Source organism: Diceros bicornis, chromosome 36 (assembly GCF_020826845.1).
Source record: "Diceros bicornis minor isolate mBicDic1 chromosome 36, mDicBic1.mat.cur, whole genome shotgun sequence".
Lineage (NCBI taxonomy): Eukaryota > Metazoa > Chordata > Mammalia > Perissodactyla > Rhinocerotidae > Diceros > Diceros bicornis.
Window position 1 is genome coordinate 20,480,949 of NC_080775.1, and position 564,205 is coordinate 21,045,153.

Sequence of the window (564,205 nt, forward strand, 5' to 3'; positions counted from 1 at the left end):
AATTTTTTTTAACTGGAAATTTGACCCAGACATAAAATTAAAGTTGAAAGCTTATTAAGGATTTGCTCTTCCCCTTCTCTGCCCCCATACCTTCAACTGTTGTTTCTACCATGATCTGAAATATGCATTCTTGGATGTCATAGCTGTCTGTCTAGTCCAATTTGTGTAGCTTAACTAGAAGAAAAGAAGCTTCTCTTTATAGTCCATCAAGCACATAATCAAATTAACTTTAGAAATTTCATGTAGAAAACAGTGGTTACTTACATCAGAGTTCATAGATACATGTCACCTAGAAACACTTGAAGAGATTTGTCTCCTCTGACAATCACCAGGTTTAGCTAAAGGAAACAAAGAGAGGTGCTTTTTTGTGTTTTTCAAAGCGACAATAGTTGATTTTTTTACCTACACTAAAAGTCAGGAGATAAGACGGTGTCTATAAAATGCATTAGGCATAAGCTCAGATTGAGTGGTGTTTATAAACCAATCCATTTCAAAAAGACCAAAAATGAAAGATTTTTAGAACTAGAAGGGATAATCTAGCCTCATCCCTTTTGTTTTATGAATGAAACCACTGAGGGCTAAAAAAATTAGAGAGAGAACATCTGCTTCTAGTTCATAGGATAAACTCAATGGACCCAGTAGTCAACAGCCTCTCCTTCTACCTCCTTCAACTTGTGAAGCTCTTGTGACCAGAATCACCCAATGAAGAGCCAAAGCAGCAGCTACATGCCACACCAGAATGAAAATTTTCCACTAGTTTCTTCACTCAGTGTCCAATGAGTTTCTGTATTATGCTGCTCTCTTAAGAAGGAAAAGTATTTGTTTTTCATCAAATAATATCATAAAATATCCTGCTTTGTAAATGAGCAATACTGTGGCAGATAGAGATTTTTAAATCACCAACAGAGGTTGCTTCTTTGGCGATCTGAGCTGGTCAGAGAATTCTCATATCCTGTGGTCTGATGGTAATCGCTTCTCATAACAACAGGGATTGAATAGCAGTTTGGAAGGAAGAATCAGAAAGCCAGATGAATGCTGTTTTTTTAAAAAACAGAGAAAATGGTCAAGTGCTTTCTTATTTTTGAGACACATCAACTGAATATATATCTTATATTTATTATATAGTTAAATAGCCACTGTAATTTTCATGTCTTTTGGTAATTTATTTTCTTTTGCTTTATAAGTTAGGTTTAACAACACAGCCACTTAAATGAATATCTTGTGACTTTCCCGTTTAAGTGTTTGCCAGATCTAGGTTATTTAGAAATATGAGGTTTCCTAACAAGGGAGAGAGATTGAAATTGGCTCTTCTTTCCAATAAACTCACTTGAACGTGAATGGAATCTTGGAAATCAGTACTTTAGATGGGGAAATACTTTCTCGCTGGTATGACTTCCTAGTCACAATTATTGAAGGATGAATACTTCTTATTTCCATTTAAATGACTTTTCATTTGGAATGGAATAGGAAATGGAGGAGTAAAAAATGAACTTCAGCTTGTCTCATGCAAAAAATGAATATAAAAATACAATACATTCAGGGATCCAATGACCACTGGCATTTGAAATTACGTCAATGAAATGAAGAAAACGTTGTGAGTCCCTCAAATTGTCAAGGCCCAGCTGAAAATGTAATAGTGCAAAAAACAGAAGTAGGATGGAAGATGCGGGGTGTATTACGTTCCTGATAGACAGTGTTAAGAGCTGATGCCCAGTTCTGGCCACCATCTTCTTGGGTTTTTACCTCATTTTTTTTAAGTTATAAAAAAAAGACAGGGCTATTGATATAAAAGCAAAGGACAACTATAAGGAGAAACCAAAAAAACCTGAAATTTGTAGCCTCTAAAAGACAGTTCAGGGGAAATGTAATTTTTGTATATAAAGTCTTAACCAGCCTAGATAATGCCAAAGACAGTTACTATTTCTTCAAAAAACAGATAAGAAAGCTCCAAGCACAATTGCAAAATAAAGAAAGATAAATTTGAAACAGATGTCATAAAATCACTCCCCACTCTTCCTTTTTTTCAATTCTAGAAAAATCATGAGCTTGTGTATACAATAGCTTACAGGAAAAGATAGCAAAACATAAACACTGGGAGATCTTTCCAGAAACAATTACAGTAACCAGAGTCCCGAGGGAACCGAAATATTAAGAGAAGATAAACCTTAATGGACTGAATAGCCTTCAATTTTTCCCTGAGATTTTTATTTTCCCAAACTTTAAAGGAAGTACAGTAAAAAACGATAAATTAGAAGGGCCCAGGCAGCTAAAATCGTTGCGTTTTTTTTCCCTATAATCTTGATTCCTACAGCAGAATCAAAGTTCAGATCTATATATTTTTTAAATATTTGAAAGGGTCGGGTAGTTTCTTTTTCTTCATGAAAATCCAATGCCCTCAGCTCTTGCCCTAAGTTTCATTCAGCTGCTCGTAATAACTTTTTAGTATTGATTCCATAGTTTAAGATATCTGGGACGTTTGCAGAAAAAAATCAGTAAAAAAAATCAGAGGGCACATCCTCAGTATGAACCAAGGAAGAGAGAGTGTTTATGCCAAAATGTACCATCCTTGCATCAAATTTCCAAATAGCGTGTTTTGACATCAATATTTTGCTTCTGAAGTTTTGATTCAGGCAAAGATTTACTAGGTTAGATTTCATTTCCCATGTGGGAACTCTCTTAGCTAAAAAGATCTTTCTCTTCATTTTGGTAGAGTTGTTTGGTAAAGTTTAAATTACAAAATTATACTTAATGACTGAATAGAGGAATGAATAGATTGGCAATAAATCAAATAAGATAAGGGCAGAATCTAGGCTGCAGAAAAATAGGTGTTCATTATAAACTTTTTTTCAATTTTACTGTATATTTAAAAGTTTTATAATTAAATGTTGGGAGAAAAAAATCACAGTTAAAAAAGGAATGACCTTTCTGAACTCCACTACCAACAAAAAGGGTTTATTTCACCAGCTGCAAGTCAAACCAAACAGCAGAGAACTTTCGAGTGAGTCTGTGATGGGTGATTAGCTCACAACATGAAGGGGTATAAGGCCCAGAGAGTTGGATCCAAACTGAAGAGGCATTTGACAGATATTCCAGGTCAACAGAAAGACCTAATGTGTGTGAGGATTGAATATTATTCATTCAAAAATACGTATCTGCAAAGCCTGTCTGCTGGACACAGATTAGGCCCTCAGAAGACCTCAGGATATCTAAGGCAGAGAGAAAGCAGACAGGTCTAGCCAAATAAGGACCACGGGAGTCTGGGACTTCCCTCATTTCCCCCGGCATCTCTGTCCCAAAACATGGTTCTCTTCTCTCTTCACCCACGATTGGTAATGTCTCTATCAATCGAAGCATCTATCAATTGAAGCATCCGGCAAGCACCACAGTTTTCAGCAGGCCACAGGAAAAGGCCCAAGGCCCGTGGGAGCCCGGGTGGGGAGGGCAGATGCAGGTAGGGAGCAGCAGGGCCTTCCGTGGGTTCAGGTGCACAGACAGCCTGAAGCCCACGTGGGCCAGGAGAAGCAGCACAGGCAAACAATCTTGTGCCTTCTGATCCTAGGACTGGCCTTCGGCCTCAGATTTTTCATTTAACCATCTGGGGGAGGTGAGAGCTTTTAGGTATGTTTTTCAGATAGAGGAAGGCTAAGTCCCATAGTCGGCAATGGTTCCAGATTACCATGGAGCAACAGTTCTCAGCGGTTTTGACCTCAGGAACCCTTTACACTTTTAAATATTATTGAGAACCTCCAAAGTACTTTTGTTTATGAGGGACACCTATCAATACTTACAACATTAGAAATTAAAGGGGAGAATTTTTTAAGTGTTTATTTATTTTTAAAATTGCAATAATGAATTTACTACATGTTCATGTAAACAACGTTTTTACATGACATGTAGTCTCCGGATAACTCTACTGCTATTCACTCTTGAAAGAAAGAGCATAAAAAAAAGAAAGGGAATATCTTAGTATAGTTATGAAAATAGTTTTGACCTCATAATTCCCCTGGGAGGGTCTTGGCACTCCCCCTCCAAGTGGTCCCTGGAACGCACTCTGTGGGCCACTGCCATGGAGGCAATGGCTAAGACTTTGAGGGTTCTTGACACTACCTTCCATTGTAGAAGTTGCCTCCAGATTGGTAATGGTAGTATACACACACACAAAAACACTTTGTAGTAATAATGAGCTTCAAGCAGAGGTGAGTGACCTACTCACTCTTTGTACACTCTACCAAAATGGCGAAGATAACTTTGAAATAGTAGGCAAGTCATTCTCCAGATTTGAATTCTTCAAAAAGTTTTGCTTTCTTCCCCTTCTGAGCCTTTAAATCAGATTTTTAACAATTTAGTAGCTTGGAAATACGGTTACAAATGATTGCCTCATGCCCCAAATCCCATGATGTGGACAAGTAAATTAATTAAACTCAACACAAGTCATCAGGGCCTGGAAGACTGGTCTTCACTATCTGATAGATATCTAGGCATGTCCTGCCTCTCTGCCCAGGTCTCACTGAACCCACACTAACACCTCAGGAGTATCAGGAGCCAGGCTACTGTTCTGCTGCTCATGCCGTCCATGTAGCAAACTCTGACTCATTCTAAAGGCCCACCAAGGGGCTGGCCCCATGGTGTAGCAGTCAAGTGCACCTGCTCCGCTGCTGGCGGCCCGGGTTCGGATCCCGGGTGCGCACCGACGCACCGCTTGTCAGGCCATGCTGTGGCGGCGTCCCACATAAAGTGGAGGAAGATGGGCACGGATGTTAGCTCAGGGCCAGTCTTCCTCAGCAAAAACAGGAGGATTTGGCATGGATGTTGTTCAGGGCTGATCTTCCTCACACACACACGAAAAAGAAAGAACAAACTGAGCCATTGGGAGGAAGTAAATCTCCCCGGATCCCATACAACTAATTGGCCTAGACAAGAAAAATACAAAGGTCATCTTTGATCATCATCACCCACAACCCAATTAATTGTCTCCTATGCATCTGTATGCAAAGTAGACAACATTCTTGACTCAATAAGTCAAATGGATTTGTCTTTCATGTTAAAACTAGAAGGTCATTTATTTCTGTTACATTTTTTTGTGTGCGCCATTAAAACAATGCAGAGTCCTATAACAATGAACACAAGTGGTGTTTAAATCTAAACAGCAAGTTGTTCAAGGGTAAAGCCTGTGTGTTACATTTCTTTGGCATTTCCTCTGTGAATTTACATAGTGCTCTCTCGATTTAGTGACTCCTTAAGAGTTGAAGAATCACTCTATGTTTTTTCTCCTCTTCATAATTAACTAATTTCAGCACTAATTTTTTCATTCATTCATTCAGCCAACAAATATTTATTAGACATCAATCACATATGTTAGATGTTGGGGACACATGGCCTCCATGTGTCTTTCATACAAGGTTATTCATACCCGAGGAGAGTTCCAGAAACCTGTGTGATCCTAATAACACTGCTGTACCTCCTAAACCCCAATCCCCAAAGCCTTGCCACCACCATCTCCTAAAAGACCATCAGGAAGGGCCTCACCCTGTTTACCTCACTCATGCAGAGGCCCACTTCCCTCCATACAACTCTATCCCTTACAAGCTGCCATGCCTCCTCATCTCCTGAAACCTTTCCCCAGGCTCTCTGTAACTCGCAGCAAAACCAGCTAAATCTTCAGCTCTGCTTGGAACATTCCTTTCAACCTTTGGTCTGAAACTTGGTCCAGTGGGAACCACCGAACAATGCTCCCCGGAGCACTCCTAAGCAGAGACAGATTTCCCTTCCACACTGTCAAATCTCTCAGCATGGAGGTGAGGTGGGTGTCCTCCTTGCTCATCAGTGCTGTTTCCAGACTTTCGTCCCTCTATCCTCTCCAAAACCCAAAAGCTTTGAAGCTCGTGTCATGGTAGCATCAACAAATATTTCTTGAGTGTGTACAATGTGTTGGACACAGTCCTGGGCATTCGTGACTTAGCAGTAAGCTGGAGTAGAATGGTTCTGCTGCTTTGGGGCTTATAGTCTATTACAGGGGAAACATTCTTTGCATGTAGTAGGTATTCAATCAATGAACAAATGATTGGGTATGTCTCTAATATTCTGGACCCATTGTTTCCTTTTTATCAACTTTATTAAGGTATCACTTATATATAATCAAATGCCACTAATATATAATCAAATGCATAGATTTTAAGTATACACTTGGATGCATTTTGACAAATGTATATCCCTGCTTAAATAACCCCGCATCAAGATATAGAACATTTCCATCTTCCTAAAATTCCTTCATGACGCTTGCCAGTCAATAACCCTAAACTTAGATGATAATGGAGCTGATTTCTATCATCATAGCTGATGTTCAGTACGTACTCTTTTGTATCTGAACTTAGATGATAATGGAGCTGATTTCTATCATCATAGCTGATGTTCAGTACGTATTCTTTTGTATCTGAATTTTTTTTCCACTCAGCCTGGTGTTTTGGATCCATGCATGTTATTATGTGTATCGATAGGTTATCCCTTTCTATTGCTGAGTAGTATTCATCTGTTAATGGACATTTAGGTTGTTTCTGGTTTGAGGTTATTAAGAATAAAGCAGAAATGAACTTTCTTATAAAAGTCTTTTTCTGCAAATATATTTTCATTTCTCTTGGGAAATTATCCAGGAGGAGAATGTTTATTTAACTTTATCAGAAACAATCAAACTGTTTCCAAAGTGGTTGTACCATTTTAGAATCCCCAAGCAATGAAGGAGAATTCCAGTCAATTTAATACTGTTGGTTATTTTAATTACTGCAAATCTAGTGAACGTGAAGTGGTATCTCCTTGTGGATTTAATTTGCATTTCCCTGATGAGTAACGATGCTGATCATCTTTTCACATGCTTATTGGCCATCTGTAGATCTTATGTGTTAAGTGTCTATTCAAGTCTATTGCCTATTTTTAATTGGGTTGTTTGTCTTTATATTATTGAGATGCAAGAGCTATGTAACATCTATCTATCTATCATCTATCTATGTATCTATCTATCTATCCATCTAACATCTATATATCTAATGAGCTCCGGTTCCTTTTTGTTATAAAATGGAATTCAGAAATCCCAAAAATTAGATTTCTGAAACCTAGGGATTTTTATTGCTACTGAAGCAACACATTCATACATCCATAGATATAAATGTATATTTCTGTACCTACTTATCTATATATAAATAAAAAACCCTGAGTTCTCACTGATAGCTCCAATTCCAATTAAACACTACAGGGTTTTTCTAGACTTTCCCCTTTTCACATATGTACCTTTTTTTCTAACACTAAGAAATTTGGTTTGTCAATCTGTCTTCAAATAAGATACTAATTTATCAACAATGTAAGAATATCACTACATTAAAATTCCATTTCCTCCTTTCCTGTCCTGAATGCAAATGTCACACATTGTACTTCTCCATATATGTTATAGTCCCTACAAAACCTTTTAATTATTTTTACTTTAAACAATAGTCTTCAAAATATATACTAAAGATACATTTTTAGAAAATATCTTTTATATTTACCACATATTCACTCCTTCTGGTGCTCTTCATTCCTTTCTGCAGACCCAGCTTACAACTAGTGTCATTTCTCTTTATTGTGAAGAAATTTCTTTAGCATTTCTTATAATTTGAGAGGGCAGCAACGAATTTGTTCTGCTTTATTTCTTTAAAAATATCTTTCTTGTGCCTTTACTTTTGAGAGGTATTTTTCTGGATGTAAAATTCTAATTCGATCATCATTTTTCCCTCCATCAAAGATGTGGCTTTATTGTTTTCTGGTCTCCATTGTTTACAAGAAAAAGTCAGCCATCATTCTTAGTGTGTCCTTTTTATGAGGAGAGAATCTGCTTTTAAGTATTTTTTCATTATCTTTGGTTTTCGGAAGTTTGGCTCTGGCGTGTGGGTGTGTTTCTAGGTGTGTCTTGGTCTTCTGGTATGTTTAGGTATGTTTCACATCATAATCATCCTGCTTGGAGTTCACTTAGCTTATTGTATCATTGGGTTGTTATTTTTGATCAAATTTGGAAATTTCTAAGTCAGTATTTGTTCAAATATTCTTCTGCCCATTCTCTTTCTCCACTTTTCCGTCAACTCTAATTACACATGCTTGAATGTTTCATATTGTCCCACAGGCCATTGAGGTTTTTTTCATATTTTTCCATCATTTTTCCTCTGTGTATTGGATGGGTGACTTTTGTTGACTTGTTTACAAATTCACGTCTCCTTTCTTCTGTTGTGTCCGATCTGCTGTTACGCCTGTCCAGTGAATTCTTTAACTTTCTTTTTGGTTTCCATTTGGTTCTTATTTACAGTTTCTGTATCCCTCCTGGAGTTTACTATACTTCACTCATTACATCCATCTTTTTCTATAATTTTAAATATTTATCACAGTTATTTTAAATTCCTTGTCCGCTAATTCGGTATCTGGATTGTCTGTGACTCTACTCCTATTGAATGATTTTTCTTTTGACTATGAGTCACTTCTCCTGCTTTATTAGAAGACTTTTTTTTTAGTCATATACAAGACTTCATGTCTAAAAGATTACTGGGGATAAAATTTGGGTCTGGAATGTGGTTTTATTCTTACTAGCAGGGCCTCTGAATAGGAATACCAGGAATCTAAGAAGAGCTCTCTTTGTCTTTTAGACTACCCCTCAAACTCCTGCCCCATCACAGGGTTGATATCTTTGATCTTATCACAGGTTGAATTGAGTGGGGATTTGGTTGTAGCTTTTCTTAGACTCAGACCACATTTACCTTCAAACACTTTGAAGAGGATTTCAGGCCACTTCCTCTAGTAGGGTCCTAGGACCAAACACTGCAGGACTTGAATATTTCAAATGTGCAAGATCTTTGGTGTGCTAGACCTTGAGGCTGTGAAATTGTAAGATTATAAGACTGTAAAACTCCAGGACCACTTAACAACTCAAGGCTGTGAGAAAGCAGACCAGGAAGATAAGGAATCACAAGTGTTCAAGACCAAGAGATTTTGAAACTGTGAAAATATGAGATCTTGGGATTGTCTTCCATTGTTTAAATACATTTTTTTTATTTATTTATTTTTGTGAGGAAAGTTAGTCCTGAGCTAACATCCGATGCCAATCCTCCTCTTTTTGCTGAGGAAGATTGGCCCTGGGCTAACATCCGTGTCCATCTGCCTCTACTTTATACGTGATGCCGCCGCATCACAACTTGATAAGCAGGGCATATGTCCGCGCCCAGGATCTGAACCTGTGAACCCCGGGCCACGGTAGCGGGAGCGCTCGAACTTAACCACTACGCCGCCGGGCCAGCCCCTTAATACACTTTATTTTTTAATATTTTATGTTCACAAAAACGTTGACAGAAGGCATACAGATTTCCCATATACCCCCTGTCCACTCCACCACAAACAGCCTCCCCCACTATCAATATCCCCCACAGAGTGGTACATTTGTTACAATTGATGAACCTACATTGACACATCATAATCATCCAAAATCCATAGTTTATATTAGGGTTCACTCTTGATGTATGTTCTATAGGTTTGGACACACGTATAATAACCTCTGTCCACCTTTATAGTATCATACAGAGTAGTTTCACTGCCCTAAAAATCCTCTGTGCTCCCTCTATTCATCCCTCCCTCACCCCTCACCCCTGCAATCACTGATCTTCTTACTGTCTCCATAGATTTTTTCCTACCACTTTTCAGCCATTCTCCCACCACCACTTACTCAGAAAAAAATCTTACGTAAAAAAATTGCTTAATGTAGGGGATCATCTTGGAGAGTTTGGAGCTCTCCAATTCCAAAATCCAAATCCAACTCACCATTGTACAGGTTTGTCAAAAGTCTGGTTGCTTTTCCCTAATCTGAATAAAGATAGTCCTTTTCTGGCAGGCCCTCTCCTCTACCCAACCTGCTCCAATCTCAGAAACTGGTTCCCTATATGCAAGTGTCCTCTGTCTCTTGCTCATCTAGGAAAATCTCATCTTTGGGAAATTTAGTTCTTTTAGACTTATTTGAGTCTGTAGCTTATCCATGGCTAAAAAAAAATATGTTTTGTTTTGTTTGTTTATCTAAAAATTTCTTGTTTCAACAGGAATAAAATGCACATACTCCTACATTTTAACCAGAAGTGGAAACCTATACTTCTTAAAGATAGATTAAAATTCAATGTAGGAAAGATGGTGTACAATTTTCTCCTTGTAGTCATAAAATGACCAACTGTATTTCAGTAACAACCACCATTTCCTCAAACGGAGAAAAATGACATGTGGTACTGTTTCATGAAAAATAAAAAGTAATAAATGCTGCCTTGCATTCTAGTAATTGAAAAATAGCTTCATTGCTACTGCTGACATTGGGAATTCCATATCATCTGTCTAAAGTAGAGACCTTCATTGTTATGTATTAAAATAGCATTTACTCTAAATGGAGTTTGTTATAGGTAGTAACTGTTTGTAACCAAACTTTCATAAAGATTTTTGGTCAGTAAACTGAAAATAACCACAGACATACAACGAATGCGATAGGTCTAAAGCTTTATGATCCGTCTTGGTCAAAGTTCTCCTTCCTTAGCTTACATTAGCATCATGGATTTTAATATAAATGCAGTACTGTTATCAGTCTATCAATATGTTTTACGAATAGTTCTGAATACTTTATGGTTTAGAAATAATCATCCAAGAGAGTGTCTTCTGTAGTAATTTACCATGGCTACAACTTGGCTCCCCCAAGCTGGATAGAACTACAAAAGAACTGGTTTCCTCTGTGTATCAGAGCACTAGATTGGGACATACAAACACTTTAAAGCATCGTGAGTCTGAGAGTCTGCTCTCTTGCCCTGGAGTGTCTAGGGCCAATCAATTATGTAGTCTCACTCAGCAAGGAAAAATGAAGTTTTTTTATCATTATTATAGATGAAGACTTCTTTCCATGGCACTTATGTGTACTTTATGAATTATTCTCATAATTATTTTTGTGAATTTGTTCAAGGAAAGTTCTAGTCTTATTGGGAAGCAAATTTTATGAATTCTAGGGATATTGATCTAGGAAATAATGGCAGGCAGAACTACCACTCCCAAGATGTCATCTTTTTAGATGGAAATTCTTAGTCTATGATCCAGAAAGAAAAAACAAATTGTAAAAAAAAAAAAAAAAATCTCTTAGCTTTTGTTGCTTATCAAACTGGAGTCTTTAAATTTTATTTCAGCACCCTGGCATGGCAGCTACTGGATGGGCAATATTGACACCAATACCCTAGATGAGGAATCCCTGAATTTGGAAATTGATATCATTCCCCTTAGTTTCCTTGACCACACTCTTCATCCCTCTTTATACCGCTTAGTAACAGAGGCATAGTATGAATATAGATGAATCAATCTGGATTTTTTCCTAAACAAAGCTCAACATAAATCTAAATAAAGGTCATTGCCCAGCAAGGTGTCATCACAGGAGGCTTTGCTTCTGCTGTTCAAAGATTTTTGAAATTTCTCATTGGGAACGGCTTTTAAAGCCTTCGTGCCACATTCTTTTCAACGACAGCAGTAGTGGAGGACAATTTTTCATGAGTGGTGGATCTGATTTTTGAGAACCTATCTAGCAGAAAAATGTCATTTGTTTAGGAAAATGCCTTGATAGAGCACTTGTAGGTGGAAAGAAGTTCTGCACGGCGTGGCCTGCAGCAGTGGAGTTGCACAACGTAATGGAATCTACAGTAAAATCTACCTTACCACGAGCAATGCACTTGGCTATTTTGTATTTAATTCTATTTCATTTTCTTCAAATGCTTGTTTCAACTTATGGAATGGATTTCTTAGCCCACTGTTTGGTCACAACCTGCAACTTGAAAAGTACTAGTCTGGAAAGAACAGGTAAAACACAGAGAAAGCTAATCTACTCTGAATAAAAAATTAACAGGAATCTGGAGATGAAAAGCAGAGAGTGAGGAAAATGAGGGAAAAGAGAGGTAAAGACTGAGGAACATGATAAGAGGTTGGAAGCTGGAGAAACTGGCCAGGGAGAAATTCTCAGTGACAAAACGCAAGAAGACTTCTAAGATGAAGATTAATAGTCTGTCCTAAAGTGTCTAGGGATAGCAATGTAAAATAAATAACCACCCCCATTGCTACAAAACATCATTAAAATTGTGCTGCATTTTATAGTTTTGTATTTGCTGCATTTTGGAGAGATGAATATGAGTGTCATGTGTGTATAAGGCAAAACAAATAGAGCATGAAAACTGTGGCAAGATCACTCTCAGAGACTGAAATTGTTCAATGAAGTAAAGCACAGAGCCCATATAGACCATGTAAAACATCTTCCTCCCTCTTTTAGCCCTCCTTCCCACAAAAAAATTCAGAGATATTTCAAGAACACTGGATGTCTTAGGACTTGTGGAGTGGAGATGGTCTGTTTTATTTGAGTCTCGAAGGCCAGGATGACTGCAGATAGTATCTAGGTTGCAGACCCACAATCTTATCCAGAGCCAAGTCAAGTGATTGAGGTAAGTTACCAAGCTGGGTATTTCCGTTTGCAGGAAAATGTTTCATAGGGAGCACGCTGTCTGTTGAGCTCTGTTACAGTGAAAGCATCAAATACAGAGATCTAGGTCACTCTCTTCGCTTTGTATAGACCTTCTTAAATACTTCAGAACCTGATGCCCAGTCTGCCCTTGTGAAGACAAATTCTTGCAGAGCAAAGTCTTTGTGCTCAAAAAAACAAATCAACTTCATCTTAACTTGTTTTAAAATATGTACTTTCTTACGTGTCAGATGTTTGGCTTTGATATTTGGTTTCTTGATCATAGTAGAAAGAAACTGTTCTATTCAATATTTATTCTTGCTTTCTTTGGCCCTGTGCTAGTTTAACCCATCCAGACATCAAGTTCCTAAATCAATCTTCACCAAAGTGAGCCAGAGAGCAGTGGGCTTTGATCTACCAGCTGGTCTCATCTGAAACTACTCTCATTGCTAATAAATCCAGTATCCAGGAAGGCTGGGGTGAGCCCAGGTCATCTGCCTCCTCATTGCACGTTGGCCATCAGGCCACCTTTGCTCTTCGTCCAAGTCCATCTGACAAGGGTTCTGCCTCAATTCTTACGGGACCTTATGCCAAACTCCAATCAGCTGGAGGTTGACCCTATTCAGTGGCCTCTGAGAGGGCCTCTCACTTGTGCTCAGGCCGGAATTCTAACATATTACATGGCTCCCTCCCCACACACATACACTGATTGACACTCTTCCCAAGACCCTTGAGCATGAGCTACCATGTTCCACGCCAGGATCAGATCTTCTTAGAGACCAGCATTGATCCAGATCAAATCTAGACATCATTCTTTTGCCTCCCCCCGATTCCAGATCGTCCCTGGCCGGGCCAGGTGACTTGCCTCAGTGTGTCTAATTTCACCTCACCTTCCTCCTCTTTCTCACTCTCTAGAGCGGAGGCCTCGTGCAACCTGTCCAGTGCCTGAACTCACCCAACAGAGACAGTCAACATTAGGCCATTTCACCCTGCTTTTTGGAAAGAACATAACAAGTATTAGACCCTTTCTGTTTCTCTCCCAAGATAGGGTAGTATCTTCATAGATGCACTTTTCATGTTCATACTTTTCTTTCAGAACAACTCTATTTGCTTTCCTGAGTCTTCAACAACTTGAAGACTGTCTATTGGAGAAACCCAAACCTCTGACTTCTGGAGAGCTGCTTCCTGCTTCACCATAGATGCCCTCCCTCCACCCATGAAAGCCCACACTCATCCCCAGCTCCCATTCTTCCCCTGGCTTTGTGAATGCTCCCCCTACCTTGTCACAGCTGCTACTCAAAGATATTTTAAGCACTTTAATGTACGTTCTTTGCTCTAAAGAATAGTTATTTATTTTTATATTTATTTTTATGCCAACATGAAATAACATATATAAAGAAACATAGCATAAGGTGACCAATACCACAAATCAAAGCCAGTGCTGCTTATCCATGATATGACTCACACCCCTCTGGTAGTAGGAGTCCATTACATCTTTCTCTAGTCATACCTAGATGTCTTTTTTAAATTCAAATATATTTCAATTAATTTTGAGCTAATGAATTTAGTATCCTTTAATACTCTTAGAGACTATTGGTCATGCTTTGGAATAATACTATACAATAGGACATGACAATTGTTTCTCAACCATGTTACCAACTCACAGAGACCCAGGTCCACGTGTTGATAGAGTAAATGCTTCAGAATCACCGATCTTTCTGTATTTCAGACCCCACAGCTGAGCTGGCATTCAAGGTACCCTTTTTCTTCACAGAAGTTCCTCACCAATTATTTAATGAGACAATAATTCTATTTTTACTTGAATTCAGGGTTGTAAATTCTAATTTTTAAATTCAGTAAGGAAAAGGAATATCATCGATATTTTAAAATTTTTTCTCTAAATGGAGAAGAAAGTTAAACAGCATATGTGATGTTAAAACATATGTTTCTCTCAAAAATTCCTTACAAAATTAAAGAGGCACGTTACTGTCGATCTCACTTTAATTTTCTTCCCAAACAGCATAATAGTTCTCAAATATATTTTTGTTGGGGCTCCTGCTGTTCGAATGTGCTGAGTCTGTACTCAATGCTCCAGATTTGTTTGGGTGGCAGCAATAGAAGTAAGTGCAAAGAATCATTCAAGAAGCAACAAGGAGCAGAATCTTTTTTGCTAGTGTTGACTGTAATTCATCCATCAAAGCTGCTTTACTTTCCGAATATCTGTGCTATCGACTTTGTCATAAGAAAATTAGCCTAAGTCATTTTAAAAATTATTTCTGAATTTCAAGAGTGGGTGACAGAATTTGATATGAATGTGAGTTGACTTTTGGGAATTCTGCAGGATTTTAAATGCATCATGAGTTGAGAGTCTATTTGTCCCGCCCACTTTCCTCTTTAAGGAAATTTTGCAGCTCAGGAAAGCCTCTCCTAAAAGAACAAGGAGTAGAGACACCAGCACAAGTAAGAGAATCTGCCTCCTCTGCTCTCTCGCCCCCTAAAGGGGTCTCGGTGAGGATGTCTTCGTTGCTGCCAGGACAAAGAAAGGTAGGTGGAGCAAAGGAGTGAATGCTCCTTCCTCTAGTCAAATAAAATATAGCAAGATGCAGTTAAAACTACTATATGGAGAGATGTTCCAAATATTATGGCTGACTGCTCAGGAAGTCCCCACAAGGTGACATTTACTTTGATGAATTCACTACACCCCAAGCTCTGGTCTCAGGCTGGCAGATTAAGAAAACTGCTTTTACTGAGTACATTGGAAGTAGCTCTGTCACCCTTCAGAGGCAAACTTGCCTTAATCAAGTTCATGCAGACTGAATGCCTGTTTATTATCATATAATGAGAAGCAAGCATATGGGAAGCCAACTTATTAGAGGGTTTCATGGAGAGCCTGGAAGCAGAACACAGGAGTGAGGTGATCTTCAAAATGAATCTCCCAGCGAAAGGGGCATCAAGCCCTCTCACCAGCCACAGGAATAGCTCTGCTAATGAAACCTTAATGTCGATTTATTGTACTGAGGTCTCCTCCTCCCTGGATGGTATGTGGATGTCACAGCATTGATATGGGGGGAGCTTTCTTTCGTCTCAGCTTTCAATATTGACTGACTTCTTTGGCTCATATGTTTATGGATAATATCTTGGTTTCCATGCGTTCACAACAACAGCAAGTAAGCCCAACTCCTGTGTTCAATTCCCAAGTCCTTGAGACGGTTGAATATATACCCTGTGTATGCATGGGGCTTACTTGCTGTGGTTCCTATATACTTACAGCAGCAATTATGTCAGTTAATAAATCTGATACTTAATGAGCACCTATGATGTGCCTGCAACTCCATTAGGCAGGATGATGTGTACAGGAGAGGTAGCAGATGTACTCCAGCCCCCAAATACTTTTGTCTGTCTGTGGAGAGCAAACTACCACATGTAAAAAAATTTAAACCATACATGGTAGTATAAAACCAAAAACACAATAGGAGTTTTAAATATGGAGGAGTCACTATTGAGTTAAAATAGGAATGGCTTTCTGGAGAAAGTAGGACAAAGCTAGATTTTGAAGGGTAAGTGGAAGAAAGAAATAGGAAGTGATTTTCTAGTCTGGAAAAGGAGCATAAACACAGGAAATAATATGGAAATTAGTACAAAAATCTGGAAAATATTGAAACATAGTAGGTACTCAAAAATATATATTGAATAAATGAATGTAGTTAAGGGCACATAGTTGGACCATCATGAGAAATAAGATTTATTTAATATAGGAAAGAGTAGACTAAGTCTTGAAAGCCAGGGGGAGTAATATAGACTTGCTATCTTATTAGATGCACGAAAAACAGTAGAGAGTCACCTAGAATAATTACTTTTTTTCTTTTCCAATTAAAAGGCAAGCATTTTTATTGTGGCATAATTCCATCTACAGAAGTTCTACTCAAAACTCACAGTGTTCAACATGAAATTTCCAGACAAATTACATGGAATGATCCAAGTAAATAGTTTTATATAATAACCATTCACCCACTGCATTCTCTACAATTCTTTTTAAATTCAAAAGTCTTCCAACTTTAAAATCAGTGGGGGGGAGACCCATTTATTCTCATTTTTTCTTTCTTTTCCTCTCTTTCTACATTTCTCATTCATTTACCCATTCGACAAATATTTAGTGTTTATTATTCATCAGGCATGTGCCAAGAATAGAGTATGTGCTGATAAAGAAAATCGACACAATGCCCACCTAGTGGAGAAATTAGAGAGGAAGAGGAAAGTAAATAAGGAATACTCAACAGCAAAACCGTATGGCTGGTGAGAAAGAAAAGAACAAGAGGAGGTGGTCGAGGACCGCAGGAGGGAAAACACTCAGACACAGTGGCCTGAGGAGGCTTCCTTGAAGGGGAGACATTGAAGTCAAGACGTGCTTGATGCGAAGGAGCCAGCTGTGTGCACGTGTGTGTCTGTGTGTGTATGTCTGTGTGTGTGTGAGTGTGTGCCTGTGTGTGTATGCATGTGTGTGTCTGTGTGTGTGTGCGTGTGTGTGTGTGTGTGCGCGTGTGCCTATGTGTGTCTGTGTGTGTATGCATGTGTGTGTCTGTGTGTGTGTGCGCATGTGCCTATGTGTGTCTGTGTGTGTATGCATGTGTGTGTCTGTGTGCGTGTGCCTGTGTGTGTATGTGAGTGTGTGAGTGCTGGCAGGAAGTGGTGGTGGGAGCCTCGTATTCCAGGAAGAAGGAGCAGTATGTGGGAAGGGCTTAAGACAGGGAAGTCCTCAGCCTGTGTGGAGACTTGGAAAGGAGAGCAGTGTGCCTGGAGTGTTTGGGTGGGAGGACAGGGAGGGCGAGGGAGTAGAGGAGCTTGGTGTAGCACTCAAAGTGCTGCTCGTGGAGCACTTCACAGGCTGAGTTAGGGTTTAGTCAAAGGGTAAGCAGGACCATGACAGATTTATGCTGTCAAAGATTACCCCGGCTTCCAGGTGGAGACTAGGTTTGAAGGATGGAAAGTAGACGCATAGCAGCAGCAGGTAGGGGTCGTGTATTAGGCCAGGTGAGAGCCGATGGTGGTTGAGCCTGGGAGGAATAGTTAGAGAGAAGTGGGTGGATTTCAGACATATTTCAGAGGTAGAAAAGACAAGACTTATTGATGGACTGGAGGTCAGGAGGGAGGGAAAGGAGAAAACAAGAATGTCTCCTTATTTCTTTCCCCACTTCCTTCCTATATATATATTTCAGTCTGTTAATGAAGTTTTTTATAGTACATAATTCATGGTGCCATCTTCCTGCCTTAGATTAAAGAAGGGTTTAAAAGCAGTAAACCCCAAACAAATGAGCATTCTGATTTTAAACAGTGCTATAAATAAGAAGTAGAAATATCCGAAATACAATTCTCAAATGACACTTTTAATAGTAAGAAAGAAAAGCAGGAGAATAGCATGCCATACCTTTGTCATCAAACAAGAAACATCATTCATTATGAATCTGCTAGAGAGACCACAATTAAAGTTACAACCTTTATCTACTGGTGTTTTAATTAATGTGAGAGGGATTGAATCTATGAACCAATGTAATGTTATGGAAAGTCCCCACACACACCTCCTATAAAGTAGAAGTTTAGTCACTATATCCCATCATGGCAACTGTTTGACATATGAAGCCAAGGAAATGGGAGAGAGAGCACGTGTCACTGAGGGCAGCAGCCATATGACAGCACAAGAAGTCCTGGCCCAGACAATGTCCCACACCAAATTCAACATCCAAATAAAGGCCTTCTCCATCTCCAAGCTCTGGGGAATGGTACAAAGTGATTATAAGAAAGCCCCACCTTTGAATACCCAGACTGGTTTAATAATAGAAATGGATCAGAATTTCAAAAATGCTTTCCCAAAACCACCTTTAGAATCAGGCTTTTCCCCCTTGTCGATTGTAGCAAGTTGAAAAATTAAGTCTGTAGTTTCCTTCATCTCTTGAGTCCTCACCTTAACGCAGTCAATACCAGAAGGGCTTGTTCAATTTCAAGTCTGATTATTAAGTTAGAAGTGACTTAAAAGAAATAATTGTGTACAGATTTGTTCCTTTCAAGCACTAGAACACAGAGACCTACAACCTCTTGGATTCTAAATCATAATTGTGGCCAGAATAGGTGCTGATCCAAGCACAAACATCCTTCTCATGCTTTGCAGTTCTGAATTAGAAGTTAGTCTGCACTAACGCCATTCAGTTTATGAAAGTTAGTAACACAAGTAAAACTCCTATTTTTATTGTTTTGTGTTGCTCTTCTCTCATTTTTAGCTACCACTGTGAGGTTGGTTGTCTTTAGACAGTCCCTTAGTTCTGCAGCAAATATATCGGAAAGATCTATCTTTTATTCAGGAACTATATTTGTCTGGGAGAAGAATGTCAGATATTCAGAATGAATGGCATATCTAGGCCATGTCTACATAAAGCAAACAGAGAAAACGGTACTTTTGTCCCAGTGATGACAGGAGCTGTATCTTGGTCTGACTTCTGGTTTAAACTAGCTCCACATCCAGGCATAGAGCAGGAAAAGGACTGTTAGGGATTGAATTTTGTCCCCCCCAAAATTCATATGTGGAAGTCCTAACCTCCAGTACCTCAGAAGTGACCTTATTTGGGAAAAGGGTCATTGCAGATTTAATTAGCTAAGATTAGGTCAAAATGGAGTAGGATGGCCCCTCATCCAATGTAACTGCTGTTCTTATAAAGACACGCACACAGGGAGAAAGCCATGTGAAGATAGGAGTTATGCTGCCACAAGCCAAGGAACTACCAGAAGCTAGGAAGGCAGCCTGGAACAGATCCTCCCTAGAATCTCCAGAGGGAGTGTGTGGTACTTAGTCACAGTAGCCCTAAGAAACTAATACAAGGACCTTGCAAGTATCCCACAACACTTACCTTCCTTATGAACTGCTATGTTCATTAAAAGATCCCTTTCTTTCAACACTATATGTTTTTCTTACTCAGCAAAACTTTACCCAACTCAGAAGTACCTCTTTGCCTAGCCAAGCCTTCTCCATCCTGGGTGCATGTTAGAAATTCCCAGGTGATTGCTAGGTTCAGCCTGGGTAGAAATCACTGCATATCTTGCCATAGGCCTGAATATTCAGCTGCAGACCATGTAGGCAGAGCTCAGGTGGGAGATCATACCTGGGCAAAGCCATTGATACAGACGGACCAGAATTCCATATAGAAAGAGGGATGAAATTAATGCAATAACTTGGATGAAGCTTCTGTGGTAGGATTTCCAGATTAACCTAAATTATGTTCGCTTTAGGATTCAGGAATGGTGAATTGGTGGGGCAGGATTTTCAGATCGTTTACAAGATGAACCAAGGCATTTCCTGAGGCTAGTGCGGAGAAGGGAGAATCAGATTGGGAGGGGGTTATTGAAAGGGAGAACTGTTCTGAGCACAGTAGAAGTTCTATTATATAGACAGCCTTTTGTTCCTCCCCCATGGATTCATGGGCAAAGTATAAAACACAGGAATAAAAATTAAAGGGTCTGTAGCCTTGAGAGTTCAAGACCCAGCAGTCAAGAACGAGAGTCCTCACTCCCCGAGGAAGACAGCACTCCTGACAATGGACATGGTGAGCCTCATCAAAGGCATCTGGGAGCTGCCTCTGCAGCAGCCACAGTCAGCAACACCATCAGGAATGATGAGCAAATCCCGCAATGAGGGGCAAACCATTATGCCACAGGGCCAGAAGAATTGTGTTCAGAGCAGGTATGAAACATCTTCTAGGAACTACTTCTCTGGAGGAACTTAAGGAGGGGCTATGAGCAGAGCCAGTGGAAGAGGAGCCAGGAAATACACTTATTTGTGATTCTTCTTGTCATCCTGACTTTATTCCACAGAAAGAGGGGCCTGAGAAGAAGGGTCACAGCTTTCTTCTTCACTGTAACTGACATTAATGGAGAAACATATATGAGCACAGTGTCCGTCACAATAAACTCAAATCGAATTGGGAGCACTCATGAGAACTCTGATTATCTGGAACACTTTAACTAGTGAGTTCACACCATTATTATTTAAAAATCAATTTCATGAATGAGTGCCTATTTGCTAACACTCTCACCTTACCAAAGGGAAGGAAAGATATGAATATATGATTCATATGCTTCAAGAGTCCTTAAAACTCAGTTCAAATGACTGCAGAAAAGACTGGCATCGAGGAGGAGAGGTGTAAACGGAAAAGAAAGGGCAGCTCTGAGGGAAAAGATGGTGCAATGCCATAACCCAACATGGAGTAAAACCAGTAAAAAAACCAAACAGCCATTTCAAAAAGGTCTAAAAGCCATTTGATAGACTTCCAACTTCCCTACCTTAGAAAGCAATTTGCCTTTCTAATAAGCAGTACCCTAGTTATGACTCTGGGACAATTGGATCTCACAGAAAGTAGCTCAAGATCACATAAGTTATTTGAAAAACTACGAAACGTCATTAAAACTCTTCAATTTCATCTGGTCCCTTACTTCCATCAAAACACTAAGCTTGTGATTCCATGGAACCTCACTAAACCCAAAGCTCTAAGAGCATGACAAGAGCGTTGAATAGCCCTCCTCCTAAGTGAAGGAATCTCCTTCATTAGCACCAAGGACTCTGACTTTTTCCTCATATTTCCCATCATAAATTCTGTCAACCTGTTTCACAGACACCCTACTTATGAGGCCCAATGTTGAACTGCTGGGTTAAGGTCTTCTGATTGAAAAATGGGTGTATGTTTCTTGCTTCCGACACATTGGGTTTGGACTAGACTCCACGTCTGACTGGGCTTTTACAGCTGCCTAAGGGTGTGGGACCCCGTAAGGGCCCATGGGACTGAGAAGGAAGGAGAAGGGAATGCTGCTCAAAGCGTGTTGGGTTGTTCCCAGCTGCACGTGTGGTGTGGGTGGAAAGGGGAACATGTTGAACAGGAAAGTATAGACATACTTGAAGCATCACTCTACAGAGAATGAGCAGAACCCTTGGGGTTACATTAAGATCAAAACTTTACAACAACAAATCACAATATCAATCCATGAGAAGGAATACAGAGAAGGAATGTGTTGACAAATTAACAGTATGTTCAGTGTTCCTTAATCTCAAAAAAAAAAGAAAAAGAAAAAAGCCCTTATTATGTCGTCTTCTCTCTACCAGCCTAGAAGCTTTGTGTCACACTTTACTTTCTGTAGTTGGTATTATTAAAACATAGACACACAAAAAACTTCAACTACAAAAACCACCTCCCCTGCGCCAACATTTTCCTCTCTGTTGACATTCTCTCTCATACATTTAGAGAGGAAAACAGTAGCCATTTCTGGGGATGTGATGTTGCTCTCTTAAAGTGGGTGTGAAATGAGGGAATGTCGTTAAGTGTCCTCACACAGAGAGGATGGTATAGTGTTGCACGGGACATGACATAAAATGACTTCCTGCACCACAGACAACATTTACAGCTTGATCTCAAAGTACAAGTTACTCTTCCCAACAAAAGAAGAAAAATAAAGAACACGGCTCCCATCACTGCTAAGTGGGTGGGTCAAAGCTGCCTTTGAGCAAGAGACCCAGATAAGCAGAGAAGAGCTGGGATACCAGCCTATCGGGGCAACATCATTTCTGGGGTGATAAATAACAGTAGTGGGTGTTTCTGCAGAATGCTGCATGGAGAATAAACCACTTGGAAAGCAATTGATAAGACTCTGTATTTATGGTGAACTTCAAGTTTTGGGGGGGCTTTTGCATAAGTACAAACTAAAGCTTCTGAATTTTTTTCAAAAACTTAAAAATAGTTATTTTTATATCTCTATGTACATCAGTCAGTTTCAACACAGAATGACACAAGATGAGTCTGGGGCAGGACTCTCCAAACAGAATCAGCAGAACAGTTATCATATAAGATGAAATCAGAGAGTTCCCCAGTCCTACTTGGCTGACGATGTCATCAATTTCAATTGAAGAATTAAAAGTTTAGAAGTTTATAGCAGAACATTATTACGTACTATGTCTGGTTCACAGCACAATTGTACTTCAGTTAACTTTGTGGTGAACTATTGTTCTCATTCCATAAGTTTAATTCTGTTTCAAATGAATTTACTGGAAACCTTTTATGGACCAGGAACTGTGCTAGATAGGCCCTAGAGATACAAAAAGCATGAGTTCCATCATTCTCAAAATCCTTTTATCTTTTTACAATTCCTAGTTACATGCCCCTCCGAATATTGCCATAACAAGCCAGGTGGAGCCCAAAGGACCAGTCACAATTCCAGTGGCCGGAGAGAGTGTACAGAATAGGTCAGCATCTCAGCTGAAGAATTCTACCTTAAAGCTTTTATCCAACTGGGGATGCCATGTATTAAAAATGCATTCACTTTTTTCCTAATCAGATATTTCCATGAACTACTTTTCTGATTGTTTTTAGAACTATTTGGTAACCATAGAATCCACTAAAATTGAATTTTAAAAGTTCAAAGGAACTTTTGAAACTGGCCACCTAAAGTACATTTTGGATCCTCTAAAATTTCAAGGTGGATATTTTTTAATTTTACTCCTTAATGCATACTTCTCTACTAAAAATGGAGCAGCTGTGGTTGAACTAATGTTTAAGTGATCTGATGACCTGGAAATCTGGGGATTTCTAACACCTTGCTTTCATCTCTGGGTAAAACTATGGGCTTTCATTAAAATGAAAATCAAACTTAAATTGCTTGGACACTCTCAAGCTGTGAACGTCAACCATATGTGGAAACCTGGGCAAGTTCTGAGTCTGTGGGAATTTGTGAGTGGGAGGAGGAAATGGACGATCAGATGACTGGACAGATGTTCAAAGTGATCCTGGCATGGCAAGACAAGCTGCATCCATTTCAGCTCCCTTGGAGGCAAACAGAAAGAACAAATAGAAGCCTGGAGATAAAGCAAAGAAAGCAAATTGCAGGCTGGTTGATAAAGCGACTTAAACACACAAGATTCAATTAGTAGCAAACACATTTTCTTAGGAACAAAAACATTCACTGAAAAGGAAAGTAAAATTATGGTGTTGGTACTTAGTACATGTGTAACAACCACAAAGGGTTTGAACACAGGGCAGTTTCTCAAATCTATGCATTGTAGCTGACATAAAAACAAAAGGCTAAGACTCAATCCACATCAAAGTAGCCTTTCCTCTGTCTTTGGTCTCCAAAGAAATGTTGTGGGTAACGTTTTCTTCTGCTTTCAATGGCTCATAAGTGCCTAGGTAGGAATTGATCTATGAAAAGAAGCTGAGGTAGGCTGCATGGAAACCTAAGAAGAAAGTGAAAGAAAATCTTAAAAAATCTTTGTTATATGTTACTCTGTAAGGGATCTTGTTCACTGAGTTTTCTTACTCTAGGCATCAGAGTCATGACAGTATAAGACCAGTACAGTGCACAATGGATCCAACTGGATAGAAATGTGGCCTCCATGACATTACTGTAATATCATTAAATGACTCACCCCAGTACCAACTGATTAGAACCATTTCACACCTGTCTTCTTGGGGTCCTCACTTATAGCTCTTCAAAACCAATCAACTTCTAACTTTTCTGAGTTACATAGTGATAGATATTGATACATGGGAAGTGTTGCTTAAGCTGACCTCACCCCTTATCAGGCAGTGATGAGGATAAGTTGAAGATGTACTTTCCCAAGCAATGTGATTTCCTTCTTTACACAAGATATCTTGCTCTAAGATCTCCCTTCACTTGGCAGAACACCTCCCTTTGCTTTCACTTGAGTCTACTTCCAAAAAATATGTTTTGCCAGTATAAATGCTCTCAGGCTCAATTTCTGCAATAAAGAAATACAGGCTGAATTAATTAGGTTCTCTCGTCTCCCTGCTCCCCAAGGTGGGTCCTTGTCTGTTTCTCATTTTCCTAACTAAGCTGTTATAGATTCTTCAATAAGTTAGAGAGTCTCTACTGCTTTTAATTGACCTAAGTGTATTTCACATTAAAAATAAATAAATAAAATGAACATTTATGTTCACACAAAAGCCTGCACACGAGTATTTATAGAAGTTTTATTCATAATTGTCAAAAACTAGGACTGTCTCAAATGTCCTTCACCTGCTGAGTGGGTAAACAAATGGTGTGGTACATACATACAATGGGATACTATTCAGCAGTAACCTTTTTATCTCTACTGAACTCTGTGAAAACACAGACGAGCCTCAAATGCTTTATGCTAAATGAAAGAAGTCAGTCTCAAAAGGCTATACACCATATGATTCAATTTACATGACATTCTGGAAAATGCAAAATTATAGGGACAGAAAACAAATCAGTGATTGCCAGAGGCTGGGGAAATGTTGACTACAAAGGAACAAAGGAGCTCGAGAGAATTTGAGGGACAACGGAACTGTTCTTTGATTGTGTTGATTACACATCTGTATGTGTTTGTCAAAGGGTGAGATTAAACTGTATGTAAATCATACCTTAATAAAAAATGAAAAAAAATAGATTAATAACTGAATTCTATTTGAAATCAGAAATTTAAAATAATGATTGGGGCACATGGGAGCTGAAGAAAAATATGATTCATTCCAAGTCTGACCTTACCTCTGGTTGATGGCATCTAAGACTCCAGACTCAAGGGCATGAATCATGTGCTCAAGAGGTCATAAGAAAAATTAAAAGAAAAATTAGAAGAATAAAGTCAATACAATTTCTGCCACCCTCAATGTTTGCTTCCCATCGGTGCTTACTCCTAGCTTGTCATCTTAAGATAGAACTTAAGGGCAGGTAAATCTAAACTTACGAAGGGACCATTCTCCAAAGGCCCCTTCCAAGGGCAGTTGTAAATGGAAGGTATGGTGCCATAAAAAGTGTTACACTGGCAGGTGGGTTTCTAGGCCTTCAAAATCTTCCTACCTACAATGCAGGTCAATGAGGGAACTCTTGGTTCCAGTCAGAATATGGAAATAAGTGACCACAAGGCATATGCAGAAGGGAGTGGTGGGTCTGGATTGACTCATCTTTCCCTAGTTGCAGGGCTAGTCCTAGACAAACTTGAGAATAGATGACTTGAGTCTTTGTCCTGCTGTCCTTTCCATAACTCTCCTTGTCCTAGGAGACTACAGTCATGCACTGCATAATGACATTTCAGTCGACAATGGACCACATATACGACAGTGTGTCCCATAAGATTAGTACCATACAGCCTAGGTGTGTGGTAGGCTCTGCCATCTAGGTTTGTGTAAGTACTGTAGGGGAGGAAGAAATTTTCCTCTACGCTTCTAGGTTCTTCTGGCTTGTCTAAGAATTAAACTGACATGAGACAGATTAACAGGAGAAAACAAACAAAAGTTTAATAACATATATACATGAAAGAAATCCAGGAAAACCAAGTAACTCACCAAAATGGCTGAAGCTCTCACCTTAAAAACCATCATCAGCTAAAGACAAAAGAAGATGTTGAGGGTGGGGAGAGTCAGGGACTTCAAAGGGAAGGAGGGCCATTCATAGGTAGGTGAAAAGGAGCAAACGTTCGGAAAATAAGTGTTTAGCCACACAGAAACAGAATAACACAGAGGGGGACCCAACAAACCAGCTTTTCTAGGTTCCTCCCTGTCTACCACCTAGTTCACCTAGTCATGCTAAAGTCATAGCTCACTTCCTGAGACAGTGAGCTTTATTTGAATTCCGTTAGGCAGTTAAGGGAGAGGTAACAAGAAAAACTGTCTGAGTCTTTTGTTTCTTAAAAATAATCAGCCTAAAATAATCCTCATGTTAAAGAGACACATTTTGGGGTGGCAAATTTTGTTCCCCCTTCAGTACACTCTATAATGTTCACACAGTGATGAAGTCACCTACTGACAAATTTCTCATAACGGGTCCCCGTTGTTAAGTGACGCGTGGCTGTATCATCTTTAAGAGATCTCAGTCCTTAACAGAGGGGGCATGCTCAGGTCTGCCCTCCCCACCAACTCTATCAGCTGGGTTTTAGGAGAGAAATAACTTCATAAAATTGCTTCACATTCCAGTATACAGAACAAAAAGAATCTTTTGATTCTTCCAGCAGATTTACAATTAAAAAGAAATGCATCTCTGAGTCAGAAGGAAAACTGGTCATTTATTTAGCTTAACACAGCTTATTTTAAATAAATAAATTTCAGCCTAAGATAAAGTTTCTTGCCCAAGACAAGAATCTTTTTTAGCCCAAGTAAATCACAAATTTATGACAAAGTAAAAAAAGAAAGAAAGTAAAAGTAGCAAGGGTTTTGTGTTCAGTGTATATAAATGTAAAACAAAGTTAATGTTTTGGACTGAATTAATTCCTGTTGTCTCAAGTTGTATCACTTTTGTAATTTTTCTATCTTTGTTCTCCATCCCTACAATCTCTACATAAACAAGTGGGAGGGTTTACATGTGAAAATTCTCAACACTTGCAAATGAATCCATGAGTTAAAAATCAAGCTTTTCTTTTTATTTCAAATCAGTATAAACCTGTAGTAATCCTATCACACAATTTTCCCAAACTTCAATCATTCGGGCACTACCTTCACAATTTTTGCCATATCTGAGACCACTGTCCTAATATGTCCTTGATATTTTTCTTTAGCTGAAATTACAATAAGAGGAAACTTTATGTCACTACTTAAAATCAAAAATAAAAAATTACTAATTAAAGTAAATATATCATTCTTAAGATAAAACCTAAAGAAGTGAAAATCGGCCCTGTTGGTAGTCAGACGAGGATGTTCTTAATAGAACATCAACAATATTTCTAATGGAACCTATGCAAAGCCACAGAGCAGCTGCTAAATGACCAACAATTTTTCTTTTAAATGTGGGTGCTTTCTTACAATTAATATTCCCAGCTTCTCCTCATTCCTCCCATCCTCTGAGCAAAAATCACTGAGATACCCATTTGCAAAGCTGATAGCAACAATCCAGAATGGAGCTCAGCTCCCTTAATCCCTGTATTAGCTTCCTGGGGCTGCTGTAACCAAGTACCACAAACTGGGTGGCTTAAAACAACAGAAATTTATTCTCTCACAGTTCTGGAGGCTGCAAGGCATACCAAGGTCATGCTCTTCCTTGCCTCTTCTCTCTTCTGGTGTTTGCTGGCAATTCTTGGCATTCCTTGCTTGTAGATGCTTCACTTCAGCTACATGACCATCTTCTCCCTGTGTGTCTTCACATCTTCCCTTTGTACATGTCTCTTGCTGTGTCCAAATTTCCCTTTTTATAAGGACACCAGTCATATTGGATTAGGATTCACCCTAATGACCTCATTTTAACTTGATTAACTCTGTAGAGACCCTATTTCCAGATAAAGTCACATTCTGAGGCACTAGGGGTTGGCATTTCAACATATCTTTTTGAGGAGGACAGCGTTCAACCCATAACAACTTCCTCTTAGAATCCTTCAGCTCAAGCCCAAATTCTATAGGAGGTGGCTCCCAACTCCCTCTTAGCAGGATGCTCCACAGTTTCTCTGTGCACTTTCTCTTCCACAGCAAGTTGGATAATCTTAACTTTGACTTCAGATGTGTTCATGGTGGTCTTTAACAGCTGGACCTCAAAAGTTCTAATATCATTTTAGATTTTCTTATCACCATGGTATATGTACCTTGCTTTGCTAACTCCACTCTAACACGCCCAGTCTAAGCTCAGTACTAACCAAATACTTATGCTGGGTGGCATAAGATGATGGTTAGAGCTTACAACCAACCACAAAAACCACCTAACCAGCATTCAATTGGAAGCGCCTCTGTTTATTAGCCATAAATTACTAATTCTTTCTAAACCCCAGTCATCTTAATCTGTAAAATAAGAGTATAATAGTACTTACTTCATTTGTAGTGAAGATTAAATGAAATAATGCATATGAAGTACTGACTCAGCACAGCCCGGGAACATGCTAATTATTCAATTAATGTTGCCAATAATGATGATGATTGATAGTGATGTCAGTTACTAAATTAAAATTGTTGGAAGAATATCAGAAATATGAATTTCTCAAACTTCACAGGATCCATAGCACCATCCATGATGGTGCTAGACTGGTCCTTAGAGATCTTTGTCCAACCTTGTCATCTGTTGGAGGAAGAAGCTGAGCGCCAGATGGATGGGTGTCGTATGAGACCACTTTGAACTGTGTGTGGTTCTCCTTGTCAATAGAACCCCAAATCAAAGACTTTTGCTGAACTCTTAGATTAGACACAATTTTATATAAGTCCTCTTTCCTGAAAACAAAGCATAGGCTAATGAATTGTTTCCTATCTGGTTCTAGTTTTCTATCAATTCCCTTCACACGTCAATGTTAAATCCTTAGTAAGAGGATTTAATCATACGGAGGGTGGAAACAGAAAATGCGGTGACAATCCTGCTCATATGAAGCATTATAAAGTTGTTTTTAGAAGTGAATTACATTAAAATACCACTTATTTTCATTCCGCCACCTGGCCAAGTAAATAAACGAAATTAAGTTTTAGAACTAACTTCATAAATCCTAGAACACAGAGTTTTTCTAGTTTTCTAAATTTAAACACATTCCAAAAATCCAAAAGGAACTAGTAGAAATGAATAGCCTCAAGAAAATAGGAAATTAAAAATTATAAAATATATCTATCTCTTTAAATTTTATTAACTTTCTATACTTAAAGTAACCTTTTATAAAGGGTAACGTGTGACGTAATTCTTAGTGTTCCCTTTTTCCCCCTGGCCCAGGGAAGTCGGAATTGAGCCCAGCACTAAATTCAATGCAAAGATTGAGCAACATCGTGGCCTTGGGGCTCTGGTATGATATTTTATGTTTACCTTTCTTCTCTCCTCCCTCCGGCCTCCTTTCTGACCACGTTCCTCTCTATGACTTTTCATCCCATACTCTCTCATTTATTCTCATACATATTGAGTCTCGACTTGAGGACTAGGTGTTGGCGGAGTGCAAGTGGAAAGCTGATATGGGCTGACTTATGTCCCCCCAAAATTCATATATCAAAGTCCTAACCCCCAGTGCCTCAGAATGTGACCCTATCTGGAGATACGGCCTTGGTAATTAAGGTAAAATAGGGTCATTCTGCTGAGCCCTAATCCAATATGACTGGTGTCCTTATAAGAAGAGGAGGTAGGACACAGACGGAAGGATGACCATATGGGAACATAGAGAGAAGATGGCCATCTATAAGCCAAAGAGAGAGATCTCAGAAGAAACCAAACCTGCCAACACCTTGATCTTGAACTTGTAGTCTCCAGAATTGTAAGAAAGTAAATTTCTGTGTTTAAGCCACCCACTTTGTGGTATTTTGTTATGGCAGCCACAGCAGGGGGATACAAAGGCACAATTCCTATATCAAAGGGCTCACAATTGAGAGGGAAGGGCAGGTAGGAAACAGAAAATTACAGTGTGGTAAATGTTCTGACACAAGGAAGTATGAGGGAGATTGAGGGTGGCAGACATCAGAGAAGGTTTCCTGGGGGAGAAGGAGCTACCTGGCATTCCAGACCAACGGAACCGCAGATGCTGAGACAAAGATACTTTTAAACACACAGGACACATGAGAAAGTGCACAGTTTGCTAAAGCTAAAGTGTGGTAGAAGCGGGCAGGGGAAAGTAAGGGAAGAGGTTGGAGACATAAGAAAAGGCCAGATCAGAAGAGGCCTGACTTGCCATGCTGAGGGGGTTAGCCTTGCTCCAGAGGGCAAAGGGCAACCACTGAAGAATTTAAGCAGGAGACAGAGAGAGCCAAAAGATCACTACAGAAGGTTTATAGAGAATGGATGAAGGTGAAGTGATCCTGAAGACAAAATGACCTGTTAAGGGGCCATTAAACCAATCTAGAGGTGAAATAGTGAGGATCTGAATGAAGGCACTGGCACTATAGAAGGACAAGATTCATTGACCAATTGGATGGTGTCAGTGAGGAAGAAGGAGATGCCTGTGATGGTCTCCAGGTTTATGGCTTGGGTGATTGGGCACCACTGGCTGAGAAGAGGAATGGTTTGGGAGGTGAGCGATGTTTCAGTTATATATACCAAAGCAGAGTGAGGTACAGGCAAGCCAATGAAGTGGATGGTTGGAGAAATAGGTCTCGAGTTCAGAATGAACCTTGAAGATATTGTGCTAAGTGTGCTAAGCCAGACACAAAAGGCCACTGTCTTAGTGCATACAGCCTGCTATAACGGAAATACCATAAACAGGGTGGCTTATCAACAACAAACATTTATTTCTCACAATTCTGGAGCCTGGGAAGTCCAAGATCAAGGCACGGGCAGATTCAGTGAGAGCCCACGTCACGCCAGTCTTTTTGCTGTAACCTCACATGGCAGCAGGGACAAGATAACTCTGTGGAGTTCCTTTCATAAGACACTAATCCCATTCATGAGGGATCTACTCTCATAACCTGATTACCTTCTGAAGGCTCCACCTCCTCATACCATCACCTTAAGTGTTAGCTTTCATCATATGAATTCTGAGGGGACACAAACATTCAGATCATAGCAGCCACACACTGCATGATTCCATTTATATAAAATGTCCAGAACAGGCAAATCTACAGAGACAGAAAGGAGATTAGTGGTTGCCAAGGACTTGGGGAGAAGGAATTGAGGAGTGACTGCTAACGGGTACAGGGTTTCTTTTTAGGGTGATGAAAATGTTCTGAAATTAGACAGTGGTGATGGTTACACAACTTTGTAAACATACTAAAACCACTGAATTATACACTTTGAAGTGTACAATTTATGTTTGTAAATTTATATACAGTTTATGATGTGTGAATTGTATCTCAATAAAAAATTGGGGACAGCAAAAAATCAGTCATAACATATAAGTGATTGTTGAAGTTACAGACTTGGATGAGTTTTCCCAGGGAGAGTAGGAAAAGAGAAGTCATAAATTTTGCTTTTAGTGTAAAACTCTTAAGTCTTCTTTGAAAGTGGCCAAAATATAAACAAGCAAATAAATAAGGTTGAGGCTCCCCTTAACTTTTGGAGAAGCTGAACTCTTTCAAAATATCTGTTAACCCTTTCATAATTTACTATAACAACCTTGGATAAAATGTGAGTGACAGTAGCACATGAAACCAAGGCTTGCAGTGTCCAGCCCCTGACTGGCCAGTGAGATTTGCCCCAATACTTGTTGATATGTGCTGTTCGGCACATGGAAAATGTCCATCTGTCAGTGGCAGATTGAAACTTAGTCTATATTCTAATTTTAATATAATAGTTTATTCATTTAATCATTGGTCAGTGTCTCCACTAGGGACTGTTAGCACCTCAAAACAGTGATGGTTGAGTATTCTTTGTTGTTTCAAATTAGCTTCTAGATAAATGTTGGCTGTGCAAGGAAAGACAGTAGATGTTGGCAAATTACACAGATATAGAAACTGTAGAGGTAGACTTCTTAACTTCTTTAAGGCTGTGATTCTATTTAGTGAATGCTTGTTAAGTACAATATGCCTTAAAACAGTAAATTTTGCCCACCTTCTACCCCACGACATTTGACAACGTCTGGAGACATTTTTGATTGTCAAGACTTCACAGGGGGCTGGGATATTTCCTATTCCATCTAGTGGTAGAGGCTAGGGATGCTGATAAACATCCCATAATGCCCAGGAGAGCCCCCCACAATAAAAAATTATCCAGCCCAATATGACAGTATTGCCCAGGTTGAGAGACTCTGCCATAAAGTACTGTCGATATACAATGGCTATAACATTAACAGGAGACCATCTATGTTCCAGTATCGTATATGAGTCAACCTGGTATAACAATTTGCTGTAATGAGATCAGATTGGGGAAGGACTTATGCAAACTCTTACCAATTTTTTCTAAACTTGTGCGTTAAAAAGCTGTGCATTCATTTTAAATAGCCCAAATGGTATTACATAACACAAGTATTACATCATTTGGTACTTCTTCTCTTTGCTGTTTCTCTTCCCTTATCTCCATCCATATCACAGGCTGCAAAACAATGAGGAAGCCATAACACACAAGAAAGCATCATCTTCATCACAGATCTACCTAGAACTTCAACCTGGGCAGACCAATTTGCACTGAGCAAACAGAAAGAATGTTGATTTTGGTTTTTTCTCCACTTGTTTAAATTAGTGAATGAAGAAGCTAGTAAAACAAGTTTATAGCCTCGTCAAAGTTTGGCACTTCTTTGAAAGTTTAACTTCATTATGTGGGTTTAATATAAACATGAAATCAGCTTAATTAATCTTGACCATCAGAGCTACAAAAATCCTTCCCAGCAGGATTTCCCATAAACCCTGGGGCATACGCAAGGCTATTTTAACCACTTAACTACCTTCCTCCTGAACCAGGACCCCATGACTTTCTAGTCATTTCCTCCTTCCTCATAAAGAAGAGGAAAATGAGCGTTGCGGACAATGAGTGAGTATAAATGGACAGATGACAGAAATGTGCCGTTTCATGTTCTACAAAGATAATTCATCCCTCAAAGTTTCAGGTCCTTTGGAATGGAGCAGTCCATCTGCTTTCCAGCCTTAGGGCCCAAGAGGATTTGAAAATATTTCTCCTCCAATTTTCTGTCAACTGAGATAAGCCAGGGTGTGAATGTTGACAGTTTGGAGAACAAAAACAAAGCATTTTCCCCTGAAGGAGCCACATTTCTGAGCCTCTCTTCCTCTCTTGAAGCCATTTGGCTGGAGTCAGCTAGCCTTTAGGAAATAGTGACAGGACTACCCAGGGTTCAGATTTTTTCAAAGAAGAAAGACAGGGTAGGTATATGGGTTTTAGGCTCCAATTTTTAATCACTCTGTTTTTATTTTTGATTTATCCTTGTGCCAGGTGACCACTGTCTACTCAACACACTGTGTTTTAAATAATAGAACAAAGAATAGATGATTCTATTCACAACTGACCATCAGTACCCAAAGAAACTGGAAGCCAACTGCTTAACACAAAGAAAAAGAAGTTACTTGATAAATAAGCTTAAAGGTAAATCCAAAACCCCCATGTCAGTCTGTTAAAATGAAACAAATGAGGGGCCAGCCCAGTGGCACAAGCAGTTAAGTGCGCACGTTCCGCTGCGGCGGCCCGGGGTTCGCCGGTTCGGATCCCGGGTGCGCACCGATGCACCACTTGTTAAGCCGTGCTGTGGCGGCGTCCCATATAAAGTGGAGGAAGATGGGCATGGATGTTAGCCCAGGGCCAGTCTTCCTCAGCAAAAAAGAGGAGGATTGGCATTGGATGTTAGCTCAGGGCTGGTCCTCCTCACAAAAAAAAAAAAAAAAAAATGAAACAAATGAATAAGTATCTTTAGATGAGAAAAAACTTCTAAAATGTTCATTATTTCATTTATTCATCAATCTAAAACAATCCTAGGAAGTGTGCTGTGTGCAAAATGTTTTCATAAACTCAGTAGTGAACACAAAGATGAAACAAATACAGGCTCAGTCCATGAGGAAGAAGGAGTCTAGTTAGGAAAATATATAACTATGTAATTATCATGTAAGGTAGAGAATGATGATAAGTAATAAAATCTTTCAACTACTCTCGTAACTTGCAGAATGAAGTCTAAACTCCATAGCTTATTAGACAAAATCTTTTATGATCTGGCTCCTGGCTACCTTCCCTGCCTTATTTCCTTACTTCTCTGTATACTCTGTTTATTTCCACCAAAATGAACTATTACCACCAGGTTTTGCACATAACTTTTCCCTTTAGCTGGAATATGCTTCCCATAGTCCTTTGCATCTAATCAACCCTTTGTCTTCAAAATTCAACCCAAACATCACTCTTCTAGGAAACTTTCCATGAAGACTCTCTTCTATACTACCCTTAAGGATAGGTTCTTTGTCATGGCACTCACCATACCACCCAATAAACACCACTGTATTTGCCTTTCCAGCAAAGTCCTTTGAGTGCCTAACATAGACCCTGAGCAGTGAAAGAACTTGGAAAATAAGGAGATTAAGAGAGATTTCATATACCATTTAAGTTGTACCTAAAAGAAGGCAGGGTTCGGACATTCACAAAAGGGTGTTCTGCATTGATGGGTGAAATGAGGGTAAAAGCAAAGTTATGTCAAGACAGATGCAAAGCAGAGGAGATCCCACATTCACAGAGCTTCGACTAGGTGCAAAGAGTATACAAGTTGCTTTATTTATGCCATTTAATCTTCACAGCAGCAAATAGCAAATACTATGTCTGGGGCATAGTACTCATCTAATGGAATAATGAGAGTGTAGGTGGGAAAGGTAAATTGGGGCCATACTCTGAAAAGGTGGTTCTAACCAGGAACATTACCCACCCTTGGGAAACATTTGGAAATATCTGGTTGTCAGAGTGACAGAAAGACTATGCATGCTAAACATCCTTCAGTGTACAGGGCAATCCCACACAATGAAGGATTATCTGGTTGAAATGTCATTATAGACCAACTGAACATCCTCAGAAGTCTTAAAAGTCAGGCTAAAGAGAGAATATTATTTGGTCACTGATGGGGAGTGACTGAGAGCTTTATGATAGGCACAACATAGATGGAAAATAAGGCTTTCACCTCTTATACTTGTCCAAGAAGTTCTGGTCACATCCCAGTGGTAACTCAAGTAGGAACGGCCGAGAAAACAGAATTACTCACTTATTCTTCTCAAGTATGGGTGGAGATCAAAGCATCCTGACCAAGAACTCATTTGGAAGTTCGCACCATGATATCTACCCTGCCCAGATGTCTTGTGAGAACAAATGGAAGCACTACAGGAATAGTTCTTGAACTTCCTCAAGCTTTTCAGAAAGATTAAGCTTGATTTTGAAAGGAAAAAACATTGTTTTACTCTGAGTTGCAATTGAAATCGAAAGACACTTTTATTGCTTTTGGAAAAGACTTCAAATGAGCGACTTTTCAAAAAGAATGCACCATTAAACAGATGTTAGAAGTCAAATCCGGTTCCAGAGGTGTTACAACAATGATGCTTTAATCTTGCCATTGGTCCTGAGTGGCCCTGCCAGGAGATAGGGTCACTAGTCTTTAAGTGCAAAACACAATAACATCCCAGGCCTCTGCTCTAAGAAGAGCCACACCTAAGTGTTGTTTCTGAAGTAATTATAGGCTACATTTGGTAGGAGGTACACTCCTGAGTGCCTCAGGTCTGGACAATTAATAGTGAACATTTCAAAAGTAATGGCTCTGTTCTTCTAACTTATGACTCCACAAATGGAGCTAAACATGGAATCAGGAGGATAATTTAGTAATTTGACCATTTTGGTGGACAAATTTATACCTCTGAGTGGCCCTGATGGCCCATTTACAAAGATGCTGCGAGGTAATAGAAACCTCACACATCTGCACACTAAAGATATAAAATATCCCACCTGGGGAAAAGCAAATGGCAGGCACTACATTCCAGAATTTTACACCACAGACTAGAGTTTGCATTTTACGTTTGCCCAAATGATGAGATTCTGCTTTCAGCTCTTTTCCTTAGTTCTTCGCATCACTTGTGGCTACATATTTAGTTACCTGGATTTGCAAAGGCACTCTGAAATAAAAATTGTAAATGTCCTTCTGTCCCCACCTGAAGCCCGGTAACAACAGCTGGCCCAACCAGCTGCAAAATATCGTGTGCTAATGACTTGAGTTAGAGTGAACTGAGAAAGGATTATAGATGTGAATTGCTGTAGTTAAAAAGTCAGATTTCCTTTTTTATGCTTCTTTTTTTAAAGTCTCTCCCTCTATTTGCAGATGCTAATAATGCTGAATTTGTGGAATTCTCAGCATGAGGCTCTAAGGTGTCCCTTCTTCATTCAGAAGTGCAGAATCAGAGAGTGGCAAGAAGGGGAAATGGAGAATGGTTTAATTGGATTACTTAGTTAAATTAAGGTTAAGGTTGACAGAAAAACCCATTTACATTTGAATTTCAGATACACAAAGAATAATGTTTTAGTATAAAGTGTGTCTCGTGCAATGTTTGTCCAAGTATTGCGTGGAACATACACTCAAAACCCATCTGTTGTATATCTGAAATTCAGATTTAACTGGCTGCCCTGTATCTTTGCTAAATCTCGCAACCCTAATTAAGATGAAAAATCGATGAGCAGAGATATCTATTCAATTCTCAAATTTCAGTGTGTTGAAAGGGAGCAGTGACGCCATTATTAAAGACAACAAGGGCATAAGGGTTTTAAACTTACATTGAGATTTGCAGTTAATTTGGGTATTTATACTTGAACATGGGTTTGCTCTGATGATCTAGGAATTCATATCACTGAAAACTGTGAGGCCACTGAAGGAACTGAACGTTATCAATGTCTCCTCCAGCCTCTGCTCCCTTCCCCATCCAATTATCCCCACAACAAGTACAGGCTCCTTCTCAAACTAATAGAAAGCAGAAACCAAAACAGGAAGATGCCTGCTCACCAGCCTTTCCAGAATTTACAACTGAATAAAGTTGTTTTTTTTTTTTAAATTTTATTCATTCATTTATTTTCCTCCCAAAGCCCCAGTAGATAGTTGCATGTCATAGCTGCACATCCTTCTAGTTGCTGTACGTGGGACGCGGCCTCAGCATGGCCGGAGAAGCGGTGCGTCTGTGCGCGCCCGGGATCCGAACCCGGGCCGCCAGCAGCAGAGCGCGCGCACTTAACTGCTAAGACACGGGGTCAGCCCTGAATTAAGTTTTAAACAGGAGTCTTTCCTTACTACAGTCTACACTCAAAATCTTATAAAAGTAGATAAGTAGATGGTATAGAGTTTGCCTTCAACCAGGACACAGTGCAACAAGTCAGCATGAATAGGGAAGAAAAATAATAATAAATGATATGCTATGGTTACATTGAAATTTCAATATCTTGTGAAAATGAAGTGTTAGCTTTGGTCTCCAGTGACATACCAATTAGCTACGTACTGCTAAAAAGAACATAGGTAAAAATTCCATCACCTACCGGAAACCCAAAGTGTCTCCTATCTTGTTATGTGCTAGTTGGGTCATGAAGAGAAGCACAAGACAGCATGTGTGAAAATCAGCAAGCGTTATTAAACCTCCCCTGAAAATCCTGAAGACAGACACCACTATTGAGACAACAGTATCTTCATAAAACAAAGATCAGCGACACCGAGGAAAATCGTACTGCAGCAAATTCTGCCTCTCAGGACTGGGAAACCCTCAGCATGTGAAATGAAAAATGACGTAAATTGTTTATTTCTATTTATTTCTATTTCTAACTTACATCCAAGCCAAACAAACATAATGGGATAGACGAGGCAGTGTAAACAGTGTTTACCGGCCGTGTCTCCTCAAGATGTTGTGGAAACAAGCTACAGCTGTGGCATTTGAGGCCCCATCCTGCAGCCTGGAGATTTCAAAGCAAAGTTATTTGATGTACGAATAACTTTCTTCTGGATTCAAAGAGTTTTTGTGAAGAAGTTCTAGAGAAGCCACACTTCTGGAAATGATGGAAGGTCAGAAATGAGCCTATAGAGTAAGTGATATTACCTGAGGACACTAATATACAAAAAAGATTGAGGGATAAGCACACGACCTCAAAACCTTGATTGTCACATTATTTGGCAGAAATGTGGCTGAGAAAACATTATGGTTTCAAAAATCACACAACCAGAGTAGGAGTGAAAGTGAAATTCTAATTACTCAAATATAGACCTCAGTTCAATCCAGTTCATTTGAACAAGCATTTAGTAAGGCCTAGATGAGTAAATTAGTGTAGCAATTACTACAGATTCTTAACTGAGCTGCAGCACAAAATATAAAGGATTCCTCCCTTTTTTTTTACCTGTTTCCTTTTGAGAAAGCAAAAATATTGCCATCTTTGGGCTTTAAACCTGAATTTAAAATGGATTGAGAAAGACTCCAGTCAGAAAGGGTCAACCTGTGAATTAGATGTAGAAGAGTTGGCTCATCTTGCCTTTGATCTGGGAAACGAAGGATGAATCAGTCCTCAAAATTAAACCTCAGGATTTGTCAGCAGGAGAATTTTGTTAATCTTCAATGTCCTCCTGGCACATAGGGCAAAATGGAAATCCTAAGATAAAGCAATTTAAAAGTGTGACCCTCACAATTAAAAAAAACAAACTTTATGTAGAATCCACAACTGTGTAAGAAATTATTGAAACTTACAAATGTTGGTTATTAGGACTGTGATAAGGCCCTGCTACCTAAAAAATAGCTCCTGAGTAGTCTAACATAGCATATAAAATAGACTCTTCTGTATTGAAACAATAAGAGTTCCTGATGAAGGGTAAAACTTTTATTTAGGAGAACCATTAATTAATTATACCCACTAACACCTCAGTGCCCCACTGACAAGTGATGGAACAGGGTTTTCACAGGGAACCATAGCACAAGCGTGTGTAGACCAGAGGAGGCATTGAGACATCAGGGAAAGCAAGAGGAGGGAGCTTGTAAGTAGTGGAGGGAGACCAGAGAGAAGAGGAAAGACATTCAACTGCAGATGGAAAGGCCTCAATTAACTAACTTTGTGCCAAATGGATCCTAGATGCACTGGAGACCTGAGGTGTGCTTTCCAAATCTCAGCTTGTGCGCGACAGTATATCCTCACCTGTGAGTCTAAGGAAAGAAAACTGGGGGACCCCGCAGGCAAGGAAAGTAAGTGGCAGCTACCAAATGAGAACAGAGTGGGTGGTAAAATATAACAGCAATGTGGAGAAGAGCTACAATTCAGTACTGCTGTGCCATTTGTGGGTAATATGATTCCCTGACACATGTGGCAATAAGAACTTTAGAGATTCCAACATCATTTTCCTTCTCCCAAGATACTGCTGCATTGAGATATAGAGACCCATCCAGACGTCCTTATTTACCACTTCAATAAATATTCATGAAGCACTTTACTGTAATCCTTTCAGGCTCCCACACCGTGGGGATGGTACAATTAAACTATCTTGCAGCTCTCTTTCCGCAGAAGATGTTGTAACGTACATCTGTTCACACTCTGCATGTTTTTAGTTGAATTTCCTTACCCGGAATGTTTATAGCTTGGCTCTAAAAGGAAATGCCACCTCCCCCTTGAGCTCAGGATTCAATACTGAGTGATGAAAGAAACGTAGCTTCATGCAGAAAACTTATCAACAAGCCGCTGCCTCTGAGAATCTGACTGTTCATTTTCCCTGCCTATCCTATTGTCTATGATGGGGTATTGCCTAATTGACTTTCCTCCTGGTAGCTACAAAAATGAACTTTTAATCAAATACAAGTCTATACAGTCATTTAACTTATATTTACCAAGCCACAGAATGATATTAGACAGGCATCTACAAGGGGTAATATCTTGGCAAGAACTTGATGTCATAAAGAATTTTGCTTCCATCAATAAGATTTTCAACAGCAAGGATATGCAACTGCTATATGTTCTAAACCTACAATTCAGTTGCTTCCTTATCTGTTTCTTTTTTTTCTGCTCTCTGAATCAGTCTTCTCAGCACTCAGTACTTTTTCTGACATCTAGTTTTTCATTCACATTGGCATGGTTTTGTTTAGTTGATTTGCTTGGGAATGGGGAGTCTCTTTCTTTCTCTCTCCCCCCTCTCTCTTTAGAATTGCTTTCAGGCACTACATTGACTCTCCTCTGAGTTTATGGATTTCAGGGTGTGTATTCACGATTGCCCATTGTATCTGGCACCTACTTCTTCTCAGTCCATAAATAGGATTTTCTCTCCAGTGCAATCTGTGTTTTGCCTGCCCCTGTTTCAGCTAACACTGTGTCAGCTCAGTACTGCAGACAATGAAATACAAGTAAATGATTTCCACTCGGAACTGGGTGCCTTTAAGTTGGGACCCTTCACATTCATTTGTGTTCCATTTTGATGCTTCCAGGTAGTTCAGCAAAGAAGTATTAGCTGCCATTGTTATTTCACTCGATTCTTACCTTATGAAGATTCCCGCAATGAAGATTCCCGCAAAAAAGGCAAAAAAATAAATTAAAATAAAATTCTTACTTCCCAGCCAGCAGATGAGTAAAATCAGAAAATGATGGCTTTTCTTCCTTTTTTTCTTTCAATTATTTTCTGGCATTTTTCACTTTTCATCGTGTAGTGGCTTCTTGTTTTCCCTGTACCATCTCCACTTCCATCCACCCCAACCTCCAGCTGTCTACTTTTGAAGGTTCAGATAAACAAATTCACACTTCTGTGACCTGAGATTAAGGTGTCTTCTCTCTTTGAGGACTTTGTCTTAATAAGAAATACTTCTTGCTGCAAAGGAATGAATCTCTAATGGAAGAATTTCAAGTATTCCTGAAAAGTAGAAAGATATTTGAGAGCAGAGGGAAGTTTTCTGGTGCGTTTCAAATTACGCCAGATTTAATACTTTTTTGATTTATACTCTACCTTCTTTAAAGAATGGATTTGAGTTACCTTATAAAAATACTCAATGTAACAAAAAATTAACAGATGATAAAATTAGGAGTGAGGGTAGAAATAATAAGAGAAGGTAAGATAAGTCAGGGATCATGTCAGCACAGAAAATATACATACCATAACAACTTGAATGATTGCTAGAAATGGCCCTCAAATTTATCTCCGAGCATCCTAGAGACGAAAGCAAAGAGAAAAATGTAACTAGTCACAAATTCACAGGATTTATAAGATTGAAAACACTGTTCAGAAGAAATTACACTCAGTAGTAACCAGCTACCTCCTGTGTAAGGTTAGTCTTATGTAGAATTCATAAAATGAAACTCTTGGGGCTGGCCCCGTGGTGTAGTGGTTAAGTGCACGCGCTCTGCTGTTGGCGGCCGGGGTTCAGATCCTGGGTGCGCACCAACACACAGCTTGTCAGGCCATGCTGTGGCAGCGTCCCATGTAAAGTGGAGGAAGATAGGCACGAATGTTAGCTCAGGGCCAGTCTTCCTCAGCAAAAAGAGGAGGATTGGCATGGATGTTAGCTCAGGGCTTCCTCACAAAAAAAAAAAAAGAAAAAAGAAATAAATAAAATGAAACTCTTAAGTCCACACAAAGAGTTGTAGAATATCCTTAGCAGCTGTTCACAATAACCCCAAAATGGGAAACAGCCCATTGAATGAATAAACAATAATGGTATTACATTCAATGAAATACTATTCAGCAATAAAATGGAGTGAAATTCAGATAAACACGATAGCATGGGTGAATTTTAAAATCATCACACTGAGTAAAAGAAGACAAGCACAAAAGCATACATATAGCATGATTCCTTTTATATAAAATGCTTAAAAACTGAAAACTGATCCGTAGTGACAGAAAACAGATTAGTGGCTGCCTGGAGATGGGGGTGGAGGAGGGGTGGACTGCAGAGGATCATGAGGAAATTTGTGAGGGTGTTAGAAATCTTCTGCATCTTGATTGTGGCAGTGGTTTCCAGAGTGTATACATCTATCAGGACTCATTAACTTGTACACCTTAAAAGTTTTATTAAAAAAATTTTTATCAACTTTATTTCTAATAGCCCAAAACTGGATACAACCCAAATTTGCATTAGCAGGTGAATGAATAAACAAGTTGTGACATATCCATACACTGGAATACTACTCCGCAATAAAAACTAATGAACTAGTGATACACACAACAATGTGGATGAATCTCAAACTAATTATGCTAAGTAAAATTCTGAAAAAAGAAAATTAATCTATAGTGATAGAAAGCATATCAATGGCTACCTGATAACAGAGGTGGGAAGGGGGAAAAGGAGGGATCACAAAGGGGCAGGAGAAAACTTGGGGGGATTTTGGATATGTTCATTATCTTGATTGTGGCGATGGTTTCATGGGTATAGACATACACCAAAATGTACCAAATTGTGCACTTTAAATATATGCAGTTTCTTGTATGTCAACTATACCTCAATAAACCTATTTAAAAATAAATGCAGAGGGCCGGCCCCGTGGCTTAGTGGTTAAGTGCGCGCGCTCTGCTACTGGCAGCCCGGGTTTGGATCCCGGGCGCGCACCGACGCACCGCTTCTCCGGCCATGCTGAGGCCGCGTCCCACATACAGCAACTAGAAGGATGTGCAGCTATGACATACAACTATCTACTGGGGCTTTGGGGGGAAAATAAATAAATAAATAAATAAAATCTTTAAAAAGTAAAGAAAATAAATAAATGTATTTCTTCAAATTTTTTCAAGATAAGACGTCAAATAATTTGCCTCTATTTCTGACAAACAAATTTTTTGTCATTATGAAACATCTCGCTGAATTTCTGACAATACACATTGTCTTGAAGTCTATTTTGCTTGACATTAATTTAGTCACACCAACTTTCTTAGGCTTACTCTTTTTATGGTATATATTTTCCCATCATTTTACTTTCTTTTTTTTTTTTTGAGGGAGATTGGCCCTGTACTAACATCTGTTGCCAATCTTTCTCTGTTTCTTTTTTCTCCCCAAAGCCTCAGTACATAGTTGTGTATCATAGTTATAGAGTTGTAGCTCTTCTATGTGGGATGCCACCTCAGCATGGCTTGATGAGCAGTTATGTCCATGCCCAGGATCCGAACTGCCGAACCCCAGCCACCAAAGTGGAATGCATGATCTTAACTGCTATGCCACCAGGTCAGCGCCCATCATTTTACTTTCAACTGATCTGCATCTGTATTTAAAGCAAATCTCATATAAACAGTATATGGCTGGATCTTGCTTTTCACCTAGTCTCACAATTTCTCCCTAATAACTGTAGGGTTTAATCTATTTACATTTAATGTAATTACTGATATGGTTGGGTTTAAGTCTACCATATTAGTATTTTTTTCTATTTGCCTCATCTTTTTTTCCCCCTCTATCTTTTTCTGCTTCATATTAGGTTACTTTTTAGTAATCCATTTGAAATTATCTATTGACTTTTGAGCTATACAACTTCATGTCATTTTTAATAATTCCATTTGGGATTATGATATGCATGCTTAACTTAGCACAGTCTACTTAAAGTTAATATTGTGCCATTTAATGTAACATATAAGAATCTTAAAACAGTACAATTCCATTTGCCCCCTCATCATTTGCTAGTTTTGTCATACATTTTCCATGGTGCACTGGAGCTAGTTTACACTGGCTCATAAAAGGTGACTGTTAAATTTTCAGAAATTTTGTAATCTGATTGAAATAACACTGGTAGCTTAAAATTGGTCATAGTGAGAGTATATACACCAAGAAAATTGACAAGGGCTATAAATCAGGATCCCCCCCATTCAACAGCACATCCCTATATATGTTACTTTCACTTACAAATCCCACAGAACAATGTAATTATTTTTGCTTTTTTTTTTTTAAGAAATTAGGAAAAGTAAAAAGCATCCTTGTTGGTTAATATATTATGGTCATCTTTTCCTTTAAGTCCTTGAACATATTTGTAATAGCAGTTTTAAAGTCTTTGTATGCTAATTACAATATGTAGTTCATCTCAGAGTCTATTTAATTGACTTCTTTTTTCTTGATTATAAGTCACATTTTCCTGCTTCTTTAACTGTCTTGCAATTTGTGAATATATGTTAGACTTTATGGATGATAAATACATTGAAGAAAGTAGATTATGTTGTCTTCCTTTAAGTGATATTGAATTTTATTCTGGCAGGCAGTTAATTACTGGCTGATATTTTCAATCCAGTCAAGTTTCATTTTATTCTTTGTTGAGACAGGTCTATTTCAGTCTTGTTCTTCATCCTGAGGAATGGCCCCTATTCTAGAGGGTGATCCTTACTCTAAAGGCATGAGCAAAATAATTTAATAGTCACTTGATCTAAATGAAAAGTTGCATTTCTCAAAGAGACATGTAAACATATCTTCTGCAGTGCATGTGATAACTTATGATCTATGGCATATTCTCAAAATAACTACTAATTTTTAAATAGATAATGATGCTTCTTTAGCAGACTTCTCTCTCCTGGTTTTCAAGTGGTCACTGATACCACTATCATCTGCTTAGTAGATCAGAAATGTAAGTTACACACTCATCATCAACTTTCCTGAGGAAATTAAAACTTAGTATTTAATTTTTCAGTAAACATTCATTTCTTTTTTTAAAGTCATTGCTATGGATGGTTCACCCCTTTCTCTGGGCAAAAAATTTTTTCAATTACCAAACAATAAAAGAAATAATTGGTTGCAGATTTATACTATAGAATGGATGATAGTTACTGTACTAACAGCATTCAGAGCGCTCTCTAAATTCTCTGTGGTAGGAAAACTCAGCCTCTAGTTCCTACACAAATTTCACATATATATACAACCTATAATTTTCCATTTCCCACTGACTTCACTTACCAGCAGCCTGATGATTTTATGTATATTGAAGGTTATAGCAAGGCTATAGCACGACTAGCCAATACACCAAGTGGCAGTGGATAAGCAGCATCAAATACTTCTCTTATCATTATCTGAAACAGGAAGGAGTTAGTTACTCTTTGCTATTTGTGTCCAAGAGCACTTGGCTTTATCATGGGATGCCCTGAAAACTATCCTTAAAGGGAATTATTAGTTATCTTGGGTCTAGAAAGGCTCACAAAAAAAGAGATAGATTATTGCTGGTGATCTTTCATATTTCTTTCACATTTAACCATGTTTTCAGGGAGAACTCTTCACCAATGCCTTTGACATAATGTAGGACACGACCATAGCAGAAGATGGAAGAATTAAATGAAGGTCTATCAACCTCCAGCCTTATTTTAAATGCAACTATTAATAGTAAGATTAATAATAATAACTAAAAACCATATCAATGAAACTATTATTTTAAAAAAAAAACTACGTTTAAGAGAATTTGGACAACACCTGGATGGATCCCAGGGCAGCTGCTGTAATCCAGGATTGACTGTGCCCGGCAAACTAGGATATATAGGTCACCCTGCTAGATAAGCCATTTAAAGAACAGTGAAGTTGTTAAAAACAAAGAACAAGAAGACAATGACGAGTTTTACAGAAGAAATGATATATCCAAGGCAACTTGGAAAAGTGAAACTGCTGCTGGGCACTAAAAGATGCTGTTTCTGTTCTGGTTTGGCCCATAACAGTGTGCCTTTGTTTCTTCCTACCCTTTTTCAACAATGGTTTGTGCTTACTCCACTGCCAAAGGGGTCATCCCCTTTGAGCTAGATATTATATAAAATCCCCCTAGATCTCACATATTGTGGTCTCTTTCCAGGCTCTTTTAACCTAATACATTAAAAAATCTGAAGTATTTCGGTGTTTTATAACAGTTTCAAAGCTAATTAACATTTTCCATCATCATTCTATTTTTATGTTAATAGTTCATCACATACAATATACTGAAATATTGCATAATTCAAGTGCCACGTAACAATCTTCATTAGTGACTTAGATTTTCTTTTCTTGTTTTTCTTTTTTTGTGAGGAAGATCAGCCCTGAGCTAACATCCATGCCAATCCTCCTCTTTTTGCTGAGGAAGACCAGACCTGAGCTAACATCTATTGCCAATCCTCCTCCTTTTTTTCCCTTTTTCTCCCCAAAGCCCCAGTAGATAGTTGTATGTCATAGTTGCACATCCTTCTAGTTGCTGTATGTGGGACACTGCCTCAGCATGGTCAGACAAGTGGTGCGTGGGTGCGTGCCCAGGATCCAAACCCGGGCCACCAGTAGCGGAACGCGCGCACTTAACCGCTAAGCCACGGGGCCTGCCCCCCAGGTTTTATTTTCAACTGTGAATTTTAAACATAATTGCTCTGTGTGAAAAGAAGCAATATTCATTTTTTCTTTGCATGATGCTTGTCATTCCCAAAGCTATTTCTAATGAAAGCAACTCTCCTGTTTCTGAAAAAACACAGTAGTTGCCTTCTTCACCCCTTTCTCTCTACTTTCAGCTTACTCAGCATTTACAACTCACACTAATTAATTTGTATGTCTCTCATTAAATGTCTACTGATAGGAGGCAGCAGTTAAGTGCTGAGAAACTCATCAAGCAAGGTCACCTACTTTAGTATAATGAATCCACCAGGAGTATAGCCATTTCCTGATCTGTGGACTCCTAAGATGACAGCTACCACTCTTGGATCCACAATGAGGACTGGCCACTGAACTCGACCTTGTGGGTAGCTCTGACTCCTGGCCTGGCTGCTAACCCAAGGGCAGTGCTTACATCCTTGGAGTTAGAGATGTGGGAATGAGGTCCGTAGGGAGGAGAGATATATCAGTTCTTAAACTGTGGGTTTCAGGACTGTAACTACCACCCCAGAGCACAAGTGTAAAAGTAGTAGCTGCTACTTCAAGCTCTTGTTCTGTGTCTGGACAGCATCTGCTTGACCCAACCCCACCCTGGGTAGGCATATGCTTTCGTATGGACTTTCGTATGGACCCATAGTCACAAAGGCCTAAAAGATATCAGGAAAATATAAATCAACTGATCTCCTTTCTGCAAGGTTAAATGCAAGCTGAAAACAGTCATGGATTTCACCTTCAAGGTCAGAAAGTCTTAGGGCTCCATTTCCAGATTCCAGCCGCAGTCACGTCCCAGGGCTGGGAATGAAACAAGAACCCCGAGAGCAGTGTCTCCCTAACTGAACACTATGAGTTGTTAGTGGGTCATGAGTAACCCACGGGGTTTGATCAGCAAATTTTTTAATGAAACAGAAAAGAATTGAAAATATCAGAAAAATATGGCTGTATTAAGTGTGAGTATTGTTTCTTGAAACACTTATTTAAGCTGTGTATGTGTGTGTCATGGGTTGTGACGTAAAATATAAATTTTTTTACACTGAGTCTAAATCAAAACAAGTTGGAAAGCCACTGCCTTGAGTAACTCAAGATATTCAATGAGGAGAAAGCAAATTTAATTGAAGGCCTGGGTGGGAAAAAGAAAGAAGACTTATGCTATCGGGAGTAATAGAACGAATGGCAGAAAATGTAAATTGCAAAGGACAAACGTTGGCTCAGCCAATGGAAGAACAATTCCTTTCCAGTAATGAACCATCCAGCCTCATGAGGAAATGGGATTGTATTTAAGATGTAGCCCGATGGTCACCCACATGAGCTATGGATGCAGTGATTACTGCATTTAGTGAGTAGCAGCTCTGGATGATTTTCATCCACTTCTTTGGATGTCTTTATTTTTCTACAGTGATCCCAAACCTCCAAATTGCTCTTTCTGCTATTGAACTCAGTTTTTAAGCTATTATGAGCGTTTAAAAAACTGTTTTTGTAACTTGGCCCTTTTTCTGCCCTTTCATACAATGCCCCTATTTTAAAATAGCACTTTTAGGGTTTGGGACTGAGAAATTTCAAAACGGTAAAAAGCAATTGCTTTAGTTGAAAAGTAGTCCAGGTTATGTTCCATTTTATTTTCCTTTCTGTTATGCTCCAAAAAAAATAAATAAATAAACCATGTATTACAAAATATGGAAGAACAAATAAAATAATACCAGTTGCATTGGGAACACTTTGAAATCAGCAGTTATAAAAACAGCCTTATTTTCCACTGAAGGTGACAGCATTATTGTAAAATGAGAAACTTTATAAAAGTGGTCAGTGTTCGTATGCTCGTGTTTCTCAATCAGGAAGGCATATAAATTCAGGACAGGATGTTATGTTGGACAAAGGTGCCATAAAATAAAATAGTATGAGTATTTTTGTGGTTTTTTATTTCTAATCTCAAAATTCAACATGCTGAATTTATAGATTCTCAGATACAGGCCTGGACCCTAGTACCTGGTTATAAAAGTTTAAGCATTTTAGGTACAAAAAAACCTTCAATGCGTAGGATCAAATGCCACCTGGGGTTTTACAAAGACGGTTTTGGCAAAGAAAATTTACAAGCAGAAATCACTCAAACTTCACCACATGGTTCCACAGTTGAGGAGGGTTACAGAAGGATGGCATGGCTTGCCAAAGAGGATACAGACTTGGGACACCAATCTTCCATTCTATCTTCTATTCTCTTTCTTCCATTCTATTTAAGCTAATGGTCCCTAATTGCCAAGAGGAATCAAATAATTCATAATCCACAGAGAACCGTATGCTACATTGGCCTTCAGGGTTCTGCACGGGTGAATGTGAAGCAGATGGAAACAAGAAGTGAGTTACCGAGGCAAATTGGCAAGTCACCCCAACATGACAAGCCGTGGAAGACATTCGTATGATAACAAGCTTTAAAAGGTCAAAATTCATTTTACATTAAATCAATTCAAAAATTCAAGTGAAGTAAGCTATGCTGATTAACTCAACCTCATTAAGCATGCAAAACAGACATTCTTTTATATGCATAATCACAGGGGTCAGAGTATCCACGAAATTACTTCACAAACATAGAAACTATACGTATTTTTGGTATGGAAGCCCAAGTTGCTCACCTAGTCCAGCTTTTCATCAGCAATAAAATTTCCATTATAGCTTAAAAAAAATTAGGTCACATAATGAGTAATATATGTGAGATCTAGAACATTCTCAGTTTCTTTTTACATTCTCAGTAATGTAGCTGCCTATGCTCTTATTACATAGAAGAAAAAGACAGAGTTGGCACAATGGCCAGTGTTCCAGGATGGCTAGATTTTAAAAGCCCTACTAATTAACTTCGGCTATTTATACCCTGGGAATATGGCGTCAACCACTTGTCATTGGCAAACAGGTTCAAGAGCTTTCACAGCCTCAGAGACAACAGCTCCTTCCTTCACAGAATCTCATTATCCCAATGACTTTATAAAACATACTCCCATCTATGACCTTGGCCTCTGCCATCCATAGGAAAGGTATTGTGTTAGTTTAGCAGGATTTTCTTTTCATACGTTCCACTTTTTTTCCCCACTCATTAAAACCTCTGCTAATATGGAAGCGTATTACTTTTCTCTGATGTCTGTCTCTGCAGTCATCATTCCTTTGATTGCATACTTCTCATTTGCAGCTTCTTTTTCATACTCCCTAAACTTCTAGTAGCTTTTCATAAAAATTCCTTTTTATTTCCTTTAAATCCCACAGTCTGCTTTTCACACCATGGGTACTTTCTACCCCAGTTGCTCCCTAACTAATGAACCTTTTCAGTCCCACCACTCCCTAATCTCTTAGCCCTCAGTAGGGTTTTCAGAAGTTCAGACTGAAGCAATATAAGCCACTCCACTTTACTTTTCTGTTTAGAGGGAGGAAGTCTGCTGTGTTTAATTATACGGTCTCTTAGGATGCTCCCAAGTTTCTACTGCACTCATGAATTTTAACTCTTCTTTCTAGCACGCCAAGCTGACTCAGTTTCTAAATTCACTTCCAAAAGAACTACTACTAAGTATAACATTCTTATTCTGCTGCCATCTATAAAGGCATGTTTATGGAGCAGCTTATGGGCTCTTGGTTTTGTTTTGTTTTTTTTTCTATTTCTTATAGTGATAATGAAGCTTTTCTGATTTTATATCTCAAATCACTATTCTTGACCTGAGATGATAAATTGTCTTCTAAGATGGACCTAATTAACCCTAAGTGGTATGTTTCCACTTAGGACAGGATGCATTCTACACCAGCAGGAGGGGAACACAAGTGAAGGTCAAATCCCCGTTCAGCTGTGCTCCAACCTGCTGTTGGAAAGAATCAGCCACACCTGGAGGCCCTCACCTGAGGAGCTTTCTGAGGACTGATTCTGATTGCAGGGTTTTCCGGGCAGTACACGTGGTAGGAAGAGAGCAGGTCCTGGAGTTAGGTGCTTGCAAATTTGCAGCCCAGCTCCACTTCTTTTTTTTTTTTTCTTATAATTTTATTTATTTCCCCCAAAGCCCCAGTAGATAGTTGTATGTCATAGCTGCACATCCTTCTAGTTGCTGTATGTGGGATGCGGCCTCAGCATGGCGGGAGAAGCAGTGCGTCCGTGCACACCCAGGATCTGAACCCCGGACGCCAGCACCGGAGCACGCACACTTAACCACTAAGCCACGGGGCCAGCCCCCAGCTCCACTTCTTACTAACGTGAGAACTTAGGCAGAATACCTTTTCAGATCCTTGACTGCCTCCTAGGGCTGTGGTGAGGAAGAAAAGACATTATGCGTATAACACAGAAAATGTTAACTATTATTATCTTTATCAATAGGACTTCAGCAAAGTGTTAATTGCTTCTCATTCATTTATTTAAAGATCTCGACTTTTTACAGCATATTTGGGGTTAGAATAACTTCCTCCGCAGTTAGAATAATTTCCTTGAGTTTTCCTGCAGATCAATCTCTAGAGGACCTTTATATTTCAGATACTACTGTGAAATGAACCACTTCAAGAAAGGAAAACAATTCAAGACTAAAAGGCGAAAAAATAATCCTTGATACCCAGATAATATGTTTCTCCAGAACGGAGATTTTCCTTCATTTTTCTTTTCCATCAATTCAATCATTAGTTATTGTGGGCAGTGCCACGCTACTTTCTTTGGAAAATCAAGAGAAGAGATACCCTGGTCTCTGACCCACAGAGGTTACAAGGTGACTCATGAAACCAGACTCATGCCCTTGAGTGGTGTCAGTGTAGGATGGAATATAATTAAGTGCCAGCAGATGTGAGCTGGAAATGAAGAGGCCATAGTTTTGTGCTCTGAACATAGCTGATACTCAGCCAATTCATATTAAATAATACCAGTAATAATTTATAACCAATAACATCAAAAAGTGTATGCCTGCATCCCAAGATAATAATTTTCAGAATATAAAAGTTGCCTGTCCTTGCCACCAATACCAAGAGGGTCTATAAAAGTTGGCTTCTTGTTTTTATTTTAATTAACAAATAAAACAAAATAAAGGAAACAAAAATTCAAAAAAAAAACTAATCACAGGAGAGTTGCACAGAGAGCTAGAGCAAGATGAAGGAGTGAGGGTCATTGAGCCTCCTGAGCCTCAGCAATTGCAGCAACTTATACATATTTGAGATCCTGTGATACTCTGACTCTGTGTTCCCATGAAACAATCTTATCAGCAAGGTTACCTCTGAGCCTATCTCCAGTGTTCACCTCCACAAAGGCACTTTCTTTCCCTAGATTCTTGTCATTGTTCCTGTCAACTGCTGATGAGAGATCAACAGCCCAAACATAACCTGCAGCCCCTCTACCTGGAGCAGAGAACCAACGGGGAGGCTAAGAGAACATAATCTTTCCTTCTGGATAAGTATCTCTCCTTTGTTACTTTATCCTCCTGTCTATGAACTCCTGTGGCTTGAAAAAGAAACCCTCTTAAAAATCTTTATATGAAAAGAAGCCAAGAGAATATTACCATTCACCAACCTGAAGCAATATTCAGTTATTATAGTACAAAGACAGAGAAAATCTGTGTTGGGGAGAAATTTCATTATCCTACCGGATATTAAAATCCTGATATCAAGGTTGTCAACATTGTGATAACAAATACAGCCCTAAAAGTGATTGCTTCTTGGAATGTATCTTTAAAGATCCTTTATAATTCAGTAATATCTCTACTACTCTAGCTGCTAATGTTGATTAGCAGTCAACTACATTAATCAACTGTGCACAATGAATGAAAAACTCGGGGAAAGAGAAACACAAAACTGAAGAGAAGCCAGAAGAAACTTGTGCAGGATAGTTTCTACCAAGGGAAAAATCACTTTGCTTTTCTTCAACTTCCGGTTTCTCTGTAATAATAATAACCAAAAGGAAGGTGCAATTTCAATAGAGTAGAGAAGAGGAAAAGATAGAGAATACACTAGAAACTTACTATCATACTGAACTCGACTTCTACATTCTAACTTTCAAAATAAAATAAAACCAAAGGTTTTAAAGAGATCTTCTGGCACCTTTAGTAAGAAATTTCCTTATGATAAGATTCAAAGCTGTTAGGCAGAACTTTCTTAGAAGATTCCTGTACGCATTTCCCATGCTACAAGACTGAAAGCCAGTATTATTGAAACCTGTAGGCCAAGATGCACAATGGTATGTAATGCTCCCCCAGGTTTGGGAGATGGACCTGTGTATGCAACACTCAAGCAAATAACTCAAGAGAAAGATCTAAAATCGCTCTGTTCTATTTATGCAAAAGGGCCAAGTGTGTCCCCTGGACTATCTCTTTCTAGAATGGTCTCTACCTTACCTTGCTTTGGACACGCTGGCTGCCAGATAGCACTTTAGCAATCCCAGGATAGGGACTGTGGAAAATTCAGAAGATTATAATGGCTTGGTCACCCAGTAGCCTCAGTTCTAATCCCACATTACAACCCCAGACCAAGAATGGAAAATTTCAAGTCACCAAATCAATGACAATTGACTCATCTGAACTCAAGGATGGTTAGAGTTCGAGCATCACTTGTGTAAGGATTCCTATCACCAGGCCCCATTGTTTATGTTCCTGTCTAGAAACAACTCTTGGGATTTCCAGATGACCACCTGTGTCCATCTGGGTCATGGGAATGCTACTTTAAAAAAGCAACTACAGGACGTTTCCATTCAAAAAAATTAACAACAGAGTAAGAGGGCCTAGTTGAGAAGAACTGATGCAACACTATAAGAAAGCATACAATTAACCTTCATTTTTCAAGATATCCATATATGCACATATAATCGATCCAGCCTGCTGTGGTGTGGGAGCCAGGGAGTAGAATATTTGCCATTTCTCCTCTTCCTTGTCTTTAATCTTAACTCTTAGGGATTCCTCTGTTCTCTTCCGACCTTCAGATCCCAGCGGCTATTTTGGAATTTTCTAATCCTTTAGTCCAATTATCTCTCCAGACTCTATGCTCAGCAATTTGGACAAGCTGTTTCTCTTTTCTCTGTGTTTTGAAAGTGAAGTTAATAGCTTCTGTAAAAAATGGTTAAAAGGAAGTCTCTTTCCTTAGAAACAACAGGTTACTCATTTACATTTTTTCCTTTTTTTAAAATAACACTTCCACACTCCCCACACATACACACAGCTATGATGCAAGGGAAAGTTGAACATTCATAAAATAAAAAGATGAAGATGCTAGCAAAGTGTTAAATAAGAAGCCTTTGTCTTTTCATCATAAAATTTCGGCTGAAGTCCGAGAGCTGGGAATACAAAGAGTTAGGTATGCACATATTCTAAAGAAAGAGAATGATCAATACAGAACATATTAAGAGGTGATTAAAAAGAGAAAAAGACAGGTGATCTTAGTTCCCATACCTGCTCCTCAAGACAAGCAAGGAAGGCTTCCAGAGAACTACTCAGAGACTGTAGGGATGCTTTCCGGGATGGAGCATCTTCTGGTTAGGTGCTTGCTAAGCTGCACAAATACATGAGTCCCTATCTATTAATGGGCCCAGAAGAGTATGGAGACAGATATCTTGAAAGGACATGATATGTGTCCCCTTGAGCTTAAGCAACACAGAGACTGGTACCTGACACTTACTTGGAGAAAGTCTGAAGATGAGAAACTTGCTAAAATTGTCCTGATAGCAAAGTAAGTTGAGAAGCTATAGTGAAAGCAAAATGCCTTTCCACATACAAATTTACTGATGGAAAAGAGTAGATGCCACAGAAGTTAGCTGGGCTTGATTTATCTTGAAAGGGACACTGTCTAAAAGGTCTGCCAAGGAGTTAGGTGACCCCAGCAGAAAGATACTGTGAGAGGTGAGCCTCAGAAGAGTAAGTAATAAGACAGTCAGAGTGTGACAGAAAATTCCAGGTCAGAAGTCCCCAGTGGGAGGATTTCTGATGAAATCTGTATTAGTTGTTAGTCATCTATTGCTATGCAAAATCAGGACCACAAACTTTCATAACAGCACACCTTTGTTATCTCACAGTTTCTGTGGGTTAGGAGTCCAGCTTAGCTGGGTCCTCTGCAAGGCTGCAATTGAGGTGTTGGTTGGGGTTGTGGTCTCATCTGAGGGTTGACTGGGAAGAACCCACTTTCAATCTTATGTGATTGTGGGTAGCATTCAAGTCCTTGTCAGTGTGATGTTGGGGCCTCGAGTTTCCTGCTGGCTGTTAGCTGGAGGCTGCTCTCAGCTCTTCGCCACACAGCCCTCTCCACAGACAGGTCATAACATAGTAACTACTTTCAAAGCCTGCAGGGGAGATAGAGTCTTCTCATAAGAGAAAAAATCTTGCCATGAGAGAAAAAGCCAGCCCTAGGCTGTTTACCATGACCAAGGGCGTTTGAGAACCAAGGGAGAGCTGCAGACAACACCAGCCATCCTAGAGTTCAGCGCTCTTTATCTCTCCCATCCTTCTTCCCTTTCATCCAATCCTGGAGGAGCAGGACCAGCAGAATGCAGGACAGGAAATGAAAGACCCAGGAGCAACAGTTGAAATGTCTAATCACAGTCTCTTCTAGGCTTCTAATCCTACATCAGACCGGGAGCTGAGAGGGAGGGGAAGAGCTTCAAGGTAAATGGGAGATTAATTTTTTTTCTATTATAGCTAAATAAACTTTTAAAAATCAGAACATAAGACTACATGAACACATGGAAGGGACTGAAAACTCTATGAGATCATCAAAGACATCATCCTGGGAATATCAATAAGAAAAAAATTAATTTATTCTATAGCTTTACTTCTATTAAGTCCAGTTTGTTCATTAAACTATTTTTCACGAGCTTATTCAGGAGGCTTCAAGAATCAGTGAGAAATACAGATGTGCATGGTGCTCGCTTAATAAGGATAAAGGAAAAGGAAGAAGAGAAGAGGCTGAAGTAGAAGAATGAGGAGGAGGAAGAGGAAGAGGCCAAGGAGGAGAGAAGAAAGGAAAGAGAGAGAAGGAGGGAGGAAGGAAGGGAAGGGGAAAAAAGGAAAAGGAAGAGATTAACCCAGAGGAGACTGGTTTTTATGACACATCTTGGAGCAAGTGAAAGACCAGTGAAAAATAGGCTGCTTACTGATTTGTACCCAAACACGTCTACTTTGTTCATAAAACAGGTTACAACTGCCTTCCAAGTGTTGATATTTCAGTAGAAAGCAAAATTAATTCTATTAGATCATTGAATTATTCTCTGCTTTCTTGGATTACATTTGTTTCTAATTTAAAATGCTATTCAAAAGCCAATCAGGTAATGAATCAGTAGCAGTGTTTGTTTGAAAGATACACTATCATTCTTTTTCAATTTACATGTAAAAATTTATTTTAAATTTTATTTACATAATTTAGTTTTATTAACCAAAGGGGAAAATAATCAAAAGTACCCAAAGTCTTAAAATGACTTCTGCTTATCTCTTATTACCAATAGGCCTAGTTTCCAGCGGTGATTTTTTGTTTTTTTAACTCTCTAGGCTATTTCTTCTGTTGGTAACCTCTATTTTCTAAATATCATGCTTTATTTTTGCATCTTAATTTTTTAAATGTTAGACTTTATTAATTTGCCATTGTGATAAAGATTTCTCTTTTTTACACTACTAACACACCGTCCTTCACCCATATTTCTATTATATCACTATTTTAAGTTAAATAAATCATTATTTGCTATTGATTTATGTAAATAAATATGCATGTAATGTTTTTTCCTATTAACACTAAGTATAAATCCATGATAACATTTTACTTTCTTCTTTTTATTTTTCCTAGAGTTTATAGTTGCCTTTCTTTTTAAAAATTGTTAAGTCTAATTATTCTTCATATTTTTTTCCAAATAATCTGTTGGGTACTCTCATAAACAACACACTCTTTCCCCAAAATCTGCCTTCTCTTTGGAGAACATCTCTGGAGTTGTCCATTCTCTTGATCCAAACTGAACTAGTTCTTTCCTAGGTTTGCTGCACCCTTTTATTTTGGGACATTTCCTTGCTGATCCCTTAGCTTGGATCCACTGTTTCCATAAGCCTGTGTCTTCCTCTATTTTGGTTTATTTTCTTGTTTTCATGAAGCACATCTTCAGCTTCCTTTAAAAGATGCATGGGAGGAAGAAATTTCTAACTTTCTGCTCCATCATTTGCAGATGAAAATTAATTTTATGGAACAAGGTAACAAAGACTTTTAAGTGTATTTAAAATACTCAAAGAGATACATAAAGTTTCTTAATGATGACTGGCCTATTAAACAAACTTTGGGAACACCTTGCCTATGGATTTTTTTTGTATGATAATAAATGTCTTCATTGATTGAGCCAGGTTTTTGTTACTTATAACCAAAAAGATTCCTAACTTCTACATATCTCAGAAAGTGTCAAGACGATCTAGGTGAACAAGGCCAGAGAGGAACCAATCTGTAGCCCAGTAGTAATAAATTTTGCTCTAAGTAATAATTTATACCACAGAAATTACATTGTAATAAAATAAAATTAATTTAGAAAAATAAAAAGATTATGAAAGTAAAATATATAATCAAAACACAAAGTAGGCATTTAAAAGTACATTTATAAAGGAGTCATTCTTAAAGACGAACTCATAGTGGAAATTGCCAAATATTTAGCAGTGAATGACATTTAAATACATAGCAAAACTGGTGGGATTCAGCTAAAATGGTACATATTGATAAGTTTATAGTACTAAGTTCAGCTATTAAAAAATAAGAAAGCCTTGACTTCAAGATGCTAGAAAAATAACAAACAAGTAGAACTAAAGAAAGTAGAAGGAAAAAAATATTAAAGACAAGAACAGATGTTAGTGAAATGAAAAACAAAGACAGAGTATCAAAAAATTTAAAATCTGGGGGCCAGCCCAGTGGCGCAAGCGGTTAAGTGCGCGCACTCCGCTGCAGCGGCCCGGGGTTCGCAGGTTCGGATCCCGGGCATGCACGGACACACCACTTGTTAAGCCATGCTGTGGCGGCATCCCATATAAAGTAGAGGAACATGGTCACAGATGTTAGCTCAGGGCCAATCTTCCTCAAGAAAAAAGGGGAAGATGGGCATCAGATGTTAGCTCAGGGCTAGTCCTCCTCACAAAAAAATAAAAAAAAAATTAAAATCTGATTCTTAAAAAAAATTACTTAACAAATACCTCCTGCCACACTGACAGAGAAAAAAGAGAAAGGGCAGAAATAAACATTATTAGCAACAAAAATGAGCATCAAACATAGATAAAAATAAGAGCTAAAAATCAAAAGAGGACATTATGGAAAATTTTATGCAAAGTAATTTTAAGACTTTAATGAGAATAAAAACGTTTAGAATCCTATATGTCTTTCAATTCTCAAGAAGAAATAGAAAACCTCAATAATCCAACAATAAATATTAAAGAAATTTAATGTTAAAACTACAACTGGAAAAAAGTCATAAACCAGTTTTACAGTCAAACTCCACTGTATGTGTAAGGAACAGATAATTCCTATCTTCCAAACTAGGTCAGAAAATAGATAAAGCTCTTACCTGGCATCAATCTTTACTAATTTCAAACATTAAGCAATTTGGAGGCACAGGAGAAGCAGAGAAGGGTCTTGGACCTCCTGTGTTTCACCCTAGAGCCTTCTTGCCCAGACCAACTTCTCTACCCACAGAAATAATGAGGCCTCTGTAAGGTACACACATTATTACTGCACCCAGAAGGGAGCATTTAGGTCATGGAACATCTCCATTTATACCCCAGATAGTTCTATAGTTTATGTACATTCCCTATGCCTCACAAATCCAGAGAAGCTAGGTTTATTTATCATAAGTGATCTGAAACCAGAGACATCCTGCTAAGAGCATTCTGAAAATAAGGATGCTCCTCTTGGCAAATATCATTAGTCTCTTTACCAGGACATCCAGTTATTAACATGTTTACAAAGATTTTTAAGGATCTAGTCACCTCTCTTTTTTCCCTGAGAGAAGGAATGACAGTGCAGTTGCTTTAACTCCTTCCTCCTCACTTCCCATACTGATCCTATGAGGCTGATACATGCTTGATGCTCTGAACAAAGGCCATACAAGAAAAGGAAAAATTGAGATCAAACTCATTTATAAACACAAGTACAAAAATCCTAAATGAAATGCTACCAACATATCTTTTTAAAAGGTAGCAAAACAAATTTGGATTTATCTCAGGAATTCAAGATAATTCTATGTTAACAAGTCCCATTTAAAAATTAAAGGGAAAAGTATGTTATCTCAGATTCAGAAAAAGCACTTAATGAAAATCAACACACGTTGAGCATGTAGCCAATAAAACGTTAGTAACAAAATATATTTTAGAATTCCTAACACATTGTTCCTTATACATGTGTTATAAGTATTTTTACTTCAATATTTATTAAAATAATTTTTAAAACTCCTAAAACCTATAAGAAAAGAAAAGAAAATTGATAAAATTGCAAAAGATGTGAACAGTCAATTTACAGAAGAAATTTGAGTGGCCAAAAAAAATTGAAAGATGCTCAATCACATTAATAAGGGAAATGCAAATTAAAACAACAATGAAATACTTATGATTGTCAAATATAGAAAAAAAATCTGGCGGCTGGCCCAGTGGTGTAGTGGTTAAGTTTGTGCACTCTGCTTCAGAGGCCCTGAGTTTGCAGGTTCTGGTCCTGGGCGTGGACCCATGTACCGCTTGTCAAGCCATGCTGTGGCAGGTGTCCCACATATAAAGTAAAGGAAGATGGACACGGTTATTAGCCCAGAGCTAATCTTCCTCACGAAAAAATTAATTAATTAATTTAAAAAAAAAGCAATCTGATCATATTGGCCATGTTTAGTAGAATTGAAGATGTGCATGCCTTTGAAGCAGCAATTCCTCCTTCTAGATCATACCCTAAGGAAATGCTTTCACATCCGCACAAGGAGACCTGTACAAGAATATTCATTGCAGCATTGGTGGTAATATTTAAAAATTTGGAGAATTAGGAGAAAATAAACAATTTGTGGCATATCCAAAATGAACTAATTACATATACGTCGTCTAAATGGATTAAAAAAAATATGCTGAATGAGAAAAAGTAAGTAGCAAAAGGACAGTGGCTGCATAGTACTGTTTATATAAAATGTGAAAACATGCAAGATGATATTTTTATTGTTTATTGATAGATGCACATTTATTAACGGTACAAAAAGATGCACAACACAAAATCCAGGAGAGTAGTTACCTCCAAGAGGGAGAAAGGAATAAAAATGAGATCAGAAAGAGCTTCTACACTATTCCTAATATATATTTCCTAAAAATATCTAAACAAACATGACAAAATGGTTATAGTTGATAAAGCTGGTTTGTGGTTAGGCTGGTGGTCATTTTATTATTCGTCATTCTTTCTATTGATTTTAAGGAAATATTGAAAGACTGATCGGCAGCCCTGTGTCTGCACACAGAGCTTGCTAGTTGCTGGATTCACTGAAGGGCAAGGGGACCAGGAGTCCCTGATGCTCCGGGACGTCCAGATGCCAAAATGAGGAGGGCTTGTCTCTGGCAACTTTTAGTCTGTCCTCCGGCCTAGGAGCAGATGCCTGGTTGTTGAGAAGCTGCAGGTGAAAGGAGAAAGAGAACTGGGGAGCTGTACACCCCTGCGCCATATGTGGTCTCTCTGAACCTGCTATGTCTGGGGCACTGTGGGACAAATTGGAATCTTCTAGTCCATCTCCTCACCGCACCCATGCCCTGCTGCAGTGACTCTGACTGTGCTCTACCAGTCACACTCCCCCATCTGCTTTCCTTCCAAGTGGCTCAGACTCAGACTCTCCAGTTCACTTTGTCTCTGTACGCATATTCCCTTTCAGTCCTTTTACTATCATTTTAATGGGGTCTTCAGAAAGAGAAAAGATAATGTATACGATAATCTGACATTCTTAACCTGAATGGATAATGAATCTGTATGAAGAGAAAAGCTAGAAAGAGAGGGGGGTTGTGATGGACTGAATGTTTGTGTCCCCACAAAATGTATATGTTGAAACGCTAATCCCCAGTGTAATGGTATATGGATACGGGCCTTTGGGAGATAACTAGGTCATAGGGTGCTCTTATTAGAAGAGACGCTAAAGAGTTGGCTTCCTCTCTCTGCTCTCCACCATGAGAGGACACGAGGAGAAGGCGGCCATGTGCAAACCAGGAAGCTGTCCCTTACCAGTCACAGATCTGCCAGCACATTATCTTGGACTTTCCAGCCTCTGGAACTGTAAGAAATCAATCCTTGTTGTTTAAGCTACTCAGGCTATGGTATTTTGTCATAGTAGCCTGAGCAGACTAAGACAGGGGTAGTGGAATAACTCATTTACATCTCCTGGGTCAATTGGACATATTTTCATGGTTTAGCATGCAAAAACTAGCTGATATAATCCAATAACACAAAACCAATCTGGCAAAGAGGAAGGAGAAATTTTCTTTGGAAATGTGTACAAGTAATTTCCTGGACAATTCCTGCCCTTAGTCCATTAGGCCCCAGTGTTTTTAATCTTGTGTTCCAAGGACAAATATCCTGCTTGGGAACAAAGTGGCCCATGTCGCAACTGCCCCAGTTAGTTAAATTTCCAGTCAACAGAGGATCTCTTCATGAATCACAGTGTACCACAGATGGAGACCTAATGATTAGTGTATATTTTATACACAAAATATTTTTAACACCAAAGGAATGTTTCAGCAGCAAAAATAATACCAAACAGAGAGTTTCTAATTATAAAAACCTATAAAAATTATTCAAACAAATTTAAAAATAATCCAACGAGACTTTCAAAAATAAATGCATTTACCCTTGAGTTTCTAATCTAATATATAAATGCACCCGCTAGAAGTGAAACATTTAAGAAGAAAAATATAAAAACGTATAAAGATCATAGGTAGTAGCTTAGGCATGATAAATAACCTAAGATTTTTTTCTTTTGCATTTTGTGAAATATTGATAGCTGGGGAAAGAATTTTCCATGAACTGCTCTAAGTGTAGAAAGCCAGATTCTTTCAGCCCCATATGAACTCCGAGAGAACTTCTTCACACTATTTGGACCCCTAGACTGGAAAACTGAGTTCATTTAGTATCAGCTGTCACATTGCTCACGGAGAAAATATTTTGGTTTTTACAGGTTTGGCATCCAAAATATGAAATGGTTGGTTTTCAGTGACGTCCGTCTCCTCTGCCCATCTCTCCCATACACACAAATAAGCAGTTCATTATCATAGAAAGAGCTTGTGTGTGTGTGTGTGTGTGTGTGTGTGTGTGTGTATTTTCAGTGCACGAGGCAGAAGGAGCCAAACCTTTCAAATGTTTCAATTGTTCAATCATCTGGAAAAAAACAAAAGAAGTAATTTACATTTTCGGTTTAAATAATGCAAACCCTCTCATCAGAAGATGACAAATGGTTTATGAACATTGTCTCTAACAAACACTACAAAATCACTCCCTGTTTGAGAATAAAAATGCATGCCGTACACAGGTCAATAGCCTTTCCTGCATCAGCAAAAAGGGAGCTGAGCTGATTTCCACAACACAGTCTCTGTCTCTCCTGACAGTGACTGGGTAACAGCCATGTGCTGATGGTGTGAATTTTGCTGATAGTTCTCCCCCACAAATTGCAAAGCCTCATACTGCCAGAGACAGATTTGATTTCACATTATTTATGCTCAGTAGATACCTTTATTTTAATCTTGAGGATTCTTTATGACCTTCCAGCATACGTCCATCCATCACTACAGCCTCTCAGATATCACAGGACCTCTGCTGAAGGGTATGCTTTTGAAGAATTAACTTGCTCAATCTTTCAACATTTTCTAAGCCTGTTATCTTGCATTCTAATGCCAATGAACATAAGCCACATCCAGACTGATGTGAGGTATGCTTTCATTAACAGGTCTGTCCATGTCCCTCAACACCTCCCACACCGGGACTTCTCCTGTCATTCATCATAACAGCAGTGGAGGTCGAGCTGACAATCTCTCCTTGTCTGTTAACCCCACCCTTACCAACCCACAGTCTTCCCTACCATCCTCCATGTTCAGGATCAAGATAGAGAACTGAGGAGACTAAGGGAATTACACCTCGTTATTTTGGAGGGCCTGGAATCTACATTGAATGGTACTTCAATGTTGGAGCAGGCAAGAAGTGAGACCCTTAATCCTTGTGTATTACTCAGGGCTCTCGTTAGAAACAGATTCAAATATATATATAGATATATATAGATACATATATATATATATATATATACACATAGAGAGAGAGAGAGAGATTATAAAGAATTAGATCATGTGATTACAGAGGCTGAGATGTTCCAAGATCTGCAGTCAGCAGGCTGGAGAGCCGATGGTATAAATTCTAGTCCAAAAGCCAGCAGGCTCCAGACCCAAGAAGAGCCCAAGAAGAGTTGAAATCTGAAGGCAGGAAAAATACTGATACTCCAGCCAAAGCATTCAGGCAGGAGGAGTTCCCTCTTTCTCCAGGGAGGATCAGGCTGTTTGTTCTAGTCAGATCTTCAATTGATTGGATGAGGCCCACCCACATTAGAGAAGGCAATCTGCTTTACTCAGTTTACCAATTCAAATGTTAATCTCATCTAAAAACCACTCGGACACACCCAGAATAATGTTTGACCAAATATCTGGGCACCCTGTGGCCCAGTAAAGTTGACATAAAATTAACCATCACATCTTAGTTTATAATCTCAGCTGTAAACTAGAATCACTTGAGAGCTTTTAAAACCTTGATGTCAAATCTGTACCCCAGACCAATCAAATCAGAATCTCTGGAATGTGAACCAGACATAAGTATTTTTAATGAATATCCAGGCAATTGCAATATAAGTCTGATGTTGAGAACTACTACCCAAGAGATCACCTAAATGGAATTATCCTTTTCTCTATGTAATATATCATTTGCACCTGAGCAGGAACGCAATTCAGATGTGAGCCATGTGAGGAAACAGGTTCTGTGTGGAGCTTCTGTTTTGGCTGTAAATTGCAGATAGCAGGAGAGACGTTCAGCTTGCAGAAGTTCAAGCAGTTGACACGTGGAGTTCCCAAAGAGAAGCATATATTGCTGGCAACAGCAGGGGTTGCAATAGATTCGAGTTAATGATAGTGATGCCTCTTGGTTAACGGTTACCTCAATAGGCCAAAATTCTTCAGCATTGTTTGAGAGTTTAGCCTTAATCTGCTTCTCCAGCTATCCCAATGATTAGGGGAGCTAACTAATACCCTTAAATAAAGCCTCTTTCTGTATGCAGCCTAGTGTCATTACCTATCCGTCTCTATGAATCCCAAGCTGGGATAAATGCCCCTCCTCAGTGCTCCTGATATATCTTCCTTTCCATGCCTCTAACATATCAATCCTCAAATGCATTACATTAAAGGTATATGGCTGTAAAGCTGTTTCTCCTACTAAAGTATAAGTTGATCCATCCACAGCAGGGACCAGGTCGTATTCATTTTGGAGCCCCCACTACCTAGCCCAGTGCCTGGTTTGCATAATGACCCCCCTCATCAAGCGTTTTTTCTGAATAGAACTGAATATTCCTCTCTTACAGCTCTTATCACAGTCGTCTCTTACACGGGTCTCTACTGGTACATTGTAAGCTCCCTGAGGATTAAGGCAATTTCTGTTTCATCACTGTATCCCCACCACAAATCCTACAATTGTATAGAATTAAAGACAATCATTGTGTAAGTGAAAACCCAGCTGAAGCGCAATTTTGAAGTTCCATCACAGAGAAGGCAATAACAAATTAAGAAGAGAAAATTCTCTTATGGCAAAGTTTTCCAGAACAAATAAGTGTAGTGTTTCAGTTTTGAATCAGGGTCTCCTTTCAATAGATGAGGCATGGGGTACTTGGCTAATCACACACTCTGTAAAATATGGGGAAGTAGCCAGACCATGGCACAGGCCATGGGAAAAGCATGGAGCACAGAGACATGGAATGGTGTACTTTCTTACTCATGAAGTAGAGATGTGGCAGATTGTATTTTCCAAAGATGTCTTCTCTCATTGTGACTTTGACAGCTCTTTCCATTGACAGGTGGGGTCTATGTTGTCTCCCCTTGAATCTGGAAAGGCTTGTGACAAGTGCTGAAGTGACACAATGTGACCTCAGAGGTCAGATCATAAAAGATGGTACAGCTTCTGCCTGGTTCTCCTGGGCTACTTGCTGTTGGAACCCAGGCACCATGCTGTGAGGAAGATCAACAGCCACATGGAGAATCCATGTCTAGGTGTTCTGATCAATAGCCCCAGTTGAGATCCCAGCTGACAGCAACGTCAACTGCCAGTGATGTGAGTAAATGAGCCTTAAGATACCTCCAGTTCCCCAGCCATTGAATCTTCTCAAGTGAATAAAGTTCCTGATATTGTGGAACAGAGATCTTTCCCATAGGACCTTTCCAAACACCAAACCACCAGAATATATTAGCATAATAAAATGGTTGCTTTATGTCTCCAAGTTTTCAGGTAATTTGTTACACAACAATAGTAACTGGAACAGGAGGCCAGGAAATAATTTTCTTCATTAATTCTCATCCATAGGAGTCTGTCATTGTTGTCATTATTCTCAAAATTACTATTAAGATACTTTCATTGGGAGGAAAACTCTAAACAACATGCTATGTAGCATGTTTCTGAAGAGGTCATGACTATGAAATCCATTGACAAGAGTGTGACTTCAACATATTGATGCTACAACAATGGATCAACATAGAAATTAAACTGGATGCTTTCAATTAAAAATTCAAAACCACACACTCTTAGCAAGGAATCCCTAAAATGAATTAGTGAAGCTAATGTTTGTTGACCCATCAGAACATTTTTTGTTGGTGCCATTATTTAATTAATTACCATAGAATTGGAAACAAAGAAAGCAGCCCCAAAAAATCAACATCCTTAGTTTCTGTGAAGTACAATATTTTATAGCAAATTTAACTTTATTTGCCCTAAAACGTTTTCTCTTTTATATTTCATTCCACCCTCAAAATAAGAATACCTTGACCAGCACAGGAACAGCTTGGTTAAAAGTTCATAGATGTCACTTTGGTTTTCCAGCTCAGCGCAAAATCACATATTCAGAAAATGAACCGATGATTCTCCAGCTTAGTTCACTGTAAATTTATTGAGCACTTGCTAAGAAGACAGTAGCAGGATGGCTTCATTTCCTCTGGCTGTGTTCACTTCTCCACAGTTAGCTTAACACAGTCAATTTTCTGATGGGAATGGGAGGTGAAAGAGAAGTCCACTGAAATGAATGGAATGATACGGTCCCTGGCACCTTCTTCTAGCTGGATGCCCTCCACCCAGGACAAATGATGCAGCTTTTTAGAATAAACTGGCTCACTCAGTTAAATAGACTTTTGGGCCAATGGTTTCTCCAAGACTCCTAATTGTTTCCCTGAACTGATGGAACTGACTGGCTATTATGGTATTACACAAATCCATTACTCTCCATACCTATCATGCCATAAGATAAATGGTTTCAATTTAATTTATACAGCCTTCTCAAGCTGATAGAAAGAAGGGCATCACAGTTCTTAAAACTGTCTATGCCAAGAATCATAAATGAATTTTTCAATATCATTTTTTCCTGGCAAAAAAAAATCACAATGTGCTAGAAAGATCACTAGATGAGAGAGTTAAGATACCGTTCAAGTCATGCCATTGTCACCACCGAGCCTATGACCTCAGGGAAGGCCTCCTCTTCCTCATTTTTGATATGAATCTACAATTCTAAGATACTTAACGGTGCCACTTTGGCTAAATCAATGTGCTATTGCCTAAGCTTTAGCAAATATTAGAAATATCAAGTTACATTTGAAATTTTTTGTTGTAAGAATCTGAGTCACAGGATTTTAATTTCCGACCCAAGTAACAGAATGTCTGGGCTAAACAAATGTGCTTTTAGACTTTCCAGCTCCCGGAGAAGCTGCTTCCATTTGGTAAATCACACACTGGTGAGCTAATTAAAAATCCTGAGCTAGTTTTAGCTTTACTATTACAACTACTGATCCTCATGGCTTTTTAGTTGCTGTGGTTCTTTATTGCTTTGGGTTACATTTCTTGGCCTTTGTGATTTGGTTTGAAAGAATAAAAGAGAAAATAAACTAATATTTATCAAATGAATAACGTTTGCTGAGCACTAATCTGTTTCCAGAGAGAAAAAAAGTTATTGTAAGTTTTCAAAATAACTCTGGGACCAGTGATCATTTTCCCAAGGTCATCCAGATCATAAGTAGTAGAAATGCATCCTGAACCTAGGTCTCTCTGGCCACAGAGTTCATTTCCCACTTTGTGATGCAAAATGACATTGGTAAAATATTAAAACAAACGTTGACCTTAATATGGTTTCTTTTCTTCAAAATATCTCACCAACAAGCTTATTTCTGGAGCCCTAAATTTCATATTGTTGACATGATTGATTGACTCTATCAACTCACTGATATGATTCATTGATACCCATTAAAATAATAATTGCTATAGGAGAACATAGTAAGCAGCTAATTATTCCCACTTTGCTTTCATCTTTCTGTGCATTTTATCAAGCCTTTTCCAATATACATTTTAATAAATATATATTGAAAAGGTCTGATAACAGCTCTTTACCAGGTGATGAGGGCACACAGTGTTCCTGGATTGGAAGAACTCATGGTCTAAGGGGTGCTAATAGAAATATAAATCTTTGCTCTGCAACTGTTCACAATCCAAGGTCTATAATAGAAGAATATAGCAAGTGATGTAGGGATACAGGAAAGAGTCAAAAGAGGTTTCAATTAAATAATGACAGAGGCCATTGGAGGACTGGAATGAATGTTGTCAGTTTCCTCATGAAGAGAAGAAATATTCAAAAGAAAATGTATTAGTCAGGGTCACAGTAGAAAGAAAATTGGCCCCCTCAAATTGGTTATTTTGAGGAGAAGATAACCAAGGGAGGACTTACAAAGTGTGGGCAGCTGTAGGGACCCATAAATGCAGGGCCCCAGGACTAGTTGCATTACCACCCTCGACAGCAAGGAGTGAAGGGAAAGAGTAGTATTGCACACACAGACAGAGAGGGCCACCTGACAGGAACCATGCCCCCAGTCTAGGCATGCAGCCCACTATTGGTGACTGTGCTTGGAGGGAGGCGTGAGAATAAATACCTCAGCCTCACTCTCCTCCCTTCTTCCCATCTCCTGCTGGTGGTCTCCACTGACCAGACCCAACCAGAAGCCAAAGGTCAAAAGAACCAGTTGATGCAGTTTGAACAATCCAGCCTCCTAGTACAGAAAAGAGAGTAGAAAATGAATCTGGATGGGCAAATAGAAAGTATTCAGACAGGGGAGTCAGAACGTAATTTGTAAACATCCTGCATAGTGAGGAAATGGGATAGAACCTTAGGTAGCTAAGTTTTGCCCCGAACCCTAGCTTTAGACTGTTTAGAGTCACGTGTTGATTTAAAAAACAATGAACAAGGATATGCCCCTTTTGATTGTATGCTTGAAGCTGATAGGCCTATCTGCATAGCTCATGGACTTCATCTTTTTGAGGAAACAATGTAGGGGAAATAATGACCCACTTCTATTTGGAGAAAGAACAATAATATATTTTAAAGCCCTTTATCGAATGGAAAAGAGAACAATTCATCAGAAAGCTATGTTCCCACCATCTACATACACATAGATAGAATGGCTGCCAACCAAATTACCAGGGCTGAAAAGAATTTGTGCAATCAATGCATTTTTTGAAAGCTGAAAATACACTGTCTCCCGAAACTAAAAATAACAATTGAGTAAAAACTTAAAGCAGAGAATCAGACGTTAGAGATTGTACCAGGTTCAGATGATGTCAGATTTAAAGATTTTATTGTTTCATGGAATGAATGAGAATCCACCAGTTTTATAACACAGTCCGAAGCTTTTACACAATGTTTCATTTCTTGAGGGGTCTTTTTGTTTGTTATTTTTTCTTTTCCATATTAGAGTACTCGCAGAAATTTGATGATTTAAGAAATCACTAGAATTCTATTTACAAAATTTGAGATGTGTAATTCCAAGACAACAGGCAGGCAGCGCTCCTTCCTATTTAGGGCCACCTGCGTTGAAAAACACGTCTCCTGACCAACGACCAGTACTATTCTGGGACCTTAATTGCCTTGTAAACTGGGCTCAACTAATTTCAGAAGATGGAGTCAGAATTCATTTTTTTCATAGTGGCTTGATTAGTCACACTGCAATGAGTTTAGCCCCAAGTGACCTCCAAGAAGGTAGATTAAACCATCCCCCCGACTCCCAAACTCATCTGTGTCAAGAATCCCCCCTAGTCAAGTATGAGTCAGATGAGCACCCGGAAGAGTTCAACCAATGTCTTGGACGAGCTGGTCTCAGTTACGCACAAGCAGGAAGCAACTTGATTTCTCTCCTTCACTCTCTTTAAGCTGCTCTGGTGGATCTCCCTTCCCCACTCTAATATGGGAAGAACCCATAGTCTTTTCTAGGCACTCAGGGTACTAATAAATAAATATTAATAAATAACTCATAATCAGGCGTTACAATTTCCATTTGTCATTCCATCTATAGCTTCTCCCCTTCCCCACAGCTCAGAGTTTATCCATATTCAAAAACCTGGAGTAGGAATTTTTTTCTCCTTCTTCTGTCTTCCCCAACTAGGAGCTGCTTGTGGCTCCTCTTGGGTTGGGGCTAGAGGAGTCAAGATAGGTAGGGGGACAAAGGTCTTACTGAGTGGTGCTGTAGTGGCCAGGTGTTGGTGTCCTCTGCATGGAAGAGGCTGGAAAGGCAGCTCTTCTCCCACATGACTGGAGGTAGCCGTGGGACTGTGACTCTCTTAGACACTTATTAGCAAGCCCTGCCAATGGAAGTACCAAACTGGTCTTTAGTATGTGTTATCCTCAGCTAAAAATCCAGGGCCAGAAAATATTCTTTTATGTCATGAAAACTGCTTCTGTGCTGGGAAAAAAAAAAATTGAAGCTGTAAGGTGACAGGATATAATGACAGTAGCCTTGTGCTTAGCATCAGAACACCTGGACTCCTTCCCTGGAATAGTTACTGGCTGCATTCGCCTGACCAAGTCAATTAACTTATCTGGGCCTTAGCTGCTTCCTTTATATTCTGTACTTGGTTAGATAATGAGATCTCAAAGTTCTTTTCCATGTCTAGTATATTATTTCCCCATGAAATTGTTGCTGCAAATATTATATAGTCCCAAAATATTAGAAATCTTCCAAACCAGGCAATAGGAGAGTTCCACCAAGTATCTCTCTGCCATTGCAGCACCCATGTCCAGGCGGCTGTAGGACATGAACCCATCAAGCCCAAGAATCTAGAATTCTTGCTATTTTCTAAAATCTGTCTGCCTACCCCATCCTGCCCTGCCTTCACAAACATCCTTTATCGTCCTATTTTCTTTTCCCATGCCCTGCCATATATACATGAGTTTCTAACTGATACTTTTTAGAAAGCCTTTTTAAAAGGTATCCAAACCGGATTCAGAAAATAAAAATCTCCCATAGACTCAGGCTGTCAGAAAATATAAAGCTTTGCAATGCTCAGACACCAGTGTTTTCTGACCTGAAACTGTCAGTCAATCTTTTTCCATCCGCCTCAATACTCAATTCAACCTTTATCCAATTGTAATTTATTAATTGTCAAAATAGGAGAAACTGACAGTTTGTTGAAAGATATTGTTTTTAATTGCTAATTTAAGGAATTTCATGAAAGAAGCAAAGAACTCAAAAAAGAAAACGAAAAAAGATACCTATTAATGGCATTAAGAAAGTGCTGGGAAAAGATAACTCTTCAGAGATAAGATTCTCACTTTTAGGGCTTTTGATTAAATCAAACTATAGCTCATGTGGCCAACTAGGTGTGTACCATTCTGTGAGAACACCTATTGTTAAATCTCAATACTCCTTTTAATAAAATAGATACTAGAAACATATTAGAAAAATTACCTAGCCACACAATTTCAGTCTACATTTTATGCAACTAAGACTAAAGACAATTGTACCAAGGAAGCAAGTGGGCAGTAGAAACCACTCCAAATCATGAAATTAAGAGTCTTGACTCATCTGTGTGACTTTGAGAAATTTATTTAACTTCTCTGGGCCACAATTGCCACCTTTTTCAATTTTCTCATCAATTTATCCAGTTGTTCCAGCACCTTTCCCTATTGAAGTGCATTGACACCTTTGTCAAAATTAACGGAGCATATTAGTGTAGGACTATTTCTAGACTCTGTTCTATTCCATTATCTATATGATGCTGTTATCATAATGTCTTCATCACCATAATTTTAGTCTTGGAATCAAGTAGTCTAACTTCTCCAACTTCATTGTTTTGCAAGATTGTTTTGACTCTTCTAGGTCCTTTGCATTTCCATATAAATTTTAGAATAAACTTGTCCATTTTGCCCTCAAAATGCTGTATTTGGATTGCGTTTCATCTATTGATGAATTTAGGGAGAATTGATGCCTTAACAATATTGAGTTTCCCAATCCATGGACAGCAATATTTCATAGCTTTCAGCAAAGCAATGTTGCACGTCTTTTATCAAATTTATCCCTAAGAATTTTAAGATGCATGCTATTGCAAATGACTTTTACAATTTTGTTTTTCAATTGTTTGTTACTATTTATAGAAATATATTTAATTTTTTTAGATTGACTTTGTATCCTGAGAATTTGCTAATTTTAGTTATTTTGCATCTTCCTGAGGGTTTTCAACACACATAAACATGTCATCTGCAAATAAAAGCAGTTTCATTTCTCCTTTCTAATATTTATGCCTTTTATTTCTTTTTCTTGCTTTATTGCACTATGACCTTCAATACAATGTAGACTAGAAGAGGTGAGAGCAGGCACCATCTTTGTCCTGTTCCAGATGTTAGAAGAAAGTATTAAATTTCCCCTTTAAATTCTTTATAGGTGCCCTTTTCCAGATTGAGAACATTTCCTTCTATTTCTAGTTGGCTGAAAGTTTTTAACTATAAATAGGTTTTGAATTTTTCAAATGCTTTTTCTAAATCTATTTGAAATAATCATATGATTTTTTTTCTTTATTCTGTTAATTCTTGGTTATGATGCATACTTGTTTTCTAGAGTTGCCATAACAAAGTACCACAAACTCGGTGGCTCAAACAACAGAAATTTATTTCCTCACATTTCTGGAGACTAACAGGCCAAGATCAAAGTGTTGGCAGTGTGATTTCTTCTGAGGGCTATGAGGGAAAGATCTGTTCCAGGTCTCTCTCCTTGGCTTGTAAATGGCCATCTTCTCCCCATGTCATCACATGGTCTTCCCTCTGTGTATGTCTGTGTCCAAATTTTGTCTTCTTATCAGGACACCAGTCATACTGGATTAGGGCCCACCCTAATGACCTCACTGTAACTTTTTTTTTTTAATTTTTTTGTTTATTGCAGTAACATTGGTTTATAACATTGTAAAAATTTCAGGTGTACATCATTGTACTTCCATTTCTGCATAGATTACATCATGTTCACCACCAAAATACTAATTACAACCCATCACCACACACATGTACCGAATTATCCCTTTCACCCTCCTCCCTCCCCCCTTCCCCTCTGGTAACCACCAATCCAATCTCTGTCCCTATGTGTTTGTTTATTGTTGTTATTATCTACTACTTAATGAAGGAAATCATACGGTATTTGACCTCCTCCCTCTGACTTATTTCACTTTGCATAAAAATATGGAACGCTTCACGAATTTGCGTGTCATCCTTGCGCAGGGGCCATGCTAATCTTCTCTGTATTGTTCCAATTTTAGTATATGTGCTGCCGAAGCGAGCACACCTCACTGTAACTTAATTACCACTTTAAAGACCCTCTCTCCAAGTACAGTCACATTCTGAGGTACTAGGGGTTAGGGCTTCAACATATGAATTTCAGAGGGACACAACTCAGCCCATAAACATGATGAATTATGCTTTTATATGTTACTGGATTCTATTTGTTAACATTTTGTTAAGAATTTTTGCATTTGTATTCATGAGGAATATTGGTCTATAATTTTAATCTCTTGATCTCTTCATTAGGTGGTCATTCTTTCAATTCAACATTCAATGATAATACAATGCTGAGAAGAACAGCGCTATGAAATCTTCACTTTGCCTAAGTTAACTACCAGGAGAGAAGTTTAATATGCAAAATGGGTGACCAAGTCAGCTGCACTATTGCATATGGAACTATCACGTTTTACTCAGCAAACAGTCATTACTAACCACTGTGTGCCAGGATCTGAGATTCAAAAGCAAAGAAGACAAATCCTTTGTCCTCAAAGTGCTCACAACGTAACACAGAAAATTACAGACACAAGATGGTATCCAACCAAAATAGTGAAGTAGAAGACACAATTGGGAACCAGTTCAGGCTCCAGAAATATGAGGATAAAGGTATTAATCTGATTATAAATAAGAAAGTAGAAGTGGAGGAGAAATCTTGAGGCTCCAAAAGTCAGAGCCAACTGAAGGGAGCAGACACAATGATGACACAAATGTAGGAGCTTTGCAGCCTTGCTCCCCGTGGTTGCACACCTCCATGTCCATGCGTTTCCCCCATTTGGAATGTCCTCCTGACCTCCATGTATCCAAATTCACCCATTCTCCAAACTATGCCTCCTTCTTTACGAAGGTCCCACTACATTCGCCAAGAGGAAGTAATTGCCCCACACTTCTCATTACCTATCTTTTATTATGTGCTTGTGGTCTCATCACTACTAGAAATAAATTCTTTGAGAGAAAAATCTCTGTGCAATTTATCTATATGTGTTTCTCAGAATCTAGAACATAGTGGAAGCATAATAAATGTTTAGCAAAAGCAAATTTTTCACCTCCTTACCTGCAGTTTACATACATATCTGTCCTACATGAGCATGATCCTCAACTCCTGCAATCTATCAATTCAACAGTTTTCATTTTGCTATAAGCCTCAAAATCTCAGGATGGGAAAACCCAATCTTGATAGAAAAAATATAACTTCTCTTACTAAACTATATGAATCTCTTCAAATTTCTAAATCTCCTTTTGACTAGATTATACAACCCACAATCTAGACATTTAACTCAATTCCTAGTTGTTGTGCCAACAACACATTTGCAAAACTACTTTTTTCTTAAAATTTAATATAATCCAATGTTTAGTTGTGATATCTATATATAGGTAATTCCATATTTTATTATGGTCAGAAGCACCTACCCTTTGATTTATTACCTTAAGGTACTAGATAATCAAATTGCCTGGAGTTAACAGTATTTCAAAGTACTGTACAGTCCTGAAACTCTGTAAGCGAACAAGATGTCTGGTAATGCAAACCATGCTCCAGGAAATAGCCGCTTAATGTATGGCATCTGTCTGCCAAGCGTGAAATGGCAGTAATGGGTTATCTGGAATGGAAATAGATTTTCAAATCTCAATGTACCATTCTACGAGGTAGGTGTCTGGTTTACTGTGTCTTCCTTTAAATGTGATTACTTTGAGAACACAGCTGAAGAAAACTCAAAGTAATTCCATTTTGGAATGGAGTTTTAGCCAGTGAACTTGATTTGGTATCAAGAGTCATTATCCAGAGACTGGCTCCTGGGTGATCTTTCTCTGTTCACTAGACTATCGTGTTTTAAGTGACTGACTTAATATGCCATAGTGTCTGTCTTGTCTGCCCTAGACTCCTGTGGTCTGGAAGGGTAATTGTATCTTCCAAATGTCTGTAATCCATAGTTAGGAAGATTCAGGGTTAGGGTGGCCTAATCTGTATAAATAGCTGCAGTGGTAGTTACAGAACATTTGGTTCTCTTACTGGCTTCATCACTAACCAACTATCTCATCTCAGGACGAATACGTAAAATCTCTATTAAACTGTTTCCATTCTAGAGGAATTCCCATACTATAAACACCTCCTAAAGAGGTGTAGAGGTGTTTACAGTATACCATACTAGCCAGATGTATTTGACCAGAGATGTTTTTTCATGAAATATTGCTTGAGATGATAACAATTCCTTGGGATACAGGTTTGGGAAACAGTGACCTACCCAGATGCCACCAACAATGGGCCTGACTCATCAGTTACAAATATATTATAATTTTAATATTCATAGAACAAGGTTGGATCCTGAAGGGCTCAGGTACCAGAACTTCAAGGGCCTGACTGCTGATTTTTTAATTTATAGAGCAAATGGCCAATTCTGTGAATGCCAACCTATCCAGAAAGTTAGAAATGGGTTACCATGAGGAAAAGCAAGCAGGAGAAAGAATAGAGGGATTTTGTCAAATCCTAGTTGAATGAAAGATAACATGGCCATTGACATAGAAGATGATAAAAGAGAAGAAAGACCTTGCCAGGATTTAGACAAGCAAAACTTTTTCTGTCCTCCTTGGGCAAGCCCCATAGAGGACAAAGCCCAATGCTATACTTCTTTGGGGAAGCAGAATGACACAGTGGATGAAACAAGGACTTCAGGTTCAGACAGACCTGGGTCAATGTGGAGCTCTGGCACTTGGTCTAGCTGTGTGACGGAGGAATGTTTGTACGTCAGGGAAGGCCTCAAGGCCAAAGTGTCACCTAAAGCAAGACCTAAGGGAGTCATACAAGTTAGCCAAGAGAAGAAAGAAGTGGAGTTCTAGGCAAAAGAACGATAAAATTGAAAGCCTGAAGGCAAGAAAGACTATGGCAGGTTTGAGACACTGGAGTGGCTTAGTACAACAGGAGGACAGAGCTGAGGGAGGAGAGTGGGAACAAATGCGGCTGGAGAGGTAAACCAATCATGACAGGCCCTAAGAAGATTGGCCTCCAACAGAATAGGTGCCAGCAGAGGGAAATGCCATAACCAAGATGCGGTAAGAGAAGGAAACGACTAGGTTCTCTATGTGGATCGTTAGATGCAGGCAAAGGAAAGGGACAAGTCAAGAATGGTGTCCAGTTTTCTGGATTAGGAAGTTGGGTGAATGGAAGCAAAAGCTGGAACGTAGACCATGGGTCCAGGAGGTGAAGTTGTAATCAAAGTCCAATATCACTATCAGATTCCAAAGCAACAGCTGCTCGTGGCAATGGTAGCAGACAGAATTACAAATAAACAAACCAGTCTTTTTGGGCCACATGAAAACACCAGCAGCTCATCAATAACTTTAAATAAGAAGAAAAATGTGTGCCACAGCGCTGGATTGAGGGTCATTCAAATTAAATCATCTAGATGAGGTCAGGTTGGAATCCTTCTAAAAGACACCAGTTCAGCCCAGGCATCTAGAAAATATTTGTGGCATTATGGAATATTTTAGAAGCCAAATGTCTGCTTTGCACAAGAAAGTTCAGCTTTACCAGCCAGAGTGTTGCAATACCCAGAGGGTGGAAGTCACTGAAGGTAAAAGAAAAATTTCAGGCACCGCTTGTTAAGCTTAGTAATAAATGGTCCAATGAAGGGCATGGAGACTTGCAAACTAGAACATTGTAGCGTGCTGGTGGTGACTACAGTTTCCACAGGGTGCTGGTTTTAAGGAGAAATAGAGTTTCTTAAGGTCTTTGTTTATTTATTTTTTTAAGTGGCTATTTAAATTTTGAGGTTGACCTTAGAAGGCCCTCTGCCTTCCTGTGCAGAAATCTTGGCTTATGTGTTTGAGGGAGGGAGTACCATGGAAACGTTAGAAAGAACGTGAAGCTGGCTCACTTCCCACCACTTTACTTTGCATGACCGTTTTGTGACAAGATAGAATCAGGTTGGATATAGGCGTTGCAGCCTTATTCCCTAAACTGTATGGTTTCTCTCTTGTCCTTTCCCAATATTCTACTGTATGTTTTGGCTTTTGATGTCCTCGAAGTTCAGTTACATTTCTTATTTCTCTCACTCAAGGACCTAAGATGCCACCAGGAGTTGTTAAATGTGGGCTTCTTTTATCACCATCCCTTATCATCAAGCCACATTCAGGCATCGCTCTTGTGCTGGTTCTGCATCCTCTCCTCTCCACAGCTGCCAACCAAATTACCTCCAGCTACAGTCACATCAAATTACACAAGCTAAATAGAATGAAGACAAGTCAGTCCCTAGTTGGAGCATCTTCAGGGAAGATGCGCGGCTGTATTTAGTGGCCATTATTAGGCAGCAAGTTCCACTGAAAGAAACATTCCTTATGTATCATGTTTAGCAAGTTACTGGAAAACACGCGTATAGATTACACTGCTTTTTGAAAAAATTAAATGTGACAGCCTAATTGAAATGCAATGTTTACTAACAATAATATTTAGAGCTCCATACACTTTTATCCAGTGATTTTAGAGGTTTCTGTCCCTCACCACCCACTCCCACTTTTATCCAGTGATTTTAGAGGTTTCTGTCCCTCACCACCCACTCCCACATGAGAGTTGTCTCTACTGCAGCTAATAATCAGACTCACAAAAAAGATGCTAATTGTAGGATATGAGGACATGTAGTTATTTCTAATGCCTCAGCAGTAAACCTCCATGAAACAATCAACTCTTCAGTAATTCTTGTTCCCTGAAAAACATAAAGCTGGCAATAAATCTATAAACCGAGGCCAGATCTGCATGAGTAAAATGAAGCAGAGAATTAAGGTAATTATCTAAGTAATTTATCATGAGCCCGGGGTAGGTAGCTGAACTATTAAAATGAATATTTCAGGGGGAAAATGCATTTTTGGTATAAAGCCTTTGAAGACTCTCTCTTGGCTCATTGCACATAGAACAGGAGAATCATTATAATGATGAAGTCTATGTGTATACAGAAGGTACCCCCTGCTGGAGCTTTGCATTGAAAATGTAATCCTGTTAAGAAATGTTACTGTGGTTTAGAATTTGGGGCATTTGGCTCAAAAAACAAAACAAACCAAAAACAAAAAAAAACCGAGCAGGACCAAACAATGATTCAGTCACTTGGGATTCAGTCCTATCCACCATTCTTTTCTGGGTTCCACAGTGTAGAGGCTCAAAGAACCTTCTACTTGTAACTTCCTTCCGTGCAGTCATCTCTAGGTGAGCCCAAGGTCAACACTTAACCCGAAGGCGGGCGACAGAGGGAATTGTGACAGTTTCTCCAGATGGGATGTTCCTCCACTTCCTTCAGCGCTCAGTAAATCTCAGAAGGAAGGTTTTCACTGATCTAACTTTGTCTCACTCTGTTCCTGTATTCCTGTCACACAAGAGCCTTGGTTTCACGTTCTCTGAACTGGCCAGGAGGAGGCAGGACAGGGAAACAGCCTGTCTTTCCAAGCAGGGGATCTTTAGATCTTTGCACCTGAAAATGTGGCTCATGGACCAGCAGCTCCAGCATCACCTGGAAGCTTATTAGAAATACTGAGTCTCAGGCCCCACCCAGCCCCGCTGATTCTGAATCTGAACCAGCCCCCCAGGATATTAATGTTCGCTGATCTTGATGACACTGTGGGTCTAGAAGAGCAAGAGGGAAAATTTGAGGGAAGTAGCAAAGGTAGAAGAAAAGACAGAAAGATCACCGAGGGCTGCAGAGTCCAGAGATTAGAGGTCTGAGAAAAAGCAAAAGCAATGCGAACAAACCAAGTTATTGAATTATGACCCCAGGGCCTTGGGCTCGCTGTCTGTTGCTTCCAGCTAAGTGTCAGCATTTGGGGATCGCAGGTGTTAATTATGGCCACAAAGTGCTCAGAGGCCAGACTGTAAATCATCATCTTAAGAGGAATTCCTGCATCCCTGTTAAAGCCTTCCTTCTCCACAGGCAAGTGATGTATATAGAGGACGGCCAGGCCCTTGATATTTATTAGGAGCCAGGGGAGGTGGGCTGGGGGCAAGTTGAGAGATGAGAATGCTTCACTTTTAAAATTTTCCTCACCTGAGTTGAGCACGATGCAAATATGATGTTTCCACAGTCCACATGGTGTTAGCATTTATTTGGGCATGTTATTGCTGCCATTAATCTCATTATTTTATTGACTGATTTTGCAGAGCTTGCATCCTCAGGCCTTGTTTTGAAGGAGAAAGCTCGCTTCAGGATGAATGTGGCTGAAACCAATTTCCTCTTGTTTTGTCCTCAGAAAAGACAGCGAGCAGCTGGCCAGCTGCTTCCACGTATCCTTAAAGAGCGTGGCTGAGTCACACGAATGCCCTCATTTCCACGTGCAAGAACGCCAGGCCCACTCCCCTTTCTCAGCAATGTCGACAACGGGCATTTATTGAGCGCCAGCTATGTGTGAAGAGCTGTGCTGTTGTCTCTTAATTCCATAATAGAACCAAGTTCCCATTGGGTTCTAGTCTCAGCTCCAAATAGTCCTCCATTTAACTCCTCTTTTCCTTAGTTTACCCACCCATAAAAAGGTAACAAGACCACCTGCCCTGCTGCACACAAGGGTTGTTTTAACCATCACAGGAGAGCCTCCATGTGGAAGCAGGATACCGATGGAAGGGCTATCACTCCTGTGGAACTTTCTTTTTCATCTGGAACTTCTTCATGCCCTCCCCCAAAATTCCCACGCAGGAAGCAGAAGCAGTGCAGTTACCTGGGCCGAGAAGCAAGAGGTCTGATTCAGGAGCTCTTCCTGCTGCATTTGGCCAACCAGACTAATGCAGGCCCTGCCGAGCTACTGCCACCAACGGCTAATTCTCCCCCGGCCTTCTCCACTTGTTTACACAGAGCCAGCCCTCCCACATCAGGCAGCACAGGCCCTGGCTTTCCTAAATGAATTACACTCTCTTGCTCCTTATTAAACTTGTCAAACTTTATATTTAATTCCAATCCTGTCCTTCACGCTATTAGCCACACATGCCCCAATTGGAGCTGTCAGCAAGTCATCCCCAGAGCCCTATGGGGTCACACTGCCCAAACACCATCATATACTTCCTTTCTCCACCAACAGCGAGGGGGTTTAATTTGTTTGAACGTCAAATGTCTTGGTGGAGTCGGACTGCACTTTAACTTGACTAATCAATATCTGAAATGCTCTAGGATGAAATTTGAGATTCCAGATAACCAATCTGATGACGTAAGAGTCAGATTCAATATAAAGTTTATGAAATAACACCTCCCTCTCCATTGGGCTCTATGCCGGGTATATCACCTATATTATATTACTTAGTCCTTACAGTAGCTTTGTGAGATAAATATTAATGTCCCAACTCTACCTTTAAGGAAACACAGGCTCAGAAGCTAAATGACTTGGCCAGAGTCATGGAGTGACTTGCAAAAACTGAAGTTCAAATCCAGACTCTCAATTCCAAGTCCAGATGTCTGCCCACCACGCCACATATACCATCAAGAGCAATGTGGAAGAAGAATTTGCAGCACTGTTTGTGGAAAGCCTTACCTTTATTATATCCAGCTTTGTATAAGCGTCTTGAGATGCTTGAAGGGGAATGTCACTTGCCTGATTTAGCTGAATATCTATTTTCCTGTCACTACTTACTTCATAAGTGTACAAAACACATGAAGTACGGACTGGAACGCTTTATAGTGCTCATTTCAGATGACTGAGTGTTATTTCATGTTTGGCAGCGATTAGTTCATTTTGTCAGCCTGAAAGAATTTTTGGCCAACAGGTTTTGTTCAGATTCACAGTTGTTAGCTATTAGAGATGTCTGAAAAAACATTCAGATCGGGCTGGTTGAAATATTTAACTGACGGCTAGAGTCAACTGAAATTCGACTCTTCATTCTACAGTGCCACTGGTGTCCAAAAGTGAAGGAGAATTTAATTTTCTCTCAGGGCATAGATTTCTGGATACGAATTTAACCTTTCTGGTCTAAAGATGAGTTATGTGGATTATACCGTTCTGCAGGTGTAGACTATCCATCCTGTTGATGGATTTATCCTTTACAAGACAAAGCTGAATGAGTTGAATTATTTAGAAATTGCGTTCAACTACTGGCAACAAAGACCAGAAATAACAATGACTTCTTTTATTTCTTTTTAGCATAAAAGAAAGCTGGAGGCAGGCAGTTTAGGGTTTGTGTAGCAGTTCTACCATGTCATCGACAACGCAGGGTCTTTCCATCTTTCCACCAACCTTTGCAGATGGCTTCCATTTTAATACGGTTCTTGGTCCTTGCTGGCTGCTGGGGTTCCAGCCAATATTTCTACATTCCAAGGAAGCAGGAAGAAGGAACAAGAGCAAAAGAGGACCTAGCAGCTGTCTATCACCTCCTTAAGAAGACTTCCCAGACCATCTATACAAAGCTTCCTTGTTTCAAGAGAAGCCAAGATTATATTTTTTAGTTTCCAGCCTGTAAAAAGCTGGGAAGTTTCTTACTCAAGAAGAAAGAGTGAATGGATACTAAAATAGTCAAATAAAAGTCTCTGCCAGTTACCAAGAGATAAAAGACTGCCTATCCATTTAGAGTCTTCTTGGGTGGATTACAATCATCAATTCATAAGCTTTTAGAGCTAAAAAGGATGAAATGTCAACTAGTCCAATATCTGCCTTTTAAAGTTGAAGAAATCGAGAGGTAGAAAAGCCATTGGCATTGGCCAAGACAGCAAAGGCAGTGAGCATTAGAGCTTGGACTAGAAGTGGGGCCTCAGTAATTCCAACCTAAAGTGGTTTTGACCACGCCACGCTTCCGTACAGAGCTGGACTTTACAACCTCTTTTGTTGTTTAGGGTGTCTAGACGTAATTCCTTCCTGCCCTTCTTGTTGAGAAACAAGGCAGAGAAGTCGAGCAGATGGAGATCAAATGCCGGCTCTATTACTGATAAAGGTGGTTGGGCAGTGTGCTTATAGAGCAGTAACTAAACGGGCTTCCCTTTGCTCTTCCTTCTGGCACACTTACCCACTGTCTTCATCAGCTCAGGCTGCTATAACAGAACACCACCCACTGGGTTGCTTAAACAACAAACATTTCTCACAGTTTCGGAGGCCAGAAGTCTGAGAGCAGGGTGCCAGCAGAGTCGGGGTCTTGGTGACGGCCCTCTTCCTCATTACATCTTTTGTGGCCTTTCCTTGGTTGCGTGCACACAGAGAGAAAACTCATGGTTCTTCCTCTTTTTATAAGAGCATTAATCCCACCTTGGGGGCTCCACTTTCATGACCTAATTGAACCCTAATTACCTCCCAAAGGCCTCACCTCCAAATTCTATCACATCGGGGATTCGGATTTCAACACATGAATTTGAGAGGGACAGAAACACTCGGTCCACAGCACCTACCCAGTCACGAGCAGCACTACCTGCCCTAGGGCCTACCACAAGGCAGCCTCCTGGGGGTGGGGGCAGGGAGAGGGTTCGGATGGGCACACCAGAATTCACGCCCCTGCAGGAAGACTGACTCAGAAAAAAAGGGCCAGACTGAGCATGTTCTGTTCCTTCTCCCAGTGAGAGAAGTCTCTCTTCTACCCTGCAGGGCACAAGAGGAGGCAAGGAAAGACCAGAGATGGTCCTCTTATGGGTTTCTCCAAATGGAACTTTCTTCACAAGAGACCAGAGAATAAGGGTATCCCCTCAACATCTACAATATGTTTATTTGTATCCTTCATGTTTCCTTCCATGATATTCTACACAGCTACCCCAGTGTGCCCTTGCTGACTTACTATGAGACTTACTGCGAGGTTGGGTATGAAACAGTCTGGAAAATAAGGCACAAAAAGGTTAGGGGACTTGCTCAAAGTCACACAGCAATTTGGGGACAAAGCTGAAAACAGGGCCCATTTTCTGGGAACTTTCTCTACACTTGGCTGCTTGTCTGTAGAACTTCCTGGTCTGACCAAGCAATTGTATACTAACCAGCCATAGACCACCTGGAGCACTCAGACTAGCTCTTGGGACTTTTGCTGATAAGCGTCCCTAGCAGTGAGAAAGTCTTTGAGGGTAACGGATACTCAAGCCTTACGAAACTGGTTGGTGGGCTGGAGAATTAACTCAACTGGTCAAGAAACATTTTTAATCACCTTCTGGGTGTCAGGCTAGTACTGGCATAAAGTGGTGAAAACATTCTAGCTGAAAGCTGTCATAACCTAGTCGAGGGACAGACGAGAAGACACACAAAAGGCTCGAGTGACAAGTGCAAGGACGGACATGTGCAAGGGTGCTGAATAGGGGAGGAAACAGGCTTTCTGAGCAGAAAGCACACAGAGGTGGAAGACCATGTCTCCTTCTAATAATTGCAAGTCACTTAGAATGGCTGGATCACAAGATATAAGTGAGTGTTTGGGAGGAATGGAAGGAAAAGAACTTTCCTAAAGACACAGGGCAGGTTGATGTTGCACCTATTTAGGCAAACGATGAAGGGCCCCTCGAGGTGATGAGGTCATCACAGGGGTCCCCAGGGGCATCTGTCACTTGAATAAGAATAAACCTACAAGCCAGCCATTGGAAAATTATTCTTTTGAATCTCATTTCAACTATTCCAATTCTTGTGGTAAAGTATTACTGCCAACATCAACATAGACCCATTGATATGCTTGACTCCCAACCAAATAGTTTCCTTTTACATGGACATGGATATGCACCTAGGAATGTGGCTTATGTGCTCCCTTCAGATGGACTCTTCTATTTGTGCTTTCAACATTCTCACTTCCACTTGGTAGCTCTGACTCCTTTCTGAAGGAGGCCGGGTGCAGTTGGAAGTGAATTCGAATAGACATGGCACATTCGAGAGTGGGCCATGGAACAGGCTGAACTGGAATCAGTGTGGCTTCATTCTTAGTCTCTACTCCACATTTAAAGTCCTCAAAATAATTTCCTACATTTCAAAATTTTAAGCCACTAATTGTTTTTTAAAAATTGTATTGCACAGAACCTCACGAAGAAGCAGATACCTGCCCTGCTGCACCTATGCCTCCCTCTTCCCCCTGATTCTCCTCGGCAGCCCAAGATGCCTTCACAGACCTCCACGACCCCCTGGAAGACACAGTGAAAACCGCTGATCTCAGCGCTGGTTTGAGAGTCCTGCAGTTCCCACAGAGGGCAGGGCCTCTCTACACAGTGGTCCTCTTGGCAACTCTCTCCACACCCAGTCTGTGGGTGTGCAGACGATTCCCTCCCAAATCCTCTAAGTACGTTGGTAAAAGCACCACCTCTGGCCTCCAGCAGTGCTGTGGACCATCCAGTTCCAATCGCATCAGAATAGAGGGAACTACAGGAGATTCCCCTCGTTCGCCTGAGATTCCCAATCCCTAGTCAAAGGCACACTTATTTTAAAAATAGCAAATGCAACATAACTTCTGTAACTGACTGTTCCCTGTATAAAGTGGTTTCCAGGCCTGCTTGCTACCTTGAGCTTTTTCTCCTGGATATATCCCAGTTTGGCAGAGTCTAAGAAAAACAAAAATTTAAGAATAGAATTTAATTCTCCATTACTGGAGGGCAGAATTATAAGGGCTTTTTTTGTTGGTGGGAGAGGCATGGAAGACAAAACACTTGGTGATGGCTTACGATGTCCTGGGCATTTCACGTATATTATTACATCTTCTAATCTTTATGTAACAGGTAGGACAAGGCCACACCACCAATAAGAGAGAAAGTCTTTCTCTGTTGATTTCTCTCTCTTGTAAGAAAATAGACAAACAACAACAAAACAGAAAAACGATATTCAGGCTTGGGTGTCTTCTTGGGTTCCTTAGGGATCAAGCCCCTTCCAACTCACAATTCTGCCATCCCTAGCGGGTAGCCCTCGACTTCGTGATCTGAGAAAGCGCTTCATTCCAAGTGGCAATGTTGAAGACAAGAAGAAAAGAGAGATGGGCAAAGAGAAGGCTCTAGATCTCTCTTAAGGAAGGTTCTTAGACACTGTCACACAACTCCTCTCTGCTATCCCATTGGCCAGAACTTTGTCACATGACCATACCTAACTGCAAAGAGCCCAGGAAATTTATTCTTTGTTTGATGGTCATTGGCTCAGCCAAAATTTATTTTACTCTGGAAAAAGTAGAGAATAGATATTTAGGGACAATCAGCAGTGTCTACCATACCTTAAAACAACTCCATGAAGCAGGTATTATTAAATTCATGCAACAAATGGGGAAACTGAGGCTCAAAATGTTTAACTTACCTGAGGTCACACATCTACAATGTGCTATACCACTACCTAAACTGGAAATTTTTATACTAAGACTGTTTTATTTCCTTTATATGTCCCTAAAATAAGAGTAGAATGATATTTATATAAAAAATTGTCAAATTTTCCAGCAGTTGTATCATATCCTTGGTTTTCAGTATGCTTATGGTGAACTAAAGCGTCACCTTCTCTCACATTTCCCTTGCCACTGACCTCTGCCTAGGATCAACCACATCACCTGATTATTGCCATTGCCTACTAATCAGATTCCCCACTCTTCTCTTGTCTGTCTCAAATTTATTCTCCACACAATCGATATATAGGTATTACACAATTCCTATCAAAAGCCCAGCAAGATTATTCTGGAGATATAGACGATATTTTTCTAAAATATATATGGAAAGGTGAGGGAACTAGAATAGCTAAAACAATTTTGAAAAATAAGAATAAAGTGGGAGGAATCCATCTATCCAATTTCAAAATGTATTATATACTTACAGTAATCAAGACTGTGTGGTATTAGTGAAAGGATAGACACATAGATAAATAGAACAAAATAAAGAACCCATAAATAGACCCACACAAATATGCCCAGCTAGTTTTTGACAAAGGTGCAAAAGCAATGTAATTGAGGAAGGAGAGCCTCTTCAACAAATGAAGAAACTGGATATCCATAAGAAAATTAGAAACCTGGACCTAAACCTCACACCTTATAACAAAACTCAGATCAAAATGGACCATGGACTTAAATGTAAAATATAAAACCTAAAACATTTAGGAAAAAACATAGGCGAAAATCTTCAAGATCTAAGGCTAGGTAGAGTTTTTAGACTGGACACCAAAAGCACAATCCATAAAATAAAAAATCGATAAATTGGACTCAAAATCAAAAACTTCTTGTTCTATGAAAGACCTTTTAAGAGGATCAAAAAGAAAAGCTATCAACTTGGAGAAAATATTTGTGAACCACGTATCTGACAAAGGACTAGTATCTAGAATAAATGTGTTTTTTAAAACTCTCAAAACACAACAGTGAAAAAACAAACAATCCAATCAGAAAATGAGCAAAAGCATGCACAAACATTTCACAAAAGAAGATAAAAAATGGCAGATAAGCACATGAAACCATGTTCAACATCATTAGTCCTCAGGAAAATGCAAATTTAAACTACAATGAGATATCACTAGACCCCTATCAGAATGGTTAAAATTTAAAAAAAGAAAATAATGACAACATCAAATGCTGGTGACAATGCAAAGAAACTATATCATTTAGACATTGCTGGTGGGAATGCAAAATGTTACAGCCATTCTGGAAAACAGTTTGGCAGTATCCTAAAAACTAATCCTGCAACTATCATATGATTCAGCAATTGCATTCTTGGGCATTTATCCCAGAGAATGAAAACTTACATTTGTACAAAAACCTATACACAAATGTTTATAGCAGATTTATTTCTAATAGCCAAAACCTGGAAACAACCTAGATGTCCCTCAATAGATGAATGGTTAAACAAACTGTGGTACACCCATACTATAGAATACTACTCCGCAATAAAAAGAATGAACTATTGATACATACAACTAGTTGAATGAATCTCTAGAGAATTATGCTGAGTGACAAAGCCAATTGCGAAAGATTACATACTGTATGATTCCACTTATATCTCACTTTTGAAATTATAAAATTATAGAAATGGAGAACAGATGAGTAGTTGTGAGGGCTTAAGGACGGAGAAGAAAGGAGGGCAGAAGATAAGTGGGTATGGTTGTGAAAGGCAACATGAGGAATCCTTGTGGCAAAATGGAATACTCTGTATCAATGTCAATATTCTAGCTGGTTTATTTTACCATAGTTTTGCAAGATGTTCCCACTGGGAGAAACTGAGTCAAGGGCATATAGGATCTCACTGTATTATTTCTTACAAATAAATGTGAATCTCCAATTACCTCAAAATTAAATGTTTAATAAAAAATAATTTTAAATAAAGTTTACACCCAATCAATAGGTCTTTTTCCGTGTGGGTTTTTCCATGGTAATATACCTAGCAATCCTTCCTTATTCCAACATCATCAAATATCCATCTATATTTTCTCCCTTTTGATAGTCTAAACTTTTACATTTTGTTTTGACATTTATTTTGGTGTATGCTATAAAAAAAGGCTCTAATTTGATCTTTTTCAAGTAGGAGATATTTTTCAAAACTATTTTTTTTATTAATCTATCCATTCTTCACCTGGTTTACGATGTTTCCTTTATCATACACTAACTTCCAAAATACACTATGGACAGTTTTCTTAATCATTCTGTTTATTTTTCTAGATGCACTCAAAATCTTTTTGTCAAGTTCAAAAAAGAAATTCTTCATGATTTTGTTTAGGATCTAGTAAACATAATTAATTATGGAAGAATTAACATATTTACAATGGTTAATCTTCCCTTTCAGGAATGGGGTTCTCCATTTATTCACACTCTTTTATATCGCTCAGCAAAGTTTTATAATTTTCTTCTTATAGGTCCATTTATTTCTTGCTAGAACTATTCCTAGGTTCTGCTGCTCTTGTGACTGGAGTCTTTGTTCCCATGCAGAGGGCAGTAGATGACCAGTTCCCTAGTTTGTGTAGAATTCACGTTTCTAAACCAGAGACTAAACAGTGGAGGAGGAAAGAGGGGTCTTTCTACCTACAATTCGGCAATCATTTATAGATTACTGATTGTCATTTTCACCAGTCTTGAACTTGGTAAAAATTCCCCCTGATACTGGCACTAACGTGGTGGGCAGTCCTCACTTCAATTTTCCCCTTTCCTGTGTTTTCATACGTACTCAAGAATTTGCAAGAAGCAACATGGGCACTCACCAAATGTCATTGCCTACTGAATTTCTTCCCTTCTGAGCACAGAGTTTTCAAACAAGCCCCAGTCATCCAAGAGTACTTTCATACTACGTGAATTTTGCCGTACTATCCACACTGATATCTTGACCGATTTTGCCAAATGTTTTCCTAAAACCAAGAAACACCAGATCTATATCACTTCCCCGATCTCTAGCTCAGTAAAATGCTTTCCCAAAACGGGATGAGACTAGTCTGGCATGATTTCTCCCTGGTGACTCCATGTCTTCCAGCCGTCAACACATTCCTTTCACAGTGCTCATCAGACATCTGTTTAAAACTCATTCTACAACTTGACCAAACTTTGACCAAAGTTATTAGTCTGTAGTTTTTGGAATCCACTCCTTTTCAAAACTTGGTACATTTACTTGTCATCAATTTTCTGGTTCCTTTCTTCTTGTATATGATTTTTTAAAGATTACCAGTGGTGACTCCCTGATTACATACTTAAATTCCTCCAGCACCCTGGGAGGAAACTTGGCTGCACCTGAAGACATGAACTCATGACATGAATTAAGGCTTGCTCTCCATTACCAGTCGTTTGGGGCTGCAATTCCTTCATTATATACATTTTTCTACTCTGTTAGAGTTCAGAGACTCTCCAGAGAGCCAGCAGCTGTGGGGATGTTCTTGTCCTTACCAGAAAATTATAAGCCAGCACAGACAGCCAAGTGCTTCCTGATGTGTGATCAACAACATCCAAAGACACGGAGGCAGGGTTTACTCTCTGCTCAGGATAGTTTTCCTGGTTTGTTAAGTTCAGTGCATTGTCACCTGCCTACTCCCTCTCAGTGAGCACCCCCATGCACCATGCCCATTTTGATTAGCCTGCCATTTTGAACATTTAGCTTGAACGTCTGGACTTATACCTTGTCCCCGAATGCTTGAAGTGGAACTGACATTAAGACCTTAGGGCATTACACCCCTGTGCTGTTGTTTCTGGATGAATGGTCCCACAGCCAGTTCTGGAGTCTCTATGCTACCGCACCTTCCAGCCTGCCCTGCCCTTGCTGCCAGTATTGGTTCCATTGCACTTTCTCACCATAAAGTGACACATGCTGCACACTAGTGTCTTGGGTTTCTTCTCCCAGGTTCCACTGGTATCATTACAAATTTCTCAAACCAGCATGCTCTGCAGCACAAACTACTGACCCCATGGCCAAAGTACCCGCTCTCGGGGGACATACTGTGTCCCATGACCAACGCGCTTACGCTATACCCCACCCCATCCTACTCCCTCCCTGATCGATTCAGTTCTTGTCAGAAGACCCTGTATGGCTTCTTTGTACCCACCGTGAACCAGACCTTGCCACAAGTAGATAATTAATAAACGTTTATTGAAATGATTTAAGTAACAATGATCTATCCACATTCACTTTGGGAAGGCTCTGTAAGTTTGGTAGCTGTGCATTTTCACAAAGCAGATGTATCCTTCCAAAACCTCACGTCATCTTTGCTGAAGCACAGGATATCCGTTACAGTTCCATTCCTGATCTGTGCTGAGACACAGCCCCCTCTCCCACTGTCGCCGTGCAACTGCACAAGCCCCTGAAGCTGGATGTAATTCAGGCTGGAACATTCTAGGCATCCTCAGGATCCCTTGGTTCAGAGTACATTATCTTAGTGTCCAGACCTGTCTGACCCACCAGGGCAGGACCTGCTCATAGAGGCCACACCACTGCTCTGGCAGGAGACTCCAGGTATCGTGCAACATGTTTACCTGCTATGGGTTCGAAGGATGACAACCGAAAGTGCCAGAAGCAAGCCAACTTCTAGGATACATGTGAAAACACAGGAGCTGAGACATTCCTGCCCAACCCCACAGGATTGCTAAACTCTGATACACAGGACACATATTTCATTCCAACATACGTGTTTCTCATGGGGACCAGAATATGCCTTACTTCATGAGCCCCTCTATCCATTCCCCACCCCCCCTCAGGTAAGTCAAATTATCCTCAAAACATCACCAAGAAGTTCTATGTAAATGTAGGAACTATGGCTAATCAGTAGGATGTTAATTGTATTATTATTCGTCAACCTTTATTTGCCGATAAGGATTTGAGCAGTATAAAAAATGAACTTGTTTCTAAATAAAATAATTTCATTATATCTATATAATAAGTTAATGAAAGACAATTTTGTATCATACTGATTATTCACATATTTAATTTTAGCCTAATATATTGTAGCAAAAGTTATTCAGAAATAGCACACAGCTGCCCTCTTGTGTCACTTTCATATAATTAAATCTATTAGGGTTTAACTACCAGTGATTCAATTAGCTATGCATTTTTAAAGGTCACAATGTACCACTACTCTTCTACTTCTGAAATTAATTTCCTAAGTGGTAATTTACAAAGCACAGTAAGTAAAAATATTCCAGATCTCTCTATCAATTTAAGCAGAACTTACTGGCATAAACATCTAAATATTTAAAAGGTAATACAATTTACTCTGTCTAGGTCTTCTCCTAACCCAAATACCCAGAAGTCTTAACATGCTTTTGTATCATCTTGTTATACTCAATTAGTGCTCAATTAATATTTAATCTGTTCTTATTGGGTGTGTGGATTTGCACTAATCTTTCACTACTGGCCACTCAATGGCTCCATAGAAGATGAAATGGAAGCGAGTTCTCTTTTTTTTTTTTTTTTTTTGTGAGGAGATCAGCCCTGTGCTAACATCCGCCAATCCTCCTCTTTTTTTGCTGAGGAAGACGGCCCTGGGCTAAAATCCGTGCCCATCTTCCTCCACTTTATATGGGACGCCGCCACAGCATGGCTTGCCAAGCAGTGCGTCGGTGCACGCCCGGGATCCGAACCAGCGAACCCCGGGCCACCGCAGCGGAGCGCGCGCACCCAACCGCTTGCGCCACCGGGCCGGCCCCCGAGTTCTCTTTTATAATAACTGAGAAGGGCATCCCCCAGAGAGGACCACTATGGTCTCTGTGGCCATTTATTAAGTACCTACTGTGATCCAAGTCCTGTGCTAAGGTCTTTACAAACAGAATATACAGAATACACATAAAAGGGAAACCTTATCTCCATTGAACAGATAAAGAAACCCAGGCACAGGAGCCAGGTAACACCTTCCAAGAAGCTAAAGGTGGTGTTGTTCTTCAGACAGTAACTCTGCCAACCAAGACCTGACTGCTATTTCTTCAGCATCCCTCTACCATCGTAAGCCATCTCCACGAGTTCATGGTCAGCCAGCCATCCAGCATCCCGGAAACAATCTGATTATGGTGAGAGGAAGCTTAGACAATGAAGATAAGTTTATTATCAGTGTTGACACAAATGGATGTTCTGTTTCTCTATTAAGTTTTTGTGTTTTTTTATTAAGTACTGTATAGTTCTAGCTCTGTGTAGTATTTCTCTGTATTAGAGAAGGGTGGATATAAAAACTTGAAAACAAGCCATATAGTTTTGGGGAAATTAGGAACTGTACTTTTGCACTGGTCAACAATGGTTGGTGGCAACACACAAGAACCAGGTAGAGAGAAGACACAGTAGTGACATAAGAGGACCAACCAGTTACGCAGTCTCAGGGCCTCAACTTTCGGGATGTGGAGCTTCCGGAAAAACTTATTACAAAAAGATAGGAATAAGATGTAATAAGGAAAATATAAGCTGAGGTGCAATATCTTGTGACCATAACCAGGTATGCGTGGAGGTGGAAAGTGGAGGTTCTGGGAGGCCTTGGAGGTGGGGAAAGAGTGAAGGATGCTGGACAAGGAGGAGACTGCATCTTCATACTGTATTAATATACAAACCCAACTCCTCCAGGACAGCAAGTGGGGGGCTCCCTCTAGAGTAGGTATAAAATGAATTGATCCTGCTGCACCAACTCCAACCTGACAGAGAGAAGAGAGATGTCTGCAGGTGGGGTGTCTGGGAAGCCATCCTTCTGTGTAGTTTAGTGACAGTGATTTGCGGTGTGTAGCAGTGCATTGATTGGCTCAAGATCACCGCCAAAGGTTGGAGTCAGAGGAGGAGAGACCCAGGGCAGAGCCGAGCTTCCTGCGGCAGTGAGGTGCAACAGGAAAACCAGGAGAGTTGAAATCCTAAGCCCTGGGCTCTGGCGGGACATCCTACCTCTGTAACTAACTTGTTGTGTGACTCTGAGCTGATTGCCTCAGCTTTATGATTCCTAGTTTCTTCATCGTTCAAAAGATTCCTTGGGCACCCAGACAGTCCCTCTGTTCTTAAAGCTCTCTAAACTCAATCCCTTCCAAGCTACACTTGATTGTGTCTGGCTGCCCACAAGTACTGATTTTTTCATTCTTGTTATGGGCTGAATTGTGTACCCCACAAATTCATACACAAAAGTCCCAACCCCCAGTACCTGAGAATGTGACTGTATTTGGAGACAGGGTCTTTAAAGAGGTAATTGAGTTAAAATGAGGTGATGAGGATGGGCCCTAATTCAATACAACTGGTGTCCTTAGAAGAAGAGGATATTTGGGCACAAACAGGTACAGAGGGAAGATCATGTGAAGACACAGCGGGATGATGGTCATCTATGAGCCAAGGAGAGAAGCCTCAGAAGAAACCAGTACTGCTCACACCTGGATCTTGGACTTCTAAGCCTCCAGAACTGTGAGAAAACAAATTTCTGTTGTTTAAGCCCCCCAGTCTGTGGTACTTTGTTATAGCACACCTAGAAAACTAATACAATTCTGTACTATTTTCCTAGTAATACATCCTCTTTTATACTTGGGTCCCTCTCTGCATTTCCCTTTCTATTTATACTTCCTCTCATTCAGCAGTCTTCACTAATGGGCACAGTCTCTGTCTCCACTACAGCCTTCCCCCTCTCTCCTGCAAAATTCTCTCTCTCTCTCTGTTAGGTTTTAACACACGGCAATTGTATATGTAAAAATGATGGCATTAACATGCACCAGACATAAAGCAGTTTCTATAACTAAAAGGGGTACTCAGGAAAATTAAAACAAACCATAGCATTCAGTGTCAGGAACAGCTTGATGAAACAGACACACAAACTCTTGATGGGAGTATAAATTAGTAGAAACTTTCTGGAGGGTAATTTGGCCATAGACGTCAAAAGTTCAAAAAAAATCATATCTAAATGCTGAATATCCCCGGCAAAAAAATGGAAGCCCAGGAAGTTAGGGGAGAAAAATGAACTGCAAATGATCAATAAGCATGTGAAGAAAATGTTCAACCTGACCAGCAACCACAGAAATAAAAGAAAACAATGTACTAATCGCAGGTATATATCTAAATTGGTAAATCTTGCTGAGTGACAAATTAACAATATTTATTAAAAGCCTTAAAATTTTATGTTCCTTTTGTCCCAGCAATTCCCCTGAGAGGAATTTAACTTAAGGAAATAATAATGGAAATAACAGTATAAAAATATTGACTGCAAGAGAAACAATATAAATGTCCAATAAGAGGGTTAAAAAATAATAATTTATCAATATGATGGAATATTTTCAAAAAATGATTTAACGATAAATCTTCATTATACAACATTAAACAGGGAAAAGGTACATGAAATTGTCTACAAAACCATTATTGTTAAAATATATGCATATGTATCAATAAACACTCTGCAAGGATACACATCAACACCAATAATTTCTGAGAGTGAGTTGAGAAGTCATTTTTTCTTCTCTAGACTCTTCTGAATGTTTTATAGCTAGTTATACCTTTTAAAGTAGAGAACAAACTCATTCTTTAAAAAACAGGAAACAGAAGTGATGGAACGGAAAGGAAAGAAAAGGAAGGAGAAAACAGGACTGCACACAATTAGGAAGGGGGTGATTTGTCACAACAGGCCACAGACGCATCTTACAGGTCCTAGTCTGAACCCTGCTGGTATCACAAGTGGGCATGCCTTAGGTGTTTAAAAAATGCGTGTGGAAATGACATTTAAAAACAAACTGGGTAGGGGCTGCCCAGGTGGCAGAGCGGTTAAGTGCGCGCACTCCCCTGCGGCGGCCCGGGGTTCACAGGTTCAGATCCTGGCGCGCACCGATGCACCGCTTGTCAAGCCATGCTGTGGCGGCATCTCATATAAAGTAGAGGAAGATGGGCATGGATGTTAGCCCAGGGCCAATCTTCCTCAGCAAAAAAGAGGATGTTTGGCATCAGATGTTAGCTCAGGGCTGATCTTCCTCACAAAAAAATGAATAAATAAATAAAATAAAAAATAAAAACAAACTGGGTAGAAGTCCTAAGGTAGTCTAACTACCCAAAGGAAAGGAGCTTTGAGTTTGGACCAGATGGCAGCTTAATTCGCCCTACGAAAGTCTTCTTGGGAGAAGAAAAGCCAGGACGTGGAACAGGAGACATAGTCTGACTTCCTGTCAGTGCTCTGAAGACCCCCTTCTCCTTTTATCTTCAGTTGCAGAGTCTTCAAGAAATGAGATACTGACTTCCCAACCTGTGATAGCAGAGTCTGGACACCATCAGTACTTCTGCTCCTCCCGAGTGTCCTTGCTATGGGTTGGGTGATCAAAGTCAGGCCGCCACCTGGCAGCACGTTCCTCTTTGCTCACAGCTGTGCAGCAGAGCGGTTATGGGGACATTAAAGGTTTAACGAAAAGGGCAACTGTGGATACGCGCTCATTCTCCTTCCCGTTTTAAATAGATTGAGCATCCATCAAGAAAAGGCGTGGGTGATGGGAGAGGCGCAGTCACAGAAGACAGAGGAGCTGGGATTTACCCACCCTGCAAATTCCGTGCCATCTGATTATGACAAAGTTGCCGATTTTCTCAGGCCCTGGTTTTCTAATCTATAAAATGAGACAATCATGCCATGTCTTCCTGAAGGTGAGGAGTGGTTAGACTAAAGGTTTCTGCTCCCCTGAAAATCTGTAAGTCTGCAGAGAATGTGCATGGAAGTCAGACATGTTCTGAGTTGAAACTTATCCACCTTAGAAACGTGAGATGGCCCAAATTCAACAGAACGCAGAATCTCTACTCAGCCCCCCTCAGATTAACATAACTCTCTCAGACTTTACAGAAAAAAGTCCATACAAAGACTGGGACATCACACAATCCCAAATTCAAAGAATGTATCTCAACTTGCACTCATATGAAGTCAATTTTCACCATTTTCCAGATGCTTTCTAAATCTAGCTTTCCAAAAAAAAGGGCTAATTCTACACAATTGAGCATTATTTTGTGGACATCGCTAAACTGCAAAGACATGAAAAGATAAACAAAGTCAACACAGAGAGGTTCTACTTCCTGAAACTGAAATAATTTTGAAAGATCCAATTCCACTTGAAGCTAAAACTTTGAGTTTTGCATCCAGGTGAGACACTACGAGCTTCAGGGCTGTCCTTGCCTCGACTATTTCCTCCCTTCCCCTCCCTGCCAGCGATGCTACAGCTTCACAGGTGTTCACTCACCTGACACGGTCATCCTTGGCACTAGGACCTCCTTCTGCTGATAACTCCCGTCCACCCCAATCAATCATAATCTAGATCTTTGATCTGTGCACAAATAAAATTAAATTGAATCCATCAAGTTCTTAAGGGTTTTATATTATAAAACTACCATTTTAGGGTCTCAGTCACGATCACGTAACTTATATCAAGACGGGAAGCCCCATTCAGAGTTCTGAAAATGTTTCAATGTCCTTCAAACACAAAACTTTTCAATGACGCTAAGACGCTGGCAGAATATAATTATTGTTCTCATATCATACACATTTTTTGCCTGCTTTGAAAATAAATCATCATCAGAGCCATCCTCTCCCCTGCTCCCACATCTTTCTAGGACATAAATCACAGAAAATGGAAAAATCCCTGTGTCTGTCCTTGTTTTTCCAGCTGGAGGATGGCCGCAGGCGGAGATGAGCCACATGGCCCGGACCACTCAAGCTCAGACATGCCTAGAAAGAGCCTTCGCAGGAGGGGCCACAAAACAAGTTTGTCCCAAAGGGTTTTCAGGCATCTCTTCTTTCAATCCCACTAAAATTAATGTAAACCAGTGAGAATATTGTTTGTAAACAAAAGATACTACGTGTTGTTACAACACAAATATGACACTATGGGGGGATCATCAGAGTTACTATTTTTGAAAAAAAACCAACTAAAAAGATGCAGAGTTCAGAAATCACTTTTTGTGGCACCGTCTTCAAAGTCAAAACATTTTTTTCTAAAAGAAAGATGTACACGTAGCCAGGAAATGTTTGTAAATATCAATGAGTGTTCCCACAACAACCATTTTATTAGGCATCTATTAGGGGAAAAAAATACATTCAAAATATCATCAATCATTAATTTAAATGGAGCAAGGGTACCCAAAATAGTGTGCAAACATGCTATCAGACTTTTAAAGGAGGCAGATGTTCAAAGTTCTTGCTAGAATTCTATAAATAAAGCTATGCTTGACCTCAGAGCTAGGACTTACTATAAATAATTTCCAACAACTCTCTTGCATTGCGAGTAATTTTTCCCTGTGTTGCCCAGTTAATGTAGCAAATCTAACTTGCATCACGTCTTAGATGGGAATGACAACTCTCAAATCTGTGAAATCTGAAACGGGAGAGACAGCATTTTAATCAGTGGTTCTGCCGCAGGCTGTATGACAATAAACTCCAGCAAGCACACACTTTCCAAAAATATTCAGGGAGGAAGTAGGGACACAGGAAAGACTACGTAATAACCAATTATCCAAAAGAGGAAGTGCAGTATTCCACATCTGCAAAACTTTGTGTACATAATTAACTCTTGGCAACCTGCTGAATTTTTAATACATACATTTTAGTACATACACCTAAACTCATGCACGTGCATACCCTGATTTTTATCCACAAAGAATTTATTAAAAATATGAAAACCTGCCATTGCCACTTAAATTAAAATTTGGGAGCAGACTAGAGTATTCCTATTACCAGCTGCCGGTGACTCAATTTTCCCAGGCGTCGAAAGCTTAGATGGACAGAAGCGGCTCTCAATGCAGCTTTCAGTGCTCAGTTCACATAGCAGCTCCTCAAAGACGACTTCCACAGCCTCCTCCCATATCCAGAGTTCACCTCTTCCCAGCTACAAGAAGTCTGGGTGCACGAGGCTTCCCTTTCACAATCTCTCTTAAATTGCAATTAAGCAATTAGTTGTATAAGTATATAAAAGTATATTCAAGTGTATAATTGTATATCCTTAGTGGTTTCATATCAGTCTCCCCTGACCAGTATGTAAGCTCTATGAGGAAAGTTCCAGTCTTCCATTCCTTGAATCATGTAAACACTGAATACATACATGTTGAATAGATGAATTACAGTTAACTGCTTCATCCACCTTAATCAAGAGCTATTGCCGAGTAAGCCTGGAAGAATTAAGTATTTCTGAAAACTCTGCAGAAACAGTTTAGCTTTCATCCTTGGAACATCAGCGCCAGAACACTCTCTAAGGTGGCCCAGTCATGCCCTTGTTCTTTGCCAAACATTTAGAAATCAATGAGAACATTCCTCTAAACCCCAATCCTTTCTTTGTGCTAGCCAACTGGTTGAAGTTAAATTCACTTGCTATTAATTATGAATGCCCTTCATAGGGCCCAGGGAAACAACTTCTAACTAAAGTGATTTTCAGTAGGAGATAGAAAGTATAATAGAACATAGACTAAAAGAAAACAAAAGAAAATTACCTAAAACAACCTTGGAACATTTGAACTGTAATAATGTAATGAGCATTTCGATCACATTTGCTACTTAGTGTTTTGTTTGGAGGACCTCTTGCAAATCTTTCCATCATCCATGAAATTTGTTCCTTGTCAGGATAATGGGAGGTGGTTTCACAGTGGCAGAAGGACAGAGCCTGGCACACCTGGGACAAAGTGTGGCCACTCTCTCAGCAGCAGGGGCTGGGGCTCCCTAATCCCGGGGACCACTATTAACAAGAATCCATTTCTTCCTGTCTCTCAATGGCTCATGCCACTACTGACCATCTATTCCAACCATGTACTTAACGTTTTATTTCAGGCTACTCTCTTTTCCCCATCTCATGGCTTTTTTATTCATCCTTTCTGCTTACTCACAGCTTACACTTACTCCTGACTTCCTTCTTGCTCTACAGCTTTCAGCTTTCAATAATACAATCAGTTAACCAACTTGCTCTATACTGTGAATTCAGGCTCTTCACGGAGATTGGACAGCTTCAATCACCATCCTTCCTGTTGGGCAAAGTTCTTGAGCGGCCCCCGTCAAGGGCCGGGGCAGCCTATAGATCGGTCACCTTGATCCAGTCAGCTGTGACCACAGTGGTGAGACCCTGTGAGATAACACAAGTTAATTCGGGCCCCATGGCCTTGGATAGCAACCTTCTGGAAAAAGGCAGTAGGTATGGCTATCCTGGGTCAAGAACCAGAAACTAATTCGTTTAAAGAACAATCAAAGAACTAAATTTGGGATGCAGAAAAGTTCCTTATTTTCTCAAGTGGAATAACAGGAGTTCAGACTTTGTTCACTTCTCTATTTCAGTCTACTACTCCCTTTCATGTTTGCTACTCAAAAAAAAATTTTTAAAAAGTGAATGGGGCAAAGATCAAAATGCCGTGGTATAAACACAAAACTAGTAACTGGGTCCTTTGTTCTAACACTGACTTTTCACCCTTTAAATCCATTTTCTCATTCTATTTTTTATCAGAACTCTGCTGCTCCCAAATATAAATATAACAGACAAAGGCCTGAGAATTTTGCTTAGAACTGCAGAAAGCAGTTGAAGTTCACTCTTGGACCATATCCAGTTTTCTGCCATCACAAAACTCTTATTCAATCCCTCTGTGTAGGAGAAAGAAAAGAACAAAACTTTCCTTTTATCTACTTTTTAATTTATTATGTCTGAGTATTTTTGTAAAAAGTTATTTTGGTAGACTTCAGGAGGTCATATATGTCTCAGTTACCTATAAAAACTAACTTCACAAATTTTTAAGTTAAAATTATAAGCATAGTATTTTCTAAACCTAAATTATTTTAGTTCAGAAAAAAAATCTTGCCAAATTATTTATTTCTCTGTGGCTTGGGTTCCAAAGAGTAAATTTATTATCACAGAGGGAAAATATCTTGGAGGGAGAAAAAGATAGTAAATTCTTCAAACAAATAAATGAGCTGTTTTGTAATTGGAAATATCATCAGTATGTTTGATGATTAATATCATACTAATACTCATTTCATACTTTTGGAATATGAAAAACAGAAAATTCAAGATAAGGAAGAAGTGTTTATTCTATGAGCAAGAATACTAAATGTGTCATCTGCAAAGATGATTAGTTTACAATTAGGAGAGCTTATGCGCCATCAAACAGGAACCTTTACAAAATAATACAATAAGGCCAAGATCCTAGTCTCAATAGATTTATATAAGGGTAAAAATAGGGACTAAGTCACTTTTTCCTACTAGGAAAATTATGAAAAAAGCAATTATGTTGTATGATAAATGAGCCATTCTTAGCGTGTACTCAATTTGTGCATTTTCTATTCTTTGCTCCAAGCTGTTTCTTTCATCTTACGAATACAAGAAAATTAAAATTGTACTATTGAGGACAGATGAGGAATTTAATCTTGAAAGAAGTGAACTACAATGATGTATTATCGTAGTACTTTGATATAAAATCAGAAAGATACTGAGCTTGAAAAGGCATAATATTGTTAGCACTTAAAACTAACTGGGGAGGTTACTGGGGAGGAAGACACATTTTGATTGACTCACCAATGTAAGTGCATGGAAGCCAGCACACACCTTCAAAGCTATTTGATGTAAGTTGTCACGATAAATCTAATACCCGGGATATTATCAATGACCCACGCTCCAAGAAACCAAGGTGAGAACCAAGAAGAGAACCATTTTGTTATATCCTGCATTTATTTAAGCAAACCGAATGTGTAGAGATAGGAAATTAAAGCATTATAATGTTTTACAAATACAGAAAGAAGACACGGAATAATAATACCCTGAAGAGAGTGCATCTGAGAACGCAGTTCTATCATAGGAGAACACTTGCAGTGACCACATTGAAGCCATGGCCGGCGTATCCATCTGTCATTCTTGTCCTGACATCGTTCAAGTAGTTTTAATAGATAAATCAGCGATTTTCTCTTAAACGAATAATAATATTAATGATTACGGTAGGCTTGAAGGGTTTGTGAGTGACTATACTATACATACATGATGCTAGGCTTAATGTGTTATTTCAATGCCGCTGTACATTATGCAGGGGGAAATAATGTCTTATTACACAATTACTGTGACATCCACTAAAATGTGAACTAGTTTGCATAGGTTAGTCCTTTGGGCAGCACGATGTTGCTCTAGTCCACCAAGGCTTAAAGATTCACAGTGTAGAGGAAAAAAACATGAATTAAAGCATTTCTACTAAAATATATTTTAATAGCTGGTGTTAACAATTTGCATAACAAAAGCCAAATTATACTAATAACATTGTATCATTCTGTAAGCCCTTTCATTTCAAAAACACTCAGTGTTTTCTTCAAAACTGTATGCTCTCAAAGTGAGTACAATCTTGCAAATTAATCATCAATCACAATTCTATAAATTTTGAAGCAAACAGAAGCCAAACTGCACAATGATTCAATTTTGCGTTTTTATCACAGGTCAAAGACCAACAGTTCCATACCATGCCTGTAACATCCTTGGTGCTGCTTCTAAAAGCTCAGCCATTCACTGTGTGGATACTGAAGAATGGGACTACGATACAGTTTTCTCTTTTCCTTTGAAGCAAATCATTCTTAATGGCAACTGGATTACAAAGACGTATACACTATGCAAACTGGATACCATATATCAAACACAAAAAGCATATGGAATTCCCATGAAGTGATATGGACAATTGCGGAGGAAATTTACCCTGGGGATCCCTTCCAGGCTTGTGGATTCCAGTAGTCTAAGCATCATGGAACAATGGCCACAGAAGAATGTCTTGATTTTTTTGATCATCAATAGTTAACAGTTAGTTGCCTGGAAAGGCCCTTAATGGGCATGGATTATTTCAGAAAGAGACTTTCATTTTAGCATTCTTAGTTTACATAGCTTCTTACTTAACTAAACCTTTCTCAGCTCCATGTCACACTACCCAAAACAACCACACTCTAGCCACTTCTAGATTATCAGAAGCAAATAGCTAAGGTATCATGAATTTATGAAGTGAAATTCATCTTGTGTAATGAATTCAGCCTCATAAGATAATTCTTCTATTTTCCAATTGGTATTTTGAATCTCAAACCTAAAGTTAATGTTTATGCATCTGACCTCTATATAAATCCACCAAGAACCTTTCAGAAATAGATAGAAGAAGTCAGGTATTTTCTAAAGTTCTAAACCTTTAGAGGTAAAATACAAGCAGCTATCACCTTTCATATCTGTCAGGAGCATCTCACTTCCCCACCACAAAAATACCAATCATGTATAATAAAATATTACTATAGAATAGGCAGAAGCTTGCTCGCTTGGTTTTCCTTCCAAGACCATAATGGATAAACAGGGTAATCAAAAAGGCACCTATTTTTTTATATATCTATGTTATAATTTTGGTATAAACTATTTCCACTTTATATAGGGATGTGTTATTATATAGGGATGTGTTATTAAAGGATCACACACATTATCTTTTCATTTAAAACATTCCACTGGAGATGGATGAACCTGAAAAAGAGATGGGCCTCTTGAACTTCCACTATCTGTTTTAGAAAAGTCTGCTCCCCAGCTCCCAGAGGGTCATCCAACTCAACATGGAGAGGATAAAGGAAGAAAGACTGTGGTAAAATTGGCAGAACGGCATCTTCATCATCTTCAAGCAATGAACCTAGTGGCCAGAGAGAGGCTGGTCTAATCTCATGCATATTCATACAAGGTGCTTGTGGAAATTGTGCTTGCAAATTCCTGTGCAGTCTCTGCAGGTGGGGGGAGGCCTGAGAAGGCGAGGGTCTGCATGGACACCTGACAACCAGAGACATATTTCAAACTGGGCTACACCTCGGATGAGTAAACAATAACAAGAAGACAGGAAGAATTCGTTTTGCCACAGGTTAGAAATAGAAAGCTTTTCCAGAGAACAAGAATTAGTAAAAAACGTTTCCTACAAAAACTGACAACAAAAGCAATATATTCTGTTGCTATGCTTTTCTCAAGAGAGATGTGATCCACATCCAGTTTTGTTTTTGGAACCTTTTAAAAGCATAGCAAACTGCTCTTTGTGCTTTTATCAGGCTTGAGAACACATTGAATTTAGAAAGTCAGGTGCATGCTCTCTGTGCTTGGCCAGTCTTCTTTAACTTGATTTTTAAAAGACTTGTTTTTAAACCCTTCTTCAGCTGTCGCGTGAGATGCATCTCAGCGTTACTCATGAGATGCCTGTTACCAAATTGAAGGAGGAAAAGTTGTGGGGAAAGGGGAAAAGTTGTTCAAGAATGTAGTTTTGAAAAACGATGCTGTAAAAACAGCACTGTGGTATCTTACATATCTGTTTCCTACATTTCTGCTGAGATGCTTAATATCCTGACAGGCTTTAGTAACAACGACAACACTATCAAGTTATAGCGTCAGGATATCTTGTTCTCCCTCAGTCTTGATTGTAAAACAACTGCCCTCTAGTTAAATGCTGATCGGATCTTAATTCGTAAAGGCTGGAAGCAGAAACATCTTGCTATGCAAACATTCTGTGAAGCTTAAAAGTTTAAGAGAATTATTCCCCAAATAAGTATTGACTTTTACATTCAATGAATCTGATTTTGAAATCAGTGGATGAAAAACACAATGCAAAATCAAGGTGCTACTTTACGGTAACTTTCCTGATTATAATCATTTCAAGTCAATTTCCTTTGAGCTTCCTATAAATGTGCTATTTATCAAAAATTGTACCTGTCCTACATTTTGTCTGCAAATTGAATCAACAACTACTCTTTTATAATCACAAAAAGTGGTCTGTCTGGGTGAAACATAAATATTTACTTAACAATATAATAAAATTGAGCAAGCTTATTGCCCTCAGTTTTAATGCACAAAAATTTTTGCAAGAATATTGCAAGTTCAGCTTCTTGTCTTTGTAGGTTTGTGTACAAGACATCAAAACAGATATGGGGTTTAATCAATTTAATAACAACTGGTCATTTCAACGATAGAAAATCAGTCAAGCTAGTTATTATGAGTCATCTGTAAAACCCCATCAAAAAAATCTCTAGTTATTTGCCTGAATTTTTCTTTTTATTTTATGTCAGTGTCATGTAGATGCAGCTTGAGTGTAATTTTAAAGCCTATTTACTCTTTTAGCCAGATAAGATGAAACTACAGATTTTCAAAAGTCTGTGCTAACTTTTCAAAGGTGTCAATGAATTCACATTTGCATTCGGACTAAGAAACATTTCAATGAAAGATATTTGATAGGATATGTTGTTAATTTCTTTGAATATATCATATCAAGTAGATATTCCTAGGACCCACACATTTTATTACATTGTTGTAACTTTGCTTTCTCTGTTTCATCACAACTATGGAGTCAGACCCTACATGAATGCTACCCTGTTGCAGGTCCCAGTAAATGGCACAATCAGAAAAACACAGAGTTGCTGATGGACGTTAATCTCTCAGGTGATCTTGACTGTGGACTCTAGGTGAAATTATGACCCGCCAGCAAAGGCCGCAGTCATGGCTGTGAATCCAGCAAGACACTGCAAGGTCACTCATTGAAAAATCAAAATGTGACAACAATCTCTTTTTTAGTGAACAACCTGTACCTAAACTCTCTGATGACATTCCTATCTCACCCCCTGAATGTGATTTAGAAAATAAAAATCGGAAAGTGGAAAGGAAATCTCTTCATTAACCAGTTTCAGTGGCTAAATTTCCATTCCAGAATTTGAAAACTATTTTTCAAAAGAAGAAACCAGATCATCTCTCTCTTTGTGGAGCTGGTAACTTCTTGTCTGCTGGTTTTTTCCAGCACACTTCATATTCCACGTTGTCACTGGCTCCTGTGAATTTTTCTTAACTTTTAAATCAACAGCGGCATTAAGTTAATGAAAGCTGTTCAATAAACACCTAAATCACTTATTGACTAGAGTATACGTCTATTTCCTAAGGTGTAAATCCTTCAGAACTAGAGTGCAATGCAGCAAGAGAATCTCAAGCAACTGTTCAAAATATGTTTTTCTGATGAGCTGGCAACTAGAGGAAAGGGCTTTAAATATCAGCCACACTTTTTGCTTTAATTACAGGAATGGGCAGTGCAGCTGCCTACACTACAGAAGCTTGAACCTACATGACATGCAACAGGGTAAAGGTTATTGGGAAATACTATAGATGACCTTAAGATTTGCCCTTTGCAGAGTAGCTATGAAGTTATTTGGTCCTGACATTCTGTGCAGCCAAGCACATACTTGGGTCCACAGAATGCAAATGGAGAGTAGGGTATGCCTTGGTACAAATGAGAAATAAATAGACCCAAGTCGGCCGAGGGAACGAGGAAATTTCTTTGTTCGGTAGAAGTTTCTAGGTCCCTAAGGCCAGTCAATATAATTTTAACCACACTGTCATTCTGCCACTGCTTACATCTATTGTATTAGGCAATTTTCACTTGAATTGGAAATTGCCTGATGACTCAGAAGCTAAATGGTTTTGAATTATTGGCTGTGTTACTGAATTAAGAGAATTGGCTTCTGGTGATTCCAAAGTGACAGCTAAGAAGTTTCATATACTTGTTACATTTAAGGGACAATCAACACCTCTAGCAAAGTCTACAAAAATACATTTCCCAGAAGGGTTCAGTAGCCAATCAAAGGAAACCATTCGCACAATTAGCAGCACCAGGTCTCCAGACCTAATTATTTTGTTTACAGGAATTACTGAAAATGCTGCTGTTTTCAGCCCAGAAGTCATTCCTTCTTCCTGGTACCTGTGTGTCTAATTGTCAAAGGAAGGATAGATTATTGTAAAATAACTGCCAAGTTGTCTTAAAAGTATCTCCTATCTTTTAAAAAGATTAGGTTTAGTACACATTAGAAGAAAGCTCGAAGGGCAAGGAGAAATAATTAATTAACAAACTCAATGTAATTCGCGGGGAGCATCCCGGTTTTCCCAGTTCTCTGCACGGTGCCGTACATCCAGCCGTCGTCGATGGGCTGCACGTTGACAATGTAGTCGCCATCCCGAAAGGAGACTTCGTCTTCATCCTGGGCACTGTAATCATACATGGCTCGGTAGGTCCTCTGAGAAAGGAAAGAAGGGATTACATGATGAATACTGAAATAGTCACAGCCACAAATGCCCATCAACAAACATACGCATAAAGTGACTATCAGGAATGTTTCCAAGATCTGCAAACCAGAGCCTAGTGTCCTAATTGAGTTCATCTCGAGTTTACTAGTCTAGCAAAAAGTGCAATATTTGGGGGCCAGAATGGGGATAGAGAAAGCCACCAAATACAATAGCTAGCCTGTCAAAAAGTAAGCTTGAAGTAGTTAAGTCAACTCTCCCCAGCTTCAGATAACGCCAGAGACCTTAGGTTACACAGATTCTCCCCTATTCCTCACTCTTTAGTGAACAAGACCTGCCACAGTAGCAGACAGGTCCAAGTCACCACCAAGTCACTGCCACTGGTCCCCTGGCAGAGGCAATGAACTTTTCTTAAACAGGTACTAAGAATTTCTGTTTCCTCTTAAAAATATATAAAACAAATAAAAGAAAAAATCCATAGTATACTGATTTTATAGGTTTTTGTATCACAGCGGTAGAAATTTAGCATATCAATGTTCTGAATATTGAGGTACATATAACTAAATCTTTGTCATAATGAGGAAATTGTTTGCTACCTGACTTCAAACTATAGTACAAAGTTACAGTAATTGAAACAGTATGGTATTGGCATAAAAATAGACAAATTAATGGAACAGAATAGAGGGAGCAGAAATAAACCCACACACACGCAGTCAATTAATTTACGACAATGGAGACAAGAATATAACATACAATGGGGAAAGGACAGTCTCTTCAATAAATGGTGCTGGGAAAACTGGACAGCCACATGCAAAAGAATGAAATTGGACCACTATATTACACTATACACAAAAATTAACTCAAAATGGATTAAAGGCTTGAACGTTAAGACCGGAAATCATAAAACTCCTAGAGGAAAACATAGGCAGTTAACTCCTTGACATTGGTCTTGGCGATGATTTTTTGGATTTGACACCAAAAGCAAAGGCAACAAAAGCAAAAACAAACAAGGGAACTCAATCAAATGCTCAATCAAAAAGCTTCTGTACAGCAAAGGTAATCATCAACAAAACGAAAAGGCAACCTACCGAAGGGGGAGAAAACATTTGCAAATCATATATTTGATAAGGGGTTAATATCCAAAATATAAATTGAGTTTTATTATATTTATTTTCATTTAAGGCCAAGAGTTTCGCTAATATTAACATCAGAAAATCTCAAAATCAAGTGAATTCATAAACTGAGGAAGCTGGCTGAAAGACAAAGAACTTTGGAGTAATTAAATATAACTTCCAAACTGCTTAGAACGGCCACCTGTTTCTAAGTGCTCAGTCAAAGGCCAAGGGACTGTGGCAGGAGCTTGGGGAAGCAACTTTGGCACAAGATGTCACATGTGACTAGATGACTTGGAACGCTGCTTCCAAACTTTACATTTAATGAATTAATTAGTACTCCAAGATTTCCAACAGGAGGATTCAAAGACATATGCTGCCCGTGTCATTTAGGTTTTAGTTGCCATTTTGATTAATGTCAAGATTAACCAGTTAATATGACCAAATATTTGTGTTTTTCAGACCTGAATGAGACCAAAATTGGCTAATACCAATCAGGAAGTAACAATTAGGATATCGAACTAGTAGACTCTTTGTATGTTTTATCGTTTACATGTTTTCACGTCACACCTTCCCTTCTCAACGGTTTACCTCTATACGTCTTTCACTTCCTTCGAAAAGGTTGTAAAAAGAGCAGCATATCATTTATTCTTTATATGAAAGTATACAACGTTCAATTCAACTCTATCCCACACGTATTGATATCTCGGAGATGAAATGGAACACTTCAAATTGACACTTACTAGATTTGGTGAATGCTGCATTGACCTCATGGACGACAGGCTGGCTGGGTGCATGTACCCATAGCCTTGGGAATGGCTTTGCTGGTAGGCGCCAGGCAGAACAGGGGCTGCGGATTGAACACACACACACACACACACAGATTCCTTAAAACAAGTCTCAAAATACCCCTCCCAAGCCCTCAAGTGACTTCATGCTCTGCTAGAATCTTCTGAAACAAAACGCCATTTTTAGTGTCACGTGAAATTTGGGTAGTGATATTATAAGCAACCTCTAGATTAGCATAAATTTCAGTAATTAAGGACATCTGTAGAGAATCAGTTTAACATGCAGTTAAAATATATTAGAAATATTGGTACTATTCTATTGCAGATGCTTTGTTAAAACAACACAAATACAAAATGAAAATTTTTCATAATCCTTTAATAAAATCATGTTTTTACTTGGCCATGTGATCCTCTAAGGCATTTTCTAAAATACAAATAAGAATTTAAAAGGATTTAATTGGATTGTCAAACCAATGATAGAGTATAAATGTTTTCACTGTATACTTCTCATATGACAGGATGCTCTCAATATTTCAAGACATACAGCTGAATGTAACCTTTACAAAGATGGTATACACAGCATATGTGTAGCAACATATGTTTGTCTGGCAGTTAATAATAAGCCTATACCCTTAAAAGAAAACTTTACTTAGAATATTTTAATTCTCCATTTTATTTTGGCTGTAAGTCAAGACTCAATAAGCTGAATATGTTACAAAAGCCTGAGAAACCCAACCACTTAAACAATTTCATAAATATTATCCTTCTACATCAAAAAAAAAAATAGTATCAAAGCAGTATCCACTCATTTTGTGCTATTCTCACCACTGATTATGACATTCAAAGGACATAGTTCCTGTTCTGAAGAATATTGAATTCTAGAGAAATCAGCACAGAAGCTAGATAAAAACCCCACAGTCAGTAGACATATGCTTGAGTGTGTGTTTCTCTGAAGCATGTTTAAGTATTTGTAACCAGAAGCATGAGCTATAAATGAGGGTCTTTTAGTAGCATACCCTTCATTATGTTTTGAATAATTATATGATACATTAGTAAAACTTGTATGATATATGTGCTATAAAAATAGCATAATAGGTTGCCATTTTTGCTCAATCAGGTTGAGCATATAAAGTAATTATCATGGGGTGATTTATCCAGGAAAGATTTTTATAATAAAAAAATAAAGCAGATGTAATTCTTGGGTATTATGAATAATTAAGTGGCACATTCACTCTAATGATATATGAGAACATCAAACGTTAAAGAAGTTTAATCATCAGAAAATTATTAAATCATTAACGCGTTCTCCAGATGACAATGATATTAGGTTGAATGGGTTTTTTTTAATAGTTTTTGAATTAATTCATATTACAATGTTGTTACAAGTTGTGTTTATTTTTTGTCTAGACATGGATGGCACTGAAGAGAAACTGAGAAGATCTTTACTTGGATTGAAGTACACTACAAAGTTATTAAAACATTAAACACCCAACACTTCAGAAAATAGCACTTTTTAAAATAATTAACTCAATTTAAATATTTAGTGTCAAGAGGTGGCAAGGATATCGTCAAAATTTACTCATGAAGGAAAAAAAATGAAATCCCCATAAATATCTAGGCCCACTTAATTAGCTGAGTAAAAGAGCCTTTTCCATGTGTTGGAAGCCGGAATCATTGACCATTCATTTATTCCCTTCCTTGACTCTCAGTAAATATTTATTAAGTGAGTTCATGTGTGCACAGGGCTTACTACATTGCCTGTCACTTAGTAAGGCTCCATAAATGTGAATAATTATCAGTGTCCACTATGTTCAAGGCATGCCAGGCATACAAGGAGTGACAACAACAATTGCCCCCTTAGAGCAGTGATGGTCCTGGATATCTGCCTTTGTCCAACTGAAAAAATGGCTCTGGATACCTAGGGCCTTTCCAGTTAAATATATTAGTCAATGACTCTGTAGGGGAGGAAGAACTATTCCTTTACCCTTCTAGTTCCTTCAGGCTGGTCTAAGAATTAAATTGACATGAGACAGAATAACAGAAGAAAATCAAAGTTAAATAACATGTATACATGGGAGAAACCCAGGATGTCTGAGTAACTCACCAAAATGGTGGAAGCCACCACCTTAAATGCCATCTTCAGCTAAGGATAAAGGAGGATGTTGGGGGTAGTGGTCTGAGACTTCAAAGAGGAGAAAGACTATTTACATGGAGAAGCAAATGTTTGATAAACAAATGTTGACCATGCCTTGCAAAGACAATGAGGGATGGAGAGGACTTTGACTGAAAGGCTCTTGTTAGGTTCCTCCCTGTCTACCACACCTAGTCTATATCATACTATAGTTATTTATGGTATTAGCTCCTTCCTGGGACAGGCCTTCTGTCTTCTATTCTTTTAGGCAGTTAGGGGTAAGGTCAAAGTTTCTTTCAGAGCCTTTTGTTCTTAAAAATAATCAAGCCAAAGAGATACACTTTGAGGTGACAAATTCTGATCCCCTACAACTCCAACTGCAAACCCCAGATTGGCTCTCCTAAGCTAGTTTTTATCCATTTAAACAAGTCATTTCTTCATTAATTATTATTTTAATCTATTTGTAAATACTAAAGATTAAGTAAATAACCCTACAAACTTAAAAGAAAAAATTAAACTTTTAATCCTTTGTTATACTATTTTACTATGACCTTTAAATTTTGATGTACAGAGTTAAGCACAACCATCTTAAAATATTTGGGGAAAAAACTAACAGGAAAGAACAACAATGAAAAAAATTTTAAATATGCTATCTCATAAGCCGTATTACGTTTATGTTTACGTGGTTTGTACATCATAATGCCAGTTTAGTGCCCAACAGTACTGACAATTCAAGAATGTTGTTTAACAGTGTTCTTGAACTTTGGCTTTTAAAAATCAAGTATATTTATGCCTACTCAAACGCTCAAATCTGACCTTCAAAGGGAACCTGTAGCTATTGTCAAATACAGCAGGAAAAGAAAGTAATGTATTTGTCCTAAATATGCGTGGGTTTGAGAGAGCAGGAGAGAGAGTTTAGAATGAGAAACCTTGGAGTAAATATAATCTATTTCGTCCTTATGATTTCTCTTCATGGCTTTATTGATTACTTCCACTTCCCTCTCTGCCTGCATTACTTAATGCAAGTTCCTTTGGGGTTATCAAACCTTGTTATCTACTTTATACCTGGTACAATAAACAGAGGTTTAAGGAAGCTCCTATTAAAGCTACAAAACAACATAACTGCAAGCCCAGAGGAATCAACTCACTAAAAGCAAATGCCAATTTAAAAAGAGGCACAGACATCACTTTTTTATTGTTTTGCTACACGAATGCATTTTATGAAACACATGTAAAACAAGCAAGAAGAAATTTAAAGCAAAGGCTTTGGAAATTGGGTTTATTAAGAATTCGGTTGTAAGATAGTTATTCCGTGTGAATTTGAGATTTATTCCATGAAAATATGGAATTCAAAGGGTTTTGCAAAAGCAAGGTGTTAGGCTAATTTTGCAACAAACAAGGACTTTTTATGAGAGAGTAAAACACACAGTGCCCTCTTTATTAAACTAGTGGTCAGGTCCCACCAGCACTGGTACAGATGGATGATGATAAAAGTACGATGGTCTCCCAACCCAAGAGTCTTGAGTTTGAGGGTTTTTTATTTCAATAACACAAAAGTCATAAAACAATAGCTTTCGTTACCCTAAGACAATACCAAAACACAGAGTGTGACTCAACTTTCATTTCACATTGGTAAGATTATTGACCAGAGATCTGGAAACTGACTAAAGCTCTCAGGCGTTCAGGATCTATTCGGAATGTCCTATAGTATTTATAAAACCAAAATATCCATTTGCACACAATAAATTTCTTCCACAAACAGCTAATACGAATATTTTCTATTTAATGTTTATTCTTACGATGGAAGGAGATAAAACTAAGATGAAGAAGTAAGCAGACATGAAGATCACAAAACAGAATATGAAAATAGAGGAAGAAAAATTTTTAGGAGGCTTCACAAATCTGAAATTGGAAAAATGAGGAATACAATGCAAACATACACAGATTAAATGAACCCCAAAAAATGCACCCACAGTGATAGAAGAAGTCCACTTTGGGGATGCACCCAGAGGTGAAAGAAGAGGGGTATTATGTAAGTGTCCTCGGTGCACATGGTGCTTTATATGTTGTCTTTTAGTTATCAGAACAACTGTCTAAAATAGATATCACTCACACTTTACAGAATAAAAATACAGAGGCTGAGAGATTAATCAGGAAGGCGGCAGAACAATTATCTCTGCATAGTGACACCCCAATAAAGGTCTCCAGTCATTAAAGATGCAATGGAGGTTTTGAAAGCCTCCCAATGACTACAGAGTTACAGTAGCTAGCCAAACTCCAAATACAAATGGTATAAACAAAAGCAGTCCCTTATTGATGCTTTAGCCCATTCAGGCTGCTATAACAAAACACCATAGACTGGATGACTTAAACAATAAACATTTATTTCTCACAGTTATGGAAACCGGGAAGTCCAAGATAAAGGGTTCGGCAGATTCAATGCTGTTGAGGTCCCACTTCCTGGTTCAAATCACTGTGTCCTTACATGTAGGAAGGGGTGAGGGAGCTCTCTGGGGCCTCTTTTATAAAGGCGCTAAATCTCATTCATGAGGGTGAAACCGGTACAGCGTTAGCCATTGATGATTGGGTAGCTAGCAACTAGAGGTTTTTTTTTCCTTTTTTTGCAATTACCGATTATAGCTTTTTTAGTTGTTTACCTGCCCATTGTTAACTATGCTGTTTAGGCAATATGCTATCTGACTCCCACTAGGTCCCTAAAGATAACATCTCCCTGGCACCTGGGTCACCACGGTAATGGGTGTTTGAGCTGTTTTTCAGGAATTAGGACCCCCTTGTCCAGTTCAGGCCAGTTTAGACCAGCAACCCACCAACTGGGCCTGCACCAATGCCTGATAAGTGACCTTTTGACGTGAAGAGGCTAAAAACTCCACCCTCAGATCATGCTAACGCCACCATTTTGTGAACACGCGTCCTATGAAGAGGCATGAAGTTTGACTACGCTTGTGCAGATCAGTTACCTCACCTCTCCTCACCTCCAATCATCTATCTCCACACTTCAGCCCACCTTGCCCCATAAACATCCCATTTTCAGGGAGGCAGATGTGAGACTCATTCTACCACTTCGCTTTGCTGCCTTGTGGTTAAAACCCTCTTTCTGCTGCAATCTCATCATCTGGGTGTTTGGCTCTCTGGGTGATGGGAAAAACGAACTAGTTCAGCAACAAGGGCTCCACTCTAATGACCTAACACCTCCCAAAGGCCACATCTCCTAACACCATCACATTAGGGGTTAGGATTTCAACATAGGAATTTGGGGGGAACACACAAGCATTCACTCTGTAGCAATTGGCTAGCTATAGACATAACATGAACAGACAAAATAATTTTGGGGTTTTTCTTATAGGCTTATTTTTTTGAAAATCGCCCTTCAGAAGTTTTCCAATAATAAATATAGACTGCAATGAAATTACTGTCATATTTTCTAACACTTGACACAGTTTTATCAGCTATTGCATGTCAAAGAACTTAATGAGGTTTTTTTTTTTTAGGACAAAGAATTTCTGTTTAGACAGTCACAGGAGGATTGCTAACTGAATACAGATATAAAAAAGAGTATGAAGACATGGCTAGTTTTGCACAAAATATTAAATAATGAATGGATCCTAACTAGATCTCATCTAGATCTCTAGATCTCAAGGTGGTGGAGTAATTGGTAATAAAATAGGCCCATGATGTGGACCATTTTGCTCAAATAGTGTTTGCACGAGCCATCAAGAGTTCCATGTCAGAGCCTCAGGTCCTCATGGCATCTGATTCTCTCCACAAGCCGTTAAGTGGCTACTAAATCCACAACATTTATGCCTAATCCAGCAACAAGATGCTACTTTTTAATCTGAGAGAATTCCTAGCACAATGGAACATTCTTTTCCTTCCCTGCAGAAAACAGAAACAAGCCAGATTGCCTCTAGGTTTTAGTTTGTTGGTTTTTAGTGATAAGCTGTGAAAAGACAATTGCCTAAGAAACAGGCTTGCTACATAATAAACTATGAATAACAGACTTTAACATAAAAATGAAATGATCTACAACTGAGTTAAAACTACCAAGTTTTAAAGACATGCATAATCATCACTGTGATACAAAGTAAGTGCTCAAACTCTGGCAATCATATGTAAAAATAAAAGCAATCACTACTATTTTCACTATGTTAAATTTTCAGCTCAGGCAGGGGCAATGAACTGTGGGAAGGAAAGGAAAAAAGAGACAGAGGAGGAATCAGCAGTGGGCTTCCTGGCTGCATATTAAATTCACCTGGGATCTTTTAAAACCACACCATGTCCAGGTCCTCCAGACCAATTAAATCAGAATCTCTGGGGTGGGAGGAGGAGGGATTGGACTGGTGTTTTATTTTTTAAATCTTCCAAGTGATTCAAACAGACAGTCATGGTGAAGAACCACTGAGCTGCTGTTGGCTCCCTTCTCCCCCAGCTGACACAAATTTAGGAGCACATGTGACCCTATTTAGTGCTATTCCCCAATTCCCTATCTCCTCCTGCAATGGACTGAATGTTTGTGTCTCCCCAAAATTCATATGGTGAAATCCTAGCCCCCAATGTGATGGTATTTGGAGGGGCCTTTGTGAAGTGATTAAGTCACAAGGGTGAAGCCCTCATGAATGGGATTAGTGCCCTTACGAGAAGAGCCCAGAGAGCTATTTAGCTGTCTTTCCATCATGTGAGGACATAAAGAGAAGATGGCAGTCTGCAACTGGGAAGAGGTCACCAGACTCAACCATGTTGGCACCCTGATCTCAGACTTCCAGCCTCCAGAAGTGTGAGGAATAAATGTCTGTTGTTTACAAGCCACCCATCCAGTTTAGGTTATTGTGTTACAGCGGTCAGAACAGCCCGCCCGCATGACTTGTTTCTATATATATATATATTTTGTGTGTGTGTGTGAGGAAGATCAGCCCTGAGCTAACATCCATGCTAATCCTCCTCTTTATTTGCTGAGGAAGACTGGCTCTGAGCTAACATCTATTGCCAATCCTCCTCCTTTTTTCCCCCCCTCCAAAGCCCCAATAGATAGTTGTATGTCATAGCTGCACATCCTTCCAGTTGCTGTATGTGGGACGCAGCCTCAGCATGGCTGGAGAAGCGGTGTGTTGGTGCGCGCCCGGGATCCGAACCCGGGCTACCAGTAGCGGAGCGCGCGCACTTAACCGCTGAGCCACGGGGCCGGCCCGACTTGTTTCTAATATTTGTGGAGGCAAATGTTTAAATCTGCAACTCAAGAAACAACCGGGGCTTCTGGGAAGAAATCTGAGTCATGAGGAAGCTCACTGGAGAACAATACAGAGCTAATATGCAACACTCCTGGTGAGGTAAGCACCACGAGGCACCACCAAGGGGGAGCAGACTAATGGAAGCCCACCTCACTTCCTGGGGGCTGACCAGAGCAGGACCTAGTCACCAGCTGAGAGGAAAGGGGGACTGTGCAGCCAAAAATGTCTTCGCAAATCAAAAACTTCTCTCTTAAGCCAATACTAGGTTCCTAACAATTTTCTTCTTCTAGACTCCCATACCATCTTTGTTTTAATTTTCTGGCCTTAGATAAACTATATTACTATAAGGTGTTGGAAACTTCTTTTAAGAAAATAAAACACACATGAAAATATTTAAGCAACTAGATATGTGGCCCTGTGAAACTTAATGGGAAAAGAGGTAACATAGGATTCTGCTTCCTGAGGAATATAAAACACGAATACAATAAAATTTGAATAATATAAATGAAATGCTTTTGACTAGGGGACCAACTCAGTTTGCTCAGGACTTTCCCAGTTTTAGCCCTGAAAGTTTCTGCTTCCCAGGAACCCCCTTAGTCTCAGGCAAATTGGGATGGTCGGTCCCCTCACTTACAACATGCCAAGCCCTGTGCTTATCATGTCACATGCATTAGCTGATGTAATAGTCACCATTTTACAGAGTGTAAATGCCCACTGTTACAGATGGAGAATCTGAAGGTTAGTGAGATTAAGTAATGTGGTCAAAAACATCAGAGCGACGTGGGAGCTACTATTTAAATGTCAAGGGCTGGCCCCGTGGCTTAGCGGTTAAGTGCCCGCGCTCCGCTGCTGGCGGCCCGGGTTCGGATCTCTGGTGCGCACAGACGCACCGCTTCTCCGGCCATGCTGAGACCGCGTCCCACATACAGGAACTAGAAGGATGTGCAACTATGACATACAACTATCTAGCGGGGCTTTGGGGGGAAAAGAAATGAAGGAGGAGGATTGGCAATAGATGTTAGCTCAGAGCCGGTCTTCCTCAGCAAAAAGAGGAGGATTAGCATGGATGTCAGCTCAGGGCTGATCTTCCTCACAAAAAAAAAAAAAATAAGTAAATGTCAACAGTCTGACTCTAGAACCCAAACTCTTGACTATCCCACACCAAAATGATATGGAACAAATGACAAGAGCATCTAAGATAAATTTACAAGTGAGCATTGTGAATTCAGGTACGTGAAGGAGCACTATGGTCTAGAGAGCAGAGAAGCTTCTAGAAGTTGTGAGGACTTAATCTGAGGTCGGCAGAGTTGGCAGTCCACCATTCATTCCTGCCTCCCTGTCCTGGTGCAGACAGGAGAGGAAGGGAAGGTAAAAGAAAAAGGGGTTTAACGCTTGGAAGACACGCGAGTCAGGATTGTCATGCTCACAGAGGTGACTCTGGTTGTCACTGACTTTTCTGTGGTAAACTTTGGGTATAAACCCCACAAGAAGTTTATGTGAATGTGCTGGCTGAGGTGTGCTAGAACATCTCTGGAAGATTTATAGTGACAATAATTCATTCACTTTTGGAAAAGCAAGCTCAAATCACACAGTAGCATCACTTCTGAAGCAACGGCTTTCAGATTTCTTTTAAGGGTCATTTTGGTATTTGATAAGTCTCTGGAGCGTGTGTGTGTGTGTGTGTGTGTGTGTGTGTGCGTGTGTGTAATCTTGGTTTCTTCTTCCCATTGCCAATAGTATCCTATTTTACCCAGGGCAATTGTCATTCAGTCACCTTATCCTGTATGAATAATTTCAAGTCTATGTTCAAATCACATCTCCTAATATGACTTCAACCACTTTCCCACTGAGCAGCGAAGACTCCCATCATGATGCCACCTAACACTGCCAGAAAAATGTTACTCCCCCAAGTCAGTATTAGCATAGTGACAAGCTCTACTCCCACACACATGCTAAGAATTTAGTTGAAAACACAATTATTTAACTATATTCTTCCCTAAACTTAAATAGACTTATAATGCTGCTTTAATCAGATATAAGTTGAATATTTAAAGATTCCTAATTACCTGTTAACTGCATAGGAAAACATATATAGATTATGTACTTTTTAGAGCTATGCATACATGCATTACATCTGATCACTTCATTTATATATTCAGCTTAGTCATCACAAGTAAGAGCTTCTAAAATACTGATTGGGGACTCTGCAATTTCTAAATATTGAAAAACACCACAAAATTAGTTATATTTTAAATTATCTGCCAGTTAAACTTAATTAGGCTCGAAAGCTCAAAAAAGCAGTATGTTTTTATTTCAAAGCTAACTGGTTTTTCTCTAGGAAAAAATAAATCTGTGAATGTTTTCTGACAGAACTGAGCTAAGACATAATATGGCTTGACTAGAACTAGAGAGCTTTAGATTTAAGAATATCTGCTTTTTTTCTCCAGAATAATCTAGCTAATTTACTCCTATATTTAGATTTGAATTTCAACTTGCATTTTTTTTCCTCAGATTTGCTTCTAATTTTTAGCTATGTAAGCCAGGATAAACTCCCCAACTTTTAACTGTAACCCAAACCACAAATATAAGCGGGACTGTGTCTGATGGAAAAGGAAATAATTTCTGCCCCAAATTATAGAGGCTTTAATAATATTCTCATGGCACAAAATCCATACAGTACATATGTGTGTCCACATGCACACAGGCATGCCATGCTCCAAAACAAAATAAAGGAATGTACAGAATGGATATATATGTAGTTTCCTGACCAAATAATTTAAGAACTAAATAAAATGAGAACTAAATAATTTGGGTCAGTTCTTTGATAAGACAAAAGCAATAAAGAACTTAAGGATACAGGTAGACGGGGATGCTGCTTCCATTTAGGTAAACCATATCACCAGCTTTTGGACACTAATTATGCCAGGACTGAAAAGTCAGCTCATAGCAAATCCCAGTTTTCCTCAGTGATACTATTGCCAATATTGTGTGGATCCATCTTACATAGGAAGATTCATTATTCAGGCACAATGAAAGCAATTCTCACTATGCCATTGCAGAGGCTATTCTGCAAATACTTATTGGATAACTATATATAATATTTTTAAAGACTTAAAACTGGACTATGCATTTGGCGTACTCTTGCACTAAACAATTCAAATACTGACTCTTAGAGAATATCATCAACCCACAAGGAGTTCCCAAACACAGTTTTACATTAGACACCCTTAGGGACAAGCCACACTAAATATCATATATAGACATATCTCAGTATTGGTTACATTTCTGAATGAGTGGGTATATTTTTGTTAGCCAAAAGACGTACATGAAACAGACTCAATGTGTCCCTGACATGATGTGAAGATAAAGAAATGGGGAAAAATGAATGTAAAGGATTGTCTGGGCCTCCCAGAGCTCAAGCTCTAAGTTCAAGATGAGTGGCTGGGGCTGGAGAAATAGGCAGGTATGAAGAGTCACCGTCAGGTAGGGACGTGAGCAACAGGTCATTGTGATCAAAGACACACGAGTATAAGGACATTTAGATGGGATCTAGGAAAGAGCTTGACAGACAGGGTAGTAAACACCAAGTTCAGTACACATGGGTCAGGTACGCGATGTGAGATAAAGACCAAAAACCAGAATGTCTGAAAAATGTGGCATGGACAGATCGGGCATATTCTGGGGGGAATATCAGGCAATAAGGAGTAGGGAATCTGGCCCCAAGAAAGGCAGCACATGACAACGAGCCTGGGCAGCAGGAGATAATGAACAAACAAAATGCAAAAACTCAACACATCACCCAGCTGTATCAGCCCATGGAAATTGTAAGCAGTTCCTGTAGAGTCAGGATCCAGTCTCCATGATCTACTAGCCTGGGGCTTGGGGCGGTAGGATGGGAGTCACCTGGATGAAATAGGAAGTTGGGGGAGAGCAAGGAAATTCTTGTCTCCAAAGATAACATTACGACTTTACTGTTTGATATATAAGACAGATATGTAAATATGTATGTATACGCAGTCTATTATCCAACTTGGACATCAATTTTGATCCATACAAACCAAAAATTACTATTTCCATTCTCACTGCAAATGCTCAACAATACGAAAAACAAGAATACCTGTTCTCTCCTTTACACGTACACCACGTTACAATTTATAAAGCTCGTCCAGTTTTCTCCTTTGATGCATATGCTATAGCCACATTTATAGCCTTCCTGATGATCAAATCTTCTCTTTTTCCCAATCAACTCAGCTTCACAGGAAATATATTTTTAATGTTTTATTGTTTGCTACTTTAAGTGTCAGATGTTTCTCCTTCATACACATATGGAACTCTTTGATTTAATTTTGGCAAATCAATGAAAGACACATGTGCTTCTTGGAACAAGTGCTATTCATTAGTATTTGATCCATTCCCCAACTTCACACTCAGAAAAGGAAACTTATGACGTTTCTTTCATTCTAAGTCTATTGATACTAGGAATATGAGTTTCTCTAAGGACTCCAAATTCAATCAGGATCCTGAACCTGTATCTTGGGGGAGCAATAGAACTAACTAAAAGTTTCTAACAATTCACAGTATGTGTTTTTTTATAGGCTAGATGGCTAAATATAATCATGTAACATTCTACTAATTAGATTTTACATTATAATAGAATCATTCACTTCTCTATAAATTAATTTCACCACATTTAGTATTTCAATCATCAACTCTTTAAATCTTCCTAAACTTAAATGAAAATACTAAAACATCACTTTTTTGACAGATAATAGCAAACTTCTCAAATTCAGACTAGAAATAACACTCAAATACCGAGGAAAAGAACACAACCGAGATTCTCCTGTTGAATGTATTTTCTTTACAGAAGTCAAGCTAGGAAGGATTTGGCTATTTCCGTGGGGCTGTGGATTGCCAATCAGTAATCAGAAAACTGAAGTAGTGGCTAATATAGAAATACTGGTAAGTTTATTCTAAATGAAGACAAAGAGTTCAAAATCAGGAGTGTATTTCCTAGTAGGTTGTTCTGGTTATCTAATTTTAAAACTATGCTTATCACTAAAAGCCAATAACACTGAACTTGGGGCAAAATGCCATCTATAAATCATAAAACATATATCCTCAACGGGAAAAGAGAATCAACATAAAAAGTAATGTGGGCAAAGGACTGTGACTTTATGGATTCTATTCATATCAAAAGAGATTTTGAAACACTGCTAGCTGGATACATATCCATCACTTTCAAAATATATTAATAGTTTATTATTGTGCCTGCGTTTAATATTTCTGTTCTCAACTTAACGGTAAATTTAACTTTTAATGGTGGGTATTGACCTTAGGAACTTTAACATCCTAGTGGTCTTTGCTGAACTGAGAAGTGATGCCTTGTTCTTGCATTTTCTCTCCTCCCATTCACCATCTACCCGCTGAGCACTCCCAGTGCTCTGCTAGGTACTGGAAGGAGAGCTAAATGCCACATTCATTCTCTGTCTCCACGGAGTCCACCATCTAACAATAAACTAAAATACACTGAGATAGAAGCCATAGAAGGGATGAATTTCAGAATTCTGATAGGCACTTCTACTTCATCAAGTCCCTACTGAGGACAGATGTCATAAGTAAAGTAAACACAACGCTGAGCTGAGAAGTATTGATATGAGAACAGACGTGTTAATGTAGAAATAATTTACTGATTTCTTGGTTATAAAAGGACATTAGCTGACTCAGACTTTGTAATAAACATAGGTTATGATGTTACAGTCCAGCGATACACCTTATATTACTGCTTTTTAAAAAAATTATAAGGATTATTATTGTACAATTACTCTCAAGTCAATTTAGCTTTAAGTAGACACTAATAAATTAAAGACTAATGCCAAGTTTTAGTGATTTAATACACGTAGCAAAGCTGTTTCTTTACATTTCAGATCAAATTTAATTTCAATATATTTATATAGTCAACAATGTTTATTGAGTGTCTACTATAACACAGGTACTGTTCTACGTGCTACTTAACAGAATAGAGAACAAAGCACACAGAAAGATTCTGTTCTAATAGAGTTTATATTCTGGGGAGACATAGACACTATACAAATAAACTAACGAATACATAATAAAATGTCAGGTAGTAAAAAGAGTTATGAATATATACCCAGAAGTAAGATTGCTGGATCATATTGTAATTCTATTTTTAATTTTTTGAGGAACCTCTATACTGTTTTCCATAATGGCTACACCACTCTACGACTTCCACTAACATGTATAAGGGTTCCAATTTCTCCACATCCTCACCAACACTTGTTATCTTTTTTTTTGCTTTTGTTTTTGCTTTGATAATAGCCATCCTAACAGATGTGAGGTGATATCTCATTGTGGTTTTGATCTGCATTTCCTTGACCTTGAAGAGGTGTCTGTGGCCCCTTGTTCGTTGTGGCACTATTCACGATAGCCATTCATCGACAGGTGAATGGATAAAGAAAATGTGTTATATACATACAATGGAATATCATTCAGCCATAAAAAAGAAGGAAATCCTACTATTTGCGACAACATGGTTGAACCTAGAGGGCTTTATGCTAAGTGAAATAAGCTAGTCACAGAAGGGCAAATAATGTATGATTCCACTTATACAAGGCATCTAAAATAGTCAAGTTCATAGAGCAGAGAACAGAATGGTGGTTGCCAGGGGAGAGGGAAATGGGGAGTTATTGCTCAACGGGTATAAAGTTTCAGTTTTGCAAGATGAATGAGTTCTAGAGATCTGCTGTACAACATAGTACCTGTAGTCAACAATATATTGTGCTCTTTAAAATATGTTAAGAGGATAATTCCCATCTTAAGTGTTTTTACCAAACACAAACAAAACAAAACACAAAAACACAAGGAAATTAAAAATTAAAATTGTAAAAGCTCAAGGTGGGAGAACACCTGGTGTGCTAAAATAGCGAGGACATCTGTGTGGCTGGAGCAAGGAGGCTGATAGAAGATGAAATCAGAGACATGATCGAGGACCAGACAATGCAACGCTTTGTAGACAGTAGACCTTGGTTTTTAGTCTAAGTGTGATCGGAAGCCACTGGAGTTTGGGCAAGGATATAATGAGATCAGGTGCAGGTTTTTAAAGGATCACTGGCAGCTGGGTGGAGGCCAGACCGAAGGGGGCAAGAATGGAATTACAAAGACCAGGAACCTTTTTCTGCAATCTCAAGGAGATACAAAGGAGATTAGCTCAGGGTGCAGTAGAAATGGTGAGAAGTGGCCGGATTTGGGACAGATATATTTTGATGATAGAGCTAACAGGCATACAGAAGGACTAGATGTGAAGCGTGAGAGGAAGAAAGGTGATAAGGACGATGTTATGGTTTTTGCCTGAGTATTAGGGTGAATGAATGATCATCTCATCAGCTGAGATGGTGAACAAAGAGAAGAACAAGTGTGTGTGTGTTTGTTTGGTGGGGGAAGAAAGGAAATTAGATTTTGCCTTCCGACATAAGATTTGAGATGCCTATTAAACATCTAACAGTTGGCTATTTTGTCTGGAGTCTGGGAGTCATTAGAGTTGGTATTTCTGCTCTTCTACATTAATGACAAATGTCAACAATAAGAGAAGTTGTGGTGTTTGAAATAAAGGTCCACAATGCTGTCTCTACACCGTCAGCCCCTCTAGAGGACTTCTAAGAAGGCCTTCTGGTCGTTTGATGCCCAAGTAGTCAATTCTCTTGGTGAGAATCTAAATCATCCAGTGCAGACTGGATTCTCAGACAAGCTCCCTGAGTGGATTAAACCTCCAAGGCAGAGATTCAGTTACCTGATAGTCTAGGTAACTGGTTCTCTAAATAGCCTCTAACGCTCCTGCAGGATAAAGCCCAAGGCAAGTGCCCTGAAATTATGTTCAGTTGAACCCTGTCTCTGAAAGACTGTGGCGCAGCACTGTCCTCACTCTGGTACTGGACTTCCTCTTCTTCAGCCCGTCTCCTAGACACACACGGCCCCCTGGCTCCAGATGTGCCAAAACACACCAAGTTTCCAACGGGCTCTATGTTCTCTCATATGCTACTTTACTGCCTAAAACACTCCTTTCCCATTTCTCTGCCCGGCTAATTCTAACGTTATGCATTACTCCATCATAATGCCTTCCTGAGTACAGTTGGTTTATGTATCCGGTTCACCCACTAGAATCTGAGTTCTTTGAAGACAATAACTGTACATTTTATATTTATGTTCCCAGCATCTCACACATATGGGAGATACTAGATAAATGTATGGTGAATGAACAGACGGAGTTATGGGTGCCTATAAAACATCAGGGCAATTGGCTACTTAATTGGTGCACTGCCCTCTTGGTATGCCTACAGACAAGATACTGAAAGTTCCAGAATGTTCTAAAGCATCTCTTGCAACCTAACCTCTTTTGAGAACATATTACATGGGATGGAGTGCTATAAGCACAGCCTAGCTGGGGTGGTCACAGAATTCAGAAACTGGTTTTCCCTCAGCGAAGGCAGGACTAGGTCATCTGAATAAGATTCTTTCACAGCAAAACGGAAAGTTCACGAGGTTGGAACCCTGAGGATTTCTCTTTTGAAAAGTGCATCTGCTTTTTTCCTTCGCCATCACACTCCCATGTCCTGTATGCTCCAGAGGAAAACAGAAATACATAAAATACTTGAAGCAAAACTGAACACAAGTTCAAACTGAGAAGGGTAAACACTGAGATGGCAAAAGCATAATAATACTAGCAATGCAGACGCTGTAAGTCAAGGAAAAGCAAAGAAATACAAAGTAAAACCAGCAGGAAAATATATGTTGCAGGCAAGTGAACAAAAAACAAACACAAAGATCAAAGAAAACCTCGCAGTGAAATAAGCAGAAACCATCAGGACTATTTCCACTCAAGGAAGTGTGTCAAATGAAAATAAATTAACCTAATCTAATACCAAAAGGCAATAAAGATAATTTCAAATAATACTATTCAAGAATCAAAACAAAATTAGATGAAGTTTAAATAAAAGCCTCCTTTATTGAATCAAAGTAACACAGTAGAGATGTAAAATGAAAACCCTTTGGTAACTTAATACCTTGGAAAGCACACTGAAAAGTAAAGAAAGACCAGAATAATCACATAAGAAAATGAAAATATTCCGCAATCAAAGCAAGATGGGAAAATATCATGAAAAACACACAACTAAAACAACGATAAAAACTTAAAGGAGAAGGCTTCTATGTTAATGCTCATGAAAACCAAATGTGAATGAGGAAAACATTGTACTTTTGCCTCAAGGAAATGAGCTGATTATCTAACCCTTTGTCCTAACAATCAGAATTTCCTCTGATTCAGAAGGACCCAAAAACTACAACTCTCATAACTGCCCAGCCACTTAATTCACAAAGTAAAACAGATCACCTTCAGGACATAAATACATTCTCATACAGAGAAGGAAGAGAAAGAAAAAAAATAGAGTCTATTGAAATTTATGGCCCTTGGCTTAGGAAATGTAAAATATCTCAGAAAGCTCCTTGTTCTACCTCCTTCTTGTTGCAGACGTGGAATCTGAGCCCATTAAAGCCAGATGACCTGCCAAGAACCCAGACTAGGTAGTGAGAGAGCTGAAGCAAAGTTCACCATCTCGTCCTGTTGCACAGCACCCTGTCCAGCGCGCTGCCACATCGCCACATACGCCACCTCAATAGCAGGGAGACAACCCAATATGAAAGACACCTCTCGGGGAGAGAACACATTTCATCATATAAAAGCCTAATCTAAATTTAAAGGAATCAACAAAATCTGGAAGAAAAAATGGCATTTCTAAACATACATGAACATTTTCTTTTTTCTTCATCTAACGCGAACAAGTATTGTTCTAAAATTCTTTTCAGTGTCTAGAATGGTATTTAAACAAATGCATATGATTAACTGTTACTGCTAAAGACACCAAGGGTTTTCATCAAACAGCTGTCATCACCATAAAAGTTCCCCTCTTCCATGGAGTCAGTCAGCACCTCCTTACTGGGGCCCACATAGTACACATTTCAAAGGGGCCCCTAAACTTCAAAGCAACCGAAAAGGCATGGATATCACTGCTTCCCTTCCCTCCCAGCAAAAAACAAAAAAACCCTGGGAATGTTTCCACTTTAGGTTTTATTTTCAGCTATGCTTTAATGTCATTGAAACATATCAAAACAAAAATGGAAGAATTTCCTTGAAAGCCTTCCACAGTAGAATCTTATATTAAAAAAAAAATTACACTTACATGTATTTATATACGTGGGTCTAGTTTTTAAAATATTAATCTGGCCATTTCATTCATTCACCAGTATTTGCAGAGTGCTTATTCTAAGAGCTGGAGATAGAGTGGTAACAAACAGCCTATATCCCTGTTCTTGGGGGGCTTCCATGATAGGGAGGCAGAGACAGACAAGCAAATAAATAAATATATAATAGCGCAGTGGTATTAAGAGTGGTGGTGTTGAGAGCTGATGAACCAAAAAAAAAAGCAGAGTAAAAAGGACAGAAAGTACTGGAAGGTGCTATTTTATCTCTGGTGGTTGGAGAGGGTCTCTCTGAGAAAGTGACATCCGAGCAGAAACATGACGAAAAATGTGGCTAAGAAAGCAAATATCTGGGCAAGGTGGGAGGGGGCGCACTCCAGGCAGGAGGAACAGTAAGCACAAAGGCCCAGGGTGGGGGCTTTCTTGGAAGCTTTGTGTAAAGCAGGGAGACCAGGACGGCCGGAGTGGACGAGTGTATGGAGAACGGCAGCAAATGAGTTCAGGGCAGGGCGGCAGCCGGGGCCCAGATCGGATGAGGACCTTAGAGGTGATGGTGAGGATTTGGGATATATTCAGAATGAAACGGTAGCAGAAGAGTGACAGGATCTGATTATGTTTCAAAAAGATCCTTCTGGCTGCCCGATGGAGAACAGACCAAGGCAGAGGGTTGGCGATGCGGAGTGGCAAGAGCAGTCAGGAAGCTTCTGCACTGAGCTCAGGGAGAGAAGGCGGCAGTGGTGACGAGCAGTGAGGGCAGAGGTGGGCACAAGCAGTCAGATTCTGGGTATATTTTTCCTGGCACAGCTGATAAGATTCGTTAACGCACTGGATGTGGGGTGCGAGTAAAGGACAAGCATGCAGGATGACTCCCAAGGGTTTGACTTCAGACCCTAGAAAGTTGCCAACTGCCACGTAGCAAGTGGGAAGCCCGAAAGCCTGGCAGAATTGGGGGGCGAGGGGCGTGGGGAGTGGGGAGATGGTTTGAGGAATATCAGGTCTGATACATCACTAATCATTTGAATACAGACATAAGGTGCCAACTGATAGAATGTGCCTTGCTTCACTTAAAATAAATGAAATTAGAATACTCCCAAGTATCCTAAAATCTTTTCAGATATCTTGTGGGTATACCATCCCTTGTGTTTGTGATAAAACTTACTGGTACATCTTTACTTTTGCTTCACACTTCAATATCTATTTTCCAAATTAGGAAATGTCACTAAAGACAGGGCATCTTGGCCTCGTAACAGGAAACTGAGAATGACAGAAGTTTATAAATGCCTCCAAAGAGTCAGCTTTTCTTACAAGGCATTATCTGAGTTACCGAGACCCCTCCCTTCCCGCCAAAAATCTCCCACCACCTTCCACGCAGTCTGAAATTCTCCATTGTAAATAGTGTAATTATTCCCTCTTAACCATGTGTTACTCTTACTCCAATTCTAATAGAAATGCAAGTGTATATATATATATATATACACACACACACACTTTCTTTCAATGGAGATATTTTCTCATTCAATTTGGCATAGTATAGGGTCCTCTTGTTAGAAATAATTAGAAAACAGAAGGAGCTGTGGCTTGAGAAGAGGAAAAAGAGCTGAACCAACAGCAGAGGGTTTTTACAATGCAGCCTTGGAGGAGAGAATGGAATTGGAGACAAGCAAACCTGGACTTCATCTGTTGGTGCAGAGGGAGCCGAGAAATCTTCAGGAGGGGTCTCCGAATTCTCCTTCTCTGCAGAGATTCATCCAAGACCTTATCATCAACACAGAGGATGACTTCCACATTCATCTCCACTGCAGCCTTCCCCTCTGAACTCTAACTGCCTATTTGATGCCTCCATTTGAATGTCTCATTGACACACCATTTCAGTGCTCTGTTCTATCAGAAACATTTTTTCTCCCAAAGCTCCTTTGGCCTAGTTAACTAGTATTTAACATTAACATCTCAGCTCAAATCTTCCTTCCCTGACATCAAGGCCAGATGGAATTCCCCTGTTATACATCTTGTTGCCCCATGCCCTCCCTTCACAGCACTTACTCTGTTCGTAATTATAAATTACTTGGGTAAGTATCTGCTTCATGTCAGGGTCCCCTCAGACTCTAAGCCCTTGGAGCAGATGCATGTCTCTTTGGCTCACTGCTATATGCACTGCCAGATCCGAGCTCTTGGCTGGTGTACAAAGAACAATCAATAAACATTTGGTGAATAAATGAATGAACACTGTGTTGGTGTGTACAGACACGAAGTAAAAAGGTCACTGCTGAAGCAAAGACTCTAAGGTACACTGCATTTGGGAGAGACACCAACTCCAACGCTGGACTGAGGAAAGTTAAATAAGGTTGATCGAAATTTATTTTTGTATTTGTTTTGGGTTTTATTTATCTCACTAAGCATCAACATTATTGTGTACCTTGAGAACCACAGGGGACACTGAATGGAGAAATCAATAACGCCAAATCCAAAATAAAAAAATCTCAAGAAGTTACTGAACGCTTTGTTAGAGAACCAGACACAGAAAGGGGAGTTCCCTCATGTCTATCTTACCTACAAGAGAACAAAATTAGTTGGCAAACATTTCACTAGAACCACAGAGAAAGGAGATCTTTAAAAACTATCTACCAGGGTGGGATCTAAAAAAAAACAAAAACATCAAACTCACAGAAACAGAGAGTAGAAAAGTGGTTACCAGGGGCTGGGGAAGGATATGGATAGGGAAAGGTTGGTAAAAGGGTACAAACTTTCAGTTATAAGATGAATAAGGTCTGAGGATCTAATGTATAACATGGTGACTATGGTTGACAACACTGTATTGTAGAATTGAAATTTCCAAAGAGAGTAGAACTTAAATGTTCTTACCAAAAGAAAGATAAATATGCAAGGTGAAGGTGTAACCATGGGCCCTCCAGAACCAGTTCAACTGACCCCATCTTATCAACAGAGTAACTAAGAGTGGTTTTCCAGGAACTGAGAAAGGACCCCTTGTCCAGTACAGGCCGGTTGAGACCACCAACCCATCAACCGGGCCTGTGCAAATGACCAGTAAGTGACCCTTTTGACATCAAGGGGCTGAAAACTCCACCCTGAGATCATGCCAACACCAATATTTGGAGAACACGCATCCTATGAAGAGCCGGAAGCTTGACTAGGCTTGCACAGATCATCAATTACCTCACTTTTCCTTACCTCCAATCATCCATCTCTGCACTTCAGACCACCCTGCCCTTTATCCCATAAATTTTGCCCCAAGCCCTGGATGGGGGAGACAGATTTGAGAGTGTTGCCTCCTGTCTCCTTGCAGATCAATCTTGCAATAAAGCTTTCTTCTTTTCTCAAAAGCTGATGCCGTAATAACTGGCTCTTTATGAGCATCAGGCAAGAGAACCCCAACTTTGTGCAGTCACAATGGATGTGTTCATTAACTAGATGGGTTAGTTAGTTCATGAACTAACTAATCCTTTTACAACGTATATGTTCATTACCTAACTAAACCTTTCACAATGTATACGTATATCAAATCATCACAAGGCACACTTTAAATATCTTACAATTTTATATGTCAATTATACCTCAATAAAGCTATAATTAAAAAAAAAACAACTTTCTACCAAGTTAGGCCAGTCTGAATATATAATCTAAGATGTATAGAATATAAGTGATTTTATTCTCACAAGCATTTTATTTTAATGAATGTAAAAAACAATTATACAATTACAAGAGCTTTCATAGTTTTATCAGGTCCTTAGTCACATTACTTTTTCCACCGAGATGTTAGGTTGCTCAACATCAAAATTTCCTACCTTAGGGATTTCAGCAATACGACCTTTGTGGTTGAAAAGGAAATTCAGTATTGCTTTTGTTCTTACATGCTTCAGTCTTCTGCCCTCTCCACTGCACTGAAATGCAATTGTAGTGGCAGGGGCGGAGGTGGCGGGGGCTGCACCTTACTCTTAACCTTTCATAACAGCTTTATCAGCAAGATTAGTTTAACATCCAAAACAATCTCAACTAAAAGTTCTAGACCTAATCCATCAGCTTGGATGTAGAAAAAAGGAGAAGGTAGAGGAAAAGGATGGTTATATAAAATACAAAGATGATGATTAACAATCAACAGTATTTTCCATTTTTTAAAAAAAAATCTCACATTACAAGGATCAAACCCAATTTCTTTTTGGCAAGATCTAACTTGGTCTGCAAATGTATATCAATATCTAAATACACACAAATTCAGGGCAACCTCTTAGCCACTCAAATGTAACTGTAAGACTGATTTTCCTTAATGGAAGTCAGACACAAACCCCACAGAACTCAGGTTTCCACTCTAGCTGCATATATCCGTCACACACAACTCCTGTGGAAACAGATCACGCAGCAGATCCCAAGACCTTTTTGTCATTAAAGATCCCATTTGCAGTGAAACAAGTGAAGTAAGATGGGAAAACAAACATGCAAAAATGCAAATTAGTAGTTTAAGAAAAAAAGACTCAACTTTCTAAACATAATGTAAAATTTTCAAATACACCAGGCTAAATGTTTGTGCAAAGGTGGAGAATGGGTTAAAGACACGCTTGTGATACATTTTTAAAAAATGACTTTGCTTTGAGAGTGGTTCGTGTTGGATACCTCCTTCATCAGACGGTCTTGTTGCCTCACTGCAGCAGGAAAAGCTAGGGTAAATCTCGGATATTTCTGATTTGTCATCTCCCAGACCTGTACCAAAAGTACTGCTCGAATGAGATCGAGACCGGTGTCTCCTATAGTGACTCGCCTTTTCTAGATCGGAGGGAAAATATTTATACTTGTGACTAAGTGACTTGAAGAACAGAAGAAACAAAAAATTACTTAAAAGTTTAACAAGAAAGAAAAATAATCCCTATTCAATAATAATACACAAGCTCAGCTATTATAAATTCACCTATTGCCAAACTTCTGCATACATTGCATCCACTATATAAATGACTTAAAAATCATTTATACTCATTTTTTTAATCTAGATTTTAAAGGAGAGATGGAGGATGGGAAATTGACAAGAACTAAGAAAACATTGGCAAAGTAATAAATTTCTACCAAACATAACATCTGGTTATAAATAATTGTTTTCAAGTATCGCCAAGCATATAGTATCTGTTGCCTTTTCTTTATTTTTAGAAAATTAAATGACACGGTTTGGCTGATTATGTGGATCAAATTGACTATAAAAGTATTAGAATCCCTACTTTGCCTGGGGCATTCAATTTTATTAATGTCAACAATTACATCGAGAGTTGAAAGCAGGGAGCAGAGCCAGACCTAAATGATATATCCACTTACATTGTTTAAAATAATTGCACAACTGTCCAAGCTCCAGTTTGCTAAACACAGTCTGAAAGGCTGAAATGTCAACTCATGCCATCACTACACCCAAATGCCCAAACCCTTCTGTTTTTGCTTTTAATTATAAACATTCAGTCTAAGTTAAAAATCAAATAAACTTCCTATGTAAACTATAAATTTTGCCTTACATAAAAACTCAGAGAGGGGCCGGCCCGGTGGCGCAAGCGGTTAAGTGCGCGCGCTCCGCTGCAGCGGCCCGGGGTTCGCTGGTTCGGATCCCGGGCGCGCACCGACGCACTGCTTGGTAAGCCATGCTGTGGCGGCGTCCCATATAAAGTGGAGGAAGATAGGCACCGATGTTAGCCCAGGGCCGTCTTCCTCAGCAAAAAAAAAGGAGGAGGATTGGCGGATGTTAGCTCAGGGCTGATCTCCTCACAAAAAAAAAAAAAAAAAAAAAAAAAAAAAAAAACTCAGAGAAATTTTAAGGATACTTGGAAGTCTATTTATTTTAAGACATTTAGATGCTCTATAGAAAACCTCTCCACTATTTTATATATAATTCTTTAAATCTACCTTTAAAATGTTGGAACCGTGTTTCTCACGAAACAAATCTTTATGTCTTAGCACTTTAGTGCAATCCAACTAACTGCATTTTTAAGCCCAGAAAACCTATAAAATCATATTCACTAATATAAAGCAGATAAGTAAGCTCTAGATGCCTTTTTTAAAATGAATCTAGAACAAACTAATCTGGGCTATATTAAAAAGCCCTTTTGCAACTTTTGTTTTCATAAATGATTAATGGTATTCTAAAGCAACATAGCACTTTTTTTGGTTTTTTGAATCCTCAACTTTAAAACTGACATTACACTGTTGGCACAATGAACCTGTACAGCTCAGAGTAGCTTCACTTTCAGGACAAAACCACATAAATGGAGAGAAACTCAAAACGTAAGCAATACCAGAGAGCATATGCAGACTTCTAGACTGAATATTGTCTTCCAGGGGATCAATGTCGAAGATGGAGCCAGGATCTGTGCGCCAAACTTTGAGGTCTTTTACCAAAAGGAAGAAATCAACAAATAAAGAATGAATTTTTTAAACAGTCAGCACCGAAGAGAGTCAGCGAAAGTCTAGAAAAGGACATACGTAAAAAGCAAACATTTAAGAAGCCAACCCACTGTGCTACAGACCTCAAAGAAGAACGAGGGGATCTTAACGTTCACAAGGATTTGTTAAGAAAACTTTATGATCACATTTAGGTGGCCTGGTTTACGCTTCATTGACCTTCCACGTGGCCTGTGACTCCTCACCCACCACACGTGCACACCAGACAACTCCCCGCACCCCTGAACCGCGATCACTCGTGCTCTCCACACGCTGAAACGGGGAAAATGTTTGCTTAAAACTCCTCATTAAGGACACGTGGGTAATTCATAGGAAACGACTGAGAGGTTTTTGTCTGAGAAAACAAAGCAAAGCAAACAAAAACTTCTCTCCCTATAACAGAAACAAATGTTTGAAATGTAGGCAAGTGGCAAACCCAGTTCTCATTCTGAGCCAGGAGATGCAAGCTAACCCACATAAGACACGTTTTTTTAGAAAAGAGCAATAAGGCAAGGCACCGAGCAAGGAATGAGGAGGGATGGAAAGAGGAACAAGGAGCAGCTTCCTACTCTCAGTGGACCACAGATGGGTCCAGTAAATGGACCACAGATGAGTCAGTAATCAGACTGTGCAAGCCAATTGATTCTCTTATTTTAGCTGGAGGCAAAATCCAAATCTAATAACTTTCGGGTTCATTAGTCTCTCCAACTAATGGTTATCAGGTCCTAAAATGATCTATATAGTGCTGTACCAACAAAAGGAAAACAAAAACCTACTTGCAGACATGTGGTAGAAACGGAGCTTGAGTAAAAGCAATTAATTAGTAAACTGGAACCAGAGATCTGCTGTCTGTTTTTAATTAATATATGTAGCGCTTACCATACGCCAGCAGACTCTCAGTTATGATACAACTCATTTAAGCTTCATAATATATAAAAGTAGGTACTATAGTATCCCTATTTTATAGATGAGGAAACTGAGGCTGAAAGAGATTGAGTTAGTTTGGCCAAGGTTACACAACTAGTAAGTAGCAGAGCCTATAACCAAAACAGAAGCAGTAGAAATTGGCTTAGTCTGAATTACTCAGAAATTCTCTAAACCAGTATTTGCACGCCTGGCACAGAAGTTTAATGCTTGTTGAATGTACTTCATTTTGTGGTTGCATAGGCAAGTCCTCAACGAAAAACAGTTTCCCCCAATAAGAAGAGACAAACTGACTTCTGGATGGCCCAGGAAGTGAATAATTTAGAGTTATATATCTTATATTTTTTAAAAAATAATAATTTCTATCTCAAAGGTAATGAGTACTGAATTGTGAGAGCTCCAAGTCTAGACAATCTCACAGTTTCTAGCAAGGATCTCACCATCATTCCTGGCCCCTGATTTGGGTAGGACCCTGGGGCAAGCTATGCAGACTTCAGCATTTGCACCCTCGTGGGATGAATCAGACCTTCTGCACTAGCCCTTATGAGATGTTAATACACAGCAATGAAACTCTCTAATTCTGTGTAACTTGAGTTGAAGACATCACACACAACTCATCCATCCAACTTAATGTGATCCTTTTAAGCAATCAACTTGGGAAGATCAGCAAAGCTATCAACTACCTGCAAATATGTCTGGAATCGCTCTTTGGAAAATACTTCCGGAGTCACTTTAGTAATCATCCAAGTAACTTAGTGCCATGACTTCAGTACCCTTGTTTCACACTAAGACATTACCCTGTCAAAGATACACTTTCCTCCCCAACTCACCTCTAAATGGCCTTTCGCTACTTCCAAAAAACAAGCTTTTACCTTTGAAGATGAAGATAATCTAACACTGAGATTACTGAGAGGCATGTTACCAAAAATATGATTTGAGCTATATAATTGGACTAGCTACAAAAATTCAGAGGCTAACTACTCTGAAGAAGACAATAGTCATTTAGAAGTATGGTTTGTTGATATATACTGAAAAATCAATAACTTTCCTTTCTAGCCCCACCTTAAACTTTGCTATGATCTTGCTGTCTCAGCCACCATTCAACACTATGTTCCTAGGATTTCTTCTGACTCACTAGAAGGAACAGGAGGAAGAGAACGTTCCTCCCTCTCTGATTTATGGCATTTTCAGACAGCTCTTGATTATTCCAGTTCAGAAATAATAGTCAAAAAAATATAAGCTATTCACATCATAGAATATCATAGAATCTCTCTGGCATGTTTATGTGTGATAAAAGGACCTAACTGGGATTATTTCTGTTATTTCTGTCACCCATGCAGACGATATCTGCAGTACAATATATTGATCAAGTATACAAACTAAAGGAAACAAAATAATTGTCCAACCATTGTTATCACCTGTGTCTGATATTTGGGCTGCTTCTTTAACAAGTAGGAACATTCTTAAGACCAGAAAATTATTAAAGACAGACATTCTCTGTAGACATTCCAATAATAGAAAAGATTTGCAACAATACCTTGCAAACGCCATGAAGCCCATTCAACATGGTGCAAACAATGACACTGGCTGTGGTCCATTTTCAACTGGGCACCACGTCCAATATTTGAGGAGTCCGATGAATAAGGAGGCTAATTCTAAAGCTATGGCAAGCATGATCTTTTTGACTGTGCAGACCTGCTGAGAAGGACCATCAGCTTACCAACAATGATCCCAGGTCTCCTGTCCATCTCCACGATGTGAGGATGGACACCTTTATAGGCTGCATCACTGACAATCTGGGTGTTCTTCCTCACTCGCTCTGTCACAGGGTCATCCACGACAGGAGTAAAGCCTCTTCCCTTGGTCTTTTCAAAATCTTCATGATATTTTACCTGAAAAAAAAGGAAAAACAATATTAACCCAAACTGAAATGGTCTGATTGTTACGTAGCTCACAAAGTTTTGATATAATGACAGCTGTCACTGTGCCAGCTGGATCTAGATTATTTTCTACTTATATGCATCTTTTCCAATTATTCCAAAAATAATGTCTGAAACTTCAGCTTCCTAGCATCAGAAATCAAGTGCTGATATTTTCACAATGTTTTTCGTCATTACGGTTAGCAGCTCTCTTAAATTTTACATAAACCTGTATATCAGTAAGAAGTTTTAAAAGATATATTTTTTTAATCCTGGTTACTTCCTCAAATGTACTAACAGCTACAAATTAATTTCCTATTTCTTAACCTTTACTATGCAATGAAATGATAAGCAATTTCTACACAATTATTCAAGAAAACGGTATTATTTAAAATTAGATTGAGAGTTACAAATAATTATATATACAATTTTTTGTATATAATTACAAAAACTTGCATATACTTTAAAACATACACTTTCAGTGCTCTGAAATTGGATTAGGGTGATGATTGTACAACTCTATAAATTACATCAGAAACTACTGAATTGTACACTCTAAATGGTATTTCAACTTTATGGTATATAAATTATATCTCATGAAACTGTTTTAAAAAACATACTTTTTAAATATTCTTTGTAACATGCAAACACACCAAGCTCCACCTTAAAATTAATTGAAAAGAAGTCCAGGCAAATGTCTTTCACAAAATGCATTTATAGTAGTCACGTTAGAAATAAAATCACGCCCAAAAAAACCATTGAGAAAAATTACTTTATTAGACTAAATGTTTCCATTACATTTCAGTGTGATTACAAAGTCCCCCCAAAAGGATGGCCCATCGCATCTCCATGCTTTGTTAGTCATCCAGATTAATGGTGAACTAACGCCGTCGGTATACCGCATGATGCCATTCCTTAGTATGTTTTAGTCATGAGAATGATCTGGTTGTACCCTACCATTGAAATATGATTTTGTGCTTCTTTGACATGTCTCAGAGCAGGTGTATCTAAAATCAGACTTGGTCTACCTTTCATCTGTTTATGGTCCTGGGTATATTTTACCTGCAAAGTAAACAGAACATACTTATAATAAGACAATTATAATAAAAACCATTACATAGCTTTTTCAAGTTTCCCAAATGAATGAAACACATACAACATATTCTGAATTATGTCCCGGGTAACTTGTTCAGTAAATTGTGTTTAGTTCTACAATAACAATCTAAAATTTTACTGTCAAAGGTCTCCTTTAAAGGCTATAGCAAAAATGACCTAAATGTATCATCTGAAAGTGTGTGAGTGACCAAAATCCACTAACGATATAGGCAGTAAAACTGGTTATCATACTTAAATTAAACAAGGAAAGTCCAAAATTAAATGGAACCTATATTTATTTTTCTATTTCTACATTTCTCCATTTGCCACCATAACACTGTTGAAGAATGCATACCAAACTTCCCTCTATTTCCTTCTATTTTCCCCCTCCATAGAAGATAAGAAACAACGGGGCTGGTTCCTTTTAAGCAGCCACAGCTTAAAGGTAATTTATGTTGACTACAGTCAGCATCTCTGGACAGAAATGCCAATAGAGATGTATCAACGGTAAAACCTAAATGCCAATCCCCAGGCATACAGCTCTTCTTGACAGCTGCCCATCAGCACACTATTTGTGAAGCCGATTACAAGATTAGGATAGCAATCATTGCAGACCTAAGGGCATATGTGCAGTTCAGAACTGAAGCCCTGATATTCACTAAGAGAAAGCATACTATCCAAATAAGACACTGATGTGCACCCTGGGATGTTAATGAGAAAATGATTTCTATATTAAATGTATTAAAAGATTTTTTTCCTCTAAGTCCTTACTTTGGAGTAATGACTCATTTCTTATTTTGTTTTGCAGAGAACATTTAACAATCCACATTCAATGGAATCCATCTGTAAAATGACAACTATTTAACTTACGCATCAAAGACTTTACCACTTTCAAAGACACTGGCTAAAATAACATGAATCATTGTTTAAATGAACATAATATAGTTTAAAAGTAAACTTTAAATGTAACTGTCAGTCACATCTGGAAATATCAATGAAGGGTTGCAGGATAATGTAAATTTATACAGTGGCAGCTTTTGGAAGTCATCTGAAATGACATGTGTATTTACTGCATAGATCACAAATGTTTCTTGAAAATAGATTTTATTTTCACAAGAAAAAACAGGACTGCAAGTAAATAATAAGGGACACATCCTCTGTGAGAGCCCAAAATGGATAAAACCACTTGCCGAACTAATATTTTCTTGATTCTTCTTTACTCTTTCCATTTCAGGAGTTACACTTAAAGCCGTGGCTCTTCCCAGCTGACCTTTATAATAAACCTATCATTTCAGAGAACAAAAAATAGAGTATTGTGAATCAATTCAACCAAATAAGAATCACAAAATATTTACTTTAAGGAGCTAGCTAAGGAAAGGACACTATGAAAAAAGAGGATGCTATCAGAGGTCTAGTCTTCTGTAAAATGCTTGCCTCTTAAATCAATCTGTTCTATTTTTTTTTTTTGAGGAAGATTGGCCCTGCACTAACATCTGTTGCCAATCTTCCTCTTTTTTTTCCTTTTTCTCTCCAAAGCCTCAGTATATAGTTGTGTAGCATAGTTGTAGAGTTGTAGTTCTTCTATATGGGATGCCGCCTCAGCATGGCTTGATGAGCCATGAGTAGGTCCACAGCCAGGATCCGAACTGGCAAACCCCGGGCCGCTGAAGCAGAATACATGAACTTAACCGCTATGCCACCAGGCCGGCCCCTCAATCTATTCTAATACATCCCATAGCAGGGATTATGTGTCCAAATCACTGTGAATAGACTCAAATATATGGGCCTATCCTCAGTAAAGCTGTAATGAGCATTTCATCACAAAGGAATATGATAAGAAATGTCTTCATGGATATCACTTAAAGGTACTCCTACCCATATAGAATTGTACTATACTCTTGTAGTTTCTTAATAATTAACCATGCAGAACTTTTGAAAGGATGCCTAAATAGGTGACCATAGTCATCCACAAAAAGGCCGGTGTGCTTCCCACTACTACGTTCCTCCTTCTCAGTAACCATGTTCCTTTTTCAGAGTAATGGAGTCACATCAAGTGTGATGCTAAATATAGTGGGGGAAAAGATGAGCATCTACTTCTCCAAAATATAGTTATTAGGAAAAGTGCCAAACAATAACTGCCTTTGCTTTATAATCTGGTCAAACGACTTTAAAGTTTTGAAGAATAAAAGATTTCATTGAACCAAACAGATGTCCAAATTTCCTCTTCCTAAGAACCCAATCTGTATGTTAATGACTTTGAAAAAGGATTCTCTGGGTGAACTACATCCGCAGATTACATAAACAGAAGGGAATTAGAGCAGCCGGGAGATGGTGTCTGAGTAAAAACTGACAACCCCTTACCAAATGCCCCTAAAATGGGCCTGTCCCACGTGACCTATTCGGCTATGCACACTTTATAATTTCTCCCTAGACAGTGTCCAAAAATAAAGTACTAATAGCTGGGAGAGGATTGGACAGGCTAAAAAACAAGAAATATACAGGCAGGAAAGGGAGTGGGAAAGCTTATTTGAAGAGCCAAGATGCCAGAAGCTACAGCTATGTCCCTCTGGGGAACCAAAGCAACTAACAGCCTGAAGACAAGATAAGAGGGACACACAATAACCTGCGGCAAAATAGTACTGGCTGTCACCTAGGGACCCTGGAGCAGGGAACACCTGGCTGTACCCATAATACCTAAGACCCTGAAACCTTTCAAATAAATTGGTGGTCAATTCAGAGCAGAATATCAACTCAAGGTCATGAAAATTTTGTAGACACGGAAAAAGTTACTAAGGAGGTCACACATTGCTGATGTTCTTCTGGTTCTCTTTAACTCTCTTCAGCTCTGGTGGATCAGAAATTGGGGTTGCCTGTTTCATCTCTCCTTTGTATTTTACCTGTGGAGGATAAATAAGAATTTTAATAGAAAGCAGAATGGTCTCCACCCAAACACCAGAGAGGTTGAGCCTCAAAATTAACCCTATCTTTTTACACCTTTTTTTCCACAGTGGATATGCGTCCACCTTCTGGTTCACATTTACACCTGGATTCTGATTCATCCAACTTAGCCAGACAAAGCGTTGGTTGTGCTTCTTAAAAATGATTTTTTAATAAGTCCTTTGCTGTGCAATACCAAAACTAACTGCAAATTCCATGACTAAAAGTAATGGAAATGTAAGGGAGAAACATTGGAACGAACTCCTTACAGAGAACTATAGCGAGGTCGCCATGGCAGCCTGGAAGGCCACTGACTCTCTTTCTGACCCTGGGCTTCTACCTTCAAAAAAAGCTCAAGATCCCTCATTTCCACCACCCTCCAGGGACAAAGCAATGTTCAGCCTGACTTTCTTCTTCACCTGGAAGAACCCACTCTTAATTTTAAAGTCTTTCAAAATTACCTGTTTTGGAAGAAGAAGGCTATTGTTTATATTGGTAAAAGTTCCATAAAAGGGTCAAAAAATGGGAAAAATGACCATTGTGGGGGACCTTTGAAAGAGATTTCTGAATTCGGGGGGCCTGGGTTCAAATCCCAGCTCTGTCCTTACAAACCGTGGGTGCCCAGCATGTCCTTTGACCTCCCCAAGACTCAGTGTCCCAGACCTACAAACCAGAGAAATGAATCGTGCTGACCTCACGGGTCCACATAAAGCATTTGGCACCATAGTAGAGGTGCCTCATGATTGTTAACTATCATTGCTTTCTTAGCTTCAGATAATTGAATGATTGAATAATGTCTTCTGTTTTATTTATAAGGTTTCCTACTCTGACATTATGTCTTTAAACTCCAGTCAAGCCAGGTCTTCTTTTGCCCTATTCCAATAGATATTTTTTTTCTCTGATTGACAACAGACCCACTACTCTCCAGGTCCTTACCTAGATGTAGTTGTAGAGATTTAGCACCTAAACTATGAGGTCCATGAGAATAGGAACTGGGTCTTCTCCATCTTGGCGTACCAGTGACCAGGATAATACCCGGCTCAATGAAGATTACTTGAATAAACAAACATGGCTAAATTATAGCAACACAGTCCCAAATTTCCTGGGCTCACAGGGGAGGGTCACAGTTCATGGCCTTCACTATGTGAAAAGGAACATCCAAATATGTAGCAGGTTTCAAGCTTTTCAGAGAGTATTGCGAAGAACAAAAACATGCAATATTTGATAAAATATAAGAGAACACTGAAACCACTTGCCGTACTCAGCTGCTCCTGGTTTCTCCTCACTCTCTCTATCTCTGGTGTTACGCTTAGTGGGGTTGCCCTGGGGCACTGCTCTTTATACTGGAGCTGGGGACAAAGTGCAAGACAGTGTGGGGTTATGGGAAGGAAATGTGCACCAATACACCGGAACAGATGAAAAGAAATGCCATATGGCTACAGAGCATTCATTAGTTAAAATCTTCACTAGGCTCTGATAATGAAATATGCATTGCTAATAGACTTCATCATATTGATCCCAGACTAAGCTTTTTCTGGTCCAAATGTTTTGAATTCATCTTTAGTTATTATTCTTCAAATTGTCTCATTTATTGGTGGCCTCTCTGAGTTCGATCTTATCAGTAATAATAGATGATCGTTTCCGTGAATTCATTTTTTTAAAGAACTAAAGCAACATTTATCAGATTACCATTTTATATTTAAAAAGAATAATTCTGCACTCATCATTAGAAAGGAAGGCCCCACCAGTCCTATGCTTACACCTCAGTGACAAACTGACACCATATAAAGAAACTCTGAACCTCGTAGTTTCCTTCTTGACAAAGGTCCAATATTGGAAGCCTGCTCTCTGACCTAACAGTATGGAAATTTCCTGCATAGAGGTGCCCCTACTCAGCTGGGGGGATAAGACCCCATTGTTTGTGGTCAGCTTTCCCAGCAATTCCACAACACCCCAGGAAACAAATGAGCATCCGACACAGAGAAACAGGATGGCATGTCCGCCAAATGAATTTTGACAGGCAAAAGTAAAACTAGAGGTTAAAATCCCATTGTAAGGAACACCACAGGAACAGTTAATGATTTTTCAGAGTTTAAATTTAGCGTTAAGGAAGTTTTTGGCAAGAAATCATAAGGCCTACAGGGCTGGCAGATAAAATGGACTTGAGATGCCCACTCTCAGCAGTGAACGTCCAAGTGTAGAGAAGTTTGATAAGCCTGGAAGATAAAGACAAAAGGACAGGCCGCTTCGGTGTGACCTCTTTCCACGATGTGCGAGTTTCTCTGTGCCGTGGTAAACAGTTTGAGAGTTTGAGCAGATTCTTGTGTCTGGGATAACTGTCTCAGTTAAAGTGAGGAAAGGTCCAGTGTAATCTCTCCTGATGGCAGGACACAAGGAAATGTTACTCTGGGTAGAGCTCAGAGGGGAAGAATTTCTTGAACAGCATTATTGATGGAGAGAAACCGTTGTAGCTGATTTCTAGTGGATGTAAGTTTGGGGACATAAATTTGATATGGAGACTCCTCTTGTCTTGCATCCATCCATTCACAGACATGCTAAGTGCTTTACAGGCAATATCTCACTTAATATTCTAGTCCCTGTTTTATAGATGAGGAAACCGAGGCTTGGAGATGTTGGTGGCTCATGAAGATTATACAGCAAGTAAGATCTGGAACTAGGATCAAACCAATAGTCCAGGGTCCATGTTCTTCCCCACTACTCCAGTGTTGCCTAAATTTCTACCAGTTGCTTACCACTTCCCATATGTCATGCCAGATACCACCTGTGCTGTGATTTACAGTATTTTTTCATTAAATTAACTTGCTATTATTTTCAAATAAAGTTATTTTAAGGGAGTGTTACGTTTCTACAATAAATTGAAAACTAGTAACCCTTCTTTTAAAGAAAGGTACACATTAAAACAATTGAATCACTAAGGCAAGGCCTGATCATTGGTAAGCCTCTTAACGTAATCTTGGATATCATGCTGGTATACGAACCACACTTTAGGGACACTGTGGGACTCCCAACTGCCTCCTCATGACCTGAAGAACAATTTCTCTCTCCACCAGGATCTCCTGCCACCTTTCACGCCAAGAACTCATCACACTAAACTTTCCCCTTCTCGAACAGGCCTTGGATCCTGAACACATTCAGTTTGATCTGCCAAGAAGGCCGCTCCTTACAAAATCCACCCCAGATCTAACTCGATTCTTTAAGATCTAACTCAAAAGTTACTCTTTCTCTGAGGGTTTTCCCCTCTCTCACTGACATAGCCTTCCTTCTTGAACTTCCACGGCACTTTGCAAGAGGAATTATTATTCATTATTAAATGAGATACTACATGTAAAGTACTCAAAAAGCATAGTAAACACGCAACGAATATTAATTATTGTTCTAGCACTTCAAAACAATGCATGATCATTATTTATTCCTAGGTCTGTTTCTCCTAGAGACTTGGAAAACACTCACAGCCCCTAACCTTAGAGTGTATCTCATTCATCTTTGAATTCCTCCAAGAACAAGAGCAGCGTAGGCATTCAAAAACATGTTCTTTAATAAACAAATGTACACACTAAGTGTACTGCTCGCCCAACATAAAGATGTGTGAGACCTTATCTCTGCCTTTCAGGAGCTGGCACTCCTAACGGTATCCATTGTAATGGGATTTCTTTCACCTGTTCAAGCTCCATGCCCTCATTTATATTGCCATCTAATAAAATAGAAAACAATACTTAAAGAAATATGATCACACATTGCTGATGTTCTTCTGGTTTTCTTTAATTCTCTTTAGCTCTGGAGGATCAGAAATGGCTGTTGCACATTTCATCTCTTCTTTGTATTTCACCTGCATAATTTATAAAAAAGTAATGTGAGTTTTATTCGACACAAGGCTTAAAAAATAGTTAAGAATTCTTCATTTGTTAACTATTGCATAATTGAATTTTTAAATTCCAACATTAATTTTTCCTTCAATGGGAACACAAATTTTTATTTTATCTGATGCTTTCAGGATTCCTTCATCCTAAAGTGCAAATAAACCCATATCTCTTCACCTATCCATCATTGAAGGAGTTTTTTAATTAAAAGAAGCAAATGTTGCTTATGAAAATAAATTTTATCATTAGGAAAATAAATTCTGTGCATTAGGATGCACAAAAACATCCTGGAAATTATCTTTAATAATATAATATGTAATTTATTACTTTCTATCTGAAAAGCAGTTTCTATTTATTAATATGTTAATTAAAATCTACCATGTGTTTAAAGGCAAAAGTCCAAGTGAGTTAGCTACAGAGTCTTGAAACACTGCTTCTCTGACTGACAGCACACAAATAATCCAGAATAAGGAAAAAAATTAAGTGGCCACAATAAAAGAAGAAAAAGGGGGAGGTGGAGGGAAATGTACCAAAAGCAGAGGCCACTGTGTCTTGAACACCACAGAAGGGCCAGTAGCAGAAAGTCAGGAAGTATCTTCTTTCCACACAATCACTCTATGTAAAAGTCCGTCTATATCCTGGCATCCACTTCATTCAAAAGCTCCTCTTTCAAATCTATTTAGAGGAAGATCAACCCAACAATAGGAATGCCAGCACTCAGTTAGGCAGGGGACAAGAAACAGCTCTTTAAACTTATGAAATGTGGGCCAGCCCTGGTGGCCTAGTGGTTATTTGGCACGCTCCACTTCAGCAGCCCGGGTTCAGTTCCAGGGTGTGGACCTACATTGATCGTCTGTCAGTGGCCATGCTGTGGTGGCAGCTCATGTCAAAAAGAGGAAGACTGGCAGTAGATGTTAGCTCAGGGCAAATATTCCTCAGCAAAAACAAATAAAAATAAATAAACTTATGAAATGTTTAGCGATGCCACTGAATCAGGTGGTATTTTAATACGTCTAAAATTCATTGAAGATTGGATTCCAGAAAAAGGACACACATATATATTCATATGAATGGAAACACAGGCTAGACTTAAGGGGCACATGTAGAAATTTAGCAAAGACTTAAATCTGTACAAAACACGTTTTAGAAATTACTTGGTAATGTTTAAAATGATTAAGGCTAAATCTATGCTGACAGTCATTAAGAAAAAGTTCCTAAATATCTCAGAGATCATCCATGTCTTAGTATTTGTGGATTTCATATGAGTAACAATGCCAACATCAGAGCAGATCCCAAACAGTTAAATTGAGAGTACACTGTGAGAGGCTACCTCTAAATAAGATTCAAAAATAGTTCTGAGAGCAAGCTAATAGCTAAAAGGCTTGTACTCTGGAGGTGGAAAATGTCGAGATCTTTAAATGTTAGAGAATCATATCTCGGTTTGACAGATCTAGCTAATCTTGAAAGGGCAACTTTCCATTTGAATACTAAGCAGGAGTTTATGGCCCAGCCTCATAGAGATACAGAACTATGCATTTATTGTTTGCGAGAAGAGGCAGTAGGATGCTGGGAGAAGAAATGATATACTGTACTACTTGGTGTGATTTTCCTCGGATGAGAAGCTAAACATGATTAAAGAGGAACATTTTTGTTTTTCATATAACTCTAAACTAATCAAAATGGCACAGTCATTTCACTGCATGCAATAGAATTGCACACTACAGAACATTTATAACATTATATCCCAGTACATTGATGGGTACATTTCAAATATTATCATTTGAAAGTGAAGGAAATAAACATTTTACACTTCTCTGCCAAACTAATTTCTCTACCAGACCCGAGTATTGCCTGACACAAGCTCCCACCATGGTGGATCAGAACACGTTTATACACTCTCATCATAAGGTCCTTCTCCTTATGCTTCCTTTAGGAGATAGCTTCATTCATGCTACAGAGACTTTATTGTACTGGTATTACGCAGATTATGCATAAATTCATTTTGAAATATGTTTTACTGCAGCATTACCTTATCTCTCCTACTATTTCTCCACAAATGCCAGCACACACTTATATTCTAGCATGCCATGGACTACCAGAGTTCCTGACAGATGAGACTAGTCAAGGCAGTTCAACTTGGATTACTTAAAGAAAGGCTCTGCCTCCAAGGGTAAAGGAGAAGAGAAAGGTTGGGGAAGGGGATTTAAGGAAAGAACCCTTTTGATTTCCTCCACAAGAAATTAAATATACTAAATTTACATGGAAGAATACCTATTGGTAAGAATAGCAATTATCCATTGTCAGCATCGAGCATTGAATGGAGAAGGGTTTACCCATAACATTAAGCACCTCCTCTACCCTTCCCCCGAGCTCAAAGGGAACTGGAGGCTAAGTTATTTTATGAATTATAGTGAAGGTGTATGTTTTTCTTTGTTGGAAGCTGGAAGAAGTAGAAGGGAAACGGGGCCTTTGAAATCTTCTCTTAAGCCACCAAATAACTGTCCTAGGGCCTTTAATCATTCCATCAGGGTAAAATTTCTTTCCTCCAAGTCGTGGAGAGGTACTGAAACTTATCCTTTCTCTGAAAAATTTAATACAGTTAAAATTCTGTTCAAAAGCATGAAACCTAATCCCAGATTTCATTACTGTACTATTAAAGTGATCTATCTCTTATGCACTATGATATGTCAAGATAAAACAGTGCTTTATGTTCAAGGGGAACACAGCTACAGTTTTCCCTCTGAAAGTTAGACCTTTGATATTTGATGAAATAGCATTTCAACAAAGTAAAGAATAAAAGAAAAAGGCAGCCAGTTTAGTAAAGACCCAAAACTGTTTACCTAGCTTACGTTTGCTTTTGGAACGGATAATTAACGCTAAAGAGAACTCACTGAACTAATATTCTGCTGATTTTTCTTCACTCGTTCAATCTCTGGAGTATCTTTTACTGCTATACCAGCTCCAACTTCTTTTTTATAAAATACCTTTATTATGAGAGAGGAAAAGAATAAGTATAAGCTTATTAGAATTCAAGTCCTAGATCCGATTCATATACAGAGAGACAATTTTCCAGGTTTTAAAGTAATGTGAACACACCTTCTATTTATGAGTACGAACATTATATTAATCAATTAAATAATCCATGACGAGAATAAATGTCCAATTGTGGCTTCATATACCATAATCTTACAAGGAACCCTCTAACCCCTGTTCTAGGGCATGCATGATACCTTAGGTAGCTGCAGGTTATTTGCTCTAAGAATATAAATCAGCAAACGAGTTTCCTTCTTCAAATATAAATATATGTCAAATGTGTATTTGAGAAAAATCAAAGTGCGTATGATAAAAGCTCACTAAGCAGTTATCATTTAATTCAAAAACAGCATGAAATTTTAAGCAAGTGCTGTTCTCCAAACACAAAGATGCTCTTGTTCTCTTCAAAGAAAATATTAGCTCTATCATCAACATCAACAGTAATTCAGTCTACTTTCCTTTTCTTCCACTTATTCATTAACCTTTCCCCGTCTCTCCACCCCGACCAACAGCCACCCCTTTCAAACACAAAACAAACAAAAAACAGAGTGCTCTAAAGAAAAATAGAATAATTATAGAAAAATAGAATAGAATAATTATATATATAGAATATAGAATAGAAAAATAGAATAATTATAAGAAAGGCATCCCTCTCTTGATGTTTGGTAATCCAGTGGGCCCTAGTGGGGGTTGGGAGAATACCATATGAGAGATGTTTTCCTCCAAGACCTAGAAATCTGGAGTACCATGAAATCACAGGAGATAAGGGCCAAAACAGCCTTTTTCTCTGATCCTCCTTTCCAGCAAGACTTTTCCATTTCTTAGCACAGCCAGACATGAAGACCTAGAGGTACCTGACCCGCACACCCTGAGGGTTAGAGCTTGCCAATTTATTAGAAAGTAGAAAATATTCCAGAAGTCTCAGACTTAATATAATTGATATTTTGACGAGATCTTTGCTTAACTACTAAGTGAGCTAATTCTACTTTAAAATATTGGCTGCATGGTCAATTTTTAATTTTAGAATTTAAGTTCATATATCCGTTAAGCACAGACCCAACCTCTTAATCAACACTTCCTATTCCTCAAAATAAAAATACAAAAGTTTAGGAACTGATTATAAACTAGTGAATTCCTAGACATATTATCAGTGCAAATAATCAATGACTATGAAGGAAATCACTTCACATGAATATTTTCATCTTCAAAGTAAAATCTGTGTGGACAATCAAGACCTTGTTCCTGAGTAAAATTTTAAAATTCACTTAAAAATAACTGTAGCTTGTGCCAAAGAAGAAAACCTGAATTTGTAACTCTAAAACAATCATGCTAAATTAGAACTTGTAAGAACATTTGGTACTCTTCTTAAAGAAATAAAGATAATACATTTGATAGGAAATTCAAGCAATGCAGCAAAAGTCCAGACAATGAGGAAAAAAGGCCCTCCTTTGCAAAGTAAAATTTCAAGATGGCAACTGAAGAGAAATAATGGCTACTCACCGCACTGACGTTTTGTTGAGTTGTCTTAATTCTCTGAATTTCAGGAGAATCTGCCACAGGAGAATAGTTAGAAAGCATCTTCTCTGCTTCATCTTTATACTTTTTCTAAAAACATGAACAGCTATTATAGATCTGAAACTCTGCACGTGCGTGCACAAACATCCATATGTATGAGAGAGACAGAGACAGAGAAAAATGATACTACTCCTTCGAACCCTACTATACCACACGGCTGTAAATTATGTCTTCTGATTCCAAGCAGTTGTTGATGCAACAGCAAAAATAAAGGTAGTAGGCACAGAAAGCAAACAGTCCAGGGGAGCAGCCTCACCTCCGCTCCGGCAATGGTTCCCACCCCAGTCCATTCAAAGCTCCTGAGAGCTTGAGCTCTATCCACTTCTAAGTTAAAGACCACTCTTTCAGGAGCAGCCCCAGTCTCTGCTCAAAGTAGCCCCACAGCTCCTGCAAGTTACCTGGCTCTCTATACCTACTTGTTTTCATGCTTCTGGATTTATGCTTTGCCTCCTACTTCAGATAAAGATACATTTACTTAAAGGAAAAGTGCTAATATTTTTGTAGTTGAGATATAATTCTCAATTTTCTCTCTACTAAATGTACTACAAGCTCTGATACAACCTGGGCAATACCTTCCACTAGTATCCGTATTTACATAGTGCTTACTGTGTAACAGGTATTGTTCTGAATACTTAACACACATTAACTCATTTAATCAATCTCACAGCAGACACTATTATTTTATCCACTCTTACAGATGGGGAAACTGAGGCATTTGCAAGAAAGTGTCAGAGCTAGGATTTAAACCCAGGCACTCCAGGTCCAAAGTCAATGAAGTTTACCATATGGCATACTGCTGTTTGTTAGAAAAGGTAATTATTGTTCATGTTGAAATGCACCACAGCATGATTACATCCTCTTAAGTATTCCATTGTATCCACAATAACTAAAATTCCTTAAAATCAGATGCATCCTCATGTCACACTCAAAAAATCAACACTGTTAAGTTAAAGCAGGAATTCTGACAGCTCAGGCATCGCTTCCTATCTGAAGTCTTCACTCTTGATACCTTTACTTTCTGGTAATACAGATCATAATTTGTAATACTATATTTGCATCATTATTTATTAGGTTAGCCTGTAACTCCCCAAGGGCAAAACCATGTCTAATTTTGCATGTAAATGGGTGATCAGGAAGCATTTGCTGAATGAATGAATGAGCTTGGCATTCTTGACACAGTAACTCTTCTCCACTGACTCAAGTGGCCACTTGCCTAGTGTATGTATTTATCTATGGTTTTAGTTCAGCTGATATAGTTAGCCAACTTCTCCAAGTTCATGTGCCATCATGAAACACTGAGGACAGATGAACATGCACTTAGGACCATCCCAACTGCTGTCACCCGAGGAGCCTGAGAAGCAGACAACTCCTTTGACATCTGACTCTGCCATCTTGATAACCCCATTTTGAACCAGCAAATGTTTAGACTCCTTGCTTATATTTTAACTAGAATTTTAACAAATTTAGCCAAATTTTGTTAAAAATTACTTTCAGCAAAAACTCCATTAATCAAATTTAATTCCTTGGTCAGTTTTCTACAAAATTTTAATTTTTTTCATTCCCCTTCAATATTTTCTTCCATTGGGATTCATTCTTTTCCTTGTAAATTTTATAGCAAAGATAATATTCACTAATGAATATTTTTACCCAAGTCAAATTTTATCAATAACTTCTTCTATTAAATATTTTCTTTTGTGGTCATTATTTCCCTCATATCCAGTTGTTCTAGAGGACATGAGACAGGTTCACTTGGCAAATTAAATTTTACCAAGAAAACCTAGTTCTTCTCAATTTTTAGTTAATATTCAGTTTCACCTTACACCTCGTGCAGTTTTATTCACTCAGTTTTAATTGGGGCTGATTATTTTAATAATAATATTCAGTATAAATTGGGTAAAAGACAACTCGTGTGTAATCTTTTTTCTGTAGTGTGAGCACTGGAGCCAAGTGTGCAATAGAGTCAAAAAAAAAAAAGGTCAAAATGTCCTTGGACTCAAACCAGAGGGCCCCAACAGGGCAGAATGGACACTCAATAATGTCTGTTGAATCGAATCTACAGCAGTTGCCCCTTTCATTAGTGAGGTTAATCAAGTTTGGCCAGAGGTTCCTTTATCATAGCGTGCACTGACTCTGAATACAGTGCCCTCAAAAGGATATCAATCGTAGAGACACACAAAGCACATGGTGATTGGATATCAGAATACATCACTCTGAGCATCTTCATTCTCTACCTACCTGGCTGTAGATTTCAGATGCCCTCTTGGCTCGAAGCATATCTGGGATATCCATGCTCACCTGCATGCCTTTCCCTTTAATTTCATTTTCTAAGTCCTTCTTATATTCTTTCTAAAAGAACAGAAGATAATCTTTGGAGCTTTGCTTAACCTTCCATAGCAATGTAGATATTTGCGTGTTTGAATCTCAACACCACACATGTGGAAATACCATTGATATTCTTTCTAGATACAATTGAATGTGTTTGTTTTAAACTTTGTACTCCGTTAGTTTCTTACCTGGCTGGCCATTTCGGATGCTTTCTTAGCTCTCTGGATATCCGGAGTGTCTGTGCTCACCTGCATGCCTTTCCCCTTAATTTCAGTCTCCAGATCTCTTTTATAGTCTTTCTATAGAAAATAAAACATGCAATTAGGGCTCTAAAATAATATGAAAAAACTGGGTTGAAAAACCTCATGACATTTTTGACACCAGGATCATGGCTTTTGGAAATAAGTTGGATCTTTCTTTCTTTTATTTCTATAGAACTAGAGTTTTAACTTGTGGTCGGAACATGCCTTAGAGTGACTTATTCACAAGAAATCAGGAGACTTCTTCTACTAACCTGACTTAAGAAAGAAAACAGAGTTAGCCAAGGGGAAATTTTTTATATTTCAGTACAATAAAATTGTTAAATTATCGGTTAATATATAACTCAGTTGATAAATATCAATCAAATGGAATTGTAAAATTGTTGCTTTTCGTTCTGTAGTGAATAACTGCTGGCTGCTTCCCTGGAATCTGACCACTCTTTTCCCTTCATTCACTGCCTGGTTTGCCACTGGGCAATTCACTGCCCTCCTTCTAAACCACTCAGCTCGGGTGAGACCGGCCCAGGGTCCGTGGCTCTGTTGGACTTAAATAAATCATTATGCTCATCCCTGGCCCTTCATGACTGCTTGAGGGATAGGTACATTTCTTTTTCCACACAAGATGTCAAAAGACTTTCTCTTTCCTTCTGGACATGAATGGGAAAGGATGTAGCCCTGGGAGCTGCTAGATGCCTCTTTGCAAACAGAAGAAAGCCTGCCTGAGAACTGAAAGTTAGAAACTGAAACTGAATCGCGTTGTTTGAGTCCAAGATTGAGCCATGTCTAAGAACTCCTCTACTGTTCGGGATAAGAACAAATTATCTGCTTTTTTTAAGTCAGCTTGACTTGTATTATCCATCACTTACAAAATAGTCCTAATTACACAGACACAAATGTCTTAAGAGACTCATGCCACATTTTAAAACCAATTATAAAATTCAGCAAGATGCACACCAAAAGTTGTACACTATTCTGCATATATTATTCTTCAATGAAAAATTTTATTGAAAGAAAAAAAATTATTGACTATATCAAGTTAAATTTCTTCTAAAACAGCTATTTTCTATTATGTTGGCATACTCGAGATTTGTAGATTCCCTGTTTTAAGGTAAATGCTGGCTTGCTCATTTGTGATATTCTAAATTGAGAGAAGTTGTAAACAAAAATCTCAATCCCAGAAAAATATTATGTATTTTTCCCTCTTCTACTCATAAACCAACCTATTTTCACTGACTTAGAGTCTCAGTTTCACTTTTCTGAATGAAAGTTCAAGTAATAATGTTTAACTTTCAAAATAATAATATTCAATTATTACTACGTCTGCAAAAAGCTCAGTTTTTAGTAATCCTCTTTAGGAGCCCCAAACAAAACCCTTCACTTGAAGGACAATATATGTAGAAACTGAGGCACTGATCACAGACAGCCACCAAGGTCCCATGGTAGAAATATGTCATTTAATTTTCCAACACGAACTTTCAAATCTAAAGGTGTTGTAAAGCACATAAACACACCTCACAGGACACTAGTTGCATCAGTTAATATTGATGCATAATAAAATACCCTAAAACTTCGAAGGCTTAAAACAACATGATGACATCTACATTTCAAGAGGGCAAGGCCCAATGCACACATCCTTTCAGAGCCTCTGCCTGAGCCATGTTTGCTAATGTTCTATTGGCTGAAGAAAGTCACATGGTCAAGCCTAGAGGTACTGGAAGGTTTGACTCTTGGGGGTCACTGGTGTAACAATATACTACATTACTCTTACTTGAAAAATTAAACTTTGAACTATGGTAAAGTCCCAGACTCTGGGTGAATAGGATTTGAGAGCGTGTCAATTGGGCAAAATGTGACATGGCTATGATTATATGCAAATGACACCTTTTGACTGCAAAGACAATGGCATCGCCAAAATTGGTTTGGGCTACAAGTAACCACAGTACAGCTGAATCCTCCAGGCCTGTCTTTCCCTCGGTTCTTAATAACTAAATTTGCCCCATTTTCCTACTATACAACCCAAGGAACACAAAGAAATCTAAATCAGCATATCGTTGAGTAAACTAATCTATTAACATACTAAGGAAAGACATGACATTCAAACTTTTCATAAAAGGAATATGTCTTAGAAGCCTGCTCTTAAGTAAAAGTGTGAAGTATAAAATTTCTGTTCTTCCCACATTCTTTTCTCCAGCAAAAGGATACTTTCTTTTGGCTTCAACTCTCAGGCCCATGAAGATGATTTCGAAAACTCTTCTCCAGCCACAAATCCCTCCTCATCCCTAACCCCATACTTCAGTCCAGTGCTTTGAACTAATACTGGATGTCACCCCTTCCTCATAACAAGAAAAATTTCAGGGCCGGCCCCATGGCTTAGCGGTTGGGTGCGCGCGCTCTGCTACTGGCGGCCAGGGTTCGGATCCCGGGCGCGCACAGATGCACCGCTTCTCCGGCCATGCTGAGGCCGCATCCCACATACAGCAGCTAGAAGGATGGGCAGCTATGACATACTATCTACTGGGGCTTTGGGGGGAAAATAAATAAATAAATAAATAAATAAATAAATAAATAATCTAAAAAAAAAAAGAAAAGAAAAAGAAAAATTTCAGAGAATTATAAGCAATGATTTGATAGTTACTGGGTAGTTAGTTACTCAGAAGTCCAAGGAGACCACCATAAGAAAGTACTATTTAATCTAAGAAATGAATAACAAGAAAGAACCAACCATGCAAAGATCAGGGGAAGGACTTTCAGGACGACAACAGAGCTGTACAGAGACCCTAAAACCTGTGGAGGCGCAGACTGGCAGCCTGCGAGGCTGGAGCATAAGGAACAAGGGAAGAAGGATACGGGATGAGGATAGGCAGGCTGGGGCTCATGGAGGGGGCCTTTGCAGGAGTATGGACATGACTGGAAACCACTGAAGACTTTTAAGTGGGAGGATTAACATAAGTGAATTCTTCAAGGATTGCTCTGGCTGCTAGGCAGAGAATGGATACTAAGGGGGCGATAATAGAAGCAGAATTCTGGTTAGGAAGCTAGTGCAATGATCCAGGTGATAAAGATGGTAATTTGGACTAGGGTGGGGAGAAGTAGATGGATTTAGGAGACCATTAAGGGAGTGGAGTCAATAAAACTTGCTGACATGAGGAATCAAAGTGACTTTTGGGATTTCATTGATGCCATTTGCTGAGAAGGGGGTGGAAGAGAGAAGTACATCCTGGGAAAAAGTAAAGGTTCTTGTTTCAGAATGTAATGTTGAGATCCTTGTTATAACAAGGACAAAATGACACATTGTATGTGTCATTTACATGTGGCAATGCTTCTGAGACATCAGGCTGCACATCCATGTTACAGAACACTTAATTTTTTAGAAGAATGAGGTAGAATTATATGAAGGAAGATGGAAAAGAGTCCATAATATTAAGTGAAAAAAAGGCAGCACAGAACAAAGTACATGGTATCTAAGTTTTCATGAGTCTGTGTGTACACAAATGTATGTTTATCTATCTATACATAAATATAGATCTGGAAGGCTCTACAACAATTTTATAACAATGGCTAGCTCTCAGGAGGAGAACAGAATTAGGGGCCAAGTGAAAGGAGGTTTTCCAGTACCTGTTCAGGATGCATTCTGCCCACGTGCTGCCATTTTAAATGGAACCCCTATTGGTTAAGAATTCTATGCCATCCCCAGTTTCTTTGTCTTAACCAAAATGGCCATCCCATTCTCCTAGCCAGTAACCAAACCTGGGGATGTAGGCAGATCCCAACACAGCCCTAACTCTCCCGACAATTAATCGGCTACCTCTCTTCTTCCAGATTTCCTGGGGGGGACTCAATCCTGAGCCAGCTCTTCCTAATTCAAGGGTCACAATATAGCTCTCAGAGTAGCCCCACTGAAGCCTCCCCCTCAGTCAGCCTTGAGATAAGTAAGCAGCACCCCTTAACCTGCACCCCAACTTTCTCTTTACATATGCTTCTTATAAAATCATCTCTTCCCAAACGCCCTCCACTCCAGTGACCCTTTTTTTTTCTCAAAATTGTTGGGGGAGTTCAAGAGGTGTGGAACTGGTTCCAGGGTATTTCCTTTGAAAAATATCCATGCGGTCTGACCCTACAACTTTGTTATCTGATATCTATCATATCATAGCTTCTAAGCCAAAACTTTTGAATTAACATCCTGTCGTTACATGTATTACATGAAGAAGAAAATGGTATTAGATGAAGGAATGTGGTCATTTAGGATATATAATACTTCAACCCCAAATGCTGACTCTAGAAATTTCAGGCATGGTGATGAGATCAATAGAAGATATTTTGAGAACATGTAACCAAATCACACAGAAATGGCTATCAATGTCATGTTAGAGTCTCAATATGTGATTTTCAAGTTCTGCTCAGAAAGTTGGAAATACAGACATGCCAAGCAGCACATGATTTAAAGAAAAAATAGTATGAAAACACTGACCATAGCCTAGATTAATATGAAATTTATTGTATTACAGGATAAGGTAAGATGGTAGGGGTGTGTGTGTGTGTGTGTGTGTGTGTGTGTGTGTGTATGTGCGTGTTCTTTTAAAATGCCTTTCCTCAAGTTTTTTTGATATATTTAAAGGATATGAGCAAGGCAGAAACTGTAAATTTTCAAATAAGCATGATGATTTGGAATGATTTCCATTCCAAACTATTAAACCAGTCACAGAAAACTTGGAGAAATTCCATGTACTAATCAAGTTGTTAATATGATTTGTTAAGTTCCAAAATACAAGTTTAAGGTCTGCCTCACTCACTCTACTAACCTCACTAGCCATCTCTGAAGCTTTTATGGCATGTTGTATCCCAAGGGTGTCAGCGCCAACTTGCATTCCTTTCCCTTTAATTTGTGACTCCAGGTCTTTCTTGTATTCTTTCTGTAAAAAAGCAACATTTTACAACATTCAGACACCCTCAGGGGACAAACATAGACCAATGATACCAAAAAATGTTTAAATATACCTATTTCAAAAAGAAGAAGAAAGCACAGCTTACTTTGCACTATGAATGATCTGATTGAATCTCACTGGATCACCTTCTATCCCATGCCCACACCTCACCCAATCATTGTGTGATGTCAAGAGAGCTTAACGTGCTGATGACAGTATCATTCTCATGGTCACCCATTTGTTGAGTTAACTTCCCACGTAGTTTAACAGTATTTTAAGTAGAAAATATTCTAAATTGTTATGTGTTTTTAAAAAAATTGACATTCATCTTTGGCCATATCCATGTTCTTTAAATAAGTTAAAGGATATATTAAAAAGCATTTTAGTGGAATTAAAAATACATGTGGGGAATAAGGAGGGGATGGAAATCAACCCATCCAAAGTGTATGGATTGAGAGGAGTCAGAGGTAATTCCCAATTGTTTTGGGAGCTTGAGGATAGGGAGGCAGATTTAAATGAGTTGATGTTGTAGAAAGAAGACTGAGTTTGAGGCCAGAGTGCTCAATAGCTGTGTGACACTGGGAAAGTTTCTTAACATTTCTGGTTGACTCATCTGCAAAATGGGGATAATAATTCCTCCACGCAGGATCCCTGTGAGGATCAATGAGACAGCATATGGCCTAGTGCCCAGCACAGAGTGGGTGTTCAATAACTGATAGCTTTTTTGGTCTTTTACTCCTATACCCATATCCTAAGACCTGATTTATTGCTGCTTCTGCCACCATCTTGCCATTTAACTGCATCTGGCTGGACTCTGCCACTGAGAGTGTAAAACAATTTTTCCAAGTATTACTGACAAGTGATTACAAGATCTACCTCTGAACGTGGTCTGGACATGTCACCATAACAGAAGAATTTGTGGAAGATTACTAATGTAGGAATATGTAATGACAATATTAGCCAAAGACATGCCAGTGGACATCTGTTGTCTTTGCCTGGCCAGCATCCATTCCTCCCTCTTCTGGCAAAAAGCTCCATGATTTTCTTTGGCAGAATTGCCTCTGACCCCTCTTGACCCATGTACTTTGGACAGGTTGAGAACCATATGAGGTCACCAGCACATTACACTGCCCCGACATTACACAATAATTGGGTCAGGTGTGGGCACAGGATAGGTGATCCAAGGAGATCCAATCCTTGAACCCTAACCGTAACTGTAAGAAAACAGATGCTCACTTCCCACTGGGATTACTGGCCACAGACATGAGTTATCCTGCTGTTAAGAAGGGCCATGACATAGAGACAGCCTCCCAAGAGTGAAGCAATAGAGAAGATAACAGAACTGAGAGATGAAGGAAGAGAGATATCAACTGAATTTCAACCTGTAGTAAACCTGATCTTTGGACTTCTCTATTCATAAACCAATACGTCTCCTTTGCTGTTTAATCCAGGTTGAGTTGGGTTTCTATCATACGCAACCTGACAAATAGGGTTGTCATCATCATCGCCACAGTTTATTAACATATGGGGAAAAAGCTTTAGATGTTTTCACTGCTAAATTCAGCTAGATTCTCTTCAAAGCACTATGCATTATCTGATACCAAAGTAATGACATTAACACAAGGATTAAAGGACTGAAAGAACTTCAGAGGCACTTCATTTCTTCTTATAAATTTCATGTAACGTGAGCAATGACCACTTTCATTTTATAAAGAGGTTTATGTAGACTCATGCAGCAGCCCAGGCAAGGACTGGGAGAGTCGAGCGGGTTGTGAGCAGGAGAGCACGTGAACTTTTAAACTGCAGTTACCGACAGACCGTGATAACGCGCCTTCCTAATCTTCTGCCTTTTACTTGCTTAAAAGATCAGTTATATCTCATAAAATTATTTTGGTTTATTATATAGATTTTCCTCTAAAATGGGGAAATGGACATGTTTCTCATACCACATAGAAAGGAGATGGTGAGCATGATTTTTTTTTTTTAATTCATTGATTGGGAGAAGACAAGAGCCGCTTACAATCATCTTACATATAAAAGTTGTGGAACACATATATATATAATCTTTGAGAAGGATTTATAGATAAGGAAATCAGCTTAAAATCCACACATTCTCAGTTGTTAAATAAATATACTCACCTCACTAGCCATTTCAGATGCTCGTTTTGCTCTTTGAATATCAAGAACTTCTGAATTAAGTTCCATTCCTTTCCCTTTTATTTCATTTTCCAAATCTTTTTTATATTCCTTCTATGAGAGAAGAATATTACAGTTTGAAATTTACTAGGAAGCCCTTCAACTGATATACTGTTTTACATATTTTCTAGAGACCACAGAAAGGAGAAAATATTTCTAGAAAGGAATGAATCACTCTCCTAAGCATTCATGTTCCTTATTTCCTACAGAGACTTCATTTTCTCTTGTAATCACGTTTAGAGGGACGTCCAATATTATCAGTCATCTCCTTTTCATCCTTTCTTCCAATATTTTTTGGAACCATATTGGTATCATATTTTAAAAAGATGTCTTCCTTTAAATGTTCAGGAAGATCTTAGAAATACATGCTTCTTATTAATTATTTGAAGTATTACTTTGAAAACTGTCTATAAAATATGAATCACCAAAAGAACACAGTTGAAAAAGAAGGAAAAATTATAAAATCAAAAGGATTGATGTAGCCAAAGTTAAAATCATTTTATTCAAAGATTAATAAAACCAAAATAATTTCCTACAGATTGACAATATATAGTTTTAATTTCACCTATGTTAATAGCATATATTAAGTAGATCCAAATGTCTTTACTAATACTTATATATAACTTGGAGGGTTTTTTGTGCTAATGAATTTTTTGTTTTCTTACTAATTGCATTATGAAAACAATGCATATCTTAATCCAATTCAACTAAGTGCATTTATGACTAACTTACCAGATGGAAGATGAGATTTCCTTTAATGATAAGAAATCATGTTCCAGTTAATTCTAGGGTTCATTTCATGTTACTTTTCTCTTTGTCCAGTATAATCAAATTAGCTGGATCTCTGCTTAACTAATAGCCTACAAGACATTGTAATGACCTGCATGTAATTTTGGAAAGAGCTCTGGCGTCAAATGGCCGGGAAGTCACAGTTCTGTCACTTATTGGGTCATGTGACTTTCAAGAGAACTTTAAGTAACTAATCCTTGATTTCTACACAGGCAAAATGAAAATAAAAATACTTGTTCTCCCAATGTCAAAGGGCAATGAGGGGAATCAAATGAAATTCAGTATAAAATGATACGTTGAACACTTTAAATGGCAATATAAATGTAAAAACCATAAAGTAAAGAATGCAAAGACAAGTTAAAGCTAAAGGTTTACACTCAGAAAGGCAAGTTACAATGTCATCAAGTCACTAGGAGTCCTTTTTTAAAATCAGACATCTCTATAACTTAATTAAAAGATTTTAAATCATAGTCTTTTGGGCCTTTTTCCTATCCTGATGCATACATTCTGAATCATTAAGTCAAATAAGATTCATTCAAAAAGAATATTAAAAAAAGGCCATCCATGTATATTAAAGTCATTTATGGATCCCAAAATAGACCTCACATTGTCATTTGTATGTAAATGATGAAAAGATTCCCCTTTAAAAAGTTCACATAAATAGTGCATATTTTTAAATGGAAGACAATAATAGTAGAAAGTTGCCATTTGATTAATCTTCAACTTCAAAATATTTTATAGGTACTAGAAGTGAGAAAAGACAGGGTAGCAAGAGAACTCTTCTATAAATTACATACCTATTTCAGCCCAATTTACAACTGTCAATCACATTACATTGCTAAAAGCAGTTAAATGGTAAAGGCCGACTGACATTTGGTTATTAAAGAAGTTCATGGCCATGCATGTCTATGCAGGTAATTATACTCTAACTTATTTCACTGGTTTAAGACTTCTCTTTCAGGAATAGCTAGTTTCTTCAGTTCAAAATACAGTATGAAATGGAGTTCCCTAGTGCCCTCCTTTAATGTAAAGCGAATCTACTTAAACAGAGAGTTGGAAGAGCTCCAAGTTACTTTGCAGCCATTAAAAACAAAAACGAAAACAAAAAAACTTTTAAAGGGATGGACTGTGAGTGTGATATTTTTAATTGTTAGATTTGAGGACCTTAATGTTCAACGTGTGAGCCCAAATGCACCACTAAGTTTGGGGGGCAAATTCCGCTGAGAATAAAATGACAAATGGACATGAGTTCCTATGTTCTATATGCTAAATATGTTATTTTTTCCCTACTTAGAACACAAACCACTTATAAACAATGTACCATTTATCCAGACCTTCACACATGAGAACCTCATTTTTGATATAAAATGTCATGAGAATACTGCAGGGAAGTGACAGAAAAGGTGGTTCTAAAATGCATTTTTACAATAACTAAATTTGAAAGAATCAAGCTTGCCTTACCCATACTCAGAATATGTTTTAAAAAAAAACTAACTGCCATAAAGCCATAAAACTACTTATAGAGCTTCTGAGCTGCAATCCAAACATAAAATCAGAATATTTTTCAAGTTTGTCCAGGAAATTTGAGTAATTTCTTCCTTCAACTTTAAATGGAAATGTTAACACACATCTTCCTGTTTTTAATGAACATTAAAAACTCTATTAGTAAAAGTCAAAGTGAGGGAAAGAGTAGTGCATTAATATCTCAAACAGTGAATTAGTCGAGAATTATGTAAATATTTCCTGGGTTATTTCTCTAGTTTTCTTTTGCAATATTTAATAGTAAATAGCAGGATCATACCTCCTTCAGAAGGTTGGTGATGTATTTTACATGTAAAAATTCTGGAGTCTTGTCTAAATCCAGTGATGACCTTCCTTTAATCTCCTTCTCAAAATCCTCTCTGTAAACTTTCTGTTAAATAAGACCACATAATTTTAAATTTAAAAAATATCAGTGATTGTTGAAAAGATATTAGAACAAGAGTTCCCAGAACAAAACCGAAGTTTTTCTTACATAATTCTGCCACCTCAGAGTCTTCTTATCAACAGGAAAATAACTCCAACTTTATCATAAATTTTAGAATTCTACCAAACAAACGCAGAACCATCAAGTACCAACTCCCTCTGGAAAAGTATTCTGAGTAAGGCTGCTTAACATTGCATAATTTGTTATTGTTTGACATCAGCCCAATGCGGAGGAGAACCAATAAAGTTGGCTATATTTGATTGGATCACCTAACTGGTTCACTCAAAAAGAAAAGGATCCATCCACTGGAAGAAAATCTGGAGGCATGGAAGCCCATTCAAACCAAAGTAGCATTAATGTTCATGTCGTCATCATCCCTCTCACTGTCAGTCATTGTGAAGTCAGGAAAGACTATTTCTAAAATGTGATGGAGGCTGGTGGGGAAGATTTTCCTTTAATGATGTTGCCATTGAGAATATTTCTCTACCACCTATGGTGTCAGATGTGAATCAAGTTACACAGTGAGGAGAATCTCATCTTGAGCTGATAAATTGTTCTTTAGGTAAGTGTTCACAACAAGAAACAAAAAAAGATGCTGACAGTGATTGTGGAGGGCCTAAATCTATACCCCCACCTGCCCTTTTGACACTGACACCCTTCAGCTATGATTCTCTAAAGTCTACCATTCGAACTAGGCATTTGAAAATCAATGGAAACCCATGCTTTATGAGTATAAAGACAGTCTCTCTAAATAACAAAAATATTCACCCATGCGAAATATTTACCAAACAAGGGCCTACATTTTACCAGCTAAATATTTTATTCAACTTGCATCACAAAGATGATAAAAGTAAATAAATTCTGCATGAGATTGTTATTGATGCAAAATGAGAAGCTATTTTCTAGGTTTATTATGTACTTATTACAGCGATAGGTAATTATACAAAGAAATTCTATTTAAAAAGTGAAATATAAATATGTGTGTATTTATTTATTTCAGATATTTCACTTCAAAAAGCCCTTCTCCTCTGAAAAGATTATTTTACTGAAGTGAGTCATTAAGGAAGGTTGATCATGACTAGAACTGGCCAATATATAAGCAGAGGGAAAAAAATCCTTCAGTACGCTTTTTGTTAGGAGAGCTATATTTGTGAAACAGAAGACAAAGAACTTTTCAAGGCCAGATTTAAAGATTTCTTCTAGAAAACACACTAATTAAACCTACACCTAATATTAGAAGAAAGTGAGAGAAGCATAATTATAGGCTGTAACAAAAACATCAGTGGCTCTTCTTGAGATCATAAACACTTAGCTTTACCTATAACCTTAGGAGGCTCCTTAAGAAGCTCACAGTCAAGCTTACCTCTTAGGAATAAAAACTATCTCTAAGCCAGGCGGTTCTCTTTGTGTCTACTTCATTGGTCCTATATTTAAAGACATCCTTCACATCAAACTTGGTCTAAGATATTCTATCTTCCTAGCCTTTAGAGAATAAATTTGGTCCAAAGATATTTTCTATTGGAAGATTTCTCTCTTCTCAAGCCCTGCTGAGAAGAAACAATTGCTGAGCCTAAAAATCTAATAGCCAATGGCTATAATTAAAGGGAAAACACATCTCAGCCTCTGCAAAGGATAATTCCCCCTAGTGACAATACCAGAAATCAGAATAGCAAAAATTGAAAGCCAATTTTAACAAAATGCCTACACAGCCCCCAAGGTAAGTTAATTCCACAACATGTAATAAACGTATAACTAAGTTAAACGTTAAAACTGTTTACATCTGACGTCACAACAGCCAACCAAAAGCAAGTAATTAGCTCATTTGACCGATTTGGTTTATAGCTGCATCATTTTATTTTTCTTTTGTACTGTGTAGTCACAGCAACGGTAAAAGCAAAGTGCTAGTTATCAGACTTCCAGAATCTGTACAAGGAAACATATCAACATAGAAACAATAGCACTTTTTCAGTGCTGAGGGTCCCCTTAAAGTCCCTGTCATCTGTAGAGTGAAATTTATTCTCAGGCAATCTTTTCACTTTTGAGGGTTATCCACAATGGAAAAAAAAATCAACTGAGAGTTTCATGTAAATAACGACAATTTGGTCTACTTTGCCCACTGAATCTTTGAGAAGCAGATATCCACATGTTTTAGGGATTTTTTTTTTTATCCATCTGGTTTTTACAATTTTAAGTTAGGGGAATATTAGTTTCTTTCAATGACCCAAGGTTTCTCAAAGTTTGGTTGTTGGTCCACCTACATCAGAAGCTCCAGGGACAGTCTTAAAATATGATTCCCAGGTCCCACTGCAAGACATATGGAAGCACACTCTGAGGTGGCAGCGTAGGGATGCGCATTCCCAACACGCTTCCCTGAGACTTATCCACAGGGGAGCTTGAGTGCTACAGCCATAGGGAGAAAGAGAAGAGGGGAACATGATATTCAGAAGAGAAAGTACAGAGAGGATGAAAGAGAAGGAAAACAGAGGAGGAACACTACCCTCTGTGAATAAGACCAGGAGAGTGTAGCACAAACACCAAAATAACAACAGCCTGGGGCTGAGAGGAAGAACACTGACATAGCCCAGTTTGGAAGGTGCTGGTCTTCTCAATAAGGGAAAGGGCATGGCTATCAATGAGAGCTAGGGGACCAGGAGCGAGAGCTGTCCAGTGCGACTTACACATAACTCCGGCTCCGGAGGCTCAAGCCGGGTGGTTTCGTTCCATCTCCCCCACTTGGCAACAGCACAGGCAGGGAGAACCTCCTAACCTCCTCCATCCTAAGAGAGGGACCCTCAGACGCCATTTCACAGGTGGGTCTGAAGCTCAAGTGAATGGAAAAGCACAGCTCAGGCAGGAAGAGAATGGACTGGAAAAACCAGAGTCCAGGAATTTGATGGTCATCTTCATGCAGAGAGCACACTTGGGAGGAGTCAGAGAATAAGTTTGGTGAAGAAAAGAGAGACTATGATGAGAGATGAGGATCTAAAATCTCAGATCACAAAATACCATCATTTCTAACACAGAAACACGTTATTAGAATATATTAATCATGAGTTATAAATTCTAGGATTTATTGGTGAGAGGAAAGTAAATGAACTGATGTAGAAAAATCTCAAGGAACCATGAGACCAGAACGACACAAGGGTTCTCAGCATGGATGTTCCTGAGACTGAGGATCAAAGATGGAGGGAAGAGGAAAAGGGGCATGGAGGGCATGGAGAAGATGAGCATAAACCTGAAATGCTGGTATTATCCTCTTGATGTTGTTTTCAGAAAAGTAAAGTGATTTTTGATCTCTGTGTTTCTTAGTGCAAGAGAACCCACAAAGTGAAAGCACCACGACAGCGAAGGTACAAATCTTTCTCTGGTCTGTGGGTCAGTGACATCAGCCACATTATTCCTCTAAAACAAGGGGGAATTCATAGGAAAGCTACCAAAATGTCCCCACTGCAATGGAAGACAAGAAGGCAAGGTGAAGGATATGTACAATACTTTACATACTGTTCTTGAAATGCAGAAAAGGTGTTGGGACTGAATGTTTGTGGCCCCCTAAAGTTCATATGTTGCAATCCCACCCCCCAATGTGGTGGTATGAGGAGGTGGGGCTTTTGGGAAGTGAATAGGATTAGATGAGGTCACCAGAGTGGAGACCTCATGATGGGATTAGCGCCCTTATAAGAGCCATGAGAGAGCTTCCTTCTCCTCTCTGCCCTCAGCCAAGGGAGGACACAATAAGAAGGCAGCAGCCTGCACCCCAGAAGAGGGCTCTCACCAGAACCCAACCATGTTGGCACCCACATCTCAGAATTCCAGACTCCAGAACTGTGAGAAATAAATTTCTGTTGTTTAAGCCACTGAGTCTGTGGTACTTTGTTATAGCAGCCCAAACTGACTAAGACAGAAGATATTCCAGTAGAAGTTACCCCATTAAATGTACATTTTTGTAAGGCTTCTGAATTTTGACCAAATTTACCTGCTCTGTCAATTCAGTTAAAACAAACAGCTAATTTAGTCAAAATATTCACCTGACCATTCTTGATCAAATTCCCCTTTATTGGCTTAAGAAGATATGAGACATGAAAGATGTATTATTTTCGGCTCTCTTACTTGAAGAAGAAATTAAACAATTTTGACTACTTAGCAAGCCACAGTAATGTCTGAGTGTTCTTTCCTTGAGAAGAGGAATTATAACATTTCAACAAATAGCACATACAATGTTCACAAAATTCCTACAAGAGTTTTATTGTCTGGAAGTTATCATTTCCCCCTATTTTGACATTGCTATTGGAGAACAGAAAAGATCTTGCCCATTGAGCATGTCTGGAATGGAGCACTGGGCTTGGAATCAGCTGTTACTTCTGCCCATTATTTCTGTCCCTTTGAAGGGGCATGGACAGAAGGAATAACTTTGAAGGAATAACTTGGTTGTACCCACAGAATTTGGACGTTGATTGCAGACAAAAATCTTCTGTGTCTGGTGTCTGGTTCCCAAAAACGTAGGGGAAAAAAAAACCCCAACAACAACAGAAAAAAATCTCACTGGGACAGAGCAAAACCAGTGTGAGAGAGATCTGAATGTGACTTAGCATTATCTTAAGTAGAGAAGAAAGTGAATAAGCAGAAAAAATTCTTAACTGATCTCTTCTCTTGTTATTTTTTTGTGTGTGTGTGAGTAAGATCGGCCCTGAGCTAACATCTGCCAATCCTCCTCTTTTTTTTTTTTTGCTGAGGAAGACTGGCCCTGGGCTAACATCCGTGCCCATCTTCCTGTACTTTATATGGGACACCGCCACAGCTTGACTTAACAAGCGGTGCGTCGGTACGCGCCTGGGATCCGAACCGGCGAACCCCTGGCCTCCGAAGCAGAGCGCGTGCACTTGACCGCTTGCGCCACCGGGCCGGCCCCACTTCTCTTGATATTTTAAAACTTTCATGTCACTGTTTATTGGGGGCAGTGGTGGGAGGGGAGGAGTCCATTAAACAATCAACAGAGAAAAGAAAATCATTCATGACTTTGACCAGGTCCTAAAACGTTGGCATTTGGTGGATTTTAGGTAAAACAATTAATTTTGTGGATGCCTTATCAATCTTGGGATAATACTTACCTAGCATCATTACCTTGAGAGGATTAAACAAGCCGACATATATAAAGCACTAGCATATTACTTAGTACAGAGTACTTAGTAAATGTTAGTTCTACTGTCGTTGAAAAATAAAAGGGAAATAAAGCACCTGGCTCGTCATTTTCTTCAGGCTTTTCTCCCACTCATCACAGTTTTACATGACACAACGTGAAAGCATCAGTGTTATCGTCGGAAGGTGAGAGCTGAGAGGGAGGTTTAGAGCTTACCTGGCCTTATATCCACATTGGCCAAACGGAAAAAACTAAGCGCCAGAAAGTCCCAGTGACCCAGACAAGATGACTCGAACTAGAATGTGGATTCCCGGGGTCTTCCCACGCAGCGTGCTTGCTTCCAGACCCACTAAACATTCCGAATCACTTTACTGTTTCCTTTCAAATGATAAACCACCAAATATGCGTTAAACAGTTAATAACAAATCAAAGAGACTCACCTCACTCTGCATCTTCTGAGCCTCCTTTGAAGCTTGATATGACGGTGTCTCAACAAATTCAAGCATGCATTTCCCCTTATTTTTCTCATATTCTTCTTTGTACTTAACCTTCATTGAAAAAAGTATAAAAGGCACATAAAGCTTACAAGCCCTTACACAAATAGAGCAAAGTAAAATAAATATGTCCAAAATTAATCATCCTATCTTCTGGCCATTTCAGTTAATCACTGGGTTCTCTGTGGTTAATGACATAAATGAAAGTAAACAGGTAACATATAAAATTTTTTAAAGAATAAAAATAATTTAGAACTACTAAATAATGTAGTTCTAGGACTTGTATCAAGTATTTAAATAGCAGAGATATATAGATATATATCATATACGTGCGGTTATATATGAATACACACATAGCATACACACATATGTAGGTATGTAGAGAGAGAAAAGAGAGAAAGAGAGATCCCTGTGACAGCTTTGAGTGTCTATCAGTAAGTAATGAACAAGAAGGAAAACACAGGTGCGATTTTCTATCTTTCTGTCAAAGCGAGGGCTCTGGGATTCCTGAATTTTTCCACAGACATTGAGTAAAACACTCACAGAACTTTCATGTGTCTTCTCTCAGTTTCACTACGCATTATTTAATAATATCATATCATGAATTATTTATTTCAAGTCCAATCCTCATCTTATTTCAGTTTATAAAATGATCAATATTTTCTATCTCCTAATAACAAAAACTAAAATTATATGTTAGTAGTCAGAGCGGTCGGCTTTTTTAGCAGTATATCTTTTTAAATTAAATTCATGGAAAAGTTTCGGTCATGATTCATTTCATTCAGAAATGTATTTTCATTAAAATTCTTATGCTCAATAATTTTTTATGAAATTAAGTTGTATAATAACTTTAAAGATAGATGCAAAAGAAATTTTTCAATACTTAGAATTTGTGGTGGCAAACAATATAACAATTTTTAAATTTCTACTTTTTGTTTCAGAGAAGTGCGATGGAGTAATGAATGAAAGTGAAGTAGAATAACATACTACATTAGGACAAAATTTTCTAGGAAAATGAAATTCAAAGAATTTCAAAAAAACAAAGATTCAAAGAGAAAAAAAAATGTACACTTCCAAACCTTAAAGGAGAGCTGGTTTGTATATTTTTTAAATAAATAAAAGCGAGTATCAAATCATTATGGAATTTATGTTCCACAGGATACATTTAAAAGAGTGATGCAAAACTTTATCTTAATAAATGTTGGAAATGACATCTTTTTCAACTATTGAAAATCAGAATAAAAAAATAGATATCAACTTTAAAGTGTTGAAGGAAGAAGGCTTTTTTTAAAATTTTTCTCAAGGAGTACATAGAATTTCATAAAGGAAACATTAATCTAGAATACACTGGTAAGATAATTTTCCCTTTTAAATAACACTTATAATTGAACTGAGACATTATAACAAACTTTGCACCTGGAAAATTAATGACACATCGCACGTGCACTATAAAAACTGAAATCATCAAGAGATTTGATCATCATTTAATTAATTTGTATATCATAAGTTTTAAATTGTGTAAAGTTAACTGTTATGTTAGGAAACGCCTTTATATTGAAACATGGTTCAAGCTTCCCCAACCCAATAAATATAGAGAGAACAGTGTTTGAGCTTTTCCGAAACAACATCCACTTTCTCAGGATGTATGTTCGTTTCAGGAGGCGCACGCTCTCGGTGGACGAGCGCTTCCAGGGTCCAGCCAGGGAGGGCGCCTACCTGACTCTGGAGCGTGGCGTTGCCTTTATGGTGCAGGTGTTCCGCAGCGTCCGCGTCAAAATGATACATTCCTTTGTTTTCCTCAAACAGTTTTCTATACTCTCGCTAAAACAGAGACCATGAAAAATAAATTTAGAATCAAAGAGGCTGATGAGAGCAACTAATACTTAGGAATGCAAACTGAAACATACAAGCCAACGAGAGCTGCAAAGCTATCAAGTGCCCATCTGCAGCGGGCTGGTCGTGTAGATTTCTGACACTGAAATAAACCGACGCTGCAAGCTAGACCAGCTCTAGGTGCTCAATGTGAACAGCATATGAAACACTCAAGAGAAGCAGAGGACAATTAGCTGTCAACACAGTGTAAAAGATACTCAGGACACTGGGGAGTGGACGCAGAAAAGCCTGTGACAAGACGCGTAGGCATAAAAAAGGGGATTTCTCCTGTCCTTATGCTAGAACAGGAATGTGTTTAGCAGCGTCTATAAGAAGAGAAGGAAAGAAAAGAAGAAAAACAGGAAAGGAAAGCTGGAGGCAGGAAAGAAAACAAGCTGTATACAAGGGCCCAGCCAGGAGGAAGACTGGGGGTCATAAGGAAAATGAGAGAGGGAAATAATTCAATTAATTCTCCTAAAAGGAGAGGGCAGGAGGTGACTGGAAGAGAAATTGAGGAATCTGGGTACAGTCAGTTGAGTTTTTTTGTGTGTGTGTGTGAGGAGATCAGCCCTGAGCTAACATCCGCCAATCCTCCTCTTTTTTTTGCTGAGGAAGACGGCCCTGGGCTAACATCGGTGCCCATCTTCCTCCACTTTATATGGGACGCCGCCACAGCATGGCTTACCAAGCAGTGCCTCGGTGCGTGCCCGAGATCTGAACCAGCGAACCCCGGGCCGCCGCAGCGGAGCGCGCGCACTTAACCACTTGCGCCACCGGGCCGGCCCCGTCAGTTGAGTTTTTAAGGTGAAGAAATTGGATTAAGACTACTATTTAGACACACAGACAAAAAGGTGAAGTTGGGAGAGACCAGAATGGATAAGGATGCCAAATTTGGCAACTGTAGGGCTCTAAATACAACAGCAGCAATAAGACAAAAACTGCTTCATGACTTCTGTCACTGGAGATTGGACACTTAGTTATTTTGCCCTATTTGGAACAGACTTCTAGAGGTAAATGGTAACTCCCCAAGACTCAAGGCCACAGAGACTTAAGCTGAAGTTGGTTGTGCATTCGGTAACAAGGGTGTCAATAAAAACAGTAATTCTGGTTAGAGTGGAGGGAGAAGTAAGCAGCATCTGAGAGGGAGCTGGAAAGAGCTGGCCATACGACACTGACATTTGGGTCTTAGCAGATGCTCCAGCCATCTGAGAGTCAAACAGGAATAAGGCCCAGTGCCAGGATGGGAGGGATGGGAGGATGCACATGGTAACTCCTGTTCCATGGGACACAGTAATGGTCCCCAGAGGTGCTTTCAGTCGATTAGAGAGCTAAAATATGTGTCCCCCAAAACTCTAACCAGAATACAGTGAGGGAGAAGAGCAGCCACAGGAAGCTCATGAAAATGTTCACATAGGACATTTTGACCAAAGAACACAAAAAGTTCTACATTTTGGCTCCTCTGCTAATTTACAAAAAAAAAAAAAAGATAATATCGAAGGATAACAATATACTTAGAGACTTTACACTTTGACCAGAAGTTATTTTATAATATATATTTATAAAATAATCATGAATTCAATGTAACAAGCTAGGATATATTCCATTACTGAGTTAAAATCCAGAACTAACAAAGCCTAGGATATTATGTCTGGAATAATGAACATGTACTGAGAAAAGGTCATTAAATGTTGTACCCACCACAATGATCCGTTTTAGTTACAGAGAATTTCAGAAACTCCTATCTTAAAAAAATCAAAAAACTCTATCTGAATCAAGATCTGCAAAAGAATTTTCAATACTTGCTTTTCCTTATATTATAGTCTCTGTTGCCTCCTAGTGGGAGTTACACAGAGTAACACACAATTTATGGTTTTAATTTACGCAGTGATAAAAGAAACAAAGCTACCAAAGCTCTGTTTTCCAGGGGAAAATCTTCCCTCAAAAATTTAATTAGTATATGGCTGTGCAAACTCATCGGGCACTAATTTCACTCTACACACTGCATGTTAAAATTTTTAAATTATGATTTATACCAGACATTTAGAATTTAGAGGTCTTTAAAAACAGCCATTTATAACAAACTGAGAACTAATTTTGGCAGAATGTCTGTTTATTACACATTCTCTTATTCAATCTTTCAATAGAATTAAGTTGCCTTTATAAATCAACAAAATTCCAATTCTGTTTACATTAAAATTTAAAAGGTGGCAATTCTGATGTACAATAAATTTGAGCAAATGTATTATTGTACAACTTGGATAAATAGATACTTCAGAGTAACACATTTTTTGAGTCTTAAACGTTCTCTCCCATGAAGTAATCATTCAGCCACTATTTTTCTATGGGAGAAAAAAATCTATAATCTAGGCAAAAGCACCGCCTGAATGAAGGCTTAAACTTTATACATTGTATATAAAATAAATGTAATAGATGACTTTGTTGGTTTTCTCTGTTGAAGAGATGATAGAAACAATTTATATTAAACTATGATTTTTTTCACCATTATTATAAAATAAAGGTCAATATCTTGAAAAGAAATATTGCCTATGAGTGGCATGCATTCTTCTAGCTACCAGATTCTTAAATTACCACCAAGATACATTTATTGGCTTATTTACACAAGAATCCTCATGTTCCTAGGAAATTTAACCCAAGTATAGAGGAGGAATAGTCATGGGCAAATGTCACTGCAATGATCAAAAATGTCACTGCAATGATCAAAATTGGATGCCAAAGACTGAATGTGAAGAAAGCAGCAGGCTCAGGGAATAGAAACATATTGATTTTTAGAAGCATGCCTATGAGTTGTGGAGGAAAACGTGAAACAGAAACAGAGCTGCTCAAGGAACAGAGGAATGTGTGCAGAGGTAAAGGGATGAGCATTGAAACGGCAGGACAGCATGAATTAACTGTTCTGGAACTGAGTCTAATTTTGTGCCACTAGTCCTCTAACCTTCATTCCCTACTCCACAGATGGGAAAGAATGACAGACTGCTTTTCCTCCAGGGACCAGTGATAAAAATTAATTAATAAATTAATTTAAAAAATCCCTGCGAGTATGAATCATTTACGTGCATAATACACTGCAAGAAGGAAGACAGTGGAAAAAGAGGATTACAAAATAACCAACAGAAGTTTCAACAGATCAAAGCCAAGTGTAGACATTTTTAAATCTGAACTGAAGCTGTATCTCATTATTTAATAGTTTGGGGGCCAGGTTTTGGCTATACATTTTTTTAATCCATGACTGTGGGCACATCTCATGAAGGCAACCATTTTCACTTTTTCACATTCCTTGCCCAACATACTTTTCCATCTGATCTGTGCCTGGCACAAAGTGGATAGTCAATAAATTTGGATAATTTCAAGTAATTATTAATATAGGCATAGAAATAACCTGAGGTCAAGTTAGAGTTCATCATCACCGTGGGGCAACATGAGATGTAGGAAATGGAGGCACAGGGGAGCTGGTGATCAGTTATGAGAGCCAGCAAAGTCAGGGTCCAGATGTACTGAGTGTTTGAAATAGCATCCAGAGGTGAGTTCTGATGGAATGACCACTTGGCAGTGTACACAAATATTCTCATCAGCACATGAAGAAATCACCCTCCCCTCCTAGTTGCAGTGAAGAAAACATGGAAACCTTCACAAGACTAAAAGTATAGTGTCCATGTAAACACCTTTAGGATTTATTGCCAGAGAAAATACAATTTAGACTAAGACAATTTTTTATGCTACTGAGGCCTGTTAAATACCAGACCAGCTGCTCTGGCCTGCATAAAATAAAAGATCCCTGACTTAAGAGCCTGACCTTCAAGTGGCTTCAATAGACTATAGACGAAGAAAGGGGAAGAAAAAGGCAGAAAGAACGCTTGCACAAATCCTTTGAAGTGTAGTTGTTCAACAAGAAAGTCTATATGCGAGAGATATTAAAGAGCTAGCAAGAACCCCTTGGTAAAGCGACAGCTTTGGTGGGAATTAAGCAAGCAGACAACTACCTTTCAATGAGTTAGTTATTAAGGGAGGAGTGACAATCAGGCACGCTTAAGGAAGCAGGTGTGTCCAAGAGCACAGCAGCCATACTGGCTCCATGGGGCCACACAACATCTACAGTTGCCATCAAACATGGCACTTACTCCGCTGAGCATTTTGCTGGCTTTCAAAGCATGGTCTAAAAACAAGTCTGGGAGATCTGAAACTGGATCATGCATAGTTTGAATGTCTTTCTTATACTTCACCTATGAAAACAACATGGAACAAAATACCATCTAGGAGAAGAAAATATTATGCTTTTGCATTATGGCCATTATTACGTTTAACACATCATAAAGTCCTCTTTAGTGGCAAATTGTCAGACAAATTTGCGAGTAGCCACTAGATGGTGCTCGTCTACCTCTGAATGAGTAAAAAAAGTGATTGCCAGGGATTTGAAAATATTTTGATAATTCCTTTTACTGTTTATATATTCAGAAAGGGTGATGTTAACAGAATCAAGTAATTTTAACAGAAATGCTGCTTTCAAAAAATAAAGAGAAGAACAACTTTATTATTTAGAAATTACTACCATATTTCAATTATGCTTTTTGGTGGTTTTAGAGCTTTGGGTGTTTTTCATCCTATTGCCATATAGACCTTTTTATTTTTTTTGCCAATTGCTTTGGAAATATAATGATATTAGTAATAATAATAATAAAATTTTAATAATAGAAAACATCGAGGACTTACCGTGTGCCAAACACTTTTCTAAACACTTTATCTGTATTGAGTATTTAATCTCCACAACAACCCTAGTAGGTAGGTACTTTAAGTATCCTCATTTTACAAATGAGGAAACTGAGGCACAGAGAGATGAAGGTGTAATATTAAGAGGTGGAGCAGGATCCAAATTCAGGCAATCTGATTCTAAACCTTGAGAGGTTTCAGCACTATGCTCCACGTTCCTTTAAGTATATTCCAAGTCTATTTGCTTTGCATTTTTATAGACAAAAAAATAATCGAATAAGAAAAAGAAATTATTCTGATATTCCCAATGGTCCTAAAAGACAGAAACACCCATTTCAATTGCTGGTGACAAACAAAAGTTGGTTAACAAATAACAATACCTTCTAAACATTAATGAAAGTCAGATATACTAGGTCCCAAGGATATGACAGGAGTTGAAAGGTTGAAATGATCTAATAAAGCAACAGGTCAACCATAGTTAATCTTAATATTTGAAAAGGAACTCTCTAGACGCTTCAACTATAGAAAAATGATTGATTTTTTTTCCATATTTCTGGGTTTTGGTGTGTTTTTTTTGCTGAGGAAGATTTGCCCTGAGCTAACATCTGTGCCAGTCTTCCCCTACTTTTTGTATGTGGGTCACCACCACAGCGTGGCTGACAAGTGGTGTAGGTCTGCGCCAGGGATCTGAACCCACGAACCCAGACCACCAAAGCAGAGTGTGCCGAACTTAACCACTATGCCATGGGGCCAGCCCCCCATATCTCTGTTTTTATACTCTGCCTAATTCTAATAAAAATTTAAGGCATGTTGTCTTGTAAATTGAAGCATGATTATTTTTAAAGACATGATATGAAAACAAATCTTATGAAGAAGTATTTCACGGCAATCACATAAGGGATAAGAATAAGAACCTGTGAGCCATTACAAGTACAATTTCTGACAATTTCTTTATGATAAACTACCACGTAAGGGTAGTATGTTACAATAAGCCCAATTTTGTGGGTATAATTACATGAAATAACTATTGTTATAACTACTAATTTATGATACTACATGCTACTTTTCTGCAAATCTCTGTAATCTATTTCTACTCTTGATCAGATAAATGGTTTTATTAGCAATACTATTCTTCCTTATTAACTAATTAGTAATCAGTAACGATTAATAGTAAATTACAATAAAACATTTTTCTCAAAAAAGCTTCAGGAAAATATGCTTCGGTTGTTTTGAACTAAAATTACTTGGAAATTACACAATCTTAATTAAGTAGTAGTAATTACAACACGGCCGATTTTGAGAAAATAAGAATCAAAAATATAGAAAATAATTTTCTATAGATTATGTCATAAAGCACAAAGTAACTTACATTACTCGCCAGTGCATTGGCAAGCTGACTTTGCCTAAAAGAAGCACTTTCAAGGGGATTGTAATGATGTTTCTTATCCTTCATTTCATTATCAAATTTTTCTTTGTATTTAATCTGCCATAAAAGAAAAAAACAGGATAAATTAAATAGCACATTTCCCTTTAAGCTTTCAAAATAACATATTTGACTTTTAATTAGATCAACATAAGCTACCTTAAAAACAAATGGTAGCAAAATTTAAATTCCTGGTATTTTTCCCCATATAAAGCTTAATTAGGCATAAAAATTTTTTATAAAAAAACAACCTAGACTTGAACATTGATCATAAATGCAATTAGGCATGAACTCAAATCCTATTAACAAGAATTATGTGCTAAAATCTCAGGATTTTTAAATGTCAGTTTCCATTTCTGCCTTCCTATAATCTATGATCAATTAGAAATTGAGACCACAAAGGAATTAAAGTCTACCACATTTAGAAAATGGATCCTAAGCCCCAAACTCGAACATGAATTTTCCTGAGGGAATTATTCCACATACAGAACATGGTTTGTACCATGGTTTTTCTCATCATTTCCCATTTGTTCAAAAATTCATTTTTAGGGATTACATTTTCTGAAATGTCCTGGGTCTATTTAATGTTATTTTTTTCCTCTGCTTTAACTCAGCAGCTGTATTCAGTAGTAAAACTCTAATATTGACTCTGAATTATTTTTCTCTCTTTTGAAGTAGTCTTAGGACAACCAGAGAAAGGATTATCAACTTACCGTATAGAACTATATTTTTCTCCATGGATAGAAATATATGTGAATGTATGTTATGTTAACTAATTGGAATATAGATACAAGATCTTTACCCAAAAACAAACAAAAAAAACTAGCTACTCTCATCTCACACCCCCTTTGAGTCCTGTAACCAGGAAAGGATGTACAGATCTCAAAAGCAGAAGTAAACTGTTTTGTTCTCTTATAGTGTTTTTATTACCATTCTTACAATATTTTGTTTTCTTACAACACTCTCATAATGCACCTTTATTCATACATCTTAAAGCTCTGCCATGAATAAGTTTTTACTAAAAAGCAGTTTGGGGATGGCTCACATTATCTAAATTTTAATCAAGTATGTATTGGGTGATGGTCTCCCCCAGGGACACATGTCTGATACCTATGGGAGAGAGCTAGTGAAAATCTTGGTGGAAATGTAGCATTTGGAAAATATCTCAAGAGAGTTTACAGGAAATATTTTCTGTTGTGTTTCCATTTGCCAATAATAACTTTCCGATATTCACGTTGCTTTATAAATTCAAGCAAAATCTCATTTATTCTAATTAATTGGAAAGGCCTCTCTAAAACAAGAAAAACTCTGATTTTTTAAAAAATTATTTTATGTCTACATATCAGAGACAATATCACCAACGGAATAAATTTAGAGCTCCTTCACTACTTTCCACAGTGACTGGCACCAAAGCAGGGGTTTTCCTTACCTGCTTCTCCTCTAAACACAATTCCACCCCACTTTGCACCCTCTACACCCCTCTGCTAGGGCACTTTTCAGGATATTTTAATCTGTGCTTTTGTCTCTCTCTAGGTTTTTGGTGCCTAAAGGGTATTCACTCGACAATGATAGTAGAGTCTCTTAACTGACTTCCACTTGAATGGCACTCCTGACTCAGCCAGATTCGCCAACACTCCCCACTTCACTGAGTAAAACATTCTGACTGATGGCCACGGTGCCCTGAATACTCAGCTGGTAGTTATTTAACTAATCAACTGATCCTGCTATGTAATATGGGTTTGTATGAAGTTTTCTTTCAGTTGTTCCAATTCTCCAACCTCAGGCACCATAAGCGTCTTAGTGACGTATTAGCTAAATGGCAAAAATAGGTTCTATCATCTTTGAACACAGAGAGCCCCTCATCCTATCTTTGCCCACCCTGTAGTTCCCAGCACAATTTCACTAAGAGCAGAGGCAACATGTAGGGGGGTGATGCTTGGAAATTAACCTGACACATCCTCATCTGTTATTAACCTGGCATTTGATCTTCCCAAAGAAAGGCGTATTTCTGAAAAGCAATGATCAATCAACATTGCAATGGTTCCTTCCTTCCTCTATTCATTAAATACTGAGCCTGTGTTGAGTTCCTACCTGACGTTGGGAATGCTGACATGACCAAGACACACTCTGTCAGGAGTGGAGTCAGTAATCTCTCCCAAAAGCAAATCTGATTGAATCACACTCACACTTAAAAGTGGTTGAAGAGTATGTCCTGCCCTTACGGCCCCATTAGGTATGTTGTCAACTTGTCAAAAGTCAACTGAGCTTGCCTCCAACCCTGTTTATGCTAGTTGTACTTATTATAATTACATAATTTAATTTAATACTGGGGACACTGACAAATTTACTGTAAAAAGAGAGTTATTATTTCTATGAAAACTATGTTTTTTCTATGAGACTTAATGAACGTAATTTCCTAAAAATAAATTGTTATCAAATTAAGGGTAGTCAAGACAACCAGAAAAGTTGTAGGGGGGAGAATGTAAATAATCTAGAAGATTCTATAACTCATATAAATTAGTAATATATCTTTAAGCAAAATGTCTTTCAAAATGCAAATCATAGACAATGCATTATAAGTATGGTCTGCAAGAAAAACAACACAAAACTCCAAACCAAATATTCATTTGCAAAAAAAAAGACTTGTCACTACATCAAAAGGTTGGTGAATATCACATTGATTGATTGGTACATATTGAACCATCCTTGCATCCCTGGAATAAATCCCATTTGATCATGGTGTATGATTCTTTTAATGCATTGTTGTATTCGATTTGCTAATATTATGTTGAGGATTTCTGCACCTATGTTCATCAGTGATACTGGCCTGTAATTAAATGTACACATATGTGTTTTGTGTTAAAATAAAATGTTAAAGTATGTGTATGACTTTCACGATTCCTCCTTTAACCAATTTTTTAATTTAACTGACTGACTACAGATCTGAATAAAAGGCTTCCACTATACATATATTACAATATATATTAATATATATATGCATGCAGGTATGCCTATGTGCGTGTGTTTATACACGTGCCCACTAAGTCCCCATTCCTGAGTTAGGCACAGGGGACATACAGGTAAAAAACAAACTCCATCAGATCTAGGTGTTACTGATGATAGTTAAGCATAGAGACAAATTTTGGAATAGCGAGCTGGCTGTAACAACTGAAGGGCATTGAGGCCACTGGAGCCATGTTTTGTGGCAGATCCTCTTCAAGTCTGGGGAACTAAGACAATGCTATTTAAGTTGAGGCATGAAGGGAGTGTGCTTAGCAAGCAGAAGTGGGGAGGAAGAGATGAGTGGTGGAGGTGGTAATAAAAAGTACACCCCCAGAGGAAACAGCATGTGGAAGGCCAGAGAGAGGCACAAACAGCGTGTTCAAGGAATTTAAGAAAACGAGAGTGGCCAGAGAACGGAGACTGAGGGAGAGACTGGACAGCTGGGAACAGTCAGGTCCTGCTGAACCTTCTAGCTCTGTCAGGAATCTTGGTCTTCATCCTAAGCGAATAAGAAGTCATTTTAACCATGTCTGCAACTTGAGCAGATTTGCTTTTGGGAGAGATTACCGACTCCAGTCTTGACAGAGTGTGTCTTGGTCATGTCAGCATTCCCCTCCTCAGGTAGGAACTCTTCCTACCTCATAGCAGGAACTCAACACAGGCTCACTGTTTAATGAGTAGAGGAAGGAAAGAACCATTACAATGTTGATTGGTCATTGCTTTGCAGAAATATACCTTTCCTTGGGAAGAGCAAATGTCAGGTTAATAACAGATGAGAATGTTTCAGGTTAATTTCCAAGTATCATCCCTCTACGTACACGTTGCCTCTGCTCTTAGTGAAACTGTGCTGGGAACTACAGGTGCACAAAGACAGGACGATGGGCTCTCTGTGCTCAGAGATGATAGAACCTATTTTTTCCATTTAGCTAATACATAACTAAGACACTCATGGTGCCTGAAGCTGGAGAATATGAACAACAGAAGGAAACTTGATGCAAGCCAGCATCGCATAGCTGGACTAATTGGTTAAATTTAAATAATTCAATACAAGCAGCACCCTGGATTTTTTCACCTGCTGTTTTAAAAGACAAATTTATAGTAATACTAACCTATTATTAAAGGTGAGTTTTCCCTGGATATACTAGATTAGACTATTTTCTAAGTTTTGGACATATATGAATTATCTGTGTATATCTGCTGTCCCACAATGGACCGATTTTTACTCTTTTTTGTATCCCTAGTGTCTGGCATTGTGCTTTGATTGGATTTGGCACTTAATATATATTTATTAAAGAAATATACAAATTAACGGTGAAAATGCTAAACAAACAACTCTCTTTTAGGACTCATAGAATGAGTCAAACCCTGAGATAGGTGTTTGAACTATAATACTTCTCTAATTCCCCAAGACCACTCACACACACACAAACACACACCACAGTCATTGTTAAATTGATTTGAACTATACCCTATTAGCAAGAAAAAAATGTAAAAGGAAATGAAAAACAACAGAAATAAAAATAATATATTGCATCTGTATTGCACTTTATAGCTCCTATCAGACTTTCATTCATTCATTCATTCAGTAAATATTTATTTAATGCACACTCTGTGTCAGTTACTGTGCTGAAGAGTGCTGTACTGAAAAGAATTAGGAATCAGGTGGTAACTGTGTTCAAATACTTGAAAAAAACAGAAAAATAGCATGTGTTCTACTGCGAAAGGTAAAGTTAGTATTGATGGGTAGAAGTAGTAGCCGACAAGATTTCTGCTGATTGTAATGTAAATTTTCTATCAATAGAACCATCTTCTGCTTTCCTACTCAGACTACTGCCCCCTACCTCTGCCAGTGTTCACCTCAAGAATTTCTACAAATCCTACAGGTATTAGCCTAAATGTAACTTCTTTCGGAAAGCCTATGTGACCTCCCAAACTAGAATATTTACTACTGATGTATTTTTGAAGGCCCCCAAATTTACCCAGTCACACTTACCCCACCTCGCTGTAACTATGTGCAAAATTGTCTGTGCTGTGGGTCTTCCCCATTAGACTGTAAGCTTGGGGAAGGCAGGGGCTGTATCTGTTCTGTTCACCCTTGAAAATCGAATCCCAAGCACAGTGTCTAGAATGTAATACCTGGTTCAGTAACTGTTTCGTTTGAACGAATAAGGGGATGGATAACACTGAGAAGGGATTCTTTCACTGAAAGGCAGGGCCAGTTCCATGGTGTCTTCAAATTTTGCCAAAGCCTTGTAATAAATTTGGATGAGAACTTTACTTTTGAAGATTTCTACCACTGTTATGCATTGAGCTCTATACCTTTAAATGTGAATTTTAAAATGCTTTCTAACCTTTCCAGGTTATTTCTGTAGAGATTAATTATTTAAAGTATATCTGTCATTCATATTCTGATAAGGAATGTAATAATAAGCAAAGTGTTGTAAAATTTATCTTATTCTAACCTTCAGTACTTTGTGTGATTTGATTCAAAGACGCCTAAGGAACAAAAATACAAGAGTTTCTCTCATTAATTAACCACTAAGTAAAATAACTGCATTATACAAAAAATACGTTTACCAAACGCTGACACCCAATAGTTTCTAACCTCTTGCAGTAAGGTCTACATGTAAATGAACTGAGAAAATAGCCAATGGTTTCAATGGGTCCCACTGCTCACCTTCTGACCGGTTCACTCACTAACCACACATACACACCCAACGTTCTATCTTATTTTCAACTCACACTTCACACATCTGAATGTCTACCTCTTCATGCACACTCACATCTCGTGAGGTAATGCTTTCCCTTGACTATAACTGGTAACTCAACCATGGAACAAACATATCTCCCTTCCAGTTTTAAGACCATTTGAGAAAGGGAGAAATAGGTGTGGGGTGACTTTGCTACGGTTTTAAGATAAAATGTTACCCCTATGCCTAAATCAATTACTTTGGAAACAAATGAAAAGTTACTTATGCCTATGACTAATTTATTTACATTATGAATATCATATCTAACGGTCCTGATGTCCACCAACTTTTTTTTTTTTTTTTTTTTTGTGAGGAGATCAGCCCTGTGCTAACATCCGCCAACCCTCCTCTTTTTTTTTTGGCTGAGGAAGACGGCCCTGGGCTAACATCTGTGCCCATCTTCCTCCACTTTATATGGGACGCCGCCACAGCATGGCTTGCCAAGCAGTGCGTCGGTGCGCGCCCGGGATCCGAACCGGCAAACCCCGGGCCGCCGCAGCGGAGCGCGCGCACTTAACCGCTTGCGCCACCGGGCCGGCCCCCACCAACTTTTTTTTGAAATAATAGGTATATAGGATCAAACTCCTAAAAGTTTTATAAGGAATTTTAACAGACTTAGCAGGACTTTCAGAGGCCCACACTTGGAGAAAACACTGGATCTCTTAAACTACAATGATATAACAAACTCGTCTCTTAAAACTGCATCTGGACAGGGCAGTGTTTCAACGGTCTGGTGCCTGACTTCTAAACCTAGTAGTTCAAAGCTTTCACCATGAGGGGTGCTGTTCATCACCTATGGACCTTATTCACAAAGAGCCAGAAAAGGCAGAAAAAAACAGACCCTGATGAAAGCCTTTCATCATAGCCATAGAAACAAATGTTAGGAAAGAAACAGAAAATGTGATAAGCATACCTTAATTATTAGTGAAAATGAAAAGTAAACAAACAACATAACGCCACATACCTACAGCCATCAATCCCTCCAGTTTTGGATGAAATTGAACTAAAAGCTATTGAGGAAGATGGTACAACCAGATTTTTATGTAGAACGTGGTATAAAATCAGTAATATTTTCAAGTCTGAATTTTACACAAAATAATATCTCTGCTCTTATTTTCATAGCAAAATAATATCTTACTGACTTTGGACCAGTGTGAATGATCTAGAGAACTTTATTTAATCAGTGTCTATATATATTTCTTGAAAGCCTAAAATGTGACATTCTATAATGGTTTAAATGCATATAAACCCTGTGCCCATTCAGTCTGCTGTGTGGGAAGAGAAATAGATATTTAAAGCACACACATATACAGATATATGACTATTACAAATTGTGTTAAGAACTATAAAGAAGAACAGAGAATAAAGGGGAGAAGAGTATTCCGTTGTGTATATATACCACATCTTCTTTATCCATTCGTCCCTTGATGGGCACCTGAAATTTTTACAATGTTATAAACCAATGTTACTGCAATAAACAAAAAATTTTTTAAAAAATTAATTAATTAATTAATTAAAAAAAAATAAAAAATAAAGGGGAGAAGAGAGAGACAATTTAAATTAGCAAGTCAAGGATGTGACATTTAAGCTAGTACTTGGTGTAAGGAGGTTGGTGGGGAGAGTGCTTTCCAGGAAGGGAGAATTGGAGATTAATTATCCAATTAATATGCCTTACAATTTACAGATAATACTTATTATCAAATTTTAACAGTAATCTAAAATGTATTTTTTAGGTTTAAAACCCATGCTTATCAATATATCAAATGCAATTTTAGAACAAATACTAATTACTATAAATACAAAAGTTTTCCTTGATATAATAAAACTAAAAGAATTCCATTCATCACATACACAAATTCCAAGTAATAAATTAAGATAATATATGAATATATTAGCAAGTTAACCACGCTTAGAAGACTTTTTTAAGTGGATGACTTCGTTCCCGCACTTATATGTGAGACACTTGTAAATACATCAATTTTCTTTATCTTCGCACATGAGATTTCACTTTTATTTTTTACTGATTTTCTTTTAATTACCTGACCATAATTTTACGTGCATCTTAAGTTTAAAAAAGGGAAACTTTACAACTATGGGAGCAAAGCTACCATACCAGTTAACATAGGACCGGTTTGTGTTTCCATTACCTTTTCTGGGTTGAATCCCACAGAACTCAATTTACAGGTAAAATAGGAGAATTCTGCCCACTCACTTTTTGTTCTCATCTTTTCATCAGGCATGTCTTATCACTAAATACCATGAGCACTTCCTCGTCATCACCTTCTCCCTCACAATGCTTCTGGAGCTATCTTGCTCTTTCCTTCCTGCATCCTGCCCCCAGTTTCCCTGTTTCTTGCATTCCTACATCATTTTCCTTCTATGTATCTATTTGCCTTTGAGTGCTCCTGTGTTTACAGTCTGTCATTAGTTTAGGAGCAAGAGGATACACGATCTTCCAAGTTGTCAGTGAAAATCAGAAACTACATTTTTCGCCCTTGTTTCTAGTTAAGACACCTGAAAATACAAATGGAATGTACCAAGTTCATTCCAAAAGTCCTATATATTCATCTGCCCAGTTTTCCCCTTTTCTCATGAGTTTATATACCATGAGATCAGTAAGAATGTCATGAAAAAATAAAGATGATAGACATAATGCGACTTGCAAATTATAATCTGCTTAAGTATCTGATCATTCAATTGCTAAATGATTTGAGATTTTTTTTTTTAATCTGCCTAAAAACCCAGTAGCAGCCCTGGTGGTCTTGTGGTTAAGAATCAGCATTCCCACCACCATGGCCCGGTTCATTTCAGGTGAGGGAACCCCACCACCTGTCTGTCAGTTGTCATACTACGGTGGCTGTGTGTGGCTGGGATGCTGAAAGCTCTGCCACGGGTATTTCAAATACCAGCAGGGTCACCCAGAGGGGACACATTTCAGCAGAGCTTTCAGACTAAGACAGACTAGGAAGAAGGACCTGGCCACCCACTTCTGAAAAAACTGGCCACGAAAACCCTATCAATAGCAGCGGAGCATTGTCTGATACAGAGCTGGAAGGTGAGGGATGGCACAAAAAGACTGGGCGGGGTTCTGTCTGCTCTCCACAGGGCACTAGGAGTTGGAATTGACTGGACAGCACTCACCACCACCACCACCACAACAATAACAACCCAGGTAGGATCAAATGGTAGGATTTTGGGTGACTGAATTTGAAATGTGAAAATAAAGCTCAAATATTGAAACTTTCTTCTAAGGACTCTCAAATAAAATCATAAAGGAATGAATTTAAGACCAGAATCTAAGGGCCAGTGTTACTATCCCTGCTTCATGCTGTGCGTGAATTCATGTCAAAATGTAGAGTGGAAAACTATTCTGAATATCCACAGTAATTCATTTAATTCTCACAACATCCCAAAGAAGTAGGTATTGCTGTCATCCCATTTTAGAGATGAGGAAACTATAGATGGAGAAATTAAGTAATTTGTCCAAGGTCACTCAACCATCAAGAGGCAGGACCAGGAGTTTAACTCAGGCAGTCCTGCTCCAGAGCCCATTTTCCTAACCTCTCAACCAAATCGTACTGCTTTTCTAGAATCTGCTGCTTCTCCTACACAACTGACAGGAAATCTTCGCCTCCAAAAAAGGCTGACATCATAAGTCAGGTAGCTATGTTGGAAATCTAAAGATACCAGAAGTGTTGCCAAGGGTGTGCCAATATTCCCTGCCTCTTCCACAAGTGTTATTTGACATGAGAACAGCTTGGAGTCACAGCACTTCTCAGCCCATTGATGAGAATGTCACCCAGATGTGTCCCTAATCCCTTAGTGCATCAGTAGCCTCCTGAGTTACAAAGTGGTTTTATAAGTGAAAGTGCCTTATAAACTGTAAAACAATTAACATGAGGCATTCTTACATTCAGCATCTCTCATTTCCCCCTCTCTCTGACTCAATTTAACCCCCATGGCCAGCAAGTCTTTTCAGGTTCTGAGCACTCTGTGTGGACCATGACAGTAACATCCCAGCTGGCCTCTGGGACTTCCACCTCTTGTGAGGCCAGCCTTCCTGCGCAGTATTGTCCTTAAACAGCATTTTCTTCACAATGTTTCTTCCTTAAACAGCATTTTCTTCACAGTGCTTCTCAGCTCAAAATTTTCCATGATAACTCATTTCTTACCTGAAAGTAGAGGCTGCTTGAGAGGCTACAGGTAAAATGGTGGTCTTTTCCTGAATTCAACTCTAAAATGTTATTACATTCCAAAATCATTTTTCCTTTTTTATCTTTTCTTTTCTAGAACACATTATTCCTACTCTGCTCTGTAAGTATGGCCTATAGTCCAAATGAATACAACACTGACCCATTTATCATCACACGGCATCTAAACTCCTTCCAAATTCCCGTGCATGTTTATGACCCACATCTCTGGGAGCCTCTGCCGTCAGAGGTCTCTCCTCTGTCCTGTACGTTTGAAACCTTTATCTGGGGCCTTCCGCTGAGCAGAGCTTTCTCTCCCTTTATATTCAGCTTAGTTCAAATCTACCTCCTACACAAAACCTTTCTAACTACACAACCCTCGCTAATATCCTTCTCCTCCGCTCTCACAGAATGTGATGTGTGTAAATGCTTTCTTGGCGTTTCCTTTTCTACTAATAAATTTGAGCATCTTTTAAAATGGTTATTGGCTATTATATCTGCTCTTCTGTGAATTGTCCCTTCACCCTCTTTTGCTCATTTTTCTACTGGGCTGTTAGTCTTTCTCTTTTCAATATGAAAGAACTTTTGTATATTCTAGATGTTAAAATGTTCTCACCATATGCATTACAAATATTTTTCCAAATACCTGAAGACCACTGTTCTCCTTTTTATATTTTAAAAAGCTATTCTCAGACACTTCCTTCTCCATATAAACTCTAACTTATTTAATTGACTCAAATATTTAATTTTATTTAACATTTTTTAAAGCCTGTTTGGATTCTAATGGAATTGCAAAGAATTTTTTAAATTAATTTTGGAAGAATCAACATTTTTATGAGGTTGAGTATTGAGATTCCTAAGCCAAGAGCATAGAAGCATTTGTTCAGATATTATTTTATGTTCTTCAGTGAGATTTTATAGTTTTCCTCATTTACATCCCTCCATTTTGAAATGTAATTCAATTAAGACTTTTGCAACTTGAGGAATGGATATTTTCAAAGCTGAAAACCCTATAAATGTATAAAAATTACTGTTTGATATCATTATTATTGACTTTGCAAATGTTATCTTTTTCCATTGAAAGAGTTTTTAATTTTTATATAGTCAAGTATGTCAAACTATTCTTTTATAGTTTCTGGATCTCTGGTTTTGTTAAAGAACAACTGCTATCCCTATGTAGTATATACAGTGTCCCAGATTGTCTTTTAAGATTTTTAAATTATTTTATTATTTACATTCACATATTTAACCCATCTGGAATTCATTTTGTATATGGTTTAAGACTCAGGTCCAATTGTATTTTTACCCTGATGGATGGCCAGTTATGTCAGCACCATTTATTAACTAATCCAACTTTTTCCCACTGACTTAAACCAACACTTTTATCATATATTAAATTCTTATACATATTGGAATCTATTTCAGGATTCCCTATGCTATCCTTCTGATTATTTTATCTCTTACTATACCAATCCCATATTGATTTAATTCCAGTGGTTTTATATTATGTTATGGTAACTCGTACCTTAAGTTCTCCTTCACTCGTCTTCACTTTCACACTTTTAAAGGCTATTCTCAGCATTTCCTTTCCATTCAAACTCTAAGATCATTTACTCACACGTTAAAAAAAAACTCTACCGGATTCTAATTGAAATTGCATGACATTTATATATTAATTTTGGGAGAACTGAAATTTTTATCTGTTGAGACTTTCAGCCAAAAACATGGCATGTCTTTTTCAGATCTTTTTATCTTCTTCAAGAAAATTTCAAAGTTTTCTTCATTTACATCACCTCTTTTTTATTTTGTGATTAAACTAAAGCATTTAGAGAAAATTGATATTTTTATTACTAAGGTAAAAATTGTGTATGTGTGTGTGTATAGATAGATAGAAATCTAATTATTGATCCAATCTAATCTAATTGATATGACTATTGCTGAATTCTAGAAATCCTAGGAAATGTGACAACATGGCTAAACCCACTGAAAAAGGTTAGGATTTGAGCCATGAGAAAAGAAAACTTTGTTTTGTGCTTAAAATTGAACTTATTTTATCTGTTACTGAAATTTATAATTATTGCAATCCTATATGAAATGGTTTCAGAAACATTATCTCTGCATATTCTTGCAATTAAAGATATTATCTAAAATGAAATATTTTCCTGTGCTGCTAGAAACAAAATCTCTGAATAAAATCATTGTGGAATCATTGCTAGAGTCTTACCTGACTAGAAAGTTTAGACGCTTCCACAGCATGTTCAAAATCTGGTCTTCCAATTACAGCAGGCTCCTTATTCATTACTCCTTGCCCTTTCTTATAGTCTGCCTAAAATGAATAAATAACACAATGTTAAATACTTCTACTATCCAATGAAGAATTACATTGACATTAGCCAAAATAAAATATAATAGACCCTCAGTCCATAAAAAATATTCCTTATAATTCGCCAAATACTAAAATGCTGACTGCTAAAGCAGGAATTGATTTAATAATGTGATTATTTAAATAAACTCAACTTTTTTGTAGTAAAATAATTACTAATTTGAGTCTATGTATCCAGTCATCACCATCATTGTGTTTACATATAAACACTGAAAAAACAATAGAAGAAATTTCTGGATAATTGAGACTGCATTCTGTATACAGATGGCTTTAAGGCTTTGTTTAGTCTTAGGAACTGAACCAAACCATTGGTTAACATGAAGTTGAATTTAGTAAACAGTTATTGATTTTTAAGGTGAGTACAGCTATGTTATTCAAATATTGGATTCAAGTTAAGTTATCATTTTAATCAAGGTTTCAGGCATGTTTAAGTAAAACGATATTAACCAAGGAGGATGTCTTACAGAAGACAAGAAACAGCCATGATGTGAGGAAATGTACAAGGGTAAATGTTGGCAGAAGAGAATCTGCATAATTAACAGCAACAAGATGGGAACAAGGCCAAGTGAAGTTCTTTGGCTCAGGGTAAAATGAGAGATAATATGGGACCAAGATGACTGACAACCTTGACTTTCAGGCTGAGACATTTGAACGTTATCTTGTACCCACATAGTACTTATTTCTCTAACAGTATAACACTAGCCATAGTCAAGTCGACTTGGACAGTTTCTACATATACCTGAATAATTTAAATAGTCAAATGAATAATCCAGATAAAAAAACTGAGACGTCATTAATTCAGATTGATTACTTTCATTCATTGAATTAACAATCCAACTACCAAAGCCATGCTTTGTCTTCTGCAAAAATAAGAAATCATTTCTGCTCAAGATAAGAAAAGAGATTACATTGCTTATGATCTTGGAGATCTGCATTGCCATCTTGATGTCTGGTCTGTCGAGCCCCGCACTATACATGTGGCTGTCCTGCATATCTTTTCTATAAGAAATCTGATCAAAGAGATAGTTTTGATTGAAAAAAAAGAAATTAGTAATTTCATATAGCTACTAGCCTTAATGTCCATACCATTATTTATCCTTGCCATAATCATGTAGAGAGCCCACTGATCATAAGTTTTTTTTAATGCACAACATTTATTTGGATAGATATATTCTCTTTTTACTATACCTATGCCTCAATAACATTATTGCATATGAACTGAATTGATACAACATAAGGAATATGAGACCAACACCTCCGCACAAAACCAATCTTAAAGGATTTTACATATACCACCCTCATAAGCACATTGCTGTGTGTAGGTGTGTGTATGTATATTCACAAACAGAATATCCTCATCAGGGGCTTTAACTTGCCCAGAGCACAGTCTCGACCCCTAGTGGACACAGGATGAGCTCCAGCATACAAATAGAGAAAAATCACTTCCAGAGAGAAGGGTGTGTGAGCTCAGAAACTCTCTTAGCTTTCACCCTCCCAACCACACCCTTCTCTCCCTTTACTGACCCCTGTCTGGGAGGCCTAGTCATGGGTACTGATAGTTTTATTATCTAGTAAATAGCACTGCAACAACTTGATCCTCCCAAAATAAAAGCAATGACATTAAGGAATACTCTTCCTCTGAATGCATGTTAGACACAATCAAACCAAAGTGTGGAAAATAGAGATTTAAAGAGGAAAAGAAAAAAAAATATATATATATATAATTATATATATATATATAAAATTATATATATATAATTTTATATATATATATAAAATTATATATATATATATAATTGGGGTCCACCCCATCCCTCTTTTATAGAATTTCAGTAAATGAGGCCCAAGAATCTGCATTTTGTTGAATTCCCCAGTTGACTGTGATGAATCAGTGTTGTAGATAATATCAATTGTATCTTGTTATTTTCCTTTCAACCTTGCAGAATCAGAAAACATTTGTACTTTCTTAGGTCTTTCAAATATGTATATAGATATAGTCAAATGTACTTTAGATGACAGTGGTCATTTAGATTAACTCAACTGACAAATGGGAGGAGATGGAAGCAAATTGGTATAATGTCCAACAGTCAACGTTTCATCGTCTGTCCACTTCTCTATTTCTTGAGAGCATGAGCTGAAGGAATATTTAGCTATTTGCTAGATGCAATTCTATTTGGCAATATCACCAAGGCTGGTCAATTTGTCCACTACATGATATCTATTAAAGCTATAATGCAAAGGGTACAGTAATGGTCTTTTTTAAAACCCATCTTCACATTTTTCAAGGCATAGAAATATAGAGCACAGAAATGTACAACTGAACATCTATACAAAATGCACAATTAATTACATTTTGTACAAAACAAGTATTTCTAGTGTTGCCCCCAAAGTTTCTGCACTAGCATCATCTGGGGCACTTATTTAAAATTTAGATTTCTGAGGTCCCTCCCCAACCCTCTGTAACATAATTTCAGTAAATGAGGCCCAAGCATCTTCATTTTAGTGAATTCCCCAGTTGACTGCTATGAATAAGTGTTTTAGATAATATCAGTTGTATCTTGTTATTTTCCTTTCAAGTTTGCAGAGTTAAAAAACATCTGTACTTTCTTACTTTCAAAAATAATATCAAAGGTAAGAAATGATAACCCATTAATACTTCTATAGGCTCTCTATACATTATATTATTTTATTTCAATAAAACATTTATATACATTTCTATTTATTCTTTTAAGAGCTTGCATGTGCCTCACCACCAAGATTTTTTTTTTTTCTGGTGAGGGAGACTGGCCCTGAGCTAACATCTGTTGCCAATCTTCCTCTTTTTGCTTGAGGAAGATTGGCCCTAAGCTAACATTTGTGCCAGTCTTTCCTCTATTTTGTACGTGGGTCACTGCCATAGCATGGCTTGATGAGTGGTGTGGGTCTGCATCCAGGATCCAAACCTGCAAACCTGGGCTGCCGAAGCAGAGCACGTGAACTTAACCACTACGTCACCGGGCCAGCCTCCACCAAGACTATTTTTTAAAGTATGCTTATAATTGTAAATCAGTCTGGCAAGTGAACACAGCTTAAATACAATTAGCATAAGTTCAGCAAGAACATCTGTTTTCTTCAATATTTCTATTTTCATAGGCTTTACCTTAACAAGTAATTTTAGGTAGGTTTTGCACACACAGGTAGCAAAAAATACCATAAAAATAAGATGAAAACTGAGTTATTTTGTTGGGTGAATTTTATATCATTAGGGACTTAAGCCAATTTCATTGGTTTCAAAAAGCAACACACTCATCCACAAACGATGGCCAATCAACCTCAGCCTACACGGAGTTAAACACAAGCTGTGTAAACAAAAACCGACTCTCAGGTGAAAACAAACCCAAATTATTACCCCACTACAAGACTGTTTCTAAGTTACTACATTCATATGAAAACCATAGGGGGGAAATGTCTTTTTGTTTAGAAAAGAATGAGGGTAAAAATGGAAACCCACACTTTCTGAAAAGAGCTGCAACCTTTCAGAAATCTAGGCTTTACATGGGTTACCTAATTATATGCTGTTCAGCCTAATGACTGTGTGGAGAGAGGTGAACAGCACAAAGGCGGCAGGAGCCGGACTCTGAATAGGGCCCCATCATCCACGTAAATTGCAAATTAGAGGCCGGCATATGCAACTCAAAACAAATATTAAGATTGACATGAGCTGCCAATTCAAACAAGCAGACACCACAGAGCCACACGGGAGAAAAACACTGGGAGTGTGGTCACTAGTCAGCTCTTCCAGAATATCACCGCTCGGGAATATTCCACAGGGACGGGGGCTTACACTGAGGGGCACTGAGATTTTCACTATCTGCAGGGATGTCTGATGGTAGGTGGTATGGCAACGTGGTTGCCTGAGTGGACTATTCATCTTCCTCTACCTCACCTGTTACTTAGCTCTGAGGGAAGCTCAGCTGACATTTCTATGTATTTGCTCCATTCTGCAGCCCATCGGAACCAAGGAAGAATAAAAATGTTACGCAGCAGGCGAGGTTTGTCAGCAGAAGATTAAAGACTATATATACACTTTTTTCTATTTCCTGAATAAATTCAAACCCTAAATGCTAACTGTAGGATTTATATCCATTAAACCAAGTTCCCTTTACAACTCTCCTATTTCAATTTTTTTCTGAATTTTCAACTACTTATTCTCACTTATGAGAGAATAGAATTATTAGAATGATTATTATTGTAATAATTAATATTAGAATAATTATCATTATCATAATTAATATTAGAATAATTATTAGAATAATTCTAGTAAGTTCCACAAAGGAAACAAATAGAATTTTAATGGGCATTGCACTAAACCTACAAAATGATTTAGGGAAAAATGATATCTCAACAATATTTCAGTCTATTCCAGGAGAAGAAGGTGTATTTCTCCAATTCTTTAAATCTTTTATTATACCTTTCAATGAAGTTTCATCATTTTCTTCTATAGGTCCTGGATGGGTCAATATAATAATTATCATATGATTATCATTTTTCTACATTTATCTTGCACCCAAGACAAACAGCTTTATCTTTTTAATGGTATATAACAGCACATAATCTTATCTACAAAGAACGATTGTGGTTTCTTTCTCATGAACACCCAAAATTATTACTTTACCAGGTTTGATGTCTTCTTCCTGTCTTTTTTCCAATGAATTTATTTCCTTGCCCTTTTCTGCATATCTGGGTCATTTTCCTAAATTACTCCTTTGTAGTGGACATGTGTTAATTTTTTCTTATCTGTCTAGTATTTTTTATTTGGAAACTGCCTCTCTCTCACTCGTGTGACTTGGTGGGGCTCTCAAATGCAGCCTACCTTCCTTGTGACAGGAGTGGCCACACAACAGGCTGTCCAGTCAGATACCCCATCCCTTTGGAAACCGTGATTAAGAAGAGGGCAGGCACATAACCCAAGTAGGGCCAGAGTCATCTGAAGGATCCGAGGCTGGGGGAGAAAGAGCTGCTGTACTTTCCTCTGGGATCAACTGCTGTGAGGATGATTTAATTTTGGAAACATCAGCTATCATTCTCAGACCACCTAGACAGGGTCTGTCTGCAAGAGAAATCCTATGGAAACAAGCAGGGACAAAGAGATGGGGAGAGAGGAAGAGTCCCGGCGACACTGTGGAGACTCTAGACCCAGCTACACCTGAAGGTAGTTTGAACTTCCCAAGTAGGCAAAGCAATAAATTCTCATTTTTTTACTTGAGCTAACGTGAGATGGATTTCTGTCACTAAATCTAGAAACTCCTGACTAACACTTTCTCCATTTCACATGTTTTTCTGCAGTGTCAAATCTGTTCTTTGCTGCCTCCAACAAAGATTTTAATTCCACCAAATCTGTCACTGAATTTCTTCCTTATCTCACCATGTTCAACTTTGCCCCTCAGTTTGTATTTTTATCTCGTTTTATCTTGTAATCTCAGCTTTTCCTTTCCTTATATCTTTCTTTATATCCCCTTCTGTTTCATAAGGCCACATCTTTTGCATGTTTTTTACATTCGTGCAGAGTGTCCAGTGTGCCAGGCACTGTTCTGAACACTTTACATGAGTTAATTTATTCAATCCTCACCGCACCCCTGTTGGGCTGAATTGTCTGTACTCAACCGGGCTCTATCAACACTCCCTCCCAAGGCTGGAACAAGTTATCCAGAATCCCCTTGCTGTATCATTCTGGGTTAGACTTGGCCAATAAGAGTCTCATATTAGATTTTGAAAATGACACTGAAATGGATGCCTTTATTCTCCATGTACAGCCAGACACGTACATGTCAGACAAAGGATTCCCAGGGACTCTGCAGCAAGCTTTTCATATCCAGACAACAGTGACTTGAGACTCCTCAGTAGTTGAATTAATAAACCAGAGAGAAGCAAAACCTTCAGCAAGACTGTCTTCACAGTGAAATTCAAGCACTTGGAGCTGCGAAAGTGAGAGCTGAGGGATGGCAGCCAGGATGAAAAGCCACAGAGAGACACCTGCGGGGGCTGAGGGCAGAGCCAGCAGACAGACTTCAAGAAATCAAATCCAACTGGCCCAGGACCATTCATTCCCTTTGCTGCTCTGGTGAAGGTTAACGTGATTCTTGGCGAGAAGAAACTAGATGGGATATATATCTTTTAAGTTTGTGGAGCAGAAGTGAGCAGCGTAGCCTGTATTTAGTTATAATCTGGAAACATCAGTTGAGTCCTTCTCAAGAAATCATTTTCTCATTATCATAAACTTTCACACTAAGAAGCCCTCCAAGTATCATCAAATAGGCACATGGACTGGAAATTCTATCTCAGTGAGGCTTATTTCTGTCTGGGCATGCTGTACGTAAAAAAACTACGACATTATTAAATTGTAATATTTTTAGAATTGAATGTAAACCTTTTAAATATAAGTAAAGGCAGGATCTGCTATCTATCAGAAGACAGAAAAGTTTTCCGTCTTCTAAAAGATGGAGGAAAACATGAAGCCGTGTCTAGAACAGTTGATCATTCATTATTATTATGGTCCTTGTTTATACAGCATTTTATAGTTGATAAAAGGTTTCTTATTCATGATTTAATTTTATCACCACCACAATCTTGTGAAGCAGGCCGAATAAGTATTACTAACTATTCTGTCTTAGAGATGAGTGAAATACTAATATATCAAATTTAATGCTAAATCCTAAAGCACTGTTATTGTAAGTCCCTTCGGGGAACCACAGTTATAAATGTTTTTCCAGTATCATTTTACTGATTTATTTTTAAGCTTTTTTACTTTCTGATGAAACAGAAATTCTGTCTACTGATAAGTTTTTATTAATGTTAAGAAAGTACATATATCATTTTTGAAAAGAACATTAAGTCTCTGGCATCCCCTGCCAAATACTTCTTTCTAATACACACTGAATTGATTACCAATATGGCATTTTGGAAAAGTTTACCATTCCAATTTCATCACAAGTCTATACAGGCCACATTACTTATAAAACTTAAAATGGCAGCTTAAAATTTGTTTGACTTATTTCAGAACCATTGGACTTCATGTCTAATAAGATTGATGAGAACTCTAAATATTACTGGGGTTTTCATTACAAACCCATCTTTAGGGGAAAGTAACAAGACAGAATATCTCCCATTTCCCTAATTACATTAGAAAAATATGGCAGGGGTACATCCCTTAAGATACAGAAGGATCTAGATTGGCTGTTTTCAATCATATTTTGATTATAGTATCAACAAGATAGGGAGTTATATGGCTTCAGGAAACTTTTGAATATGCTCTTCTGAACTAAATGCTTCTTAATATAAATTTCATATTGATTTGGCCTTTTTATAAATCTAACCTCTTTTAATTGTTTCGAATTAACTATGAAATCACCCTAAACTCTTAAATTACCCTTTAAAACTGGAGGAGGACCAAATAGGACTAATATTTTATGGAGTGGCTCTTCCTCAGATCCCTTCACATATCTTATCTTATTTAACACTTGTGAGAGCCCTATGAGGTAAATATTGTTTTTATGGATGAGAAAATGCGAGATCTGGAGATATTAAATAACTTGCCCAAGGTCATCCACACTACACATGGCAAAGAAAGCATTTTAATCCCGGTCTGACTTCAAATTTCTTTTCTATTATATGCCACAGTAGAGGATATTCTGAGAAATAACTTTTTTTCACTGTTTTGTGATCATTGAATGTTGGGGTGACAGAAGAGACTACTGCCCTCAGAATACTCGTCCCCTTGGAACTCTCACTTATTCAGAAGTGAAAATTCAGTTGGCCAGTCACAAAAAACCCTCTCTCCCACCCTCTTCTGCTTATTCACATCTCTAAAGATATATGGAATAGAATGGTTCTGGAAAAAAAAGAATCACTCCCTTTGGCTCATTGATGAATATTCTAATAAAAGAGTTGAGTAGAAAGAAGGCAGAAATTAAAAGGTTTAAACTGTAACTGCCCCAGTTTCTTGGTTCTCTAAAAGATATCAGAAAGCTGATTTGATTTTGGTGGAAACATAAAAAGGTAAGCAAAGATGCTGACTTGCACTGCTTCTAGGTAAATCAGATGTACATGTGATGACACATTTTATTTTAACTTAAATTAAGTCATTTCTAGGTATAGTGCAAAGTGACATTCCACATTACGAAAGGGTAATTCTATTAGTAAATTCTCTGCAAATGAGTCTCAATGGACTGAAGTTTATGGAAAAAAGGGTTTTGTCTTTGATGGAGATGCTGTAGCCTCACCTGCTGAACCAAGAGATGGATTTTCTTTCCTTGTGGCTTTCAAGACCTACGTTTAAATTTCATATTGTAGGGACAACAAATGTATTATTCTAAGTTCCCTGACTCCAGAGGAACAGCAACTACTTCACAGGTAGAATACAAATATCATTCTCACTTTAAATCTGGGTAAATAGTCTTAAACACTTTCTAAATCCTATTATATGTACAAACTTTGCATGTAAAGGTTGAACCGAGAAGGCAGAGGAGTGTAAGTAAATACATCCTTCTCCCATAAGTACACAGTATTCAACGGAGGAGAAAAGGGCTTTATACTTTATTCCCTCAATCCCTCAGTCACAGACCTTTTAAAAGAAAGGCAGAGTTAAAATAATAACCCCAGTTCTATGATAAGAAACTTCTGTATTTGAATTTCATTGAATTATAGAGTTAGAAAGGGCCTCCCAAGGATCCGTTGTATGCCAGCCCCCTCCTCAGACCACCACTACCATCTTCTGCAGTGCACTGAATCTGTTGATCTGAATTCTGATGATAACCTATCTTGCGTCTCATTTTTAAAATTTCACTTAAAATCTTGACCAATATCCAGTGACCTTTAAGAGGGAGGCAGTGGGGCATAATAGAACAACTGGACTTGAGAGTTTGATTCTTCAGTCTCATTTTCCTTATCTACAAAATAGGAATCAGTATGGGGATTTTGTGAGAACTGGAAATGATCAAAGTCTTGGCACAGTTCCTGGTTCCTGGTACACGGCAGTGCTCGCTAAGTGGTGGTTATTATGATGATTATAGTCATTCTGTAAGCAAACTGTTCTTATAAAAAGCATCCCCTTAAAATGACCTTGCTAGTAATTACAGACATGTAGCTTCTTCATCCCTTATCAATCTTAAACCATCTTAGAAAAGTGCTTTGGTATTGGCATATGTTTATACATTTGGATTAAAATGTAAAACCTCACTTAGATTTTACTAAGCATTGACCTATTGCAATTTAATATCAGATAACTGTTGCCATCCTGCAAAGAGAGACACTGAACAGCTGGGGCTCTGGGGGCACAGAGTCAGCAAAGCATCATCAGTAAGACAACTAAGTCAAGGGACAGACCCTGTGTGAGATGACAGGGAGGTTTCAGGTACTTTTCAAAGAAAGGAAGTTTCTTGAGCTAACTGGGACAGACACTTTATCTTAACTGATTCTAACCCATAAAGAACTTGACAATCAGTTTCCATATTCCTTCTAGAGAGCAGAGAATTCATGATGGGGAGATAAAAAAGCTCTCCCTGACATTTCAGGAAGAAATGATTCTTCTAGGCTACCAGGATAGTGGTGTTAATTGAGCAAACATCTGAAAGCTTTGATGTACCTGCTAACTTATAACTAAAGAAGAAATTCGTTTTCTACAGGCTAACTTCCTCCCACTTGGCTTCTGCTTCTAAACCAGCCATTAGGGATCCATTGCTTTCCTATTCCCCATGAGTCTTAAGTTTGACACTTTGTCCTGTACAAGCATTTCAAAAGAAAGTGTAGCGGGGTACAATCTCGCTAGTGTTTGTGAATGATTCTTCCCTGGGCCATTGATTTCCAATGCTCTTTCAACCGCTTCTTCTGCAATTCTAGACTGAAAATCACATGCTCTTCACGATCAAGTCAGGGAAGCTCTAGGAAATGCTAATAACCCAATAGGTCCAAAGGATCCATATGTGTCTTGCTCAAAGCAGAATTTCGAATGTCTGCAAGTGCCTGACATTTCAAAGGCATTCCACAAGGTTCTAGTGACTGTTGATAGAATAGTTCAGATGTACTTCTGACTGAACACTGACAGATAAAAATCAAAGAAATTCTAAAGTCCTTTTTGAACAGGAGAGGTGTAATATTTAAATTTCAACAAGATATCCATTAGCCTTGATGTGGGTTAACCACAATTTTCCAGAAAATCATGAGGAATGGCTTCCTTACATTACTCTGGTGTTTATTGACCTCCATGGCATGTTTGACCTCAGGGGGCTCCTTCATATGGGCATAATCAGAGATTCCTTTGGCAGCATCATGTTTCTGCTTGTAGGCAATCTTAAAAAAACACACACACAAATTATTGTTAGTTTCATTTAGAGGTGTATTAAATTCTTACCCACTAAATTTCAGTGTTTCGCTAGGATTTTATATATTTGAATATCACCACTGATGCTCGAATTTGCTTACGCCTCTAGAAGAAAATAATACACACAATGCTTAAACGTTAGTGCTTCAATTTAGACTCCTAATTCTAGCTCTTTGTTGTTTATTTCAAAAGTCCTTCACCACACGCTGAAATCACTTCTGGTATTCATTTAGCCTAAATCTCAGCTACAGTTTTGGGAAATCTTCCACATCCACGAGCTTTTAGGGTCATAAATGTTCAAGGTTTAAATCTTGGGAGAGCAACTGATAAAGTGAGGGAAATGACTGGATATTTAAAAGACAATTGTTCATTTTTTAATTACGTATGATTTTAGGTAGGCACAGCTATAATATAAACCTGATTAAATGCCCTAACATTTTGAAGAAAATATAACATGCAGGCAAAATTCTCAAATATGTCAAGCCCTGTCCTCTGTTAGAGAAATGAGCATCATACCAATGCCATCCATTACCACAGTGTTAAATTGGTTCCATACTGAGATGGAGAGAAGGCAGTAGAATGAGTACCTCAGAAGTGGAAGCAACCAAATTCAATAATAGAGCTAGAATTTAAATAAGATCCAGAGCCAGCAAACAAATTATCCTCTTACTCTCAGTCTATGCCATTATCCTATTTACTCCCTTCACAATTTTTGGACAATTATTTATTTTCTGTCTGCCTTTACTAGAACATAACTCTAGTTCACTGAGTGTTTGGAACTCAGAATAGTGCCCAGCATAAAGTAAGCAGCAATAAATATTTGCTCAATGAGTGAACAAATAAATGACTGAATAACTGAATGAATGAGAATAAAACAGGAATCAATGAATGAATGATTTTTAAATTAATTTCAAATATATACTAAAAGTTTAATAACAATAAGATATTAAATGGAGTTAGAATTACTTGGCACAAGAGAATAAAGGCAACTTAAAAACAAAAACTAAAATGGTGTTCACCAAGAACAAAATAAGATCTAATTTTCAATGACAAAGAATACAGTTAAACTTAAGGAAAACTTTTTACCAATATGAGCTCCTAGAAAGCTATGTCTGTATCTTAGACATCTTTTAATATCCTGTGCCTATCATAGTGAATGACACAGAGTAGAAATGCAATAAATGTTTAGTGAATAAATGAATAAATGAGTTTATTCAACATTCTCATGAACTTGAATTCCTCATAGGCTTTTTTTTTTTTTTTTTTTTCTCATAGGCTTTAATAAACAGAATTAACCACCATGGGAGTGCAAACTGGTGCAGCCACTATGGAAAACAGTATGGAGATTCCTCAAAAAATTAAGGATAGAACTACCATATGATCCAGCTATTCCACTGCTGGGTATTTATCCAAAGAACTTGAAAACACCAGTGCATAAAGATACATGCACCCCTGTGTTCATTGCAGCATTATTCACAACAGCTAAGACTTGGAAGCAACCTAAGTGCCCATCAAGGGATGAATGGATAAAGAAGATGTGGTATGTATACACGATGGAATACTACTCAGCCATAAGAAACGATGAAATCCAGCCATTTGTGACAACATGGATGGACACTGAGGGTATCATGCAAAGTGAAATAAGTCAGAGGGAGAAGGTCAAATACCGTATGATTTCCCTCATTAAGTAGTAGATAATAACAACAAACAAACACATAGAGACAGAGATTGGATTGGTGGTTACCAGAGGAGAAGGGGGGAGGGAGGAGGGCGAAAGGGATAATTTGGCACAAGTGTGTGGTGATGGGTTGCAGTTAGTATTTGGGTGGTGAACATGATGTAATCTATGCAGAAATAGAAGTATAATGATGTACACCTGAAATTTATACAATGTTATAAACCAATGTTACTGGAATAAACAAAAAATTAAAAAAAAAAAGAATTAACCACCATTTAACTTAGATAATATACTTGTTTAAAGGATTAAAGTGATAATTACAAAACTAATTTTTAAAAATCAAATCTTAGCATTAAAAAAAAAAGCCATCTAGTACAACTATCAATGTTTAAATCCCTTCTCTGGCTCCCCCACCGAGTTTTTCTTGAAAACTTGTACTGAAAAAGAACTCAACCTGGGACATCAGTCTCTAAATTTCGAAAGCTCTAATACAAAGTTCCTCCCTTAATGAAACCCAGTCTGTCTCTCCATAGGTGTATTGATCTCACCATGAGAGAAGAGTCTAGTTCACAAGACAGAACTTCAAACACGGGAACACAGCTGTCAATGACTTCCATTCCTCCAGACTGTCTGCACAGATTAAGGTGCTGAACCCCTGTACACCCTACATGCTCTCCTCAGAGCGAATTCCAATTTATCCATCTCTTTCTTAAGATGCCCACAATGTCCCAGATATGATCTGACCTATCCTAATTAGCATTGTTCAATTTAACCCAGGTTATCATCTCTCATATGCTATATGCTATTAATGCATCCATAGATCACATTTTCCTTTTGATGGCTGTGTTGAGATTTCTTTCAACTACATAATACCCTTAAATCTTGTTCAGTCCTGCTCAGCCCTGTTCCCACGTCCAATCCTGTGTATCTGGTTGAGTATGAGGACTCACATGCAGCACCTCATGTTATGCCAGGGATAATTCATCTTGTTTGAGTCTGTCCATCGATTTAATCCATCAGGATATTTAATTCTGATTAATATATCTTTAAATTTCACCAATTAATTATGTTAAACAAGAAACCCATTAAGAATTTCCATTCAGGTTGACAAAGTCCGTTATCTCAGTTACATTACATTCTATACTATAACTTTGGGGGTAGGTTAGGAGGAGTTTCAATGGGTGGCCAAGTCTATTAAGCCAAGAAAAAACTTCTATGAGAGTTGTTCCTTCTTCTTAAATAAAAAGAGCTGGCATATGCCTATTTCCTTTTTGCTGGATGCCTGGTTTATTTTGCATTTTAGACTGACTGTCATACTTGTGATTTTACAAATGTAACCAATGCAGCTGAACACTTTACGGGTTATAAAAATGGTGAGTCATCAAAAACAATTTTAAAAAGCACTCTTTCTTAAAAAGTCTATGTAATTTTCTACTTGCTGCATTAAAACAGTCATTTCATTTATAGCTGCTACTAAGTACCACTTTAGAATTAAGATTACATCAAATTGGAGGCAGCTGAACTTTAATTTATCATATTAATTTTCATCCTTAAAATAGCTAATGGAAAATTATGTCAAGCTAATAAATTTTCTGATAAATTTGATTTCTTAGGATTTGTCACTATTCTGTGGCATTTTCCTAGATTAATACTGTTTTCTTCATACCTTGAGAATTAAGGTTGCTATGGTACTGGACACCTAACTAGTGGAGGACACTTGCAATAGTCTCATATACTTTATATATAAATATGCTTATATAAGTAACATATACATTTATCTTATATATTTGATCTTGTATATTTTTATATCTCATATATACATACATAAGATGTACATATATTTCTAACTTACAGTATATTTTACAACTGCTATATAGGTAAATGTACTTTTAATCTCATAGCACAGACACCTCTGAAGCTCCTGAAACAGGCCACTGTGGCCACTACAGATTAAAACACAGGCTGTCATAAATCTCCTTGGTTCAGATGCCTGCGTACCCTGTATCACTTCTGTGATAAGGGACTATTTAACCTCTGCCTGAAACAGCCCTGGTGAGAAGGATCCAACCTTAGTGGCAAAACTTCCAGAAGCTTTCTTTGTGATCTTTGTTTATAAATTTTTAATGGGAATATCTAATAAAATGGCCTACTAAAATCTCAACATCTCTGTCTCTTTTTTTACAGGCATTTCTTCTGATCAGTCATTTTCTATAAGGAATATTAACCTTGCTAATTTCATCTTATCACTCTAGGTTGAATGTAAGCATCTGAGAACGTATGCAAACTGATTCTAAGATAATAATTTGTTCCAATGTCAAAAGTTTAGGAGATTTTTCATTAGAACTCAGAAGGCCATTAAATTTCCAAATTTGTCTAATACTCTAATTTAGGTTACCATAAATCTGATACAATGTGGACACAGTAAAGGGTTCGTCCTTTCATTATCACAGACACTGTCAAATAGTTCTACTTTCTTGCCTATCTTATTACCAGGTAAGCTCTGAGAATTGCAATTTTTTTTTTTTTTTTTGCTGAGGAAGATTCGCCCTGAGCTAACATCTGTTGCCAATCTCCCTCTTTGTGCTTGAGAAAGAGTCACCCTGAGCTAACATCTGTACCAGTCTTCCTCTATTTTGTACGTGGGTCGCCGCCACAGCATAGACACCAATGAGTGGTGTAGGTCTGTGCCCGGGATCTGAACTCAGGCCGCCAAAGCAGAGGGCACCGAACTTAACGACTAGGCCACGGGGCCAGCCCCTGAGAATTGCAATTTTAACTATAATAAAATTGATTTATGTAAATCTAAAGAAATGTTATTATAATTACATAAATCTTTGAAATAGCTACCTTATTCAGAATCCAGGTTTTTCCTTTCTAACAAGTTCAATGACTAGTTACACAGGGCAGCACTGCTCCTTGAGAGCACATCCATATCTTTCCAGGGTGCATATTCTACTGTGAGATAATACATGGTAACATTGTAAGTAATAACTTATTCTGGAAAAACAAAGGTAGATTCCAAAATATACAATATGGATTATTTTTCATGTTAAGTTTTATTTTGCACGTATTTGTGAACTATAGACCTGTTTACCCCACAAAAATGTGGGAAAAGTTGTACATTTCCAAAGCAATGAGGATGCAAATATCTGAAAATGTTACCTTCCCAAGTAAATACAAAAATAAGAATAGACTGTTTCTCTTCTTTCTTTATTTCATAATTATTGCTTGTCACATATCAAGTGTTGTGTTGTAATTATTTGCTTTATAAAGTAGTCCATATCATCAGCAAGTGGCTAGGTGACCAGATGTTGGCAGGGGAAAAAAGGGCATATTAATTATGGTCAGCCAGGCAGAATCCTGACATCATATATTTTTAGCCTCATGTTGCACAACTGAGATTAGCTTACTGCCAAGTTGGGTACACAGTGGACCTTTAAATTTGTGATAATGAAGTACTTAAAGATGTTCTGCAAAGGATAACTATATTCAGTATTTTTCAAGAGTAATCTATTTTCAGGCTATTTTAAAATTATGTAGGTATCCTCTACTTAAAAGTAAAAACATTCTGGAGAAATAAGTAACTTGTTTAATAAGAAAAAGAAGGGCAGAAACGGTAAGAAAGAGGTGGTACAGTGTGGTTAAGAACCCAGACTCTGGAGCCTGTCTATCCACATTCACGTGCTGGCTCTGCCATTTATTGGCTGTGTGACCTTGGACAAGTTACTTAACCTCTCTGTGCTTTGGTTTTCACACCTCCAAAATGAGGATACTTCATGGAGTTGTGAGGATTAAATGATATAAATATATGTAAAATGCATAGAACAGTATCTGACACATAGTAAGCATTTCTATGTGTTGATTATTATTATTAACCTAAAATGTAGCATGAAAAATATAAACTACATAAAAAGAAATATATCCTTAGAAAATCAACAAATTGAACAAAAATCCATTTTACAAATATTTTTTAAGATTTTTATTCAATTTCTTTAAATTAAAAAAGAACAGTTCATATTACAAGTATTTACAGAGGACTCCCTGTGTGCCAGGGACTGTTCTAAGCACGGAGGTAGGGCAGGCAACAAGACAGATGAGGTCTCTGCTCTTTTAGGGAGCCCAGTAACAGATTAACAAAGTAACCAAAAAAATCAGATTGTGCTATGAGAAAACAAAAAAACAAGTTGAGTTAGAAAGAGGTGAAATATTCTATTTGGAATTTCTGTTTTAGAACTACAACAGACTAAATGCATTAAGAATTCCTTACGTGTTGATGTACTATTAAGGGACAACTACTCCTAAACTCTTGTGGATTCAAAATGAGTTTACATGATGACAGTCCTTAAGTTCATCTGCAACTTGCAATCACTAAAATAGCCATTTCCACCTCATAGAGGCTCTTGTTGGTAGCCTGAGATATTCTAAGTGAAAACCCAATCCACGGAGAAGAAATCCAGGAACCTCTTGTCTCACTGATGGAGCACAGATTTGTGGATCCTGAATTTAACCATTAACTCTTTACGTGACTTTTTTTTTTTTTTTTTTTTTTGTGAGGAGATCAGCCCTGAGCTAACATCCGCCAATCCTCCTCTTTTTTTTGCTGAGGAAGACGGCCCTGGGCTAACATCGGTGCCTATCTTCCTCCACTTTATATGGGACGCCGCCACAGCATGGCTTACCAAGCAGTACTTCGGTGCGCGCCCGGGATCCGAACCAGCGAACCCCGGGCCGCCGCAGCGGAGCGCGCGCACTTAACCGCTTGCGCCACCGGGCCAGCCCCACGTGACTTTTTTTTTATTGAGGTATAATTAACATACAGTATTATATTAGTTTCAGGCATACAACATAGTGATTCAACGTTTGTATACATTGTGAAATGATCGCCACAGTAAGTGTAGTTACCATGTGTCACCTTACAAAGTTTATACAATATTGTTGACTGTATTCCCCATGCTGTACTTTACATCCCCATGACTTCTTTATTTTACAACTGGAAGTTCGTACATCTTAACGTCCTTCACTTATTTCGCCTCTTCCTCTCTGGTAACCACCAATCTGTTCTCTGTGTCTATGAGTCTGGATTTTGTTTTGTTTGTTTGGTTTGGTTTGTTTTTTAGATTCCACATATAAGTGAAATCATATAGTATTTGTCTTTCAATGTCTGGCTTATTTCACTTAGCATAATACCCTCAAGCTCCCTCCATGTTGTCACAGACGGCAAGATTTCATTCTTTTTTATGGCTGAGTAGTATTCCATTGTATATATACATACCACATCTTCTTTATCCCTTCATCCATCGATGGACACTTAGGTGGTTTAAACAATCTTTATGTGACTTTTAATAAGCTACTGGAATGTTCTCCACTTAGAGATCACATGCTAAATGGGAGACTAGCTTAATATTTGCTATAAGATTTTAATCTAAGTAAACTGTCTAAATGAGATTAAAATTTGCTCTGTTAATAGCGGTGAATGGGACTAGGAAAAACAGCATCATGTGACTAACATAAACTCGCACGTCCTTTTCTGCAATTCCACAGTGATTACCGATAGCATATGAATCAGTTGCTTTCATCTTTCATTTAATATCTAAGATGAACGACTTTTTTAAATGTTACATAATTTATATTAGATTATATGTTTTATCTACATAATTATATAATAACTTAGGAACACCACACCTTACTCTGAAGCTTCGTAACTTCTCCTGCAAAGACACTGTCAATTGTGGCTGGCATCTGCTTATAAAGAGAATTGGAAAGGTCCGCCTTAATGGTGCCCTTGTATTTCACCTAGGAGGAGAAAAGAAAATAAAAAAATAAATAAACATTTCTTTTTTTTTTACTGTGAATATTGAAAGAGAATTTAAAAAAAAAAAACTTTCTTCAGAAACAGAATTAATTAAAAAATCGGAAGATCATTGAAATTGCAGATACTGGACCTGACGAATATATTTCTTTAGAGATAAATAAATCCAATTTACCATGGAAAAAGTATTAAATGAGGCACAGAAGAAAATAATGACTATTTTTCTATTTAAACCCACGTACATTTCTCAAAGTGCTCTATTTGTATGTACTGACAATTTCATATGTTTGATCAGGGACGAAAAACCTAAGAACAATGAGACATTCCAGAAAAATACAAGTGGTTAAAATCTACTGTCTAGAACCTGAATGCAAAAGACAGCATTCCCCTGTTCAAGTCTTGTTAACCTCCAACTACGATGGGTGGTAAGGGTGCTTTTTTGCTGTTTCTGCACCTTCCCACCATTCTGCACTGTCTCTAAGCCATCTTAATCATTAGTCATCAAGAGAAACACTCATTCCCCATTTCCTTTTGGGAAAATCAGGTTCAAAGTAACACAACAGATTGCTCGCTTCCATTTTTTTGTTCTGCACTTAACTCCTTCAGGAAAGAGAACCAATTAATAATTACGAATACCAAGAATGTCTCTGCAGAGGAGAAATAACAGCTCACACAAATAACAAAACTGTGTTTTTCCACACTCTGTCAACAAGTCCCTGATACTACTCCCTCTCGGAGCTAGATTTGAGTATTAATTTACTGAGCAAATATCCTGTGTAAGCCTCGTGTTCCCACAACTCTTTAAATTTTGGTACTTCATAAAAGAAACTTTACCAATTTTCCTCAAAATGCTTTCATGTTAGCAGAAATAATCCTGAGAATATCACGTTGATCTTTTTCCAACACAACTTACAAAACACTAGAGGTCAGTCATTTACAACACTATTTTATTCATTCTGTCTTCAAGTTTATCTCTTCTGAGTGATATATTCACAGACTACAGCAGTGCCTCATAACAGAAATCATTGTTAACATCGTACTTCTTAATGCAACACGAACTGTGGTTCCAAACGCTCTCAGAAAGAGACTGCATGATTTTTCAGCTGGAAAACGAACGTAGTGCATTTCTCACTCTGTGGTTTCAGAGTAGGCATCTCTGTTAAACGGATCCTACTCAAAAATAGTTTAAATTGATTTAAAATTATTTACTAAAGATACCACTTTTAAGGGAATCAGCTGGTAAATTTTACTTATTTTCAACATGATATTCAATAATTTATGTCTAATAAGTCTGTTAGGAAATAAAATAATGGAATTTCTAAAACAAACTATTTTGCCAGTACTTTTCACTTATTGGAAAAAAATCCCTTTTCAAGAGTAATTCTATATAAATAAGAAAGGGCTGGAATTAAAATATAGACATATCTAATAAAATATATCAACCATAGATAGTAAAATATATCAATTTACAACAGTTAATTGACATAGTGCATATTACATAATTATATAGATATCACCAATATTCAGTGGTGCTTTCAAAAATACTATTCTCTAAATTTAATTCACAGACGTCTATCTACATAAATAGAAAAAGAAAATGCAAGCCATTTTGCAAGTTTTGATACCTTACCTCAGAAATATAAGCGCCAATATTTTTTACATGGTTTAGCATAGGGGTGTCAGTCACAAATGTACACTTGTCCTTAGACTTTTTATACTCTTGTTTATAATGGATCTAAAAGAGAATATTTACATAAAAAGAGAAAGAAGAAAAACAATTTTAATGCTCCTTTTTTGCACAAAAGAAATAATGTGACAAAGTCCGTTTAATACTGAAATGTGGAATGATGCTCAAAACGAGCTGGATCAAATAAACCGATATCCAGCACAGAATTGCAAAAGTAGTGGGCATATTACGGAAAGAGTATAAGCCAGGGTCACCAAGGACCGTGTGTGCTGACCCACGGTGACTGTGGGTCCTGCCCAGCTTGCTCAACATAATTATTAAACATTCTCCATTTCCCTTCAACAAGTGTCCTGGTTTATTGTTCCTTTTAAGCCACTGACCTTAACAGTTAAGCCTATGGTCAGACAGAAATATAGCTGCCTACCTCTAGGTTTAAAACAAGTGGTCATCAGGACAGATGTAACCAATTAAGAACTAGAGGCAGAAATTAAACAAATGGAGATTACTATTAGCATCATACCTATACATGTTGGATTACAGGAAGGGGCTTAAATTGTGGCCCCAATGGGCTTCCTGTTACTAATTAATTCCACTCAGACCAAATTTATCCAACTTACGAGCACCCATTGGCTTGGCCATCTTCCTCCTCTCCCCCAACAAGAGCAGAACCCACCCAGAAAGCTTGCCACATGGTGGAGATCATTCCAGAATGCCCCCTTGCTGTGGGTAGGCAGATGACCAAGACAAAGTCCAAAGAGGCTCAGCTGAGCATGCTTACTTCTTCTCTCGAACTCACTAGCAAAATGAGTCACTCCTTTCCCCTCGGGGAGATGCCAGAATTGTTACTCCCGGAGAAGACCCGTCTGGACACATGAGCCAAAAGGAAGTCAGGAACTATGGAGAAGGACTTAAAATATAATCCCACTGTCACGCCAGTGGCCCCCAGTCTAAAAACTGCGGAGGCAAAACTTCTGACTAGTTGAGAGGATGAAGGTAATTTGCTAAAAGTTATATCACCCTGTAATAAAGCCAGGCTTATCTACCCAAGACTGTAAACACTTAGGCTGAAGAAAATGTCCCAGTTCAGATGATAAATTACATGGTCTCCCTAATTAAAACCTAAAAGTGAAGTTTAATGTATATACTACCTGGTTCTTAAAGGACATGACTAATATTGATGTTACATGCTAACATCACACATTTTACCATTTGCAAACCCCATTAGAGGGGCAGTATTTGACCTAAGGTATAACCAGACACACAGTAAGTTATTTCTAAATACCATATTTCACTGCTGTGACTCTTAGATAGTAGGTGCCTACACATTAAACACTTGCTTTATTCATGAAATCAACATTAGAACATATTTATCTTATCTGAGCACTAAATTACTTTTTTTCTTCTCAGAGATTAGCCGTAATTTTAGGTCTCTGCAAATCACCTTCCTCAGTCGCTAGTAATTAAACTGTTAATGGCAGTATGATAAATAGAGGGCTATTTTGATCATAAGGAGAAAAAAAAAAAAGTATCTCCGTTATATAATTAAGTGTGAGAGAAAATAACTTATCATTAGGCTTAAGTCTAGCTCATTATTTGTATCTTCTGCCACCATCTTTCCCCTGTCACATTCACGTTCTTCGCTGCAGTGGTATGCGCCATGACTACAGGCCTCCTGATAAGCTCTGACCTGAGCAGAATGTTCGGGACAGGAACACAGGATAAGGGTGAAGTATTTACTTCCTTCGCTATGCAGGCAAATAGTTCAGTCTTAAGTGTGGTCTCCACTCTTTTCCTCAGTCTTCAGTTAAAAGATACACACACACACGCACACGTATTATTTCCTTATTGTCACTCACACTGTATTTCTCCTGAATTTTATAACGTGAGTGACAATAAGCAAATGATCTCAAGTTTTATATAAAGATTGCCATGCATTAGTAGCCTTCCTATGGCAGGATAACAGGAAAAGACAGATGAAAGGGAACTGCGCTGACGACTGACACAAAATCTTAGGTAAAATAAAAATCCCTCAGTAGACAGCCATTTCCTAATACAACCATGTATATTTCCCATCACAAGCACGGCCCCATCTATTGGACAGACTGCCTATCCAAACCGCTTCGTTCCTAATAACAGAACCCAAATGTATTTACGAGAGTAGCCAGGCCCTACCCCAGCCCCAGGGGACACATTGCTCTAAACCCAGGCACGATTTTCTCATTCCCCTGAGCTAGTGATTGGCCTGGAGAGGCCACGGGCCCAGTTCTGGCCATGAGACATTTGTGGAAGTCTTCTCAGCAGTGTTACTGGCGTCTCTGGTATAAAGGAGAGACTTTGCTGGCACAGCCCTTTGACCTTTGCCCTTCCACCTTTTGCCTTCCCCACTCACTGGGATGCAGCAGCAATGATGTCATCATAAGACAATAAGCCACCATACTAATGACGGCAGAGCAGAAGGAAAGGAGCCTGAGAGACTGCTAACATCCACTGAACCAAGACTGAACCCTCGACCTCCAGGTTTCATATGTGAAAAGAATAAATATCTATTTGTTAAGCTTCTGTGCTAGGGTTTTCCTGTTACTTGCGCCCATCTGCACTCATAACCAATATACCGGCCAAGTTATTTTCTAATTGGAAAAAACAAGGGCAAAGTTGATGACTCAGTGATCATGAAGATACCCCAAATATTTACTTTCTGCTTTGACCTCATCCATTAATCCTGCCACGTCTCAACCACAATTAGAGTTAAATTAGTTCACTGGTGCTTTCTCCTCTTTGCCTGGCTTCTTTCACTTAGCATGAGATTAGCTAATGGCTAAAATGGGATGACAGATGTAGAAATGTGTGAGGATATTTCCTTTAACAAGCATTCTTAACCAAAAGTATCTAGAAAGTCTTTTCACAAATGAAGCCATATTGGCTAAATGCAGCAAACTCTGGAGGAAAGAACTGTGGTTCCATCCCTGCCTGTGAACTGGGGCACTCACAGCCAAGCTGCTCTCCCAGGTTTCCTAACACAGTTGGAGCTTTCTCTGAAGAGGTAACCACGGAATCTAATGTTTTCAGCACTGGAAGGATTTACTCACAACAAACAATGTTCATTTGCCCGGAAAATGTTCTTTCTGCTGCCAGGTAAATGAACACCCTAAAACGGTTTGAGCCAAAACACTGAGTCAGAGGCTTCCTGAAGATGTGGCCAAACTTGCTCTGCAGAGACTCTTGATGCCTAATTCACAAAAAACATACAAAACATCCCCCTTTAAACCTAATATTTTTTATGACCACCTGACAAAAGGCTCTCAGATCTGTGATTCTGACTGCTCAATAGAGTCAATAGGTTTGATTTATCCAAGGAATTGATTAGATAGTTGACAAACAGGATGAAAGAACCGAGAGAGGATATCTGGGGAACTAAAGTGTTACATGCTTCACGGAAAAATCAGAGAGGCTGCCTCAAGGGACCAGGTGTCTTTCAAGATTGAGAACTGAGTTATGCAGAAAGAAACCTCACACTATGGGCAGGGCAAGTGCAAAGCAGAAACTAGATGGGGCAAAAAAAATTGAAAAATGCCTCGTACTGATCCCCAAATTGAAGCCACCTGACCTGAAACAGCTATTTCTTTCCATGGAGAAATCTAAACAGTGCGGGCATTCCTGGAGTTATCTCCAGACCAATCTTACTTAACATTTTCATAAATGATCTGGTAAGGGTGTGATACAGCAGGGTCTGCAGGTCTGTTGGTGACCCCAAGCTCTCCAGGAGAATGAAATGGCAAACTGAGAGAGATGAATGAACTGGGGAAGCTGTCAAAGGGCCATGTGAGAAGGTAGAAAACTACAGATCACATTCCTCACTAGCAAGGTGAAAATCGTTCAAACTACTATTAACAGATGATAGGCCCGAAGCCATCAGCTGCAAGTCAGAAATTAGGACTGAAAATGGCTGAGGACAATGTCCTACAGGGGTTGATCTAACAGCTTTCTGCAGCCTCCAAGTCCAAGAAACTAAATATCATCACAAAGGGTGCAGGAAGCAATGGGCAACATTACCCCGCCCTACTCATAATCACAAGCCATGCACATCTGGACTGCTGTGCACGGTGCTGGTTATTACACCCAATAAAGACATGAAAGCTAGAAAGAGGTCCAAAGAGGGATAGTTAGAATGACGAAGGGGATGTAGAAAGACTGCTCCATGAAGAAAAACCCATCAAACCACCCTTCGCGTCTAAAAACTGGAGCAGAGTGGAGTGGCTACCAGCCAGGCTCTGGACTTAGCTGGACCTAAGCCTCAATCTTGTTCCCGCCCCTCACCAGACAGGCGGCCTTGGGCAAGCTACTCAACCTTGAGTTTCACCACCTTTGAACTGAGGCTCAAAGAACCGATGGCATCGGCACAGAATCCATAATATATATGGAGTGCCTAGCACACAGCAGGAGAGGAAGAACATGATGGTAGCCAAGGCTTGGGAGTCAGACAGACCTTGTTTCAAATCCGAGGTCTCTAGATTACTAGCTGCGTGATTTGATCAACAGAATGTGAGGCTGCTTCTTAAAGCTTCAAGATGTAGGACTCTGCAAAGCAGACAAACAATACCCCAAATGTACTTCGTGACACAGGCTGCAAACAGATTTCCTTCAAACAAACAAAACGCCTCAGGTAAACACATGGGTCCCCTTTTGGGATATAATGGATGATAAAACAAAATGAAGAGACTTGAAGGTTTGTGTTTAAATTTAAGTCTGAGATCAGGGGAAAGACCAGTGCACTGAATTAAATGTGGGACACAATAGATGGGCACCATCATAGGTATAATGTAGTCTTGATTGGAACTGCATCTAACTTAGTGCAGTGATACGTCCCCTGTTTTATACCTGTTTTAGCTCCGTGATTGATACAACTTCAAATACACATCTTAGACAACCATCTAGTCGTGCAGACAATATAATAGACATATGAACTACAAATTCAAGTTCTTCTGCTCCATGCAAAAACATTGATGACACTGAGAATAAATCAGCAAGGTATTACTTAATACTTTTTAACTAAACTTCTAAAAACTTGAAATTTGATTTAGTCTAATACACAAAGTCCTTCCAGAAAGGGTAAGTTAAAATTTGTTTTTAAAATGATAGTACAAACTCTGCATTTTTTTGTTAGAAACACAAAAAGTAATTGTTCAGACTATTTATCGGTAAATATAAAAATTCTAAAAATTAAACCAGTATCTTCAGAAAGACAGAATTCCATTTGGAAATAAAATGTGAACTTGTACATACATATAAATAAATTAGGCCACAGAAATATGATTTAAATATTTAAGTAGTACAGACATTCTGTCACGCAACATAAATTTATAATAAACATTGTTTAATTACTCCCACTTGTTTGATTTCACCTACATGGGCGCCAAATAACATGGCTCCGGCTTTTGCAACATAGTAAAGGCCATCACCCTCACCACAAGGCTGGTTTTATAGTCACTGAGAAACAATGTTACCAAAACAACACCAACAAAATCACCTACTAACTAAAGTCGCTACTTTAGTTCTAATGATTTATATGACATAATTTAGCTCAGCCACAACTACACTTCGGTGAAATATAACAACGCTGGAGGAGGTACTATCTCTAGAGTTATGAAACTTAAGGTTTTCAACGGTATCATTACTATTACTAATACTAGTGTAATAAATAATACTAAAGCTAAGATACATTTTGCGTGGAAATCACAGTGAGAGGTAACACAGCACAGCGGCTAAGAGAGAGGGCCTTGTGTTCAAGCCCTGCCCCCCACTGCTTAACTGTGTGACCCAGGCAAGTTACTTAACCTCTCTGAGCCTTCATTTCTTCACCTCTAAAAGGGGAAAAACAATAGAATCTACCTCATAAGCTGCAATGCCTGGCAGACAGTACTCAATAAATCTTAACTGTGGCTGATATTATTGTTGTTGTTGTCATTTTATTATTATTACCACAGTTTATGAAGAACTTTCACATGCAGTAGCTTATGACATGAAGCAACTGCACAAAGAAATACTTCATTTAAAATTTAATTACATCACATGTCAAATACACGGGAAAGGGTATGATTCCCACCATCCTTTGGCTCTTTCCAACAAACCAGAGGGCAACAGAGAGTCATACATAAAACGTGATTGGATGGATATAAAAGTCATGTACAGATGTAGGGGTTAATAACAGCTAGCACTTCTTGAGTACTCACAATGTTCCAGACAGTTTACTAAACATTTCAGATGTGTTACCATCACTTAATGTTACTATTATAAACGCTGCCCTTGAGGAATGGAGTCTCGCCAGTTACAAAACCTGCCCACGGTTACTACAAAGTTGACTCAGGCAGGTGGACTTCAGAGAACATGCCAGCACGCTACCCTGCTGCCCAGGACTGACTTCCTTTGAAAACAAACATTTTTAAAATACTCTAATCACTTTGTTTATTACCAACAACGGAAACAACCAGTACCATGCTCGCCTCTCTAAATGGCAGGCACATACCCACTTCTCGTGAGCCATCTTTCCCCTGGACCAGCAATTCTCTTGCAACTGTTTTAATGAGGATCATCTACATTCTCATTCCTACTGAGGAATACTTTTCATTGTGCTTCTACAATTCTAGTTTACATATTTACTATAAATATATACATATATATGAGTTAAATAATTCTATCATTGTAGAACTCCCTTGAAATATAATATAGACTGATCTTGGTTACTGAAAAAAGTCACAACAAAAATGTTCCTTTTCACTAATATCATCATCATCTCATTCAGGGTCTTAACATGCAGTTCAGTAACCCATGAATCCTCAATCGTAAATAAATGTTAGATGCATATAGATATAAGCATTTTCCTGGTTTGGAAAACTGTTGCTTTCATCAGATTCCTCAAAATGTTTCCAAAATGTTAAAAAAAAAAAAAATCATTCATTTAAAGATCCCCCCCCAAACAAATTCTATCATTATATAAATTTTAAAAGGCTTTGGGGTTTTCAAACAAACTTGCTCTGAAATTCAATGTTTTATGATTTCATGCCAGAGTGACAGTGGACTCCACAAGGGACAGGATTCTGGATTAAGAACATGGAGAACTGCTCCCACAGAAATTCTCTGCATGGGTGACCTTGAGGAAATCACCTGCCATGTCTGGACTTAGCTCCATGATCTGGAAAATAATTATATTTGACTAGGTGATTTCAGGGTTTTCTCCCCAGCTCTGTGATTCTACAACATAACAGTGCCACACACACTACGCAAAATAAGGCAAACATTACTTAAGCCACTTACATCACTAATGAGTTGGGTGCATTTTTTGGCCAATTTCATCCTCAGGTCGTCAATAACAGGCTTAAAGAATACCTGCCCGGAAAAAAAGGAAACACTGTTCTAATCATCAACTTAAAGCAACACATACTGTTCCTCAGCAGGTGCCTTCCCACTCACCTCATCTTCTTCATTTTCTTCTTCCCCTGTTTTTTCCTCTTCAGTTTCATCTTTTACATCCTCGAATACAGGGACCTTCATTTTTACTCTTTATATGTATATATATATATTTGTGTGTGTATATATATATATATATATTTTTTTTTTTTTAATTCACCAGTGTAGCACCTTTCTATGTACTACAGCACCCTGAGATCTCAGAGTCTCTGGTGTTCTGGCAAGAATGACCTTGCCCAGGCCTCCTCCCCATTTAGCTCACACTTCACTCTCCTTATCACAACTGTGTGTGAGTGGATGGAACAGGATCGCAGAGTTCGGCCAGAGCTAGCCTCCCAAGTGGAAATAACATTCTAACAGGCAAATTTTAATTTTACGAACTTTGAAAGTCAACATTCTTTAAATTGGTTAAGAAATCCCAAAGAGACTATTTATTTATACTTCATTAATTCAATTCATTCATAAAATAGCTTGAAAGAGACTTAAAGATTCTGGGAACACTACTCCGCTGTAACACTCAAGAGAGCAGAGTCCACAGCCTGTTATCTCAAAGATTCCTCAACTCCATCTAAATAAAGCTTTCGCTGGAATGTCAGACATACCTCTTCTGATTTGGTATAGTGAATCTGGATCATTCAAACTCATTTCATTAACCTAAATTAAATTTTTATGAGACATACATATACTTTTCACATTCTAAAAAATACTCATATTAGCTGATTAAACGCTAGTAATTTATTAAGAAAAGCCCTTTGAACCACTTCAAAGAATCTATTCTGAGATAATCATGACTGTTAATCTTATATTGCTATTGTATTATTTTAATTGTAAACATCATTAAACATGAGAAGTTGCAGTTAACACAGGTTGATATATCACTTAAGAATTCTAGAAACATCATTTCAAAAAAATAATAATTATCCTCTTTCAATTCTGCGCATTGTGCCAATTTTTACAAATTCACTAGTTATTTGCATATTCCTCAATATGTACTACACATTTGGAAAAGTTTAGAAGAATTAACTATAACAATATGTATAATGCAGCATGTGTCATTGGTTATACAATTAAAATACATTTCATAAAACAAGTCCTTCAATTTCAATTTAGGCAATCCTAAGATGCTATGCAACTCATAATTTATCAATTTGGTTATTTAAATCCAAGGGTAAACTAATATTTATAAAGCCATAGCTTTATAAATAAAAAAAAAATACCCTATAGTGAATAATGAAACTAATTATATAAAATATAACTTTGTTCAAAATAAATACATCATTCTAAGTACTCAAGTATAATGCCGTTTTCTCTTAATATCATATCTAGTTTTAAATTTATTTTTTTAATTGTCTTGGCCTTGCCTAAACTAAAGAATCTGACAAGAAAAAAATTCTACACAGTTATCATGTATAGATTATTTCTCAAATTGTGTTCCATGAGGCTGAAGTTCCACAGAATATTCTGGAGGGGAAAACGGGGTTTCTTAAACAAATAGGAGTGGGGAAACCTGTATACTTATCTCTGCTCCAGCCACTTAGAGATCCACATGGCATAATGACACATTGAAGTTCTGAGAAAACCCACAACCAAGAAAACTATTTAAATTTGCTTAACCCAGCATTTCCCAAGCATGAAATCCTAGATTAGATATCTAATCTAACCTATCTATCTACCCATCAATTTTTTAATATGTGATACTCCAGAAAACTAACATTCTTCTGTGAAATATTACTTAGGGAAACACTGTTCTATTCTGAAAAAGTACTGTATTCGAGAAGAATTGTTGGTCTTTTTCATGAAATGATTTTTGATACAGGCTAACTTAATGGTATCCCATATCCTGCTTACCAGCAAAATGCCAAAAAGAAATGCCCCAGGGGTGCTGAATTTGGAAATCTTCACTTAAAAATAACAGCCATGTCATGTCCAGGGTAGAGAATTCTACAAGGAAATTCTCTGTACATTACATTTGTTCCATAAAGGAGCAGAATGTGTGGGAGCTGATTGTTTCTCTCAAGTCCTCTGCCTAAAGATTCTTCTAATATTCTATAGAAGATCCATTACATTATCTTTATTTAGAAATAGGGAAGAGCAAATTTCTATAAGCTTTTCTTGCAAACCTCTAGAAGCATAGCGAGAAAATCTTGCCAAAGCTGCCCAGATGCACATCTTGGCTAGTGCTGGAGGTGACAATACTTGTGTTGCTCATGGTGATATCTATTTCCCATGGTGAATTACCTTCATCAAACTTCAACGGCTGCTATTTTTTCATTTCCCATCATGTAATAAGTTCTTATTGACTTTCCACTGTGCTGAAAGAAAACAATCTGTTGAGATCATGCACAAAAGTTTTGAAAGCAAAACCAAACACCATATGCAATGTGAACCTAGATTTTCCATTTGAGATTTTAGAAGAATTTTTAAGCTGAGGGGATCCTTAAGAAATCAATCCTACAAAAGCCCTCTCTTTTACAGAGGACAAAATTAAGGTCAAGAGAAATTAATTATTTGTCTCATTCACAAAGTTATTCAATGGAGCACTAGGACCAGAACTTAACCAAAGCCTTAAGTTCATTCATTCAAATAAGTGTTGTTATGCAAGGCACTGTGCTTGGTGTCAGAGAAGCAATGGCGAGTAAAATATCCTTTGTGCTAAGTAGGAAATAAAAAATCCATCATTCAAGACTTGCTGGGTGACCTCCTTAATGGCCTGTTTGGCAAGCTAGACACATTATGACTTTTGATTGAATGCATCTTTTTTCTTTTCACTATAAGTATAATATAAAATTCATGTAAAGTTTTCTCTAAAACATTTTAAGCCCTGCACTTTATCACTGCAAAGCTCTCTTGTCAATAGCTCCAAAATGTGATTTGGGGAATAAGAAGGAAGTGTTCTTCATGGATAGCTATCGTGTTTCAAAATTCCCTATCATCCTGTTTGTTTAAAAAAAAAATCAAGTTAAATGTTATATTTTAATATATTTTTCTCCTTGGGGAGACCCAAAAGGGAATATCTGTATAGCTGCTAATCCCTTTTACTTATTGAGCATTTCACATTTATGCTGTCTACTTTTTGCTGTAGTGCTCTACCCATGTTCTGATACAGAATGAGACCAACATGGGGATCACATTACTTTTGACTAGACTCCCTACTTCCAGGTCTGGCTCTCCCACATCCTCTAGGACAAATTATTTAATCCCTCTCAGTCTCTAATTCCCCATAGTTAAACAGATAAACTGAATCGTCAGAAGTTAATAAAAGGAGAGCACTTTAAACATAGGAAAGCCCGTTACAAACACGAGATTTTCAACTATCCAATAAAGGTACACATTTCCAGGAAAAGCACTGGATATAAAAGATCTTCTCCTTTGAAAGGGTAAGATTGCACACCATCAATATCTTTTTAAAGGCCAGAAGGACCTCATACAGCATAATAGCCTAAAGACAAGTGCTAACTTGTGTATTTGTAATATAGAAATCTTCAGTCTCTTTATAGTTAGATATTTATGTGTAAATAAATGTATTCCCATAGCAACTGCTGAGTCATGTGGGTAATTCAGGTCTCCGGGGAACACAGGCCCTGGCCAAGGAAATGAGTCTATAGCACCATCATGAGTCACACGGTGCTTGACTGTCTTCGGTGTTCTTAAGGTCACACACGACAAGAATCTCTTGGGTTTTGACAAATGTTTCATACTTATTTCACTTTTTTTTTTTTGGGTGAGGAAAATCAGCCCTGAGCTAACATCCATTTGCCACTCTTCCTCTTTTTGCTGAGGAAGATTAACCCTGAGTTAACATCTGTGCCCATCTTCCTCTATTTTGTATATGGGATGCTGTCACAGCACGGCCTGATGAACGGTGCATAGGTCCACACCCAGGATCCAAACCTGCGAACCCCAGAGCTCATGAAATTAACCACTATGCCACCAGGCCGGCCCCCTTTCTTTCCTTTAGAGTGACAGAACATGTGCTTTTCCCCAACATGGTCAGGAGCGACTTGCAAATAAAAATCCATAATAAACAATTGAAATAGATTGAGACTCAGTTCTGAGTTGAAGAAAACTTAGAGATAAACGAATGTTTTCCACTTTAAAAAGTAATTTAACATTTCTTATTATAAAATATCCCCCCTAAACGGTTAGATGACAAAGGAATTCATTCATCTGACTTGTTTGCCTGCCTTGGCAGTCTTTTCACATATAGTTTTTAGTTGCCTAGGTTTTTTTTTGATGACAATCTCCCAGAAAGTTCTTGCTTCTCAGTTGAATCTCTGATTATTTTACTTTTGCCTCATATAGTTCCTCATCGTCTGGCGTCTGTCCAAAAGAGAACTTGACTAATAGATGAAGGGGAGAAATCACTTCTCAAAACAAGAAATGTAAGCTCTCTAGGGTAATTTGTCTTCTTTATAAAAAAGAAGAGTTCTGCTTAATATTAGCTCAATCTATTTTTACAATTTACATTCATTAAGCCTATCTTCTCCTTTTTAATGGCTATTTCATTACTGACTGTTAATTAGAAATCAGAAGAACACAAAGCAACCTGAATAATTGTCATCATTACCAATTACGCCGTTAAAATAAGATTTAATAGAGTGTTTTTCCGTATTCATATTCCTATTTTCACAAATATAGATGCTACTCACACATGAGAGCCACATATCTAGACTGGTATTAGAGGAAAAGAACAAGAAACTGCAAATAATTTTTTTTTTTTTTTTTTTTTTTGTGAGGAGATCAGCCCTGAGCTAACATCCGCCAATCCTCCTCCTTTTTTGCTGAGGAAGACGGCCCTGGGCTAACATCGGTGCCCATCTTCCTCCACTTTATATGGGACGCCGCCACAGCATGGCTTACCAAGCAGTGCGTCGGTGCGCGCCCGGGATCCGAACCAGCGAACCCCGGGCCGCCGCAGCGGAGCGCGCGCACTTAACCGCTTGCGCCACCGGGCCGGCCCCGCAAATAATTTTTAACACAACAATTTCCAGGTTGGGATACCAAAATTAAAAATATCTACTCTTCTAAATATATTGACAGGAAAAGAAAAAGTATTCTTATTTAGAGTCTACATTATACATAAGCAGCCAGGGAACTGAAAGACTTTGGTTTAATTTGAGATTACTTGAGACATTAGTTCAGTTAAATAACAATGAAGCTAATACCTTAATCATTTCCCCAATCCTTCCCCCTGAGAGAAGCCCAAGATTTGAATGGTCTCTGTGTGGCTTGTAACCAGAATCAAAGGGTCACGGATGATCAAACAGCTTGGCTATCCCAAAAAGCATCCCTTACTTTTGTGTGAGATGTGTCAGGAAAAATTGTGAAAGACTTTGAAACTGGCAAAAAAAAAATTACCTCATGTCTTATCTAGTGTTATCTTCTGGCTAATTTGGCCTTTCACTGTCTTTGAACTACTTTAGGACTCCATAAACTGCTGAAAACTGATAACAATGCTAATGACTCTTTACCCATACACATGCAAATTAATTGTGTCCTGGGGAAAAGCAATTGATTATTGCCTTGTTGATAGACTCTTTTTGCATCTATTTGTAAATTCATTTCAGCATTCCTTATTACTTATTTATGTGTAGTTCTTCAAATTCACCTTTGAACAAATTATAACATCTTACTGGTGCCCTCATTAATTACCGAGTTAAAATCTTTGAAATGTGTTCATTTTACGTTTTACGAGAGTCATGATTTCACCATTTTTAAAAACATTCTTTAACAGATGTAAATGATTTAATTATCTTCATTGCTTTCTCATTCAGCAAAAATAGAGAGAGAGAAGGCATTATTGGATAAAGCCCTATTCTTTCAATTGCGAAATATAGCTGTAACAATTTTTGGCATTTATTGAAATTAGCTTTTTGTTTTGTTTTGTTTTCGGGTCCAATCTCGCTTAACTATTGGCAAATGCCACATGTGTGCTTGTATATATGTACATTCACACACAAAACACACACACACAGCACACACATGCACTCAAGCAGAGTTAATTCACCACAGCTGCCAGTTCCCTCCTGAAAAGCTTACCAGGCTTCAATAAATGCAAAGACTTAATCACTTCTCACATCTGGAAAAACTTGAATATGAGAGTGGATTTATTGAAGAAGCTCTTTGCTTGGCTGTCAACCCCACATCAAGAGCCAGGGAGAGAGCGGGCTTGATCACTGTTGGCAGTTCCTTAACCCTTCAGAGATGGATGTTCTACCAATGAATTCATAACGTGTCCTGCCTCACATGATTTACGAATTTTATGAAAACGCAGCAAAGTAAATAATTTCCAAGTCATTTATGGAGAAAAGCTGTTTTTGTCATGTTTCCAGGGGAAAAATCATATACTAAAAAGTGCAAATAATGAGGAAATCCTTACATTCAAGGAAAAAAAGGAAAGGCTTCGGGGTTGTAGAGCATATTGAAAACAGCCGTTAGAACAATAACTTACGTAAACATGCAAAACTAGACAATTCAACCCTTTTTGGAGGAAGCGTAATAATGTTTCTAAAAGGGAAGTAGGGGAGTTACATGAGTTCATAGCAAGAAGATTTAGCAGAAACCAAGGAAGGGGCAGATCTCCCCCCCGCAACCCCAACCCCGAGAGGACATTTAAGTTGGAATTAGGCAAAGTGATGGGGTACAGGGAAGGCATCCAAAGAGCATTTGCAAAGACCCAGAAATAAGAGTTGGAGGAACCAAAAGTTCAGTGTCACTGGAGAACACAATGGAGAGAGATGAGAGCAGCCAAGCAGTGAAGGAGTATCCAGCCACCGTGACCTCAAGGAGAGATTGATGAAGTAAACGTATGGAAATCACTTATCCTAACACAAAAGCTTAAACCAGTTTGAACCATGAACCCTTTACAAATAACACATTTCCTGGTCAATTAACTGTGGAAACAGCAACCTGACACCTACTCTACTGTCTTCCTATACCTTGAATTTAATTACCCCTTCATTTTATCACTAATCAATTGAAATACTCCTTGTATATCTGGACTTTATGAAAATTCATAGTGAAGAAATTATTCCCAGGTTTATTAGTCTAATGAAAAATATTCAAGGCAAATACATTTGTATTATATATAGCGTGAAATAAATGGAATTTATGTTAAATCTGTTTATGATATAAATTTCACACTTCTACATTTCTACAACTACAATTTTATTATTGAAATGCACCTATTTTTTCCTACTCTTTCCGAGTAATTAATATCAAAGTTTCTACTTGAACCTTAAGCATCCAATTACCAAACCTATGTTCACTAAGAATTTCTTCTATCCTGAAATCATGATTTCATCATAGTTTAAACCAGGAAAAACAACACAACTGATGCTCACAAATTCGGAACTTCTGAAGCACTAATTCCTGAGTCTTATTCCAATTGTTTCCATGGAGTTTCTTCATGTGTAACTCAAAATATAAGATAATATCAAAATAAGATCATAATTAAGGTAAAAGTGTCATTGAAACAGCTACATAGTGATTCATAAATAAATGAAAAGCAATAAGATATATTGGAGTATACAAGGAAGCCATTTGGTTTAAAACTAACTTGATCTGACCTTGTTTTGGCAAAAGGGCCTGATATGGCCTGTTGAGCATGCATTGTACATCTGCTTTAAACCTTTACAACATCCCAAAGCCAAGAATGATGACCTTAAAGATAGGGATGTAGCTTCTCCCCCATATCAGCATTTCTTTAAGGATAAGCATCTCTTCCTGGAAACTAACGATTAATCTCGGACCTGCTGTGCTCACCTTGTGACCACTGACCTGCTGTGCTAGCTAAGCATCTTGTGACATAGTAAAAGGGACATTCCTGTGATATGTGACGTATGCTGTTTGTTCCAAGACGGTATATAACCACTCTGTACACCCTGCTTCTTTGGTGGGCTTCCTTCCTCACAAAGGACACACCCTGGGCTATAGTCCTCAGACCTGGCTCATAATAAACTCACCCCAAATTTTGATTTAGAGATTGATTATGGATTATTTGCGTTGACATGAAATTTTAAAATAATTGATGCCCTTTGAATAATGAGAACCAGTTTAACATATATTGGCAATTTCTCTGAGGACTTTATCTTCTTCATTATTTAATGTATGTGTGTGTCTGTCTTCATTCATTCATTTCACAAATATTTCTTGCATGCATTCTATGGGCCAGGTGTTACTTTAACCTCTTCAGATAATCAGTGAACAAAACCAACAAAAATCCCTACTCATCTCTCCTATTTCAATCATATATTCATTCACCAAATATTTATTGAGCATCTACTTTATGCCACGTACTGTACTAAGCTTTGCATCTCCAGTATATTTCAGATACTGAACATACATGTTATAGTCAATATTCACTAGGATATTCAGTTAAAAATACGTATTTTCTTAGACTATGATAAAATTTGTTGCACTTTTAAAAGCTGTATTTTCAAGAAAAGTAGCAGCATGTTTTAAAGAATTTTTATCAATGTTCAACTAATTTTGCAGATATCAATTTTCTATCCTATTTTATATGATGTTTATATCTATAGATGGCTTTCTCCATCCTTTTGTTTCCTCAAATTGTGTAAGCAAAATTTTCATTCATAATCCCAATATACTTGGCACATTTTTGATTTGCTCATAAAGTGACACCCCTCAGGCAATGTTTATCTATGATGTTTTAACTATTTCAGAAATCATTATCTGGAGCAGCTCTGTCCAGTAGAAATATAATAATGAGCCACATACGTAATTTTAAATATTTTAGTTGCCACAATAAAAAAAGGGGGCCGGCCCAGCAGTATAGCGGTTAAGTTCGCACGCTCCACTTTGGCGGCCTGGGGTTCACTGGTTCAGATCCTGGGCACGGACATACACACCGCTCATCAAGCCATGCTGAGGCGGCATCCCACATAGAAGAACTAGAAGGACGTACAACTAGGATATGCAACTGTGTACCGGGGCTTTGGGGAGAAAAAAGGAAAAAATAAAAGGAAGAAGATTGGCAACAGATCTTAGCTCAGGGTCAATCTTCCTCAAAAAAAAACAGAAAAAGATTAAATTGATTTTAATAATATATTTTACTTAGCTCAATATATCCAGAGCATTATCATTTCAAAATGCAATCAACACAAAAAGTATTGAGATATTTTACAATTTTTTATACTAAGTCTTTGAAATTCACTGTGTTTCAATTTTACACTTACAGCACATCTCAATTCGGACGCGTCATATTGGATAGCGGCTACCGTATTGGACAGCGTGGCTGTAGAGTAATGCTATAAGACTGGAAATCATTAGCTATTTTTCATTTTGATCATATATACGTTAAATGTGAAAAATATATATTTAAAATTAATTCTTAATCTTAAGATGAGAATTTCAGAATCTTAATAAGCAAGCAATAAAAACTGTACTCTATTTTAGTTTCCAGACCTATCTAAATCAGAGTCTTCTGTACAGGAATGTATTTTATTAAAAGTTTAAATTGTTATTATAAATAATGAATCAACTCTTTATATTATGTTTTAATTAACTTCACCAAAGGTGTATAGCACAAAGGTGCTATCTTGTTTCATTAATGAAAATGACACATTTCAAGTCCCAGCACAGGTTTCAGGATATTCACTCTTTAATTATCTATCTAAGAAATAGATAATTATAAGTGAATAATAATCACTCTTTATTTCTCTATCTAAATAGCAAAAAGTCCAAATAGCAAAATATCCTCCATTGATATTCCCATTTTTAACTCATATAACCCAATTTAAAACACACTAGCAATTTGCTGATCAATTTGGCTAGGCAAATTCTTTTTGAAACCATGTTTTAAAGCAATGTCACAGTGAAGTGTATGAAATTTTAATAAAGAGGTTCATGGATCATTTGAAGAACATAAATGTTTTACTGAAATGAGATTCTTCTATTAAAAACTTTAAATTTTCGGGGGCCGGCCCGGTGGCGCAAGCGGTTAAGTGCGCACGCTCCGCTGCGGCGGCCCGGGGTTCGCTGGTTCGGATCCCGGGCGCGCACCGACACATTGCTTGGTAAGCCATGCTGTGGCGGCGTCCCATATAAAGTGGAGGAAGATAGGCACAGATGTTAGCCCAGGGCCGTCTTCCTCAGCAAAAAAAGAGGAGGATTGGCGGATGTTAGCTCAGGGCTGATCTCCTCACAAAAAAAAAAAAACTTTAAATTTTCAAATACTCAACAGAAAAGACCTGAGCAACGAGGGGTAACACAGTATCTCTTATTTCTGTTCCACAGAGGATGTAGCTTCTTTCTTTGATGGAGCTAGTAAAATAGGTATTTTTAAACTGCTGGGATCTTTAATAATATCCAACTGCAATAAAGTACTTTGAATCTAAAAATACTGTTGACGTAAAATGATATCCAAAATCTTAAATTTTATTCGTATTATCCCTTGTCCAAGCTCTGCCGAAAATTTTGGAGAAAGATGAACCCTATATAAAAATGGAGGAGGCAGTCAAGAACTCTTAGAAGCCCCCTCTCCTGCCCTCTACCAGGTGCTGCAAGAGGGCACAAAAGGGTGATCACTGTATGCCAGGCTTTACATATAAAATGCCATTTAATCCTCACAACATCCATTTCACAGATGAGACGCTGGGACTTATACTGATAATTCGCCCAAGTTCTCACAGTAAGAGATTCAAACCCAGGTGTGTACTGCTTCAATTTGTGTAAAATCTACTACAGGATAGAGCAGTAGTCCATAAACTGACTTTTACTTCTTTCTGATAATGATATTATTATTTTCTATTACCTTTTCCAATTTCCAACATCAAAGGAATTGTCCATACTGATGGTTATTTCAAGGAAGAGTAGTTGTGGTATGGAGACAATTTGGTTCCTATGATCAGCAAAAACAAGACTCCCCAGGAGTCAGAAGCAGTGTAAAAGCAGGTAATAATGAAAGCATTATGAGCATCCTTGACCTGCCAGAAACCTAATTTGAGAAGCTTTCCTGCTTTTCATTCATTAATGGTACATTTATAAGCAGTAGTGAGCTGGCAACTATTTAACAACCATCTCTTCCAGGGAAAGAATGGAAGGGAGGAAGAGAGGAAGGGAGGAAGGGAGGGAGGGAGGGAGGAGGGAGAGAGGAGCACAATTGGCTCAGGTGAGCTGATATGAGCTGGCTTCACGAAGCACCGTAAGTAACAACAACGAAAGCCTACATCTCACAGTAAATGGACCAAAGGTTGCCAGTCAACCTAAGAGACAATCTTCCAAAATTTTAAAATAGGTATTTCAAGGTATACCATTATGCCCTTTTCTGTTCCTTACCTGTATGTTGATAAAATCATTCTAAAGAATAAGATATCAAATTTATCTGAGCAGCACTTCTTCTCTACTGATCACCAAATACTGAGATCATAAAGTTTGTGTTGGTGGTACTCTGAAAGGCGATGCAGATGCATATAAGATATTGCGCACACAAATGAAGAAAGGAATGGAAAATAATTTAAGAGGCAGATTTTACTGTACCCAAATAGAGCCTACCCTTTCTACATAGCTGCCCTGACATCCAAAAAGATCTGGTGAGTTTTCTTTTAATGAGATTCAATACATAACAATGTGGAATATAGTAAGTATTCACCGAAAACAGTGTGATAGTGGTCACTTTTATAGTATGCATTCTCTGATTCACACAAAACTGATGGAGATAATTTACCAAACAACTGAAGAATTTTCTAGATGTAGACTATAATATTAGGAAAATTTCATCCCCAAATATAAGAGCAATAATAATTGTATAAAAGAAATACTGGTCTCATATGCACCCTGAGCTGAAAATGAGAATTTCATTTAACAATATGGATAATTTTTTAAATGCATGTGCTCCAGCCAATTCTTACAAATCTAACCATTTTCAACGCACAGAATAGCTACTTTTAAGGTTTTCTATGAAAAACTCTCCAAAAAAATAAACTTCTTAAAAAGCCATCCCGCCATCCCACTCAGAGGGTCTTTTTTATGTCAAAACTTTTACTTAAGCATAAAGTTTTTTGAAAAGGAAGTAATTTTGCTGACACACGTTAATGAACTATCAAGGACGTATTTTTTCAAGATTTTAATTAAGCTTTGATACTAGACCACTATTATCACAATCCTATGACATATTTTTTCCTACAGAAATATCACTACATGCGCATTTGATCAAGGCTGTTCTTCGTTCCTTATTTTAAGATTTAAAATCACTATATATTTTATTTCCTTGACAATCCTTTATGATATTTTCATTACCTTCTCTTGTACAAATAGTCATAAGTTACAGATAAATTTGGAATTTAATTTAATCATGTTAAAGAGCTAAATTATATAATCCCATCTTAAAGCATTCATATGCATGGGTTTTTTTAAACTAATTAATAGCTTTATATTTTCTTAACAAACCTTACAAAATCTTCTTTAGAGACTACCTGATTGCCAATTAAGTGTGGCCAACTCAAAATACAAAAATTCCTGTAAAGGGGTAAATTATCTGTATCATAAAATCCAACCTTCTGGGAGAGAGTTGCAGAAGAGTTTATTATAAAGAAAATTATACATAGTTTTATGCTTTAACTAGTTCTTTATTTATCTTTTCTTTATACTTTAAGTTCAGTATTTTATTAACTTTTTTTACTTTTCCAAAACACAGCAATGGTGAATGTCCTGTTTAAACAAACTATCTTTGTTTAAATATACAAAGGTTAAATGTTTATGATATAAGAACTAAATATTTTTCAAAACATCATGAAAAAATGTATCTTTTAAAGTATATCACAGGCTATTATCATGGTTGTATTTCAGAGAAAGGACCAGTGATTGCATTTGGGGCCATGATTTGACAAAGATTATAGCTGACTCATGAACCATGTTATAATGGGGCTTCTGCTCAAGTTCTTTATGTTATTAGAAAAACAGAACACATGCATGAGATTATATTCCACATCGAACTAATAGCAGAACTTTATTCTACTTCTCAGCCTGGCAAAAACACTGCAACTGACCAGGCAAGAATGACTAAGGACAGAAGAGATTTGAAGCCCACTAGATCTTTCCTGAGTGAACCACAGTCACAGAGCCACTAACTGGAAAAGGGCCAGCACTGCAAACACCACATCTGGTGTGCAGAGTGAGCAGAGCACCACCCAAGGAGTGCCAAGATCCGAGTTTGAAACTCCTCTCTGCTACTGACCTGCTATGTGCTGGCAGGTGGGTCATTTGAGATCTTTGGTCCTTTACTTTCTCATCTGTAAAAAATCAGGCCAGCCTTTCTAGTTCTAAGATTGTATGATTATCTGATTACCAAATTTATCGGCTTATCACCATGGTACGAAGAGTTCAAAGACAGAACATTATCTATCAACAAATTTTTTTATCAAATCACTTTTTTTTTTTTTTTAGTCGAAGACAAATAGAAGTAACCTGTGTTGAATAATAGACATTGTGGTAAGTCCTTTACCTATCTTATGGCATATTCACAAACTCTCTGAAAAGTAAACACTGTCAGGATCCCCAAACTGAAGCTCAAAAAGGTATCATAATTTGCTTAAAAGTAACATCAACAGGGCTGGAACCAAGATCTTCCATATGTTTATGTACTGCCTCACCATATATACCCACTGTGTGCATCCAACACTATGATGTTATACAGCTAACATCTACTTTTAAAAACCACCTTTGTATTTGACTACAGGTCAGAACCTAGCCAGGTATGACTGAATGGTTAATAAAGTACAGGATATTTATAAACCTGTTCCCATATACATCAAAATTATAAAGACACAGCCTCTAAACAACTACAAGGACATTTTCATAGGCTAGTCTAAAATCGAGAGTATTTAACTCAAGGTACATATACATAAGAAAGTATAAGTGGATTCCATATGCACATAAAACAGGGAAGCATTCCCAAGGCATGGGAATCGTCAGCGATGTAGCTATGCCGAGTATATTCATGGCTATGTGTTCCAAAATTGATATAAACACAATCAGTGGGAAATTAAATTCTGATAGAGCTAAGAGTATGGCTTTGAAAAGCTTTTAGGCATTTATCTCTACAATGATCTCATGGGGAGTTCCAGCTTGCTTTTCAAGCAACAACACTCACTGTCCAAAGCTCTAAAAAGCAGATATTTATCATAGTATTCAATCTGTTGCAAGAATTTCTTGGCAGTTTGACTCAATATAAAAAATAAAGTTTTCATGTCATCACAAATGGGGAAAGAAATTGTTATCTTAAGCACTACCTTTCCTTATCCCTCAATTTAATTAACATTCTCTTTCAAGTTATAATAATAATTTTTATTATTCCTCACACTAATCACATTTTAGTTGCTCTGAAAATATGAATGTAAATGTGAAAAAAATAAAAATCACTTTTTATTTTTTTATTTTTTTGTGTGTGTGTGAGGAGATCAGCCCTGTGCTAACATCTGCCAATCCTCCTCTTTTTTTGCTGAGGAAGACTGGCCCTGGGCTAACACCCGTGCCCACCTTCCTCTACTTCACATGGGACGCCGCCACAGCATGGCTTGACAAGCAGTGCGTTGGTGTGCGCCCGGGATCTGAACCGGCGAACCCCAGGCCTCCGCAGCGGAGTGCACACACTTAACCACTTGTGCCACCAGGCCAGCTCCCCAAAAATCACTCTTTAAAAACAAACTAGATAACCAACATAAATTTATTTTATATTAGTTCTGTTTTATATTTTCTGCTGTATTATCATCTCCCAAAGGAAAGCTTGGAGACTGTGGCTTACAAGAAGAGTAAATCAATGGCATTGATACGTTTGAATTACAAATGTATAATGCTCATGTGTATATTATTTTCAAATAATTCAGTATTTGATTCAAAATATCAATATTTGAACCATTATGTATAAATCACTATGTTAGGCATTGCAAGAAATACAAAACAATAAAATCTAGCCTTTCATACTCAAGGAGCTTATAATCTATGAGTAAAGACAAAGCAATTAGATAATATACTAAAGTTATCAGAGAATTACAGTGTGCTGTGAGGGTCCAGAGGATGGAGGAAATCATAAATATCAGGGAGACTCTAAAGTTTCATGAACATTGCCTTTGATCTGCACATTATGATGAGTCAGTGTTTCATAAGTGAGAAAAGGGACGTTGGAATATACAGCACAAAGACAACAGAAGGGACATTCTACGGCCCCCATGAGAAATAAGTTCATGGGGAAAATGAGGAGTAAGGAATACATGAAAGGCAGAATGGAGACAGCTTCAAACATCAAGCCAACAATTTACATATAATTCAATCAAAAATGTTGCCTCATAAAGTTTTAAGCAGGAGAGTGACATATAAATCTAATATAGAAAGACGAATCTAGTTGCAATGTAGGTAGCAAGCTAAAATGGAAGGAAACAGGACATCAGAAGACTTCAGGCAAGAAATAAAGACCTTTACCACGGTCATGAAAGTTCTTAAATCTTCAAACTTAAAGATTTGGGAGACACTAAAGATGTGGGCTAAGCAATAGACAAGAAGTGAAGAAAAAGAGAAGAAAGGTCATTCTTAGGTATTTTAAGTTGTTTGGAAAGAGAGAGAAATGGGCTCAGGCACAGGCATGTTGAATCTGAGATGGAATTCTTTAGGTAGAGTATCAGCCACCAGTTAGATATGTACAGTGGTCAGATTAGGGTACTGACTCAGCTCAGGGAAAGGGGTCCAAGTTCAGAGAGCCACAGGCAAATCGTGGAGAAAGTAGAGAGAGAACAATTTTCAAAGGCATCTCCTAAAGAAAAGCAATTCATCCCCCAAAGACACCAGTGATCATTCATGCTGTACACAGGAAAAGGTACGCTCCTGAAACAAGGTCTCCCATGAGACAAAGAAAAATTCCCTCTATTCTGGTTTTCTTAATAATTCTCAAAAACTAGACTGCTTTATTTTAATGGAATGTTTCATTAAAAATATTTATTGAGGCAACAATTCATTATATGAATTAGGAACTTGGGATACAAAAAAATTTATTATCTGCCCTAAGGGGCTTTTAAAACCTTTTATATATTCTTGTCTGGTTATAAAAATGATAAAGGTTCAGAGTTTACCAGAAATCGTAAAAAGCAAAAAACCCAAGTTTGAAACACTGTATCAAGAATTGTTGAATTTTGTCAAGTGCTTTTTCAGCATCAGACAGCTTTTTTTATTTGACTTTTTGATCAATAACAACAGCATATTAGTTTTATTGTATTGATAGGTTTCCTAATATTGAACCATCCTTGCATTCTTGGGTTAAATTCAACTTGTTGTTGGCAGATTATTCTTTGAATGAACATGATTTTATAGTATTTGTATATATAATAATATGTAGGTGATAATGTATATTTATGTTCATGACTAGAGCCCTTTATGTTCATGAACTGGAGTTTACTTTTGAGGCTGTTACCTTTTTTGTGCTCTATGCCAATTTACGTACCTTTGAAATGGCTGTTCCCTGAAAATAGGACAGACTTATTGATAAGCTATAGCAGATATGTCAATAAATTTACCTGTGTGGACCATGCTCAGGTCCCAGGCTCTTATGAGCAGACTGTGAATCACATGACCTGACCATCCAGCTACAGCTCATTAGACCTGGAGCAGACACTGCACTTGGGGAGAGGAAGTGCCCTGGCCATTCAGTGACCAATAAGAAGGTGTTGCATGAGTTTGAACCAAGAGACATTTAGCTGTAGAAAATCAGATGGTGGTAAGTGCTAGAGCTATAAGGCCACATTGACTCAGGCGAGTGGCTATTTTTCAATAATATGCTGATAAGCAGGCCCAGAAATTGTGTATTCAGATAAAGCAGAGACAAAGAATCATACAAACCCTAAAGACATAGTGAAAGATATTTGCTTTCTAATAACTTCATAGTTCCCGGGAAGTCCAGCCATACTTGTTAGAACCATTTTCTAGGAGATTACCCTACATGCTTCCTATAAATCCCTTTTTTCTTTCGCCCTTCCTTGTAATCAAACATCCCTAAGACAATACTGTAGACAAGAGCCTTTTATAAAGCTAATTATGTATTTCATAATATTGTTCAGTGTTTTTGTTCGTTATTGCTTTGATCATCTTTTCTAATTTCTCCAGTGTCAATTTTGGTAGTCTACATATTTCTTTAAAAAATCCATTTCATTTATGTTTTCCAGATTTATTAACATAATATCCTCTTGTGGCCTTTGAAATTAATGATAATCTAATCTATCGTTACACTATTTCACCGAAAAATACTTTTTAGACATTTAAATATACAAGGCGCCAGGCTTTGAAATTTTTAAGGCTGATGTTCTAAATCAGATTTGCAAGCTAACAGAACATATTTATATCCAGATAGTAAATGAACACTCTTTTGGAAACATAATTGTTAAAACTCATCTCCAAATGTTATCATCACCTTCTCACTTAGTTATACAGCATAGTAAGACGTAAAAGATTGTCTTTCTGTGATAAATCTTTATTAACTAAGTCATCACTCATTTCAGAAATAGCTAGCCTTTTATTTCCTAGGTGAGAAGTGAAACAAAATGAATTCTAAGATGATTAACCAGTTATATAGTTTGACTAGATGTTAGATGAGTACAGATTGCTAAATGTCAGAATTCTAGAACCGTAGGCGAGAACTGCTGCTTACGGAGTTCCCAACTTCTTCGTCTGCACAACGCTGACATATAACTATATCAGAGCAACTACAAAAGGGGGAATACAAAAGGGGGAAAGGTGGAAACAGAAGCAAATCATCAATTTAAAATATCAAAAATTTGAAATGTAGGATTATCTAGAGTTCTATTATGAAATCTTTCTTGGGTAGCTTTAACTTGCAAATACAATTTAACTTTCAAATACTCCCTTGATTAAAAGCTTTTAACTTTGTTTAGGTATAAAACGTGTCCCTGACTGAAGCTCCTCAAGGCAACAAACTGTTTTATAGGCCACCACTAGAGTGATGGATCTGTGATATTTGAAGCAGGATATACTCATCCTGCACTGCATTGACATGCAAGAAGTCACTAGAATGTCTATCAACACTTTTTTACTCTTAAAATTTAAGAAAGAAAACTTTACTACTTCACGGATCTACAGAAGCACATGTATGTAATGTATCAGTAAATATAAAATATACTGGGAAATGAGCTCAGACTTTTATTTACCAATAGGGACCACGTGGTGAAAAAGACAAGTTTTCAGTGCACTAAATTATAACTCTCTTCATGACAGGGACCACACCTGGTTTAGCCTACTATTCCACCTGTACCTATCACAGAGCTGATAAGAGTACAAACTCTTCACAAAGTTAAAAATCAGCTCATGAATCCAAAGTCTACCATCTTAATTCTCTCCCAGCACACAGACACACACAAAATTACACTTAAAACTCTGTCAGCAAAACTCTGTCCTCTATAATAGTCCCTAATATTGTAATTTCACATGTCTGATACATTTCATTCATTTCTCTCTTCGAAATGTCCTGTTCACTATTTCTCTGAGGGAACACATCTGTAATGGCAATAAAGTTTTCATCTTTCTTACTGATACATCTATTGGCATCAAAACTGAAGTAAAGGGTGGAATGTGCATTGCTGAGCTTGGCTGCAATTTGAGGCAGTTCAGGAAATGTCAATTTTATTTACTTCTGATTGCACATAAAGCTTCAAACTATTCACACTTCAGCCACACATCACTATGCTTCTCATCCCCAACCGGGAATTTAGGACAATATGGATCTGGGAAATGCTTGCAAAAATCAAGATAGTTATGCAAATTTTGATATAAACAAAGTTGCAGGGAGGATGTTTAGCCAATAAAAGAAAATCACCTTTCTGAACATCATGTAAAATGCTTGAGCAGCAACCATGACGATAAAATCAACGTGTTTTTCTGTCTTACCCTGGCCTTCTCCGTAATTATTCTATTTTATTTTCAGGATACCTCTTTGTGTAGATGCCAAGATCATATGAATAATATTTGAAGAAAAAATATTTTTAACTCCCTCTTCTTCCAATCTGGTATAAGCAATTTAACTGTGTGAAAAGAAAGGTGACATTATAAATGAAATTTAATATGATCATTGAGGAAACAAGGAAGAACATTTCTGTTAAAATATTAATAAAATAATAGGATCCAAAATGAGACACATAGGACACAGTAAGTGTAGTGGTTAAAACATAGGTGCTAGAGTAAACACACGAATTAGAATCCAAGTTCCATTGTTTATCAGCTCTGTGAGACTGGGCAAGTCACTTAACTTTTCAGAGCCAAGCACTCCTCATCAGTAATCGTGAAATAATAAATACTGCATCCCTAGATGTGTTTTGTGATGATTAAATAAGATAATGTACTTAGAGCACTTTAATTGGTGCACTTAACTAAGTTCTTAATAAATGCTTAATATTATTGCCATTCTCTCAAAATTTCCAGTTAATGACCATAATAAACCAAAAGATCATGCATAAAAAAATTCCAGGGCCCAGCCCAGTGGCACAAGCGGTTAAGTGCGCGGGCTCTGCTGTGGCAGCCCCCAGGGTTCGCTGGTTCGGATCCCAGGCGTGCACTGATGCACCACTTGTCAAGCCATGCTGTGGTGACGTCCCATATAATGTAGAGGAAGATGGGCACAGATGTTAGCCCAGTGCCAATCTTCCTCAGCAAAAAGAGGAGGATTGGCATCAGATGTTAGCTCAGGGCTGAAATTCCTCACAAAAAAAAAAAAAAAAAATTCCAGAAAGAATTGACCAAAATATTAACATATTTTGGGGAGTCAGTAGTAGGGTTCTTTTCCAAATGTTCTAAAATGCATATGTTATAATTAAAAATAAATAAACTAAATGATGTATTATTTTAAATATTCAAAACTAAGAAAATGTTTTGTGGCAAGAGAAGGCATCCAACCTGGGTCTAGATGTTTGCTAGGAGAATAGTCACCCATATTTTCTGAGAAAATCTTATCTTTAAGAGAAAATCATGCAATGTATTGGTCGAGATCATGAGCTCCAGTCCCACTGCTAACTATCTGGGTGACCGTGGAGGAGTTTGTACAACCTCTGTAAGGCCCACTTCTCTTCTTTGCAAAATGGAATAATAGAAGTAGCTGATTCACAGGATATCTCTAAAAATGCTTCCATTTCAAACTTCATGTTTTTATAAACACAGGAATTGTATCACCATGACTTTTGTTGAAAAATATTTTTTAACACATATTATAAAGCCTCTATTATTAGAACTGTGTGCTATTGGACCATTGATAGATAGAATGGGATAAACCATCCAGCAATAGACTCAAGTGCATATGATAAAGGGCATTCCAGCCAATGGCGAAAAGGGAGACACCTTTAATAAATAATGTTAGAACAACATGGGAAAAACATAATTGGAGCCACTCCTCATACCTCACACCAAGATAAATTTCAAATGAGATCTAAAAGTAAAATTGGAAACCATGGAAGAAAACAGGGAGAAATTATAACTTGGGAGTGGGAAACCATTCCTAACACAAAATCCAAAATCAATGGGAAAAGAACGACTAAGTAAAAATAAATTTGACTACATAAAAATGAACAATAATCTAAAACGTACATAAAACACAGTAAGCAAAATAAAGATAGTACGGGGAGAAATTGCAACCTATCATGAAGGAATAATAGCCCTAATACATAAGGAACTTCTAAAAACTGAGAAGGAAAAGATCAACAACCCAATAAGCACAAAAGATGAACACACAGTTGACAGAAAAAAAGAAATACAGATGGTCCTCAGCATAAGAAAAGGTGCTCAATTTCACTAATGATGTGATACGCAAATTAAAAAACATGAGATTCCATTTTTTACCTTTCAAAGTAGCAAAAACTCCAAAAGCTTACAACATACTCTGTTGGTGAGACTGTGGAGAAATGATACCTCCCACATGTTACTATTGGGAACACAATATTGTTCAACCCCAATGGAGGTGAATTTGGCAATATCTAGCAAAATTACACATGCATTTACTCTTTGATCCATCAGTTCCCCTTATAAAAATCAATTCCCAAAAGTCCTGGTAAAAAATATGAGATTATATATGTACAAGACAATTCATTACAACACTAATAATAGCAAAAGACTGGAAATAACCCAAATGTCCAACAACAAGGGACTGGTTAAATAAACTATAGTCCAGCCACACAATGGAGCTGTCAGTTCCACAAGGCAGATCTCCATATACTGTTATGGAGTGATTTCCAGGATACATCAATAAAGAAAAAAAGCAAAGTACAGAAGAGTGCGTACTGAATGTTACCATTTGGGTGAGAAAGGGAAGAACATACGCTATACATACACATCAACTTACATATTCAAAAAGAAATGAAGGAAGGATGAACAAAAACTAATAAAAAGGAAAAAACAAAATACTTTTTATCAACAAAGGGACAAAACAGGAAGGAAGAAATGGAGAGAAAAGTGAGATCTCTCCCAATGTTCTTCATTTCATAGTTTTGATTTTGGAAAATCATGTAAACATTTTATATAATTAAAAAATATAAGTAACTCAAAAAGACAAAAATAACACAACCTCCAAAATCAAACTGAAATAAATGGACCTAACTGTACATCAAATTAAGTAGCATAACCACACAAAAAAGAATTCTTTCTACTATTTCAATATGCTGCATTCAGCATATTTAGTACTAATAAGGTTATTTAAATACTATATTTTTCTCTTTCTAAAAAAATATGTGTTTACTACCTCTGTCCACTGAAAATGTCTAGAAGTAATGACAACCCAATAAAAAGGAGTAATCAAAATATTAGAAAAACTGTTTCATTCTATGTTTATGAACAGTCTGAGACAATCACTGAGAAAGCGAATTTATGCCTTTTCCTAATAGAGGAACCAAATGTTGAGAGTTTATCTAAACTGTTAAGAGAATACAGAGTAGTGCTGATCCATGGCAAATTTTTCAGGTTTAAAGTGAAATTAGAAAAATAAGGACAAATTCACACACACACACACACACACTGCTATACCTATATATACACATATACATAATACACACACTCCTCTGTTCACATATACACACACAAACACATATATATACACATATATATACATATATAAATGTATATGTATGTACTTGTGTGAGCGTGAGGTTAGCAATAACCCTTACAACAATTTTACATGAAAATGTACTGCTTTGGAAGGGAAACTAGAGTAGGTAATAGTCTTCCCAGTAGGTTTCAAAAATTGTTTCTTTTTTAATTTTCCGGCTCCAAATCACGTCTGGACACCATACGACAGAGCAAAACGCACAAACACAAAGAAGCACAAGAGTCCAGGGAAAAGAGCGTGAACCTGGAGAGCCAACAGCCAGAAATGGCGTCTCCCACTCTGCACCAGCCCGGCCGTGACACTGGGCCAACAGCTGAACATCCGTGTGCCCTGCTGACTCTTCTGTGCCACAGGGTCCCAAGGAAGGGCCCCACCTACCTCACAGGGTTGTTGCGAGGCTCCAAAGGCACCAAGTGCTTCAGAAACATTAAAACCATGAGAAAGATGCGCGTTATTCTACTTCAGCAGGATGTGGACGGTGATACAGCAATAAATTCACAGAGTGTCACTTTACATCTCTCCCCCCACCACCAAAAAGCAAAGCGATCCATTTAAGAGCACTCAAGACAAGACTGGAACGAACCTTGACAGAAAAATCTAGCCTACTCCTTCTAATCAGCAGGACTGCACCAAAACCATTCTGGACAGATGGGTATTTAGTTCTATTTTTAAAGACCTCCAGGGAAGGAGATTCTACAAACTGCCTTGGCAGCTGATGGACCAATGTATGATAGGATAACTTATAAATGTAAGAAGAGCCGAGGGGGGCCTCCAGAATGCGGCCCAGCGTGTGTGCACTCGTGGAGCACTGACACGCAGCTAAGGATTATTCTGAAAATTCTAGCCATCTCTTTGACTGGTCTTCTTCTTCCTTTTAATTATAACTGGTCCTTCAGAAAGCAAGTACATTAAGTGGAGCAAGAAAAGAGAAGACTTTGTGCTGATAAGAAAGATTCTGAATAATGTAAAATGAAACGATCAGACCAAACGCACAGAAATAGAATGATTCAGACAGAAATAAGGGTGGGGTGGAGAAGAGCATTTTTCCTCCTGGCCCACAGCAGACGTTCCAGAAACAGTTGTCAGATGAAGGCCTCTGCGAAGCTTAATCTGCCTCTTATCCAGATGAATCGGGAAGTGGTTTCTTGATATGCTATTGGGAAGCGACAACAGCACAGCTGATTTAATGCTGAAGGCAGTCAACTCTGTCATTTTATGCTTTCCCACGGGTACTGACTCCAAGAACTTCTTATCTACCGACTGAGGTAGTCTTCCGGACTTACTTCCAAGCCGTAGGAACTCTTCATATCCAAAACCCCAGCAGGAATGACAGGAGGGGACAAACAGAGGATGATCCAGCCTACACTTCCTTCCCTGGCCCTTTTCTGATTTATCTGCCCAGAGGGGCACCTTTTCTAATTCTGCACAAAAGCATTAGCAAGCTTTCAGAAGCTTCACTTTGCCCCCACCTCTAGGTCTCCAAGATTTGAAGACTTCTCTCTCAACAGAGAACAATTTTTGGCCACTGAATAGCAAATCCAATACCACTCCAAATCAGGGATTGTCAAGTAGGGCAATTATGCCCCCAAATGGGGACATTTGGCAACGTCTACAGACTTTTTTGATTGTTCCGACTGGGGGTTCAGATTGGCATTTAGTAGCTAGGGACCAGGGATGCTGCTAAACGTCCTATAATGCACAGGACAATGGCCCACAACAAAGAATTATCTGGCCTAAGACGTCAATAGTGCCATCACTGAGGTGCTAGATTCAAGTCCTTCCCACAGTGTCTCTGAGGCCATGAAGGTTTTCTCTGTGACAGCTTACAGTGACCAATCTGCTTAAGCACCCACACCTTAACCTGCTGACCCAACAAATATTTATTGAATGTCTATAGCTCTCCACTCGGCATGCAAACAAATAAAAGGTACCGCCCTTTCTCAGAAAAACTTACAAGCTAGTTGGAAAAGAAAGTGCAAAACATGGTATCTTGTTGGAAAAAAAACAAAACAAACTAAAAACCCAGCAGGTTTCCAAGCACATAACCACATACAGTGTTTTTGTCATTTCTGATGAGATGAGTGAGAATGTGGATGAATAGGGCCTCCCGGAATAAGTCTAAAGTCCTTTTTTTTTAAAAAAAGGAAAGTAATAGACATGAAATTGAGAGAGAATGGGTGGAAGCAATTTAGTTTAGCATGCTCTCTGGAACACTGTGGAGTGTTCCCCATAGAAAGAGATTATAAATAGTAGTTCAGTTCCAGGTCAGCCCAGAAAAGCTTATTTAACCATAATCCGCTGAGGTAATAAAACTAGAGGAGTCCTGGGGTACAAGAGCCCCCAGCTTTGTGACTCAGAAGAAAGAAGGACAAAGAGATTATCTGCCCCCTACTTCCTCCCTCCCCTCTCCTCCCTCCCGACCCCGAACCAACTCTCCTAATAAGGGTAAGAGTAATCCTAGAAAACTTTTAACTAGTTCTTTTTTTTTAATTTAAAAAATGTAGACAAAAATTCAAACTGCACCCAAAAAATTGCAAAAACAAAGTCCCCAGGCTCCTTTCCCAGAGGCAGCCAAAATTACTGTTTATTACATTTCTTTCAGAAACACTCTCTGCATATACTCATGCAAACCAACACACGTATATGCATATATAACCTTTCACATTTATACACAGAAATGAGAGTGTACAGTACAGCCTGTTTTGCACTTTCTTTTTAACCATAAGTCCACCTTGTTTCTTTGATGGCTGCAGAATATCCCATTGTACGGATGTACCATTTATATCAAAATTAGGATGGCTCCTAGGAACATTCTGAAAAGGTGAAAGTTTGTCTTTCCCTTCTTACAACCCAATACTTCAAACCCCAACGTTTCCTGTCCTCACTGTACAGCTTCTCCAAGCTCTTCACTTTCTATCGACTGGTTCTGCTCCCTCCCCTTCCCCCCACAGTGTCCATCCTCCAAGAGCACAGGCTTCCTCTCTCCACCAAACATACTTACCGCCACTTTCAGAGTGGCTGACCTCACCAACTTTAACTTGAAGAAAGCAATCTGACTCACACGAATTATTATACGAATTACTGACAAGTCCTGAACTCTCACATTTAGAAAAGATGTTTATTAACTAAGCTGAATCCAATTATTGGAATTCCAGGGAGAATAACAAAATTTTAACAACAAAATGAGGCAGAAGAGAAGGTGTCAGGAGCACAGAAATCTGAGTTGAGGGTCAACCATATTGACTATTGAGCCATGTCAGAGGATCCAGGCAGAGAGAGCTTCCTCTAACGGGTATTTTTAGCAGTTTCTTCTTTTCCTCTAGTTAAAAGTCCACCCACTCTTCAAAAGTTCTGAGATTTTTCACAATGCTCTTATTCAGTAGGCGGACTGAGAGGGGTGGGCAGCTGCCTGCAGGTATGGGTCATTCATAAACGGGTATTTGCAACACAGGGACCCACCATTCTGAGACTTGCTGCTAGTAAATTGAGAAAGAGCAGAAAAGAACATTTTGTTTAACTAAAACTCTCCATTCTACCACTTATGAAATCCAATATGCCATATAAAAATACCGATATCTCTTCATCAGATGCACAGAAAATTGCCCGAGTAGCTACTGGCATCTTGTTGCTACATTACAGACAGAAATAACTGCTCCCTTTTCACCAGGGGCAGGATGGATACAGACTCATTTCTGAAATTATATCCCATTTGGAGAGAGATCCAAAGTAATTGCTGAAGTAACGTGGTAACATGGAGCTTTAGGCATAATTCGTATTAATCGGATTCTTTGGCTATCCTTATGAAACTTGACTAATTTTTCAAAGAGGACTTAAACTTGTGATTTGATTACATGAAATTCTGGTGCTTTTATAGTCCCTTTTTACTCTTTTTTTTTTTTTTTTAAGTTTCTTATTGCAAGCTTTGGCTCATAAACAGTGAGCCAAATGCTGCCTACACGCCTCCATGAAAATTATCCACAGTTTGTCCCAAGGTTATTGAGTATTAGATATCATATTCCAGGGATTTCTATCCTATTCTATTCTTCACGGACTTATTACTACAAGACTTAGACTCCAGGAAAGAAATCTGCCCCTCTTTAGCTGGAGTAGCCAGCAAGGGATTTTCACTGGATCCACGTGACCCAAGCAGGTACACGGGTACAGCGTGTGATCTTGCATTCAGCAAGGGCCTGCAGCATTGCTGCCTACTGTGCATCCAGCTGAAGAGGTATGCTGAGTTAGCTTGGCTAACAGTATTCAGGGTGAGGGAGAAAAGAAAGCAGGTGAAGAGAGAAACACAACCTGTCAACAGCACAAGCTCTCAGCTAAGACCTCAAATCTCAAAGAAGAAAGAGACAGAGGCCCCTCTCCTGAAAGAGATCACAGGTGAGTGGGAAGATAAATGAGTCAACAATCACAAGTGAATGGGAGCAAGAAGAAAAGTGCGAGATGTGGAAGGTTTGAACTAGGCAGAGGCAGTGGGTGGAAAGAAAGGAAGAGAGAGAGTGGCAAGACCTGGAGAGTCACTTCAACACGACTGATGACTACATGCTGGGGTGATAGAAGAGCAGGAGTTGAAGATGACCGAGGTTTCTGACTTTGGCGACAGGATGTCTGGTGGTGACACTAAATAAGACAGGGAATGAAGAAGAATAAGAGGAATGGATAACAAATTCAGTTTGGGAGGCACTGACCTTCAGATGCCCACAGAACATTGTAGTAGATCATAAACTTCAGTGTAACCCTTTAAAATTTATATTAACTTTAAATTATTCCTCAAAAAAATAAATAAATCTTTTCTTCCCAAGTATTCTTAATGAAAGCTTAACTATCTCAAGACAAAAGGCGAGTTTCACCAAATAGGGAATAATGGACTGAGCGCATACCAGCCCTTGGTGATAGCAGATCCAGGGCACGGAGCAGACGGTGGTCATCGTCAGTATAAATAAGAAACATGAAAGACTTGACTGTTAGTCCTTTAGTTCAAGGACAGGGAGGGGCCTAACTATAAACTGTGTATCCTCAGTCAATCAAAGCAAAGTCAGTAACAGTACATTAAAACCATACCCCGAGAGTCGTCATTTCAACGGCCTGAGTTAAAAACCAACTTCTGTCCTTTAAGTGTCCATGTAAATATCATTTGCTAGTGTAAACACAGAATAACTCAAGCGAAAGAATGCACAAAATGACTTCCATGTGGCGTATGGTCCAGGGCACAGCCTGCAGGCAGCCAGAGAGCCAGGGCTCAAGTCCCAGTTTTGCAGCCTTGAGACCTTAAGCAAGTAGCATCAACTCTTTGAGGCCGTGTTACCTAAACTGTCACTGCTCCTTGTGACATGGATTGCTCCTAGATAGGCATGACCTAGTATGGACCTAAAATATATTGACCTAAAATATGCCTCTAAGACAGTGCCACCCAATAGAAATATGATGCGAGCCACATATTAATTTTAACTTTTCTAGTAGCTACCTTTTAAAAGAAAAAATTTTTTAAATCAAGTGAAATTAATTTATCAATATAGTTTAACTCAACATATCCAAATTATTATCCTTTCAACATGCAATCAATATAAAATTTTTAGCAAGATCGTTTACATGTTTTTTTAGCCAAATCTTCAAAATTAGGGTACAATTTACACTGCCAGCACATCTCAATCCAGATGCTAAATTTTATCAGAGATACCTGGTGTAGTTGAAAAAGTAGATTTACATATATATGTTGTCCCGAACATAGTAAACATTTTCCAATAACTGAATCGAGTAGCAATCTTTAAGTTTAAATTAAATAAAATTAAATGTTCAATTTTTCAGTTGCACTCGCCACATTTCAAGTACTCAACTGACACACGTGGCCAGTGGCTACTGTACTGGACAGCTCAGTGCTCAGGTAAAAGAAAAACTCTGAGGCTCACTCTGAGCCCAGCTTCGTCCTTGCTTACAGACACCCCCAGGAGGACTTGGACATACACAGGATGTGTGATTGAGTTGAGACTGGAGTTGCGCAGAACCAATTCTTAAGGACTGAGAAAAAGGAGATTAGAGAAAGGCGGTGGAAAAGCACAGCAAGCAGAGCCCACAATGTAGATTTCTAGAAAGTGGAAGCAACCCATTGTGACTCCCTCGCCTTCCTGCCACCAACCATAAACCCACCTGTAACTAAATACAAACTTGCTGCTTTCCCTCCTGGTACAATAGAAAAAATCCTCCTGGATCCTATCAAAGGCCAACCCCTACACTTGTGCTTTGCATTCCATCCCCACCATCATCCTCCTGCTGTTAGCCCTCTCTGCTGCATCACCAGTTTCTCCTACTCCACTGGATCAATTCCATCAATGTTAACTCAAATATGCTTGATAGTCCCCCTACGAAACAAACAAACAAAATGACAAATAAAACAACAAAAATCTTTTGATCTTAATTTTACCTCCACCTCCAACTCCTTCTTTGCTGCCCTTCATAGGTAACTGGTTCTTGAACAAGTTACCTCTATTCATTATTTCCAGTTCATCACCCCCACTCCAACCTGGCCTGCCTCCCCACCACTCCACTGAAACCACTCTTGCAGGTCAGCAACTCCCTTGATGGTGCCAAATTTAATGAGCATCTCAATGTCCTCCCTTTATTTGAGCCCTCAGCAGCATCTGCTAGTTGACCACTGTCCTTTATAAAAATGCCTGCGTCTTTGGTTTCTGTTTCCTAATTTACCTTAAGTCACTAGGTATGAATTCACTTAATTCATCTCACTAGACCCGCCTTCACTGGTTCCTTCTCTTCTATCAGATCTCTAAAGGTTGGATAGCTTAGGGCTTGGTCCTGGCCTCTCTTCTCATCTCTACTTTCTCCCTAGGTGACCTCAGCTAATTCCAGGGCTGGAAATACCATCTAGGTGCTGGTGACTCTCTCAAATTCATACCTCCCTCTCTGCTCTCTCCCCAGAGCTTCATGTTATAGAGAGAACAGCTTATTGGTCATCTCCACTTGGATGTCCATATCTAACCAAACAGAATTTCTACCTCCCACTGCTTCCTTCTCTAGTCTTCCTCCCCTAAGTTAAATGGCCACACTATTCACCCATTTGTGAGAACCAAAATTTAGGAAACATCTCTGTTTTCTCTGCTCCCTCATTCTCAAGATTTCATTCTTTAGCATGAAGCTGAAGGAGCCCTATCTCCAAAATAAAACTTGAAATCGTCCTCTTTCTCCATTTCTATTGCCTTCAGCTTAGTCCAAACCACCATCTCTGCCTCCCATAATTATTCCCTGTTTTCATTCTTGGCCCCATGCAATCCATTTTTTCTACACATCAGCCAAGGTAATCTTTTTGAAAATGTAAATCAAATTGTGTTACACTCCTACTTTAAAACTTTCAATGGCTTCCATTGTAGTAACAGTAAAATCTCAACGCTTATCATGGCCCTGCCTGGTCTCTCCCATAAATCTGCCTCCCAAAATTATTCCCTGTGTTCATTCTTGGCATGCAATCCATTTTTTCCACGCATCAGCCAAAGTAATCTTTTTGAAAATGTAAATCAAATTGTGTTACACCCCTACTTTAAAACTTTCAATGGCTTCCATTGTAGTGACAGTAAAATCTCGACACTTATCATGGCCCTGCCTAGTCTCTCTTCCTACATCCTATACCACCACTTTCCCCTTTGCCCAATCTAGCCTTCTTACCATGCCAACAATATACCAAACTCCTTCCTACCACAAAATTTCTACACTTGATACCCCTTCTGCCTTGAGACTAAACAAATGGCCTCTGCTTAGAGGTAGACCAAGTAAATACCAACAAGAAAGACAAAATCCTCCTTGCAAATGGTTCTGAGCCTCCTCCAACACACAGAAGCATATGTGATCCAGGCCCCAATCTCTACACCATAGGGCCTGCCTCAAATGATGTAACTGGAAAACATTCAAAGTAGGCAACATACCATGCCCATTAGAGATCTAGAACATTTTAACCAGCCATCTCTGTCACGTGAATAGTGATAGCCTTGCCTTCTACATATGAAATGCAGAAACAAAAACCTGTACCTTCACCCAGTTAATCATGGAAGATAAGTACTATTTGGGCTTTGAGAAAGGACAGTATAACTCTGAGCAATCAGTTCCTTTCAAATTCACACCCAAGTCATTCATAATTTTCTCAACCTTTCCATTCCCGTAAGAAAAAAAATTAATTCCCTGGCATTTCAGCTTAAAATCAGCTAACCAAAATTTCACTGGGAAGATGCTGCTTGAGCACAACAGACACACCATAATTCCCAATCCCTTCCAAACAGCTGGTGGATTTTAAATTCCTCAGCAATGGAATGCGAAAAAAGAAATCTTTCACACATCTTTAAACTGCAAAATTGATATTTCAGAATCAACTCTGTTTATTCTTGTCCTATCATGAACTGTTAACATGGGGGACTGGAAATTTACCAACAAATAAGTTTATAAATGAAGAGAAACACTTTGCCCATTGAGCCTAATTAACAGATGAAGCAGGATCAGAAGTAGAAAGAGATCAAAGAGAGATTTTCCCTTAGAGTGACAAAGATGCAGGTGGGGTTCAGTAGGTCACCACGCAGTGGGGACTCTCAACCCCTGGGCTCCAAGGCAGGGCCCTAGAAACGTCCAGGCCTCCTAGGGGAGGCTCCTAAGCTTGCCGTGGGAGGCTGGACCCCAGACACCCAGGCTTTCCAGCCCGGAAACGATTTCAGAAGCCAGAATCATCTGAGATGACATGGGCATGCATATCAACAGTGACCATGAAGGACTTGAAATCAGAACCTTCTTCTCCACCCAACTCACCCCTCAGTTCTGTCATCGTTTACATTGTCATATGCATCCCGAAAAAAGGCAAAGAAAGCCCCATACTGACTGAGTCAATTATTTCCAGGGGTCAAATTCAAGCTAAAATAATAAAGAAATGAAATATTTCTGACAAATATTATTTCATTAATAACAGTATGTTCTAACAGTGTGTTCTTTTTTACTGGCAAAATATTAGAATAAATGCTCTTCGTGAAAACCGCTACATATTCTAAAATACTCCATTTTCTAAAAATCACATTGCTGATTAAAGACTTGTCATTCACACCTATTAAAAACAGTTAAACAAAACTATTTTATTTGTCAATATTAGGGCTTGTGTTATTTCTCTGCATGCCTTTGCTAGTCAAGGAAATTTTGTCAAAAGGACAAAAGTTGAAAGCTGTAACCTCAGCAGTCGCTAACTTTGGGGACTCACCCCCTGGTACAAATGTTCATGCATATGCATATTTTTATCACATACTCAGACAGATGCCCTTGCATTGATTTGAATACTTGCATAAATATTAATGTGTACAAATGCTTGCATGCAGAAAACCCATTTATGAAATATCCAATTGCATAAATTAGGAACATTAGATACTAACTGTATTATCACTTCATAAAATACACATACAAGTTTGCATGACCAAAAAAAAAAGGCACAATCCATTGAAAGAGGCCATTCTCTCAATGAGTCTGCCACTCTATAGTCATAAACTGCGAACTTCCACAAACTTTTTGAAGGCTTTAGAGTATGTGTAATTCACTATTTACATGCATCTTTCCTTGTCTGAAAATGTATTAAGTTCTTTTTTAGAGTAAGTTTATAATTTGTTACCTATGACTCCAAAAGGAAATGTCAATTTTTTAAGTCACCAAATAGCCTCAGAAACTAGTTTTTTCACAAAGAATATGACTCAAAAGTAATTTTCATAAAACATCATCCTCAAAACTTATCTGTACACCATTACATTACATGTCTGATTCATTCTTAGGAGTGGCAGGTAAATGTAAACTTTTAAAAATTACATTAAAAAAAAAAAAAAAAAAAAAAGAGAGTAGGGGCCGGCCCGGTGGCGCAAGCGGTTAAGTGCGCGCGCTCCGCTGCGGCGGCCCGGGGTTCACTGGTTCGGATCCCGGGCGTGCACCGACGCACTGCTTGGTGAGCCATGCTGTGGCGGCGTCCCATATAAAGTGGAGGAAGATAGGCACAGATGTTAGCCCAGGGCCGTCTTCCTCAGCAAAAAAAGAGGAGAATTGGCGGATGTTAGCTCAGGGCTGATCTCTTCACAAAAAAAAAAAAAAAAAAAAAGAGAGAGTAAACCCCCGTGGTTTACTCAATTTGGATACAACACAGTTGACAATTGGCAGTTGGCTCCTGTCCTCCACCCAGCTCCATTTGCCAAATGGGGACAGGCTAAAGCTCTTATCTGGAGAGACAGGGTGTTCAGGAAGTAATTTCCCTGTGTCCACTTGGGGCTTCTCAGTTCAGTATATGGCCAGCTGGGTACATTATAAGTTTCACTTTTTTTACTTACATACTTTCTGTGACAGTATAGTCTGACTTAAAAATATTTTTCATTAACTTTGAAGAAAAATCACTCTGCATTTTGCACTTGAACTTTCTGTGCCCACTTTATCACGTAATTGCAAGGACTCATTGCCCACTTTAGACTGGACATCAGTCTCATCTGTGACTGCGGCAGACTTAAGAGACAGGTTCACAGTCAAGACAAAGGAGAGAGAAAAAGAGTTCTCAAACCAAAGTATTACTTCTACCACAGAGAGTGCCTCCTTCTCCCTGAATCTCAAATTCAGCTCTTACGAGAACATGGTAAGCATCTCAGAGGCTGAAAGGACACACAGTGTTTGGCACTATTTTTGCCTTGCCTAGAAGGCAGGCATCCTTTTTGACAAAAGGGTGTACAGCAGGGACTGACCACGGCCACCAATACCCACTTTTCGTCTTCCTCCCCGGCACATCACTACTCTACATTCTGAGCCCCCTGCAGTCAAGCAAGTCCGCATGACTGAGTTCTTGCCTATGGACTACGGATGAGTGTGATGTATACAGCTTCCAGACCTAGCCCCTAAAACCTCTCATGATCCACTGTGGTTCCTCTCTCTGACTGACTGCATGTCAGATGTAGTTCATCCAGTGGAGAATTCCAAGGCCCAGGAGATAGCAGGGACACTAGACAGAAGGGGCCTGGATCACTGAATGACTGCCTGGAGCAGAGCCCTTAAACCTCCATCTCTGCTACCAACATGCATTGGCCTATTATGTGAGAGAGGAATAAACCTTTATTGTGCTCAGATCCGAGGATTGTTTATTTCAGTAGTTAACCTATTTTGACTCATATAAGGTACAACCATAGCACATAGAACATACGTATTATTCCCTTAACAGACAAATCTTTAAGACAATGGGAAGAAAGGAGATCTAGGAGTGTGGCAAGATAGGTCAGGGCCTTGTAAGAGTTTGAGTAGACATGAATCTGGAAATAAACTTACGTGATGTGCAATAGTGAAGCAAAGTACCACACAATTTTATTTATTCATTAAAACATGTATTGGATGTTAACATATGCCAGGCACCATGTCTGGTGCTGAGGTTAAAAATACCACTGGCCACATTCCCTGAGCTCAACACACCACAGTCTAGCTGGCTGGGGAGAAAGAAGATGAAATCAGTCCTGCGACACAGGGTGGTAAGTGCTACAAAAGTCACCCAGAGGAAGCATCTACTATCCCCTCTCAGATGTGGATTTTGTGTAATACACAACATGGATATCTCTAGCAAAGATCACAAAATAAATTCATTTCTAGATGAAAAATAACAGAAATCTGGAATTTGCCAAGACTGTGCTAAACATGACAAATGGCCACTGTGAGCATACAAGTAATACTGATATGTAGATGATTATCAGCCTCTCTACTGAAGTCACTAAGCTCTGCAAGGAAGAACACAGATAACTGAACTGGAACACCCCCAGTGAGCAAGCCCACCCCAGTGACATGCCTTAAAATATCTATATCACCTGGAAATCACCAAGGACACTGACAGATCTCCTCCATCAGATCAAACACTGAATCTGGAATCAGTGCCTTTTAATGAAGCAGAAGCAGAATTTAAATGTTAGTTTCTACCCTTTTAAGTTAAGAAACAGAATTCCAGCAGAATATAGGTTCTCCTCCACCCTCCATCCATCTTCTCCATCCTATTAAAAGCTGACATTTAAATAACTTTGATGTTTATCACAATGCTTGAGAGAAAGCAAAACATCATTAGAGAATTGTCTAAAAATCTTAGGGTCTTGAGTCTAAATTGGGAAACAATTCATTTGTGAACTTATAATAATATATTTTATGCCAACCTGCATTAATGAGAGGAATTTTTTTCACCTTGAATACATGAGAATCATTAAGTCAGTATGCTTACTCTCATTAAAAGGACCAAATTCTACTCTCATCAATGAAAATTCTATAATGGACATTAGCTCCCAGGAAAATGTTGCAACCTTGTTTAATGAAGATGTTTTATAGAAAACTAGGAGTGACAGTAATCAAAATAATTTACTCCTAGGAAGTCTAAATAAAATAAAATAAGCTGTTATAAATGGTAATAAATTTGAAGAATGGAAATGCTGCTGCTATTTCTAGAAATACAAAATGAAGCGACTCTTTAAAACATTTTCATGCCAAGATCTTGTCTCAATTTTCAGTTTATTCCATAATAGTAACAAAACTATCAGTTATTGAGCACTATGCCAAGTGTTTTAATTACATTATAAGAGCTAACATTCAATTCTCGTAATACTCCAGCAAGTTAAGTATTTTTTTATTTCCATTTTACAGAGGTGGAAACTTAGAAACAATGAAGTGAATAAAGCAGAAATTCCTTATATACTCTATATTCTAGAGTAACAGAAGTAATAAAAGGAGATGCTGGCATTTGAACTCAGGTCTTGCGTGCCTCTAAAATCAGCTCTTAAGGCCCAACTGTCTGCCAAGGAAAGAACCTCAGCAGGTGGGTAGTGCAGATGAAATTGGTTTAGGCAGGACACAAGCTCAGGTCTACCTGTCACCACAGCCCATGCTTCTTCTGTCCTGAGTCACACAGTTAACTGTGTCTGTTCCCCACTTGACTTTACGTTAGATCTGGCCTTAGAGCAAGAGTTAAGTGAGAGCTTAAATCTGATTGACAACTTCCTCTCTAGTCTACAAACATTCCAAAAAGCAGAAAGCCAGCTGCCTCCTCCTTGGCACAGTCCCATTGAATCCAAATAAATAATGCAGTGTTTTCTGTGTTTTAATTTTCTTTAGGATTACTGTTCATTATGGTTTAATTTCTGCCTGTTCTAATCATTGCCTACTCTGTCCTTCAAAATGACCTTGTCATCCAACACTGTTCAATAGACTTGAACACTCCCCACCTTATTTATGAATAAGGTTAGATCCACTCTTTTTCAGGACCATAAACATCAGTTCATCTCAAATGTTCTTTGAAAGAACAAAACCATAAGTAAGAAGAAAACTAGACTTGTCATAAAACACACCACTTTTTGCCTGGTATTAATCCCCATTTCAAAATATAACATTTTGGAATGCTCAGGAATAATTACCAGCACTTGGCTTTTGATGTGTGATCTGGAGGGATTTAAGAGAGCATCTGCCACATGCGGAGCAGCCCAGTGATGTACACTCGGCTTTCCCTTCCCTTACATCAGGGCACATGCATTTCCCCAACTCTCCCAAGCCAGACTACACTGTTTGCCCTGATTTCTCAATTACACTTTAATAAAACTGCAGAAATCCAAAAAGAAAAGCCTATCATCCCTCTACGTATCTCCTTCCATAGACAGAGCTCAATCTCATGTTTTTATTTGAGATATTTTATTTCTTCTGCATCATGCAAAGGGCTTTTCCATCACGCATTCATTGATTCTCTCAACTTAAAACAAGCATCAAATATTATCATTCCCATTAGAGATGTAAGAGAAAAGCAGCATAATGACTGAGACATAATGTTCTGCTGAAATAGGTCATTTTAAAAGTTGAAAGAACTTTAAGACTTTATCATATAATCCACATATTGTAGGAAGTTATTTCTTGTTTCTTACCCACATATCTTGCTTGAATTCAAAACTAACTTCCTTTGCTTTTAACTAGGATCAAGTCCTTAATTCCTTACACATGTAAAACTAAGTCATTCAAAACTACTCAACTACTAGGATTTTGTTCCTTTGCATTCTGATTTTAGGAGTTAAAGGTAAATAATCTCAAACAAGCATTCTCATAAGTTACCAAAAAGGATTACTTCCAGACAGTTTCCTGAGGATAACAGGGATCCTGGGTCATTTCTTGGACCATCTATATGCACTATACAGTGATCTACGCTGATTGATGTTCACCATCTCTGGCTGTTTAATAGGCAAGAGGCAGTTAAGTTTTGGAGTCAATGCATTCTGGTTTGTCATCTAACTTGGAAACACTGTCAATAAGATCAACAAAGGGTTAGGCTTAACCTTTATTATAACATAATAATAAGTTTATCTGAACACCCCCCACTGCAGACATTTTAGTTAACTGAGATTTTTCTCTCCATGTTTGTAGGGAACTGAAGTAGCAGTCGCATGCAATGCTAAAGACATCCATATTTATACGGGTTTACACCCTCAGACCTGCCAACCTGACACTGTGTCTGAGACTAGCCATCCCAGGCTTATATCACAGTTGGGGCGCGAACACACCACTGCCCTATTTACATACCATACAGACACCTGTGCTCAACATTTGTCATTCAAGTCTAAATCCATGCAATAAAACTGCTTAAGTTCTTTTTTTCAAATTGGCATAGCTTAAAAATACAGAGATACAAGAAATAATGATTTTTGCCTTTTATTCTCCAAAAGTAGACCCCCATTAAACACTAGTGCTATAATCATCCCAGGCCCAACATCCAGAAATAAGGAGCCTCAAGATCCCACAGTAACGATTACAGTGAAATCTAACCCACAGAAGGGCCAAGCTGACAACAGGACTAGATAAACCATTTCCAAAATTTAGACAATGACCCTAAAATCTAGTGTCATTCTCTTACTGAAAAAGATCTTTTAGTTACTCCCCAAATTCTTCAGGATGAAATTAGTATTTGCAGTTCCTCAAACACACCATGAAGTCATTCTGGACTCTTTGTATATGTGGTTCCTCTATGTGGGAAGTTTTTTGCCACCCAGCATTCACCATCACCTCTTCCTCACTTGCCTCTATCCTTATTCATTCTTAGAAACTCATCTCATACCACCTTCTTCTGTAAGCCTTCTGTGACCATCACTAAACCCCAGCTAATGCTAGGTGCCTGACTCTGTACTCCCCCAAAACCTCATCTCTCTCCTAACACACTTACCAGGCTGTGTTGTGTGTTCTGGGAGAGAGAGAACTGTGCTTAGATCTTGAATCCTCAGCTCCTAACATGGTGCCAAGCACAGAGTAGGCACCTTCAGAGGGGAGAGAACAAGAAAGGTAAGTCTATCCTGAAGGAGAATATGCATTAAACCTTAACATCAAGTATCACATGAATAAATCCCATGCTCACACTGTCTGGGGAAATGCAGAGCCTGCCTTTATGCCAGCACATAAAGGAACATTTGAATGGAAGATTCTATTCATGGGTGATGAAGTTCTGTTTTGAGTGTTAAGAAATTTGAAACTTCTAAATTTGGTCCTCATATCACTATGTGAGCTCTCAAATGCCATTTAAGGATAAACGAACTTCTGCACCAACAAAAAGAAGCTAATATCTTTGACATTTGCTCTATGACACAAGGGCTCTAGACATAACATACAAGCAATGATTCCAAAATTCTGGTGTAGGGGGAAAATCCTGCATTTTGAAGTCAGAAAAGAACCTAGACTCAAATCCCAGTTCTATTCTTTACCGGTTGCATGCATTAAGGCAATTTATTTATCCTCTCTGAGCTTGTTTCATCTGTGACATGAAGATAATGACAACTATTTCTAGGAATTGTTGAGAAAAGCAAATGAAAGACTGTGCCCAGCACTCAGTGAGCCCTTCATGAACATTTGTTCCCATCTCTGTCCTCCATTCAGGGAGGACTTGTCATCCAAGTACAAACGGGGGGCACAGTGACAAAATGATTGACACGCTCATGCCCGAGTCCTGAACAGCTAAAGGAGGAGAAGCCCTCCAGACTCTGTGTGCTTTAACGGTGCAGGAAGCCAATCAGGTTTTCTCCAAAACCCGTACATGGTTTCCGTATATGGGAATTGGATTTTCATATTATCTTTTCATCATTTCACTATGAAAATCTGTGTTTTCAAGATGCTGCGGCCCTTGTGTTGCTGGTAGCTAGTATAAACCTAAGGAAAACATGGGGACCTTCAAAGGTTTCCAAAATGCTCTTTTTTCTTAAGCTGTGTGGTGGGTACATGGGTGTCCATTTTATTACTGTTCTTTAAACTGTATATGAGTTTCTATAGCTGGTTTTGTATATGTGATATATTTCACAATTTAAAAGCAGGGTAAAATTGTAATGTTAAGAGACTGAAATCAGGGATCCAAGGCATGGAAATCCTGATGGCATTTACTAAGGACAATGCATTAATATTTTGTCCACTTGAACTGATGGATTGTTCTGAGCCATTGATGATGTTTTAGAGGATTTACAGTTTAATACCTAGAAATCCTTTTTTTAATGTGCCTTGAAAGGCCACTTCTGAATGACTGCAAATTTCAACAATGCCCACCATTGTCATGCAGGGCCATGCCTCCAAAGAGAAGGGCAAACCAGACTGGAGGTCAGAAAACCTCGGTTCTAGCCCAATTCTTTTATGGACAGCGTGGTAGAGCTTCAAGCTAACTTCCCAAGTATTCAGAAAACACAAACTTAAGGTCAGGTGGTCCTTTGTCAACACCCTCATAGAGGGTAACCGCAAAATACAGGCTACTTTATGAGGACAGGCTAAAAGCTGCCAAGTAAGTTAAAAAATAATAATTTAATTATCTAACTTTTAAAGATATTATTGTAATAATCACAGTAATAATCTAAGAAGCAATCTGCAAAAAATAAACACAGCAGTGATCAGTTTAATAGTATTATAGTTATGCCACACTCTGCCATTTACAAATCGCAGTCACAGACATTTGTACCGAGAATCACACACACACACACACACACACACACACACACACACACACAGAGGTGTCAGGAGACAAATGGGTAATAATGTAGGAAGCAGATGGGAGGACTGTCTCATAAGCAGAGTGAGCACATGCTCCATACATAAGCGAGGTAAGGGGCCCCCAAAATAGAAAAGAGTTCAGTGAACTTACATAGAAGCCTGCAATTAGAAAATCTAACAAAGTACTAATTATTTTCAGGTTATCTGTGTATTCTACACTTCAAAGTTTAGCATCATTGTTGATTTTTTAAATTTATTTCATTTTAGGGGAAGCACCATAATCTTTGCAGAATTTAGAACCTTCAAAGGTTATAATCTAACCCTAGAAGCAGAAATAGTAATGGAATAGAGGTTGGAAGCAAGGTAAATAATTTTAGCATCTGTCCTGTCTCTTGCTAAATATTCACAAATTTTTGACCTCTAACGGAAAGCCTATGATCAGAATTTAATAAGCTAATTAGTTTACTCTAAATAACCCAGTGGTGTGGGTTATTCAATTATATAAATGACATTAATTTTACAAGTACAAAAAATGGTTTTCCTCCTTTAATAAGCAAATATAGACTTACCCTTCCCAGTACTTAGTAATTTAACACATCAAATGTCTCATCTGGCAAAACATAAATTTGAAATGCAGTTATGAAAATGTTTAGAATAAATAAATGCCCAGGGGTGGAATGGAGCAACTTCTGGAAAAAAAAAGGGAAATAAATGGTTAAGTGCCAGCACACACACTCATGCTGGAGGACACAAAAAGGTTCCCAGCAGTTGTTAAATTCATTTAGAGAAATTCGCTTTATTTTTCCAACAGAGCTCTCCCCAGCTAATCTGTATTACAACCTGCAGGAGTCTTAATATTCTCAGCAGGCTCAAGATGCGGGCCACACTGGTTCAGCCATTTAATCTTGCAAGAGAACAATATTTGGCAGGAAAAGACCCCACAGCAACGAGGGGACGTCCCAGAGGTTCGCTGTCAGCACAGACGGGGCCAAGAACGCCGAAGGTGGAAACCAAACAGCACTAACCAACGTTTACCATTTCTTTCCAGTAACTCTCCACTCAATCACGTATGTGCACTCCACATGTGTAGGCAAAATATACACATCACATGTGTGCATACATGGCTCTTTCAGATACATGTATGTTTTTAAAAGGCAAAATGTTTTCTCAATATTTTGGAGCCCGTCATGAAAAATGTTTAATTCAAAACTATCATTACCGGAGGTTGAAGGTAGGAAAGAGATGAAGAAAAATGACCATGGTTTTACTTTCAAAATCTTTCAACTTCTTAAGCACTGAAAACCAAAATAGAGGGAACATATATATGAATTTTTAAATGTATGCAAATATTTATATTGATCTTTTTAACCATCCTGAAATTAATAAGCTAACTTCTTTAAATGAGAATTTTTTACAGTTTACATATAATACTATGGTTTGGTTAATTTGAGTGATAATTTTCTGGAAACCCATACTGACAGGCCAACAGAGAATAGGGAAAACAGATGTTGGGAGACAGGTAAACTTAAGAACAAAATTGACAGCACCTATTATACAAACAAACAGGAGGAAGCACTATTCAAAAAAATGACTCAGAAAAATTCTTCAAAAGTTATTTTAAAATAGTGATGGCAAGGGTTTGATTTAGCTCCCAAACCTGGTCAGTTACCCCTCTGATATGAACACAGTGTTCCATCTATCAAGCATTTCTCACACTGGGCAGCAACATTCTGCTCACCCACTGGAGGGTGAACTGCAAGCTCCATGAGGCCAGGGGTCATATCTACTCTATTGCTCATATCTCCCATCTCCTAGCAAAGTGCCTGGCATGTAGTAAACACTCAAAAACGTTCATTCAGTCAGTAATTGTTTTCAAAAGTGGTTTCTTTTAGAGAATTGTTTTTTGGATTTATAGATACCGAAAATATGCACACTTGAAAATATGATGCCACTCTTTCAACAATCTTGCCTCAATCTACATTTCAAATATGGTGTCTCCCTCTGCACTCTAACAAGTACACTTGGGTGTTCCTAACCTTATCATAGTCCTTCTTTCCTTCCTTTACTCCTTCCAATGCCATCTTCTCCTCAGATACGCCTTTACATTGCACTAAGGCTTTCCTTCTCCACGAAAGCCTTTCCCAGCCGCTTCACACATCCTCGCATAGGCATAAACACATGCAAGAGTGGTGTCTCATTCTTTCTGCAATCTACAGGGCCTGGTGCAACCTGATGCCCACAGCAAATGTTGAATGAACAAACGCACATGCGCATGTAAGGCAAATGTGAAGGCAAATTCTATCTTATTCTTTACAGTTAGAGCATTGTATTCTGGAGGATTCAAACATGAACAAGAAATGCTGCTTGCCCTCAAAGGCCTCTTATTACCCCACAAAAGTAAATATTTAAATCACTTTGTTTTGGGGAAATCAGTTCTATCAAATATAACAAGTGCTAAGAAGAACAGAATGATTTTTTAAAGTTTTTTTCTTTATTCTTTTTTCTACTATAATGTTTTAAATAGTTTGCTAAATACGGACAAATTCTGACACTTTCATAATTCTAAGAATACAATGATACTGTGGGAGATCAAGATTTGGTCACTATGAAATATATCTCTTTACTTTGATTGTTTTCTCTGATGGACATTTGACCTCCCCCACTAACTGCCTAAAGAATTTGACATAGAAGATCTGTTCCAGGAAGGAGTTACTATCTGATGGCTGTAATATAATGTAAAATAGATGTTACAATAGGAAAGGCACCAACAAGCCCATCTTATCAAAAATTCTGTCTCTCTGGCCACATTCTCTACATGGCCCTGCAAGAAGTTGCCAGACAAACATTTGCATTTATAAGGGAAATCTCCATTTGTAAAGGTATCTCCCTTTCTGTATTGGGAAGAGGGGGATGACCTCATTTCTAGAAACTTATCAGTGTGAAAGGTGAGGCCTTAAATCTGCATAATAACCCTACTCTTGTTTACTGTGCTTTAGTGGTAATCTCCTGTAACTGACTCCGCCCAACCCCAACATCCTCCTTTGTCTTTAGCTGAAGATAGTATTTAAGACGAGAATCTCTGCTATTGTGTTGAGAAAGGCAGTGTCCCTGGTTTCTCCCATGTATACATGTTATTAAACTTGGTATTATTTTCTCCTGCTAACCTGTCTTGTTAATTATTTGGCCAGCCATAAGAACCTTAAGGGAAAGGGTAGAGGGGGATTCTCCCTCTTCCCCCACAATACAAAAGCTTAATTCAAACCAATTAAAAGTTGACTTCATTACAGTCAATATAGCCACAAGAGGAAAAGTCAATCATAAATATGAGAGCAAACAAAAAAAATGATCATAACTTCTTGTTTCTTGTCCCTGGAACCAAATCTGGGATATTTCACAAAAGCTACCGGTCCTTCAAACAGATATAAGTATTTATACTTTTACAAGTAGCATTGCATACAATTCTGTACAGAAGAGAAAAAGGCTGCAAAGTGGCCCTGAAATATTCTTGCTTCTAACTTCCAATCGTGCAATTTTCTTTAATTGTATAAACTTGGGCTGGGGTACCAATGGGTTTTAATTAAATCTCTGTATAATGCCTCTCTTGATTCCTGACCTCCTAATAAGTTAAAATGTCATTTGACTATTACACTTATTAACCAAAAAAACAACAGGTTTTAAACCTACCTCCAGCCGGCCCCGTGGCTTAGTGGTTAAGTGCGCACACTCTGCTGCTGGCGGCCTGGGTTCGGATCCCGGGTGCGCACCGACGCACTGCTTGTCTGACCATGCTGAGGCCACGTCCCACATACAGCAACTAGAAGGACGTGCAACTATGACATACAACTATCTACTGGGGCTTTGGGGTAAAAATAAATAAATAAAATTATTTTAAACCTACCTCCAAAAATCCATTGAAATTATAACGATGTGGCACAATTATTAACGCCAGTCACATCTGGGGACTCCACAAATACATATGTAAGATTTCCAGCTTTTCTTCCACATTCAGTATGTACTCACTGAACGTATGTCCCAAAAGGTATAATAAAATCTGGAAGAAAATTCAGATCCTTTTTAAGTTTTAAATTTATATAATAAACTGGAAATTGAGACATTTTTTAAAAAGCTAGTCCTTATTAGACTTTCTCTGTGGCATAGGAATATTCCTTTTCTATTGTCACACCTCTGCCCTCCTTTCTCTTCACGACTGCCCAGGCCAAAACTGCCAGCACAGGACACAGGAAATCTATATTCTGAGCCACATAATTCAACTGAGCTGGAAAACTTAAAAACATAATTACTATTGTACGTTATCTTTGTTTCTATAAATGACTATGGCTCAAAACCACAAATAAAAAGAGGCTTGAAAGGGTCAATTAAGGACTGGAAATAGGACCTAGAAGGAAATTCTTTTTTTTTTTTTTTAGTTAAGATTGTTCAGTTTGAAAATAGGAAAAAATAAAAAACTGAATGCAGAAGTTTCTTTCCCTGGAACGGCAACAGGTGGTGTCATCTCCCTTCACTAAAGAAACTGGCTTATCATAGTAGCTTACAATTACAAAATGTATGTTACTTATCTCAAAATTACCCTATGACACATGTAGATCATTTCCCATTTAGTCCTGTTATAGACTGAAATATGTCCCCCCAAAATGCATATCTTGAAGCCCTAACCCCTGATATGACTGTATTTAGAGATGGGGCCTGTAAGAAAGTAACTAAGGTCAAATGAGGTCATAAGGGTGGGGCCCTGATCCTACTCAACTGATGTCCTGACAAGAAGAGGAAGAGAGGCCAGAGATCTCTTTCTCTCATGCACATGCATGGAGGAAGGGTCATGTGAGGACACAGCAAGAAAGCAGCCATCTGCAAACCAGGAAGAGAGCTCTCACCAGAAACCAACCCTACTGGACCTTGATTTGGGACTTCCAGCCTCTAGAACTGTGAGAAAATAAATTTCTGTCATTTAAGCCACACAGCCTGTGGTGTATTGTTATGGCAGCCTGAGCAGACTAATGCAAGCCCTATTATTTTCAGATACTTAGACACCAAAAAGAATTCCCTGGCTATGACATTTTAAAAAAGGGGCAGTCCTTGCATTTCTAATATAATGAAATTCTTAGTTGCCACATTAGAAAGCAAACAGTCCTACTTTACAGAGAGAATGCTGCTATAATCTTTTGATAAAACTATAGAAATCACTGAATCAGCCAAAACAAGAGAAAGTGAAAAATAGGTGTTTATCAAGCAGCACAAAAGAAATGACAAATTCAAAGCAATTTTAAAAGCTAAGAACTCTCTTGCAAAGCGAAGCTTCAAGAGGAAGAATGTGCAAAATCAGTCAATATTTTGCATATTATTGCCTCACTCATTTACCCAACACACATTTACAGAGCATCTGCTATATGCTGAGCACTATTCTAGGCATTAGCAAATTTTGTGTTGAAAAGATAGATTAGTTCTCTACTCTACTGTGGCGCATATCCCAGGAAAGATTTTATCTGCCTATCCTGAGAAGTGGATGGAAAGGCAGACTCTTCTGAAAAAGAAAAAAAAAATTTTTTTGAGTAAATAACATGCTTAAAAGAATTCAATCATTTACTGAATAAATATTTATTAGGTAACTACTCTGTGCTGGAGAATGGTGGAATGGAGGAAAGATCTGGGAGTTTTAAGGAAGAAAGTCAGTGTGATATCTACACAGATCTTAAAAGAGATGGTTAATTAAAATAAATCTAGAAAGATTAGAACACCATGTAATAATCTCCATTATAAGATGAAATCCACACGAGGCTAGAGAGATTCACTCCTCAAAGTATCAAAACAGTGTGTTTGTCAGGGGCCCTCCTGGATAAGCCATCCCAGAGCCGGCAGCCTTGGCCAGAGTGAGGAGCCATGGGAAGAAGATTTGCTGTCACAAGGAGTCAACTCATTTATGTATCCAATTTGGCTCCGTGCTAGGCCCTGGGGCTACAGAGAAAAAAACACAGCCCGAGTCTTCACCGAGTTCAGTGTAGAAGGAAGAAAACTCATAATGCAGCCATAGAACCAGACTGCCAGGTGGTGAGAGGGAGAGTGAGGCCAGGGAAGAGGAGGCAGCCTTTGGGCAGAGGATGGGCAGGGAGAGGGTGCAAAGGGCCTTCCAGGCATAAGTCTGATGTAGACAGGGTTCAAGGTCCAAGAGGACACCACGCTTGAGATCTCAGCTGGCAGTATCCAGGGACAGCCTCACATTCCTTGCTAAACATTTTGCATTTTATTCCAAAGGTAATGGGGAGCAACTGACAGATTTTAAGGAAGAGAGTGACATGATCAGAGGTGCATTTTAGGAACCTTGCACAAAAGCATGAGAACAGCTTGGGAGAGAGGAAGGGCAGCGCTGTGGCAGGGAAGAAGAGTTACAAGATTATTCCCACAATCCAAACAAGGGAGGGCGGGCCGAAATTAATGACGTGACAAGAAAGGCAAAGCACAGAGCACCATGATATGCATTCTTGGAGATACAAAGAATACACCGAAAAGGACATGGATGATCTTCATCTTTACGATGTTAGTTAGAGAGTAAAAACACATACCACGTGAAACGCTAATTAAAACCAAAATGTGGACTGCGATGTGTGAAGCGAGCGGTACAGATAACAGTGCCATGGTACAAAGCACTACCATGATTCAGAGACGAGAAAGATGGCTACAGCTGGGGTCTGAGCGTGTGTCTAGGATAAGGGGGTGGGGATGTCATTTACAGACGGTGTGAAATTGTTCCAAATGAGAGGAATGACTCATGCAAAAGCCCAGAACAGAGTAAGTAGCCAGGCCTAACAGAAATGGAAGAACAGTGTTGAAGGGCAGTGAAAGATAAGACGAAAAATAATTTAGGGGCAGGTTGTGGAGGGTTCCTTAGAGTCAGAACTAAGGAGCTTAGATTAGACTTTATCCGACTCAAAGTGGAGGGCCAAGGAAAGTTTTTTAGTGGGTCATAATTCGGGTCTTGATGAAAGAGATATGTTAGAAGGACTCATCTAGTGACAGTGTTTAAGATACAACGGAAGGAGGAGAAAGAGCCTGGAAGGAGATAAGGCCAATGAGGAGGCTCCTGCAATAACCCAGGCAGGATAAAGGTCTGAACACAGAGAGATTGCCAAAAAAGGAACGGGAAGAAGACATTTCACAAAAGAGGATCTTCAGAAATTATTTTCTGGATCCTTCATCTCTGTTTCCAACAAGAAGTCATATGTGTTAATTCTTTTATTGGGGGGGGGGCGGGGGCCTTCCCAAACCTCCTCTTTAGACAATACCATTGTACAACCACAACTCTTGTACCTGCCATGCACAAGTAATTACTGGTCTGGGATGTATTTGTTTCTTTAAGTGACTGTGGCTAAAAAACTGAGGATAAAAAGAAGAGATCAACCTTTGAAGTTCTTCTCCTAGGTGGAAAAATAAAGCAAAACCAGGTGTAAGGGAAACCACGGATTTGGAAACAAGAAAGGACCGAGAGGTGATTTTCCGTACATCTTTCTCATGAAAGTATAAGTATTCCTTACAGAAATCCCTTCCCTGAGGAGAGGTTGTTCAGAGGATCTAATTAGACCAGGTATGTCCAAGTGTTTCAAAAGGAATAAAACATTCATACATGTGTTAGGTATTAGAAGGAAAATGCACGGTATTGCTCTATCACTTTCTGTGGCATATTTAATCTTTGCTTTCAAGATAATGCTACTGACCCACTATTACCTGGGAATGCAATGGAGTTGCAGATTGAGAAAAGTCAGCGATAAGGGTACGGTCCATTAAAGTAACATAAATTCACTCTGTGAAAATACTAGCCTTCAAGGGCTTAAAATCTAAACCATTGACCTCATAACTAATCATCTATGTTAATCAACCAAGTTATGAACTACAGCAAAATACCATCCCATTCTCCTTTCAAACTACTTAGCGTACTAGACTTGACTATGCAAAATCAGAAGCTTTCATGTAAATTTTTCATTAGTTATCAAACAGTTATGCTTCTTGTATACAGAACAAAATTAACAATCTATTTCAACACGAAATGACCTTCTAACTTTTACCTTTCTCGCCTTTTTAAAAAAAAGAAAACCCTTTTTTATGTTTGCTGAATACAAAAAGAAAGAAAAATTCTATGTCAGTTGTTCGGGTTCATATAAGACCTAATTGCCTTATACCCTATAATTTTGCCACCAGTTTACAATTAGCATGCATTTCTCATGCATGAGTTGACCCAATTACATAACAAATTTTGCCTTTGGGGATTTCTCTTGACTGCTTGTTTTCTGTCCACCATACAACTCAATTTCACACCGTCAGCAGCCTGAACATGGCCACAGTCAGTCTCTGTCAAAATGATTTATTTAAATTACAGAGACCAGATCCCTAGATAATCATCCCTACCCTCATCCTCACCCTTACACACAACCTAACTTTGAATCAAATCTTTTAATAGTCCATAGACACTGCTATTCAATTATTAGGCCATGTTTACCTCCAATAATCTAATATTTTTGAAGCTAACTCACAAAATCTCAGGGAACTAAATCAGCAGTCTCCACGTGAGCTTATTAATGGGCATATAATTTATTTTGCATTCTAAGAAGTCAATGAAAAATTATGTAGCTGTTTCAAAAAACTAGAAATAATTACATTTCAGTATCAAATTACAGAGAGACTTTTTTCTACAATGTTAAAAAAGGGCTTCAATCTTAGCTTTTCTTGTAAAGCAAGTAAGTGTTTCTTATGAATGAGTATGCTAAGTTGCAAATGGTAGTAAAAAAGGGTATTTGGGAAACAACCAAAATTATAGATACCGACAGGGTTAGAGAAAGAAGATAGAACAGGCGAAAATACTCTTGTCTGTATTGTCGGTGGGCCAGTGATCTAAGGAAAGGGGGTTCTAAAGATTCCTATTGAAGCCAACACACAGGTGCACATGTATACATGTACACACACACACACACACACACACCAATTATTTCCTCTGTGAGTCAAGAACAGGCACAATCTTGACAAATCCCATAATGGTACACTTACTACTTCAGTCTGTAAAATACAAGATTCTGTCATCTGGAGGGTTTTTCCCTTCTCTTTCATATAATATTTCTCCACCACCTGAAACAAATTAGAAAATAAACATCTAGATTTTATCTACAGCACAAAGATTGGAAATGTTTCTCAGGGTTGAACTTTACTATTTTATTTCACAATTTATCCATAGACTGTCTCAGCCAATCGAAAGTGCAGCTTATATTAGCGTGTAAACAGACAGAATGAAACACACCAACAATCTTCTCAACGCTGGGCTGAGTCCCTTAGATGTCTGGTGGTGCTTCTGCTCTGCTATCCTGCTGCAGGTACCTTGAATGCACTACTTATAAAACTTGAAGGTGGCAACCACCTGAATTAGAAACAGCCTTTACAATTACCCATACAAGATAGAGCTATAAGGACAACAGAAAAAAGCATTTTGAAAATTTTCAAAGACACAATATTCTTCAACTCACGTTTGTACACTGTAAAATATCACTGAGTAAAGAAAATGTACTAGCAAAGGAAATGTACTAGGACATTTCTGCCATTTCTGATTTTATGCCCTAGAATTTGGCGGGGGGAGGCAATTAGACATCTTGAATTTCATGGAAAAACATTTTCTTTATTTTAGAAACCAGTTGTTTCTTTCCAACCATTCAGTAAATTCTGAAATCCTGCCTCTTTTCTTATTCTTTCTGCAGCTATATTAAGTGAGTAATATAGCAGAATAATTTTAAATTGCAGCATTTAATAAATCTCCCAGGTTCAATATATTATCATTATAGACCTCAAAAGAAAGAAGTCAAGGCCAAACTCACTCCCGCCCTTTTCACTACATACAATTTCAGATTTACAGTGTGTTCTATCCCACATCTCAGTACCATATGCAAACTGAGTATTTCCAAATGATTTCAAATTCTGGACATATGAACATGAGAATAGCTGAAAAAATTTCATAACACTGACACAGACACAAGCAATCAAAAATGCCCATTCATCCGTAACATATGACCCAAAACACCTAGGAGTTGTCATTAAATCCACTGTTTTATGTCTTTTTACTTTCTTTAGTCCAAAAGAGATTAAAAGAAGCTAGAAAGGTCCACACAATATTCAAAGACAAAATAAAGCAAAAACAAATAAGAAAATGAAGCAAATGGAAAAATAAAGATTGCAAAGACCCTGACTTAGTTAATCCACCTACATCAACCTGCATTAAACTTGAGGTCAAATCTCATATCCCTTACAATTTTCAGAATGAATCCGCTCCATTTCAGCATCTCCAGCGAAAGATTCTGGTGTCTCTCCAATCTGGACACTTCTTCATCTTCTTCCTCTCAAAACAGACACAATCCAGGGGGCCGGCCCGGTGGCGCAAGCGGTTAAGTGCGCGCGCTCCGCTGCGGCGGCCCGGGGTTCGCTGGTTCGGATCCCGGGCGCGCACCGACGCACTGCTTGGTAAGCCATGCTGTGGCGGCGTCCCATATAAAGTGGAGGAAGATAGGCACCGACGTTAGCCCAGGGCCGTCTTCCTCAGCGAAAAAAAGAGGAGGATTGGCGGATGTTAGCTCAGGGCTGATCGCCTCACAAAAAAAAAAAAAAAAAAAAAACAGACACAATCCAGCCCATTGTCAAAAATATCTGTCTGGATTTGGCCGATGTATTTCAGTGGGTTTATCTGAAAGTAATGTGGAAAACCGGACTAGCCAAAGTACCACCTTTCAGATTAACCCAAGTTTCTTATAGAAAAAATATCCTTGAGTAATATGGAAAACTCTGTGAGGTCATGGAAAAAGTTTATAAAGTTGCAGCCTTATAAATAAATAATAGATTCACTAGACCTCAGAATATTTAATAACTTCCTCTCTTCACAAGTAAATCCCTAACAGTAACATTATGAAATCTATATTTTTTTTACTGCTATCCAAACATTAATACGCCTCATCACAGCTAAAAGAACTACTTGTAAGACTGTTATGGTTGCTAACATCAAGACAATTGCAAAACAAATTTTTTAAAGATGTTATCTAAATTATATACTTTCAAAAATCAGCATTGTCTAAATTATAGGCTTTATCTAAATAGTATCTTGTATATACTGCTATGTACATGATAAATATAGATTTATACGTACCTGTGCTATAAAGAGTTTTTGCATAATTAGGAACGGATCTGCAAACAGCCTCTGGTATTGAATAAAATGTATATTCCTGCTAATGATAAAAGTTGGTGAAATGATCAGTTCTTTTCTTATTAAATATGAATATTGACTTAATTTGAGTATAAATTAACAGGCTTACCTTTGAATAAACTGCAATCCTTATGTTAGCTGTCATGTGGATGTCTTAAATAGAAATGTTTAGTTCTTCTTGAAATAAATTCCTGAGATAGTTGAAGATTTATGATATAACTTTGTTTTGTGCAGCATTATTTTTATTAAAAAAAAAAAGTTCTCCAAAAATAATCGAAAGAAAGAAATGTTACTAAATGTAGCTGCAGGTGGAATATATCTCTAACTTGCATTTTTAAAAGCAAAAATAGGTTTTTGACTGAAGGAAAGAATGAAGACGAAGAAAGATGAGGGGCATAATCTTCAGTATCATGATTGGTGGGTTCTTGTAGAAAAACTAAGGGACAAAGCCATAAATCCTTAAAATTCAACTCTTTCTCTTCAAAGAAAAAGAAGTCCTTACTAACATAAAACGTCCTTTTAAAGAGCCGATAATGGATAAACCTCAGGGAATATGCCAAAACAAGTGTTTACTCTGCCTCCTCTCACTCTAAATAATTGTTTAAATGTCAAATAATTCTGGTTTCGAACTTTTGACACATAAAATTTTTTCTCGATTATATACTATAATTTATCTGCAAATTGTCATTATATATATATGCATAACAATGATGGCCAAATAACAGTGAGTTTAAAACCATCTGCTAATTAAACATTTCCTGGAAATTAAGGTTAATCACTTATAACATCTAGAAATACAAATTTTAGTGACTGTACAAGGGACACAAAAAATATACTTCTCAATGAAAAATGGTATGAATCTTGTATATTTGCTTATACTTTTATATCATGTATACAGTTGTTGATTTTCATTCATACTTCCTCCTGGATATCTAACGCTAAATTAATTTTTTTCTGAAAAAAACACATTTTGACACACTTCATACAATAGTTTGAAAGAATAATTACAGGCATGAATTACAAAAATGAAGATCTGTTCATCCACCTTTAATAAGTACTGAATTAACACTTTTTGGTCCCTAATATGTTTAGAACTTTTCAGTCCCTAATATGTTGTGAACTTCTGCTAGTCTCAATTTTCTTTTTCAAGAGAAACATATTACTGAATAAGACGCAGCTTTCCAAAGCAAACCAACTTCATATGTAGATGTTTATTTCAAAAATTAGACATAATACATCATTTTAACAAATATCTAATTTAAAGTATGAAATCTTATATACACATAATTAGCAAATATGAGATTTCTCAAGATACTTAACCTTATATGTATATTTTACGTCCTTATCCACAGCAAAATCAACTGTCAGGTTTTAAAATTTAACTATATAAGTCCTATTTTGGAAAAATTCAAAAGCTGAGAACCATTCAAAATGGAATAAGATGCTAAATTATAATGACTCCTTTTCACGGCAATGGGTATATTTCTGAATACACATTTAATGCATTTAATTAAATTGATTTATTTAGTAAGCGTATTTTGAAAATCAATTTAATTAAATAAATGTGTGTTCAGAAATATTGCTATTCAAGTGTGAGGCTCTAGATAACTGTGATGAAATCAAAGGGAAAGAACTTAACAGATGAACTTGGCATATTTTATCAGTACACTGAGTATCGCTTGCACACCACAGCAACAAGAACACTTCCAAGTCACCCAGTCTCACTCTCTCATCCAGAAACACGAGTTGGGGCTATCACATCACTGAACAAAAGGTCACCTACGTTACTGATTTGTTCCTGAGTCCTCTTCAGCCTCTGTAGTTCAGGAGTGTCCGTAACAAAGCTGAAGCCCCTCCCTTTGCTTTCTTCAAAATCTCTTTTATACTTGACCTAACAGAAGGGGGGGAAACGAAAGAAAGAAAGAAGAAGAAAAGTAAACAGAGGAATCGCAAATCCCACTCAAAGAGCCAAAGAAGCTGCTAAAATTGAAAGCAATGCCTCCAGACACACCTCCACCAGCAGGCGGCAGAGGGAGAGGCAGCCCGGGCATAGTCAGGCCGCCCGGTCTGTATCCCGGCAACTCCAGTCACTGTGCGACCTCAGGCAAGTTACTTAACCATTCCGTGCCCGGTGTTCTCAACCATAAAGTAGTGATAACAACAATAATATTGAAATAAGCCTATTTAGTAGGTTATAAGAATAGGATCAAATGTCTTATTACACATACCTGGCCAAGGAGCCAAGCAAGCGCTCCACAATAGTTACGATTATCATCATCATTAATAGTTACACAGCGTCGGAAAAGAAAGCTAAATCTTCCGCCCCCGCGTCCATCTTGTCAGTGACAGAGCATCTTCTTGAGCCTGGACCACACTATGGAGGCGGGCGACTCACAAAGTCATCAACAGCTAGCCCTGTCCTTATGAAGATTTCATTCTATTTCATAAGGCAAAGCATATGGATATGATTACACAGTGCTGTACGGCCAAATGTCCAGTCTCTGGATGCTTAGAGAAATAGTTATAAAATGGGCCACACCTAGAGATTAAAAGGATTCAAGCACATGCCCTTGGCATACTGTGTGCTGAGGTACCTACGATTTCTTTGGTATTTAAATACACTTCTTTTCTAATCACAACCCAATGAGCTGAATTTTACAATTTCCTCAGGGGACTGGAAGAGCTAATGTGTAATCTCACTAGAGCCCCATCTCCTGTTATTAGCATAAGGACAATAACTGTCAGGCCAGCGGAATATTCTGCTTGTTAATGACTGAGACGGTTACATCACTTTGACTGTTCTTATTTCTTGAAAAGCCCAAATATCAAGAAATATGAAAACATATTTCTGAGAAGCCATGTAATCCCCATTTTACATTCATAATTATCAGCTTCAAATTAATACAAATTAATAACTAACATATGGGTAGCTAATAAAAATATGATTCTAGAAGTGTAACTTTCTGTACAAATTTGAAAAGTTCACTTAGTTGATCATGAAATGACTGTTTTTGTTGACTCGGGTCTGTATTTAAATACTCAATTTTCTCAAGCATTATTGTCCTTGAGGCTACTAGAAGACTTCCTTTTACCAGAAGAGCTTGAAAGAAAAAATAAAATCTCAGATGACAACACATAGAAAGATTTAGACACTCTGATCGCTTTTAGCTTAAGAATATCTCATTTTATCTCCATATTTTCACTTAAATTTATAAAAGTACGAAAACCGTTATTTTAACCATTTCCATAAACAAAAGGTGAAATAAACTGCATTATTTTTCTTCCACAGAAAATGCTGAATGAGATTAATCTTCCAACCCTCAATCTCCCAGCATGTGTGAAGATACACACACCAGAACATTCTCAGTGTTTTATGCCTAACTAAGCAGGAAAGCCATTTAGCTTTGCTTGAAATAAGCACTAGGGTGCAGAGGAAAAAAATAATAAATGTAAGCAAGATGACAAAGTATAACTGTAGCAGGCATGAAGAAGTAAGAAGAAAAATCGATCAGCCAAGTTCTAACATCACTAACACCAGTTTCAGAGAAGGCACAATCACATATTCTTTCTGCGATTAGTTTGGGTTTTTTTTTAATGGCAATTTTCAAAGAAAGAAGTGAAAAGAAAAACCATTAAATTCCAGAATCATAGGTTTTGAGCTGATTACCATTCAACGGTCCTTTCCACATTCACAAGGCGCCTCATCTGATTTGGGCTTGCCTAGTTAAGTGACTGGTTTTGAAGAGTATACAATCATCTCCATAAACGGTTTGCAGAGTTTTAGAAGATGTTTAATCCTTTTTAATGGTGTGATCCACAACCAAGCTTCATATACTCTCAGCACCAACCCATCCAGCATATCTTTACTGCATAACGGGAGCCAGTGAGCCACTAGTCCCTCTCTTTTCTAAACTCCCACTTACTTACATCCTATCTCTCTACTTAGGTCTCATTTTAAATGTTATATGTGATGACTTGCCACTCATGCACAGTCTGCTTCTGAGCAGTGGACATAAAAAGAGATCAGAGGACAGAGGGAAGTAAGAAGATTCCTCTCTCCAATCTCACACGTCCCCCTTGCCCTCACAACATGACCAGAACACTGCACCCTTGGACCCAGGAATTGATCTGGGGGTGGGGACACATAATCCAGTGTGTCCACGAGCCCTAGATCTGGGGCTTTGACAAGAAGAAGCCCCTTTCTTTTAGGAAAGAGGTACTCTTTCTCCGTGGTCTGGCTAGTTTCATAGGCCATAAAACTGAAGTTGCTGACCATCATCAGGCCACCACCCAATAATGATGAAGCCAACACAGAGGCAAGCAAAGCAAGAGATCAGGAGAGAGTTCTGACAGCATCATTTGAGAACCTGCATCTGACTGTTCCTAAAGCCAGAACCACCAGACTTGTCAGTTAAGTGAGCTAACAAATCTCTCCCTTTTATAACCAGAAGAACTCTGATTAACACAATCCACCCCCATCACGCCTAAAATGTATACACATGTACAATAAGGTTCCCAGTAAATAGTAACATGTGGATTTCTCCTCTTTTACTTTTATGCTCCGGTTCTTCTTATTTGTGACACAAGATTTAATAGTTTACAAAAATAGCAGATTGTATTATGGAAAAAGCAGTGCTTTAGCACACGAGAGCCTAGAATTCTCATCCCATCCCCGTCACTTGCCAGCCACCTCACAGGGTCTCATAACTTCTCCGAGCCAAAGTTTCCTCATCTCTAAGTAGAGATTCTGGCACCTGCTTAACAAACAAGCCTGTAGAGACTCAACGAGATCAAACACAAGAAAGGACTTTAGAAAGTATATCAACTGCTGCGTAAATGCCCAGCATTGTCATCATCATATGGGTTTCACTTGACTTGAAAGGAGTATCTAACGCTTGTCATGAGACATCAAAAAGAACAGTTCTATAATAATCAGAAAGATCACGGTTAACAAAGCAAAAATACATCATAGTACAGATCAGCTATTAGTTTAAATCAACAAAATTTTACTGAAGTCACTCTAGAATAGAAACTAATTTCTCGTTGGATTTGTGCCAACGATCAGACTCCCTGCAAAGCACCTTGGATAAGTCATCTGGTGGCCACACAGGTGGAGATGAATTCTGCACCCCAGCTGTGCAGGTGCTGGGCCACAATCTGTCTTTGCCAAGAGTCACACAGCAGGCCATGCAAATCCATAAGAACTGTGTGAGGAGTACTCTTGTGAGACTTCTCGGGTTCCCTGTCACTGACAGAACGTTCCCTCTTGCTCCCTACCCTCAGCCCGGGAGAAGCACAATCTAGTTCTTCGTCAAAGCTCAGCACCAGCAGTGGTGCTCTGTGAGCTGGACTGGCCTCCTCCCAGTCCCAGGGGCCCACAGCGGCACAGCTCCACATCAGAGCAGTTGTCACCCTGAAGTGCAGGTATGACGGGGTCACAGTCCCCCACTCTAGAACACGTGGGACTCAGGGACAAGGGCAAAGTCATGTTCCTCTTTGTAATCCCAGGACCTAGCACAGCACCTGGTCCAGGGGTGTTGATTAATAAATGACTAAGAAAGGGAAGAAGGGAGGGAGCAAGGAAGAGGACTGGAAACAGAGATGGGGGTGTGGCCCAGTTCCACAGGTACGAAGGGAACCTCGTATTCAAGAACTAGAAAATGGATCCCTTTGGCTGGAGCATCTGATGGAGGGGAGAGAGTGTGAGGAATGGGGAAGAGACAGGAGATTAAGCTAAGAAACACAGGTGTAGATCAGATTTGGAAGGAAATTGCTGGCCATAGTGCCTGTCTTAGTCTGTTCGGGCTGCTTTAACAAAAATGCCATAGACTGGGTAGCACATAAACAACAGAAATTTCTTTCTCATAGTTCTGGAGACTGAAAGTCCAAGATCAAGGCGTGGGCAGACTCAGTGTCTGGTGAAAGCCCGCTGTCTGGTTCATAGATGGCCGTCTTCTCAATGTGTCCTCACACGGTGGAAGGAGTGAGGGCTCTCTCTGGAGTCTCTTTTATAAGGGACCTCAACTGGGGTCTTTTTTACTAACCCCATTCATGAGGGCTCCACCCTCATGACCTAATCACCTCCCAATGGCCTCACTCCCAAAGACCAGCACAATGGGGATTATGTTTCAACATACAAATTTTGGGAGGACACAATCATTCAGTTCATCACAGTGCTCTTATATAATAACTTTTAACTCAACAAATATTCACTGAACCTCATATAAGCTGCTTTTAGAAACTTCAGCTTGTTCCCCAGTAAAAATGCCTTTTCTTCCCTGATGCTTCAGCACTGGATATAAAATTATCATCATCTCTGGGCTCTAATCTACTCTCCTGTTAAAAAGTATTTCACTGGGGGCCAGCCCTGTGGTGCAAGCGGTTAAGTGCCCGCGCTCCGCTGCCGCCGCCCGGAGTTCACTGGTTCGGATCCCGGGCACACACTGACACACCACTTGTCAAGCCATCCTGTGGTGGCGTCCCATATAAAGTGGAGGAAGATGGGCATGGATGTTAGCCCAGGGCCAGTCTTCCTCAGCAAAAAGAGGAGGATTGGCAGATGTTAGCTCAGGGCCGATCTTCCTCACACACACAAAAAAAGTATTTCACGATGATTCCACGAATGACCATGGCAGTGTTCTAGGAATGTCCTTCTCTGGAATCTCCTCCTCAAATGTTGACCTATTCAATCCTTTGTTCATTCAACAAATATTTATTGAACACAAACTATGAGCCAAGTACTGTTCCAGGTGTGGGAACAATGCAGCAGAGAGAGCAGTCAATGACCACTGCCCTCACAGAGCTTACATTACAGCAGGAGAGACGAAAAGACACAAGATCTATGCAAGTCAAATAAATGGTATGTTAGCGGTAAGTGATAAGAGAAAAATAAAGCAAGAAAGCGAGAGGAGAAGGGTCAGGAGTGCTGCCCTTTTAGATAGGCTGGTCAGCGAAGGCCCCAAAGAGAAGGTGACATTTCAGTAAGACCTGAAGGAAGTGAGGGCTGTAAGCAGAGCAGTGACATGATGCACTGCCGGTTTATCAGGCTCTTTCCGGCCACCGACTAACCCACCGGACGTGAGCAAGACAGAAGCAGGAGGCCAGTTAGTGAGGAGGCAATCTGGTCCTCCTTCCCCAGTCGTTCACTATTAGAGAACCGTCCTGGGACCACAGAAGACAGAGAGAGTTCTTGGGCCCAGCCTCAGACCCCGGCATCTCCAGGAGGCCCAGCTGGGTGAGCTGCATACCCTTATTAGAATGGGAAGGGAAGGAATTAAGACAACAACAGGAGTTCAGAAAGAGAACGTGCTATACCTGGAAAGTAACGCAGTCTTCGTTTCCCATAGGCTTATTCCTTCAAGACTGAATAAAGGCACTCTGAAAACGCATTTCTAAAGTCAGATGTAGGAAATATACACAAAAGGCAATTTGACTTGCCATATTTTTCTTCAGAAGTAACTTTAAAAATGTATTTCAAATACTGTATACTACATAATACTGACATGCTACGTATGTATGTATATGCATGTGTACAGACACATACACACACACACGGACATATTTATCTTCCTGTACCATACATTAGAACCCAAAATCGAGAATCAAAAGACATAAATTTAAACCCTAATTCTGTTCTCCGATCTTAATTTTTCAATTTCTCTAACACTTCTGATCCTCAGGTATAAAATGGAAAAAGGAAAGAAAAAAGAAAAGCAATATGCTACACAATGTTTAGATGGTTAACATAAATAACACGTGAAAACATCAAGCAAAGACGTGTCCTTAGTAGGTCATTAGCAAATATTAGTTTCCTCGCCCTCACTAAATATCAAAAATGAGCTTTGTTGTTTACATATGATCATTTCTGCCCAAGTGTGCATGCTCAGTGATATTTTGAGTTGGAGTCATTAGCAAGTAGCCCTCACAAGTTCATATGGAGGAAGAGCCTGGAAACCAGGGAGGTTCTGGCCCAGCCTAAGAAAAAGGCTCACCGTGACTGAAAAGAAAGACTTTTTAAAAAGCAAAATGGTGAGCAGAGCTGCAAATTCAATTATTTGCTAATTCTGAGATATAAGTTCTCTCTTCCAAATGCTGCACCATAATTATTAATATCATTATAACAATGTAAATCAATGAAGAAAATGAAAACCACTACGGAGAAAAGCCATTCTTAGGCAGAAAGCCATTTCTGATGAAAGAATCTAAGTGGAACCAGAGACTGGTAAACTGTTGAGTGACAAAGTAAAAGGAGATTAAGAAAGAGTTAATAGGGAAATCAAAGACGGGCACATCCTGCAGCCCAGCAGCTCCACTCCCCAGGTATGCTCTACTCCAAAAACCCTTGCCCATGAGCATCTGAGGACACAGACCAACATGTTCACAATAATATTGTAGTATTATCAAAAAAATTTGGAAACAACCTAAATAACCCTCCACAGGAGAATGAATAAATTATTGTATATTCATACACTGTAATATTATCCAGGAGTGAAAATAAATTAACTACAGCTACGTGGATCCATATGGACAAATCTCAGAAACATTTTGTTGAAGGGAAAAAAAGGAAGGAATATACACATACGTGGTGGATAAATGGAGGGAAAGGGACTGGATAAGCACGACATCCAGGAGAGTTGTGAGGAGATCAGCTCATGGAAGGGGATCTGCTCATGAAAGGCCATCTGTTCATGGAAGGGGATCTGCGCATGGAAGGGGATCTGTTCATGGAAGGGAATCTGCTCACAGAAAGGATCTGCTCACGGAAGGGGATCTGCTCATGGAAGGAGATCTGCTCATGGAAGGGGATCTGCTCATGGAAGGTGATCTGCTCAAGGAAGGGGATCTGCTCGTGAAAGGCCATCTGTTCATGGAAGGGGATCTGCACAAGGAAGGGGATCTGTTCATGGAAGGGAATCTGCTCACAGAAAGGATCTGCTCACAAAAGGGGATCTACTCACAGAAGGGGATCTGCTCACGGAAGGGGATCTGCTCACGGAAGGGAATCTGCTCACAGAAGGGAATCTTTTCACAGAAGAGGATCTGTTCACAGAAGGAGATCTGTTCACAGAAGGAGATCTGCTCAAGGAAAGGGATCTGCTCACAGAGGGGGATCTGCTCATGGAAGGGGAGCTTCATTGTTTCTGGTGATGTTCAAGTTCTTAAGTTGAAAGGTAGATTCACATGCGATCCTTTTATTATCATGCTGTAAAACTTATGTTTACACTACATATATTCTTACGTATTGATCAACTATTTTATAATGAAACATTTTCAAAGAAAGCAAGGACAGAGTTTTCAAACCCCAGATGGGGAAGCTGAAGTACCCAAAGGCTAAATCAAAATCATAAGTAGGAGAATAGAAAAAGAATATGATAACCAGGAATTTGGTTGATATTTTCAGTCAGCTAAAGCCAAGACTTGGGTTTTCCACAAATGGCAAGTGAGCGAGACAGTGGACATCCATAGGCAGACAGTTAAATCACTCACTCTAAGTTTCTTCATTTTAATGAAGCTGTTTAAATATATTGGCAAACACTGAATTAAAGCAAAAAGGCAAGAAAAATAGAAATCGAGAGAGGGTGAAAGGTTGTTGCAAAAGGGACTCCAAACATGGATTAATGATGAATAGTAGCAGGACAAGGGGATCCTTGGCTGATCACAATAGACCAGATGGCTAAGAAGAATCCAGGGGCAGAAGGGTAAGCAAAAGGAGAATATTATGTAGCCTTAGAGCAGCTTACTTTGTCAGTATATGTTTAACGGAAGCCTAAAATCTACAGGCATATTTATGACTGATTCATGTTATTCTGCTCCTTATTTCACACATTTACAAGTCTCCATCTGATACAATGAAATCAATGATCAATTTTATCATCTGTCATGACATGATGGATACATTACATTTCTTCAAGGGGAGATTGTGAGGGCCCCATCATTTTTAAACTACATGCAAAATTCTTAGTTTGATCTGCAAAATTTAGCACTCAATTATGTACCATCTTGTACAGTTCAGTAGATTTTAAAGTACTGGAGAATTTGGGCCATATGCCTCTTTCTATCTCATCGCATCTTGCTTGGTGTTAAGCACATATTAAAAGCTTAATAACTATTTCATGATTGATTACTATCCAGTTTTGTATTTTTAACATCAAAAATGCAGAAAATTGGCTAATCTCATGACGCTAGACGGGAATTAAACAACTACAAAGGAAAATCTGATTAAGGGCTTTTTTTTCAGGTGAAGTTAATTTTAACAAATGTTAAGTCAAATGAGCTCAAAAGCAAATTTGCTTTTTTACAAATTAATCTTTTAATTCATAAATTTATGGTTAATTAAATAAAATTAAATTTTAATTACCTTTTTAAACATAATTAAAAGGCATTAAAAAGAATTTTCATAGGTTTCTAAGCCTTAGCCTCCCACTGCGTTCGCAGAGGTATTTACTGATATTCACAGATTTGTTAGTATTCTATGTATATTCACAGTCCAACTTCATCAGATTTAGAGTTCCTTTACTGAAAAAACATTGAACTCTAAATTTTATTCTAAACAAATACTCTGAATACATAATAAAGCTCATCTTAATTAATTTCTCAATAAACTAATTAAAAATCATCCCTAAGACACTAAAGAGTAGCTTAAGGTTAACAGCTCAGGCTCAGGATTTTGACAAACTCATCTTGGGCACTGGCTCCACCTCTTAATAGCTGTGTGACCTAAGGCAAGTGATTTAATCTCTCTAAGCCTCAGTTTCCCTGTGTACAAAATAAGCATCATTGCAGTGTGATACTGATAGCACTTTTGTGAGAGTTAAATGAGATGATAATAACAATGGCTGACATTGATGAACTCTCTACTACGTCCCAGGCACTGCACTGAGCGCTTTACACATCATGCAAGCAGAGCCATGATGGATGGCCAGCAGGTGATGTGTAAGGAGCACTCAGCACTCAATTCCCAGAAGCCTGTGTTTACTCACTCATAGTAACTAAACATCTAGAGAATGCATCTCACCACATGGGCCAGGCACTGAGCCACCTGCATTTGGGAGCTCCCTCCGTTTTTGGGGGATCAAAATAGAATACAAAATATATAAATACACTAAAAATTAAAATATGCTTTACTTATATTATCTTCAGATAAATCTTAACAGGTACACATTTTAAGGCCCATTTTTATCAACGAAGGAAGGGAGTTTAAGGAGGTGACAGAGATAACAGGAGGCAGAAGTCTCTCTGTGGCATCTCCCCAGACATTATCTCTCAATGTATCTGACAATGAAAAAAATGCCAAAATGAAAAATATCAAACTGCACACATAGGATATAAACAATGTCCTGTAAATAAGCAGAGAGGAAGATGGAAGCAATTGAATATTTCTTACTAGAAGATGCCAGAAGACCTGCATAACTTAAAATTCTAGCTAATTCATTATCTGTAATGGAAGCTGTGGTGCCATAAAAGGGACAAAAATTCTCACCCAAAGAAAAGTTTAACACAACCCACTCTTTTCCTCCAAAATGTGTTTTTAGGTATTTCTTTTCAAGGAAACGATTGTTTAAATTTTCTATTAGTAAGGATCACACCAGTGGAGAGAATGCCATTGCCAAAACTGTAGTATTGGTGGGATTCAAACCAAAAAATCATATCTACATTAATGAAGAAAATTGGGGCCTAAAATATATACACATAATGCATATGTTCACCAAGAATTTCACAATAGAAAAACGTAACAAATCCACCAAATTCTGCCTATGAGTCATAAATTACTCTGGGGAGTAAATTAAGTATTTGATAATTATGATTAACTTTTTTCAGGAAACTAAAGTATCATCCAATTAACTATTCAGGTACTAAAGAAGCAAAAAACAATTAATATTCTAATACCTGATGTAGTCCTGAAGAGGACTCATAGATTCTGATTATTGCTGATTCATGTTGCCATGTTACTTCTTAAATAACATTTAATAATTCAGACAACTTATGAATTTTGATTTCTGGACACGTGTTCTCTTAACTATTAATCCTTTAGAGAAAGCCAGCCTCATCCCATTACATGATTATGATTTTTAAATACAAATAGCCTAATTCACACCCAGAGTAGAATATTATTGAAATTATTTTGAACCAGAAGATACCAGGCAAGGTTACATTAAGGAGAGGATAATAAGTTACAACAGGGAACATTCCTGGGTACATATTCTGAATTACAAAGTATTAGAAAGTGGATAATTTCCAGTGAGGAAAAAACTAATTAGGAAATTAGTAATTCAGAAAAGAAAATTACATTCAAACTACGGTGAAGAAAAGAAATAAGGATAAAATCAAGAATCAAGCAAATGTAAACAGAGCTGAACTAACACAAAACAGTCATGAAAGTGAAAATAACCTGTCTTTAATCTCAGAATCACAGCTGATGAAAGTGACAGATGATTCCTCCCTTTTCTTACATATGACTGCTCCCTAACAAACCGATAATGTCATTAAAATTGGCCCTAACAGCCCTCCGACACGGATACTGACACTACAGTGGCATTATCCATCAGCCAACACCGACTGTTTTCTATAAGAAAACATTCTTCCAAAAAAAGGAAAATAAAAACTATAACACAGCAAAAACCAATAAAAAAATATATAATGCAAAAGAAGAAGAAATCTAAATGTATTATACTTAATGTGCACACAAATGACACTGGGAACAGCTTCCATGATAGACAGCTTTCACCACCTAGAAAAACCCATGGATCTCAGCAAGGCATTTTAATCAAAAAAATGTAAAAAATTAAATCCTTAGTACAGAATTTTATTTAAAACATAAATCTCCTAGAAATTTTTACAGGTTATTAACATATCTATGGTACAACTAGAAACTTAGTACTAATTCAGGTCTTCCACAGGGAAGAAACTATTAGAAATAAATATATTAGAAGTGCTGAAGAATGAAGTGAAGAATGATGGCTTGTTAGGCTTCAGTTAACAGTGAGAGCTTCACGTGGATTACAGGTTCCGGTTTTGAGAAATGCTGGCTTGTTGCCTCCTGCTATGCAATAGCAGCTCTGATTTATTAAAGAGCTACGAGGTATCCCAGACGCTATACTAGGCATTTGACAGACTATCTTGCTCACTCTTCAAAACCACTCTGTAAAAGAGATATCTATTTTACCATTTTTTACATATGAGAAATCTAGTGGAAACCTATGGCCTGGTTCACTCAAAATGTCCTTCCTTCTAGTAATGGTCCCATGCCTCACTCCCTCTATTAAGGTTTTCTTAAGGGGCGCCATTTTCCTACACAACCCACTTTCTTAACCATGGCAGATTGGCCCAAGAGTAGTCAGTCATCCGGCCTAGGTTCGTCCAACTCAAGATGTTTGGGGGATTTGGGGATTGGGCCCCAAGTGTAGAATGAGTCTCTCCCTCTGGCAACTAAAACTCTAAGATATAAAATTTTGGAACTATTGACAGTCATGTTTGCCACCACCAGAATCCAGCTAATCGACCAAAAAGAATCCTGGACTTGATGGCATTTGAGTCCTGATTCGCACTGTTCCTGAAGCCCAAACAGGCACTTCCTGCCCTTGGATTTTTGTACCCTAATATTCCCAAAATAAACCATTTTGATCAAGTTAATGAGGGCTGGGTTTTCTATCACTTGTAGCCAAGAATCCCAACTAATACAGGAAACCATGGCTTCATGGTTAAGACACAAGCTTAACATCACCATCTGGTGAGCAGTAGAGTCACAATTCAAATCCAGATCTGCTGTCCCAAAAGCCTCTGCTCTTTCTACCCTATCATGCCACAAGATGGTAATTCAAACATTTTGTAAACTTCAAAGACCCTCATTTAGATCGAAATGTAATTTCAATGAACATATACCATTACTTCTCTAAAAAGACTAGATTGTAAACAATAGTGTAAACAAGATCTTAAATAATTTTTAAATTGTCTTACATGTCACATACATTAGCCAGTATTGGATCTTTCATGGTTACGAACACTACCAATTAGATGCTCCGTAGGAGTTCATCAAATGAGCAAGTAAATAACTGAGGTGACTACTTCAAAATGAAACTTTAAAATGATTGCCGTCTTAAAGCACCAACTTAGAAAACTTTGTAGATTATTCAATATTTTTATTTTTAAATTAACTCTGATTTCCAACATGAAAAATTAGACACAAAATTTTTTAAAATCCCAAAGTTTAACTTTAACGTTATAATTTTTAAAACTACTGCATAAGTCTACACATTGATTAATATATTATCTTGGTTGTATTTCTATGAAGTTTCAAGTTTCATGATTCAGAGTAATTTCATAGTGCTACAGGTGAAATTAAATTCTTCCCTTGCTCACCTAAAAGTCCACCTTTTGGTCTGAAGATACTAACAGGGTCCAGGTAAGTCTGTTTCCCAAAAGGACAAAGCGTCTTTCTTCTCCCTCCAGAATAAACATCTCAAGAAGCAATAGTGATTTTTTTCTTTGCAATGTGGAAGTAAAGAAGAACTGGGATTTATAGTTACAAAGAGAAAGAAGAAAAAACAAATGGGACTCTACCAGTGATGGAAGGTGACGAGAGGGGCCAGTTTGAGGTGACATGGATAAGTGTTTTAATGTCTCTTAATAATCCTAATTTTGGAATGCTGTTCTGCCTGAGTCCATGACCGTCTCATTTATACATTTCACAGTCCATGAGAGTACAGCTATTTGAGAACCAGGAATAAGCTGGCAATGCCCAAGAGCCAGGTGGTTGCACTGTTTGGAAACCATCTGGTCTGAGTTTTCTCTTTGTCAGCACCATCAATACTTCAGTAGCAAGAGCTATTATAGAGATTGTGTGTGTTTCGTTTCTTTAAATAAACTCAAACAAAACTACCATGAATATAAATTCATTATTTCTTTGAATTGTGCTTGCAGAGTACAACAAAACCCCTGTCAAGATGAGTTACATTTGAATACCTACATTTGAATACCTACGTTACATTTGAAGTTCATTTCAGAACTTCACAAAACCAGGTGGCAAAATACCAGAAGTATGCCTACAATTCCAGCAGCATCTCTTGGTCATGTTAACCTTTACTGGGATCACTATTGCCCAACCTACCACTAGCAAAACAGGTAATTTTTTGCTATGGTAGATGTCAAAGCAAAGCTATATATTCAGTGGGGGCTACAAAGAGATTTAAATACTGGGAAAGCTCAGAAGTACACGTTATTTAATCAATTAAGAAAAAAAATGGGGCTGGCCCCATGGCGTAGTGGTTAAGTTCAGCATGCTCTGCTTTGGTGGCCCGGGTTCGCGGGTTCAGATCCCAGGCATGGACCTACACCACTTGTCAGCCATGCTGAGGCGGTGGCCCACATACAAAAGAGAGGAAGACTGGCACAGATGGTTAGCTCAGGACTAATATTCCTCAAGCAAAAAAAAAAAAAAAAGAACAGGTCTAAGAAACTTAAAGCTATTCATCAGAGTCTCGACCACCTCCTGATCCAATAGACAATACATCAAGCCAATGAGCAAGACTCATGGAATCACTGCTGGGACTGCAGAACCCAGCACAAGAAACAGGAGCTGCAAAGCACTGGGCCCTTACCCCCACCTAAGAGAAAGGAGCACAGCCTACTAAAAATACTGGGCTCTCTATAACACACACATATAACAGACACTGGCATTAACAAACCTCGTCTTCTAAGACCTTCCCCTCAGCTTCAGTCAAAAAGATAAAGTTTCCAGACCCAGATGTTTTTATCAGAACACTCAAAAGTCAAATCTCCCTAAATGCCAGCATCTACCCTCCAAAGGTAGGCCTCCATTTCATTGCCCTTTAGATAGAAGCCGGAAGTCACCATGTCACACTCACTTAAGAAGGGACAAATTAAAGAGGTTAAAGTCCTGACCTAAAGTTAAAAGAGAAGGAAAGTGAGGCTGTAAGAGATTTTATTTCTTCTCTCGGCAGGTCATCCTTGTCCCCCCTTCTCTGCACCAATGTTTGACTTGTCAAAATCGCTTTGCTGCATCTACACCTGACATCTAAATCATCTGACAGGCACATAACCTTATCAAATTTCTAGTTATAGGACAAATAGAGGTAACAAACCATAGCACTGAAATTGATAACAGCTCACACAAAGAGCCGCGAGGCTGTGATTGCAGGAGAGGAGAGAGCCGCCACCATAGGAACCACAGCCCCCGACCCCATAGGAGGAGGAGCCTGAGCCAGACAAAGCAAATTCCACCAAACCCAATCGTGGCTCCAATTCTTCTGAGATTGAAGCAACTGAAAGGCCCCTCACTGGGGGTGAAATCATTGTGAAATTTGTCTGCTCCAACTAGCATCGGAACTTCAAAGGGAAATGGAACAAAAGCATCAGAATAGTACCTTTGAAAGTTCTCTGCCAACACCATTTGCCCTAATACATGAAGTCAAGTTATTGAAGTACCATTACTTAATTCAGGAGTGCAGCGCCAGGAATCATAAATACATCCCTGGTTTTATCTGTAACTCAAGCCAAATGCTCATCTCTAGTATTTGCTCAGGAACAAATAGGGAATATAGTGTTTGCCAAAAAAGAATGAAATATTTTGAGGTAATACATCACATAAAAACATTATTCTTAAATCATGGTATGAAACATAAATCCTTTCAAAAATCTGTTCTCTTAGTTTAAATGTTCTGGGCTCCCAATGCTTCTGGAAATACTACAGAAGAAATGAAGGCAATAAATATGAAAAATACACGTAATCATGGAGGCAACCCCTGAGTTAAAGGACAGACCCAAAATGAGATTTAAATTCACCCAAGCGTAAGTATCCCAGCTTCCTGAACACTCCCCTGGCTTCAGATCTTTTAATCCCAGTCCTAGGAAAGGCTCATCCAGGATTAAAGACTCTAATCAGAACACCAAATCCTTTCACTTTTCTAAATGAAGACTATATAGCTTATTAGTATAAAGTGACTTAGTCTGTGAGTCTACCCTACTCACGACATTTCTAGGTAAAATTAACAATTTCCAGGTCTCCAGTTTCCTCTCTTTTTCCTCCACCTTATCCTACCCAACTCCCAGCCACAAATGCTAATGATTTTCTTTCCTCAATATCTCACATCCTGTCCACTTCTCTCCATCCCCCGCCACCCCGCGCCGCCACTACCATATTCAAGCCATGGCCATCACTCACTCGGATGACTGCAGGCCCTTCTACCAATGCCTCTGCCTGTCGTCCTGCCTCTGCAGTCTGCATCCAAAGTGAGCTTTCAAAACTGCAAACCTGGAAACTTCACTGTTCAATTTAAAACTCGTCAATGTGTCCACAATGCCCTTGGGTTGCCTTAGCATTGGCGATGGGACCCTTGTGTTCCTCTCTGGTCACATCCTTGCCCCATCTCCATCCTGTACTCATGCACCCCAAAGCCTTGCCTTCCCTCATCTCCAGAACACTCGATGGAGTGGAGGTGACCATCATTAACCAGTGCCCTTACTGGTAAACCGGCATACCGTCATCAGGGGCCACTAAAACAGAGAGAGCCTCTCATACTTCAAGGCCAGGTTGATGACAAGGATCTACACACTGCCAACACCACCCAGAACTCTAGAAATGGCATAGGATAGAGGCTTGGCAGGGTGATCACTGTAACCCAGGACCCTTGCTGCTTTTGTGAGCAATAGTTGGAGTTATTTCCTCCATATGTATAAATACTTATTGAACCGTCTTATAAACTGAGCATATTAAATTTATTATTTCTCCCCTCTAGTAGGCAAAAATTTAATATTCTCCCAAGTCTGATCAGAACTGTGCTCCAAATATTCCATTTGAGCCTCAGTCATCATACGTTTATTCCCAGCTCCCTCACTAAAATTCTGTGGATCCCCTCGACTTGAGCACACAGGCAATTTCATTCACTGTCTTACTATGGGGGTACAAACTCAAACTTCACGTGTCAGGAGGAGACGGGCTTGATAGACAACACACGAAGTTTAAAAGCAGACATACTGGTTCAAGGAGCAGGCCTACTGGAGGGATATTCTGCCTGACACAGCTTCAAAGACCAACACAGGTCAAAAAAAAACCCAAAAAGTCATTTTAATGTTGGCTTCACAAACACAGGAAAATAGTTTGTCTCACTCCCTTCCTAGTATTATGAAATAAAGGATTCTATTGCATTTCACAATAAACGCAAAATTACAAGATGTTTACTTTATAAGGTGGAAAACACAAAATATTATCTATATTGTGGTCAGCATTTGTTATTCTTTGACCATCCAGCATCCATCACTCCTTCTTTTGGTACAACACCCTTACTTCCTTTTGCAAACTCAGCTCTCCCCAACTCTATCCAAAGGTGGATAATGTGACTTGGAACTGGCCAGAGTACTGCATTCCTGTCTCTCAGGGATTCGTTCAGCCTCGGACACAATATCCAATCAGGCCAGAGAGAAACAGTGATATCATTAGTGGGGGACTCTCTTTCACTGGACTGGCACCTACAAGGATGTAGGCTGAAGGTGTGGTAGCCATTTTGCAGCCACATGATGTAGCCAGCCTGAAAACGAGTTGTCACAGAAGACACAGAATTGAGAGATGGGGAGGAACTGGGCCCTGATGACATCCTCCAAGCACCTATAGGCAGCCCCTCCCCAAAGCCAGTTTCACTCCTGCACTCTGCAGGTACCTGAGCTAATAATCCTAATGCCAGGTGGGGCTGAGTTTTCTGGCACGTGCAACAAAAAAAGCCCTAATTGATAGGCTCATATATATTTTGTTAGCAGACAAAATATCTAAATGGGTTTTAGAGCCTTCCAGATTACTTTCCCCTCAGTATCACACCTTTCATCTCTCGGGCTCAGACTTAACACAGCTGTTTGTGATCACAGCTCAATTACACCCATTAACAGAAAAGTGGTTCGGATAATCCTGAACTGTGGAGACTTGAAAATCATTTGCATGTGGTTTGGGAATCCGTCATGTAGTTAAAGAAATAAAAAATCATAAAACGTTGTTTAAATATTTTCTAACAACTCCTCAGATGGGAGTCCCCTTCCCCAAGTGACTGCAGATAAGTAAAGAACAGTTAAACTTGAGCAAGAATTCTGTTTTCCAGAATTTTCTGGGATGTCACTCTTTGAGCTGCTGGTAATAACCACAATCAAGCAGAGTAAACAATAATATAACTAAAAGGTTATTTAAGACAATTTTCAGAAGAGGAAATAATTCTACAAAATGATTGAAAGCAAGAAAACTGTGACTTAGCTGTATATACCCAATGTTTCTATATTTCTGTTGAAAGGTGTTTTCTCCATTATGTAAAATTCCTAAAAACCTAAAAACAGAAACTGGCAAGCATCCCTCTTGTACCCTTTTGAATCATTCAGCATATAGTAGGTATTCAGAAGTTCTTACTATCCCCTCCCCCCAAAAATCTTTCCTATCTTTTGTTTTTTCTAGGCATTTTGATACTTTATTTTTCAATCATGGACTTATTTAGAAATGCCCATATAAAGAAATAATAGGTAAATTCTTATATCAGGACAATCGTGTCTTAAGTAAGAATGCCAAGTTTTACACAGATTTGAGCAGATCAACAATAAACTAAAATGGATCACAGTAAACCTCAGAACATTCACTAGAATGTTTTACCTATAATCTAATTTCAATCAAGAATATAAAAAATGCTAAAGCTGGAAGCTAATATCCTGGGGTGGGTAGAGACCTCACTCCCAGGGAACAGGGTTCAGGGTAGTGGGTCAAGCTGATGAAGGAACTTGGATTCTAAACTGGGAGCTGAGCCTAACAAGCTATGTGACCTTAGCAGGTTCCCTGAGAATCATACTTCTTCACTTGTGAGAAAATTAAATTAGATGATCTCTATAGATCTCATAGAATGCTAAACATTTATGATTCATACTATACAATTATCTACAGATTTAACCATGAAAGATGGTGAGAACAATTATCCTGAGACAGCTTATGATAATTATAAGCACCTAATAGAAATGAATATCCTTTTATTCTAATGCAAAAGTGTGCAACAAACTTCAACTGTGGCTTAATTTCGATATATTTTAGAATTATTTTCAAAAATCATCAGTGAAGTAAAGGGACTTTTCTGATTAACCTTTGGCTAACCATAACAGTGAACTTAGAAAAAACCTCTCTTTCCTTAATCATTCCAGTTCTCTGTAGCAATAAACATACCAGTTGTTCTCAAATTGCAGAGTTGTGCCCAAAATATCTGTTTCCAAGCATTCACAGGCATCCAGTGATAACTAGAGCAGTCTACTGCATACAGGGCAGAGGGAAATTACAGTAATTGGCTTGTCCAAGGATGAAACCCAGACTGTGGCCTCATTAATAAATGGACCAGGCCAACTGGACAGCCCAGCGACAGACTAATGAGACATATGCACTTACCTCTGCTATGAGAGGCTCCAGAAAAACGCTACTCATGATACGCACAGCAAGGAAGAAATGCCTGAACATATCAGATGCTAAGAAATACTGGTTTCTTACGGTTGCCTTAAAGTTATACCTTAGTTAATCAAGTCCTATTTTAAATGCCCCAGGGAGCTGGTATTTAAAATTCTTTTACTGCAATTACTTTCTTAAAGAAAGTAATTTACCCTAAACTATCTATTTTGTAAATCAACGTAGTTTATCAAAAGGTAAAAATATTGAACAGCTTGCCCAATAATTCATTTTTAATCAAAACTTATAAACAGGAGAAAAAGCACTAATATTGAAGCTTTCCAGGCAAACGCTGAAAAATCCAACCGCAAGTTTAGTTTAAAAAACGAACTCTACAAATTTCTAAAAAAGTAATTATATTAAAAACATGTACACAAAGTACACATAATAAAAATCTAATATCAAACTTGTGTAAGCTACATTGATTTCCACCATCATTTGAAATCAAACTATCAGGATATTATTTAGACTTAATAAGAAAATTATTTGTTTCCAAGCTATCCGCACAATGTAGTTGTCAGTTTATTTGACAGGGTCCAAGAGACAAAACTAAATAATCTAGTGGAATGGAATGTTATTTATGTTTTTCATATAGGGCAAAATTAAATTTTGAACTAAAACTATTACTTCTAGAGGGGAAGCAAACTGCTAAAAATTTTCCACCTGACACAAGAAGAACATCTTTGCTTCATCAGGTTTTGACAATGAGAAGGTTTTACTCTATAAAACTTTGAATTCAACTTTTTTTAAGCTAGAAAAGAGAAGAATTGGCAGCATTCTATAAGCCAGGGTCACTCTTTTCGTTCTGGGGTTTACAGGGAGCCCTGGAAAATCTCCTCCCACACATTCCTGAGTACTTGTCCACTGCAGTCTTGCCTTACCCATGCAGAAGTTGGCACTGGTTTTATGCTCCAAAGAAAATGCCTCATGTTTCTATAATGCCCACAATCTCCCCGGGATCCTGGTAACTCCATCCCCATGGGCGAGGTGATCAAGGAAGGAAGACGCCTTCACCCACGGAAAATTGTGTTCAAAAATATTTTTATTAATCAGGCTCTGTGACATTCTAATAAGATTATCCCCACATAAAATACCAGAACATGGATCAACTTTACTACCATGAAATCTCAATCTAAAGTGCTAATTAAATGCCAGACCAACTTCAGCGAAATTTCTCCCTGAATTCTGCTCGTCGCTTTGGTTAGTCAGAAATATCTATAGTAGTGGAAAAATTCTTCTGTTCTATTTGACCCAAAAAAAAAAAAACAACACCACATTCCACAATTACAAACACTCATCTATGCTGAACATACAATATTCAGGGTGGAGGGCTGAATAAAAAGATATACATAAGCTATGACTAAAATTATGTTTTCAAAAAGTATGCATTTGTATATAAAAGGAATGGAAGGAAAATGAAAGTGCTGATGCATTTGATTCATAGAAAATGGGCCTCCAGGTGATTTTAGATTTTTATTTCCATTATTACCACTATAAAATTATTTGTGCAATAAATTAAAGGTGTCAATACACATCCCCTCAGGTTAAAGGTATTGGTATATTCCAGACCAGTGGCACTACAAGCATGGAGAATGGACTCTGCTCTACAAGGGAGAATGGACTCATCAAAGCATTCAAGGTGCTGAATGAGGCATCCCCATCAGAGGCAATCAGACGTCGTAATTCATTGTCCTCCTGCAAAGTTCTGATATACAGGTAGCTGTGTATATGTGCTTTTTCCAGATGAGTAAAATAACAACCATATAATATATGCCATCGTATATTAGTTATACAGAACAATCCATATATATAATTACAGATTATATACATAATCTATTAAAAATATATGTATAATATACATAGTATAGAATTAATGCAAAGCAATCCAACGGTTCAAAAGTTGATTTAGGTGTTGTAATAATCAGATTAGCCTACTCAAAAACAAATACAAATTTTAAAATAGAGCTAACAGTAATGGAAATATCAGACACCTCATAGACCTAAGCAAAATAATTAAGATGAACGTACTTCCAAATTTCCAAAGTACGTTCAAGTTAGATCCTAACAGAGGCAACTTAATATTAGTATTACAATCAGCCCAGCCAGTCATCTTTCAAAGTGTCCTGGCATTGCACTGGTTTTAACCAGCCTAAATGACGGCTTAAGGAAGATTAAACCAAATGATATCTCAAATCTCTTTCAAAAATAAATTCTGTGGTTCTGTAGTTATCTTAATATATCAAAACACAGATACACACATATACAATTTACAGGTTCTTGAAATAAACTAGCATTAAATCATGAAGTCAGGTTCATAATTTCATCTCATATGTTTAGACAAATGACCTAGAACCTTGTTTTCTCTTGAGTATTAATTTCTGTGACATATCTTAGCCAAAACTTACTTGAAAATTTAAAATGAGAATGAAAAAGTGAGAACATGCTTTTTCCAAACATTAAAATGAAGAAGTAGGATAAGAAATGCAAGCATCCGCTTTATCTTGACAAGAACCTCTTTTTATCTCATTCAGCTATGGGGAATTGTTACCCACTCCCTCCACAAAAACATGCTATTGACTTACTATTTTGGAGTCTTATTTTAGCCAGCCCAAAGCATCATATTTATTTTGAATTTAAAAATTCATTCCTGATACTACATTTTTAAGGTATTGGTTGGACGAAATGCTGATTAAGTGGATAAGGAGCAATCTCCTTTTTCTAAGGTATTATACCACGTGGCAGTAACTGTATACATACTATCTATAGGATCAGTACTGGTGTAACCATAAGGAAGATCATTGCTTCCTCATGCTAGAATCCACTTTTTTACTAAAACATTCACACACACGATTCATTCTAGCCAAACCCTGGCTATTTCCTATAGACTGTTTCCCATGAAGCCCTTCAAGCGATGGCAGTATTTTCTCCCAGGCCCACAAAGTCGGGGTGAGTGTCCCCATTACCGCCCATTACTGCTTCCAGGCCTTTATTCTTCTCTCTTCTTTGGGGGTACATGCTGCTGGATAACACACCCACTACCCACATTCTGCAGTTATCACACTAGTCATGTCACCTCTCTTAACCACTGGCTCACTGCTTCACCCTCTACCTCCACGCTGTCAACATTCTTAGTGACCTCAACGGCACTCACGCAATGCATTCAACATCCTGGCTCCTCAGTGTTTGACCAACTCTCCTCTGTCCTCCACTCGTCTCAGCCTCCCACCGCCAGAGCCAGAGCCTAGAGCTTGTTGCCAACAGCTGTGCTATCTCCAAAGTCTGTTTCAAGCCTCCCACTTATTTTTCAACTCACTCCTTTTAATACTTTAACTCCAGCAATTCTCTGACCCACTAGGACTTCCAACCCATTGACCCTACCTACTGCTTATTGTCCATCACTCTCCACATCTTCATTCCCCCAACATACACTTAGATTCTGTGGCCGATCATTATGATCACTTCCTGGCAATCACCATCAAATACTTTCCCCTCTCTCCCTCTGTTGTACTCTCCTACTAATACCCGACCCTCGTAAAACCCAACTTTGCCTACTCTGCGTTGCATCCAAAATGCCCAATGTGATAGAGAAAAACACACAACTCCGCTATCTGATCTCAGCTTAATTTATGATCATTTCAACTGAGTCCTCAGCTCTGTCTGGCAATCCCACCACTTGTCCCATGTCCATCCCATTCTCACTAGTCAGAAAAACTATTTCCGCACTTTCCTGTCTCCTCCACACTCTATACCCACTCCCTCAGTCATTTTCAAGTTGAAACGTTAATTTTTATTTCACTGTGGAAATGGAACTATTCAGAAGAAAGCTTCACCATATTCCCCACCAAAAAACTTATCAGCCTTTCTGCATCTGTACCCATGTGACTCTACCTTCTCTCTAACACAGGAAGACTAACTGTCCTGGCTCCTAGATAAGGTCACCCCTCCATCTAGGCACTGGATCCTGTCTTCTTTCGCACAGTCAAGGACTTTGCTCTAAAAATTAGCCCCTCTCCTCTCCATCATCAAATTTTCCCTCTCTACTGGACTATTGCCATTAGCATACAAATATACCGTAACACTTAGAACTCTACTTTTCTGCTCCTTTTAACAGCAGCAGCTCCTCAAATAGTTGTATAAACTCACAGCTCTTCTTCTCTCCTCTTATTTAGTCATGATCACATTCCAAGCAGACTTTTGTCCCACCACACCGTAGAAACTACTTTGGCAAAGCCACCGGTAAACTCCATGTTGCTAAATCCAGTGGGCAATTCTCAGTCATCAACCTCTCGAAGCAGTTGACAGAGATGACTTCAATCTCTTGAATCACTTCCCTCACTTGGCTACATCTCCAACACCTAGAGAAGTGCCTGGCACACAATAAACCTTTGCTGAATGAACAAATGAACTAGCCCATTTAAATTTAGACTGCTCAGCTGTTTCATAGTAAATATTCTCAGTATGAGGTTATAATAAACGTCAAGGACATGATTGCTTTAAGAATTTTAGCTGCCAGAATGTAGTTTATCACTTTTTAAAAACAATAGTCAATTTTCTAAAGTGTTGCCTTTGATGCAAATAAACAGATTTGTGATTTTGAGAGGTATGTACATAGTAAGTACTTGTCTCTTGAGACAGCTAAAATCTCCTCAAAAGCAACTATTTTCCCCAATTTACCAAGTTTAAAAACGTATATTTAATCACCTTTACTTTCTTTTTTTTTGTAGGAAAGGATTTCCAAAGATGATTACTCAAAACATGTTTTAGTGTTAATTAGCAGTATGTTAAAACCTAAATAAATGAGATGAGGTACCATCTTCATGAACTGGAAAACTCAGTAAATGTGTCAATTCTTCTTCAAATTAATCTATGGATTCAATGTAACTCCAATCAAAATCCCAATGGATTATTTTTTAGAATTTGACTATTTATACGGAAGAACAAAGAACCAAAAGAAGTCATATGCTCATGAAGTATGAGAAGATGGAGAAGGGACTGCCTGCCTTTCCAGATAGCAAGAACATTATAAAGCCATAGTGCAATACTGGCCCAGGAACAGATAAACTGATCAATGGAACAAAACAGAAGGCCCAGCAATAGAAACACACTTATAGAGACCCTTGATTTATGACCATTATATCTGAGGGATTCCCCTTCCATGGAGGGCCGCGTGCTCAATAAACATTCAATCAACCCTTTGGAGCAAGAGACCCGTACTCTGAAGTCTGCATGAAGTGGGCGATGGGCTGTGGATAGAATTCAGGGAGTCAGTGAACTTAGATGAGGGAAAAAGGCATCTATATTTTTACTCACTTCTAACTGAAATTTAGCACTTACACCAATTACTTATGAAGTATTAGCAGAACCTGTGACTTTAGCTTTGATAAAAATCAGAGATATTTTCATATCACATTAGGGTTGTTGCAGATATCCTGAAGTATCGTTTATACTCATCATTACTTTAAAAGTATGCTACTTAGCACCTTAATAAAAGCTATATGTTATTCTATTACATATTCATTTTTCAATATTTGGATAACTCTATTTTAATATAATTTATTTACTTGTGATCCATTGTATTTTATGCAACTAAAAATATTTTTTCTAACGAGTAGCCAATAAGTTTCCCCAAACTGCCAAAGGGGTCCATAGCACATAAAAAGTTAAAAAAGAAGAAGAAAAACCTGCTTTGGAATGCAACAATACTTACTGATATGAACTAAATGTTTGTGTCCACTCAAAAGTCATATGTTGAAGTCTAATCCCCAATGTGATGGTATCTGGAGGTGGGGCCTTTTTGGAAGTCACGAGGGTGGAGGCCTCATGAAGGGGATCAGTGTTCTTATAAGAAGAGACCAGAGAGCTAGCCTTCTCTCCACCATGGGAGGAGATATCGCGGAGATGGCCAGACACGAGATCTGCCAGCACCTTGATCTTGGACTTTCCAGCCTCCAGAATTGTGTGAAATAAATGACTGCTGTTTAAGCCACCTAGTCCGCAACATCGTTATAGCAGCCCAAACTGACTAAGGTAGTTGCCTTCAGGCCAAAGAAATTTCAGAGTACTGACACTATGTAGATGGAGAATTTACGCAAGTTAAAATTACTTGCCAAATCCAGCTTACCTAGCCTAGCAAGATGAGTTTTCTTCCTTTCTCACCCCCAGTGTGACTCGCTCACTAACCTCTGGCCAGAGAGAATACTTGCCACTTTTTACTATATCAGTACACAATCCTTCTGTTTCAGGTTACTCACCTTTTCTCTGGTTTTCTGATTACCAATCTGACTGCTCCATCCTCTCCAGATTCTGCTGGGCTCCTCCACACAGCTCTCTCTTCTCCTTCCCCCACCCTGCTCCCTGCCACACATCTGGGTGCTCTAGTTGGCACGTCCCAAGCATGCTGTCCATCAATTACGCTCTGCTCCATACAACAAATTAGCATCCCTCACACAAACTCTTACATTTGACAGCTTTTCTCTACAGGGACACAGCAGCTATAATTTAACATCCAAGACATAGTGTGAGATATTTCCTCACAGGTTCATTTAACAATTTTCTCTGCAGCAAATGAAATGATCTTGACTTCATTCCTATTACTAAGTGGGGAATTGGGTCCCTGACTTAATGAAGAGTTTATATAGTAGATTTTAAAGGTAGATTTATGACTGTCAAGCCCTAAAGGAAATCAAACAATGCTACCGGCTTGATGAAAAAGAAGAATGTTGAACTAAGTAGAATTGTACATAAATAGATGGTTCTAAAGTTTGAGAATTTTTTTGACTTAGTGTTATAAACACTGCCATATTGTGAAACTGATAACCAATTTAGTCAAGTTGATTATCACAAATTTTGAGTAAATGGAATCTAAATCAATGAGATTTTGATGTAAATGAAAACATTTTCCTTGATATTTGCTTTTGGGGGGATATTTTGAAGAAAGTGCCCAGTGGAAAAATATATGCCTATTAAGGCCAAAAGTTCTGTTGGGTTTTTTGTTTTATATTAATGCTCATTTAAAAAAAAAAGTCATTGGGGGCCGGCCCGGTGGCGCAAGCAGTTAAGTGCGCGCGCTCCGCTGCGGCTGCCTGGGGTTCGCTGGTTCCGATCCCGGGCGCGCACCGACGCACTGCTTGGCAAGCCATGCTGTGGCGGCGTCCCATATAAAGTGGAGGAAGATGGGCACCGATGTTAGCCCAGGGCCGTCTTCCTCAGCAAAAAAAAAAAAAAAAAAAGAGGAGGATTGGCGGATGTTAGCTCAGGACTGATCTCCTCACAAAAAAAAAAAAAAAAAAAAGTCATTGGATAAATTACCTTCATTTTCACTTTTTAAAAATTACTACACTAATTAATAGTAACTAAAGGTTGGTTTTTAAATAGATATTATGGATTTACATGGATATTTATCATGCTTTATGACTATCTAGCATCTTTTGAACAATCTTCCTAAGTTTTGGCTATTTTCCACATTTCAAGTCTTGCTTCCCCAAGGAAAAAGTTATAAACTCACTTTTTCAGCCTCCCTTATAGCTAGGATACAGAGATGTGACCTAGCACCACCAATTAGATGTACCCATAAGAGCCTTTAATTCAGAAGAGAACATGAGGAAGCAGAATCTTCTTTCTGACAAGGGTGATGACAAAGTTCCTGGGCTCAGGGCAGCAGGGACATTAGTGGCAGAGGTTCTAGGGTCCAGTAGTCCATTAGGGCAGCAGGAGCCGTGAACTCCCATCAGCAGATCTAAGAGGAGCCTTGCTGACACAGTTCTGGTGCCATTTGAGAGCACTGGCGGCTTTGCCTCCAGACCTAGCTCTCCTGCCCTCACCTTGAACTACCTTCCTTGAGCTACCTAGTATCTTCTACTAAGCTAGAGTGAAATTGATTATATGCAACTGAAAACTTTTACAAGATTTTAAAAAGTCATTTAAATTTTCTTTTTAAACAACCAAAAAAGCCTACATAAAGTTTTAAAATATGTAAAATCCTCCCAAAACATGATTAAGTAGGAGTGTCTAATTAAATTAATATTTAAGAGGTTATATTCATGCAGCCTCTGGTCATGAAATTCCACCAGCAAAGGACATCACTGCATTGCAGCCGAAGGGTACCACTCAGTAACGAACCACGTTGATTTCTTGATAGGGTAGAAACAAGGATCTGAAGGTAAAAGGAGCTTCTTAGCCAAAGGAAATCCTCACAAGGGCAGGGGTTTTTTTTTATGCACATCTATTAGCTATTTCCACAGTTACGCTATATAACAACCTCTCTCCCAAGTCAGTGGCTTACAATCATAAGCATTTATTTTTCTTGCTCACAGGTCTGCAAGTCAGTTGTCACAGTCTGCTTGGCTCCAGGTTTCCAGTTGGGTTCACTTCTGCTCCACGTGTCTCCACATTCTCCTTAGACCAGTAGCTACCCAGAACATTCTTCCCATAGTGGACGGCAGGAGCACCAAACCACGCAAACACATCTAAGATCTCTACAGGCATCATGTCTGATAAAAGGCCATTGACTGGCCAGAGCCACATGGCCATGCCCAACATCAATGGGACAATAGTACCTCCTCTGATGGAACGTCCTACAAAGTCTCATGGTAGAGGTGTGGGCATATAATTCTACAAGGGGGAGGTTTAGGGGGAAACACTGCAATTAACCACAGAAGGCACCCACTCCCTACTCTAGGGCAATGTCACCCTAAAATTAACTCTCTAAAGAGCAAAATACATTAGCTTACCGTGGTTTAACAGGCTTCAGCCACATATCACCCACCCACCCTCACCTTAGCCAATAGCACCACATATTATGCATAAAGATTGGACCCGCACATTGTCATATTAAACAACAGCCATACAAACAATTGCAACCATTTCACAACAGAATCATCTCACAGCAAACACAACAAATATTACATATCTCCAATTACCAAACCTCAGAATGTAAAATGAGTCTTCCCCGCCAGTAATTTAAACTGTCTTTCGGTGCAGCCAGCTAAATCATGTTTTCTCACATTTTGAACTGTGCTGACCTAAATGGAATATACCTTGTCACTGAGTCATTTATTTGATGTCACCCATAATTGCTCTCTTTAGTCCCTCCATGTGTAGTCAATTTATCAAACAAAATGTATTTGGACTTGAAACTGACTCTACGTAAGAGAAGCTAGAGGCAAAGTGAGGCTAATGCATCTCCAGAGGGATCTTTCCATGAATTTAATCCATGGGATCCAAAAAGAGTAATTGTATCTACAATATACATTAATCCAAGCCCCAAAAATCATTGCAGTAATTGATAGATATGAAGATGATTCAAATGTAACTAATTCAATGTCTTTTTGCCTTCAAATTCAGACTGAAAGAGAACTGGTTTCATTGGCCATAAACTAAGAAGTCAACAGTCATACCGTTATACCAAATTAACTCATAAAAGGAATTAGCGAGTGATGCCACACTTACAAACATCTTTCCTGGTAGCCAATCACAGACGCCCAGCTTGGGGTGGAAAAACTGTTGAGGGCACTGGGAACCCCTCACCTTTGAAGCAAAGGTCAAAAGTCAGAACAGGGAGATGCAAATGGAAAACGTTCTTGAAAAGAAATGGTTATTCCCCTGTGAAAAATGAAGAGCACCTCCCAGTAACTGAGAACAGGAGTGCAGGGCTGACAGCCTGCAGCACAGACATCAGAAAAAAACGATGTTTACAGTCCCCGGGGGTGGGGACAGTGAGCACTGCCGTCTTGGGAAGGAAACGTATCAGTAATTGCATCAGATGCAAAGGTAGCGGCTTGACCATCCTGCCAGTGAGACAAGAGGAGCAGGTCAGTAGCTGTCATTTTTGTGCAAAATGGAAGCGGCCACACAAAAGAAAAAGGGGCCCTGAGCCTGAGCAAGGCCCAAGAAGTCAGATTCTCTAGTTCAGTGCAATTATGAAGGGATTCGCAGCGGCACTGCACGCTGAGGAATACCAATGAGCAGTGCTATGGTAACGGCGGAGACAAATATATCAGGAAGATAAATAGGAGGATGCTGCAGAAACGAAATGAACTCCCAACTTGACTGTTCTATATTTTTGTAAACTGTTGCTAATAACCCCGACACATCAAAACATCCTTGAATTTTTTTTTTTGTAATTTCCACAACCTACTTTTATGGTTTATTCTCAAGCCGTTTTCACATGTTCTAAAGCTGACGCAGCTGTTTCCAAGCTATCTCGGCAAATGCTGCTCGGTTTGAAAATAATTATTTCTGAGTGGATAAGGATAGCGAAGAGCTAGATGCTGTGAGCAGCAATTCTTACTGCTGTCTCAACCCACTTACTCTTTGTGCTACTAATTCTTTTTCCCTTACAGTGTATTACAAAAAATCCACACTTCCATTTTTAATCTTAAAAAGGGAGCGTTCCCCCTTCCACCGCCAGCTTCCTCTACACAACTCATCTCTGCCAGCAGGTTTGGACAACAGCTCGCTCTGGCTCATAACTCAGCCAATACTAACAGGGCGTTCTCAGGCCACTCACACTCTGAAACTTCCAGATGCCTCTTACGTGGAGCAATGCAAAACCAGTTGATGTACCACATCATGAGCAGCATCATCATGGCCCAGAGCTTTAGGTTTATTAGGAAACGCCCAAGCTATGAAACATATTTCCTTCCCTATGTAGTCTGTTTTACATAAAATATACCAAAACTGCTATGTCTTCTCACAAAACTGCAATTTACCGTTCAGAATGCCTTTTAGGATGAATATACTTTTTGCTTATTATTCATCAAAATACTATGATTTTAAACCTTGGTTCTTGGTTTAAGCCACTGAATACACAAGGAGAAGCTAATGTGTCCTAACAGCCATACTGATAATGCCTTACGATTTGTCAAAGGTTTCTATGGATTTAAAAAATAACTTCACTTGTTATTTTATTTCTCGTACTACCTCCTTAAAATTCCACTAATTCAACATCTCACCAAAAACTAGGTGGATACTCCTGTACTGAAAGGGATAATCCAGGTCATGTGAAGTTTGACTGGTTTACTTTTGCTGTATAATTTCTCCTGAAATTCCATTATCATTTTCTAAACTCTCAAATTATCACTGTTCCTTGAGTATTTTCCATAACAAATTAATAGATTCTTGAAGCATCCATGATAAGCTATTTAATAAGTAATTTTGCTATTTTTGTAAATCAGGATTTCACTATGCTTTAAAAAGATCCATAAGTAATGCCTTCCCCCCTTCTTTTTTTTTTTTTGTGAGGAAGATTAGCCCTGAGCTAACATCTGTTGCCAATCCTCCTCTTTTTTGCTGAGGAAGATTGGCCCTAGGCTAACATCTGTGCCCATCTTCCTCTATTTTGTATATGGGATGCCATCACAGCATGGTTTGATGAGCAGTGCACAGGTCCATGCCCGGGATCCGAACCTGCAAACCCCGGGCCACCGAAGCAGAGCTCTGGAAATTAACCACTACACCACCAGGCTGGCCCCTTCTTTTTTCACTTTGGAAGTAACAGCACCAGGAACACCTAAATATGCCCTAAACCGCCCCCATAACCTGGCCTTTGCCTGGTTCTCCTGCTTTTCCATGAAGCCTGTTCCCCAGCTCTCACGGACTTCTTCTAGTCCTTCAGACACACATCATCCCGCGTAATCCTCACCACATCCATGTGAGCTAGTATTGTAAGCACGTTTTGCAGAAAGGGACTCAAAAATTAAAATACATCCCAAAGCTACAAAACTAGTCAAGGACAGCCAGTATTTTCACCCAGATCCGAACCCGTGCTCTTTTTCTCTCCCTCACTGGCTCTCCAAACCAAGCTTTGTGAGAGCGTTTTTCCCTAAGAGATGAGGCCAACTAACAAAGTTTTGGGGATGTTATTTCCAGAATGCTTTCTTCCTCACAATCCCCATCCCACTTCCAAAAATAAGGATAACAGCCACCCTTTTCAAAACCCATCAGTATCACTCTATGGTCAGTGAAGCAAAAATACGTAGTATCCTGGAAAAAGTGAGTACAGTTGACATTTGCTAGGTGCCTGGTTGTGCCAAGACCGTAGGAGGCCTGCTGGCTCAGTCCATGATCACCAACTTCACAGCAACTTTTGAGGAGGGAGAGAAAAAGCACCATTTTAAAATGAAGAAAATGAGAGTTTAAGAAACTTGTCCAAGACCACATAGTATTAAGTGGTGGAGATAAATTGAAACTCAAGTTTAATGCACTCTAAAACCCTCACTCTTTCCTTCACATTCCACTGGCTCCCAGGGGGTTAGACCGTGTAATGGCTAGCTTTACCAGCCAAGCCATTAAAACTGCATAAGCTACCTTCTTACAAATGCCACACTGATCGCCTAAAAACAGAAAGTTTTATAGGGGTGTTTTTGATATCCCTTAATATCAAGACAAATGGCAAAGTTAAACAAATCTAAAGGACGCCCAACCCCCAATACTAACTACTTTTGTGCTAAGATTGTTCTCTGCTCTCTTTCAATCTCTGGAAACTCCAGAACAAATTTTGAAATGTGTGTGCCATCAATCACCACCCTGGCTATTGTGAAAAACAAATGTTCAAACTGGAAAACAATTCGCTATATAATAATCTATAACACTTGTGTAACTTATCCATGTGTCATAAATGTTTTATTTTCAAAACTCAATCTTTCTATATTGCAATTTAACATGGTTTTAGAAAGCTTTAGTCACTAATATTTGGCTTTCTCCTGAATGTCACTGTTTGTCCATCTTTATGGAAGTCAGTTCCTCTTAAATAATCGCCAAACTCTTCAAATCAGCGCTAATTCTGAACTCACTCACTCACTCTCCTTCATTCATTCAAACGTTTCCAGTTGGGAGAAATCAGAGACAATGCGCCCCTGACCTATCTGCCTCTGCCCACAGGCATTACAATAGACCCAGCTACTCAGGCCTAGAGCCTCAAAGACCTCAGCCATGTTGGACTCCATCTCTCCCAGTGGCACTGCCAAGGGGGTCTGGGGTGGGGAGGGAAGTGGCCACAATCTTCATTAGACAATCCCCCACTGCCACAAACCACACCAAATCAACACACAATCTCAGTAAAAACAGCAGGCTTGCTACATGAACACAGCATCCACACATACTGCCTAAGTCCCTCTCCTCACTTCCAACTGGTTTCCCAGCTGTAAGCTACTCCAACAGAACTTCCAGAGCCCCATCAACTTTTCCCCTCACATACAGTCACTCGTCATAACGCACCTCCTTCACAGTTCTCTCTCCGTTCCTTTCCATTCTCTTGATTACCATGCACTTTCACTAGAGCAAATATTTCCTCATCTGGCTCCCTCCTTCAAATCCCTCCCGGTCCAATCCATTTTGCTCCCTGATAAATCTTCCTGTAACATTTTCAGTAAAACACTCCCCTGCCCAAGAACTTACAGATCCCCTCGCCTAATGATGAAGCCCAACTTCCTTAGCATGCCATCCAGGTCCTCTACAACCAGCCTTACCTCTTCTGGATTTTCTGTAGGGTCACTGGTCCACTGATGGTCAATCAAGGCATCTATCACATTCCCAGCTCCACTCACAACATCCTGGGCCCTGCCACCTGTCAGAGCCCCGCTCTTCCATTAAGGCACTTTCTCCTCTAAAAGGCCCTACTTTCTTTCCCGTCATACTCATAAATATCCTCCAAGTGTTTCCCATTGAGAGTGGTCTTAAATCCTCTTTGGCACCAGCAGAGCACAGGATAAAGATCACACGTGTACGCAGGCACGCACCCATGGAAATCCCCAAGGAACCTGCCCATCCCATGGCACTGAGCTCGCCCTTCTTGGAGCACCTCCAGTGCTCTCTGCTAAGCTCACTCCGAAGGTGCTAGCTAGGTTAGCTTCCCTCCTACGAAACTGTGTGCTGAGCAAAGTCACGAACCACAATACGTGCTACTTTGATGCTTCGGAGCCCCCAAAAGAAGCGCCGTAACAGTCATGGAGTAAATGAGCGCTCTGGGTTGGTGAAGAGTCTCAGAAGAGAAAGACGAAGGATGTGATGAGATGGAAAACATCTCTGGCAATAAAAATTAGCTCCTGAAGAATTTATGCGTAGCAACCAATCCTTCAACACACTCTGTATTAAAGTGTTTAACCAGTTCCTCACCAAATAAAACTACACCAAAAATCAAATATCTAATGTAACTGGGTATTTTCTATGATTAGATCTATCCTTAAAAAATTTTTTTAAGTTCTAAGAGGGAAGTTTATAGCGATAGAGGCCTATCTCAACAAACAAGAAAAATCTCAAATAAACAATCTAACAATGCACCTGAAGGAACTGGAAAAAGAAGAACAAACAAAGCCCCAAATCAGTAGAAGAAGGGAAATAATAAAAATCAGAGCAGAAATAAATGAAATAGAGACCAAAAAAACAATAGAAAAAATTAATAAAACCAAGAGCTGGTTCTTTGAAAAGATCAACAAAATTGACAAACCTTTAGCTAGACTCACCAAGAAAAAAAGAGAGAAGGCACAAATAAGTAAAATCAGAAATGAAAGAGGAGAGGTTACAACAGACACCTCAGAAATACAAAAGATTATAAGAGAATACTATGAAAAGCTATATGCCAACCAATTCGACAATCTGGAAGAAATGGATAAATTCTTAGAATCATACAACCTTCCAAAACTAGATCAAGAAGAAGTAGAGAATTTGAATAGACCAATCACCAGTAAGGAGATCGAAATAGTAATCACAAATCTCCCCAAAAATAAAAGTCCAGGACCAGATGGCTTCCCTGGTGAATTCTACCAAACATTCAAAGAAGACTTAATACCTATCCTTCTCAAACTCTTCCAAAAAATTGAGGAGGGGGGGAAGCTCCCTAACTCATTCTACGAAGCTGACATTACCCTGATACCAAAACCAGACAAGGACAACACAAAAAAAGAAAATTACAGGCCAATATCACTGATGAACATCGATGCAAAAATCCTCAATAAAATACTAGCAAATCGCATACAACAATACGTTAAAAAGATTATACACCATGATCAACTGGGATTTATTCCAGGGATGCAGGGATGGTTTAACATTCGCAAATCAATCAACATAATACACCACATTAATAAAATGAAGAATAAAAATCCCATGATCATCTCAATAGATGCAGAGAAAGCATTTGACAAGATACAGCATCCATTTATGATGAAAACTCTGAATAAAATGGGTATAGAAGGAAAGTACCTCAACATAATAAAGACCATATATGAGAAACCCACAGCTAATATCATCCTCAATGGTGAAAAACTGAAAGCCATCCCTCTAAGAACAGGAACCAGACAAGGATGCCCACTGTCACCACTCCTATTTAACATAGTACTGGAAGTCCTAGCCAGAGCAATCAGGCAAGAGAAAGAAATAAAAGGGATCCAAATTGGAAAGGAAGAAGTGAAACTGTCACTATTTGCAGATGACATGATTTTATATATAGAAAACCCCAAAGAATCCACCAGAAAACTTTTAGAAGTAATAAACGAATATGGTAAAGTTGCAGGATACAAAATCAACATACAAAAATCAGTTGCATTTCTGTACACTAACAACGAAGTAGCAGAAAGAGAAATTAAGAATACCATCCCATTTATAATTGCAACAAAAAGAATAAAATACCTAGGAATAAACTTAACCAAAGAGGTGAAAGATCTGTACACTGAAAACTATAAAACATTTCTGAAAGAAATTGAAGAAGACACAAAGAAATGGAAAGATATTCCGTGCTCTTGGATTGGAAGAATAAACATAGTTAAGATGTCCATACTTCCTAAAGCCATCTATAGATTCAATGCAATCCCTATCAAAGTTCCAACAACATTTTTCACAGAAATAGAACAAAGAATCCTAAAATTTATATGGAAGAACAAAAGACCCCGAATAGCTAAAGGAATCCTGAGAAAAAAGAACAAAGCTGGAGGTATCACACTCCCTGATTTCAAAATATACTACAAAGCTGTAGTAACCAAAACAGCGTGGTACTGGCACAAAAACAGACATACAGAACAATGGAATAGAATCAAAAGCCCAGAAATAAACCCACACATCTATGGACAGCTAATCTTTGACAAAGGAGCCAAGAACATACAATGGGGAAAAGAAAGTCTCTTCAACAAATGGTGTTGGGAAAACTGGATAGCCATACGCAAAAAAATGAAAGTAGACCCTTACCTTACACCATACACAAAAATTAACTCCAAATGGATTAAAGACTTGAATGTAAGACCTGAAACTGTGAAACTTCTAGAAGAAAACATAGGCAGTACGCTCTTCGACATCAGTCTTAGCAACATCTTCTCAAACACCACGTCTGACCGGGCAAGAGAAACAATAGAAAAAATAAACAAATGGGACTACATCAAACTAAAAAGCTTCTGCACAGCAAAGGAAACCATCAACAAAACGAAAAGACAACCTAACAATTGGGAGAAGATATTTGCAAACCATACATCTGATAAGGGCTTAATCTCCAAAATATATAAAGAACTCATGCATCTCAACAACAACAAAACTAACAACCCAATTAAAAAATGGGCAAAGGACCTGAACAGACATTTCTCCAAAGAAGATATACAGATGGCCAACAGACACATGAAAAGATGTTCAAAATCATTAACTATCAGGGAACTGCAAATCAAAACTACAATGAGATATCACCTCACGCCCGTCAGAATGGCTATAATTAACAAGACAGGAAACAACATGTGTTGGAGAGGATGTGGAGAGAAGGGAACTCTCATACACTGCTGGTGGGAGTGCAAACTGGTGCAGCCACTATGGAAAACAGTATGGAGATTCCTCAAAAAATCAAGGATAGAACTACCATATGATCCAGCCATCCCACTGCTGGGTATTTATCCAAAGAACTTGAAAACACCAATTTGTAAAGGTACATGCACTCATGTGTTCATTGCAGCGTTATTCACAATAGCCAAGACTTGGAAGCAACCTAAGTGCCCATCAAGGGACGAATGGATAAAGAAGCTGTGGTATATATACACAATGGAATACTACTCAGCCATAAGAAACGATGAAATCCAGCCATTTGTGACATCATGGATGGACATTGAGGGTATAATGCAAAGTGAACTAAGTCAGAGGGAGAAGGTCAAATACCGCATGATTTCCTTCATTAAGTAGTAGATAATAACAACAATAAACAAACACATAGGGACAGAGATTGGATTGGTGGTTACCAGAGGGGAAGGGGGGAGGGAGGAGGGTGAAAGGGATAATTCGGTACATGTGTGTGGCGATGGGTTGTAATTAGTATTTTGGTGGTGAACATGATGTAATCTATGCAGAAATAGAAGTACAATGATGTACACCTGAAATTTTTACAATGTTATAAACCAATGTTACTGCAATAAACAAAAAATTTTAAAAAAAAATGTGAATAATTTACCCTCCTTTCATTGGTTTTATAAGTTAAATGGCCATACTCTGATCAGTAGTAGCAAGTATAGAAATAAAATGCTTAAAATTAGATGCATGAGATATGAGCCTATATAGAATTAGAATTAAAAAACCAGTAAGCTTAAAAAACATGAGGACATTCATTCAATACAAATTAAAACGGAGAGAGCAAACAAAAGAGCAGAGCTGTTAAAATAATAGCTAAACTGGCTAAAATCACTAACATTTAAACAAAATTTATTGTGTAACTTAAACAATTAAAAGTATTAAAAACCTCCACGAATGATAAAAACCAAACTGAACACCAAAATAACCCAAAAATAAAATAAAATAAGACATTTACCAAAAATTATAACTTAAAATATCTAAATACGAAAATTTTACATAATGAAGGAACTTGAAGAATTTTAAACCTAAAATAGCAGTCATAGCACTGCTACAATATGGTATTGAAATCACAAAAATGCCCTTTGTAATAACGGCTACACTGAGTTAGCCTGGCCTAGAAGGAACATCTCAGGCTTTGGTTTCGGAAAGACCTGAGGCCAAATGCTAGCAAGGGCCCCGACTAGCTGTGTGACCCTAGTTAGTTTACACAACCTCTCTGAGCCACAGCTTCCTTATCCACAAAATGAGAACAATCATGCTTACCTAAGAAAATTATTGTGAAGATTTAATGAGATACTATACAAAAAGCCCTTGGCACAATGACTGGCTCGTTGCAAATCCCCACTAAATAATGTCTGTCATCATTTCTAATCATCCACTTATTGATTCATCTAGAATCTATGGGGAAAACAAAGAGGTCTCCATCCTTGCTGGAGCTCTCACAACACAGGGATTTGGAAACTACGGGCCCTGACTATTACAAGAATTGTGCAGATAAAAGAGAGCAGGAGAAATGGCAGAATAATAAAAACGCTATATCTAGGTCTCATACTTGACATCAGAATAAACAAATACATAACCTAGCAGATGGCTGTGAGGAAAAACAGAAATTATAATAAAGCACACAGCAATAATACTATCTACATATTACATTCAAAATCCAACTAAATTTGCTTTTAGCAGTCTGCAACATGTCGACTCTGATGCCCCATAAAAGCCACCATCTGAATTCACAACTAGCCTCAATGAACTCGTTTAATTCCATCACTTCATTTTCTATTGAGAGACTCCTATCTGTCCAGTACAGTCATGCACCACATAATGACGTCTCCATCAATGACAGACCGCATATACGACGGTGGTCCCATAAGATTAGTACCATACAGCCTAGGAGTGTAGCAGGCTATACCATCTAGGTTTGTGTAAGTACATTCTATGTTGTTTGCACAATGACAAAATTGCCTAATGACGCATTTCTCAGAGCCTTTGCCATCATTAGGTGACACATAACTGTACACAGATCAGGAGGACAGCAGCAAAGGTGAGGCTGCAGGATGACAAGGATGGACCTGGGAGCAAGTCACACTTATGACAGAGTCTGGAAGCGGAACACAAGGTCAGCTGTCTGGAACCAGGGAACAAACTGGGTATTCAGGTCAGGCAGGGCCTGGGGTCAGAGCCAAGTAAATAAACCCAAGCAAGCAATCATTCTCTTTCCCAGACTGATGTTCTAATTGTTTATTCCCACCTGCAGTGCCAAAATGTTCTCAATCCTAGCTTTTACCATACAAAAACTATGCAGAAGCCCAAGTGTGGGAGGGCCAAGAAATAAGGGAGGGGGGTCTCTGAGTAAAGACTTTTCCAGTTTATTTCAACAATCATTTATTGATTGCCTAATAGGTGTTAGAGTCTTGAGATAAAAATAAGAACTACCAGTGATGCTGTATTCTCCTAGCCCCACAAGAAATACACACCAAACTGATGATACGCCCAGGATTTATACACCCAGGATTTGAAAAGTTAACGTGTTTTGTCTGCACTCATTCAGACACACGTCTAAAGCAACGAGGTACCATGGTTCCACATTCTCTTACAAACTCTGCTTTAACTGCCTCGGAGGCCATTAAGCTTTTCACATTTATTCAAACATAAACATGAACATTTCTCTTTTAATGTCTTTTTTCTCCCATAATAATCTGTACTCTAATTCAAAGAAATGCAATTTCATCGTTGGTTTGCCAGGCTGATGTTTGAGAAAAGATCACGTGATGCAAACCACAATGACTAAGGAATATAATGAAGGCTACACGGGCAGACGATTTCAAGCAATACTTTCAAGCAAGTACCTCCCTCTCTGATGAAAAGTTTAAAAAATTAAGCTCTAACTGCAGCCATGAATTGTTATATTTGAATGCCTGCCTGTGCCAGTGTCACCATCTTGTCATCGGTGAATCTGTAACTCAGAGGGAACTTCGGCCACTAGGCAGAGGGAAAGGGAAAGGCCAGGCAGAGGGAGTTGAAGAGGATGGTAGCCGCCCGACAGCTTTATCATCATAGCGTGGCCCACGTGACTGTCCACACAGGGGGCCCTAAGCGACAGCTATTGGGGGGGGCAGTTAACTTAGCACCCAGATGCTGCCCAATGGGGGGATTCTGGTTTTACTTATGTCCCCAGTCAAAAGCGACTTCTTCTGGCCAAACATGGCCCATGGCCCTTGCCGTCTGCAGGGTTGCAGAATGCTGACCTTCCACAGAGTCTCTGAAGAGAGAGAAGCCATTCCTAGGTAAACCAGGAAACAGGATGGCCAGTGTGTGCAAAGGAGGGAGCAAAAGAGCGGTAGGAAAATCAAGTGGTTAAGAATCTGTTTCCATCTAAATTCTGAATGTTTGGAGATGGAAGGGTTAAATACTTACTTAACGAGAAAGTTATAGCCCAAAATAGATCTAAGCGAGCAAAAGCCTCGCATGGAGCAGAGGACACCAGACATTGGATCTCTAGTCCTTCCAGGTGCCCTGCCGTTTGGAAGACTGAAAAAGATCCGGAAGGAAGCTGATGCATTGAAGGGAAATTGAGTGCAACGAAGGGAGATGAGGAAGGCCACGGCCAGACAGCCACGAATGGCCACGCTGGGAGCCAAGGGCAGAGAAGCAGCAAGGGAAGTACAGGGGAGAGGTGGTGAAACGGCAAAGGATCCCCTTAACTAGCTTCTACAGATCCCACTTTCTCTCCAGAAAGTAGCAGACAAGATGTCAGTGCGGTGAAGGCTGTCAGGAAAAGGCTCAAGTCAGACTCGGAAACCAGGTCCCACCCCAACCAGGCTGGCCAGCCAACAGAAAGCTGACACAGCCTGACCACCACATTCAAGGGGGGGAAGGGGACTTGGTACAAGAGGAAGATTGGTGCATACGGAGTGGGCATCTGTGTCACACAGACATTCCACAGACCATGCTTGGAGCCCATGCAGTAGCTGGGAGCCAGAGACGCCACAAAGTGAAACACAGTCAAAAGACTCTTCCTACCCAAAGGTTTTTCAAAGTTGTAAGGTGGACATAATTTCACCGTCTACCAAAATAAGTGATTTGCAGGGTAATGTATGGCATGATCACAGATACTCCAGGAAAATCATATCATTATTGGTAATGCCCAAATTTCAGTAATTAGGAGGTGACTAACTTAGCACCCCACATGTGAACAGATTGTGGAAGCTTAATGTTCCTTGGCAAGTCAACGCATTCTTTCAAAACCAAGTCTTTTTTTTCTTTTTAATAGTCATATGCGTTGTTTTCCAATAGAAAATAAGAACTGGTTTCCTTGCTCTGTTAGGTAGCAACTGGATGTAGCAATTCTCTACAGATATCCAAACAGGTTCTCTATTTTTCTAATACCACTGTTTCTCATATATGGATTGATCTAAAAACAAGCACAAGAAAAAAATAAAGCCAATTCATTCTCTCCGTAGGTGGTAATCAAGGTGACTTGTTTGGTTAGTTGGGTTTTTCTAAATGTATTTTTTTTCCTTTTTCAGAGAAAAAAGGTACTAGCTCAGTGTAAACCCAACCTTTAAAAACAAGTAGGCACTTTTTAGACAAAAGGAAAATATCTGTGATGTGGGAAGGAGGGAGGTTTTTTTTAAGTTGATGAAACACTGTTCTTTTAAATGTTAATCTACAATAGTCTTACTACCTTGTGTCATAAAAAATTATTCACAAATAATTGTAGCAGAGCTTTGTGTCCAATGCAGGAAAAAATATCTTATGGAACTGCAAGTTACTTTGCAAGATAAACACCAGAATTTAGTCATCTAGCACTTATTTACCACCTACTCTGTGAAGGCCTACAAAGTTGTCCTAACTGAAGAACATTTGCCATATCAAAGATCTGTTCGCTGACATTTGTAGTTTTTTATATAAATGAATTTCTAAAATCATAAATCGACAGAAAATTTAAGATTTAAAATTCATCTAATCAGGGAAAAAAATGAACTCATAGATACAGAGAACAGATTGGTGGTTGCCAGAGACAATGGGTGGGGGGTGGGAGAAATGGGTGAAGGGGGTCAAAAGGTACCAATTTCCAGCTATAAGATGAATAAATTCTGGGGATGTAATGTACAGCATGGTGACTAGAGTTAATAATACTGTGTTGCATATTTGAAAGTTGCTAAGAGAGTAGATCTGAATAGTTCTCATCACAAGAAAAAAAAATTTGTAACCATGTAAGGTGATGCATGTTAACTAGACTTATTATGGTGATCATTTTGAAATATATACATACATTGAATCATTATGTTGTACACCCGAAACTAACATGATGTTATATGTCAATTATATCTCAATTAAAATTTTTTCTAATTTTTTAAAAAATCAGTTAATCAGGTTTGTTTCCCACCAGTAACCAGTGTCTCCCTTCTAATTGAAAATGTCTCAGATTGAACCTGCCATGATGAGTTTAATAGCGTGACAAATATTTTCACTATCTGGCTTTATTTTTTTTCCAACTTATCTCTAGTATCCAGTTTTCTCCAAAAGCAACTTTAGTTTCGCTTTTCTATTTTCACAGCCACCACTCTGATCCAGCCTCCTAACTTCCTCACACCAGACTTCCTTAATTTCTCCAAGATTTGCACTTCATAAAATCCCTAACCCATGATTCTCCAACAGCTTTTTCACTACCCTGATTGAGGACCTCATAATTTGTTTCTAGAGCTTCTTCCACCCTCCGGAGCACAGACTCACGCGACTGACCACCCACGCCATCCAGCTGACGTCTTCTGGATGGAAACAGCTTTATGGATTATGCTCATGCCTTCCTCATATCTTGCTCCTGCTCAACTGTTTCTCTGCCAACTCATGTCCCTGCTCTCCAGCACCTCCCCTGGCCCACAATCACTCCTTTCATGCTGGTTTCCCTAGTACTTGTTGAAAGGGTCTTTTGTCATGGAATCATGCCATAACATGCACATTTGAACTACTTTCTGAGCTAGATTATTCATCAAAGACAGAAACCATGACTCTTCCATCTGTATCCCTCGTGGTACCTAATACACAGCTCTGAAACCAACTTTACTCAATCGATGATTCTTGATTGAAGAATGACGTCATAGGTTTCTTACATCAACTTGGTTGTATATATCCCACTACGGAGATAAAAGTTCTTAGAATGGGCCTTTATATTCAAAATAGTACTAAAGTTGTCTACACAGGTCCAATCACATTAGGAATGTAGAAAAAAAAACTGTCACATAATTCTGCTTTTCATATGAACTAGACTTTGCTTCAATTATTTTGACATTTTAGATAAAAGGGTTGGGGAGGAAATGTGAGAAGGGGATAGATCTTAGAAATCTGAAACACACTTTAGTTCTTGTCTCTATTATGAATATTTATAAATAAACCAAAAGTAGTCCAAAGAATCAAGAATTCCAAAAAAATTTGCATCATGTGTGCAAAATCCAGTTTTACTCCTAGAGTTACAAATAAAACGCATTGTAATTTGAAATTTTCTCTCATAAGTATGTATATAAAGATATGTATAGACTGGCTCTGTTATGTTAAAGAAATTTTAATTTGGCCATCAGATTGTTGATTTTTCAAACCATTCTGGTCTTTTTCTGACCTACATTGATTTCTTTAAAGTCAGAATGAAACTGTGCGTGTTTGGTAGTGACAATGTTGTCTGAAAAAGTTTTCTCTTCATAAAATCTCCTCTAAAATGCAAGCATCACTAATGAACAAAAAGATGAAAATAAAAAGCCATTTCAATATTAGAAAAATTTTTATAAGACCGTCTGCTGAGTCAAACATGTAAATGTCTTAAAATTAAATTAAAACATCCCTTCTCTTGTCTATATTCCCTTGACCTAGAATCTGAGCAATGGCATAAATTTTCAGAAGCCCATCACAGCAGCACGGGAGTCCAAGTATCCCACTTTACAGACCTAGGTCAATGCTACAGAGCAGCAGTACGAAAAACCAGTGAACATGGACCAATTTCCACATGGCAAAATATCTAAGCTTCCCATAATTTTAAAGGAGTTCAAAGATATGCACAAGTCTTGGTAAAATTCTGGGGAAAAATGCCAGGAGAGCTTACTATTTGAAACAAAATTTGACGAAACTGGCTCTCAAATATTAACACGTATAAGAATTACTTGGGGCAAGTAACAATAATGCAGATTTCTGGACCTCCCTCTCAGTGGGTCTGGGGCCAGGCCCACGGTTACCACCAGGTAGCTGTGATGCAGGAAACCATATTTTGAAAAACACTGACTGATCTACAGGAAGGACCTCACACTTCTTTTTCCTCTAAAATCCTTTCAGAACTATCCTCTCCTGGAGTCTTGGGGCACTTCTGAGGAAAAGTAGAAGAATAAGGCAATAGGTCATTTAATCAAGCAAAAGGAACATCAAGACCTCATTCCAAACAAATTCTTAGGTTCTTACTACCATGAGAGCAGCACCTTATGCTCTCCATTTCACATGCCCACAACCAAACAGATAAATAACCGACTGAGGGGAGGAACTTCAAGTGCAGCTGCAAACAGTCCCTGAGTTATACACACACACACACATACACACACACACACACACATATATACATACAAACGTATTTATACACACACACGCACCTTAGTTCTTTCAGTACTTCCCAGCACAAAGCCTGTAGTACATGACATGAAATAGACATCCGATAAACATTTGTTAAAAGACCAAATAACTTTAGAGCAGTAAGTCACAGGAAATCCATCTAATGAGTCAGCGCGGAGATCTCAGGCTGGCCAAATTCGCCAAGCAAGCCTCACCAAAATGAACTAAAAAGCTCTAATTTTACTGACTGTAAAAGAAGTAAAACAATGAAATTATAAACATATATACAAGTAAATACGTTTCTAAATCATCATTTTATTTCTTTTGACAACACACCAAGATATATAGAGAGAAACGTATATAAAATTGTATACAAATGCACTAATGCCATCATATACATTGTTTTTAAGATCATTGCAATCTCTTTGTTCCCCTTTATCTGTTTGGCTCACCATGCACAAGCCCCTAGAACCAATGTTAACAGGCTAGTATATACTAGTCCATATTTTTCTCCTTACACACAAAATCCTAATCAGACATATGCACGTACAGACATAGATATGCACATGAATGCACACAAGGAGGGTCTGTAATTTATACACTGTTGTGTATGTGTTTCTCACTGAACAATACCTCATGGACATCCTTCCCAGACATCTGGTCTACCTCTGTTTCCTTCTTTTCAATGGCTGCATAATATCCTATGGTATGGATTATCATAATTTATTCTATTATTACCTTGTTGATGGGCTTTCACTCTGCTTCCAATTTTTTGCTACTACACACAATGCTGTCCTAGAGATTCTTGTACATAGACCTTATATGCTGATGATTTTTTTCTATGGGAGAGATTCCCAGGAGTGCTACTACTGGATCAAACAGTATACATATTTCTAAGTTTTAAGAGTTGTTGCTAGGTTGCTTTTTTTTTTAGGGCAGTAACATTTCACCTTTCCAAAACAGTTAATATTTTAATGGAGATAAAATAAAATGGTGCTTGGAAGGCAGGGAATTCATAATCTTTCTGTAACAATCCTCTAGTCTCTGCTAAACCTCTAAGCTCAGCCAGCTCTTCTTCCCTGTTCCTCCCATTGGCCGACCTGGCCACTCCCCCAAAAGTTTGGGACTCTGAAGGCCTTCACTGTCCCAGGAACTCCCTGCAATTATATTCTAAAGTTGGAATATTTCTACTTTTGTACATTCTTCAAAGGAGAAGTTCAATGGCTTTCATCAAATTTCCAAAGGGGTCCAAGACCCAAAAAGGATTAGGAGTCACTCCTCTGGAGTGTGGAGGATAACAGAGGACTGAGATATTGCTGGTGACATGATGTAATTCTCCAGAAGATAACCCCCAAAAAAGTGGATTTTATTGGAGAAACTTTCCTGTGTCCATGAAGCAATCAAAAACATTTTTGATCCACATTATTTTAAGGAGGAGCAAGCTCCACAAATAGTTTACAAAAGGGCATGGGTGCTGGAAAAAACAAACAAACAGAAAGAGCTATTTTCAAAACCAGCTAAAAGATCATTTCTTCTCCCACATATAGTTTCTCAGAGCAGTTGGTATTTGATCTATGTAAACGGAAAGAGAGTCATTTGGGGCTTCCATTCAAAGGGGTAAACTTTTCAGTGGAGAATGAAAGGGGAAAGTTAAATGGGGTACAGAAAAAAATAACTGTTTACAGAATTTGGGAGACTATCATCTGAGGAGACTCAATAAACACCTCTATCTAAGTCAGGGGTCATGTCTTTCCTCCAGTTTTTCCTTCTCCCTCGACCCAGTGCTGCTGGCTTCTCTCCACACACACCCTCACCCTGAGAGCAAGCAGCATCTGACCAAAGCGGGTACTCAGTAAATGTAGATTAAACCAATAAATAATTGAAGCAGCTTTATACAGAATAAACTACAGGAAATGCAGTGGGTCCTTAAATGAGATTTCTTTGCTAGTAAAGGTTTGAAATCAAGAATACCATGATTTTTCTTAACTCGTAATTAATGCCAAGAAAGAATTACAAAGGCAGCTGTCTAGCTCTCAAGAAAGTACCTTCATTCTTATAAGACTCCTGATTTTCACAAAATTACCTTCTATTGTTCCTACTTCATTTCAGCCATTATCACCCTTATCATCAAATGGTATAATATAATCTCGACGATTGCTTTGCATGGTTATTAAATAATAACCATTAAATTAATAAGATCTCTAGCCTCTATTTAAAATCTAAAATAAGGACAAAGATAAAAACAGATATAAAAAACCATTAAATTAATTAACAAACTACAGATAGAATAGGGCCCATCAAAACAGGTAAAGTTTTAATGATATCTCTGCTCATTACATTGTGGAATGAGTGATCTGTCCTCTGGCATAGGTGATATTTTGAAAAAGGTCTCATTATCTCAATTCCAAAAATAATACTGTCTCTGCTATACTTTTTCACTTTAGCTATTTCTTAAAACATATGGAATGACTAAAAGATACAGGAACTGCAAAGCTAATTTACATGATGGAAACTTAGCTGTTTCAATGTCCAGCAGTGAATTAAATCATACTTAGCCATGGGTAACAAAAGAAGAAAGATACTTCATGTTTTCCGAGTCTTTCAGGTTTTCAAGAAGACTGTTTTCCGAACATGGTCTTTTCAAGTTACTTTATTATATATGTATAAATATATGTATATGTGTATGTATAGGTATGTGTATATATGCATATTATACACATATATATATGTGTGTATACACAATGCACATTGTATATAATGTATGTGTATAATATGCATATATACATATAAGTATTTTATATGTATTATATACAACAATACATTATATATATATACACATATCTAAGACTTTAAGTGGTATTCCTGTAGAGAATAAAATATTCCAGAATGAAAAGTTTCAGAGACTTGGAAACTACCCAATTCTAAGGAAATCTTATAAAGAATATGTTCTCTATCCAATAGCAGAAACACAGTTAAGATTTACTTTAGCTTTAATTTTAATGGTTTATAAGCAATATAGCTATTCTAGAGATAAAACAACAACCTGTAAAAGGACTCAAGATTGTTTAATTAAAAACAGGATGGGATTCTTGGCTTCACTATTCTTTAGTAAGAAGTTGAAATTTAGTATATTTAGTTGTTTACTTTTAGGTGTCTAAAAGTATTCTGCGCTTAGGAAGCTAAATCAGTAACTGAAGACACTGTTAGATCTCCCCAAGAAGATATTTGCAGGTTATAGATTCCCTTGAAGTAAAACTATTCCACATAGATCGGAACTCAGAGTGTCAGTCAAAAGGAGCCCAGAACTTCCCTACTAGTTAGGATCAAATTTGTGTTACCTTAGTTTCCGATTTACTATCATCTTGACTCTTGACTTCACCAAAAATCAAGAGAGAGGCAGGGAGGGACCAAGGGGCAGAGGGAAATGCTCATCATTCTCTTCAAACATTTCGTAATAACATTCCATTAAAAAGTAAAACTCATATTTTTGAAAGCCCAAGTAGAGATCTCATTTCAGAATATAACACAATGATTGTTCCAAATGGAAGCTTTTTTAAAGAATGAAGCCAACACAGCCATCTTTCTACACAGAATTTCTTGAGCTAGTTTCCATCTTTACAAGGCCCCTACAGAATTCCAGCGGGCGGTCCTTCTGAAGTCAGTGGAAGCTATAAGCAAAGTTCTAAGATAATGTGAAACGATAATTAGGCCAGATAATTTCTGGCAAAAGAAAACACAGGTACTTTATGAGACTTGAAACATTCAGTGGACTAATAAGGCTTACTGTGCATTGCTGGCTACCCAAGAGGCCTCTACTATATTGCAAATTTGGTTTTGTTGCTTGATGCTCTCGTAAGGCAGTGGTTTCAGAGCAGCATCCTCCATTCAGAAACTACACTAGGAAATTAAGAGTATTAATTAATTAGGAGTATTAAGAAATACTCAGTCCCCTCCTGAAACCTACTAAATTTAATGAAATGGAATTGCTTTGGGTTAGCTTCTCTGTATGAGGAAGCATAGAGAAGCGCTGGGCTGAGCAATTCCATGCTTTATCCCTGAGCAACTGCTTGGGTCCACTGAAGCAACTCAAGGTTGTGGGCCTCAGCAAAACAAATTCCTTTAGGAAGGAAAAAGGGGTAGTAAAGAACAAACAGTAGCAGGTAGAGAGAAGAGACCAACTTTTAAAGTCCAAAAGCTACCACATGATCAATCAAAGTCATTCGAGGAAAAAACTTAAAAATAAGAAAGCATGAGGGGAGTGAACTAAAATAACTAAGACATTTCCTAAAAGAACACTAATGTGCAGAGTTATTCTAGTTACTTCTACATAGAAAACTTGAAAATAGGACTAAAGACGAGACTAGTTGCAATCAGTGGATGGATATTATGACTGTAGCTATTTTTGTCTTCTTTTGTCCTCTGTTGTTTTTAAACACGTTTAGTGCAAAATTAGACATACCTTCCAACGTGTAACTGATTTGCCCATCAACTTGCTCAGACCTATAATCTTCAACCAATATCTGAGACTAGTCTAGGGAATGAGCTTTTAAGGAAATAGTCAAAAGCAATGGCAGGTCTGATTATTATTATTTTGGCAACAAAGAAAGAATAGTGGTTACTTTTCTTCAAGTTCTTTTATTGCTAATTTGAGATGTTATTCTAGAACATTCTTGTACTAAAATCAAGATCATTACAACTGGAAGGAATTTTAGGGATCATTTAGTACAACCCATTATCTTATGACCTGAAAAGGTCAATGGTGCCCAAGGTCACACTTTGACAGTGGCAGAGGCAGGACTAGAACCCAGATCCCCTGACAGCTGGTCTAGTGCTGTATTTTACCAAATAAAGTCCATGGTTAGCAATTTACTTACAATGTATTCAGATACAAAATAAATAAATAAATCTTCTTTATTTCCTATATCTGCCCTGCTATTCCTCATAAGTCCCCACCACACTGAAGTGAGAGGAACTAAATTTAGTTGCATCCATTAAACCAAATCCATTTAATGATTTAAACAGTCAACTTAGGTAAATTCAGATTTCCTCCTGCTTCCTGGCTCCTCTCCAAGATGGTGTCTAGCCACATATGTGTGAGCAGGGAGGGCTTCTGTGACCTCGGAGTGAAGGGAGACGGAAGTCTTGGACCCATGCCCACATTCCCTCACTCTCTCCTCTAACTCCTTTGGCCTGAGTGGCATCTCCTTGTCCTCTAGGTCACTGGGCCCCCAGCTGGCGTCTGCTGCTGAAGACTGGCTGGTGACCTCATGGTGTATTCACCCCTGCCTCAAAAAGGGCCTGGTGGTATCACCTGCTGAATTGGTTCCTCCTCGCTTCTCTCTGAGGTCTTGCCACTACTCCCTGCCTGTGCAATCCACCCCTGGCTACAGGGACAAATCGTTCCTATAGTGGCAATGCCCCTGCTAACTGCCCAGCAAGCACCCTCAGCATCCCTCTACAAGGCGCACTGGAACATCCATCACCTTCCATACCACACCAGAGTCTAAGACACAGGAAACAGAACTCAGGTTCTCTCCCCGCCCACCACATTGTGGAGGCCCCAGCTTCATTGCTGAGGGAGGAGGGAGTTGGGAGTATATCTTGTGGGGTACCCTTCTCTGCTTCTCGCTTTCCCTCCACCTCTCTAACATGCCTCCCCCATCTTCCCCCTGAGACTTTAGACAGCAGAGAGAGGGAAGGTCATGTTTCAGTCTCTGATTTTTCTGCCTTCTTCCTACAATCTATCATGGCCAGAAGGGGATAGGCATTCCCCTCACATGGGACCATATTCCCTCCTTCTCAAAGTGGGATTCACTTTTCCTTCTCTGGAGCCATAAGTGTGAAGTGGTATGGCAGAACATGATTTATTGAAGAGAAAGATGAAAAGAAACATTGATTTAACATTTTTACACTATCCTCCTCATCACAGCTATTATATTCACGACCCTAGGGCCACAAAACTGATAGTCTGTATATTCAAATGCCTCATTGAAGGACCAGTAGTCTGATTCTGGTCCACAGAATAATAACAAATAGCCTTTCGCCTGCCACCCAAAGACAGCATTCACACCTCCACCATGGGCTGTGGGAATGATGGAAAGGGAGACGGGATGAGCCAGGAGGGCACCAAAGGCCCACTACACTGGGACTCTGAGAACAGATGGAAAGAACATGGGTCATTTCAGGAGGGTGAGGAGAAGACAACCAGGCCCCTGTGATGAAAGGCTCTAAACCCAGTCATGACACAGCAAATCAAAACATCTTGGCTATTTTGCTGCCTGTCACTACTGACATTCTGTCTCTTACATCATTTTATCCCAAAGTAAAACAGAAAAACAATCTGACTTAGGGGAAATTGTGGGGGTTAGAGTTAACATCTGCACAGCATGTTATGTTCCCTGAAAGCAATGCACCACATCAAGCGAATTAATATTTCTCCTTTGAAGTTCTTATTCACATTCAGCCCTCCCTTATGTGAAACATAATCTCTCATCGTATGCACTGCCCCCCAACCTTGAAAAGAAACGTGCTGAACCTTCTCCCTGTGAACTTTTACCTTTACATACATGAGAAAGCGCTTATTGCGGGAAATGAGAAGCATCACCATAGGATCAGAATGTAGCATCAAATGGTGAAAAATCAAAAGATGGGAACTATACAGCTGCCAAAATTAGGTTCAAAGAAAATGGAAAATTAAAAGGCAAGTATGAAAGGCTTCTTGTCCAAGATCAGTGGAATATAAGAATTACCAACAAAAACTATCAGGAGAGACTGTCTGTCTGTTTAGAAGTCTGAGGTTGTCTGGTGAGATGAGGCACGGTAAGAGGACCCAGCAAAGAGCGAAGAATAGTCAGCTCAGATCAGGAAATGGAAAAAAAACAAATAGATACGCATTTCAAAATGAGATCCACAGCTGGGCAGGATGCAGCAGACCACTCTGAGATCCCAATACGTGTCTGTCTGCAGAAAAGTGCTCAGGCCTCCAACTCCCGGAAAATGTTTTAAAATGTAATTAAAATACACACAGCTCTCTCTTCAGCTCTTGTCACAGATGCAATTTTACCTGTTTTTGTTAATTTTTTCTTATCATCCTCTCCCCCACTAGACCACAAATCCCCTGAGAGTGAGGGTTTTATCTGGGTTGCTCACTACAGCCTCCCCAATACCTAGCACAGAATTTGGCACATGACTGGTATACAGTGACAAATGAAACTTAGGTCAAATTTATGATTGGGTGGGGGCCCATGGAATGGGATTGAAACATACAGAGAATGCCGGCCAAATAGCTCTTTAATCATCTTGTGACAGTAACTAAAGTTCCCTAGTCAGGGATTCCTTGCTTTGAAGGCAGTCAATCTTCAATGACACCCTATTAAAATGCACTACCACCTGACAGGGGTCTTGCTTTAGGTAATTATTTAACACCCCACTGGGTGGTTAGATGACAGATAACTGAGAGAAAAACCCTCCCAAAATGGAACATAGAATGAGGAGGTGCAGAAAGGTGCCAGGGGCAAGCCAGAGAAAGAGAAGCACGCCACAACACCACCTCCTTGAGCTTCCAGAAGTTTATATTAAACACGTGTCTTCATTTCTGCCACGAAGACGCTTACCTGTTATGTTCCCCAGAAAAAACCACGCTACCTTCTCACCCTTCCTATGATCATTTATCGTATTCCCTAAGAGCCATGATTTTTATGCCTCCACAGAAACATGGAAGATTAAAAAAGAATCAACATAGATTACAAAATGAAGACTCAAAGGTTCCAGAATGATTTATATTCTATCCATAACCATTTTCAATCTTTCATCTTACCAGCACTCATAAATAACACACACTCCATTTAAGAACACAGCCCAAAATCTCTATTATTTTCAGCATGATTGCAAACAGCTAAGCCAATCACATAAACAACTAAGTAGGGAAGCGGCTAACATTTTGTCTTCGTTTTGAGCAGCAGTTGTCAGAACTCTGCCCTGTGGAGGCCCAGGGTTTCCTAAGACAGTTATCCAAGGCCCTGGGAGGGGGAGGGAGAAGAGAAGCCAAGGGGAACACGGAGGGGACAGGGGTTTGTTTCCTGTTGCTTCAGCCACAGAAGCCCTGCTTTGCTGTCTTTTCTATGGGGGCTTCTACTCGACGTTCCTTTTGAAGAACCATTTCCACGGTTTTAAGAAGCCTGCAGACTCCTGATGGAGAGTACTCAAAACATCTGTGCCTTTTTCTTCCAATAAGAGTATGCCGCACAGCCTGAACAAAGAAACACTTGCTACAACATAATAATATTAAAATAATAAGTTAAGAAAATTTCTCTCTTAAGGGGTTTTCCACCCCGCTTAAGTTTTTAAAGTTTAGGGACTGCCCAACTTACAAAGAGTTTGTGTTCCAGAAGTTTAGTTTATAAGGCAGGGCTTTAGAACTCAAGGCTCACTTTCCTACAAAATAATAACATTATGCCAGTCCCAAGGCATGCAGTAAAAGCCTGATGTCCTACAGATGAACTATAGTGTTACTAATACCACTAGAAATAAAGTTTTCCTTTTGCTCCTTGTTGAACGGCTGCTGTGGGCCAGTGGGGGCGCCTAACCAACATTTATATTATTTCTTTAAAGCAGTTCATCCTTTGATATGTGATGAAAAGAGAGCTAGTGACGATGGAAGCGCTCCCTCACTCTCTCCCTCTTGATTGCCAGGTTCCAGGGCAGCCCACGTCCACCACAGTCAGCAGCTGGCCAAATGGACGTGCACAAGTTGTTTGCAAGCTGGATAATGTCTGTAAGCCACAGCCTATCACCAGTTCTGAAAGCTCACTCATGGTTTGCTGGTTTATTCTCCAGCACTTCCTATCATTTTCTTATGACAATCTGGCACCTAATATAGATCCCAAAAAAGCTTGAGAGGATCTAACACTTATACAAAAAAAATGCTGGCAGTGTTTACAACCTTCTCAAAAAGAAAGAGAGAGAGAGAAAAAAAGAGAGAGAGAAAGGAAAAGATAACACGTAACTATAAATAACTTTCTAGGTTGGACTAAAAATTAATTTTTGTTTTTCCTTCATTTCAGCCCATTTGGTAAGCTAATGAACTGAAAGAGAAGAATTCGCTTTAACCAAACAATTCTAAAGGATTTCAGAATTTCAAAACTTGGAGTTCTGAACAGATTTGACTCATTTACCATCACAAATTATCAAAACAAGTCAATAAAATATTAATAGTCAATTTTCCACCAAAACTGTTGCGCTGTTCAGAATTCTAAATATCAAAACCCTAAGGAAATGCTCTGCCACAGAATCAAGTCATTTAATATGCTAAAATTAAATCAATTGCCATTAATGAATATTACCGTTAGGATAGATATCTTTCCACGCCTGTGCAAAAATAGAAATGCTCTTATAGAAGTGTTTTCACCTCTTATTCATAAAAATAACAGGAAGAAGGAGAAGAGGAAGGAGGGAGGAAGCGGAGGAAGAAGAAGGAAGAGGGGGAAGGGAGGAGGGTGGGGGGGAGAGGAAGGGAAGGGGGGAGGAGGAGGAGATGATGAAGGACTTCTTCCTATGCGTGACTTTTGCACTTTATGCAACATTCTACCTTTACATACACCACACCATCACCTTGTACTGCAATTATTTTCTTACAGATCTCCTTTTCTAGGTGTATTCTGAGTAAAGGGACCAGAGTACTGGTTAAGAGCGTGGACACTGGGGGCTCACAGATCTAGGTTCTATTCCAAGTTCAACTCCTAGTAAGTTAGTAAAGTTTGCAAGGGCAAGTTATCTAAATTCCCTAAAGGTTGACTGCTTCATCTAAATAGGGATAATAATAAATACCATCTCACAGGGCTGTTTGAGATTAAATGAAACAATACATGTGAAATTACGTGCCCTGAATATAGCAAGATTGATGATGATGATGCCTTTACATCCCGCAACGCCTAGCACAATTCATTGCACATATATGTTTCTTGAATTAAGTTGAATTTCCCCATGCTGTCTGCCTGATGAAGTCCTACATTTTCTTTCTAGAGATGACATTTGAGCAAAAATCTTAAAGAAGATGTGATGCCTTCACCTGTCCACTGCTTGGGGACCCCACAGCCCTGTGTGCATACCTCCGTTAACTCCCGTCCCACCAGCCTGTAACTATTTGTGTGTGCTGCCTTCTGAAGCTTGCAGCTTGCTACATGAGGAAGAATAAAATCAGCCTTTCATAAAACAGTGAGCTCCTTTTTCTTTGCACTTCCAGAGTCAGGGATAGGAAAACAATAAATGCTTGTTCCCAGGCGAGGCTGAAGACACCCATAACCACTAACTGAACCCAAAGAGAGTGGTGTGCCTTCCAAAGGAAGAGATGAGTGTTCATATCAGATCCTTTCTCAACCTTCAAGGCTCCACTCAAATCCTCCTCCAGCATGAACCACCAGCCAGTCCAACCACGCTCATCCCTCCCTGTCTAAATCCTTATTGTAAATTAAACATGGTCGCTCCAGGGCTGTGTGTTAGTCCTGTCTCCTCAAGCACCCTGCAAGCTCTGTGAAGGGAGGATTAACTAATTATAAATTCTTTTGCAGAGAACAAGGACATGTAATAGGCAGGAAACAAATATTTGATTGCTTGACTTAGTTCTGTTTTCCAATGTGCTCGAAGAATTTCTCCAGAATTATCTAATTAATCCCAACTTGATGAGAAGAAAGGCATATTGGATCTGCACAGATGGGTGCCAAGTCCTGGCACCCTCTGCAGTGCGAATGAGCAAGGGGTGTTCTTGCCGGCTCTGCAACAGTGCCTCTCTTTGGCCAGCACTCAATTTTCTGAACTAATGGCTCAGCACACAAAAATTAACATTTTACATAAACCGAAAACTAATTGCCAACCAAGTCTTCATAGCGTTGTTAACCAACAGTACACTGCAACTTTGAGTTATATTTCCTCGAATTAAATGGACTGAGAAGTGGTCCCAAGTCCCCCAGAAAGACGGGAGAGGGAACCACCATCTCCCCTGTGATCAGATCACCCTGCATGGAAATAATTAGATTCAGTGCAACTGAGAGCTGACCGCTCTCCCTAAGAATAGCTGCTACTGACATTTGCAAAGACTATTAACCAGACACCTTTTCCTTCACAGACTCTGCTCCTCTCCCTTTTTCACAGCAAGGATTTTCAGAGGCCATAAAAACAATAATAATAATAAGCCTCCACAGTCATATAATCCTGTTTAACTTTTCAAAATGCTTTCACACCTAAATACCTACTAGATCTTTGCAGCCACCCTCAAGACGAGTAGACTAGATAAGACAGACTGTCTCACTTTACAAAAACACAAAGAATCAGAGTGGCCGGGGGGGCCGGCACCGTGGCGTAGTGGGTAAGTGCTCGCACTCTGCTGCTGGCGGCCCGGGTTCGGATCCGGGCGCACACCGACGCACCGTTTGTCAGGCCATGCTGTGGCGGCGTCCCATATAAAGTGGAGGAAGATGGGCACGGATGTTAGCCCAGGGCCAGTCTTCCTCAGCAAAAAGAGGAGGATTCGCATGGATGTTAGCTCAGGGCCGATCTTCCTCACCGCCCCCCCCAAAAAAAAGAGTGGGCAACAAGGTCCCAACCAATGAACAGCAGAAGGGGGAGCACGATCCAGCCTTCCCTCCTCTCCCCTTGGTGTTGCTTTACCACACTATTGACCAGCAGGCTGCCAGGTAGCTGCTCAGCACCTTCCTACACTGTGGCAGGCAGATAACTTCTCTGAAAGATAGTGCCCTAAGTTTCTTAAGAAGAGATTGGGTGTCCCTGCAGAAACCCTGCCCTTCAAATCCCTTGTCTTAACCAATGTGTTTCGCCATACTGAAGGCAAGTTTCCATCCAAAATGGTTGACTAGCAGCCAATCGTGGTGTTCTCATCTTTGTTCATGCTGTCAGGGTGACATATGAAAGAAATATGAATAAAGTGACAGGATGAAAACAAAGCCAGTGGCTGGTGTGAGATACACAGACAGGGTGTTAGCCCCATACTCACTACAATTGGGTCAAGTTAACACTTCTTTTTTCCCCTACATATGCGGTGTGGAAAAGCTATTTAGAAAATGTTTTTAAATATTTAAGACCAAATAAATCAATATTGTTGGGAAACACTTACTCTGACCAGAACTCATTTACTTGCCCTAGCGCCATGTGAATAACAGAACCGAGAATATCAGGATGAACCAAGATCAGGAACAAAACAGATGTTCAGCATTTTCGCCTGGAATGCCCACCCAGGCCCGCCTGCAGTCTCCACGCTGGCTGGTGACCGGGCACGAACACTAGGATATCAGAAGCTCAGAAGAGCAGCCTTGTGAATAATATTTAGTGCCAATGTAACAAAAATAGGCCTTCTAGAAATTACCTGACTCTGCAATTCACTTTGCTGCTTCAGGCGAAGATTTTCAGGTGTATCTGCCACCGTAGTGAAAGACTGCTTTGGGTAGTGTCTGTGGAGAAATTTTTTAAAAGAACATAATTAAAATATTATGACACAAAACAATGCTTTAACACCAATCGTTTTATCCTTCCCTTCTGTCACAATGCAAGAGGTGTCTCTCCTCTTGCCTAAGGTCATCTCTCATTATTCTGGATCCCAAACCCTCTTCCAACCTCATGACCCTCTATCACCCAGTTACCACACTATTCCCAAAATTTCAACCTAAGCTTCTCTATTCTATTAGCTACTTCCCATCAGCATCCAAGCACAAAGCTTTCCTCACTTTTAATATCCCTCGCTCCACCCCACACTATTCTAGCATGTGGTGCTAGAACCATCCTCGCTTTCAGCCAAACTTCTTTACAAAGAGACCTAAACTCACTGTCGCTGCTCATCTCCCTCCAATTCTCTCCTCAACTCTATACATTCTGACTTCTAACTCCTGTTTCCAGAAGGTTCTCTGGCCAAAGTTATAATGACTTCCTGTGGCACAGAGGATCCAACAGACATCTTTTGGTCTTCCTCTTGCATGGCCTCTCCGCCATCTGGAAATGTCCTCTTCCTTGGTTTCTACATCACCACACACTCCTGGCCTGGCTTCTCCCCCTCTAGCTGTTCCTTCTCCGTTTCCTGTGGGCTCCTCTCTGTTTGCCCATCCCTCTTCAGGGTTCTAACATGGGCTTTCTCCTCTTCTCAGTCTACACCTGGGTGATCTCATTCATTCTCACAGCTCCCAGTTACTCCAAAACCTATATCATCAGCTCAGCTTTCTCTCCTGAACTTCAGATCCATTGGCATTTCCACTTGTGTACATCCCATACTCACCGTAAATTCAACCAGTCTGGAACCCAACTGTCCACCATCCCACCGCATCCCCAGAACCAGTCGCGCCCCCTGTATTCTCTCTTTCATTCATTAGTGCCTGGTTCCCAAGCCAGAAAACTGGGAGTAATCTTGACTCCTCACACATTTAATCAACCAATCACCAAATATATTGATTCTATCTCCTAAATATGTCTCAATTATATTTACTTCTCTCCATCTCCACTGCATATTTTCATCATAGGGCACCTTTATCTTTCAGGTAACTAAAACACTTGCCGGTCTTGCCCTTCTAATCCAAATTGCCAAAGCAAACATTCTAAAATGCCCATGTGATCACATTTTTCCTCTGAGTAAAACCTTTCAACGGTTTCCCGTTGATCTGAGAATAAAGTCCACCTCCTGCCTTCCAAGGCTCCCATGATCAGCTCTCTGCAGACCTCTCGCTCACCCTCCATGCTCTGGCCATGCAGTTCACCCTTCCCTTTTCCACCTCTTCCCCCACATGCTGTTCCCCTGGCTTGGAACACTCATCCCTTCTCCCACCTCCCTTCTCTGGCTAACTCCTTTTTATCTCTTAGGTCTCGCCTCAGATGTCACTTTCCCCAGGAAGTCTTCCTGGTCTCTCAAATGTGTCCTAGAATGTACTTTCCTTTCCATTATAATTCTTATCACATTCATTTGCACGTTCCTATTGACATGTCTCTGTCTCACAGTACAAGGAGAGTATGGTGGCAGCAAAAACAGGCTATCTTGTCCCTTGTCAGAGTACATTCAGCATCTACAGTGTCTGGCTCATGGTACAACTTCAACAAACATTTGTGGAAAGAAGAAAAGAAGAGAGGAAAGGAGAATAGGAGGAGGAGAGAGAAGGGAGATAACAATCAGCCATATGACCACAGCACGTGTCAGGCTACAGTAAAGCTTCACCGTGTTATACCACATATGGTCACCTACATGCAAACACACAGGCCCTCCCGGGGATGAAGTGAGGGCATCTACCCCCCATGCGGGTAAGGGCACAAATGCTGATCATGGCTGCCTCCTCCCTACACCAGCTGGCACCTAGGGTACATCTCTAGCTGCTGCGACTCTATCACCACAGAAGCTGTGGAGCTCAGAGCTGTCCCTCAGAGTCCCCTCCCCCCCATTTCCTTCTCCCTGGCCCCTCCTCTTGGTGATGTCCACCCTCAGTCTTCAAAAATCCTCTACGCCTCACTGTTTCAAACTCTACTCTCCTTGTAGAAGGTTCTTTTCAGCATCCCTGCTTCTGGCTTCCCACAAGAAGGCTGATGGAGTAACCTTTTGTCAGCGCAAACAAACTCTGCACAACCTACCAAAAGTACACTAGCATTCCTGAAATAAGGATTAAAAATATTGTGTAGCTCTGTGGAGTCAGATTTGTGGTAGGAAAATGAACATTAATACTTCATTTTTCCAGCATTCTTCAGGAATTAAATGTCCCATGTAAGTAAAGTTTCCAGATAACTGAAGTTAAAACTCCATAACTGCTGGATGCATTTTAACTATTTTAATTAACATCCTTCAAAACTTCTACATAATTTTCTTGTCTTCTTAAAGCATACACAAACCTAATATAATTTTTTTCCTCATAATTTAGGGTCATCTTAATAGATATTATCAGATCATGATATAAAGCAGTAGTGCTTTCAAAGTTTACAAAGGTTGGGATGGCCTAAATCATACAAGTTCATTGTGTGTTTACGACTGTTGCACTGTCAAGAGATCATTCCTCACATGCAGCACATGGCCCTGCACAGTCTTCTTCTCTTCTGGTTTCCTTCTTCTAAACCAGACTACGAAACTAGATAGTCACGTTGGTTTAAAATGTTGGTAAAAACAAGTTATTGATTCAAGTGAGGAAGCCATAGTAGACAAGCTCTCTCCCTCTCCTTATCCTGAAGTCATAGACTTTGTGTCAGCCACACCCTTTGGGGCCTGGACAGGTAAAAGTGGACAGACTTCAGTGTGCTCCGTAATATTTGCAAGTCAATCTTGGAAAGTTGGACTTCACTGGACTTTAAAACGTAGCAACTATGTATTGTTATACATTAAAGCTAAAATAACAACTTAGCACATTTTTTTTTCAAAATACATTCTGTGGAATAAAGTTTCACAGAGATTTTCAGGAGTTTCACAATGTTTAATTCAAAATTTTATGTATGTATTTTAACAACTTTCAAAACTGTAATTAAAATCTCCTCTCAAACGTGTTACAGAAAGCTTAACCCATTGAGACCCTACTGTACTAACTTGCAAGTTAACTCAATTTGGGGGCAGACTTTGGGGGACAACCTTCTCCTGCCATTTAGTTTAATTAAAAATTCTTAAACAAGGGCTGGCCCCGTGGCCGAGTGGTTAAGTTCGGTGCCTCTCCTTTGGCAGCCGGGGTTCGCGGGTTCAGATCCCAGGCGCAGACCTACACCACTCGTCAGCTATGCTGTGGCAGTGACCCACATACAAAATAGATGAAGACTGGCACAGATGTTAGCTCAGGGCGAATCTTCCTCAGCAAAACAAACAAAAAAAATTCTTAGAATTTTTAATTAAACATAATGTAAATATCAAACAGAATTTTTAATTAAACATAATTTAAAAATTAAACAGAATTTTTAATTCTGAGATTGAAGAGTGAACTGTTGGGAGGAGGGTACAATTTGCAGCTGCTTTTCTATGTGTACGTGAATTTCCTCCACACAAGGATAAAACAATTTCTCTTTGAATACTAACAAAGCTTCATTTGCCACTCATACCTATCACATTGAAGTTATCATTTCATGAAAATAATCCAATTATTCTCACCATATGACTTTACAGTCAAAAAAGGTTTAGGTTTGAACTTACAAAATACATGTATATAAATGAAACACCACTTTTACATGTTTGATATTTGATATTTGATCCCATACTAAGTTCTATTTGGAGCAAAGGTTACACTGAAAAAAAAAATTGAAAAGCTTCTGTTGTTTTGTTTTTTCTTAAGAAGACACACTCTGCTCACCTGACGGCCAAAGCAGCAAACTAACACGCTGTGCAATTATATTAAGGACTATAAACAGATGGCAACGCTTTGCACTTTTTTCCAATATCCTTTTCAATCCTAAAATTTAATGATTTTATAATACTGGGTTCATCTATACATGACATAACTTTTTCTAAAGACGCGTAACAGAAAACAATTATCCAAAATGTTTATCTAGGAGAAAAAATTCAATTTAGTATTAATAACCAAAATAATAAATGCTGAGGGAAAGAAGGAATTCATATCTGAAACTACTAGGAATTATGAGTACTATAATGGATTAAAATCTGAGGTTTGGGGATAGAAGTTATCTTCAGAGCTAGCAAAATTCAAGAGAATAAGGTCATGAAAAAATGTTTAACAGTCGAGAGAGTGGCATGGTCTCAAGAGTTGGAACTCTTAAGATGCAGAAGAAGTAAGGGTAATCACAGAGATGGCAGCACACACTGCATTATTTTAAAAATAATAATTACAATATCTGGAGAAACCTAATTAATTTTGCCAAACTTGACACATCTGAAAATCCTAGATTTCTCACCATTATGCCCATGTAGTAATTAAACTAATCCAACAATATTCTGCTCTGAAGTCATAGTCTCAACTCCCACCCACCCACCACCCCACCCACAAAAGAAAACCAGATGCAGAAATAAACTGAGGGACCAGTGGTCCTTCATGGGATCATAGGAAGAGAGAAGCAAATCATTTTAAAACTAACTGATGACACTAGACAGTTAACTCTAGCTCTTTCCAAATACTGTATTTAAATGGTTGTAGAAGGTCTTCCTAAAATACATGTCTTGAATAGAAATCTTAAGGAAAGAAGATTTCTTCACCAGGCCTAGAAGAAGAATGACATATTTTCCTTGTCTGTACCAGGGGTCAGAACGTGGGAAGAAGGCATGGGGTCACGAAAAATGGATGTTCAAAGAGAATCAGGAAAAAAACAAAAACAAAAAAAGAATGGATAAATTGGTATATTGGGAGCCGGCGGGAAGATCTGAAGAATATCGTGAAATATTTAAGCATCATAAATAGAAGTCTCTTAGCTGAAGTATGCAGAAATTGAATGAAGCGTATGTATCAAGACGAGGCTGACAGCTGCAACAAATCCAGATTTCCATGAAATGCTATACTAAAAATAAACAAGAAAAGAAAGAATCAAGATAATAACAGAGGACTACATCTGAAGCAGCAAAGTTGGGTCACAGAAAGACTTCCAATTTTTTGATCTCTGTGAGAGTCAGTTGATAAGAATAAAGGAAAAGTTATATGCAAACCAGCAGACCTGAGCGGGTCAGAATGAGGAAAGCAGTGTAAGGAACCTCCACCGAGAGAGTAATGAGAAAGAACGCTGCGGGAGAAGGGCAAGAATCCAGGACCCCTCACTTCACCCAGAGCCCAGTGGTCATGAGAGGACTGGAGCCAAATCGCCTGGGTTTGGACCTGACACTTCCATCTACTAGCTGTGTGCCTTTGGGCAGGTTTCTTAACCTCTCTGGCCTCAATTCCCTCATCTGTAAAATCAACATCATGATAGCACTTCTCAGGCCTGTTGCAAAATCAACACCTGTAAAGCATTTCAAACAATGTCTGGCTCACAGCAGGCACTCAATAAAATATTTATTAGTAGTAACAAAAATATTGTTATCACTATTACTACTACTTGCACTTTGCTTTACTGCAAAGTGACTTAACCTCATGTCTCATTGCCTTCATCTCTATAACGAGGACGAAGTACTCCTAGCTCTCTTGTGAGGTTATTGCTAGAACCACAGGAAAGAGCTTTATAAATGGAAAACTACTCTAAATGTGAGATATTAGTAAACCGCTTAGACATATACAGCTAAGACCTTTATGAAGTTATTTATTGTAAATCCTGTGTTCATACAGTGGTTCTCAACCACTGTCCCCGGAGGACATTTGGCAATAGGTGATGTCTGGAAACAGTTGTGGTTACTACAACCGGGGGAGGGGGAGCAGAGGCAGATGCTGTTGGCACCTAGTGGGTGCCAGGGATGCAACTGGAGCCCAGGGATGCTGCTAAACATCCTACAAGGTACCCCATCCTACCCCAATAAAGACTTATCCTGTCCAAAATGTCAATAGTGCTGAGGTTGAGAAACCCTAAACAATAGACATAAATCTCTCATATTAAAGGAGGCCGCTAACTTTAAGACTGCCAGCTGTTTCTAACCAATCTCTAATCCTTGTTTTCTTCTCATCTGCCCGGCAAAGTCAAAGAGCCCACCATCTCCCCATAATCCTTTGCCACACTGTGGGTCAGTCACTCCCGTCTGAATCTTCTCCCTCACGAGCACTTAAGTCTACCCTCTCCAGATTTGTTTTTACCTGAACGCTGTTCCAGTTCCACTCAAACTAGAAAATCTGAGAGCAGAACCCGGGTGTCAAAAGAATTTCTTATTATATATTATTTCCTTATGGGCCCGGAGCAGAAAAGGGTATATATAGCAGGCCTGAATGCTATATTTGAAAGGCCAGCTTACAAGGTTGGCCCTTGGCTGTTCTGAGGTTGGAACCTGGATTTGGGGAGAGTTCGCACCACCATGAACTGATAAGAGAGGTACACTGCGCCTGAGCTGTTTGTACAAACAATATGGTTTATGCTGAACACTTGCTTTCCTCCTGGGAGTGTGGAATTTGGGGACACGCCACGCAGAAGGTGCCTCTGTGAAGAGCCCCCCATAAAAACCCCAGGAACTGAATCTCTAATGAGCTTTGTTGGTTGGAAACATTTGACACATGTTGTCACAACTCATTGCTGGGGGAACTCAGTGTGTCCTGCATAACTCTTCTGGAAGAGACTCCTCAAGCTTGTGCCTGGTGTCCTCTGGGCTTTGCGCCGCACACCTCTTCCCTTCACTGGATCTGCTTTGTATCTTTTCGCTGTAGTAAATCATAGCCATCAGTACGACTCTGTGCTGAGTCCTGTGAGACCTCCTGGAGAATCACCACACCTAGGGGTGCCCTGAACATCTTTTCAGGTGCTTGTTCAGCATCACTAATTATCAGGGGAATGCAAGTCAAAACCACAATGAGATATCACCTTACACCTGTCAGAATGGCTACAATTAACAAGACAAAAAATAACAAGTGTTGGAGAGGATGTGGAGAGAAGGGAACACTCAAACACTGCTGGTGGGAGTGCAAACTGGTGCAGCCACTATGGAAAACAGTATGGAGATTTCTCAAAAAATTAAGACTAGAAATACCATATGATCCAGCTATCCCACTACTGGGTATTTATCCAAAGAACAGGAAATCAACAATACAAAGAGATTTACGCACCCCTATGTTCATTGCAGCATTATTCACAATAGGCAAGACGTGGAAGCAACTCAAGTGCCCACCAACTGATGAACAGATAAAGAAGATGCGGTATATATACACAATGGAACACTACTCAGCCATAAAAAAGACAAAACATCCCACTTGCAACAAAATGGATGGACCTTGAGGGTATGATGGTAAGAGAAATAAGCCAGACAGAGAAAGACAAACACCACGTGATTTCACTCAAATGTGGAAGATAAACAAACATATGGATTAAGAGAACAGATTAGTGGTTACCAGAAGTGAAGAGAGTTGGGGGTGGGTGAAAGGGGTAAAGGGGCACGCACGTATGGTGACAGATAAAAATTAGTCTATTGGTGGTGAGTACAGTGCAGTCTATACAGAAACTGATAAACAATAATGCACACCTGAAATTACACAATGTTATAAACCATCGTGACCTCAATAAAATAATTGAAAAAAAAAACCTGGGGGTGTCCTGGGGACCCCCAACAAAGGCCCCTTTGTGCTTAACAACTTATCATTCATGACAGAAGTAGTGTATTAACATTTTTAAACATATTTTCTACTTGAAGAACATGCAACTTTATCTCTTAAGAACATTTAAAAGGCTAAAGTTCTAACCTCGCATTATTAAAATTGGCTTTTCAGCTCTGCCTTTCTGAGTTAGGTGGGGCCCAATGACTTTGCTTAGGACCTTCTTTTCATGCTCTGATTTTTACCACAAAAGTAATTTTATCCAAGGGGCAAGATCATAATTGGATACAGAGGAGATGATAAAAGGTTTAAAAATAATCTTAAGTATTTCTCCCAAATCTAAACAACTCCATTTTGCAGCAAGGACGATTGTTTCATATCATTCAAAATTATCTTTAAAGAATAAAAAATAAAACACTTTTAAATAAACAGACCCTGAGAGAGATTATCACCACCAGATCTTCTATGAAGTTACTTATAAAGGACACACTGTTCGAGAAAGGACAAGCTAAAATACAAAAGAGAACGGTATGCAAATAAAATGGTAAATGCATATGTGCATACATACATGCATACACACACACACACACACACACACACAACACTGTGTGGAATAACAACAATGTCTACCACCTAGGGTTTTTTTAAGACAAAGCTAAAATGCTAGACAATAAGATGAAAAGGTAGTAGGAGAATTAAAGTATTCTAAGGTTTCTATTATTCTTGAGAAAGGTTGGGATATTACTGAATTTTAGACTGTGCTTAAATAAATGTGACAAAATGTAAGGGTAACCACAAAGAATGGAAATACAGTACATAAATTCAAATCCTATAGAAGGGAAAAATCAAAATTTTTAAAAGTACCAAAACTCTAACTCAATAAAATAAAAAAGGAAAGAGAGTAGAAAGAAAAAGAAGCATAGAATAAACAAGACAAATAGAAATTTAACAGTTGGGAGAAACAAAGCAATAATCACAAAAATGTAAATGAGTTAAATTTGCTAGCTAAAAGACAGTTACAGTCATATCTTTTAACTCTACTATAAAATAGCTGTATTAAAATGAGACAAAATACACCTTAAAAATAAAAGCATTAAGAGACACTACACAGTGATAAAGTTTTAATTCACCAAAAAAAGTATGCTCCTAAATGTAAATGTACCTAATATTAGTCTCGAAAGTTCTTTTTAAGTGTGTGTGTGTGTGTCTGTGTGCGTAGAGAGAGAGAGAAAGGTTGTGCACGCACATGCAGGCAAAATTGATAGGACAGGGAAAACTAGCATATCCACCAACATGCTGAGAAATATCAACACCCCTCTCCCATTTATTGCTAGGTCAAGCAAGTAGACATGAAATTAATAAATATATCAAATATGTGAAATATGGAATTTGTGACAATAACATTAGTAATGTCTCCATGCAGGGAAGGTATTCAACCTATTTAACAACCAGTACATCATGGGCACCCACCAATCAAAAAGGGTCTCAGAGCACGCCCAACCACGAGCCACTGGGAGGACTCACCAGCGTGTACCGACGACCGCCAGTCTGCCTCCAAGGGCTCCCACGTGCAGGAAAAAGCAGGATGCCAACACGTGCCATATGGCATGAGAGCAGAATAATAAAAAGAAAGGGAAACTGCTCTGCTGTGATACTGAGTCTTTATACACGGACTCCTACCCTCTCCGATGGAGCTTCCCTGAGGATGTGTGCATTTCAGCCCAGATGTAGTGAGAAAAGGTAACAGCATGAAACTGGGGTGGGGCCAGAGAGGTAGGGTGAGGAGGGAAGGGGAGAGGGAGAGAGAGAAAGACTATAACCCAGACTGGGATCAATTATCACATACGTGAGAAACAACTGCTAATACTACGACGACCTTCAGGCAGAAACAACGTTGAGCAGGAGGGGCCCAAGGAGCCTCATGTTCTGCACAGAGAGGTTTCTAACAGCAAAGGAGCAACAGCAGCAAACTCAGCATGAGGACACACAAGCCACAAGCTACACACAGCTATGAAGACTGAACCAAACCATACTCACTCAAAAGGGATGGGGGATCCCGGGAACGGGTGAGACGGAGCAGCCTCAGACAGAAATATGAACTGGTGCATTTACATCTATACTGTGCTGTGTTACCCCAAAACCTAAAATGTTAACAGATTTGTTTAAGGAAGTCCTCCTCCAATGCCTAGCAAATCTGAACAGAAGCCAGCTCCAAGCTGCCGCGGCAAGAATGGAAAACAGACGCGCCTTCTTTTGTAAATGCTTTTGCTGCCTGCACACACTTTGCCAGACACATCAAGGAGTTTCTCCCACCATTTTCTTTCCACCTGGAGCCCCAGTCTCAGAGGCCTGAACACCCAAAAGCCAAGCACTGGGCTTTTTTTCATCGGTTCTCCAAGGGCAAAGCACGTATGAGCTCACATTCCTAGTCTTCGTTTATATTCCATTCCCCAAAAGAATATCTTACCACTCACATTCATTGTACTGGAAAGATTTTGTTTATTAGTTTAAGAGCCGTAAAGGAAAATGGCATATGATATGAGGGAAGGAGAAAACCTAGAAGTTTTTTCCCTTGAATAAAAGTTCCTAGGAAATTTCATAACTTAATAATTTGCAAAAATAACCCTACTTTGGTTATCTTGTCAGGTATGTAAAATTGTATAAATGAAGAAATTCTCATATCAAATGTTTTAAGACTCAGATGATAATATGAGTAAATGAGCAATTCTACATTCTTTCTGCTGATATTCCAGTTTGAGCGCTGTCAGGGGAATCACCACTTAATGTGCAGAAGCATTTTTAAGATAATATCTCTTTTATATGTTGGGGTCAATCTGGGCATTTTCTACCTAATAGAATCCCTTAAGTAAAAATTCGTTAGTGCACCATTAGCACTATTCAACATTAGCCAAAGATGTATTATAATTCTACTCATGATATTCTTCCAGAATCTTTGGGTTTCACATGCTTCTTGCACTATCTTGCTATGTCACTGATGTGATGTCTATTCATGAATTTCCTTCCACAGCCATCATCTCGTTCTTAATTCTACCAGTAATCTTCTTCCCTGTAGCACCTCCATAAACAACTCACATATAATGCCGCTGGTCACGAAACATCAATTTTTATGATAAAAAAAAAAAAGATGGTGAATTAGAGCAAGTAAATGGGTACTGCTCTTCAGAAAGGAGGCTTATGAGAGCTACCGGTAGATCACATAAAAGCGAAAAATGGATTATGATAATGTAGGCCTCCAGTACGTGAAATACAAGCCCCAGCAGAAAGGAGGTGCAGAAGGCAAACCCCTGGCTCTCTAAAGGGCAGTCAATAACCTGTCTAACAATTTACCAAATTCTCTTTCTGGCGTAAGAGTCAAACAAGTTGCCACCTTTTGATTTACTTCCTCAGCAGGACTCCGTTGTGACTTCTATCGCGCATTCACAAAAGAGGGCATTATCAAAGGGATTACACGGTAAACCTGACCCACCACACTATGAACTGCTGATCAGCTGTTGGAACGGCACCTAGATTTTGAATTACAGTGTAAAAGGTGAGACATTAATACACGAAAAAACACAAACCTAGATGTTGTTTAGGAAAAATACGAGCTGGTGGAGGAAAGTCTATTCCCTACGCTGTTGCCGCTATCGACCTTGGGAATGTACAAACAGCACGTATGCGTGGCTGAGCACTGTGATTTGTGCCAGGAACACCAAACAGCACGAGTGATGACAGCCAAGAGGAACACACGCAGATTTGGGACTCAAGCATCTAAGACATCACTACGGTCTGAAAAGTATTCACAACAAAATTTGTAAGGAAACAGAACATTAGAAACACAAGAAAGATCACATTATATTCCTTTGTTAAAAATAATAAACATAGTACCTATAGTAAATGATCAGTATCAATAAAAATACAGTAGTCCCTCAGTATCTGCAGGGAATTGGTTCCAGGACCCCCTGTGGATACCAAAATCCGAGGAAGCTCAAGCCTGTTATAAACAATGGCCTAGTATTTGCATATAACCTACGCACATCATCCCCTCCGTTTTACATTATCTCTAGATTACTTATAATACCTAATACAATGTAAATGATATGTAAATAGCTGTTATACTGTATTGTTTAGGAAATAATGACAAGGAAAAAAAGTCTTTACATGTTCAGTACAGATGCAACCATTGCAGGCCTTTTGATCAGAAAGTTGGTTGAATCTGAGGATGCAGAACTCTCAGATGTAGGGGCCAACTGTAATTATTTAAAGTCTAAAGAAGGGGGAAAAAGCATAAAATAATTCTATTTTTAAGAAAAGACCTATGCAAAACTAAAAATGTCATATTACACTCAGCTGTGTATTTTCCATAGAAATGGTATAGTCTCACAAATAAATGTATGGTTGGAAAACAAGTCAAATAAATTGTGGGAAACTAATAATGAATAATAATAAGAACAAAAACAACTACCACCGGCATATGGTCTAGACTTAGTCTAGGTGCTACCTCCCATGCTCTGGGCAGACATCGCTAATCACCCTACTCTTGCTGAAGGATCCAGAAAAGACCAACATTTTTCTCAACAGAGTACTCCAGGCAACCACCTCCCAACACCCTGGAGCACAGGCTGTGTCTCCCTACCATCTATAGACTCTACCTATTTGGCAATTTGCCGATCAGTTGTTTCTTAACTTTTTAGGCTATAAAAATCATTTCAAGAAACTAAAATCTATTCAATCATTGACCTCCACTATGCAATTAGAGAAATACTCTTAGGGAGAGGGGGAACACTTCAACACACTTCAATGTGTTCAGTTCCAAACTACATACATTACATTCATGTAATGTGGTTTTTCAGAATAGGCAGACTGAGGGAAAACAAAGGAAATTATTCAAAAATTGGCATCTTTCACACTAGTATATGTTAAAGAAAACGAACTAAATGTCGTATACAACATCGCCAACTACTGTGTCCCTGCCTGTCCCCCTTGCCTCTTCAAAGCAACTCAATAAGCAAGTCACATTCCTTTCCTAGGGACCTCGAGGCAGAATCCAACCACAGAATAGATCAACTCTTCTTTAAATGTACTTTTTTCTGGCTACTGATTAGATAATTACAACCCGATAGATTATACTTCTGCTATGTTCAGTGACTTGGATCAGGAGAAAGGTGTGCAGCTTTAAACCTTTTCCCTCACAGGTTAATGGCATAGGAAGAAAAGAAGGACTCTGCGATAGGTGTGAACTAAGTGCCAGTATTTTACAGAGAACAAGTTCACCTTCAAAAGTGTCCGTATTAGCTGCCATGTGTTTGACTCACATAGCTTCAATATGGTTGACTCAAATGGCAAACCAAGCACCTCCCACCCAAAGTCCAATGGAAATATTTTTTAAATGTACACATACATATATTATAGATACATATATAGAGAGAGAGAGAGCCAATAGTAGTTAAGAGAATAAAAGCATTGACAGTAGAGAGGAAAGATCAAAGACACCTTAGTTGATAACTAACAGATCAGGTCAGATCGACAGAAAAACAGAACAGCCAAAACTACCAGATATAGGGGGGCTCTGGAAATGTCACCAAGGTCACCAGGCTATTCAAAGAACTGCATTCAGACCAGCTGGCTCCTCAGGCCCCTTCCCTTCTCCATTTACTGCCCATACAGAGCACATTCCACGGCAAGAGAGGTGTTCACCCCAGGGCAACACCTAGGCCCCTCTCTAAAGAAAGCGAGTGATCAGCCTGTGGACAAACCCCGTCCTGAGGCCTGAGATGAGGAGGCCAGGCCTTGAGGTGACTTGAGGACCTCCACATCAGACACCAGCTGGGAAGTGAGATATTCTAAAGCATTCAGTCCACAGAGTACAGCCCTCCTTGCTATTGTTTTCGTTTTTTTGTTGATTCCAAGAACTTGAGGGATTATCCACCTTAGCTGGTCCCATCTGTGTACCATAGGGACGTTGGCCTGGTGACACCTCAGCCACTCACAGCCCCTGTAGAAAGCCAGAGACAGCATTCCCACTGCAGAGTGTGACCTGCTGGGGACTCAGACCTTCCCAACTGCAGAGAGACCCACTCCAGCCACCTATACTATTCAGTCTCCTCTTCGTCCATAAAAATGGACAGACAAGGGCCGGCCCGGTTGCATAGTGGTTAAGTTTGCATGCTCCACTTTGGCGGCCCGGGGTTCGCGGGTTCGGATCCTGGGCGTGGACCAACGCGCCACTTGTCAAGCCATGCTGTGGCGGTGTCCCATGTAAAGTAGAGGAAGATGGGCACGGACATTAGCCCAGGGCCAGTCTTCCTCAGCAAAAAGAGGAGGATTGGCAACAAATGTTAGCTCAGGGCTAATCTTCCTCACACACACAAAAAAAAAGACAGTTGATGATCCCCAATCATTTAAGAGAACTCAATAGAAAGAAAGAAAAGGACAAAGATGTACATATGAGGGAGAGAGTATGTGTGTGCACAAGAGAACACAGCTAACCCTGGAGGAAACAGATAATTCATGCATAAGAACTTTGAAAAACATTCAAGAGGATATTATATCATATTACTATGAATATTACAACATAATCAAGTTACATCCACAAAGTAGAACAAATTGTTAAGGAAAAAAAGGGAAATCAAAAACACCAAAGAGCTACTAGAAAATTAAAGAATAAAAATATACTTGTTGAAATCAGTGGCTCACATGGGCTGGGGGTAGGGGTGCGAGTTGAGTACAAAGGGGCCACAGGAGAAAATTTTTTGGAGCGAGGGAAGTGTTCTATACTGTGATCGTGGTGACAGTCACTCCATTATATGCATCTGTCAAAACTCATAGACCCATACTCCAAAAAAGAGTGAATTTTACTCTATGGGAAATACAAAAAGTCAATTTAAAAATATACAGTTGTTGAAACAAAATAGCCAATGGAGAGATAGAACAATGGGATGAACAGGCAAACTAGTTATTTTCAAGATAAACTGGGAGAGAAAAAAAATCCCCATAACAAAGAGCAAAAAGATAAAGAGAGAGACAATATGAGAGAAAAGCTAAGAAATCTGTAAACAAATCCATTTAACAGGAGGTTCAGAAACAAGAAAGGGAATAAAGAACCACTTACATCTTCAGCTCTAAAAGGCAAACTAAGTGCCCAGCAGAACAAGCAAAAAAATCCCTCTCAAACATACCCTCGTGAGATTTCAGATTGCTAAAAATAAAGAAAATCCGCAGAAAGCTTCCAGAGAGAGAGGGAAAAAAAGTTTGCCTACAAAATTACACCATCATCAGTCGTCTCATCAGCAAAACTATGCCTTTGAAATTCTGAAGAAAAATAGTTTTATATCCTTATCAAACTTTTGTTTTGAGGACAAAAATATGACAATTTTCAGTCAAGCAGACTCAAGTTTGCAACCTATGCACCTTATGTTCTTAAAATATTAATATACGACATTTTCCATGATAACAAAAAAATTTAAGATATACCAAATTCAGTGGCAGCTGAGAATGACCTAAAATGGTGTTTTTAAACCTCTGACTAGAGTCCACAGTAAGAAGTACATCTTACCTCACAGCCTAGTACACACACAGACGTACACAAGACAAGTTTCAAAACAGCACCTACACCTGTTTTCTGTGATGTTCTCTAACATTTTCTACTTTGTTCTAGTATATTCCTCTTTTTTTTCCAGTGCTGGTCTTAGCCCTCCAAATCAATGTCCTGACCCAGTAATGGGTCCAATCCACAGTTTGAAAGACACAGACCTAACAGAAGCAAAGCAAGAAAAAATAAATAAATAACCACAAAAAAGCCTCAGGATCCACTGGACTTGGACAGCTGGAACCCTCCCTCTATTGACCCGCAGAGGTTCAATCGCATAGGATTATGTGGCTGGAGAATATTTTTGAAATACCAACCGATTTCTTTTTCTCCCAGTAATTCCCTTTCCATCTCCCCAACCTCTTACCCACTCTGACTCCTTTCAGAGTTCACAGTCTCAGTGGGGGATGACAGGGAAGAAAGCAGAAATGGCTGGCCAGTCTCTGCTTTTGTCTCTCCTGATGCCTGAAACCATTAAGATTACGCTGGGTGGTCCTTGAGGGAAAAACATCACAGAGAAAGTGCCCTTAAGAGAATATGACTCAGATGAAGAGGGGAGGGGAATAAAGAAAAGAGAGGGAGGGGACTGTGCAGCCCTGGGCCTGGCTCAGAGCCCCAAGTCCAGGCAGAAAGGGCCATAGGGTGCCCCAAGAAGCAGTGGCCTGCGGCGTTCAGGGACTACAGCCTCTGTAGTGCCCTAGTGTGCACTCCGAGACAGGACACAGAACCACTAGAACCAAATAGGCCGTGGACACAGGAACAAGGGACATCTCAGGGGTGATCTGTGTGGGCCTGGGATTGAGAACCAGATGATAAGGTCAAGAGGGGGCCTCCTCTTGTAAAGTACGTAAACCCCAGTAATTTAGCCACAATCTGGGGAAAAAGAGACAGAATTCACATTTACTTATATTGTATTAGGTTTTCATCGATTGCCCCACCAGAATGAGGGCTTATAGAGAAAATAAATCATTGTAGGAAAATAAAGTTACATTTTCAGTACACTTTAGTTCAGGACAGTGACTTACAACTATTACATTTCCTTCTTACTGGACCAAACCACATACACGATTCTCCCATGAAGATAATTTACTTAATCTATACTTCCAATGCCATTTTTCTAAGATTTTATCTTGTAGGATCAATCTATAAACAAAGCACAGAAAACTTAACTAAAATTACTGCCTAAATGTAAATATTATAAATATAAAACATTTAATTGCTAAAACGGTAAATATGAATAGATAAAAACAAAGAGTTCAAAGGAATCCTAGGACCAAAAATATTAAACCAGTTAGTAAAATCTTCTGTTACTTTAAATCATAAACATTCCTAATAACAAAATCACTTACTAGATTGAAGTAAAAGTTACACATTAAAGAATTCTGGTTTTAGACTAGATTTTGCTGACTCATGAGATCCAGAAAGTTCAGACAAGACAAATAACTTGAATATTTTGCTCCATAAAAAAAAAATCTTTAATGACAAATTTTCAGATTCTAAATTAGTAAAGTTCAATTGAATGAGGTGGTACTTATTAATTATTTTTAAAGATTTTAATGGTTAATATTAAATAATTTAGATTTTAATCACTTATTTTTGAATTTTCAAATAACTGATTTTCCCTCTTACCCCAAACCCCAAAACCCCCATTGCAGTCTTTATATCCAGTTATCTTTTCTTGGACTCTGAACAACCTGCCACCTTTGTTCTAGAACTACACATGCTCCTTGTATCAAAGGCTTACAAGGATACTCTGGCATCAATACTACACAGCACTGTGAGGAGAGAATAAAGATGCCACCCTTGTCAGTAAAACTCAGCGAAGATTCAGACTACATGGAAAAAGCCAAGGAGAAAAAGGAGAATTTTGATTTGAAAGAGAAATTGCTTTTACTAAAAACACGAAATAAAATAAAATAGGTTAGGAGCCGGCCCGGTGGCGCAGCAGTTAAGTCCACAAGCTCCACTTCGGTGGCCCGGGGTTTGCTGGTTCGGATCCTGGGCGCGGACCTACTCACCGCTCATCAAGTCATGCTGAGGCAGGGTCCCACACAGAAGAGCTATAACTCTACAACTACGGTACACAACTATGAAATGGGGCTTTGGGAAGAAAAAAGAAAAAAAGAGGAGGATTGGCAACAGATGTTAGCACAAGGCCAATCTTCCTCAAAAAAAAATAAAATAGGTTATAATAATCTAGTTTATAGCCCCTCATTACCAACCTTCAGCCCATTCTTAAATTCATTTAATTTAAAATAACTAGGATACTTACACATAGAGCCATACTGCATTCCGTTTACCATGAAAGATCTAATAATAACTTACATTTATTGAGCACTTACCATGGTGCCAGGTGCTACTTACTCTAAAGTATCTCATTTAATCCTCCCAACAAACTAATAGGTAGGAACTCTTATCACACAGCTAGTAAGTGTTAGACACAGAAATCTCACACCGGTCTGTCCCACCAGTGGTGTGCTGAAGCCCGCTCATACTGGCTTGCGGGAGCTGATTGTTAAATTTTGGGGAATTTTGTGAGCAAGTTGCTAAATACAGCCATTTTTTAAAATTAAATTATATAAACTTAGAGTTAAATAAATTATAATATAAGCAAAGGTAATAAATACTCAAATCTCATCACTGCCTAATTATTTTACTACATTGTATTATAATCTACACTCTTGGCTTTACTTACATCTTCTGTGTCTATTAAGGAAAACATTATATAATGTACACTATTGTGTATCTCTTCCCGACTCCACGTTCTGTGACGTCAGGTTGGTGCCTTGAAATTAACCATGGTAGGAGTATTTTCACCATAGAAAATGGCAAACACTGCAAATCAAGTCTTTTGTTCCCCCAGAGAGCCAGTTGTTAAACATTTATCAGCACACCCCTGGATTCTTCCTGCAAACCACAAGCTCTTAACGCTACAATTTTCTTTCACCTGATAAGCATTATACGTTAATTTTGATTAACAAAAACAAATGTTTTTCACAGAGAAGCTTTGTTTTTACTTAGAAAATTAAACCACATGAAAAGTAAAAGTAGTTCACTCCATTGAACCATTTAACTAAGTTCTCAGAGGAAGACTTTGCCTTTCTGGCTCAAAACTAACAATTTCCCAAGAAAGAAAGGAGAAGGGAGAAAAAGACTGTTCTGTAAACAAACAAGAAAGGAATATGTTTCCACTAACATCTTCTTATAACCTACTTACACAGTTTCTACCAAAGATTTAAATTTGACAGAAGTAATCTTACCCAAATATAGTAAATTTTGTATCTGAAAAAGGGTCTGAGAGGGGCCGGCCCCACGGCTTAGCCGTTAAGTGCGCGTGCTCCACTACTGGTGGCCCGGGTTCAGATCCCGGGTGCGCGCCGACGCACCGCTTCTCTGGCCATGCTGAGGCCGCGTCCCACATACAGCAACTAGAAGGATGTGCAACTATGACATACAACTATCTACTGGGGCTTTGGGGAGAAAAAGGGAAAAAAAAGGAGGAGGATTGGCAATAGATGTTAGCTCAGAGTCAGTCTTCCTCAGCAAAAAGAGGAGGATTAGCATGGATGTTAGCTCAGGGATGATCTTCCTCACAAAAAAAAAAAGGGGGTCTGAGACTATAACTCAGTAACACTCTTGCCTCACTATCACCGTCTGTCCGATGCTTCACGTCCAACAGATGGTGCAGGCATTTCTGATGCTTTTCTTCTTTCAGTAAAATGGAGGAACACCAACCAGTTGTCAATCTACAAAGAGACCACACTTGACAATGACTAATTTACAAGCAGCCTTGTCAGAAGTTTGAAAGCCTGCAATCATAAAAATCCAAGATCTTCAAGTGTGCTTTCTATGCACAATGAACAAGATAATTAGCTTCTTTCCTTGAACACTTCACTTTCCCATTTAAGAGCGACAACTGCTAGATAGCATTCTCCAAAATTTAATTTTCTCTTTAACAAAATAACATGTACGTGACCCATATCTGGGCAGACAGACACACATACACGATTAAGGGAATCATCTTATTTATTTATAAACTAGATCTCCTTTTTACTCAAAAAGAATTGTAGATGTGAATACCATAGATGGAGATATTTTAATACCATCATCTTTCCTACTGAGAGGATTGCATATGTTGTAACTGTCACTTCTTAGCAAAATATCTGCCAAGCCAGCACATTGAGGTCTCAAACTTTCATTCTTTCAACTAGTAATTACTAGGTATCTAATAACAATGTTATTATATTTATTCAACATAGATGCATCAGACTGTGCAATCATATATATGATTATGTATTTGTTTTCTATTATCACCAACAAAATATCATAAAACAAAAATAGTTGCCCAAGATCAGGGTGGGAAGAGAGAATTATAAAGTGAGTTATACACACCCTGACCCACTAGTCTATATCACAACATACGTACAACTATCTGAGGCTGCTTCCTATATGATTGTTTTGAAACAAGGTAGGATATTTCTTTACACAGAAAGCTGAGGTTGCATAACATGATTGCAGACCAATGTTCCCTAAACAATGCTGCATGGAACACAAATTCCATGGGATGTTAAAAAAAAAAACTGTTGTTCAAAAAAGAAAAAGAGCGAGGTGCTCTGCCATCAAATATACTTGGGCACTGATGGATCAACGAATTTAAATAGGATTTTTACTCCAGGACTTCTCCGATTTGGCCCTCCTCGGCCAGGAACATCTTGCACAACTGGTGCTCCTCAGAACATATCCTGAGAAATGCTCAATTCTCAGCACGTCAGCCTAAGTATGCAGATTGGAAAGCAAAGTTTAAAAGAACAGAAAATAAATTCACATGACCATCCAAAGATTCCTTCCTCAGCACTGGGACTTCCAGTCCGATATATTTGCTTTTGCTTTTCCTTGAATGTGCTCTGCCTGATGGCTGAATAGTCAACACTTATCCGCCCTGTTCAAATGTCCCTGTTCCATAAACCCTTCTGATGCCCTAGCCACACACTCAAAGCAGGACTTGTGCAACTCATTTATGACGGGCCACTTGTGCACATGCTCATTGGGCCTAATTGCCTGTATGCTTCCTGATGGGAGGAGGGGAACTTGCAAAAAATACTGAATGAACAGATGAGTGACTGAAAGACTGATTAACTGAAAGAATGAAATGGTGAACAGCTCATTGGAAACTGGTGGAAATAAAAAGGTGTCATTGGCTCAAAATACAGACATTCTCAGAAGAAGGTTAATTATAGACTGTTTTGCTAAAATGGAAATTAAGCTTTTCTCTTCCAATATATCTGGATTATCATAGGCTTCCATAAATTGTTAAAATTAAAACTGTATCTTTAAAATTCCTTAGAATTATTACTTTACCTCTGTACCACTTGTTTAAAGTGAGTAACCTTTTTTATGGTTTCTAAATTATAGAAATACTACAATAAATTAATAGAACTCAAAAATTTATGCTCAGAGATTAAATCTGACCACTCAAGTATTGAACAAGTCATAATTCGTTGGAAAATTCAATTTACACATTTAAAGAAACGTGTTCCTTTCTTTCCGCTGTCACAATTCCAGTCTTGGGGCACTACTCTGAAAACCCACCCAAAAATGCTCATAACCTCAGTACTCCAAACTCAGAAGACACCAAAAGGCGCGGTGAATGTCCAATTTCTTAAAAAATAAATCCTCTTTGGCCAAGAAATAAAGGCGGATATGTGACTTTTCATTTGCCTCCTACTTTTAAACAATTTGGATTCTATAGTGCCAGGTTATAAACCTAATTTAATATTTTTATCATTTGCTATTTTCTTTTAATAATTAAAGGGGAAAATTCCATTTTGGATGGGGAAAAAGATAAGTATACATACATTTTTAGTCCATCTCTTATAGTTTTATATTTTCAAAGAAGCATGATTTACAGAATAAAAATGTTATGAATGTGTCTGCCAAGCAGCCTTTTCGGATACACTAGAAGTTGACCGCTAATGACACCCCCATAATGAAAACGCCACAAATTTAAACTGTGGAAAAAAGCAGATCATATATTTAGTCACTAGTACTCAGTACTTTCATTTTTAAAAAATGTCTTGCTGACTTAGGAACAAAAATAAAAGATTGCTGCAAGTTATATACATTGATTACAGTCTTGAACAAACAATGCGATGATTGAGACATCCCTGGTCAAAATGTCTGCCGATTCTTGAATGAACCACATCCTCTCAGGGAGCTCTATTCCCAAGGACTATATCCAGTTAGGCACTTGATAACGGGAATAGGACAGAAGGCAGTAAAAAGATCTACGAGGTTCTGCAATGTTTTAGTTATTTCAAAAGAAGGAACTACCAATAATACAACTCACATTTCTCCTAAGGTCATTCGATAACAGATCACTTTGTACGTAATACCTTCCCAAATGAAGCTACTAAAAGAACTATTCTTTTAAATATACTCTACTTTGTCCCACAAATAAAGTAAATATTAGCTAAGTACATGGTAGGGACCAAACAATGTGCTGGAGTTTTATGGAAATCTGGTACCTAAAATAACCTATGCAACTATTGTGTGAATCAGAAGAGATGAGTCTTAATTCTCTGTGACCTTGACCAACTCACTTCATCTCAAGAGGCTCCCTTTCCTCGTATTGTAAAGAAGGATTGTAATACCTTTCCCACATGCCTGAGTGATGTTGTCAAAGGCCATCTACTGAAATAAATCATAAAAGGGTACATAAATTCCAAGTATTCTTCACTTTGCCAAGAGGGCCATTTTTCTCTCACAATGCTATCACCATATAGCTGATAAACTTCCCTTCTTTGTGGGGCATACAAGCACCATAGACTATTTATACAACTGGTAAGTCCAGAATCTACTCAACAAAAGACTTCTGTATGTCACAATATCAACACATTTCAATGCAAAGTGAGCAGCTTTCTAAGACAAAAATTTCCACCATGGCACCTTCACCAAGAGGAACATCCTGCACTGAATTCTTACAGCATCCCTTGTCATTTGCATGGGCACTTTCCATCCTGGTGTTTTCCTCTCATACACTGTTCTGAAAGAGCTGGTATTCCATCAGTCACAGTGACAGCCCCACATTACAGATCAATGTAATTTGTTTATTGACTTCTAAATACCAAATTCCTCCAAGGAGAGTCACAGATCCACAACACGCCAGGAAAACATGTACAGACACACGTGCCCTGACAGCTCTTGATGGCTGGCACTCAGAAAATCTCCCAGAGTGCACTTCTTCCTTCAAGGGCCATTCTACTCTTAAATATGATAAATTTCTGGCCCCCCATACACACGCACAAAAACTACACAATAGAAGGCAAACAACAGATTTAGTGCCACATGAGTTTTAGAAACGCAAAGGTGATAAAGATGTAAATAGTTGTTGTATTAGTCAGGATTCTCCAGAGAAACAGAACCAATAGGATGGATGGACAGACGGACAGATGGATGGATAGATAGATAGATGACAGACAGACAGATAGATAGATAGATAGATAGATAGACAGACAGACAGACAGACAGACAGCTGGATAGATAGACAGACAGACAGACAGATGTCTCAGACAGAAAGATAGACAGATAAAAAGATTTCTTTTAAGGAACTGGCTAACACAATTGTGGGCGCTGGCCAGTCGGAAATCCGCAGGCCAGTACAGCAGGTTAGAGACTCAGGGAAGAATTGAATATTGAATCTGGAGTCTGAAGGCAGTCTGGAGGCAGAATTCCTCCTTCTTTGGGAGATCTCAGTCTTTTCTCTTTAAGGCCTTCACCTGATTGGATGAGGTACACCCACATTATGGAGGGCATTCTGCTTTACTCAAAGTCTACTGATTTAAATGTTTTAATCTCATCTAAAAGATACCTCATAGCAACATCTAGACTGGCATTTGACCAAAAACTGGGTACCATGGCGTAGCCAAGTTGATACATAAAATTTAACATCACATTTTTTTTTCATATTGGGGGTATGTTTTTCCCTGTGAGGGTAGCTACTGTCTAGCAGGCTCACCCCACCCAGAGTCTGGGCCTCTCTGCTTTGTATTTTCAGAGAAGAGATTTTACCAATTCACTGGGGATTTGAGTGAGAACTAGTAAGTTTATTTATTCTAACCAAGCTCCTAAGACAATTGATTGCAAACCAAAAACAAGTCCAGTGACATAGTGTGAGATACCACACCACACTAGAGCCTAGAATGTCATCTACGCAATCTTCATAGCTTTGCTTCTACTATCCCCCTCCCTTCCATCTCTCTACTGAAATCTTTTTGTTCCTTTAAGACTCTAGTCAAATGCCATGATCTCCAAAATCCTTTCCAGTCCATGCCACCAAATTAAGCCACCCACCCACTCTGCTCTTTTCCTCCCTCATTTCGCCCTGCTCTGCTGCTTGGTGACTGTTCCCATACTTCCCTCCCCCACCCCCACCCCACTGCAGGGACATCATCTGGTTCTTTGAAGGTCAAGACTGTCTTACCACATCTCTGTTCCCTAAAGTGGGGAGAAAGGTGGCACTTAGAGGCAAAGTGAATTATGTACTATAGAAATATTTCCCTCTCAATATTTTTTGTAATTTTAAGTATTGGTTCTTTTTGGTATAAAACATCAACTGGCTAGAAAAATTGCCTCTACAGAATGCCTCATCCCTGGAGAGTGAGGGCATCAGCATCCCCAAAAAACCAAAGTGAAAATCAACGGTTACTGATGAGCACAGGAATCGGATGACCGTGAGAGATCAAAGGAAGGGAGGCGGAGCTATTAATATCTAGGGTCTTTTCCAGCTCTAAGTTCTAGATAATTCTAGATAATTCAATGATACACTGCTCCTATCTCATCATAGAGCACACTGTTCTTTTTCATCAATATGTGGTTTCACCAGATCGATTCTCTCTTTTCCCTGGACATCACTAGATAAACACCGATCAATTCTGACTTTCCAATTTGACTTTTTCTACATTCCCACTGGGACTACCTGACTTCTGTTTGCAATTTATTTTTTACCTTTTCTCGATTCAGTAATCTTTCATAACATCGTCAGCATAACAACTGCATTTTAAATACATTAACATCAATCTTCACAACCAACATGCAAGAGGTCTGCATCATTTCCCTTTTTTTATAGATGAGAAAACTCAAAGACATGAAATATTCTGCCCAAAGTCATAAAGCCATCTGGCTTCAGGGCCTGTGCTCTCCCTAGGACAAAACACTGCTTCTCATGTTAAGGTTAAGGTGGTAGAATTCCTTAGAATTCCCAAGTCTACACACCAATTTTCATTGACTTCATTTGAAGTTGGCTGCTTCCTGATAACATGAAAAAGCATTTTAAATCTCTCTCCTTTTTCTTACTTCAAATCACATGCAGAAACTGGTTACTCCGGAAGGCTTTCCTGCTAGGGTGGCCAACCACCCCACTTTGCCGGGGACTGAGGGGTATCCTAGGTAGGACTTGCAATGCTAACACTGCACAGTCCCAGGCAAACCAGGATGGTTGGCCACTCTATTTCCTGCAGACCTCCAATTCTAGTCACCTCATGGGTTCCTGTTCGCTTTGGTCATGGGCATTTCGGGTCCCTAAGCTTGATGACTTGTTCCTTTGCCTACTGACTTTGCTCCTGGATTTGGCCTCCATCTACTATGAAGACTCCAGCCAACCATGTATGGAATACAATGAGCCTCCTTCTTCTTTAGAGGAAATTTTACACCCCTAAAACCAAGCCAGCATTAAAAAGAAAAATTAAGAGGATACAGCACCAACCCTGGCATCTGGAGATAGGAAAGTACCACATGAACGTCAACCTCAACCTGATTGCAATCCCATCATCCCCCTTATACAAGAAAGCCCTGCAGAGCAAGGCATGTGCTGGATTTGTTAAAATAGTAAGATGGGAAATGAAGGGCCTGGAAATTAAAAATTCAACTGACTGTGGATGTGCAAAAGTCACATCCATATGACCCAAGCTTGAACCAATTCAAATAAATGAGATAGGAAAACCTAATGTTCTAGAAGACTGTATATGACAATTTAAGGCAGGAATATTAAGAAGCTATAGCAATAATATACATTTTTTTAAAAGTTTAAAAGACAGTATAGAACTCAGCCATAAAAAAGAAGGAAATCCTGTCATTCACAACAACTTGGATGGATCTTGAGGGTATTATGCTAAGTCAGATAGAGAAAGACAAATACCGTATGATTTCACTTATATGTGGAATCTAAAAAACAAAACAAATGAACAAACAAAACAAAACAAGAACAAACTCACAGATACAGAGCACAGATTGGTGGTTACCAGACGGGAAGGAGGTTGTGGGTGGGTGAATTGAGTAAAGGGGGTCAATTGTATGGTGACAGATGGTAACTAAACTTATGGTAGCGATCACTTTGTAGTGTATACAAATATCAAATTATAATGTTGTACATCGGAAATTTATACAATCTTAAATATCAATTTTACCTCAATAAAAAAGGACATTATAGAAACACTGTCTCATTTACTAAAAAAATATTTAAAAAGAAGAGAGACTCATTAAAGATTGATTTAAAGAATGACTCTATAACCTTTAGAGATTTGTATTCAGAGATCACATTTGTTTTAACATATTTAACTGAAAACTTCACATATAAAATGATGGCAAAAATGGCGCCAACAGTGCAATCAGAAAAGTGGTGGCTTTTTTTTTTTTCTTGAGAAGGAAATGTCAAGTTGCAATGAGCTCTCGTTAGCTGTAAGGAGTGGTTCTGAAGCTGTGTGGCTGGGTACCGCTGTTAGCAGGTATCACTCCAACACCGAGAAAAAAGAGCAAATGAATGTAAAAGACACAGAAAACGACGAGACAGGTCAAGTCTGCATTTCGCTAAGAGAAACCTAAGCTCAATTCACCAACTACTTCCCAACCTTTCTGCAGTAAGAATAATGGCAGCTAAAAATAAAGTAAGACCCAAGAGAATCTGGCAGCAGAGAGACTCCCAGAGGCCAATCCAGTTTTGCTCAGGATCCGCAAAGTAAGTGAAGAGAAGAGAACTCAACCCTTCCCTCTACAGGTAAACTCAATCACCCAGTGACTGTCACCTATTGGACATCTGCATATAGGAGCTCTATGTACACAGGGCGAAGTCCATAGAGATTCTAGAACCAAGATTAAATTGCATTATCTTGAAAGAGCATGGATAATCCAGCAAAATCACCAACAATCAGGAATAGCAGTTTCATTCCAAACCTCAGATGGGGATTCTACAGAATGGGTCCTCTCCAGCCCACTGTTGTGGAAATGCCACCTCTTCGAGTCCTGTGAGAGCCAGAGCCACAGCAAATATGGCAGCACCGGCATTAAATGCAGAGAGGAAGTGCTTGGGACCCACCTGATCCTCCTGATGACTCCACTAAAGGACCCAGAGTCAATATAATGAATTCACTGACAACATTCTTGACCCCAACAATCTTGACCATGTACAATACACGATTTGTAGTTTGGAGATTTCTGAGAAGAAAAGAAGAGCATGGAGTGTTAAGTTGACTTCTTGGTTATACTCTCATTTCCCACTTTTTTTAAATCATGGCTATCCATCTAGATGTTTTCTACATGTCCATGAGCTCTCATACACACTCACAAAAGTCTAGAAGGAAATACACAAAAATATTAACAATGATTATTTCTGGAAGATGGGAATTTCAGGTAGTTTTTTTCCTTCCCTATTCCTTTCTATTGTTTAAACACTTCTAATGAGCATTAATAGGGGAAAAGACAGTAAAGTTGTTTTCATTTTTCAAACATAAAAATAAACTAATCCCTTGGATTCTTTAATTCGCAAGGAAGTAGGCAAAACGAATATTCAGCATTTTATTTTTAAGGGTGTCTGTGAGACCTGAGCTAAACAGCTATGAAGGGTTGTGTGGGAGCATGACAAAGTGGGACTTAAATACAGGTCAACACTCAGGATATCAGGGCAAAATGAGTAAACAGGAAAAAAATCGAAATTTTTGCTAAAACACTTTTTTCAAATAAGCTTCTAACCAACTTGTGAAAATACAGTGCTATAACTAATGAACTAGAAACAGTACAAAGGTGGTTTTGGATCCACTGATATTTTCTCTTTTTTATTTTCCATTGGTCCTTATGGTTATTACGACTAACAAGAAAAACAAAAACTGCTGGTTAAGGCAGAGCCAGGTCAGATATGCTTAATGACTATTTTTCCTGTTGATTTTATGGCATGTAGGTGACTTTCCGGCATTGTCCTGAATATTTCACGTCCACCATTTATTTGCCTCCAGCGTTGGCACGTCACGCCGATCGGCGCTGTGTACTCCGGCAGTGCTCTCCTCTGACAGTGGTCAGTGGTCAGGGCACTGTTTTTCCCTGGCTCAAGAACAGGCTTTTTCTGTCTTCTTTAAAATGTGAGAGATTCAAAGGTTTTTTAAAGTCCTTTTTAATTCACATTTTACACTTAAATTCTCTTGGATATAGATGAAGGGAAGGACCACAGCACAAATGTATTTTTCCAAAATGTTCTAAGAATTTTGAAAAACTATGAAAATGCCAGGCTCTGCCTGAGGTCCTTACTAATGTCATTCAAATTAATTGCATTTTATTGAAACTTGGGATTAAAAGAAATGTATGACTTGGCATTTACTCCAAGGCATAAAGTACAATTATGGTACCCAAAAATGCCCAAACATTTCAACGTCATGAAACTTGAGAGTTAATTATCCAGGCACTACAGGATAAGTGCTATACAAACAGATTTAGATGTCTTAGTGTTAACCTTATAAAACAAAGTTGTTTTTAAAGAGTTATTACTTCTGGGCTGAAAATACTAACTAATGAAGTTCGTTTCTTTGGAGAAGGAGACAAACTTCTACACTGAAGCAGAAAATTATCCAGTTAATTTCAAAATCAACATAGTTCATTCTATCATTGGTACCAAGAATTTCTGTTAAGCTTCTGCTATGAAAAATTTTTACAATCACACGCTTTCTTAATTTTATCAGTAGCACTGTAACAAATTATATTCTTGAGCTAAGATTAAGAAATTGGAAAGGAGCCCAAGAAAATCTTTTAAAATCCATAACTTCAGGAAAAATATTTACAATTCTGAGTACTGGTAAGAATTCTCTGAGACCTCAAGAGGCATTATAAAGAGGGCCATGTTCAGCTAGCAATAATTTTTTAAATCTGTTCATTCACGCACCAAAAGGAAGCAGGCTGGGGGTAGGGGGACTCTGGCGTCAAAGTTACAGCTCTTTGAACTTTGGTATCAACGCTGTATTGACACACAAAGGTTGGGGCACAAAACGATCATGTGACCTAAATGAAAATCCAGTCACCTGCTTCACTCGCTCAAGGTAACCATTATACATCTAACTGGGTCCCAGCTCTACCCCCACCAGCTGTCACTTGGGCATATTATATAACCTGTGTCTCAGTTTCCTCACCTCCAACGTGGCAATTGTAATAGTATATACCTCACAGAGGTGTTATAGGGATGATATGAATTAATATTGTAAAGTGCTCTGAACAGGTCTGGCACACAGGAAGCCATTTGTGTTAAATAAACTGCAATTTACACAACTGCTTCTGACAACCAACTCCACAACAAGGCTGTGGTCCACATGATCCAACCAAACTAGCATCAAAAGTGGCCACAATTCCTATGAGAGAGTTCAGGGGGCTCCAGCGTGAGAATGAAAAGAAACCATCCAAAAGGACTCGAAGGAGACACACCATGGGGAAACACACATTAAAACTGACCAGAGTAGGGCCAGCCCCGTGGCTTAGCGGTTAAGTGCGCGACCTCCGCTGCTGGCAACCCGGGTTCGGATCCCATGCGCGCACCGGCGCACCGCTTCTCCGGCCATGCTGAGGCCTCCTCCCACATACAGCAACTAGAAGGATGTGCAGCTATGACATACAACTATCTACTGGGGCTTTGGGGGAAAGATAAATAAATAAAATTATTTAAAAAAAAAAAAAAATACTGACCAGAGTAGCTTGGCTATCAGCTGCCCTGTGGCTACAGAGACAAATGCTTTGTTTGTCCTGAGGCTTAGCTATCTCTGGGTGAGTCATCACAATGCAGACCAACAAACCACGTTCAAAACGTCCTGCATTAACACTGGAGCTGAGTTAGATGGGAAGCACAGAGCAACTACTATGAACTGAGCTCTGACATGGGCTGGATGCTACGTTTGACGTCTCTGCATCACGATGTAGGGAGGGTTCTCTGTTTTTCATAGTAGAGAATATTTTGCCATCATGGAGCTAGCAAGCGGTGGGGCCAGAGCTCACACCCAGATGCCTGACTCCAGTCTGTGGACTTTCTCCTAATCAGTATTCCTTTTTGTTCATAAAAACTAATATAGGGGCCGGCCGGTGGCGTAGTGGTTAAGTTTGGGTGCTCCACTTTGGCGGCCTGGGGTTCGCAGGTTCAGATACCGGGTGTGGACCTACACACCGCTTATCAAGCCATGCTGTGTCAGGCGTCCCACATATGAAGTAGAGGAAGATGGGCACAGATGTTAGCCCAGGGCCAATCATCCTCAGCAAAAAGAGGAAGACTGGCAACTGATGTTAGCTCAGGGCTAATCTTCCTCACAAAAAAAAAAATATATATATATATATATATATATATATATAGAATACTTCAGAGAGGGAGGAGAAATTTACTCAACTCTTGAACCCAGTATCTCCGAAATTTGTGAAAGATTCAATGTTAAAAACTAGAAATGCAAAGAGAGCTATAGTGACTGTCCTCGAGGCACTTTAAAAGCAGTAGGGAAAGGTTTTGGAGCAACAGGAACAAGGATACGCTGCTGGTGAGAGAATAAGTTAGTACAACCACTTTGGAAAACAAACTGGCATCACAACCAGAAATGTTGAAAATGCACACAGACCCAGCAATTCCACTCCTAGGGATGTCCTCTAGGCTCGGAGCTCTTGCACATTTACACCCACATTGTCATTTCAAAAAAATGGATATATTCTCCACTGGAACACTACACAACAGTGAAAACCACAGCAGTGATGTACAGCAACCTACAGCAGCAAGGATGAATACCAAAAGCATAATACTGAGTGAAATAAAGCAAGTCAGGAGAACACAGTTTTACTCCACTAATATAGAGTTCAAGAAGATAGAAAATCAAGAAATATGTTGTTTATGGAAACATCCACATGTGGGTTAATTATAAAAGACAGCAAGGAAATTATAAACACAAAATTCAGGATGGCAGTTACTCCAGGATGGAAAGGGATGTGGTCAGGGAGGGTGTTATAGACTGAATGCTTATGTCCCCCCAAAATTCATACGCTGAAACCCTAATCCCCAGTGTAATGGTGTTAGGAGTTGGGGCCATTGGGACGTGCTTAGGTCATGAGGGTGATGCCGTCATGAATGGGATACGTGCCCTTATAAAAGAGGCCACAAAGAGATCCTGCACCCTTTCCACCACGCGAGGACACAGCTAGATAGAGATAGCCATCTGTGAACCTGGAAACGGCCCTCCCCAGACACCAGATCTGCCAGCACCTTGATCTTGGACTTCCCAGCCTCCAAACTGTGCTAAATAAATGTTTGTTGTTTAAGCTACCCAGGCTATGGTATTCTTGAGATAGTAGCCCAAATGAACTAAGACAGAGGGCTCCATGCAATGCTGGTAGTAGCTTTCTTAAGCTCAGTGGCAGCTACGCAGACAATTTTATGACTCTTTAAACTGTGCATTTAATTTATAGTCTTTTGCATGTATAATATATTTTATAAAATAAAGTATTTTTAAAACAAGTAGAAAAGATCAAATTTACTCTATTAATTGCTAAAAGCAAAATAGTCATATACACAAAATAAGCAAAATAAGGCAAAATAAAATGAGAGATGGAAAGCTGACATTCCTGGAGTGTCTACATGTCAGGTCTGTGCTGAGAACGTTCACATAAATAATTTCATAAAAAGAAGTACGAAGATCATATGGAGTTTCAGAGGAAAGGGAGATGACACCTGGTTGGCAGTAGGATTTCCTGAAGAAGGTTGCTATCTGACTCCTGCCATAAGATTGGGCAACGCCTTTGAGTAAGTAGTAATGGGGAGACTGGGCATCTCGGATAGAAAAAGCAACACTTTCTGGGCCGGCCCTGTGGCTTAGTGGTTAAGTGCGGGCACTCCGCTGCTGGCGGCCCGGGTTCGGATCCCAGGTGCGCACCAACGCACCGCTTCTCCGGCCATGCTGAGGCCGCGTCCCACATACAGCAACTAGAAGGATGTGCAACTATGACATACAACTATCTACTGGGGCTTTGGGGGGAAAAATAAATAAATAAAATTAAAAAAAAAAAAAAAAGAAAAAGCAACACTTTGAAAGAGAGTGGCAGAGGGACACTGGGCATGTCCAAGAAAAACCAAATGTGCAGTTTGGATCCTTGTCTTAATTCTATGTAGCCAGAGATAAAGACCATTATAAACCAGTTCCCAAATGTGAGACCTATTCAGTCTCGATGACCCCTAGTAGCCTATGAAATCCCCAAGCCTGAGTTCCCAGCAAGACTCTGTTAGAAATGCCTGTCCTAAAATTCTCCAAAATTTCTTTAGTTAAGTCAGATGCTCTCGAACATCAGTTTGCTCCACCACCAGAAGGGTAAGTTCTAGCTTTAAATCTATTTTTACTGGAAGATACATCAATTAACCGAAAACAGGGCAAACTTCAAGTCATTTTTATAGTCAACTGCAATCAGTTTTGCGTGTTTTCGCAGAAATATTACTAAGAACAGCTACTATCAAAAGGAGTAACATTCATTCTGGAGGTTATGGGACCTGCCCACCAGGGCCACAGTCCATCAGCTCTTTCCATTCTGGTAAAGAGGCAGAGTTAGTTCTAATATGTTAGACCTGTCTCCTTTCATTCCGCCTGGGACCCTGACAGCAGCACATTCATTCTCTCAGTCCCAGCAGAACACACATATGAGCCATTCTCGCTCTTTTAGCGAGAACAGTTTGGCATTAAACTGTTCTGTTAGATATAAAGTTTCCCTGCAAGTTTTAAAGTAATCCAACAAAAATAATTTCAAACACACACAAAACAGCTTCAATCACTCATAAAGACAAGGCTTAAAAATATGAGGAAAGAGAGGAGGGAAAAAGAAGAGGGGAAAAGCTATCTATCATAAAATTTCATATTTGAAAAACTACAAGCCAAAAACTCTCCTTCGGAAACAATGACAGCATCCATAAAGTGTTAGAATGCATTTTAAAAATAACTTCTTCTAAAAGCACCAACATTATTTTAGGGCAGGCTTATCAAATGTAACATTAAACACAAAAATTATCTCAGTCATCAATCTCAAGCTAAACTTTCTTAAAACTTCCCAAAGCTATTATAATATCAGAGTTGCACCTAAAGACTTACAATTTTAAGGAAATTTAAAGACAGTTCAAACTTCCTTTAAACGATTGCCCAACTGTCAGTTATTCTAGAAAATGACTTGGTTCATTTCAGAACCAAAGATTTCCTTAACTATGAGTGTGAAATATTCGGACCAGGACCATGGCTGCCCTGGGTTTTAGGCTTGACTCCTCCACTTACCAATCGTGTGAACTTGGGCAGGTCAAAGGTTTCTAATAAGCCCTGATTCTCTCTCTTAGACTGCCTATGTAGAGGGTGTTTGTGAGGATAAAATAGATGGATATAAAAGTAATTAGGGCTGGCCCAGTGGCCTAATGGCTAAGTTTGGTGCGCTCTGCTTCGGCAGCCCAGGTTCTCAGGTTTGGATCCCGGGTGTGGACCTACACCACTCATCAAGCCATGCTGTGGTGGTGACTCATAGACAAAATAGAGGAATGACTGGCACAGATGTTAGCTCAGGGCTGGTCTATCTCCCTCACCAAAAAAAAATAATAATAATTAAACATAAAAATGTGAAATACTGTAATACGAGTTATTACAAAGTATTTAAAAGATCACATGTTGGAAAAGCTCCACTATCACATCCGCTCATGCAACATGCTTACCACTGACCACAGCCAGCAGTCGGGGGTAAGCCTGCTCACCTGGGCAGCCAGAGCCCCTGTGCCTGCATCTACCACGGCTCCCATTACACTGGATGTATTACAAATGCTGTCTGCTGGACAGTTAGCTCCACGAGACCCTGCACCCCTCATGCTCTGCGTCACCTGCGCTGGGCATAGAGACGCTTGTCTGTGGGATGCTGAATGGATGCTCCAGAAGGAAAAGTTAACATCTGACACCAGCACAAGCAGAGTGAACAAAATCCCAGAGTACTAAAAGGCAAGTCTCATTCCAAATTTCCTTAGACACACTCAGAGAAACTAGGGAAATAATCTTCTAGTATCAAAAGGTGAGCCAAATCCTTTCTGACTACTTCAAAGGGGGGAGGGAGAAATGTCCTCTTGATCAATGTAAACCTCAGAGAGTGGGGGATATATAGCCTTCATAATCTCCTATTTTGTACCAAATAATGTACAGTCAGTATTCTCAAATTAATTTCAACAGCTAGTAAAGCACAATTCTCCGTGCTAGCCAAACATCTGTTCTCACCAAGTTATTTTACTAAAACTGAAGTCAACTGCTGCTCTGATTAAAACTCTTTCCATTGTCTCAACTTTTTTCAGTCCTCTAACATTAGGAAAATGAAAGTGAACTTTAATTGACTTGAGAAAGAAAGTATGGCTATCTTATTGGAAATTGTGTATTTTAGAATAAAAGTGAGTCACAAGAACCATCACATTAAGGTGATGACACCAACCTATGGCCACAATTTATAGTGAACAAAGGAAAATCATCCAATGGTCAGACAATCCAAACTAGGGGTTTTTCTTTGGAAGAATTTTAATGGAAATACTAGGTCATATTTTAAGTGAACTCAATATACAAAAATGTGATATAATAGCATTTGGGTATTAGGACATTAATTTTATATACAGTGTTTGACTCCTGCCAAATACACGTATTTCAAGTCCCCATGACATGCTCTTCAATCTGCTGGGGTCTGATGCAGGGTCATCTAAAAATAGCAGCTGGAGATGCGGCCAGATCTCCCTGGCAATGCTAAAGAGGCGCCTCTAAATGGCAGGATTTGCAGTTTAAAGAGACAGTACAGCTTACTAAGCCCCTCAGAGGAAAGCACAGATGGAGAGCTACCTTTCCCTATGGCAGAACTCCGTGTGCACACACTGTGGTCATATTCCAACTTAACTGATTCTTCATGCACGTTACGCAATAATCATCATTCTAAACAAAAGGGGGATTTCATACTCCGCTAATGGAGTAAAATATATCACAAGACACAGAATTTTAGAGGGTCCTAGAGATCATCTGGACAGTGGTTCTCAAACTTGGGTGTGCATCAGATCGCCTGGAGAGCTAGTGGAGAGCTTCAGCGTGGGCTATTAGATCTCATACCCTCTTGCCTACCCAAAGACATGGCTCTAGAAATTGTTCCATTTTTCCTGTTATATTCCCCCCCTCTACTGGTTAATTCACATTAGTACATAAACACGCTGCTAGTTCTCCCACAGTTTTAAAAAAAAATTCCTTTGAACTCTAGTTTCCCCACTGCTATCACTCCCTTTTTCTCTTGTTCAAATGCAAAACTCCTCAAAAACTGCCTATGCTTGTTTTCTCTAACTCTTCCGTTTCCATTCTCTCTTTAACTTCAATCCAATTCTCATCCTCACTACTTAAGTGAAACATTCATCGCAAGGATACTGACGACCCTCACACTGCTCAATCCATTGGTCAGTCCTCAGTCCTCATCTTGTTTGCTCTTTCAGCATCTGACTCAGTTTATCCAACCTCTCTGCCTGAAGCACATTCTTGACTTGGCTTTCAGAGCACCACAGTCTCTTGGTTCTCTTACCGCCTTATGGGCTGTTATGGGTTGAATTGTGTCCCTCAAAAAAGATACGTTGAACTACTAACCCTCAGTACCTGAGAATGTGACCTCATTTGGAAATAGGGTCTTTGCAGATTTAACCAGGTTAAGATGAGGTCATTAGGGTAGACCTTAATCCAGTATGACCAGTGTCCTTATGAAATGGGTAAATTTGGACACAGGCACAGAGGAAAGACGACGTGAAGACACACAGGGAAAAGATAGTCATGTGACTGAAGTGAAGCATCTACAAGCCAAGGTAGGCCATGGATTGCCAGCAAACACCAGAAGCTAGAAGAGGCAAGGAGGGACTCCCCCCTAGAGTCATCAGGGGTAGCATGGCCCTGCTGACACCTTGATTCAGACTTCCAGCGTCCAGAACTGTGAGACAATAAATTTCTGTTGTTTTAAGCTGCGCAGGTTTTGGTACTTTGTTACAGCAGCTGTAGGAAACTAATACATTGGCTAATCCTCCTCAGCATCTATGGATGATTTCTCATCTCCCTAACCTTGGGGTGGCTCAGGGCTCAGTCACTGCACCTCTTTACTTTTCTGGATATACCCACAGCTAGTTGATCTCAACCAGTCTCGTGGCTTTGAATACCTACTCTGTGCTCAAGACTCCAGCCCAGACCTGTCCCCTTGTCCCCTGATCTCTAGACTCACATATCCACCTGCCTTCCTGACACATCTTCTTCGATATCTAATAGACATCTCAAACCTAACAAGTCTCCCACCAAACTCCTGATTCTCCCCAGAAAAGCTGCGCCTCCTCCAGTCTCTCCTATTTCAGTAAATTACTACTCATGGACCGATTGTTCAGAAAAAAAAAAAGAGTGATATTGACTCCTTGTATTTTCTATACCCCACATCCCAAAGGTAAATGGTGGCTCCAGCTCCAAAATATATTCAGAACATGACCTCTTCCAATCTCTTCCACTATTACTGCCATGGTGCTAACCCCATCATTTCTCAGCTGGATTACTGAGATAGACTCCTGGGGGGTCTCCCTGCATCCACCCTTCCCTCCTACACCTTATTCTCAACACAGCAATGAGACAGAACTTTGAAAACTTAAATCAGATACCATCACTCAGAGTCAAAGCCAAAATTCTTCAAATCACCTAAAGACCCTATATGATCCCTGCTCCCCCCATTCCCACCTCTCTGACTCCATCTTCTCTTCCTTTGCCCTGTACTCTCTCCATTCACCATTCTCCTTACTTTTTTCCCAACAAATCAACATGCTTCTACCTCCTACTTTTATACGTGCCCTTCTGCCAAACATCTTCACAGCTCACGCCCTCACTTTTATCAGCTCTCTGCTCAAACATCACCTCATTGGAGACCATTCCCAACCAGTAAGCCACCCCTCAACCCGGCACTCTCTTCCCCTGCCTCATTGTTTCCATAGCTTCCATCACCATGTGACATACGAGCTATTCAGCCTTTTTTATAATCTGTCTCCCTTCACTAAAATAACATTCCATGACAGCAAGCAAACTGCTACATCCCCAGCTGCTAAACTGGGCCTTGTATTTGTAGGCATTTGATATACATTTTCTGAGTGAGTTAATGAAGAAATTAACAAACAGGCAGAAATTCCTAACATGAAGTGAAATTTGCTTTTTTACATAAACAGCATTTTTACAAGTTCGTCTACCTAAACTTCTCCAAAGTTGGCACAAGCACGGCTCCATCTCAGCATTGTAAATATTGTGGCCATAAAAGAAAATTCAGAGATTCTAGGAAGAAGTAAAACTCTTCATATTTAAAAAGAAAAAAAAAAAGTATGCTAATAGCATTCTTCCTTTAAATGATGTCTTTGCCCCTAAAAATGGTTGGGTCTTCCTCAACCTCGCAGTCATGAGGGATTGAGCCACCTAAATAAAGTGACCATTTGCCATCAGTTTCTCCCCTGCAGGGGTTGTACCTGGGTACCTCTGTGCTTACAGCTGCAACACTGTTCTATAGACAATAATCTGTAAATTGTCATACTTTACGTTAACATAAGCTATAGACACAATCCCATGGCTGTGTGAGTCAAGAGTCTGCTTCTGCAGGATGAAATGGCCATTCTGAAACTTATTTTCCTACTTCCCAACATGCAAAATGCAAGCTTGATGAAAAGAGCAAACATGTGAAGTGAGAATATCAAAGCAGTCAGCAATGAAGATTCTGGGAGTGTTCTGTATATACACAGCAGCTGTGGAGTTTGTGAGGTTTCATTTTATCAGACTGACTTCTATATCACGTGCGAAGTTTTTTCGGTGAGAATTTCAGCAGGTGCAAAGTGACAAATCAATACAGCTAAATTCTCAGCCACTGAGCTAAGAAAACTCCCGTTCACAACGCATCAGGGTGAGAGTTGGCAGAAGTTGGGGGAAAGAGAAAGAAGGAAAAGGTGATAAAGAGAAAGGGGTGAGATTTCAAAAGGAATCTGTTACATATGCCTGGAGTGCTGTTAGAAATTTTGTTCCTTTGTTTCCATATCTGAAGGATTTCGATGTATGTCTTACGTGGCCAACCCCTAAGTCTCCTACCAATCTATTACGACTACAACACAACAGAATTAGGACGTGAAATGGGGTCTTTGGAAGGCAACAGTGCTATGACATCAATTTTTAAAAATGTTTTGAGCATTTGAGAAGAGTATGCAGGGCCAGCCCTGATGGTCTAGTGGTTCAAGTTCGGTGCTCTCACTGCTTTGGTGGCCCAGGTTCATATTCCCGGTTGCAGAAACACACCACCCATCTGTCAGCTGCCATGTTGTGGCAGCGGCTCACATAGAAGAACTAGAAGGATCTACAACTAGGATATACAACCATGCACTGGGGGGGGGGGGCTTTGGGGAGAAAGAAAAAAAAAAAAAAGGAAGATTGGCAACAGATGTTAGCTCTGGGGAAATCCTTCCCTACCAAAAAAAAAAAAAAAAGTATGCACATAAAGGGAACGGAGAAGGAAAAACGTAGCCAAGTTGTGGTCAAGGAGATGAATCTCAAACAGCGATTTTGCTGCACTGGAGACCCGAAGGTGGAAGCTGAATATGCAAAAGATAAAGCAACAGAAATAAAGGTTGCACAAGAGGCCACAGGCAGATGAGCGCGACAGTGAGGTCAGCCTGAGGTCGTCCGGGACAGTACTGTATATGCCCAATTGCTCCAAAGACTGAAAAAGGGCACAGCAATTAGGACACTCAACCACACACACACAGTTACGACCCTGCTCCCTCATACCCTTCAGCCTTATTTCTGACCTCCTCAGATGCCCGCCCACACAAGTCACATATATGGCACTGCTCATAGATCGTTCCACATGTGCCATCAAGGACAGAGACTGTGTCTTCTGTTCTGTATGGTACCTAATGCTCTATGCTTGCAATTAATATTAAATCACTAATAGTCATTAGATACCTAATATTTTAGAGTAACATTAGAATAACGTATTTAATTAAATTTAATAAGTAAGTAATAACGAGCAACATGGAGCTGAAATGCCTCTTTAATGAAATCCATGGAAACATGAATGAGATCATCAAAGTTTTCTACGTAAATCTAGAAAATCCGTGTTGGTTATATTTTCCTTCTGATTTTCACTGCAGAACAGAAATGCTTTAAAATATCTCGGGGGTTAAGGTTTGGTTTCTTTTTTTCCACTTGGGGTTTTTGTTTTATTTCATTTTGTTTGCTGTTTAAAAATCACAGCACAATGGAGGCTTAAAATAGAAAATTCGCACATATTTAAATTTATAGCAGAAGTCAAAAACAATTGGAATTCAAATGAATTTTCTAAAAATACATAGTTCCTTTCTGATTTCTACAGATTTGTTCACTCCTTAAAAACTTGTATGCTATTTTGGAGTTCTACTGCAAAGCCAAGATAAGCACTGATTTGTATCTGGTGAGGGTGTTTCCTATGCAGCAAAACAATCCAGGTCAGCCACCACAATGACAATAAACACAATGGCCAAAGACGTAGAAAAAGAAAATTCACGATTTCACATTCAGTACATAGGGGCTCTAAGTCAACCTTAAGAAAAAATTAACAGGGCCGACCCCATGGCTTAGCAGTTAAGTGCGCGCGCTCCGTGGCTGGCGGTTCGGATCCCGGGCGCGCACTGACGCACCGCTTCTCCGGCCATGCTGGGGCCGCGTCCCACATACAGCAGCTAGAAGGATGTGCAACTACGACATACAACTATCTAGTGGGGCTTTGGGGGGAAATAAATAAATAAATAAAATCTTTAAAAAAAAAAATTAACAATACCCACAAGTCCCTTTAGAAGTCTAGTTTTATTAACCATTTAAGGCAACTGAAAGTTTTTATGAACTCTTCCTAATTAAATGTATTCTGCTTCTTTATCAAGTGTTATTGATGTTTTAAAAGTAATGATTTTAGGAGATGCATTTCTAATTACTATTTCTAAAAATGTTTCAAACCATGTTTTCACCATATCAAAATTAAGCAATTACATGTAAATGCCCATAATCGGAAATACAATATAAATTCTATTCTAACAAACCAACCCATTGTGTCTTAAAGCTAGGATAATTAGCACAAATACTATTAAACTGGGTGCTATGGTGATAGGTGCCCTAGAGATGTAAAGACAGATTGTAAAAAAAAGGCAGCCTGAACAAAGGAAATTAAGTGGTTGGTGCAAACAGAAAAAAAATAATATCTTTGAAAATGAGATAGGCAAAAGGAGAGAAGAAATAAGGGGTCAGAGGGCTTTTTAACTGGTATTAGGACTGTGTGTTGGAATAAATATTTAGTATAGGTAGTTCTCCTTACATATCTGAGTCTCCCCAATAATGAGTCATTGTGACTTTTTACTGAATTGAAAAGTTTTTTTTCTTGATGGCACTGGAAAAAGATCCTTCATAAACATGGAAGTGGCTTAAGGAACAGGGAGAAATCCCCCTTTGAGTGAAGAGAAAAATCTAACCCACAGTATATGCTTTAGTTACAGAGGAATACCGAACTCTTACAAGTTTGTTTTGTATTTAAATCCTTAAAGTGATCACAATTTTCCGTTTAACACACTCTGTTTAACACACAAATGAATAAAAGTGTTGTTTTGTTTTCCTCAGACTTTGCAATAATTTGGGAAAATTCGAGATGATAAAAAAAAGCAAGTGTTGGGGGCAAAAAATTAGGTACGTAGCCTCAACTTCATAAAAAAAAAACAGGGATTCTATGATTGTTTTTCCACTCACAGTACCTAAAATAAATTAAGTACTTAGCAGGTAGTCAGAAAGTACCTGTTTAAGAAGAAAGAACAGCGGGAAGAAAGGAAGTTGTTTACTTCTGAATTGTAGGTAGAAACTGTTCTAAATACGTTAATGTTTTAACTCATGTTTCTCTCACCAAAGCTGCCCCATCCACCACTAGTGTCTTCACTCAAATACAATGGCACTTACTGAGCATCTACTATGTATGAGGATTGCCCCCTTTGTATCTGTCACTCAGTATCAGTCTTTAATCCAGCAGCTGAAAAGCCCCAGGGATAGTGAGCAGATGGGACTAGTAATAGCATATCGCTCGACCTAGTAACACTTTCACTCCATCTGGCACACTATTCCTAGAACGGTCACTGGAAAAGAAATTGCACTCGGTAAGAACATTAACAAAGGCGAGGTGACGGGTTTCAGTAGAAATTGCCTGTGACAAGTAGCCTTTCTGGTCTTACCATCAGCAGCTGCACGTGTCTATTCTACCCGGTTATGTGTTCACTCGCCTCTCTATCCTTCCACACCCTCACCCTCAATTCATCTTCCTCTAAGACTAACAGTTCTGCCAGCTCAGGATCCATCCATCTTTCCACATCAGCATTCAGCTGTACGGAAAATGGAAGACAGAGTGAAGCACAATCTTCCTAAGACTTGGGTCACTTCCCTCCATTCTCCTAGGCTTGGATAACTCATTTAAAGTCCACTCGCTTCCTCCTTCCTATCTTGTAAGAAGCATACGCTTCTTAAAGATGCCAAATTTCCTTTTCCACATACTTTTACAGACCAGACATACTATACAAATGTTAAAGTTGTTGGAAAAAACGCTCATTATTAGTGAACTTTTCATGAATACAGTAATAACCACCTAAATAAATGAATGTTTGCTACTATTTCTTATAAAGATGATAGCAATTCATTGCTGATAAATTTTATTCGTGTTAATGCTTATAAACTAAAAGTTAAGAATTACAACAAAATTTAGTGACAAAAATAGATCTGTTTAAAATAGAAACACCAGGAAATGGAATGATATACACCTTCTCTAAGACAAATAATGTCTAAGATATTTAGCCAAAGGAAATTGACACTGATACGGAAATGTAAATGGTTAACACAAGCAGAGAATTAACACAGGAGTTTTATTTTAACCTCTGCATTTCCTTTAAAAAGCCAAGATTTTAATATTCTTTGCTTGGACCTACCATGCTAAAACCACAGCAAACACAAGACAACAATGAGACACCCCTTCTTAAGAGTTCATTTACTAGATCAAGGCTGCCTTAGAATCTTTATTCTGATCTATAAAATCATTGTTCTCTTACAATTTAACTGATTATTTCTACTCATGGACTATTTAAGGACACTTCAGAATTATCATCATCATGCTCCATCTTATAGAATACTTAGAACACACAAAAAATGTTTGAAGGCCTATGTTTTCTGAAATAATGTGACTTTACTTTTAAAATTGAATACATATATGTCTGACTTTTTTAAAAATTCAGTTTCACAACAAACTCTTATATTGAGCCCCAAACTGTAATTCAGGAGAAAGTTTTAAAACTGAATTACACGTCCAACAACTGTCATGAAATTGGAGAGAGAACTGCCTCTGATGATGAGCATCTATAAGCTTTCCTCATATTATGAAAAACAAGGAGCAGGAGGAGGGGGAGGGAGGAGAAGGAAACAACGAAAAGAGATAGGTGTGTGTAGCCTAGAGACAAAATGGAACATGAGAGAGCTGAAAGATATAGGTTGGAAAGATTAAATTTACTCCAAATAACTCCAAAGGGCAGAAAGAGGATCATTAGCACAAAGACAAGAGAGGAGGGCAGAAATTTTCAACTTAACATGAGAAAGAACATTCTATTAGAATGGAATAGACTGCCTTATGGAGTAATAGACACAATATCCCTAAAGGAATTCATGTAGAAGCTGAAATACTATCTAGCAGGGACACTGAAACTGTGACTTTCTCTACTAGGTGGGAAACAAGACTAGGAGGCCAGTTCTGTGATTCTACATTTTACACGGGTATAATCAAACGTTTCGAACCCTTTTATAAAGTCAGAAAAGCGGAGGTCAGCACTTTTAAATAAACGCATTAACATGTATTTGTCAGTGACGGACATCTGCGTTTTCATACTTAGCATCCATATTCTTCCTCCTAGTAGCATCAATTTGATCTCCTCTTTGGAATGCACCCCATGCAAATGCTCCCCTCTGGCTTGAATGTGGCTGACCTAACTCCTACCCCCAGTTTGTATCATCCTCCTGGCCACTGATACAGGCATTCCACTAAAATCAGACCCAGACAAATAATCTTGGAGCTTTCATTCAAACTATCGGCAAAGGAAAGTTCTTTTTACGTCTAATTTACCATTAAGTTTCAACCTTTAAAACCTGAAATATTGAAGGTGTCCCTCAGTACCCTTTGTACATTCTCATCTTCCTCATCATGACTATTTTCCAATTTGTACTGAACTCACTCTTGTCCCAGCTTTCTGACTTGGTTTCCCTTAATCCTCCAAGAAAGAAATGACATGGGGCACTTCCAAGAGTCATGAGCAGTTCTGTTCATGAAAAGCAGCCAACTCTTCCTTGTGGCATTGATCTCTTGTGCATCAACTGGAAATCTCTCCTCTCTCTAAATGGACAGACTATTTCAAAAATCAGGGTTCCAGAAACAGTCTGTCAAGCTGCCCAGGTTTGCTGTTACGAAACTACTGCCCAGGTGGAAAGAATCAATCTCTTTGCTCCCTGAATCCAAGTTTTCTCAATGAGCCTTTGGCCCATCAGCCAGGGCACCCTGAATCTCCTCATCACTCCACACTTCAGTCTTGTGCATTTCTGAGCATTTTTAAATCTTTATTTATTTTCTTAACAAACTGAGAAATGGTTCATTTTACAAATTTTAATATAACATGGCATGGACCACTGCGAGGAGAGAAATCTCACTGGTAATTGTTTCTAACCTTCTACAGAACAAAATAAGGTATAAAGAAATAAAAATGTACATACTGGTAGTCATACCTGATCATTATCTAATTTTATCTAATAATATTAATCACAACATACTTTTTTTACAAAAGATGAAAACAAGTTTTCCGAAAGTGAAAGCAATTTTCCCCTGATAATGCAAGTCATCTCAAGCTCCCCCACCACGTACTCACAGCAGCTTAGCCAAAATGCAGCCACTCATAATAGAAATGAAGCCTCGGATTTGCTGCACACAGTGCCATGTCCACACAAAGCCGCACACTTCGGAACGGGAGGCGAAGAATAATACTGTATCCACTGGTAGCTGCAGGGGGACTTTTCGGGAGGCAAAAGGACATTACTTGAGTTGGAATTTGGCCAGGACACCGGAGCTAAATACGCAGACTCTTATGAAAAGTGCCCTAGGATTGTTAATGCCCTCGAGTCGTCAGGACCTCAGTTTTGTGTCTTCCATGAAAAGAAAAGCTGATTAGATCATTTAAGTAAATCTCTCGGAGGGCTTCTTCAACTTCTGATTATCTAGATAGTATAATCACCGTCAGATTGCCCTGGTTAACATTAACGACAGATTAATGTGAAACACTTCACGATATCAAAGCACCAAAATATATACCTCGATAATATATCACACATATTTTTTTTCATTTGTTCCCCAGGGGATTAATTTAGAGCCCCAGCAATTCCTACTTGGACTAAATCATGCTGTTTTAAAGAGTACATAATATCTCAATTATCCGGTTGTCCTCATCTTTATGAGTCTCCAAAGGAGGGACACCCTAAGAGGGGTGATTAGATTCAATGCCACATCCCTGAAACCAAGCTCCTGTTTCAATACTCTTTTTTTTTAAACAATTACTCTGAACATTAAATCTTCTACGTTATTTGCTAAAACACCCATCATAAGACTTCAAACACAACTATTCATCTTCTTTGCCATACAGAAATCTAGACTCTATTCAGATTTCTTCAGGGAGTAAAGAAACTGAGAAATCTTCATTTTAGGTGGTCGGAAAATTCATAAATATTTTAAGCTGGCATATATGTCTAAGAATGGAAACATTTCTTATATTGTATTATGTGAACAAATGCTCTTTCCAAACCAGGATTGGTGGAGTTCACTGGAAAATACTAGCAGATGAGTTCTTCCTCCCCATCTTAATCAGTAGTGCCTACAAAACCCAAAAGTGAAAGGAATTCATTAACTTCTTCCCCTAAATTTTTATGTTACAAACACCCTCCTCTGTCCTCCTTGAGTGACTTGTTTTTCTCCTTCCCATGCTTCACAGAGGATTTCTTAAAATTTTCTTTGGACCACAGGCAGCTTTGCTGAGCCCTGGTTTCCTCATCTGTAAAATGGGACAGCTGGACGAGATCACTGGTTCTGAACCCAGGCTGCATATTAAAACCACCTAGGGTACTTTTAAAAATATTAACCCCTTACCCCAGGCCCCAGAGATTCTGATTCAGTTGCTTTGGGATAGGGCCCCAGACACCTATCCACTCTAAAAGTTCTCCAGGTGATTTTAACGTGCAACCAGGGCTAACAATGACTAAACCAGTTGCCTACAGGATCCTAAAGTCCTAAAACACTATGTGTCCATCTATTCATTGAACGACCATTTAGCTAACGTGGCCGGCCCACCAGATGCATTGGTTTCTTAGCATTGCCATAACAAATTACCACAGACCTTGTGGCTTAAAACAACAGAAATTTATTCTCTCACAGTTCTGGAAGCCGGAAGTCTGAAATCGAGATTTTGGCAGGGCTGGCTCTCTCCGGATGCTCTGAGGGAGAATCAGTTCCACGCCTGTCTCCCAGCTTCCAGTGGCTGCTGGCAATCCTCGGTGTTCCTTGGCTTACAGCTGCCTCACTCCAATCTCTGTCTCTGCATTCACACGGCTGTCCCCTCTGTGCCTCTGTGCGTCTTCTCCTTTTCTGTCTCTTCTAAGAACACTTTGTCATTGGATTTAGGATGCTCTCTCATCTGGAGAACCTCACCTTAATTACATCTGCAAAGACCCGTATTACAAAGAGGGTCTCATTCTGAGGTTCTGGGTGGACCAGAACCTTTGGGGGCCACTACGCACCTCACTACACTGAGATGCCACTTTTATCAGAAGCCAATAACAGAATCCTCTGAACAGGCGCTAGGGTGACTGAAAGGCACACTGCACAGAGACTATACAGGCCACAGGGCTTGGGCTGTCATCCAGAGAGGACAAGGGGGTGGGGAGTACACACAGGGCATGCCAAGGTGGCTCCAGGCCAACTCCCACAGGCAGCCCAGGACTCAGCTGTCAGGTCAACTCTACTCCAGTTACAGGCGAAATCAGTCAAGAGAGAAGCAACCCGCGCAATGCAGGGCTCTACCAGAGCCTACTCTAGGACGAAGAGGCGATGGTGTATGACCTCCAGAAAGAGGGACCACAGAGTTCGGAAAGGCCTATCGTGACCTCTCAAGAAGTTATGCATTTCCCAACCCTGGACAAGGCCTTCCTTCATTAATTTCAATAATTCCATTTCATTAATCTTACTGCTTTCCTCCTTCTACCATCCCCCCCCAAAGAAAAACAAACCCTTACACCTAATGGATTTCCGAGAATCCTGTTATACACAGCAAGGAGGCAAAGAGATGATCATGCTATAAAATGCCTACTACAACTATAATTTTGTGTTTATGCCAATCTACCTTATTCTGTTCTTTCGAAACGGTGCTCAAATCCTTGCCCTTTCATGATTTTCCCCCCTCCCAGGCCTAAGGGCCATCCCAGTCCACGTCCTTTAGCATAAACATTTATGATTTTAACTGCATCTGCTTATACTTCCAAATATGTTTACTCCACGCACCCCTACGTCTTTTTAGACCCAGGACCAGTGAGGCGGACGGCTCATCACAGGCAGAAATCCTGCCATGGCCTTCTATGGGATTCCTCCCAGAAACTGATATTGTCCTCTTCACAGAGGATGTTGTTAACTGAGAGACAATTATAAGAGTACATCTCTAGTAAAAGCTCACTTCTCATTTACTCCTTTAACTCCTTTTAGGATTATAACCCAAAAAAGAAGAACAAAATAGGATGAAAGAAATGTTTCTCCATTCTGAAATAAGAGCGGCATACCCATTGTCGAAATACAATGATAACATTTTGTATTAGGAATCCACAAAGGGACCTAGTAACGAATACTTACATAAACGCTAAGGGAAAAAACACCTCTCAAACACCCACCAGCTCCTTCATTTCTTTAAAATGGCTGGAGACTGCGTGGGCTGTGTCCCTGGCTGATAACAGGGGAGCTGTAAATGGAGAGCTTGTTTTTCTTCTTTGCACCCTCAAGTAAAGAGACCTAAGAGCAGTTCCGCCAGTACTCGATTACCTGGGTCTCCTGTGGTTACGTTTGTGATCCGTGATGTTACGCCCAATGGCAATGATTTCACATAACTAACTGCCACACTGAGGGGAAGAGGCAGCAGGAGCTGTTTTATCTTCACAGACCCAGTCCTTCTAGGAGTACGATGTAGTTGCCCAAAAGTGAAAGATTCTGCCCCTGCTCTGCAGCATGGACTGTCCGTCCAAGGGATACCCTTCATTTTCTTCCAACCTCAGCTTCAGCAACTGTCTACTAAGTCACATGGCAGGATGGTAGATTTTTCTCAGCCTAAGGCCATCATCCACTTAAATCATCAATCCACTTAAATATAGCTACCCTTAGAAAATATTTGCAAATCATTTATATGATAAGGGACTGACACCCTCAATATCCAAAGAGCCCCTACAACTCAACAACAAAATAACAAACGGCCCAACTGAAAAATGAGCAAAGGACCTGAAGAGACATTTCTCCAAAGAAAATTTACAAATGACCAATAAGCACACGAAAAGATGCTCAACATCACTAATCATGAGGGAAATGAATATCAAAACCACAATGAGATACTACTTCACACTCGTTAGTATGGCTACTCTAAAAAATAATAATAATAAGTGTTGGTGAGGATGTGGAGAAATTGGAACACTTGTGCACTGTTGGCAGGAATGTAAAATGGTGCAGCCACTGTGGAAAACAGTATGGCAGTTGCTCAAAAAATTAAACATAGAATTACCGTACAATCTAGCAATTCTACTTCTGGGTATATATGCAAAAGAGCTGAAAGCAGGAACTCCAACAGATATTTCTGCATCCATGTCCATGTTCATAGCAGCGTTATTCACAATAACCAAAAGCTGGAAGCAGCCCAATGTCCCCTGATGGACAAATTCATGAAATGTCATATACACATACAATGGAATAGTATTCAGCCTTAATAAGGAAAGAAATTCTGACACATGCTTCAACATGGATAAACCTTGAAGACATTAGGCTAAGGGAAATAAGCCAGTCACAAAAGGACAAATATTGGATGATTCCATGTATATGAGCTAACTAGAATAGGCAAAATTCATAGAGACAGAAAGTAGAACAGAGGTTACCAGGGACTGGAGGGACAAGAGAATGGAGAGTTATTGTTTAATGGGTGCAGAGTTTCAGTTGGGAAAGATCAACCAGTTCTGAAGATGGATGGTGATGATGGTTACACAACAATGTGAATGTACTTAATGCCACAGAATAGTACTTTTAAAAATGGTTAAAACAGTCACTTTGTGTTACGTATATTTTTACCACAATAAAAAAATGATATATTTACAAAACAGCCACCCACATGCAAAAACGATCTACATGATAATACTAATTTTGAAATTAAGATTAAGTTGATAGAGTCTATCTTGCTTTTTGTTCCAAACAGTGCTAAAAATCATGCTTAATCCACCTTTCTTTAAAAAATAAATACATAAAAGCCTTTTCCCTTGCTCATCTCCCTCACATTTGCTGCACAGTAAGGTAACTATGTCATTTTCACAGTTAGACTTCAGCCGACGTTCCGCTGGTTCTCGAGTACCTTTTTACCCCTTCCTCAATTTCTGTGCCTTACTTCCATCTCATTCATAAATCCGTTAGCACTGGTCCCACCTCCCACATGCCCAGAAAGCAGGAGGAAATCTCTCCTCTGGCATTAACGCCTCCTAGGCACAGGAGAATTGACAGACCTTTTAGCAGCCCAAGCCACAGGCTCCCCAACACCATTAGTGACCACAAGAAAGTGCTTTAGCTCTCAGAAAAGCAATACTACAAACAGCCAAAACATCAAGTAAAATGGATACTGCAGAGTCAGGGTCATAAAAGGGACACTGGCATGCTGGCTCAGGAACACTGGCTCTTAATACTGGTCCTATTCCAAAAACCAGGATTTGCAAAACGTGATAGGGAGGGTGGACATAGGAAGAAAAGAACATATTTAATGGGAGAGAAAAAAAAGAAAGTAATGGGGAAAGCAACAATCAAAGCTGGAAGCTTATCTCACATTTTGCATCCCAAATTAGACCTGAAAATGAACACAGCAGCATAAGTACAAAATAGACTCTTAATGAGAGAAGAATGGACAAGGATGAAGGAGATTTCTGTGTATCTTAAAATCTTAACATTTCGTGTGACTTACAAGGTGTTTAATAGCAAGTAAAAACGTATTGCTTCTGAAATAATAAATCTTCCAAATTATGACAAGGAACACTTTACCATCAGAAAAACAACTACTCTAAATAAAAAACGAAAAGATTACAGACTGTAATAATATAAATGTTTTCCTTTCCTGAATGTCGTCGTTTGTATTATCTATACTATTTACCATTGTCTATAGTATTTATCATCCTGGACTTTCACACCTGGTTTGTGCACCCCAAAACACTTCAATCCCAGTACACACAGCCCCGATACTTCTTTTTGTGTAAATGGCCCGTATACACATATGTGGAGGTATCTACTTCCCTGACGTGCTCAGGTGGGCAGGCCATCAACAATTTTGATGGCTTAATAAAGAAAAATCATCTATCCACACACTTTGCAACATGCCAGAGGAAGATTCATTCCCAGATCATTCTCTCTATATGCATCCAAGGAAAATAGACTTGATCTTATTTTTAGAAAAAGAGACAGACACAGCAAAGCACTGGAAGAAGTTGTCATCTTACTGTTTCCACTTGCTGATTACCCTAGTGCCACTTGGTGGCACTGTTGACTCCAGTTTGCTCCCTGATCCAGGGGACGGGTGTGTCAATTGATCCAACCATAATAAGCCTGTGTCTCTGGCTCCATGAGGAACTTCATTAAGCTCTGACAGCCTTTATAGAAACATCAGCATGTCAACATTCCTATCACCTCCAAAGCCAAATTGTAAATTCTATAGTGAACGCCCTCCTCTTAGAACCTCCCCCTGCTTTTTCTCCAAATACAGAAATCCAAACTTTCCTTCGAGGGGCCCATCTCAGCCTGCCTCTGAGGAACCTTCCCTGTTAACTCTAGCCACAGATTCCCAGCGGGCATGGCAATCTGGGAAAGCGTCTTGGGTGCCACCCTGGTGGAGACACAACTGAGCAGGGACTGAAAAAGAAAATGAGTTGGTGAAAAGGAAGTTGTACCTCCATCTTGAGATTTTAAAAAATACAATACAAAACGCAGAGAAAACAACACTTTGATAGACTTTCATTTATGTGGTTTACTTGCTGGGTGCTTTCATTTAAACCTCCCTACACACCTGAGCAATTTATTTTGGAGCCAGGAAAGTAAAGTTCATAAGGGTTAAGTGACTTACTTGCTCAAGAGCAGCACACAGAATTTGTGGGTCCAGGACTGGAACCTCATCTTCTTCCCCAAGTCCCAACAGCACACTGCCTTGACATAGGCTATAAAAGGGCTCCTGATGTAAATACATGCAGACACCCAACAACCACTGACCAACACCCAGTGAGGTCTACTGTTCTTGTCTTCACTTACCCACTCCCCACCCCTGCCACAAACATCAACATACATATTGTGCTGCATACTCCTTCATTTGTTCACCTTTTTTCTCTTCCTTCCAAATTGCCAAAACTGTTAATTTTTAGAAGATTTCAATTATACAAACATTTGGAAGAAGCAACATACACTGACACATCTGATCACTGTTTGTTCTCTGCACCCGTCAGGGTAGCTCTGCCTCTGGTCTATGTTGACCCTTCCTTTTTTGTATAATAAGGGGACATGACAGAAGCCTTGAACAATGACAGTATAGAGTCCTCAGGGGAGGAGCAGAATATGGATATTTTATATCAATAATTATTATGTTATTGCTTTGAACAACATGTACTATATTCTTCAGTGGTGAGAAGAGCATTATACAATGTCTCAGCTAGCTCAGGTCATCAATCATCAGTGAAGTATAAAACAGGGAGAAATTTCTGGTGGCTGTGATCTTATTAACAGCATTTAGTTTATGATGCATATAAAATATGGCTGACTATAAAGCAATGATGCTGATCTTTTAACAAACACCACAACTCGTATATACAATAAAAGAATGTCATCACCTTCTAAATAGTCACTTTGCAATATTATATACATATTCTTGCTCAAAATACTGCTCAAAACTCTGTGAAAACTTCTCTTTTGATATGGCATTCGATGCCTGAGACATATACTTTTGATTCTTCTCAATTGTGGTAGATATTCATTTTTGACGGTGGATTTCATTCTTGGAAACAACTGAGTCATTTGGAACTAAATCTGGCCTATAAGCTAGAGAAAACTGTTTGAATCAAAAATAAGATTCATTCATTGAATTATTCAACAGATATTGTGTTGAATGCTATACAGCATGAAGTTAGCCTCAGTACTTGGGGGCTCACAGTCTAGACGAGAAGACGAGTGTGTCAATAAATAACTGTAATAAAAATAACACAATTTTCCCAAAGGTGTTTAAGCAGCTTTGGTTGCTTTTAAGTAGGACTATGACTGGAGAGTAACAAGGCTGGTTTCTGGATTGGCTCATAAAGCCGTTATAAAAGCAGTTCCAGGGCCGGCCCCGTGGCTTAGCGGTTAGGTACGCGCCCTCCACTGCTGGCGGCCCGGGGTTCGGATCCCAGGCGCACACCGTCGCACCGCTTCTCCGGCCATGCTGAGGCCGCGTCCCACATACAGCAACAACTAGAAGGATGTGCAGCTATGGCATGCAACTATCTACTGGGGCTTTGGGGGAAGAAATAAATAAATAAAATTATAAAAAAAAAAAAAAAAAAAAGCAGTTCCAGAAGGAGGTGTTCCAAACCTATTTGAGAAACAATAACTTCAGTGGAATGAGTGTGCAACCTCCCAGCAGGGCTACTCCAACAAAGGACGCTCGCCCAGATAGTTATATTCTGGTATGAGTTATTTACGCTTTGATCCAGTGTTACTTTACAGCCACATCTACCAACCCCAACAAAACTACAGTTATGGGTTATGACACCAAATGTTAAGAAATCTTTCCACTTCATTTCCTAAGCCAGCCTAATATTGATGTGGCCACCATTAAAAGTGGGGAGAGCAATAGCGGCCTGGCACAGGATGGCAGAGCCTCCCATGGGAGGGGAGGGAGGGGCAGCCAGCAGCAGTGGCACAAGACTTGTTACATACTTGGGGGGGTTGGTCAAATAAGTAAACATATAGAAAATGACAGGAGCCAGGTTTCTCACCGTCAGAGAAGGGAGTTACAGACATGGAAAAGGAGAAAACTGGAACTGGAGATATTGGTGTGAACTCATAGATAGAGAAATTAACGATATTATTTTCTAATAATTTCTTATTTATAACAACCCAAAGCAAACTACACATTCAATGTAACCCCTATCAAAATTCCAATGGCATTTTTCACAGAAAGAGAACAAATAATCCTAAAATTTGCATGGAACCACAGAAGACCCCGAATAGCCAAAGCAATCTTGAGAAAGAAGAACAAAGCTGGAGGCATCACACTCCCTGATTTCAAACTCTATTATATTGTCAGTAATGGGATCAAAATGTGTGTCAGCTGGTAGGATGTAAGGAAAAGAATACAGCACCACATCTGTGAAATTCCTGCCAACGATGCCTGACCTGAATATAATCATGAAGAAACAGCAGGCAAACTCAAATTAAGGAACATGAACTGGCCTTCAAAAGTATCATGAGGGGGCCAGCCCCGTGGCCTAATGGTTAAGTTCAGCACACTCTGCTTCGGTGGCCCAGGTTCAGTTCCCGGGTGCGGACCTACACCACTAGTCAGTTCCCGGGTGCGGACCTACACCACTAGTCAGTTCCCGGGTGCGGACCTACACCACTAGTCAGTTCCCGGGTGCGGACCTACACCACTAGTCAGTTCCCGGGTGCGGACCTACACCACTAGTCAGTTCCCGGGTGCGGACCTACACCACTAGTCAGTTCCCGGGTGTGGACCTACACCACTAGTCAGCAGCCATGCTGCGGTGGCGACCCACACACAAAATAGAGAAAGACTGGCACAGCTGTTAGCTCAGGGCAAATCTTCCTCTGCAAAAACAAAGTGTCATGAAAGTCACTGAACAACTAGAATTGTTCCAGGCTGAAGGAAGCTAAAGAAACATAAGAAGCAAAAGCAGCATGTGATTTTAGACTAGAAGCTTCTGCTACAAAGGATATTATTGCAACAACTGACAAAACTTGAATGGGGTCTGAGGATTAGATGACAGTGGTAAATCAATATTAGTTTCCTGATTGGGATGGTTGTGTTGTGATTATGTAAGAGAATGCTCCTGTTTATAAGATATCTACATGAGAGAGCCAGCCCTGACGGCCTAGTGGTTAAAGTTTGGCATGCTCTGCTTTGGCAGCCCAGGGTCAGTTCCTGGGCGCAGAACCACACCACCCATCTGTCAGTAGCCATGCTGTGGCGGCGGCTCACAAAGAAGAACCAGAAGAGCTTACAGCTACACACAACTACGTACTGGGTCTTTGGGGGTGGGGAGGAAGGAGAAAGATTGGCAACAGATGTCAGCTTAGGGCAAATCTTCCCCTGCAAAAAAAAAAAAGAAAAAGAAATCCACACGAAAATATTTGGTGGTGATGAGGCATTATGCTGGTAACTTACTCTCAGATGGTTCAGGCGGGAGAGAAATGTTCTTTGTACTGTACTTTAAAAATTTTGTAAGTTTGAAATTTTTCCAAAAAAAAGTTAAAAAAAGAATGTGTAAAAAAAATAGAATAAATGGTTTGACTCCACAACAAGCCATTCCCTCACCCCACTCCAATGCCCAGCTTGATCCTATACCCTCCAACTAGCACAAGGAGGGAAAAACACTATCTATCACAAAGAACTTTAAATAAAATACATTTATTTAAAAAGGAAAAAGTACATGAAATGCAGGAGGGATGTGCCTTTTTCTGGTTGACTGCTTCAAGGACCAAGGACCAGAGTGATGAGAAGAAACATTAACACTTACCAGAGGCCATCAGAGCTCCTTTGGACAAAAGCTTTGAAGATTCTTTAGGGCACAAGAATACAAAGTAAGTTAGGAGGGCCTATCATAGCAGACTGGGCAGCACAGTCTGCCCAGGACAAACAAGACTCTATTTAAATTGGTTTCACCAATGGGCCACCAAAAGGAACTGTTTGATGGAAGCGTCCCTGTCCCTTCTTCTAGACACTGATCCCACCCGCCCTCCTCCCTCAAATCATAGCACCCCACCCCCCTCCAGCAGTGATCTGTTTAAGGGTCCACATGACCCAAAAGAGCCAATCTGAGTTCTTACTGAAACACTTATACAATGCTAGAAGAAAGACACTCCCTCTCTGCACTGCAGTCCCTCAGCTCTTCCCATGGCTCCAACAGACACCCTGGTACCCTGCCAGAGCCAGCAGTACCTTTCTTACTGAAGCAACTATGGACTGGTGTCCCTCACTTGTCCCCAAAGAGTCATGACTAATACAGTTGCCATCTCGGGAAAAGATAGTCCCTGGTGTAAATTAGTCACCTGAGTTTCTGGCACTAGGTCCCCTACGCTGGTTTCCAGGCCCTAAGCAATCACTGGATGGATAAACCAGCCAGTGAGGTCCTCACTCAGTGGAGCTGGGAGATTCAACCCCGGAGTCCAGAGAAATGGGAGTGGTCTTGAGATATCTTCAAATTTCTCTGCCCTCCTTAATTTAACCACAAATGGCCGGTCCGGCACACTGTATCTGTTTATGGTCTGAGTGTTGAATGCAGCTGTACACACTGTTGGCTGGTTCACCAACTGCCTTATGTTTGTACAGCTCGTCTCCTTGGTGACACTTGAACTGCTTTATGGGCAAGAACCTAGACTCCCTTTCTCAGTGCAAATCACTGAGTAGACACTTAATAAATATGACTGAAGGGTTATCACAAGTATAGAAAGGTCATGCTAAAGCTCAAGGCTCTGAGTGCAAAATGAGACTAAAGATAGCTGAAGAGTGTCACTACAAATTCACAGCGCCTTATTCAGGAGAGACTTCCAAGAAATACTGGATGAACAGAGTAACCTTCCCTTCTCCCTCCTGTTAAGTCCCCAGCAACATTCGGGCCAAAGCACAGGGGTCGGGCGCTCCAGCACGGGCGAGCCGGCTTGCTGCCAAGCCTTGATGGGACTCGACCACCCGGTCTGGTCGTGCTTCTTGGTCAACGCATTAGGAAGCCTGGTGGGGAGTTTACGCATGGCTCGCCCTGTCGCACACGGATGCTTGTTAGAAAAGAGGCCAGTGGGTTACTGCAGAAAAATGTGACAGGGTTACGCCAACCTGATCTCTATCCTAAGGCAGTGTCAGTGGGCTTGTCACACTCGCTGTGCCTAGACAGCTTCTTCCTAGCCAGGAACCAACACCATGAACGCTTGGAAGACAAATGACCACAGAGTTAGAAAGGCTCGCCTTCTAAAACTGCTGGACTTGCGTGTTAGGACCCATTTTGTGTGTTATGCTACATCATATGCTATTCTTGAAACCTTTCTATTTCTTTCAAAAGTACAATGTACTTCAAAGATTCTATTAAGTCACATGAGCTCTCTTCTCATTGTTGTAGAAACACTTAATTTTTACAATAGTGTATTTTCAGTTAATACATTTTAAAACAAACGTAAATTCTCATTTAATTAATACATTAAAGCCATTTTTTCTCCATAAACATTAAAAAGTTTACATTTGTTAAAGTAAAATTTTATTCTAATACGTATATATATTCACAGTTGTGTATTCATATTAGAATATTATATATAATTATAGACTATATAATAGAATATTATATAATAATAATACTATGTAATAGAATATTATATAATATTATAATAATTATATATATAAATGAACCTCATGGTAACTAGGCAACCATATTTATTCCTCATTGGCATCTTTCTCTGAAGGGTAGACAAGTTGTTCAGACATCATGAGTAAACATAAAAATATTTTAGATATATCGAGGTGGGGTTTTATGGAAATCTGCACTTTTTCATTTACGATTTTCTTAAATGGGCTACATCTGTACTCTGCCTTATCTTCACAATATTTCTTTGATAAGATGTATTTTGAAAATAATCCATAAACATGCTTTCGCTCGGCAGATTTTAGTATTCTACTGGCACACTGATATAGAAAACCAACAACAGAAACTGGAGCGTACCGTGGGTTGTGTTTCATCACATTCTCAAAGGAATTTAAAGGTTCAATTCTATGCTATTTATCATTAAGGCCAATATAAAATAGAGCTCTTTTGTGTTTGTGTTTAGAAATACCCCATGGTAAATATTAGCTTATGCAGAATTGCACAATTTGTGTAAGGAGAAATCAATGATACAATGGGTTTCTAATTTTCTACCAATTGCATTAAGACCCCATAACTCAAATAGGATGATGCTATTTCCACAAGGTTATCAATGCTCCTTATATCTTTCCTCTCAAACATGAAAAAGTTATTCTGGAAAACACTGAGGCCAAAAACTGGCCTGGGGAAATTTGTTTCCGTAGGTGCGAATTAGAAAGCAGACTTCTGGTGAAACTAAAAACCAAGACTAGATTCCAGTTTGCTAAAGAGTCCATTCACACCTCCTATATCTGCCACCATTAAGGAAAATGGTAAGCCCTACCTCACCAGCCAACCTCATCACCCTCTAGAACCCATTTGCCCTCCCCTCACCACAAATACACCACATACTGTCATGTCTCAGCACCTCAACACTTGCTATCTGTTCTCTGCTTGGAATAGCCTCCCTCATCCCCAACATCAATCCCAACCAACTTGTTTATCTGCTAAACTATCCATCTAGACTCAGCAGAACCATTACTTTTGCAAGGGATCTTTCTTAATCCACCACCCACCCTCCTTCCCCAAGAATTTGCCTGCCTCTCTCTTCTGAGCTTCCGGCCCACCTTGTATACACGCCCCCAGTACAACCCACGACACAGTGTCATATTCATTTATTTTTCTACCTCTGTGAACTCCTGGAGGACAGAGACAGTTAACATCTCATTGTATCCCCAATGACTAGCAATGTCTATTGTAGTCAACAATAAATGCTTGTTGACTGAATGAATGAGCTTTCTGAAAACGAAAGCTTACTATTTTTTATCTCATTTTTACTTTTTATGGTTAATCTTTGCAAGATGACCCTGCCTTAATTAATAATTAAACTTTTTTTCTTGATGACTCAAGTTCCTCCTCATTTTATAAAATATCGCTGTAGTCCTCTGGCTACTGGTATGTACAAGACTGCCTACTGCAATCCCAAAAGCCTCCACAAGGCAAAGACTTACAAATTCCTGAGTCAATTCTTAAGTTTCTCTGTCTCTCCTCTTTTTTCAGACTTTCTCTTCTCCCTGTTTTGAGTAAAACTGCCTCTAATAGTACTCACAATCCACTTCTCTTAATTGGTAGCCTTTAATCTACTAAAGGCAGAGGAATTTGAGGACTAAGCTTGTTAAACCTGTGCAACTAAAACTAAACAGTCCTCAAATTGCTGCCTATAAAGTAATAATGTCTCAGGGCTCTGGTATTTGGAATGTGTGATAACTACTTCAGCTGTTTGAGGTCTTGGAAATTACCTCATGGCTTCTCCACCCTACTTTGCAGTCCTGACCTCCACATAATTGAGATTTTACAATAATTAAGTGCCTTAGATATGATTTGCCATAATCCACCCTTACAAGAAAAACACTCACATGGAAATTACTCAGAAACTGGAAATTTAAAATGAATTAAATGGTTCTGAGAGAAGAGAGACCAAGAAAGATGGGACGGAAGAGAAGCCACTGAATTTACCCAAAAAGTGGTGACCTACGACCTGTAAGGAGCAGATAAGAACCGGGGGGGGGGGGGGGGGGGGGGGACACGACACAGGGGTGGAGCTGTTCACAGTGACTAGAAGAGTGAATGGGAGGCGAGAAGGCAGAGACTGCCTTCACTCACCAATATGCTCTAACAACAGCATTGTCTTCCTCTCACACCCTCCTCCCCCGGCCCAGATACAACTCAAATGCTCCTCAGAATAGAAGTCCCATTACAGCTAAAATAAGAAGGTGAAAACAGACGTGTTTTTCAAAACAATATTTTCATGGTTCTAATATTCAAAATTAATCTTTTGCAGCATTGTCTCTTTTTTTAAACTTAAAAATGATTACACATCATCTTTTACAGTGTGGCAAAGATACAAAGCACACACATAGCCTCTACGGTGATGCTCCTAAATTCAGATTTCCAGCTCAGATCTCTGCCCCAAGTTCTAGCTGTCCCATTGAATGTCCTGCTTGCCACTCAAAACTAACCCGGCCATGGCTGACCTCTGCATCCTCCCCCAAGTGCACTGTGAGCCTGAGAAAATGGAATTCCTGTCCAGTCAGACCAATATGGTACTTAACTTGTTCAAGAACCATGATCTCCAAAGTGAACTGCTTACACAACAGTATTTATCACCCCAAGAATCTCTGCCTAGTAAAACTACAAGCATAGATTCGTGCTATAAACAAAGAGACTGCCTGTCTTCTAAATTACCAGAACAAGAGCATTCCCTCCTTTGTTTTCTCCCCTTAATTACAGGAATATATTTTTATAAGAACAAATTACTCCCACTTAACATTTTTATTTTCCTCCTTCTGCACCTCACTGACCTGTGTTACGCCAAGACACCTGAGGCCAAATGCCAGCTTCTAGGAATTAGAAAGTTGAGCAGCCTCCCTGTCTCCACCCAGTATTGTCATTAGCCATTTCCCACTTGGCTCAGAACTCACAGCTCATGGTTGCCGGCCCCTGCTGTTCACTTCCTGCTGTTCAGTGTAAATACATTTCTCTACTGAACTTTAGATATACGTATCCAGCTGGCTAGCGGACAGATCCACTCAGATGTCCCACAGACACTTCAGACTCAATATGACCAAAATCAAGTTCATCACTCACCTCCACAAAAGAGAAAATATTATTTCCTCCCCAGTGTCCCACCACTATCCAACCAGTCATCCCAACTAGAACCTTGGCATGACTTTGACTCCTCCCTCTCCTCCGCAACCCAAGGTCAACTCCACCTCCTGAATCGCTCAGATTTGTCAGCATATTTCCCTTCCCACCACCACCAGGGTCCCAGCCTCTGTCCTCTCTTTCCGGGCTTACTAAAATAGCCCCTGACTGGAAGCAAGGAAACAAGGCAGTACTTCACCTTTAGCTAAGACGACTTTAAATGTCTACAAGGGCAATTCTATTGTTGTTGGGGGTTTGCCCCTTATAGCGTCTCGTTATAACATTTTCCTGTCAGAACATTTGAACTCAGATCCTTATTTTCCTCAAAAAAGTCTTGAGAGTGTTTCATGTGACTGTGACTTTTCAAAGATGGAAGAAAGAATAAGGGATTAAGGATCCTAACTAGATTTTATAACTTTTCTACTACAGAGAAATACAAAATACAGAGTGTCAATACAAAACAAAAACTCTTCATTTCTTTATCCAATTAGCTATCAGGTACCTTCAAGTTTTCCTCTAAAATTTCTCTGAAATTTAACCACTGTTCTCCATCTCTCCAAGTGAGATTCTAAGAATGTCATGCTTAGATTGCTACTAGAGGAGAGCTAGAGGAGAGTTTTTCTTCATTTTGTATTTGTCACTGATATTTTATCCATAATTAATTTAACTCTATAGCATGTCATTTTACCAATTTGTTAAGGTCTATTTGAATTCCTTCATATTTCACAGAGTATCAGCAACTCCATGAAATCTGCAAATTTGATATCATGTTCTCGAATTCTTTTATTTTTGCTGAGGAAGATTCACCTTGAGCTAACATCTGTTGCCAATCCTAGTCTTTTTGCTTGAGGAAAATTTGCCCTGAGCTAACATCTGTGCCAATCTTCCTCTATTTTGTACGTAGGTCGCCACCACAACATGGCTTCTGACGAGTGGTGTAGGTCCATGCCCGGGAACTGAACCCAGGCTGTAGAGCACACTGAACTTAACCACCAGGCCACAGGGCCAGCCCCCTCATGTTCTCTAATTCTTAATCAAGTTACCTACAGATACATCAAGCAGATCTGGTCCTTACATGGTATCACTCCTCATATCACTTCATTGGCTGTGGGAACAATAATAAATGTTCTATGGATGCGACATTCATTCATTCTTTCATTCATCCATTTACCATTACTACAGGCAAGAGAAAGTACCAGCTTACTCAAGTTAAGATGAACACAGCTGTTACTGTCCCATTGTTTCCCTGTCCTTTCCTTCTAAATATGGAAGGCAGTTAGACTGGTCTAATGCCATTTAGTTTATGCAAAACCCAGGTGGTTACTACGTTTCTCTAGAAATGACAGGAAATTATTCGACGATTTGATGAGAAATGATCTCTCTTAACGTATTTGATGTTAGTCAGCATTGTCTATCATTTCCATGTCAATCTATTTTGGCTGTGTTATTTTTTAAGCTAGGCACAATACTTAACATATTTTAATCCTCAGACACTCCTCTTATCTCCACAATTAAAAAACAATAATAATAATAACGGCTTGCCACCACAGTGGCACCTGCCAGTTCCTTCAGCACCCAGCATGCCTGACTAATACAAACAGGTCCAGTTCTTCAAGGCACTTTCTACCTCTTTTTCTGTTTTCACTCTCTTTACTTTCATCAAAACTGGGAACTGTTCCAGGCCCCTTCACATCTGATATCTCTCATGAAGAGTGAATCGAATAAGACATTAAAAGCCTCTGCGTTTTCAGCAGCTTCTATTACCGGGTTCCATCAGGGACCCAAGCCAAGCAACTAGTGAAACTACATTACAACAAAGTCTTTCTGAAACTTGCAGTAACTAGCCCATATGGACAGGGGCCCAAGTGGACTCACAGTATATTCCCTCTGATGTGGGAGAAGTTTATGACAAGACGATAAAAGAGAATATAGATTGCTTTTTGCAATTTACTATGTATTTTCTTTCTCTTGGCTTCCTGTGTACCTTCCAAGGGGAAGGAAAAGGAGGGAAGAAATTTTTTAAGAGTATTTCTATTTTTTGAAAATCAGGTCAGTCCATTCTTCATTTTAACACAGGCAAATGAAGATTCTTCAAGATTTGGTTTCTTTTCACCTGCCTGAGTCTACCTTCATGACTCAGAGGAGAAGTATTTGGCAAAGAAATGCATGGTGGTGCCAGGATCTACTGGCCAGAGTGCTCAAGGCATTTTATCAGACGAACATGAGTTGGACAAAATTTTATAGGTGGAAAGGAAAGAAATCGGCAGGAAAATGTGGCTCCTGGTCTCTCTCAGGTTGCTTCCGGTGTCTCTCAGTTTGCTTCTGTCTTCCCCTCCTGTCATACAGAGCTTCGAAAGAAACAGGTTCCCAGAGCCAAGTGCATCAGCCCCCACCACCAGCAGAGAAAAAACTCCATCGGTGTTTATGCTGTCTGCTAAGCCTGTGAAAACTGAATAACATTTCCAAATTACCACTCTTGCCAACAAGCTGAAACAAGAGAAAGAATGTGCAACTATATGTGGTCAAAATGTTTAAGTGCTTTCTTCAAGATTAAAGAGAGTTGACAGAATCGAGAAAAGGAAAAAGATATGTGGGGCTTCTTTAGCTCCTGTATCCACAAATCTCTATCTTGACCGAATATAACGAAGTTCGCCCACTAGAACGGAGGAAAATATTTTTTCCTGAAAAATCTACTGCTTTATACACAAATCGCCACACTTCCTACGAAAATCTTTTTTAAAAATGTCCTAGACTGGTTTCCGAAGCCTCCACTGCATGCATTATTCATACTCCATGAATCACACCAAAGTTCTCACTGACCTTCTTTTGTAGAGACAGAATTTTCTCTTCTTGGAACCAGGAAACATTTTGTCATTTTTGTAAAAGACTAGTTTCCATTCTAAGCTTTCCATAGAAAATTCTATTTATCTGTGATGTGACACTTTAAGCATCATTACTCAACTTAATTTGTTCTCATGAGTTCTTAAGAGTCTAAAGAAGGCCTGCAGACAGCTACTGTTTAAAACCTGTTCCTTCTCAAATGTCACTTTGGTGGTAGCATGTGTTTTACAGGTCCCTGTTAACAGCAGATGACAAAGTAAGGTCACCTCTTGGCTTCCCAGCCTCACAGCATTGAAAGTAAATTTCCCTGAACCAGATTGACCATCTGGAAGAGGACAATACTGTAGGAGAGACTAGTATTCACCAACTATTTTAAGTGCTGGTGAAGAAAAACTAGGGCCCACAGACAGAGCCAGTGGCCAGAATAGCACAGAAAAAGCTCCTTATAATTAGGTAAAGCAATCCAAAGTGTAGATGTCCTATAATTTATATTAGTGTGTCCAAGCATTATGGTTCATGGACCACCTGCATCAAAGCCAGTGTCAGTGTCTGTCTAAAATACAGGTTCCAAGACCTCGTCTGAGACCAACTGTATCGGAATCTAAAGAGGTGGGGTCCGAGAATCAGCTTCCTAGACTATTCTTTGGTCCACTAAAGTTTCAGAACCGCTGCCCTCAGAGATGAATCTCACAAGTGTTCTGCCCAGTAGAGAGTTGTCCAGTGGGTGGTAAATGTGGAGACATTTGGCCAAGGTATGGGTTGAGCTGGGGAAAATCTAGCCTAAGAAAAGCAGGGAGAAGGAGCTGGTCAAGGTCAGAGTGAAGGAAACTGATGAGGAGGGATGGCCAAAACCAACTACAAGTTCCCTTAGATGTAGAAACTTTTTAAAATTCTAAATCAATAAACTTTTGGAAAACAGTGAGTTGTGAGTGTTAAACTATGATATGAGGGGCGGCCCTGTGGCTTAGCGGTTAAGTGCTTGTCCGGCCATGCTGAGGCCACGTCCCACATAAGCAACTAGAAGGATGTGCAACTATGACATACAACTATCTACTGGGGAAAAAAAGGAGGATTGGCAACAGATGTTAGCTCAGGGCCGGTCTTCCTCAGCAAAAAGAGGAGGATTAGCATGGATCTTAGCTCAGGGCCGATCTTCCTCACAAAAAAAAAAAAAAAAACTATGATATGAGCATAATTCTACCTTTTACAATCAAACCACTAAATTGCTATTCAAATTGTTGAGCTTAAGGATTTTGAAGGAAATCAGGTTATTTAGAGCATAACATAAGTATGTAATGTATGTAGGGTAAAGTATGGAAAGTATGGTTCGAATCAGAATGGCAATGTTCTCCTGAACTTTGAACATTTTCTACATTAATTCACCTTGAATTGAATTTAGAGCACTCTGTACTCAAAGATAGAACTCAAAACACCCAATGGTGTTTGTCTCCCGGGCACTGGTTAGCTTCATTCTGTCTCAGTCTATTGCATCAGCTGTGTAAGAAAGTGACAGGGAAGACTTGGGTTTGGCTTTCTCATGCCTCCTTCCCCCACCAGTCCTCACAGTACTACACAAAAGAGGCCAGAACTGGAACATAAGAAAACCTGGGTTCTAGTCTCTATTAATCCACTAACTAGACTGAATGACTCATGTAACCTTGTAGGTTGCAGCTTCCTCATCACTACAATGAAGAGGTTAGACCAGATTATCTTCTGGCTCCAAAACTCTAAATGAAACATCATACACGACAGTGATGCCGTGCTTTTTGCTTTAAAGAGCATAGAACCCACAGGCATTTCCATTTATTTTCCCCCCAAAGAGAAATGTAATATGTCAAAATGATCCTGTTGTTAATACGGTGACTTTGAAGGGGAAAACAAAAAAGATTCTGACTAAAAGAAAAACAAAGCTACTTTGGGCTTCAGATACCAGTGAAATTCTAAGGCACTCTTCCTTACCTCCCCCCCCTCCACCCACCTTCTTCAGCTCTCTCCTCCCCATCCTCACCCTCAATCCGCTAATTCCTTTAGCTCAAGCTCAGCATAACGTGATCTGCATATAAAACTTACTCCTCAAAAAAACTCTGCAGAGCGTAGCATCTTAGATTAGCCTGAAGAAGTTGTTGAAATGCTCTTAAATGGTTTGTAAAGAACAGAATATTTACACGAGTTTTTAGAGCTGCTCGGTTTTGAGTGTCTATTTTTAACAGAAATTTGGACTGGTTTCATTCCATCAGTCTGTCTTTCCTTAACTTGTCTCTACTGTTCACCTCACTCTGGGCCCATCTATTTCATCCTAGCTGCCTGACTAGTTCCTCCACCCTTCGTAATCACAGTATCAATTTACCTGCGAGCTGTCCTTAAAAACAAGAAAGTAGTCTCTCTCAGCTTATATTTCATTTAAATACACTCATAGGAGTTTTTACTTCTCAGATACCACTGTGCTGGAAACATCTGCCCCCACGCTGTCAACTCTTCACTGTTTCTAAATAAAATGTACAGTAACTATTTATTACCCCTTAGCAAATAAAACAAACTCAATAATAGGGCGTGTCCCTTCTGTTCCCTATAGCAACAGGCTTGCCTCCATGTCAGCACTGCTTAAACTAGTCATTTTATGTATTGTCAGCCTTTGCGGGCTCTGCCTGTACAATTCTGGTTACAGCATTACCAACAAAAGATTTACAAACAGGTTTCCATGGCAAGCCACAAGAACAAATGAAAAAGTCCAAGAGCAATGTAAACAGAAAAGATAAGGCTGAGTGAATCTCAGATGAAACTGGAATGCAGTTCTCCAAAGCAACTTTAACCGTGACAACTGAAATTATTGGCATTTCCCTGAAACATGACAACAACCTCACAATAAACGAAGACATTAGACTTTTTTATTGATGTAATAGTCACAGCTCCACGCAAAAGACTCTAATGACAAAAGGGCAGTCACCTTCTGCATACAAATTATTTTCCTTGTTTAATGGACTAGACAAGTACTGCTATTTTAATTCACGGCCCTACATAAAATGATCACTTATAATAATCTCCTTCTGAATCTTTATGTTTTCTGTAACCCTGATAGCTGAGTGCTGCTACTAACAATTATCTAAGTTGTTGTAAAAGGCAGAAATCAGTAACGATGGGTCAGCTGAAAAGAGGCAAAAGTGTGGGGTGGGTGTGGATTTATCACAGTGACAGGACTCCAGCTGTAGGCCCTCTCAGGTAATAACAGAGCAGCATGCACACAGAGTAGAGAGACGAAAGGAGACATTTTCATTTGTTCACACAAAAGACAATGGCAGAACTAGGACTTTTTCCTCTTTGTAGCCCTAGAACTCTTCCTCACACACAGTAGGCAGTCAATAAATGCTCACTGAATGAAAATACAGAGCCAAAATCAGAGTCAGGAAACCCACTGATGTTAAATAATTATTATGCAAATAAAACTGCATCATTTTACACAGAAGGAATGCAGATAAATTTTTCTATCCCTTTTAGTAATGAGAAGTCACTCTGGACATAATGCTGGAATTGGGATAATTTGTTTCTCAATTTCCTCTCTCTCAAAAACTCCTCCCATCCACTCAATCCATTAAGATGAATTCAGGTCATTTAGGGTTCTACAAGACTGTTAGAGGAAAGCACAAATATTCTTCAATATGTATCACCATAATTTGAATGTATATAGAAAAAACAAAACTTGAAACAGTCCTCACATCCTCCATAGCCTCTCATTAGTGATGACTGGAATATTGTTTTGCCTACAGCCGTAGCCTTGGCAAAGAAGTCCAAGTGAAACAAGTTTTGCCTTTTTCATAAACATATCTTTTAAAAAGGACTATTATAAGACATGAACTTACTGAGTAAATTGTTCAACTGAAAGTGATGGGTACAGATTCGATAATTCTAATTTCTTAGTACATAACCTCAAGCACTCCTAGGACCCCGCCCACCAACATGGTGGCCTCCCTCAGCCTCCTGCACAAGCCTTTTTCTCCCTTCTCCCCTGGCTCCCTCCCCCTGGCTGGTGCCAGCCTGCGCTCTGTCCCTTCACACCAGCTTGCCATTGCTATTCCCGCCATCTGGAGTCGGTTTTCAGTATCTCTTGTCTCATCAACTCTCCATCTATTTTAAAATATCATCTGAAAACATATGTTTCCCCCACACACACCCCTTTCAATTTCCTCTCTGCTTTTATTTATTTCATCCTCTGACTTCCTTCAGCTCTGAAAAACCCATCTGATTCACTTCAGAAAACTGCTCTACAAAGGGCTGTAACTGCATTTGATATGAAAGATCGTAATCTCTCAGGTCTGAAATATCGCATATGAGTGGTCAGCACGTGCTCCTCCATTTTATCGCCATGAAATGATGGAAAGAGCGAGAAAGAACATGAACCAGGAAATGAGGGCATTTCTAACATTAAAATTACCTCGAACACTGCGGATCATTTCCAAGTGTCTGCGGCTGCACCGCTCTATTGCACGAGGCTGCAGAGGAGCCACCCCAAGATCGTCACTGCCAGCCACTGTCCTGAACATCTTTTTAGAACCCAATAAGCTGCTTAGCCCACTTTTAGGGTTGCTAATAAAAGAGTATGGGGAAAAAAATCAAAAAGCCTCCCTCAATCCTTTCTATTTCCCTTCAAAAACTTGCCTGATAACCTGGACCCAAAGAAAAAAAAAGAAAACAAAAACTCCAAAACAGAGAGAGGATAAACATGCTCTAGACACGGAGTCGGTCAGAAACTTCCATTTCCAGACTGCCTGGCCATCTCGTTCTATTGCCTCTTTACTTTCTCTAATTAACCTCTGTGCTGTGATTACCCCTTTTAATCCTCTGGGCCAGCATCTATTAATGATGCGTAGGATGCGTGGCGCTGGCCCATTCTCCACCGTCAGCCAATGCTTTGCTGCACCATGCTGTTGATTGTGAATCTTTCATCCTATTTGTCTTTTCTTTCTTTATTCCCCCTCACCACAGTGAGGAAGCTGAAAAATGAGGTTTCTCACTCTCCAACTCCGCTCCATTGTCAGTTCCGCGGGCTGCAGCAGTTGTAAGAGCTGAAAGAATCACTGTTGCTAGGCAACACTTTTGCACCCTGTGTAAAAGATAAAGAGCACCATGCATGGCTCTGAGGACGAGGCAGTCCAGCTCCCCGTGAACTCTGGGGGGCCGACTTCAGGACAATCAACAGAGCAATGTCGATTCTATTAATGCAAGGCTTGGGGAGGAAAGTTCTTAAATTTTCTTTCTTTTTCTTTAGATCATTTCTTATTTTCTCCAAAAGAAAGACGACCTAATGGGCAAAGAAATGGATGGCAAACCCATAATAATTTGGGTTTCCAGGACTGATTTGTGCCACAAATTTACTGGTTGAACAGAGCTGCTCACATACCCTTCCATGACTCAGTTTCTTCCCCTTGAAAAAGTGAAAATTAAAACCTGCTTCACAAAATCATAAGAAATTTATTTTTTAAACAGTATTATAAAGTCCTCAACAATGACTAAACTACCATCTAAGTTATTAAATGATGATAAGGCATTTCCTGCCGACCTTGTTCAGATATCCCTTGTAGCAGCTTTTCTTAGCAGGGGTTCCATTCCCGCATATCGACCTTCCATGGGAACATTCTGTGGGTTTTTGCAGGAAATATTAACCACCAGAATGTAACTTCAGAGAAGGGAGGGTTGTCTCCTTCATTCACAGCCTGAAACAGAAGTGGGTGGGTCAGTGATAGAGGGCTGAGCCAGCCCTCCAGCCACATCCCTCAGGCTCTTCCCTCTGTGTCACTTCCTGAATTGAGGCAAAAAGTGAAGGATTGGATGACATCACAATATCATGAACTTCTTGAACTCTAGTCATCTGTAAGGCTAAACTCCTGTGATCCTTCTCTGTGGCTAACACTGCTAGTCACCCCCACAATATCTATTCTCTGTTCTTCCAAGAAAAGACTTTATGCCCAGCTCACGTGCAGCTAGGTGTAGCTAGGCCAAGTAACAGCTCTGGCCAAAACAATCTGCACAGAAGCGATGGGTGAAACTTTCCGGCTTCCATTTCTCCTTTCTGCCACCCCTTCTTGTGGGAGGGAAAGTGGGCATGGTGGGAACCATCGTGAAACATCTGCACAAGGGCAAGACCCAGGGATGGTAGAAAAACAAGAATGAGCCTGGGTCTCTGATGGCATCACAGAGCAGAGCCACGGCATCAGCTCAGACTTAGGGGACAGAGATATACATTTCCAGCTTATTGAAGCCACTGCTATTTAGCTTCTCCTTCACTTGCAGACCCTAAATAGTATGTACTCCAGTAATTTACGTTCTACTTCAGAGGCTTTCCCAGACTCAAGAAGTGTCAAGCATGCCCATAAAACAACTTTGTGCCCAAAGGAAACTCCAAAAAGTTTAATAAGCGGAAATTGTAATAAGATCTACCACTTACTGAGTGTATCTTTCCACTCTACCAAGAAAGTGCAGCAGTTCTCATCTATAATTCAGTTTAGGAAACACCATGCTTTCAACTAACAGCATATAGTTACTAAGCACCACCGTGTACAAAACCCTGTCTAAAACAGAGTGGAAGTCACAAAGATGGACGGGACATGCTGGGCTTCCTGGGAGTAACATTCTCAGGGGAGTGTCCTGAGGTGTAGCATTTTGATTAGGCTTAATTAAATGATGTATGACTATCCTGGACAAATCATTTTACTTCTCAGTGATGATCAAGATCATCTCTAAGGTTTCATCTGCTCTAAATGTCTAGGCTTCCACCACAACTGTTAATATGCTACTTCAGCGTCTCACCAGTGGCGGAAGTTAGGATTCTTTTTACAGCTTTAATGAGGTATAATTGGCACACAATATAATGCACATATTTAAAGTGTACAATTTAATGGGATTGACACATGCATGCCCATAAAACCATCACCACAATCAAGATAACGAATATTTCCATCATCAAGTTTCCTCATATCCCTTTATATTCCATCTCCGCTCCTTCTCCACTAACCCAAACCAAAGAAACCACTAATATGCTTTCTGTTGCTACAATCAGTTTACATTTTCCGGAATTTAACTGAAATGGAATCATACAGTGTGTACATGTTACTGCCTGATTCCTCTCACGCAGTATAATTATTTTGAGATTCATCCATGTTGTTGAGTGTATTGATATTTTGTCCCTTTTCATTGCTGAGTAGTATTACATTGTGGATATACCAAAATTTATCCATTCACATGTTGATGGACATTTGGGTTGTTTCCAGTTTGGAGCTATTAAAATGAAGCTATGGGGCTACAAAAATTTGTGTACAAGTATTTATACACATATGTTATACACATATGTTTTATTTTTCTTGGATAACTATCTTGGAGTAGAATCACTGGGAGGTATGGTATCCAACTTTTTAGGAAACTACCAAATTACTTTATAAAGTGTTTGCACTATTTTACATACCCACCAGCAGCTTATGAGAGTTCCAGTTTCTCCAAATCCTTTTCAACTCTTGATATGATCAGTCTTTCTAACGTTAGCCATTGCGTACCAGGAGTGCAGTGGTGTCTCATTGCGGTTTTACTTTATGTCTACCTAATGACTAATCATGTTGGGAAAAAAGGTGCTTCTCCAACTCTTCTGCTTATTTTTAATGGAGTTTTTTGTCTTCTTACTGTTGAGTTTTAAGAGTTCTTGATATAGTCTGGATACAAGTCCCTTGTATCATATGTATTTAGCAAATATTTTCTCCCAGTCTCTAGCTTCCCATTTCATTTTATTAGTATCTTTTGGGAAAACAAAAAGGTTTTAATTTTCATGAAGTATAAGTTATCCATTTTTTCTCTTATAGTTTGTGGTTTTTTTAAGTCATATTTTTAAAATATTTGCCTAACTCATGGTTACTAAAATTTTCTTCTAGAAATTTAATTGTCTCAGCTCTTACATTTAAGTCTATGATTCACTCTCAGTTAATTTTTGTATGGGATGTGAGGTAAGGGTTGAGGTCCACTTCAAGTTAGGTTTTGTCTGTGATGTAAGGTAAGGGTTGTGATCCCTTTTTTTTTTTTTTAATGCATATGGCTATACAATTGTTCCAGCACTATTTGTTGAAAGAATTTTCCTTACCCAATTGAATTAACCTGGCATCTTTATGGAAAATCATTGCTCTCTATTGCTCTATGTATCTCCTACCTTTATGCTACCACCACACTGTCTTGATTACTGCAGCTTTATAATAAGTCTTGAAATTAAGTAGTATGTGTTCATTGGTTCTTCTATTTGGTTTTTCTTTTTCCAAATTATATTTTTAAATCAGTATGTCAAATTCTACAAAACAAAAAGGCTGCTAGGATTTCAAATGAGATAATGTTCAATATATAAATCAATTTAGGGAGAACTAACATAATAATATTGAGTCCTCCAATCCATGACCATGGTATATCTATCTATTTATTGAGACCTTAATTAATTTTTCTCAGTAAAATTTTGCAGTCTTCAGGGTAAAGGTCTTTCACATTTTTTGTCAAATTTATCCCAAAGTATTTCATAGTTTTTGTTGCTATTGTAAATGGTCTTGTTTTTCAGTTTCAAGTTTGAATTGCTCACTGTCAGTATATAAAATACAAATAATTTTTGTATATTGATCTTATATCCTGCAATCTTGTTAAACTCGCTTATTAGTTCCAGTACCTTTTTTTAAGATCCTTTAGAATTATCTACATAGACAATCATATTGTCTGTGAATAAAGACAGTTTATCCTTCTTTTTCCTACCTATGTGCTTTCTATTTCTTTCTCTTGCCTTATTACGTTGACAAGAACCTCTAGTACTATGTCAAATAGAAGCTGTAAAAGCAGATATCCTTGCCTTGTTCCTCATCTCAGGAAAAAGCTTTCAGTCGTTCACCATTAAGTAAGATGTTAGCTTTATGTCTGTCATAGATGCTCTGTATCAGGATGAAGTTCCCTTCTATTCCTAGGTTGTTGAGTTTTTATCAGGAAGGGATGTTGGATATAGTCAAATGCTTTTTCTATGTCTATTAAGATACACATATAGTTTTTTTTTTTTTGTCTGCTGATATGAATAACATTGATTGATTTTTATATTTTAAACCAATCTTGCATTCCTGGGATAAACCCTACGTGTCCATGATATATTATCCTTTTTATATATTATTGGATTTTATTAGCAAAAAGTTTAAGAACTTTTAAATCTGTGTTTATGAGGGATATTGATCTATAATTTTCATTTCTTGTAATTTCTTTGTCTAGTTTTGGGGTTAGGATAATGCTGGCCTAATGGCTTCTACTATTTTCTGAAAGAGTTTGTGTAGAATTGATATTTCTTCCTTAAATGTTTGGTAGAATTCACCAGTGAAAGAAACTGAGCCTGGTGTTTTCTCTGTGGGAATGTTTTTAAATATAAATTTAAGTTTTTTTAATAGAAATATGGTTACCCAATTTGCCTATTTCTTCTTAAGTGAGTTTTTGTAGAAAATATGTCTTTCAAGATATTTTTCCATTTTATCTAAAAGTTGACATAGAGTTGTTCATGATATTCCCTTACTGTCCTTTTAAGATCTATAGAATCTACAGTAATGTTTATCTGTCTTTTCTGGAATTGGTTATTTGTGCCTTCTCTTTTTTTTCTTAACCTTTCTGGCTAGAGATTTATCAATTTTCTTTTCAAAAAACCAGCTTTTGCTATCATTGATTTTCCTTATTATTTTTCTATTTTCTATTTCATTGATTTCTGCTCTTATATCTTATTTCCTTTCTTCTGCTTACTTTGGCTTTAATTTGCTCTTCTTTGCCTAGTTTCTTATGTTAGAAGCTTAGGTCATTGACTTTAGGACTTTCTACTTTTTTAACATATACACATTTGATGCTATAAATTTCCCTCTAAGCACTGCTTTATTGGTAACTCACAAATTGTAATGTGTTGTTTTAATTTTCAGTTTAAAATATTTTCTATGTTTACTTGTGATTTCTTCTTTGACCAATGGTTATTTAGAAGTATGTTATGTGGTTGCCAAATATTTGGAGATTTTCCAGATATCTTTCTGTTACTGATTTCACATTTAATCCCACTATGGTCAGAAAACATACTTTCTATGACTTAAAGCCTTTTAAATTGATTGAGACTTGTTTTTTGGCCCAAAATATAATCTATCTTGGTAAAAGTTCTATGTGCACTTGAAAACAATGAACATTCTGCTGTTGTTTGGTGTAATGTGCTGTAAAGTGTCAATTAGGTCACATTAATTGATAATGTTGTTCAAATATTCTATATACTTACTGATTTTCTGTCTACTTGTTCTATCAATTATTGAAAGAAAGGTGTTGTGATCTCCAACTATATCATGTATTTGGTTATTTCTCATTTCAGTTTACGATTAGGATTAGGGTTGCTATATCCTCTTGATAAAATAACTCCATCATTTTTAAATGACTCCCTTTATTCCTGGTAATATTCCTTGCTCAGAAATATATTTTGTCTCATATGCATACAGCCACTCCAGCTTTCTTATGATTAATGTTTGCATGCTATACCTTTTTCAATCCTTTTACTTTTAATCTATCTGTGTCTATATTTAAAGTGGGTTTCTTATAGCAAACACAAAGTTGGGTCCTGCTTTTTTACACAATCTGAGAAAATCTGCATTTTAATTGGTAAAGTCTAAACCATTTACATTTAAGGTGATTATTGACATGGTTGGGTTTAAATATACCATCATGCTGTTTTCTATTTTTCCAATCTACTCTTTGTTCCCTTTTTCCTCTTTATTACCCTTTTGGATTAAGTTTTCTTTTATGATTCCATTTTATCTCCTTTATTGGCCTATTAGTTATACCTCTTTGTTTGTTTCTTTAGGGGTTTCATTAGGGTTTATAATATACATCTTGACCTTATCACAGTCTATCTTCAAGTTCTATTATACCACTTCATGTATAGTACAATAACCTTATAACAGCTTATTTCCCATTACCTTCTCCTAACCTTTGTGCTACTACTATCATATATTTTATTTCTGCAATACTCCACAATACATTGTTATCATATTTGCTTTAAACAGTTAATTTAAAGGCTTTTTAAAAAGAAGCCTTTTATATTTACATTCATATTTGCCTTTTCTGGTGCTTTTCATTACTTTGTATAGATCCAGGTTTCCATCTGGTATCATTTTCCTTCTGCCTGAAGGACTACATCTAACATGTCCTATGGCAGTGGTCCGCTGGTGATAAATTCTCTCAAGTTTTTTATGTCTGAAAAAATCTTTATTTCATCTTTTTTTAAAGGTATTTTCGCTTGGTATCGAACTCTAGGTTGAGAGTTTTTTCCTTTTAGTGCTTTAAATATGGGATTCCATTGTCTGCAGATGTGCATTGTTTCCAGTGAGTAGTCTGCTCATTCTTACCTTTGTTCTTCTACACATAATGTGTGTTTTATCTCTGGCTGCTTTTAAGATCTTTTTCTGTAACACTGGTGTTAAGCAATTGATTATGATGTACCTGGGTATAGTTTTCTTCACTTTTCTTCTAACTAGGGCTTGTTGAGCCTTTGGAGCTGTAGGATTATAGTTTTCACCAAATTTGGACATTTTACATCTTTTTTCTGTATCCCTCTCCTTCCTTTCTGTGACTACAACCATAAATATGACAGGCTACTTGCTGTTGTCCCACAACTCAACGATGCTCTGTTAATTTTTTTCAGTGTTTTTTTTCCCCTATTTCATTTTAGATAATTGTTGTCTTCAAGTTTACTAGTTTTATCCACAGTGTCTAATCTGCTGTTAATCACCTCAGTGTATTTTTGTCTCATATCATTCAACTCTAGAAATCTGATTTTGGTCTATTTTATATCTTCTATGTCTCTCTTTATCATGCTTATGTTTTCCACTATCTACTTGTATGTATGGAGCATATTTATGATAGCTGTTTTAATGTCCTTGTATTAGTCAGCTTGGCCTACTATAACAAAATAACATAGACTGGGTGGCTTAAACAACAGACATTTATTTCTCACAGTACTGAAGACTAGAAGTCCAGTTCAAGGTGCCAGCCAATTTGGTTCCTGGTGAGAGCCCTCTTTCTGGCTTGCAGACAGCCATCTTCTCACTGGATCCTCACATGGCAGAGAGAGCAATCTGGTTCTCTCTTCCTCTTCTTATAAAGCCACCAATCCTATCATGAGGGCCCCACCCTCATAACCTCATCTAGCCCTAACTAAATACCAAATTACCAAAGGCCCCATCTACAAATACCATCACATTGGGGGTTAGGGCTTCAATATATAAATTTGGAGGAGGAGGGAAGATATCTGTGTTATTTCTGGGCCTTTTTCTATACATTGTTTTTCCTCCTCACTATGAGTCGTATTTTCCTCCTTCTTTGAATGCCTGGTAATTTCAGATTGGATGCCAGACAATGTGAATTTTACTTTGTTGGGGCTGGAGTTTTTATATTCCCTTAAATATTTTGGGGCTTTATGTTGGATGCAACAAAATTACTTGGAAACAACTTGATCTTTCCATGGCTTGCTTTTAAGCTTTGTTAAGCAAGACCAGAAGAGTCTTTAGTCAAACGGCTAATTCTGCCAAACAACTGAAGCAACGGTCTTCTGAGAACCCCAGGTGATACCCTGTGTGTTAAGAGGTCCTTCCACACTGGGTAGTGGAAAATTAAACTGTTGAGCTCCAAGAATGGTTCCACCCGATTCTTTGCCATGTCTTTCCCTGGCGGGAGGCAGTTTTCTCACACGAATTCACTGAAAACTCTGCAGATCTCTGGAGCTGTCTCTCTGTGTAGTTCTCTCCTATCCAGGACCTTACCCTGTGATTTCCAGTGGCCATAACCTCTGCAAACGCTGAACTCCATCTCCTCAACTGAGGGTGATAGCTAGGCTCCGTTACATATCTGAAAATACAAAATATACTCCAGGCAGTAACTGGGAGCAATTTCATTTGTTTCTCTTCTCTGAAAGATTACTGTCTTGTGCTACTTGTCTAATATGTCTGAAAACTGTTGTTTCATATAGTTTGCTTAGTTATTTTTAGTGTTTTTAAGTTGAGAGAGTAATTCCAGTTTCTTTTACTCCATCATCGCTAAAGATATGTCTACACCTCCAAAAAGTCTCCATATCTTCGTAATCTGTCCTCTTCAATGTCAACTTTAGAGACAGTGACAACGTCAACTTTGTCAGTTCAGTACAGCATGGTGGTCTTTGGAGCGAGACAACCTGGGTTCAAGTAGCAACTTGGTCACTACTCTCTACCTGACCCTATACAAATTATTTAACCTCTCTGAGTACACCTTGCTTATCTGTAAAATAAGAATGCTAGAAGTATACACCTATCTCATAGGGATGTTGTGAAATTTAACTGAGAAAACACATATAAAGCATTTAACATCACTCCTGGTACATAATAATTACTCAATGATTGTTATTTAAAATATTCATCATCATAATCTCCTCATATGCCAGCTGACAAAGATAGCAACCTAGTGTCACTCTGGCTAATCAAGCAACCTCACAGCTATTACTGATGGAACCTGTGCCCACCGCAGATGACACGTGAATTGTCTCTACTAGCTGAAGAATCTTGTCAAGTTCAATAACTGAAAGGAATGTCTCCTCTAGCTGATGGGTTATGTGTGCTCCTCCCTAATTCCTTCCTTGTCATCATTCTTTCTATAAGGGTCAAGGTCAAAATATCACCATTTTATAGATATTCTGTCCTGCCTCCCTCAGAGGGGGCAAAATGTTCATTTTCCATATTCATTCCAAGTACTCCACATACACTGACTCAATTTTATATTTAGTGTAACAATAAAATTCAGAAAACACACTTAACCTAAATTGAAATTAACACAAGATATTAGCACAGCAAGCAACTCTGAGCTTTCCTCTACTTAATGTTCTATTGACTTATGTTAAAGCTCGTTTGCTCTTTCTCCAACCTCTTGGGAAAGATTTTTCCATAAGGGCAACTGGTTAAATGAGCATAAAAAGTAAGTGAAGCTTTGTTTCATTACCGAAAAAGCTAATATTGGTTGTATGAATTTAGACACTGTTCTAGATTGCCATAAGGCAGAACTGTGTTAATCCCATCTAAATGGAGTAGATTTTTCTAAATTACACATGTTATGGAATGAGTCTTAATAAAGCCACCAATCCAATTTGTCTTCCTATGAATGCCTCTTCTGTATACTGAGAAAATACAACACTGGGTGTTATAATTCAGCGCAAGTTACACCTTAAACACAAAGAAACTTAGAGATATTGTTTTCACAGCTTACCAAGTACTTTCACATACATCATCTCATTAATTCTTACAACAATCCTGTGAGCTAAGGACTCATAACAGGAGAAAGTCAATATTGTGGAAACCAAAGAGAAAGACTAAAATGTCCAACAGCAATCCTTTCTCTACTCGAAAAATACTTTGTTCCAGACTATCTGAATCAAGCTCACTTAACAGTTGATGTCTGTGAATACTTCTTTTCAATGGATCATCTAACTTCGCTTTATTCGACAGTGATAAAATGCCATTTTCTCATAAACACAAGTTTAACAGCTCAACATTCTTCTCCACTACCATGTCTCTAAAACAAAAGTTCTCTTCTCCCCAGCTTTTATTTTGAAAAATTTCAAACCTTAGAAAGTTTTCAAAAATAGTGCAATGAACTTTTTTCTAGAATTTTTTGTAGAATTTAGATTCACCAATTGTCAACATTGTGCCCTATTTGCTTTATACTTGTACACAAATATATGTATGTCTGTGTGTATAAAGCAAAAATGTTGAATATATTTAATATAATGTATTATATTTAAATTATTGTGTATATAATACTTATTATATAAATTGTATACAATAAATATTATCATATATATTTTATATGATTTATATGAAAGTTAGTAGCAAGCATCATGACAATTAAGTCATAAATACTTCAAATATGAATCTCCTAAGCACAAAGACATTCTCTTACATTCGCAAAATTATTGCACTCAGGAAATTTAACATTGATACAGTCATTACCTAATAGATAGTCCATTTTCAAATTTCCCCAAATGACCCAATAAATGTCCTTTATAGCTGTTTTCCTGATCTAGGATGCAATCACACACTGCATTTAGATGTCATATCTCTTTAGTCTCCTTTAATCAGAAAACAGCTCCCCCAGCTTTTTCGGTCTATAATGACTAGCATTTCTTAGGAAAACAAGCACTCATTTTTGGATTTGTCTGATTGTTTCCTCATGATTAGATTCCAGTTAAATATTTGGGGCAGGAATGCTGCCTAAGTGACAGCTAAGGATCAAATCAACAGGTACAGGACCTCAATTTGTTCCTCTTTTGGTGATGTTAAATTGCTTAAATTTGATCACGTTTAAGGTATTCTCCATTGTAAAGATGCCTTTTTCCCTTTGTAATTAAGCAGTCCAATGGGAAACACTTGGAGAATATTTTGTTCTCCAACAATCTTTCACTCACTTTTTAGCATCCACTGATCATTCACTTATTAGCCTGAATCACTTATTAACTACCACGGCCATTGTAAAATAAGGATTCTTCTCTTCTTCATCCTTTCTACATTTATTAATTGGCACTCTTCAAAAATACTTCGTGATAGCAAAAAACAGCCAGGACCACCAAATGAGAGAGTTAGAACAAGAAGGAAGATGCTCCCTGGAGAGAACTAAGCGCTCGAAAGGAAAGGGACACGCCTGAGTCAGCCTGGAGCTAGTGCTAGCTCAGCTAGCACTGCGTTTGCTGCTAGGAAGATATTTTCTCTATGGTCGATCTGGTTCACAGGAATTCTTCCGTTGTGTAAGCTGTGGATGCTTACCATGTTCTTTGTTTCAAGATGATGATGGAATACTGGCAAAGGATCTAAAGAAACTACATTTTTCAAGCTTCATATAATAACTTTTAGTTTCCTCCCTGAAGTAGAGAACCTCTAAAAGCATCAGAGCAAGAAAATTGGACACGGCTGAAAAACCCAGGAGATCATTTCTGAAGTATGCTTGGCTCTGAAACCTTTTTTTTACAGCATAGATCAAGCACCCCAAAATTACACCCTTTCATCCCCTGTCTTGTATGGCTTCAGTTCAAAGAAGGAAAGTCTTTCTATCCCTTTCCACCTCTCTTACGGAGAGATACCCTGAGCCTTTATAACTATTTAACCTTATAAACTTGGTCAGGCTAATTGTCTTCAGACCACTTTAAAGCATGATAATGCTAAACCCAGTGCTTCCAAGGTTCAGCCCCAACCACTGAGTCCCTTGTCGACAAAGTCAAAAGAATACTTTAGTTTAATTCAACAATCACAGTGTAATCCACAAACACTCTGCTAGTGGTGACACCCTTGGATGTCATTTGTAAGTGCTTAACCTTATGCCTTCCCAGGTGCCATAGAGAAAGCCAAAATCAGTGCATACCTTTTGCCAGGGTATTACATAATAGCAGAAATAAATTATTAAATAATCCTCTTATGAATTACTATAAAATGATAAAAAGTCTCAATCTTAGAAGGGGTCATAGAGAGCTAGTCCAATCTCCTACCCAATGACAGGTTCATGTCTTCAGTATCTGAAACAATAATGCTATCTCTGTCTAAATACCACCAGTGAGAGATAGCCCATGACCACAACAATTCTTTCCACTAGTCGACAGCTACACATAGGACAGCCTGGAGACCACGGAGCTAAGAATCTAAGAATCAACGTGTTTTGCATGTAAACCTACCAGTATACCAGAAAAATACATAAATAGGAAAATGCAAACTTAATAATAGGTTTCCTTCCAATACTAAGCTCTTCCAAAACATTTAAAGCAAAATTCTATTTATCAAAATTTGATATATCAATATTAAGCAAGTTAACAAGTGACATATGTTTCAGGCCAAGGAATGTGGGGATTTCTCCCACTGTATCTCTTGCTCTGAAACAGATTTTTCTCAGGACCATTAAGTCAAAAGTCCACTGTCTGTATCTTCCATCAGAGTCCCAAGAGCATCACTTTATTTCCTTCTGTCTACCACACTTGCTCTGCATATTTGGGCACATGGGGTTAAAAATCTCTTCTATGCTCTTGATCTACTCACAATCCAGAACAGAGTGGCCACAGCAACTGATAAACATAAGGAAATATCAATATACAGAAACAGTCAACGATTTTGAGCCTGGGTGATTAGAACAACAGCACTGTAATAGACAGAAAAAGGAAAAGAGACTTAATCTGCTTGGGTTTAGAGATCTGAAGTTTGAGATGATGGGAAAATGCTCAGTGTCCAGGTATAAAATCCAGATAGATATCCATTTGACCCATCAGTAGAGACAGCAGTTGAAAACATGACACAGATCAATTTCCTAGGGAAAAGAGAAATGAAAGAAAAGAGCAACAGCGAGGACATACACTTATACTCCCCCTCAGTATTCCTGCCTTGTCTATTGTCTTTTGATTTTCTAATTTTTCCCCAACGAATACTCTCATCTTCCCAATATATGTAATTTATTTAATATCAAAAATCAAGTCTCACATACTTTCTATGTTACTGGAGTCATAGAAGACACTCAATAAAATCATTTTGGCTGGTTCTAACAATCAGCCAAAAATATTTATGAAAAACCTAGTATCAGTGGGACTTTACCAATGAGGAACACTTTCCCTGGACAATGAAGCCCACCTTCTAAGGGTACTCTGGGGTATCATTTATAATATCTCTTTGAGGTCAACACCAAAGGATGGCTTTATATTAAATTCATGCATTCATTCAATGAAAACTATTAAAAATCCGCCACGTGCAAGGTACTGTGCTGAGATGCACCTCTTGGGAGACACAAAGCTAAAGAAGACAAGGTCCTCACTCTGGTAGATCTTACAGTATTTAAACCATCTTGGTCAGGGTCAAAGACAAATTTGTGTCTTGTATCATTTTAGGGCACTCCATTGTATTTGCTCATACAAGTGCTTGTAATTTTATAGTTTTCTTTCAACTTTGGCAAACAGTCTAAACTACTTAAGCTAGCGACGATACAGTTTGAGGATAATTGCTATTTACTTGATATCCGTAGATAATACTGCATATTCTTAAAGTTCTCTACCATCACCTTTATTCATATGCTTAAACTTAGTAAAAAGCTCACTAAATCTTTTAGGCACATAAGCCCTGAGCTCAGGTCATCCTGGCCTTCCTAGTGGCCCAGAAATCCTCACCACTCGGTCCTTCTTTCTGGGATTTCCTATGCCCAGAGTTCTTGCTCTCTCCTCCTCACGCCCCGTCCACTCAAACTACCCAAATTCTTCCTTCCCTTTCTTGTTGGCATCTCCAACTCCTCTTCTCTATAGTCTCCCTTCTCTGACTTCTGATGATATCTATCTATATATATATAGCCAGCCTCAACCAATTTAATATTTAGGTTAAGTTTTCTCATATTATTCAATAAATGTTTCACATAAGTTCTTTTTTTCTCTCTCTACTAGAATATATCAGTAAGCTCTTTGAGGGAAATCTCGTGTGTGTGTGTATGTGCGTGTGTGTTTCACGAGCACCATTCTATGCAATTTTACACATACTGAAGTTAGAAAATATATGCAAATGACTGAAATACTGCTAGGTATTTGCAGAATTTCATATAATACCTTATACACTTGGTTGGCCCTTTGATAAATGTTTTTAGATCACAATATTGCTCACTAGGCCAACATAAATTCATTGTACTCATAACCTAACTCTTCAGGGAAGGGTCTATTTTGATGGAAGATGAAGGGGGATGAGGGTAAATCTTTTGGTATACTGATATAACTATTATCATTACTGTATTATTGTCCTTTATAATTTAAGGCAACATGACTAACGAAGATTAAAGACCAATAAGTTATGAGTTATTAATATAGGGATAAAATGAAGTCTAATACCAAACCTATGGAAGCAAATAATATCTTGCCCTTCATTTGCTGACCTGTAATAATCAGACCGGGACCTTTTTCCCTGAGTAGGGGTGATAAGTTCACCCTGAGTGGAAGTTTCTTCTTTAGAAGTCAAAAGACCCTTATGGCAATAAAAACAACCACTCTAGGCTTATTAGGATCATTCTTTAACAAGTTAAGCAGAACCACTGCCCAACCATATCGGGGTTCCAAGTTTCAAACAGGATGGGGAATACAGAGTTTGGAAAAGAGTAACAAAAAATGATCAGAAATAAATAGGCCAAAAGAAATCAACACAGCGTAGCCTGAATCAGTCTGCATGGAAGTGCGGGTGTGGAAGAGTGGCTGGGGAGGCAGGGCAAACAGGCCACGAAGGAAACTCACCCTCAAAACAGGACAGAAGGAACCACCTTGTGTTGGTAAGGGAGAGATGGAGTCATTGAAAACAACCTTGATGTCTCTAGTTTCCATGATTAATGGAATCGCAGGGTCTCTACAAGCTTACACACACACACACACACACACGCAGTCACTGTGCATATGCATTAGTTTGCAGTTATATTCGCTCATCATGAATGGGTCCCATCATATTGTAATGAAACCAAGAGCTCCTTCTTACAACATAAGACTCCTATTAAAAGGGTGTTTCATGTCTGAACCAGTCTTATAAACAACTGTTTTAAATTCTGAAGACACTTATTAAGGTGAGAAGAAAAGAGAAGTCGGGGAGGGGGGCCATTAACGAACTTGAGGCTTCACTTGAAATCATCTAGCATCACCTTTGCCTTTTTCCTGCAAAATAAAGCCTCAAAGTAGCAGAACGCACAAGCTGAAGAAGTGGAAACTTTGTCCCTGTAGAAAAACACAGGTGGACCTGCTCAATGCAAATGAACTTAGAGGGAATGTAAGTTTTGTGTCCTGGCCATCAAAAATAGTTTGGAGGATTTGTGCCAAAATTAGAAATAAAAGCATACTCTTTTCCCCCAGCACCCTACAGAGGTGTCTTTGAAGTCACATGTGCTTCACAGGGCACAAACAGAAACAAACATCAGGCCCTCTTTAAATTTTATTATATAGGGTTTGATATGAGACAATGTCCTTCAATCACTTACAAAAAGTCATTTTCAGCTTCTTCTTCTTAGATCTGACGAGCTTTCGTCTTCTGTCCTGGAATTTAAATCCATGCTTCCCTCTGGTTATGCCTTCTGGTCCCAGGGACAGCCTCGGGGACTTGGCCCAGTTGCCTGGACCTGGTTCAGGCACTGCCTGGATGGCCGGGCTCCAGCTCCCGGCTTGTAGGGACTAGGGCTAATTCTCTGCAGCCACCTGGCAAGCCTTGGCGGGCTTCGCAGCCTTCTGGACTTCCCTGAACAGCTCACTGGGGGGCCTCGGGCCCTCCCTAATTCCCCTTTCTGCCTGACCAGGGCTACAGGACGAAATGCAGCTTTCCGTTCTCCCTGCGTGGTGCCCCACATGGAAGGCGAGAACAAAATCACATTTGGAATAATAACAACTATAATGCTGGTATATTTCAAAACATACCTATCTTCAAAATCAGGGACTTCCTTGGTAAGCCTCATTACAGCCTTAAGTATAGAAATGTTTATCTCATGAGTTTTGTTTTGTTTTCTACCCAGATACTGAGCTCAGAGCGTGGAACTGTCATAAGCCAGTGTCACAAAAGTAGGAGCTGAAAGATCAGAGAGAGAGAAACAAAAACATTTCATATTTTCAAAGGCATTCATTCACTCACTGCGTGAACTCTAAAGAAAAAAATCACAATTGTCTACTTTCAGTGTAAGAGATTTAATTGTAGAATATTAGAATCTGGCGTCTTTTCTCTAGAAGGGAAGCTACAGCTAAAAGGAATCTTACTAATCCAATTATTTTAAGAGGGAGAAACTGCTGCCCAGAAGTTAATGGCTCAGACTAATAGGGTCGTTACAAGAAGATAGACAAGCCGATTAGAAGGAGCCTCCACTGGCCAAAGATGGGACAATTTGAGTATCAAAAAGAATGACTGTAACTGATTGAAACATATCAGATCTATAAAATCCAGGGATTTAGGGGCCGGCCAGGTGGTGTAGTGGTTGAGTTCGTGCACTCCGCTTCAGCAGCCCGGGGTTCACAGGTTCGGATCCTGGGTGTGGACCTACACACCGCTTATCAAGCCATGCTGTGGCAGGCGTCCCACATAAAAAGTAGAGGAAGACGAGCACAGCTGTTAGCCAAAGGCCAATTTTCCTCAGCAAAAAGAGGAGGATTGGCAACAGATGTTAGCTCAGGACTAATCTTCCTCACCAAAAAAAAAATAAAAAATAAAAAATCCAGGGGTTTATAATGAATTGATAAGATGTCCTTTCTACATCTACCCCCTAAACAGTAGAGAATAACTCACTGGTAGACCACCCACAGAAGTTGCTAGGGCCCCAATTCATTATTCTGAAAACTGATAAATAAAAAGAAAGACTAAAGAACATATCCTGCTTTCTCTTTCCAATCAAATTTCAGGATAACCAAATAATCAATGATGGAAATTTATCCATGTAAAAGAATCCCAACTAATAAATGCCAAATAATGATAGCATTAGAAAATTCCCATTTTGCAGCTCCTAGGCAAGGTCATCAGTAGTTGCAAAACCCACTAAGTGAAAGGTTGATGGGGAACTCTATAAAGGATGAATCAGGCATGCAGCTAAATCTTCCAGTCAATCTTAATATCACGAAAATTGGGTCAGTCAGACATTATGTCCCTCCTAATGTGACACAATAGGAAGTATGCAGCACCACCTACAAAGCGTTCTTGCCAGAAAATAAAATACAAATTGAACCAGAATATAATCAGGCCTCTTGATCTAGCTATGAGTCCACGGGAAATATGGGAATAGATGTACAAGTTAAATGACACTACAAGGAAGCAACCAGCCAAACTCAAAATGTGGGACATTCCATGGGGTAAATGACCTGGTTTCTCCAACAAATAAAGGGAATAAAAAAAGGGGAGCATTGGAAGGGAACTATTATAGATTTAAAAATACTCAAGAGACAAAAGAGCCAAGTCAACGAACGTACCTTGTTTGGCTCCTAATTTGACCAACTATTATTATATCTCTTTTGTTATAGATAAGCAACGAAATGTGACTATGGACTGTGTGTTAGAGGATATTAAGGATTATAAATTTTTGGAAATATTTATGTTGTAGCTATACATAAAATAAAAATACTTATTTATTAGAGATGCATACTAAAATATTTAGGGGTGAAACTTTTTTTAAAAGGCAGTTAATGACTCATCAGGACTGGAATCTGCTCATACCCAACACATGCTCTTTTCATTATAATCAAATTCAAAAGAATCACAAAATGTAAACTTTTTTTTAACAGTTCTTGAAACAAGAGCAATACCAGCCATCATTTGATTTGTATCCTCTCTTCCCTTCACTAATAAGAGACAATGTATGTTTGAGCACCACGGATAAGCCACATTTTTATCCCTCTAGAAATAAAAAAAAAATAAACATGCAAACATTCATACAAGATTATAGGACAATCCTGTGGATTACGGTAGTTACTGTGGGGTTTTGTGCATTAGGTTAGCTCACCTTTTAGGTGTGAAATGAGGAGAAGAGGTTCCCTAGACCAAAGATCTCAAGAGTGCTTCAAATTCCTATGCACACGTGCCATTTAGAGGAAATAATGCACTGAGTCACATATGCCTGGATTACTTTATCAGCTTAAATTTAGTCTTTAAACCAGGTCCTAAGAGATGGAACACAGGACAGCCAAGAATCAACAAAAGTAGAGGGGAATAAATCCCACAGTAAGAGTAATTAATTAGTAAAAATATAAAAGGAATGAGCATTTGGGAAAGAAAGTTCAGACTGGAAATGGGGCAGCAAAAATGGGGTGCATGGGAAACAAAGAAAGAACATCAACACCTTTTACAAGTCTCGATATAGCCCAGGATTGTTTAAAAAGAAAAATAAGTCTGACAAAAGTGAGAATGTACACAAAGCATGGAAATACAACATTGGGGAGAAAAAAGAAAAAGAAAAGATGGTCCGGTCCTCTTCATTGCAGCATTATTTACAATAGCCAAGACATGAAAACAATCTAAGCTATATTCCCCCATATATATATATATATATATACACATATGTACATATACACATACACAATGGAGTATTATTCAGCCATGAAAAAGAAGGAAATCCTGCCATTTGTGACAACATGGATGAACCTTGAGGGCATTATACTAAGTGAAATAAGTCAGACAGAGAAAGACAAATACTGTCTGATCTCACGTATATGTGGAATCTGAAAACAAACGAACTTATAGAAACAGAGAACAGATTGGTGGTTGCCAGAGGCGAGGGTGGGTGGTGGGTGAAATGGGTGAAGGGGGTCACAGGGTACAAACTTACAGGTGTAAGACAAGTTCTGGGGATGTAATGAATAGCACAGTTACTATAGTTAACAATACTGTATTGCATATCTGAAAGTTGCGAAGAGAGCAGATCTTACAAGTTCTCATCACAAGAAAAAAAAAATTTGCAACTATATGAGGTACTGAATGTTAACCAAACTGATTGTGGTGATCATTTTATAATAAACACATACATCGAATCATTATGTTGTACACCCGAAACGAATGCAATTTATATATCAAATATATCTCAATTTAAAAGAAACAAAAAGCTGGTCCTTAGAGTCCCACTTGGCCCCAACATTAACAAACAGCACGAAAGAAGCACACGCTGAGATTACATTACACGACGTGTTGACGGTGGGCTAAGAGCTGAATATTACACGAGTCCCATGCATATTAACCAGAAGTAACAAAGTTTCCAAAACAATGACAGCGTGTGTCCTCCACTGTTAGGTCTCAGTGGGCTGTACTTTGCTCACTATGAGGATTCTGTCAAAATAAATAAATGAGCAGAAGTAACCAAACCAAACCAAAAAAAAAATCCAGCCAGAGAAAAGCTCAGCACAGCACAAAACTAATAAAGGCAGTGTGGAGAGGGTCAACATTGTGAAATGTTGTTGTTTTGTAACACACTTGAAACCTCTGGAATGTTTGACAGGTCATGACATGGAACACTGACCTCAGGACTGAAACAGAAGCGCCATCTTTTTTTTTCCCCTACTGAACTGGTCATTTCTTCCAACTGCTAAGTTTGAGGGAGAGAACAAGGAGAAGAAAAAGAAGTTCATTTGGCAAGGAGCTGGATCCCAGTTTCCCTTGGTTCCTGTCCTCAAAATGAAGTTGGTAAAAATTCCCTGCTATTGTACCTTTTTTGAATGGTCAATAGTAACTTTGTTTCCTGCTTTTTTCCAGAAGGGCAGATACAGCTTTCTTTTTTGTTTCTTTTTTTTTTTTTTTCAGTATGTGTGTATGTTTATATATTGAGATATAATTCTAATACCATAAAATTCACCTCTTCAAAATGTACAATTCAGGGGGTTGGCCCCATGGTGTAGCAGTTAAGTGTGTGCACTCCGTTGCTGGTGGCCCAGGTTCGGATCCCAGGCACGCACCGACGCACTGCTTGTCAGGCCATGCTGTGGCAGCATCCCATATAAGGTGGAGGAAGATGGGTGCAGATGTTAGCTCAAGGCCAGTCTTCCTCAGCAAGAAAAAAAAGAGGAGGATTGGCATGGACATTAGCTCAGGGCTGATCTTCCTCACAAAAAAAAAAAATGTACAATTCAGTGGGTTTTAGTATATTCTCAAAGTTGTACCACTATCACCAGTATATAATTCCAGTGCATTTTCATCACCCCAAAAAGAAACCCTGTACCCATCAGCAGTCACTCTCCACTCTCCCCTTTTCCTGAGAGCCTATAGCAATTACTAATTTGTCTGTATGGATCTGCCTGTCCTGGACATTTCATATAAATGGAATCACATATATGGCCTTTCTTATCTGGTTTCTTTCATTTAGCTTAATGTTTTCAAGGTTCATCATGTTACATTATGTATCAGTACTTCATTCCTTTTTAGGGCTGAATAATGTTCCATTGTATAGATATACCATATTTTGTTTATCCACTCATCAGTTGATAAGACATTTCCACTTTTGATGGATTCATTTCTTTTTTGATGGATTCCACTTTTTTGGTGGATTGTTTCCATTTTTTGGCTATTATGAATAATGCTGCTATGAACATTCACATACAAGTTTTTCTGTGGATGTATGTTTTCCATTCTCTTGGGAATATACCAAGGAATAGAAGTGTTGGATTATATGGTAATGCTATCTTTAACTTTTTGAAAAACTGCCTGACTGTTTTCCAAAGTAGCTGCACCACATTATATTCTCAGCAATGTATGAGGGTTCCGATTTCTCCACATCCTCACCAACACTTGTTATTGTCCATCTCTTTCTTTATACACATTCTAGTGGGTGTGAAGTGGTATCTTGCGGTTTTGACTTACATTTCCCTAAAGACTAAGCCTCTTTTCATACACTTATTGGCCATTTGTATATCTTCTTTGGAGAAACATTATTAAATTTTTTTGCTATTTTTAATTGGGTTGTCTTTAATTATCGAGTTTTAACAGTTCTTTATATATTCTGCATACAAGTAGTTTATCAGATATATGATTTGCAAATATTTTCTCACATTTTGTGGCCTGTCTTTTCACTTTCTTGAGAATGTCCTTCGAAGCACAAGAGTTTTTAAATTTTGATGAAGTTCAATTTATTTTTCTATTGTTGCTGGCGCTTTTGATGTCATATAGAAGGCCATCAGCCAGTCCAAGATCACAAAGATTTATGCCTGTTTTCTTCGAAGAGTTGTATAATTTTTAGTTCTTACATTTAAGTCTTCATTCCATTTTGAGTTAATATTTTTATATGAAACGAGGTAGGAGTCCTCCTTCATTCTTTCGCCAGCTTTCTTTTTGTGACGGTTTCAGTCTGTTTGTAAGGCTTCAGCCCTTCCCCCATTTATCTCAGTACCAGCCACAGCTTCAAGGTAAGAGAAGCAGGTACTGTTTTTAACAAATGAAACTACTGGGGAGGCAGGACACAGGGCAGTGGCGAAGAGTACAAGTTCTGAAGCCAGACTCGAGGTCAATTCTACTACTTACAAGCTGTGTGACTTTGAGTCGAGTTATTCTCTCCTCTGTGCTCAGATCCTCCTCATCTTTAAGAGAGGAGAGAAGAAATAGAGCATCTTCAGAGAGTTGTCAGCATTCTATCAGTTAATCCAAGCAAAGCACTCAGACCAGTGAATGGCCCATTGTGGGCACCCAGCACATGTTAGCTATTATTATCAGTAAAGATCCAGTTATATTAACCCAAGGGCTATAGTTTCCAAAGAAACATAGGTCTCAAAATAATAGCAGAATAAAGCCTGGATGGGTGATGTGGCTTCCATGACAACATCTCTGATTCTCACATTCCAGAGCCTTAGGGCTCCCCAGCTGGGGCCCACTTGATGTGGACAGTCCTCTTTGTCCTGTGTACAAGTCATTCTCTGTTTTGTTTTCCATAGACTTGCAAGTGCATCTAAGACAAATTCTAAACAGGTGTCAAATTTTTCATGCCACAAAAAAAAAAAAAAATTAGACCTAAACGTAATCAAGTAACCCTCTACTCTCTTAGATTCAAAGCTGCCTTATAAGGGCAAAGTATTCTTTCTCTATAGAGATTTTGTCTCCAGATCATTTTAGCAACAGTGTTAGAAATACTTTGTAACGCCAGAGTCAGAGGGTAGGAGAGTCAGATTAATTCCCTCAGTCCCCCTCAATTTTTTCAGGAATTTCCTACACTTTTCATAAATTTTAGGAGACATCATTCAATTCATGTAAACCCACATCATAAACAACTCTAAGTCTGTCTTCCGAGGGCTACCTTTTTTAACTGTCAATCCCTAATTATCCAGGTTTGGACAAGTTTCCGCTTGAAGGTGATGTCCTAGCAGTGAGAAAGTTTCTGGAATATTTTCCTTCCTACCCGCACAACTACCCCATCAATTAGTGTGTGTTTAGCAACTGCAAATTACTTTTAATACTAGCATATGCAAAATATAATTAGATGGGAAATCTTCCGGGATCAAATCACATACGGGGGGGGGGGGGGGGACGGGACTGCTGAGTTCTGACATAATGTAACAAACATCACAATTTGTTCATTCAAAAGAACGTTGTCCTCTTTTTACCTGGAAGGTGTGCTACTCTGATTCTACAATGTTGCCTTGGCTTAAAACAACTTTCAGAATTCCTCTTAAGAATTCCTTTCAGACTCTGTTTGTTATCTACGTACATATACTTCAATATTTTATACCTTTTTTAAAAACCAAAAATGGGGTCATTTGGCTTGCTCACTCGCCCAGTCCACCCTCAGTTGAGGACAACACTCTCGCAGGTTCCACTGGACTCATTCATTTCCTCCTTGGACACCCCTTGTGACTCATTTTAGTTCAAACAGAGCTGTGTCTGCAGGCCCTGTTTCATCCCAGAACCCAAGCTGAGAGCAAAACAGCCTGAACTCCACCCTCAGGACATTCCTCACTCAGGCAAACACATCTCCCTCTTCCACACTGAATTCATGAAGGATACACCAGGGTCTCTCTAAGTTAATAAAAGAGTAGAAACACTGGGTGAGGTGAGGCCACAGCGCCTCTGCCAACAGGATAGCGCATCCTCCCTAAACCCCTTTCTCTGGTGTTTCGCCATCCTTATCCTCCCAAGGGGCTATTTTAAGATCTAATTTCTCCAGTCTCAGTAAACCCACATCCCAGTTACAGCCTCAGTGGAGCCTGGAAAAAACAAAAGCTGCCAGTGATTCTTGGCATAATAATATTTGACAAAAACAAGGCATTGAGCAGTTCCTTTTCAGGCCAGGTGAGGCTACCTGCATTCAGCCTCCTGCAGCTGCAGGAAATGAGCATGAAGAGCCAAAAACACTAAACACAAAGAGCCTCTCCACCAAAGAAAAGGAACAGCTCCACCTGACATATGGAACATACCTGTTGAGCTATTCACCTGGCCTGAGACACCGTGGCAACCATTCCGCATGCTAAGCAAAGTTACTGATGGGTCTACACAATGAGGGCTTCTGTGCAAGCAGGGTGGCCAACCACCCCCGTATGCCTGCGACTGTCCCAGTTTTAACAGCTGAAGTCCTGTGTCCTCAATGGCCGCCCTTCCACCATCAGCTCTCGCAGCCGGCCTGCTCTTCCTCTTTCGCTTTACCCCAAACCCGGCCAGAACAAGAGAGGACAGACACCAGCTAAGAGGTAAGGAGGAGTGGGGCAGCCTGTCCCTGAGGCAGAACTTTCTGGATCTTGAAGAGCTTTGGTTAGATTCAGCACAGTTCTCAAAGAGAGAAAGCCCCTTCTTTTACTCAAGCACCTTCAATTGTTCAGCCAGGGAGTCCACTCCCTCAGAGAGGCCATCAGATTGTATTCAGGGTTGGCTTGCAGGGTTTCTATGAGCTCAATGGAAGAGACTCCAAACCAAAAGTTTGGCCTTCAGGCCATCTGCATTAGAATCATCTAGCGAGACTGAAAACATCTAGGTCCCTGGGCCCACCCCACATCTGCTGTACCAGCTACTCTAGCAGTAGAGTTCAGAAATCTCAATTTCTGGGCCGGCCCCGTGGCTTAGTGGTTAAGTGCGCGTGCTCCGCTGCTGGCGGCCCGGGTTCGGATCCCGGGCACGCACTGACACACCGCTTGTCCGGCCATGCTGAGGCCGCGTCCCACGTACAGCAACTAGACGGATGTGCAACTATGACATACAACTATCTACCAGGGCTTTGGGGAACAAAAAAAGGAGGAGGATTGGCAATAGATGTTAGCTCAGAGCCGGTCTTCCTCAGCAAAGAGAGGAGGATTAGCACAGATGTTAGCTCAGGGCTGATCTTCCTCACAAAAAAAAATTTTTTTAATTAAAATTAAAATTAAAAAAAAAAAGAAATCTCAATTTCTTAAGAAGCCCCAAATGTGCTATTGAATGCTGAAGTCTGAGAACTACTCTCCCGGCTGCTTCTTTTTCCAGACCCTCACGCACACCTTCACCGTCAGGGCTCAACGAGTATTGCAGTATCAGAAATCCTCAGGTTAAGCCAAATTAGAAAGAAAGTGAACTTGATTTTGGGCTCCCCACTTCTCCTCTGTATCCCTGCCCTTTTCCAGCCTTCTAAATCCCCTCTCTCCTCTCTCAGCAACCCATTACCTTTGGCTGCCCTGTGACTAGACAAAGCTCACCAAGGCCTGCCCTATTCCAAGGGGTCTCTGCATTCCAAAATCACCTCCAATTTCTCCTCCCTCAACCATCTAATCTTTCATTCAACAGTGCATTGCAGTTTGCTGTTAGGAAAACAATCTGGATGAACTCATTCACACTTAGGACAAAACGACTGATACAACATCTTACTCTCCTTGGGAAGGAGGAATTGTTTATCACCCCAATGAGTCACTGATTGGTGGAATTAATGGACATCTAGGGAAAATATTTTTGAAGTTGCTAGAGTTCTTCCTTAAATCAGTGCTTTCTGCAGACTTCCCTGGCTGGCACAAAATTTTCTTGATTTGGCAAGGATAAATGCTGCTAAGATAGCCATCACATAACTCCTTAGAACGTGTGCCTACAAGGAAGTGATTAAAGCATGGTCTTTGGTCCTAGGCAGACATGGGCCTAAGTCCTGGCTCTACCACTTATTGGTCATGTGACTCTGGGCAATGTACTTAACCTCATGCTTATAAAACTGGAGATGATTATAACACTTATCTCAGAAGGTTGTTAGAATTCAATGAAACAATTTTTTCAAAGTATCTGGCATCTGGTACTTAACAAATAATAACTATTAGCATTATAAGAGTACGCATATAATAAATATTCTTCCAAACAACTTTGCTGTATTCGATTACACCAAACTATTCTTGTTTGCTTAGTCTTCATGCTTAACTGTTCACATAGCCTGAGTGTTGATTTACAACTCTAAAAATCTAGGGAAAACACTGGTCATCATCAACCTGGTTTCGCCTTGGACAAGTAGAGATTTGTAGAATTAGTCCAGTTTGCCAAATGAACCAGTTCAGTGTCTAAGAGCACCATGGCTACTGCTGCTAATTTCCTCCTGGTTTTTCAGCCTTTAAAATCCATTCAAGGTCATGGTCACTGAGGCTACTGCCTCACTGGCCACTTCCTATAGGTGGCACCCCCTAAGCAAAAGGACAACTGAGCACGTGGAAAGGAGCTGACCTCGGTGTGAATGATGGGTATAGGGATTTCTAACGATCAGTGGTCAGCTCCTTTTGGCCAGGCCCCCCTCCTACAGGGTAATGATGACTACAACCATAAAGGATAAGGCTGGAAGGAGCATCACACTGGCTTCTTCAAACAGTAGAAACCAAGACAGTCCTGCATTGTTGGGACAACTGATGGTACTATCCCAACCGAACTAAACACCTAGAAAATGTGTCCATTTTCTGCTGGGAATTTCTAAGACCAAGAAAAGATGGACAAATATGAGAAATGGCCCTCTGAGGTAGAGAGAGTTGATGGCCTTTGGGTTCCTACCACAATCGACATGTGGTAGCCCTGAAGGTAAAACTGAGGGGCACCCCCAGGAGGCAAAGGGAAGAAATCTTTAAAATAAACAGGCTGCCAACTATGCCTCTACCATAATTACAAGGCAAAGAAATACATAGGGGCCAGCCTGGTGGCATAGTAGTTAAGGACGTGCACTCTACTTTGGTGGCCGGGGGTTCACGGGTTCGGATCCTGGGCGCAGACCTATGCACCGCTCATCAAGCTATGCTGTGGCAGCGTCCCATATACAAAATAGAGAGAAAATAGACACAGATGTTAGCTCAAGGCCAATCTTCCTCAGCAAAAAGAGGAAGATCAGCAACAGATGTAAGCTCACGGCCAATCTCCCTCCCGCCCCCCCCAAAAAAAAAGGAAATACATAGTGAATATAAGCAATGCACAGCTTAGAGAAAAACCAAAAGAGGGGTGAGGGTTCAACAAGATGTCGGAGGGGGAGGTGAGGCAGATCAAAAGGCAATGAATGATGACAAAAACACAAGGATGCTAAGTTACCAAATTAGGAAAGAGAATAATGCGACAGAATATCTGCCAAGAAAACAGACAGTGACTACTATTATCCCAGATACTATAAGCAAGAAAACTGAAATTAAATTCCCAAGAGTAAACAGCACATCATAATAAATAGTAGCTACTATCCATGACTCCATGATATTCTTATACAGGATCCATTCCTACTTGATTCTATATATTCAATTGTGATTAAGCCTTCCAATCTGTTCAAAAGCAATTCAAAACAAAATTCAAAGGAGAACACATTTTGTCATCTCCAGTTACAATATACACACAGAGTTCTCAGATGTTAAAAGCAGTGGCTGACCCAGGAATTTTCATAAGCAAGTTACATAGCACTACTGGAACTCTTTCTGGAACTCTAAGCCAAGCTCTAAAGGCTATAATTCAAAGTAACACAGAGAAATTAGAGAAAGACATTTTCCTTAGCATGAAGCTTTAGACTTGAGGCCAAAGATTTGAAAGGAAATGCAAACTCTAATCAGATAGAATGAAACGATTATATAATGCTGCCAAGAGCTAAAGAAATGTAGAATGTAATCAAGCAGTAGAAGAAATTAACTGCAACCTGGATGAGGATGCAGACATATGTCTGCCCAAGTCAGATGAAAGGACATAAGGATATCAACCCAGGAGACCAACGATGAAAATCCATCGCATCTGAAGGGTGTGGACTGCTATCTATTGTCATAGCTACTATATAGGCTTAGCCTGCTGTTGTCATAGTGATTATAAAATGGACTTACTGGAAATTCTAAAAAAGCCGAGATGCATGCCTCCTCAACCCCAAATTTCTGCCAGATAAACAACTGATTGGTGACCCAGTCACTTCAACAACTAGCATGGAAACCTCAGCCTGCCTCACATAATAGATCTTCTTCCCTTAGTGAGCATAAGTCTTGATAACCCTGGGAAGATCTAGAATTAAATACAGAGATACTGAAGTAAATAAAAGCAATAGTATTAATAGTCAGAATAATCTTTGTCCATTAAGTATTAAACTGTATGGAATGCTTGAGAATCTGACATCTTTGAGAATGTGACAGATTCTAATTGATTTTAGAATTGTGATTGAGCAAAAGGTGAAAATATGAGTGTCTTCAAACATTATTAGAATGTTTAGGAAATGAGAAATCCACTGTATTTATCAGTTTAATTTTTAAATTTACAAGGATTATTTAAGTACTTAAAGTGTTGTTTGCTAAGGTTTGTAGGTTTACTTTAGTAGGCATTTGAAGTAATTAAAAAGAAGACCGGACATATTAATTTACAAATGCAATTTTAAATATTTAAGGAAATGTGATTAAGTCATAAACCAAATGGATTAATGGGAATTTAGTTTGTCCAACTTTAATTTATTAACCATTATTTAAAACAAACACTCAAAAACTGTTTATTCTTATTTTATACATATTTTATTCTTATTACTTACTATATTTATATATAGAATAACAAGACATTTTACGTAAAATAAAGGCATGAGATAATAAATCTAGTTTTCAACTTTAATAAATCAATATTAATTAAAAATTAATATTCACCTAAAACAAATATTAATTTTAGTCCTGCCAAAAATGCATAACCTGAATCTAATCACAAGGAGATACCAAACAAATGTAAAATAAGGAGTTTTCTACCAAAAAAAAAGAAGTAAAATTGTTCTATACTCCTCAAAATGTCACGGTCACAAAAGAAAAGAAAGAACCGTTCCAAATTAAAGACCAAAGGGACATGACAATTCAATAAAATGCATGGTCTGGGATTTTCTTTCACTGAAAAGGACAATATTGTTTCAATTAGTAAAATCTGAATGAGGTCTGTAGATTAGACAGTATTACAGCATTAATGTTAATTTCCCAGTTTTGAAAATTGGCAGTTATGTAAGAGAATCCTTTGTTTTTAGGAAATACACAGTGAAGTATCTAGACACAAAAAAATCATGTATGCACTTATCTCAGTGGTTCAGGAAAAAAAAGAGAGAGAGAAAGAGAAAAAGATAAATGCATTAAAATGGCATCATTTGGAGAATCTTGGTGAAAGGTATACCGGAATTCTTTATAATATTCTTCCAACTTTTCTGTTATGTCTACTATTATATCAGAATAAAAGTTAAAAGAAAGAAAAACTAACATTAAAGGAACAATTTTTTTTAAAAGCCACCTCTGGACATCAAAAATCACCCATTGACAGAGAAGCACAAAAAGATGACTAAAAGGTGGAAAAGTAAATCTGAGAGAGGAGAATAGGATTGAATAAAATGGACCAAAGGGGAACTTCACAGTCTTAAGAAAAGTCTAAAAATTAGAGAAAGGATTATTTAAAGTATGTTAAGTCTTCCTCTTCTTTGAACCCAAAGTTAATTACATGGAATGTGGGATGCCCACAGCAAATGCCTGCCCCAAGGTTTAACCCAACAGGGTAGCTAATATTCAGGATTATTACCCCACCCCACCACCTTCAGCAGAACTCCTCTTCTGGAAAACCTCCCTCTTGACCCAATGCCAAATGCTTCCAAGTAGAAGGCAGGTCCCACCCCTGGTATCCACATATCAACCCCAGTCAGGCCAGGACGAAAGGGTTGTGAATCATTCTTTGTAAGAGGACAAAAGACCTTATTCAGCAGGGAAACTTGTAGGAGTAGTAATTCTCTTAACATTCTCCTTGGGAATATAACCCATCATTCCCAAGCATTCCCTGTTGGTGGTGTTCCCGAGACACAGATACCTGACGTCAAATGTGCCCGGCCCTTCTCTGAGACCATAACCAGACAGACCAATCAAACAGCCTAAAATATTTACAGCTTCACCCTGGATTGTACCAGCCCCACCTATTAGCACGACCTGAGCCGCCCTGTGTGCTGTACCCACGCAGACCCCAGCTGGCCCTACTCTGCCGGCGCGCTGCATGACAGCAGACTGCCTGACCTCTTCCCCAGTGATCCAGCACCCAGCCAGGAGGCAGAGGATGGAGGCTCAGGACAGAACAAGAGAAAACAGGAGGCAACAGCAGCCTCTGAAACAGACTAAAGCAAACAAAGAAAATTTCTAACAGGATCAATGATTAACAAGCAAAATGAACGTCTCAGGGAAGCTGTGGTATCCTCTTTAAAGATGTGGGAGAATTTTATTTATTTTGAATATTTCAAATATTCCCATGCTTGAAACCAGGAGACAGACTATATAACCTTGAAGTGGTTATACAGTGGTGAATTTGAGACGAAGGGTGTGTGTGTGATTGAAGCATAGAAATACATCACAATTACATTAACCTTTCCTTAATTCAACAGGTGTTGAGTAAGCACATGTTATACGCATAATGGAAGCTGGGAAAGGAGGGGCTTTCAAAACATGTCGAAATGGGGTTAAAATTCAAACATGAAAAGTGCTTTATTAACTACTTAGCACAACAGTTCAATGAAATAAGTACAACCAGCCTCATTTTCAAGGTAAGAAATCTGGAGGAAAAGGAGGAAAAACTAGACAAATGTCAGAAAGATGTTAAATGGCAAAACCAGAAGTCCTAACAAAATGGAAGAATCTCCAATCCTAGTCCTTGATCTGGAATAACTGGGTAATCTTGGCAAACCACCCCACTTCCCAAGATCCTGGATTCCCTATCTGTTCCATAAGTGAACTGAACCAGATGGCCACTAAGGTTGCTTTCAGCCTTAAAAAAAAATCCAGAATTTCTATCCTAGCACTTAGCCCCATTAAACATACATCAGACGCCAGATCAGGATAAGAAGAGAAAAAGCTTAAAATAAGACCATTTCAGAAAAACTCTACATCTAGTTTACTCTTTCACACAGAAAAGGAAATGGTAATTATTCAATTTTTTAAAAAGTTATGATTATTCAAATGAGGTGCTGCAGAAAACTCAAATAAGGAGAGGATCTTTGTTCTGTTTCTCTTGGGATTATTAAGAATAGTAACATTCTCTAGTCTCTGCAATGCAGAGGCAGTTTAGCAGTGCTGTGCCCTTGGAGGGAGGAAAGGTGGCACCCCGCAGGGCTGTCACTCTTGCTCTACTTTCCCTTTGTATCTACCCCTTAAGGAACAAAGACGCAGTCATCAGCCCCCAGTCCCTCAGTTCCCTTCACTTTTTCCCAAGGTTAGGTAACTCCAGCAGGTTGGGCGCTTGGAGAAGCCTGTGTTCATTCCTGTTCCCCTCTGGTGACCCAGGGGCCTCCCCTATGCTGCTTCCAAGCATCAATTGCCCCTCGGAGGTTACCCATCCTCCTGGCCAGCTGAGCCTCCCAAATAACCCTGTCTGCCCAAACAAAAGAAGACTGGGGGCCAGCCCCAGTGGCCTATTGGTTAAGTTTGGCACGCTCTCCTTTGGCAGCCTGGGTTCGGTTCCCAGCCGTGAACCACAGCGGCTGCGCTGTGGCGGCAGCCCACATACAAAAAGAGGAAGATTGGCAACAGATGTTAGCTCAGGGCGAATCTTCCTCAGCAAAAAAAACAGGAAGACTGGCAACAGATGTTAGCTCAGGGTGAATCTTCCTCAGCAAAAAAAAAAAAAAAAAAAAAAGATTGGACTCGGAGGAGGCTGGTTCTAACCCAAATCCCGTCATTAACTGGCCTCATGACTTTTAACTAGATATTTAGTTTCATGTGCCTCTTACCTCATCTACTAAATAAAGGTTAACATAGGACCTATCTCAACAGAAAAGTATGTAAAATCAAATATGTTTTAAATATATAAAACGCCGTTTCAAATTAGTAAGAAAAAGATACATCTCTCAGTAGATAAAGAGGTAGCCAGAAGGGCTAATCACAGAAGAAATGAAAATGGCCAGCAAACATTAAAAGATGCTCAATAATAAATTGAGGAATTGAAAATAACACAACCATTAGATACTATTTTTCATCCAACAGATTGGTAAAATTTAAAAGCTTATATTAGTGAGGGTATGGGAAGATGGGCATTCTCAAACATGTTGGGTGGAAAGGAAGGTTGTCATTGCCTTCTGGAGGGAATTTGGTGGTATCCAACAAAATATTAAATAGGCATGCCTTTTGATCCAGCAAAATCTCTTGCAATACTCTCCTAGAACTATATTCTCACAGATGTGGAAAATGTATGTATAAAGACGTTCTACACAGTGCTGTTTACTTAAATGTCCATTATTTGGGGGATGGTTAAATAAATTATGGAACACATATACTATGGAATATTAAACTGCCATTTAAAAGAATTAAGTAGATCTATTTATTTGTTTTGACATGACTATATCATGAAACTAGAACAATGCCTGGCATATAAGTGCCACTCAGTAAATATCTGTTGAATAAATGAAGACATATATACCTTTTCACAGCACTTTTACATATTCTATCTGATCTAATTTTAATGGCAACCCTACTATATGAGCCAAGCAGGTATTACTGCCCCCAGTGTAAGGACGAGAAAGTTAAAGCTCAAGGTGATTATGACTTGCTCAAGATAAATGTAAGGCACGGAACCAGATAAACCTAAGGCACAGAACCAGACCCATGGGTCAGTGCTCTTTGGTGGCCGGCACCCACTCTGCCTGCAGTGAGGCCAATCTGCAAGCAAACCCCATTGGGAAGCGCCAAGTTTTTAGGCAGCTGGAGGGTCACTCAGGAACTGCTTGTTGACTGGGACACACTGAGTCCTCTTTCACCAGCCAAGCCTTCCATTAGGTGAGGCTTGGCTCTCTGGACCTCTACTCGGGCTCACTGGGCATCTAACAGGTCTGAAAGGAGGTCATTCAACAACAGGTCGTCATGGAAACCCTACCCACCTCCTTGTCCCTGGAACAGAATGAAGTGGGAAGGGAAAAAGGAGCACTTGTGAAGTGCCTGCTATGAGCCAGGCACGATGAACAGGAAAAAATTCCTCTGAGCCTTCCTTTACAAATCACCGAAAGAAAAAGACACCGTGCATTGTTAAACGAAGTACAAAACATGCCCACATCGCTGCTTAATCTAGGTCAGCGAGAGCGGCAAGCGAAGTTGAGTCCACGTGGGGCTCACTCGCTCATCCCGCTCACCAGTGCGCATGTCAGACAGCACCGTCTCGTTACCACGTGGCCGTCATGCCACCACTGTGCAGTGACCGTGCCTCCTCTTCACGTCGGGAATATGCATGTCAGACACGAGACAAAATGACTAGCTGATTTGTAAGCCACAAACACTCTGTCCCGGATAAGCTAGAGGCCAGCCAAATGAAATATTCAGAAATTTCAGACGCTGTGTTCTCACTAAAATAGAGTTTTCTTTCACTTTTATTCTCCCTCCTCTCACATTATCAGAAAACGGTGAAAATGGTGCTGTGTTGCAATGGTGCATTGTTATCTTGGAACTCTCATCTTAATTACAGAGGCTCTTAGTAACTGTTGCTTAGTAACAAACACATTTGAAATAGATTTGTTGACTTATGAGATACTCTGAAGAGAACTTGAGTGAAATTTACTGATGGAAAAATAGTAAAAGCCTGGTAAAGCAAAAAAAAAAAAAATTTTTAACTGAAAAAGTACTCACAAACGTAAGGTATTACCAGATTCCAAAGATATTACTGAATGTCTACAGTAGTTCCATAATATTTTATGCTACTTGATTACCTATCATTTTCCAAGCCACTTCAGATGCAGTTATCTGACTGAAAAGCTAGTGAGATAGGCCTTAGTCTTTTAGTCAAAGGAGGATCCTACACAGAAAAGCAATGGCTTCTGGATTTCCACAGGTCAGAAATATCCTCCATGGCACAGTTTTGAATGCTGCTTTATTCATGATCTCAGGAAGTGTCTGAGGCTTCTCGTCGGTTTTCAAGTCGAAGGAAAAAGCAAGGGAAGCTTTCCCTCAATCTTTCCAAGAATATTTTTTTAGCACCTGTTAATAAAATCTGTGATTGTGGAAATGGAAATGCATTTTAGGACTACATCCTACACACGTCATCCTCAAAGCAAAACCCCAACCCCATACACTCTCTCCATTGAGAGCATGACCTCCTCCGGCCTCCTGATAAGATCTCGCTGTCTGCTCACCATTTCCACCTCAGAAGCTGGGCATCTTGACCCACTCTGCTCTGCTCTTACTATCTCAGAAGAAGGGATCCTCACTGGCAGAGTAAATCCCTCCTATCCCTTGTATCTTTCTGGTATTTTCCTCTGCCCCTGCTTCTGTTCCAGTCTCTTTTCTTCCTTTTTTGAAAAACTTCTCAAAAGAGGAGTCTCCGTTCACTGGCTCTCCTTTCTCACTTCCCACTCAATCCTCAACCCACAGCAATCTGACTTTACCTCATGATTTCCTCTTCCAGTCACCATTTCTGTTGATTCTAGAAAGACTTCAATTAAGAGCAATATAAATTTCAGAAGTCTGTTTTCTGATATGTTTGTCTTTGTATTTGCAAAACTACTGGTGATAGTTAACTATTGGTTCTACCACCACGCTTCTCCCAGCGCCCTGCTTCATTTAGCTCTGGGGCAGACTGTTACTTCAGCCTCAGAACCTACTAGTCTCCTGGTCTACTTGAAAACATCCCACAGCTGCCAGATTTTCTTCCTAAACAACTCCCAATCTGAGGATCTCTCACCTCTGCTCCAAAGCCATCTTGGCACTCCATGTCCTCCAACAGTCTTCCTTCCCAGTTTTCTCTACTACAGAAGTCCACCCCACCCTAATCCACATGCCCAGCGAGTCCTTCCAATTTTTCACAGTCCAAGCCCACACCCCTATGGTGAGAAGGAGGGCAGAGAACACCCACTAAGTGGGCCCCTCTCCAGGACATTCTATCTGATTGCCCAGCACATCTCAGGTGGCTTCGCCAATCTACTTCACTCATTTGCTCTGGCTGCCTGACCCCACAGGCATTTGAACTTGAGTCTGTGGGCCTGAATCTTTGTACTGGCCTTCTGCAGCCACCCAAACTCAATTTACTCATGGATTCCTTCACTGAATAAATATTTATCAAGTGCGAATATTTATCAACGTGCCAGGCAAGCATTGTTTGTAGGCAGTGATGACACAATAATTTCAAAAAATAATATTCTCCCTTATTTTATGGGGTTCATAGAATAAAGAATTATTCAAATAAATATAAAATAAGTTCTATAAGAACAACTACAGTCATGCGTCACATAACAGCATTTTGGTCAACAATGGACTACGTATACGATGGTGTTCCCATGAAATTAGTACTATATAGTCTAGGTGTGTAGTAGGCTACACCATCTAGGTTTGTGTAAGTACACTCTATGATGCTCACATAACAACAAAACCGTTACCTAACGATGGGGTCTCAGAACGTTTTTCAGTACATCCCCATCAAGTGACACATGACTATATACAAGGCTATAAGAGTTTACAGTAGAGAGAACTAGCCAAATTAGGAAAGGCCTCTCTGTTGAGAATTGAGAATTAAAGGACCAAAATGCATCAACTAGGCAAAGTTATGTGGTGGGGGCAGTAGGGGTGAGGAAGGTAGTACTCCAGGAAGAGGAACAACATGTTCAAAGGCCCTGTTCCTCCTCAAATCTTTTACCCAGTATGCTCACCATCAGGGAGCCTCCCAACTAAGTTATGTTTCTTTTGTAGCAAGTCATTACTGACTTCTAAACTAAACAAAGACTCCCATTGCAAAATCAGAGCAATCATTGTTTTTGAAAGACTTAGGCTGAAACAACAGGGCCTAGGCTTTAAAACACATATTTACAAAAATATTTTTCTATATCTCAACACCCTAGTTTATTCACAGCTTGCATCTTTTTTAAACTAAGGATTTATATCCGAGTATCGTAACCATTCACTTCTCATCAACTTTCTGACAAATTCCACTCAGAACAGCTTCTACCATAAAATTTAATCAGCCACTTCCCAAATAAGTCACTTCCATGTAAAATAACTTTGCCTTCCTGCTAATATTTTACAACTAATTAAAACTGAAATGATGGACTGAGAGTGCCCCAGTTTGGCTCAATCCACAGACGGGCACAACCACAGTATGTGGGAAGAAACACTAAGTTGTGAATGCTGGAGAACACATAACGTGTCTCCAAACATTTGCACTGCCAAGAAACGAAACTGGTGGGGATGCTTGGCAAATATAAAAATGAGATGTGGAAACTTCAGAACAATTATCTGTGTAAATCAATTTCCATGTTTCAACAGACAGTCATTATGTGCTCCTAATGCACCTTCGTAGTAACCACTGTTTGTACACCTTCTGTACAAAAAAATCACAACCTAATCCAACAGACTGGCAAACCACCTTATGGCATTTATTATTGGCCCACAAAATGAAAACTTTCTTCAAATGTTTTCCTAGGTGCCTTAATTGTACAAGAAAATTAATAGGAAGTGGAATCGTGCCAACCCCTAGCTGCAGAACAAGGTTCTGTTGTTAAAACTCATTCATGCCAAGATGGTACTCCACTTTCAAAAGACAGGACAGGAATGTTTCTTCAGCCAAGCCAAGGAAAATCAATGACCACCACTCAGAAATATACGGTCTGTTACGGCAATGCCCTCAGGCCTGATGATCAAGGAAGGGCGGGAAGGGGAGGATGGAATGAGGGAAGGCACAGGAAGGAATGAGCTCATCTGGCGGGAACTCAACAGGATTCAATCATTCTACAGGATTTTTCCAAGTTCCCTCCAAAGCAATCTAGGCCTAAATTACATTCAGGACATAAAAGATCTACTTTTGCACATAAAACAATGTATCTACCCTGCTTAAGTCAAAAGTAGTCACTTGGGGGGCTGGCACAGCGGTTAAGCGCAGGTGCTCCACTTAGGCGGCCTGGGGTTCAGGGGTTCGCAGGTTCAGATCCCGGGCACGTACCAATGAACCACATGTCAAGCCATGCTGTGGCGGCATCCCATATGAAGCAGAGGAAGATGGGCCCGGGTGTTAGCCCAGGGCCCATCTTCCTCAGCAAAAAAAGAAGAAAAAAAGAGGAGGATTGGCATCGGATGCTTGCTCAGGGATGATCTTCCCTAAAAAAAAAAAAAATTTTTTTGGAAAAAAAAAAAGTAGTCACTTGGTCACTGATGACGTCAAAAACCCCCCGTGCTGTCCCTTTCCTCAGACCCTCATGTCCTAGCAACTTCCAGGGGAATAAAACTCCCTCAAGGACTGGGGCCTCATGATAAATCTGGGCTAATTTTTATGATAAAATATACTCTTGTTTACACTAAAGGTGGTATCAATACACCCAACATGTGACTGTCCCTTTGGCATACACACACACACAAAAAAAGCCTTTTTGGGCCTATTAGTACATTAGTTTCACAGCAGCCAGAGAGATCCTGTTAAAAGCCTAAGTCACACGTCACATCACTTCTCTGCTCAATACCTCCAGCACCCCCCTCACTCAGAGTTACTCCAACTCCTCAGTCCCTATAATGGTCTATAGGCCCTTCATTCCCCTCCCCACCCACACCCCCACCTGCCCACACACACCTCCATGGCCAATCTCCCTTCCTCTTCACTTCCCTCCCCCTATCCCCTATCCCCACCCTCCCTTCCTCCCCACCCCACGCATTAGCCTGCTACCCTCCAGTCATAGACCTCTCTCCTCTTCCTATACTCCCCGGAGGCTCCCTGACTGGCTTGCCTCTCCCACACCTCCAGGCTCACTTTTTGCCCTTGCTATTTCCATGGTCTGGGTCTCCACAGGGCTCACTCTCTCAACTCCCACAAATTTTGCTGAAATGTAAGAACTAGATTTCCCTGACCAACTCATTCTAAATTGTAAGCTGCCCCCCAACCCATTGCCCAACCCACTGACACTCTATCTCCTTTCCCTGGTTGGTTTTTCTCTACAGTATTTATCACTTTCTAATATATTATTTATTGCTTTGTTTCTGTTTTATCCGCTTCTTCCCTCTAAAATGGAAGCACCACGAGGGCAGGGATTTTCACCGGCTTTGTTCACTGCTGTATCCCTAAGTACTTAGGACACTGCCTGGTTCATAGCAGATGTCCAATCAATAGTAATTAAATGAATGAATTGTACCACTGAATGAATAAATGAAGGAGTGACTGAATTCCCACCATCAAGAAATGGTACAGAGGAGATAAGCCCTACTGTCTTGATAGGGATGCAGGCAGAGTCAAGCCCAATTTTACTTTCACCTCAGATGGCTTCCAAGAAGCCTGGGATTGCAAGACAGTATAATCCAGGATGGAGCCTCTTTCACGTTCTCCATTTGGCCATCCCTCTCTTCCCAATGCCAAGCTCGTGATTATGAACTAAGCTGCTGGCTATGACTCCAGTATAATGTTTAAAATCCATTAGTCCCAAGAACTCCTTTGGCACCCAATAAGCATCCATTTCCCAATGCCACACCATGTCCTTGGGCCTCTCCTCATGCATAGGCTGCAAGGACAGAGCAATCCACCATCGACCAACATCCAACATTAATCCAGTACCGAAAAAGCCAAAAAGAAAAAGAAAAACATATCATTTCATCCAAACATTTAACTAGCTTGGCCAAGTGCAGATCGGGTAACATACTTGGTTCCAGGCACAAACTCCTCTCTGAACTCACGAACCTCAGAACAGTAACTGAACTTATTGATTGAAGCGAATAAAGAGAAAGGGGCATCTAGTTCTAGTCCAGGAATCCAGTGACCACAAGTCCTTCCCTCTTTATTCTGCTAAAGTGAAAAGTGACTTTGGAAAAAATAAACTCTGTATCCATGTCCTTGTTTGTAGCAATATGAATAAGAGAATAACCCAACAGAAAAGCAACACCACCTTACATACTTAGAACCAAAGTCTTGGTCTCCTTAGTCTCAATCTGTGTTTCCCACATTTGTGGATTTTCTCTGGCTTAGAATCCCAGGTCTCCAGTCCGCTAGTCCCAAATTGTTTACCCCACACCATGCCCCTTTTAGCTCATAAACCTGTAGTGATAATGGGTCAGGCACTTTCCATGCATTATCTCATGTATACCTCTCAACAACTCCAGGTGGTAGCTGCTATTATCATCCTCACTTTGCAGAGAAGAAAACTGAGGTGGGAGAGAGGAAGTGACTTTCCAATTGAGTCCAGAGCTCAAACCGAAATGTCTGGTTTCAAAGCATGGGCTCTTAACTACACTATACAGCAAGATGACAGAGGCTAATGTATTACAAATTAACTTCTTGAATTACAAGTATATACAGAAACAAAATGTAAGTCTTCACTGCATAAAAGCAAGATGCAGGACTGTGTTTATATTTGTTAAATGGTGCATAATGTAATGTCACATAAAATAAGCAAAATAGGAAATTCAGAAGGAGCATATACATGACATATGTTTTTCAGAAATGTTTCACCTTCTTCAGTGTTTTTGAGAAACATTAAAAATTGACTTGATGAAGAGAACAATTCCCCAGTTCAGAAGAGAATGCCTTAGATTATTAATACCATATAGAAAATAAATATTCTTTGAAGCAAACACTAAAATCAAATTTAGAAAGCGAGCCACGATGTAAATGAGCTATGACATTAAATTTTCCTCTCTGTCTGCTGCACTCACGGGCCTCCATAGCACCTGTATGATTAGAAATTCACACTATGAAACAGAGAATGGAAAAAAAGCAGAGTAACTCTCAATATTATTCAAAATGTTAAAGAGACCATGTGCATTTTCCTTAACATCATCATAACTAAATCTTCACAGTTAAGAGTCTCTTTAATATGTTCACCATGGGGAATTTTTTTTTAATTGAAGTTTAAAGCTAAGAGACAGAAAAAAAGAATTTCCCTCTCAGACTCTCATTCCAAATCTCAACCTTAGAGAAAATCAAAAATAATTTGAAAACACATTCGAATTTGAAAAATATACATGAGTACTTTTGAAATCTTGAGTACTGTGCCTATAAAAATTTAACACGTCAGCTTAAAATTCACACTCAAAACCCAGGTAATCATTGCATTGCTAAAGTTCAAACAACGGTTATATTTGAAAGGGCCAGGACAGCGGGATGGGGAGAGCACTGCCAGTTCTAGAAAAAAGAAAACAGACGGGGCAAGGGGCATCTTGCAAAAACAGAGTCAGGTGGTCATTAATGCTCCCATTTACAGAGGGCTGTGCCCTGTTCTTTGTAAACGCTCATCTTCTCTTTTCGTCTCACACCCAATCCCTCTGCAGAGACTAACGCCCACTGCATGATGAGGACAGAGGCGCAGTGGGCCCCGGGGCCACCTGCCTTTGCTGTCTCTCAAAAGTCAGATGAGTAACTGCACTACAGTCTCACGTGGGGCCCAGAAATCCTATTCGGGAACAAAGGTTTTTAGAAAAGTTAAAAATGTCCATCAAACCACAAGGCTGAATTTCTGGCCACTCAAGTGGTGAAAAAAAAAAACCCAGAAAGGATCAGTAGAAACTATAAGGAAAAAAATATCCAGAGGCATTCATTTATTTGGGGGAGGAGGAATTATATTTATGTAACTGGGGAGAAGGAGCTTTTCCTTTTTTTAAAGGCCGGAAGAGCTTTCAGTTTGGCATCTTGTCGATGGGGTTGTCAGAGCCGTGCAAAATGCAGCCACATTTAAACGTACAAAAAGTTACCAAAAAATTAATTAAAGATAGAAGCATCAACAGGACTTGGGAGGCACTGAAAATTAAGATCTGATTATGAGGAGGAAAAGACAAGAGTGTTTTGGGGATTTGTTTTCAAAGTCAGGGGATAAGAGTGGAGGAGAAATGCTTTTTTTCAAAATCCACAAGAACTCAGTGGGTGGATAAGGTTTCCATCTGGTGATAAAGTTCACCTGGGAGAAGAGGCTACGCAGGGAGCATGTCTACTGAAAACAAACCAGGACCAACACAAGCCTTATCACAGGACTCACCTGGGCTGTGGGCACGGACGCATTCCTTTCAGGAACCCAATCCTTACACATAAATGTCAATGTTACCGAAGTAAGTCTACTCAGCCACCTCTTGAGATACAGATAAAATTCTCCATTACTTAATATGATAATAAGAGAAGTTTTAAGAAAGTGAAGCCATGGAAGAAAGTTTCATGATAAAAAAATTAAATTCTCAAATTGAAATATAAATCCTAAATTGTAGAAACGTTACAATTATAAATCTCCACATCAGAATCTTTAAATTGAACTAGAACCTGGGTCACAGTCATGAGATTTTTTTTTTCCCCTTTTAAAAATAAACTGATAAGAACTGTGTCATTTTGTATGAAATTTTAAACCATATTTCTTCTGGCCTTTTCCATTTGAAACTGCAATTCATTTTCCTATAAATATTTTAATACCATTCTCCTATGAGCAGGAGCAATCCATCAGAGAACAATTTCATAACTGTTTCACGAACTTACAATGCACATAATGTCACAAAGTATACGTCCTGGGTGGACGAGAAAAAGGTTATTATACCTTGAAAATAATAATGAGGTCTTGAGAATATAAGCATCAAATAAAGAAACAGATGCTGAGGCCAATGTGTAATTCAAATGCACATTAAACTAAGGGCCTGTGGGGGAGGTGGAAGGGAATAGACTCACCGTAAAGGTCATTTATGACAATTAACATCATTGAATACTTTTTTAAAAATTCAAAGTTCACTGTATATATATTTCCCTTCTTCTATACCATCAAAAAATAAGGCTAATTTTGCTTTGCTTCTTTTGACTTTTGTTAATGAACTTGTTATGGGGTGAATTGTGTCCCCTGCAAAAAAATATATGTTGAAGTCCTAAACCCCAGTACCTCAGAATGTGACCTCATGTGGAGAGAGTCTTGACAGAGAGAATCAAGTTAAAATTAGGTTATTAGGATGGGCTCTAATCCAATATGACTGTTGTCCCTATAAAAAGGGGAAATTTGGACACAAAGACACACAGAGGGAAGAGGATGTGAAGAGACACAGGGAGCAGACAGCCATCTACAAGCCAAGGAGAGTAGCCTGCAACAGATCCATCCCTCACGGCCTCCAGAAGAAACCAATCCTACAGACACCTTGATTTCAGACTTCTAGCCTCCAGAACTGTGACACACATTTCTGTTGTTTAAGCCACCCAGTTTGTGGTACCTCGTACAGCAGGCCCAGCAAACTAATACAGAAGCTATGAGGATTTCTTCTTTTGAAGTCCCCACAAACTGTCTTTGTACTTATCCACAGGAGAATTTTGCCAGAAATTAACGTCAAATTTATTAGGTTATAATTTCTACAATCTGTCTCTTCCCCATTCTAAAACCTGGAATATTTTCCCATCTCCAAAACCCTCAAAGCTCTCTCTTGCAGATAATTTCTCAAAGAGAATAGGCAATAACGAGTATAACTAATACTTACATGGTATCAACTGTGTCAACTGTTTACATAGATTATCTGATTTATTCCTTACCAGAAGAGGTAGTAAGGACTATTATTATCATCAACTGAGACACAGCCTCCTCGTTTTGCAGACGGATAACCGACACAACATCACCATAACTAACCCAGCTGAGCAATGGAGTCCACTCTCATAACTCGCCCATCACATCATCTCTCACTGTTAAGGACCATGGTTCCACGGGTTTCAGTGCCAGGACCACATCTACAGGGTGTTCTCAGGACCCTCATCTGAACCGAGAGATCCAAACTTCTTTGATTTCCATGAAGACTGGCTTGATGTCTTCTTACTATTGGATCTCCTAACCTTTAATTTCTTAATGATGTTTGTGGGTCTTTTCTAGTTTTAAATAGCTTCTTCTCAGTTGAAAGGATGAAAGCTAAGTAGGAATTGAATAACTCTGCTTTTCTCTATCATCTTTTATTATCACAGCATCTTCCCCAAGCCATGGTGCATCTTTTTTTTCTCAGAATATAAGTGCCTTTAAAACTCATTTCTTGGTCGTTGGAATTTTTCACAAGCCATTGCTCACGCTGGCCAAAGCTCTCCTGATCCTATTCTTCCTGTGTGTGCAGTGTTGAATTCTCAGTTTCCCATCTTTAAAACTGTTGCATTAATCAGAGCTTGGAAGGCTCAGGGGAAGCCCTATGTTGCTTTTTGGTTTTTTTGTTTTAAAAGGCATTCTCCCTTTTCTTTCTCACTGAAATAATTAACGTCTTTTCAACCAAATCTTTATTTTTCAAAGTTTTCTATCTCACTGAGCCAACTTTCTTTTTATTCCTTCTTTCATTTATTGAGTAAGTCTTTATTAAAGGCCAACTGTGAGCCACAGGCTGTTCCAGTCTCCAGGTATACAGGCGGAATCAAATTCTACGTGGCTCCTGCCTCGTAAAGCTTATCATAACCTAGGGCTCCCTGAACACACATGGCCCCTCTCGCCTCTCATGCACTGTTCATAGGCTGTCCTGCAGTCTGGGATGCGGTGTGGCCAGCAATCCCTCCTTTCGCTCTGATGAACTTCCAGACAACAGAGACCACTTGTTCCAAAGTCCCCACAACTATTACACCACCAACCCATTCTGCCGTACTTGCCACATTAAGTCCGAAGCAGCTTGAAAACAGTGAAACTATAAACAAAAGCAAAGCAAAAAAAATCAACTGACAGTCTCTTCTAAACTTCCAGCAGCTGTCTTATCAAAGTCTCCCCTCATCACTGCATCCTGCCTCTGCGCCAAAGCGTGAGGATGCTGAGAAAGCTTCCGTTCTGTCTCCCATCTGGATGAGCCGCCTGGTCTGCCCTGCAGTGATGCCACTGCTGTTTCTCCTTCACTTCATTCTCACCCAAATGTTCTCCAACCTTCTTTCACCTTCAAGTTTCTTTCTTTGTATCCCTGGATCCTCCTCTTGGATGTGTCTCTTTTTTAGCACAGCAAGCCCCTCCACTGCCAGGATGTAGTTATCAGCCTGTCCCCACCACACATTGGCAAGATTTCTGGATCTCATGAACCTTCCTCAGTGTCTATGCATTGGCACAGACGAATGAGATCATAAACGTACTCCTGTTGGTCTCTTCTGAGGATTACTTGATCCTTCCTCCATTCAGGGACTTCTTTTATGTTACCACCTGTTTTCCCCTGAGAGGGGATTAATTTTTAAATCCTGAGTAGCAATGTCTCCTGACCCGCCAGTACAAACCACAGAAGGATGCCAGAGCTAGGAGGCTTGCTATGGAAATAAAGGACTGCTGTATCCCATTCAGAATAAATGTACTTACAAAGTCAATCCACATGTGTTTATTCAGTGTCTGTTACATACCCACCGCTGTATAAGTAAAAAACAATGTGTTTATTTCAATATCTGTCAAACTGCCATTATGTAGAACACTTCCTGGGCAGCAGCCCCCGTGGACAAATGACAGGTGCTTTCCTGACCACTCAACCCCTCAGGTACATATGACACAAGAGACATCCAAATAAGCCGGCTTTCTGACTCCTGGCCAATTCAACCTGATGTTACATAACTACCATTTAAAAGAAAAAAAAAAACCCACAGAGGCAAACCCTCTAAATGGGATTTTCCTTCTTTAGCAGCCTCTGAGGAAGAACTGTTTTAATATAGTGTTTCTATTCCTGACAGGAATAACCCTTAATTATGATGTGCCTTAAGCATCTAGAAATTTTTAAATAGAATTTCACTTAATGTTAAGGAAATCAGAGAACTACGTCAGTGCCAAGAGAAAAGACTTTAAACAGAGAGAGGGCTGGCATGGGGGACAGGGATGGGGGTGGGAGGAGAAGCACAGATCCTGCTGAGTTGTTTTTGAAGTTCTAGAAATCTGGGGGGAAGACAAGAGCATTGAAGAAAGTCACCAAAGAAAATTACATTCTTCCATAAGAGAATGTAAAGACTTTTCATTTATGAGGGATTAACACATTAATCCCTGATTACATTTTCTTTCAGGAAATAAGTAAATCATACTTATTTCCAGGAAAAAATATATGGATTTGCAGGTGAATGTGCACATGGCCTGATGTCTAAAACAGGATTCACTTCTAAGACTTTGGAAAACATGGTGGTAACAAAATGATTTTTACAAACTACCTTTGTAGACCACATTATCCTTGTCATCCTTTGTTCAGCTGCATGTCAGTGACCAATAATCTGGCTATAAATTTCAATATTTCACCTAAACAGATGAAGTGGTAGCTACTGCTTATGTGTATTATCAGTTCTAGTATGGCCGGCTCCAGCCAAGATCGCCACATGGATCCTCATGGAAAGAAAAGTCTATTCCTTCTCGTTGAGTCAGCTCTCTCAGCTACAGATGCCTGAGGCTGAGCTGTGTTGCTCAGACAGCCAAACGGGCCCGCTGCACAAAACTAGCTGGGCAATGTCTCTATCAAGGGGACATTTAACCAGCACACAGTAGGTGCCAGAGTATACAAAGGTAATTGGGACAATTCCTGCCTTCAAGAATGTAATTTGCTAATAGGAAAGACTTGCTTATGTATAAAAACCAAATCTAGAGAGTTATATCAAGGATCCCTCCACAAATGGGTCCTCCCACCTGCCTTCTGTGTGCAGGCAGCAAACTGTTTATATGTCTTACCTAACTTCTATTGATTGACTAAAAAGATATGGCGGGTTTTAGATCATCATTCTTGTCATAACGAGATAGGAAGGTTCATGTGTCAACAGTTCCAACAGTACATCTGATGAGGACAGTAAGAAGCACACCTGTTGTATAATAAAGAATTTGACTAGCATTTATCCCTGGTTCCCGGAACATATTCTGAATAGTTGGAATTTCCCAAGTAATTAGAAATATCTTTGCTATTCATGAGCCCCTCAGTCCATAGCTGAGTTATGCTGTTAGATGGTTCAGGATAGGGCTGGCCACTCCAGAAATCATGTGATTAGAGGGTTGGGGCTTTGAGTCAGGTGACATCAGTGGACCTCCTCCAGGAGTGGGGCTGGAGACTGAATAATCACATGGCCAATGAGTCACCATGCCTGTGTAATGAAAGCCCAATAAGAACTCTGGATGCCAAAGCTCAGTGGAGAGTCCTGGTTGGTGAATGCATCAATGTGCCAGGAGAGAGACACATCCTGACCCCCAGGGGGGGGTCCATGTCCAGGACCTTCCCAGACCTCACCTTATATGTCCTTCCCATTTGGCTGGTCCTGATTTGTATCCTTTATGATAAAACAATAATCTTAAGTATAGCACTTTCCTGAGTTCTGTGAGTCATTCTAGCTGATTATCAAATCCGAGGCAGTTATGGGAACCCTCGAATTTGTAGCCAGTTGGGCAGAAGCGTGGCTGCCCTGGGGACTCCTGAACTTGCAGCTGGCATCTGAAGTGAGGGCAGTCTTTTTGGGGACTACACCCTTAACTTATGGAGTTGCCACTAATTCCGGGTGGTTAGTGTCAGAATTGCACTGCAGCATTGCAACACCCAATCTCAATTCCTAAACACATGCCAAAAATAATCCCTTTATGAAGCAAAGCTCTTGCAGCTGACATGACTTCCCCCACCCCAACCCACCTCCAACCCCAGCTGTGAACTTCCATGGTCCAATCTCAGCAGGAAACCACCTCAAATGGGTAGACAAACACAACTACAGTACAAGGCAGCCTTTCTGATAAGTGATCTAACTGAGGAATAAAAACTACACCGAGCACACAAAGAGAGAACCCAGTAATTGACTGAGAGATTCAGAACGGCTTCACGAAGGTTGTCACAGCTGAGTGCCTTAAAGATGAAAGCACCTTTAAAAGAAGGGAGGGCACGAAGGCATAAGAAGAGCATGAGTAAAGGGTCAAATCACTGTGTCAAGTTTAATAATCATGAAAATTATATCTAACTTATTAACTCCTTACTATGTGCCTAAACTGTGCTACACTTATTTTGATATTCCAATGAATCCTTAATCCTATGAGCTAGAGTCTATTATTATACCCATTTTACAGGTGACGATCCTGAGAGTTAGGTTAAGAAACTTGATGAAGGCATCAGAGCTAGCAGTCCGGTGTGGCTGGAGAGGAGGAGGGTAAACGGAAGGGGGTAAAAGAAGGTAGACTGTGAAGGGCCCCAGCTGTCTGTAGAAACCCAGTTTTTTTTCTGTAGGCAACGGGGAACCATCAGAGGTGTTTGTACAAGGGAGTAATATGACCAGAACCATGGTTTCAAAAGATAACTCTGGTAGCAGGAAAAGCATTCAAAAAGAGATTGACTAGAACAGGGAGACCAGTTAGGGGACAATGGTTGGATCACTGGCCAAATATGATAAGAGATCCTGAATCAGGGCAAGGACAGAGGAAGGAATACGTGGGGGTATGGGTGAAGTGGAGGGAGGCATGGAAGATGACAGAGACGCATGGGGCTCCAGAGCCTGGGTGGACCGTGGGAAGAGTAGCCAGGAGAGGGTGGGACAGACATCCAAACGGACCATCAAAAATACACGTTTATATGATACGTCTTCCTATATTGATTTGTGCGTTTACTGCACTGTTCTTGATGCTTCTGTGCATTGTCTGAATTTGGTGAAGTTCACACTCTTGATCAATTAACAGATAATGAAGTCACATTTAAAGACCAAATTCAATACTGGCAGGCAACCGTCTAACTCCACATTCCAGATCTCTGGCCCTCAGCTGAGCACAACCATCCCATTTCTCCACGCTCTGTGGTTGACTTGTACCTGCCTTTGATGGATAATGAGCATCAGGGGAGCTAATCAAGGATTTTTGTCTAAACGGCTTTTTAGACTGCTGAGCTGAAGCACAAGTATAACAGACCACCAGTCTACTTATCGATCTGATGCTGTTCAAAAATACACACATCGAACTAGTTTTCTTCCAGCTCCTTTTAGGATTCAATGGGAATGAGTCAAGAGAGAGTGTGGAAAAGTGAACAGAAGTTGAACACAAAGCTACTCCCTCAAGGACTCCACTAAGAAAAACGTACAACTGACTATAAATAAAATTAACACTGGTTTCCAGAGCTGGAATAAACAATCCTTGTCATTCAAACCCGGTCCTTTTCACAACTTCCTGTTTTCTGGTTATGTCTGTGCCCCAAATCTAGGTTCAATGCGAGAGGCTGCAGAACTGTTTTATTCATCAGCAGAACATTAGAATCAATAATAATCTTTTTACTGAGCGCTTGAAATGCTCTGGGTACTCAGCTCGTAAATATTACTTTAGATCCCACTTTTCATGCTTTTAGCAGCCTAGGTCTTCCTAGTAACGCTAACTATAGGAGAACAGAAACAGAAAGAAAAAGAAAAGAAATTCGACTGCCCGTTCCTCTGGGGACGGAGCTTTGAGGGGGCCTGAAGCTCCAGGGACAAGGGTGTCATGTGTGGGTACGTCTGCTCCTCTCTCAGTCCTGACATTCCCAGGAACCACTCATCCTTTGTAAAGCACTCATCTGAAAACGTTTAAAGAAGACATACTGAAATGCACTCTTACGCAGGCCCTTGACACATAATCAATATCCCTTTAAGCACACACATCTATATCGCGCATTAACCTTGCATTTCACCGTGATTTAGGAGATATTTGCTGTGCTTCATCTCCAAATCTTTTCTAATCTGACATCATTCCATATAAATACATCATCATAAAGAGACGGAAACTACACATCAAAGACACCTTTCAGAAACATTTTCAAATGTGACAGAACTCAGTCCATGATTTGTCAAGATGGTCTTCTACAATGATTTCAAAAGATACTAAAATTCATTAGATATCATCAATGGTTCAATAAGGTAACTGAGGATCAGATCATTTTGCATATACACTGCAACTTTTTTATTTGGTTCAGACAAAGTGTCTCCTTCCTTCACTTTCAATCATCCAATTTTAACAAAAAAAAACCAAACTGTCATCCTCCCATATCAGGTCTATGTCAAAGAGCAAAGGGTCTAATTTTTTCTATGTAGTATGTAACTAAAAAGTCAGGCAAGGCTGATGCTAACCAGAACCCCTACATACCACAACCTCCTTCCATAGAAACTAAGTGTAACTTTTAATAATGGGACATTTTCTCCTCTCTTTAAGGGGGAAATATGAGACTACAACCTTCAATGTACTATAAATAAGGGAAGGAACTAACATTTGGATACCTCATAGATGTCATTTGATGTGCTAAGGCTTACAAGTATTTGCCCCATTTAATTTCTACCAAGTTCTTGTTAGGTTGAAATTATTATCCCATTTAACAGATTATAATTAAACCCAGAAGAAAATAAATGAGCATCAATAAGGAATCTTTTAGAAACCAATCAGATTTTGAAACCAAGCCTGGAAGCACTGAAAGGAAATTCCACCACGTTCAATATGGATTGGCCAAGGTGAGCCTATCCCATCGGCAGGGAGACTTTATCCCTTGGGATCCAGCGTTTGTGAACCCTGGCCATCAGACCACCATTCAGGCTCCTCAAAGCCTACTTTCAAGCCAGCGCCTCTAGATCGCCCAACCTCTGTCTGCCTCCCCAGAAGAAACTAGTCTGGGCTGCATCCTGCCCCGGGGGATAAGGCAGGGACTACACTCTGAGATGCAACATAACCTTCACACTCACTGATGCAGCTCATCTTTATTGAGCATTAAGTGCCAGGTCCTGAGGATACGGGTGTGAGCAAGACAGATGCCCGCAGAGCCACCCTAAGCCAGAAGAGGGTACAGACAGGTAAGCACATGATTCCTTCAGAGGATGGGCAGGGCTCCAATGGCTGAATCCCGAAGGATGACCGGGTGTGGGGCAGGGCGTGGCTGGCACGGACAGCAGAGTGTGAGAGCAATGGCTGTCGGAATTCATGAACTTACTGCACCCAGCACTGCACTTACCGGCAACTTCCAGTGCTCTCTGATGTGTGGGGCATTAAGAACACAGAACTAAACTAGAGTTTCTCAAACTTTTTTGACCACCACCTCCAGTAAAAATATTTTTTACATCATGATCCAGTACACACTTTATACATACGACTGAAAAAAAATGTTGGCCAAAACAACACTCTTTTCACTACTGAAGTGAACTCTAATATTTTCTCTCTTCTCTCTCTTTTTCTTTAAGTTCTGGTTACAACCCTCTAATGGGTGGCAACTCATGGTGTGAAAAACATTGGTATACACCTCTTAACAGGTGTGACTATCATTTCCGTGACATCCTTCTTCTCCCTTCTATTTTCTGTTTCCTCCCTCACTCCTCAAAAAAGGACCACTGAGGAAATTAAGAGCACCAGGATCTACGGAAGCTCTGCTCAGTGCCAGAAACCGGGCGAGAGCCTCGACATGCGCTGTCTCCTTAATCCTCACACAGCCCTGTGGGTTCAGCATTTCTATTCCCATTTTACAGAGGAAGACACTGAAGCTTAGTGATCAAGAGACTTGCTTAGTAGGACATGATGGAGCCAGTACTCAAATCCAGTTCTGTCTTTCTTCAAAACTCCAATTACACCATAGTGCCTTTCATGAAAAGTTCTTAAGTAATTAAAGCTAACTTAATAGCAAGAATTTCATAAGTCCCCTTGAGAAAATGCGAGTCCTTGGAGTGTTACAGAACCAGGGTTTGGGAGGCCTAAGCAAGGACAAGGGAAAAATCCTCAGGTTTAAATTTAATTTCCTTCCATGTCCTCTGAGTACCCCTTAGGAAAGGCAGTAAGGAAGAGGGCGACCAGAGAAACGGTAAATGAGAGCTAGTGGAGTGCTGGCCTAGAGAATCACCCTCCAGACAGGCTGGCTGAACGGCGCTGACCACGCTGGGTGACTCATAATGAGCAGCACCTCGCTCAGCACCTCCAGGCTGTAGAGAGTCAATAAATATTCGCAAGATGGAAGGCTAACACAGGCAGAGTAAAAGTAAACATGATACCCAGCTCCTGCTGTTTTATTTTTAAAGTCTTCCAAAATCACATTAGGTGAAACTATTTGGTGAGAGGGAATCTTATTTGGAAAGAGAACTAAACATATTTAGCACAGATATTTGTGTTCATTCAGCCCCACAACTGAAGATATATTTGATGCAGCTAGGAGGTACATTAAACGTGGGCAGGTCAGAACAAATTTTCAGCCCCCAAAATATTTCTGCAAATGTGATGATTTGGGGAAATTATTGGCAGGGTCCTGCTAAGACGACTGCATCATTAACTGGTCTGTCCCCTGACCTAAAATAACTTGATGTTTGGTGACAGTACATTAACTAGCCAGTCATTGGCACTGCTATTCCTAAGTGATAATATTTATCAGAATATTTTAACAACTGATGTCTGTTTTACAAACACATAATAAATACTATGCTGACTTTTACACACAATAAATTATTTATTTGAAAAATGGCCTTGGGGCTTATATCCTTTGTGTGGCTTGTTGGGTAGCAATACGTTTATAGTTTCACTCAATGTATAAATTCCCATACAAACATGAGCTGTGTTTTTGGTCTAATCATCTAGTGTTATTTTTCTCAGCACCTTTTAGCAATAAAAATATTGACTTGTCCTCTTTTCTTTGCAAGATTCATGATGAAAAAAAAAATCCTGAATGTGCTAAAGAATCCACTGCCTGCTTACGAAACTTAAAGGCTTATGAAAACACGGCACGTACTCAAGTGGACCAGTTTGTTTTTAAATATTTTAATAGTGTGCACTGCTGCATTAGGAACAAAATGTGCATCATGCCCAATCTTACACCTAGTGTGTATTATACTTTGATCTTTCTATCAAAACATCAAAATTTAAATATTATGTAAATTATATTTTATACACGTTCTCCTTTGCATGAAATCAAATGGAAAACTTGTTTCTTCTCTAAACACATGAGAATATAAACAAGGAAAATATTTAAACCAAAGAAATACTCACTACTTCATTCCATTAAAAAAATGCCCTCAGGTAACGATTAAAATAAAAAGCCTTTGTGTTTTCTTAAAAGAATCCTAAATGTCTATGTTTATGCTTTCAAATTTTTTAAGCATATTATTAATATTTATTTTAAAGGTTCTTAAGTTAATTATGTAGGTTATTTTCACAAGAAACGCTATTTAATTCCTCTTCCTGAAAACTGAGACTTTATGTAAACCAAGAGAAGCGACAGCAGAAATTAAAGAACTGATATTGAATCTCCAATAATCAAGAAAAGTTGACATTTTCATAACAACTAAAGGTAAGGTATGAACCCTGATTGGATCCTGGTTTAAAAAAAAACAGCTAGAAAAGACATTCTTAAGGCAATGGGGGAAATGTGAACATGGACAGAATATTAGACGTCACTATGAAATTTTTGTTAATTTTCTTAGGTGTGATAACGGCTCTATGATTCTTTGAGAACATATTCTTAGTGCATGCATGACGTAACTTTTAGGATGAAATATCTTGACTTATGAAACTAACTTGATGCATGAAACTGACAAATGGCCCAACAATAATAAAAGTATTTCGGGCTGGCCCGTGGCTTAGCGGTTAAGTGCACGCGCTCTGCTGCTGGCGGCCCGGGGTTTGGATCCCGGGCGCACACCGACGCACCGCTTCTCCGGCCATGCTGAGGCCGCGTCCCACATACAGCAACTAGAAGGATGTGCAGCTATGACATACAACTATCTACTGGGGCTTTGGGGGAAAAAATAAATAAATAAAATTATTAAAAAAATAATAATAAAAGTATTTGTATATGAAGCCAGTAATGCAAGATGTTAATAACAGTTGAATCTCAGTGGCCGGTAGACAGATGTTCATTGTATTCTTCTTTCAACCATTTTGTGTATATGAAATTTTTCACAATAAAAAGTTACAGGGGGGTTAGAACAGTCATTTTCATTTAAGCATGTACGTATACTGATGCCCGAACCAAACTAGGTACAGAGAAAATATTGCTTTACATGGACATTGAATATTTCATTCTCCAATAGCAGTATGCTTCAGAGAATCAATTTTCCCCCACTGACCCAGACAAATTACGGCTGCCCTTCTGGTCAAGACCACAGGGAACAGCTGATTGACACACACCACCTGAATTAGAGCAGGGGTGTCGGGATCCCCAAAGGGTAATCCAGGCTGACCAGCCAGTTTACATGGCAACCTGTGTTCCTGGAAAAACAAGAGTAGAGAACAACAGGGGCCTTCCCGCCTGAAACCCTCACGGAAGACAGAACCCACAACTTCACCAACTTCTGTTTTCTAGAAATAGTAAATCAAGGTATGACCTGAACTTAAACCTAAATTAAACAAATTTAAACCATCAACTCTACTCATTCACCCACTAAAGATGGATTCCTATCTTCCCCGTCTCTTTGCTCAATAAAGTGGACTACCAGGTTCAATATTAAGCAAAAAATCGGAGCTGCTACTCCAAATATTCAAATTAAACCTAGCAACCAAGTACTGGAATTATATAAGAAATTTCAGAGAGAAAATCTGTAAGCATTCCATTTAGAGATACCAAAAGTATTAAAAATAAGACTCCGACCCATGAAACAACACAGCAGGATACTTCCTATCTACAAAGAGAGGCTCTTTGTTGTGGGGTCCAAATCTCAACGGTTCTGGGCACTAGTTCACTAGGTCAGAGTGCAAACCAGCCACCCACGACTTGCTGCAGAAGCTGATCTTTTTTAATTGGACCAAACTGAAACTAAGCAGTAAGCACTGAATTGCAAGTGGCCCAATGCAATTAAAGACTCCACTTCAGCTGTACCTCTTTTTTCTGTCCTTTTATTCTTATCATTTCTTTTTCTCCCTCATTCAATTCTTTATCTATATACATGTGTACATACATGTGTATATATATATATTAATACATATATACATGTGTATATATATTAATACACATATTGTATTATATTATAACACATATATATGTGTTCTCCCATTTTCTTCCTGTCTTTCCTCTTCCCCTCCCAATTCCTCCAGGCCTACAGAGGCATCCAAAGGCACTGTTATCCCCAGGTTAAACTCTCGGCTGTGGAGCTATAAAGAATCCTGATGTGGCCCATAAAGCGTGATCGAATCAGGCCACAGGCTGGAATAGTTACAGGAAGAACGGTTCACTTTCCTTAAACCAAAGAAAATTATCCTGTTTACGGGGTATTGGGGGCCCTTTCCCTTCTAGTTCCGCTGCCTGCCTTTGATCTTTAACCAGTCATTCAGACCTCTCTTTAAGAGAAGCAGGAGACCATGGCACTGAAATTTCATTTTTGCTTCATGTTACCCAAAGAAGAGGCATGGTATAGGAGGATTGAAAACATCAACGAGTTTGGGGAATATAGGCGGGCTTCACTTATTCAAGAAAGTCCTGAATTCTGTTCAATGCCCCCATTTCCAGACTTCTTGAAAAGTTTCTGGTCTATCTACAAGCACTAAGCTAGGACTGGAAGGAACACAAAAAGACTTGGGAAAAAAAAAGTTCTTCACCAAAGAGGTATGAGCACATTACATTTGTTTACCAAAATTTACTGTCTATGAAAACACACTCCCATGAGTGAAGCATGAATTAACCACGGGCCCTCCATCTCCGGGAGGCCTGAAGGAACCTGCTTCAAAGACTCTAGGGAGAATGAATCTCTGGCAATATTCCAGCCAAAAGGTCCTCTGCCACCTCCAGGCCAGACAGGCCCCACAGGGGAACTGGGAAGAAGGCTCAACAATCAGGGCCCACAGCTGAAAACAGTCTGCATGGGAAGATGCTCTCAGAAAAACACATGCCCCAGGGCAGCAAGGGAGCCACTTCGAACCACTGGCAATGTTTAACCATCTGCAGCCTCTAAGAGTAATCTGAGCCCCTTCCCAAGGCTTATCCTCCCAATGCGTCAATGTCTTTATCTGTCAAATGGGGGTAATAATAGTACACCCCCTAAGTCATAGGATCACATGATTAAATGAGTTAATATGCATAAAGTGCTTAGAACGGGGACTGGCACATGGTAAGCAGTATATAAATGCTGGCTAATTGTTATTATTTTAGGATAGAAGCATGCCTACAGAAGAGCCTGCCAAAGAAAGCTTGCCTTCTTTAATCCCCACCAACAGACCGACTGCTAACCAGCTGGAAATACCCACATCTCAATTCTTTGGTTTCCTGTTTAAGCTCCAGGATCTCTGGAGCTGTCTCAGCTAAGACCAAGCGAGCAAGACTCCTTTCCCTAGCAACTAGGTTCAGATATAAAATTGCAGTACAGCAACATCATATGATTAAAATGGAAATTGACATATGATTAAAATGGAAATCTATCTGACATGCACTTCAGAGCCCACACATTTTCAGTGTGTAAGTTCTGCAGCTTCTAACACATGTCCCTAACTCCGCAATAACGGGAACCTCAAAAACTAACCTTCTGGCTGAAGACACGCAAAATTACCCTGCATATTAGAAAGACGTCAACACCACGACTTTCAACAAAGTACGTGGCCCCAGAGTACGCGGCATAAACAAGTAACTGGCCACTGCCACCCGGGTGACACAATGAGTCAATTCTTCAGAACGGGCAGATCCATTCACTTTCATGCTCAGATGCTGTGCCACACCTGGCATACCATGTTGACAATACTTACGCATTACAATAGGGCTTCTTTTCATAGCCTTTGTAGTTGTTCATGTTCAGAGCCATCTTGCAGACTTCACAATGGAAACATCCTTTATGCCAATACTGAAAAAAATAAATATTTAAAACTTTAGTACAATGCCAGTTCTTTCCAGGATGGGTACAGAAAGGAGACGTTTTTAGTCCATCACAGTCCCTTCCCGTATTTGAAGATACTACAACAAAATGATCCTAGGTAACAGTGGATGTGTTCGCCAACTTGCAGTTAAGTAAATAAAGCAGGTGGCTACTAAAATTGAGTTTTAAATGATTCCCCACTACAATGTACTGGCTCAGAGGGAAGAACTGTCGAGGCTCTGTCCATATCGCACTTCTAGGAGTAGCCAGAATGGAATTCTGAGCTTGGTTAATGGAGAAACGGAGCCTGTGAAGTGGTTTCAAAAGGGAAACGAATCCAGTTCAAAGTACCTAATCACCGTGTTTGTAGGACGTGAAAAAACATGTGTCCACCGGAAGTCTGGCAACCCGAGGTGGCAGGAGGCAGACGACGTAAGTACCCTGCCCCCCCCATCCCTGTCCAGGTTCCACTAAATCGCGGGGAAGGTGGCCTCTGTCCAGGATGACTGTCGGGATGACGATGTGCTCTTAGGAGGCATCCGTATCACCACACGCAAATTTCACAGGGAACGCCTCCGGCTGGTTTCAATTGTCAGGTGCTCAGGACAGCGCCGGGGTCTCTCTCCCAAGCTGTTCAACTCCATCCACGCCCGGGAAGGGCAGGGAGCAGGGCTGCAAGGGCCGGGCCAGAGCCACTTCCTCTGGAAGTCCCCAACCGGCTGGATTAGCCCCCGTAGATCCCGCTCGCCGCGCTGAGCCAGGGCTCTCCGGTGAGGATTAGTCTTAGCAATGCGGCAGCGGCCGCCCCATGACATATTAATTACTATTTGCCTCTCCACCTCGCCGCCGTCATGGGAGGGGCGGGGGCGCGGTGGGGATGTGGACAGACCCTCGAGGAGGGGGGTGCGATGCAGTGAGGGACAGGAGTGGAGGTGGGAGGGGGCCGCGGCTCGCGGAATTGCCCCTGGGCGTCCAGCCCCGGCTCTCCCCGCCCCGGGCCCCTCTCCGCCGCGCGCCCTCCGCAGCAGCTCCGCCGACGCCGGCGCAGCCCCGCACCCTCGCCGTCCGCACCCCGACAAAAGCCTCTCCCGGTTCCAACATCCCCATCGCCGAGCGTGCTCTCTGACACTCCTGCGGGCGTCTTCCTTCGCGTGCTCTCACCCGGTGCCAAGACGCACACAAACACACAGACCCACTCGTCTCTTTCCACCCCAGATGCCAAAACTTCTAGAAGCAGGTGCAGCCCGGCGCCCCCTCGCTCACCTTATCCAGGCAGTTGACTTTCTCCGTGGGATACACGACTTTTCCGCAGCGGGCGCACTGGGGGTTCATTGTCGCGGTGCCCGGGGGCGGCGGCTGTGCGGCGGCGGCGACGGCTGGGGGCTCCGAGGAGCCGCTGTGACATCCCCCGGCGAGCCCCGCACCGCCTCCGGGCAGGCGGGAGGGCTGCGGGCGGCCGGGCGCCGGGGTCGGCAGTCGGCGCCGGGCCCCGGGCGAGCCGGCGGCGCGCGGGCAGGGCGGCGGGGGCGCGGGTGGGGGCGCGGCGGGCCTGGCGCCGGGGGCGGCCGCGCTCTCCGGCTCCGGCTCCGGCTCGGGCTCCGCGCCGCTGGCTCTGCGTCGCGCGCTCTCCAGGTACCGGTGACTCACACAGGCATTCGCTCCCGCCCCTCGCGCTCACTCGCTCCCCCGCCTCGCCGCCGCCGCCGCGCAGGCCAAACCCACCGGCGCGCCCGGACCAAAGTGGCAGGGAACGAGCGCGTCGGGCACCCGGGGAGGGAGGGCGAGGCGGGGGAAGGGGGAGGGCAGAGACCCGGAAAGCTCCGCAGACAGCCGCGGGCTGCGACTGGGCGGCCCGGGAGCGAGCCTTGCGCCGCAGCCGCAGCCGGGGGCGGCCAGGTGGGCGGTGGCGGGGGAGGAAACTGATGGGGGGAGGGGGGAGAAAAGGGGGGGAGCTGGGGAGGGTTCAAGGCCGCGCACTCCCTGCCCTTCCTCCTCTCCTGCTCCAGCCGGGTGCACCCCACTCCCAGGCTGCTGTTCCCAGTCCCCAAAGGGCGCCGGGAGCGCGGGGCGGGGGTGCGCACGCCCTCCTCCTCCAGCCCGGGTACCGCAGGCAGCGGCGCACCCACGCCCCACGCAGAGCCCAGTCCCCGGCAGGAGGCTGTCCTGGCTGCGCGCAGCCTCGCGCTCGGGCCCAGAAGCGGGAGACCCGGGGGCGACCCGGAGACTCACGTCCCCGCGGCGCCGCGCCCGCTTCCACGGGCCTCCTCTGGGAAAAAGCGTCCCCCGTGTGCCTGCGTGAAGTCCTTGGACCCTGGATTCGGAAGAGACTTCTCTCGCTGGCTTCCAGCCCCTGCACTTCTTGTATCTGTTCTTGGAGAACGACTGGTCATTTTAGGCCCGAATCAAGCCTTTCTTGATTAATCAGTGGTCATCGTTCATTTTGCTCTGTGTGTGTGTGTGTGTGTGTGTGTGTGTGTGTACACTGTATGTTTTTGCAATTAAACACCACAGGATCTACGACAAGTTTTTCATCTGCATTAAGGGAAGCAACTGCCAATTCATGGTCCTCACCAGAAGGGCCGGAAAATCAAGCTCAAGGCTGAGGGTAGGAGGGCACCAAACGGAATAGCAATCGGTTTTTAGTTTTAATAAGATCTCAGGTGATTGGACTTCCTTTATAAAAGGCAGGAAAATAGAGCCACACTGCCGGAGTTCAAAGCCCAAACCTGTATTTACTAGTCCTGTGACTTTGTACAAGTACTTAGCCTCTCTCTGCCTCAATTTTCTAGTCTACAGAATGGGGATAACATAGCACTAGGAACAGCTCCTACCCTCCTCCTGTGAGGATTAAGTGACTCAGCGGTTCTGAAGTGCTTCGATCTGCCTGGCTGGAGGAAGCACCGCCTAAGTGTTAGCTAGGATTATCGTAGGTCGGTTATAACAAATAAGCAAACATGTTCCGTTGCTAGCACACAGATTAAGACCCAGTAATGCCACATGGCAACTACTATGACAAATATTTCTTTTTTTAAAAAAAATCATAGCTGCACCCTTTCATGAAAAAAGAAAACTATTGATTTCTGAGCCTCCTAGGCAAGCTACGCTGATGAAATATCGTTCATAATGATGTTGTGCTGGTTGACTTTTCAAAAGAGACAGTTTCTTAAAAGAGATTCACCAACGCAACAGCCTTTGAAACACTCATTGCCCTGCTCGCAAGTCCACCTCAAAAGCAAATAAAACAATAATTTGCTGTCAGAGAGGATCAGTTGTCATTTAAAAACACCTCAGAGCTAATTAGAAGTGCCTGAGACCACGCATGAACCTGGAGGATTATTGCTAAGTGAAATAAGCCAGACAGAGAAAGACAAATACTTGCATGGTATCACTTATATGTGGAATCTTAAAAAAAAAAAAAAAAAAAAAGTCGCGCTTATAGAAACAGTTAAAAGCGGTTGCTGTGGCCTGGGGGTGGGGGAAATAGGGAGAGGTCGGTAAAAGGGTACAAACTTTCAGTTATGAGAAGAATAAGTGCTGAGAATCTAATGTATAACATGGTGACCGTAGTTGACAACACCGTATTGTACAATTGAAATTTGCTAAGAGAATAGAACTTAAATGTTCTCACTGAAAAAGTAAGTATTAGAGGTGAGGGATGTGTTAACTTGAAGGGAGAAATCCTTTCACAATTTGTACGTATATCAAATCATCACATTGCACACTTTAAATATCTTACAATTTTATTTGTCAATTATACCTTAATAAAGCTGAGAGGGGAAAAGGGACCTACATTGGATATTTATTTTTAAAAAAGAATGAAAGAAAATAAATACCTGCAAAAAGAAGTATTTATATGATCACTCTAAAGGTGGTAATTTTTTTTAGTATTTAGATGTTCATAATTGTAGGTCATAAAATATAGTTTAAAAATCCTGTTCTCTTTTTTAAATGGTGAGCAAAAAATTTTGAGGAAGAATGATAGTGATATGTGACATTTATAGCTGATTTATCAGATCTTCAAACTGTGAATTGTATAATTTCTTAGTCAACCAGCACCCATCACGATGCCTGACACATACATGGTAGACATTAATTACATGTTTGTTTAAAGTATGAATTAAACAAATGAATGTATTAAAATTGGAATTAACTATGATGCTTTATTCTCTCAAAAATCAACAATGAATGCTGAGAGCTATATTTTCGTCTAGTATCTGTTTCTCTTACTATTTTCATTTTCTGCCTTAAGCCAGCTTCTAAGTTGCTTGGTGCCATTTTCCTGATGTAAGAAGAATTTTAATACCATCTGTCTGAAAAGGACTTCTTTATTTTGAAATTCAAAGTGCTATAAACAGAGAATTGGCAGAAACCGGTCATCTGCTCCAGCCTTTCTCCTTCAAGCAGATGAATGATTTAATTATCCACCAGGGAGACCTTTTGCCCCTTTCAGTCTTTTTCACTTGGCTGGTCAAGAAATTTTTCCTTATGGTAACTATACCCCCATATCTCTACTTTAATTAAATCCTTTTCTGCTGGCTTGGATATAAGGAATAACTGCCCATTGTGACCCTCATGAAAATGTTTATATACTTAAAAAATTAAATTTTTTCTTTAGCTAAAATTCCCAAATCTGTTTACTTTTTCCTCTGGGGCCTACTTATATACAACTTATGGAAGACCTTATTTTCACTTTTATTATTTAAGCTACCTAAGTTGAACTCCAAATTAAAAGCTTTAAAGAGCAATTAATATTACAAAAGGCCAAATAGTGGCTTGGACAAACATGGGCCGCAGATTGTGCTGGATTGTATTATTAGTTCACAATTTTTTGTTGCCTTCCACCCTGGCAACACTTCCTGTAAGCAGAGTGTATTTCCCCACTGCAGTGACTCTGAGCATGATCGGGTAACCTCCTTTGGCCAACAGAATCCGAGTGGACGCAACATATGTCGTATCGGAGCAGAAACTTTAAGGCGCTTGCATGGTATGTGTCTGTTCTCCCACCCCCTTGAGCTCTGGCGCCTGGCCATGAGAAGAGTGTATCCCAGGGAGTGGCTGCTTCTTTGACTTTTGTCCAAGAATGAGAAGACCTGTCTAGCCAGTAGGGCCCAACTGAATTCAGTAGGCCCAGCCACGCCCCGCAGAGCCACAGCAAGCCCACAATCCTCACATAATGGGAGTAAGAAATCATTGCTGTAAGCTGCTGAAATTTGGGGGGTTGTTTGTTACTGCAGCAAAAGCTGACTAATATGCCAGTGATGAGAACTGGCGAGAAATGCTTTTACTTCAACAACAAGGAACGAATGGATTAACATACAAGATTCAGGATGTGTGGGGTTTTTTTGTAATTTTTCTAAAAGGTATACATTAAAAGTGTAGTAGCCAATAAAGCATAGCTCTTATTATTAATTAACTATTCATTCTTTCATTATACAAAGCTTTATTATGTGCCTTCTATTTGTCAGACATTGCATAAAATTGTGTATATTTTTGCCAGTTGGCTCAAATTCACCATGGAGGTAAGTTTTCCAAGCCAACAACTTTGGGAAGTGAAACTAAAAGAAAATGGTAATTTTAGCTCTAAGTTTCATTTCATAGCTGCGTACGAGCCTTAGCCTAATGAAGCATGTCTCCAAAGATCTTACATACTTTAGAGAAATTCTCATACCATTATAGCACTGCTAGAAATCAATGAGAACTGTAAAATAAAAACATTAAGGGAAATTCAAAATTCAGAAACTGTTATAGAAACAATTACTTTCATTCATCCTTCAAAATACAATTATTGATAGGCAAGATGTTAGGCACAAGGGGATGCAATGGGGAATAAGGCATGATCTCTGCTTATGATAAAATCTAATAGGACAGACAAGTAAGCAACGAATTACAATACAATGTGATAAATGCTCTAAAATAAAGCTCTGCCCCAGACACCGTGGAAGAACAGAGGAGGAACTTCTAATTCAGCTAGAAAGTCAGAAAAGGCTACTTAGAAGTAGTCACTACACTTCCTACCAGAGTAGGAACTAGCTGGTGCCCCTCACCTGAGAATACCAGGCCCCCTAAAATAAGAAGTTTAGGGTGATTACCCTATTTTTCCCTGGTTTAGGGATTATTATACTTTTACATACCTACTGAAAATTTGTTTACATCACTTCAATGCCCCCTCCCAACATAGCATAGCAACAAATTTCAAATAATGATGAATTTTTATTCTTTTTTTCTAGTTTTATTGAGATATAATTGACATACAGCACTGTATAAGTTTAAAGTGTAATTGTGAAATGATTTCTTGATAGAAAGATTTCTTGATAGATGACACATCTCACCAAAATAAGCCCCAGCAAATCTGCAATTCACCAAAAACATTTGTAAATATCAACTCATAATTGTAAATTTGACCCAAAACCTTTCAGGATTTGGAAAGAGGGAAAAGAAAGGCAGGAGGAACAGCAACACTTTGTTTTCTTCCTTAAAGGACTGAAACCCTCCCCCCCCCACCCAGATGATGGATAAGACAGACCCTCTGTGGTGGGCAAAACAATGGCCCCTCAAAGATGATGTCCACATCCTAATACCCAGAACCTGTGAATATGTCACCTTACCTGGCAAAAGGGATTTTGCAAATGTGATTGAGTTAAGGATCTTTATCCTAGTTTATCCCAGTGGGCCAATGTAATCACAAGAATCTTAATAAGAGGGAGGCAGGAGAGTCAGATTCAGAAAAGAAGATGTAACAATGGAAGCAGAGGTCAGAGAGAGAAATTTAAAGATGCTACACTGCTGACCTAGAAGATGGAGCAAGGGGCCACGAGGCAAAGAATGTACGCGGCCTCTAGAAGCTGGAAAAGGCAAGGAAGCAGATTCTCTCCTAGAACCTCCAGAAGGAACACAGCCCTGCCAATATCTTGATTTTAGGACTTCTGACCTTCAGAACTGTAAGATAATAAATTTGTGTTGTTTTTAGCCAAGAAGTTTGTGTTGTTATAGCAAAAACAGGAGACTAATATCCCTCAATGGGTGAATTCTCTTCTTTCTTTAGGACCACAATGAGTTCCAGGACTTTTAAAAGAAGCAGTTGGAAGTCAAGATGGCCATGATTCTTCATCATTGTTGTCTCCAAGGGAAAGATCCTAAAGCAAAGCGGTTAAAAGCACAAAATGCCTTCGTCCTCTCTCCCCAATCCTGATAAAAGGAATTATTTTACTTGCAGTCTTCAGATAAATGCCTCACTTCTCCATTTAATTTTTCACATGTAGATAGATACAAATATTATAAGTGTCATCAGATACATACCCATATTCTTTACCCGCCACACAAGAGGGGCCAAATAAAACTAGAATGCTAGGCTTATGGCAAGGGAAGAGTTTTTATTTCGGGTGACATCAGCTGGGAGATGAGAGCTCTCAAATTTGTCCCATCTCCCCGAAAGTTGGGAGGCAAGGGGTTATAAATGTTGTGAGGAATGTAGCTGTTTGTAGGGAGGGGGAGCCTGTGGCCTTGCTGGTCAGCGCTTTCCCACCAGCCTGCGTTTGGCCTTGTGAGGCTGCTGGCAGGGAGGAGGATGGCAAGATAAGGGAATCACAGGTGGGTGTCCTTCAGCTGTCTCCGTCTCCCTGGTGGATGGTGGATTCCGGCACCAGAAAGCCAAGGAGTTGAGGTCTGAGAAGCTTTAGCTTCTTGATATCAGTTTCCCTGTAACAAACCTCAAGAACAGGTAATTAGCCAAAACATCAGTGTGAGCCCAGCTTGAGGCCACCTGGGCATTTAACGGTTTGTAAAATAACCCATATCTACATGTGAATGTAACTTAAAGAAACAGGGAAAGAGGATGAGTGCTTTTGATTTTAACCCCATATATTCTGGGTTTAATGTAGGGGAACTGATATCAGGGCCGGTATCATAGGTAGTTTGCAAAGTCAAGGTATTTCTCTCCAAACCTCTTTGAATCTTTCTCTACTCCTCTATAGAGTAACTCAATGAGTAATATCGTCATCATCCCAGCCAGAACCCTAAAAATCAACCCAAACTCCTCCCTCTCTCCCTAACCAACCCTGTCTAGTTACCCAATCTTGTTGACTTTATCTCCAAAAGAGTTCACAAATCTGTCTCCATACCCACTGCCACTGCCTTAAGCTTGGCAATTTATCATGTCTTCCTTAGATTGTTCCATAACAACCCTCTAAGAAATCTTATCATCTTACAAGACATGGAAGGAGGTAGGACTTCACTCTCCCAGACAGGACTTACAGATGTGGTAGATAGGAATCTCTCTCTCTGGGCCTGCAACCCCCACACTATACTATTTTTTGTTTTTAATTAATTCATGTAAAGCACCAAACACAATGCCTAGCATCCAGTAAGAGCTTAGTAAATATTTGTTTAATCATTGAATGACTAAAGTAAAAAATAAATAAAATTGAACTCCTTGATACATTTTAATACAAATCAGATGAGAGGTGACAAGTATGATGATAGTTATTATTACCCTTTTCATGTATTTCAAGACTGCTTTCTGAATCACCTGCCAAACTTGATAAATATCAAGCTATAAAAATAAAACCTGCATTAAAAAATACTTTGTTGAACATATTCCCATGAGAAAAAAATGTTATATGTTATTAACATTATAATTTGCCTTTAATACCTGCTATGAACTGATTATGTCCCCCCAAAATTCATATTTTGAAGCCCTAACCCTCAGTTTGATGGTCTTTGGAGATAATGTCTTTGGGAGATATTTAGGTTTAGATGAGGTCATGAGGGTGGGGCCCTCATGATAGGATTAGGCAGGATTCTTGTAAGAAGAAACACCAGAGAGCTCTCTTTCTCTCTCTCTCTCTCTCTCTCTCTCTCTCTCTCTCTCTCCCCCCCCACCACCCCCCTTCCTTTCCCTCTCTCTCTCTCTCTTTCTGCCATAGGAAGAGACAGCAAGAAGGCAGCCATCTACCTGCCAGGAAAATAGTACTTACCAGAAGCCAACCATGCTGACGCCCTGATTTCCAGACTTCCAGCCTCCAGAACTGTGAGAAAATACATTGCTATTGTTTAAGCCACCCAGTCTATGGTATTTTGTTATGGCAGCCCAATCTAACTAATATATTACCTCAACATGGCTTATAGTAAATTAAGAACTAGATCAAGTTCTCCGGGGGTGGGCAAAATGGGTGAAGGTGATCAAAAGGTACAAACTTCCAGTTGCAAAATAAATATGTCATGAGGATGTAATGCACAGTGTGATGACTATAGTTAATAATGCCATATTGCATTTTTGAAAGTTGCTAAGAGAGTAAATCTTAAAAGTTCTCACCACATAAAAAAAAATTTTGTAACTATTTGTGGTGATGGATGTTAACTAGACTTATTGTGGTGATCATTTCACAATATATACAAATATCATCATTATGTTGTACACTTGAAACTAATATAATGTTATATGTCAATTATATCTCAATAAAAAACAAAAAAGTTTTTTGTTTTTCTGCCACTAAAAAAATTAATTAATTAATAAATTAAGAGCTAGGTCAAGGAAAATGTTCTTCTTGCTCAATAAAAATAGTGATAGAAAAAAATAAGTTTTTTTAATTCCTTCTAGTAAGTTCTTATACTTTTTACACCAAAGCTCTGACATTAATTAGCATCAATTTTAAATGTCAAAGGAAAGTGGATTTCTAACCTGCTTGGCAAGAATTGCAATTATGTTCAGTGACAAATTAAGGACTCATCCTCCTCTTAATATACACAAAAGCAAAAAAAAAAAAAATTAATCATTTTAAAGAGCAATATCAAATTATATGGTTTAGGAGCAGTCAATGAAGGGTTGTTCTAGGTATTAAAAAAAACTAGGATTAGAGTAGGTTAATTAAAATTTTGTGTGAACCTAACAGAAAGGTGGGAGGGGCATAAGCTGGAATGTACCTAAAGCTCAAAGCTATTTTAGGGGGGAAAAAAGACATTAACTCTAAAAATTATGCCAAATGAAGATAGTGTTCCCTTTAGACTCTGGTTACAAGAAAAGCCACTCAAGTGCTCTCAGTGGAAGGAGACTCACAATGATGTTCCCCCTGTGCAGGAACCTAGGAAGAATCTTTGTAAAGGCACAAGAAAAAAAAAAATTGGATCTCTAATAGAATCAATTCAAGGATCTTCACTTTAGTGTCCTGTTACAATGGTCTGAATATTTATGTCCCCCCAAATTCATATGTTGAAATCCTAACACCCAAGCTGATGGTATTAGGAGGTGGGGCCTTTGGGAGTTCATTAGGTCACGCAGGTGGAGCCCACATGAATAGGATTAGTGCCCTTATGAAAGAGACCCCAAAGAGATATCTCATCCCTTCCACCATGTGAGAACACAGCAAAAAGTCTCCACGTATGAACCGGAAGGAGGGCCCTCACCAGACACTGAATCTACCAGCGCCTTCATCTTAGACTTTTCAGCCTCCAGAACTGTGAGAAATAAATTTCGGTTGTTTCTAAGCCACCCAGTCTGTGGTGTTTCTGTTATAGCAGCCCAATAGGACTAAGATACCTGTCATTAGGATAATTCAGCTAGTTTCCACATGTCTGCTTCCCTCTGTCACTACTAACTCGCTTATTCTCACCCTCATCTGTCCATCTTACATGCCTCTCCATAGGTGGGTTTCTCTGTTTGCAGGTCCTGCTTTCTCACCATGTCTTCCTTATAGATTTGGCTGGCCATGGCCACTCATGGCCCCTAGTGCTTCTCCTAGCATCTTTTCATCTTCACCTCCCACAAATAACAGCCTTATTCTTTTTCCCTATTTCCGGTTCAGAAAAACAGGCTGATCAGCCCAGCTCATCTTTTCACATCTCTAGGTCATTGGGCCACCTCTTGGTTGTCCCAGAGTCCGGTCTATGCAGCTCTGGAGGAAGTGAGGAGGGGCCCAGCCAAGAGCAGGAGCACAGGGATGCACCCTTCAGCAGAGGCCGTGGTCAGGTAGCCATGCGATGGTCTGACCCATCCAAAATACAAGGGAAGCTCAAGACGAAGACGAGAGAAGGGCTAGGCTCATTTTTAAATCTGGATATCATTATAGACCAAAATCTGACCACAGGTAACATGCAGCTGCAGGGTTGTTAGTTTTTTCCTTTTAAATTAAATTTAAAATAAATTAGCAGAGGTATATATATTCTTGTCCTTAAGACATACTATTTCCGTTTCTAAAAAGCCAAAGTAAATAAGAACAAAGAAGTCATAATGGCCTCAAAAGAAAGCTCTGAGCCCTTAGCAGTGGGAAAACGGTAAGTTCTGAGCAAGCATTCGAAGATCTGTACACGTGCTGTCCCACAGAAATATAGTGAGAGCCGCAAATATGAGCCACGAGTGTAATTTCCAATTTTCCGGTGGCCACAGGTAAGAAAGTAATAAGAAACAAGTGGAAGATATTTTAGTTATATATTTTATTTAACCTAATTTATCTAAAATATTATTTCAACATATAATCAATGTTGTTTAATTAATGAGATAGTTTACATTCTTTTTTTTTTCATACTAAGACCTCAAAGACCTTGGAGAGCACAACACGCATTCACCCTAAAACAGAAAGCAGGCAGCGTGAACAGGTCAGGGTCAAAGAGTTGCTCAGGGGACGCTTCGCTTGCTCTGAAGGGCTCCAGGCAGGAGAGATTACACTGGGGCCACCCACCCGGGACAGCACCACCTTCAGCTGATGTCAAAACTGCTGACATGCTCCCCTCAAGCATGGCTACCAGAACGTGGGGCCAGGCAGCCTGGAAAAGGAGGCGATGGCAGGTGCAGGTGAATGAGTCCATGAGTCCCCATCCTGAGAAGAAAGCAAGAAGAGGACAAAATCAGGGGAAGGAAGAAATAAAGTGAAGAAGGGAAGGAAAAAAGGTACGAGAGAGGGATGGAAGAGATGAGTGGAGAGACCATAGAGCAAGAGGAAGTTTGAACAGCACCAGGAAGGGCACCATGAGGTGTGGAAGGAGCTGGTGAGCAGGAACTCGGAGCACACCCAACGGGGCACACAGAGGAGAAGAAAGAGAACGGGCCCCCTCCACTCAGGGAGGCTTCCACAGTCGCCCACGTCAGCCAGGCCCAGACATGCAGTTCATAAAATCAAATGCCCGGAAGAATCAACAAAGCAGCATCCAAGACAAATGCCATTTACGTCGTTGACAAAAGTAGACTGCGTTTTGCTTTATATCAACAAATTAGCTCAGTTGATTAATCTGCTTGAGCTGCTGGTAATGAGCTCCAGGTGAAGACCTCACATGAGGCGAAAATCATTGCTGGGCAGGTTTTCCACGAGTGAAGAAAAGATCTGCCCTAATGAAAACTGAGCTAGTAGTTCAAGTGACCGGCATTTCTGTTTTCATTTTTCCTCGGCCATAATGATTATTTTTCAGGGGACTCTGGGCTCCAGCTCCTCCGACTATGTTTTCCTGTTTCAAATACTGCAGCAAAAACATATCTTGTGGCAGAACTACATCAGAGGCAGCCCTGGCTAATGCAGTGGCTCGGCAAAGGGGCTGAGATCTCACTGAAAGATCAGGAAGGTGGTTTTCCCTTTGTTTACAATGACTCATCAAACAAGGACGTGTGGGGCCTGCTCTTCACCATTTGACAAACATGCTGGGTACAAATCGTGCCCATTAGCAGTGGGTACCAGAGCAAGTAAGTGTTCTTCAGCGTGAGCAATATAAATTAGGTGAAATGAACGGAGCTGACTAAATGGAGATGGATGGAGAAAAGAGCCTTCATTATATAAAAGTGAAACTTGAGCCCTTGCTGCTGCTGCTACAGCAGCTTCATCCAATAAAAATAGGTATTAAAGCTCAAATAATACAAAACAGAGATGTAATGTAACGGAGTTCCTCTTGAAAATTAAAGTGGAAAGGTAAAACATTACGTTAAAGAGCCTTTAATGACACGAAAAGATGTTTCTGATATTTTGTTAAGTGAAAAAAGCAGGTTATAAAAACATATGTTCACCATGACCTCATTTTTGTTAATTTTATGTAAGTAAATGTGCACAGAAAACATTGGACTGGGGTACACTAAAATGTCAACAGAGGTGGGATTATGTTTGGGTTATATTTTCCTTTCTATCTATATTTTCCAAATTTTGTACAAATTTTCTACAATATATATAATTTTAACAAGAAAACTCTTCTGTAAAGCCTAAGGGGGCTTTGGTTTTGAGATTGCTGTCTAACATTATCCTGGCTTCACCTTCCCCACCCCACCCGGGCTCCTCTGGCTCAACAACAGCCATTAAAAGTGGCAGTTCTACTTGTCACTCAAATGGTCCCTCATTTGCTCCATTAGAGAGAAAAGTGGAACCATGAGGAAGTCATGACCAGATTTCAGGACAGATTTTAGGGTGTGGGCTTTTGTTTTGTTTCATTCACGTTTTAAAGAATGTTCCTGGTAACACCCAAGCATTCCACCCCACAGCCCTTGTTCCAGCTGCTAACAAGAGCTGGAGGGCATGAAGAGGTCACCGTTCCCGGAGATGGCAGAGACCTGCTGAGCAAAAGGTGATGGGACAGAAATACAGGTCTCACCCTCTCCTGGACTCCTGGTGGTCAGGGAAGGGAGAAGGGTGGGGCTCCTCAAAGCTCACCACGAAGCTAAGCACATCGAATTTCTACTTCTCTCTCTGCTCTGTTTTCCTCAAATCCTACGACATATACATGGTCTTCATAAAATTCCAGCAGTATATGCAATAGATTTTCCTGTTTAGAAAATTCTCATGTCTGACCTTTGTAGACCTTCCATTTTGTCTTTCTTTTACTTTTCAACATTTCAGTTGAAAATAGAAAATTCAATTATATCCCTGCCGCCCCTGCTTGAATTCCCAGGGAAGCTCGCTAAAGGCGTAAGAGATTTGGTCTACAGTGACTTCAATTTCTGGTCAGAGGACTGTTGTTTTGTTCATTCCCATTTGCATCTCTCTACATTCCCATCATTTAATAAAACAGCAAAGCAAAAACACTTTTAAACTTAACACTTTAAATGTTGAAGTGTTAAAATTCACACTTTTAAATGTTAAAACTTCAGGTAAAATTAATGCACACTTTTAAAACTTAAAAATGTATCTTTATGCATAGAAAGACATTAGAGATATGTTGAATGTAAAAACGTAAAAGCAGATAGAACAGAACATGCATAATGATCCCCTTTTTAAAAAATGTTTATATATATAAAAATGCATTAAAAGGTCTGTCTGAAGGGACGTTTATCAAGGTGTTGGTAATTGTTGTTGCTGAATGCTGGGACTTTTTTCTCCCCCCTCTCTGTCTCTCACACACACACATAGATCCTTGATATATTTCCTAATTTTTCTATATGCACATGGTGTACTATTTTTATTTACTAAAATAAACACAATTCAAATTGTATCAGCATATCACCTATACTGTGCCTAACACATAGTAGGTACTTAATACACATTTTTCTTCTATTTGTCAGAAAATAATTGTAGGTAGCATTTATTGACTGCTTATTATATGCCAGGCACTGTACTAAAAGTTATGTATATATTATCTCATTTAAATCCTACAACAACATTATGAGGTTGGTACTATTATCTTCCACCTTGTAAAAGATGGAGGAGATGAAGACAGTTTAAGAAGCAGGAGAAAGTCCCAGAACACTAGGCAGTCTGACTGCAGCCCTTTTTCTGAATCACCCCATGAGGGAATGGTTTTGGTTATAAAATCAAGTAAAGACTTTGATATGGTTGGATTGATATCTACCACATTTTTAACTGTTTCCTATTCATTGCCTTTGTTCTTAGTTCCTTCTTTTGTCTTCCATTCTTGTTTCTTGTCTTCTCTTTTGAGCATTTATTTATTTATTTATTTTTTGTAAGGAAGATCAGCCCTCAGCTAACATCCATGCTAATCCTCCTCTTTTTGCTGAGGAAGACCGGCTCTGAGCTAACATCTATTGCCAATCCTCCTCCTTTATTTCCCCCCTCCAAAGCCCCAGTAGAGAGTTGTATGTCACAGTTGCACATCCTTCTAGTTGCTGTATGTGGCACGTGGCCTCAGCATGGCCGGAGAAGCGGTGGGTCGGTGCGCGCCCAGGATCCGAACCCGAGGCCGCCAGCAGTGGAGCGCGCACACTTAACCACTAAGCCACGGGGCCAGCCCTGTTTTGAGCATTTTATGTGATTCCATTTTTTTTCTTTTCTCTTAGCATATCAATTACACTTCCATCAAAGGCATTCTCCTTTTCTGTTACAATGTTTCTGATGTCTAGCACTACCTATTCATTCCATCTTAGAGTCTCCCTCTCTCCGCTCATATTACTCATCCGTTCCTGCCTGTTGTCCACTTTTTCTGTTAAAGCCTTTAGAGTATTAATCACAGTTGTTTTAAATTCCCAGTCTCATAATTCCAACATCTCCATCATATCTGAGTCTGGTTCTGAAGCTTGCTCCATCTCTTCAAACTATGCTTTTTGTTTTTTAGTGTGCCTCATAATTTTTGCTGGAAACTGGACCTGGGGTACTGGGCAAGAGGGCCTGAGGCAAAGAGGCCTTTAGTGTGAGGATTTTTTGTTTACGTGGTTGGGAGATAGATTGTGTTTACCATTTGCTGTAGGTGTCAGAGGCTGAAACTTTCCCTGATATCCTTATTTTTGTCTCCCCTATTGTCTTTGGGTTTCCCTAGGGACTTCTTCTTAAATAGGTCTCAGAAGTACAGTTCTTTCAGTAATATTTCCCTGTTATTACACAGAAGTCCTGTTGATGTGGTGGTAAGGTATGGGTAGGGGAAGCATTCTGTGGTCCTATGATTAGGTCTCCGTCTTTTAGTAAGCCCATGCTCCTTGGCTATGACCTTCACAAGTACTTGTCATATCCGTTCGCCTTCCCTTAGGTGGGACAGGAAGGCTAGAGTAAACTGGAGTTGAGTATTTCCCTTCCCCCAGGGTAATTAGGCCCTGTTAAAACCCTCAACAGGTTAGGCTCTGGTAAAATTGTTTCTCTTGAGGTCAGGCCTTAGTAAGAAGAACAGACTGCTCTGAGCTTATTTCAAAATGGCTCCCAAGGGCCAGCCCCGTGGCTTAGTGGTTAAGTGCTCGTGCTCTGCTACTGGCGGCCCAGGTTCGGATCCCGGGCGCACACCGACGCACCGCTTCTCCGGCCATGCTGAGGCCGCGTCCCACATACAGCAACTAGAAGGATGTGCAACTATGACATACAACCATCTACTGGGGCTTTGGGGGAAAAAAAAAGGAGGAGGATTGGCAATAGATGTTAGCTCAGAGCGGGTCTTCCTCAGCAAAAAGAGGAGGATTAGCATGCATGTTAGCTCAGGGCTGATATTCCTCACAAAAAAAAAAAAAAAAAAAAATGGCTCCTAATACCCTCCTTCTTCTGGTGGGAGGAGGGGATTTTTCTCCAGTCTTTACTGTGACACAGGTGTTGCTCCTGGAGGTAAAACTCACAAAAGTGTGGGGGCCCCCTAAGACCAGGTCCCCTTGGAGTTTTTAACTCTCAGCCTTGTCCACACTGAGCCTCCAGCAATTCATCAATTAACGGTTTAGGTTTTCCCACCCCAACACTGGCTCCCACAGAGGTTTCTCTTCATGGGCTTCTGCTCTCGTAAGTTGTAATACTCTGTATCCATCCGTCTGTCTCTCCAATTTTAGGAGCAGTGGTTTGTCCTGTGACTTCAATTCTCTGATAGATCTATGAAGAATTGTCGATTTTAGTTTGTTCAGCTTTTTTCTTGTTGTGTGGACAAGAATGGTAACTTTCAAGCTCCTTACATGCCCACCTGGAAACTGGAAGTTGTTGTGTAAGACTTTCTGTGGCTTCTCTTCTCTTTCTCCATAACCAGATAGCACATTCGTGATCCGGAACTCTAAGAAAATCCCAGTGCTTCAGCATCATTATCACAGGTGTGATATAAAAACAATTGTTGGGGCTGGCCTGGTGGAGTAGTGGTTAAGTTCATGCACTGTGCTTCGGCAGCCTGGGGTTCACAGGTTCGGATCCTGGGCATGGAATTATGCACTGCTTATCAAGCCATGCTGTGGCAGGCATCCCACATATAAAGTAGAGGAAGATGGGCATGGATGTTAGCCCAGGACCAATCTTCCTCAGCAAAAAGAGGAGGACTGGCAACGGATGTTAGCTCAGGACTCATCTTCCTCACCAAAAAAAACAATTGTCATTTCTAGCTAAGACTTGCCGCAGTTTGGAAATTTGTCTCCCTATACAATTTATAAATCTGATCTATTTCTTCTCAAAGTTTAACATAGGTTATAATAATAATACATATAAAATGCAATAGTTGCAAAATGTTTATGAAATTAAAACATGCGATTGGTGGATATATAATGAATGCTTGATTATTCATACGAGTGGAGCGGAGAAATAACAGAGAAGCTCAAAATTACTATTTTAGAGGAGATATTTTGGCACCTATATTTTAATAGGGTATATAAGATTTTTCTGAAGATTTAGAATGTTTCATAAAAATATTAAAAATATACTGTAAAGACAACTGTAGTGGGTTGAATACTGGCCCCCAAAAATACGTCCATGTCCTAATCCCCAACACCTGTGAATGTTGCCTTATTTGGAAAAAAGGTCTTTGAAGGTGTAATTGAAGGTCACGATGAGAAGGTCATCCTGGATTATCTGGGTGGGCGCTAAATCAAATCACAAGTGTCCTAATAAGAGAAAGAAGGAAGAAGAGTTCAGACAGGCAGAAGAGGAGAAGACACAGAGAAGATGAAGGAGCAGTGTGACCAGGGTGGCAGAGATTGGAGGGATGTAGCCACAAGCCAAGGAATGTGGATGGCCACCAGAAGCTGGAAAAGGCAAAGAACGGATTCTCCCCTTGAGCTTCCAGAGGGCATTCAGCACTGCTGACACCTTGATTTCAGATTTCTGCCCTCCAGAACTGTGAGAGAATAAATTTCTGTTATTTTAAATCACTGTACTTGTGACAATTTGTTAAGACTGCCCTCGGAAACTAATCCAACAATTTAGAAAGGTTTTCTAAATTGTCCGTTTTTCTCATTCTGCTCAGAACTCTTCCCTACATCATAGCTGCTTATCTATGGCTGATGCGAAATAACAGCTAAATCAAGTTACCCTTTTGAAATTTTTCAAAATTCCAGGCATCATCCCAGAATTGAGATGTTTTGGATAAAAAGTGTTTTGCTTTAGGGCAAAAGGGAACCAATGTCGCCTCATAAATTACAAACTCTTTGAGTGATGGGATAGTGATGGATAATTCATCTTGCTAACCCAGCACAGAGCTTGGCCCAGTATAGGCACTCAATATTTGATTATTAATTGACTGAAAAGACAACAAAAGATCCCAGATCTGGTACCCTCTCTCGTTAGTTAATAAGAATTTAGAAAGCAGGATCTCCAAGGCTACTTTGAAGTACAGATGATCCATTTGTTGATTATTAGAAGTGGATTGCACAATGTTGTTAATCTCTTAATGCAATTTGAGTGCCATAATCTGCTTATACCAGACATTTAAAGGATAATTAAGAACAAAAGATCTAGGGTCCAAACTGTTACTGATATTGAAACACACTCACAGAACATAGAATAACTATTATGACGCTTCTAGAATAAAATAAAATGCTAATTTAATTACAAGTAGATAAAGCTATGTAATAGATGTGTCCTTGCTATTAAACAGCTACATTTTAGTGTTTGAGGAAAGTGATAGCTGAATGCTTCCAAATTACCTTCCCAGAATCCAACTTTCCCCTCTCTCTGAGGACTGAGAATAGGTACATTTCCAGAAAGGAACTGGGCACTGCTCTCTGATAATTTTTTTCCTTTGTAATTGTTCCCCCCTTTATAATTGATAATGCTTTAAGTATTTTTTGTTGATGGAAGAAGCTTAAAAACTACTTAGAATAGAGGGATACAGTTTTAAAGATCTTCAGTGTTTGGTTCAGGAGCATCCACAGGTGTTCTTACACAATTTGCCAATTTCCCACCTGTGGCCCTACCCCTAAACGTTCCTAAATCTGGCATAGCATTAGTTAGCACTTCTAGAATGCTTATGATAAGCCAGGCACATATATTCGCTAATTTATTCCTACAAGAACACTAGTAGCATTATGATGAAACCCATTTTACAGAGGAGGAAAACGAGGCATGTGGACAGTAAGTAACTTGCCCCAAACCACACAACTAATAAGTAAAAGAACCTGGACTTAAACCCAGGCCATCTGACTTGGGAGTTTGAATTCTCGCCCGCTGTTCAATATTGGAATGAGCTGAAACTTCTTTATAGTGTCTCGATACCAGGTTAGGAAGTCAGACCCAAGACTTCTCCCATCAATGGAAGCTCTTATCTGTGGAATATCCTGTCCTATTGCCAGGACAATACCTGAGTTGATTGATCGGAACTTTCGTTGTTGTTATTTTGGCATTTGTCAGAGAGGCCTGTTCAGCAAGAAAAGTGTGAACCCAGCATCTCTTCCTGGCTTCTGTAATCCCATTATGTAATTATTTGACCATATGCCCAAAGCCTTTGACAATAGGTACATTTTTTTAAATGTTATTGTTTTTAGCTGAAGGCACTCTATACAATAAGTCATTCTTATCAACAACAAATCCCATCAACTTCAAGATCATTTTCCCAGCCCCTCCCTTTGTGGGCCCCACATGCTTTCTCACAAAACATTTGATGATAGAAAACTTCCCCAACTCGTAAAACTGGAAATTGTACAGGAGATCTGGGGGCTGTGAGAGGCACTGGAAGAATGACAGCAAAAGGTCTGTAAAGCCAAGTCTTTAGAATTTTTCTTTTATAAGCTTAGGAGGAGCATTATGGGGAAGAGGGTTATTGATTGCTCTTCTCAAAGAGCCCGGAGGTTTTGTTTCTTTAATGACTTACGCAGTAGAGGGTGTCTTGTGGGTAACTCATCATTCCCATGTTCTCAAGAAATCTACTTTTAAATAGGTGGATTCTTCTAGGCAATGCAGTTTCTAGGCACTTCATTCACTCGTTGCTCCCATTCAACAAAGGTATGTTTTTTAATTATTTATTTATTTATTTTTTGTGGGGAAGATCAGCCCTGAGCTAACATCCGTGCTAATCCTCCTCTTTTTGCTGAGGAAGACCGGCTCTGAGCTAACATCTATTGCCAATCCTCCTTCTTTTTTTTTTTCCCCCAAAGCCCCAGTAGATAGTTGTATGTCATAGCTGCACATCCTTCTAGTTGCTGTATGTGGGACATGACCCCAGCATGGCCGGAGAAGCGGTGCGACGGTGCGCGCCAGGGATCCCAACCAGGGCAGCCGGTAGTGGAGCGTGCACACTTAACCGCTAAGCCACGGGGCCGGCCCAAAGGTATGTTTTTTTAAATGCCAGTCACTGTGATAAGCTCCAGGAATAAAAAGTTATAGGACAAAATTCCTGATCTCAAGGTGCTCACAGTCTAAAAACAGTGAGACAGATAAAATATACAAACCTCCTCAATAACAATGACGTGCTGAGAGCCCCCTAGAGGTACTGCCTTTGAAGGCGTACCTTACTCCAGAGATGGAGGCTCTCCATGATTCACTCAGAGTTGAGTGTCCAAGGACGAGAAGTTTCCTAGGCAGTCAAGAGGGGGCAGGGCGTTCCAGTCAGAGGGAAGAGCACGTCTAAATGCACCAAGGAGGCACCCGTGCTCGCAGAAGGCAGCAAGCCAGTCACTCCGTGGGAGGGAACGGTGGACCGGGAAAGAGGAGCCAGAACAGACACATAGGGGGATGCAGCCGGTCAGCACCTGGAGACCTGGAAGCTGCAGCAGCCTAGGGATTCAAGAAGTCAGAGATCTGAGCAAACGCAGCCAGTAGCCAGAAGCAGACAGAAAGCTTATTGTTGATGACCGCAAAGAATTCGGAAAGCCAGAGCCAAAAGCCTGAGATGGCCACAGACCAGCAGAGGCTCATCCGGTAATGAGCTGGGAAAGCTGCAGTGCCCGTCTCCACTGTAATCTCCCTTAGCCCTGCCCTCATCACCCAGACACACACTCCAAGTTTGAAGAAGGGATGAGCTTGCTGTGCAAACACTGTGCCAAGCCAAGATCTACAGAGCTCTTTCCAACCAGATCATTTGCCCAAAGCCCTTCTCTATACAAATTCTAGAGCAACCACTGAGAACCAGAAGGACAAAAAGAGAAAAAGATGTGGATTCCACAACCTAAGTCTGAGTAATAATTGATAAAATTATAGCCAGTATTGATTGACAGCTTACTCAGGCACAGTATCATACATTTTCCCTGCATTATGCCCTTAAATCTTTATACGATCCTATAAGGAACTCCACATGGCTGTCACTTATACTGTAGCATTGTTTATTTGTTGTCACAGAGATTTCTTCAGTACGAAAATTTACTGCTGTTAAAATTTAGAAGCTTTTTACCTGCATATTACTTTTAAATGTTGTAGATTCAAAGATAAAATGCTAAGCTCTTATATTTCTCCCCATTGAAGAATGTAGCTTCTCAAAATTAATATGTATTTTTAAATATTTAAATGCTGCAAAGTTACAAGAAATATTGTCAAATCAAGTCACCTTTTTAAAATAAAAAACAAGTTATTGAAGCAAGTCAGCACTGATACCAAAAGCAAAGCATGTAACTATTTTATAACAAATTATCAAATTGTACAGACTTCGATTTTGTAATTACTAATTTGGAACTCATTACTAATTTTTATTATTTCGTGTTCAATAATTTGACTTGTATAACTTTACAGAATGATTTTGTGATTGTTGTTCTTATGAGAGAAATAAAGTATACTAACCTAAATGTTGTTTAATTAAGGGAAGGACACCTTTTTCTAAGTCTCACAAAGCCGTTCTATTGGCCACCAGCAACCCTGGGAGAGACAAGCAAGTCCTGTGCCCATCCTTTGATGCTGCACCAAGTCTCTCCTGAGATCTACCCCTGCACAATTCAGTTACATGAGCCAATACATTCCTTCTTTGGCATTAGCTACCTTGGTTTGAGTTTCATTCATTGGCTACCAAAAGGATCCTAACTATTACAGAGCAGCATGGTCAGATCTACAAGATTCACTTCAGGGAAATCAGATAGGAAGCTAATGACATAGTCCAAGAAAAAGAATGAGTGAGATCGGTCCACATAAGGCACTGCAGTGGGGATGGACTCAACAGGTGGTCAACAGCTCGACTGGATAGATGGGCCCTGGATAGATAAATGGAACATAAGTGTGGGGGGAAAGGGAGTCATCTAAACAGACTCCCATTTCTAAGCACCTTTGAGAATTTCATAAATTATTAACTAACTGATAAAATTAGAAATTTCCTACTCCTGGTTCACTCTCTTTTCTCCTGTCAGGATTATTGTCAAATCGCTCCAAACAGTCACCCTAGAAGTGTCAGGTGGATACAGCCATCCTTATGAAAGGAAGATCTTCAAATTTTTGGAAAGACATCACTCAGCAAGATTAAACCCCAAGGAAGAAAAGCAGATGATAATAAGTGAGGAAATATACCTGGCTCAACTTGAGTGACAGCCATAAAATTAACCCTATCTCAAAGGTTTTCTAAAAACATAAATCTCCAAGTTTGTCAGGGTGATGTTCAGCTTAAGAATCACAACATATCCAAATATACAACATATCCTAGTAATTAAATCAACTATCTGTCACCAGAAAGGACTTTTATTCCCTCTGAATATATTCCATCCAGGAACCTGCCAGGCCACCTCAAACATGAAACAGGTGCTGTCAATGACTGGCTAAATACTGGATGTCAGCCATCAAATTGCATAACTATAATTCCAAGAGTTGAAAAACAAACTCATCTTCGCTGTTTTTGTATCGTGTAACCACATACCCCCCTCCTACTATCCTTAGAGCTTAAAATATACGAGTTATTATCCAATTAGCTCTAAGTAAATCAATATTACCAAAATAAGCTATAATTAAATGAAAATATTTGTATTTGATATCAATTACAAGGATTCTGCAAAATCTTTTTAAAATTTATTTCACAAGGGCTACATCGACACATAGCCAAAATTAAAGCAATCAGTTGAAGTTATATCAATCAAAACCCTCCAAAAAGTTGGTTGTTTGTTAGTTTCATTGACTTTATTTGGATACTATCGATGCTAGAGACAGTGCGCTATTTTCAGATCTCTCTACTCCATCAGCTTCAAGGACACTGTTTGGCTTCTGTCCCATACCAGGACTCTTCTTAACGAGTGATTTGAAAAGAATTTTTTTTAAAACCACTCATTGGTGTCACTTTGACCCAGATTCGTAATCGAGCACTCGATGAGTAACATAATTGAGCATAAAAAGCTCAGGATCTTGTTCTAAATTTTTTCTTTATAATCTTATCTTTTCGTTAATACACGCCCAAGCTTTGCCGCTAAGGAAATGCACAGCAGCCTTTTCCATGAAGTGCAATTTTCTAGAATGTTATTTCATTTTCTCACATTTCCAGTTAGCAGTTGTGATGGATCTCATACTTCCAAACTAAAAGCACGATGAAGATACATTGGCATAGATTCCTCTAAAAATAATGACATATTTAATTTTGATCTTCAACTTGTGAAAAATGGTTATTTCTCTTCTGGTGAATTTTATCAAATGGTTTTCTACAGCCGTGGCGCCCAGCCCTGGCTATGCATCAGAATCCCTACAAGGTTGTTTAAACATACAGATGCCCAAGGCCTTACTGCCAGAAATTCTGAATCTGTAGCTAGCATTTGTATATTTAAAAGCTCCACAGGTAATTTTGATGGGCAGCCAGCACTGAGAACTGCTGTTCTACAATATATCTCAAAGCTTTTCTTCTCAAGGAATGGACTATAAAGATGAATTAATTCCTAAGTTTTGAAAGCAGCAATTCAATATTGACCTATATTTTTATGTAATGACTTAAACGGAGAACGGGCCAGAGTAAGATTGGAGAACAAGGATTATAACCTTTTTTCACTGGAGAGTCATCCTCATTGTCACATCCTTCATCAACCTCCTCTGAACACCAGCTTCTTCCCTGTGTTACACAGCTGTCTGCTGCCTGGATGTCCCCAAGTCCTTTAGCTGCCAGGGTCCCCTTGTTCTCTGAGATCTTGAGAAAACTGACTTAAACCCCATTCTTTAACAGAGAAAAACTCAGAGACCTTTCCCATATCTTTGGGATTTATGGGGAGGGGGACAAGAGTGCATTTTTCTTAGGCTCTTGGGTCTCTAAGTCTCTTCAGGCTGCTATAACAAAAATACCGTAGACTGAGTGTCTTGAACAACAGACATTTATTGCTCACAGTTCTGGAGGCTGAGAAATCTAAGATCAAGGCTCTGCTAGATTCGGTGTCTGGTGAGAACCCACTTCCTGGTTCATAGACGGCCATCTTCTCACTGTAATCTCACATGGTGGAAGGGATAAGGGATCTCTCTGCAGTCTCTTTTACAAGAGCACTAATCCCATTTATGAGGGCCCCATCCTCACGACCTGATCACCTCCCAAAGGCCCCACCTCCAAATACTATCACAATAGGGTTAAGTCTTCAACATATGAATTTCGAGGGGCCACAAACATTCAGACCATAGCAGTCTCCAAGTTCCTGCTTCCTCTGGATTGCCCCTTCCGCTTTCCTGATTTTGCCTCTGCAGATGCTGCCCCTTTTCTGAACCACTCACCTCACTGGACACAGCTTTGACGCCCTCCTTCCCCACAGCACCACCATGACAAAGGGGGATGGTATCAACCATGGAGTGCAAGTTTAGGGCAACAGAAGTGGGTTACATGGAGCAGAGCACAGCTAAAAATTCCAATTTGAATACTAGAAATCTTTGATCTAAAAGTTGGCCATTCTTGCTCCAAGATCCCCTGTGCCTCCATCCCTCTGTGTAGAGCCCTGCCCACTGCCATGTGCTTGACTGTCTCCCATCCACTCCCTCCAGCTGCCAGCCCCACCCCCAGAGCCTGCTACCTTTCACGTGCAGAGTCATTCAGCTCTTCTTCTGTCACTCCACATCATCCAGAGCCTGCTCCGTCATGGGCCCTCCCCTATTATTCCCTAAAAAGCTATCAAGTTATTTGATAATCCAGAGTGACCATTCTCTCTCTCAGGAACTTTACCACTTGCTATTAAACTAATTTTTTCAATCCATTAAGCTTGTCCCCAAACACCTAACAGAAATCAGCCTGAATTAATCATTAAATTTTTGAAAATCTGTAAGCTTCTTTGAACTCTTGAAAGATTTAACAAATAAAGACAAAGAACTCTTGAGCCAGCACTGATGGCCTAGTGGGTAAAGATCGGCACTGTCACCGCTTTGGCGGCCGGGGTTTGTTTCCCGGTGGCAGAACCACACCACCCGTCTGTCAGTTGCCATGCAGTGGAGGCAGCTCACACAGAAGAACTAGAAGGACTTACAACTATGATATACAACCATACACTAGGGCTTTGGGAAAAAAAAAAAGAAGAAAAACAGAGGAAGATTGGCAACAGATGTTAGCTCAGAGCAAATCTTTCCCTGCGAAAAATAAAAAAAAGTCTTATCACAAACTTTTTGAAAAATCCCCAAGCCTTTACTAGTTGCACATTAGAATCTTTGATTCTCTAACACCACTGTGGTGTGTTGGTACATTTTTGACAACTGGCTGGGGGTGGGGGGAAGCCTGATTTGTAGCTTTTCGAAATACCAAGATTCTTGCCAAGGCAGATTTCAAGCTACAACATGGAGTCGCTGAACCCTGAGGTGGGAAGAGACTGCACCGTGGGGTCTCCAAGGAGTGGCCCCAGCGCATCCCTGTGCCAGCCCACAGGTACTGACTGTTAATGCAGGGGAACCAAGTCCAGCCCCCTGCCCAATCAGAACAACCCTGTGAAGGGCCATCCTAGCTGCACCCACTACCTCCCTGTGGAATCAGCTGCAACCTCATCACGTTCCCGTTTCTGTCTCGGCCCAGTCCTGCATCCCTCCATGCTCTAGAGGTGCTGCTCCCAAGAGCGCTCCCCACTCAACGGTCTGCTCAGAGACTCAGAGTCTCAGAGTCTGTTTCCCAGGAAAATCTTCCGAAGACAACTGGCTACATTTATTGACTGGATTAGTCAAAACCACTTGTGTGAAGTGACAGACCCCAAGTGTAATTTCATAATGGCCACGACTCCCAGATGTTTGGAAGATGGCATTCAAAATATTTAATACCTGGCAGGGCATGGACATCCACCAATCAGAAGAGAGGCTAGCTGAGGGCACACCTGGACTAATATAGGCCGGCTGAATGTCATCCTGGATTTTAGTGAGCTGAAGTCACAATCATAGAGATGATATAAAAAGCAAATTAAAAAAAAAAACACAGAATATTTTTCAGCAGCTGGCCAATTCTCTCCTGCAGAATTTCATTTGCCATATTAATAGGGACAAATGCTAAGCTCGGGGTGTCAAACACAAGTGGCTATAACTTCACTATCTGCCAAATTCACAATAAAATAAATACTACTTCCACTTCTTGGAAATGGGCCTCATCTCCTTGACTGTTGGGTTTTGTCTCTATTAGGTATGTTTCAAAGGAAGTTGTTTCCTGACATGGTGACCAGATGAACAGAGTGTGATCTTTATACTCTTTGAGGCAGAATTCCAAAGACCCAATCTAAAAAGAATCTCCCCTGGGTGCATCAGAATTTCTCTTAGGGCATAACCAGCACATTTATATTTATGGAAGATCCAGGTCTTGTGGGTCCTGAAATTTATACAATTTTGAGCATTCTTTAATAAAAAGAATGCAAAATTATAAATACAAAAGTAGATGTGGACATGAATTTTTATTTTCAATAGGAAAAAATTGCAACAAATTACAAATTTCAAAAAGTGACAAATGCCACAACCATCATAAAATCTAGAAACTATATTAGTATTCTTATTAATTAACTGTCCAACACATCTTTCTAAGACTTTTTTCCCTACATTTTTTGGTTGCATGATCTTAGATAGCATCAATTTTAAAATATTTTCATAGCGAGAATACAAAGATAATTCAGTATTTTCTCTAGCATGGTTGGTCAAACTTTGTGTTTTATTATTGATAGTTTAGAAAAGTTTTTTCAACCTTACAAATTGTTATTGGTAATGTCATGTAAATTTTTAGGACTGTTGTCAAAATTGAGAAAATAAACTCTATCAGATTTTTTTATCATATAGATCTGAAAGAATATTCTACAGAGTAGCTTGGGGCTCCGTGCATTTCAAACTTCTTCTTGCTCTATCTAAATCCTTCTAGTACCTTGTGTTGTACTGGTTTCCTCTCATGATTCAACCTCTATTCCTGCGTCTTTATTTCCTGACATCAGGTAATCAACAATGTTGCCAGTATGAAAAAGTCTGAAGCTCACAAAGAGAGAAAAAAATCTGCCCTATGTACCTCGCAAAGATTTTTTTTTAATGTAAAGATTAAATGTGAATAGATGTGAGCAGCACTTTATAAATGGTAGCTAATTTTATTGTGTTTATAAAAGAGTACAAATGTAAGCTATTTTTATCATTGTCATTATTTCTGTGAGGTAAAAAGGATACCCTGGGAATTCCTGTTGTGTTATCTGTGATCTCTTCTCAATCCACCCACATTCTAGAAACATCTATGACAAAACAATTGGCATAAAGTTAGACAGAATAGAGTAAATTCATCTTGGTTTTTTTTTAATATGTAAAGTATATATTAAAATATCGAAAATGTTTTCTTTAATAAGTAATGGTATCATTTGAGAATATATATGTAGGGCAATTTATCTAGCTTCCTAAGAATTTCTGCTCAGACCACAGAAAACTCCCTACGGACGAAGAATGGCATATTAGAGTTAGTAGATTTGGCAATGAGTTATTGGAGGCATATTTGCATATTCATTTAAAAAATTAACACTGCAAGATGGGGAATAAGATTTGGGGAATAAAGTTCCCATGCTCTTGGAGATTCCTGAATCAACACATTACTGTAGTACTTTAAAAAATCTGCATTGATTAACATGCTGCTTGTTCTCTTGCAGTAAGGATTCTCGATGAATAGGATGCTACTGTGCTGTTCCCTCATTACCGACAAATCGTCTCTCTTCCAAGATGTTCCCTGTGAAGTCACTAGCCAGGCCCAGATGGCCAAAAGCTCCCACAGCAGAACTTCAGAATCCTGAGCTAAGTGTTTTCCCTAGAGGACCCACTGTTATCTGTATAAGTTAGTGTAAAAAGGACTGAGAAATTGCTTTTATAAAAAAGTTCCCCAACTTGTGGACTGAAACCCCATGGGTGTTTATCTGGGTAGAAGAATTTCTCACTTCATTTCTCTTTTAGCCTGAGAGTGGTCTGTAGATAATTTTCTATTTTTGTGGAACTGCAGCCAATGCCTTATTACTCCTTCTGTAATTGAAACAGAAGAGTGGGGCTAAATGATAAAGAAGGATAAAAAGAGAAAATAACATCAGTGTTTTCTATGCTAACAGTGGCTTTTCCCACCGTTCTGAATGCAACCTGTTTCCGTATTGGGAAAATAAAGTAACCGAGCAAAAATGCAGATGACCCCTCCTAAAGAACACTTATTGTTCTGTTTGACTGCCCAGGTTTGAACCTCCTTCCTGAGTCTGATGGCCCGAACACTCCGCTGACTGTGCCAGACACCACAGGCTCCCTTGCAGCCCGTGTGCTGGCAGGTGACATGGCCCCAGACACTGACCCAGAGCGCTAGAAGCAGGAACAGTGCAGCACGCTTTTTCTCCAGCATCAGCGGCAGCATTGTTTCAGGAATAAGCCCATTGGCCCAAACTAGCTACAAAGTTGGATTTCCTCCAGAAGCGGACCCTGAGACAAGGATTTGAAAACAGGTAGTTTATTTGGGCCGTGATCTCAGGAAGCTCTGGCAGGCAGTTGGAGAACAGAAGGTATCCAAGCAGGGTGCCTCAGTGAACAGGTTAGCCCTGTGCACCCGAGGTTCAGTCGGGGTGGGGAGCGCTGAGAGACGGTGCAGAACAGGCCTCAGAGTTACCCCTACTGGGGGGTAAGAAATCTGGAGTATTTATCCTCTCTTATGGACTGAACGTATGTGCCCTCCCCAAATACATATGTTGGAGCCCTAACCCTCAGTGTGGCTGTATTGGAGTAAGAAAGGAATTAAGATTAAATGCAGTCATGAGGGTGGGGCCCTGATTCGATAGGGTTAGGGTCTTTATAAACAGAGACACCAAAGAGCCCTCTCTCTCTCTTTCCATGCACACTTAGAGAAAAGGCCATGTGAGGACATAGCAAGAAGGCAGCCATCCTCAGGTTAGGAAGAGAGGCCTCACCAGAAGCTGAATCAACCAAAACCTTGATCTTGGATGTCCCAGCTTTCAGAACTGTGAGAAAATAAATTTCTGTTATTTAAGGCACCCACTCTATGGTATTTTGTTATGGCAGCCCAAGCAGACTAATACATCCTCTGATTCTCATTTGTCCTGAGGTCATTAACATTTTGTGACATCTAGTCTGTCCCACTTGGGGTGGGTGGAGGACTACCAGGGGCAGCCCTCAGGTGGAGGATCACAGGTACTTTCAGAAACTGTGATCACAGAAGGAGCAGTGGGTGACAAGCGGCTAGGGTGGGGCATTGACAGAGTCTGCTGCAATGACAGCCATGAAACTATCACATTGAGTGTTTTGTGGCAGCGAAAGTGGTTTTTTTCCACCAGACCAGCTCTGTTCCATCGTTTTATCACATTTCCTGGCTGCTTAGCCTTGCACCAGGGTCTTCTGCCCTCCCAAGAATTCAGAGAGCTACCTTTTAATGAATTACTTTTCTGCTTAAATCAATCAGTTCTGTTTCTGTTGTTTGCAACTAAGAACACTCACTGTCTGCTCCAAGTCATACCTAGTCAGGAAAACAAGAATGTATCAGTGTCATCTGCATCTTCCTATCTGAAGTTACAAAAGCAAAGGTATCTAATTCATGACTGAAACAATGCAAATTAGCCAATGACCCTTGAAGGGATACATTTTGCAAAATAAGATTACAATATCTGCCCCAAATATGTATCAAAAGCTTTAACATTTTGTTTACCATGTGGCCCAGCTAATTCTAGATAATTGTCTTAAGGAAATAATAGGACAAGACCTCAAAGATAAATAAACAATATTTTTTTCAAGTCGTTGTATATAACAGCAAAAAATTAGAAAAACATCAAAATCAAAGGAGTATTTAAATAAATTACAATACATCTGTAGTGGAATGCTTCACAGCTACTAAGAGTGACATTGCAGAAGTGTGGTTTTTAATATCAAAAAATATTCATGATGTGAGTAAAAAAACAAGTTAGAGAACAGTATATTCAGTGGGACCCCATTTTTGTAAGAAAAAATGTATATAAATCTTAGAGAACATTCTGAAAGGATACATACCAATGTATTAATCAAAGTTATAGTTGGGTGATAGAAGAAAGATCATGTTTATTTTCACCTTATATTTAGATATATTTATGATGGTTCTGTAATAAGCATTAATTACTTACAAAATTTTTATGTAATAATAATACCTGCTCTACCTAACTCACAGGGATATTATAGTGTACGAAAGCATGATTGTCACTAAAAATTTCATAAACATGCAGTTATGGGAAGTTTCCCTAAAGAGAAGATGTATGAGAATCATCAAAACAATTTAACATATAATTTAACAATGCATTACTAGGGCTGCTATGATTAATATCAGCAGGCACAAAATACTGCTAAGATTATGCATGAACAATTAGCCATCAAGTGTGAATCAATATGGGAATTCATTCAGAACTAAAAGTACAAACCTAAGATTGTCTTCAGCATCAGTTGCAACAAGATGTCCTGGGATAAAACCAATTACAAGAGATCAAAAAGTCCTGGCCAATAAGACAGGCACTGGATTATATAAAAATATTAATAAAGCAGTGGATATTACTGATATCATAATTGCTCTTAGCAGGAACACTTTCAAAACCTAAGGAGACAGAATTAAATAAGTAGCTCTGGCAGAAGAATTAAAGCAAACGTGTAAATTGAACACTACTAAATTAAATTCTGTTGTCCTGGCAACTCTAACGCTTTGGTAAATAAATTATTCGACATCTTATAGGACTTGGAATTTATCATGTGTTAGTGAAAATTCAGAAATCATTCCTTCTATGTGCTTGTCCTGTGGCCAAAAGATTTCTGTCTCAAAAATTATAGTCATGTAGCTAGCCCTCAGGGTCTGAGATGAAACCAGCAAGGTAGAAACTATGGATTCTCCTTACCGCCTTCCGCCATCCTAACAGAACCCAGATTTGGTTTTGGTGTCAACTCCTCGCACACACAACCTGCACTGGATGTCCCCTCCAGATCTGCTCTCCTCTCTTCTCCACTCTGCCTTGTCCTGGGAGCCTGACTTGCATGGACTACATCATGGACGCTCATGACCTTGGGCTTCCAGTTGGATTTGAACAATGGGGAGCCCCGGCAGGAGATCAGAGGGTAGGAGAAGGGTAAGGCCAGGGTAGTTGTTTCTTCTGCCTTCTTTCATGCAGGCTGGCTGCTTTCCTCAGCCCGAGGTCATAGGACTGGACCAGCAGCCCTCTCCCCACAGCTTATCTGTATCTACAGTCCATCTGTCTCTAGGCTCTGGAAAGAACTCACCAGCCCAACCCTCCCTCAGTCCTAGGGGTGCTAAGGCTCCCATTAGCCACAGGGTACCTCACTCTTTCGTGGATTGTCTACACCCTTCCCATCTTTGTAAACAGTCACTTTATTACACTCTCCTCAAACGACCGTCTCCTGCGGGGACCCTGACTGATCATGTGCCTCAGGGAAAGTTGGCTCCAGTCCCAGCTTGAGGATGAACCGTGGTTTGTTTAAGCCAATCAGCATATCCCATTCCACTGATGAAGGGATGGGTCAAAGATATGTGGTCCAGAGAGAGTGAATCTCAGGATTCTTGCTTGGAATTCTAGGCCTGAAGCAGTCTCTCCTACAGCAGATAATGCTGTCTTAGTAGACCCCAAGGAACCCAACATTTCAGTGGCTTAACTCTTACTCACATTACAGTACAATGAGGGTCAGCATGAGGTGGGAGGGGGGTACTCCACAAAGTCATCATATGCCCACATTGCTTTCATCCAGGGTCTCCACTATTCCCTGGGGCCCCTTGTTCTTGCTGCAGATACGGGAAGGGCAGAAACATGGAGTCAGGCCTGGAAGTTACATGCAAGACCTCCGCTCACTTTCCGTTGGCCAGAACTTAGTCAGACGGCCCCACCTAACTGCAGGGGGCTGGGAAGTGTAATCTAGCTGTATGTCAAGGAAGAAAACAAAATAGTTTGGTGAACACTGGCCAACTGGTGGTTTTTGTATAAGTATGTATGTCCCATGCTTTGCATCCTATTTTTGTTTGTCTGTTTCTTTTTGCTAAATCTATAAAGTCTAGCCTGGGGAGATGTGTATTTTTTTAATGGCCACATTGCCTGTCTGAATATGTCAAGGCTCTAGTGATAAGGAAGAAGGGGAAATGGGCATTGGATAGGCAACTGGAAGTGTAGCCTCAGTAACCATATGACCCAATACTTGCCAGTAGCAGGTAAACGGAGGTCTGTTGGGTGTGATTTCCAGGAAAGTTCTGTCTTTCTCCTGATATAAGTGGGCAGACTTGACTTTTTCTGAACTATAGACGTGAGTTTTGGAGGTCCAGCAGCCATGTTGAGGCCACAAGGTGGCAAGCATGAGGACAAAGGCCTACAAGTTGAGGATGAGAGAACAGAAAGGCAGAAAGAACCTGGGTCCAGAAGGGATTGTTGTACTGCTGTGCCAACCTGATGGCCTGCCCCAGCCCAGACTTCTTAAGGCACATGACAAACTGCCATCTCTGTAAGCCGATGCTATGCGCCTCATTCTTTGTTTCTTTCTCTCTCCCCCCTCGTACCCCTCCCTCTATTTTTCCTTTCCTTTTTCAACAGAACACATTCCCAACTGGCACATATCTCTTTCCTTGCACTCGGTGATTATAGATGTGGAGCCAGTAGCGCTGCTGTGCCTCTATCAGGATGAAGGAAGCAGGCTGAGAATTAAACCAAGACCCAAAAGAGGGTACTGATGGAATTTCCCCAGACAAAGCCAGACCTACCAGGTTAAGTTGACCCAAGAGCCTACCATACCTCTAGTTACATAGGCCAACAAATATCCTTACGGTTTAAGATCATTCGAGTTGGACTTTTCCTTGCAGGAAAAACATCCTAACTGATAAAACCAGATTCTTCAGCACAATATGTATACTTCTAACGAATTTGACAACATTTATCTCATTATACCAAGACACGGACATAAAATTAACATGAGGTGATATAACATGGCAGGCATTTTTAAGTGGAAATATGTACATTTTTAAAAAACAAAAGTTCAAAGGGAAAAGCGTACAATTAAATGTCCTTGTCAAGCACGTTTTTTCCCTATTGCGCTATGTGTTTTGTAAGGCCTGTAAATAGATTAAAAATTTTAGTATTAATTATTCCCACTGGTTCCGTAGTCATGCACTGAAGTGCTGCATTTTTAAGTTTCAATAATTGGACCCCAGAGACTTACAAAGAGGAAGAACATGCGTTAAGATGTCATACTCCATTCTCAACATGTGACTGTCATTATTTTCCAACTCAATAATGCTTATAAATGTACAAGCTATGTATGAGCTACCGTAAGTCTTTAAAATCCTGTAGCTTGACACATATCGCCATCCTAGCCAGCAGGAGCTCATTGTAGCTGGGTTGCACGTGTTGTTTCAAGTATGCCCTCTAGGTTCTTTGGAAACACTGTAAAATATTGTGGGGAAAAAATGAAAACAAAAACATGATCCATATCCTCAGTCAGGTTTTCTGTGACATGAGCTGTGTGTCACAGATTGCGTGGGAATTTAGGCCACAAGGGGAATTGGGTGACAGACAACATCTCGAGTCTACGTCTGCACAGAGTGATTTGATCATTCTTAGCAATGCCATGTAGGGAAGAAAAGTCCTGGAATGAAAAAACAGTGAAAATAGTTATTTTACAGAGTTGGCTGATACATACAAAACACTTGACCCAGTCTGACGTGGACTGGCCCCTTTAACAGTCTTCCTTCCCTGATGAGGAAAGCCAACTAGCTATGGTCTCCCCTACATAGCTATGCCAGACCCAGTTACAGCAATTTTAAAAACCTGTCCAGAGCCAGCCCTGATGGCCTAATGGTTAAAGTTCAGCATGCTCTGCTTCAGTGGCTTGGGTTCAGTTCCTAGACGTGGAACCACACCATTCGTCTGTCAGTAGCCATGCTGTGGTGGCGGCTCAAGTAGAAGAACCAGAAGAACTTACAACTATACACAACTATGTACTGGAGCTTTGGCGGGGGAAAAGGAGGAAGATTGGCAGATGTTATTTTATGGCAAATCTTCCCCTGCAAAAGAAAAAAAACAACACAACCCTGTCCAGGTCCTTTTGTTCAAGTAAAATGTTGTTGTGTCAAATGTTCGTTGCGTCAACTAAGTTGGCCATTGCCAAGGGAGATCTTTTTGCTAGAGAGGGATCCTTAAACTAAGGGTCATTGTGTTGATGGAAACTGGCCTGTAGCCGTGGCTTCATTCATTCCCTGATGGCAGTTGGGGAAGCACCGAATTTCTCACTGAAAAGTTTCAGAAATGACCTGCCGAGTTATCATCAAGTGCAGCTGCTCTTATGTAAGGTTATCCATGCTAGTAAATACATTCCAGGGTTAAAACTCCGTGCCCCGTATATTATGTATGTTATACATATATTATTGTTATTATTATTATATATTGTACATATATTGTTACACATTATACATATAATATATACAGTGTATATACAATATTATCTCTGTACATCTGAGAGGTAATACTGTAAAGGCACTGTATATATAATACTGTATGTATTATATGTATAATACATCAGAGATAATACCGAATATATTTATGTTGTATATAATATGCAAATATAACAATTTGTAGATTTACATATACCTGTAAAACAAAATGTTTTTAATCTTTCAGAAAATTATTTGAAAATTAAACTGAAGAACAAATATTTCCCAATTAGTGCAATCCTTGCCCCAACTTTCCTTGCAAAGATTCCCAACCTCCAGCACATTTTTGGGCGCCCAGCTCTGGACAGCCTTCTACCCATCCTCAGAGTCATCAGAGAAAGAAACTAAAGGCAGATAATGGCTGAAAGGATAGAATGAATAAACTTTTACCCATCATTTCTCAAGAATTTGTGAAACTTTCCATTTTCTACTTCTGTTCCTTTGGTATAAATTAAGGAAGCTTTGGTAAAAGAGGTGAAATTGGGTGGCCCTTCAGCTTTGCTTTGCTTGTCGGGTGACACAGTAACAGCTTCAGAATTTCATTTCCATGTCTGCTCTTCAGCCGGGTCCTTTCACAAGCTCTTTCCAATGGCCCTGTGGCTACTTAACTTCCACTGGCTTCTCACATTTCTATCCCAGTTTTATTTTCGAAATAGTTGCCATTTTTCATCATACCAAACAGCTAGCTTGACTGCATTTCTCACTCTTTCAGCTGCTGTGTCAATACTTCAAAACATTCAGTTAGTTAACTCAATTCAGTCAAAAATTGTCACAATGTTTAGCATTGTGTTGACACAGCCCATGGCATTGGAGGAAATACAGCTTATTAAGTTCATAGTGATTCTTTATGGAGCAGAGCTACAAACTGTAACAGAGCTACAATTGTAGCCGGACCCCCGTTACAAAGAGAAGGAAACGAATTACTATTGGAGCGCCAACTATGTGCCAGGCACTGTGTTACGATTTATCTACTTTTCGGCTCATTTGATCGTGCAATTATCCAAGCCCTTCACGCTGACCATCACCCAGAGCTGGACGGAAAATGATAGTTTATTATGGAATTTCTATTTACACACTAACACTCAAAGAATGCAGAAAAAATAGGCTTCACAGTCAAGTTTCACTTAATGGTTTAATTTCCTTTAATTTAAATTTGGTTTTGTTGCAAACTGATATGGCTCCTTTAAGAAATTGGGATGCTCAGTCGCAATATATCATGCACCCAGAGAAAGTGGACCTTAGACAGGATTAGACACAGATAGATGGAGAAGTGGGGCTGGTTGAGGGAAGGGAGAAGGAGATGGGGGAGGATGGGGAGACTGAGGAGAGCCTCGTGCTCCGACCTTCAGCACCGTATCTGTGAAATGCACACTGGAAACAACAACACCTGCATGCCTACTGTGTGCAGGTCCAGGGCTAACCAAGAGGGTCTAAGGAACCCGGAGGACACGCTAACAAGTAGCCAGGAGGGTTAATGAGCCATTTAACAGGCTCTAAGGACTTTGCCATGAGAATGTCCTGAGGCACAGAGCCAGGGCAGAAGAAGGCCTGGGGCGGCCTGAAGAGCAGAGAGTAAATAAAGAAAACCCTAGAAACAGTCCTAGAGCAGCTGTTAACTGTAATATAAATGGAGTTAATATTTTAAATGAATCATTCTATTTTAACTCTAACCATTTCTATCTTTAAAAGAAGCAATGAAATATCTACACATACATCTGGTTGTCGCAGATGTTCTGTGCACAGAGGAAGTCCAACTCTGGGCTGGCAGCGGCTGAGAGCCCTAATCATTTGTGAAGCAAAGGAAGAGAGCATCCTTAAAAATGGCCAAACCGCCTCTCCTGGACTTTCATAAAAATATCAACCCGGTAAGGGAATAGTCACAGACGGCATAGATTTTCCCCACAGTTATAAAATTCAGCAGCATCGTGTCTTGAACGACAATAGCATAGACAGATAATGAGATCCTAATTTCTGCTTCAGTGTTCTTCCGTTCTCAACAACTAATTGGTAATTTACTCATGCCTTTCCCCTTTGCGTATATCTCACATTCACACGCAAAAAGTCAGTCAAAGAAAATTTCTTCCTGTCTTATGTTTTTTCAAATAAAAATGTGTATCTTGCACCCAGTTTTAAAAGCTATGAAATGCAGCATTCTTCGAAGTTCCAAAGAGTTGTTAAGATGCTGGTAAGCCTTTATGCATTTATTCTAAGGAGAAAAGGGAGGAGGGACGGAAGGAAGAGGGAAGGAAGGGAAAGGATCTCCACAGTCAAATCACACACACACACACACACACACACACACACACACACGCATGCATGCATGCACGCACGCACGCACGGGATTGTGGATGCAGTGGGGGAAGAGGGCTCCACGTGCTTCTTTTTTTTATTGCTAGTACATTATATTTACAGAGAGATCAGAAACTATATATGTAAAAAGAAAATCATTCCAATTCAACCTCCCAGAATTAACCATTGTTGATATTTTTAGGCTGAACTTTGGCATTAGATTCTTTGAAGAGAACATCCTGTGTTCTTCAAGAAAAAAGAAAAAAAGGAAATAAATTCAAGGAGGGCCCCTGCTGCCTCCCTGGCCCATCTCCCCAGGTCTAGTTCCCTTCTACCTGCCCCAGAGTGGCAATAAAGTGTGTGACTCCCACACCGACAGTCCTGGGTCACCCCACCCCACGCTGCCCTGCCACCTCTAAGTCCACAAAGAGACATCAACTAAAAAAAGAGACTGCCACTTGGTCAAAGTCCTAATCCTCATAAGTTGAAGAAGATCAGATCTAAATAATTTAAATGAAGTTTCAGTTTCTCTGTTCTTACCTCACCTAAAATTTGGTTAGATCTGCACAAATTAAGAATGTATATTGGGGGACTGGGCCCGTGGTGTGGCCGTTAAGTGTGCACGCTCCACTGTTGGTGGCCCGGGTTCAGATCCCGGGCGCGCATCGATGCACCGCTTGTCTGGCCATGCTGTGGCGGCATCCCACATAAAGTGGAGGAAGATGGGCATGGATGTTAGCTCAGGGCTGATCTTCCTCACAAAAAAAAAAAAAAAAGGCATTGAATTGTCTTCATAAAGGCATTTCATGGTGTTCATGAAATTCACTTTGGGAGACCCTCTGGAGTAGCTGCCTCTGGAAAAGAATTTTCACCAAATTTTAGGGACAGGACTTAATATTTATGGGGCCTGAAGCTTATACAATTTGGGGAGGGGATTTCTTTAAGAAACAGAATACGAATTCATGAACACAAAATGTAGCACAAAAATAAATATTCAGAGTGAGAAAAGAATCACAACTAATAAGAAATCTTTAAAAGCTAACAAATATCACAAATTCTAGAAAAATGATATAATCTGTTTACGAGCTGCCGACCCACTGCTATAGTATTTTTTCCACAGATTGGCTTCTGGCTCCTCCTCCACCCCCCTCCCCCACCTCCTTGCAAAGCCAGGACCATGGGACAGGTTCATGTCACAGCTCAGCCTCTGCCCCACCCCTTCATCTCATAATAGCAGGCAAGTGGCCACAGCGGGCAGGAGGGTATTCCAGAAACCCATTCCTACACTGCACAGCCAGCAACAGTTGTCTACAGAGTGACTTGGAACCACATGAATATGCCCACTAAACCCCACCTAAATGTATCCCCAATTTGACTTCCCCTTAGCCAGATCCCAAAAATGCCTGTGGCCACTGCAGTGCCACCCAACTCAAGGGGAAGTATGACAAGGAAAAGCCAGAAGAGAAAGACACAACGGTCCTAACCAACTGCAACTGAAATATCTTACTTTTGCTAATTTTACAAATCTACGACCATATGAACACAATGCTCCTGGGAAGCGGTCACGCACTGAGGGACCCTGATGCCAGGCCTTCTTAGCTTCCAGGCAAATCCACTTCTGGCTCCAGGGTGTGTTCACAGTTGTTGAGGAGTACTCTGCATAGCACCCCAGAGAAGCTGGCATCCTCCCAAAAATCTAAAACCAGTGACGGAGACGTCACCAAATTGGGTGAAGTACACAAAATTTACTTGAGAGGTCCTGGAGAGGAGTTCTAGAAGCTCCTCCCCAGTTTAGAGGTGAGAGGCCAGCCACCACTAGGAATAGAGAAAACAAACCCAACAAGAGCCCCCAGTGAAAAGTCACAAGGGATACCCTCCAAGTTATAGGCATCGATTTGCAAAGGAGCTGCTTCTCACAGGGTAACTCTATACAGCGCGCTCCCGAGTGAGGAGCAGCCGCTGTTTATTTATTTAAGGGTGGTGAACAGCTCTCTGTGGTATTGCCAGGGAGGCCAGCAAGTTCTAAATACAAACTGCCCTCCAATAATCTGAAACCCTTCAAGTTGAGAGAACCTTGCTATTGGAAAAATGCAAGTTGGGGCACGGCACAACTGTGGGTTCAAATCCAGGCTCTGCTAGTTACCACCCATATGACCCCAGATAAGCTACTTAGCTACTCGGAACCTCAGTTTCCTCATCCATAAAATGGGTTTAATAATGCCTACTCTATAGGATTGTTGAGGATTCGTGATATTTGTGACAAGTCTGCCACAAATGAAATATTCGGCAAATAGTAGGCATTATTATAAAGTTGTCTTTCCCATTTACTTTACCACGGTACAAAGAAGACACCTAAATGTTTGGTGACCTCACCTGTTACACAAGTACATAAATAAATGCTTGCTTGTTAAATAGAGATTAAAACTCCCATTGAAATTTGGGAGTATGTGGTGAGGCTAGACAGTGAGTGATATTTGCATCAGCCTTTGGTTTGCCAAAAATGAAGACTTTGTCAGGATGTGAATGGGGGGTGCGTGTTTGGTGAGGGTGGGAGTGGAGTGAGAGGAGAAGGTATTCATTAGAAGTAATAAACAAAATTTGTCTTTTTTATCCCCGAGGGCTATATAAATTACAAAGTAGTAGTCAGGACTGATTTAAAGACTAGAACTTCTGCTGCTAAAATGTGTATGTTGTGGGGGTGGTAAATCTATTGCGATTCAAGACTATTAGAGTATGAAAATTTATTGGTACTCCTAGACTCTATTATCATTTTATTTCTCCTTCAAATATATTCATTTCAGTATTTAAGAAAATAAGTGATACAAATGTGTTTGCCTACGCTCCTGAGAACCAAGCCCCCCACAGCCACAGCGTGCCAAGCCACCTTCCAGTGAGATCTGCCTGAGTCAGCCCTCATTTCTCTCTAACTTACCAATGCTTTCTTTCAAATCTTGCCTAGTTGACGGAGAGAGCAGACATCCAATTTATTTTTACTTTTTAAAAAACTGTTTAGCGGGGGACCAGCCCAGTGGAATAGTGGTTAGGTTCGGAAGCTCTTCAAAGGCCCAGGGTTCGCAGGTTCGGATCCCGGGCGCGCACCGACGCACCGCTTGTCAGGCCATGCTGTGGCGGCGTCCCATATAAAGTGGAGGAAGATGGGCACGGATGTTAGCCCAGGGCCAGTCTTCCTCAGCAAAAAGAGGAGGATTGGCCTCAGATGTTAGCTCAGGGCTGATCTTCCTCACAAAAAAAAAAACAAAACAACTTTTTAGCAAGTTTTATCAGAGATTGAAATTTATATTTCAAAACGCTGTGACTTTCCTGGATTCTATCCTCTCTTATTGATCTTTGTGTCGTCCACCTTTTCACGTAAACATTAAGGCCAAGGAACCCGTTGCACGCCCTTTGCTGGTGCAGGATGTGTCTGGTGGAATGAAGTAGGCAACCTTTTCTCTTTGGTGCCCTGAGAACCGTATGGGAGCCATCCTTGGGCTCAGTGAGCTCTGCCGTGCTCACTTCAGCAGGTTTTAGACTATTATCTTATTTGGAAGTTTATATTTTCAAATTGTGGACTTTCCAACATTAAGAAAAGCTTTTGAAAAGTTTAATCATTTGAAACCAGGATTAGTTTCACTCCCACCATTTTTAAATCCTAGAGAATAATTCATTTCAACTACAGACTTTCCTTTGTTTTGTTTTGTTTTTACCCTTAAGTCTCATTTCCTCCTATGAAATCTATGGTTTAATTGTTTCATTGTTGCTGCTGCTATTATTAGTTAATAGTGTTAAATTTTTTCCTACTAATACCTTATTGCTGCTAAACCTAAAATTTCCAACCCTGTCAAATCACTATTTTCTTAAAATATTACCTTCCCCCCCACCAGGATCTCACAGATTAGATTTCACCTAATTTAATTCTTAATACATTTCTCTACAAAATAGCTGAAATCTCAAATTGGTAACAATTTTTTGCTCTTTACTGGGTAGCCAGATGTAAGCGTCTTTTTTTCCCCCAATTAGAAACTTTCTGATCTGGGAACTTAAAAACTCACTTATGGGTCAGTTCCTTGGTCTCATCGCATCCTCCCTCACCCAGGGACCTTTTCAGGATCTCCTCCCTACCTCCATTCAGCTACTTCCATATTTTAGGGTTACTGTTTGTCTATAGCAAGAACTCCCGAACTTGTAGAAATTTTAGCATTAGACCATTACTTATTGATATACACTCTCCTTTAAAAAATGCCATATGGCACATTTCTAATTTAAAGGACATGAACATGAATTTTGCGTCGAAACTGTTGATTTTCCTTGTGATCATCAGAAGTGGTCCCGAGGCATAAGGAAATATTTCTCCTGGAGGAGTCTGACTTTCCACCCTCTCTGGCTATAAACCATCTCCCCCAGGTCAGGGGAAAGCTGTAAGCTTTTCCAAAGTGCCTTTTACTTTGCACTGTACTCAAATATCACTAAGGGTCATTCAAAAACACTTGCTGGGGCCGGCCCCGTGGCATAGTGGTTAAGTTTGGCGGGCTCGGCTTCAGCAGCCCAGGTTTGCAGGTTCGGATCCCGGGCACGGATATACATCACTCATCGGCCATGCTGTGGTGGCGACCCACATACAAAAAAAAAAAGGAAGACTGGCACAGATGTTAGCTCAGGGCTAATCTTTCTCAGCAATAAAAAACCAAAAACACTTGCTTTGTCAGGACACCTTGAGAGAGAGAGAGAGCTGTGGTAAAAATGCAAATGTTAAGGTTCACAATCTCAGGATAAGCACTGATTCTTAAAATAGATATTTAAAAATTTAAATGTTGTTATGGAATGTTCAGATTTTGAGAACCGGAATTAGAAAAGCAGGGAATGATAGCATTCTCATCTGGAGAGGGTATTTTGTTTTACTCTGCTTACTTGAAGTTAAAACTAATAATTCAAAGTTTTTAATGGATGTTTCTTTGAATTGGCTAAAGATAATCAACACATCTTGCTGACTTGCAGACCCATCTTCCATGTGGGTTACTATCTCTAGACAAGTATAGAGCTGGTACTCTTTTATTTTTTTTTTGGATTAGACTTTTTTTTTTAATTGTTAAATTTTTGTTGTACATTATTGTTTGTCACTCACCATATAAGTGCATCCCTCCACCTCTTGTACCCACCCCACCACCCCCCTAGCCCCTGGTAACCACCAAACAGTTCTATCTGTCCATGTGTTGGTTTATCTTCCACATATGAGTGAAATCATGTGGTGTTTGTTTTTCTCTTTCTGGCTTATTTCGCTTAACATGATACCCTCCAGGTCCATCTATGTTGTTGCAAATGGGACAATTTTGTCTTTTTTATGGCTGAGTAGTATTCCATTTTATATATATACCACATTTTCTTTATCTGATTGTCAGTCGAGGGACACTTGGGTTGCTTCCATGTCTGGCTATAGTGAATAACGCTGTAATGAACATAGCAGTGCATAAGCCTCTTTGGATTGTTGATTTCAGGTTCTTTGGGTAGATACCCAGTAGTGGGATAGCTGGATCATAAGGTATTTCTATTTTTAATTTTTTGAGGAATCTCCATACTGTTTTCCATAGAAGCTGCACCATTTTGCATTCCCACCAGCAGTGGATTAGGGTTCACATTTCTCCACAGCCTCTCCAGCATTTGTTGTTTTTTGTCTTGGTGATTATAGCCATTCTAACAGGTGTAAGATGATATATTAGTGTGGTTTTGATTTGCATTTCCCTGATGATTAGTGATGTTGAGCAACTTTTCATGTGCCTATTGGCCATCTGTATATCTTCTTTGGAGAAGTGTCTGTTCATTTCCTCTGCCTATTTTTTTTTTTTTTTTTTTTTTTTTGTGAGGAGATCAGCCCTGAGCTAACATCCGCCAATCCTCCTCTTTTTTTTTTGCTGAGGAAGACGGCCCTGGGCTAACATCGGTGCCCATCTTCCTCCACTTTATATGGGACGCCGCCACAGCATGGCTTACCAAGCAGTGCGTCGGTGCGCGCCCGGGATCCGAACCAGCGAACCCCGGGCCGCCACAGCGGAGCGCGCGCACTGAACCGCTTGCGCCACCGGGCCGGCCCCCCCTCTGCCTATTTTTTGATCAGGTTGTTTGTTTTTTTTGTTGTTCAGTTGTGTGAGTTCTTTATATATTATGGAGATTAATCCCTCATCGGATATATGGTTTGCAAATATTTTTTCCCAGCTGGTGGGTTCCCTATTCTTTTTGATCCTGGTTTCATTTGCCTTGTAGAAGCTCTTTAATCTGATGAAGTCCCACTTGTTTATTTTTTCTTTTGTTTCCCTTGTCTGAGTAGACATGGAATTCAAAAAGATCCCTTTATGGCTGATGACAAATAGTGTACTACCTATATTTTCCTCCAGGAGTTTTATAGTTTGAGGTCTCACCGTCAGGTCTTTGATCCATTTTGAGTTAATTTTTGTGTATGGCAAAAGAAGATGGTCTACTTTCATTCTTTTGCATGTGGCTGTCCAGTTTTCCCAGCACCATTTATTGAAGAGACTTTCCTTTCTCCACTGTATGTCCTTAGCTCCTTTGTAAAGATTAGCTGCGTGTAGATGTGAGGTTTTATTTCTGGACTTTCAATTCTCTTCCATTGATCTGTGTGTCTGTTTTTGTACCAGCACCATGCTGTTTTAATTACTATTGCTTTGTAGTATGTTTTGAAGTCAGGTATTCTGATGCCTCCAGCCTTGTTCTTCTTTCTCAGGATGGCTTAGCTATTCGGGGTCTTTTGTTGCCCCATGTGAATGTTAGTATTCTTTGTTCTATTTCTGTGAAGAATGTCCTTGGGATTCTGATTGGGATTGCATTGAATCTGTAGATTGCTTTAGGTAGTATGGACATTTTAACTATGTTTATTCTTCCAATCCAAGTGCATGGAATATTTTTCCATTTCTTTATGTCATCACTGATTTCACTCAATAATGTCTTATAGTTCTCGTTGTATAGGTCTTTCACTTCCTTGGTTAAATTTTTTTTTTTTTAACAGTTTTATTTTATTTTATTTTTTTTTGTGAGGAAGATCAGCCCTGAGCTAACATCCATGCTAATCCTCCTCTTTTTGCTGAGGAAGACCAGCTCTGAGCTAACATCTATTGCCAATCCTCCTCCTTTTTTTTCCCCCAAAGCCCCAGTAGATAGTTGTACGTCATAGTTGCACATCCTTCTAGTTGCTGTATGTGGGACGCGGCCTCAGCATGGCCAGAGAAGCGGTGCGTCGGTGCGCACCCGGGATCCGAACCCAGGCCGCCAGCATCGGAGGGCGCGCACTTAACCGCTAAGCCACGGGGCCAGCCCATCCTTGGTTAAATTTATTCCTAGATATTTTATTCTTTTTGTTGCAATTGTAATGGGATTGTCTTCTTGAGTTCTCTTTCTGTTAGTTCGTTGTTGGTATATAGAAATGCAACTGATTCTGTAAGTTGATTTTGTACCCTGCCACTTGGCTGTAGTTGTTGATTATTTCTAACAGTTTTCCAATGGATTCTTTAGGGTTTCTATATATAAGATCATGTCGTCTGCAAACAGCGAGAGTTTCACTTCTTCATTGCCTATTTGGATTCCTTGTGTTCCTTTTTCTTGCCTAACTGCTCTGGCCAGAACCTCCAGTACTGTGTTGAATAAGAGTGGCGAGAGTGGGCACTCTTGTCTTGTCCCTGTTTTGAGGGATGGCTTTCAGTTTTTCCCCATTGAGTATGATGTTGGCTGTGGGTTCGTCATATATGGCCTTTATTATGTTGAGGTATTTTCCTTCTATGCCCATTTTGTTGAGAGTTTTTATCATAAATTGATGTTGAATCTTGTCAAAAGCCTTCTCTGCATCTATTGAGATGATCATATGGTTTTTATTCCTCGTTTTGTTAATGTGGTGTATCACATTGATTGATTTGCGGATGTAGAACCATCCCTGTGTCCCTGGTATAAATCCCACTTGATCATGGTGTATGATCTTTTTAATGCATTGCTATATTTGGTTTGCCAACATTTTGTTGAGGATTTTTGCATCTATGTTCATCAGGGATATTGGTCTGTAGTTTTCCTTCTTAGTATTGTCTTTGCCTGGCTTTGGTATCAGGGTGATGTTGGCCTCGTAGAATGTTTGGGAAGTGTTCCATCTTCCTCTATTTTTTGGAATAGTTTGAGAAGGATATGTATTAAGTCTTCTTTGAATGTTTGGTAAAATTCTCCAGAGAAGCCATCTGGTCCTGGACTTTTAGTTTTGGGGAGGTTTTTGATTACTGTTTCAATCTCTTTACTTGTGATCAGTCTATTCAGGTTCTCTATCTCTTCTTGATTCAGTTTTGGGAGGTTGTATGAGCCTAAGAATTTAGAGCCGGTATACTTTTTGAAATTAAAATTGAATGAAAAGCAAAATGATTTTTAAAAATCACTTTCAAATGAATGAAAAACAAAATAACTTTTAAAAATTAAATACTTTCATCACATACTTAACCTGAATCTTATCCTATTTTCCATAAGTATAATTTCTGAAATATAACCATACTAGATATTTTTATTCAGGCATACCTTGGAGATATTGCAGGTTCAGTTCCAGACCACCACAATAAAGTGAGTCACATGAATTTTTTGGTTTCCCAGTGCATATAAAAGTTATGTTTACACTATACGGTAGTCTATTAGTGTGCAATAGCATTATGTCTAAAAAAAATTGTGCATACCTTAATTAAAAATATTTCATTGCGAAAAAACGCTAACCTCATCTGAGCCTTCAGAGGGCTGTAGTCTTTTTGCTGGAGGAGGGTCTTGCCTCAGTGTTGATGGCTGCTGACTGATCAGGGTGGTGGTTGCTGAGGGCTGGGGAGGCTGTGGCAATTTCTTAAAATAAGACAACAATGAAGTTTGCTGCATCAATTGACTCTTCCTTCCATGAACAATTTACCTGGAGCATGCGATGTTGTTTGATAGCATTTTACCCACAGTACAACTTCTTTCAAAATTGGAATGAATCCTCTCAAACCCTACTGCTGCTTTATCAACTAAGTTTATGTGATATTCTAAATCCTTTGTAGTCATCTCAACAGTCTTCACAGCATCTTCAGCAGGAGTAGATTTCATCTCAAGAAACCACTTTCTTTGCTTATCCCTAAGAAGGAACTCCTCATCTGTTAAAGTTTTATTGTGAGATTGCAGCAATTCAGTCATATCTTCAGGCTCCACTTCTAATTCTAGGTGTCTTGCTATTTCCACCACATCTGCAGTTACTTCCTCCAGTAAATCCTGAATGCTTCAAAGTCATCCGGGACAGTTGGAATCAACTTCTTCCAAACTCCCATAAATGTTGATATTTTGACCTCTTCCCATGAATCACAAGTGTTTTTTGTTTCTTTGGTTGTTGTTGTTGTTGTTGTTGTTGTTTTGGTGATGAAGATTGGCCCTGAGCTAACATCTGTGCCAATCTTCCTCTATTTTGTATGTGGGTCACCACCTCAGCATGGCTGACAAGTGGTGTAGGTCCACACCCAGGATCCAAGCCCACAAAAACACAGGCCACTGAAGTGGAGCACACCAAACTTTACTACACCATGGGGCCAGCTCCGAATCACAAATGTTCTTAATGGCTTCTAGAATGGTAAATCCTTTCCAGAAGGTTTTCAGTTTACTTTGCCCAGATCCATCAAAGGAATCACTATCTATGGCAGCTATAGCCTTACAAAATGTATTTCTTGAGTAATAAGACTTGAAAGTTGAAATTATTGCTTGATCCATGGGCAGCAGAATGGATGTTGTGTTAGCAGGCAAGAAAATAACATGAATCTCATTGTACATCTCCATTAGAGCTCTTGGGTAACCAGGGGCATTGTCAATGAGCAGTAACATTTGGAAAGGAATCTTTTTCTGAGCAGTAGCTCTCAATAGTGGGCTTAAAATATTCAGTAAACCATGTGTAAACAGACAGTGCTGTCATCCAGGCTTTGTTGTTCCATGTAGAGAGCACAGGCAGAGTAGATTTATGTAATTCTTAAGGGCCCTAGGCTTTTCAGAATGGTAAATGAGCATTGGCTTCCACTTAAGGTCACCAGCTACATTAGCCCCTAACAAGAGAGTCAGCTTGTCCTTTGAAGCTTTGAAGCCAGGCATTGACTTCTCCTCTCTAGCTATGAAAGTCCTAGATGGCATCGTCTTCCAATAGAAGGCTGTTTGGTGTACATTGAAAATCTGTTGTTTAGTGTAGCCACCTTCATTAATTATTGTAGCTAGATCTTCTGGATAACTTGGTGCAGCTTCTACATCAGCACTTGTTGCTTCACTTTGCCCCTTTATGTTACAGAGACTGCTTCTTTCCTTAAACCTCATGAACCGACTTCTGCTAGCTTCCAGCTTTTCTTCTGCATCTTCCTTATCTCCCACAGCCTTCACAGAATTGAAGAGTTAGAGCCTTGCTCTGGATTAGGCTTTGGCTTAAGGGACTGTTGTGGCTGGTTTGGTCTTCTATCCAGACCTCTCAAACTTTCTCCATATCAGCAATAAGGCTGTTTCTCTTTCTTGTCATTCATATGTTCACTGGAGTAGCACTTTTAATTTCCTTCAAGAACTTTTCCTTTGCATTCACAACTTGGCTAACTGTTTGGCACAGGAGGCCATCTTTCAGCCTCTCTCAGCTTTTGACATGCCTTCCTCACTAAACTTAATCATTTCAAGCTTTTGATTTAAAATAAGAGACATGTGACTTTTCCTTTCACTTGAAAACTTAGAGGCCATTGTAGAGTTATTAATTGTCCTAATTTCAACATTGTTGTGTCTCAGGGAATAAGGAGGCCCAAGGAGAAAGAGAGAGACAGGGCAACGGCCAGTCAGTGTAGCAGTCAAAACACACACATTGATTGATTAAGTTCGCTGTCTTATATAGGTGCAGTTCGTGGTGCCCCAAAACAATTACAATAGTAACATCAAAGATCACTGATCACAGATCCTCATAATAAATATAATAATAGCGAAAAAGTTTGAAATATTGTGAGAATTAAAAAATGTGACACAGAGACGCGAAGTGAGCAAATGCTATTGGAAAAATGGTGCTGACAGACTTGCTCAATGCAGGGTTGCCACAAACTTTCAATTTGTAAAAAATGCAATATCTGCATTTCACCTCATGAAACCTCCACCCTCACTCCAGGCCTGTGGTAGCCATTCATTTTTCTCATGGAATATTTCTAGCTCTCTACACTTCCTACAACCGGGTGTTCAGGTGGGACTCAAGAGTTAATAATGGCCTATGTGTTGTGAGGTGGAAGCGAAGTATAAGATTCTCAGAGCCCTCTTTTCCCTCTGTCACAGCCTGCATTCCAGAGTGAGAACAATGATGACACCAAGCAGAACCCCCGACCAACCACAATGGACATATAGTATGAGGAGAAAACAACTCTTGTTGCTTTAGACCCTAAGATTTGGGACTGTTTGTTACCACAGTACAATCTAATCTATCCTGACTGCTACAAGTTCCATATAATAAGATAATACAATAAAATGTCACCAATTTGGAAGAATGTAAAAAAATAAACCAGAATGAATTAGTAATTCCTCTGAATCACAGAATTTTTAAGAAAAAGATGTTATTTCTGACAACTGTTTGCTGTGGTATTAGCCCTACCTGATTTCACCATCTACTGGAACCCTCTCTGCTCTCGTACTACAGGAGAGTAAGTGGTGTTATTTTAACTGGTTTTATTCCCAGTTGTTTCATTTCTATTCTGTGCCTTTCAAGTAGATAAGAGTGGATATATCCAAATGGATAAGGGTATAGACCTAGGAGCAGAGGGATCTGGCTTTCAGTCACCTCTCTATAACACGCCAGCCAGTAACCTCGAGCACGTCATGTCCCTTCGTGTGTAAAACAGGGATTAATACGGGCCAGCCCAGAGCCTGGCAGGTGGTAAACCTAACTAACTGTACATAGTAAACCTTGAACGACGGCCTGACATTATCAGAAATTGTTCAGAGCAGGAGTCCTCACTTTCCCATTTAACCCACTTCTCACAGCACAACGTTCTGTCTGGGGTGGCAACTTGGCAAATGCAGTTGGCAGACAACGTTTTTCAAAATGAGTCAACTCTCCTTCTTTCTCCGGTTCATGGTTCATCAGCTAATTCTATCTCTCGGGTTAGAGATTCCTGCTGCGGCATTTTTACATGCAAACATTCTATTTCATTTTTAAATTGGAATTTTGATAGCCCACTAAAATAATTCAAATATACCTTTGAGACGCTCAGTCTAGTTTTCCCCATGGGAGGCAGTGTAAGGAGATATAAAGAACACGGGCTCGGGAATGAGTCAGGTCAGGGGCTGAATCCCAGCTCTGCCTTTTACAACGACCTATGGCAAACACGTAACTCAATTTCCTGATCTCTAAAAGGGGTAATAACACCCGTCTTAGAACTTAGCCATGAAAATGAGCTGCGCATGCATGTTAAAGCACATGACCTGGGATACAGTAACTGCCCACTTAAAAAAAGAAAGAAGAAAGTTCGTTTCCTTCCCATGTTGTGCTTCTGAGTTTTCCACATGGCTTATTAAAATTTAAATTACTGTGAAGAGGGTGGTTGTTTCAAGACTGAATGTGTCAACAATCTCACTTTCTTAGAGCCCCATCCAGTCTCTTTTGTATTCAGAGAAGTCGCTTCAAGTCCACTTGAATTTAAAGCTTAAGATCGTCTGCAAACTGGGAACCCACAGTCACTGCTGTTAAACCCTAAAGCAAGCCCCATGCAAGCTGATTTCTTCTTAATCATTCAATCCAACTAAAAACTACTAAAATTCTGTTTTATTTTATGTTTTCCATCTAAATGAAGCAAGTTTCATTGAACAAAGGAAAATCAGTGGATTCACAACAATAAATAACTGCTAGAGGCATAAGGACACAAGTTCATTCATTCAGTTGCCGGTTTTTATCGAGAACTCACTCTGCGGCAGGTAATTCTCGTCTTGGTGGAGCAGTGAAGAGCAAGAAAGACAAAATAGCTGCCCTCATGCAACTTACATCCTAGCGGAGGAGACATGGAAATACATAAATAATAAAATAGGGACGGCCCCGCGGCTTAGCGCTTCAGTGCGCGCGCTCTGCTGCTGGGGGCCCAGGTTCGGATCCCGGGCGCGCACTGACGCACCGCTTCTCTGGCCATGCTGAGGCCATGTCCCACATACAGCAACTAAAAGGATGTCCAGCTATGACATACAACTATCTACTGGGACTTTGGGGGAAAAAATAAATAAATAAAATTATTAAAAAAAACAAAATATTAATAAAATACAGTGATTATTATAGAAGTATTTGCTGTAAAGAAAAATAAAAGAGGATAAGGAGATGAGTGATGTGGGAAGAGGGAGCAATATTAGTCAGAGTCAGAAAGAACATGGGAGGAGGGGCAGTGAGCTTGATGATGCAGATGATGCAGTGACATTGGGAGAAAGAGCCTTCCTGGAAGAGGTGGTAAAGGCCCTGAGGCAAAACGAAATTGCCAAGTTCAAGGAACAGAAAGCCAGCCAGTGTGGCCAAAGGGAGCAGTCAAGAAGAGTGGTAGGAAATGAGGTTAGAGAGCAAAGTAGCAATCAGACCATGTAGGTCTCTAAGACATACTATAGAACTTGGATTTGTTGCTAAGTGTTCTAGGAAGCCTCTAGAGGGTTTCCATCAGGTGAGTGACTTGGTCTGACTTACATTTTTAAACAATCACTTGAGTTTGTGTATGAGCAGGGACTACCAAAGGCAAGAGTGGAAACAGGAGACCCATTAGGGTGTTGCAGTAGTTGAGGAGAGAGATGATTATAGCTCAGATTAGAATGGTGGTGGTAGAGGAAGTGACAAGTGACCATATTTGGGGTATATTTTGAAGACAGAGCCAACAGTACCTGCTGAACAATTGAACATGGGCTGTGAAAAAAAAACAGGAATGAAGGAGAACTCCTAGATTTTAGCCCTGAGCAATTTGGTGAAATGGGATGTCATTTACTGAGAAAGATAAAACTGGGGGGCAAGCAGGTTTAGGTGAGAAAGTCAATAATTCTATTTTAGACATTTTAAGTTTGAGATGCTTATTTGACATCCAAGAGATAGTGAATAGGCAGTGGGATATATACATCTGGAGTTCAAGGAAGGAGTCTGGGTTGGAAATAAATTTGAGATTCACCAGCATTTGGAAGTCACTAAGGCCAAGGGACTAGAAAAGACCTTCCAGGGAGAAGGTGTAGACAGAGAAGAGAAGAGTCCGAAGAGCAAAGACTCAACCTTAAGAGGTGAGGGAGAAGAGCAAGAGCGACCAAAAATAGAGACAGGCTAGCCGGTGTGGTAGGAGGAGACCAGGAGAGCGCGGGATCTCCCAAGTATCCTCCCTCAAAAAAAGCGTTTGGGGGCCGGCCCGGTGGCGCAAGCGGTTAAGTGCGCGCGCTCCGCTGCGGCGGCCCAGGGTTCGCTGGTTCGGATCCCGGGCGCGCACCGACGCACTGCTTGGTAAGCCATGCTGTGGCGGCGTCCCATATAAAGTGGAGGAAGATAGGCACAGATGTTAGCCCAGGGCCGTCTTCCTCAGCAAAAAAAAAGAGGAGGATTGGCGGATGTTAGCTCAGGGCTGATCTCCTCACAAAAAAAAAAAAAAAAAAAAAAAAAAAGCGTTTGAAGAATTTGGTCTACCAGGGAGGGCAGAAAATTTGGTACAGAAACTGCAAGTTGATGTGGCATAAAAGCAGGGTGGATTTCCTGCAGGGGAGTTGAGAGAATATGCAAGAAAGTGGCTTTCCTATTGGGAAACCTAAGCTTGACAGACAGGAAAGGAGGGCCTGGGGGTCGATGGATAATTAAAAAGTGGTGGCATAGGGAGCTGATAACAATTTGGAGCTTCCAGACACAGAAAACAAGCAAAGTGCAGACTTTAAAGTCACCTACTTCCAGTAATTCCGTTTCTAGGTATACACCCCAAAAACCTGACAGAAGAGTCTCGAAAAGGTATTTGTACACCCATGTTCATAGCAGCATTATTCACAAAGATAAAACGTGGAAGTACCCATTGACAGGTGAATAGATAAACAAAATGTGGCACATACATATAATGGAATATTATTCAGCCTTAAAAAGGACTGAAATGCTGTGACATGCTACAACATGGATGAATCTTGAGGACATTATGCTAAATGAAATAAGCCAGTCACAAAAGACAAATTTTGTATGATTCCGCTTACATCAAGCACCTAGACTAGTCGAACTCACAAAGACAGAAAGAAGAATGGTGGTCACCAGGGGCTGAGGGAGGGAGGGAAATGAGGAGTTATTGTTTAATGAGTACAGAGTTTCAGTTTTGCAAGATGAAAAGAGTTCTGGAGATGGATGGTGGTGATGGTTGCAAAACAATATGAATGTACTTAATGCCACTGAACTATACATTTCAAAATAGTTAAGATGGCAAATTTTGTGTGTATTTTACTACAATTTTAAAAACTGGAAGAAAAAAAGTATCACCTATACATCTATTCCCTGGTTTTGATATTGTACTAAATCTTACATATAATATATGTATGATATATATAATTGTATATAATTGTACAATTATATAAGATGTCACCATCGGGTAAGCTAAATGAAATGTACATAAAACTTTATGTACTAATTTTTCAAATTCCTGTGAGTCTATAATTATTCCAAAATAAAAGTTTAAAAAAATCACCTAGTAGAGGTGTCGATAAAAAACTCTTCCATCCCAATGTTTCTGTGGCCCAGCTAACAACAGAAACCTTCCTGTCTCAGGTAGAACCACACGTCTAAACTCGCTCCAAACCCCTGACACACTGCTCAGAATTTTCAGTGTATTTGGTCCTTTGACCTTTACTGCTTATAATTTAAGAAAGACCCTTCCATTCTAACACACATCCAGCATAAACATATGTCTCCAAAGAAGCTAAACAATCTGGGAAAGTATTAGTTTTAGGTTTGGAAATACAAGCAAAGAGCTACCTTTTGAAAAGGGGTGAATGGATTTGACTTTCCCACTTCATAGTGGATTTGCGTTTAGAAATCTCACACTATTGTTCTCATTGATGGGGTTCAGGACATGCTACCCACAAATACGACACCTTGGCAAATTGAATATTTTAAGCCGAAGGCATTTGAGAAACAACACGTGCAGGAAGGACTCTGTGAGCTTCTCCTGAAGCAGGTCCTAAGATCCTAGGTGCCCTCCCTAAACCCAGAGGAAAGGCACATCCTGATCTGTAAGATGAAGAGATGCTGAAAGGAATCTGAAAGTACAGGCTTGCTAAATTTCCCCAGCTTACTACACTTAGCTCATACCCTTTGCCCTTCATATTTTTCCACAACTTTCCACTCTTCATCAAATCTAGTATGAAAACATGCAAGTTTAACCATTTGTTTGGGTCTTCATTTCCTTATGAAGGTTCCCATGTCGAGTAAAACTTACATTAAATAAATTTGTGTGCTTTTCTCTCGTCAGTCTGTCTTTTGTTACAGAGATCCAGCTGAAAATCTAGAAGGATAGAAGGAAAAAGATATTTTCCTCCCCTACACCATTAAGCATGGACGTGCCCATAAGCCCCTTCCCTCTCCTCCAGCCCACCTTGTCATCCATCTCCAAGGTAACCTCAGCTGACGTGGATCTAGCTTCCTAAACGGAGACCAAATCAGCTGTCATGGATCCAGAGAAGCCACCTGAATCCATAGGAGCTCCCTCCAGTGAGCTGTCACTCAGCAGCACTCTCCCTTAAAGCTTCAGAACACTTGCAAGTCATCGATTTGTCTGGAGGGAGGTGACATGGAACGCTGGCTTCCTCTGGAACAGGCCAAAACAAGGCTTGGCTGTGAGATATCACCAGCACCTGAGGCCTCGAGAACAGAGAGAAAGGAGTGGACTTACAGAGAACAAAGAACAAGGGCCATGAAGGGGTCACAAAAATACATCCAGAGGTCAGACGCACCAGAAGCATGAATGTTTTTAGAACTCAACAATTGTGCTCCAAGAAGCGAATGTGAGGCAGCATGTGTAACTCAGGGCAGTAGATGAACCAGCATCTGTGAACTGAGAATAGCAAATAAAAACATTTTGGGTCAATAAAATTCTTACAGATTGCTTGCTGTTAAAAAAATATTTACCTTGTTCTCACCTATAATTGGGGATCAAGGCTGTGTCAAGGCAGAAAAAATGTTTTACTACATCATGTATTGATTTACGACACGCCTATCTCATCGGAGATGTAGAGATCATTCATGGTTCCTGAAATATAGGTCATCAGTCAAATCTCCCAGAACATATTACAAAATGGAAAAGAAATGACTTTTTTAAAAATGATATATGGCACAGTCTTGTAGCCCTTTATGGAAGAGAAGGGTTCAAGGTCACCGGCTTTGACATTCCTAGCCCCCATAATTTTTATTTATATGGTAAAATAGAAGTTGTTCCTCTCCGAATCGATTTTCTCTTCACCTGGACAAGATTAGCATCCAGTAATTCTTTCTACAGGTGTTTTGTATCAAATCAATTCACGATGCCTCACAGTCTTAATCACAGAAGGGAGAAGTGAGCGTGGTTAGCAGTTTGGGGCTATGGCTGGAAAGATAACCAAAAAAGTCTACATCAAAAACAACTGAATTTTACAGTGTTGTTGCTTCCTGATGTTTTTTTAGTTCTGGTGCTGTTACTAACCTACTTTAAAAAAAGAAACTCGGATGATTTCCCCATTGCCCATCAAATTAAACATAAACTTAAATCTGATATATTTAGGCAACAAAATGATCCCCAAACTCTTTCCAGCCTCATAAGCACTGTACTTCCTACTAAGTCCACTAACAACAACAATAACAACAATAATAATAGCTAACACTTTTCAAGCGCTTACTATAAATCGGGAACAGTCCCAAGAGTTTTCATATCTTAAATTAATCCTCACATCTATCCAATGAGGTACTATTATTATCTCTCTCCCTTTATAGATAGAGGGAGAGGCCCAGAGAGGTTAATGACTTGCCCAAGGTCACACAGGAGAATGCAGTAGAGCCGGGATTTAAACTGAGGCAGCCCGGCACCTGAGCCTAAACACTTCACCACTTACATCCTTGACCCTGCCTGTTTTGTGGGTCCTTCTCCACCCTGCTTTTTGAATATCCTCCTTGAAAAAAATCCGTTGTTGAAATTCTGTCAAGGCGCATTTCAAATACCGCATCTTGCACGCAGCCTTCTTGGCTATTCCCATCTAATTAACGTCTAGCCTACCCTGGCCATCACGCAGCCTTTCTTCACATCTCCATATCTCCCTGATGACCCTAATTATATTCTACCTTTATTTATTGTTGGGTATTTTGCCTTAGCCCCTCCAGTAGTCTGTAAACCCTTGAGCACAGGGACTAAATGGTCTTCATCCCTACATCCCAGGCAGCAGCTAGCAGAGTTTCTGGAACACTGAGGGCTCTGGATAAATGTGTTCAGTTAATGAACTTGCTACTTTGTTTCAGTCTGAATTTTCCCGGGTGTAAAAAGAAAATAGTCACAACGTTCAGATATAATATCGTGTGGCCTGGCCTTGCACTATGTCAACCTCTGACAACAGTTCGGAGAAAGCCAAATAAGTATTCCCACATTTCCTGTAAAGTCATTTCAGGGAAAAGGGTGATTGTGTAGATTGGCACGCGTCACAGAGCCTAGGCGAGTGGCTGAAGTGGTTGCACTTTTTCCTGCGAGCTTAAAGACAATCTAGCTTTGCAACTTCATGAAAGAGAGTAGGGAGTTTTTCCTCTAAAATAAAGAAGGTTGGAGGGCAGGGAGGAAGAGGAGAAGCTGGACTTTTGTTTTAGGATACTCAGACCAAGAAAAAATGTCTAACTGAGTGGCAGGTGGCGGACTAGCTAAAGCGAGAGGTGTCTCTGATGTTGGTTTGGCAGGTTCAAGTTACCAAGAAAAGGAAGACTCTGGTTACCTTGACAACACAGGAAACCCAGGGCTACAGCATGTTTGACTCTCAATTCCCTTAAAGCTTTAGTAGATTTGGTACCATTTCATCAGAACTACATGCCTGAAACTCCTGTTTCTGTGATATATTAAAACTGTACCAGAAACAGTTTTTCAGGTAAATAGGTCTTTTGTTTCAGGATAAAGTTACACAGCTTTAATAATTCTGATACGCCCAATCGTCTATCTTGAGTTGCCTAGGTTGGCTACGTCTCTGAATAATAGTCCCAATTTTGTTCCAATTTGCCCTGGCAAGACAGCATAGTATGTCTCACATTTTCTTAACAAGCACGTCACAATTAGCTTTAGCCTAATGTTCAGATGCAAAATATTTTACTCCTCATTGAAAATAAAAATTTCCCAGAAATAGTAATTTGATGAGATCAAATTATTTCCTCAGGGATCTAGTCAGTTGCAGCTGATACAAAGGGAAACAGACACCCTTGAAACCCCCGACCCCTCAATGCAGCCCCAGTCCAGCTACCCTCTCACTCCTGCCTCAGTCTTCTCCAGCTCCTTGCAGGCTCATGAGAAGGACCTATCTGCAAGACTACCAAACCTAGAACCTCTGGAGTGCTGCTCCCCTAAGAGCTCCGGGAGTCCACTCTTTGGTGCCCTTCCACAGTCCACCCACATCTGCCAGAATCACCGGGGCCTCAACCTCTCTCCTTTGAACTGCTGGAGGAACCATGACCTTGGCCAGCCTAGTCAAAACTCAGCACAGACTTTCCCATTAAAAAATGTTGTAAGTGTTGGGGCTGGCACTGTGGCCTAGTGGTTAAGGTCCATACGCTCTGCTTTGGCGACCCAGGTTTGGTTCCCGGGCTTGGACTTACAACACTCATCAGCAGACATGCTGTGGCGGTGACCCACATACAAAATAGAGGAAGATTGGCACAGATGTTAGCTCAGGGGTAATCTTCCTCAAGCAAAAAAAATAAAATGTTGTAAATGGTAGTTAATATCTATATTCTTGTTGGTATCGTAAAATAGGAACTAAGTAGAATTTTATAGACTGGCCTCACCACCCATCCATGCCTGATATCACTCTTTCTATCAGGAACATTTTCTAAGTTCAAATCAGATAAGTTACAAACTCTCGAAACCTAATATTTAGTTGGATTCTGCCCATATTTATAGTTTTCCAATGCACTATACACATTGTTTATCAGTTTTTATTAGTTTAGGATCATAAAGATTTATTGCATATAAATACAGCCTGAAGAACATCCGTCACTTGTGTTGCTAAAAAAGTCATTATGTTTGATGTATTAAATCTAAAGTAACATTTAATATCATTGCAAGTTATTATTGGATTTATTTTTTCATGTTTTTTAAATTTATAGCAAATGGAGTTACAAGCTCAGAATTTAAAACATCATCTCTCAGTGTTGGCTAGTTGATGATAAGAAAAATCTTAAGGTTAGAAGAAAACATACAGGGCCCGACCTGGTGGGGTAGTAGTTAAGTTCTCACATTACACTCTGGCAGCCCGGGGTTTGCCGGTTCGGATCCCGGGCACGGACCCACTCACTGCTCATCAAGCCACGCTGAGGCGGTGTCCCATATAGAAGAACTAGAAGGACCTACAACTGGGATTTACAACTGTGTACTGGGGCCTGGGGGGGAAAAACGAAAAGAGGAAGATTGGCAACAGATGTTAGCTCAGGGCCAATCTTGCTAAAAAAAAAAAAAGAAGAAAACAAACATAACAAAGTTCTGTTTCCTGGATTTAGTGTCTTCTATGAAAAGGGGAGGGCACTCATTGTCAGAACGAGAACAGGGCAAGAAAAACAGTCCCAGAACTTTTCCCAAACTGTCTACAACTTTTGGCACGTGGAGCATTTTCTATTGAGCCCTGTTTTCTGGGTTTTCACACTCATATTTCCTGCTTCTTCTGTTGTTTTATTTTTATCAGCTTCACAGACGGGAAAAGAGGATTTCTTCCCAGATTGAAACATGTTTCTCTCTCCTTCCACATGTTTATTCCTGGGCATACGTTCAAACTTATGTCCCAATTTTATGTTAGTATCTCTCAAATATGGAAGGAGCTCCTCCTTCACAGAGTTCAAAAGCTAGAAAACTGATGCCAGCAAAAAAAAATCAAGAGAAGCAAGAGGCCGGGCTGGCCTGAGCCAGGCCACCAAGCTGACTGGGGAATAAGCTTGTTCAGCTCCCAGGTTGCAACGTCCCTGGGCGGCTCACCTGAGGCTGTTCTGCTTCCTGCAGCATTTGGAAACACCTCTCCTCCATCGAGCCCCACAAGTGATGGATGTTTTGCAAAGCAGTCAACACAGCACTAACAATTGTGGCTGACGTGTCTGCCTTTATGCTAGAAAAATGTTCTGAGTGTATATTCTTGCAGAATGTTCTGTGGTGGTTGCTTAATTGTCGTATTCACAAGAAGTCATTTGCTAGAGGCTGGAAAGAAGGAATGGCAGGCAAGATTTTTCTCCACACCTGGAGAGCAAAATCCTGGGTGAGGAGGTTCCCATGCCTATAGGGAAATCAGGTCACAGGGAAATTTGAGTCCAGTATGGCCAGTAAGGTCGTGACAACCCTACCCAGCATTAAAGAGGACGTAAAAGAGACTAAGCCTGTGACGTTGTGTAAAATCAGCCCAGGACCTGGGATCCCACCTCTGCCTCACTATGTCTTGGTTCTTGAGTAGACACCTATTTCATCTACGCAGTGTTCTGTTGTACTGGCTGAGGGGTATATAACTTACTTGGTGAGCAGAGGAAGGGGGCATCGTACTGATGATCCTAAAGATAGTTTGTATTTACAAAATATTCCGACCACTTCAACATATCAAATGGCTGAAAGAAGTCACCGTTGTTTTTCAAGCCAGGACTGGAGAAATAGCAAGTTTGTCCAAATACCTCTGTCTAGGGGAGTTGTAAACCAAGTCACAGGCAGAGTGACATATGGAATGTTGGCAAGGGCTAGAGGAGGGAGGGAGGGAGGAACGGAAAGAAAAAAGCAACAGTGAACCCTGAACATATTGGTGCCTTGGGAAATCCGACAGGCTCCTTTCATGGCAAGGTTTGAGGTATATAGCATTTCTCATCTCATGAGGGTCTCATAACCCTTTGACCTTTGCTTTCTCAGCCACTCACCCCTGAAGGAATGAACGAGCCAGGGACCCAAGAAGAAAGCTGACTGCCACACTCTGGTGAGTCTCCAGTTAGAATCTGTTATAGCTGCCCCTGTTCCAGAAGTGGGAAGTGTCTGATGAGTGAGATCAAAATCACTGTACATATTCATTCAAGATGTCCAGACCTCTGCTAGAAAAGAAATAACCAGTCTGTCAACCTGCAGGACCAAGCACAATCTAGCCTCTGCATGGGCAGGCTTTCCTGGGTGACATACCATTATATTAACTTTTTTTTTTTTTTGGTGAGGAAGATTAGCCCTGAGCTAACATCCATTGCCAATCTTCCTCTTTTTGCTGAGGAAGATTAGTCCTGAGCTAACATCTGCGTCCATCATCCTCTATTTTGTATATGGGACGCCACCACAGCGTGGCTTGATGAGCGGTGCATAGGTCTGCATCCAGGATCCAAACCGATGAACCCCGGGCTGCCGAATCGGAGTGCGTGATTAACTACTACACCACCAGGCTGGCCCCATATTAACATTATTTTTAACTAGCAACGTGCATTGGATCTTTACAACGTGCCAGGAAACATGCCAAGCCCTCTACATGCATTATCTCCTTAAATATACACAGCAACTGTGCGAGGTAGAGGCCACTGCTCTATCCCCATGTGGTAGAACACGTGCAAATAACAATCCGTGCTTTCTCCATCTTGCCGCCCATCTAGCAGCAATGAGCACATTCTACACTCACCCCCCTCAGCATAAGAATGTTACAGCAGAAATACAAAAAGAAAAAATCTATTCTCAGTTTCCAAATATACTGTTGGAACTCAAAGAAGATAATTTGAGGGAAAAGAGCATTTTTATGAATATGTAATTTATTTTTAATTTTTACCTAAAAGAACTATAACAAAAATTAGCACCCATCCCCTCCCACTCTTTCCTAGCCTAAATCTTGGGTCACACCTTTCAACATATTAAGCTTATTCTTATGTTTATTTTCTTATTCCCAAATTATGTACTTATGCTGCTGTATAGTGATTTCTCCATATTAAATATTTTCTATTGACACCCTGTTATGGTAGATGAACACGTAGCTCTCAACATCACCACCTCCACTTTCCCACGCCCCGACCTTCCAAAATAATTATATCATAAGTTTTAGTTAAATCAATATTTAATATTTGCACTATTTTGATTGCGGGAATACTGTTTCACTGCATGGCCAAGTGGTGTACTATGATTAAATTTCCTTTCTTGAATAATTAATTATTAGTCTTTATTGACTAAAATTATGGGTTTTTTTTCCACCTGGTAGAATAGAATTCTATTGTTATTGCAATTCTATTGCCATCAAGACAGCAATCAAGATCAGTTATCAAAAAAAGAAAATTAAGAGGCAGCCCTGGTGGCCTAGTGGTTAAGTTCAGCGTGCTCCACTTCAGTGGCTGGGTTGGGTTCCCAGGCGCGGACCTACACTACTCATCTGTCAGTGGCCATGCTGTGGTGGCAGCTCACGTACAAAAAAAAAAGGAAGATTGGCGGTGGATGTTAGCTCAGAGAGAATCTTCCTCAACAACAACAACAAAAAAATTATTTTTGGCATGCCTGGGATTCTGGTCTGAAATTTTATATCCACTCTACCTATTTTAGAGATTTAAAAAAAAAGAGTGAGGCTAAGAGAGAATAAATACTTTGCCTAAATTGACGCCGCTGTTAAGTGGTAGATCTAGGACTAAAATTTAAGACTGTTGCACTTAGGGCCTATGTTCCTAAACACTGTTTTTCCCATGAAGATAATGCCAACATCCAAGCTACAATTTTCCATGAGGCCAAACCGGCCTGTAGAATCCCAGTACCTTTAAACCAGTAGTTGTCAAGCTTTAATATGCATAAGAATCACCTGGAGAGCTTGTTAAAATGCAGTTTCCTGGGGCCCACTCCCAGATATTCCAATTCAGTAGGTTGGGATGGGGCCAGAGAATTTGTATTTCCTATCAGCTCACGGGTTAGGTGACACTGATGCTGCTTCTGGTTGAGAACCACTGGCCTAATCGAAGAGGAATTCCTATGGACCGGTAAGGCCCATCTCATCCTGATGGAGAACAATACATGAGACAATACCCAGCCCAGCTCCTGACCTCGTGCCATTCTCGAAAGGCCCCTCTCTGAGTCATGCAGTCAATCTGAAGGAGAAAAAAAAGTAATTTCTCCACCCTGTTTAGAGTTTAGTTTTTGGCTGAGAAGAAGCTCAGAGGCTCAGATAAATCTGTTTCCAATACAATACCTGTATCTGAATAGCCCCATTAATACTATAAAAAGTTACTAATTTCTTAAGGAAAACTCTCAGTATAGACCCTAGTGCTGAGAATAAGCCTCCAGAAAGGAAGACATCAAACAAAGAACCTGGCCTCTGGCTGGTGACCATCAATTTACCATCAGCCATTGATGGCCATTGTATAGCCATCAATTTATGACAAGCAACTAAGCTGAGAGGTACCACTTCAGTGCCTCCTCATGGAGGGAGGAAGTCACTGAGTTTAACCCACAACTTTGTCCAGAAAAAGAAGTTGGCATTTATAAAGGTCTACATGTCGAGTGAAAACATTTGGGAAGAAAGACATAATACTAAACCCAGGAGAGCAGAAGGTTTAAACATGAGTGGAGACAGTGAATTTGGCCCATGCTTCTGAGAAACATCAGAGAATTTATCAATTTAGACAAGGCACGTGGTGAACCATTGTATATTTTATTCTATTTTGAATATCCTGCAGCAGATAATACAAGCTTAATAACATTTTTCAAATTAACTATTGACTATAAGCAGTTTGCCCTCATAAGGAAGTAGTGGTTTATCCTTGTATTTACTCCTGTTTCCTAATCTTGAAATAAGCTCTAAACTGAGGCTCAGTCTTCTAGCAGCAGAGCGATCTTGACCAAGGAAAAAAGAACCAGATCTCCAAGTGGCAAAAACAAAAACCTTTGCTGAAATTGATGGTATATTGTTTGTGCGCGCTACAAAATCGTGACTGGTATGTCATCACAAATTAAGACAACAAGAAATGACAGTATTAGCCATGGAGTCAAGCTATTCACAGCAGAGTGTGTTGGTTGAGAACAAAATTCTTCCTCTTTCCCTAGAAAGTGTTTTACTTTTCTCCTTCTGTATCTCCACACACAACTACATTTGCTTTATCAGAACAACCTAGTAATGTTTAGGTGGAGTATGTTATATGACCTTGATGCAGTTACTGCTGTAGGCTTTTAATAAACTTGACCACACACTGCTCAAGAGCAGAAATTATGTCTTATCTACCTTTCTATCTCTAACACCTTTCACCATGCCAGGGGCTTAAAAAATATTTGTATTATACCAAGTGCTGGTAAGGGTGTGAAGCAATTGATACCCTACTGGTGGGAATGCTAAATGGTATAGCCCATCTAGGAAATGGTTTGGTAGTTTTTTATATTAAATATACACTTACCATATGACCCAGCAATTCCACTCCTGGGTATTTATCTTAGAAAAAGGAAAATTTATGGTCACAGAAAAACCTGTAGGCAAGTGTTTATAGCAATTCTATTCATATTTGCCAAAAAGTGGAAACAACTCAAATGTCCTTCAACTGGTAAATAGATTTTAAAATTGTAGTATAGCCATACAATGGAATACTATTCAACAATAAAAAGGAACAAACTATTGATACATGTAACAACTTGGATGTATCTCAAAGGAATGATGCTAAGTGAAAGAAGTTAGTCTCAAAAGGTTACATAATGTATGATTCTATTTCCCTGACATTCTCTAAAAGACAAAACTATAGTGATAGCGAACAGATCAGCAGTTGCCGGGAGCTGGGGGAAAGGATGTGACTATAAAAGGTACAGCACAAGGGAGTTTGGGAGGGAGATGGAACTACTCTGTATGCTCCTGTGGTGATGGTAACAGGAATCCATACATGTGTATAAATTCACGGAGCTGTACAGCAACAGAGAAAGTCCAGTTTAAGTATGACAATTTTTTTAGGTTTGTTGAATACAAGTGAACTATTTAAAAGTTAAGTAGAAATATGAGAAGTTACTTTTTTTTTTTTAAGAATAAAGAAAATTTAGATAACAGGAAGTAGGGAGGTAGGGTAGCTCCGGGATTGGTTTAGCAACTCACTGCCACCACCAGGGACATGGGGTTTTTCCATTTTTCTGCCTCATCATCCTCAGCACGTCGGCTTGTCTGCAGGCTGGCACTGCTCCTGGTCGCGAGATAACTGCAGCAGCTTATGCCACTCATTTAGGTGCAACCATAGCCTGTAGAAGAGAGACTGTTTCTTCCTTCATAACTCCCTTTTTTTCCCAAGATTTTTTAATTGTGGTAAAATACATATATAACATAAAATTTACCATTTTAATCATTTTTGATTGTACAATTCAGTGGCATTAAGTACATTCATATTGTTGTGCAAACATCACCACCTCTCCAGAACTTTCTTACCTTCTCATACTGAAACTCTGTACCCATTAAACAATAAATCTCCATTTGTCCCTCCCACCAACCCCTGGTAACCACTGTTCTACTTTTTTTCTTTTTTGTACAGCACAAAGAAATTGACTATTTGACTATTTGAGGTACCTCGTGTAAGAGGAATCATGTAATATCTGTCCTTTCGTGTCTGGCTTATTTCACTTAGCATAGCATCTTCAAGGTTCATCCATGTTGTAGTATACATCAGAATTTCATTCCTTTTTAAGGCTGAATAATATTCCACTGTATGTATACGTCACATTTTGTTTATTTATTCACCCATGGGTGGATATTTGGGTTGTTTCCACCTTTTGACTATTGTAAATAATGCTGCTACAAACAATGGTGCTCAAATATCTGTCCAAATCTCTGCTTTCAATTCTTTGTGCAGAAGTGGAATTGCTTGATCAAACGATAATTCTATTTTTAATTTTTTTGAGAAAATGCCATACTGTTTTTTTGTTTTGTTTTGTTTCGTTTTTTTGTGAGGAAGATCAGCCCTGAGCTAACATCCATGCCAATCCTCCTCTATTTGCTGAGGAAGACTGGCCCTGGGCTAACATCCATGCCGATGTTCTTCCGCTTTATATGGGATGCGGCCACAGCATGGCTTGACAAGCGGTGCGTCGGTGTGCGCCCGGGATCTGAACCCAGACTGCCAGCAGCCAAGTGCGCACACTTAACCACTATGCCATGAGGCCAGCCCCGCCATACTGTTTTTGACAGTAGCTGCAGCATTTTACATTCCCACCAGCAATGCACAAGGATTCTAATTTCTCTACATCCTCACCAACACTGGTTGTTTTCTGTTATTTTGATAATAGTCATCCTAATGCATGTGAGGTGGTATCTCATTGTGGTTTTGATTTGCATTTCCTAACAATAAATGATGTGGGCATCTTTTCATGTGCTTATTGGCCGTTTATAGATAGTCTTTGGAGAAATGTCTGTTCAAGTCTTTTGCCCATTTTGAATTGGATTGTTTGTTTTGTTGTTGTTGAGTCTTAGGAGTTCTTTATATATTCTGGATATTAATCCCTTATCAGATATGTGATTTGCAAATATTTTCTCCCATTCAATAGGTTGACTTTTTCTTCTGTTTTTCTTTTTGTCCTTTGATGCACAAAAGTTTTTAATTTTGATAAAGTCCAATTTGCCTATTCTTTTCTTTTGTTGCCTGTGTTTTTGGTCTCATATCCAGGAAATCATTGCCAAATCCAATGTCAAGGAGATTTTGCCCTATGTTGTCTTCTAAAATTTTGTAGTTTTAAGTCTTACATTTAGGTCTTTGATCCATTTTGATTTAATTTTTGTATATGGTATTAGGTAAGGGGAAGATCTTATTTAAACATATTTAATTTTTATTTAGCATCATATTTATTTAATATAATATTTAAAATAATTATTCAAATATTAAATTTATCCTTAAAAGTCTTTTAATGTATTTCTTAAGTTTATCTAAAACGTTGTCTTTTAACATACTTCTCACAATCTCAATACTGAATTGTTTTCAAAAAATTGTTACCCAAAAGATACATCCATACATTCCTTTAGGATCTGTCCAATAGAATTTTCAATAATGATGGAAATTTCTCTGCACAGTCCAATATAGTAGCCACTAGCCACATGTGGCCACTGAGTATTTGTAACATGACTAGTGTAACAGAGGAATTGGATTTTTAATTTTATTGCATTTTAATTAATTCAAATTTAAATTTAAATAACCTTGTGTGTCTAGTGGCTACCATATTGGACAGTGCAATGTCTAGATTCTCTCAGTTTCTTCTCAGAAAGTTAGATACTCAAACTGCATTATTCTAGCTTTTCACACAAAAGCCTTCAGAACCTCAAATTGATATTATATCTTAGTTTAGGGTTAGATGTATTAAGCTTAGATATAAGAAATGCCACAAGAAAAATGTCCTTGAATTTCTTGTACAATTCCTATTAAAGAAATCACATTTCATAACAGTCTCTATTCCTTCTATAAATGCCCTTTATGATAGGCTTCTCATGGCCAGTATTTTGAAAAAAATTTTTTAATCTTTTGGCAATATGGTACACTTCCTTGAGATAAATAATAAGGTCTTTGCGATCTTTCATCTTTCTTTTCTTTTCTTGGTTGCCAAGAAACTCGGGGCTAAGAGGAAATACTTTTTGATGAATTCTAATTGTTCCTCTTAACCTTAGTTTTCTAGTATAATCATTTTTCTCCTCTTCCTCCCCATTCCATGTTCCCACAAACTGCACTATTTTTCCTTGAGATCTTCTACCTTGATTGTAGTGATTTGGTAGTATCTGTTTCTTTTCTTTCCTTTTGGAGTAGTAGCTAGCCAGATACACAGTGATGTGGCAGTTTTAACCTCAACACTACACAGATACAAATAGTAAATGTAACTTGTTCATCTTAGAAGATGAATCATTTAATCTTCCTCGTGAGCTCCCCTCACCCCACCCCGCTAGGCAGTGGCTGCGGTGGGGGAGGGCTATTTAAACTTGCCAGTTCGTGGTATCCCAGCCTCATCCAGTTGAAATAATCCATTTCAGTTGGGTCAGTCTCTTTCGGGTGAACGTTCAGTGTTTAATTTTTCCTCTGCCTGTGCAGTAGGTTGAATAGAGTCTCCCCAAAATTCATATCCACTTGGAACCTGTGAATGTAATCTTATTTCTTCTTCTTTTCCAAGCGACCTCAAAATGGCGAACGGGGTATAAAAAGCCTCCTCGGCTTTCAGTTTCCCCTCTCTCCATCTAAAACTAGCCCCACATCCCACATGCTGATCCAAGGAGGGAAGTCCGACGTCTGACGCTGGCTTCCTCTTCCTCTGCCTCTGTATTCTATATCCTCGAGACGAAAAGGCACCAGCTTCTCCTATTCGCACGTACATCATAGCCTTGGCTTATAGAAAAGCCTAATGTTCAAGTCTCCCCGCTTTTGATGCATTAAAAGGAGCTTAAGAAACTTAGAAAACACTTCCTCTATTTCAAAGTGTGGTTTTCAGTAGTCTTGCTGTGGATTCAAACATCCTATTTTGGATATCAAACACTTAACATTGATTCGTTCTTTTTTTTTTTTTTTTTTTTTTCATTTCTGTGTAATAATCCTAATCCTCCCCAAGGCAAGTAAATGCCCCTGGCAGAATAGGGGGAAATTCACATAAGCACTAAAGGCAGACAAGAAAAGCCAAAATATGTTCGTAGATGATAGATAGACAAATACACAGATAGATAGATGATACATAGATAGATAGATAGATAGATAGATAGATAGATAGATAGATAGATACAGATTATATATTAGTCCCCTTGCAAGGAGATAGAAAGAAAATAAATTCCACTCCTTAATTTTAGATGAATTAGTTTCAGATCTTGTAACTCTTATTGAGATTTTTTAAGGAACTTAATTATCCAAAAGTAGTAAGTCCATAGATACTACACTTAAAGAATGTATAACCTCAGTGGAAGAAAATATATGAATGTATGGAACACTAAGAGAGCCACGCTAAGGCTGCATTAAAGCATACACAAGTAGCATGTCCTCCCCACCAAAGCAAGGCGAGAACAAGAGACGCCTGGCTGTGGAGTGTCTAGAAGCAAGGAGGGCAGGAGTCACAAATAGAGGCAGCTTTAGAGAGGCAGAGTGGAAGAGGGGAGGGTAACCTGGGCACTGCTGTCCAAACTTTTTCAATTCATGACACATGGAGAAGAAATATTGGCTGGGCATGCTGGGATAAACTAGAAGAGATTGAGGGAGGGGGCCGTTTACATAGTACCTAGTGGAAAAAATTATTGCTTTTTAACCTTATATCATTACCATAAGAAAAAATGCTACTTATTAGGGAATATATTAAATATGAATTTGCACCAATTCCAAATAAATTTTTTTTTAATTTTTTAAGTTATACTTCAGCTTAGTTACAAGAATATAACTTTTTTATACCAATTTATGCCAATGATGGCAAAAATGCCAACTTTTTAAGGATGGTATCTTCAAATTCTTGAAAGCATCCATGAGGAACTTTGCACAAATATGTGCTAAAGAATTTAAAACTATTTTTACAACTATCAGAAAGGTATAACAGCTGAAATTATATTTAAAGACTCTATTAGTGATTCATATTCTTTATTGATAAATGCAACATTTAAATGTCTTATGGTAATATGGATGGATTTCTAATTCAATCAGACCTTTTTGTAGAGACGAGTTCAAAATAATAATGGAATTCTTGATTTGCAGAATGTGCATGTGTTGTCAAGGCAATTAACCAGCAGCTCACCTGGACACCACTACAAGGACCTACCAGGCACAAATGGACAAAGGTATCGGAACTATGTGAGGAGGAAACTTAGGACCACCCCTGGAGCTGCAGCCACTAGGAGCCCTGGCCTCCCCACACCACACCCCTTGATTGCCCACCCCTACGGTTTGTGTCTTTCTTCCTGGGGACCTGGGACATAAACTGGACCCACCAGGGCCACTGTCCACAACAGACAGTGACCCACTCCGTGGCTGGCTGCTGGTATCAGAGTCCTGATGCTGGAGTACTTCGTTAGCCACACAGTGTGCTGTGGTGGATCTGTGGAAAGCTGATGTCACTGGAGCCCTCTGTCTAGGGGCCCATAGGACAGTTGTCAGACTTTGCTCCTCCTGTGGCACCCTCTGAGAGGCCCCAAACAAATCAACTTGAGTCTGAAGATGACTCACCCCGGACTTCCAGCCACGCCAGGCCCTGCCAGGCTACCCTAAAAGTTGAATAGCTCACAGACGTTTACTTATAACTCATGAAAGGCACATATGGGAACTACAGAGGCCTGATATGAGAATCAGCTGAGTATATATGTTAGGGATGGAAAAAAAACCAGTGAGCTGGATGGAGGAACCAAGTCAAGAGTAGGAAGAGGTGAAAGTGGATAAGCTAAGACAGCCAGAATCAGGTGATGCAAGCTGAGGAACTGGCCTGTGATTTCATAATAAAGACCCCCTAAAAATTATTTACCAAAGTGTAAGCTGTGCTTTCAACACAGTGGCCACTAACCACGTGCAGCTACTCAAATTTAAATTCATTAGGCACATTTCAAGTGTTCAAGAGCCAACATGTGGCTAGTGGCTACCATAGTGACAGTATTCAACTGGATAAGTAATAATAAGCAAGTCCCATGGGGCAGTGCTGCATCGAACGATGTTCCTTCTTAACTACTGATATTCACATTGAGTTGTTAGCATCGGGGAGTAATCCAACATCTAAACGGGATTCACTTCTGCCTTGTGAGAGAAATTTTGATAATAAATTCATTAGTAGAATTTCTTTTTATTTCCCTTCCAAGCCACAGTCCACAGGTATGCTGGGGCCAGCTCATATGGCCCCTCAGCTGATTATTATAGCTGATTAGATTTTCAGGGATTTTGCAAGCCAGTTGCTAAACATAACCTTTACTAAAAATTAAATTATATAAACCTACAATTAAATAAATTATATTAAAAACAAACAATGTATGTAAAGTGCCTGGTACATAATAGCTAGTAAGTGTTGGTCCTCTCCTCCATTGCTGTAACAATCTGGTCAAAGTAAAAAAGAGAGGAAAAAAATGTATATACACACACGTATATGCCATATATACATTTAGTTTTATATATATAGCTTTATATATATATAGTTTTATACATATTGTTTCATATATATATAGTTATAGCTAATAATTTTAAGTCTGAATTGCATGCTGACTTGGTTTGCAGAGCCTGAGATAAGATCTTGTGGCGCAGGTATTTTATTTGGAAGGTGATTCCAAGAAACAGGAGTGAGAAAGCAGGGAGAGTAAAATAGCAAAGGAGGAAATGACAATAAAAGGGAGCATTATCAAGATCACTGCTATAGACAAGAGGGGTTCTGGAAGCAGAACCTTCTAGAAACATCCAGAATGCCCCCCAGAATTCTCCATCTGAAGTATGTATCCACCAGCTCTCATCTCTCATTGGTGAAGATGACTCCTCAAGTGTTTTATTTGTTTGTCTGTTTTTATAACAGCTTCATTATTTATAACAGCTTCATTATTCATTAATTCACGTACCATACAATTCACTCATTTAAAGTGTACAGTGCAAAGGTTTTTAGCATATTCACAGATTTGTGCAACCATCGCCACAACAAATTTTAAAACATTTTCATTACTCCACAAAGAAACCCTGTACTCATTAACAATTATTCCCCATTTTCCTCCAACCTCTCTCCTCTCCCCAGCTGTAGGCAGCCACCAATCTACCTTCTATCTCTATGAATTTGCCTATTCTGGACATTTCATGTAAATAGAATCACACAATAGGTGGTCTTTTGTGTTTGGCTCCTTTCACTTACCAAAATGTTTTCAAGGTCCATCACATTGTAGCATGTATGAGTAATTCATTTCTTTTTATTGCCAAATGATATTCCTTTGAATGGATAGACCACATTTTGTTTACCCACTTATCAGCTGATGGACATTTGGGTGGTTTCACGTTTTGGCTATTACAAATAATGCAAGTTTTGGTGTGGACATAAGTTTTCATTTCTCTTGGTTGTATACCTAGGATTAGAATTGCTGAGTCAAATAGTAAGTGCATGTTTAATCTTTTGAGGAACTGGTAGACTACTTTCCAAAGTGACTGCACCATCTTACATTCCCACCAGCAGTGTATAGGGGTTCCAACTTCTCCACATCCTCATCAGCACTTGTTATCTGACTTTTTGATTACAGACGTCCTACTGAGTGTGAAGTGGCACCTCACTGTGGTTTTCGTTTGATCCCTCAGGTTTTAACTCCCCTGGACCTCCAGACTGTGCTTACTGGGGCCGAAAGCAGAGTGAAGCAGGGCACGCACGGGAGGTGGGATTTTTGTCGACTTGAGTTGACGCTTGCAGAGAACTTGCCTCTGAGGCTGAGGCTGAAGTGAGAGGGAGGCTCAGGGGTATGGCATGAGGTAATACTTCTGTGTACCCGGGAAGTTCAGAAAAGAAAAGGATCATATTGGGTTGGGAAGGCTCCTGAGGGTAGCTAGGCCTGATTTGGGTAGAAAGAGGAAGTCAGAGGACATTCTGAGCAGAGAAATAGTGTGATCAAAGGCTGTGAAGTGGGCGTGGGCATGGCAGAGGATAGTGAGCAGCAGAGAGGGCCTTGTCAAAGGGAGATGTGGGAGCTAAGAAGAGCTGGGTAGGGCGGGGCCAGGTGCCAAACCGCCTTCATGACGGGCCAGTTGGAACAGAGAATCTAAGAGTTACCTCCCTTACACCAGAGAGCACTTCAGTAGTGCCAATCTTCCAGCCCAACCACACTCTGCCCGATTTCAGGGTCTCCTAAACCACTGGCTATCATTCATTCACGTATTCATTCATTCAGACCTATTGAGCCTTCTGTGTGGCAGGCACTGTGCTGGAGGTGACTGTTCAAAGATAAATAAGTGAAATGGCTGCCTTTGTCTAATGCTGGAGATGACAAAGAAACAGATTTTTTTAAGTGGAATAATAACAGATAATATGTATTAAGGACCTACTTTGGGTCAGACACTGTTCTAAGTGCCTTAAGTGTTTTAACTCTTTAATCCTCACAACAATCCTGTGAGAGAGGTTCTATCATCTCCCCATTTTACAGATAAGGGGATTGAAGGCCAGAGATGTTAAGTAACTTGCCCCAAGTCATACAGCTGGAAGGTAGGTTGTGATGCCTGCATTGGGACACGAAGTCTTAATCACTAGGCTGTGCTGGCCCTTCTCTGGGGAAGATGAGGAAGAAAGCACATGGATAGAGGAAGAAGTGAGGGTTCAGCAATGAAACCAACTCAAACAGGTGCCCAGTTCTTTCCCACCTTTACTTCCTAGGGTTCGGGGTATAATTCTACCCTCTGCTGCTGGCACCCCTCCTCTAGCCTTTCCCTCTCCCAGGACCTGAAGAGGACACACAGTCATTGCTTCATCAGCATCCAAACCCCTCCCCCTGTTTCTCTCTTGCTAATGGAACCCAGATTTTCCTTTGAGGGAACCCTAGTCTTCCTGGTGGCAAAGTCTTGTCTTTGGGGTGGAGTTGGCCCCGACCCCCAGCTCCAGGGGAGGCCCTGACTGACCTAAACCAGTCAGCAGCCTTCCACCCTCCTTGCCACAGTGATGGTGGCAGGAACAGGTAGTAATCCAGGCCTGAACCAATCAGCCTCAGCCTTTGCTGGGCCACAGTGATTCAAGTGTACACCTAGGGGGCGGGAGAGACCTAAGGTGGACTGGGAAGATGCAGGACTGTGGTTTGATGTTTGAAGGAGAGAGATGCTCTCACTCACTCTCCCTGAACATGGATGAGGAAGCACACCGCCCTGAAGACAGTTGGCAACCACCTGGCAACCAGGGCAGAAGCCAGCCTTGGAATAAATCTGATACTACTGGAGGCAGAGCAGGAAGAGAGAAAGAAAGCCCGTGCTTGTCAATGTCATTGAACCACTGGATCCAACCAGCCTAGCCCTGCCTTACATCTGGGCTTTCCTGTTAGGCACATCAATATGTTTCCTTACTGCTTGAACCAGTTTGAACTGGGTTACGTTGAAACAGAAGGCTTACTTCCTGATGGGAGTTCCCAGGAAGCCCTACAACTAAGCACCCCTCCGAGAATCCAGTCCAGACTTCTGCAGCCTCTGGCCCTTTGAGGACAACTCCAGGCAGCAGTGGGTCATCCAATCCAATCTGCTTAAGAGCCGCTTTCCCAAGGCCCAGAAGGCTCTGGAGAGAGCCCAGAGCCCATGGTGTGCCAAACCTGCCAACAGGGCCTGCAGGCTCCAGACACAGTCTGATGGGCTTCTGTATTCCACCAGTACATTTTCTATTTTCTTGTTTGCAATTAGAAACGTTTCCTTTTAATTTAGATAATTCGCCTCTTTTTCTTTTGCCTGCCTTTAAATAGATCTGTCCTGTGATGCTGCTTTGCAAACTGCCCTTGATTTTTGTGTTCATTTGTTCAAGTATTTGGGATGTTTGCAGCCAAGAAGCCTTAGGCTCTGGATCATTATGTTCCTTGGTTTTCCCTTTTCAAGGACTCAGTTAAAACCCATGATGAAACCAGACAGGCAGGGCTATCAGGCATTCTTCTGAAGGTCAAGCCCTTCTCTTCTGCACTCCAGTCAGCCCGTCCTTGTACCTCGTGGCTCTTAAAAGGGAAGAATGTTGCCCTTCTGCCTGCCCTCGCTAAAGTTCCAGCCACACACACAAAATAGCAAATCTGTTCGGATCAGAGGAATTTTCTTTAGAGATTCTTATAAAAGCTCAACAGCGACAAACAATAAAATCTTGCATAATAACTTGCAAAACACAGGGAGAAACAAGCTCTCTCAGTGCTTAAAAGTCCCAGGGAGGTGTGCAGAAGTGTGGCCAAGAGGACAGGAGGCATTTCCATTTAAGTCACTAAGAAGGGATGGTTGATGGTGATGAGTGCTTTGATCTGCTGATCCTCTTATCGGCTTGCTTTCTTTCGTTTGTTCTACGCTCGGGGATAGGCACTCGTTTGAATCGCTAACACTCTTTTTTGCAGGTGTTGGCTTACACCTATTAGACTAAACACACCCTGGGGAAATGGTGGATGAATCTCTATACACATAGGAAGCATCAGGGCAGTGGGACTTCGAAGGCTCCAGGCTTCTCTGCTTAATCTCACTGATGTAGGGTCACAGAGGATTCTCTAAAAAGAAAGCAAAATTATTTTGATTCCAACCTTCAATAATGGACACTGAGCCACGGGATGGAATTTTTTTGGGGGGGAGGAATGTTTGTTTTAAACATTCTTGTATTTAAACTTTTTAAATTGTTTTAGATTATGTTTTTTTTGTTTATTTGTTTTTGTTTTGGTGAGGAAGATTAGCTCTGAGCTAACATCTGTTGCCAATCTTCCTCTTTTTTGTATGTGGGACATAGCCACAGCATGGCTTGATAAGCAGTGTGTAGGTCCACCCTGGGATTCAAACCCAGGACTCCCCGGCCACCCAAGTGGAGGATGCCAACTTAACCACTATGCCACCGGGCCAGCCCCTAAGTTTTTTGTTTCGTTTTGTTTTGTTTTGTTTTGTTTTGAGGTCACATTGGTTTATAACATTATGTAAATTTCAGGTGTACATCATTATATTTCAACTCTTGTATGGACTGCATCGTGTTCACCACCAAAAGTTAGTTTCCATCCACGGTGGAATTGTTTTCATCCTGATCACCCTCCGTTTAAAATGAAGAGGCAGTAGTGTTCGCTCCAACACACACCCACATGCAAATAAAAAGCAGTGCCACGTGGCCTGCTCCAAGGGAGGCGCGCGCCCCCAGCCTGTTGCCATGGCCGGCTCGGGGTGGCCGGAGCCAGCCGCGGAAACGTACTGCACACGGGTTCAGTCCAAAATAGCGCCTGGGATAATGAGCAGAGCCCAAAGAATTTTGAAAGCCAAAAGGCGCTCTCTTTTGTGAGGCTGCCCCCAACTGAAGGCAGATGAAAAAAGGCGAGGATAAAATAAAACAGACTTTGTCTTATTAGCCTGGCACACACGCCTGGTGATTGCTGGCTTAGCTGGCAAATTGCAAGGACCTCGATGGGAGATTCAAAACTCAACAAGTGGCTGTCACTATGGAAACGGCTCAAATGAACCCCAAGAACGAAGGACCTCAGCCTGGGGAAAATGTCGGAGGAGGATGGATGTTGCTGGGAATCTGCCATCAGCTAAAGGATGATGGGAGGAGGTGAAATTGATTAAACAAATGGCTTTGCATCCTGAAGTCAACACAAGAAGTTTGCCTGAGTCATAGGATTTAGGAATCAAGTGCTCCCTCTGCCATCGGCTAGGGGACCCCAGCTGCGTGAATCTGGGCTGGCTCCAGGCACAGCTGGCTCTGGGCCCACTGCCGCGAGAACTCAGAAGAGCGTTAGCCTTGGAAGGGCCCCGGCGCCAGAGCTGGAAGGCCGGGGTGAAACCATGGGACGCACAATTCATCTGGGATCGGAGACTCAACTGGGGCTTGAACTAATTCAAAGCCGTGGGCAGTTAAGTGTAGGGCTGGATGGTCTCTCAGGAAGTGATCAGATTCAAGGTCATGTTTTGTTTCCAGAAATTTCCCCAGAAAAGCCTCATTTGTGAGATAAGGCCAGGCTTGTGTCTGAGCTGGGCGCTGGGGGCTGAGGGCTAGACTTAATGACATCTGTCCTTCCTTCCAGCCTATGATTCTGTGATAATAGCTGGCGGGTGTAGTGATTTCCAGGACACCATGATTCCAAGATGCTCTTTAAATGCCCACTGTAGACATTCTAAATAGCACGTTGGGAGACAATTACCCAGATTACCCAAAGGCGATAGCTAACACGGAGCAGGGTCCTCTTCCTGCATTAGGGGCAGAAAAGGCCATCTGAAAACAGCCCCACAGTCCCTGCGGCAAGGGGCGGGTGGCTAAGGAGGCACGAATGTGTGATCTGCTTGGAGTCCTTAGCAAACGCACCGATTTAGTTCTGTATTTGGTGCTCTCATCATCATAATAATAGTAAGATTAATATGTAATAATAACAACAGCGATTGAAAACTTACTATGATCTAGGCATTATTCTAAGTACTTTTATGAATATTAACCCATTTAATCCTCATACTTGCCCTTTGAGGTGTTCCTGTTTTCCAGACTCTACAGCTGAAGAGACTGTCCCCAGTCTTGTGCTAAGAAGCTTACACTCTGGTTGGGGTTGAGGCACATCAATTTCAGCCTGTGTCTCAGCTGAGGTGGCCCCATAGGGACACGGCCTGGGAGTAGAGGTGGGGGGGACAGAAAAGGTAGGTGATGCACAAAGGGCTTCTCTCATCAGCCCCCAGGATCGGCTCTGGGACAGTGATGGGCCACTCTCCCAGGCCTTTCAGGCAGCATGTGGTCACCATGCGAGGGGCCGGAGAAGAGGCATTTGCTGGACCCTGGTCCCAGGAATGGCTTGGGCCATTGCACCCCCACAGGAGCGAAGGGCTGCGGGGAGCAAGCTGACCCCCTCCTGCAGCATTGTCCTCAACTCGCCTTCATTCACTCAATGCAGTAGCATGTGTGTTCTTATGAGACCTGAGGGGACGTCTGCTCCAAACTGTGCTCCTTGATGTGACTCTTTTCGGATGCCTGTGTCTCTTCTCAAACAGATCTGAACCTTTAAGGAAAGCACCATAGTTAACATCTCTCAAATTCCACCAAAGAGAAAATCCTGGGCTTGGTTTTCAACCTTTGGGGTTCCAGGTGCCTTTAAATACCCAAGAGTGATCATCTAGTCTTCCTGCATTCCTCTAGGCCCAGAGGCGATGAGACTGTGTGAGTCCTCTGCATGTGGGGACACTGGAGCTCTAGGATGAATGCCCTCCCCTAGGGAGAGAGAGAGGTCAGAAGAGGAGAAGTCCCGTCTGTTGCCACCCTCTCCTGCTCCACGTCCAGCCACTGGACGGCACTTTTCAGAACACTGAACCTGTCCTGGGTCCCTTAGACCTGCTGCCACATCTCCTCCTTCTCTTCCTCCACAGTCACCTGAAGGAGAGGGTCTCCCTGCAGGTCTAACAGCTTCTAGACTCTGACTGAGAATTTTGAATTGCAATCTTCGAATGTGGATCAAGTCAGCAGGCAGCCGGCAGAGACTTAGGAGCATCAGCTGGTGCCCTTCAGCCCCACTTCCCCCAGGCCTGCCCTCCACGGAGCAGGAGGGAGGAATGGGCATCTCTGCACCTTGTGTCCTGGCCACAGACGGCTAAACAGAATCCAGAAGACCCAGCGTAAGCAATTTCTCCAGCTCAAAGGCAACCCCACAGTGTGAGTACAGAAGCAGGAACTTACACTGTTCCCAGCAAATAGAGCAAAAGGCCATGCATTGCTTTTGAAAGTGGAGGAATTTGCAATCCATTCAGAAGATGACACAGCACAGGGATTAAGAGCATGGGGTTTGGAGTCACATTGGCCTGATTTGACTCCCACTCAAACCTGCAGAGGACTAGCTTGATGACCTTGGACAAGCTTGTCAAATCTCTGAGCCTCAGTAATCTCATCGGTAAGATGAAATCAATAAAATTCAAGACTCTTGTATCTGTTAGGTTGCTTTCTGCTCCCAATAATGGATAATCCTAATTTAGTGGCTTAAGCAATAAGCAGATTTTTCTTTTGATCTCACATGAAAAGAAATCCCAAATCAGGGCAGCTGCTAAGCCCAGCCCATCAGGGCTCTGGTTCAACTTCTCTGCGTGTTGGCTACATGTTCAGGCTGGTAGCACCGGGCTGCTGCAATTCCAGACACTTTATCTAGATAATGGCAACATCCGGGGAAAAGAATGAGGGGCTGCTTCTTCTGGGGCGTCTTTTTTGAATTGGAAAAAGAAAGTTCTCCTAGAAGCCCCCAGCAGTCCTTTCCTCCCATCTCACTGTCCAGACATGGATCACATTCAAGGCTGAAATTGGCATGCACCCCACCTTTATGCAAATGGGAGAAAGGCACCTCTTCCTCAAACAAGATGTGGCCTCCAGGGCACCTGGCTGCTTGCTCTTGGCAGTGACGGTGTACATCCCTGCTCTCCTAAATGTGTTCTCAGTGGAGGGGACTGATACAGATTTATGCTCTAGAACCGCATTCTCCAATATGGCAACCATTAGACACTTTTTTTTTTTGGTTAATTAAAATTAAGTAAAATTTAAAATTCAGTTTCTCAGCCACACTAGCCACATTTCAAATGCTCAATAGCTACATGTGGCTAGAGGCTACTGTATTGGAAATTGCAGAACATTTTCCTCATCACAGAAAGGTCTATGGGACAGAACTGCTCTATAATTCAGCCAGAAGGCCCAGGATCTTCCTGCTTGAACACTCTCATCGGTTAATATACGTCTATGATGTGAATGGTGCCCCTTTAGATGTGGTACCTTTGTGTGGTGCTCAAGCCAATGTGTGGTGGCCCTGATCACATGCTCCCTCCTAAACCAATCACTGGCAAGGGGGACAAGACCCCTAGGATTGGCTTGGTCTTCTGCCAACTAAGACTCAGCCTTGGTGTTCAAAATGCACCCCGCCCACAGTGCATGGCCACTCAGATGAGTGTAGAAATTATAAAATCAAGACTGGGCCAGCAAGGGAATGTGGTTGATTTGGGGTCTGCATACAACTCATAGGTCATGGTAAGAGTTAAATAAAATAATGCAGCCATAGAATTTTATATGGTGCCTAGAACATAATAATTACTTAATGGATTTTAGCTATCATAATCATTATTGATTAATTACATCTAAATTATGTTTGGGCCACTGCCAGAGCTGAGCTCCTCACCAGAATGCAAAAAAAAAACACCATAGGGTTTTCCCAGTTCCTGCCGGGAACAACAGAGAAATAGAGGACCTTTGTCACCTCTCCTCCCCAACTGGCTTTCCATGAGGGCATTTCCAACAGTGTCTTAGTCCTCTGGTACCCAGTTGCCTTCCGAGTCCTTTGAATGGGGCTGGCTGTGTGGAATAACAGGATGACACAAAGAGCTGGCTCAAGCAGGCTGGGCTCAAGCAAACGGACCCTCCTCCCACCCAGTGAAAATGCAAATGAACATGCTTGTCACAGCCACCTCCAGAGAAAGAGGGCTGGGTTCACGGAGATGGGATCTCCCAGATAAAACCTTGCAAGAGCTTTGGGCTTCTTGGGAAATACTCTCAGTGAGCACAATAGATATAGTTACTTTCATCTTCTTCACCCTCTAAAGACTGGGTGTTTAATATTCCAAAGCAGGCCAATTTTTCAAACAAAATAATGAATGTTCATGGTTAAAAATATCCAGCAACACCAGGACATTTTGACTTAAAAGGCTCTATTCTCTTTCATTATCAAATACTACAAAATATCAACATGTTAGGATGGCGCCCACAGCTCATTAATGCTGAATATAATTGCATCAGGCTGTCCATACTGGCTTTGCCACTGGGCTGAACCTGTTGTTTATGAAGATTTGCTATAGGGAATATATTTGCATATATAGTGAAAGCAAATGCCTAATAGAGTGAAAAGTTTACCTCCAAGGTGGTGGCCGTCCCTCCTAGCCTTGGTCTCCAAGAATGGCTCTCTGCTGCCTTCTGTTAATCTCATGGTCACTTGACTTGCAAGAGCAAATACTAAAACGCAGTGAGACCCAGCTAGGAAACTGAGTCAATGTACAGAATTTACTTAAGAAAAAGTTGAGTAGTCCTTTGTTTTCAGATTCTCTATTGCAAATGTGCATGAACTCCATGTAAAATTACAGTAAGAAAATTATTAATGTCTGAAACAGATTGAAGATCTTTCTAGCCATTATCTCAAACTTATCACAACTGTACTTGAATCCCCAAAGCAAAACTCTCTAGAATTCCACTGAATAGTGGCATCATCTGGTGGACATAATCGATACTGCAACTCCCCTGCAAGTTTTTGTCATCCTTCTTTGGAAAATATTAATTTCTGAATTGTGCTAGATTGCTCAGGAATTATTGTAAGCTATTGAAATTCCCTCCATGAAGCATCTTCAACTAAGCTGCACATCTCCAAGTTAGTATAGCACTTAGAGACTGTTATAAAAGCTTACAATCCGATAGAGTCAGAGTCTGTTTTCCATATTTTTCCAATGGTTTAGTGTATAGATCTTAACTCACCCCAAAGATCATGAACTCTTTGAGGGCAAGTCTTTCAACTCTTTTACATACCTTATGTTTCCTACTGTCTTGGTGGATTCTCAATAAGGACTTGCTAAGGACTGAATAATTTACATAACACATTAGTATCTATATTAAGGAGAGCAGAACTATGCAGTGTGAAATATACAGAATTTGGAGGGAAAATATTAGGGGTCTTGTTCCAGATCTTCCATTTGATAGCCATGCAGCATTGGGTCATCTCTGAAAGTTGGTTCCTGAATCTGTAAATTAGGTATATTAAGAGCTCCCTCACAGCATTATTTTGAAAAATAAATGAGATCATCAGAGTGAAAGAGCAGTATAAACTGTTGTCATTGTTAGTTACTATTACCGTCCTTTATATGCATCCTCCCTTGACAGTTCCTTATGTATTTTTGCTTTAAGTTATTGTTATTATACCTATTATGGTCATCCTACCATAAAATTGCAAGACAAATTCTCCTGTTAAGCCCAGGATCACACTGGCCATCTGCCTCCTTGGGGTCGCAGAATGGACAAATCTCCTTTTTACTCCCTCCCAACAACAACAACAACAAAAATACCGGTACCAGAGAGAGGAGATCTGACGCAGCATCTGCTCACTGAAAACAGCTTCGGTCATTCACTGCTTGGAGGTTTCAAATGATGGAGTTTGACAGCCAGCCCAAAGAGAACGGGGAGTCAGCGGGCCCTTGGACAAGGTTAATAGAAGGGTGGTCTGTGGGGAGATGGGAGTTCCTCCTCTCCCCTTCCACATCGGCTCTGAACAGACCACATCCAGGACATCATACGCAGCTCTGAGCACCAACCTCTAAAACTTAATCATGAGGAAGCGTCCAAAGAAGCGGGTTTGTCTCTTTGAGGGCTGGTTCTATGAAAGAGGGAATTGACTTTCTCTGAAGTTAAGACCAAAGGGAGCTTCAGGGAAACAGATTTAATTTCTGTGTAAGAATAAACTTTCTAATAGTCCTGGAGGCAGTGGAACAGAGAGAATTCCCAGCCTGGGGGAGTCTGTTACACTGAGCTAGGCAGAAGGGTTAAGCATTACAGGGCTCATAGAACTTGCAAGCCTTCAGATTGCGATCCAGTTTGAGATGCTACGGTTCCATATCCCAGCTCTGTTGACCTTGAAGAGGAGACAATCCCTCCCTATGCCCTACAGGCTCTTCCAGGCATTACTCTGTGGTCCAGACAGTTCTACAAGGAAACATAAGAAAGATCACCAGGCAGAGAGCAGAGCACCCCTCAGGATGCAAACTCAAGTCATGCCCTTGGGGGCTGAGACTCAGGAGCCAGGGTGCTGCTAAGTGCCGCTCTGCACAGCCAAGGGGTCTCCCCCTTTCTGGGATCGAAGGCTCCCTGGGTTGCTTGGTCTATCCACACAGCTGATTTACTCCTTACCCTTTCTCACCAACACCCTTTTCCCTTTGCCAAAATTTGCTTACCACCACCCCTTTCCCCCCAGCAGATGCTGACAGTCCCTACTCACATTCCCTCTGTCCACCCTGGCTGTGGAAGACAGATTCTAAGATGGTGCCAATGATCCACACCTCCACCTCCAGATAAACACAGCCTTTGTAATCCTCTCCCCTTGAGGAACTTACTTCCAAACAATATAATATGGCAACGTTGAGGAGATGTTACTTCCGTGATTAGGTTACAAAACATTCTTCTTCCATTTTGTGAGAAGACTCTCTTACTGGCTTTAAAAGGATGCTGCCAAGTTGGAGAGGCTCACATGGCAAGAAACTGGATAGAATCCAGGCAACAGTCAGCAAGGAGCCAAGGCTCTCAGTCCAACAGTCCTCGAGGACATGAATCCTGACCACAGCCACGTAAGTGAGTTTAGAAATAGATCCTTCCCCAGTTGAGCCTTCAGATGAGACCCTACCCTGGTCAACACCTTTACTGCAGCCTCATGAGAGACCCTGAAGCAGCATGTCTTCAAACTAACCTATGGCTAGATTCCTGACCCACAGAAACCATGAGATAATAAAAGTGTGTTGTTTTAAGCCATTTTAAGCTTTTAATGAATGCCCTGGCCTTCTGCATCTCTCTGCCTGAGGACACTCTCTGGCCTCAGAAGTGTGCCTGGCCCCAGCAGGGAACACTGCAGGAGCAACCCCCAACCATTGGAGTTGGATACATTTCCCCAGCTTCCTGACCCCAAATGGGATGATTCCAAATACACAGTCTCTCAGGGTGTCCCTAGCAGATTGGGCCCCAGTTGGCCAGAGAGGTAATCACTCATTAACACACCCTTTACCAGGTTTCTTCCCTTCTCTGTCTCACTACCCTGCTCCTTCATTGTGTTTCCTGAGATCGTCTCTGACAAAACTACTTGCACCCATATGCTTGTCTGCTTTAAGTTGGAACCTAAACTAACACAGACCCACTGTCTTACCACCTTCCTGGGCTTATCGAAGTCTTGAATGTTTTCTAAAGCCTAAGTGTCAGAGCTCTACTGTTATGAGGTTGATCCACATCCTTGGCAAAAATGCTTCATCCCATCACCACCCACACTCCCTATCCCCCAGAGTGGCCCTCAGCAGCTTTTCAAGTCCTTGCCACAACACCCATGTGGCTTCCTATAAATCTTCCTCCCCTCCCTCAGGGAAGCCACTTCTCACCAAAACTGAGCTGCAAGGAGAGTTTGACAGTGTGTCAGTCAAACCTTCTGCCCTCGGCCTCCAAGTACATGGCCTGAGGCCAGTGTGCCTAATATTTCACACAAATCTTTGTTCAAAACAGTTTTGTCTGCACTAAGCAGAATAAGCCCCACTCTCTATTCGTTTTGCTTCTAGTTCTACTCTTTCATTCATTTATTAACTTGATTAAGCATATGTTCCACAGGCATCAGGGAGGACCTCAACTCTAGGCACCAATCAGTGTCTCTGAGTGGGACCTTCTTGAAATCTCACAAGCTGCCTACAGGCATCTCTAAGTCTAGGGGAGGGGAGTTGAGGGGGTGGAAGCCATTATCTTCAATTTGCATATTCTTGAAAACCATTAAAATGTCAGGCCCTGTCAGCTTCCCCTCCTTGCTTATTTCTGCAATAGTGCGTTGACAAATCAGCCTCAGATACTTATTCGGGGTGTTAACTGGTCCTTCTGGGCTTTTCTTGGTGTGGGATTCCTAGCTACTCTCATTCTCTCCCTACTTGGCCTTGCCACTGTGATCATCTTTTCACACTGGAAGTGGGAAGGTGTTCTGGTTGTCACCAAACATTCTCAGCAGCCTCCCTCAAAAGGCAGCCTCACTGGTTGGGTGCCTCTCTTCTGGGAAACTCAGACTCACCCTCTCCGTTCTGGGATTAGCTCTAAACGATGTCCCTCCACATTTCCATAGACTTTGCAGGGCCTGTTTATTGTCCCAATTTCTCCAGGAAAGATCCTAGATGCAAATAAGATGGACTTATGGACTCTAAATATGGTGGGTATGCTATCAAACCTCAATAGATGGAACCCTATTGCAGGCTGGGCAATCTGTTAGTCTAGGCAATCCTGAGCTCAGGGATGTCTTCAAACCCCAAAACTCTCTTTCAGTGAGCCTTTCCCACTGTGCCTTCCACAAAACCACTGTGATTTTGTTCTAGAACCTTCCACTCAGCCAAGATTCACTGATGAGCTATTTGGTAATGGGTGGGCCGAGGTCGTTATGTGGACCCTTCAGCCCCAAATGAGATTGTATTGCCAGAGTTTAGTGATTTGGGACCTGTCAGCTCCATGATTCCCAGGCAGGGCCAGGTAAGTGCTTCCTAACATTTCAGTTTCCTTGGCAGGGGTGTACGGTTCTCGACTTGCTCGTGGGACAACTAGGGAGGAAACCCTCTGATGTCCCAAGCCCTTAACCGGCCCTGCCTGTGCTTCAGCTCATCTCATAGTGATAAGAGCATTGTGCCTGGTTCCTGCTCAGATGTCTCCTAGCTGTGTAACCATAAGCACATTACCTGACTCGTCTGACCTTCACCTTCCTCATCAGCAAAACAGGCCTGTTCTGAGAGTTAAATGAAACAGTGTAAGTTATGCACAGAGTGAGCTGAGCTCAATAAAATCCACCCCCCCAAAAAACTCTAGACCTGTGCTGTGCAATACAGAAGCCACGAGCCTCACGTGGCTATTTTATATTTAAATTTAAATGAATTAAAATTCAGTTCCTCAATTGGACTAGCCACATTTCAAGGACTTGGTAGCCACATGGGGCTAGCAGCTACGGTATTGGACCTTTCTATCACTGCAGAATGTTTTATTGGGGATTTTCCCCAATGTATTCCAATGCCCAGGCTGCACCCCAGAGCAATTAAATCTGAATTGCTCAGAGTGGGGCCCCTGCCATGAGTTTTTTAGTTTGATTTGGTTTTTAAGCTGCCCTGGTGATGCCGATGTGCAGCTAAGGTTGAGAACCACTGCCCTAGACAAACTCTCCACGACTGAATACTCTATTCCCGAATATATTCCACCTGCACTCACTAATCTTTGACTCCCACCTGGGGAATGCCTCAAGAGATGTGCCCGTCTCCTAACCTCTATGGTGTTTGCTTATTGCCTCTGAGCCTCATCTGGCACCAAACCTCTTCCCCTCTCCTGTGTATGCTTTCTTGTGGCCTCGCTAGGTTGTAGGGCAAGAACCAACCAATGCCATACCTCCCATCTGAGCTTCCAAAGCACTGGCCTGAGGCCCTGCTTACACCCCACACACAACGGTAGTTACAGACATTGTAGTGTCTCCTGTCTCCTATTAGATGTTCAGCCCCTCAATGGCAGGAGGTGTCTTTATCTTTAGAGAACTCACGGCGCCTTACTGAGGAAACCCCTCAAGAAAATGAGCTTGAGCAAGTTCAGCCAACTGGGGACAGACTGCACTGTTGGTTGGAAAGTTGGAGAAAAACTGAAAATGACCCTGCTTCTCACAACATTAGCTATCAGTTAATCAACTGGTTTTTAGAGAGCAAATATTGAGTGCAAAACCCCATGATAGGTGCAAAAAAGTGGGAAGCAAATATGGGCCAGGCTCGCTGCCAGGGGAGTGTTCACAGTGCCATCCCATTTAATCCTTACAGTAGCTTGTAAGGAAAGATTTTCTGATCCTGTTTTACAGATGAAGTAACTGAGGCTTGGTGAAGTTTAGATAACATGCTCAAGAACACAGTCAAAGGTAGATTCAGAATTTAAACCCTGGTCTTTCAGATTTTAGAAGTCCATTCTTTTTCTCCTGCCCTATGTAGCCAGTATCTGTCCCAGCACAACGGGGCTGGTAGTATAGATGAAAAGGCAAGACACACACAGAGAACAATCAATGAACATGAGGGGTTTATTGATAGAGGTTCAATACAACAAGACGTGACCTTGGCCGTGAGGGCAAGTGAAATAGTTAGACCCCCTAAAGAAAGCTGCATTGAGCTGCGTCTTAAAGAAAATGACCTCTGTAAAATCGGTGGACACGATATTAAAGATGATCCAGGCAGACTATGTTAACATGGAAAGGTTCAGAGGAACAGAAAAGGCAAGAGGCAATGGATGACAACTGGTGATAACAATAGAAGGTAACAGTTACTGAGCGCTGAGTAATGCCAGGCGCTAACTATGTGCTTTATCCCACTAATCCACACAACAGTATTATTGACCCAATTCATTATTCCCATTTGACTGATGAGGAAACTGAAGCTTAGAAAAATTGTCTGTGCCCAAAGTCACACAGCAAGTGAGTTATAAGTAAGTCCTCACACCTGTTGATTAAAAAGTAGCCCGAGGAGCCAGTCCGATGGCCTAGTGGTTAAGTTTGGTGCACTCCACTTTGGTGGCCTGAGTTTGTGGGTTCAAATCCCAGATGTGGACCTACACCACTCATCAGCCGTGCTGTGGTAGTGACCCACATACAAAATAGAGGAAGACTGGCACAGATGTTAGCTCAGGGTGAATCTTTCTTGCCAAAAAAAAAAAAAAAAGCTCAAGAGGAATGGGGCATCCACACTCCCTCTAAAGGGATGAGCTTTGATGTCAGACTGCCTGAGTTAATACCCAGCCTCTGCACCCCTGACAGTGGCATGTCCTTGAGCAAGACACTCTCCAGGACTGTTTTCTTGTTTGTAAAATGGGATTGATTATAGTACCCACTTCACTGGGTTGTTGTCTGTATTAAATTACAAAAGGCACGCCATTGAGGGCAAGCAGTAAGTGCTTAGTAAATTTTAGCTGTTATTATTATTAAGAGCATCTGGGCGATGATTGATTCCCTGAGAGAAAGAGCCAGCACCAGGGAAAATTCTAGCTGATTAGGCCAAAATATGTGGCCTCAGAGTACATGGGACTGCTCAGTAGATCCCAACAAGCTCTCTGAAAAGAACTCGTCTGATCTAGCTGTGGGTTAGGTCAGCTCTCCATGAAGAGGATCTGGACCCACAGAACTCTTAACTGGTGGGGTTGGGAGGAGTTTGTGAATTTCTTCTGTGCGGTCCTCCACTGAGGGACTCTCAGGCTGGGACCCAGAGCAGAGATGTTCCACTTTTAGCTGCCTGATGTGTTAGGGGTCTATGTGCAAGTTCATTGGAGTAAAGGATTCTGCTAAGGAGAAGTGGAGAAGGAGGGAGGAAGTTCGAGAACCATTGAGAGTACAATGATTTTTTACAGATTTGAGGATCTGAGACCCCGAGCAGTTAGGTGATCGGTCCCCACGTCCGCAGCTAGGAAGTTCTTAGCCAGGCTACGGTCACAGTCAGGCCTCCTCACTCAGTGCTGGGGCCTTACAGCACGCCGGGCAGCTTCAGATCTGGTGCCTCCTCCAGGGGGCGCCATTCCCATTGGATATTATGTGAAGGGCACCTCCCTGGAGTCATGCAACTCCAGGGCCTTGGCAAATAGAAAACTCAAAGCCCCAGTTTCATTCAGAAAGATCACAGCAATGGTAAGAACACGTTATGTGTGTGTTGTGCCTGAGTATTCATATCAGAGATCACAAACTGTTTCTGCCAAGGCTGAACAGTTAACACCTCAGCTTTGCAGGCCATGCAGTCTGTTGCACCCTCTCAGCTGCCCCGTGGCAGCACAAAGCAGCCACAGACAATAACTGAAGGAATCCGCGTGGCTGTGTTCCAATAAAACTTTATTTATGGACACTGAAATCTGAATTTCATTGAATGTTTACTAGTCATAAAATATTCTTCTTTTTTAATGTTTCCAACAGTTTAAAAATGTAAAAACCATTCTTGGCTTGCAAGCTATTCGAAAACGGAGCAGGCTGAATTCGCGTGTGGGCTATAATTTGCTGACCCCTGGCTGATATGAATAATTCATATTATTGTCTCTTTTGAGCTTTGTAAGTTATGAAAAGTTGGGAGGGCAAGTATAAAACCCACTTCCTACAAACATAATGGACCAAAACTCAGAGAGGTTAATTTTATACCATATTACACAACCTCTAAAATGCCTCTGCCTCTCTGGAGAAGACACAGAGTCCCCTAGAGACCCTAGAATGAGCCGGTTTTGAAATAATCTTCTGCTTGAAGCCTAGAACCCAAGCCACTCTTGTGACTTATGGTCACGAGGGTTCTTTTCAGAGTTTGTTCCACAAGCATAAATCCCTGTGATGCTCCTTCAGCAACCTCCCATAAACACCAAAACAAAAAGATTCGAGTTCAATGTTACGTTTACAGCATGGCCCTAGGCACTAGAAGAACAAAATAATTCCGAGTCCATACAGGAGTTGGGCTTGAGATGGAGAGCCCAGTGGGGAGGAAGATTCTAGGATTTCTAGCCTGGAAAGAGGCACGAGGCAGATAGGAGGGGAGTGGGGGGCGGGGGGAGTGTTAGGACAAGTGAGGAAGACAGTTGGCAAGAAGGTGTGGATGGCAAACTGGGGTCCCGCAGAGTCAAGAAAGAGCCCAGACTTGATGTACAAGGCATTGTGGGTTTTTTGAGGAGAGAAGTGACATGAAGAAAGCAGGGAAATGCATTTTAATCCGGCAACGTTGTACAGGATGAGAGAGAAAGATGCAGAGATGCCCAAATATTCAGGAGACTGTATTCCAGAGGTGAGCTAGAGGGAGCCTGACCCACAGCGGTGGCCCAAGTCACGGCAGAAGGCCAAGTACAAACACTCTTAAAGGGTGAGGAGGAAGGGTGGGGAGGTCCGAGATTCCCTCGACCTGGAAAACAGAGCAGAGTCAACAGGGGCACCAACAGATCCAGCCTGGGTAAGTGGACAGAGACGGGGCATTGGTAGAAGCAGACTACTTCTTCCTCTTATGAATAATCAGTTTGTCTACACTAACTATAATTAGTATAAATATAGTAAGCCTCCAACAGAAAGCACTGAGTCTCAGTATAAGCCCTTTCCTTTTCTCTTTTCTTTTTTTTTATTAACCGACTTTATTTTTTAGAGCAGTTTTAGGTTCACAGCAAAATTGAGTGGAAAGTACAGAGAGTTCCCACATACTCTCTCCAAACACGTACACAAGAGTCCCCCATTGTGAACATCCCCACCCAAGTGGTGCGTTTGTTACGCTGGATGACCCGAAATGGACACATCATTATCACTCAAAGTCATGCTTTACATTAGGGTTCACTCTTGGTGTTGGACATTCTATGGGCTTTGACAAATGTTTAAGGACATGGATTCCCCCATTTAGAGAATCCTACGGTATCATTTCACTGCCCTAAAAATCCTCTGTGCTCCACCTATTCATTCCTCCCTCCCCAGAAACTCTTGCTACCTACTGATCTTTTTACTGTCTCCCTAGTTTTGCCTCTTCCAGAATGTCATACAATCCTTTTCTTTTTGAAAAATAAATTATTTCATTTTTAAGTAATACGTGCAGAGATACAATGATAGAAAGATACAATTAAAAAAAAAGTGTCCCTGCTTCTGTCCAACAGCCACTCACCCAGTCCCCTTACTATAGCAGTTTCCACCAATTCATACATATGCAAGTGTGTGTGTGACTTTTGAGGAGAGATGTTGAAAATGAGGTGTTAGCAAGACAATTAGGTAAAGAGATCAGTAAACATGGCAACAATTGAAAGGCATTCCAGTGACAGGTCAGACCTGAATATGTAGATTCAGGCGCCTCTGCCCAGCGTGACAGCTGGGAATGGACGAGCTCTCTGGGGAGGGCAGTGAATACGAAGATTAGCGATCCAGGCCTTGGGGAGTTCCTTCATTACAAATATTTCTTAGCACCTACTAGGAGTGAGGCCCTGTGGGGAGCGCTGGGCTGGCCCAAGGAAAGGCACAGACACACGAAACACAGAGGTTTGGTCAGATGGCTGCAGGGAAGTGTCAATACTGAGGATTCATGGAGTGAAGCCAAGGAAAGAGCCAGTACAAAAGGGGATGTCATGCCTTTGCCACCAGATCTAGGAGAAGTAAGACAAACAAAAACCTGGGGAATGGGGCAAAAAGATACATTGGTGAGAACAATTTTAGCCGGAGCCTGGGGAACAAAGCCAGATAACTGAATTAATGGGGAATGCATAGTGAGAAAATGGCGGCTAGGGAGACAACATTTTACGACATGTCATAACCCTTTATCCAAAACCTTAGGAGTCTGTTGTATTTCAGAATTCAGACCTTTTTGGGTTTCAGAAAGGTAATACAGTGCACATGCTATATTAGATTAGATATAACACACTCAGCTGCATCTGGGCTAAGACCTCATAATCAAACACACTAATATTTCTGCAGTGAATCATAAGAATATTCACACCAAGTGGGACAGATAAAGATCACAAATTTCAGCTCCATCTTAAGAAAATGTTTTCGGTTTCCAGAGCTTTTTAGGTTTCAGAGTAGATGAGAGACAGATTGGGACCTCAGCTGAATTTCTTTTCAGCTTTTAGGTCGAGCAGCATAAGCTTTTTATACCTAGAATAAAGTCTGACGCTGCCACCAATGGCGAAGGTTCCCCAACTGGTTTCACACGTGTCCTTCCTTGAAGCTGAACTCTCAGTGGCTTGAAGACAGAATTCAAGTCTGATTATCTTTGGGTCCTCAGTGTAGGGCATAGGACCTGGTACACGGTACACGCCGAATGATTTTGGCTGCCCTGAGTTTTCACTACTTCTAATAATTCTTCGGCACTGGCCTGATCGCTGTCCCACCTTGGCTCTTTCCGTAGCCCAGCCTCAGCCCTTGTCAGCCCCAGCTCCAGAATCACTCCTCTATTGATATGCAGCCGGCACATCCTATTTCTCTTCTTAAATCCAAACTCAATAGCTATCTGTTTGTTCTGGTATTCTAGCACTAATTGCCATTCCTGATTTTGTTTGATATGTTTGACCCGGTATTTTAGAACTAACTCTTAATTGTGTTTTTATTTAATATGGAGAGCACATATAAAGCAAGAGCATACGAAGTGCTATATAAATGCAAATTTCATTGTATTTCGTTCCAGACCTCAGAGACTTGCCAAACTTTGTTCTGCTCTCAAGAAGTTTTCCCCCTCTAGGGCTTAGGAGGTTTCCTCTCTCTCCCTATAACAGTGTCCTCAAAGCTGGGCAAATAAAGAGACAAACACCCATCACAGACCAACCAACATCTCACCAATTGGTTCGACACTAAAGCCTTCAAAATTCTACTGAGTTTTCTATAAAATTAACAAATCTCACATTAGGTTATGACATTTTTTTATCTCGCTTTTGCAAACTGATTGGGCACTTTGCATGAAGAAGGGCCATCCTAACTGGGTCACTGTGACATTATTTAAAGTTTAAGTTTGCCATGTGAAAAAGACTACTTTAATTTTCTGCTTTTTGAAGAATAGATTCATCGCTACCAAAATGTGCCTTTAACCAGTAGATAATTGGTACAACTTGTAAGGCTCCACTGAAATTTTTCAAGATAAGCTATTCCACTTCCAGGAAGTGTCTAAAGTTATTATTTTAATGAGATTTCAGAGCCTGTAAGAATTGAGTGAGGCATCAAGCAACATAGCAAAAGAGTAACTCTTGCAACTTGTGAATCATCCCATTCAGGGGCCACTGAGTCACCACACTTGGTGCCTATGCTCTAAGCAGCCAAGCTGGCCCCCATGCCACATAAGAGTTCAGTACTTCCACTGTCCAGGGTCTTAATTTTGAACTTCTTGCCCTGCCCCATTCCTCAGGCCACATTCCGTGCAGCTCTCATGGCTTCTGGCTTTTTACAGCGTTGCTCATTCTTCCATTTCTGGCTTTCTCCTCTCTTTAGACTTGGCCCTCAGATTATCTTCCTAGCTATGACCTTGGCTCTCTCTCAGCCTATCTATGGCTGGATGAATGAATGGATTTTATTTTCTATTCTCTCTTGGTTACTGATTCTACCCCATTGTGCTCTTGAAACAGTCTAATAGGTTATACATGTCTGCAATGTGAACATCATATTTGACTTTCGTCACTGGGGACAGAAAATGCTTGCCATTTCAGGAATCTTTATATCTTTAATAGTTTATTTAATAACATTCTTTGTAGCCTAGAGCTGGTCATAGAAAATTACTAATATTCTCCATTAGTGGGGCACGGCCAGGTCAATGAAATGCTATCAATATTATCATGAAGTCTCCATTGATATTATATCTGAAAAGAATAGCCATATTAAGAAAGATATTCTGTTATTCCATGTGTTATCTTGCACATGTCACCATGAGGTTGAACATGCCTTTACTATTGCTGGCCTTTAGAAAACCAGATGTAGACCGCAGCTATAAAGATTGTAGGAATTGTACGGAAACTGAAAATTCCATCTTTGTTCACACCGGGGTGGAGGCAGCAGTAATGACAAGTATGACCAAGAAAGGATGGTGGGGAGGCAGATGGTGAAGGCCAGAGGACTACTGGAAGTGGAAATCAGGTAAACGGTCCAGATCCAGTAATTAAGGTGAGAACCTGAGCAGGATCCTATGATGAGACACTAAGTCCAAGGAGGGGTTCTAGAAGTTGAAGGACCACAGCTGGAAATAACCAGCAACAGACAAGCAAGACTTAGCACCCAGGAAATCATGAAGATGACCCAGAAGTCAGCAGAGGCACGTCAATACTAATTGTACACGTATCCCCATAGGGTTGTGAGAAGGAAATGTGATAATGCACATAGAGCGCTTTGCCACGTACCTGGCAACTAGGACCCACTAAATAAATGGCAAACAATATGACACCAGCCATCAAGGGGTGAAGTAATAACAAGACATGAAAATAATTGCCATCTGACTACCTTTTATGTTTTATGATAGAGCAGGAATCGACGCCTAAGCCCAATTGGTCCTGAACCTGAAAGAATGAATGGGAACATAGCTGCCCCTGGTTGAATGAGGGCCTTGTAGCTACAGAGGAATCCTGACACCTGAAGCTGGGTGTGAGAAGAACAACTCACTATTCAGGGAGGATTGTCTGGAAGACAACCATGTAGCTCGTTCTTTCAACTGACTGGTCTCCGTTTCACATTTATTCAAGCCCAGACTACCAGCAATCCTGGTGAAGTGCCCTATGTCCTCAAATTAGTTTTTCTGAACTGTGTTTTGGAATCATGCCCTTGGCCCACTTAGAAAGATGCTTGACAGCAGTACTATGAAACTGGCTCTTGAAAATACGATGCTATGGACTTTCTCCCTTATACCATATAATGCCCCTTTCTCAGGATCTTTAGGAGATTATCAAAGCCATCTTGATGCAAATAATCCATAATCAATCTATAAATCAAAATCGAGGTGAGTTTATCATGAGCCAGATCTGAGGACTAGCCCAGGGTCTTCTTTCCCCAAGGAAGGAAGGGCACCGAAGAAGTGGGTTGTACAGAGTGGTAATATATTGTCTTGGAACAAAGAGCATATATCACATATGACAAGAATGTCCCTTTTACAATAGTCATGAGAGTGCTTAGCTGACACAGCATATCAGTGGCCAGCAGGTCAGTGGTCACAAGGTGAGCACAGCAGGTCGGTAATTAATCCTTAGTTTCTTGGAAGAGATGCTTATCCTTAAGGAAATGCGGATATGGGGGAAGATACATCTTTAAGGGCATCATTCCTGCCTTTGAGACATTGTAAATGTTTAAAGCAGATATACAGTGCCTACCCAACAGGCCACATCAGGCCCTTTTGGAAAAACAAGATGGGGCCAAATTACTTTTAAACCAAATGGCTTCCTCATATATTCCAATATATCCTATTGCTTTTCATTTATTTATCAGCCACAATGCCAGAACTTCTCTAGAGCAACTGGTATGTGTTAATTTCATGGAAAATGTGATTTTTAAATGGAAGCCCAGTTTTCCTCTTTGCTTTGACCTTTAGGAAACTCATAACTAAATTTGAACACCTTTAAGCAATTATACAGGCCCTTCGGCTATACAGTTCACTGTAATATATTTTCCTTACCTTAATTTTAATATTCTTTATTTTAATTTTTATTTATTTATTTATTTCCCCCCCCAAAGCCCCAGTAGATAGTTGTATGTCATAGTTGCACATCCTTCTAGTTGCTGTATGTGGGACGCGGCCTCAGCATGGCCGGAGAAGTGGTCCGTCGGTGTGCACCCAGGATCCGAACCCAGGCCGCCAGCAGCGGAGCGCACGCACTTAACCGCTAAGCCACGGGGCTGGCCCAATTTTAATATTCTGAGTCTAGAACAGGAGTCGGAAAACTACAGCCCATGGGCAAACCCAGCCTGCTGCTTGTTTCTTGTTCCAATGAAATCGCTTGTCCCCTTGACTGTTGTCTATGGCTTCTTTTGTGACACAACAGTAGAACTGATAGTTGCAACAGAAACTGTGTGGCCAGAAAAGCCAAAAGTCTGTACTCTCTGGCCCTTTACAGAAAGAGTTTGCCACCCGCTGCTCTAGACTTAATTTTCTTCCAACCTTCTTCTCTTGATTTTTCCCTGTGTGTTTTGTAAGCTGCCTCAAATCCATTTTGGAAGAAAGCAGGTTATAAACAATTTAACATTAAAGAGAGCCAATGGGCCGTCCAATTCACTGTAGTCCTCCACAACACCCATTGTCAGAGCAAAAGGGATCATCCCGTTTCCCCATTCTGGATTTCAGTCTTAGATCTTGAGGATTCCTCTCTCCTAGACTTCACTAAAGTTGTTTTTCTCTTGAAGAGCTTTACTAAGTTCCTCCAAATGATCAGTTTTCAGCAGGTCCCACTAGAAGCTAAAAGAAGAAATAGTGGGCAAGGAGAAGAAAGGGATGCCACAGAGGCTAAGAAGGCGAGAGAGCTGGAAGCTGCTTCTGATCCTTCCATGTCAGCGCCAGGCTTGACATGGTAATTGGATCATGATGATGACAATTATGAAAAATAAAAACCTTAATTTTTTTCATAATTAAACCCACATGCAGATGATAATTGCTGTGACGAGTTTAATGCCCAGACTTGTTTCTCTTCCAAAAAAGTGAAAAATCAGTCAGGCTATAACTTAGTAACGCTCTTAAATCTGACTTAATAAGGGGCAAAACATCTGATTTTCAAGGTTTTTGGTGTTTGGTTCTCTCTAGCTGAAAGTGGTTTTATTTTTCTCTCCACGCAGGATATTTCTAGGGAGTCTTTCATCAAAAATAACCAACCGGAGGGCGGGTGCTTATTTTGTATAAGATTTACATGTGTTCCAAGATCAAGTTTTAATTAACAAAGTATTGTACGGTTTTATAGAGCAAAATCCTAAAAATGCAAGATGGCCATTAAAGTCCGGTGTAAACCAGCATATCATTGAAATTGCACGATGACCTTCTTAGTCTCTCACACTGCCTCATGTCAATGCAAAAGACGGCATTTAGGAACAAAATTTATGGCTGGGGTTAAAATAAACATTAGGCTCCTGAGAAACTTACTGAGAAATTAACGTTAGGGACTTTTTTCTGAAAACTGTTCAAGCCTTAAGCAACTGCAATTATACTTTTAATCTTGCAGAAAATACTGTCTTTATAATTAAGAAAGACATCCCTTGTGCCTATTCTTTTAAAAGGGACTTTTCCCCGCCTATTTATCTAAAAAGGAAATCAGTATTTCACATTTTCTAGTGAAATCGTAAGAAAAACTATGAAGGTGTCTATGTTGTGACAGAAAATCTCGTCAGCATCAAAGGTAACATTGAATATTGATGGAATCGGAAAGATAGATTGCTTCATGTTGTTTCTTAAGAACATAAGAGAATTTGAATCAACATTCTTGGCCGGTTTTTCCACCCACGCGGGGGAACCAGGAGGAATGCGGGAATCAAAGAGAGCTGCATTCCTCTTTGCCACAAAATACACACACTTGGCAAGTTGCAAAGATTTGGGTCATCGTTTTTAGAAGATTGCCAAGGAGTGAGGACCTCAGGCCGAGCGCAAATAACAGTCCCCATGGTCCTTTCTAGCACTTACATCTGTGGCATCGACAACAGAGCACGTTGCAGGAAACAATCCAAATTTCTGTGTCCTGAGGGGAGGCATGCATTACGCGGCAGCACCCGCTTTGACATCCTAAGTAGGACAGGAGCTGTTTGCCTGGGCAACACTCTGATGTCCCTTTAAATGGTTTCTGCATCTAGTCCAACAGAATGAGTGTGGAGGTGTATTTATTGCAACCACAAGGATGTGCAAATTTATTTATATTATTAACGTCCTTTCCGAAAGTCCTAGCTGTCAACAACTCCTTATTTTCCTGGAGTGCCTCAGGAGTCAAGAATGTTTTGTTTCTTCAATGTGGTACCTGGAGAGCTAAAATAACAATCTTGTTAATGAGAAGACAACGGGGCCCCTGCTGTTCTGTGGTGTTTCCACAGGTCATACCTTTTAATTGCAGAGTGCTGGCAACTTAGAGTGTAATGAATACATTGTTCCTGTTTTTTGCACACAGCCCCTTAAGCACAGTTGAAACTGAGTTTGTTTTGTGTACAGAGCAGAGAAGACTCTTATTAAAAGCTGACAGAGCATTTGGAATGAGAGTTTATTTTGATTGGTGAGGTATGTCTTGATAGTTCACATTCAGATGCAAGAGGAAAAAGAGATAAAGTGGATTAGCCTCAATCATCTGGGAGATGACATTTCTCGCCGTGTTTGAAGTATTTTATGAATTAAGAATGGGACTGATTTTGAAGCCTAAATTAATTTAATCTGTTTGCTTTTGTTTGATGCAGCAGCTGCAGAGACACGCCCTGTTTCTTTGAAAATCTTCAGCTTCGAGGGTCTGGGCTTGGAGGGGCGAGCGCCGGCAAAGTGGTGGCGCCTTCCCTGGGTGGGGAAGGGAATCGTTTTTCAGTTTCCCCTGGTGGACGTCTGGTATTCTCCGATAGGGCTCTGTCTCAAACTTAATCTAGACGCTCTCACGCTTGCCCATCGTGCTTTTTATTAAAGGAGAACTTGCCTGCCGAAGCCAAGAAGAGGGAAAGAAAGGAAATTAATACTCCTTTCCCTCCTAGCACATTTCACTAGGAACAAAACCCCTTCAGGGTCAAGATGAAAAAGACAGAAAGGATCCCATAGGTCATTGCCCATTAACGGTGACTGACACCCAGTTTACCACACATTCAGCACTTCCCATCGCATCTTGAGTTGTGTTTAGAATTGGGATTTCTTCGGTGTTGTAAATGGGCCAACACATTCAAGAACTTGATAATAACCGTGCATATATGTCCCAAAGTCTTCATAAGTCCACCTCAGAAGATAAGGACTGTGCATTTCCTCGCAGGACAGAGAGAAAGTGTCTTTACAATACCACTGCCTGAATGTTCCACAGCAATTTTCCAAAAACTCTCAGTTACTTAAGAGGACAGTAGGTTAACCTGGCTTATCTCAATGTCAGTTGATCACCAAAACAGGCTGGCTTTTCATAGATTGATACACTGATGAGCGTTAGACTATTTCAAAGTCGAGGGAGAGAAAAGTGAAATTTGCCTATCATGGTGCTTTATCAGATAACATAATTCACCCCCTGATTTAGTCTGGAAGGAAAACAGGCTGGCCAATATGAGAGAAGGTGAGAGAAGGAAGGACTTGTAGAAATCCAGAAGAGGCAAGAAATGTCCAAGGACTGTCACATCAGACTGGGCAGAATGTTATTAAAAGTCCACATGGGAGCCAGCCCTGATGCCCTAGTGGTTAAAGTTCAGAGCGCTTCACTTTCGCGGCCCAATTTTAGTTCCCGGTTGTGGAACCACACCACCCATCCACCAGTAGCCATGCTGTGGCAGCGACTCACCTCGAAGAACCAGAAGAAGTTACGACTATACACAACTATGCACTTGGGCTTTGGCAGGGGTGGAAAGGAAGAAAAAAAAGGAGGAAGATTGGCAACAGATGTTAGCTTAGGGCGAATCTTCTCCTGCAAGAAAAAAAAGTCCATATGGCATTTATGGATTCATTACTATGAGGACCTTCGAAGTTGTAAGGCGGAGAAAAAAAAAAAACTTGAATTTTCTGATGAGTAACTCATTTATCTGGCATTCACCTTATAACGCAAATCTAGCTGGACCCGTGTTCTGTGATCTGCTATGTGAGGTCGGTGTGGGGCTGAATGCCTGGTTCCCTCTTTTCCACTAGGAGCAGCTGTTACAGAGAATCATAGCTCTGTCCCCTCTGACTGGGCCCAAGGTAAGCCCATGACGTAAAGTGAGGTTAAAGGTGGGACCTTTTCTCCAGAGCAATTCAGCGTCCCCTGGGAAGTAATGCTCCCTGCACATAATAAACATGCCCCATCAGCAGCCTCCCTCTTAATATTTTCTCTCAACATTGTGGAATACTGTATAATGTCGGCTTTTTAAAAAAAATCACAGCTGACATCTTTGAAAAGAAATGAGCGTTTCCTAAAATCGACGCAAACGTGTTGCATTAGCTTTCACAAGTCCGTCCTTCCAAGATACACATTCAGTCTCCACTCAGACCAAAGGACACAGAAATCGGAGGCAAAAATATGTGAGTGAGCTTTTCTCCGTTATACAACTGGTTCGGGTAGATCCATTGGCATAAACAGCTCCACTGATCATATTTTCAATGGTGAAGGGTAGCAGAATATGTCACCCCAAAATATTACTGTAGGAGCTCAGGACACGCCACCCCACAAAAATGCCACTTTGGTATGTTGGTTATTTTGAGCTGTAGGCACTTGAAAAACAGCAAACACAGTGAGAGGCTTTCTCTGATCTCTCCCCATCTGCCTTAAGACAGATCCTCCAGAAGGAATTCAGCTATAGATGCCCTCCCTGCGAGTTGCCTCAACCGGAGGAGATGGACTCTTGTTACAGGAGAGGAGCCTAGAAGTCAACACCACACCCAGATGAACTTTGTCACAAACTATCATACCTCCCGTCTGTTCTTCTGAGGGCCCGTCCATTTTTCCTAAAAATCACTTACTCTCCCTTAAGAGACCTAGGTCCCCTCTCCCCTTTCCTTATTTATTTATTTTGTTGTTGTTGTTGTTGTTGAAGAAGATTCGCCCTGAGCTAACATCTGCTGCCAATCTTCCTCTTTTTTTCTTTTTGCTTGAGGAAGATTTGCCCTGAGCTAACATCTGTGCCAATCTTCCTCTATTTTGTATGTGGGTCGCCCCCACAGCATGGCCATCAGCAAGTGGTGTAGGTCCCCGGCCGGGATCTGAACCCAGGCTGCCCAAGTGGAGCACACTGAACTTACCCACTAGGCCACAGCACCGGCCCCTCCCCTTTCCTTATTAAGATGATATTTAAGTCTGAATTCTAAGTCACTTCTGGGAGTTACTCATCTTTCCCTGAGTGTCTCCCATGTATACAGGAGGTCTACATGTTAACAAACTTCTGTTTGTTTTTCTGTTGTTAATCTGTCTTGGGGGTCTCAGCCAAGAACTCAGAAGCGTGGAGGGAAAATTACTTTTCCTCCCCTACAATGGGCAGTTTTATAATTCTATGTTTCCTAATCAAGTATTTCTATGTGGTAAGGAGGAGAGAGGTAAAACAAGAGTGGCAGTAAGAAGGAAGGGTGACTTGGTAGGCCCAGGGTATCAGATGTCAAAATTAAGCAGGAAGCTATGCAGGGGATGCTCCAGCCAGGCCGTCCCCTTCCTGCCTCTCCCCCTGTCCTGCCCTGCACCTCTTCCCTCCATCTCTCCCCTCCTCCTCTTCCAAGAAGCTGTTAGAGCAGGTTTTCAATTCAAGGGGCAGCTGTGGCAAGTAACGAGACAGAGGGAATGTCCACAGTGGGCTCAGTCCTAACATGTGGCCAGGCCTGGCAGCCATGAGTGATGCCACCCACTGGCCCTGCCCCAGTGCCTTTTCATGGCCACCAACCTGGCTGCCACATCCCCAAAGGCTTTGGACGCAGCTCCAGTGCATTCAAGAGCAATTGGTTTTAAAAGAGAGATCTCTACGGCTTGCGGGTCTGTTTGCCAAGCTTTAGGTCTGGAGCTGCTTTCTCCGTGATGTCAAGGGCAGGGTGTGCCTGCTCCTGTGTTCCTTCCAGCGGAAGGGCACATGGCTCTAGTTAAACGGCTCTTTACAGGCTAAGCAATCACTTCATTACCCAAGAACTCTTCACCAGGTTTCCACAACGAGGAGATCCCTGACGTGAACAGCTCCGCCCTATGTATGAAGTGTTTTGGATTCCGGTTTGGAAAGCTGTTTCTGCCACGTGGAGCTGGAAAGAATCAGGGCCCCCTGACTTTCTGCACAGGCACTTGGAGCCTAGAATGTTTGAAAACAATTATAAATCTCCTTAAACCAGTTTAGCCTCCCTATGAGATGGCAAAATAATCCCAAATCTGCAGAGACGGCCCTGGGAGGTTAATGATCTTCCCTCAGCAATAGGGACAACTCCTAAGGGAGTCCAGCAGGAATTCCAGGCTATTCTCTAGGTTCTTGCTCCAATTTTCCTTTAAACTACACAATCTCTCTAAACCTCTGTTTCCCCTTCTGTCAAATGGGAAGGATCATTTCTGCATAACACTTATTGCGAAGACACAGTGAAATGATTATATAAAGCAGTTAAAACAGCTTTGCATCGTCAATGTTGTGCTGTAATTCTTGTTACTGTTACGCCCGTCAAACTGTATCATCTCCGCCACTCTGGGAATTCATTTTTGAGATTGTATCTTCTTGTCTTTTTTGTAAGAAAATTATTTGCAAGTGACTGAAGTATAGCCTTAGCCAATATAAAATGAGAAACAGTTCTTCTGGGAATACGTACCCTGCCATCACTGGATTTTCATAGCAGTACCACGTTAGGAAGTAAAACGCTCCCAATGAACACTTATCCAAGATTGCAGCTTTTCTCAGAATATACTTTGCCGTTCTCTTTGTGTGTGTTTGTGTGTTAAAGATATCAAGTCACGTAATTTTTTGAGCACCTACTCTGTGTAAAATGCCATAGATAAATGTTAGAAAAAGCTATCTTAATTCAATCAATGTGTGAACCCATTGTCAACATAACATAGGCCCTGAACTCATCTGTCATTCACAAGTGACAGAATCCCAACTGCGACTGGCTTAAGAAATATTTATTGGGCCAGCCCGGTGGCATAATGGTTAAGTTTGCATGCTCTACTTTGGCAGCCCGGGGTTCGCGAGTTCAGATCCCGGGCACGGACATACATACTGCTCATCAAGCCATGCTGTGGCAGCATCCCACATACAAAATAGAGGAAGATTGGCAACAGATGTTAGCTCAGGGCCAATCTTCCTCACCAAAAAAAAAAGAATAATTTATTAGTTTGTGTACCCCACAGAGTAACAGAGGAGTTTGCTGAAGGAGAAGGGATGCTACCTAGAAAGAAGAGAGATATCAGTGCAGGTGGTTACAACCCACCATAGCCCCCAACTGCTAACATCACCATCATCGTCATTCAGATAAACCACCAGGAGTTCAAGGTAAATAGTATGTCAACAAGAAATTCCTTTTTAAATTGATAAAATGATGATACTTGAATCTTCAGGGAATTAACTCAAAGCGGACAAAACATTCAGACCAAGTGTCTTCCATAGGGAACAGTATTTCAACTCTTCTACTCAGCCTAGTTCTAGAAACCTGGTACATTTGAACAGATGGAGAGACGGGAAGAACCAAGATGTGTTCCTTCTACCCCCACCGCAGTCTGGTGGAGCTGTGCGCTGGCCAGGGTTCCTGCTCCTCCGGGCACCTGCTCCAGCATGGCCACCGCCCCACCCGGCAGGTACTGGGCCGTAGGTGAGGTATTTTTCCCTGTCAGCTCTCCTCACAACAGTAAGCTCCAGAGGGCCAGCAGTGAGTGTGCCCGGCTCACAATTGATGGAGTGCCTGCTATGTGCCAAGTGGGGCCAGAGAAGTGAAGGAACAAAGCCCTTTTTCTCAGGGAACTTGCATGCCAGTGCACGCAAGCAGGTAACCATCCATCAGATGAGAGAGGTGCTAAGAAGGTGGGAAGACGGGAATGGGATCTTTAGGCAGGGCGCTGGGGAAGGGAAGCTCCGCGGAGGAGTGGTCCCAGTGGCAGAGGACACAGCAAGCACTGCCGTCCAGAGGCAGGAGCCCCCTGGCCCATCTGAGGAGCACCATTGGGTGGGGGTTAGGTTAGAGGAGAGGGGCCATGGTAAAGAATTGGATTATGCAAAGCCCAATGAGAAGCCACTGGAGAGTTTTGAACAGAGTCTTTAGTATTAGGGCTTGGGATATTAATGAAGGGAAACAGGGTACGCCACCCCACAATACACCACTTTGACATAAGAATTACTTTGAGCTGAAGGTATTTGAGTTACTAAAACCCCTTATCTGCCTAAAAGCAGAGCCTCCCTAAAGAATTATTTGTCATAAATCCCTTTCTGGAGAGCAACTCTAATCTCTTCTAGGAGACAGAAGCACCGCACCCAAACAGACATTGTCACAAAACTATCTTATTTCCCAACTCCCAACGATTCTACTAAGGTCCCCTTTATCTTTCCAAAAAGTCATTCATTCTCCCAGAAGGTCCCCACTCCCTATTAGGATGGCCTAAATGTCCCCAAATCTAACCACCTCCTTGAGTCACATTTCTTTGTGAACTCCAATGCCTAAGTGGTCATTTTTTTCCTCTTGCTAATCTGTCTTGTGTCCATTTAATTTGCAGGCCCCCAAGCATAAACTAAACAGCATAGAGAGAGTGTTTTTCTCCCTGACACTGCCTTCTCCTCTTTAGATGCCTTCTGTTCTACCACTGGCCCATTCGTATTTAGGCCAAATATACGAAAACAGGTTTGTTCTCAGAATTTGTGAAATGATATATTAAAGTATAAATTCCCACCTAAAAAACACAAATATATAACAATAGTTTAATTCCTCAGAAAATGTCTTGCAATAGTTTTTTTTTTTTTAATTTCAAAAGTTTATTAAGAAGCCTTGGTATTCACAATCTTTCTCACATCTCCTTCTCAACTAATCATATATATATGGAGACAGTTTTTTGATGGATCTACCTGGGTTCTAACCTCAGAACTGTTGAACTTCACCCTCTCAGTCTGTTCCTCTTTCTTCAAGGATAGGGGAACCACGATCCTGCTGGCTGCAGCCGTTGGGAGAGGGTGAAGGGAGAGCCCAGAGATAAATGAACCAAGGCCAGGGGGCCAATGCAGCAGTCTAGGGTGGATATTTTTCTCCTCAGAATGAGTAGCCACTGGGTAGAATGTTCTTTGGTCCTGCATTGACACATAATCCCTGTCACATTCCACAACAGGAACAATCCTTGTAAAAATGCTTACACTTTCTTAATAGAATATTGAAACACTTTTCCAGAGACGCAATGCGTTGTCTCATTTGGGGAAACCAGCTGGGTGGAAACTGGGAGAAGTTAAATACTTGACTGAAGTACCCAGGTCAGCGGCTGACACGGAAAGGGATCACAGAAGGCAGTTCAGTGAGCCTGGTGCCCGTCACTCACAGACATTTCATCTTGGTTAGGTTGCGTTCTTAGTATCTGTGTGACTGTGTCAAGGAAAACTGCACGCTCTCTTGGTCATAGTCCTTACGCTATATATTTATCCACAGGGCGCTTTGATGTCTTAATTATATTTGACTTGCCTGGATTTAAAGTTCAGTGGCCAGAAGCCAGGGCAGGGGCTCCCTATGTTCCAAGGAACCTGGAGAGCAACACAAATACTAGGAAAGCAGTGTTCCAGGAAAAGGGCTTCCCTACCCAACTCCTAAATGGATGATTCCCAGGGCGTAATGTGGACCAAGAAATGGTATCGTCTTCCACCTCCGCCCCACCTCCACCCCTTTGCTATAAAAGCCTTATTTCTTATTACTTTAATTGTTTCTGACATCATCCCTGGTGCAGGCTTTGTATTCAGGCAGCCTTGCAGAAAATAGCCCAGAACCCACAATGGCAGCAGTAAACCCGAGAACTCAGTCACCCACCCAGGCCCCCCACCCTCTCCTCCATCATTAAAATGTCAATGTTATTAAATGCAACAACTGGAGAATCAAACTTTACCTGAGGCGAGGGCATCTGGTTGTGTCTGTCTTGTCTTTCTGTTCCTCCTTCCTCGACCCCCGGTTGTTCCTCCACCCCACACAAGGGTTGATCTCTAGCTTCTCCAAACCTGGCCTCGCTGCTCTCTCTTTGTGGGAACAGCCTTCAGCGGTCCCTGTGGCCCTGGTGGCCCAGCTCAGGGATCATCGCCCTGGAAGTAGGGTGCTGAGCCCCACAGCACGGCTGCTGGAACGGGGCCCCTCCATGTCCTGCCCCCAGACAGCAGAGCCGGAGGCTGCTTCTGCAGAAAGAAGTAAACTGCGTTTCAAGACACAACAGTGAGTTATTATGGGGACATCATCTTGCATATCTCTGATTTCGGGAACTTGTTCTATTTCTGGTTCTCACCAAAAAGAGACACTGGTCCAAAGATCTCACAATGCTTTTCTACTCAAACAAGACAATATAGAATAATTTTCAGTATAATCCATGAGAACATCTTCAAGTCAGCCAGAGTGATTCAGCTCTTGAATCTGACCATAATAATATCTTGCATTTCTAAAGAACATTCTAGCTTATGAAGCGCTTCATGTACATTTCTTCATCAGGCCTTGGAGGCAGGCAAGGCAGCTGGAGATGTCCTGGTTTTCTCAGGGCTTCCAGCAGCTGGTACAGCACCCTTCACACCACAGCCTGCTGCTGGAACGGGAGAATGTTTCAAGAGCACTTAGAATTCACCAAGTTTAGCTCTAACACAATTGCACAAAATGCACAGCTACTTTTAAGACTTTGCACACTTCATTCAACAAATATTTCTTAAACCCCTCCTATATGCCAGCCTCTGGCTAGGCACTGAGGATACTGTCGAAAAGAAATAAACAAAAGACATGATCCCCATAAATTCTAAAGGACAAGATACACATTAATCTGTAATCACGCAAAATAAATGTAAAGTTGCACCTTCTGAAGATTTAGGATGCTGCCTTAGTCAAGGAGAGCTTCCCAGAGGAAGTGGCCCCTGAGCTGAGATATGGATGGCCAGGCGCATGGGGAGAGGAGAGACAGGAACAATATTACAAGGAGAGAGGCCACTCTGTAAAGGCGCTGTGATAGGCAGAGTGTGGATGGTAAGGGTCCCCCCAAGAAGACAGTGTGGGGGAGCACAGGGCACAGGATCATGAGGCCGGCAGGATGAGGTTGGAGAGGGAAGGGGGCGCCGGGATTAGTAGGATGGGTTACTGCACTGCGTCCTCAGCATTAGGGTAACAGGAAGCCATTGATGTGGAGGGTCGTGAGATGGATATTTTAAAATATCACGGTGTGGGGTTGTGAGAGGGAAGGAATCAGAGCAGAGAGAGGTAAACAAGGTCAGATGCTATTGAAGCAATTCACGTGAGAGAGAATAAAACCAAGACAGGAGGGGTAGGGTAGAGAGGGAGAGAAATGGGAAGATTCCAGAAACTGGAGGTAAAACCAACAGAAATTAATCCATATCAATTGGATATGGGAAATGATGTCAAGGTGTCATTTTTTGTTTTTTTGGGGGGTGAGGAAGATCAGCCCTGAGCTAACATCCATGGCAACCCTTCTCTTTTTGCTGGGGAAAACTGGCCCTGAGCTAACATCCATGCTGATCTTCCTCCACTTTATATGGGACACTGCCACAGCATGGCCTGACAAGCGGTGCACCGGTGCATGCGTGCCCGGGATCCTAACCCGGGCCACCAGCAGCGGAGCACATGCACTTAACCACTACGCCATGGGGCCGGCCCAAGGTATCATTTTTAAAAGAATATTTTGTACTTTAATGATATTCACGTAAAATAGTTTATATATATATATATATATAAACAGGCGTCTGGTTTCATGACTAATGCCCCCAAAAGCAAGTTGTATCAGGCTCTTTCTGTGTCCCATAGCCCAGTTCTCAGAGTCGGCATCTGTGAAGTGCGCCAGCAGGCTCCGACAGCTTATAGAGCACCCGTTACCCTCCAATGTCTTACTTATCTTGAGGCATAACCGTGTCAGACTTGACTGGCTCTTTAATGCTCTGAGTGTTTAAGTAACTGGCTCAAAGTGATGATGGAGCCATGATTTACCACTGAAGACAGAACTAGGGAGGAATTGAGACATCACAGCTTAGAAAGGGCACTACTAGTCCCCGAATCTAGGAGTTAATATCATATCAGTTTACAGAGGAGAAGTAAAACAGCCTTCAGACGAACACTCATTAGCGTGCCAATGAATCACTGTTGAAGGAGAAAGACGAAGGGCATTAATCACTGTCATGAGAAATATTTTTATGCTTTAAGGTATTTAAAGGTACTTTAAGGTATTTAAAGCCTGAATGTGGAAATTAACCCAATTGCATGTTGAAGAATAAAAATTTCCCCCAGTTCAAACCAACACCATGAAGTTAATGCTTTTTATTTCATTCAGCAAATATTTATTAAGTGAACTACCTATATGTCTATATGAAACCAGTGTGTTCCAACAAAAGCATGAGACCCTGTGCGGGGAGTAACCATACCCTTTTCCTCTGTATGAACCTGACCTTTATAGGAATATCTCATCCTATTACGGTCCCTGATATTTCGGGGTTTTTTAATACCATTGTGAATGTGTTAGGGAGGTTCCAAAAAAGTGTACTATAAATTATTAAGAGCATGAAAAATCAGTCCTGTGAAGAAAGTTGTAGTGATTGGAACTAAGACAAGAGTAACAGATGACCAAATGCCTCCCTTAAGAATTATAAGTAAATGCCGTGTTAGGGAATGCTGTGTCTATGGAAGACAGAGGAGACAGCTTCCTTATGCAACAAGACAGACCATTTTATAACAATATAGTACACTGACAACAGGATTGTTGGTATCTAAAACACCCTGATTGTCTTCCCTTGGATTTAGAATCTGCCTCGAGTTAGAAGCTTGGCCCTACGACTAACTAGCTCTGCGACTTTGGGCAAGGAATTCATCTCTCGAAGTCAGTTTTCTTTTCTGCCAAATGAGAATAATATCGACCACATAGATTTTTGTAAAGGTTAAATTAGATAATCATTTGGTCTTGCCTTTTAGTAATAATTCAATGAAAGCTGGCTCCATTGTCCACTTCCTGCCTTACTTCCCTCAAAATTGATCAGTCAAGTCTGTTAAAAACAAGACAACAGGCCCCAAATGGAGTCATTTACGCTAAGCCCCGCATCAGCAAACTAAGACTTAACTGAATTACAGTCTCGGCTATCCCAGGAACAAAATCTTAAACCAGTCACTCAGGAATCGCCTGATGAGCACTAGTTAGGCCATCTGCCTGATAGACCCCTGCCATCCCCTACAGGAAAGTGACCTTGCAATAATCCACCCTCTTTTTTGCCTCATAGAACTTCTTTGTTCCTGCTCCCTTCTGCCTGTAAAAGTCTTTCATTTCGTACAGCTCCTCAGAGCTCCTTTCTATCTGCTAGATTGGATGCTACCCAGTTCATGAGTCATTGAATAAAGCCAATAAGATCTTTAAAATTTACTCAGTTGAATTTTGGTTTTTAACAGTATTAAGAAATCGTGATCAAGAATACATTTTATTTCTACATGAACTATATATAAGAACCATTGCGTGCAAAGAATACTATATGTTAAATGAAATTAATCTGTAAATGATACGTTTGGAAAGAAGATGAAATTTGTTCCAGAACGATCATTTTAAAGAAAAACAAAAGTCTTAAAAGGTAAGAAAGTCATCCTTGATGGACAAGCAGTAGTCCAGAGGATCAATAAAAATGTTTAAGCGATCAGCAATTTGGCTAATTCACATGGGTGATTCACTGGGAGAAGGAAGGTTGAAGAGTTAAATTTAGATAAAGAAACACTCTCCCTTAGAGAAAACTTGAACATAAAGATTGTACCACACATTTTTGAGTGATAGATTGAAATAGAAAGATGTATGCATCTTTTGTCCTTATCTTTGAGGAAAGCTGTACAAATGGTACATTCTTGAGGCATAGAGTAAGTGGCGATGAACCATGTGTTTTCCAACATGACCTGAAAAATAAGTGTCGACGTCTGCGGTGGGGCCTCCAAACCCTGGGAGGATCCGTAAAGCTGATGTATCAAAATCACAAGCGATGACAGAGTTAATTGGTTTCTTTGACGTCAGGGGCATTGTTCTCGCAGAATTCATTCCTGGAGGTCAATCAGTCAAACATAAGTTGAACTTATGTGGAAATTCCAAACCATTTGATAGATTCTCAGCACTGCAAAAAGAGGGAATTCTAGTTCAAGGCTCCAACTCAAACTGCGCCTCTGTAAAGTTTTTTTTTTTTTTTTGGTAAAGAAGATTGGCCCTGAGCTAACATCTGTGCCCATCTTCCTCTATTTTATATGTGGCACACTACCACAGCATGGCTTGATGAACAGTGCATAGGTCCACGCCCAGGATCCAAACCCGTGAACCCAGCTGCTGAAGCGGAGTGCGCGAACTTAACTGCTACCCCAGCAGGCCAGCCCCTGTAAAGTACTTTTGATTAAAAAAAAAAAAAAAAGACAAGACGCCCTCCTTGACCAAACTTTAGCCAGGCTCCTCTGAATCTTCTCAGCTAGGCCACAATATTTGGACTTCCATGTGCATCTTTGGAATCCCCCATTTTAGCAAAAGTCCTGCTAAGTCGGTTCAGCAGGAACTCCCACCCCCAATATCTGGACAAATTCCTCATCCCCTACCTTTGGTATCTGATCACCCTGGTCTGCCTTCAACAAGAATCCTATTAAATCGGTTCAGCCAGAACCCCCTTTGTCCCTAATGTAATTTTAGTAATTTTCCATCCATGACCTCCAAGCTATGCCTTGGCTGTAAATCTCCCCTTGCCCCTGCTGTATCCAGTATTGAGCCCAATTCTGTACTGAGATCTCTCTTCCCCTATTGCAATAATAGTTCCGGAATAAAACCTATTTTCACTGCTGTAATTTCTGTCTAGCTCTAGTTTTCTTTAACACTTCCTGGGCTGATCACTCACCTATTCCCCAGTCTTGGCTCCAAGTACTTCTAACTGTTCCTCAAAATCAAATATGCCCTCAGAAGATGAAGATTCCCCATCAGAAAAGATGTGTGACAGTCTGACTATGCTGTAGTCTTAGAACGTAAAACCCAAAGAAGAGCTGTGGAAATCCTCCTGTTGTTTGAACAAACGACCCCAGGTGACTGCTTTAAAGGTGACAACGGTTATTTGACTGTTTATGTTTAGTTTTTTAAAGATTATACTACTTCCTATCGCAGCTGTTGTACGCATTAGGTAAGTCACAGATACATGGCATCCGATTATCCGGTTACTTGAACTAACTTGACGGAGGGCCTTATCTTGACTTATCTCCAGTTTGACTTCCTAGCTCGCTTTTGCAGACTCCTCGGCCTGTAAGTAAAGCTCCTTTTTAACTCTGGTCTCTGACAAAGCAAAGCTCCTTCTGCATGAGTTCTCTAGTCCTCTTTACCCTCACTTTCAGGCCAACCACAGTCTAAGGAGTGAGGGAGAGATGGAGAGACAGAGAGGGAGAGAGAGAGAAAGAAGCATGTTTTTACTAATATATTTACTGGTCGTATCCCAGGATCTCAGACCTCGCCTTAGACTTTCTCTCTCTCCCCTCTCTCTCCATCTCTCTCTCTCCCTCTTTCTCTCTCTCTTTCGTTCTCTCTCTCTGTCCCTTTCTTTCCATCTTTCTCTCTCCCTTTCTTTCCCTCTCCCTCTCCTCTCTCCAACCCTCTCTCTCCATCTCTCTCTTTCCCTCTCTCTCTGTCTCTCTCTCTGTCTCTCCCCTCCTCTGCCTCTCTCTCCCTGTCTCTCTGTCTCTCAACTTTTGATAGCTCAGGGGACTGAGCTATCCCATCCATTTACAGTACATCTGCCTCTTTGCAAGCCTTTCCTACAGCCTCCAGCAGCAGTTTGTCCCAGAGTCTGGTGAGCAGATCGCTTAGTTTCTGTTTGAACATCTATCGCTCTAACTACCCTACAGACCCTCACACTCATCCATTCCCAGTCACCCACCTGGGCCCTCAGTCTCACATCTTAGGGCCTCTGAGCCCCCTAACTCCATTCTCCCGTCACTTCTGCCCTCTCCCCCACCCCCACCCCCACTAACAGGGCAAAGCACCAGAGGCATTGTTGTTCTCAACAGAACAATTAATGTTTTGTGAACTTAATTTTTCTTTCCTTTCTTAAAAAAAGAGATTCTTCAGTATAAGCAATCAGGGTTTAGATTTCCCATTCTGTCCAAGAGAAGTCCATATGAGACAGTATGGGGTCAAGCGTTCATTTGGCAAGTCTTAGACTTACGAACGTCAGGGGCTGTTTCAGTCCAGGTGAGCCAGCGCTGAGTCGGGCTCACGCTCTCGGCCTGTGGTCCAGCCAGGAGCCCGCTGGTGGATTCAGGCTGCTCAGCCCTCAGGCACAGCCTGGCCCCGGGAGTCAAGGCTCCAGAAACCACCCAGCCAGTGGCAGCAGCAAGGTTTGCGGTAAGGCGAAAGGGCTGCCAGCACGGAGTACATCTAAAGACCCTTCTGTTGTTTTCCTTCAAATAACTTCCAAAGAGGAATCTCTTAGAAAAATCTGAGAGCATTCAAAGAACAAAGATGTGAAAGAGGCTGGGAAATAGGACCCATGAGGAATGGGAAAAAGAAACTATGATTCTTAGTCTGAAGAAGAGAAAACCTAGAGGCCATTTAACAACGCCCGCAAGGTTTAAAGGGATACTCCTCAGAGGCTGGAGACCAGCTGTTCCCCGTCTTCAGCGAGGACAGAACAAAAGAAATCGCTTCCGCTTCCACATGAGCGATTTCAGCTAGAAAACCATCTCTACCAGTGAGGATATGGGACTCGGGATAAGTTATCCAGGGAGATCGGGGCCTCTCCTCCACTTCAAAAAGCCAAAGGCCCGTCTTCCTGGGCAGGTCAGGGACCAGTGTCCAACGACCCACCAGCCACACGAGTCTATGACCTCGTGTTACAAAGAGCGGGCGCTTTTGTCCTGGCGGTATGTCCAACAGCATAATAGTATTTGGACTCTGGCATTTGCAGAATTAAGTCAGGGGAGAGGGAAAAGAGAAGGCATGCAAGGAATGAGAAAAGGGAAGAGAAATTGGCTCATTTTCCATGGCAGAGGGAGACAGAAACGGCAAATAACTAAACGTGGGCCTGGAGTAACTGTCAATTTCTAAAGCAAGGATCTCTAACTTTTTCATATGAAAATTACCTTCCACCGAAACACACTAATTGGCCATTCTTTCCGGGTTTCCTGGCATCCCTTTGTATACCCTCTCTATACTTTCAATATTAGCTTGTTTCAGGTTCCTGTGCAATAAAAGCCAGAGACAGATTCTTACTATTGAATCCAACACTACAAATCCAAAGCCAAAATCTTTGGTATGACATTACTCGTCTATTAAACTCAAACCCAGCACCAAATTCCTAGACATTTGTCTTATTTTTAATTCCTTAAGACCTTTGAGTGTCTCTCCAGCCTTCGGCCTTCCTCATAAAGTCCAACACCAAGGGCTGACTCCTATGTCCCCCACCCCAGTGTCTTTAATCAGATGGGCATCCAGGGACAGCCACGCCCGCTGGGCTGAAATGCCACCTCTCCGTGGACAGCAGGGCCACTCCAGGAGCTGGCCAGTGGCCACAGCACTCCTGGTGTGGGAAAGTGACATTGTCTGTCTCTGGCGCCTCCTCTCACTCGGAGCAGGCCCTGAGGATGACAGGAAGGAAGGGATGCTGGTCTTTGAGTCTCACCCAGTGTCCAGTGGTCTGCCTCTGGGGCGGCCACCCTGAGGACAGCCTCCCTCAGGCAGCTGCAATTGCAGGTCCCAGGCTGTGACCCCACGAGAGCTGGCCCTTCTCTGCTTTGTTCACTGTGTTATCCCTGGCTCCCAGAACGGTGCCTGGCACATAGTAGGAGAGCAATCAATATTAATATTCACTGACCAAACAAAGAGATGCCAGAGCAGGAACAGGCCTTGGAGAGCATCCATTCCCACCCTTCATTCCAGACAGAGAAAGTTCAGCACAAGGCCTTTCCCAGACTTGTCATAATCCTTGAAGACCTATCTGCACTGTGTCATTTCCTCGCCACTGGAAAGAAATACCTTTCTGATGAATTAGTCCATGCCAAAATGTTAATGGGTGCTAATGGGTTAATGTGTGTTTCTCTCTCCCTCTCTGACTCTAGGCCTGAGGCTGACCTCCCCCCAGACCCTCTTGCCCCTCCCTTGCTGGGCAATGGGCATTCATCCCCAGATACAGAGGAGAAAGGAAGCTCCTCCACCGCGCCTCAATTCTTGAGTTGATGCCAAGAAACAGCCAGCTGGAGCAGAACCGGTTGAGATTAAAGTTTCACACATCTGCCAAGGACAGATTCTGCTGGCTGCCCCAGGCACTGGCGCTCACATAGCCTTGTCCAAGTGGAGTGAACACAGAGCCAGCCCTCACAGGACGCGGGAAGCCAGAGAGTGACACTCAGGGGCCCAGGGAGTCCTGCCATCACCCCACCCTGGGACTGCCAGCCAGCTCGCCCTCAGGGAGCCAGGCTGTGCTGAGGGGAGAGACACAGTAAAAGCAACCGACTGGTGGCACATTCAGCTCCCCAATCTGGCCATGTGTGTCCCAGAACCACCTGGGAGCTTTTTAAAAGCTGATCTGCTGTGACCTGGCCCAGATCTACCAACTGCGTCAATCTCAGAGGTAGGCCCCAGAATCTGTTTTTTAATACACTATAAGCAGTTCCGACGTACAGCCCAGTTTGGGAATAACTGCCCTACAGGCTAATGGACCTACATTCTCTCCCCTTCTTCTACAACTCGTTTTTCCCCATTGGGAGGGAATTTGGCTCATCAAGTGACACCAGTTGACTGTCTGTATCACTGAGCCTCTTCTGTGGTTTCCGGGATGAGCCAAGTCTGTGCTCCTCCAGGTCACATGCGAGTGGACAGCCCGAAGCCAGAATCTCTGCTAAGTAACTGATGTGAGTTTGACTTTTCCTCTGTTATTAGCTAAGAGATGAAAGGCAAGGGCAAAAAATTAGTTATTCAATTCAAGAAATCCTAGCGCCCTCTCTGTCTTGGAGAGTGGTAGCAGAGGTGAGTAAGCCACAGGCCTTACCCTCAGGAGCCGAGCATCGTGGTGGGAAGCGGGACACGTGCACGGCTGAGCAGTAAGAGGGTGCTGGCGGAAGCGGCAGTTCCTGGGTGGACGCAATCTTTGTCGGGACTGTGCTCTGGGAGGATTATGCCCAATCAGAACCTGAAAAGTAAGGTTTTCTGTGCCTTATACTGCGCCTGCAGGCTCTGGACCCCCCAAGGGGACGTCTAAGGATTTCTGCTGTTAGTTTTCTCAGTTTCATCACTTGGCTGGCTCCAGCCCTGTCTGGTGCCTATCCACCCGGAGCTGGGCTCTTGGCTAATTCCGTGGGATGGAGCCCTCGTGCCTAAGCTCCAGTCTGGGGATCTGAGGCTCCATCTCTTTCTGTGGCCAAGGCATTGTTTTTTGTTTTGTTTTGTTTTGTTTCCAATCATTTTATTGAGGTCATAATGGTTTATAACATTGTGTAATTTCAGGTGTACATTATTATCTATCAGTTTCTGCATAGACTGCATTATGCTCACCACCAATAGTCTATTTTTCATCCATCACCATACATATGTGCCCCTTTACCTCTTTCATCCACCCCCCAACCCCCTTCCCCTCTGGTAACCACTAATATATTCTCTTCATCCGTGTGTTTGTTTATCTTCCACACATGAGTGAAATCATGCGGTGTTTGTCTTTCTCTGTCTGGCTTATTTCGCTTAACATCATACCCTCAAGTTCCATCCATATTGTTGCAAATGGGACGGTTTTGTCTTTTTTTATGGCTGAGTAGTATTCCATTGTGTGTGTGTGTGTGTGTGTGTGTGTGTGTGTGTGTGTGTGTACCACATCTTCTTTATCCATTCATCAGTTGAAGGGCACTTGGGTTGCTTCCATGTCTTGGCTATTGTGAATAATTCAAGGCATTGTTTTGACACCTGCCCCTGACTCCAGTTCCTTCTTTGGCTTCTCTCTCCCCTTCTAGGATTCCCTGAATCCTAGTCCCTGTACCTCACAGCCTCTAATCCACTGCTAGACTTCATCTGTGACCTGCTGCCAGTTCCCTCTGTCACTACCCTCCCCCACCTCTTGCCTCTTGCTGGCTCCCCATGACCTGGCCACCTGCCCTCGGAAAGGTCACTCTCCTTGCCACCTCCATCTCCTGATACTGTGCTCTGCCTGCCTTATTTCCTTCTGTTCCCTTCATCTGTCTTTCCCCTCCCACACCCCACCCCGCTTATTCTCTCTCTAATGGGAACATCTGAAGATGTGAATCATCAGTTGAAAGGGCACACTTAGAGGATTCTATATATAAATGCCTCTGTGCCTTCTTTATTTACTATTACTGCCATGCAATTAGTTGCCCTTTTAACCAAAGATTTCTCCTAAAACAATGCCCTTTTTTTAAAGCAATGCCCTTCTAATGTTTTCACCTCTGTAAGATTTCTATTCCTTGATAATAATGGCAGTTGCTGCTTCTTTTATAGACCTAAAGAGTTCCAGAATGTTCATTTATAGGATTTCTCAACCTTCACTATGCCTTATAATTCCCTGGGATGCTTTTAAAAAAACACAATGCCCGGCCTCCACCTTCAGAAACTCCACTTCAATTGGTCTGAAGTTGGGATCTGCATCAATATTATAAATATATTTCCTGGGAGAAGGGCTAATGGGCCAGGCTTGAGATTCACTGATTTATGGGAAAATCACTCATGATAAATATATATTCAAATAGTCAAGTCCTGGAAGTCTTGATTTACAGTAGTGGCTCTTAACCACACCCTTTTGAGGCAAGGCAAAAGATCTTAAAGCTCACACTACCCCACTCATTCCCAATTACCAGTGGAAAAGAACTCTGTGATAAAGAATTGAAAGGCGACAAACACATGATTTTACATTCGAAAGCAATGCTGTATGTACCTTCAAGGCAACCCCAAAATTTTATAATTTGCTAGCGTTTTATAAGTTACTTAAAGAACACAAGTTATTCAATGAACAAATTCATTGATAGCATATCACCAATGATCTGTCCCTGCACAAGTAAATGTTCGGGGGATTAAATATATTTATCAGCTTCAGCAATAGGCATATGGATGCCTAGCACTGGAATGATAGCACATCTACACGTGGATTAAAGACTAGCTACTGGAAAATAATAGCCAAAAATAATGTTTATGAAAATAGGCACCATGAACACTATTGCCAGCACCAAACATCATTCAGACTAACAAGAATTTATTATTTAAAAGCATGACTAGCAGCCATTTGAAATCACAGCCACGCGTACACAAGAGAAAACAGCATCCTTTCCCCAGTTTGCAGGAATTCCTTGAGTGCCTACACAGTACTTGCTTAATGTTACCAACATGACAGCATGGCAGCCAACATCTTAGAACACCGAGGTGGGAGCATCAGTAAGTGCTGGAAATGAAATAGACTTGATATTAAACATAACTACTCTTAATTACTCACTTACTAGGTTAGTGATCAGCAGCTTTACGAATTGAGCATAAAAATGAAAATCTGTGAAATTTTGCCTCGTTTGCCCAAAAGGATCCCCCCAAAAGCACATATATTTTTTATTCTGTATCAGCCCATAAAGGTCTCTTGATTCCTGGTCAAGGACCACACCGTGAGATTTCTGGTTTTTTGAAGGATGAAATTTACTGTCTTTTGAGACAGGAAAAAGTGTTTTGTTTTGACGCACATTCAGGTCCGAATTTGACCTGCCTGGTTATAGATACCCCCCAGAAACAAACATCTTTTATTCTAATGAATGTATTTTTATTCACCGGAGCTTTCAGACAAAAAATTGTGTATTTAATAACTGAGAAAGTGTACACACCGAGTGAGAAAAAAATCACTTTGAGTAGCAAGTTTTCTGAAGGCGACTTCGGCATAGCCTGAATGATTTATCCAAGTCTTTGATGGAAAACAATTTTTTCCCCAAAAGGGCAATTTCTGAAGATTGAGAAATAGAAAAAAAAAAACAGCCTAAAAAAATAGAACCAGTATAAATCAGTATAAACTCAAATATCGAGATCAAATAGGACCAGTGAGATCTGAATATAAGAGAATCTGGAAAACCTTAGAAAATCTAGAGTTTTGGAGTCCATTTGCAAAGACACTAGAGTTTTGAAGCTTAGCTGAAATAGAAAAATAAAAGCTTAATTTTTATTCATTCTCATTCTCTCAATTTCCAGAAATTCCAAAATAGCTGCCAGTTCCTGGAACTTTAGGAGCCTGCAATTTGTGCATGATTACTTTAATAAGTATAAAGTACATCCTATAAATATAACACAATATGAGACATTTTAATTCTGCAAGTTTAAAATTAAGATGAGAATTGCTTTTTTTGTGTGTGTGTGAGGAAGATCAGCCCTGAGCTAACATCTGTGCTAATCCTCCTCTTGTTGCTGAGGAAGACCGGCTCTGAGCTAACATCTATTGCCAATCCTCCTCCTTTTTTCCCCAAAGCCCCAGTAGATAGTTGTATGCCATAGTTGCACATCCTTCTAGTTGCTGTATGTGGGACGTGGCCGCAGCATGGCCGGAGAAGTGGTGCGTTGGTGCGCGCCCGGGATCCGAACCCAGGCCGCCAGTAGCGGAGCGCGCACTTAACTGCTAAGCCACGGGGCAGGTCCGAGAATTGCTATTTTTAAGTTTCTGGGGAGAAGGAAGTTCATATGGTTATCTCAGAACCTTCCAACACCTGGCACAATACTTTTTACATTATTGATATCACCAAAACACATTGCTGATGTGCCTTAGTGTTTGCAGAGCAGGAAAGATCCTAAGCATAATAGCCCCTCCAAAGAGCCATCTTCCAGAAGTCACCATAAGCACAGCAGCTTGGAAAGGAACCCCATCCCAGGAAGTCAGGATGGCCGAGCGGTTTAAGGAACCCCATCCTTTCTGTTGAGTAAGGCACTCTTGCAGTCAGTTACCAGCAGCTGTATTTAATAGAGCTTTGCCTCCAAGCTCATCAGAACAAGCAACCCCTCACCCCACTCATCCCAACTACTGCTTTCCAACAGGGACTATGTGGGGCAGCAACAGAACCCACATCTGAAAAGAATAAGCCTTGGGCTTTCCAGGTTTTTGGTCCTTTTATAAGGTAATCAAGCCTATTCTCTCACCACTCACCAATATTTCCCAAATGTCTTAGCTCAGGCTGCCATAACAAAATACTATAGAGTGGGCGGCTTAAACAACAGAAGGTTATTTCCTCACAGCTCTGCAGGATGGAAGTCCAAGTTCAAGGTGCCAATTCATTTCCTAGCGAGGGTCCTCTTCCTGGCTTGCAGATGGCTGCCTTCTCACTGTGTCCTAGCATGGCCTTTCCTCAGTGTGTGCACACACTGAGAGAGAGTGAGATCTCTGCTGTCTCTTCTTATAAGGACACTAATCCTATTGGATCAGGGCCCCACCCTCATGACCTCGTCTAGCCCTAATTACAACCAAAGGCCCAGCTCCAAATACCATCACATTGGGGGTTAGGCTTCAACATACAAATTATATGGGGACAAAAGCATTCAGTCCATTACACCAGGAATCCCCTAAAACATTTGATTAAATCAAGCTCAAACAAAACCAGATTCCCAGTACCTGCCCATGGATGTTCTGATTTCAGAAGGTTGAGGTGGAGCCCTGGAATCATCGAGGGTGATTCTGATGATCAGGCAAGTTTGGGAAACACTGACCTGCCCTACAGTGTCTAAGGTGGAGTTAACTTTCTCTCCACCCAGACTCTTTTCCTCATCTTGCTTCTGCAAACAGGCTGGACTGTCTGGTCACCATCACACCTGGACTCTGACATAGTTCAGAGCCAGGCACTGGTCCTACATATGGAGGACTGACCACAGCCTCCCTGTGAAGGGTCATCAGTCTTCATGCATTGCCCAACCTGTAAGTTTTGTGGGTGGGCTGGAGGAGGTGACGAGCTAACGCAAGCCCTAAGGAAGAAGTGACAGTCATGGGCGTTGTGTTACAGAGTGGCCTCAGTGATGTCCACGGCTCACTAGCACAGAAGAGTCACTGGAAGCGCTGCATTTTGTAAAATCACAATGGAAGAGCCTTTCTTTTTCATAACATGAAATTGACCGTTTTAACCGTTCTCAAGCATATAGCTCTGTGGCATTAAGTATATTCGCATTGTTGTGTGACCATCACCACCATTCATTTCCAGACCTTTTTCATCTTTCCCAACTGAAGCTCTGTGCCTAGTAAATACTAGCTCCCCATTCCCCTCTCCCCAGTCCATTCTACACTCTGCTTTCTGTCTCTATGAATTTGACTACTCTAGGTACCTCATATAAATGGAATTACACAATATTTGTCCTTTTGTGATTGGCTTATTTCATTTAGCATAATGTCTTCAAGCTTCATCCATTTTATGGCATGCATTGGAATTTCCTTCCTCTTTAAGTCTGAATAATATTCCATTGTATGTATACACCACATTTTGTGTATTCATTCACACATCTATGGGTTGCTTCCAACTTTTGACTATTGTGAACAATGCTGCTATGAACATGGGTGTGCAAATAATCTGTTCGAGTCCCTGCTTTCCAAAAGTCCACTTCTTTTGAGTATATACCCAGAAGTGGAATTGCTGGATCATATGGTAATTCTATGTTTAATTTTTTTTAAGGAACTGCCTTACTGTTTTCCACAGCAGCTGCACTATTTGCAGGCCTTCCAGCAATGCACAAGGGTTCCCACTTCTCCACATCCTCATCAACATTTATTTTCTTTTATTATTATTTTTTTGTGTGAGGGAGATCAGCCCTGAGCTAACATCCGTTGCCAATCCTCCTCTTTTTGCTGAGGAAGATTGGCCGTGGGCTAACATTCGTGCCCATCTTCCTCCACTTTACATGTGGGATGCCGCCACAGCATGGCTTGATGAGCGGTGCATAGGTCCGTGCCCAGGATCTGAACCCGTGAACCCCAGGCCGCCAAAGCAGAGTGCACAAACTCAATCACTACACCATGGGGCTGGCCCCTTATTTTCCTTTTTTATATAATAGCCATCCTAATGTGTGTGAAGTGGTATCTCATTGTGGTTTTGATTTGCATTTCCCTAGTTATTAGTGAAGAGTCTTTCTTTTAGGGAAACAAGGAAAAATGTAGCTCCGAAGATTTAGGTTGGAAGATGGTCCCAGGAAATGGAATCGAATGTGCAGAACCACAATAGAAGAGAGAGAATGACATGGGAATGCTGCTCTGCAAATGTTAATCTTCAAAACATTCTTTAAAAATAAATATACCCTGGGGCTGGCCCCGTGGCTCGGCGGTTGAGTGCATGCGCTCCGCTACTGGCGGCCCAGGTTTGGATCCCCGGCGCGCACCAACGCACCATTTGTCTGGCCATGCTGAGGCAGCGTTCCACATACAGCAACTAGCAGGATGTGCAACTGGGACATACAGCTATCTACTGGGGCTTTGGGGAGAAGAGGGGGGGAAAAAAAGGAGGAGGATTGGCAATAGATGTTGGCTCAGGGCAGGTCTTCCTCAGCCAAAAAAAAAAAAAGAGGAGGATTGGCATGTATGTTAGCTCAGGGCTGATCATGCTCACAAAAGATAAATAAATAAATAAATGTACCCTGAGGCCAGTTAAGGCTGTAGTGGTTAAGTAGTGGTTAAGTTCAGTGTGCTACGCTTGGGCAGCCTGGGTTCATGGATTCGGATCCTGGGTGCAGACCTACACCACTCATCAGCCATGCTGTGGCGGCAACCCACACATAAAGTGGAGGAAGAGTGGCAGGGATGTTAGCTCAGGGCTAATCTTCCTCAAGCCAAAAAAAAAAAAAAAAAAAGAGGAAGATCGGCAACAGATAGCTCAGGGCTAATCTTCCTCACCAAAAAATAAAATAAAATAACACACACACAAAAATTAAAATTAAATTAAAAAATAAATGTATTGTTATCTTCAACAAAACAAAATCAGAAGGTATCACTGCCCCCAGATATAGAAAGAAATCGGATTGCCATGAATAAGCTTACAACATACATAAGCTACGTGTAGAAAAATCAAGAAATAACTATGGCAACGTTTCTCCCATATATAAAAAAAAAGATCAGTTTATTCATTTACCACTTAAAAAATTCAGTGGAAATTCACTCTACCGTGAGACCACTTTCACAGTGATGAATCAAATGGATAAAAACCTTGCAGCTCTCTAGAAGACAGGAACAAAAATTCCTTGTGTCACTTTAAAAACCTAAACCTCGTGTTTTGTCAGCCAACATTCCAAGACTCCCTAGGAGAGGGATCAGGATAGGGGATTAGCAATAGGAAATTTGCTATCAGGAGAGGGAATGTTCTGGAAAAATGTCAGTATCTAACTTCCTTCCCCATGTACACAGAAAGGAGTGTACATCCATAACAGGGCCATAAGCTTTAAGAATGTGGACTAGTTTAACCTAACAGATAGGTAAACACACTTAGAAACGGCATTGAAAGCCCACTCTAAAGGGAACTAATTCTGCTAATTCTGTGCAAAATTCAATATAAAAACAGTACTCCATTTACTGTGATGGGCACAAAATCAGCCTTATTTTTTGTTGTTTTCTTATTTCTAAGATGCAGTCAGCTTGCAATCTACCACAGTATTTGGCCGGAAATTTAATTCTCATGCCTCTCCCTCCCTTCTCAAGTCACATTATTGTCCTAAGAGGTCAAAAATAAAGCCTTAAGAATGTTCTGGGGTTTGCATCTCCTTGCACAGGCAGAAGTTCCATAGGAATCATTATTAGCGGTGCAACTTGGTTTCAATCTGATGTTAATTCGAAGTTTTCCTGTTCCAAAAGGCCATCTGCTGGGGTGCCGGGACCACACACACACCTGTGATTCATCTGGCTGAGTGCTGGGGCTGCAATTGTTTCCTCACCTGGCTGCAGCTGAAACAGCAGTCTTCCTCAGTAGATTGAGTGTAACCCCTTGAGTGCCTGGACCAGCGGATAAGTACACGGAGAGGTGATAATGAAAGGTTAGGACCCACCCAGTGTGTCAGTGAGATCTGGGTGAATGTCAAAAGTCAGGGAGAACCAGAGATCCATCACACTAAAGGAAAAAAAAGGTCTCTCCTTTCTAGGCAAGCATTAGAATTCGCTTGCCTTCATCAAAACCAGCGTTGATTTTCTGAGCTCAGCTCCTGTTGCATACTCCCTCCTTCTACGATCAAGAGTTCTGTTGGGATAAACTTCGATAGCCAGCGATTAGCAGTTTTGTCTGAGCAATTTGAACAGCACTTTCCTCGTGCATGCCTCAAATGGTTGCTGTGAAAAGATAAACTGAGGCATATTAAAAATTTTAAGAGTTTATTTGAGTATAAAGTGATGGGAATCGGGCAGCGCCAAACCGGAAGTGGTTAGGCGCCTCCTCCGACAGGAGCCAGGGAGAGGTTTTTATAGAGAAAAGGCAGAAGCAGAGAAAGGAAACTACTGGTTGGCCACAGCTTAAAGCCTAGTTGGCTGTTTGTGATCCGTTATCCTTAGATTTCAATTTCATAACCTTGAGGCATTCACAGGCTTAGGTTTTGGTTTGCTGAAGTAGGCCACCCTGGCACTAGAGCCGCCTCACTCCGTCTAACGGCCTCCTTGTTTAACTATTTTAAGGTCAGTAATATTGAGCAGTGAGTAGTACCATTTGAAATGCCAATCATTTGTTTAAGAACCTATGCCTTTGTTATAAGAATTAGTTAATAAACTACATTGACTGAGGGTGGGTACCAAACAAAAAGTAGCCTGGTCAAGACAGACTTCAGGGCAAGGCCATACACCTGATTCTGCCTTCTCTGCATACCAGAGTCATGACTGTATTTGTTAGATAGGATTACCCCCATTTGTGAATCTTTTTCTTTTTTAACAATACACAACAGAGTTTTTAACCTAAGACATAATGAAGATGCAAAATATCTGTACCGAGGATTTCCATAAACACTTGGAAATAAGATGGCCCACTCTAAAATCAACTCATAATGGACAAGAGATAGGCAAGGTCACCCCCGACACAATAATTCTCTTTGGGTACATTAGACTCAAGTGGCATGTTGGTTTAAAATTCAGATCCCCAGGCCCAGCCCCCGGAGACACATTCAGACCATCTCCCAGAATGAGACCCAGGAATCTACATTTTTAACCAGCACCCCACCCCACCACACACACACACACACACACACACACACACACACACACACGATTCTGATGCAAGTATTCAGAGGCTTACCCTTTGAGAAACACTGCCCTGAAAGATGGGATGATTCCCAGACCCCCAAGCTTGACCTAACCCGACAGTCTGTATTCATAAGCCTATGGTAAGCAATAGAAGCTTAAAAAAAAAAAAAGTAGACTGTCAGAGGCAAACATTGGGAGTGGCCCCTAAGCCTGGGCCAGGGGAGAGAGAGCCATGATCTGACCCAACAGCTCTGCCTGCCTGGGCAGCATGGCAGATATCTCCCACTGTGGAGATGGACGCATCAGATCATCTTAGCCTGGCATCATTGAACATCTGAATTATAAAACTAACTCCCCTTGTTCCAATTTCTGTGGTCACTAAGCAACTTCCTCTTATAGAATTTGGCTTCCCATGTAGCCTGCCTTTGCTATTGGCCAAAGGCCGCCAGTATTCAGTCCCCCTTGGACCTTTTAGTTATAATACATTGGCAGTCACTTTGGTTTCTCCATCATTCTTTGAGTTTGGTTCATGTGACTCCACCCCTGAGAAACATTCCACTCTCCACAATTCCCGGGTTGATAAATTAGGTTTCTGTGCTTCCGAGGCTTAGGAACAAACTCTCAACTATGAAAAATTTTCCAATGACATGACAAATTCTGAGACCTTCTGGGAACATGCCTGGAAACACCCGACCACATTGATGACCATTCCCTTCCTGTTGAAGCTTTCTCACCAAGAAGCTGTTGAGAGCAATCGAATCCACTTTTGGTGAAGGGCCTCTGTGCCATTTACAATAAACTATAATCAAGGGCCAGAGGAGGTTCTGATATTAGTCTCCTGCTGCCTCTCACTAGAGCTGGATTGAGGGACAGGCCAGACAGGCAGGTGAGAGAAGAACAAATGTTAAGTTCTCACATCGGCTCTGCTCCTCATTCAGGAACAGATGGAACCCCTGGGCCAGTGTGGCCAAGGGAAAAGGGCTATTGTGGTCACCTTTGTCTGTTTCACATATCCTCCAACACTTGTGCTCCCCAGGGCTGGTTGGAGCCTCGATGCCCTCCATCCAACTCAAGCGTCATACTCTTCACTGTTCACTCCCTATGTAGCTGATTCTGCTTCCATTCGGCTGCCCTCTTCCTGGCGGCTGTGTTTGCCCTATGGAATCAGCATTCGGCCACATACTGAGACAAAGGGGAGGAGGAGGTAATCCCACTTTAGTGGCAAAACATTACCTCTTGTTTTCACAGGACCATGACACCTTCTGTGTAAAACCATTAAATGTCCTCTACCCACCCCCACCCCCCAAGTCCAATAGCGTGGGGTAGCCTGGACAGTGTAAGCGTATGCAGGGAAATTGAAGTGCATTATCATTTACTGAAAGCACTGATGACTTAGAGGCGAGTGTGGAGCCCTTCTCTCCTCCACAACACTCCACATTCCAACCAGGTGACTCACCAGCCCGCACATGCACCCCTCCTCCTTTGACTCTGCTCCAGCAAGAGACTCAGGAGGGGCTTCCTGGTGGATTTGCACCCTTTTGCTTTCTCTTCACCTCCAAACCCAGAGATGAGGGATAGAGGATGTGGGGTAAAGGTGTAGGGTGTAGGGTGCAGAGATTTGTTCCCTGGTTTCTGCCGACTTTCCTGCCAACTGCCGATAGCTTCTGCCTCCGTCTCCATGTTGCTTAAAAGCCCTCTCAGAGTCTGACCCTTCCCTTCAGGCCTTACCTTTGTTACCTCCCCTGTTCCTTCTTTCCTTCCTGCTCTCAAATCCACAGATACCCTTGATAATCGCCATAATAGCCGACATGTATTGAGTGCTTACCATGTACCTGGCACTCTTTTAAATGCTCTGCAGGTAGTAACTCATCAAATCCTCACAACGGCCCTTTGAGAACACAATCATTTTCTCCATATTGAAGCAGAGGAAACTGAAGCACAGATGTGTTAAGGCTCTGGCCTGAAGCCACACAGCCACCTGTTCTCAGCAAGACAACAGAAGAGCTTCCTTGTTCAAATAAATAAGAGTTGATCACAGAAGGGAAAGACCTACCTAGTAACTTGTAAGGGTTCTAACCCACTCCTCGGGGGTTTGGCCCCTGTTTGAATAAGTTATTTTGAATTTTGGAGGGGAGGCAGGGAAAGTGGAAAGTATGTATGAGCTCTGAAGTTGAAATCGCTGTTATGCCACTGGCTACATGAACACAAACAAGTTATGTAACCACCCTGAGCATTCAAGTTTTTATGTATAAAATGGGGAAAATATGGCAACACCTACCTCACTGAAGTATTGTGACTTTAAAAGATACTATACATGGAGCACTGAGGGCAGTGACAGGCACATAGAAGGTTCTCAAGAAATGAGAGAGTTCTTTTCTATCTACACACACACACACAGACACAAATCCTTATATAATTGCTTTGTCCTTTTATTTTATTTTTAATTTTATTGAGGTTGTATTGGTTTATAACATGGTATAAATTTCAGGTGTACATTATTTTAAATCAGTTTCTGTATAGACTGCATCGTGCTCACCACCAATAATCTAGTTTTTATCCATCACCATACATATGTGCCCCTTTACCCCTTTCACCCTCCCCTCAACCCACTTCCCCTCTGGTAACCACTAATCTGTTCTCCTTATCCATGTGTTTATCTTCCACATATGAGTGAAATCATATGGTGTTTGTCTTTGTCTGGTTTATTTCACTTCACATAATACCCTCAAGGTCCATCCACGTTATCGCAAATAGCATGATTTTGTCTTTTTTTATGGCTGAGTAGTATTCCATTGTATATATATACCACATCTTCTTTATCCATTCATCCATTGATGGGCACTTGGGTTGCAGCCATGTCTTAGCTATTGTGAATAATGCTGCAATGAACACAGAGGTGCATAAATCTCTTTAAATTGTAGATTTCATGTTCTTTGGATAAATACCCAGTTGCAGGATATCTGGGTCATATGGTATTTGTATTTTTAATTTTTTGAGAAATCTCCATAGGCCCTTAGCAAATGCTGACTGAGTAACCCAGGGTTTCTTGCTTAAATGGTGCCATGTGTTTACTGATGCTAGGAGGGGTACTAAGGTTTGCAAGCAGTCCTGCCAGAACACAGTGCAAACTCCAAACCATACGTGCTTTCCTTTATGTTCTAAATATTGAAATTATTTTTCCGCCTCTCAAACTTCAAAGGCTGCCCTGAGCTTTTACATTTGGCTGTGGTGTCAAATCCCAGCAGCGTACATGGCGTACATGGCGACCAACCTTTCTGTAACTAAGCACTTCCATGTCCACTTAGGGCAGGAGATGCTGACAGTAAAGGCCTTGAGAGGAACAAGAGAGGGAACCCTGCATCAGATCATGCTCATGAATCCTGGTTTTTAAAGAGAACAGTGTGATGGGCGGGCAGGTGGCAAGGAGGACAATGGGAAGGCATCAATAGATGGGATGGCAATCCATGACTTGGGATTTCAGAGTCTGTCGATGCAAGCTGAGAGGTCACCTGTCACCTATTCAGATATCATATCATCGCCCTATGCAATGCAGTTTTCCACACCAAAATGTTCTTTTCATCCTGTTTTGCTGATATCACACCATCAAGCGTAAAGAAACAGCTAGATCCCTACCCGATACTCACAATTATTGGAAGCACTAATGAAGAAGACAA

General features: G+C 39.9%; 1 protein-coding gene and 1 non-coding gene across 9 annotated transcripts; both read right to left on the reverse strand.

Annotated features, from left to right (window-relative positions):
• Positions 1-71,788: 71,788 nt before the first annotated feature.
• LOC131398975 (U6 spliceosomal RNA) lies at positions 71,789-71,895 on the reverse strand. The gene has a single exon (XR_009217047.1). It is a non-coding gene; the product is annotated as a U6 spliceosomal RNA (small nuclear RNA).
• A 26,795-nt stretch (positions 71,896-98,690) lies between these two features.
• On the reverse strand, positions 98,691-441,179 carry NEBL (nebulette). 8 transcript variants are annotated; one of them, XM_058532530.1, is made up of 30 exons: positions 260,288-260,390; positions 259,044-259,121; positions 253,894-254,046; positions 250,565-250,605; positions 248,200-248,290; positions 213,128-213,201; positions 210,737-210,808; positions 203,372-203,476; positions 201,615-201,725; positions 194,113-194,223; positions 184,809-184,910; positions 183,742-183,843; positions 171,521-171,634; positions 165,274-165,378; positions 163,504-163,611; positions 157,765-157,875; positions 155,118-155,228; positions 152,856-152,966; positions 147,985-148,095; positions 147,707-147,817; positions 145,397-145,501; positions 143,755-143,847; positions 140,740-140,832; positions 138,242-138,334; positions 136,853-136,945; positions 135,239-135,331; positions 133,911-134,015; positions 132,755-132,926; positions 106,006-106,112; positions 98,694-104,143 (listed from the first exon to the last, which is right to left on the reverse strand). In XM_058532530.1, the coding sequence occupies exons 6-30, from the start codon at positions 213,131-213,133 to the stop codon at positions 103,967-103,969; spliced, it is 2,622 nt and encodes an 873-aa protein (XP_058388513.1). In that variant the 5' UTR covers positions 213,134-213,201; positions 248,200-248,290; positions 250,565-250,605; positions 253,894-254,046; positions 259,044-259,121; positions 260,288-260,390; the 3' UTR covers positions 98,694-103,966. The 8 variants fall into 8 exon arrangements, with proteins under 8 accessions (XP_058388516.1, XP_058388513.1, XP_058388510.1 ...); XM_058532527.1 differs by having other exon boundaries at positions 213,010-213,201; XM_058532528.1 differs by having other exon boundaries at positions 213,010-213,201; positions 259,044-260,390.
• Positions 441,180-564,205: the final 123,026 nt, after the last annotated feature.

Excerpts from the sequence above, each read along its gene's own strand:
- NEBL (XM_058532533.1), bottom strand. The coding sequence starts at position 210,973 with ATGAAGGTCCCTGTATTCGAGGATGTAAAAGATGAAACTGAAGAGGAA. Across the intron at positions 138,335-140,739 it reads ACCAGAAGAACATCAGCAAT|CTCCAGTATAAAGAGCAGTG; the intron begins GTGTGATCATAT and ends CTTTGTCCCCAG. Across the intron at positions 135,332-136,852 it reads ACCAGAAGAACATCAGCAAT|GTTTATTATAAAGGTCAGCT; the intron begins GTGTGACCTCCT and ends CTGAAATGATAG.